General features: G+C 41.5%; 6 protein-coding genes, 1 non-coding gene and 3 pseudogenes across 15 annotated transcripts; 3 read left to right on the forward strand and 7 right to left on the reverse strand.

The window, feature by feature from the left end:
- Positions 1-82,078: 82,078 nt before the first annotated feature.
- Positions 82,079-84,288, reverse strand: NHLRC1 (NHL repeat containing E3 ubiquitin protein ligase 1). Its single transcript, XM_007973597.3, has one exon. The coding sequence runs from the start codon at positions 84,215-84,217 to the stop codon at positions 83,030-83,032; it is 1,188 nt and encodes a 395-aa protein (XP_007971788.3). The 5' UTR covers positions 84,218-84,288; the 3' UTR covers positions 82,079-83,029.
- A 5,995-nt stretch (positions 84,289-90,283) lies between these two features.
- TPMT (thiopurine S-methyltransferase) lies at positions 90,284-115,357 on the reverse strand. Of its 3 annotated transcripts, XM_073005682.1 has the most exons (10): positions 115,229-115,301; positions 110,201-114,962; positions 109,090-109,273; positions 107,927-108,019; positions 103,853-103,985; positions 99,862-99,914; positions 98,829-98,903; positions 95,643-95,728; positions 93,972-94,016; positions 90,284-92,625 (listed from the first exon to the last, which is right to left on the reverse strand). In XM_073005682.1, exons 3-10 carry the CDS (start codon positions 109,227-109,229, stop codon positions 92,513-92,515), a joined length of 738 nt encoding a protein of 245 aa, XP_072861783.1. In that variant the 5' UTR covers positions 109,230-109,273; positions 110,201-114,962; positions 115,229-115,301; the 3' UTR covers positions 90,284-92,512. The 3 variants fall into 3 exon arrangements, with proteins under 3 accessions (XP_072861783.1, XP_007971786.1, XP_007971787.1); XM_007973595.3 differs by lacking the exon at positions 110,201-114,962 and having other exon boundaries at positions 115,229-115,357; XM_007973596.3 differs by lacking the exons at positions 110,201-114,962; positions 115,229-115,301 and having other exon boundaries at positions 109,124-109,256.
- Positions 115,358-115,626: 269 nt separating this feature from the next.
- KDM1B (lysine demethylase 1B) lies at positions 115,627-183,264 on the forward strand. Of its 3 annotated transcripts, XM_007973591.3 has the most exons (22): positions 115,627-115,796; positions 116,109-116,152; positions 120,420-120,519; positions 121,881-122,008; positions 123,429-123,518; positions 126,846-126,957; positions 131,938-132,054; positions 144,842-144,880; positions 146,830-147,040; positions 150,272-150,456; positions 156,354-156,530; positions 156,883-156,957; positions 159,742-159,879; positions 160,792-160,963; positions 165,122-165,249; positions 166,989-167,120; positions 167,708-167,782; positions 171,729-171,845; positions 172,876-173,001; positions 174,555-174,677; positions 176,935-177,087; positions 181,337-183,264. In XM_007973591.3, exons 3-22 carry the CDS (start codon positions 120,433-120,435, stop codon positions 181,418-181,420), a joined length of 2,469 nt encoding a protein of 822 aa, XP_007971782.3. In that variant the 5' UTR covers positions 115,627-115,796; positions 116,109-116,152; positions 120,420-120,432; the 3' UTR covers positions 181,421-183,264. The 3 variants fall into 3 exon arrangements, with proteins under 3 accessions (XP_007971782.3, XP_072861784.1, XP_007971784.2); XM_073005683.1 differs by lacking the exons at positions 146,830-147,040; positions 150,272-150,456 and having other exon boundaries at positions 115,628-115,796; XM_007973593.3 differs by lacking the exons at positions 144,842-144,880; positions 146,830-147,040; positions 150,272-150,456 and having other exon boundaries at positions 115,628-115,796.
- Positions 183,265-183,589: 325 nt separating this feature from the next.
- On the reverse strand, positions 183,590-223,647 carry DEK (DEK proto-oncogene). 2 transcript variants are annotated; one of them, XM_007973590.3, is made up of 11 exons: positions 223,436-223,647; positions 222,901-223,054; positions 217,164-217,265; positions 216,808-216,917; positions 215,390-215,484; positions 214,758-214,878; positions 209,002-209,190; positions 196,158-196,293; positions 195,238-195,386; positions 185,562-185,630; positions 183,590-185,128 (listed from the first exon to the last, which is right to left on the reverse strand). In XM_007973590.3, exons 2-11 carry the CDS (start codon positions 223,043-223,045, stop codon positions 185,117-185,119), a joined length of 1,128 nt encoding a protein of 375 aa, XP_007971781.1. In that variant the 5' UTR covers positions 223,046-223,054; positions 223,436-223,647; the 3' UTR covers positions 183,590-185,116. The 2 variants fall into 2 exon arrangements, with proteins under 2 accessions (XP_007971781.1, XP_037861670.1); XM_038005742.2 differs by lacking the exon at positions 222,901-223,054 and having other exon boundaries at positions 223,436-223,612.
- Positions 223,648-236,433: 12,786 nt separating this feature from the next.
- Positions 236,434-429,235, forward strand: RNF144B (ring finger protein 144B). 4 transcript variants are annotated; one of them, XM_073005684.1, is made up of 8 exons: positions 236,434-236,454; positions 361,247-361,447; positions 389,639-389,743; positions 400,056-400,116; positions 417,477-417,681; positions 419,920-420,064; positions 423,694-423,783; positions 425,320-429,235. In XM_073005684.1, the coding sequence occupies exons 2-8, from the start codon at positions 361,283-361,285 to the stop codon at positions 425,458-425,460; spliced, it is 912 nt and encodes a 303-aa protein (XP_072861785.1). In that variant the 5' UTR covers positions 236,434-236,454; positions 361,247-361,282; the 3' UTR covers positions 425,461-429,235. The 4 variants fall into 4 exon arrangements, with proteins under 4 accessions (XP_072861785.1, XP_007971780.1, XP_007971778.1 ...); XM_007973589.3 differs by lacking the exon at positions 236,434-236,454 and adding an exon at positions 236,596-236,760; XM_007973587.3 differs by lacking the exon at positions 236,434-236,454 and adding an exon at positions 348,785-349,331.
- LOC119626905 (U6 spliceosomal RNA) lies at positions 264,578-264,680 on the reverse strand. The gene has a single exon (XR_005243083.1). It is a non-coding gene; the product is annotated as a U6 spliceosomal RNA (small nuclear RNA).
- On the reverse strand, positions 270,887-272,188 carry LOC119627906 (uncharacterized). Its single transcript, XM_073006174.1, has 2 exons — positions 272,095-272,188; positions 270,887-271,579 (listed from the first exon to the last, which is right to left on the reverse strand). The coding sequence occupies exon 2, from the start codon at positions 271,562-271,564 to the stop codon at positions 270,887-270,889; it is 678 nt and encodes a 225-aa protein (XP_072862275.1). The 5' UTR covers positions 271,565-271,579; positions 272,095-272,188.
- Positions 328,902-330,232, forward strand: LOC103222098 (ATP-dependent RNA helicase DDX18 pseudogene; annotated as a pseudogene).
- Positions 331,127-332,651, reverse strand: LOC119626795 (inosine-5'-monophosphate dehydrogenase 1-like; annotated as a pseudogene).
- LOC119626889 (small nucleolar RNA U13) lies at positions 363,668-363,763 on the reverse strand (annotated as a pseudogene).
- Positions 429,236-508,844: the final 79,609 nt, after the last annotated feature.

Here is a 508,844-nt window from a genome sequence, read left to right on the forward strand (position 1 = left end):
ATCGGGAGGCTGAGGCATAAGAATCGCTTGAACCTGGGAGGCGGAGTTTGAAGTGAACTGAGATCACACCACTGCACTCCAGCCTGGGCGACAGAGTGAGACTCTGTCTCAAAGAAAAAAAAAGAAAAAAAAGAAAAAAAAGTATATATAGTGGGACATCATCAGAAAGAATTAAGCAGAAGAATGGCATGATTTATGCTTTTAAAAAACGAGCTGCTATATGGGGTAGACTGGGGACCGGGGGAAAAACGAGTGGAGACACCAGTCGGGAGACTGGAGCAGCAGTGAACGTGAAAAACCATGACGTCTAAGACTGATAACAGCGGTGGTGATGGAGACAAGGGGGAATAATTGAGATATATTTTGAAGGCTGAACCTCCTGGATTATTTTGGATTACGTGTGGGGAGTGAGAGAGTAGGAGGTATTAGGAATGATTCATAAGTTTCTAACTTGGACAACTAAATGAGGAGTACTATTCACCCTTCAAAAAAGTTCATTTTTGTCTCACCAAAGCTCTATGAATAAGCCATATGCTAAACATTCAATAGATCAAGAAATGGAAGATAAAATGTTGTTAGCCAGGCACAGTGGCTCATGCCTGTAATCCTAGCACTTTGGGAGGCTGAGGCAGGTAGATTGCCTGAGCTCAGGAGTTCGAGACCAGCCTGGGCAACATGGAGAAACTCCATTTCTATTAAAATACAAAAAATTGGCTGGGCGCAGTGGCTCACGCCTGTAATCCCAGCACTTTGGGGGGCCGAGGCGAGTAGATCATGAGGTCAGATCAAGACCGTCCTGGCTAACACAGTGAAACCCTGTCTCTACTAAAGAAACACAAAAAAATTAGCCAGGTATGGTGGCGGGCACCTGTAGTCCCAGCTACTCAGGAGGCTGAGGCAGGAGAATGGCATGAACTTGAGAGGCAGAGCTTGCAGTGAGCCAAGATCGCACCACTGCACTCCAGTCTGGGTGACAGAGCGAGACTCTGTCTCAAAAGAACAACAACAATAACAACAACAACAGCAACAGCAACAAAAACTTAGCCAGGTGTGGTGGTGTGCACCTGTAGTCCCAGCTACTCAGGAGGCTGAGGCAGGAGAATCGTTTGAACCTGGGAGGCGGAGGTTACAGTGAGCTGAGATCTCACCATTGCCCTCCAGCCTGGGCTACAGAGCTAGACTCTGTACCCCCCACCAAAAAAAAAACAAAAACAAAAAAACCGCTGTTCAACCGTTAAACCAATTCTTCCCAAATCAAACAGCTAGAAAAGAGGGGGATGTCAGAGTTGGGACTCCTTTCTAATTTGGAAGTTCATGTGCTTTCCACTGAGCAATTTGTTCCTTGTGTTCTCTCTAATAGGCCTGAAGATGTGCATTACATTAAGAATTTACACTTAAGAATATAACATTTACAGAAGAGAAAAAAAATTTTTTTAAATACACTGCTGTACACTTTTTGCTTTAAAAAAAAAAATGGATATGTGGAAATTTGTAGCCTGATTGTTGACTAAGTTGAGGAATCTTTTGCTATATAAGAAAATAAATGAAGTTTTAGCACTTATATGTGAGAAAAGAAAACAAGTCAATGAACATTTGTTGATTTATGACATTTTCAGCCACTGAATGTTAGAATTCTGAGGATAATTCCACAGTTCAGTGGGTTAGATACACAATTTTTGGATTTGACAGCTAAAATTATTTGCTCCCTCTAGATGCTGGTTTTTTTTTTTTTTTTTTTAAGTGCTTTTCTTGGCTTGGCATAACTGGCTTCTATTATTAATGTCCACGTACATTTTTGGATTAATATTTCATTCTTAGGCAAACCAATGTCATTAAAACAGAAGAAAGAGATCTTATAAAGGCTCTAGTCTCCTCCCCAGGTATCAAAGAAGGGCATCTTCAAGGGGAAATTAGAGTGAGGATTCAGAAAATTGAAAAAGTGAGGAAAGTATAATGGAAGAGTTTCTCAATCTTTTTTTTTTTTGAGACGGAGTTTCGCTCTTGTCAACCAGGCTGGAGTGCAATGGCACAATCTCAGCTTACTGCAACCTCTGCCTCCTGGCTCAAGCGATTCCTGCCTCAGCCTCCCAAGTAGCTGGGATTACAGGTACGTGCCACCACGTCCAGCTAATTTTTTGTATTTTTAGTAGAGATGGGGTTTCACCATGTTGGCCAGGCTGGTCTTGAACTCCTGACCTCAGGTGATCCACTGCCTTGGCCTTCCAAAGTGTTGGGATTACAGGCTTGAGCCACCGCACCTGGCCAGTTTCTCAATCTTTTTAAACCTTTGCCCTCTTAGATAAAACTGCACTTCAGCTTCACACATGCTCCATCCTCCTCCAGCTGAGATTCTGACATAGATTTCCAGGGACATACCATCATCAGTGGTTTGCCAACAGCCAAGTTTCATTAAACTTCACATTTGGTACTTTGTATTACTGTAAAATTTTCCAAGAGAAGTTTGTGTTAGGATATTTCACATGACTTTTTGAATGACACTCCACCTCTGCCTCTCCAGTCCCGTAACAAAGAGAGCTCTTCTCTTCCTTTGTCATTTTCCCTGTGGTCTCTTAGGACACACTAGGTCCCCTGCTTCTCTCCTTGTATCCTCTCCTCTCCCCATGGGGGAGTTTCTTCTGCATAGTCATAGTTTTTGCTCCTTCTTATCTTTGGCTTGGCCATCCTGGCGACAAACCTAGTTGTGATGGCAGCACACTCCACGGAGCTGGTGGGAGCCCCGCCCCTTCTGAGTTGGGACAGGAGCTGCCCCGGTGCTGCTGTAGCTGCCCAATACAGCTGCAGACCTAGGCCTCCTGTTCTACGGAGCAGCTGCTGGGACCTTCAGAGACCTGCAAAGACATACCTGCAGAGAGGAGCCACCTTCCCCAGGGCCTGCTCTCTGCTAAGAGCTGAACACTTGACCAGACGACCTGCCTACAGAGAGGAGCTACGTACTCCTCTGAGCTGTTCTAACACTAAATAAAACTCTTCTTCTCCACCCTGTGCTTGTCTGTGTACCTCATTCTTCCTAGAGGCAGGATGAGAACTCGGGCAAAGGTGCTGTGGCCACAGAGGTTTCCCACCAGAAAAATGGACACCCCAGAGATCTTGTAACACTTGGACAGCAGTCTCTGCATCCTTTTGTTTTCTGTTCTTTCTCCTGCTAACTGACCCCTTTTCTTGTTACTTTTCCATTCAAGTTGCTGGCAGAAAGAAACTGGCCACGTTCAGGCTAGAAGTCACAGTCAGCCCATACCTGCCTGGGTCAGAGGCTCCATCCTGGTCCCACATCCATAAGAGGCTAGTAGAAAACATGCTGCCTAACCCCACCACTTTGACAAGTGGATGTCAGTGGGCAGGGCCCATGGCCCATGGAGCCTTCTCAGCAGAGCACTGTTGTTCCTGGAGGCCATGATGCCTGCAGCAGTCAAGGCTTTAGCTGCTTTACCAGTGTTCCCCTCCAGGATTCCATGGCAGGGTGTCACACTGTGGGACTGTGGGAATCTCACACTGGAGATGGCCAAAAAGCTTCCACTTGCTTCAGTTTTTTTTTTGTTTGTTTGTTTGTTTGTTTTGAGATGGAATCTCACTATGTCACCCAGGCTGGAGTGTAGTGACTCAATCTCAGCTCACTGCAACCTCTGCCTCATGGGTTCAAGCAATTCTCCTGTCTCAGCCTCCTGAGTAGCTGAGACTGTAGGAGCCTGCCACCACACCCAGATACTTTTTGTATTTTTAGTAGAGATGGGGTTTTGCCATGTTGGTCAGGCTGGTCTCGAACTCCTGACTTCAGGTGATCCACCTGCCTCGGCCTCCCAAAGTGCTGGGATTACAGGCATGAGCCACCATGCCCGGCAATGTTAGTTTGTTAGCCTGAGGAAATGGACACACTTTTCTGAGGGGTAGTTAGCATGGCAACACAAATTAATAAGCATTCTTCTTCTTCTTTTTTTTTTTTTTCTTTTTGAGATGGAGTCTCACTCGGTTGCGTAGGCTGGAGTGCAATGGCACGATCTTGGCTCACTGAACCTCCACCTCCCAGGTTCAAGCGATTCTTCTGCCTCAGCCTCCCGAGTAGCTAGGACTACAGGTGTCCACCACCACGCCTGGCTAATTTTTTGTATTTTTAGTAGAGATGGGGTTTCACCATGTTGGCCAGGCTGGTTTTGAACTCCTGACCTCAAGTGATCCACCCACCTCAGCCTCCCAAAGTGTTGGGATTACAGGCAGGAGCCACCGCTCCAGGCCGAAATGAGCATTCTTTAATATTGCTATAACCCTAAATCCCCATCTGGTATTCCTTACTGTGATAAGGTGGGGGCCAGCTGGGCCACTACATGTAGCTGTGTAGGTTGTGCCTTGCACGACTCGAGGCCGTCCCCTTTCACATTAGCATCTGTACCCTAGCCTGGCTTTTATCCCCCAGGCCATTTCTACTTTTCCAGCTACATGGAAGAGAGAACAAGCAGAAAAGAAGTCCCATCCTTCTCCTCGTTCCTCCCATTGAAAGGTCTTCCTGCCATACACGCACCGCGTTGCTCACTGCATGCTCCCTGTGCTGTGGGTGTGTCCTGGGCCTAGAGTAAAAAAGGTTTACCTTTTTGGAGGTGAATTAAGGAAGTGTGCTCCAGCGGCTTCTTGACTTTAGTATCTGGGAAAGTTATTTTCCTCGAGGTGATGAAGCGCTAAAAAGCAAAGTGGAAGATGTGTGGACAACAACCCTGACACGCTTTTAGCCCTGCCAGCCCTGGCATAGGAACAATCATATTATCATTAACATGAGGACAAGCAGCCTGAATCAGTGTGGCCCAGGATAGACATGACATAATTTGGAAGCTGAAATGATGTTTTACAAAAAGGCCTGAGGTTCTCGTATCCCTCCTCTCCAGCATTGTCAGCCCCTTTAGAAAAGAGAAAGGTAAAGGTTGATGGGATTGCTAGTGGAAATGGAATCAGGTTAGCCTGGAAAGGAATTCTCTGCTTCCTTTGCACTATTTTATGTACAGTATCTGTGTCTGGCTGACAACGAGGAAGGAAGTTGCTTCTCCCTGTTATTCCTTATCAGTTCACATTTCTCTGTTCCCTGAACATTCCTAGTATTTTCTGCCTCAGCTATAAAGTTCTCTGCTTTGAATTCTGCCATATTCAATGCTTAGCAAAATACAAGATTCTTTGAATTGTGCTAATTCAATGCTTAGCGAAAATGTAAAACAAAACAAAACACTTCTTTAGTATAAAATCTTAAAAAGTACTCAATACTACTTAAAAAAGAGAGAAAATAGAATAGTATAATAATACGTTCAGTAGTGGGTTGGAAATGTTATGCCCATGTCGTGATGCTGAAAATTCATGAATGTGACCCTATTTGGAATGAAGGTCTTTGCAGATATAATTAAAGATCTGGAGATGAGATCATCCTGAATAATCTAGTGGGCTGTAAATTCAATGATAAGCATTCTTATAAGAGACAGAAGCAGAGAAGACACAGACACAGAAGAGAAGGCCATGTGATCACGAGGCATGGATTGGAGTGATGAGCCCGAGCCCAAGGTCAAGAAGCCTTGGAGCCACCAAAAGCTGGAAGAGGCAGGAGGGATTCTGCCCTAGAGCCTTCAGAGGGAGCAAGACCCTGTTTTGGTTTCAGATCTCTGGCTTCCAGAACTGTGAGACAATAAATTTCTGTTGTTTAACCCCCGCAATTTGAGGTAATTTGTTACGGCAGCCACAGGAAGTGAACACATCATCACCTAGATTCATGTTCATTATTTTGCCACATTTGCTTTACTTCTGTCTCCCTCCCTCCTCCCTCTCTCCCTCCCTTCTTCCGTCCCTCCCTCCTTCCCTTTTTCCCTTCCTTTTTTCCTTCCTTCCTTCCTTCCTTCCTTCCTTCCTGCCTGCCTCCCTGCCTCCCTTTCTTCCCTTTCTTATGAAGTATTTTAAAGCAAATTCCTAGTATTATGTAATTTCACCCCTATATACATCTGTATATATCTCAGAATTTACAGGCATTTAAAAATGTAACCACAATGCCATTATAACAAGCAATTAATTAACTAACTAAAAATAAGTATCTGGTATCTAAAGTATCTTTTAATATTTCTCTTTAACACTATCTCTGAATCTTACTAGATTTTCACTCCTCTTTGAATTTTCCTATATTTTTGAGCTATCTTTCTAGAAAGGAACTGCCTGGGATTAAATGCACCATTACAGGTTTGGGCTCCTATGTGTGTGGATGGCAAGTATCTCAGTGTTCTTTCTCACTAATGGTGAAAAATTTTTGGAATTCTTTCTCTAGCTAAAAATAAAGATTTCTTTTTTTCCTTTACACATTAGCTTTTGTCTAGGATTGACATTCAGAAGTCCCACTTCAAAGTCATTTGGGAGGTGGGTGAAAATTAAGTCACAGAATAGAAAAGCAAACTGGATTCTAATATTTTTGCCCCAAATGTAGAAGAATTTAACTGTGAAAAGTGAAACACAAAAAGAAGGTAAAAACCAGGAAGTTATTTTAAGTTGGGTTTTAAGTGATTCTATCACAAGTTTCTCCTTTCTGTGAGAAATTTCTTTCTTTCTTTCTTTCTTTTTTTTTTTGAGATGGAGTTTTGCTCTGTGGCCCAAGCTAGAGTGTGGTGGTGGCGTGAACTCGGCTCACTGCAACCTTCACCTCCCGGTTTCAAGGTATTCTTTTACCTTAGTCTCCCAAGGAGGTGGTGGGATTACAGGCACCCACCACCATGCCTGGCTAATTTTTGTATTTTTAGTGGAGACAGGGTTTCGCCATGTTGGCCAGGCTGGTCTCCAACTCCTGGCAAAGGTGATCCACCTGCCTTTGCCTCCCAAAGTCATGGGATTACAGGTGTGTGTGCCACTGCACCCGACCGAGAAATTTCTCTGTCATTTTAAAAATGCAAAATGTTTTGCTCTGAATAATTGTGTTTGACAATCCTTTAAAGAGATATATGGTGCCCATGAACTGTATTTAAATGTTTTCTGTTATAGAGGCATATACCCTTTTGGCACTTTACCTCTGTTCCCCAAATTACTTTTCTCTTTTAAGGACGTTACTATTGATCATGCCCCTCATCCCCAGTAAAAGGAGTGAAAGGAAAAATCATTGATACAGGTTACAAAAAGGGTGCACTGGCATCTATTTAGGTGACATGGTGTGAGTGGTACAGGTTGAATCCTCTGCCTGAAAATTATACTGTCTGTGTCGTAGGTTATTATCTTAGAAGCTTCTTTGTTCTAAGGCACCCTCTGTCAAAATTTAATACTCTCTAGAAACAGTGTGCCTTTGCATGTGCTCAGAATGTTGGTGATGTGAACATGAGCATCCAGGCTTCGGTGGCTGATCATGAGCTGAGAGCTAGACGTGTAAAACTGGGGAATGAATATTTTCGGGAGACAGAAGAGGTAGTGCCATCAAGATGGAAGAAAGGCAGCCTGAATAACAAAGCAGTGTGAGGGGACCAAGGATAAAACCCTCCAGCCTCTTTCCCCATTGTTCCTCCTTCAAACCCTTGTGTCCCTAGGCTCAGGGCTGACTTGGGCACTGGGACAATGGCTGAATGGTGAGCTTTTCTGTCTATAAGCAGTGGAACTACGTCATTTGAAGTGAGCTTAGTCAGATCTTGAGATCTAGCCAAGTGACTCCGCCTCCTTTGTCTCTCTTTACATATTATATATTTCATGAATGGTTCTCTTTCAACAAGGAAGCTACATCTCCTTCCTGTAGACTTTGAAGCCCCTGATTTGTGCCCATGAACTTGCTTGTTCATGCTTAAATGAAATCCTTGGCAGAGTAGACAAGCTTGTTCCCAATCTCTTTTCCTGGTAAGAGTTTCTTCTATCACAACCAAGTCAAAGTGAAGGAAGAATGTAACTGATAAGCACACAGTTTATAGCATTAAGGGTTGGAAAGTAATAATGCGTTTGAATTCCAACACTTACCACCTTCCTTGATAACTTATTGTCTTAATTTTCTCAGCACTCAGCTAGAGGAGAGGAGGAATGATTGGGTCTCTCAAAATACAGGAGAGGTCTGGTTTCAGTTCTGACATTTAGAAATGCTTGGAAGTCATCACTTTTACCCTTATAACAAGAAAATAGCTGAATAAATGGAAAATTAATGACTTTTTAAAGACCTATTGGAGACATAAAGTCATAGAGCAAACCTCCACCCTGAAATCTGGAAAGACAGGTGAATACAGAGATTAATAACTGAGGTCAGCTTACCTGGAGCGGAAGCCACTGGAGCCACGCATTGGTAGGAGCACTTGGATGGCAATTCTGACAAATTGCTAGAGTAATTCCTGGAGGCCCAGTTTAGAGGTGCCCCATACTTTGCGGGTTTTACCTCCAGGAACCCCACTGGGTTCTCAAGATGAAGATCTGAGAAAAGCCCCCTCATATTTCTGGCAGGGATGGGCAAGGGAAGTAACTGTTTTGGAATTCACCCAGAGGGTTTCTCATAACAAAGGTCTGCTCTCCAAGACTAACACCTTTACCAGAGTGTTATCTACCTCAGGGAAGCGCACTTAGTCAATTCCAGTCTCCTTTTGTCTTCTATTAATATTTCCCCTAACTGGAGGGAAAAACAGGATAAGAAACACTTCTCAAGGTTGTGTCCCAGGGATCCAGGCCCACTAAAAGACTGATAATGTTACTGATAATGATAAGGTTATTGAGCACTTTCCCTTCTCCATACCTTACCATCAAACCAACTAGGTTCCAGCATAATAACGGTAGATTGTAACTAAAAGAACTTCAAGACAGATTCTATTTAAGAAAGAGTTCTTAGGAAAATCCAAAGCAAACAGGGTGAAAAAAAGACACACTAAAGGAAACTGAAGTCTCTGGCACTTATATGCACATAAAACACTAAACATAGCCCAGTTCTTAGCCAGATTAGCCTAAAACCTCACACTGAGGCCTATTTACTACAGTTCTTGTTCAAAACATCAAATTCCCACTTTTGGCAAAAAAGGACAAGCCATACTAAAAGTGAAACAAAACAAAACACAGACTGAAGAGACAAATTAAGCATCAGAATCAGACTCAAGATACGACAGAGATTTTGGAATTATGAGATAAGGCATTTAAAACAACTAAAATTAATATGTTAACAACTCTAATTTTAAAGAGTAGACAACATGCAAGAATAGATGGGTAATGTGAACAGAAAAATGAAAGTTCTAAGAAAAAAACCAAAAGGCAATGCTAGAAATCAAAAGCACTAACGAAAGTTTCAAAACCTTTTAATGGGCTCATCCGTGGACTGGATATAACCAAGAAAAGGATCAGTGAACTTGAAGATATGTCAGTAAAAACTTCCTAAACTGAAATAAAATGAGAAAAAAGAATGGAAAAAACAAACAAACAAACAAAAAGCAGAACAGTATACGCAATAACTATGGGAAAATTACAAAAGTTGCAAATGTATATAACTGGGATACCAGAAGAAGAGAAAAAGAGGCAGAGAAATAATTGAAGTAAGAAATAATAATGACTGATTTTTTTTTTTTTTCAAAGTTAATGACAGACACCAAACCACAGATCCAGGAAGCTCAGAGAAGCTTATAAAAAAACCATGTTGGAGCCAGGTGAGGTGGCTCATGCCTGTAATCCCAGCACTTTGGGAGGCCGAGGCAGGTGGATCACCTGAGGTCAGAAGTTTGAGACCAGCCTGACCAATATGGAAAAACCCTATCTCTACTAAAAATACAAAAATTAGCCAGGTGTGGTGGTATGTGCCTGTAGTCCCAGCTACTCAGGAGGCTGAGACAGGAGAATTGCTTGAACCCAGGAGGCGAAGGTCGCAGTGAGCTGAGATCATGCCACTGCACTCCAGCCTGGGCAACAGAGTGAAAGGCTGAGAAGGAGAAGGAGAAGAAGAAGGAGGAGAAGGAGGAGGAGGAGGAGGAGGAGGAGGAGGAGGAGGAGGAGTCATGAGCTGGGAGCAGCATGTGTGCCTGTAGTCTCAGTTATATGGGAGGCTGTGGTGGGAGGATCACTTGAGCCCGGGAGTTCCAGACAAGACTGGGCGACATAGAAAGAGTCCATCTAAAACAAGCAAACAAATAAATAAATAAACACTACCATGCCAGCAAGAAGAAAGCAAACTGAAATATTTGTTTTGTTTTCTTTTCTTTTTTAATAGTAGAAATGGGGTCTCACTGTGTTGCCCAAGCTGGTCTCAAACTCCTGGGCTCAGGTGATCCTTTTGCTTTGGCCTCCTAAAGTGCTAGGATTACATGGACTGAAATATTTAAAGCATTAAAAGGCCTCACTAACCTAGAATTCTAGATCCAGTGGGATTATCCTTAAAAAGTGAAGGAGAAATGAAGATTTCCTTATTCAAATGAAAACTGAGAAAATTCATCAACAGTAGACCTTCCTAAAAGATATGTTAAAAGAAGTTCTTTAGAAATTAAAAAATAATAATATACCAGAAACTCAGATCTACATAAAAAAAGGAAGAGCACTGAAGAAAAACAAATGAAGGCAAAATAAGAATTTTTTAATTCTTAATTGATCAAATAGATAATTGTCAAAATGATAATAGCAAAATGTATTGGATGATTGCAGTATATGTACAAGTAAAATGAATGACATCAGTGTTATAAGGGAAGAGAGAAAGGAATCAGAAATGCTCTAGCAAAAGCTACCTGCACTACTTGCAAAGAAGTATACTATTGTTTGAAAGTGGATTGAGATTAATTGCAAATATGTACCGAAAATTCTAGGGCAACAATGACTTTTTTTTTTTTTTTTTTGAGACGGAGTCTCGCTCTGTCACCCAGGCTGGAGTGCAGTGGCGTGATCTTGGTTCAGTGAAAGCTCTGCCTCCCAGGATCACGCCATTCTCCTGCCTCAGCCTCCCGAGTAGCTGGGACTACAGGCGCCCGCCACCACGCCCGGCTAATTTTTTTTGTATTTTTAATAGAGACGGGGTTTCACAGTGTTAGCCAGGATGGTCTCTGTCTCCTGACCTCGTGATCCGCCTGCCTCGACCTCCCAAAGTGCTGGGATTACAGGCGTGAGCCACCACGCCCAGCCCAACAAAATTTTTTTTTAAAGAAAAGAAGGAATAATTGATATTCTGAGATGAGAGAAAATAGAATCATTTAAAATGCTCATTTAAAACCAGAGAAGGCAGAAAAAGAGAAAATAAAAAGGAACAAAGAATAAGTGCAACAGAAAAAAGTCATAAGCATGGTAGATGTTAATCTAACTATATCAATGATCATTTCATTTGTGAATGGTCTAAATAACACCAATTAAAAGACAGGCTGTCACACTGGATTTAAAAAAAAAAAAGACCCAACTATCTTGCTTGCAAGAAACCCACTTTAAGTATAAAGACAGAGGCCAGGTTACACCTGTAACCTCAACACTTTAAGAGTCTGAGGTGGGAGGACTGCTTGAGCCCAGGAGTTCAAGACCAGGCTGGCCAAGATAGTGAGACCCCTGTTTCTACTAAAAATTTTTAAAAGTTTGCAGGGTGTGGTGACACATGCCTATAGTCCCAGCTACTTGGGAAGCTGCGGTGGGAGGGTGGTTTGAGCTCAGGAGTTCCAGTATTACAGTGAGCTACAATCCCACCAATACACTCCAGCCAGGGTGATAGAGTGAGACCCCGACCACCCCAAAAAAATTTTTAAAAAACAAATAAATAAGTATGAAGACAGAGGTAGGTTAAAAATAAAGAGATGGAGGAAGACATACCATGCTAACACCGTCCAAAAAAATGCTGGAGCAACTATATTAATTTTAGAACAAGGAAAATTATGGATAAGAGGGGCATTACACAATAAAAAGGGGGTCACTTATTTAAGAGGCATAACAGTCCTTAATGTGTATATGCTGAAGAATAGAGTATCAAAATATGTGAGGCAAAAACTGATAGAACTGCAAGGAGAAACTGCTCTATTAGTAATTAATAGATCCTGACAGCAGAAAATCAGTAAGGACATAGTTGAACTGAACAGCACCATCAATGAACAGACTTAATTACCACTTACAAAATATAGGTTAGCCTGACTTTAAAGAAAATTGGAAATATGAAAATACCTCCTTACTAAACCAATAAGTTTAGGTGTGATGTTTCATTATATGAAAGAATTGTTCAATTTACTAAAGTATATTCTATTCTTATTTATTTATTTATTTATTTATTTATTTATTTATTTATTTTGAGACAGAGTCTTGCTCTTGTCCAGGCTGGAGTGCATTGGTGCGAACTCAGCTCACTGCAACCTCTGCCTCCCAGGTTCAAGTGATTCTCCTGCCTCAGCCACCCGAATAACTGGGACCACAAGTGCACACCGCCATGCCTGGCTAATTTTTGTAGTTTTAGTAGAGACAGGGTTTCACCATGTTGGCCAGGCTGGTCTCAAACTCCTGGCCTCAAGTGATCTGCCCACCTTGGCCTCCCGAAAGTGCTGGGATGACAGGCATGAGCCTCTGCACCCGACCTACCTAAGACTTTTAACAGTTTTCCTTTAACTATTTAAATTATGAATTCATAATTTAAATCAATTCATAGGATTCTATAGAATTCTTGCCAGGGGGCTTGTCTTGTAATTTGTGAATTTTTTCCTAAGTGGAGAGTGATGAAGGAGTGCCATTCCTCCACACCAAAGGTCCCACTTTTCAATGACAGTTAGGGAAAAGAATATATAAGACAGCTTCTTCTGCAGGGCCAGCCACCTCTTTGCCTAGAAAAGTATTGTCTGCTCCTTGTTAACTCCTCACATTCATTCGTTCTATCAATAACATTTCCTGAGCATCTGCTATGGGCCAGGCACCACCTCAGATGACCACAAGCTATTCATATCAATTGGCAGGTCATTCACATCACTGTATGCATAAAAATGATAATAGATTAGAAATATTGGAAATTCTTGGCACAAGTTTTCTGCCCACTGTTGCATGTGTTATCAACCAAATGATTCTCACGGGGGTGGAGTGAGAGTCACCGAAAATCAAGGCCATCTCTTTATCCCTTTCTTCCTCTCTTCCTGCTCTCTGGCTGTGCACAATCAGGCTCCGGTTAACCAGTTGGGGCTTTCATTCTTGGGAGAACTTGAAAGTTCTCCCAGCCACATCAAAGCCTGTTCCTCTAGGACTCTAGGTAGCTGTGCTCACTGATTCCTTCATTCAGTCAGTACTCACTAAGTGCAAGATGCACACTTGGCCATGATCTAAAATGCAAAGACAAATTAACCTCAGCCACTGCCCTCCAGTAGTTTGCAATTTATTGTATTCTTTCCCAATAGTTCCTGCAAAGTACTTACTCATGTCCTGTATTTAACAAATTTGGTTTATTTCACTTAATTATGTTTTCTTTCTCACTTTTCATATTATTTTGGAAGCACTATACATGATATGGGAAGAATATAATAATCTTTGTGTATGTATTTGTAATGTCATAATCGCCAAAACAACACCCTCCTTGGCATAGGTTTAAGAATCAGGAAATCTGGGCTTGAGACCCACTTGTGCTTGTGTGGCCCTCCATCAGCCACTTAACCTCTCTTGAGTTTCAGTTACTTCACCTGTAAAATATTTCTGGCTTATCTATCGCACAGCTTTTGTGTATGTGTGGATCAAACGAGCAACTGTACAGGTAATCACTTTCACAATATCAAATGACATACAGATGGAAGTTGTTATTGTTAAAAGTTCGTGCCAGAATCAACCTCAGGGTTTGCTTATGTGTACAATACAAATGCCATAGAAATAGTAACTAAGGGCAGAATTTGGCCCAGGGCACTTTATTGCAATTTTTTTTTTAAGGCGGATGAAAAAAAATTAAAGACTTTTTGCTCAGAACAGAAAACTTTCAAACAAGAATCAGCACTTGCCAAAGACATGGTTATTAAGTGGATCTTTGTGAAGGAAATTCAGAGGATGATGGAGAGCTTCTGAGATCAGGAACTGAAAGAGAAAAGCCTTTAATGTTATCATCTTCCTCCTCCACCCTTGCACTGCCTCACTTAGAATTCCTTATCTAATCAACTAGAGTCCACATCTTAACAGTCAAACAATAAAAATGGGATGCACTTTAAGCCTGGATTGTTAGAGGCCAAAAACAACCTGCTGTTCGGGCTGCAATATCCTTCCCAGAGGGCACTGAGCTCCACTTTCACTTTTAAGGGAACTGCAAATAAAATGCCTTTCTCTCCTGGATTTTGAAACGGTTTTTGTTAAATCTGGTTAAAATACTAAAAATCACATTATGTTCACAGAACCTAGCAAAGCAGTAAAGTTAATGCTATGAAATGTTAAGCAAAAGAAAGTGCAGTGACATGAAGGGAAGAAAGGGCCTCAGATAATCCAAGTTTCTCCAGCTTGGACTCCTATGGGTTACGGTGGATTCTACAAAAGTAGAAATAGGAGTGGTTAGCGCAAGTCCACTTGGTGTGGAGATCAGGATGGTGGCAATGAGAAGGGGTGAAGGGAATTGGAGGGTACTAACTACTTCAATTAAAAACAACAGAGGCCAGCCATGATGGCTCACATCTGTGTTCCCAACACTTTGGGAGGCTGAGGTGGGAGGATGGCCTGAGCCCAGGAGTTCCAGGGTGCAGTGAGCTGTAATCACAACACAGCCCTCCAGCCTGGGTGACAAAGCAAGAGCCTAACTCAAAAACAAAATGAAACAAAACAAAAAGCCACCACCAACAAAGGAAATCTCACACCCACTGTAGGTGTCTACCATCAAAAACACAGAAAATAACAAGTGTCGGTAAGCTTGTGGAGAAATCGGAACTCTGTGCACTGTTGTTGTGAATGTAAAATGGTGCAACTGCTATGGAAATAGTATGGTGGCTTCTCAAAAAATTAAAAATAGAATTACCATATGATCTAGCAATTCCACTTCTGGGCATCCAAAAGAATGGGAAGCAAGATCTCAAAGAAGCATTTGCATACCCATGTTCATCGCAGCTTTATTCACAACAGCCAGAAGATGGAAGCAATTCAAGTACGCATTCATGGATGGACGGATAAACAAAATGTGGTCTACACATCCAATGGAATATTATTCAGCCTTAAAAAGGAAAGACATCAAGTCCGGGCACAGTGGCTCACGCCTATAATCCCAGCACTTTGGGAGGCCGAGGTGGGTGGATTACCTGAGGTCAGGAGTTCAAGACCAGCCCGGACAACATGGCGAAACCCCGTCTCTACTAAAAATATAAAAATTAGTTGGGTGTGGTGCTACACACCTATAATCCCAGCTACTCAGGAGGCTGAGGAAGGAGAATCACTTGAACCTGGGAGACGGAGGTTGCAGTGAGCCGAGATCGCGCCACTGCACTCCAGCCTGGGCAACAGAGCAAGACTTGGTCTCAAATAAATAAATAAATAAATAAACAAACAAACCAACCTTGAGGACATTATTCTCAGTGAAATAAGCTAGTCACAAACGATAAATATGGTATGATTCCACTTATAGCAGGTACCTAGAGTAGTCAAATACATAGAGACAGAAAGTAGAATGATGGTTGCCAGGGACTTGGGGGAGAAGGAAACAGGCAGTTGCTGTTCAATGGGCATAGAGCTTCATTTCTGCAAGACGATAAAGTTCTGGAGACCTGTTGCACCACAATGTAAACATACTTAACACCACAGAAACTACTGAAACTTACTTAAAAATGATTGATTGACACTGTAAATTGCATGTTATTTTTTATCACCATTTAAAATTTAAAAATTATTCTAAAAATTGAAAAAAGAACAAAGAAGAAAAGACAAAGCTAAATGAAATCTCACTGCCCAGATTAACCTTATAGTTAATGATGAATTTCTATGTTCAAAGATTCTGGTGGTTTCCCATTCCTATAAAGTCCAAACTCCTTACAACATTCAAGGGCTTCTTGGAGGTGGCCTCAATGACCCAGCCTCTGAGTCTTACCTTCCACCACCTCTTACAAGTTCCAGGTTCCGTAGTCCCTGTACGCTTATGCACTCTCATCTCCATGACTTTTTTTTTTTTTTCCCAGCCAGAATCTCATCCACTCTTCTGCGTCCATTCACATGTCCTGGGAAGGCTTCCCTGATCACCTCATAGGTAAACAGCTGTCGTCCCTTAACTGGGTTTATATTTTGCAATTCATCACTGTGTTCTAAGTGTTTGTGAATACATCTCTTAGGAGCAGGTCAGCTCCCTGCAGGCAGAGTTAGTGCCATATTCATTCAGCATCTTTACAGTATACTGGTAATAACAAATATTTGATGTCAGGCAAATCATGTCACTAATCCTCCAGCGGTCACAGTGACCTTGGTCACAAGGCTTCAAAGGACTGACATAGTTTTCCTCCACCTGTCACCTCTACTTCTCCGTTCTCATCTCCTACCACTGCCCCCTTGCTCCATCCCCTCCAACTTCCGCGGCTTCTTTGCTGTTCGCTGGATTCACTGGGTGTATTCTCACTTTCTGGCCTTTACACAGGCTGATTTCTCTCCCTTAAGGGTTCCTCTCTCAGATTCCTACATGACTCACTCCTCTACCTTCTTCAGGTCTTACTCAAAAGTTACCTTCTGGAAACACCCTTTCCTAAACATCCTATTTAGAACTACAACCCAGTCCCACTTCCTCTCCAGCACTCCCTACCCTGTTTCCCATCTTCGTTTTTCTCCATTGCATTTACACCAGGTGGCTTGTGTTTTATTTGATCTTTGTCTCTTCACTGAAATGTCAGCTCCATGAGGGCTGGTGTTCTTTTACATTATTCATTGATTAAAAAAACAAATCTTGGCCAGGTGGGGTGGCTTAAGCCTATAATCCCAGCACTTTGGGAGGCTGAGGTGGGTGGATCACCTTAGGTCAGGAGTTCAAGACCAGCCTCGCCAACATGGTGAAACCCTATCTCTACTAAAAATACAAAAATTAGCTGGGTGCAGTGGCAGGTGCCTGTAATCTCAGCTACTTGGGAGGCTGAGGCAGGAGAATTGCTTGAACCTGGAAGGCGGAGGTTGCAGTGAGCCGAGATCGTACCATTGCACTCCAGTCTAGGCAACAGAGTCACACTCCGTCTCAAAAAAAAAAAAAGAAAAGAAAAAAGAATCTTCGGTACCTCCTGCAGTACTGGCACATAGTAGACTTTCAATAAATAGCTGTCCAATTAATTGAATGGATGAATGGCTATAGAGAGCATTTGCATATAAGATTATTGAATAATTTCTGATTGTTATCAAAATACTTTTTCTGTGAGTTCTCATCCCGGGCTTGGAAAAAAAAGTGAACACACTTTGCAATACAAGCTCTGCTCTGTCTTCACTGTGCAGGATTTAACCTGTACTAAGCAGCAATTGATTGATGTTTTTCTGTTGGCACACTGTTTAATCATTTCCTGTCACAAACTGAAGCAAAGGTCAAGTTAGATAAGCGCTCAATTAAGTCTTTAGAAGATGGTGATGTGTAAACAGCTTATTAGTCTATACATGCAATTAATTTTAACATTACTTTGCAGGTTGCTTTAATTCTGTAGTAACACAGTCCCTGCTAATTTGCTGCCTATATTCCATTACGGTTCCTAATCTTTTATTAAGTCTCCCCGCTCCCCCCCTGCTGCTGCTCCTGCCGCATTTTCTTGTAAAAAATTTCAAACATAGGCAAGTTGGAAGATTTTACAGTGAATTTCCACGCACCTGTCCTTTCGATTCTACTATTTACATTTAACACACCTGCTTTAACACTTAACTATCCATCCCGAATTAAGCCACTTTAAAAAAGTTATCCATTTATCCATTCTAATTAAATATTTTATTTTCCCTGAAAGTGTGATTTGGGGTTAGAAATGCAAATTCTTGAATCTCAACCTAGGCCTACTGAATCCAAAATTGGGAGGAAGGTCTCCAGGTGGTTGGGGCTGGGGTGGGGAAGAGCAACCACAATCTGTGTTTTTGTTGTTGTTGTTGTTTTGTTTTGTTTTTGAGACAGAGTCTTGCTCTGTCACCCATGCTGGAGAGCTGTGGTGCAATCATGGCTCACTGCAACCTCCGCCTCACAGGTTCAAGTGATTCTTCTGCCTCAGCCTCCCGAGTAGCCGGGATTACAGGCGTCCGCCACCATGTCCAGCTAATTTTTGTATTTTTAGTAGAGAGGGGGGTTTCATCATGTTGGCCAGGCTGGTCTTGAACTCCTGACCTCAAGTGATCCACCTGCCTCAGCTTCCCAAAGTGCTGGGAGTACAGGCGTGAGCCACTGAGCCCAGCCTCACAGTCTGTGTTTTTGACAAATTCTCCAAGTGATTCTGAAGCTAGTTCAAGTTTGAGAAGCACCATTTCAAATAAAACCATGTGACTCAGTCTACCTGTTTCCATGGAGAGCCACCTGCATCATTGAGGCTAGAGGTCTCCTCTGGTGTGTTACCAAAGACAGACCCTAATGATACAGCTGTACCCAGGAGCCTTCCCTTGCCACACACACGCCAACTTACTTAACATTAACCGGTGCAGTACAGTTTTAGTGATGTGGTTAAGAAGTTCAGGCTCTGGAACTAAATAGATCTGGGATGGAATCTCAGCTCCACCAAGCTATATGGACTCAGAGCCTTGTTTTCTCATCTGTAAAGTGGAGTATGGAAGAGCACATCCCTCGCAACAAATAGTTATCCAGCCTTTTCTGTGCATCAAGCATTGTAGATCCTGTTCTGGATGCTGGGGAAGTAGTGGTGAGGCAAGGCAAAGCTCAGTTCTCTTGGAGCCTTCAGTCTATAGGAGAAACTTACAACAAACACACACAAATAGAAATAATTTCAGGCTGGGCGTGGTGGCTCATGCCTGTAAACCCAGCACTTTAGGGGTGGGGCTGGGAGGACCACTTTGAGCTCAGGAGTTCGAGATCAGCCTGGGCAACATGTTAAAACCCTGTTTCTATTAAAACAACAACAACAACAACAAAAACTAGCTAGGCATGGTGGTATGCGCCTGTGTTCCAGCTATCTGGCTACTTGAGAGGCTGAGGTGAGAGGATACATTGATCCCGAGAAGTCAAGGCTGCAGTGAGCCATGATCGCACCACTGCACTCCAGCCTGGGTGACAGAGTGAGACCTTGTCTCAGGAAGAAAAAAAAAAAAAGGAAAAGAATTTCAGAGAATGAAGAATGCTAAGGAGACTACAAAACAGACTATTGAGACCAAATGACTTACTTTAAAATTCCAGGTTAGGAAAAGCCTCTCTGAGAAGGTGAAGAAAGACAGAGGGGCAGAAAGCCAGCGTGGGTGCAGGACAGTGGGAGAAAGTGAGGCCAGAGAAGAGGACAGGAGCCAGTGCAGAGCCATCCTTCATCGTGGAGAGTTTGACTTTAATTCTCATTGCAGCAGGGAGCAATTCCTGCTTCCTATTCATCCCTTACACCATATCCTGCATTTCAGGTGCATATTTCATAATCTGGTCCCAATCAAGTTATATGTACCTCTTTCCTCTTCCCTTTCTGCTTGCCTCCTTTCCTTCCTCTTCTTGCTCATCCTCTTTCCATCAGCATCAAACACTGATCACGTATCTCTGTTAGGTTGTAGGGACGCTAAGGGGATGTTGTCCTCAAGGTTCATCTGTGTTGTAGCATGTGACAGGATCTCCTTCCTTTTTAAGGCTGAATAACATTTCAGTGAAGTATGTCCCACATTTTGTTTATCTACTCATCTTTGAGATTCTGCTTTAATTCTTTTGGAATATGCCCAGAAGTGGAATCGCTGAATCTTGTGGTAATTACATTTTTAACTTTTGGAGGAGCCACCAATTGTTTTTCTTAGTCACTGCACCATTTTACAATCTCACCAACAGGGCACAAGTGTTCCAATTGCTCTTCATGCTTGCCAACATTTGTTATTATTTTTTTTTTCCTTTTCTTTCTTTCTTTCTTTTTTTTTTTTTTTTTGAGACGGAGTTTCTCTCTGTCGCCCAGGCTGGAGTGCAGCGGTGTGATCTTGGCTCACTGCAAGCTCCGCCTCCCGGGTTCACACCATTCTCCTGCCTCAGCCTCCCCAGAAGCTGGGACTACAGGTGTCTGCCACCACAACCGGCTAATTTTTCATATTTTTAGTAGAGACGGGGTTTCACTGCATTAGCCAGGATGGTCTTGATCTCCTGACCTCGTGATCCACCTGCCTGGGCCTCCCAAAGTGCTGGGATCACAGGCGTGAGCCACCGCGCCTGGCCAACCTTTGTCATTTTCTATTTGTTTCACTTTTTTAAAAAAGCAGCCATCCTGGCAGCGTGTGGTGCTCACTCCTGTAATCCCAGCACTTTGGGAGGCTGAGGCAGGAGGATGCTGGAGCCCAAGAGTTTAAGATCAGCCTGGGCAACACAGTGAGACCCTTGTCTCTATTAAAAAAATTTTTTAAATTAAAAATAAATTTAAAGTAGCCACCCTAATGATGTGAGGTGATATCTCAGTGGGGTTTGATTTGCATTTCTCTAATGATTAATTATGTTGAGCATCTTTTCTATGCTTGTTGGCTATTTGTGTATCATCTTTGGAAAAATGTCTATTCAAGTCCTTTGCCCATTATTTAACTGGTATTTTAAAAGTTGTTGTTGAGTTGTAGGAGTTCTTTATATATTCTGGTTATTAACTCCTTATTAGATATGTGATTAACAAATATTTTCTCCCATTCTGTAGTTTGTCTTTTCACTCTGTTGGCTATGTCCTTTGATGCATGTAATGCCCCTCTAGAGCTTGACAAATAAATCTTGCTGTAAAGTCTGCTTTATCTGATATTAGTAGAACTACCCTAGATTTACTTGGGTTAGCGTATTTTAGTTAATGTATACATATCTTTTTTCATCATTTTATTTCAGTCTTTCTATGTCTTTATAATTAAAATGCATCTTTTTTTGAGCAGCATATACTTGTTGTTTTCTTTTAATCCAGACTAAAATCTTTGTTCCTTTTCTTTTTCTTAACGGAGTCTCACTCTGTCACCCAGCCTGGTGTGCAGTGGTGCTATCTCGGCTCACTGCAAGCTCCACGTCCCAGGTTCAAGCAATTCTCATGCTTCAGTCTCCCAAGTAGCTAGGATTACAGGGGTGTACCATAACACCCGGCTAATTCTTTGTATTTTCAGTAGAGACGGAATTTCACCATATTGGCCAGGCTGGTCTTGAACCCCCGACCTCAAGTGATCCACCAGCCTCAGCCTCCCAGAATGCGGCATTACAAGCGTGAGCCACTGCACCGGCCTGAAATCTTTGTTCTTTATTATTATTATTATTATTATTATTATTATTATTATTATTATTTTTGAGATGGAGTCTCACTCTGTCGCCCAGAGTGGAGTGTAGTGGTCCGATCTCAGCTCACTGCAACCTCTGCCTCCCGGGTTCAAGTAATTCTTGTGCCTCAGCCTCCTGAGTAGCTGGGATTACAGGCACGCACCACCACGCCTGGCTAATTTTTGTATTTTTAGTAGAGAGGGGGTTTCACCATGTCGGTCAGGCTATTCTCAAACTTCTGACCTCGTGATCTGCTCCCGTTGGCCTCCCAAAGTGCTGGAGTTATAGGCATGAGCCATCACGCCCAGCCAATCTTTGTTCTTTAATTGCAGTATTTAGCCGATTTACATTTTATATAATTTCTGACATATAGGAGTTCAGAGTGTGGGGTGGATGGAGCTTCTTGATGCCTTTAATCAGTTTATTTAAATTCTCAGTCATTATTACTTTAAATATGGTTTGTGGCTAATCTCTTTTTCTTCTCCTTTTGGACTTTGGATTGAATATACATGAGGTCTACAAATTTCATGTATCTCTTATGCTCTTTTCTGTGTTTTCCATTCATACTTTTTCTTGTTATGCTTAAATTTGAATATTTTATGCTGATGTATCTTCTAGTTCATAATTCCTCTTATTTTTATTTTTTTGAGACAGAATCTCACTCTGTTGCCCAGGCTGGGATGAAGTGGCATGTTCATGGCTCACTGCAGCCTCGGCCTCTGGGTTCAAACAATCCTCCTACCTCAGCTTCCTAAGTAGCTGGGACTATAGGCACATGCCACCACAATCAGCTAAATTGTTGTTGTTGTTGTTCTTGAGATAGGATTTTGCCATGTTACCCAGCCTGGTCTTGAACTCCTGGGATCAAGTGACCGGCCTGCCTCAGCCTCCGAAAGTGCTGGGATTACAGGTGTGAGCCACCACACCTGGCTCGATTCTTCTCTTTTGGGACTGTGCTTATCTGCTTAATTGAACTTTTTTTTTTTTTTTTTTTTTTTTTAGTTTTATAATTTCCACTTGATTCTCTTTTATAAAAATCCCATTCTTCTGCTGAAATTTTCCATTTTTTAATTGATTTCTTGAACACACTAAACATGGTTACTTTAAAGTTTTGTTCTGGTAACTCCATTATCTGGTCCCTATGAGTCTCTTTCTATTGTCTATTTTTTTCTCTCGGTTTTGGGTCGTTTATTACTCCTTTCTGCCATATCTACTAAATATTGATTGCATTCCAGACACTGTGGGTGAACAGTTATAAGAGATCTTGAGGATGTTATCTTCCTTCAGAGAACATTAATTTCATTTTTTTTTCTTAGCATGCAGTTAGTAAGAGCCAAGCAAGTTGGCCAAATCAGAGACTGAGATGAGTAAAAGCTAAATTTCAAGCTTTGAGAGGGCTTATTTCTGGAGTCCCTTAGTCTTAGCGTAATAGTTCTAAACTGAGGATGCTTTTAATCTCCAGGGAACATTTGGCTATATCTGGGAACATTTTTGATTGTCACAAATTGGGGCTGTGTTCTACTGATGTCTGACATAAGTTGGAAGTGGCAGAGGCCAGATATGCTGTTAAACATGCTACAATACACAGGACAGCCCCCCATTAAAAAAGAATTATCTAGTCCAAAATGTTAATAGTACCAACATTAAGAAACGTTGCTCTAGGGTTTAGTCCTTTTAAGATTCTCAATGGAAAGCTACAGTATTTATCATGGCTTCTCATCTTTGGCAGGCCTTGAGCTCCAGTTTTTCTCCCAGTATTATGAGACTGCCAAAACCTTTGTTTACCTTTATAGTCTTTCAGCAGCTGCTTTCTGCTTGGTTTTTCAGTCTCTTGCCCTACTTGTGCACAGTTTAGGAATTAGCAAATGCTTTACGCGAGCAAAGCAATAATTTATGTTGGTGTCACCTACCCAGGATCTTGGCTCCTTAAGTCCTGGCTGATTTTGTTGATTTCTGATGCCTTAAAGAAGCTGTTTTTTGTTGTTGTTGTTTTGCCTGTTGATATTATTGTTTTGCATTTTTATACAGCTTTGATATTTATTCCTATTGTGATGGTGTTAGGGATCCAAGGTACTCCGTTATAGCCAGAGTGTAAGTTTGCCATGGTTGCATGTAATTGAGCGAGTTTAACTCCATTTTGACAGTCTTTCAGCTAATAGCATCTCCCAAAAGAAATCAGGTATACAGATTGCTCCAGAGTTAAATAACAATCATTTTGTTCACTATTTAAATAAAAACATGTTTAAGTTTTAGTTTTTGCCCAAATACATGATATAGAAAAACATTTTAATGATAACATACCTTACAAATATTTGCTCACTATAGATAACTTAGAAAAACCAAAAGGATAAGGAAGAAAATAACAAATAAACGTATTTCCACCATGCAAAAACAGCATCAGGAAAATTTTGGTATAGTTCCTTTCAGTGTTTCTTCTGTGTACGTGCAATGCTTTTGTTTCCAGGACTAACTCATAGGCATTTATGTTTTTTACCTTTTTATTTTTTATTTTTTGAGACGGAGTTTTGCTCTTGTTGCCCAGGCTGGAGTGCAGTGGCGCAACCTCGGCTCACTGCAACCTCCACCTCCTGGGTTCAAGTGATTCTCCTGACTCAGCTTCCCAAGTAGCTGGGATTACAGGTGTGTGCCACCACACCCAGCTAATTTTGTATTTTTAGTAGAGACAAGGTTTCTCCATGTTGGTCAGGTTGGTCTCGAACTCCCGACCTCAGGTGATTTGCCAACCTCAGCCTCCTAAAGTGCTGGGATTACAGGCGTGAGGCACAGCACCCGGCCTGTAGACCTTTATTAATTTACTTTGCATTTTGTTTTAACAGTATAATTTACATACTGAAGTATAATTTACATAGAGTAATATTGTGTACAATTCAATAACTTTTAGTAAATGTACAGAGTTGTACAACTGTCACCATAATCCAACTTTAGAACATTTCCATCTAGTCAAAAAGAAACTTCATGCCCATTTACACTCGCTCCTTGGTCCAAGCCCCGGCCCCAGACAACCACTAATCTACCTTCTGTCTCTATAGCTTGGCCTACACATCTTCCATTTTATTAGTAAAGTCAGCTTGTTTTTAACAAAGTCACCCAATTTTAATTATATAATTCTTTCAGTCCTATCCAAATGAAATTGAGCAAGTTTAAATAAAGATGGCTGTTACAAGATATAGACATTTGTGGTGTGTGTGTGTGCGCGCGCATGTGCGTGTGTGTTTGCGGATGATGCAAATCTTTTAAATACTATGGTATGTTTGCCTCCATTATTTTATGTATTCCTAATTTTCTTATTGAGATGTACTTCATGTAACATAAAATTCACCCTTTTAAATTTGGTGTTTATGCAACTATCAACACTATCTAATTCCAAAACATTTTCATCACCACAAAAAGAAATCCCATCCGCACCAGGCCTGGTGGCTCATGCCTATAATCTCAGCCCTTTAGGAGGCTGAGGCAGGGGTGTCGCTTGAACCCAGGAATTCAAGACCAGCCTGGGCAATATGATGAAATCCTGACTCTACAAAAAAGCAAAAAACAAAAAAATAGCTAGGTGTGGCAGTGGGCTCCTGTAGTCCTAGCCACTTCGGAGGCTGTAATACTCTGTTTTCACATTGCTGATAAAAACATACCTGAGACTGGGAAGGAAAAAAAGTTTAATTGGACTTATAGTTTCACATGGCTGGGGAGGTCTCAGAATCATAGCAGGGGGGCGAAGGCACTTTTTACATGGTGGTGTCAAGAGAAAATGAGGAAGAAGCAAAAGCAGAAACTCCTGATAAACCCATCAGATCTCATGAGACTTATTCACTATCATGAGAATAGCCCAAGAAAGACCGGCCCCCATGATTCAATTACCTCCCCTGGGTCCCTCCCACAACACGTGGGAATTCTGGGAGATACAATTCAAGCTGAGATTTGGGTGGGGACACAGCCAAACCATATCAGAAGCTGAAGTGGGAGGATCACTTGAGCCTGGGAGTTTGAGACTACAGTCAGACAAGATCACATCACTGCACTCCAGCCTGGGCAACAGAGACCATGTCTCAAACAAAAAACAAAACAAAAGAAATTCCACTCCCATTATCAGTTACTCTCCATTCCCTTCCCTGACCCAGCCCTTGGGAACCACTGCTAAACCAGGGGTCCCCAACCCTGGGGCCATGGACCAGTACCAGCTGGTGGCCTGTTAGGAACTGGGTCACACAGCAGGAGGTGAGTGGGGGGATCAACGAGCATTGCCGCCTGAGCTCCGCCTCCTGGCAGATCAGTGGAGGTGTTAGATTCTCATAGGAGCCGGAACCCTTTTGTGAACTGCGCATGCAGGCATCTAGGTTGTGTGCTCCGTATGAAAATCTGATGCCTGATGATCTGAAGTAAAACAGTTTCATCCTGAAACCACCCCCTCACCGCTCCCTGCTACCTCCCAACAGGTGCATGGAAAAATTGTCTTCCATAAAACCAGTCCCTGGTGGCAAAAAGGTTGGGGACCACTGCACTCAACTACTTTGTGTCTCTATGGATTTGCCTGTTCTGGACATTTCGTATAAACAATCATACAGTAGGTGGCCTTCTGCGTCTGGCTTCTTTCACTTAGCACAACAATATTTTCAAGGCTCATTCATGTTGTAGGATGTGTCAGTACTTTATTCTTTTGTTTGTCTCATAAAACAAACATAAAACAGTCTCACTCTGTCACCCAGACTGGAGTGCAGTGGTGCGATCTTGGCTCACTGCAGCCTCCACTTCCTGGATTCAAGCGATTCTCCAGCCTCAACCTCCTGAGTAGCTGGTATTACAGGCATGTGCCACCAGGCCTGGATAAGTTTTGTGTTTTTAGTAGAGGCAGGGTTTCACTGTGTTGGTCAGGCTGGTCGTGAACTCCTGACCTCAGGTGATCCACCTGCCTCGGCCTCCCAAAGTGCTGAGATTACAGGTGTGAGCCACCGCACTGGGCCAGTACTTCATTCCTTTTTATGCTGTTTTATGAATGTGTCACATTTTATTTGTTCACTAATCTGTTGATGGACATTGAGGTTGTTTCTGTTTTACTTAATGATATTTTAGTTAATATAATTTAACTAATGAAATGGGAGAAAATTATTACTGGAGTGGTATGATGTTATGTTACATGTATATTGGTTTTTGTCCACAATTCCTGGCTTATAACTCCCATAGCCCTTGTTAATTTCCTAAGTAACTAAAATAATATACAATCTTTCCATAACATATTTGGTCTTTTGTCCTTGATTTCCTGAAGCAGCTTCAGAATGGCTCCAGAGCGATAAAGGTGAGACAGTCTTTTGTTATAATATTGGGGCATTTTAGCCCTCAGAAAACAGAATCTCACTCTCTGACCTCCTGCCCCTGTTTTATCTTCTTTTTCTCCTCCATGCAGGCCACAGAAACTAAAAATATATTACAATCTTCTGATCTGAAATTCTCTGAACTGCCTTCCTTGTCTGATTTTAGGTTGTAAGACCCCCATGTCAGAAGGGGTCCTGTCCCACACTCGGGAGGAAGGAACGCTGCATAGAGAGGCCGCGAAGCATCTTGGCCTTACTGGGTTTCCCAGATCAATCTATAAGCATTAGATCATATTCTTTCTGTCCAATCACAGTTCTCCTTGGTTGTCAATCATGCCTATCCAATGAAGTCTCCATAAAAAGCCCAAGAGGATAAGGTATGGGAAACTTTGCACAGCTGAAATTCTGGAGGCTTGCAAGAAAATGAGTAAGAACCCATCACCTGCCGGGAGGGTGGCGCATCCCCCTCCACAGGAGCTGAGGCTCTTGCAATCAGGACCCTTTCAGACCCCACCCTATGTATCTCTTCATCTGGCTATTTATTTGTATCTTTTAAAATAGCCTTTAAGATAAGTCAGTAAACCTAAGTGTTTCCCTGAGTTTTGTGAGCCACTTCAGCAAATTAATCGCGCATTAAGAGGGGGTCACGGGAACCCCAACTTGAAGTGGATTGGTCAGAAGTTCGACAGGCTTTGCCTTGCAACTGGCATCTAAAGGAAAGGCGCTGTTGTGGGACTGAGCCCTCAACTTGTGGGATCTGACACTGTCTCCAGGTAGATAGTGTCAGAATTGAATTGGAGAACACCCAGCTAGTGTCTGCGGCAGAACTGATTGCTTCCTGTTAGTGGGGAAAAAATCTCCACCTATTTGGTCACAGACATCTTCAGTGTTGATTATTGTGGTGTGAGAGCACAGGTAGTATATCTGCACTTCTCTAATAATCTCACGAATACATTAACTGAAATTTATAGTAGAGAACACAATAATATCATAAAGAAAAATAAAACAAAAAAAGACATGGAAGAGCTAAACTTTTTTTTTTTTTCTTGAGACAGAATCTCGCTCTGTCGCCCAGGCTGGGGTGTGGTGGCACAGTCTCGCCTGAGCTCACTGCAACCTCCGCCTCCTGGGTTCAAGTGAGTCTCATGCTTCAGCCTCCTGAGTAGCTGGGATTACAGGTGCACACCACTATGCCTGGCTAATTTTGTATTTTTAGTGGAGATGGGGGTTTCACCATCTTGGCCAGCTGGTCTTGAACTCCTGACCTTAAGTGATCTGCCCACCTCGGCCTCCCAAAATGCTGGGCTTACAGGCGTGAGCCACCGAACATGGCTGAGCTAAGCTTCTTTTAAGGCTCTGATTGACATGAAATAATATCTAAGCCCAAATTTCTCTTTATTCAAACTGGAATGAGTAACATGCTCAAAAATGGTTATGAAAACTGAAAAATAACTGAAATTAGAACTGTATTCTAAGGTTAAAAACACCGTTAGAGTAATATTCTGCCAACAAAGAAGCCGTGTATGTGGAGTGGGTGGGAAGGGACAGAGGTGGGCATGTGGATCCTTCTGTTGCTAATAATAAAAATTCCTAGAGCACTGAGTCTCCACATGGCAATATGATTGAGAAGAACCGTATATTATTCCCTTCATTTCCGCTCTTTGAATCTCAGCACTCCCTCAAAGAGCATGCAGGGACTTCAGTTGATACAAGGAGCTCATGAAGCCAATTAATTTTTTTGTTCTTTCTCACAGTGACAAACTATAATCCTCAACCATTTGTGTTGTAAATATTGGTCATGGAGAGAAACTATGGGCAGTGTGATCTTCAGACTAGCTGTGCATTTACACATGCATGTACACACAAACACACACTCACACACATTCAACTTTCTCAGCTCCAGTCCCAACATAGGACAGCTTATATTTATTAGGTGTCCCAAGTGATTGTGACATATTTGATCTTTTTTTTTCTGAGACAGAGACTTGTACCCAGGCTGCAGTGCAGTGGCACGATCTCGGCTCACTGTAACCTCTGTCTCCTGGGTTCAAGCGATTCTCCTGCCTCAGCCTCCCGAGTAGCTGGGATTACAGGCATGCACCACCACACCCAGCTAATTTTTGTATTTTTAGTAGAGACAGGGTTTCACCATGTTGGTCAGGCTGGTCTCAAACTCCTGACCTCGGGTGATCTACCCACCTTGGCCTCCCAAAGTTCTGAGATTACAGGCATGAACCACTGCGCCTGGTCTGAACTGAACTGTAGTTTTGACTTTTTTTTTTTTTTTTGAGACAGGGTCTTACTTTGTCATCCAGGCTGGAGTGCAGCAGCACAATCATAGCTCACTGTAACACTGAACTCCCAGGCTCAAGCGATCCTCCTATCCCAGCCTGCTGAGTAACTGGGACTACAGGCACATCACCTTGCCTGGCTAATTTTTGTATTTTTGGTGGAGTTGGAGTCTCACTATGTTACTCAGGCTGGTCTTGAGCTCCTGGGCTCAAGTGATCCTCTTGCCTCAGCCTCCCAAAGACTCTTTGAAACTAGGGTAAATTGGAATTTTCCCTGCCTAATTTTCCAATAGGTTGGCATTTCTCCCATTGTTTACCCTATAACCTCCACTCACCTCTGGTTTTCTGCTATTTCTCATGAGCTTCTACGGAGGTGCTAAGGGAAGGCAAGGAAGAGGAGGATATTAGGGAAGGGGAAGGGCAGGGACAGGCCTGCAATCTGTTACCCAACGAGGCAGCATGGAGGTATGCTACCCAGGTCTCGCTTCAGGAGAACAGGTTGAGGGGAGGGCAGGTGACTGACAGCCCCCAGCCCTCAGGTCTGTTGTAGTATTCATGCCTGGAACACACCCCCTGAGCTGCTCCCAACCAATGACTGAGCTTGAAGTGGTGCTAGGCCAGACGCTGAAGAACTTGGATTCCCCAGTCAGTTGGTGCAGCCTGAGGCTCTTCCCCACTTCCTTTCCTTTCTCACTCCACATATGTCACACCTCATTGCAGTCTGAGACTCTGTCTACTTTCTCTTATTTCCTCCCCCTTTTTTCCCTCACAGGAACTTCCCTCATAAGTCTCTTACTTGTTTTATTAGTCTGCTCCAGCTGCCTAATAAAGTACCACAGACTGGGTGGCTTAACAAAAATTAAGCCAATTTATTACTTGGTAGAAGTCCGTGATCAATGTGTTGGCAGAGTTGGTTCCTTTGGCGATCTCTCTCCTTGACCTGTAGGTGACTAATAATGTTTGGATGTTTGTTCCCTCCAAATCTCATGTTGAAATGCGACCCCCAACACTGGAGGTGGACCTAATGGGAGGTGTTTGGGTCATGGGGGCGGCTGTCTTGTGAATGGCTTGGTGACCTCCTCTCAGCAATAAGTGTTAGTTCATGCAAGATCTGGTTGTTTAAAAGAGACTAGCACCTCCCCCTTTCTCTGGCTTCCATTCTTGCCACGTGACATGCCTGAGCTCCCTTCGATCTTCTGCCATGATTGAAAGCTTCCTGAGGCCTCACCAGAAACCAAGCAGATACTGGTGCCATGCTTGTACAGCCTGCAGAACTACTGTAACTCAATTCACCCTTTTCCCATTTGCCCAGAGAATACTTGCTGGCAACACTTGAGGCTGCAGTGTTTACCCTGAGATAACTTTGCCATGAAATATCTCACTTTTATTATTTCCATATCACTTAGTATATCAACTCTGGAAACAAAAGACATCGTTCTCTATATAGCATTCTGTTTTTAGTAGTGGTATTTTCATTTACAAAACCTAGTGATTCTCGGTCGCTGAAAATGTCGAATCCTAGAAAACGTAGCATTCCTACATGTGATGTTAACATCGTTCCCAAATAGTTTTTGGCCGAAGATTCACTTGATGAATATGATTTTTCTGAAATAGACAATTCTGATGATTCAGATGTTAGTTCTGATGTTAGTTCTGTCTAGAAATAACCACAAGAGCAGTGTTTATATTTTATTTTCACATTGAAAATCAGTCAGATTTGCTTCAGCCCCAAAGAGCATGTTTATGTAAAATTCAATGAGCACTGGCAGCCAGTTGCACTTTTTTTTTCTAAATGGGAAAAGGATAAACCTCTTTTCTTTATAAGTCACCCAGTCTCAGGTATTCCTTAATAGCAATGCAAAAGAGATTTAATAAAATGGCCATTTTCCCCTGTGTCTTCACACCATCTTCCTTCTGTGTGTCTGTGTCATCATATCCTCTTTTTCTTTTTTCTTTTTTTTTTTTGAGACGGAGTTTTGCTCTGTCACCCAGGCTGGAGTGCAATGGTGTGATCTTGGCTCATTGCAACCCCCGCCTCCCATGTTCAAACGATTCTCCTGCCTCAGCCTCCTGAGTATGCCTGCCACCATGCCCAGCTAATTTTTGTATTTATTTACTTTTTTTAGTAGAGACAGGGTTCATCATGTTGGTTAGACTGGTCTCGAACTCCTGACCTCATGATCTGCCTGTCTCGGCCTCCCAAAGTGCTGGGATTACGGGCTGAGCCACCACGCCCGGCCCCATAATACCCTCTTCTTATAAGGACATCAATCTTATTGGATTAGGGTCCACTCTAATGATCTCATTTTAACTTAATTCCATCTTTAGAGATCCTAACTCCATTCACGTTTGTAAATACAGTCACATCCTCAGGTACTGGGCATTAGGACTTCAACATATGAACATTCCGGCAAGATAATTCAGCCCGTAGCACTCATCGAATTCTGTCTTGGCATCTGCTTTTCAGATGCCAGGTTAATCTAGGAGTATAACCAGGTAAAGCATTGGTGTGCCAAATGACCAGTGACTCATCTCTTCCCACCCCAGTCTGCTTCTATAAATCCAATTACAAAAGTAATAACGAATAGACAAAACATGAAAAAAAACATGTTTCAAATATGAAATAAATCTCCAGTTTTTTTTGGTAATCCCCAATCCCTTGGAAATTTGTAGTAGGGATTATTATAACATAGAAAACTGTAAGTGACAGAAACAAATAAGACGCTTCCTATCAGTGGTTCTCCTCAAGTCACTGGTACTTCAAGTGTGGCAGACACAAGGCAAGCCTCAGATCTGTGCCTTTGAGCCTGTCACTGGATCCCGTCACCAGCACAGGAACAGTCCTCTACAGCCAAGGTGGCCAGTGCAGATTTTAAAAAGTTGGGTTGGCATGCGAGTAAAATATAAACTCTAGCAGAGATTTGGTAATTCTGTCATTTGTTGACTGACATTTTAACATTAGTGTCAATTTCTTAGGCATATTTTGCTTCAATGAGTACGAAAAATGTTTTAATTAGTGCCCTTTGTTTACAATTTTCGTCTTTCAGGTCCATGGAAAATTCCAGTGTCTTCCATCTTCATAATTTCTGGGGATTTGGCAGTGTACCAGACCAGCAACTGTTTCAATAGGGAGGAATCGCCTCTCTCAAAACACATTTTACTGCTTGGAAGATTGCTCTTCATTAACACAACCAGGAAAATACTAATAAGATCCTTAGAGTTTAGGGCTATCCCACTCAGAATTGGTATTTTTTTTTTCCTATCACCCGTTTTCTTAAGCATTAGTCAATATTTAATGGGAGCCTACTGTATGTAAAATTCCTTACTAAACAAGATTGGGTTTGCTTAAGAGTGATAAAAATAGATATAGTCTTTGTACACAGTATGTGGTTTTATTTTATTTATTGAAATCAGAATCTCCTAACTTCACTAGGGTGATTGCGTGTGTGTGTGTGTGTGTGTGTGTGTCAGAGTATATACTATAACATAAAATTTTTCATCTTATCCATGTTGAAGCATATCGTTCTGAAGCATTAATTATGTTCACAATGCTGTGCACCAACACTGCCATCAATTTACAAAACTTTTTATCACCCCAAACAGAAACATTGTAACTTTAAACTTTAAACTCTCTATTCCCCACTTCTCCCAGCCACTTCCCAGCAAATTTCTATCTCTACAAATTTGCCTAGTGTGGATATTTCATATAAAGTGGAATCATACAATATTTGTCCTTCTGTGTCTGGCTTATTTCACTTACCCTAATGTTTTAAAAGTTCATCTGTATTGTAGCGTGTATCAGAACTTCATTTTTTACAGCTGAATAATATTCCTTTGGATGTATATACCTCATTTTGCTTATCTATTCATCTGTTGATGGACAGATCAACAGATCTGTTTATTTGAGTTGTTTATACCTTTTGACTCTTGTGAATAATGCTGCAATGAACACTGGCAGATGAGTATCTGTTTGAGTCCCTGTTTTCAATTCTTTTGAATATACACCTAAAAGTGAAATTGCTAGGGCATATAGTAATACTATGTTTAGCTTTTTGAGGAACCACCAAACTGTTTTCCATGGCAGCTGCACCACTGTAATGAAAATGTTAAGTAACATTTTCATCAACAATGTATAAGGGTCCCCATTTCTGTGCATCCTCACCAGTATGTGTTATTTTCCGTTTTTGTTTTGTTTTATAGCCATCTAGTAGGTGTGAAGTGGTATCTCACCGTTTTCATTCACATTTCCCTTAGTTGCTAGTTTTGTTAAGCAGCTTTTCACGTGCTTGTTAGTCACTTATTTATCTTTGGGAAAATGTCTAGTCAAGTTCTTTGCCCAATTTTCTAATTGGGTGGTTTTTTATTGTTGAGTTGTAAGAATTCTTTATATAGTCTGGATCCTAGACACCAGACATATGATTAGCAAATAATTTCGTCTACGTTTTCCTTTCACATTTCCAATAACGTCCTTTAAAGTTTTAAATTTTGGTGAAATCTAATTTATCTAGTTTTTCCTAGAGATGTTGCCATATCTAAAAATCCATTGCTGGCCCAGTGCAGTGGCTCGTGCCTATAATCCCAGCACTTTGCGGGGCTGAGGTGGGCAGATTGTTTAAGACCAGCCTGGGCAGAATGGCGAAACCTTGGCTCTACAAAAAATACAAAAAAATTAGCTGGTGAGGGGGCATGCACCTGTGGTTCCAGCTACTCAGGAGGCTGAAGCAGGAGGATCACCTGAGCCTGAGAGATAGAGGCTGCAGAGAGCTGTGATCATGCCACTGCGCTCCAGCCTGGGCAATAAAGAGAGACCTTGTCTCAAAAAAAAAAAAAAAAAAAAAAAAATTCTTTGCTGATCTACTGCGTAAACCTGAGATTATGAAGATTTACTCTTACATCTTATTCTAAAAATTTTATTATATTTTTAGCTCTTATATTTAGGTCGTTCATCTATTTGAGTTAATTTTTGTGTATGGTGTGAAGTAGGAATCTAACTCCATTACTTGGCGTATGGAGATCCAGTTATCTCAGTACTATTTGTTGAGGAGACTATTCTTTCCCCCACTGAATGGTCCTGGCATCTTTGTGAAAAATTAATTGGCCATCAATTTATGGAATTGTTTCTGGAGTCTCAAATTTATTCCACTGGTATATATGCCTTTTATTCTACCAATACCACATTGCTCTGAATACTGTAGCTTTGTAGTGACTTTTGAAATCAACAAGTATGCGTCCTCCAACTGCGTGGTTTTGTGTTTTTTTTTTTTGAGATGGAGTCTCGCTCTGTCGCCCAGGCTGGAGTGCAATGGCACGATCTCGGCTCACTGCAAGCTCCACCTCCAGGGTTCACGCCATTCTCCTGCTCAGCCTCCCAAGTAGCTGGGACTACAGGTGCCCACCACCACGCCTGGCTAATATTTTGTATTTTTAGTAGAGACGCGGTTTCACCATGTTAGCCAGGATGGTCTTGATCTTCTGACCTCGTGATCCGCCCACCTCGGCCTCCCAAAATGCTGGGATTACAGGCGTGAGCCACCGTGCCCAACCCTGTGTGTTCTTTTTCAACATTGTTTTGGCTCTTTGGGTCCCCTTACCCTTCCATACGAATTTGAGCATTGGTTTTTGGTTTTTCAATGTCCACAAAAAGATCATTGGCATTTTGATGGGGACTGCATGGAGTCTCAGATTTGAATATTGACATCTTAACAATATCAAGCCTTCTAATCCATAAACATAGATGTCTTTCCATTTATTTAGGTGTTCTTTCATTTAATTCAGTAATGTTTTGTAGTTTCCAGGTACAAGTCTTATACTTCCGTGGTTAAATTTATTCTTATTTTGTTCTTTCTGATGCTAATGCAAGTGGAATTATTAAAAATCCATCCCCTTTAAATGTAACGGTTGATGACTGTTAGTAAATTCATACTGTTGTGCAACCTTCCACACAATCTAGTTTTAGAGCACTTGCATCAGATTTCCCTTGTGTCTATCTGTGGTCAGTGTCTATCTTTGGTCAATGTCTATTCTCACCTCCCCAACCCCAGGCAACTTCTGATATGTTCTCTGTCTTTATAGTTTTGCTTTTCCTATGCTTGTATATTAGTCCTTTCTCATGCTGCTAATAAAGACATACCTGAGACTGGCTAATTTATAAAGGAAAGTGATTTAATTGACTCACAGTTCAGCATGGCTGGGGAGGCCTCAGGAAACTTACAATCACGGCAAGAGGGGAAGCACACATGCCCTTCTTCACAAGGCAGCAGGAAGAAGAAAAATGAGTACCAAGGGAAGGGGGAAGCCCCCTATGAAACTATCAGATCTCGTGAGTACTTACTATCACGAGGACAGCATGGGGGAAATCGCACTCATTATTCAATTGCCTCCTACTGAGACCCTCCCATGACACGTGGAGATTATGGGAGCTACAGTTCAAGATGAGATTTGGGTGGGGACACAGTTAAACCATATCAACCCATCAGATAAGCAGGTCCTTACATTTATATAAAATGCAGTTACAAACAACACACCATCTCCTTTTCATTCCTTTTTTCTCTCTCTCACCCAGAACACAAAAACATTCATATATTTTTGTTTGTCTAGATCCTGACCTGTCTAAGTAACTTCACCTTTTAGAGCATCAACTAGTTACCAAATGACAAAATCTTGGTTCACCTTTGGGTCAGAAGATGCCATGAGCCAGCCTAGCCAGAGCAGGCTCTGATTTACTTAGTTCTGCAGGGATTTAGGTAATAATCCCCAAAAACACAATCCCAAATGCTATAATCTCAAAAGTTGAAATCTCAAAAAGATCAAAATCACTAAAGCCTAAGATCCCTAACATATAAAATCCTGAAAATCACAATCACGGGATAGTTGCATCATGTTAGGTGGAACTACTGCCTTATTGTTGTCTTTATGCAGAAGAAATAGATTTCAATTGAATCCCCAAACCATAATGTCAGATTTGGAATTAGGGGCAATCAAGTCTTCTAAAAATGAATTTCAATATGTCACCAATATAATTTGTATTTTCCATTCAGCCCAATGCATTTGATGGGAAGTTCAGATGAGTAGACTGGCCACATGATACGGCAATGATGAAAACTTCAGTTTAAAAATTTGTAATTTGCCTGCATTGGCATTCCTTCCAGGTGATGACATTCCAGGACCTTCTAATTAATTAAAGCCCCATTTGCCTGAAAAAGCCAGTGAAGTTACGGACTAGTTTGAAAATAATTATGTACATGGTAGGATAAGAAGACTCTCACGCAACACTTAGGATAAGATGGTCTTGCTATTTGATCAACAGGATTATTTCCACCAAATTTGTGGTCTGTATATGAGTGCATGCAGAATGGACCTCTGTGTACTCAAAACAACAAAGAAGCATGGCACAGAAGTGACAAAATTTAATAGAGAATGCTCATATTAGTGTATACGGAATGAGAAGAATTTTTAAAAAGAGGAGCACCAAGCAGAAAATGAATGTGAACATTGTGTTAGACCATTTTGTGTTGCTGTAAATGAATATCTGAGGCTGGGTAACTTAGAAAGAAAAGAGGTTTAATTGGCTCATAGTTCTGCAGGCAGTAGAGGAAGAATTGTAACAGTATATGCTTCCATTGAGGGTCACAGGGAGTTTACAATCATGGCAGAAAGCAAAAGGGAAGCTGGTATATCACACAGTAAAAGAGGGAGCAAGGGTGGAGAAGAAGGTCCAAGATCTTCTCACACAAACTGAATAAGAACTCACTTGTCACTAAGGGGATGGTCCTACTATTCATTTTTTTTTTTTCTTTGAGACGGAGATTCACTCTGTCGCCCAGGTTGGAGTGCAGCGGCGTGATCTCGGCTCTCTGCAACCTCTGCTTCCCAGGCTCAAGCCATTCTCGTACCTCAGCCTCCCAAGTAGGTGGGATTACAGGCACACGCCAGCACACTTGGCTAGTAGAGATGGGTTTTCACCATGTTGGCCAGACTGATCTCAAACTCCTGGTTTCAAGTGATCTGCCTGCCTCTGCCTCCCAAAATGCTGGGATTACAGGCCTGTGCCATGGCACCAGCCAGTAAATAAAACTTTAAAAAATAATTTTAAAATTATTTTTTCCAGAATTATATTTTCAGAATTTTGATCTTACAGGATTTCAACATATGGGATGATGGCTTTCAGGATTGTGTCTTTCAGGATTATAATCAGCTCCCATGCAGGAGAAAACACCAGTATCTGTGAGTGTTCCTGCAAGTAGACAAGGCTTGTGAGTGTGTGCTGAGCTTCTGTTGGACAAATCTATTGCAGAGACAGACTTAGTAGAACTGAGGAACTGTTATGGGTTTTTTTTACTTTGTTGAAAATAAAAAATTAGAGGCATTGTTCAGCTACTGTTTCGAATCCATTAGAATTTGCTGTGTTGTTAGCTTATTAGAATTAAGGCATACTGTGGCCTGGCGCGGTGGCTCACGCCTGTAATCCCAGCACTCTGGGAGGCCGAGGTGGGTGGATCACTTGAGGCCGGGAGTTGGAGATCAGCCTGGCCAACATGGTGAAACCCCGTCTCTACCAAAAATACAAAAATTAGCCAGGCATGGTGGCATGCGCCTGTAATCCCAGCTACTCGGGAGGTTGAGGCAGGAGAATCGCTTGAACCCAGGAAGCAGAGTTTGCAGTGAGCCAAGATCCAGCCTGGGAGACAGAGTGAGATCCTGTCTGGAAAAAAAAAAAAAAAAAAAAAAGAAAAAGAAAGAATAAAGCCATATTGTGAGAGAGGCTTAAAAACTTGTGTGAAATGTGAGGTTGCATTATTGCAAGGTGAATAAAATGAGGCTGGCGAAGGATGGGAGCCAATCACAAATTTCTGACATTGCCATTGGAACACAGCTCCACATCCAAACCTAAACCTTCTGAAGGATCGCCCAGGCCCTGTAATAACTACAGTTTTCTACACTCCACGTTCCCCTGGTAGCCTTCTTTTTTTTGACGGTCCCTTTGAATTCCCAAGACACCTTATTTGTATTTTTGCTCAACCGTTCTTTTAAGGAGGGCCAACCCATGGCTAACATTGACTCAAAGTGCTTTCATTAGCTCAGATAAAAAGCTCAGTTACTTTAACCTACTTCTTTCTGGCCTCTACAAAGGCAATTCAAGGCTCAGATGTTACTAGAAGTTACTGGGAACTTTCCTATACAAAAGAATAAGAACACCAGGTTTCTTAGAATACACCAAAAACCTCTTCTCCTGGGGTTTTGTATACTGTTTAAAGGGTGGGAAATGGGGTCATATTTTCAGCTGCGATGAGGGACGGAGAGCCTGGAAATTTGGCTTGAAATTCAAGGGGAAAATACTGAGCCCAAATTTATTTGAGTTATTGTTGTATTCTTGTTAGCTCTGTAAGACACAATAAATATTTACCGAGGGCCTACTTTGTGCCAGGGCACTGTTCTGGGTGCTGGAATATCTAGGTTTTTGTGTTCCAGCAGTGAACAAAACAGAAAAACCCCCAGTCTTCTTTCACCCTAGTGGGAGAAGACAAACAATGAAGAAAATATATAAATGAGATATAAGTGATGTATGGTGAGGAGTGTTATGGAGAAAACAGAAACAGGAAAGGGGACAGGGAGTTCTGGGTGAGGGAGGATGAGCAATGGCTGTGATTTTAAACACAACGGTCATGGAAGGTTTCACTTAGAAGGTGCAAAGTGAGGAACCAATGGAAAGAGATGATGGAGCAATTCATGCCAGCATCTGGGGTAATGAGCAGGCTGGGTAGAAGGCACTGAAAGGGCAAAGGCCCTGAGCTGGGAGCAAGGCTGGCATGATCACCACAGAGGGCCAGGGAAGCTGGAGGGTAGAGGAAGAGAGAAGTGGGAGATGAGGCACAGGGATGTAGAGGCCATTATGATGACCTTCACTATTTTCCAGAGGGAGATGGGAGCCATTGGAGGCCTTGAGTAGAGGAGGGACATGATTTTAGTCTTAACTTTTCCTCCAGCTGTTCAACTGATTGCGTGAGATAAAATACTCAGCACCATGCTGGACACATAATGTATCAGTGAATGTTTGTCTATTACAAATGCATTCATTCAATTGAAATGCAATTCAAATGTATCCTTGAATTTAAATATGGAATATTTCCCCACATAACTCTGTAGCCCTGGGGCATCATCTTCTTTAATGCCTGGACAAGTTGAGAGCATTCAGCCATCCGTTCATTTACTAAATATTTATTATTGGGTATCTAAAATGCGCCAAGTAGTGCTTTAAACACTGGGGACAAAGTGGTAAGTGAATAGGCTAGAAAAAATTCATACCTTAAGGGGGCCTTCTTTTTTTCTGTTTTTGAGATGGAGTCTCACTCTGTCACCCAGGCTGGAGTGCAATGGCGCAATCTCGGCTCACTGCAACCTCTGCCTCCCAGGTTCAAGCAATTCTTGTGCCTCAGTCTCCTGAGTAGCTGGGATTACAGGCATGCACCAGCACATCCAGCAAATTTTTGTATTTTTAGTAGAGACTGTGTTTTACCATGTTGGCCAGGCTGGTCTCGAACTCCTGACCTCAGGTGATCTGTCCACCTCTGCCTCCCAAAGTGCCGGGATTGCAGGCATGAGCTACCACGCCTGGCCTAAGGAGGCTTTCATTCGAGTGGTGGGAGGACAGGCAATGAACAATAAATATACACACACACACACACACACATATATATACACATATATATAGTCAGGTTGTGTTACATGCTAAGAAGATAAAGGTCAGGGAAAACTGAGAGGCAGAGGGAGAGTCTGTTTTAAATAGAGTGATAGTGCTGTACTTCTTTATCTCAGTAGTATTTGTTGAATTGTCTCTATGGGCAAAGCACTGTCCTGGGTTCTAAAGCATCCTCTGTATAACTCCAGCCCACAAGAAACTTAGAATCTGTGGGAGGCAGAATTCTAAGGTGATCCCTAAGATTCCCGTCCCCTGGTGAACATGCCCTGCATAATCCCTAAGACTTTGCAGATGAAGCAATAATCACTTCTGTGATGAGGCAATGTTCCACCGCACATCTGACTCGAAGAAAGGAGACTCCCTGGGCCGGGCGCGGTGGCTCACGCCTGTAATCCCCGCACTTTGAGAGGCTGAGGCTGGCGGATCATGAGGTCAGGAGTTCGAGACCAGCCTGGCCAACATGGTGAAATCCTGTCTCTACTAAAAATACAAAAATTAGCCGGGTGTTGTGGTGTGCACCTGGAATCCCAGCTATTCAGAAGGCTGAGACAGGAGAATCGCTTGAACCTGGGAGGTGGAGGTTGCAGTGAGCTGAGATCACGCCACTGCACTTCAGCCTGGGCGACAGAGTGAGAAAAAAAAAGAAAGAAAGGAGACCACCTGGGTGAGCCTGACCTAACCAGGCGAGCCCTTATAAGAGTTGATGCTTGTCCTAAGGAAGACATTTGAAGCAGGACAGGAACGTGATGCCAGGGAGTTTCTCCACTGCTGACTCTGAAGATGGATGTCTCCACAGGATAAGAACCTGCAAACAGCCTCTAGGAGCTGACAACAACCCTAATCAACAGCCACCAAGACAGGGACCTCAGTCCTTCTACAACAAGGAACTGAATTCTGACAGCAACCTGCATGGCTTTAGAAGTGGTTTCTTCCTTAGTCAAGTCTCCAGACCAGAATTCAGCTCAGCTGAACTCAAGCATGTTGTACCTGGACTTTGGACCTACAGAACCATGAGATAATGAATAAATGAATGAATGAATGTTACTTTCAGCTGATAAATTTATGGTAATCTATTATGGGGCAATAGAAAACCAATATAGATTATAATAAAAAGATATTTTTAAAAGTCAGCATCTGTAATACAAAGGGCACTCACAAGGGGTAGGACGATCTTTGCTTTTTGAATGACAAACGGTGAATGATGAGGTGGCTTGTAGGCAGACACAAACAAAAACTAGTTTAAAAGGAGCACATATAATTTCTCTACTTTTAACTCGATTATATTGTCATTACCTTACTTAGACTCTTCCACGGGTGCCCATGGCCTATGAGAATCAACACTTTTGAGTTTAACATTCATTCCAGTTCTTCTGTCATCTCCAGATCCTACCATTCCAAACTTATCTCTTTTTGACTTTCTGACTCATTAAATGTTGACCTTAGCAATCTGCTGTCCTTTACATGGTCCAGAATACCTCCTTCTTCATCATGTTACGCCACTCCTTCAGCCCAGAATAGAGCAGAATCATCAGAGACAAGATGATACATGGAATGGCAAACATTTTAACGCTGGCGCCTATCCACCGAATTTCTAAAGACACTGGAATTATGATACATTTCAGAATGCCACAATCACCACATGCCACCTCCTTGCCAACAGTATTCAGTGGGTTCCTATTTTCATATTTCAAATCAGATCGTCAGCCTGGTAATCAAAATCTTCCAAGATATGACCCCATAAAATAGCCTTCCAAAACTATTTCCTATTACCCTGCCCCATAGCCCATATCTTTTATTTACATGGCACTGACTTTGCCATCTGTTTTTTGCTCAGGCTGTTCCCTGTTTCTGGAACATCCCTCCCTATTTTACTCATTAGTCAAATTCTGAGGCCCAAAGAGGTTCAGTAACTTGCTCAAAGTCACAGAATTTGGATGAATATCACTTTTTCCAGTCTTGAGCAAGTAACTGTATCTCTTTGAACCTCAGTTTTGTCACTTGTAAAATGGGGTATATGAAAATATCTACCTTGCAGTATTTCCCACCATGAAATAATTTACTTGGTGATAGAAATGGACTTTCTCATACTTGTATTTCCTTTGGCTCTTAACACGGTGTCTCATAAATCATATAGCTCAAAAAATGCCAATGGAATGACATTCCCTGAATATTTTTGAATCATGCTGTTCCTTAGTCTTTTCAATTTTTTTTTTTTCTTTGAGACGGAGTCTCGTTCTGTCTCCCAGGCTGGAGTGCAGTGGCACAATCTCGGCTCACTGCAACCTCCGCCTCCCTGGTTCAAGTGATTCTCCTGCCTCAGCCTCCCCAGTAGCTGGGATTACAGGCGCCTGCCACCATGCCTGGCTAATTTTTGTATTTTTAGTAGAGACATGGTATCAACATATTGGCCAGGCTGGTCTCAAACTCACTCCTGACCTCAGGTGATCCACCCACCTCGGCCTCCCAAAGTGCTGGGATTACAGGCATGAGTCACCGTGCCTGACCTGCCTTTTCAATTTTTAAACTTCATTGCTTTTCAAGTCACAGTGAAACTATTTGGGTTCCCTTCCTTCTTAAAATGAATACTTATTCCATGGATAGTAGGCATTTTAATGCCTTTTAATTTTTCCTTTTTTTGTTTTGTTTTGTTTTGGACACAGGGTCTCACCCTGTTACCCAGGCTGGAGTGCACTGGTGTGATCTTGGCTCACTGCAGCCTCCACTTCCTGGGTTCAGGCGACTCTTGTGCCTCAGCCTTCCAAGCAGCTGGGACTACAGGTATGGACCATCACACCCAGCTAAGTTTTTTGTATTTTTAGTAGAGACAGGTTTTCACCATGTTGGCCAGGCTGGTCTCAAACTCCTGACCTCAAGTGATCTGCCTGTCCTAGCCTCCCAAAGTGCTGGGATTACAGGAGTGAGCCACCATGGCTGGCCTTTTTCCTTCTTTTTCTCCAGGCATGTGTTACTTTCTTAGAGGCCTAGGAGCATTTTTGTCAGGAACTATTGAAATAATTTCCATGTGGGAGTCTTCTGGTTTCAAAGAAGGAAAGAGAGTGTTTACACAGAAGTTGTCTGGTTTCAGGAAAAAACCAAGGGTGTTTTTTAATATTAGGGAAATTTGCCTCTCCTTATATTTTTTTAAAAAGAAAGAAACCAAAGAAACCTTGTTTAAACAGGTTCACAGAGGATTGTTTGTGACAACCATTTGTTTTATGTGGCAAACTGATTTTGTTGTAGGGGATGGTTTAAATAGGAACAAAGAGTGTGTCTCTAGCTGGTGGGTGGCTCTGTAATGAACACGCTCGAAGAATAATCACCATGCTCAGAATGAATGGAGCTCAGGCATAATGGGAAATGCACAGGAGTTGGGTTTATGTTTTGATTTTGTTTTTTACAGGTTTTATGATTTTGGGAAACTCCAAACCTGTTGTCTTCTAAAGTAGAAATAAGGCTGGATGCAGTGGCTCACAGCTATAACTGCAGCACTTTGGAATGCTGAGGCAGGCAGATCACTTGAGTGCAGGAGTTCAAGACTAGTCTGGTTCACGTGGCGAAACCCCATCTCCACCAAAAATGCAAAAAAAATTTAGCCAGATGTGGGTGATGTGCACTTGGGGACCCAGCTACTGGAGAGGCTGAAGTGGGAGGATTGCTTAAGCCTGGGAGGCGGAGAGTCCAGTGAATCAAGATTATAAGATTCTGCCACTGTACTCTAGCCTGAGTGACAGAGTGAGACCCCATCTCAAAAAAAAAAAAAAAAAAAGTTGCCACCTATCCCAAGTATATCATAGATTTATAACAATCAGGGGAGAAAAATAAATTTAGAATCATTTTGAAGAATGAAATGATATAAAATATGAAGAAGATAAAGTCTAAATTTGCCAAATCCTAATGCCCACAAATTCTGTTTGAAAATAGGTGGAATACAAATAATATATAAATACTGCCTGTACATAGCTTAAGAAAGAATAGTATACAATTATTTAACAAAAGGAGATAATCTATAGTTTGGGTTTATAATAAAATATGGACTAATAAGATATTTAAGGTACCAAAATTCTCAGTGCATCTTATAGGCAAGTATTTTACTGATTTTTTTGTTTTGAGACGGAGTATTGCTCTGTCACCCAGGCTGGAGTGCAGTGGCATGATCTCAGTTCACTGCAACTTCTGCCTGGGTTCAAGCAATTCTCCTGCCTCAGTCTCCCTAGTAGCTGGGATTACAGGCATGCACCACCACACCCAGCTAATTTTTGTATTTTTAGTAGTGATGGGGTTTCACCACGTTGGCCAGGCTAGTCTAGAACTCCTGACCTCAGGTGATCCGCCCGCCTTGGCCTCCCAAATTGCTGGGATTATAGGTATGAGCCACTGCGCCTGGCCTTGCTGATTTTTTTTTTTTTTTTTTGGACAGATGGCAATAGGTCATAGTCATAAAGATATTTTCATTGAAGTCTGACAAATTGTGCATCCTAAAGCTTTTGAAGGAGCTCATAATTGTAATTATAGTTTGCTCAGCTCACCTGGGTTTAGGTAGAATACAGTTGCCATATTTTATTCTTTTTTTTTTTTTTGGAGACAGGGTCTCGCTCTGTCCCCTATGCTGGAGTGCAGTGGCACAATCTTGGCTCACTGAAACCTCTGTCTCCTGGTTTCAAGTGATTCTCATGCCTCAGTCTCCTGAGTAGCTGGGATTACAGGTACCTGCCACCACACCTGGCTAATTTTTGTATTGTCAGTAGAGATGGGGTTTTACCATGTTGGCCAGGCTGGTCTCAAACCCCTGACCTCAGGTGATCCACCTGCCTTGGCCTCCCAAAGTGCAGGGATTACAGGCGTGAGCCACCATGCCTGACCTATTCTTTAATAAAGTAGTGTTATGTGAGTTTTCAACTTGGAGGATTATATGCAGTCTTGGACTAGTTGGAATTTTCTCTAAAGTCATTAGTAGATATAAGTAACACTGGAAGATTCTGAGACAATAATATTTGTATCTTCCAATCTTATTAACTAACCATTATGAAGTTGTGGTAAGAAGCCTCTAAGATGTCCCCCAATGTCCTCCACCTCCTCATTCATATCCTGGTATAATTCCCTCCTCTTGTGTGTGGGCTGGGCTTATGGATTCACCTCTAAGGAATAAAATACAGCAGAAGTGATAGGATGTCACTGTGTGATCACGTTGTAAAAAGACCACGGCTTCCTTCTTTGCCACACTCTCTCTTGCCCTCTCTCAGATTTCTCACCCTGAGGGAAGCTGGGTGCCGTGTTGTGAGGTCTCTGTATGGAGAGGCCCATCTGGTGGGAGATTCTGGTCAGCTAATAAACACACGAGTGAGACAGGAAGCACCTCACCACCACCACCCCATCCCCACTCCAGCTGAGACTTCAGATGAGACCCCATGAGCCTCTGATAGCTTAACTGCAACCTCATGAGAGTTCTTAAGCCAGAGGCACTCAACTAAGCTGCTCCTGAATTCCTAATCCACAGAAATTATGAAGTAATACATGTTTGTTGTTTTAAGCCACTAGGTTTTGGGGTACTATGTTATACAGCAATAGATAACTCCTGTGAAAGCCCTGTTAAGGTTTCATATGTCAATATGTAAAGATATATGTTTAAAAAGAAACGTTATTACTAACAACAACAAAGGTTTACTAGTATCAAGTAGTTCACGACAATCAAATGGAAAAGGAGAAAACTAAAGACAATTTACTTTTTATTTTTTAGGAGACGGAGTTCACTCTTGTCACCCAGGCTGGAGTGCAACGGCATGATCTTGGCTCACTGCAACCTCTGCCTCCCAGGTTCAAGTGATTAGCTTGCCTCAGCCTCCTGAGTAGCTGGGGCCATAGGTGTGCACCACCACCATACAGGGCTAATTTTTTTTTTTTTTTTTTTTAGAAATAGGGTTTCGCCATGCTGCCCAGGTTGGTCTTGAACTCCCGACCTCAGGTGATCTGACTGCCTCGGCCTCCCAAAGTGCTGGGATTATAGGTGTGAGCCACTGTGCCTGGCCCTAAAGACATTTTAAATTGAGAAATATGAGATCTCTAGAGATTATAACCTTAGGAACTTCCATTAAAGTTAGGGATGCTGTTGTCTATATCGTATCTGGCATATTGCCAAATTGTTATGCCTATATCCAACTGCAGCAATATTGCAAACTTTCCAACTTAAGATCAAAACTTTCAGAGCAACAAAGCTGTAAATAACAGGATACTAAAATAAAATTCTCTATGGCTTGATTTCAAGTGAGCTCCCCAAAGCCGAGAACAATGCAGTAGTGCCAAGTATCCCTCAGATGATACAGGCAGATGCTGGTCTAGCCATGCAGGGAACACTAAGGGGGCGGGCGGGGGGGGGGGAGAAGAAAAAAAAAAAGACCGGGTATAGTGGCTCATGGCTGTAATACCAGCACTTTAAGAGGCTGAGGTGGGAGGATCGCATGAGCTCAGGAGTTCAAGTCCAGTCTGGGCAACATAGTGAAACGTCATCTTTACAAATAATAAAACAATTAGCTAGGCACGATGGTGCACACTGTGGTTCCAGCTACTTGGGAGGCTAAGATGGGAGAATGACTTGAACCCACTGCTGGGGGTGAGGGTCAGGGGTTCAAGGCTGCAGTAAGCCAAGATGGTACCGCTGCACTCCAGCAGACAAAGCAACAGAGCAAGACCTAGCATCAAACAATCTTCGTTATTAAAAAAAAAATTGGCTGGGCGCAGTGGCTCACACCTGTCGTCCCAATCCTTGGAGAGGCCAAAGTGGGTGGATCCCTTGAGCCCAGGAGTTCAAGACCAGCCTGGAAAACATGGTGAGACCCTGTCTCTACAAAAAAATTAACAAAAATTAGCTGAGTGTGGTGGCAGGCGCTTGTGGTCCCAGCTACACAGGAGACTGAGGCAGGAGGATTACCTCAGTCCGGGAGTTTGAGGCTGCAGTGAGCCAAGATCGCACCACTACACTCCAGCCTGAGTGACAGAGCGAGACCCTATCTCAAAATGAAAAAAAAAAAAGAGAGAGAGAGAGAATCAGAAACCAGTCGTGCCTACATTATTAGCCTATCACAGACACCTACTTTTTTAAGATGGAATTTCAATAATCAGTAGTAGAGGGAGGATCTTTGTGAGAATTTTCAGTGTGCTGGGTATCCCACGCCCACAGGCAGGAAAAGGATGCACTTCAAAGGAAGTTTCTAGAGAACACTTGTGGGGACTGGTGTCCCACTCTTGCCTAGTGAGAGATGGCTGGGACTGCTTCTGCCTCACAGGGAAGACAGAATGCCTCAAAGGCCCATTACATTTCCACTGCATTTTACTAGGAGCTGGATATGAAGGCAGCTGGCCTGGAATTTGCTTAAACATGACTTTTTCCAAGACACCTGCCTCAAGGGACAGTGCCACCCAGGCAGATGGGTGGACATGGGATGCTGAGGGGTCAAGAGCAATCAGGAAAGTCATATTTTCTCCATCAAAGAGTAAGTGGGCAGCTCTCTGGAAAGCCTTTGAAAGCTCATCAAGAGAGAAGGCATCTGCCATCCAGAGGGTACAGGCAGCAGGACCCCAGCCATTCAACTGAGTCAAGCTGTGTCCTTTTCCTGAATCTCCTCTTCCCAGGACCCAACCCTGCAGGGGTCACAAACACCAGCTATAGAGTGGGAAGCAAGAGGATTGGGAAAAGAGAAAAGAAATTGATGATACTCTCAATTCTGCCTGCCAGTGTGGCCAGGTCCAAAGTGGAGAAGGGAAGAAATCTTAATTGGATAAAGATTTGGAGTTAATTGGAGTTCTGATTTTTATCCTGGGCTGGATTGGAATTATATGATTATGAAACAGACTTTATTTGTTAATAACCAAACAAGGGGCTTTTCATTTATTTTCCAGGGATGACTGGAAAAGTCATGGAATGTGCTCATGATCCTATCCTGGGGCAAGGAAGAATTAGACCATGGAGTGATTTGAAGAGGCCATGGAGGAAAAAATATAAACTTATTTTGTGCTTATAAGCCCAGCTAAGTCCAGCTCATTCAATGAAATGATTATAAGCATTTATGGAAAGCAGAAAGGGAGGGTTCCTCCTGCCAGGAACCCGCCTCTAGCCACAGAGGATAACGATCACTGAGGATAAGGGTTTTCCCAGTGAAGAGCTTTGGAAATGTTTCACTTGACTAGAAATGATCCTGACCCCAAGGTTCGGCCCACCAGAGAACAGTGGGAACAATAGTTTATCTCCTTGAGTAATGAGAAGGATTCCAGTTCTCAGGTGAGCTGCGCCTCTTTCCAAGTGGTCCAGAGCCTTTTAAGTCTAAAGCCCACATCAGTGTTTTCAAGTGTTTCCACAAAGCATGACATCCACGGATTATGAATAGGCATTACCAAGGAAAACAGGGTTCCATGGTTTAAAAGTTTGAAAAATGTGGGCTGGGAATGATGGTTCATGCCTGTAATCCTAGCACTTTAGGAAGCCAACACGGGAGGATCACTTGAGCCAAGGAGTTCAAGACCAGCCTGGGCAACATAGTTAGACCTTGTCTCTTTAAAAGAAAAAAAAAAAATTAAGTTTGAAAAGTGCTGTTAAATAAAACTAAACAGTTATCTTTCCTGCAGGACTTATCAGAGCCTTAGAATGCTAAGGTATGTTGGTCATGCTTCTATAAGCATTGTTCATTTCCTGCAGCTCGTTTTGCTACAGAACACTTTAGTTTGTTCCTAGGAATGCTCTGGAGTGGTTGGAAGTGCACTTCACTCCCTGTGCAATGCCCTCCTCCTGCTTCTGTCAGCATCAGCGACTACAGCCTTTAGCGTTCTCAGGTGTATTTCAGAAATCATTCCCTGTGATCTCTGACTCCAGGGAAGGTTGTTGAGTTATGAGTGCTCCTCTTAAATGCCAATCCTACTTAGCTTCAGATAAAGAAGAAAACCCTCTTTGCCTTCTCCTCTGGAGAGGGTATTGGAAGTTTATTATACATTGAAAATGTCTCCAAGGTATCTCACTCCCCCCAGCCTCTTCTACCATAACTCTTTTGCAATCTGGGGGTGGACTAATACCAGTTTTTAGATCTCTCTATGTACCCTGCAGTGGTGGCTGTAGCAGGTGATTTTGGTGCCCTGCCCCGTGGTCCTCATGGCTGTTCACCCTTCTGACTCTGGGATGCCAGTGTTTGTTCTATGTAGTAAATCAATTGTTGTGATAAATGAATCCCATTTTATTCACACTCAATCTTTGTTATGTAATGTACGTTTAATGAAAATGAGTATGGGTAGTTATAAAAATAATAATTACTATTTATTGAGTGATTAATATGTGCCAGTCATCTGCCACAAGCGTTCTCTCAGTAATTAAAAATAGGTATTAATGCTTCCATGCTACAGACGAGGAAAGTGAGGCTTAGGAGACTTAAATAACTCACCAGAAGGCACACACTGCGTGGATGTCTAGATCCAGCTGCCTATTCTCATATGCACTGTTCCAGTCTCACCAGTGCATCACCATGTATCAGATTCTCATTGTCTGAGGTAAACCCAAAGTTCTTTGTCCCACTGAGAGGTGAAGCCAGCTGGATTTCCTGGGTTGAGTGGGGACTTGGAGAACTTTTCTGTCTAGCTAGAGGATTGTAAATGCACCAATCATCGCTCTGTGTCTAGCTAAAGGATTGTAAATGCACCAATCAGCACTCTGTAAAAACACACCAATCAGCACTCCGTGTCTAGCTAAAGGATTGTAAGTGCACCAATCAGCACTCTGCAAAATGGACCAATCAGCACTCTGTAAAATGGACCAATAAGCAGGAAATGGGTGGGCCAAATAAGGGAATAAAAGCTGGCCACCCCAGTCAGCTGCCACAACTTGCTCAGGTCCCCTTCCACGCTGTGAAAGCATGTTTTTTTTCACTCTTCACAATAAATCTTGCTGCTGCTCACTGTTTGGGTCTACACCACCTTCAAGAGCTGTCACACTCATTGCAAAGGTCGCCAGCTTCTTCTTAAAGTCACGATAAATCTTGTTGCTGCTCATTTTTTGGTCCACACCACCTTTAAGAGCTGTAACACTGGCTGTGAAGGTACACGGCTTCGTTCTTGAAGTCAGCGCAGACCAAGAACCCACTGGAAGGAATAAATTCCGAACACACCATGACCAAGAAAGTTGAGGAGCGCAGACATCAAGGGTGAAGTTGGAGCATGAGTTTCATGAGCAAAAGTAGAAAACTCTCTGCCATGGAGAGGGGACCTGAACGAGGGTTGCTGCTTTTACAGTTGAATGTAAAAGCTTTTATAAGAAACTGGTTAGGGCTGGGTGTCTCATTTGAATAAGGGGAATTTCTTGTAGCACCACCCAGTCCTCCTAATGTACACATGGACCCTTAGCTTGAGTTACTCCATATTGTTTTGTTCCACTTACTGCATATGTGTCCGGAGATGGAAATTTCCAGGGTGGGCATGTCTAGGCAAGTCACCTGTGCAGACTTTTTAATCTTCGAGACTGTGAGCATGTCTTAGGCAAGCCCCACCCCCACCCCCCTGCCCCCGTGCAAATTCCCTTATCTGGCCTGCAGCTTGATTTTTCGGGCTGTTTTTTTCTTTGAAAGAATTCAACCGAGGACCCACCCTAACTGCCTGCCTGACTGATTTCTTTCTTTCTCCTCTCTCAGCCCTAGGTTGTATTACTTGCTTGTAGAGGAGATCATTTCAATGTCTGAGATGTTACTTAAAAACCTTATTATAATCATCTTCCCACAGCCTGATTTCTTAGGACTCCAGTCTAATTTCTGTTGGGTCTTCCTTAAGCTTCTATCTAATTTTAGAATTCATGAGCTGGTCAGAAAGAGTACAACCAGTGACAGCCAAAAGACATTTGGGGAAATAATTAGAAAAAACTACTGAAAAATAGCCTCCTGATTTGGCCAAATGGAAATGGTCAATGGGCTCTCTCTGGTAGACATGGCTTTTTTCTTTTGGTCTGAACATTATGTGATTTCCTCCCTCCTTGCCATTGCTCACAGTCTCCTCTGCCAGCTCCTTCATCTGTTCACTCCTATTCACCCTTTTAAACCTCTGAGAATTTCCTTGAGGAAGCCTTCCCTGTCCTCTCCCACTATCCAGTCCTGGGTTGGATTACTATGATTATATATTACTCCATAGTTCTCCCCAGAAGTGTCGTGCATGTATCTATCACTATTGGAACGGGCTGTCTAGTGATCTGCTTCCCTCACTGGTTTGTAAGCTTCTTGTGATGCCTTATCCATCTTGAACCCTTGCACATAGTTACAGCTTACTAAACCCTTGCAGAATGACTGGTTCACTGCCTGGTAGAATACAGGATCTCCTTTTCTAAGAACCTTGACCACCTGAGCCTCCCCTAGGTGAAGGATATAAAGGAAGAAGAATTGGCTGCACAAATTGCTCAGAAAGTAGAACTCTTCCTGGTGGATGAAAATAACAGCTGGTCAGAGCCCAAGTGTGATCTGAAAGGGAACATTGAATATCAGACCACACCCCTGGACTAGGCTGGTTCTTCCTTATTTGAAGGTGTGTTGCTCTTTTGTCAGTTGTTACACCCCTCAAGGAGGTGTTGTTATTTGCTTCTGGTTTGAATGATGCAAGAAGTAGGTGCCCTGAGGGTCTCTGGGCCTCTTATGAACAAACGGTTTTCATTATAGATCGCTTGGTACAATGGGCATAAATGAATACAAGGCCTGAAGATAAACACTGTATGAGAAAGCTTTTATCAGCTCAACATCCTCCAGGCTTTACTGACAAAAGCAAAAATGCATGGATTCCAGGAGATGACATGGCGATGGGATTTTAGTGACAAATAGATTCAGGGCAGGACGAGGTGGCTCATGCCTGTTAATCCCAGCACATTGGGAGGCCAAGGCAGGAGGATCCCTTGAGCCCAGGAGTTTGAGACAAGCCAGGGCAACATAGGGAGACACTGTCTTAAAAAAAAAAAAAAATTAGCTGGGTGTAGTAGCAGGTGCCTGTAGTCCAGCTACTCAGAATTCTGGTTGAAGTGGCAGGATCGCTTGAGCCTGGGAAGTCCAGGCTGCAGTGAACTATGATTACACCACTGCACTCCAGCCTGGGCGACAGAGCAAGACCCTGTCTCAGGAAAAAAACCAAAGCAAAAACAAAAGAAATGGATTCAGGGCTCACTTTTTTTTTTTTTTTTTTTTTTTTTTTTTTTTTGAGATGGAGTCTCGCTCTTTCATCCAGGCTGGAGTGCAGTGGCACAATCTTGGCTCACTGCAAGCTTCACCTCCCGGGTTCACGCCATTCTCCTGCCTCAGCCTCCCTAGTAGCTGGGACTACAGGCGCCTGCCACCACACCAGGCTAATTTTTTGTATTGTTAGTAGAGACGGGGGTTTCACTGTGTTAGCCAGGATGGCCTTGATCTCCTGACCTCGTGATCCGCCCATCTCGGCCTCCCAAAGCGCTGGGATTACAGGTGTGAGCCACCGCGCCCAGCCTAGGGCTCACTATTTTTTTGCAGTTTTTAGACAAATCACTTAACCTTGTTCAATCTCCCATTGATCAACTTTGAAGTCGAGATTAGAATATACCTAATTTTGTAGTGTTGTTGTCAAGTTTAAATGACACAGTTTCTATACCAGGAACACAATGGAGATTGTCAATAAATATTCCCTCCTTGACCTCCATACTTGTTTAGCTCAAGGGTATTCACCTGCAGTTCATCTCTGGCGACCTTCCTCTAAAGACTGGTTCTCAAGCCTCATCAGTTTAAGAATCACCTAGGATCCTTGTTAAAGTGCAGCTTCCTGGCCCTTTTCCCGGAGATTCTGGTGCAGTGGGTTGGGGTATAGCCCGGGGAGTTTCCTTTTTAATTGTCCCAGGTAATTCTGTTTTTTTTTTTGTTTTGTTTTTTAAATGGAGTCTCACTGTGTCACCCAGGCTGGAGTGCAGTGGCACGATCTTGGCTCACTGCAACCTCTGCCTCCCAGGCTCAAGCGATCCTCCTGCCTCAGCCTCTCGAGTAGCTGGGACTACAGGCAAGTGCCACCATGCTTGGCTAATTTTTGTATTTTTAGTACAGACAGGGTTTCACCATGTTGGCTAGGCTGGTCTCGAACTCCTGACCTCAAGTGATCCACCTGCCTGAGCCTCCCAAAGTGCTGGGATTATAGGTGACAGCCACTGCCCTCAACCCTGTTCCAGGTAATTCTGAGTCTGGTGAGCTGTTGTCCACATTTCTGGAAACATGATTTTAAATTTCAAAGTCTTTCTTCAGGTTGATATGAAGACTAGTTTCCTTTCATTAGTGATAGCCCAAGGAAAAGCCCTTTTTAAGTTAGAAGATTTAACTGTATAGTCTGTCCGGGAAGTGGTGGGAAAAAAAGCTCAGTAAACTGAGGAAGTAGAGATGGTGGTGGAGATGGTGGTGGAGATGGTGGTGGAGATGGCGGGAGAGATGGTGGGAGAGATGGTGGTGGAGATGGTAGTAGAGATGGTGGTGGAGGATGGGGAATGTTGGCATTTTTCACTGGCCTTCAGAGCACCATACCCCCTGGGAAGTGAAGTACAGGGAGAAATGGAGAAATGGAGGAGATGACCTATATTGGAAGTGGGGCTGCAGAATGGGGGACTGATGGGGTTGGAAAGCTTCCAGCTTATAGTAAGTCAGCACTTGGAAGTACAGCTTTATTATCTTACTTTAAGAACTGTAGATATCCTCTATGTCAGAACCATTCAAATTTAGCATCAATCTTAATATGTTTCCCTAAGCCAAATATAAGAGATGTTGCTATTATCAGTAGTTTTAAATTGCCCAGTCCCAGTGGCTTTCATTAGAATGGGAAATTGAGAGGCGAGTAGACATCTGGCCAACCTGAAAAAAGCTGCACTGAGGCCTGCAGTGGATGGGACCTCCGGCTGTCTCACCTTTCCTGGCTCTCAACAGGGCATTTTGCCAAAGAACACCTGGGAGGGGCTCTCAAAAAGGTGGTAACCAACTAGGCGTGGGCTATTTCTGGAATTTCGCTCTTAATTCTTTTTTTTTTGAAATGGAGTCTTGCTCTGTCATCCAGGTTGGAGTGCAGTGGTGTGATGTAATCTCCACCTCCTGGATTCAAGCGATTCTCCTGTCTTAGCCTCCTGAGTAGGTGGGATTACAGGCGCACACCACAAGGCCTGGCTAATTTTTGTATTTTTAATAGAGTCGGGGTTTCACCATATTGGCCAGGCTGGTCTATAACACTTGACCTCAGGTGATCCACTTGCCTCGGCCTCCCAAAGTGCTGGAATTAAAGGCATGAGCCACCACACCCAGCTTCCCTCCCAATTCTTATTTTCCGCCCTCGTCCCTCTTAATTATCACTGGAATTCATAATTATTGCTCTTTAAAGAATGCAATCTGCTGTTTTCAGAGTGCTCCTGCCCCGTGCAGCTTCCCCATTTTTGCCCTGACGCCAGCTAGCCACTAGTACAGAAGGCAAGTGGAGCAAATTCTCAGCTCTGCATCTGTTCAACAAACATTATCTTTAAAATCGTGATCAAATCCACAAAGCAAAATGTACCACCTTAATCTTTGTGTGTGTGTGTGTGTGTGTGTGTGATGGAGTCTTGCTCTGCCTCCCAGACTGAAGTGCAGTGGCGTGATCTCGGCTTACTGCAACCTCCATCTCCCAGGTTCAAGCAATTCTCTGCCTCAGCCTCCCGAGTAGCTGGGATTACAGGCACCTGCCACTACGCCCAACTAATTTTTTTGTATTTTTAGTAGAGACAGAGTTTCACCATCTTGGCCAGGCTGGTCTTACAGGCTGGTCCAACTTCTGACCTGGTGATCCACCCGCCTCGGTCTTCCAAAGTGTTGGGATTACAGGCGTGAAACACCGTGCCTGGCCCACCTACACCATTTTTAAGTGTATAGTTCAGTGGCGTGAAGTACATTCATTTTGTTGCACTACTATCATCATTATCACAATCCAGCCACAGAACTCTTTCATCTTACAACGCTGAAACTCCATACCTATTAAACAATAACTTCCCAGTCCTCTCTTCCCCCAGCTTCTGGAACCACCATTCTACTTACTCTATGAATTTCATGGCTTTAGGTGTCTCTTGTAAGTGGAATCATACAGTGTTTTTTTTTTTTTTGAGACGGAGTCTCGCTCTGTCGCCCAGGCTGGAGTGCAGTGGCCGGATCTCAGCTCACTGCAAGCTCCACCTCCCGGGTTTACGCCATTCTCTTGCCTCAGCCTCCCGAGTAGCTGGGACTACAGGCGCCCGCCACCTCGCCCGGCTAGTTTTTTGTATTTTTTAGTAGAGACGGGGTTTCACCGTGTTAGCCAGAATGGTCTCGATCTCCTGACCTCGTGATCCGCCCGTCTCGGCCTCCCAAAGTGCTGGGATTACAGGGTTGAGCCACCGCGCCCGGCCCATACAGTGTTTTTTTAATCTTTTTGTGACTGGCTTATTTCACTTAGCATAATGTTTTCAATATTCATCCTTGTTATAGAATGTGTCAGAATTTCCTTCCCCTTGAAGCTAAAAAATACCCCACTGTACCACACATTTTACTTATTCATTCATTCATCAAAGGACACTTAAGTTGCTTTCTGGGCTATTGTGAATAATGCTGCTATGAACATGGATGTACAGATATCTCTTTGAGACTCTGCTTTCAATCATTTGAAGTGTATTCCTAGAAGTGGAATAGCTGAATCATATGGTAATCTAAAAAAATTTTTTAGAGGAACCATTATACTGTTTTCCATAGCAGTGGCACTATTATGCGTTCCTACCAGCAGAGCACAAGCGTTCCAATCACCCCACGTTCTTGCCAACACTTGATATTTTCTGTTTTGATAGTAGCCATCCTAATGAGTGTGAGGCGGCACTTCATTGTGGTTTTGATTTGCATTTCTCTAATGATTAGTGATTTTGAGCATCTTTTCATGTGCTTGTTTGGCATTTGTGTATCTTCTTTGGAGAAATTAAAGAAATATTTCTTGATCATCTGTGGGTTGCATATCCAATAGACATTTCCTCTCATTTTCCTGACTGGGGTTGAATTTTATCTCTCCTTGACATGATTCAGGGGTAATTCCTGATTAGTCTAAGTCAGTGGTTCTCAATCCTGGCTGTACATTAGAGTCACCAAGGGAAGCTTTAAAAAATACCCAGGTTTGGGCCACATGCAGTGGTTCATGCCTGTAATCCCAGCTCTTTGGGAGGCCGAGGCAGGTGAATCACTTGAGGTCAGGGGTTTGAGACCAGCCTGGCCAACATGGTGAAACCCCATCTACGAAAAAAAAAAAAAAATAGCCAGGCATGGTGGGAAGCACCTGTAATTCTAGCTACTCAGGAGGCTGAGGCAGGAGAATCACTTGAACCCAGGAGGCAGAGGTTTCCGTGAGCTGAGATCACACCACTGTACTTCAGCCTGGGCAACAGAGTGAGACTCCATCTTGGGGACAAAAAAAAAAAAAGATTGGCCGGGCGCGGTGGCTCACGCCTGTAATCCCAGCACTTTGGGAGGCCGAGGCGGACGGATCACAACGTCAGGAGATCGAGACCATGGTGAAACCCCATCTCTACTAAAAAATAGAAAAAAATTAGCCGGGCGCAGTGGTGGGCGCCTGTAGTCCCAGCTACTCGGGAGGCTGAGGCAGGAGAATGGCGTGAACCCGGGAGGCGGAGCTTGCAGTGAGCTGAGTTCCCGCCACTGCACTCCAGCCTGGGCGACAGAGCGAGACTCCGTCTCAAAAAAAAAAAAAAAAAAAAAAAAAGAAACGAAAAACCCAGGTTCAGGCCTCCTTCCCAGACCAATGAAATTAGAATGTCCAGAGGTAGTCCTGGGCATTGGTGTTTTTACGAATTTCCAACTGAGCCCCAGATACTCAAATATGTTGCCATAGTCCAGGCACAGTGGCTCATGCCTGTCATCCTAGCTCTTTGGGAGGCTCCGGTGGGTGGATCGCTTGAGCTCGGGAGTTAGAGACCAGCCTGGGCAAAATAAGGAGACTCCATCTCTACAGAAATTTTTTTTGAAAATTAGCCGGGCATGGTGGCACACGCCTACAGTCCCAGCTACTCAGGAGACTGAGGTGTGATAGTCACTTGAGCTCAGGGGGTTGAGTCTGCAATGAGCTATGATCATGCAACTGCACTCCAGCCTGGGTGACAGAGTGAGACTCCATCTCTTTAAAAATAAGGTAAAATAAATGGCCTATGTAAGCTGTTTTGAGTTGGTTTTTCTGCTGAAAGTGTCTCAATGGTACACCGACTATGTGCTAGGGATTTCAGGAAGGTACGGGACTATCCTTATCTGTTACGATAGGAAAAGGGAACCAAGGCATTGTCTTAGATAGACTTAACCCCTGAATCCTCACGTTGAAAGTCTGAAGCTCTACTCTCCAAGGTTTTTGGGTTTCACTTAGAAGCAGGTGAGACAGGAAACCAGGAAAGTTGGATGAGCTGTATAATCAGCTGACAGATCTGAACTGGAGACATCCCGAACTTAAATGTAGAGCTGGAAGCATTCTCAATTTAAATGCTGTCTCTTCTACAGCTTACCTGGTGGTCCAGGTCGGCCAAGTCGTTAAATCTGGGTCAGTTACAGGGCTTGGATGCAACATGACAAGGGAAAGAAATGTGTTCAACGAGAACATTCTGAGTCCAAACCACGTAAGTCTTTAGAGATTAAATTTAACACCTTGGTGTGATACCTGAGCCCAAGCAAGTAACTTATTTAAACTAATGGCCAGCCAGGCAGTACTTATCATGTTACGTGATTCTCAGGTTTATAGCAGGAGTAATCTTCTCTAGCCTCTTCTTCCCTGGAAGAAACCTCGGTGTTATCAGATCAGGCCTCACATCTACTACAGTTTCCTTCAATCATACCTGTGAGGGTAGCTTCTGAGTAGGTAGTGAATTCACCAATTAGTGAGTCTCAAAGGTAAGGCTGAGTGAGGAAGCGCATGAGATATCCTGTTGGCTGGCCACAGTTCTCTATTGAAGTGTTAATTAGAGCATACATTCAGGACTGACAAATCCCAAGGTATACCAAAATGTTAAAAAACAACAACAACAACAACAAAAACAACCAATCAGCTGCTTAACTGATCGCACTGTGTGACAATAAAGTTTTGGCTCAATATAAAATAGTGAAAAGAGCACGTATGTGTCTAGGAAAGCCATTGAAGTGGAAGATACTAGAAGCACACTTTCTGTGGACCTTTCAGAAGCTATTTTCTAATCTATGCTTGTAGAGAGTACTAAAATTTGAAGTGAATGCTGATGAGTATTTATAAGTTTATTTGGAGCGCCAGCTGTCAATAACTCACACCTGGCTTTGAAATTGCTTGTTTGGCTGTGTAGTCTCTATCGCGAAGCCAAAGGCCTGCATTAGTCTTTCTGACACTCCTTAAAATAGAGACTTACATAAAATGCATCTCAGTTTTAGAATGAATGTGAAAATGTTGGGGGAAAAAAGTGCAAGCAAGAGAAAAAGCCTATGGCATTCATTTAATTGGATCAGCACTAACGTTGGTTCTAACGCTGTGTTGTTTGCATGGAGGCGCCACAGTGATGCCCGCAAGGCTGTCATTTGGTCTGTGAAGACCCTTGAAAGTAAAGGAATTTTGAGGGGCTGGGCACGGTGGCTCACACCTGTAATCCCAGCACTTTGGGAGACTGAGGTGGGCGGATCATTTGAGGTCAGGAGTTTGAGACTAGCCTGGCCAACATGGTGAAACCCCATCTCTACTAAAAATATGAAAATATTAGCCAGGCGTGGTGGTGCACTACTGTACTCCCAGTTACTTGGGAGGCTGAGGCAGGAGAATTGCTTGAACCTGGGAGGTGGAGGTTGCAGTGAGCCAAGACCGCACCACTGCACTCCAGCCTGGGTGACAGAGCAAGACTCCGTCTCAAAAAAATAATAAATAAATAAATAAATAAATAAGGAATTTTGATTGTGGAAATTATAAATGAAGATAAATTCTACCCAGTGTGCAAACTATACTAAAAATTTCTGCTAGAACTTTGAGGACATAAGGGTAATGTAGAAGACACAGAACACTTTTTAGGACAATAAAAGACAACACCATACTTGGTGACGACTGTGGCAACTCTTAATCAGGGAGGCTGATTCTTTCAGTGAAAACACAAATGTCACCCTGGACAGAGGGTCAGCTTGTCAGCTTGTCAGGGGAGAAGAGGCTAAGTACTAAGCTGGAGCTGACTTTCTTGTGAGATGCTGGAAGTCAGGAGAGGCGCTTCCGATGTTTGGGAGCTTTGTGGAGATGTTCTGCCACTGGGCTTGGGCCTGGGAAGATAAGTAGGACTCAACAAGGGGGACAGTGGCTTTCTTGGCACTTCTGGGCAATCTTTGAAAGCATTTGTATGTACTGCTCCCTCCCACAAGCACACCTTCGGGGGGGAGAGTATTGAGATATAATTATTATAAGTCAGGGCTGATCTTGCCTTTCTGAGAGTGTTCAAGCTGATCATTCTTTATTAAACAGAACTCACCAGAGACATTGTCTCAGCAGAACTCTTCACCCCGAAAATAAAGGCCACACACAAAGAGACTGAGAAAAGGAACCACAGCCAGAAAAGCAACCAAATACAGAAACTTGGAGAAACAAGAGGGAGTATTCAAATTGAAGGTGAAAATTTTAAATGGAGAACTGGGCTGGGCACGATGGCTCACGCCTGTCATCCCAGCACTTTGGGAGGCCAAGGCGGGCAGATCGTTTGAGCCCAGGAGTTTGAGACCAGCTTGGGCAACATGGCGAAACTCCGTCTCTACAAAAAGTACAAAAATTAGCCAGGCGTGGTGGTGCGTGCCTGTAGTCCTGGCTACTCCAGAGGCTGAGGTGGGAGGATGGCTTAAGCCCAGGAGGCAGCAGTTGTGGTGAGCTGAGATTGTGCCACTGCACTCCAGCCTGAGTGACAGAGTCAGACCTTGTCTCGAAAAAATTAGAATTAAAAAATAAAAATTAAAATAAATTAATAACATAAAAATTAAAAAGATAACCAGAAAGAACACCAAAGAAGAAGGCAGAACTGAATCAAGGGGTAAGATGATTGTTCTGGAAAACAATGTGAAGATTCATGCCTTTAATGCTGCATTTTCCAGAACACTAGATCTGTGGTAAGATGAGCCTGAAAACACTGTATCCTATGTCTAACTCCACCCTGCCCTATTTATAACACAAAACAGCTTATTAAAGGCTCTGAGAAGTACTGCAGTAAAGAAACCAATTTAAGCCATACTTTTTTTTTTTGAGACTTGCTCTGTCACCCAGGCTGGAGTGTAGTGGTGCAATCTTGGCTCACTGCAACCTCCGCCTCCTGGGTTCAAGTGATTCTCCTGCCTCAACCTCTTGAGTAGCTGGGAATACAGGTGCCTGCCACCAAGCCCAGCTAATGTTTGTATTTTTTTTGTAGAGACAGGGTGTCACCATGTTGGCCAGGCTGGTCTCGAATTCCGGGCCTCAGGTGATCTGCCCACCTCAGCCTCTCAAAGTGCTGAGATTACAGGCATGAGCCATTGCACCCAACCAACTCATACATTTTATTTATTTAGAAGGGTTGAGATTGGGTTTTGCTCTGTCACGCAGGCTGGAGTGCAGTGGTGCTATCATAGCTCACAGTAACCACAAACTCCTGGGCTCAAGCGGTCCTCCCGCCTCAGCCTCCAGAGTAGCTGGGAATACAGGCACATACCACTGGTAATTAACTCATTAATTTATTTAAATACAGAACTTCTTTTTCTGCATTACTGCATTCTAGAAACATTCTGTAGGGCTAGAGCTCTACACTGCACATTTGTTACTTGCTGTGTACTGTGTAGTCTCTCGTTATCCACAGCGGTAGGTGCCAAGACCCCCAGTGGATGCCTGACACTGCAGACAGTACCAAACCATACATACACTATTTTTTCCTATACATACATACCTATGATAAAGTTTAATTTATTAGTTAGGCACAATAAGAAGCTAAGAACAACAATAATAAAATAGAACAAATAAACAACATGCCGCAATAAAAGTTAGACAATGTGATTCCTCTCTTTCTCAAATATCTTATTGGACTCTCCTTACCCATGCTCAGACTGTGGTTGACCACAGGTAACTGAAACTGTGGAGGTGAAACTGTGGATGGGGGGTGGAGACTACTGTATTAAGTAAACATGGTGGCCACAGGAAAAGTGTTTAATGATAGGAAGAAGCATGATACAATGAGAGAACCACCAAGCTAGGTTAGGAGTCGGGTGAGCTGATATAAGCTGCTGACTGTAATTCTGCATGTCTTTGTCCAAAAAAAACCTATGTGCAGCTTATATTGCTGAAAATCCAAAATCAAGAGAGAATTCAAATGACAGCAAGGTTTAGAACCTGGTTATTCTCCTAAGTAGACTAATCAGCTTGTCCGAGTTACTTAATCTTTCCAGGTTGCAATTTACTCATTCGTAAAGTGGTAAAGTTAAGACATCAGGGTCTTATGAGCCTGCCAAACTGTAAAACCTGTGTGTCAAAGGAGCTATAATAATAAAAAAATATCCTTTCAATTGGTACCATGCAACTCTCCTCCTTCTAGTCAAGAAAAAAAAAAAAGAAAGTTCCAACAACTTATAAGTAGCTTGACTTCTCATTCAACACTCAAGGGAACCAAATTACTTTCTTCTATTGTAGAACTCTGAGCACAATTGAAAACCAGCTTTATTAGCTGCCTTGACACAAGGCTAAAGCAAAGACCTGGAAATGCACATTGTTTTCTAGAAGTGTCTGCCTGAGACTCTCTTAAGGTTCTTCTAGACAAAAGTCATAGGTACCCAACTCAAGCTTGTTTAAAAACAGAGAATTTATATTGGCTCAGATAACTAGGACATTTGGGGTTGCATCTAGCTTTGGGAACAGAAAGATTTGAGGGCCCAAATAATGTTACATGGATGTTGTCTTCCTCAGTCTCTCAGCTCTGCTTTCTTTTCAATGGGCCTCATTGTCAGGCACGCTCACTGTGCATGATAACAAAGAGCGCTTTCTGCAGCTCTAGGCTTCGTGGTCCTTAACTGCCATGCTTAAAAAAAAGAGAGCACTTTACTCCAAATACCTGAAGCAAAATATTAATTGCTAGGAATTTACTGAGCACTTACAACATGCCAGGCACTGTTCTAACGTACATATTTAAACTTACATAGGCCTCACCACAACTCTAGAAAGTAGGTACTATTACATTTCCATGCTATAGACAAAGAACTAAGGCTCAGAGAATTTATATAGCGTGTCTACTTTCTGTACAAGTGATCTTGGGCAAATTATTTAACCTCTCTGTGCCTCAGTTTCCTCATCTGAAAAATGCCAGTAGCAACTGTAGGCTGTTTTGAGAGTTAGGTAAGTGTATTAGCCCGTTTTCACGCTGCCGATAAAGACATACCCAAGACAGGGCAATTTACAAAAAAAAAAAAAAAAAGAGGTTCAATTGGACTCACAGTTCCATGTGGCTGGGGAAGCCTCACAATCACAGCAGAAGGCAAGGAGGAGCAAGTCACATCTTAGGTGGATGGCAGCAGGCAAAGAGAGAGCTTGCGCAGAGAAACTCCCATTTTTAAAACTATCAAATCTCGTGAGAGCCATTCACTATCAGAACAGCACAGGAAAGATCTGCCCCCATGATTCAATCATCTCCCACTGGGTCCCTCCCACAACATGTGGGGATTATGGGAGCTACAAGAAGAGAGTTGGGTGGGGACACAGAGCCAAACCATTTCAGTAAGTATATGTAAGAACCGAAGGAGAGTATCCAACATGGAATCACTGCATGCAACAAGAAGCCAATAATTCTTGGTACCATTTCCACTTGCCATTCTCTTATTTCCTGCATCTTTCCCTTTAATGGTTCAGAAAAATTCAACTTTATAAATTCCATGTTCTGGCTGGGTGCAGCGACTCATGCCTAAAATCCCAGCACTGTGGGAGGATGAGGCGGGCGGATTGCTTGAGCCCGGGAGTTTAAGATCAGCCTGGGAAAAATGGCAAAACCTCATCTCTACAAAAAATACAAAAATTAGCTGGGTGTGGTGGCATGCACCTGTAGCTCCAGCTATTTGGGAGGCTGAGGTAGGAGGATTGTTTGAGCCCAGAAGGCGGAGGTTGCAGTGAGTGGAGATGGCGCCACTGCACTCCAGCCTGGGTGACAGAGGGAGACCTTGTCTCAAAAAATAAATAAATAAATAATAAATTCCATGGTCTTTAGTAGCATTAGATATGATAGAAAGGGACACAATGGATTACAGCTGTATCTGGATACAGGGAAGGAAGCCCAAAGCAGCAAAACTAGGGCAAAGCTGAGACCGAGATGTAGTATGTACATTCGGAAGAGGAGCTGAAAGTAAGCACAAGGTCAAGGCTGTCAATCTAGCCTAGATGGGAGCCAGTAAGGAGACCTGTGTACTGGATAGCCAACCCCAGACATCAGGCAGGAAAACCTGTATAAGAGGCCTCTTATACTTCTCCTGCTGGGGCAGAAGCCAGCTTCAGAGCGTGCCAGCAGGAAAGCTGCAGGTGGTAGCCTATTCTCCTCATGAGGAAGATGGTAATGCATTAACTTGACTGGAAGAGAGAGTATGGAACACAAGTGAAGGTCATATGCTGACAGGAAGCCTTTTATTGATGGTGATTGCATGAAGAGATGGTGCTAAATAGTATTCATAAATTATTTGGCAAGTTTCACAACAAAGATAGGATCTTACAGAAAATTTAACACATGCCCTGGCAAAAAATACTTAGTTCAATTGTGAAATAGCCCATCAAATCAACCTGAGTGTGGTTTCCATTAGAACTGGAGCAGCTATTCTGGAATTTCCTGACCAAGCGATAGACGCCTGGAGTCAAAACTTTTCTGGTTTTTTGTTTGTTTGTTTTTGTTGTTCATTTCTTTATTTATGAGACAAATTCTTGTTCTGTCACCCAGGCTGGAGTGCAGTGGCATGATGGTCACTGCAACCTCCACCTTTTGAGTTCAACGATTCTCCTACCTCAGCCTCCTGAGTAGCTGGGACTATGGGCACACGCCAACACGCCTGGCTAATTTTTGTATTTTTAATAGAGATGGGGTTTCACCATGTTGGCCAGGCTGGTCTCAAACTCCTGACCTCAGGTGATCCACCTGCCTCAGCCTCCCAAAGTGCTGGGATTACAGGTGTGAGCCACTGCACCCGGCCTGGAGTCAACACTTTTCTGAGGCTCCATATTTCTCCTACACTGTTCTTCAAAATTACTCAATGCTCTGACCTCTTTTAACATGCAGTTCCCAATCTGTTCATCAGAGCCACCAAGTGAAAGTTTGTGGTATCTTTAGCTTGAATATTGTGCTCTACTTGGTCCCTTGGTAATTGTGTAGGAGCTATGCCACCTGATTTACTACAGGTGGACAAGGGGAGGACTCAGGTGATACTCTCAGCACCAAAGTGTCTAGTACTGATCCATCAGTGCTTGTTGGCTGGTGTCAAGCATCACAAGATACCAAGAGCACAGAAGGAGAAGGCAGAAGGACGTCTTCAATGATAAACATCTCTGAACTAGGGAAATATTTTCAATGTCAGTTTGACTCCTCCTCTCATAAAATCTTTAGTTGTCATAATGAGAAAGAACTAAACATGAGAGGAAATTACAAAATACTATGGGAAATATTTTATCATAACATACACAAGCTTTGTTCAAACTAAGCACTCTTGACCTAGGCAGATATTAATAGATTTACTACTGTGGTGTTTAGCTTCATGCCAAAATATCCTACCCTCAGATGCCCTGAAATACAGCTGTCATCTTGTCTTCTTTATATAACCCCAGAATCCTGACTGGCTACAGCTACAGAAAAAAAGATCCTGGTACTGGTAACACAAAGAAATAATGCAAGCTTAAATACAATTGTTTACTTCTAGAATTTGTACTTCATTTTAGATGAATCATCTAGAATTTATGACATTAATCAGTCTGAAATTCTAGAGTTGCATATATGCCTGTTCCAATATATGCCTTTTTTGCAGTAGCCATTTTGGGGTTATCTCTCCCCCTTCACAGTGACTTGAGCATGTCTTTATATAGCACTCCCCATTCCTTACCATCTTCTTCTGGTTATCTTGCTCATCCCCATGCCAGGTCATTAGTCCCTTGAGGACATCTTTATATCCCACTGCCTAGCACATTGCTTAACATACAGTGAGCACATAGGACAGATTTACTGAATAAATGCTTGCCAAAGAATAAATAAATACATTTAAAAAATTTTAATGGATAAACTTCCTTTCCAGTATGGTTGAAGAAGTTCCAACTGGCTGATCTGCCTACAGAAAACAACTACATAAACACACACACACATGCGTGCACACACACACACACACACAGATTATTTCCTAGAGAGTAACCAGATATTGGAGAGCAACCAAATGCAAACAAATTTTGGAGAGGATTTTATCCTTGGAAAAAATAAAAAATGGCACTGGGTGAATGTGTTAGTTCGTCTCTGCATTGCTATAAAGAAATACTTTGGCCAGGCACGGTGGCTCACACCTGTAATCCCAGAACTTTGGGAGGCCGAGGCTGGTGGATCACGAGGTCAGGAGTTCAAGACCAGCCTGGTCAAGATGGTGAAACCCCGTCTCTACTAAAAACTACAAAAAAATTAGCCAGGCACGGTGGCAGGTGCCTGTAATCCCAGTTACTCGGGAGACTGAGGCGGGAGAATTCTCTTGAACTCGGGTGGCAGATGTTGCAGTGAGCTAAGATAACGCCACTGCCGCCAGCTTGGGGGACAGAGCGCGATTCTGTCAAAACACAAAAAGAAAAAGAAAGAAAAGAAAAAAGAAATACCTCTGTGATGAGGTAGTGTGGCTCATCCCTGTAATCCCACCAATTTGGGAGGTGAAGGTGGGTGGATCACTTGAGGGCAGGACTTCAAGACCAGCCTGGCCAACATGGTGAAATCCCATCTCTACTAAAAATACAAAAATTAGCTGGGCATGGTGGCAGGCACCTGTAATCTCAGCTACTCGGGAGGCTGAGGCATGAGAATCACTTGAACCTGGGAGTTGGAGGTTGCAGTGAGCTGAGATCACGCCACTGCACTCCAGCCTGGGCAACAGGGCGAGACTCTGTCTAAACAAGAACAAGAACAACAACAACAACAACAACAACAAAACTTCTGGGTTATTTATAAAGAAAGGAGATTTAATCAGTTCACAGTTCTACAGGCTGTACAAGAAGCATGGAAGCATGGCACTGGCATCTGCTCAGCTTCTGCTAAGAGCCTCAGGAAGCTTCCAACCATGGTGGAAGGTGAAGAAGGAGCAAGTGCATTGCATGAGAAGAGCAGGAGCAAGAAGGAGAGGGAGGAGGTGCCACACTCTTTTAAATTTTAAATAACCAGATCTTGCATGAACTCAGAGTGAAAGCTCACTCATTACTGTGAGAATGGTGCTAAGCTATTCATGGGAGAATCTGCCCCTATTATCCAACACCCCCTACTAAGTCCCACCTCCAACATTAGAGATTACATTTCAATGTGAAATTTGGTGGGGACAAACATCCGAATGAAATCAAATAAATTTTCCCATTTTCATGGCTTCTACCCTTGGGACTTGTCCCAGTGTGTGTCCTGCAGTGTGGCTAAAACTTCAACAGAAAACTTTTAGTCATTTGGTCTGTTAATCAGAGCACTACCAGAAAGTGAAAGAGAAGTTCTGAAGAGGAGAGTCAGAGAGTATGCCTCAAATTTTGTAGGAACGTAAACTCTGCCCAAATCTCTAGTTGATTCCTAAACCACATGTTCACCAGGCAAAATTTAAGCAACCTACCTAAGGAGAAAAGAATTGAATGGAAACTTAAGCCAATGATTAAAAAACGTAATTTGTAGTTTGGGTACAATCCGGTTATTTGTCTGTTACAACAAACTGACAAACAACAAGTCTGACAATCTTAGGAGTAATATATCAGAATTAAGAGTCTCTACAACACAACATTCACAATATTCAGAATATAATTCAAAATGAATCAAAATATGAAAAAAAAAACCAGAAAAGTGTGATCCATTTTCAAGAGACAAGATTATCAACTGAGATCAACCCTGAGTAATCCAGATGTTGGAATTATCAAACAAGAAATTTAAAGCAGTCATTTTAACTATACTATAATGACATAAAAGAAAATATGCTTATAATGAATGCACAGATGGAAATTTTAGTAGCAAAATAGAAACAATAACGAACAAAATAAAAATTCTAGAAATAAAATTATAACATCTAAAATAGAAATTCACTGCACAGGCTTATCAGCAGACAGGAGACAACAAAGTAAAAGTCGATGAACTTGAGAATGGATAAATGAGACTATTCACTTGGAACAAGAGAAAGAAAATAGATTTAAAAAAAAAGAACAGAACCAAGGACCTGTGGGATAATATCAAAAGATCTAATGTATGTGTGGTTAGAGACCCAGAAGAAAAAGTGAGAGAGAATGGGGCAGAAAACGTATTTGAAGAAACAATGGCCCAAAACTTCCCATATTTTATGAAAGACATAAATTTACAGTTTCAAGGAAATCAGTGAAATCTCAAACAGGATAAATATAAGGAAAACCACATCAAACACCTCATAGTAAAACTGCTAAAATTTAAACATAAAGAAAAACATTCTGAAAACAGGCAAGATGAAGACACATTACAAAGAGGAAAACAACTATTCAAATTGCAATAACTGCTTATTAGACACAGTGGAGGCTAGAAGGTAGTGGAACATCTTCAAAGTGCTCAAAGATAAAATGGAATGCCAGGATTCTATATCCAGAAATTTTTTTTTCAAGGAAGAAGGTAAAATAAGGACATGTCCAAATAAAAGAAAATCAAAAGGATTTGTTGTTAACAGATTTACACTAGAAAAAAATGTTTAAGAAAATTCTTCAGGCTGAAGGAAGATGATACTAGTTGGAAACACAGGTCTTCAGGAATGAATGAAGAGCCCCAGAAATAATGAATGTCTGAATAAATATAAAAGACTCTTTTCCTCTAATTGAAAAGAACTACACACATATGAATCTTTAAAGTAAAAATTGTAACATTGTCTTGGAAAGTTTATATGTAAAACAGGTGTCAAATAAAGTGTAAAAATTGGGCATAAAAAGACTTGTATGATTACAAGTTTTTTGCATTAACATGAAGTGGTGCTGGATGTGGTGGCTCATGCCTGTAATCCCAGCACTTTGGGAGGCTAAGGTGAGTGGATCACCTGAGATCAGGAGCTCAAGACCAGCCTGACCAACATGGCGAAACCCCTTCTCTACTAAAAATACAAAATTAGCCGGGTGTGGTGGCACATGTCTGTTATCTCAGCTACTTGGGAGGCTGAGGCAGGAGAATCACTTGAACCCGGGAGGCAGAAGTTGCAGTGAGCCAAGATCACACCAATGTACTCCAGCCTGGGCAACAAGAGCAAAACTCCATCTCAAAAAAACAAAACAAACAACAACAACAACAACAAAAATATGAAGTGGTAATATTCCAAGTAGACTGTTTAAGAATATATATTAAATTTTCTAGATCAACCATTGAAAATAATGCAGAAAAGTATGGCTAAAAATGCTATAGATGAATTAAAACAGAATTCTGAAATATATCCAACTAATCCACAAGAAGACAGGGAAGAAAGAATAGAGGAAAAAAGCAGAGGGGATAGACAGAAAACAAACAATAAAATGGTAGCTTGAAATCCAACCCTATCAAGAATTACATTAAATATTAATGGATGAAATAATACAATTAAAAGACAGAGACTGTGAGAATGGGCTTTTAAGAAGCAAAATCCCATTGTATGCTTTCTACAAGGAATGCAATTTAAAAATAAAGACATAGATTGAAAGTAAATTGATGAAAAATATACATCTACCATGCAAGGAGAGTGGCCATATTAATATCAGATAATAAACTTCAAGGCAAAGAATATTGTTAGAGATAAAGAAGGACAGTTCATAAAAGAGTTGGCTGAAACTACTGCTTCAGGCCTGTAATCCCACCGCTTTGGGAGGAAGAGGCAGATGGATCATTTGAGCCCAGGAGTTTGAGATAAGCCTGGGAAACACAGCAAGCCCCCATTTCTACAAAAAAATTTTAAAAATTAGCCAGGTATGGTGGTACATGTTTGCAATCCTAGTTATTCAGGAGGTTGAAGTGGGAGGATCACTTGAGCACAGGAGGTCAAGGCTACAGTGAGCCATGAACATACCACTGCACTTTAGACTGGGAGACGGAGCAAGACCCTGTCTCAATTTTTAAATAAAAATAAACATAAACATGACATGAAAATATCAATTTATCAGGAAGCCATTGCAATCATACTTGCAATTGTGCACATAATTGTGTGTGTGCCTAAAAATAGAGCTTCAAAATATATAGGGCAAAAATTGACAGAATTAAAGGGAGTAACAGACATTCCATAATAATTACTACAGATTTTAACATCTCTTCTTAGCAAATGATAGAAGAACTAGACAAAAGAATTAGTGAAGACACAGGTGAAATAAACAATACTATTAACCACATTGGCCTAAATTACTATTTATAGACACTATCACCTACATAATATATATTCTTTCAAGTGCACATAGTATGTTGAACAAAATAGACCATCTGCCAGACTGTAAAACAAATATGAAATCTAGAAAAATACCAAATATGGCTGGATGCAGTGGCTGACATCTGTAATCCCAGCACTTTGGGAGGCCAAGGTGGGTGGATCACCTGAGGTCAGGAGTTTGAGACCAACCTGGTCAACATGGTGAAACCTCGTCTCTAATAAAAGTACAAAAAATTAGCTGGCATGGTGGTGGGCACCTGTAATCCCAGCTACTCTGGAGGCTGAGGCAGGAGAATCACTTGAACCTGTGAGGTGGAGGTTGCAGTGAGCTGAGGTTGCAACATTGAATTCCAGGCTGGGCAGTAAGAGTAAAACTCCGTCTCAGAAAAATAAACTAAAATAAATAGAAAAATGCCAAATGTTTAGAAATGAAATACCATATTTTGAAATAATTCATGAGTCAATTAAGAAATGAAAAAAGAAACTAAAAAATGTTTGAACCAAATGATAATAAAAATACACATATCAAAATATCTGGGATGCTGCTAAATCTGCACTGAGAGGCAAATTCCTAGCTTTTAGTGCTTACATTGGAAAGGAATAAAGGTCTAAAATCAATATCCTACATTTCTACCTTAAGAAGCTAGAAAAACTACACATAATCCAAAGTAAATAGGAAAAACAAAACAAAACAAAAGAAAAAAAGAAGAAGAAGAAGAGGAATCAACGAAATAGAAGGCAGACAAATAATCGAGAAATACAGTAAGGCCAAAAGCTGGTTCTTTGAAATTGTGAGGAAAATCAGTAAACCCCTAGCTAGACAGATCAAGACAAATAAAGAGGGATGTCTGGGAACAGTGGCTCACACCTGTAATCTCAGCACTTTGGGAGGCCATGGCGGGTGGATTACTTCAGGTCAGGAGTTCAAAACCAGCCTGGACAACATGGCGAAATCGTTTCTACTAAAACACAAAATTAGCTGGGCATAGTGGCATGTGCCTGTAGTCCCAGCTACTTGGGAGGCTGAGGCAGGAGAATTGCTTGAATCTGGGAGGTGGAGGTTGCAGTGAGCTAACATTGTACCACTGCACTCCAGCCTGGGGGTAAGAGCGAGACTCCATCTAAAAACAAAAAAAAGCAAAACAAAACAAAAAACAGAAAGAGAGAAAATGCGTATTACCAATATCAAGAATGAGCAAATAGTTACCACTATACAGCCTACAGACATTTAAAGGATAAAATGGGGCATATTTTAACGTTATTGTCAACAACTTAAATTAAATGGACAAATTCCTTGAAAAATACTAGCTACAAAGCTGACACGACATGAAGCAAAAAATCTGAATTGCCATATATATGTAAGAAATTAAATTAATAATTAAAAAACTGTGGCTGGGTGCAGTGGCACACACCTATAAATCCCAGAACTTTGGGCGGCTGAGGCAGGAGGATCACTTGAGCACTTGAGCCCAGGAGTTTGCGACCAGCCTGGGCAAGATGGCAAAACCCCGTCTCTACAAAAATACAAAAAATTTACCATGCATGGTGGCATGTGCCTGGAGTCTGAGCTACTCGAGGGGTTGAGGTGGGAGGATTGCTTGAGCCTGGGAGGTGGAGGTTGCAGAGGGCTGAGATCACACCACTGCATTCCAGTTGTGTGACAGAGTGAGATCCTTTCTCAAAAAAAAAAAAAAAAAAAAATTAGAAACCTTTTAACCAAGAAAAGTCTTGGCCACAACATTTCACTAGTGAATTCTATCAAATGTTTAAGAAGTTTTATTAATGATACACAAATTCTTTCAGAAAATAAAGGAGGGAGCACTTCCTAACTCATTTTGTAAAACCAGCATATAACCCTAATGCCAAAACCTGACGAAGATATTACCCTCCCCTTCAAAAACTGTAAATTGATAAACATAGATAATTAAAGAAATGCATTTGGATATCCTTATCTGTTTTAGTTGTGCAGATAGTTCTAGCAAGTTTAACGAGTACATGTAAAGCATTTATGTATTCATTAGAATAGAGGAAGTGATAATTTTACAATTTATATTTTAGTGTCTACCAGGGAGAACTGGTCTGGCCTTGAGGAAATTCACTCCAAAATGTGATGGAACTGGCCTCCTGTATCATCAATTTCACAGTCACTCCAGGCATATCATTCAGTGGTTTGAAAACAGAAATAGACTACACACAGTTGTATATCTAGGAAGAAAAGTCGTTCTGCTGAGGTTTATTTTGGAGCACCTTGCTCATCAGAAAGCAAGCTGGGTAGAGGGCATAAATGGCTGATGGGAAGAAATTGGAGCAGGAGGCTGCTTTGATCCTACTGCACAAGTCACACTGGGTCCCATGCAGCTCACAGCTCTGCTGCTAATGTTTGAGTTCACATATTTATAGAGCTCTCCACCCTTTGTCCAGCAGCAATAACAAATGACCCCCATGACTGGTGAAAAAAATACCCTGAGTACATACACTAAATTGAATTTTCCCGGTTATCACGCAAACTTTGATACTGGAAAGACGGAAAGCAGTTACATTAATATCAAAGTTAAATTCAAGACAAAAAGCATTAAAACGGATAAAGAAAGTAATTTTTCTTGGCCAGGCGTGGTGGCCCACACCTGTAATCCCAGCACTTTGGGAGGCTGAGGTGGGCAGATCACCTGAGGTCAGGAGTTCGAGACCAGCCAACATGGTGAAACCTCGTCTCCACTAAAAATGCAAAAATTAGTGGGGCATGGTGGCATATGCCTGTAATCCCAGCTACTCTGGAGGCTGAGGCAGGAGAATAGATTGAACCTAGGAGGCAGAGGTTGCAGTGAGCCGAGATCGCGCCATTGCACTCCAGCCTGGGCAACAAGAGCAAAACTCCATCTCAGAAAAAATAAAAATAAAAAGATTAGGAGCTTAAGTAGAGTTCATGTAAACTTTACTTGTGTAAAACTTATATACAGAATTTTCCCTGTGTAGATTATGACACTTTCATTATGAAACTTGAGAATTCTGCTCAACCTTGAATTTTATTTGTATCTTCATCACTTTCTTCTTCTTTGTTCTTATCACTTCACAAAAATTGGGTTCACGGCAAGAGCTGATCACATCGCCCCTTGCAATTAAACTGCAAGGAGCTAGGAACTGTGGAAGGCAAATGGAATATTTGGTAAATCAATCGCTCTCTGTCTCTCTCTCTGAGAGTTCTGTATCCCATGTTTTGGAATTTCCAAAATTGAACTTCAATTAAATGCCACTAAAATTTACTTTTTGGCAGAAAATTTGCAGTTTATGTGATACATGCACTGTTTTACAAAATCTGTATATGTGAAATGATTTTCAGGAATACGAATTTCATAGTGATGAGAGTCAACTCAATTCAAAAATGGTAACAGTTTTGTCTAATTAAAAGTGATTAAATGTCTGTATGCTTATCTGCATTTTCCAATTCCACAAAGAACAGGTGTTACTTCTGTTCAGGCGGATAATTCAGGGGGAAAATTCCAAAGAAATGACTCCCAAGTCGAAGGCACATAAGAGAGAAAAATGGAGGAAAACTCTGGGGTCTCAGTGTTTGGAAAGAGTGTCCTCTTACAGGCTAGGCTTCTGCCATTTGGCACATGGATTTTTTTTTTTTGGAGACGGAGTCTTGCTCTGTCGCCCAGGCTGGAGTACAGTGGTGCGATCTCGGCTCACTGCAACTTCTGTCGCCCAGGTTCAAGCGATTCTCCTGCCTCAGCCTCTAGAGTAGCTGGGATTACAGGTGCCTGCCACCACGCCCCACTAATTTTTGTATTTTTAGTAGAGATGAGGTTTCACTATGTTGGCCAGGTTGGTCTTAAACTCCCGAGCTCAAGCAATCTGCCTGCGTTGGCCTCCCAAAGTGCTGGGATTACAGGTGTGAACCTCCATGCCCGGTGGGCACATGGCTCTTAAAGTTCCACCCCACCTTATGGGTTAAGCCCGACACAACATTCTGGCATTAGAGCAGAGAGCTGCAGAGCACTGTGTGCCAGACAGCCAAAGAACTACATTCACGGATTTCTGAAAATAAGAACATTTCATTTCAAAACAAAACAAAACAAAACAAACAAACAAACAAACAAAAAACAAAGACATTTGGTTTAAGGGAAATAGCAGAAGCTGACCCCCATCGCCAAGTCTTTCCCTGAGACCCTTGCTTTTGTCATGTAAATAGGTGTCTCTCCACAGTGCCTCTAAGTAAGGACCATGTGTGGATCCTGTGACACTCTGAAATTGACAGGATCCAGCCTACGTTATGAGCTGAAGTTCTGAAACGAGAGAGGTGTCAGTATTTCTTCCCAAAGAACATTACCTAGGGCTTGATATGAATGATAACTATAAATCCCACGAAGGGATGGTTGGGATATTTGTTTATTCTGTAGAGCAGTGCTACCCAACCCTGGCTGTAAAATAGATGTACTTGGGAGAGATTTTTTAAAATAGCTGCCCTCCTCCAACCTAAAGCACCAGGCGCTGGTTGGGTAACCTTGGGCAAGTCACCCCATCCCTAGGGATCTCAGCTGCTTCTCCTGTAAAATCAGCTTAGTAAAACCTGCCCTGTCTACTTCAAGAAATGTTAGGATCAAATAAATTAACAGCTTTGTGAAACAATGTATGAGGATTATGAAAATGTTAATTATGTTTAAGTTCTTTAACCACACTCCTTGTAACCAAAGGCCTCTTTCTATAACAAGGATAGGCACTGCTGGAATACATTTGATGGCCACGAATGAAGTTATCTGGCCCCTGTAGGAACTGATTCTTAGGATGTTGGACTGATTAGGCCCTATTTATGCAATGAGGAAAAAGTCTGGCCTCATGATTATGGTGTAATTGGTTAACTTGGAAATACTACAGTGTTCTCTTGGGCCCGCATGCATACAAACCTGGATGCCACCTGAAAAAGAAACACTAAAACGTATATGTGGAACCACGAAAGGCTCAGAATAGCCAAAGGTATCCTAGCCAAAAAGAACAAAACTGAAGGAATCACATTACCTGACTTCAATTTATACTACGGTAACCAAAACAGCATGGCACTGGCATAAAAACAGATACATAAACCAGTGGAACAAAATAGAGAACCCAGAAATAAATACATGCACCTACAGTGAACTCATTTCCAACAAAGACTCCAAGAACATACACTGGGGAAAGAACAGTGTCTTCAATAAATGATGCCAGGAAAATTGGATATCCATATGCAGAAAAATGAAACTAGACCCCTATCTCCCACCATATACAAACATCAGAACGGATTAAAGACTTAAATCTAAGACTTCAAACTAGGAAGCTGCTGTAAGAAAACATTGAGAAAACTCTCCAGGATGTTGGACTGGGCAAAGACTTCTTGAGTAATATCCCACAGGCACCAGCAACCAAAGCAAAAATGGACAAATGGGATCACATCAAGTTAGAAAGCTTTTGCCCAGCAAAGGAAACAATCAACGAAGTGAAGAGACAGCCCACAGAATGAAAGAAAATATTTGCAAACTACTCATCTGACAAAGAGTTAACAACCAGAATGTATAAGGAAATCAAGCAACTCCACAGGAAAAACAATCTAATAATCTGATCTAAAAATGGGCAAAAGATCTGAAAATGGGCAGAAGATCTGATTTCTCAAAAGAAGATACACAAATGGCAAACAGGTACATGAAAAGGTTCTCAATATCGTTGCTCATCAGAAAAACGCAAATCAAAACTACAATGAGAGATCATGTCGCCCCAGTTAAAATGGCTGGAGAGGACGTAGAGAAAAAGGAACCCTCATGCAGTGTTGGTGGGAAGGTAAATTGTGCAACTGCTATGGAGAACAGTTTGGAGGTTCCTTAGAAAACTAAAAATAGGGCCTGGGCGCAGTGGCTCACGCCTGTAATCCCAGCACTTTGGGAGGCTGAGGCGGGCGGATCATGAGGTCAGGAGTTCGAGACCAGCCTGACCAATATGGTGAAACCCCGTCTCTACTAAAAATACAAAAATTAGCCAGGCATGGTGGTGCATGCCTGTAGTCCCAGCTACTAGGGAGGCTGAGGCCGAAGAATTGCTTGAACCCGGGAGGCAGAGCTTGCAATAAGCTGAGATCACACCATTGCACTCCAGCCTGGGTGACAGAGCAAGACTCCGTCTCAAAAAATAAAAATAAATAAGAAAACTAAAAATAGAGCTACCATACAATCCAGCAATCCCACTCCTAGGTATACACACCCCAAAACGGAAATCAGTATATCAAAGAGATATCTGCACTCTCATGCTTATTGCAGCACTATACATAATAGATAACATTTGGAAGGAACCTAAGTGTCTGTCTACAGATGAATGGATAAAGAAAATGTGGTACATATACACAATGGAGTACCATTCAGCCATAAAAAAGAACGAGATCCTGTCATTTGCAACAACGTGGATGGAACTGGAGATCACTATGTTAAGTGAAATAAGTCAGGCACAACAAAAGGCAAACATTGCATATTCTCATGTACCTATGGGAGCTAAAATTTTTAAAAATTGAACTCATGAAGATAGAGAATAGAAAGATGGTATGAGAGGCTGGGAAGGGTAGTGGGGGAACTAGTTGGGATGTGGGGGGCAAGTAAAATATCAAGCGCCAGCGTGTGTGTGTGTATGTGTGTGTATGTGTGTATGTGTGCGTGCGTGCGTGTGTGTATGTGTGTGTGTATGTGTGCGTGTGTGTGTATGTGTGCGTGCATGTGTGTGTATGTGTGTGTATGTGTGTGTGTATGTGTGCGTGCGTGTGTATGTGTGTGTGTATGTGTGTATGTGTGTGTATGTGTGCGTGCACGTGTGTGTGTGCATGCGTGTGTGTGTATGTGTGTGCGTGCGTGTGTGTGTATGTGTGTGTGTATGTGTGCGTGCGCGTGTGTGTATGTGTGTGTATGTGTGCGTGCGTGCATGTGTTTGTATGTGTGCGTGCGTGTGTGTATGTGTGTGTATGTGTGCGTGCGTGTGTGTGTATGTGTGTGTATGTGTGCGTGCGTGTGTGTGTATGTGTGCGTGCGTGTGTGTGTATGTGTGTGTGTATGTGTGCGTGCGTGTGTGTATGTGTGCGTGCGCATGTGTGTGTATGTGTGCGTGCGTGTGTGTGTGTGTATGTGTGTGTATGTGTGTGTGTATGTGTGCGTGCACGCGCGCGTGTGTGTGTGTGTATGTGTGTTTATCCCCAGTCTCTGACTTTTAGATCTTTTCCCACTAGAGAGGTTAATGTGGAGTATGGAAAGGTCCATTTTCTAGTCCTGGTTCTGCTCTTAACTACCCGGGTGACCTAGACTAGTCTTTTTATGTGTGTAGGTCTCAGTTGTCATTTGACGGCATCGTAATAAAAACATGTCTAAGTGTCTTTTCAGTACTAATACTCTATGGCTTGACACACAATTTTATCTGATCATTTTATAAGTGATTTCAATTTTTCAGTGTAAGTACTTTTGTGACATTGTTAGTGAAGCCAATGATTGATTTGACCGAAGTCTTTTGTCAGGAAATTAAGCTCCTATAAATAATATCATTATTTTTGCAGAAAAAAAATGAGCTGCTTTTGAACTACCATAATGGGTATACTATATATTATAATTTGCAGCCTATAAGTCAACAAATGTCTGTGGTTGGGCTGTGCATGCTGTATGGATGGCTCGTGGGAAAGGCAGAAGCTTCTTTATGTACCCATTATTAAGCAGATTTAACCCGAAGATGAGTTTGACAACACTCCAAGCGCACCATCAGGTGAGTGATCCAGGAACACTTTTAGTTCATTCTCTTCCCTCCAGATGGAGTTGGCATCACCGCTATCACTTGATATTGCAGAGCTTGCAGAGCTGTGTTTTCTCCACTCTTCATCGTTTGACAAAGGATGTGACTCATGAAGATCAGGCAACCTCAACACCGCAAAGTCCCATGTACTTAGGTGAAAATGGAAAACGTGGTGGTTGAGAACATGAAGCTTTTCATGCAATTCCAACCCAGACTACCACAAAGTCACCATAATCCTTTGTCACTCTTTGAGTCACTCCGCAAACCCACCACAAACCACTTTAATTCTAGACCAGCTTCTCCAAGCTACCCAGCTACCTATACCACTTCCCTTTTATCAATGAAATAAATACATAGTCTAGAAAAATTCCTTGGGAAGAACATGGTAATTCAACAAATATTTTTGAATGCCTACGATGTGTCGAACACTGCTCTAGACACTAGTGATACACTTAGGAACAACACAAACATCTTTCTTGGAGTTTACATTCTAGATGGCTAGAAGCTAACCAAAAACAAAAACAAAAAAAACAAAAACCTGATGCTTTTGCTTTTGATTCTTCTTCATATCTTTTAAACATGCTCCAGGTTGTCATGATCTTTCTTAAAATGTGGCATCCGAAATTGAGCAAAAACTCCATGCAAGTATTCTAAAATGAAACCTGGCCTTCCAGATCATAATGAAGGTATATTTTTAGGGTGGGCATGGTGGCTCATGCCTGTAATCCCAGCATTTTGGGAGGCCAAGGGTGGAGGACCACTTGAGCCCAGTAGTTTGAGACCAGCCTGGGAAACATAGTGAGACTCTATTAAAAAATAATTAAAAATTTGCCAAGTGTGGTGGTATGTACTCATAGCCCTAGCTACTCGGAGGCTGAGGAGGGAGGATTGCTTGAGCCCAGGAGTCGAGGCTGCAGTGAGTTGTGATCACACCATGCACTCCAGCCTGGGCGACAGAGTGACACCTTGCCTCTTAAAAAATATCTATCTATATATAATCTTTTATAAATATTTAAATAGAGATGGGATTTCACCATGTTGCCCAGGCTGGTCTCGAACTCCTGAGCTCAAGCAATCCTCCTGCCTCGGCCTCCCAAATTGCTGGGATTATAGGCGTGTGCCACTGATCTTGGCCAAAAAAATGGTATATTTTTAATATTTACATTTACCTTTGTCAAGAAAGGAAGATCAAATGTATTTTATTTAAGCTTGATTGATTTATAGGTCTTAAATATTTAGACCCGTGGTATGTAAGCCTGTACTTGTTCTTTGGTCTCATACCCTACCAGTATTAGGGATTGATGAGTTAATGGGAGAGTGTTCCTCTCCACAGAATTAGTTTCCTACTCATGGCATCAAAATCCGTACATTTAAGACCAATTTTCTCCAAACCAATCATCAAAATATTACAACTCTTTTTTGTTTTGAGATGAAGTCTTACTCTGTCGCCCAGGCTGGAGTGCAGTGGCTCCATCTCGGCTCACTGCAACCTTCACCTCCCAGGTTCAAGCGATTCTCTTGCCTCAGCCTCCTGAGTAGCTGGGATTACAGGTGCCTGCTACCACGTTAAATTTTTTTATTTTTAGTAGAGACGGGGTTTCACCATGTAGGCCAGGCTGGTCTCGAACTCCTGACCTCAGGTGATTCACCCACCTCAGCCTCCCAAAGTGCTGAGATTACAGGCGTGAGCCACCGTGCCTGGCCAAACTTTCTGTTGCAAAAAAACAGATTTGTGCAGGTTCGCTGAAGCAGTGGAGCATTTAGTACAAGAATTCGAATGAGATAGGAGAGAGTTGTTAGGACTCAAGAACAGAAACCATAGGGCAGCTGAACCTTGCAGAGAGGCAAAGTGGAGTCAGGGCAGCTCCACAGATCTTGCAGTAGGGATCATTATGCTGGTGCCCTGGAGGTAACATGGCTCCAAGTCACTGCTTCTCCAGATGCATTTCTTCCTCCCATTCTTACCTGGATTCCTGTGAGTTTTGTCTTCCCTCTGCCTCATAGCTTCTTATTCATGATGTGGCTTGTCCACAGGGACTCTCTGTACCCCTGTAACTGAGTGTATTTCTGTCATTCCCCAGGCTGCCATCAGCATAACATGCTCCATATTTCTCAATTCAAAATATCAAAGATGGCCAGACGCAGTGGCTCATGACTAATCCTGGCATTTTGGGAGGCCGATGTGGATGGATCACCTGAGGTCGGGAGTTCGAGACCAGCCCGATCAACATGGAGAAACCTTGTCTCTACTAAAAATACAAAACTAGCCGGGCGTGGTGGCACATGCCTGTAATCCCAGCTACTCGGAGGCTAAGGCAGGAGAATCACTTGAACTTGGGAGGCGGAGGTTGCGGTAAGCCGAGATCATGCCATAGTACTCCAGCCTGGGCAACAAGAGCGAAACTCTATCTAAAAAAAACAAAACAAAAAATCAAGGACCAGAATGTAATTGGATTTCTGTGCTCCTTGTAAGGAAAATATGTTTATCCCAAGCCAATTCGTAGCCAGTTTCCTGGTCTAATTAATACAACGGGTAGAGTAGCATTGGTTGATTGGCTGTCCTTCTGTTAGGTGTGCACCCCTATCCAAGTAGCTATGGTCCGAGGGGATCATGTAATAGAAAACCCGGCTGCTGACGGCTGGCTCATGATGGGGCAGTTTTTCTTAGAAGTGGCCGTGGGCACAGCAGACACCATGATTACTCAATACAGTAGTTGTTGTGAGTCTCTGGCTGCCCTACCATATTTGCTACACATTCTCCAAGAAAACAGTTCACCTCCTGACTAGCCATGATACACCACCATAGCATATCTCTATAGTGGAACACTAACACCAGTATATATTTCTTTTTAATATGGTATGTGTAAGGATTATTAGATTTGCTATCATCAGTGGTTCTTCCTCATTTTTCTGAGGTGCACAGGTTAATGCTTCTTCCTTAGAAGGTTCATAATTCACTTTAGGTGGGGTCTGCACTCCACTTAGTTGGGGGCCAGGGAAGGTCTGCATAAGGTACTAGCAAAATCGTGATGGTCTGGGTCCTGGGGTCCAGAGCTAGATTTGCTAGAGGGGAGATTTACAAGTATGAACCAAGGTCTTTACAAAATGCCAAGGAAAGAGATTGAGAAAACCAACTCCAGGCGGCAAGTCCAGAGGGTAGAACAAGGTCAAAAGCAGGAGACAATCGAAGGATTGGGAATTGGGCAAAATTGGAATAGATGGAGGGTGATGTGAGAACTGCTGACACAGGAGCCAAAGTGTCTGTGTTTGCTTTTATGGACTCACCAGGCAGGCCATGGGGGATATTCTGGAAGAGCCTATTTTCTTTTCCTTCTCCCTTTACTCCTGGGCATGTTCTTTTGTTTCAACCTCTGTGAGTCATTCCAACCCTTCTTCATCACCTTGGAAGCTTTTACTTTCTGCTGGGGTTATTTTTTCCTGCATGTCTCAGAATTCTCCAATTTCTTCAATAACCTGGAGTTCAGCATGACATATCTCAAGTCTTTTAACCAGCTTGCTTTAAAGAACACAGTCTGGCTGGGTGCGGTGGCTCATGCCTGTAATCCCAGTACTTTGGGAGGCCAAGGCAGGTGAATCACTTGAAGTCAGGAGTTCGAGAGCAGTCTGGCCAACATGGTGAAACTTCATCTCTACTAAAAATACAAAAATTAGCTGGGCATGATGGTGGGTGCCTGTAATCCAAGCTGCTGCAGAGGCTGAGGCAGGAGAATAGCTTGAACCTGGGAGGCAGAGGTTGCAGTGAGCAGAGATTGCACCATTGTACTGTAACCTGAGCAACAGAGCCAGACTCTGTCTCAAAAAAAAAAAAAAAAAAAAAAAAAAGAACACAGTCTGGAAGATGAATTTTGTATCTGCCTTACAAGTCGCTGAAACTATTCTCTCAGCACGTGTGTGCCTGATAATCAAGAACAACAAGCTTCGTGTCTTCCTCAAGCAAACTCTGCCCCTGTCTTAGGACATTCCTGGGAAGTGCTCCTTTATACAGTTCTTTTTATGTTGTGCATCCAGCCCCACCCCAGTCCCAAGCCTGATAATCTACCAAGGAAAGATAGCAGTTACTAAGATGGCTTGTTATCACAGGTCTGATACGCTCCCACATCATCTCACAGATGCGCACCTGATTCTTGAAGTCAGGTAATCCACACGATGACCAGCAATGCTACCTTGCTCACATACCTCCCTGTGTTGCATATTCCACACCTTTATCATGACTGCTGTCTGAAAAGGGCACATGTCCAGCTTTATAATCAGAGACAATGCCATTAATAATTTCAAAGAGAAAAATCTTTTGAATTGGCTCTACTAATCCTAAAATCATTAAAACGTCATTGTTCTTAAGGAAAATGGTCTCAGATCTGTCCTCAGTTGCTCTACTCATAAATGACCAAGTAAGTCTGAATTCACATCTCCACTTGGAACGTTTCTTGGTATGTATTCAGAACACCCGTGAAGTCACCAACCTAGGGGTGACTTTAAGGGTGGGGTATGTGCATGTGCGGAGAAGAGATTTGTCCATAGAACTTCTGTTTAGAATGCATTTATAAATTGTGGTCTAGGGTGCCCCAAATCTTACTATTAGTGCTATATGATGAGAGCATTGACAACAAAATGGGTTTTCGTGGACTGGCATGGGAGTTAGGCTCTCACTTTTACTTTACATGGGTGAGGCACAGTGGCTCATACCTATAGTCCCAGTGCTTTGGGAGGCCAAGACAGGAGGCTCACTTGAGCCCAGGAGCTTGAAACCAGTTTGGGCTACAAAGCAAGATCGCATCTCTACGAAAAAATTAAACATTAGCTGGGCATAGTGACACACCTCTAGTCCCAGCTACTCAGGATGCTGAAGCAAGAGGATCGCTTGAGCCCAGGGCGTTGAGACTGCAGTGAGCAGTGATTAGTCCACTTCACTGCAGCCTGGGCAACAGAGCAAGACCGTGTCTAAGAACAAACAAACAAAAACAAAAACAAAAAAACCATAATCATGTAACATAAACATGTAACAGGAGCGTCATCTGGCCCTCTGACAATAGCATGTACTGTGTTCTGCAATAGTTTAGAACTTACGTAAATATAGGCCTTTCTCAAACAACCAAGTGTTATTTTCTGAGTATGTATAGTGGAGAAGATATAGGCATTACAAGGCATGTTTACCTTTTTAATAAGCAGTTCAATTGTTTTTCTTATTCACGTAATTCAGGATCAACAGTAACTTCATCTAATGTGCCATCGGAGCAGTCACACATTGAATGAAAGTGATGGCCACCACAAAATCCTTTTTCTCCTGAACTCTCCATAAAGTCTCCTTTCTTTGCACATCTTTGTGCTAAAATAATTAGCTACTTGTAGAGACAGTACACATAGCAACACTATACATTCACATACTTTTCCCCACATCTGTTATCTTATTTAAGCGCAACTTATTTGGAATCAGAATTGAATTCAAATTGTGACTATGGCAGTAAGTAACTATGACCTCGAGGAAGTCACTTAAGCTCTCTGGATTTCAGTTTTCTCACTTGTACGATGAGATTAATAATAAAAATTATGGCTAGGCAAGGTGGCTATGCCTGTAATCCTAGTACTTTGGGAGGCCGAGGAAGGTGGATTGCTTGAGCTCAGGAGTTTGAGACCAGCCTGGGCAACATGGTGAAACCTCATCTCTATCAAAATACAAAAATTAGCTGGATGTGGTAATGCACGCCTGTGGTCCCAGCTACTTGGGAGGCTGAGGTGGAAGGATCACCTGAGCGAGGGAAGTTGAAACTGTAGTGAGCTGTGATCATGTTTCTGCACTCCAGCCTGGGTGACAGAGCTTGACTCTATCTCGGGGGGGGGGGGGGGGGGTGTGGGGAAATTACCTCACTGGATAGTATGGATTAAATGAGCTAGTATTTGCAAATTTCCTTGCACAAAGAGTATGCATTCAATAAATGGTAGATTAATCTCTAATAATTGTCCCAAGCTTTGTAAGTCTACCAGACAGTTTTAATTATCCCTGCCTGCATAGATGAGTTTAAGTGACTTATCTAGGGTTAAACAATTCACTAATGGCAGCACTAGTGCTTCTGATTCCAGGGCCCCACCCCAGCCCATCACCCCCAGTCAACTTTATAGACTTTTATAGAATGAGATGCTGTGTCGAGCACAAGAAGAGAATTCTCCTTGGTGAAGGTAAGAGCCACAGGATGGGAAAGACCATGAGTGACCATGGGCTTCAGTACTGGAAACTCCTCAGGTTTTCCTAAGCAAAAGATAGCGGGACCAGAGGTATCTGCAACAATTACATTTCCCTGGTGATCAAAGGTCACAGCGGAGGCAGTTATTCTGGAGGGAAAGTAGAGGCTCAACCCAAAGGTATCCACCTGGCCGACAAGTTGCATACTTGAGCTAAACACTTTCACCCTGGTGCTGCAAACCCCAGTCCCCAGGGCCAGGGGGTGCTCCAGGACTGCAATGGCCCCCGTGAGCCAAGACACTGCCACCCCTCGGGGACTGCACAAATGAGCTTGCAACATTTCAGTTCTCCGAAGGACCCCTTCTGCGAAGTCGACGTCCAGGAGGTGCAGGGACCCTGCCTCCGCGTCAGTTACCACAATCCCATTCTGAGGGGTGGTCTCCACACCCCAAGGTAAGGAGAATTGGCCTCCAATGACAAGCTTGCTCTGGCCAAAAAAATCAAACACTTTGATGGAGCGATCGCCGGCGTCAGTGACAACCACATGGCAGTCGTTGGTGATGGTGACATCCACAGGATACCTAATGTCTTGGGCAGCGTCCCCCTTCTCTCCAAACTGATGCGCGCATCCTCCCCCAGAGTCAAAAATCTTGACACGCCTCCTGCCGTCGTGCACCACCACGACCCGCCCCGTCTTAGGACAAAGCGCCAGTCCGGTGGGGTTGACCAGGGTCCCCCAGCCGCCAAAGGTATGGTGGCAGGTGAGGGCTCCGGGGGCGCTGGGGGCGGCGCGGTGGGCGGCCGGGGACTGGCGAAGCGCTGAGCCCAGGAGCTCTATGAGGTGCAGCACCGGCAGGCAGTCGCTGGTGTCGCAGCCCCGGCAGGCTCGCCTGCAGAATGGGCACTCGAGGGCCAGCGTGCGCGGGTGCGCCAGGGCGGCCACGCAGGCCAGGCAGACCACGTGGCCGCAGGACAGGTTGCGCGGGCGCCGCTGCTGCCGGTGGCCAAACTTCTCAAAGCACACCTTGCACTCCAGCAGGCTGATCTCCGCCTCGCGCATGAGCTCCTGCAGCGCCCGCTCGCTCTCCGAGGCTTCGGCCGCCATGGCGGGTCCTGTGCACTCCCGCCGCGCCGCCCGGCCGTGCCCCAGAGACGCTCTTGGTCACGGTCACAGTCACGGTCACTGGGTGGGACGTGCGCCCTGACGTCAAGCGCCGCGGGCCTCTGCACTGCGATCTGCTGCCCCTTGGTGGGCATGCGCGGCACTGTTTCTTGAGGGCCTGGTCGTGGACGTTTGCAAGACAAATCCACATGCGCATTGTGTAGACCTGTAATCGTCACATCACTCATGGATGGATTGTGTACACTTTCAGATGAGGAAACACACCTGTTGAGGACAACAGGATTGCTCCCTGTTACCCAGCCTGTAAGTGGCAAAACAAGAACCAGAACCCAGTCTTCCAGCCCGGGCGCCTAGCAGTGTCTCCAATCCACAGCGTTGGGTGCTAGGGCTGTCCAGGCATCAAACATGGTCCCCTAGCTCATGATGCTTATGATCTGAACCAGAAAACACGAACACACGGGAGAAGACAAACTCCAAGGGAGGTGAGGCAGATGTGTATATTTCTTTTGTGTCTTCTTTCACACTCGTAGTTAAGTCAATGAATACATACTTGTAAAATGAATTCGTGCATGAATGAAAGAATGTTATGGAACAACAACAAAAAAATCAACTAGGTGAATGAGTGTCAGATGGGGGAACCACGCTGGAAGTGTCTTGCAGAGTAATTAATATGAAATAAGAAAGCTGTTAGTTAATAATAATCACCATAGAACTTTTTTTTTTTTTTTTTTTTTAAAGACCAAGTCTGACTCCGTCACTCAGGCTGGAGTGCAGGGGCACGATCACAGCTCACTGCAGCCTCCATCTCCCAGGCTCAAGCAATCCTCCCACTTCAGTAGCTGGGACTATAGGCATGCACCACCACACTAGGGTAATTTTTAAAATTTTTTTGTAGAGAGGAGGTCTCTCTGTGTTTGCCTAGGCTGATCTTGAACTTGTGAAAATTGTTCACAATCCTCCCCACCCCTTGGCCTCCCAAAGTGCTGGTGTGAGTCACTGTGCCCAGCCTATAGAATTCACATATGCCTGCCCTGTCGTGTTAGGTTGGTGCAAAAGTATTCGCAGTGTTTGCCATCACTTTTAATGGCAAAAATCGTGATTACTTTTGCAGCAACTTAATAAATAGTTTACATAGATTATCTTGTTTAAACCTCATAGCAATCCTACAAGAATATGTTATTTTTATCATCTTTTTTTCTCATAGAGTTCATATAAATCAAATATCTTGCCTAGGGTCACATGGCTAGGAAGTGGCTGGCCTGGAATTTGAAGCCAGGCAGTTTGACTTCAGAGTTACCTATTTTAGTCATTTTCAAACTTCTTTGCACATAGTAAACCCCTGGGTCACACCCGAAAAGTTTAATTGGCCCATGGTGTGGTCTGGACAGCTGGGATTTATAAAAGCTCTTCAGGTGATTATAATGGACAGCCAAGTTTGAGAACCGCTGCATTATAATAATTCCTTCAAATGGCACTAAATTCAGTTTTTCCAATCTCAGTGAAGACCAAAAGCAAAGAGAATTTGCCATATGTTGGAAAAGCTTCAAACAATCTGTGTGAAGAATCCATTGTGGTATTATAAATCTCTCATTTTTCTTTTTCTTTTCTTTTTTTTTTTTTTGAGATGGAGTCTTGCTCTGTCACCAGGCTGGCTGGAGTGCAGTGGTGCGATCTCAGCTCACTGCAACCTCTGCCTCCTGGGTTCAGGCAATTCTCCCGCCTCAGCCTACCGAGTAGCTGGGATTAAAGGCACCCACCACCACCTCCGGCTAAGTTTTGTATTTTTAGTAGCAATGAGGTTTCACCATGTTGGCCAGGCTGGTCTTGAAATTCTGACCTCAGGTGATGCACCCGTGTCAGCCTCCCAAAGTGCTAGGATTATAGGCATGAGCCACCGTGCCTGGCCCTGATCTCTTATTTTAAGGGGTTCTTCCCCAAATGTCTTATGTGAACACTGTGCTTAACAAAACCTTATATCAGAGAATTTCTGTTCCTTCAGAGATCATAATCATGATCGTTCACCTTCTGATTTGCTAGATTTATGAGAAAACACAGCATTTTATACCCTGTTAAGGCCCCTGGAAAGAGTTTTAATGTAAGACAAGAAAGAACGTTTGCTAATGAAATGTCATCTGACCCAAAGATTGCGTACTGGGACACAATAACCAACTTAATACTCTAATTTCTGACTACATTTCCATCCCAAATAAACAACCAACTAAAATCACATTATTTATGCAATTACACCGTTGCATAATTGATTAATAACAGAAATGTATTGAATCTCACTGTGACATTTGGCATTTCCTATGACTGTCATTTCCTCCTCCATGGCTGGGACTCCATGGATTTCCTCTGTGCTTCCCTCCGATATTCCTTCTATAGAGGGTCCTGGACTAGCATGCCCATCTTTTCCTGCTTCCGCCTAGAACAAGCCCTGAGAGTTGTGGGCGCAAAGAGCTTGAAGAGCAGAATGTCTAGTTTCCAAACTGGTCAGTGGCTGCCCCATGGAAAAGTACCATACTGTAGTGGAAGGAGAGTGGGGACCCAACTCAGGATAGTTCCAGCAGAGAAGAGAGCACAGGGGGAGCATGAGGTAGGGGGAGTCAGTGCTTAGGCAGGTGGGCTCCTGGCTGTGCAGGTGGGGCAAATGTGCCAGATACATGGAGTTTAGAAGGAATCCGAGAACAAGTTTAATGATCCAATTACAACTCAGACTACCCGACAATGATGTAAGAGAAAGGAGGATGAACAAGCCACATAGAATGGGTTTTGCTTCCAGCCTTGCCCTCCTCCCAGGGGCATCTCTGACCACCACTCTAAATGTTAAGCTCCATGATCTTGGCATCTCGGGGTGAGGGATGTGGTGGCAAGAGGAAGAACGGCTGTTTTGAATTTTTTGAGTAAGTCCATACAAAAATGAGTGGAGATGTATGTTTGGAAATGGGGATCTAGAGATGTGAGTGCATCTTAAGTTCAATGCAACTGAGTGTTCCTCAGGGTGCCACCCTTGGTCTTTTTCTCTTAGCTTCCTGTTTCCCTGAGCAACACCATCTTCACTTCCTCATGGTTTAAATAACCACTTAAAAGCTGACAGCCTATACCCCTAAGACAGCCGTACCATGCTATATAGTAAAGTTCAGTGTTCAGCCCCTACCCCTACAACCTGTGATGTCTGAGAACAGGACTATCTTCAGTAGTCAATAAACCTTTATCTGCTAGCACACCCAACAGTACTTAAATTGCTGAATGAATGCTGACTCTAATAACAGGAGAAAGACTAAATAATAATGGTACTGCCACATTACAACATTATACAGCTATTTAAAAATCTTGCTTTTGGGCTGGGTGCGGTGGCTCACACCTGTAATCCCAGCACTTTGGGAGGCCGAGGCTGGCAGATCACGAGGTCAGGAAATTGAGACCATCCTGGCTAGCAGGGTGAAACTCTGTCTCTACTAAAAAATACAAAAAATTAGCCAGGCATGGTGGTGGATTCCTGTAGTCCCAGCTACTTGGGAGGCTGAGGCAGGAGAATGGCGTGAACCCAGGAGGCAGAGCTTGCAGTGAGCCAAGCTCGTGCCACTGCACTCCAGCCTGGGCGACACAGCGAGACTCCATCTCAAAAAAAAAAAAAATTGCTTTTGAAAAATATTTAGTGATGCTGTTACCAGTAGAGGATCTTGACTACAAGTTGTCCAGGTTCTTGGCTTTTTCAACAAAGAATTGGACAAACTGAAGCAACGAAAGCAGAGATTTATTGAAAATGAGGGTGGGACCTGGCTAAGCAGTGGCTCAAGGGCCCTGGTTACAGAATCTTCTGGGGTCCAAATACTGGCTAGAGGTTTCCCATTAGCCACTTGGTATTCATCCCATGCAAATAAAGTAGTGGCCCGCCATCAGTCTGATTGGTTGCTTTTGCTTTCTGCAACCAGACGCTGAAGTGAAGTTACAAAAGTTACACTCCCATGCAAACGTCTGATTGGTTGCAGACATTTCTGCCACTCGGAAAAGGCGGGGAGGTGGGGGGTGGGGGGTGGGGGGGTGTTACAAAGGGAGTAGCTTCTGGTCCTTTTGTTACTCAGGCATGGAAAGTTGAGGTTTTCCTTTCAATTTAGTTCTAGGAAGTCAGCAACAATCAGCCTTAGGTTCCTTGCCTCCAGACCCTATTCTCCTGCCTCAATACAGGGAAGGGCGAATAAAATAGAAAGGAAGATAGTGGAGATGCAATGCTGTATCATAATATAATCACAACCTTGTGAAAACATACACATGTATGAGCAGACCAAAAAGATAAGAAAATACATCACCATCATAGCAGTAATTATCTCCAGTGACAGGACTTGATTGCTTTTTTCTTTTTAAACTTCCCAAATTTTCAATGCATAAAGGATTATTTGTCTTATTTAAATATAAATAACTTAATATTTTATGGTATATTTCATTTCTAAATATCTGCCTTGATTATCCTCCTGTTGTTGAAAGTTAACACCAATAGTGAAATAAATTTCTATTAATACCCACTGGTTTAGGAATCACAGATTTTCAGACATATTTTCAGCCCACAAATTACAGCTACACATAATTAATAAATCTGGGACATGGCTATTTTCTGCAAATCAGAATGACTATGCTTAAGGCACATAAATAGAATTCTATCCGATTCCCATTAACTCAGCCACTGATCAGTTTGTCATATAATGTTTTATAAGGCAAAAAGCCATCACATAAGAAGTGATTGGAGTCAGAGCTGTGGGGATTAAAGATAATTTTGATTTTTTTTTTGAGACAGAGTTTTGCTCTTGTTGCCCAGGCTGGAGTACAGTGGCATGATCTCAGCTCACTGCAACCTCTGCCTCCCAGGTTCAAGTGATTCTCCTGCCTCAGCCTCCTGAGTAGCTGGGATGACAGGCACATGCCACCACGCCCTGCTAATCATTGTATTTTTAGTAGAGATGGGGTTTCACCATGTTGGCCAGGCTGGTCTCAAACACCTGACCTCAAGTGATCCGCCCACCTTGACCTCCCAAAGTGCTGGGATTACAGGCATGAGCCACTGCACCCAGCTGATAATTTTGATTTTTAAATAGCACTCAGTAGAAATCTTTCTCTGACTTTTCAGAAAGAGTAGGTGTAGGCTGAGCAGTACTTTGGGAGGCTGAGGTGGGAGGATCACTTGAGGCCAGGAGTTCGAGATCATGCTGGGCAATATAGTGAGACCTCGTCTCTATTAAAAAGAAAAAAAAAATTAGCTGGGTGTGGTGGCACATGCCCGCAGTCCCATCTACTCAGGAGGCTGCGGCAGAAGGATTTCTTAAGCCTAGGAAACCGAGGCCGCAGTGAGCTATAATCACACCACCGTACCCCAGCCTGGGCGACAGAGTGAGACCCTGTCTCAAAATAAAAAATAAAAATGAGTAGGTGCAACATAAACATATACATGTATCCACAAACACACATTGAAATTGCTCCCTTGTATTAAAATAAAACAATGACAGGTATGTACTGCAGTTGTGACTGGGTAAATTACTTGAACTAATATCTCCGTGGCTTAGGTTGTGTTTGTCACTTCATTCTGCCAACGAATCCCGTCAGCTGGGAGCTCTCTCATAGGTACATCTTTTGGGCCACCTTCTGTGGTCCCTGTGCCATTCTTTATGGAGCCAAATCTCTAACATGCCAGTGATCGCTGTTTAAGCTTTGGTTATATTTCTTTGTATTTTTCTTTCCACATTCACCCAAACAGACTGATTATTACATACCTTTCTTTCTTTGTCCTGTCTGCTACTGATAACATTGTCTACACTGGAGCATTCATGCCTGCTTCAAAGGCAGGGCAAGGCACTTGTAAACCACAGTGTGCAGGGTACAGAGGCTTAGATAATCTGTTCCTTAAATAACAAAATGAAACAAGAACCATTTTTGGAAAATCCTAAAAACAATTCAATTGCTCTAAAATAAATTATAAGTGGTATATCTTCCATCTTGAGACTTTGAGACGTCAATATTCCCCAATGAAGACACATATTACATAAAAGATCAACTACGTAAGGATATCTCATTTGTATTATTGAAGATTCTTTGAGCACAAGTGCAAGAGGAGAGGACTCTATCCCATGGACACAGGGTGTTCTTCCCCACCCTGGGCAGCTGGGCTTCAGGAAGGATGAAAATGGACCCAGAACACAGGTGGCCTCTCTTTGGTTCTCATCTCTTTCCGCAGATCAGCATTCTGTTTCTCAGATCCATGTGGTGGAATGTGGCTACCCCACAGCCCCCAGGCGTACATGTTACAGATTCCCCATTCGGCAGTCAACTTGCCTTTCTTTTCTGTTTTTTTGAGATGGAGTTTCGCTCTGTTGCGCAGGCTGGAGTGCCGTGACGTGATCTCAGCTCACTGCAACCCCCACCTCCCAGGTTCAAGTGATTCTCCTGCCTCAGCCTACCGAGTAGCTGGGAGTACACGTGCGTGCCACCACACCTGGCTAATTTTTTGTATTTTTAGTAGAGACAGGGTGGCCTTTCTATTCCCAAGTCCAAAAAAGTCTATGAAGAGGGCCAGCACAATGGCTCACACCTGTAATCCTAGCACTTTGGGTGGCTGAGACAGGAGCACTGCTTGAGGCCTCACATCAAGTTCCACATCAGCCTGGACAACAAAGTGAGACCCTGTCTCTACAAAAAAGCAAAATCAAAAGTCTCTGGAGAGAATTGTGTTGGTCCAGCTTGGGTGAGTTTTCCATTCAACTGGTGATGCAGGCAGAGTTGGGGAGTCATGGCTTCTGAAGCCCACACGATAGACTGGGAGCATGTCTCAGAGACGCAAGAATCATTGTGGACAAGGAGGTGCTTCAAATTCATAGCCTTACAAATCTATTAGAATACATCAATGGCAGAGAGCTTCTAGGGTAGAAGTTTGTACATGCAGGTCAAACAGAACTAGAGAGGTTGACAAGACATATCTCTGGGGAGAATACCATAGCTTTCACCAATGTTAAAGGGGACCCTAAACCCCCCCCATTAACAACCTTTAAGCCAGCACACACGCATGTGTGCACACACACACGTAACTCATTTTTTATAATGCACAACTATCCTATTAACATGAGCTGAACAATCTAAACCATTTAGTTGTTGGGTAGTACACAGCTATCTATACAGGACTGTCCGATATAACAAAATGTGATCGTTAATGAAAAACTGAAAAATCTAAACTTTCATAATAAACAGCCATGAATCCAGCTCTAAGTACATTATACTTTATAAGACCTGATGATGTAAACAGGTTAAATTATAAAAAACAACAACTGCCAAACTAAGAGAAAACTCAAAGAAAAATTTACTCTTAGAATTTGGGAATGTTTATTCCATATAGATTATTTAATTAAAGTTTGTTTCTTGATTCCATTACAGATTAATTAAAATTTGTTTCTTGATTCTGTTATATATGGAGAAACCACGTGAAAAGGGATGCTAGGATCTGAGTAAAAGACTTTAAAAAAAAAGGTTTATAGTAAAAACTAATCTTTTATATAACTTTTAGGACCACCTTGAACCCTACTGAAGTGTTATATTTCTTCGACAATTCTAAATTTCATAAAGAATGTCAGGCCGGGTACAGTGGCTCACGCCTGTAATCCCAGCACTTTGGGAGGCCAATGTGGGCGGATCACCTGAGATCAGGAGTTTAAGACCAGCCTGACCAGCATGGTGAAACCCCGTCTCTACTAAAAATACAAAAAATTAGCTGGGTGTGGTGGTGCACACCTGTAATCCCAGCTACCTGAGAGGCTGAGGCAGGAGAATCACTTGAACCTGTGAGGTGGAAGTTGCAGTGAGCTGAGATTGTGTCATTGCACTCCAGCTTGGGCAACAAGAATGAGACTCCATCTCAAAAAATAAAATAAACTAAAATAAATGCCAGTTTTTCTGTGTGTATTATATTTAATATGCATTGCATTTAAATTTTTTTTTAATTGTACAGGTAACACATGCTGATTGGTAAAGTATCTTGCAATCGGCACGACACACAGGTATAATCTTTCACATCATAATCTCCTCTCCTAAGGAGCTACTTTAAAAGTTTAGTTACATCTTTTTGTTCTAAAACTTTTTTAGAAAAAGTAAGCAGCTTTACTAAAAAGCTGTTTTTAGTAAAGATCTATCATACGATTTATAAACAATTTTAAAAATTAATCTGTTACATTTTCAGGTGTTAGCAGAATTTTCAATTCCTCAAAAACATGTCAATGTGATTTTATTTTATCTATGTCTCATTTACTTTTCTGTAAGTAGATACAACTTTTCCAAAAGATAGTCAATTCCCCAACTTTTATGTCGTTCTTCAAAAGCATCAACCTTCTCTAGACAATGTATATTGCATATTTTACCTGAAACAAGAAAGAGTAACACGTTAAAATACTATGAAGAATGACATCAGGGATTCTTTTAAAAATACTTAAAATTGGCTGGGTGTGGCAGCTCACACCTGTAATATCAACACTTTGGGGGGCCGAGGTGGGTGGATCACTTGAAGTCAGGAGTTCATGACCAGTCTGGCCAAGATGGTGAAACCCTATATCTAATAAAAATACAACATGAGCCGGGTATGGTGGCACATCCCAGCTACTTGAGAGGCTGAGGCAGAAGAATCGCTTGAACCTGGGCGATGGAGGTTGCAGTGAGCTGAGATTGCACTCTAGCCTAGGCAACAAGAGCAAAACTCCATCTCAAAACAAACAAAACCTTGAAATTATTTTAAAAACAGTGTATACTAAAGGTTTTTCTCTTCTTTTTAATCAAAACAAAGGAATGCTAAGGGCAAATTTCCTGAACTCTGAATTGTTATTATCACTTTTAACTCCCAAGAGAAAAATAAATACACCACTGGGCATGGCGGCTCATGCCTCTAATCCTAGTACAGCGGGAGACCAAGACAAGAGGATCGCCTGAGCCCAGGAGTTCGAGACCAACCTGGGCAATGTGGTGAAACCTCATCTCTACAAAACATTACAAAAATTAGCTAAGCATTGTGGTGCATGCCTCTGGTCCCAGATACTTGGGAGGCTGAGGTGGGAGGATCACTTGTGCCCAGGGAGGTCGAGGCTGCAGTGAGCTGTGATTGCACTTCTGCACTCCAGCCTGGGTGACAGAGCAAGATCCTATCTCAAAAATAAATAAATAAATAAATAAAAATATACCATCTCTCTAGAAAAGTTCAAATGCCTTTAACATAAAGCATACAGCATATATACAGAGCATATTTAGAGATTAGTTCCTTTTCTAAGATAAAACAATTTTAAATAAAATGATCTTTATCTTTTAAATTTTATAGACATACTGTAGATACTAATATACTAATAGTTCACAACAGATTTTTTTGGTGTTTGTTTGTTTTTTTTTAGATGGAGTCTCACTGTTACCTAGGCTGGAGCACAGTGGCACAATCTTGGCTCACTACAATCTCTGCCTCCCAGGTTCAAGCAATTCTCATGCCTCAGCCTCTCAAATAGTTGGGACTACAAGCATATGCCACCACACTGGCCTAATTTTTGTATTTTTGTAGAGACGGGGTTTCGCCATGTTGGCCAGGCTGGTCTCGAACTCCTGGCCTCAGGTGATCTGCCCACCTTGGCCTCCCAAAGTGCTGGAAATACAGGCATGAGTCACCATGTCCAGCCTAAAAGAGTTAACTTGACTTTATTTAAAAAGTTACAGCATAAGTCCACAAACTTACCAAACAACCTTTCAATTTCAGCATGTGGAACATAAAATGGTGGACCTAGGTAAAAGAGAAATAAATTCTCAGTTTATTTCCAATGACCTAGGTGTACTTGTTCTATATACCACTTCGTTATCCAAATAGGTGATGATGTGGCATGTTCTTCTCATTCTTCTTTTGCAAATCATACTGAATACATACACTGGCTTACTGAGAGGATGGCAATGTTACATACCCATCATATCCATCTTTAGCTTCGATGAGACAGCTAAGCCAGTCAAGGGACTTAGGCTCATTGAAATCAGAGTGGAGTCCGTCAGCAGATTCCTTTGGGGCTTCAACCATCTTCTAGTATACTGATTTTCTACCAACTCCTGCACTTATCCACATTTTATACACCCCTCCCGCTCTACTGCAGGATATACACTATAAGGAAGCTGAGCTTCCGCCCCCTTCTAAGAGCAGTAACCTCAGCCATCCACCTCCAGACAGGGCCTGCTGTATTTTCTTCCCAAAGGTTCTTTGTTAGGGCTCCTATTCATGAATGGAATTTAAAACAGATTAGCAGAGCTAACTTCTGCCTCTATTAATTTCTATTTCCATTTGATTGTCTCTGATTTAATTAGGGACACCAGGTCTCATCTTTTAATGAGTTTTTTAAGACCTCAATTTATTCAAGCAGAAACAAAATACTAGCTGGGCACAGTGGTTGACGCCTGTACCGAGGAGGGCAGATCACCTGAGGTCAGGAGTTCGAGACCAGCCTGGCCAACATGGTGAAATCCTGTCTCTATTAAAAATACAAAAATTAGCTGGGCGTGATGGCACACACTGTAATCCCAGCTACTTGGGAGGCTGAGGCAGGAGAATCGCTTGAACCCGGAAGGCAGACGTTGCAGTGAGCCGAGATCAAACCACTGCACTCCAACCTGGGCCACAGAGTGAGACTGTGTCTCAAAAACAAAAAACACAACAAAACAAAAAACAAAATTCTAACATATGTAAATACTTAAAAAACAAGCACGTAAAAAAGCTCAGTTGAAAATCAAAAAGGTGACTCTTACAAATTAAAAGTCTATGTATTTCTCCCTTTACAAGTCCAGCCATGACAAAGGTTAAGTTTCAATGTTCGAATGCATTAAAATGAATCCAGGAGAAAATATACCCCCAACAGATTCAAAACAAATAAAAGAATGCAATAGATAGGTTTTAAAACTTCAGAAATTAAAAAAGGACAATAATTTATAGCTTTTCCTGCACAACTCCTACATCCCCACATTCACTTCTCACCCCGGGCTTGTGTATGTGAAGGCATCCGTCCAACACATCACTACCACTTGGGTGATATGGATATGCAATATCCAACCACATTCCTCCTTCCTCCCAATAGGGCTCATGAGATTTCTCTTGTATATCAGGATCATCCACTTCCCCCCCTTTCTCCAGTCTGAGTTGTGAATGGTAAACAAAATGGGAAAGGAATACAGGAAAATCATGGACAATATAGGAAAAGAAAAAATTCTTATAGTTCCCATCAGCCAAAACTGGAATTACCTCCATGTATATACGCAGTATGCTTCCTGTGAGATAAATTAGGAGAAAATAATGCTTTTCCATGTCAGAGAATTTATATCAAGAAACTAAGCAACTAGTAAAAGAAAAAAAAAAAAAACCCAACAACTTTACCTGGATGTTTAGTTGGATCATAAGAAAAAACACACAGGAGATATTGAAACTTCTTTCCCAGGAGGGATAACATTGTATCTGCATAGCTAAAAGAACACAAGAAGGTATTTGTTACATTTCTCTACACAGGCAAAGGCTGGAGGGACAAAAGGCAGGGAAGGAAGCCAGAAGTTACTTTCGCTGATATTACTGAGTTTAAATTCTCCTAATAATCACAAGAGGTTGATTCTCATTTTAACAGTGAGAAGTGGGTTTAGCAAAGTATGACCCCTGCCTAAGCTGGGAATTGGTCCAAATGGGAATCAAATCGAGGCCTGCTTTCAGAGCTGATCAGAGCAGAAGACATCACATAAGGTTGGGTAGAGGCTCCTGGCCTGAAGAAGTACTCGAGGGCCTGCTTGGATGCCTGTGTGCTTGAGGGCAGTGGTTTCTAGACCAGGCTGGGTGTCAAAATCACTGGGGTGCTTGTTGAAAGAAAAGATGCCCAAGCTCCATCCCCACAGACCAATGCAGTCAGTTTGCCATGGGGCCTGGGATGCTACAATTTAACAAATATCCTGGGTGACTGGGACCCCTCCAGGGGCCTTATGTAAGAGAAAACACAATTCTTTTCCTCTATTAATTAGAGAGAAATTAGAATAACAAGCAGGTAAAAAAAGGTGGCATAAAATGAAAGCTCTGCAAGTGTGGCGTAAACCATGAGTGCAATGGAACTGTCCTTTGACAGCCAGGTCTGATTGGCTCAGAGCGGGAAGCTGATGCTAACAGGACCCATCGATGGACTGGGCAGAAGCCGGGGCTGGACCAGGGACAGACGATGAGTTGACCAATCAGATGACTGACTTGGAAATTGAATTAAGAGACCGAAGAGGACTTGCTAATTAGCTGTGGTCCTACTGAAAGTTGGAGCTTTTCTGTTGTATGGTGATTGGAGCAAGGAGGCTGAGGGCTGAAGGCAAATCAGTTATGTGGGAATAAAAATGGAGGAAGCTGAGGGATAAGGAGAGGACAGGAGATGCATGCAGGGAGGTAGAGAGGCCACGAGAGACAGGTCAAGGACAAAGATGGACACTCTTCCCCACACTGAGGAAGGAGCCTGCGCTCTTGGCGCTCCAGTTTCTACAGAGCCTGGCTAGACTATGATCTGTGTCCAGAGGTCTGTGAGAAGTTGGGGAGGCAAGTGTGGAGATTAGGAGTATGGACTCTATGAGATGCCCAAGCTCAAACCCTAGTTCCTCTACTCATTTATTTAAAAAACATTTATTAAGCTCTTACTAGGAGCTAAATATATACTATGCCAGACACTGGGGAAATAACTGACCTCAGGTGATCTGCCCACCTCAGCCTCCCAAAGTGCTGTGTCTACTCTTGGTCTGCACTTGGTGACTTTCAGTTTGCTTCCCACTGCTTGGTTGATTTTACCATGCCAACCAGAGCCTGTAGAAGGACTAACCTCTAAGGAGTGGATGAACATCTTTAGGGAGTGGGAAACACCTACAAATTTAGACATTAGCAGATCAGGTTTCATACACAAATGTGTCTTATGGAGACAGAGGTCTCAGTGATATTTTGAGTTGTTAAAGGACACTGATGTCACACGGGAAATGCAAAGCAGACACTGGACATGTGATGTGGATGTTTGGGAGAAAGAACAGAGCTGGAAATGTAAAGATTGTCAGAGCAAATGCCATGTATAATCTGTTCAGTTATTTCCCCTGCTTCTGGCATAGTATATATTTAGAGCATCGCAGGAACTTAGTAAATATTTGTTGAATAGCTGAATGAAAGTAACAGAATTGATCTTTAAAGATTTGATTTTTCAGCCAGGCGTGGTGGCTTACGTCTGTAATCCCAGCACTTTGGGTGGCCAAGGCGGGTGGATCAGCTGGGGTTGGGAATTCGAGACCAGCCTGACCCACATGGAGAAACCTACTCTACTAAAAACCGTCTCTACTAAAAATACAAAAAAATTAGCCAGGTGTGGTGGAGCATGCCTATAATCCCAGCTACTTGGGAAACTGAGGCAGGAGATTCGCTTGAACCCGGGAGGCGGAGGTTGAGGTGAGTCGAGATAGTGCCATTGCACTCCAGCCTGGGCAACAGGAGTGAAACTCCGTCTCAAAAAAAAAAAGAAAGAAAGAAAGAAAGAAAAAAGATTTTACTTTTCTCTCATAAAATGGTTTTTTTTTTTTTTTTTTTTTTTTTTTTCTTTCTGGTAGGACAAATATTGGCAATTTTTGGGTGAGAGCAAAAGGCTGAGGATGGTGGTCCCTTGGGGAATCACGACTTTTAGGCATGCAAGGAGGACAGGAGTTCTAGAAAAGAGATAAAGGAGGAACAGTGACAAAGAGGGGGAAACAGGAGCATGAAAATTAAGATGTGGCATGGTCTAATTTAAAAAGGTTAGGTTTGGCAGTAAGCCTTACTGATGAAACAATTTTTTAAAATAAAAATCTTATTTCACTGATGTGGAGCCTAACTTGTTTTTATATAGTTATTTATTTTTTTGGGATGGCGTCTTGCTCTGTCACCTAGGCAGGAGGGCAATAGCACAATCTTGGCTCACTGCAACCTCTGCCTCCTGGGTTCAAACAATTCTCCTGCCTCAGCCTCCCAAGTAGCTGGGACTACAAGCACATACCACCATAGTCAGCTAATTTTAAAAATTTTTTGCAGAGGTGGTGTCTTGCTTTGTTGCCCAGACTGGTCTCAAACTCCTGGTTTCAAGTAATTCTCCTGCCTTGGCCTCCCACAGTGCTGGGATTACATGTGTGATCCACCACACCCAGCCCACATAAAGTGTTTTGAACAATACCCGGCATAGGCAAGTGACTAATAAGTATTACTTGGCAATATTAGTGGAGGTGGTGATGATTGTGTTAGTATTACAGAAATATTCCCATTTTGCAGGAGTAAACCAAAGCTTAGAGAAGTTGCATACTTGGACCAAGGCCACACAGCTTGAAAGTGATACAGCCACAAGTCTTATAGCCTTATACCCAGGTCTCTGTAGCCAAATCCTATACTTTTTTAGACAAAGCTGGTATTAGATTTAGGTTTTTATAAATTCCAAATATAATAAGCTATTTCAAACTCATAAAAGTGTAGCTGATTTTCTAGAACCCAGAAAAAGTATAGAATACTAAAAAATTAAGAAGGCTAAACAAAAAGAGAAAAATTACTTACCGTTTGCGATCACCTGGATTAACGGCAACTAATGCTCCTCTATCCCAAATCATGTCAAATTTGCCAATATTTGTCCTACCAGAAAGAGAAAAAACATTTTATGGGAGAAAAATCAAATCTTTAAGAAGATGAACAGCGCCCCCCATGGTGCATGCTGGTACTTCAAACATCATCAAGATTACTAGGATCTCACGTCCGCATTTCCTCATAGAGTCCATAAGGATGTGTGGACCTGAGTGTGGAGAGCTGTCCATCCCCTCACGGTTTTAGGGGCCTGTGGCAGCAGCCTCCCCACTCTATTATGATTTGGGGACATGAAGAAAGAACAAAGGACGGTGTGCAACAACTCTGCTCTCAGCCTCTGGCTCAGGTATCAGGGACTTTCAGGAAATGAGCTCTTATCTCCCTCGGCCACTTGAAATTCATTTCTATTACAGGCCCAGCTGCAAGGTAGAAGACACAGTCTTACTCACCTTTCTTTTTCCCTAGCTGCCTCAGTTTCCCATAGTTTGGGAGCTAACCAAAGACAAAACACATTAAAGTGTGCAGACAAGAATGTAACAAAAATACCTGCAGAACAGACATTCAAAAAAATGCTTTGTGGGCCGGGCGCCGTGGCTCAAGCCTGTAATCCCAGCACTTTGGAAGGCCGAGATGGGCAGATCACGAGGTCAGGAGATCGAGACCATCCTGGCTAACACGGTGAAACCCCGTCTCTACTAAAAAATACAAAAAACTAGCTGGGTGAGGTGGCGGGCGCCTGTAGTCCCAGCTACTCGGGAGGCTGAGGCAGGAGAATGGCGTGAACCCGGCAGGTAGAGCTTGCAGTGAGCTGAGATCCGGCCACTGCACTCCAGCCTGGGCGACAGAGCGAGACTCTGTCTCAAGAAAACAAAAACAAAAACAAAAACAAAAAATGCTTTGTGGATGTTACACAAGCGGAGGAGAGTGATGAAGAGACCTCCACTCCCATGCCTGCACTGCTTGGCAAGCATTCAAGTTTTTTAAAGTGCAGATGTAGTATTCAACCTACCTGGGAAAATCAAAAATGCTGCAACAGTACAATGAAATGTTCCCCGAAGAACTCTGTAATGAAATAATGAAAACAAAATTTTTTGTTTTACTTAGTACTTACTTGAATAGTCAAGAAAAGAGGGCCAAGCAAAGCAAAAGTTCTAGGGAAAGAATGTGTTAATAAAACATAATTAAAGTAAATAATTTTACTGCACTTTATTGGCACCTTATTTTTTTCTTTTAAAACCTGTGTGAGGTTCTTTTGGGCCAACTCAGAGGCATATCACAGAGGACAACCTTGAAGATCAGTTGGCTGTTATTCACTTCAGAGTTTGCTATAAAATTCTAGCAATGTTTCCTTGAGCAGAGTGATATTTGTACTCTGCTAAAGATAAATCTGCAGGTCAACCAATTACCAGGCAGGGTGGTACTGAAAAGTCAGGTATTTTAAGTTATTCCGGAAATGTGCAATTGTGCTGATTCTTCCATTTTTGCTCATTCATTCAGCCAATGAGCATTTATTTGCTGAGCGCCTAGTGGACAAGACACCTATCCTGGGTTCAAGACAGTAGATTTGAATGAGACACAGTCTCTGACCACAGTGAGGACAGACTAGAGCAGAGAAGCGTGGGCACAGAGAAACATTACAATCTAGAACGGCCTGCTCTGTTATGGTTCTGTGCCTGCGAACTATGTGAACATAAGAGGCAGAGCAGGGGCTTGCCTGGGAGCATCAGGGAGACCAAACAAAAGGTGACTTTTGGCCAGGTGTGGTAGCTTACACCTGTAATTCCAGCACTTTGGGAGGCTGAAGCAGGCAGATCGCTTGAGCCCAGGAGTATGAGACCAGCCTGGGCAACATGGCAAAACTCCAACTCTACAGAAAAAATTAGATGGGTGTGGTGGCACATGCCTGTAGTTCCAGCTACCTGGGAGGCTGAGATGGGAGGGTCACTTGAGCCTGGGAGGTCAAGGCTGCAGTGAGCTGTGATTGTGCCACTGCACTCCAGCCTGTGTGACAGAGTAAGACCCTGTCTCAAAAACGAACACTTGGAGCAAAATAATCCTAAGAAATCAACAACAACAACAAAAATCAAGAGAACAAAACAAAAAAGAGGTGACTTTTGAAAGGGTGACATTCTAGGGTGTGGTCTGGGGGCGCACTCCAAGAGGGGGCAATATAACATAGACTTTAGGATCCTGGGAGCTGGGACGAAGAGCAGTGTAGGAAAGGTGTGTCAGCGCACAAGACTGCTAGATTTTATTCTGAAATGAGGTCCCCACACAGGTTTACAAGTAGAGGAGGAAGGGTCTTTGACAACCAGCCTGGGATCACTGGGTCAGCCCAGAGACGAGTAGGCCTGGAGGCAGGAGAACAGCTGGATCTCAATTTTGCCTGCAGATTGGAATCAAGGGGAGCTTTAAACAGTACTGATGCCAGAGCCCCACCCCTAGAGATTCTGACATAACTGGCCTGGGGTAAGACCTTTGGATTGGGAATTTTTATAAGATCCAAAGATGATTTCAAATGTGCAGCCTGGACGGGGAACTGCTGCTCCAAGAGGGGCCTGGAAGCAGGACTAGCCCTCTTTGGACTGAGTAAACTCCTTGGATTCTCTAATGCTTTGAGAATAGGGTGGGAGGAAGATGTGAAATAAAAAATACCATTGAGTTTCCTACTGATCTGAGCAAGAATTTTTTTTTTTTTTTTTTTTTTTTTTTTTTTTTTTTTTTTTTGAGACAGAGTCTTACTCTATTGCCCAGGCTAGAATACAGTGGTGTGATCTTGGCTCACTGCAACCTCCACCTCCCAGGTTCAAGTGGTTCTCCTGCCTCAGTTTCCTGAGTAGCTGGGATTATAGGCACACATCACCACAGCCAGCTAATTTTTGTATTTTTAGTAGAGATGGGGTTTCGCCATGTTGGCCATGCTGGTCTTGAACTCCTGACCTCAAGAGATCCACCCACCTTGGCCACCCAAAGTGCTGGGATTATAGGCATGAGTCACCACGCCCAGCTGAGCAATTAATTTCAATATTTAGAAAAGAGTACTTTGTGAGACACTGAGTATACAGATGGACGATAGATCCTATAGGACAATACAACTCTGACCCCACAACTGATTCAGGAGTTAAGAAGAAATTACTTAGGCAGATAGTGAGGGTACGGAAGGTTTTCCTCTTAATGAAAAGCAGCCTCAAATCATTTTTCTTTCTAACAAAGAGCAGCCTTTAAAATCGAGCTGCAGACATAGATGCTGGCAGTTTGTGCCAATCATGTTCAAAATGGTGGCTCTATCTTCCCTTCTCTGCCAGCCACCTGTACAGTAAGAAGCAGACAACATGGTGCCAGCCAAGGGAAGAGTTCATTTGCATAATAAGATTAGGGCGGGGAGACCAGTCTTCCCAGCACTTTATGTAAACATCACACTTGATTGAACCAATCTGTGAGCCCTATGTAAATCAGACACTGACTCCGCAGGCTGCACTATAAAATCTGGTGGTTGCACACCTGGCAGGTTTTTTCCGCTCAGGAGTCCCCTCTCTCTCACTAGAGAGAAAGTTGTTTTCTTTTCTCTTTCTCTTTTTTTTTTTTTTTTTTTTTTTTTTGCCTATTAAACCTCCACTCCTAAACTCCTCGTGTGTGTCTGTGTCCTAAATTTTCCTAGCACAAGATGACAAACCTGGGGTATTTACCCCAGACAAGGTAGCTGCTTCACAACCTCTGCAGTGACTTGGTCAATGACTGCCAGCTTCCCTAATTTTTACCATCACACTTCTTCCATTTTAGGACCAGCCAGAGAAAGGCAAACATGCTCTCCAAACCAATTTCATAGGATGCTCCATTCCTAGTTGCCCACCTCCAGCTTCCCTGTGCCAACAGCCTCCCATTGGGACATGCTGGGAGTTTTACTTTTGTCCACTGTAAAGCCTTCTCACTCCTCTGCCTGCCTTTGAGTCTCTGCCAAACGGATTCCCTCTGCTTGTTCTCACTTGGGTAGTGTTTGTTTATTTACAGTGGATCATTCTGCTCATAGCATAAAGACCACTCCCAAACCTATCATTTTCAGCCCAAACCCCACTCCATGCTTCAGACATAAAACCTTTGCCACTCCACAGGTCCCTTAAACTCATCATCTCTAGAAAAAGATTCGTTCTTTCTGCCCTTCTCATTTACTATTGACCATCCAGCCAGTTATCTGAGCCGGAAACGTGAACTCATCGCTCCTTTGGTCCTCATTCGGTCACAGAATCCTGTGGGTCTATCGTAAATGTTGCTTTAATCCATCCCATCTACTCGCTATGCCCCATCACTCTCCTCGCTCAGGGATTTGTGATGTCTTTCCTGGACCACGGCCACAGCCTCCTGTCTGGTCTCTCTGCCAGGAGGCTACTTCCCTTCAAATCACTTCCTATGAGGCCCCTTGGGTGACGGAAGTAGTATCATCCCCAGGTGTCCAAGGCCATGGACCCAGGCCCTGCCTGATTCCAGCTCTATCTGTCACCCTGCTTCAGGAAGCACCGCCAGGCTGGGCAGGGGTAACTCCCATCTCTTTCCTTAATACCCTATGTCTTTACACTTAGCTCCACGCATTACAAATAGCTTTGTCCCTGTTTCTCTTCTCTCCTAAACTAAGAGATTCTTTGGCGGGGAGGGTTGGGGTGGGCGGGGGGGGGGGGGGGTGTTATCTTTATCTCTTCAATGTCTTAGGCGGGGTCTGGAACATGATGGGCTCTCAGAAAATGTATGTTAATAAAAATAAAACAAATGTAAAAACTTGAGTACAGAAAGGCTTTGACCTCAGCTTTTCCATACATATGTCTATATTTGTTTAGGTAGCTATCACCTACATTTTTAAGCCCTTGCTCCTGATACTATATAATGTCTAGGATGAATCTGTGTGCTAAATAGGAACCACTGGACACATATATGGTATCCTCATAATACTCATGCTGAGAAAAACTTTTGTGGGGATATGGATACAATTATTTACCCAAACCAAAACAAACCTTAAATACTTTGGCTCCAGGAATTTCGGTGATTGGTTCTTCTGTGTAAGAAAGATTCTGCTCTGTAAAAAATTCTCGTATCCCAAGTTCACTGATTTCCACACCAACTACACTGTGTCCCCGGTTTGCAAACCTGCATAAAATCATACATTTACACTTAAATTATGTTTTCAAATGACTAAATAGAGGGTTATATTGGATTAAGCATATATTTTATTTAATTTAAAGGAATTTATATGAATTCAGGTTCACAGGGTTTCAAAGAACATGCAGGAAAGCAGATCTATATTATTTTCAAACCTTATAAAAATTCTGAAAAACTGACTTATATGACCTCAGGAAACAGTAAACATTTGGAAAATTATATATATCTTTTTTTTAATGTATGGAACAGTTGGAATGAAATTATAGATATGTAACTTAAAATACTGATTTAATACTAATTGATTTGACTAGAGGAAATGCTTTTCAATTTCTCTAAATCAGTACTGCCCATTAAAATTTTCTGCAATGATGACAATGTCTGTATCTGTGCCGTCCAATAAAATAGCCATTAACCACGTTGGCTCCTCGTGATTGAGGAACTGAATGTTAAATTTTATTTAGTTTACATTTAAATAGCCACATGTGGCTAGTAGCTACTGTACTGAAGTGAACAGGTCTAGAACATTAGCACTCATTTGTATACTAATCTTGTAGTTTCCATTTGCTTAAAATAAACACTATCCAAAATTTGTATATTTTATTATATACAATAGCATTTTCCTGGTAATTTTATCTGTTTGTTTATTTATTTATTTATTTATTCATTTTTTGAAACGGAGTCTCACGCTGTCACCCAGGCTGGATGGAGTGCAATGATGCAATCTCAGCTCACTGCAACCTCCACCTTCCGGGTTCAAGTGATTCTCCTGCCTCAGCTTCCTGAGTAGCTGGGATTACAGGTGCCTGCCACCATGCCCAGCTAACTTTTTTTTTTTTTCTTTTGAGACAGAATCTCACTCTGTCAGCCAGGCTGGAGTACACTGACACAATTTATCAGCTCGCTGCAACCTCCACCTACTGGGTTCAAGCAATTCTCCTGCCTCAGCCTCCAGAGTAGCTGGGATTACAGGTGTGCCCCACCACACCCGGCTAATTTTTGTATTTTTAGTAGAGACAGGGTTTCACCACGTTGGCCAGGCTGGTCTCAAACTCCTGACCTCAAGTGATCTGCCTCCCAAAGTGCTGGGATTACAGTCCTGGTAAGTTTTATAATTAACAGAATTCAGTCTCAGGATCTTGGACTCAAGAGAAAACAGTACCGGTGGCACAAATACCTAGGACAATTATGATTTTATGTCAAGTGAAATAAAAACATAGTTCTGCTATAATATAACATGTGCCTTCCTACAATCACTGCACTATGCTAAATCACGCAATAAAAATCGCCAGGCTGGTGGGGAAAGTGAGGGCACAGCATTTAAAATCTTTGTCAGTGCCACACTGAAAAACAAAAACAGGAACCTAATAACAACAGTTTTCTATATATTAAACGGTTGAGAAATAGATAAATACTACAATAGGGGACTTTACTGTGAAAAAGACCTCAGCTTACTGAGGTAGCTGAGGGATGTTTGTGCATTCCATCTATTCATCCATGGCTTAGTTCAACTGGGTGCAGTTTTCTGCTTTTACCTAAGGCTTCTTACAGATGAAATCACACACAAGCAAATGTGAAATTTATTTCATGTTCAAATTGTTCCCAAATATATCAATTGAGTTAGAATTCAGTTTTGAAACAAGTATAGCAGGACTGACTGTACCTTTTATCTACAAAAGAGTACATACTTTCATTGTGGGCAGAGCATGAACTGTTGAGTTGTAAAATGAAACATTAATAAATTGTCTTTCATCTTTCGTATTTCCTAGGATATTTGTAAACATACAGGGAGTTTTAAAATTCTCCATACATTTTAAAGTTACAAAATGTAAACAAAAATGTTATTCAAATTGGCTGCATGTGTTTTTATTTCTTATTCAAAAGGTGGAAAAATGAAGCATAGCCTACTACAACCTGTAACAAAAACAAAATAAGACCAAGTGTGGTGGCTTATGCCTGTTATCCAGCATGTTGGGAGGGAGAATCTCTTGAACCCAGGAGTTCAAGGTTGCAGTGAGCTATAATTATGCCACTGCACTCCACCCTAGCTGACAGAGTGGGACTGTCTCAAAAAACTCAAAACCAAAACCTAAGTATCTTAAACATTTTGTTTTAATGCTTTTTGGCCTTAGCTCATGATCAGTTTTTCTATTCACATCTGATGTCCGTATAGACCTCAATACATAGATCAGTTACATAAATGAAAAATCATCTACTACCATAACTTCTTACATGTAATTACAGTAGCTCAGTTCTAATATATATATATATAAAAAACTGTATTTACGTATATATACACATATATACACATACTTTTGGAGATGGAGTCTCGCTCTGTCACCTAGGCTGGAGTGCATGGGCTCACTGCAACCCCTGCCTCCTGGGTTTAAGCAATTCACCTGCTTCAGCTTCTCAGGTAGTTGGGATTACAAGCATGCGCCGCCACGCTTGGCTAATTTTGGTATTTTTAGTAGAGACTGGTTTTCACCATGTTGGCCAGGCTGGTCTCGAACTCCTGACCTCAAGTGATCTGCCCACCTTGGCCTCCCAAGTGCTGGGATTAAAGGTGTGAGCCACTGCACCTGACAAGTTCTGATATTTTTTGTAATTTTTTTAAAATGGCTTTAGACCCCAAATATTCAACAATCACATTTAATTGGCTATTTCATACTATTTTCCTAATGTTGCCTCAGAACCTGTTACATTGTTACCATTTATGATGACATTGCATGACAATCTGTTTATAGAGTTAATCTTTTTTTGAGGGTAGTTTTGAAAGTAACCATCTCTTTTGGCTCAATGAATTGGTTAAAATACAGGTGTAATAATATAGTTTAAATATTCTCAATTTCACATGAATTGAAGACCACACTTGAATCTTAAAGTCATAGCAGCCCTCTAACAAAGGCTCTCAGCTACAGTTGAGTGTGTGCTGGCTGCAAAAATTCTATCATCTCTACTTGAAAATCAACTCCCAAAAAATGCATGCATACTCTGTTAGTCACCGATATTTATATTCAGAATAGACCATTTTTAAATTATTATATTTTACATTTATTAATCTTTTAGTTTTAATTTGTTTTTTGAGGCAGGGTCTCACTATGTTGCCCAGACTGGTCTCAAATTCCTGGGCTCAAGAGATCCTTCTGCCTTGGCCTCCCAAAGCGCTGGGATTACAGGCAGGAACCACCACACCTGGCACATTTACTAACCTTTTCATACATTCTTTTTTCTTTCCTGCTCAATGATCAAAGTTCTCAACATTCAAGCTTATAAATAAATGCATATCTTGGCAGGTATGATTGTGACTATATATTATCATTACAACAGAGTTCTGTAGAGAACGATGTCGAGGTGACTTTAGGGTAACTCACAGTAAAAGTGGCTTGTGAAAGTGAATTCTCTTTGTAGAGAATTACTCACAAGAAATACCTTCTTAATCACAGGTTTTATAACAACCGTTCACGATAACAGAAACTCCTGTGTTCCCTGGTGGGAGGGGAAGGTTGAACTGAACTGTGGACTATGAACATTGTCCTGCCAAAAAGCTGTAATTCATTTTGAATTTCTCTGTCCACCACCATTTCAAATATCTAAAAATTAACTTAGCTAAATTCCTAAACCACCTACAAAAACTGAACCACATACAAGGATCCAGGAAATGTAAGAGGGAAGGCTGTTTTTTCTCCCCACATTGGCTCCAAACTGATTTTTTGATTTCGAAACTCAATCCAGAAAGACTTCATACCTGTTTCTGTTGTTTCTTACTGCTTGAGAATATTATTTCCAATTATATACCCATCACTAACAGAAACATAAGGAATTCCTGTGTATTTCCTGAAAATGGAGTTTCTAAACTCACATTCTGTTAAATCACCCAAAGAATTCATCATTAAGACAAGATAATTCTGTTAATGTTTATCTGCTCATACCATTTCATCTCAACCGCTTTTCCACAAAGAGGAAAAAATACCCTCAGTCCACTCTTGCCTTTGAGAAAAGTATCTAAATGCTTCTTTAACAGCCTGAGGAGGAAAAAAAAAAAAAAGTTTTCAGGACAATTGTATCATGGGTGAATACTTTTCATTCATTATCTCACTTAATATTCCCAACAACCTTAATAAGCAGATGCTATTGATTATTATACTCTCCAGCTTACATATGAAGAAACAGGTAACTTGCTCAGACACCCACTCAGTCAGTGGTAAATCTGACTTACACCCAGGGCTCTCCTGATTAGTAATTTAAAATAATTTTTTTCTTGGGTATTTTTTGAGAATTCTTTATTAATTCTCTAAATATATACTATTTTGGGGGTGAAGGAGCCTCTGGAGCCATGGATTTTTCAACATTCATTTCATGATAAGTTCTCTAGACATGGACTCAAGTCTCAGAAGTAAACCTGAGAAGTGTAACTCTTGTAGTTTCTTGTAATTTCCTCTGTGGAGATGTGGCTCTTCTAAGGTCATCCACACGACAGAAATAAGCCAATGTTTCTGGGATGATGATGATGATGACGTCATCTCCTGGGGAGATGGGCGTGGCTGCCCAGAACAAGCAATGTCTATAATGACCACTTTACTCAGCACTGGTCCCATGATTTATTTCTGCTATGAAGACTACTACTACATTGCACAACATCCTAGCTCACTTTTTAATTTCTTGCAACTTCTCTTCTCCCACCGTAGAGATAATTCTTCAGCATCTGAACACATCCTATTGGAAAGCAAAGTCAGACACTGCTGGTTTTCAGTATAAAGAACTGTAAGCATAAACATTGCCTGAGTACCTGTTGCAGGTATAAATATTCATGACTAATACACAGATGCTGCAGGGATCAAAGAACATATTTTAAAAATCTAAGATGTCATCATTCGTAAGTCACACCATTATTTACACACTGTGGGAAGAAAAGACACTGCCAATTAAACTACATCATGCCATAGATGCACTGTGATTCAGGAGACACAAAAATGTGAAGAATTAAATGTGCATCTGAAAAATTAGTCAAATAATGTGTACTTATATGATTATTTCTATCTCAAAGTCAGTTTCTGATAGAACATTTCTCTATTATATACTCAATATTTCTTACTGATGTCCTTGTTCCAGATGAAAAGCAGTTTTACCGTTCACCCACTTGTCTTGCCATTCTTCCAGAGTTAGTACTTGGTTTTTCTGTACCTCAGTATTGGAGTACTCTTCGATGTCAAGTGAAGTTCTTGAACCATCCATAGTTTCATAGACACCTTTGTCTTACAAGCATATGTCTTCCCTGCCTAAGTGGAAAATATTTGCAATGTTGTCATTTAAGGTCATTGGAATTCTATTGATGAGCTAAATGAAAACCTATTATTCTTAGCAGTATGACTTTTAAAAAAATATTTCTTTCTTTTTTTCTGTTTTTACTTTTGAGACAGAGTCTCGCTGTGTCTCCCAGCCTGGGGTACAGTGGTGTGATCTTGGCTCACTGCCACCTCTGCCTCCCAGCCTGGGGTACACTGGTGTGATCTTGGCTCACTGCAACCTCTGCATCCCAGGTTCAAGCAAATCTGCTGCCTCAGCCTCCCAAGTAGCTGGGACTGCAGGTGTGTACCATCACGCCCGGCTAATCTTTCTTTCTTTCTTTTTTTTTTAGAGATAGGGTCTTGCTCTGTTACCTGGGCTGGAGACCTTGGCTTACTGAAAGCCTCAACCTCCTGAGTTCAAGCGATCCTCCAACCTCAACCTCCCAAGTAGCTGGGACTTCAGGTACACACCAACACACCTGGCTAACTTTTGTGTGTATATATATATGTGTGTGTGTGTGTGTGTGTGTATATATATATATATTTTTTTTTATAGAGATGGTTCTCATTTTGTTGTCCAGACAACAAAGAACTCCTGGGCTCAAGGGATCCTTCTGTCTTGGCCTCGCAAAGCACTGGGATTACAAGTGTGAGTCACTGCACCTAGCCAGTTCAGCATCCAATAAAAAGTGATACAAAAAATTATTTTCAGTGCGCCTGGTGGTAGAGGCAAACCCCTTAATACACATTACAAGAGATAGTTAAATAAACTGAGTTATATCTTAATACAAGTGTTTCCTCTCTCTCATGCCCCAATCATCCAGATTTCTGCGACCAAATGTGAAGGTTCTTCCCCCCAGCACACCACATATTGGACACCAGTTGGGTATCTTCTGATTTAATTCTGACATTACCTACCTGGAGATAGTGTCAGATCTGTATGTTGGGAGTTCAATCCCTACGACTTCCCTCCTCACTTAGACACCAGTCGCAAGTCCAGGTCTTGATCGGCTTCAAGTTGGGGTTCCCACACCCTCCACTTTGGGTTCGCTTAATTTGCTACAGCAACTCACAAAACTCAGAGAAATACTTAGTTATCTTTGCACATTTATTATAAAGGATACTGCAGAGGATTCGGATGAAGAGATAGGTTAGCTGCAGGTACCTTCACCTGTTCAGCTATTAGGAGGCTCTCCAAACCCCATCCTCTTGGGTTTTTATGTAGGCTTCATCACGTAGGCACGATCGTACTTACTCCTAATCAACTCTAAATTCTGCCAATTGTCCCAATTTCCTATCAATACGCTCTCAGTCTCTCCAGTCATCAGCTATACTATCAGTATCATCTTGGAGAATTCTCTCCTGGAATCTGCCCGGATTATTCTCTATTCCTAGCTTTTTGGGATCTCTCTTCATCATCATTCTGGAGATTTCCTTCTTGTCTAAATCTCCAGCTTTATTTCATATCTTCCTCTTTTTTGTTGGTGTTGTTTTTTAGTGACCACCTTTATATTGGTGAAGCCCAACCTCCAGAGCTTTTTGAAAAAGCGCAAGGAAGAAAAATATTGTTTTTCCATTTTGCACGTATAAAACATGGTTAGACTATTTCTCATCCTTGATGTATAGTTCTGCTGGGTATCAAATTCTTGGTTAGAAGTGTGGGGGCCATAGGGTGTTGGCACCCTAAAGGTTTTCACTAAACAGTGAAAAATCACGCCCACCTCAGCCTCCTGAGTAGCTGGGATTACAGGCGTGCACTACCAGGTCCAGCTAATTTTTGTGTTTTTAGTAGAGAAGAGAGTTCACCACGTTGGCCAGGCTGGTCTTGAACTCCCGGCCTCATGTAATTCACCAGCCTTGGCTTCCCAAAGCGCTGGGATTCCAGGCGTGGGCCACTGAGCCTGGCCATCCCTCTGCTTTTTTTATTTCTCCTTCTGGGACCCCTATTATTTGTCTCTAGAATCTTCTGATGTGGTACGGTAAATTTCTCATTTTTTCTATTTTTCTGTATCTTCATCTTTTCGCACTATTTTCTCAAAGATTTACCTTAATTCTCATTTTTAAAACTACTTCTTCTTCTTCTTCTTTTTTTTTTTTTGCTATCAATCAGCCAGTGCTTTGGGCGACCAAGGCAGGATGACGGCTTGAGGCCTGGAGTTTCAGACTAGCTTGGGCAACATAGTGAGACTCCCATCTCTACAAAAACAGTTTTAAAATTGGCCAGGCATGGTGGTGTATGCCTGTAATCTTAGCTACTCAGGAGGCTGAGGCAGGAGGATGGCTCGAGCCTAGGAGTTCGAGGCTGCAGTGAGCTATGATGGTGCCACTGCACGCCAGCCTGGGCTATAGATCAAGATCTTGTCTTAAAAAAAAAAATAGAATAGGTACTAAAATGAATAAAGGCAAAGAATGTGGGTGGGGCTTACATTGTAGGGTGATGTGAGTGTATTTCATTTGGAAACCTAGATGTATTTATTTATTTATTTTTTAGAGGTAGGGCCTCACTCTGTCACCCAGGCTGTAGTGCAGTGGCACAATACAGCTTCAAACTTCTGGGCTCAAGGGATCCTCCTGCCTCAGCCTCCAAAGGAGCTGGGACTGCAGGTGCACAACCCCATGCCTGGCTAACGTCTTTAATGTCTTTGTGCTAGTCAGACTTTCCACAGATGGATCTCCCAATTCCTGTCTTAAGGATTCTGTTGTTGGAGTCACTGTTATATACTCATATAAGAAAAGAAGAAGCGAAGTAGGCGAGGGTCCCAGCATCCAGTTTGCTGTACTCAATTAATCCTCATGTTTTCTGTATGTTCCCATGCTCAACTGGGTATTGTATCTTCTCAGTCTAGACACTCTGTTTTACCCTTTCCAGAGAATAAACCCCCAAAGTGTGGTGAGATGCACACACTCGGTTGCAAGAAGTTGAGAAAGGGATCTGGGAATTTGGCCTGTTCTGAACCAGCATTTCAAGCAATCCTTCTTGTTTCAACCATACTCTCACACTTCATGGAGGCACCTGGTGCTGCTAATCCTGAGCATTTGGGGATTCTGTAATGCAAACTGGGCTGCTCAATGGCTTTCCTCATTGCTGGTTTAGAATTCAGCTTCCTTGAAGTTGCAAAATCCTTTCCCACTTGTCCGTTTGCCTTTCCAAAATTTTATTAATTTTTTCTCTCCTGTCCTGGCTATCCTAGTACTTTATGCCTTAAAAAAAAAAAATTCCTGTTACTTTCAGGAGGCAGCAAAAACAGACTAAAGTAGATATTGAACCATAGTTTAATATCCTATCTCTACTCCACACATTTGTATTTTCAAGTAATTTTCTGCAGCTTATTTTTTTGCATGGGAAATGCACACTAAGGAAACTGATAAAAGACATGTACAATGTAAACTAACAATAAAATTCAAAGTCTCTCAACTGACTGAAGGCACAGTTTCTTTCCTTTCCTTTCTTTTTTTTTTTTTTTTTGAGATGGAGTTTCACTCTTGTTGCCCAGCCTGGAGTGCAGCAGTGCGATCTCGGCTCACTACACACTTTCTTGGCTAACGGGACCCCAGAGTAACCTTGAAAACTGAGTTCTGGGCCAAGAGTAGATAGAGTGTCAGATACAACTCTATACCTCCTCTCCTGCTAACCACAGTTAGGCTTTGTTCCCTAAGGGCTTAAGGGAAACCAGCCCTTTCAGAAGATTCTACTACTGATATCAACCAACCCCCTGATGCTGCCCCTCCTTTTGTGCCTGATAAGAAATCACAGACCACAGAATGGTTTTGGCCAGTCTACTGAGAATGCACAGTAAGGGTTTTTCTGTCCTCTACTTCACCTTTTGATGTAAGAGGGCCAAAAACTCCATCCATCCTGTGATCGTGGTAACACTGCCATTTTTTGTGCATGGTACCCATGAAGCTCAATTACACATGGGTACTTTCCTCCTTTCATAAATATTCATGAGTCATCCTACAGCTTACTGAATATGTATATTTGGCCACCTTCCTCAGCATAAATTCCTGTTCCCTTTGCCCCTCCCTGGAAGTGTCAGTTTCTGGCTTCTGGCCTGAGGCTACACTTCTCAGCCTGTCAGAATGGCCACTCTACAGTCTGAAACCATTCATGAGAAAGAGATCTCCTTTCTAAATTAAGAACTTCTCATTCTTTAGCTGACAGACCATAACTGCAGATCTACCTGAATATATGAGGAAAATGCCTGTTCTTTCAATGTCAACTTTGCAATATTAAGGACAATATAACACCATCATTCTAACATTCCCTTTAAATTATCAGTGAAACTAGTTTGGATTATACTAGCATGCTATTATTGGTGGGTCTAATTTGATGATTAATCTGTGAAATAGCAAACATTGCATAAAAGCATATATTTCAGGAAAATTTCCCCTTTTGTTGCTAAATTTGGCCTCAGTATGCTTAGGATATAGGGAGGAGGCATTTCTCTCATTACTTGGGAACATGAATTCACTTCTTATCAAACACTTGTTGACAAATGGCTTCTGCAAGACCCTGGTGGTATCAGGAGGTGACTCTCAAAAGAGTTTTCTGAGAAGTCAGTGGAAAATTTCTGATTTATATTGGGTACAGAAAAGCAAAATAATGTTACAGTTTTCTCATCTTCATTTTCTTTCAGAAACTCTGGAACCTAAATTCAAGGCTTCATAAAGCAGTTCTCTACTTAAAAGAGAAGCATAATCTTTATCATAGTGCCACAGCAGCTGGAGTAGCACAACTCTATTGCTTTCACACAAACTTGAACTGTCTAACAAAATCATGCACATAATTTAATCACGTCTTAGCTGTTTGTTTTTGAGACAGGGTTTCCCTCTATCCCCCAGGCTGGAGTGCAGTGGTATTATGACACTTCCATCTCCAACACTGGGGCTCAAGGAATCCTCCCACTTCAACCTCCTGAGTACCTGGGACTACAAGGGTGCACCACCATGCCTGGCTAATTTTTAAATATTTTGTAGAGACAGGGTCTTGCTATGTTACCCAGGCTGGTCTCAAACTCCTGGGCTCAACGTCTTAGCTGTTCTAACAATTTCTCAGCACGGACTCCACTTGTACATACCATTTCTAGAGAAATAAAGTTTATTGCTATAATAAAAAAAAAGTGCACATTACAAGAATTAAGGAAGGGAAATTTCACAATAATTCCTGCCCACAAACAGAAAGTGTAGATGTGCTCCTTTGGTCATACAAGTCCTCAAGTTGTTCTGGTCTCCATTCTCACCTTTTCAAAAGCATCTGCTACAGTTTTGTTTTTAAATTTCATAAAATTGAAGAGAAACTTCCCTAAGGTGCACAAATCTTAAAAGAGTATGACTCGGTGAATTTTTTACATATGCATACACCTGTGTAACCCACCACAGAACAAGACAGAATGTTTACAGCACCCCAGTTTCCCACATCTCCAGGGAATCACTCATTAGTTGGCAGTATTTCTCTTTTTCTAAAAATCATTAATACACCAGGCTGGGGCAAAAACCAAGAGTCCGTTTCCACACACACAAAAAAATTTGAAAAATTAGCCAAGCGTGGTGCAGCGAGCCTGTAGTCCCAGTTACTGAGGAGGCTGGGGCGGGAGGATCACTTGAGCCCAGGAGTTTCAGGTTACAGTGAGCTATGATTGTGCCACTGCACACTAGCCTGGGCGACAGAGGGAGACCCTGTCTGTAAAAGAAAAAAGAAAAAAAATAAATAATTAAAACACACCAATGCTTTGGACACACTTTAAATACTGGACCTTGGATTCAGGACATTTATCGTCCAATCTCGTTCTTCCCAGTTTCCACTTCAGCCCTGAACCCCACTTCACAGGCCTGATTGCTGGGCTGTCTACGCTTGTAAGAATTCCTGGGAGCCCTAGCACAGGCGCATACACTCCTAGCAAATCGTTCGGTTTCTCACCCGCCCCCTCCGCCCCCTAGGGAGCCTACCTCGCTCACAGCACGTTGCCAGCCTTTGCCTCCGCCACCGCCGACGTCCTCATGAGCCAGTCCAGGTCCGCGCCCGCCTCCGCCACCTCTCGGCGCCCCGCCCGCGCCCCGCCTCCGCCCGCGCCCCGCCTCCGCCCTGCCCCGCCTCTTTCCCGCGCCCCGCCTCCGCCCGCGCCCCGCCTCTTTCCCGCGCCCCGCCTCTTTTCCGCCCCGCCTCAGTTCCCGCCCCCTTCCTCGGCGCCCCGTCTCCACTCCCGCCCCGGACCTCGTTGCACAGACTCCACCCCCTTCCCCAGGCGCCTGGGTTTGCGCAGCGGCGGAAATGGGCAGGGCGGAGCGAGCGCCGCGGCTAAAGCGAAGGCGGGGACCCTACCCATCCCTGGTCCCGTCGGCTCCTCCCACCCCGGGTCACGCCGTGACAGGGGCGGAAGCGGCGGCGGCGGCGGCGGCGGCCGAGAGGAGGCTGGGGCTCGCCGCGCGGCTCCTGCCGTCCTGTGCGCGCGGCGCGCGGCTCCGGAGAGGCGCCCGCAGTCCAGGGCGGCGCGCACCGCCTCGCTGGCGCTCAGAGGTGGGAGACTCCCCACTCCGGGGACGTGCGTGGGGACCGTGGCGAATTTCGGGTGACAGCGTTGCATAAAGCAGCCTGGTTGGGGTGCAAGCCCTCCCTCTCCCCCTGTGCAGCGCCCCTCACCGTAGTGGGAGGTGGGCGGGTGCCCCAGGGACGGATACCTCCTGCCCCGGATTAAAAGAGGGTGCGGGGTGGGTAGCTGTCTGAAGAAGGGGGAATTCCCGGGCTAGGGTGTTGGGGTAGTGGGGTCGCCAGATTCGTCGCGATGTTGCCGGTCTCCTAACCCCCCTACAATGTTTCCTTTCTGTACAGCGGTGCCTTTTCCCCGAGACTCCCGGCACCTCTTCAGCGAAAAGGTGAGCCCCGGGGCAGTTGCTTCTCCGACTTCGAAAAGCTTCCGAAAGCTTCTCGGAAAGCGAGGCGGCTGCAGCTGGCACCGGGAGTTTGGGGCTCCCTCCTGGTGACTATCAGAGCCGCGGGAGAACCCCACGGTCCTGGAGTAGGAACTCCCTCGCTCGTTCTTCCCGGCCGGTAGGGTGCGGCCCGGAGCCCGCACAGCCTTGCAGGTGTTGTAGTAATCCTCTGGCACAGCCACCACGCATTGAGACTTGATGAGCATTGCCAGGTTGCTGGGGTAACTCCTCTGGGATTGGAGATTTGGAGGAGGGGTGGCCCGATTAGGGTAGCTGTTAGTCAACGGCCGGGCAGCTGACAGGTGAAAGAGGAAGGAAGAGGCCGACCCAGCTGTAGAAAGTTAGGGTTCAGTGATGTGGAAACCAGCCACATAGAGGCCCAGTCTTCCCTTGGGTGATCCTGGAGGACTCCCCAGTCCACTCCAGTTGGGGAATCCCCCACACCACGTATACACACATAACTCAAGGCTTTGGCTAGTTTTGTTTTGTGTTTTTAAATCTATTTTAGTGGCAGAAAGGCGAGTGGGAGGGAAGGCTTCTTCAGGAGGTACATGAGAAAATTACCATCAATAATTAATTGTCTTGCAGGGAGAGTCAACAAAAGATGTCTAGGCAATTGGGGATTTAATATTGAATCATTGAACTGCATGCTGAATATTGAATAATTCAATATTGAATTGTACTGGATCCCTATTTCTGAAGATTTGATTAGTATGGGAGTAATAAGGTGCTAGTCCCCATTATTTTAAGTGTCCCAAAGGAAAATTACTGTTTCTGTTGTCTCTGAAGAAGTTTCTAGTAGTTGGTCCTATTTTTAGAAGTTGTACTGACTCCACTATGAATTTGTATTTTAGATTGGTCCTTTTGATTCATATTTGTATGAATTCTGTGTGTTTCTTAAACATCTTTTTGAGGCCAGGCGCCGTGGCTCACGCCTGTAATCCTAGCACTTTGGGAGGCCAAGGTGGGCGATCAGTTGAGGTCAGGAGTACTTCAAGACCAGCCTGGCCAAGGTGGCAAAATCTGGTCTCTATTAAAAATACAAAAATTAGCCGGACGTGGTGGCACACACCTGTAATCCCAGCTACTCGGGAGGCTGAGGCAGAAGAATCCCGTGAACCTGGTGGGGTGGAGGTTGTAGTGAGCCGAGATGGCACCACTGCAGTCCAGCCTGAGCCACGGAGGAAGACTCCGTCTCAAGAAAGAAAAAAAAAAATTTTTTTTTGAATAAGCTGCTTCAGAAAAACCTAGGAATTATAATGAAATTACATATTGATATATCCACTTATATATTTACCAAAAAAACCCACTTTTTTCTTTTATCACATTAAAAGAAAACCAAAGCCAAATTTTGAATGCTTGAATTAAAAATTAGAAATATGTGTATAATGTTGAGCATGAAACAAATTGATTATATTTAGGTGTGTTTATTAATTTGAAAAATCAAAAAGGAAAACATTTTAATATACTAAAAAGTTTTTTCTTCATTTTAAGACCCTATAAAGACCCAGCAAGTGGAAATATATAAATTACATTAAGTGTCAAAAATTCTTAGAATGGGTTCATATAACCCTCAGTTGTATAAAGTTGAAAATATACTACCATAAAAACCTTCAGTCAGATTTAATAATGGCTTTTATAGCTCATGTTTTCATTTCCTTGTTAACTATTTCTTGAATTCTTTGTTGCATTAAGTACATATTTTCTAGTATTCAGTTAGATTAAAATGTTTGATGAAATTTCAGGAAACTATACTTTCTTTTGAGAATGCACACCTTCCCAGGTGACAGGGTCAAATGTTGCATGAACCTAGGCTGATTCATTTATGTTCCTAAACCTCACATTTGACTTCAGATATTTTTGCTATAATACTTACACATGTAAGTATTATATCTATGCTATATATTTACAAATACTGTATTATATATTTACATATGCTATATTTGTGGTTCATGTTGTGAATAATGTCAGGTATATTTTATATATAAATGAAGAGATTTGTATATTTACATATATAAGAATTCATATTTGTATGTGTCTGTGGAGAGATTTGTTAGAGTGGATGGCCTGTTTAAAATAGAGTCCAAAAAGCCTTCTTTGGGTATAACAGTTATAGGTAGATAGTACTTTTTTTTTTTTCGAGACGGAGTCTTGCTCTGTCGCCCAGGCTGTAGTGCAGTGGCACGATCTCGGCTCACTGCAAGCTCCGCCTCCCGGGTTCACACCATTCTCCTGCCTCAGCCTCCGGAGTACCTGGGACTACAGGCACCCGCCACCATGCCCAGCTAATTTTTTTTTTTTGTATTTTTAGTAGAGACGGGGTTTCACCATGTTGGCCAGGATGGTCTTGATCTCCTAACCTCGTGATCCGCCTGCCTCGGCCTCCCAAAGTGCTGGGATTACAGGCGTGAGCCACCGTACTGGCTGGTAGATAGTACTTTTAACATTATTAGCATTTTCTACAACAGTGTGATAGATGCTGTAGAATTAAATGGCAGTTTATTTAATGCTTAAAGAACTATAATGCATTTCAGAACATGTAGGGATTATGTGTTCACAGCTAACATGATATGTATTGGTTCTGAGAAAGTGAAGATTAAGTCAAAGGAGTCTGGGCGCAGTGGCTCACACCTGTAATCCCAGCACTTTGGGAGGCCGAGGTGGGCAGATCACGAGGTCAGGAGATCGAGACCATCCTAACACAGTGAAACCCCGTCCCTACTAAAAAATACAAAAAAAATTAGCCAGGCCCATGGTGGGGGGCGCCTGTAGTCCCAGCTACTCGGAAGGCTGAGGCAGGGGAATGGCATGAACTCGGGAGGTGGAGCTTGCAGTGAGCCGAGATCACGCCACTGCACTCCAGCCTGGGCAACAGGGCAAGACTCTGTCACAAAAAAAAAAAAAAGTCAAAGGAAAATTATCTGTAACATTGATGTCAAGATGTCCCAGAGTCAATGTAGATGGCAAAGTGAATTTTTCCATAGGATGTTAATAATCCATGAAAAATACTCTTATGAGTGTTAATACAGCTCACAAATATGAAACAATAGGATTACAAGCTCCTTAAAGCTTTTCTCCAAGACTAAGATTATATATCTGGAATTTGTATTTTATGGTTCTACTTTTCCACTTTCAAATTCTTTATCCATTGTTATGTCCTATTTATTTTTCGTTTATCATTTTGTGTGTGCATGTGTAGTTAAATCCAATGGATCAAGGAAGGAGATGAATGATAATTATAGATTTTATATATTACTGAGTATGCTAAGCATTTTTCATTCCTTATCTAATTTAATTGAAAAAAATTCTGTTAGCTCTTAATCTTTCATAGCTGCTACGTATTATTTCTCTTGTAGACTTTGGTTCTTAATATTTGTTTAACCATGCTGCTATTGGACTAGTTTGGGAAATTTTTTCCAGTAGAAGATACCAGTGCTTCTATCTAATTTAGATCTGTATATTCAGTAGTGACTAGTTGGTTTTCTTAATATTTATTTGTTGAATGGTACTAAGAAGGAATGAATGAGTTTTCTTTTATTTTTTTTTGAGATGGAGTCTTTCTCTGTTGCCCAGGCTGGAGTGCAGTGGTGCAATCTTGGCTCACTGCAACCTCCGCCTCCCTGGTTCAGGCAATTCTCCTGCCCCAGCCTCCTAAGTGGCTGGAATTACAGGCACATGCCTCCACACCTGGCTCATTTTTGTATTTTTAGTACAGATGAAATTTCACAATGTTGGTCAGACTGGTCTCAAAATCCTGACTTCATGATCCGCCTGCCTGGGCCTTCCAAAGTGCTGGGATTACAGGCGTGAACCACTGTGCCCGGCCATGAGTTTTCTTTTTGAAGTATAATAAGAGATCAAAGTGCAGGAACTGCTAAGAAGACACAGTAAAATGGGGAGGAACATAGACAAAACTAGGTGGTTTTCCTCATTGAATTTTATAAACATAGTGTGATTTGTTTATTGGTCACACTACTTGGAGCTGAGGTGGGAGAATCGCTTCAGCCCAGGAGTTCCAGGCTAGCCCGGGCAACATGGCGAGACGTCTCAAAAAAAAAAAAAATAAATAAAACATAAAAATAAAATTGTAACTTTGTATTCAGGCAATCTAACATACATTCTTACCTACTAAAGTGTGTAATAACTTGCTCCAGACTGTTAAAAATATTTGCAGATGCTAATATTTAATGCTCTGATTTTTCTTTTGCAGATTATTTAATGTAATGGCAACCCCACGGGGGAGGACCAAGAAAAAAGCATCTTTTGATCATTCTCCGGATAGCCTTCCTTTGAGGAGCTCCGGTAGGCAGGTAGTGTTCATTTATTCATTCAACAAGCCTTTTTTGAGCATGCAGAATTACTGATTGGGACTGGAGAGTTAGAGTTGAAAAGACTACTCCAGTCCTCAAATTGCTTGTATTCTAGTGGAGAAATTCTCAGTATGGTCATAACACAGTGTGATAACATGATAGAATATAGAAAATAGAAGCATTATCTGGCAGAGGGAACTGTAAGTATAAAGGTGTAGAGTGTGAATCATCATAGGATGTTCAGAGAATCACAGCTGTGTGGTTGCTTCCAGAATGTGAGGCTGGGGCCAGATCATGGCTGGCTTGGATGTCATTCATAGGAATTTGGACTTCAGCTTGTAGTTGGTTGAGTGCTATTGGAGGGTTATGTATTGGGCTTTTTGGGTAGGGCTTTTATTCTTTTAAAAGAAAAAATTGAGCAATGTAATCTTTCTCTATGATTTTTCTAGCTTTTTATTTAAATTACTGAGAGGGGGCTGGGCATGGTGGCTCATGCCTGTCCCAGGACTTTGAGAGGCCGAGGCAGGTGGATCACGAGGTCAGGAGATCGAGACCATCCTGGCTAACATGGTGAAACCCCGTCTCTACTAAATATACAAAAAATTAGCTGGGCGTGGTGGCAGGCGCCTGTAGTCCCAGCTACTCAGGAGGCTGAGGCAGGAGAATGGCTTGAACCTGGGAGGCGGAGCTTGCACTGAGCAGAGATTGTGCCACTACACTCCAGCTTGGGCGACAGAGTGAGACTCCGTCTCAAAAAAAACAAAAAAACAAAAACTGAGAGGGTATAACTGCTCTACGTAAAGAAAGAAAAAAAAGTCTCAATTTGGGGAATGACTTGTTTTTTTTTTTTTTGACTCATGTCACTTTTTTTTTTTCTTTTTCTTTTGAGACAATCTCCTCTGTCCCCCAGGCTGGAGTACAGTGACACAGTCGTGTGTGCCACAATGCCTGGTTGGTTTTTTTTTAATTTTTAGTAGAGACAGGGTCTCGGTATGTTGCCCAGGCTGGTCTTGGACTCCTGAGCTCAAGTGATCCACCTCAGCCTCCCAAAGTGCTGGGGATTACAGGCATGAGCCACCACATCCAGCTGATGTCACTTTTTTCTAAGAAAGACTCATATGAATTTAGTTATTTGCTTAGACATGTGTTGTTAAAATGCTAGTTCTCTATCTCTAGCAAGTTAGTAAATTACTCGCACAGTGCAGTCACCAGGAAATTGCTGTATCGTCATCCCTAACCTACTGCCAGGATGGTTTTCACCTTCATGTTTAGAACTCAGATGTGATTTCAGTAGTGAACCTTCATCCTTAGTCATTTTGCCATCATCGGTGAAATTTTAACGTCAGCTGTGACTCCCTTAGGCGAAGAAGAAAGCAACAGAGACGACAGATGAGGATGAAGACGGTGGGTCGGAGAAGAAGTACAGGAAATGTGAAAAGGCAGGCTGTACGGCAACATGTCCTGTGTGCTTTGCAAGTGCTTCTGAAAGGTCTGTTTAGATGTGTGTCTTGACCTCCCATTTCTGCTTGTTCTTTGTGGAAACATCATCCTTGAAGTTCTTTGTGGAAGTTCTTTGTGGAAACATCATCCTTGAAGATAGTTTTCCTAAAGATAGATACAGATACTATAAGTCTTCTAATCTAATAATAGAGACATTGCCCCGACATTCCGTGCACACCACACCCGCCTCAAGGCCCTCCGTGTGTTAGCCCTAGCCTACCGGGAGAGGCCACACCCATGTCAACTTTGCAACACAGTGTCCTCAAATCCAGCCAACCATATCTACCTCTCCGAGGGTTGAGGGTGGGTTGGTGTATGTCATGGGGAAGACAGTGGAGAGAACTCATGACCTCTCTGCAGACACCAGCATTTGTTTACTTTTCACTGTGCTTTTCTCTCTCATGTAATGTGCCGCCTCTTCCCATATGCACGTAAGGGTCTCCTAGAAACTACAGCTAACTGCAGCCTTGCCATTTTTATTGTGGGGTGACCCAAGTATGACCCTTTTTTTTCTTTTTTACTTCCAGAGGAAAATCTTTAATTAAGGGTTAAGGTTCAATAAAATCTAGAAAACAAATCCTATTTGTTTTTAAACACAAAGAGGGCCAGGCATGGTGGCGCGTGCCTGTAATCCCAGCACTTTGAGAGGCCGAAGTGGGTGGATCACTTGAGGTCAGGAGTTCCAGACCAGCCTGGCCAACTTGGTGAAACCCTGTCTCTACTGAAAATACAAAAATTAGCTGGGTGCAGTGGCAGACGCCTGTAATCCCAGCCACTCGGGAGGCTGAGGCGTGAGAATCGCTTGAACCCAGGCGGCAGAGGTTGCAGTGAGCCCGAGATCATGCCACTGTACTCCAGCCTGGGAGACAGAGTGAGACTCCATCTCAAAATAAATAAATAAATAAAATAATAAAAATAAACACAAAGACGTGGCGGTGATCGTGTTCATAGTGGCATGATTTTTCACTCTTTTGCTATATTATCAACTGTTTGACAAGTTATCTTTGCCAAATTGCCTGCTTGATGTTCAAATTACAGCTGACCAGATTCCCTCGCTGTTCAGTACTGGGCCCCATGTTATTCTCTCCTGTCCACCTATGCAGCCAGCAGCAAGCACAGTGGCATCTGCCCTTATGTGTCATAAAACCCTATTGTTGCCCCAAGGAGTCTTCTTAAGACTGCTAAGCCCCAGGCAGCCAGCTAGCTTAGGTCCCATGGTCTAAGTCCCTGCATCCTCCCTGTGTATTATTATCTGCTAGTAATCCATTCCTGTTTCCCCTGTCATTAGGGAGCTAAGTGGAGATAACGCAAAATGGGTTCATAGATGGTGCCTGCAAGATGCTTTTTTAAAAAATGGGAGGAGAAATGTTTATTCATTCCCAAAGCTATATGTTTTTCACTATTTTCAGATGTGCCAAAAATGGCTACACCTCCCGATGGTATCACCTCTCCTGTGGGGAACATTTCTGTAATGAATGCTTTGACCATTACTACAGAAGGTAGGTTCACTAACTGTGTGAGATTTCCGTGGAGAAGGGGACCGTGGCGGGGCACTGTGTGTTGTCAGCTGATTAAAGCTTAGTCCCCAGGCTTACTGAATTATTCAGCTCTTTCAGCCGTGCCTGCGATGACTGTAACTTGGACAAGAACTTTGATGTTGTAGTTTGTGTGTGTGCTTGTTTATGTGTGTGCACACTCAGGGGTCAAAAAATACCTGCCATGAAATAGTTATTTTTTTTTATTTTTTTATTTTTTGAGGCAAAAGTCTTGCCCAGGCTGGAGTGTAGAGACATAATTTCAGCTCACTGCAATCTCCGACTCCTGGGTTCTTTAGTAGAGACAGGGTCTCGCCTTGTTGGCCAGGCTGGTCTCGAACTCCTGGGCTCAAATGATCCTCCTGCCTCGGCCTCCCAAAGTGCTGGGGTTACAGGCGTGAGCCACTGCATGCAGCGAAACAGTAATTTCTTTAGTCTGAAAGTTCTGGAACGTCTGGGAGATGTTGATTCTCTTGTTTTCAATTTCATTCATTTGTGCTCTAATTTTTTTTAATTGTGTTTGCTTTAGGTTTGATTTTTTCTTATTTAGTTTCGTAAGCTAGTAGCTTAAATTATTTTTAGATCTTTCTTCTTTTCCAATAAATACATTTTTAAATGCTATAAATTCCCCTGCAAGTAGGTTGTGATATTTCACAACTTTTGACAACTTTTATTTTCATTTAGTTCAAAATATTTTTTAATTTCCCTTGAGTTTTCCTTTTTGATCCATAGGTTATTTAGAAGTAAATTGTTTAATTTCCAAATATTTGGGACTCTTGCAGCAGTTTTTCTGTTGCTGCTTTCTAGCTGAGTTCAGTAATGGTCTGAGAATATACTTTGTATGATTTCTGTGTTTTAAATTTGTCAAAGTTTGCTTTATGACCCGTAATGCAGTGTATCTTGGTAAATATCCCACGTGCAGTGGAGAAAAGTGTGTATTTTACCATTGTCAGGTGGGTCTATCAGTGTCAGCTAGACCAAGTTGATTGGTAGTGAAGTTCAGGTCATACACACACACACACACACACACACACACACACACACACACACACACATCTTTCTGATTTACTCCTACCTGATCTTTCAATTACTAAGAAAAGTGTCTTAAAGTCTGCAATTATAATTGTTAACATTTCCAACTATAATGCAGATATGTCTATTTTTCCTTTCAGTTCTATACATTTTTACCTCATGTATTTTTTTCTTGAGATGGAGTCTCTGTTGCCCAGGCTGGAGTGCAGCGGTGCGATCTTGACTCACCATAACTTCTACCTCCTGAGTTCAAGCCATTCTTCTGCCTCAGCCTCTCAAGTAGCTGGGATTACAGGCATATGCCTCTGCACCTGGCTAGTTTTTGTATTGTTAGTAGGGACGGATTTCATCAAGTTGACATAGCTGGTCTCGAATTCCTGACCTTGGGTGATCTGCCTGCCTCAGCCTCCCAAAGTGCTGGGATTATAGGCTGGAGCCACCACGCTCAGCCTCATGTATTTTTGAACTCTGTTGTTGACATTGTACTTCTAACGTTGTGGATTCTCTCAAAATTAACCCCTTTATGTAATATCCCTTGTCTTCTTATCCCTGATAATATTCATTATTCACATTAATGTGGCTGCCTCAGCTTTTTAAATGTTAGCATGATACACCTTTCTTTGTTTCTTTACTTTTTACCTTTCTGAGTCTTTGTATTTAAAGTAGGTTTCTTTTCTTTTCTTTTGAGACAGGGTCTTGCTCTGTTGCCCAGGCTGGAATGCAGTGGCGTGATCTTGGCTCACTGCAACCTATGCCTCCTGGGTTCAAGTGATTCTTGTGCCTCAGCCTGCCGAGTAGCTGGGATTACAGGTGTGCGCCACCATGCCCGGCTAATTTTTGTATTTTTAGTAGAGACTGGATTTCCCCATGTTGGCCAGGCTGGTCTCAAACTCCTGGCCTCATGTGATCCTCCTACCTTGTCCTCCCAAAGTGCTGGGATTACAGGTGTGAGTCGCCATGCCCAGCCTAGAGGAGATTTCTCGTTTACACATATAGTTTTTTTGTAATCCCACTGACAATCTGTCTTTTAATCTGTGTGTTTATGCTATTCGTGTTTTAAGTGATTGTTGATATAACTGGATTAAAATATCTTGCTAGCTGTTTTCCATATGGTACATTTTATTCTTTTTCCCTTCGCTCTGCCTTCTCTGATTTTGTTTTTTTTTTTTGAGACAGAATCTCGCTCACTCCCCAGGCTGGAGTGCAGTGGCGCGGTCTCGACTCACTGCAAGCTCTGCCTCCCGAGTTCACGCCATTCTGCCTCAGCCTCCCAAGTAGCTGGGACTACAGGCGCCCACCACACCTGGCTAATTTTTTGTATTTTTAGTAGAGTTGGGGTTTCACCATGTTAGCCAGGATGGTGTCTATCTCCTGGCTTCATGATCTGCCCACCTTGGCCTCCCAAAGTGCTGGGATTACAGGCGTGAGCCACCGCGCCTGGCTGCCTTCTGTGATTTTGATTGAGCATTTTTATGATTGTATTGTATTTCATCTACTGATGTAATTTTTAATGACTGCCCTAGGATTTACTACACACATTAAAAAATATTCTAGGCCAGGCGCAGTGGTTCACACCTATAATCCCAGCACTTTGGAAGGTTGAGGCGGGCAGACAACTTGAGTTTAGGAGTTCGGGGCCAGCCTGGCCAACATGACGAAACCTCGTCTCTACTAAAAGTACAAGTTAGCCAGGCATGGTGGTGGGCGCCTGTAATCCCAGCTACTTGTGAGGTTGAGGCACAAGAATCCCTTGAACCCAAGAAGTGGAGGTTGCAGTGAGCCAAGATTGTGCCATTGCACTGCAGCCTGGGTGACAGAGCAAGACTCCATCTCAAAAAATAAGATAAAATAAAAATATAAAAGTATTCTGAGCCAGTTCCAGCTGCTTGGGAGCCTGAGGCAGAAGGATCGCTTGAGCTTAGGAGTTCGAGGTTGCAGTGCACCGTGGTTCATGATTGCATCTGTGAACAGTCACTGTACTCCAGCCTGAGCAACATAGCAACACCGTGTATCAAGGGGAAAAAAAATAAAAAAATTTAATTTCTCTTTCAAATAATACTATGCCTTTCTTAGTTTTAGATACTAAAACTGACAAGAATATACCCCTTCTGACAGCCTGTTTTATGGGTGCCATAATAACTTCTTCTACTTTTATAACAAGGCTAGTTAAGTTTGTTACGTAAGATTTACTAACCTGCCTCTTGTTTTGAAAAACCTGATTGCTTGTAGTTGGATATATTAATTTTTCTTGTTTTCCAGCCACAAGGATGGATATGATAAATATACCACATGGAAAAAAATATGGACTAGCAATGGCAAAACTGAACCTAGTCCCAAAGCTTTCATGGCAGACCAGCAGCTCCCCTACTGGGTAAGGAGAATGGTGCTCTCCATCTGTGAAGTATTTGTGGAGGCAAATGCAAGAGGAATGGATGAAAATGCTGTGTTTAGGAAATCTCTTGTTACAGTTGTTGTTCTTTCTATGACTATTAAAGCAAATATTTTTTATTTTTATAGAAAACTCAGATATTTCAACATCGTATGAAAGAGGAAGCTAGGCTGGGTGTGGAGGCTCATACTTGTAATCCTAGCCCTTTGGTAGGCTGAGGTGGGAAGGTTGCTTTGTGCCCAGCCTGGGCGAAGTGAGACCCTATCTCATAGTGAGACCCTATCTTTACAAAAAAAATTTTTTTTCAAGTCGCCAAGAGTGGTGGCAGGTGTCTGTAGTCCCATCTATTCAGCAGGTCGAGGTGGGGTAATTGCTTGAGCTCAGGAGTTCAAGGCTGTGGTGAGCTGTGATTACACTACTACACTCCAGCCTGGGTGACAGAGTGAGAGGCTGTCTCAAAAAAAAAAAAGGAAAAAAAATTGTTTTAAAAAAGAAAAAACTAAAGGCTCACCACCAGCTGGCTGAGCTTGGTACATAGCTTTTTAATCCTTTTTTTTCTTTTCACATTTTTGTCTGTTTAAACACAATTTCATGCTTTATATACATGTACTGATTAGGTTTAAAATCAGGCTTCAGATACTATTTTTGTAACATTTAGCTTTTTAAAAATTAATTTGGGCCAGGGCTGTGGCTCACACCTGTAATCCCCGCACTTTGGGAGGCTGAAGTGAGCAGATCACAAGGTTAAGAGAGCAAGACCATCCTGGCCAACATGGGGAAATTCCGTCTCTACTAAAAATATCCAAAAATGAGCCAGGCGTGGTGGCACGCGCCTGTAATCCCAGGTACTCGGAAGGCTGAGGCAGGCGAATTGCTTGAACCTGGGAGGCGGAGGTTGCAGTGAGCCGAGATCGTGCCATTGCACTCCAGCCTGGTGACAGAGTGAGACTCTGTCTCAAAAAAAGAAGAAAATTAATTTGACTTCGTATTCTTTTTTCATTTAGTCATTCTTTGAAAATATATTTTCATTATTACATAATATTGTTGAAATATACCACCATTTAATAAATGATTCGCTATTTTTTTTTTTTTTTCCTGAGACAGGGTCTCACTCTGTTGCCCAGGCTGGAGTGTGGTGGCACAATCTTAGCTCACTACAACCTCCACCTCCCAGGCTCAAGAGATCCTCCCACCTCAGCCTCCCTAGTAGCTGGGACTCTCTGCACACGCTACCATGCCTAGCTGACTTTTGTATGTTTTGTAGAGATAGCATTTCCCCATGTTGCCCAGGCTGGTGTTGAATTCCTAGACTTAAGTGATCCACCTGCCTCAGCCTCCCACAGTGCTGGGATTACAGGCATGAGCCACCACCCCCAGTTTTTTTTTTTAAAGATGGGGTCTTGCTCTGTCACTCAGACTAGGGTGCAGTTGTGGGATTATGACTCATTGCAGCCTCAGTCTCCCAGGCTCCAGTGATCCTCCCACCTCAGCCTCCAGGGCCGCTGGGACTACAGAGTGCACCACCATGCCCAGCTAATTTTTTAACTCTTTATAGAGACAGGGCTCGATATCTTGCCCAGGCTGGTCTCAAATTACTGGACTCAAGCAATCCTCCCACTTCAGCCTCTCAAAGTGTTAGGATTACAGGCACGAGCCCCTGTACCCGGCCAATTTGCTAATTAAAAAAATATTATTAGTAATGCTGAGCTTTGTGCATGCTTAAAGATTTTTTTCATTGAAGTAAAATTCGTATAACATAAAGTTAACCATTTTAAAGTGTGCAGTTCAGTGGCACTTAGTATATTCAAAATGTTATGCAATTACCACCCCTATCTAATTCCAAAGTATTTTCATCACCCACAAGGGAAGCCCTAATTCTTGCTACCCCCAGTTCCTGGTAACCACTAATTTGCTTTCTGTGTTTATGGATTTATCTATTTTGGATGTTTCATATGAATGGGATCGTGCAACATGTGACTTTTTGTGTCTGAACTTTTTCACCTAACGTAATGTTTTTGAGGTTCATATCCATTGTAGGATGTGTCAGTACTTCATTCTTTTTTATGGGTGAATAATATTCCATCGAATGGATATGCCACAGTTTTTTTAAGCATTCATCTATTGATGGACATCTAGATCATTTCAAGCATTTAGCAATTGTGAATAGTGCTACAGTGAACATTCTTTTACAAGTATTTGTTTGAATACCTGCTTGCAATTCTTGGGTATGTACCTAGAAATATAATTGCTAGATTGTATTTGTTAATTATATGTTTAACTTCTTGAGGGACCTCAAACTCTTTTCCATAGTTGCTCTACCGTTTTTCATTCCTGTCTGTCGTGTATGAGGGTTCTGATTTCTCCACGAGTTTGAAGTGGTATCTCATGGTGGTTTTAATTTGTGTTTCCCTAATGACTAATGCAACCTTTCATGTGCTTGTTGTCCATTTGTGTTTCTTTGGAGAAATATATGTTATCCTTTGCCCATTTTTGTTTTGTTGTCTTTGAGATGGAGTCTCGCTCTGTCGCCTAGACTGGAGTGCAGTGGTGTGATCTTGGCTCACTGCAGCCTCTGCCTTCTGGGTTCAAGCCATTCTCCTGCCTCTGCCACCTGAGTAGCTGGGATTATAGGTGCACGCCACCACCCTGGGCTAATTTTTGTATTTTTAGTAGAGACGGAGTTTCACTATATTGGCCAGGCTGGTCTTAAACTCCTGACATCAGGTGATCTGCCTGCCTCAGCCTCCCAAAGTGCTGGGATTACAGATGTGAGCCACCTCGCCCGGTCTTCCTTTGCCCTTTTTAAGTTGTTTGTCTTTTTGTAGTTGAGTAGTAAGAATTATATATAATTTTTTTTTTTTTTTTTGAGACAGTTTTGCTCTTGTCACCCAGGCTGCAGTGCAATGGTGCCATCTTCGGCTCACTGCAGCCTTCGCCTTCTGGGTTCAGGCGATTCTTCTGCCTCAGACTCCCAAGTAGCTGGGATTACAGGCACCCACCACCACGCCTGGCTAATTTTAGTAGAGATGGGGTTTTCACCATGTTGGCCAGGCAGGTCTCAAACTCCTGGCCTCAGGTGATCTGCCTGCCTCAGCTTCCCAAATTTCTGGGATTACAGGCGTGAGCCCCGTGCCTGGCCTTTTTATGTATTTTGGATACTAAACCCTTATTAGAGCTATGATTTGCAAGTATTTTTTCCTATAGATTGTTGTCTTCTTTGGTAGAGCCCATTGGTGCCCAAAGATTTTTAATTTTAAGGAAGTTCAATTTATCTGTGTTTTTGTTTTGTTGCTTTTGGTGTTATCACTTAGAATTCATTGCCAAATTCGAGGTCATAAAGGTTGACTTTGTTTTCTAAGAGTTCTGTTGTTTGAGTGCTTATGTTTAGGTATTATTTTATCAATTTCAAATTAATATTTGTGTGTGTGTAAAGTAGGGTGTCTAACGTCGTTCTTTGGCATATGGATATCTGCCCACTTTTTAAAAATAAACTTTATTTTGGAATCATCTTTTTTAAATTATTTATTTATTTATTTATTTTGCGATGGAGTCTTGCTCTGTTGCCCAGGCTGGGGTGCAGTGGTACGATCTCAGCTTACTGCAACCTCCACCTCCCAGGTTCAAGTGATTCTCCTGCCTCAGCCTCCCGAGTAGCTGGGATTACAGGCGTGCACCCCCATGCCCAGCTAATTTTTGTCATATTTTTAGTAGAGATGGGGTTTCACCATGTTGGCCAGGCTGGTCTTGAACTCCTGACCTCAGGTGATCCACCCGCCTTGGCCTCCCAAAGTACAGGCGTGAGACACTGCATCAAGCCTGGTATCATTTTAAATTTGCGGAGTTGCTAAGATAGTACAGAGAGTTTCCATATATCCTTCATACAGCTTCCCTTAACGTTGTTGTCTTACATACCATGATTATTTGTCAAAGTAAGAAATTAACTTTGGCATAGTACTAATAACTGTAGATTGTATTTGGATTTCGTCAGTTTCTTCACTAATGTTCCAGGATCCAAAGCAGCATACCACATTGCATTTAGTGTGCATACTTGTTGACTAACTGAAAGTAAATTTCAGTTTATTTTATGCTTTTTTTTTTTTTTTTTTTTTTTTGAGACAGAATCTCAGTCTGTTGCCCAGGCTGGAGCACAGTGGTGTAATCTCAGCTCACTGCAGCCTTGACCTCCCCAGGCTCAAGCCATCCTCTCACCTCAGTCTCCTGAGTAGCTGGGACTACAGGCATGAACCACCACACCCATCTACTTTTGTGTTTTTTGTAGAGACGGGGTGTCACTATGTTGCCCAGGCTAGTCTGGAACTTCTGGGCTTAAGCAGTTTGCCCGCCTCAGCCTTCTAAAGTGCTGAGATTACAGGTGTGAGCCACCATGCCTGGCCCTGATTGTTTCTTTAGATTAGAGCTGGAAACCTTTTTTTTTTTTTTTTGAGATGAGTCTCATTCTGTCGCCCAGGCTGGAGTGTAATAGTGCGATTTTGGCTCATTGCAGGCTCCGCCTCCTGGGTTCATGCCATTCTCCTGCCTCAGCCTCCTGAGTAGCTGGGACTACAGGCACTCGCCACCACGCCCAGCTAACTTTTTGTATTTTTAGTAGAGACAGGGTTTCACCGTGTTAGCCAGGATGGTCTGGATCTCCTGACTTTGTGATCTGCCCGCCTCGGCCTCCCAAAGTGCTAAGATTACAGGCATGAGCCACTGCGCCCGGCCTAGAAAACCTTTCTGACAAGACTCAGATCCCCTTGGCACTTTCCTCACCTTGAGAAAGTATTAAAGCAGAAATTATCCTAATGAGGTGAAAGTGGATTATTTGGATGGTGGTGATGCAAGGAGGAGAAAAAATACTTAGGATTGCTAACAGGTTGGAGAAGATGACCAGGTGGTGGAGAATAGAAATGGTAACTGAAGATTAGCTCACTTGTTCATCTTGACTTGATACTTCCCATCTAGGTTCAGTGTACAAAACCTGAGTGTAGAAAATGGAGGCAGCTTACCAAGGAAATCCAGCTTACTCCACAGATAGCCAAGACTTACCGATGTGGTATGAAACCAAATACTGCTATTAAGGTATGTTCTCTGTCTTTTTGCTTTTGAATTAATTGATACATTAATGTAGTCAGCAAATAGTAATGGTGTATGTTTTTCATGTATTGTGTTGATCATTCTATCAAGGTTGTATTTGCATGCATGTAATAGAATCCCAACTATAATGGCTTAACCAATTAAGGATTTTACTTTTCCGTCATTATAAGCGGTTAAGACAGGCTGTCCAGGGTTGGTTTTGTTGCCCAAGGAAATCTCTTTGTAGTTTCCACTCCAGGCACCTGTAGTCTAACTTCCATCCTCAAGGCCACAAGGTAGTTGCAACACCACCAGTCATGTGTTCAAATTCTAAGCAGAAAAGGGTGGAACAGTCAAAGGGTAAGAGGGTTGTATCAGCTGAGCCTGTCCCTCTTTTACTGGGGGAAACAGGAACTTTCCTGAAAGTTCCATCAGTAGGTTTCTATTTATATCTCATTGGCCAGAACAGGATCATGCAGCTACTCTGGTTTTAATTTTTTTGTTAGGTTTGGTTTGTTTCGTTTTTATATAATGATGTTGATACCATAAATGCAGCTTCCCTAACTACAGTGAGGACAGAGGAAGAAAATATTTTACAACTGAGCATGTTGCAACAGTAAACAAAACCGGATCCTATTAGTGAGGAAGAAAAGATTAACTGATATGCTTGGCAGTTAGGAATCGGCCATCATTGTTATAATTTGCCTTTTTTGAAATTACTTACTGTTTAAAAACTTAGTGCCTAGTGCATTAAAGGTGTTAATCTACATAAATGCCACTGGTACCTGCAGTACGTTAAAGAATATTAGGAATCATTTTAATCTCGGAAGTAAAATACTTTGTTTCTAGAAATTGAGATAAAATTAACATATTATAAAATTCACCCTTTTAAAGCATACAATTGAGTGGTTTGTGGTGCAGGTTGAGCACCCTAGTCTGAAAATCTGAAATGCTCCAAAATCTGAAACTTTTTGACCACTGAGATGATGCTCAGAGGTTCTGCTCAAAGGAAATGTTCATTGGAGCATTTCAGATTTTCAGATTAGGGATGCCCAACTGGTAAATATGTTGCAAATATTCCAAAATCCAAAATCCAAAACGCTTCTGGTCCCAAGCATTTCAAATAAGAGAAATTCAACCTGGGATTCAAAATATAAACATCATATTTTTATGATGCCTGGGATTCAGTAAAAGCCTGGGATTCAAAATGTAAACATATTATATTTTATTATATTTAATAATAAACTATACAGTTTATTTTTTGTGCCTGGCATACTTGTTTCTTATTAATAAAAATATATTAGGAGTGGCTGGGTGTGGTGGCTCATGCCTGAAATCCCAGCACTTTGGTAGTCCGAGGCAGGTGGATCACCTGAGGTCAGGAGTTCGAGACCAGCCTGACCAACATGTTGAAACCCTATCTCTAGTAAAAATACAAAACTTAGCTGGGTGTGGTGGCATGTGCCTGTAATCTCAGCTACTCGGGAGGCTAAGGTAGGAGAATCACTTGAACCCTGGAGGCAGAGGTTGCAGTGAGCTGAGATTATGCCATTGCACTCTAGCCTTGGCCACAAGAGTGAAACTCCATTTAAAAAAAAAAAGAAAAAAGAAAAAAAGGAGGGTAATCAGTGAATTATATCATAAATTTATGTTTAATGTTTACAAAACTACCAAATGTCTTTCATGGTTGTACCATACTACAACATTTTGTAGTGCTACATGTATATACACATATATACACACACCCCACAGTTTCTTCATCCACTCGTTGATTGATGGGCATTTGGGTGGGTTCACAATTTTGCAATTGTGAACTGTGCTGCTATAAACGTGTGTGGAAGTATGTTTTTTGTATAATGACTTCTTTTCCTCTGGATAGATACCCAGTAGTGAGATCGCTGGATCAAGTGGTAGTTCTACATTTAGTTCTTTAAGGAATCTCCACACTGTTTTCCACAGTGGCTACACTAGTTTACATTCCCACCAGCAGTATAGAAGTGTTCCCTGATCACTGCATCCAAGCCAACGTCTACTGTGTTTTGATTTTTTGATTATGGCCATTCTTGCGGGAGTAAGGGGCTATCACATTGTGTTTTGATTTGCATTTCCCCAATCATTAGTGATGTTGAGAATTTTTTCATATGTTTGTTGGCCATTTGTATATCTTCTTTGAGAATTGTCTATTCATGTCCTTAGCCCACTTTTGATGGGACTGTTTGTTTTTCTTAATGATTTGATTTCATTGTAGATTCCGGGTATTAGTCCTTTGTCAGATGTATAGGTTGTGAAGATTTTTTCCCACTCTCTGGGTTGTCTGTTTACTCTGCTGACTGCTCCTTTTGCCTTGCAAAAGCTCTTTAAAGTCCCAGTTATTTATCTTTGTTTTTATTGTATTTGCATTTGGGTTCTTGGTCATGAAATCCTTGCCTAAGTCAGTGTCTAGAAAGGCTTTTCCAGTATTGTCTTCTAGAATTTTTGTAGTTTCAGGTTCTAGATTTAAGTCCTTAATCCATCTTGAGTTGATTTTTGCGTAAGGTGAGATATGAGGATCCAGTTTCATTCTCCTAAATGTGGCTAGCCAATTATCCCAGCACCATTTGTTGAAAAGAGTGTCTTTTCCCCACTTTGTTTTTGTTTGCTTTGTTGAAGATCAGTTGCCTCTAAGTATTTGGGTTTATTTCTGGGTTCTTTGTTATGTTTAACTGGTCTGTGTGCCTATTTTTATACCAGTACCATGCTGTTTTGGTGACTATGGCCTTATAGTATAGTTTGAAATCAGGTAGTGCGATGCCTCTGAATTTGTTCTTTTGCTTTGTCTTGCTTTGGCTATGCGGGCTGTTTTTGTTTCCATATGAGTTTTAGAATTTTTTCTAATTCTGTGATGAATGATAGTAGTATTTTGATGGGGATCACTTTTAATTTTTAGATTGCTTTTGGCAATGTGGTCATTTTTACAACATTGATTCTACCTATTCATGAGCATGGGATGTATTTCCATTTGTTTGTGTCATCTGTGATTTCTTCCAGCAGTGTTTTGTAGTTTTCTTTGTAGAGGTCTTTTGACTCCTTGGTTAGGTTTATTCCTAAGTATTTTATTTTATTTTGCAGCTATTGGTAAAAGGGTTGAGTTCTTGATTTGACTCTCTGCTTGGTCGCTATTGGTGTATAGAAGAGCTACTGATTTGTGTATGTTAATCTTGTATCTGGAAACTTTGCTGACTTCTTTTATCAGTTCTAGGAGCCTTCTGGAAGAGTCCTTAGGGTTTTCAGGATATACGATCATATTGTCAGCAAACAGTGACAGTTTGACTTCCTCTTTATCGATTTGGATGCCCTTTATCTCTTTCTCTTGTCTGATTGCTCTGGCCAGGACTTCCAGTACTATGTTGAAGAGGAGTGGTGAGAGTAGGCATCCTTGTTTTGTTCCAGTTCTCAGAGGGAATGCTTTCAACTCTTCCCCATTCAGTATTATGTTGGCTGTGGGTTTGTCATAGATGGCTTTTACTACATTGAAGTATGTCCCTTGTATGCTGATTTTGCTGAGAGTTTTAATCATAAAAGGATGCTGGATTTTGTCCAGTGCTTTTTCTGCATCTATTGAGATGATCATGTGATTTTTGTTTTTAATTATGTGGTATATCACATTTATTGACTTGCATATGTTAAACCATCCCTGCATCTCTGGTATGAAACCCACTTGATCATGGTGGATTATCTTTTCGATATGTTGTTGGATCCGGTTAGCTAGTATGTTGTTAAGCGTCTGCGTTAGCTAGTATTTTGTTAGTGTCTGTGTTCATCAGGAATATTGGTCTGTAGTTTTCGTTTTTGGTTATGTCCTTTCCTGGTTTTGGTATTAGGGTGATGCTGGCTTCATAAAGTGAATTAGGGAGAGTTCCTTCTTTCTCTATCTTGTGGAATAGTGTCAAAAGGATTGGTACCAATTCTTCGAATGTCTGGTAGAATTCTGCTGTGAATCCATCTGGTCCTGGACTTTTTTTTGTTGGTAATCTTTTAATTACCATTTCAATCTCGCTGCTTGTTATAGGTCTGTTCAGGGTATCTAATTCCTCCTGATTTAAGCTAGGAGGGTTGTATTTTTTCCAGGAATTTGTCCATGACTTCTAGGTTTTCTAGATTACATGCGTAAAGGTGTTCATAGCAGCCTTGAATGATCTTTTGTATTTCAGTGGTGTCAATTGTAATATCTCTTTTTTTTCATAATGAAGTTATTTGGATTTTCTCTCTTCTTTTCTTGGTTAATTGTCTATCAACTTTATCTTTTCAAAGAACCAGCTTTTTGTTTCATGTATCTTTTTGTATATATTTTTTTGTTTCAATTTCATTTAGTTCTGCTTTGATCTTGGTTATTTCCTTTCTTCTGCTGGGCTTGGGTTTGGTTTATTTTATTTTATTTTTAATTTTTAAAATTTTCTGTAGTGTCAGGGTCTTGCTGTATTGCCCAGGCTGGTCTTGAACTCTTGGCCTCAAGTGATCCTCCCTTCCCAGCCTCCCAAAGTGCTGGGATTACAGGCGTGAGCCACTGCACCTGGCACCACACCTGTTTTGTAAATATGGTTTTAATTGGGACATAGCCATGCTCATTCCTGCTCCTGGCACCATACCTGTTTTGTAAATAAAATTTTAATTGGGACATAGCCATGCTCATTGTTATGTATTGGCTGCTTTCATGCTACAATGACAGTATTTGCGACAGAGCCCAGAATATTTATTATCTGGTCCTTTACAGAAAATGTTTCCTGACGCCTTTTCTGACCCATGGGCATGGTATTTGTCTCCGTCTTTTTAAGGTTAATGTCTTCCAACAGTGTTTTCTAATATTCACTGAGGATATCTTTTATGCCTTTGTTCAGTTTATTTCTAGATACTTAATTTGTTTTCCTGTAGTTGTAGATAAAATTGATTGATTTTTTTGTTTTGGACGGAGTCTCACTCTGCCGTCCAGGCTGAAGTGCAGTGGCACCGTATTGGCTCACTGCAACCACTGTCTCCTGGGTTCAAGCAGTTTCTTCTGCCTCAGCCTCCCGAGTAGCTGGGATTACAGGCACCCACCACCATGCCCAGCTAATTTTTTAATATTTTTAGTAGAGATAGGGTTTCACCATGTTGGCCAGGCTGGTCTTGAACTCCTGACCTCAGGTGATCTGCCTGCCTTGGTCTTCCAAAGTGCTGGGATTACAGGCATGAGCCACCACGCCTGGCCTATTTTTTATTATTTATTTATTTTTTGAAATGGAGTCTTGCTTTGTTGCCAGGCTGGAGTGCAATGGCATGATCTTGGCTCACTGCAACCTCCGCCTCCCAGGTTCAAGTAACTCTCCTGCCTCAGCCTCCTGAGTAGCAGAGACTACAGGCATGCACCACCACACCTGGCTAATTTTTTGTGTTTTAGTAGAGACGGCTTCCCCGTGTTGGCCAGGCTGGCCTTGAACTCCTGACCTTGTGATCTACCTGCCTCGGCCTCCCAAAGTGCTGGATTATAGGCGTGAGCCACTGTACCTGACTGATAAAATTTGTTTTTAACTCCATTTTCAAGTTGTGCACTGTTGTGACTATATAGAAATACAATTGACTTCTGTATATTGGCCTCGTACCCAGAGACTTTGTTAACTTCACTTAGCAAGTTTCATAGATCTTTTTGTAGATTCCTTTGGGTTGTCTGCAGATCAGTCATACAAACAATCATGATTGTCTACAAACCTCTTCTCAGTCTTTTTTCCCTTTTTCTTGCCTCACTACATTGGTCAGGACTGCCAGTGATAGCATTCTATAGAGGTGATGAGAGCAGACAACCTTGCCTTGTTCGTGACTTCAGGAGGAATATGTTCAGTATCATATACAGTTCGGCTATAGCTTTTTATAGACATTCTTTATGAGATTGAGCAGTCTCCTTTTTTCTACCTAATTTGCTGATAACTTTTTATGATGAACAGATGTGGGCTAAGAATTTTCCCGCATCTTTTATGATGACCATTGCTTTTTCTTCTTTAGTCAGCAAATGTAATGAATTATACCAATTTGGGAATGTTGAATCAATGTTGCATTCCTGGGGAAAAAAATCCACTTGTTTTTAATATATTGTTCTTTTTATATATTCCCAGATTTGATTGAATTTTGTTAAAGATTTTTGCATCTGTGTTTGTCTTGGATACTTTGTTATTTTCCTTTCTTGTAATAACCTTGTCAGGTTCTGCTTTCAGAGTTATGCTGGCTCTGTGAAACCAGCAGTATGTCCTCTTTTCTATTTTGTTTGTCGTGTAAGTTTGGTATTACTTCTTTTTTTGTGTGTTTGGTTGAATTCACTAATGAAACAATTTGGGCCAGTAGCTTTCTTTGTAAAAAGTTCAGAAATTGCAAATTCAGTTTCTTTAACAGATACATGGCCATTTAGGTGGTTTATGACTTCTTTCCGTTTTAGAAGGTTGTGTTTTTCAAGCAGTTTGTCTTTTTCATCTGTGTTGTCACGTTTTTCATTTAAAGTTGTTCATACTGTTTCCTTGTTCTCCTTTTAATGTTGGTGGGCTCTATCTTGGTATCCCTTCTTTTATTCTTGATGTTGGTGATTTGAGAGTGAGGGAAGGAAAGCACTGATCTAAGCATGGGATTAGATTCCTGGAATTGGTAAGAGCCTTTCCAAAATCTTTCCATTTAGCACTAGATATTTTTCTTTCTTTTTTTTTTTTTGTAAGGCAGAGTGTCACTCTTGTCTCCCGGGCCAGAGTACAGTGGCGTAATCCTGGTTCACTGCAGCCTTGACTTCCTGGGCTCAGGTGATTCTGCCACCGTAGTCTCCCGAGTAGCTGGGACTAAAAGTGTATGCCACCACACTTCACTAATTTTTTTTTTTTTTTTTTTTTAAATAGAGACAGGGTTTTGCTGTCTTGCCCAGGGTGAGGCCCTTGATTGATTCTGGAACTCAACTTTGAAAGTGGAAGGCCTCTCTGAGAAGAGGAAGAGAAAAAAAAATGGGAGGGAGCTGACATGAGGGCATGGGCAGTTCATTTCCAGGCTGTGTGGCTGCCCTGTTGGGAGCTGGGAACTGACCAATGAAAATACCATGAACATGTGAGGCACAGGGGAGCGTGTCCAGCTTGCAGGAGCAATGTCGTGGTTGCACTAAACTTAATTAACTACCTGTGTCCCAGATTACTTGACAATGAAAAGTTGACTCAGTGGCATTTCATTATAATATTTAAAGGAGAGTTCAGCCAAGCAACAGTCAAAAAGAGCTGACTATTTTAGTAGATTCTATTTTTTGAGCCATTTTCAGTCAGCCTGTGTATGCGATGATTCTAAAAATTGTTTCAGATAATTTTTTAAGATTTTAGGTGATTTGTGTAATATTACATTAGTCAATACTAGCTGTGATTTTGTTGTTGTGGTTTGGTTTTGTTTGAGAAGGAGTCTCATTCTGTTGCCCAGACTGGAGTGCAGTGACACCATCTAGGCTTACTCCAACCTCCGCCTCCCAGGTTCAAGCAATTCTCCCATGTCAGCCTCCCGAGTAGCTGGGTCTGCAGGTGCTCACCACCACGCCCAACCAATTTTTGTATTTTTAGTGGAGACGGGGTTTCACCATGTTGGCGAGGCTGGTCTCAAACTCCTGATCTCAGGTGATCCACCTGCCTTGGCCTCCCAAAGTGCTGGGATTACAGGTGTGAGCCACTGCTCTCAGCTACTCTAGCTGTGACTTTTACATTTTGTTCTGTGCTTTGACTAAACTGTAATTGGAGTGATCCGTAATCTGACCTCTCTTTTACTTGCTGACAATTGAATGGACAACTTTGACTTGATCTCTACTAATTCAAACTATGCCTTGCTTTTTGTTTTTTAAATTTTTTCTTGGGTGGTGGTCGTCACTTTCAATATCTCTAAAGTTTTTGAAAACTCAAAGGTTTTCTGTAGAATAACTTTACTTTTAGACAAATGATATATGTTCATTATTGAAAAATTCCAGCAATATAGAAAAGAACAAAGATAGAAAAAATGCATGCAGTCATCATTGTGAAATAACCACCATTGAGTGAGATTCATTCAAGAGTATCTATATAGTGTACCTCTGTGTATATTCAGGGAGAAGGCCTGATTGACAAAGAGCTTCCTGTTAAGGAATAGTACTATACACGCTTTGTTTTCTAAGTTGGTTGTGTCTAATATAATATCAATTTAAAATAAGGAAGTCAAAGTGAAATAAGAAATTGTTGAACATAAAATACTTCTTTATCCCAAGAAATAAGTTTCTAAAAACTCTCTAAAAGGTTAAGAAAATATGAAAATAAGAAGTGGGAATCAGCTGGGCACAGTGGCTCATGCCTGTAATCTCAGCCCTTTGGGAGGCTGAGGCAGGAGTTTGACCTGGGCAACATGACGAGACCCTGTCTCTGCGAAGAATACAGAAATTACCTGGGCCTGGTGACGTGCGCCTGTAGCCCCGGCTACTTGGAAGACTGAAGTGGGAGGAACCCTTGAGCCCATGAGGTCAAGGCTGCAGTGAGCCAAGATCGCACCACTGCACTCCAGCCTAGGTGGCACAGTGAGACCCTGTTCCAAGAAGAAAAGTAAAAAAGTTGAAATCACTCTTAACTTGAAAAAAAAAATAAAACTTCATGTTTCAATTTTAGATGATATTGGTCAATACCCTGTTATGAAATCAGAAAAAATAAATTGTATAACACTTTCTTTTGTTCTCTCCCAATTTTTGTTATGGTTTTGTTTTTTGTTTAGTTTTCTTGGCGATTTTATTATTTTCTATAACTATTCCCTCCATTGTTCACTCTCACTTATATGTTTATGTAGATTTACTGCTCTCTGTAATTTCTCTTACCGTAGTTCCCTCTATCCCAGGTTCTTTATTTTGATTTGAAACCTGGCTGGCTGTATTTTAACATCAAGCATTTTTTTCAGGAGGGCCTCAGAGGTGTCAGATTCCTTACATTTTTGAAAACTTAATGACTTTTCTTCTCACCTCACCTTAGTAAAAGCCTTTATAGTCTTTTTAAATTCCAACTTTTTTTTTTTTTTTTGAGATGGAGTCTCTCTCTGTCACCCAGGCTGGAGTGCAGTGGCGCGGGGACTACAGGTGCTCGCCACCACGCCCAGCTAATTTTTTTGTATTTTTAGTAGAGATGCAGTTTCACCGTGTTAGCCAGGATGGTCTCAATCTCCTGACCTCGTGATCCGCCCACCTCGGCCTCCCAAAGTGCTGAGGTTACAGATGTGAGCCATCACACCCAGCCCTTAAATTCCAGCTTCTATAGATAATATCAAATCTTGTCCCCCAACCCAGTCACCCTCCTTTGAGACCCCTTCATCTTACGGTTCCAGTATGAATCGATTGCTCTCCATAACCTGACTTTTGAAATACTAATTTAAATGGTATTTATTGACCCTGAGTAATTTTGGTTTTCAGTGTAGTGTGCTGTCAAGGAGAAAGTCAGTGAAGGTTTATTTGTAGAATAACATGAAAAAGAACAGTTGACAACTCTGTACACCGTTTTTGATCTTGCTCTTTCTCATTTAATATGTCTTCAAAGATGTGTTCATATAAGTATATAAAGATCTCTTCTTTCTCTTTATTTTTATTTCATTCTTTTTTAAGTGATGGTGTCTCTCTCTGTCATTCAGGCTGGAGGACAGTGGCATCCTCTTAGCCCAGTGCAGCCTCAAACTCCTGAGTTCAAGTGATTCTCACCCTACTCAGCCTCTCGCCACAGGCACACCACCATGCACAGCTAATTTTTTTTGGTTTTTAATGTTTTTGTAGTGACAGGGTCTTGCTGTGTTTCCCAGGCTGGTCTCAAACTCCTGGCCTCAAGTGATCCTCCCAGCTTGGTCTCCCAAAGTGCTGGAATTACAGGTGTGAGCCACTGTGCTCAGCCCTTCTTTCTCTTCAAACAGACATCCCGTGCTTCATTTAGTGCTATTGAAGGGCGTTTAGGTTACTTTTAAACGTTTACTGTTCCTGACTGTGCTTTAGTGAAAAGCTTTCTATCTGTGCTATTTTTGAGTATATTTATTTGTAAGATCAGTTCCTACAAATGAAATTTCTATATCAAAGGGTAGATGCTGTTGTTTTAAGATGAAATAAGTTATAGACACAAAGAATTATAATTTGCATATAAGGAGGAAAGAATAAAAGCAAACACTGGTGTATCTCCCTACTACTTAGTTGAAGAAACAGAGTGCTCCCAGTGGCTTTGTCCCTCCCTCCAGTGTGCTCCTTAGTAGTTATTATTATGCTTCCTCTCTTTCCCTTACAGGAGTAAACAGTGTCCTGAATTTTGTGGGTTTTTTTTTTTTTTTTTTTTGGAGACAGAGTTTCGCTCTTGTTACCCAGGCTGGAGTGCAGTGGCGCAGTCTCGGCTCATTGCAACCTCTGCCTCCCAGGTTCAAGTGATTCTCCCGCCTCAGCCTCCTGAGCAACTGGGATTACAGGTGCCCGCCACCACACTCGACTAATTTTTTGTATTTTTAGTAGAGACGGGGTTTCGTCACGTTAGCCAGGCTTGTCTCGAACTCCTGACCTCAGGTGATCCATCCACCTCGGCCTCCCAAAATGCAGAGATTACAGATGTGAGCCACCACGCCCGGCCTTGAATTTTGTGTTTCTTATTCCTTTGCTTTTTGTTATAGAGTTAATACATATTTCTGAAACCCTAAGTAACAAAAGTTTCACCTATTGTTATACTGGTTACAAATTATATCACAATTGTTTATATTCCTCTTTAACTTGCTCTTTTCACTCAACATTAAGGTTTTGGGGATGCATCCATGTCGATGCCTAAAACTTTGGTGTGTTAATACCAAAGAGTAGTATTACATTGTGTGAACCTACCTTGGTGTATCTATTCTTGTGTTCATGAATATAAGGGCTGTTTCTAGTTTTTGGCTGTTAAGTACAAATGCTACTGTGAGCATTCTTGCCTGGCACAAGGACAGGAGTGTCTTTGAAATATAGTCCAAGGACTAGAACTGCTGGACCATATGGTATGACAATCTTGTTTATTTAGGCAACTTTTCTTAGTGAAATAAAACATACAGAAAATGCACAAATCAAAATGCATAGCTTGATGAATTTTCACCAAGTACCCATTTAGCTGGCTCCCAGGAAAGAAACTGAACACACACCAGCCCCTTAGAAGCCCCGTGTCACTGTTAATCACAGTCTGTAACGCTTGCTGCCCTAGAGTAACTGCCTACTTTCCTGACTTACAATCATATCGTTTTGTTTTGTTTTGTTGCTTGCTTTTAAGTTTTACATGAATGGTATCCTACACTGTGATTGTTCTAGCTTCTTTTTTTGTTTTGTTTTTGAGACGGAGTCTTGATCTGTCGCCCAGGCTGGAGTGCAGTGGTGCGATCTTGGCTCACTGCAACCTCCTTCTCCCAGGATCAAGCGATTAACCTGCCTCAGCCTCCCAAGTAGCTAGAATTGCAGGTGTGCACTACCACGCCCAGCTAATTTTTGTATTTTTAGTAGAGACGAGGTTTCACCATGTTGGCCAGGCTGGTCTCGAACTCCTGACCTTAGGTGATCCACCCACCTTGGCCTCTCAAAGTGCTGGGATTACAGGCATGAGTCACTGCACACAGCCTGTTCTAGCTTCTTTTGCCCAACATTGTTTGTCAGATGCATCCATGTTGTAATGTGTGGTCGTAGTTTGTTTTCATTGCTGTGCAACATGCCATTGTTTGACTGTAATACAATTTGGGTGTCCATTGTACTGTTGATGACCTTTGGGTATTTGCTAGCTTTTTTCCTTTTTTTTGAGACAAAGTCTCCATTACCCAGGTGGAGTGCAGTGGTGCTGTTACAGCTCACTGCAGCCTCAACCTCAAACTCCTCAATCAGTCCTCCCACTTCAGCCTCCCGAGGAAGTACAGGCATGCACCACCAAGCCTGGCTGAGTTTTGCAATTTTTGTAGAGATGGGAGGGGGTCTCTCTGTGTTACCCAGGTTGGTGTTGAACTCCTAGGCTCAAGCGATCCACCAGGCTCAAGCGATCCACCTGCCTTGACCTCCCAAAATGCTGGGATTATAGGTATGAGCCACTGAGCCTGGCCAGTTTCTAGCTTTTTTTGAATACAAATAATGCTCCTTTGAACATTTTGTAATACTTTTGTTGATGCAGATATACAAGAGTCTCTCTCTGGAAAATATAACCCAGTTAGAATTGCTGGATGTATCATGTGTATTTTCAGTTATAAAAGATGATGTCAGATGATTGTGCATTTTAAATGTTTGTATTTTGTCACCACCCTTCATGGTTGTTATATGCCTTTATTTTCCACCAGGAACGTCCTTATGAGAGTGCCTGTCTCCCCAAACCCTTTTTTTTTTTTTTTTTTCTGAGATGGAGTCTTGCTCCAGTGGTGTAGTCTCGGCTCACTGCAACCACCACTTCCTGGATCCCAGCGATTCTCCTGCCTCAGCCACTCCAGTAGCTGAGATTACAGGCACCCGCCACCATGACTGGCTAATTTTTATATTTTTAGTAGAGCCAGTGTTTCACTATTTTGGCCAGGCTGGTCTCAAACTCCTGACCTTAGGTGATCCGCCCACCTTGACTTCCCAGAGTGCTGCTCGACCTCCCAAAGTACTGGGATTATAGGCGTGAGCCATAGAGCCAGGCCTCCGGACACTCTGTTGTTTCATCAAAATGTTTTTCTTTGCCAGCCTGATAGGTGAAAAGAGATATCTTATTGAAGATAAATTGATACCTGAGACTATTTTATAAGCAACCCTAATTTAACACTTGGTTTTCTTTTGTAGCCTGAGACCTCAGATCATTGTTCCCTCCCAGAGGATCTAGTGAGTACTTCCGCATGCTGTGGATTGGGGTTAATTGTGCCTTTGATGATAAGTGTTATAAGGAAATGATAGTAACAGCTTCATGAATTTCTTTCTCTTTGGTTGATGATCAGTGGCTTTTTAATCTAACATAACTATATTATGAAAGTGGTAGCAATAGTGATATTATGGGTAGTCCTTCCCCCAACTTAAAAAATAAAAATAAAGTTCTATTGGTTTTCATTAAAAGGAAATGAAGAGGAAGACACAGCTCTCCTACCTTGCTCTAGGGCTCAGGCTTGCTGTACTTGTTTTTCAAGGATGACTTTGTGACCTTTTCTCCACTCGAGTCCTCCTAAGAAAAGCACAAGAGGGCCACAGTTTGATTGCCTTGGCCTGGATCCAGCTGCAGGAGTGTTCTTGTGCATTCTGACCTCAGCATGTTGGCTTTGTCTTGTCCTCGCCCAGATATGGAAGGGGGAGCAGTACTTCCAGCTGGCAAAACTGGTCACATTTCCTGTGTCTTCATAAGACTTTGCTACTTGAGTTGACAAACTCCAGTGTACCATGTAACCAGATTCAGTGACTGTTTCAGAAAAGAGTTTTTTAAATTTTGGGTTTCTTGAGTTTCTAGAATCCTGAGTCATTCTGATTTTCAGTGATTCAGGATTGGATTGTTCTAGATGTCTGAAACTCAGGAACTACGATAGCTTTTCAGGCAAAGACAGCATTGTCTTTAGCAAATCTACTTTAAATCCATTCTGTTATATAAAAGGGTGTGTGTGCGCGTATTAGTCCATTCTCATGCTGCTATAAAGAACTGCCTGAGACTAGGTAATTTATGAAGGAAAGAGGTTTAATTGACTCACAGTTCTGCATGGCTGGAGAGGCCTCAGGAAACTTAGTATCATGGCAGAAGAGGAAGCAAATGTGTCCTTCATGATGGCAAAGGGGGAAAAGCCGTTGTAAAACCATCAGATCTCTTGAGAACTCATTATCAGAAGAGCAGCATGAGGGTAACGCCCCCATGGGTTAATTACCTCCTACCGGCTCCCTGCCATGACACATGGAGATTATGGGAACTACAATTCAAGAGGAGATTTGAGTGGGGGCCCAGCAAAACCATGTAATTATGTGTATATGTGTGTGTGTACACACACAGACACACACACATTTTTTTTTTTCTAGGCTCCAGAATAGACATTTTTTTTTTCTTCCGAATTCCTGGAGCATAAGTGTCAGATTGCATTTAGAAAAGCCTGTCTACCATGGATTGTGGCAGTGTTGCTTTAGAAGCCACATAGACTTTCTTTTTTATTTCAGTAGTCATCATGAGAAGGCTCTGATTTGTTGACTCCATATGTTAAGTCAACTCTGGAACAGGATCACATATTTGAAGACTGAAAGTAACTGCTTTTGTTCAGTTCTACATTTGGCATCTTATTCTGATGGTTGCAGTGTACTTTTCCCTCTGAAAGTTTTTTAGTAGCCTTTGGCAAAAAGCAGTAATACTTACTACTTGGGAGCATTATTTTTTATGCCTAGTTTCCCAATTTTTACTATCTTGAGGTCCTAAGTTAAAGGCGTGGGGCTTGAATGATAGATGATTACTGAGCAGAGATACATTTCTCACATCAGACTTAAACCTAGGCTTGCGATCTAGTAAATGGGCACAGCTTTCAGACTCACCTGGCGCTGGGGGGCTTGTTTTAGAGGAGGGATAAGGAGGCTGTTGCTGTATGTCGGAAATAATTCTGCTTGGGAGACATTCCCGCCAGGTGTTATCAGCCCATTTTTGTTTCTACATCTGTGTGTGTAGAGCTCTGGAATAGAATTGTTAAGTCTGAGCGAGAAAAAGCATAGTGGGTTAAGGATGAATAAAACGAAGAGAACCCTCTTTCCTTGGCAGAATCTGCTTGTACATTTCTTGTCTGTGCTTGTCTCTCTTCTTCCTGCCTGGCCCATTGCAGAGAGTATTGGAAGTTTCCAATCACTGGTGGTACTCTATGCTCATCCTACCTCCTTTGCTGAAAGACAGCGTGGCAGCGCCCCTGCTGTCTGCCTACTATCCTGACTGTGTTGGCATGAGCCCCTCCTGCACCAGCACAAACCGCGCCGCTGCCACTGGCAATGCCAGCCCTGGGAAGCTGGAGCACTCCAAGGCCACCCCCTCCGTGCACGGTGAGAGCCATTCCTGGGACTCCCTGCTTTCCATTCCCCACTCCCCTCCCTGGGGAATAATGCAAAGGATTTTTTTAAATGTGCAGGCTGGGCACAGTGACTCATGCCTGTAATCCCAGCACTTTTGGTGGCCGAGGCAGGAGAATCCCTTGAGGCCAGGAGTTCGAGACCGGTTTGGGCAACATAGCAAGACCTTATCTCTAAAAATAAATAAGTAGATAAAATTTATTTTTTAAAATGTATGTGACCTATGATATAAAGCCCCTCATTATTTCATGGAAATTGTTGTACTGTGGATCAGTCATATCGTTTATGTATAGTGTGTGGTTAATTTTTCCTCAGTAATTTGGAAAACCTGTAACATTCTAATTATCTACAGGACTTAATGAGTGTTTATTTGAAAGTTGGATTGCTGTCTCGTTTAATGATAACATGAACTCTGATTTACCGGGAAAACGTTATCAACTACATGAGCAGTCCTTTTTCCTCTGTGTCTTTCTGCCTCTAATTATTGCCATTGGTGATTCCAGAAAAATGACCTACTCTCAAAAAAAAACTGCAGGGCAGGCTTGCTTTTGATTATTTACTTTATTTTATTTTTTTGAGATGGAGTCTCGCTCTGTCGCCCAGGCTGTAGTGCAGTGGCATGATCGTGACTCACTACAACCTCCAGTTCCTGGGTTCAAGTGATTCTCCTGCCTCAGGCTCCCAAACAGCTGGGACTCCAAGCATGTGCCACTACACCTGGCTAATTTTTTTTTTTTTTTTTTTTTCTTTTTGAGACAGAGTCTCACTCTATCACCCAGGCTGGATTGCAGTGGCACGATCTTGGCTCCCTGCAACCTCCTCCTCCCAGGTTCAAGTGATTCTCCTGCCTCAGTCTCTCGAGTAGCTGGGACTACAAACGCATGCCACCACACCTGGCTAATTTTTATATTTTTAGTGGAAACGAGGTTTCATCATGTTGACCAGGCTGGTTTCAAACTCCTGACCTCAAGTGATCCACCCCCTTCGGCCTCCCAAAGTGCTGGGATTACAAACGTGAGCCACTGCACCCGGCCTGGTTATTTACTTTAAAGGCATCTTTAAAATTCTACATTCGAATTCTTGGTGTAGAAGCAAGAATTCTGGATTTCCTACGCCTGGACAGGAACAAATGGCATTTTTGATTATGCAAATAGATTTTTGCACTGTGGTCCTGTCTTAAGATTTTATTTTTTGTTGTTGTTGTTTTTTTACCAGTAACACTGAAATCTAGATGTGGTGGAAATCAAAGCTAAAGTGGTAGTTCCCAGGGTTGACGAAGATGTGACGAAGAGGCACTTGACAAATGCTGCTGGGGAGGGTGTATGTTTACGAAGGAAGATGGGGCAGCGTGCATCAAAAACTGGAAAACAGAGACTCTTTGACCCAGCAGTGCTATTTCTAGGAGTTTACCCTAAACAGCTAATCAAATGTAAACCCAGAGATTAGGTACAAAGAACTTTCTTTTCACATTGCTTGTAATAGTGAAGTAATTGGATGAAATTTAATGCCTAGCAATAGGGAAATGGTTAAATAATAAGAAAATAATTATACAGCCATTGAATGCATATTTAGTGACACAGGAAAGTATTCATGATATTGTACACATTAAAAAGCAGGTTAGAAAACGACACTTTCATGACATTTTTTTCCGGTTTTGCAAAGGCAGATATCTATTATATGAATATTCTCCGTTAATAGACACAGAAATAAGGATAATGTATACCCCTAAATGTAACTCCACTACTGACATAATCAGGGGTTAGTGATTGTTATTTACGTCTATGAACCTATTCATTTTATAGTCAGAAAAAAATGCCATAAAAGTTATTTTAGGCTGGGCACAGTGGCTCACACCTGTAATCCCAGCACTTTGGGAGGCCGAGGTGGGCAGATCACGAGGTCAGGAGTTCGAGATCAGCCTGGCCAAAATGGTGAAATCCTGTCTTTACTAAAAAAGAAAATATACAAAAAATTAGCCAGGTGTGGTGGTGCATGCCTGAAATCCCAGCTACCAGGGAGGATGAGGAAGGAGAATTGCTTGAACCTGGGAGGTGGAGGTTCCTGTGAGCTGAGATTGTGCCATTACACTCCAGCCTGGGTGACAGAGCAAGACTCTGTCTCGAGGGAAAAAAAAAAAAAAAAAGTTATTTTGAAAACGCATCTCCATGAGGAGTGGGCATTCAGTGGATACAGAGTTTGTCTTACAAGATGAAGAAGTTCCAGAGATCTGTGGCACAGCAACATGAATGTACTTAACACTACTGAACTGTACACTTAAAAACAGATAAGAAGGCTGGGTGCGGTGGCTCATGCCCGTAATGTCAGCACTTTGGGAGGCTGAGGTGGGTGGATCACGAAGTCAGGAGATCAAGACCATCCTGGAACACAGTGAAACCCCATCTCTATTAAAAATACAAAAAAAAAAAAAAAAAATTAGCTGGGCGTGGTGGCGGGCGCCTGTAGTCTCAGCTACTCGGGAGGCTGAGGCAGGAGAATGGCGTGAACCCAGGAGGCGGAGCTTGCAGTGAGCTGAGATCGCACCACTGAACTCCAACCTGGGCGACAGAGTGAGACTCCATCTCAAAACAAACAAACAAACAAACAAACAAAAAAGATACCTGGGCATGGTAGCTCATGCCTGTATTCCCAGCACTTTGGGAGGCTGAGATGGGTGGATCATTTGAGGCCAGTACCTTGAAACCAGCTTGGCCAACATGGTGAAACCCATAGCTACAAAAAGTAGAAAAATTAGCCGGGTGTGGTGGCGAGCACCTGTAATCCCAGCTGCTCAAGAAGCTGAGGCATGAGAATTGCTTGGACCTAGGAGATGGGAGATGGAGGTTACAGTGAGCTGAGATCAGACCACTGCACTCCGGCCTGGGCAACAGAGCAAGATTCTGTCTCAAAAAAAAAAAAAAAAAAAAAAAAAAGTTGATACATTTTATGGTATGCATTTTTTTACCACAATTAAAAATTAAAAAAAAATTTCCATGCTATAGAAATTAAAGTTGAGAATAATGTGAAGAAAGAATGAGAAAAAAGTTTATGTATGTTTTATCTAACTGGGTGGAGGAAGCAAAGGTATTTATGTAGGGTAGACATGGAGCTTGTCTTGGCTTACTTTTTGGTTTGCTTTTGCCCTTTAATTCTTCTGGATTTGGAAGTTACAGCTTCCAGGAGTTGCCCATTTGTGTTACCTATCAGTTCCAGGCATGAACCGATACTTCCAGCCTTTCTACCAGCCCAATGAGTGTGGCAAAGCCCTCTGTGTGAGGCCGGATGTGATGGAACTGGATGAGCTCTATGAGTTTCCAGAATATTCCCGAGACCCCACCATGTACCTGGCTTTGAGAAACCTCATCCTCGCACTGTGGTATACTAACTGCAAAGTAAGTAAGGGCATGTTAGCCAGTAGCACTGGACAGAGAAGGACGATGTTGAAAGGAGGGGATACTTTATCTGGGGATGGACACTTTTATGCCAGGGTTTCTCAACCTTGGCTCTGTTGACAGTTTGGGCAGATAATTGTTTGTGGTGGGGGCTGTCTTTGCACTGTAGGATATTTAGCAAGATCCCTGGCTTCTACCCACTAGATTCCAGGAACGCTTCCCACCTGTGAAAACAAAGTATGTCTGTAGACATTTCCAAACGGGGACAGAATCACCCCTTGTTGAAAACCACTACTTTAGACCACAGATAGTCAGAATGCTGACTCTCCAGTGGTGAGTATAAGGTGCAAGATTTGATCCAAGGAGTTCCAATGACAATGACAAGAGGGAAAAACATCGAAGATTGAATTACAAATCCTTGAGGACAGGAATTTTTATTCACCCCAGCGTCCTAAATCAACCAAGACCAGTACTTTTCTTCTGTTGGGACTAAATAAATGTTAGGGCTGTCACACTGTACCCACCTTGAAAAAGGTGAAGATAAATTGTGGGGAGAATGGGAATACTAACTAAAAACAAAAAACAAAGGGGCTGGGTGAAGTGGCTCATGTCTGTAATTCCAGCACTTTGGGAGGCTGAGGCAGGAGGATTGCTTGAGCCTAGGAGTTCAAGACCAGCCTGGGCAACATAATGAGAACCCCCATCTCTACAAAAAATTAAAAAATTAGCCATGTGTGGTGGCACATGCCTGTAATCCTAGCTACTTAGGAGGCTGAGGTAGTAGGATGGTCTCAGCCTGGGAGGTCAAGGCTGCAGTAAGCCATAATTGCATCACTGTACTCTAGCTGGGGTGATAGAATGAGACCCTGTTTCCAAAAAAAAAACCCACAAAGATTCTCTTGACCCTAGCATTTTTCTGATTTATTAATTTAATCAGCAATTTGAGTCAATGCTGAATTCAGAACATTGTGCAAGACTGCCAAAGTCATCTTAACTAAAGAAAGACATGCCAGTTTCACCGTGGCATTTCACTGGATTAGAATCCAGAATGAAATGACATAGCCTGATTAAGTTATGGCTGTTAATGCAACTGTATGAATTATAGCCAGGTGAGTAGGCTGTGCAACTGATTTTCTGCCCAGTAGCCTTGAAATAGGTGTTCAGTAAACCAACTGAACAAAATTATGGTCAGAATTTCCTATAAATAAATTATAAAGAGTGGTGGTGTGGCCCTGTAGTCCCAGCTACTTGGGGCACTGAGGCAGGAGGATCACTTGTACCTAGGAGTTCAAGACCAGCCTGGGCAACATAGTGAGATCCCGTCTCAAAAACAAAAACAAAAACAAAAACACAACAAAGAAACAGCCTTGGATTCAATTTTTTTTTTTTGGCCACATTTCTTTTTGTTTGACTTTGAAATTTGACTTATACAGGGGAAGAATCTTATAGAAGTCCTAAACTTACCTGTATCTATTTTACTTTTTCATAATATAGAATTTATTGTATATACTGGCCAGGCGTGGTGGCTCACACCTGTAATTCCAGCACGTTGGGAGGCTGAGTTGGGTGGATTACTTGAGGTCAGGAGTTCGAGACCAGCCTGGCCAACATGATGAAACCCCGTCTCTACTAAAAATACAAAGAATTAGCTGGGGCTGGTGCCGCGTGGCCTTTAATCCCAGCTACTTGGGAGGCTGAGGCAGGAGAATCGCCTGAACCTGGGAGGCGGAGGCTGCAGTGAGCTAAAATCGCGCCATTGCACTCCAGCCTGGGCAACAAGAATGAAACTCCGTCAAAAAAAAAAAAAATTACCGTATATACTTAATATTAGAGTGGGAAAACATAAATATATTTGCTTTAAAAGAATCAAAGACTTTGAAATGTGTGTTTTCTTTCTTTTTTTTTTTTTTTTTGAGACACGGGCTTGTTCTGTTGCCCAGGCTGGAGTACAGTGGCACCATCACAGTTGAGTACAGCAGCCTCGCCTTCCCAGTCTCAGGTGATTCTCTCATCTTAGTCTTCTGAGTAGTTGGGACCACAGGCACGTGCCACCATGCACAGCTAATTTTTTTGTAGGATGGGATCTTGCTAGGTTGCCCAGGCTGTTCTCAAACTTCTGGGCTTAAACAATGCTCCTGGCTTGGCCTCCCAAAGTGCTGGAATTACAGGCCTGAGCTACCACACCTGGCCTTGAAATGATTCTTGTTAAACTTCATGAATACAAACAAATGTGTTATCTTCTGCAGCAATCTAAGCCAGTGTTGTATGTGTTATTTCTTGAATATTCGGTTCTGGTGGAGCTGGGGATTGGTGACAAGGGGCAGAGGAGAGGCCTGGGGTGGGAGCTGCTTGGTGCCTGTTCTTGCTTCCTGACACTGGGCGGAGGTAGTGGCATCATTACTCTTGAGTCTTTGAAACAGATCAAGGCCATGCCAAGGCTAGGTGAGCAGAGAAAGACGGTGTCTTTTTTTTTTTTTAGACAGAGTTTTGCTCTTGTTGCCCAGGCTGGAGGGCAATGGTGCGATCTTGGCTCACTGCAGCCTCCGCCTCCTGGGTTCAAGCGATTCTCCTGCCTCAGCTTCCTGAGTATCTGGGATTACAGGCGTGCACCACCACACCTGGATAATTTTTTTGTGTTTTTAGTAGAGACAGGGTTTCACCGTGTTAACCAGGCTGGTCTCTAACTCCTGACCTCAAGTAATCCACCTGCCTCGGCCTCCCAAAGTGCTGGGATTACAGGTGTATGCTACCACGCCCAGCTAAATTTTTTGTATTTTTCATAGACATGCGGTTTCACCATGTTGGCCAGGCTGGTCTCGAACTCCTGACCTCAGGTGATCCACCCGCCTTGGCCTCCCAAAGGGCTGGGATTACGTGCTGTAAAGGCATGAGCCACCATGCCCGTCCCCCCTGTCCCCCGAATCTTATCAGTTACAAGAATCCAGCTTTTTCTGCGGTCAGTAGGATCAGCAGCCTGGATTTCTGTAGTGGCCTTTGTTGAGTCAGGAGTGTGATGTGCTCTGCCGCCATGCACCTGCTGCAGTCGTTCTTGCTCAGGGAAGACCGACATGATAAAGTGTAAATCGCTGTATCTTCCTGTTGTCTCCTCCTCCTCCTTTTTCCCCACTGGGGAAACCTCCCTTTGTTCTTACTGTCTTAGTGATAAGTGATGGATTTGAATTACCCAGAGATTTTTTTTATTATTATTATGGTTAAGTACTCATAACATTTATTTATTTTAAATGGAGAAAAGGTCTCGCTATGTTGCACAGACTAGTCTCAAAGTTTTGGGCTCAAGTGATGCTCCTGCCTCAGCCTCCCAAAGTGGTGGGATTACAGGCATGAGCCACTGTGCCCAGCCCCATTCCATCTTAACCGTCTTAAAATTTATGGCTCAGTGGCATTAAATACATATATAATGTATAGCCATCACCATTATCTGGTTCCAGAACTTTCTCATTATCCCAAGAGGGAACCCCATACCAATTAAACGGTCTGTTCTCATTTTCTCCTGTTCTCAGCCCCTGGCAACCACAGATCTACTCTCTATCTGTATAGATTGTGGTAGATATTTCCAGTAAATGGAAGCATATAATATGTGGCCTTTGGTGACTGGCTTCTTTCGCTTGGCATAATGTTTTCAAGGTTTATCCATGTTTTAGCACATGTCAGAACTTCACTCACTTTTATAGCTGAGTAATATTTCATTGTACACATCACATTTTGTGTACCCATTCATCCATTGATGGGCATTTGAATCGTTTCCTCCTTTTCCCTATTTGAATACTGCCGCTGTGAACATTTTGTTTGAACATTCTTTTTGGTATATACTAAGGATTGGAATTACTGGGTCATATAGTATTTTAGGTTTAACCTTTTGAGGAACCAAAAAAAGTTTAAAAAATTAGTTGGTTTGCTTTTTAAATTGAGAAATAAACATTGTATATGTTTATCATGTACAATCTGATGTTTTGAAATACACATATATATATGTTGTGGCCAGGCGCGGTGGCTCATGCCTCTAATCGCAGCACTTTGGGAGGCCAAGGTGGGTGGTTTACCTGAGGTCAGAAGTTTGAGACCAGCCTGGCCAACATGGTGAAATCCTGTCTCTACTAAAAATACAAAAAATTATCCGGGCTTGGTGGCAGGCACCTGTAGTCCCAGCTACTTGGGAGGCTGAGGTAGGAGAACTGCTTGAACCCAGGAGGTGAAGGTTGCAGTGAGCTGAGATCGTGCCACTGTACTCCAGCCTGGTGACAGAGCGAAAGTCCATCTCAAAAAAAAAAAAAAAAGAAAATATATATACATTGTGGAATAGCTAAATTGACGTAATTAACATATGCCTTACATCATATACTTACCTTTTTTTTGTCTCTGAGAACTTAAAAATCTCTCCATGATATTCAAGTATATATAATACGTTGTTGTTAACTATGTATTGTAGTTACCATATTGTAAAATGGATCTCCTGAAATTATTCCTCTTGTCTAAACTGAAATTTTGTGTCCTTTGACCAACATCTCCCCACTATTCCCCCTCCCCTCAGCTCCTGCTAATGCCTGTTCTACTTTCTGCTTCTGTGAGTTGGACGTTTTTAGATTCCACATGTGTACGTGAAATCACGCAGTATTTGTCTGTGTCTGGTTTATTTCACTTAATGTCCTTCTGGTTCAACCATGTTGTTGCAAATGACAGGACTTCCTTTTTTTCTTTTAAGGCGGACTAGTATTCCATTGTGTGGATATAGCACATTTTCTTTATTCATCCATCAATGGCCTCTAGGTTGATTCCATATCTTGGCAGTTGTGATAATGCTGCAGTGAACATGGGAGTGCACATCTCTCTTTGACATGCTGATTCATTTTATTTGACTACCCCGCAGTGGGGTTGCTGGATCATACAGTAGTTTTATTTTTAGTTTTTTGAGACACCTCCATACTGTTTTCCATAATGACTGTACTAATGTACATTCCACTAACAGTGAATAAGGGTTCTTTTTTCTCTTCATCATTTGTTACCTTTTGTCTTTTTTGATAATAGCCATTTTAACAGGTATGAGGTGATTTTCATTGTGGCTTTAATTTGCATTTCCTTGATGATTAGTGGTGGTGAGCAGTTTTTCATATATACTTGACCTTTTGTACCTTTGGGTTCCACATCTTGAAAATATTTGGGGCTGGGCGCAGTGGCTCACGCCTGTAATCCCAGCACTTTGGGAAGCCGAGGCGGGAGGATCACAAGGTCAGGAGATTGAGACCACGGTGAAACCCCGTCTCTACTAAAAATACAAAAAATTAGCCGGGCGCGGCGGTAGGCGCCTGTAGTCCCAGCTACTCGGGAGGCTGAGGCAGGAGAATGGCGTGAACCCAGGAGACGGAGCTGGCAGTGAGCCGAGATCACGCCACTGCACTCCAGCGGCGGGGGACAGAGCGAGACTCCGTCTCAAAAAAAAAAAAAAAGAAAAAAGAAAATATTTGGGGAAAAAAATGGATGGTTGCATCTCCACTAAACGCTATACAGACTTTCCTTGTCATTATTTCTACACAGTATTATGTAACAACTATTTACATAGCATTACATTGTCTTAGGTATTGTAAGTGATCTAGAGATAGCGTGAAGTATGCTGGAGTCTGTGCATAGATTATATGTAAACACTGTCATTTTATATAAGGGACTTGAGAATCTATGGATTTTGGTCTTCTTAGGAGGGTTCTAGAACCAATCTCCTTCTGGAAACCAGGGAGGACTGTTCCTGTTGGCCATTTGAGCGTCTACTTTTGAGAAATGTTGATTCAAATCTTTTACTTGTCTTTTAAATGGATTGTTTTCCTGCTATTGTTTGAATTCCTTGGGACTTTTTTTAAAAAGCAGTTTGGTTTTATTTCCAAACACAGGAAGCTCTTACTCCTCAGAAATGTATTCCTCACATCATCGTGCGGGGTCTCGTGCGTATTCGATGCGTTCAGGAAGTGGAGAGGATACTGTATTTTATGACCAGAAAAGGTCTCATCAACACTGGAGTTCTCAGCGTGGGAGCCGACCAGTATCTTCTCCCTAAGGACTACCACAATGTAGGTGATTGTAGCTTTAGTGATAGCCTTGCCATTGATCAGGACAAACGCTAGTCTGTTGCTGTTAATAAATATAGTAAAAGCCACATCATCACCATAAAACTTACAGAAGCAAGGCTTTCGCAGAATGTGTTTCTCCTGAAAGGAGACCATCAAGCACTCTTTCCCGAGATTGTAGGGGAAAAGGAAAGGGAGTAATAAGACAAGTGCCCCCACATTCTTTTTGAAAATAACTTTCTAAGGACATCAAGGAAATGTAAATGAACGAATTTGCTCTGCAGTTCCAGAACAACTAAAACAGGACGTTGTTATCATCTGCTCTAATTGGAATTTTGTTTCTTTTCTTTTTAAGAAATCAGTCATCATTATCGGGGCTGGTCCAGCAGGATTAGCAGCTGCTAGGCAACTGCATAACTTTGGAATTAAGGTAGGATTTTGGGGACATGGAGTTAGAGCAGATGGTTGGCTGCTCCCTTTGGTCCAAATTTCTAAGATTTAGAAACCAGTTCCTATTTTTATTGAAGAATACTAAATATATTATATGTTTATATTAGGTCCTAGAAAAGTTATAAAACTTGAAATTGATTTCATAAGAGAAAGGTAAATAGAAATTCTCACAGCTTTGGAGATAATTTTAGACTCTAATGAGCAAGTCAGAAGAAATTCTAACTTGGCATCAAAGTAGAAATTCTTTTTTTTGAGACAGAGTCTTGCTCTGTCGCCCAGGCTAGAGTGCAGCAGTGCGATCTCAGCTCACTGCAACCTCCTCCTCCTGGGTTTCAAGATGGGATTACAGCTGTGTGCCATCATGCCCAGCTAATTTTTGTATTTTTAGTAAAGCAGGGTTTCACTATGTTGGCCAGGCCGGTCTTGAACTCTTGACCTCAAGTGATCTGTTTGCCTTGGCCTCCCAAAGTGCTGGAATTACAGACGTGAGCCCCTGCACCTGGCCGAAGTAGAAATTCTTGACAGGTTATTGTTCGCACAATAGAAATGATGAAAAAAAGCCTGTTTCCACAGTAGTTTGAGACCGCAAATAGTAGCATGGATATTCACTATTTCTCGTGTAAAATTTTCTGAAATACTCAGTTCTAAGGTTTTTTTTTTTTTTAAATCTATTTATTTATTTTGAGACAGTGTTATGAGACTGGCTAATTTTTGTATTTTTGGTAGAGACAGGGTTTCACCATGTTGGCAAGGATGGTCTCAAACTCCTCAGTTCAAGCGATCTGCCTGCCTTGGCCTCCCAAAGTGCTGGGATTACAGGCGTGAGCCACCATGCCCAGCCTCCAGTTAAATTTTTTTATACCTGTCGAAAACGCCCTTTGCGGAGCTTGCAGTGAGCTGAGATTGCACTACCGCACTCCAGCCTGGGCGACAGAGTGAGACTCCATCTCAAAAAAAAAAAAGAAAAAACACCCTTTGAATCTCGTTTCAGACATGACCCACTGCTCCGGGCCTAGCATATGTTTCAGTTGATTGTTTATTTCAGTGTTAGATATTTGGGCCAAGGTTATTTGAGTTTTACTTGGGAAACCCACAGATTATATTACAAGGAAGGTTATTAAAATCCAAAATCTAGGGAGGCTGGACTTTAATGTTCAGCTCTCCTTTTCTACTAAAAAGAAACTAGAAATGGGCTGGGCACAGTGGCTCAGTGCCTGTAATCCCAGCATTTTGGGTGGCCAAGGTGAACAGATCGCTTGAGCTCAGGAGTTTGAGATCAGCCTGGGCAACATGGCAAAACCCTGTCTTTACCGAAAAAAAAAAAAAAAATGTAAAAGAAAACTGACCTGGCATGGTAGTATGTACCTGTGGCCCCAGGTACTCAAGAGGCTGAGGTGGGAGGATCTCTTGAGTCAAGGAGGCGGAGGTTGCAGTGAGCTGAGATCTAGCCACTGCACTCCAGTCTGGGTGACAGAGTGGGATCCCAACTTAAAAAAAAAAAAAACCAGAAAGAAAAACTAGAAATGGATGGTTCTGTGTAAAATTGAAGTCAGAGGAAGAGGGTAGAACTACAAGGTGCAGCCATCCTAGTTAGAGAAAGTGAAGAATTTACATTTGAGAAAGCAGTTTGGAGAATCAGTATTACTTTCTGCCCCATCCCCAAGTGATGGGGGAGATACCCAGGAGGCCCTCCATTCCCCGCATGGGAGGGAAATCGATTCCTCTGAGTAGCCTGAAAGATGGTTAACTTGGGGAACCTCTCCTCGAGAATTTCAAGTAGTTTCTAGAGATCCAGAAGTGAAAGACTGGCCTTGCGATGAATAGGACTCACATTTTCAGGTGATGCAACTCAGGGAATGTGGCACTTGGAATCCCAGGGCTGCAGGTGAGGCACTGCCTGTGCACCCAAGAGCAGCTTCTCATGCCACCAGCATTAGAAATTTGGTGGCAATAAAATAGCCTGGGTATGAGACAAACCTCATTAGGCCATGCCCATGAGGTCATATTTATATGGAGTGGCATACTTTTTTTTTTAAAAAAATATATCTTAGGGAAGTTAAGGCTTATTCGCAGTGCTAAAGGAATTTTGCTACGTAGATATTTCTTAGGAAAAATCACCTAAAGAAGTTTTTAACTGCTTCTTAACTTATGGAATACTATTTTATAAAAAGCTTTCAAAGTACATTTCATGTACTAGTTCATTAAATCTTTTTGTTTTTTTGAGACAAAGTCTCGCTCTGTTGCCCAGGCTGGAGTGCAGTGGCGCAGTCTCTGCTCACTGCAGCCTCCACCTCCTGGGTTCAAGTGATTCTTGTGCCTCAGCCACCTGAGTAGCTGGGATTACAGGTGTGTGTCACCACGCCAGACTAATTTATTTCTGGTAGAGACGGGGTTTTGCGATGTTGGCCAAACTGGCCACAAACTCTTGGCCTCATGTGATCCTCCTGCCTCTGCCTTCCAAAGTACTGGTATTTCAGGCGTGAGCCATCGCGTCTGGCCTAGTTCATCAAATCTTATTATCTGGTTTGAGTGATTCTTTCAACAGACCACTCAGTTTTTCCTTGCTAGAGTCTAGATGGATTGTTTTGAACATCTGTTTTGGCTTCTGTTCACACTGCCTGCTTTTTAAAGTTGTTTTTGTAGAAATATTTTGAATTAACTAAATATAGATGCTATTTAACAGTGTCCTTCTACATTTTTATAATACTGTGTCTGATATAACTCTTGTGTCCTATTTAGCTTCCCTGACCGTCTGTCTTTTTAGGTGACTGTCCTGGAAGCCAAAGACAGAATTGGAGGCCGAGTCTGGGATGACAAATCTTTTAAAGGCGTCACAGTTGGAAGAGGAGCTCAGATTGTTAATGGGTGTATTAACAACCCAGTAGCATTAATGTGTGAGCAAGTGAGTTTCTTTTAGCTTTGTGTTGTAGATAAAGGAAAGAAAAACAGTTTCAATTTGCTTGCGTGCAGTATTAATATGTTTCTAAAGTAAATTACATATAACAGCCCCCTCATCTCCTCTGCAAAGTAGTAAGAATTACACTTCTGCCTTTCTGAGAAGGTAGAACTAGAGGATGTAAAAGACTTTTTCCTTTTTCTAAGCTCTTTAATTTCATTTCCTTGTTATTTGCAGGTCACTTGGTTAGCTCATAATTTTAGGGTTGCCGGATTTAGCATATAAAAATACAGAATGTTCAATTAAATTTCACTTTCAGATAAACAAGTAATTTTTTACCCAAGTATTTCCCAGTATTACGTGCAATATTTACATGCAATATTTGGGACATACTTAAAAAATTATGTATTACTAATCTGAACGTCATATTTAATGAGGCAGCCTGTCTTTAATCTGGCAGTCTTACAGAGTCTATTTGAAGAGTTGGTGGGCCCAAGGCTTTTTCTGAAATGTTTATTGATGGTCAGTTCAATTTCAGCTTCTGCTGTGAGTGTTTGTGTGTTTGTGTGTTCATTTACATGAGGGTCCACAGAAGAGATAGAATGTTCGAGCAAGGACAGGCAGTGTCTAGCATCTGAAACATTAGCCAAAAAGTTACAGTGGGCGTGGCGTGGGAGCTGTTGTTGCCCCTCTCACATTCTCATCAAATAAAATATTGTAGATTTCATGCTGTTTTTTTTCACTGCCTGCCTTTGCTGCCTGCCTTTGCTGCCATTCCCTGTGAAGCATATTTAGCTTTATTTTTGAGAGGTATTAGCCCATTTTCTCCATGAGAGCTCTGTCTGATGTTCAGCTTAGAACCTGTAAACATTTTTTTCCAGGAAAAATTTTCACCTTCTTATTCTTATTATTTTGAAGCTTGGCATCAGCATGCATAAATTTGGAGAAAGATGTGACTTAATTCAGGAAGGTGGAAGAATAACTGACCCCACTATTGACAAGCGCATGGATTTTCATTTTAATGCTCTCTTGGATGTTGTCTCTGAGTGGAGAAAGGATAAGACTCAGCTCCAAGATGTCCCTTTAGGAGGTATGGGGAGAACGGTGTTCTGATTGTTCCATCTCAGTTTCGTTGTTACCTAAGCTTCATCAGCAGTGGCATCATTCATTTGCTAGGTCGGATGTCAGCAACAGGGAAACCCTCCTGAGCATTTCTTTTGGACTGATGGATTCTCCAAGTTCTCAGGGGGAGAAGAACATTTTTTAGGGAGCCTTAGATGCTTGCGTTGCGTACACACACACACAGACCTTACTTTACACAATAGCTGGTGTTTTACAAAATTACCTACATGTTTAATTTTAAATTTCCCAGAGTAGCTTGCTTTTATGGAAACATGTGGTAAGCCCTGTGTGATAAATCATCACCTCGTAATGTCTTTTCTAGATAAGGGTTTCTGTGTGCCAGGATTTCTTTTTGTTGAGCAATGAGTTAAGGTTTTTTCCAGTATATTTTAAGAATGCAAGAGTATTACAGTTTAAGAATTTTAATCCATTAGGTGCAGTGGCTCACACCTGTAATCCGGGCATTTGGGAGGCCAAGCAGGGAAGATCACTTGAGCCCAGGAGTTCAAGACCAGCCTGGGCAACATAGTGAGCCTTGTGTCTACAAAAAAAAAAAAAAAAAAAAAGGCAAGCATAGTGGTGTGTGTCTGTAGTCCCAGATACTTGGGAGGCTGAAGTGGAAGGATAGCTTGAGCTGAAGAGGTTGAGGTTCTGGTGAGCTGTGATCCCACCACTGCACTCCAGCCTGGGCAACAAAGCAAGACCCTAGTTCCAAAAAAAAAAAAAAATTCAAAATCTTTTGGCTTTTGTACTTAAATGGGCAATGTTAGGCACAACTCTTTAGAAAAGTTGACCACCCATAGTGGCTCATTTTCACGAGGGTGCCAGCTGAAATTTCATTGTATTGCTTCTTAAATTGGTATTTATTTGGCCTACAATTTTGTGACCTGAATGTATTCACTTGTAGTTCTTGGAGGCATGTTGGAATTTCTTGTAGTGTGAACATTTGAACTCAGTTTTCAAGGTGTTCATTTGCTTCAACTACATGTTTCTTTGCAAGAGCTCTCAATTCTTCAGGCTGATGTACAGTTCATCTCTGTTTGGGGTAAACTTCTTAGTAGCAAGGACTATCTGTCTCTTCTTTTTCTCTTTTCCCTCCCCCTCTACTGTGGCAACCCACCACCTCTAAGAGATCTACACTGTAATTGTCCTTAGTTTTGACTGATATACTATAAGAGAACATTTTCAGAAATATACTCCCATCAACAGGGATCATTTAATCAAATGTTGTAGTGTCCAGACTAATTTGTAGGTTGTTACATGTTCTGGAGTTGAGAACAGTTGTTAGGCTAACTGGCAGGATATTCTCGGGACTTGGTTAGTGTTTTGTACCTGTGTTGCAGTTACTGACTGGAGTTTTTGTTGCATTTCTTTCAGAGTCACCCAATAAAAATGTTTAATGATAATGCTTTGCCTTACCCTTACCTAGAACAAGCTGTAGGCCAGGCATGGTGGTGCGCGCCTGTAATCCCAGCTACTTAGGAGGTGAGAGGATCGCTTGAGTCCGGGAGTTAAAGACCGCGGTGAGCTATGATCTTGCCACTGCACCGCAGCCTGGGTGACAGAGTGAGACACTGTCTCACAAACAAAACAAATAAAAAACCCACGTTGTTAAGGTAGGCTCAGCAATTCTTACTGTGTAAGTAGGTATTTCATCTTACCAATAGCTTGTTTAAAAGCTTTGGTAATAGTGCACACATCTCTGTGTAAGGCTATAGTTATATCCTGCCTGTTAGTATCTTAGCTGTCTGAGATCTCATCTTACCATCACAAAGCTGGGGAAACTCGAATCTATATACTAAGGGACTAGATTTCATTTCAGAAAGCATGTGCACTAAAGCTATTTTAAATATTATTTACATAACATTCACACTGGGCTGGGCGTAGTGGCTCATGCCTGTAATCCCAGCACATTGGGAGGCCAGGGCGAGTGGACCACCTGAGGTCAGGAGTTCAAGACCAGCCTGGCTAACATGGTGAAACCCTGTCTTTACTAATAATACAAAAATCAGTTGGGCATGGGTGGCGCATGCCTGTAATCCCAGGTACTTGGGAGGCTGAGGCAGGAGAATCGCTTGTACCTGAGAGGCAGAGGTTGCAGTGAGCCAAAATTGGGCCATTGCACTTCAGTCTGGATGATGAGCGAAACTCCGTCTCCAAAAAAAAAAAAAAAAAAAAAAAAAAATCACATTGCGGCCTCTCTCAGTCTGTTTATATTTAATTTTAGGTACTATCCTAGCAATCTTGGTTCCCTGCCCACCCCCTCCACAAAACCAACAGGAATGTAGAAACTACACATCAGGAAGTAGGGATGTGACTTCTACAAAAGTCACAGAAAGTGGTACAGAGCCCAGGGGTCTGGGAGCGACAAAGCCAGGCACAAATCTTGAGGTCTCTTGGGTATCCCCTTGTTACAATCTAGTGCAAGAACTGAACATTTTGATGAAAGCCTTGAGCTGTTCTAAAAAAATTTTTTTGGCCAGGCGCGGTGGCTCAAGCCTGTAATCCCAGCACTTTGGGAGGCCGAGACGGGCGGATCACGAGGTCAGGAGATCGAGACTATCCTGGCTAACACGGTGAAACCCCGTCTCTACTAAAAAGTACAAAAAACTAGTCGGGCGAGGTGGCGGGCGCCTGTAGTCCCAGCTACTCTGGAGGCTGAGGCAGGAGAATGGCATAAACCCGGGAGGTGGAGCTTGCAGTGAGCTGAGATCCGGCCACTGCACTCCAGCCTGGGTGACAGAGCCAGACTCCATCTCAAAAAAAAAAAAAAAAAAATTTTTTAAGTAACTGATGCCTCAGTTCTGCTTCTAGTCAGACAAGTGTGTGACACTCTATAAACTTGGGGGCCAGGCCTGGTGGCTCACACCTGTAATCCCAGCACTTGGGGAGGCTGAGGTGGGTGGATTTCTTGAGCTCAGGAGTTTGAGTCCAGCCTGGGCAACATGGTGAAACCCATCTCTAGCTGGGAATGGTGGTGGTTGCCTGTAGTCACAGCTACTTGGGAGGCTGAGGTGGGAGGATTGGTGGAGCCCAGGAAGTTGAGGCTGCAGTGAGTCAGAATGGCACCACTGCACTCCAGCCTGGGTGGCAGAGTGAGACTCTGTCTCGGGGAAAAAAAAAAAACCAGAAAAGAAAGAAACACCAGAAAAAGACACTTGGAGTCTGTGATGCATGTTTTGGATGGTTGTCATCACTGGAACAGCTGTAAGGAAGTAACCTGGACTGAGATGCTGAGAATTAGTCAGACATGAAGCTAGAACCCTCTTCCAGCCCTGCTGCAAAGGAATGTAAGACAATAATGATAGCACATGGCTGTGTCCATGCAGTTACAAGGTCCGGTTGAGTGGGACAGACAAATAAGGGCTGGAGTTGATGACAGAAATTCTGGAGGCTTGCCATGGCCCAATGATGCCGGATCATAATGAATGGTTGGGTGGGAGAAGGCATTCCTGTGAGGGAGAGTAGGAGGTCGCAGACTCTGCAGGGTAGGAATTTACCAGGAAAAAGATTCAAAGCAGCACAGCAGAGCCTGTGAGTGGGCAGATAGTAGCTGCTCCCTTCGGAAAGGTTAAAATATGTGCTAGCTTTGCCTGGCTGTTGTTGGGGAATTTATTACATAGGCAGCCAGTAGTTGTAGATATGGAGGCAGAGGGCTGACAGCATACGAGCCCATAATGGAATATTCTTATTTGGGACAGACGGTAGCCAGTAGGTTACAGGTCTCTTAGTGGAGGTGAGATGCTGTAAGCATTGACTTTAAGGTGATGGCAGCAGGACCAGAAAGAGAATGGTAACTTCTGTGTGTGTGCATGTACATCTATGTGTGGGGACACTTTTTCTGTATCTTGAGCAAAAGAGGAAACCGTTTCTCAACTAAGCAAAATTGAGACGTTTCTGAAGATATAGAACTTACGTATTTTTGTTGCCAGTTAAGATAAAGTTTCTCTTCCTGAGAGAAATGGACCTTGTCAAGAGATCTTTTTCCCTCTGACTTTACTTGGGAAAAGACTTTGGAAGTTTTGGGTGTTGCTGGGTGACAGAGGTTGAAAGCAAAGGAGAAGGAATTGGAGAATCTCATTACAGCTGTTTTTTTTTTTTCTGCTTTGATCCATTCCCATTACAGAAAAGATAGAAGAGATCTACAAGGCGTTTATTAAGGAATCTGGTATCCAGTTCAACGAGCTGGAGGGACAGGTGCTTCAGTTCCATCTCAGTAACCTGGAGTATGCCTGTGGCAGCAACCTCCACCAGGTGCGGTTGAGTTTTGTGAAAGGTGTGCTCTGAAAATACTTGGTTTAGGCCAGGCGCGGTGGCTCACGCCTGTAATCCCAGCACTTTGGGAGGCTGAGGTGGGCGGATCATGAGGTCAGGAGATCAAGACCATCCTGGCCAACATGGTGAAACCCCATCTCTACTAAAATACAAAAAGTTAGCTGGGTGTGGTGGTGCACGCCTGTAGTCCAGCTACTTGGGAGGCTGAGGCAGGGGAATTGCTTGAACCCGGGAGGCGGAGGTCACAGTGAGCCAAGATCATGCCACTGCACTCCAGCCTGGAGTCTCAAAAATTAAAAAAAAAAAAGAGAAAGTACTTGTTTGTGTGTATGTGTATGTGTTTTGTGTGTCTAAATAGTGAATTTGCGCTGGTTTGGATAAACAGGAAAGAATGGTTCTGCTTAAAAGTTTGAAAACCATGACTTCTGAGCATATTAACCCTATAGTGGTTTTGGTTGTTTTTTCAACTTTTTTTTTTTTTTTTTGAAGCAAGAGAAACTCCTCTTCAGATAATGCTTGTGAAAGAAGCTCAATACATAAAAACAAAGGAAGAGGCTGGATGCAGTGGCTCACCTCTGTAATCCTAGCATTTTGAGAGGCCAAGGCATGTGGATTGGTTGAGCCCGGGAGTTTAAGACCATCTTGGACAACATGGCAAAACTCTGTCTCTACAAAAAAAAAAAAAAAAAAAGCTGGGCTTGGTGGCATGTGCCTGTAGTCCCAGCTACGTGGGAAGTTGAGGTGGGACTGCTTGATTCCAGGAGGTCAGAGCTGCAGTTAGCTGTGATGGTGCTGCCACACTCCTGCCTGGGTGCTAGAGTGAGACCCTGTCTTGGGGAAAAAAAGAAGAAATCAAAGGACGAAGGGCTACGGGGCTGAATCAGAGCAGGGTCTCTTATATTTTTCTTATTTTTTGTGGAGATGGGGTCTTGCTATGTTCCCTAGTCTGATCTTGAACTCCTGGCTTCAAGTGATCCTCCTGCCTCGGCCTCCCAAAATGCTGGGATTACAGGCATGAGCCGCAGCACCAGGACTTGGTCTCTTTAACTACCCTCCTTTCCCTGACCTCTGCAGAGGGCCTTGTGTCATTTCTGTGGAACCTTGGAGTCTAAAACAAAACACTGCTCTCAAGAAGCCAACATAGAGTATCCTTGCAAGTCTGGTCTGTTTACCTTGTTAAAGTCAATTTAAGCTTGCCTGACTCATTTAACCAACTGTGAACTTAATACTCCAGTATTCTGTATTTTGAATAGAACTCCACGGATGATTTCAGAGGCCCCTTTGGGACCTCTCCATTTCTGCTTGGTTTTGCATTGTGATTGGAATCGTGCTGTTTTCCAAAATCGTGCTGGGTTTCTACTCTGTAGAGCTTCCATGTTGAGGACAGATAGCATATTTATAAATGTTGATCAAATACAGTTTTACCCTCATAGAATTCTACTTTGCCAGAGTTGTCAGTACATAAAATCAGCTTCTATTGTTATCAAGGAGTGGTACCCATGCCCAAGTCATATAGACCTTTTGTTCTCAAATAAACTTTCCTCCAATAAAATTATCAAGATTTCCTCCCTGCAATGGTAGTCTCTGCCTGGGCTGGTCTGCCCATCTCCTGCCCTCCTGCCTTGGTGACTGTTCCCACCTGGAGCTCCTCATATTGGCCCTCAGGCACAGGCGCAAGGATTTACACAGCTGTGTCCCCTACCTCTCTTGTTTCCCAGGTGTCTGCTCGCTCCTGGGACCACAATGAGTTCTTTGCCCAGTTTGCTGGTGACCACACTCTGCTAACTCCCGGGTACTCGGTGATAATTGAAAAACTGGCAGAAGGGCTAGACATTCGACTCAAATCTCCAGTGAGTATCAACTGCTGGGAGGCTCTGGCTCTGCCTTGTTTGGGGAGGATGTGAAGTTCTGAGCATGCGGCTCACGCAGGAGAATGGGGCTGGCTTTGGTGTTTAGCCAGGGTCTGGAAGTACTTTTGTGGCTCATTCATAGCCTGTTTAGCATTATCCATGTCAGTGAGGCAGCTGCTGCTGCTTGGAAACCGTAGTGGCCCCAGTGCATTTCTATTAAGAAGTTATTCAAATTGCTCACAACCTTCCTAACCCAGTGCAGTTATTTTCACTTTAAAATTTTCCCTCCAAATCTTTGTCTCCGTGCATTTGTATTGTGTGCTATTGTAATCATGGGGGTGATAACTTATCTGTATTTCACTTCACACCATATTATAACTATTTTCCATATTCTGACACAGTATTTATTTTGTATATTCTGACCTAACTCCCTGAGTTCAGCTATAACAATTGTTTAGATCTCTGAATGCCAGGAAAAGATTCCCCTTAGCCTTGGAGATGTAAATTCATGTAATATGAGAATCGGAAAGGATCCTGGATCCCGTGGTTCCATCCCTCACTTTTTGTCATAATTGCTTTTTGGGCAGGTGCAGAGTGTTGATTATTCTGGAGATGAAGTGCAGGTTACCACTACAGATGGCACAGGGTATTCTGCACAAAAGGTAAGAGCTAGGGCAGTACAAGGGTGGGTAGAAACCCTTGCTGCCAGGGGCTTGGAGGGAAGGAGAAATCTTTCCTATCAAGGAGTTTGCCTTTGGGAATCTGCCTGGAGCCTTGTTGGATTTCTGTTAAGTTATATATCTCCATTTAATAGTGTGTACATACGCAAAAAAAAAAAAAAAAAAAAAAATGATTTCATTGCTCTAACACTGTATAGATGCATGGCAGATGGAATTCTGAATTGCATTCCTTGAGGTGAGTTCTAGAGCACGTTAGTCCTGAGAGTTGAACAAGAAAAAAAATTCCTTGGTCAAATAAGTTTGGCAAGGCCAAGTAAGTTTGGGAAGTATTGTATATGATACTCTACTTTTAGAGTTAAATAGAAGTTGTATAGGGTTAAATAGAAGTATATTAAAGGCTCTGAGAAGTCCTGCATTGAAGAAATCTATCTTACTTCATTAAAGAAATCTGTTTTACTTTTATTTTGTGCTCTCCACATTTGTTTTTAAACCACGGAATCCTTTTTCAGATCAAGAAAGTTGTATTTTCATCTTGAAATCTTGAAACTGTCAGAAGTACTTTTATATGGCTTAAGTTTTTTGTAAACAGCTTTAGTAGGTGAATAGTACAAGGTACTGCTGAATTGAATACCTGAAATCACACTGAGATTTATAGTACTGGAGAATAAAGGTGCCTGCTTGGGTTAGAGGGGATTTAGTAAACCTTGAAAATTTAAGTTTAGTTATATCTTAAATGACTATGAAAAAATATAATTGATGAACTATCACTAGTTCCTAGACTCGCTATGCTTCCTACACTTCAGCTATCTAAAACTTGTTTCATAGTCCTTGATTTTCATACAGAAATAAAGGAGTGCATATCACATGGGAAAGACAGGTCTAGGGAATGAGTTAGGGTTGGGGCAGGGGGTCCTAACATTGCTCCTGCCATTAAACAACTAGGAGATTTGGGGCAGCAATCCCTGGTCTGCACTTCAGAATCACCTGGGAGGTGCTTACAAAGAAAGGTTGCAAAGCCCCACCCTGATACATTCTTGTTGAATTGGCCTCGCTTTTTTGTTTGTTTTTTTCAGAGACAGGGTCTCGGTCTGTTGCCCAGGCTGGAGTGCAGTGGCACAGTCATAGCTCACTGTAGCCTCGAGCACCTGGGCTCAAGGGATCCGCTCACCTGAGCCTCCCTCGAGTAGCTGGGACTACAGGCATGCACCACCATGCCCGGCTAGTCGTATTTTTAAAGCTTCTCAAGTGATTCCCGTGTGCAGCTGTGGTTAAGAACCTTGTCTGCAGTGACCTTCTCTGTAAGCTCTTAATAGGTTCTGCCTGGTGGTAAACAGTGTTTAAAAATACTACCTTTTAAAATTGCAAGTCATCCGACAGTTCAGCCTCTGCCGTTCTGTGGCTCCGCTTCTTGGTGTCCGGGACAGCAAGCTGGTTATAACCACCCTCCTTCGCTGACCCTGGCCAGTACTTGTGCCTTTCTGTGTTTGTATTCCAGCCTTCTGGAGAAATCAGGGCACAGCTTCAGGCTGCACTTTGAGATGTTTAAAACAAATATTTTTATTGTAGCTAGCACACATCACAGTTTGCATTGGAAGTTTCCCCAAACTTGTAAGAGAAAAATTTTCAACCTAACGTGATAGACCAGTGAACCTCTGGCAAACTCACTTGAGTCTAGGCTGCTTCCATTGACATCTCGCTTTAGTTCCTTACTAGGATGTGTTTATATCATTTGCCTATTTGTTTACCCAACATTTATCTTTTTTTCCTACAGGGTCTTATTCTGTTGCCCAAGCTGAAGTGCAGTGGTGCAGTTTGTAGCTCACAGCAGCCTTAAACTCCTGGGCTTGAGTAGTTCTCCCACCTCAGCCTCCTGTGTAACTGGGACCACAGGCACATGCCACCACACCCAGCTAATTAAAAAAATTTTTTTTTGTAGAGACAGTGTCTCTCTATGTTGTCCAGGCTGGTCTTGAACTCGTGGTCTTAAGCAATCCTCTTGCCTTGGCCTCCCAAAGTGCTGGGATTATAGGTGTGAGCCACTGCACCTGGGCTACTCAAGTTCTTATGCTTTTCAGTGCTCTTTTGGCATTAAGAAAACATCCGGATATTTGGGCATGGTGGCTCACGCCTGTAATCACAGCACTTTGGGATGCTGAGGTGAGAAGATGGCTTGAGGCCAGGAGTTTGAGACCAGCCTGGGCAACATGGTGAGACCCGGTCTCTACAAAACAAAAAGATCACCACCATGGTTGTGGTGGTGCACACCCGTGGTCCCAGCTACTCCAAGAAGCTGAGGCGAGAGGATCACTTGAGCCCAGGAGTTTGAGGCTGCTCAGAGCTGTGATCATGCCATTGTACGCCAGCTGGAGCAACACAGCAAGACCCTGTCTCTTTAAAAAAAGGGAAAAAAATCTAGATTTTATTTATTTTCTTGTAGTTCTTATATATAATTTAATTGGATAGTAATTGATTTTTTGTTGTGGTTTGCCTGATTTTTTTTTTTGGTTGCATGGTAATTATCTGTAAATAGATTATAAACTTCTTGATGATAGAGAACATATTTTATACTTTATAAAATTTTCATGTGGCAGAAAATAGTGACAAAATCACAGAACTCTGAGCTTCCTGTGATCCTAGAATTGAGAGTTAAGCCAAATATACAACATACAACATCTTTGAAGGCTCGGGTAGATCAGGTGGCTGGTCTTCAACTCCATTCCAGTCTGATCCTAGGGTGTCATCCTGTACTGCAGATATTAGAAAGTAAATATGCACACTCTTCCTCAACTCCATACAGCAGGTTTCTAAACATCATCCAGCCCAGCCAATCCGATGCACTCGCATGAGATTTAGAAGGTGTAGGTTGACTTTCGCTTCCCTTCTGCTGCCTCTGTTGGAGAGCACACAATGGTGGAGGTGTTTGGCTCTTCTGCAGCAGGGTTCATGAAAGACACAGGGTTTAGTCAGTAACCACAAGTCAAGAAGGAGGCCGTAAGGCATGCATTTTGCTGGTGCACATTGTTCTGTAGGTGGCGTGATTCTGGAGCTGGCAGTAGTAGTAATGGCGTCCCGATTGTAGCAGCAATAATGGGGTCTGGAGCCAGAAATATCCAATTCCTAATGTTTGTGATGTGCTTTACCACTTATGAAACATATTGATGTATCTTGTAAATTTTAGTTTTAAAGTATCACCCTAATTCTCAGAGGTTAGTGGGGCAGATACTACCTTCATTTTATAGAGGGATGGCAGAGATGAGCAGCAGGCTTGGTCACGCAGTAGAATGTATCAGGAATGATGCACAAAGCACTCCTGACTCCATAGTTAGGGCTCTTTCCTCCCCCAGTACTGCTTTGCAGGGTTGGGTTCTGCTGACGCTTTTTTATTTTTTTTTTGAGACAGTGTCGCTGTGTCACCCAGGCTGCTCTGTCACCCAGGCTGGAGTGTAGTGGCGCGATCTTGGCTCACTGCAACCTCTGCCTCCCGGGTTCAAGTGATTCTCCCACCTCAGCCTCCTGAGTAGCTGGGATTACAGGCGCCTGCCACCATGCCCGGCTAATTTTTGTATTTTTGTGGTGACGGGGTTTCACCATGTTGGCCATACTGATCTCGACCTCCTGACCTCAGGTGATCTGCCCACCTCGGCCTCTCAAAGTGCTGGGATTACAGGCATGAACCACCGCACCTGGCTTCTGCTGACTCTTCTTATCCAAGATTATTAGCCATCAGGACCTTTTTTGCAGATTCTTCCCTGTGGTTGCCACTTCTGCTTAGCCAGGCACTGGCACCCTTGTGCAGTGAACAACCTGCACAGTTGCACATGGCAGCCCTGTTCTTGCCAATATAACAGCATGGGTTTTTGATACTGGTGTAGTTGTACTGTGAGGTTCTGTTGCTGTTTGTGTGTTAACTGTTAATTATTTTCCACAGGTATTAGTCACTGTACCACTGGCTTTACTACAGAAAGGTGCCATTCAGTTTAATCCACCATTGTCAGAGAAGAAGATGAAGGCTATCAACAGCTTAGGTGCAGGCATCATTGAAAAGGTGACTTAAATAACTTCATCCTCAGAAAGAGATTAATGTCAGATGATAGATGTTCACTTCTGATATGGAGAAGTAGGGGGTACTATCTGAATAAAATTCAAAGATTTCCTTGTCATTTGAGTAATTGTTGATGAAGAACACAAAAGAATATCAAAACGAAAGGAGCAGAGCTGGCTGAGGTCTGTGGGTTTTGACTTTAGGAGAAAGAATCTTGTTATTCAGAATTTGAATTTGGGATAAGCAATTCTTTTCTCTCTTTTTTCCCCCCTTGTGCTTGCTTTCTTGGCTGCTTTCCACTCGTTGGCCCCAGTGAGGACAGTGGTTTATTTCTCCTGCCTTTAATATCTCCTGTAGCAGAATGTGCCAGTGCTGCGGCAGATTCTGACACACCTATGAGTAGTGAGAGTTTAACGTAGGGACATATGCCCAGGAGTGAGTCTTAGGAGTGCTGGGCGTCTTCAGACTAGCTTGTAGGTTGCCAGTGAGTTCCATTATCCATGGGAATGGAACTAAGTGGCATCAAAAGCAAGGAGCTGGGCTGGGCACGGTGGTTCACGCCTGTAATTCCAGCACTTTGGGAGGCCGAGGAGGGTGGATCACCTGAAGTCAGGAGTTAGAGACCATCCTGACCAACATGGTGAAATCTTGTCTCTACTAAAAATACAAAATTAGCTGGGCGTGGAGGTGTGCGCCTGTAATCCCAGCTACTTGGGATGCTAAAGCAGGAGAATCACTTGAACCTGGAAGGTGGAGGCTGCAGTGAGCCAAGATTGCTCCGTTGCACTCCCACCTGAGCAACAAGAGCAAAACTCCGTCTCAAACCACCTCCCCCCCTCAAAAAAAAAAGAAAAGAAAAAAGCAAGGAGTTCACAAGGAGAAAAGGCAGTGAGGAAAATGGAAAGAGCGGTACTTGGGTTTGTTCTTTCGGGCAGTGTGTGTGTTAGAGTAGAGCTACAGCTTGCTGCTTACAGATTGCCTGTGGTTTTGTGACGACAAACACCTAACCATCTTTCTTTTGCTCACTTTGCAGATTGCCTTACAATTTCCATATAGATTTTGGGACAGTAAAGTTCAAGGGGCTGACTTTTTTGGTCACGTGCCTCCCAGTGCCAGCAAGCGAGGGCTTTTTGCTGTGTTCTATGACATGGATCCCCAGGTAAAATCATTCGTGAACTGTGGTTTGAATTTCCATCTTAAAGTTTAGAACTTGATGTGATAATTACTCACCTATCAAACTCAGGAACTAACGAACATCGTGGAGATCCTTAGTCTGTTTATATTCTGGGAGGACACTTGGACTGGACATTTTCCTATAGGAAAGGAGCCCCAGTATTTGCCATGGCTTTTTTTTTTTTTTTTTTTTTTTTTTTCTTTTTTGGAGACAGTCTTCCTCTGTCACCAGGCTGGAGTGCAGTGGAATGCACAATCTCAGCTCACTGTAACCGCCCCCTTCTGGGTTCAAGCCTTTCTTCTGGCTCAGCCTCCCGAGTAGCTGGGATTACAGGTGCCCACCACCACACCCAGCTAATTTTTGTATTTTGAGTAGAGATCAGGTTTCACCATGTTGGCCAGGATGGTCTTCTGACCTCGTGATCTGCCAGCCTTGGCCTCCCAAAGTGCTGGGATTACAGGCGTGAGCCACTGCACCCGGCCATGTCTTGTCTTCTTGAAGTCCTCATGTTGCTCCCTGGGACATGAATTGGATGCTTGTGGAAACTGTCATTTCAGGCTCTAGGGGAGTTCCTCTTAGGTGAAGTTGGAGACAGCAGAGAAAATGAGTGGTGCTTGGAACTTCCTCTGTTAGGGCCCTCTAGGGAACTGGGAAGGGGTGTATGATTGGTGAGGGAGGGTGTGAGTGTCAACAGATGTGAGAGCTGAGGGAAGGAAGGAGAGAGGAGAATGGCATACCCAGAGCTGGATGGTGGTGGTCACTTTCCCTGCCGTCATGGCGCTGCCACGCAAAAGAATCACAGCCGTTTCTGACTTTCAATTTCAAGAAACTTTGTCTTAAAAGGTTTCACATAGGAGCTGAGGGCAGATTTTCTTTACCATTTGAGGGTTCTTTTTTTTTCATTGTTTTATCTGGAGATTTTCCTTCTCCATCTCTTTCTACTTCTTCTGAAGCGAGCTTTAATCAGTGAACAGCCAAGGGAACCCTACATTTGCTATTTACATTTCTTAGTGTTTTTTTTTCCCCCAGCAGGAAGCAATAGATGGATGAATAATGAATAGATGGATAAATAATGTATGTTTGCGAGGAAAATGGACTGGCGAGTGACATGAGGATAAGGGGCAGACAGAAATAGTGAAATTTAACTTGTGAGAGTGGGGCTCTCGGCCGGGCACAGTGGCTCATGCCTGTAATCCCAGCACTTTGGGAGGCCGAGGTGGGCAGATCACCTGAGGTCAGGGGTTTGAAACCAGCCTGGCCAACATGGTGAAACCCTCTCTCTACTGAAAATAAAAAAATTAGCCAGGCATGGTGGCGGATGCCTGTAATCCCAGCTACTCGGGAGGCTGAGGCAGGAGAATCACTTGAACCCAGGAGGCAGAGGTTGCAGTGAGACAAGATTGCGCCATTGCACTCCAGCCTGGTGACATAGCAAAACTCTTGTCTCGATTAAAAAAAAAAAAAAAAAAAAAGTGAGGCCCTTATCTGTGGGAGCTGAGCACTCAGAGACTTTCTGCTTTTCCCTTTCATGTCTCCAGAAGAAGCACAGCGTGCTGATGTCTGTGATTGCTGGGGAGGCTGTCGCGTCCGTGAGGACCCTGGACGACAAACAGGTGCTGCAGCAGTGCATGGCCACGCTCCGGGAGCTGTTCAAGGAGCAGGTGAGAGAGAGAGAGCCCTCCCTGAAAGGGGCAAGCCATGCTTGCTATCCAGAGCAGATGTGGAAGCCCAGGCAGCCAGCGTCACTGAGAATCACGGGAAGGAACGCAGAGGCCACAGTCTTCTTTCTTTCACAGTCCCACTGCCCACCTCAGCACTGAGATGAGTCTGTGAGGGCCGTCATCACAGAGCACCACAGACTGGCTGCCTTAGACCACAGAAACATTCCACACAGTTCCGGAGGCTGGAAGCCTGAGATCAAGGTGTCGGCAGGGTTGGTTTCTCCTAGGTCCTCTCTGCTTGGCTGGTAGATGCCATCTTCTCCCTGTGTCCTCACATGGGCTTCCCTCTGTGTGTGTCTGTGTCCTCATGTCCTCTTCTTATGAGGACACCAATCAGATTAGATTAAGGCTCACCCTGGCGACCTCACTTTAAAGTAATTACCCGTTGGAGACCCTGTCACGAAATACAGTCACATTCTGAGGGTCAGGGTGTCCACATAGGAATTTGAGGGGGACACGATTCTGCCTGTAACAGTGCCCTGTACCCTTTTTTACACAATTGTCTTCCTTTTTTTCTTCTCACATCATATACACTTCCCTTTTTTTTCTGTAAGGATATAAAAGGCTCAGTATTTTCTATATGAATTCTATATTTACTGAAGCCCTAGAAGCTTTGACTACAGCTTTCCTTTTAAGAGGAGGCTTGTCCAGCTTTCTTTAAGATCCCACACATGCAGATAGTCTCTTTTCTCCAAGTAGCTCAGGATACTTTGTTTGCCAGTGTACTAAATCTCACCATCTCTGGAGATTTGTAAATGGCCATGGCCTATGTCTTTTTCAAATAAAAGAGCAGAAATAGAAGTGAAATGACTCAAAAGTTACATAAATTAAAGAGAAAAGGGCATTCAGATATGTTGCTTATTTTATTTCGTTTTAATTTTTTTATTTTTGAGACGGAGTCTCACTCTTTCACCCCGGCTGGATTGCAGTGGCGCAATCTTGGCTCACGGCAAACCTTCGCCTCCTGGGTTCAAGCGATTCTCCTGCCTCAGCCTCCCAAGTAGGCTGGGATTACGGGCGTGCTCCACCACACCCGGCTAATTTTTGTGTTTTATTTTGTATTTTTAGTATTTTTAGTAGAGACAGGGTTTCACCATGTTTGCCTGACTGGTCTCGAACTCCTGACCTCAAGTGATCGGCCTACCTCGGCCTCCCAAAGTGCTGGGATTACAGGCGCTCTGAGCCACTGTGTGGCCGGCCTTGTTGCTAATTTATATGAGAGGATCTATCTAGTGATGCAATCCCTTGGTTGGAGTTTTTGTTCAAAAGTTTGTTTTTTACATTAGTTGTTTGGAACTTAGCATACCGTTTCTACAGAAATATTATTCATGGTGATGCTTGTCGGAGGCCAGTTGACAAATTACAGTCATTCTCTCTTACTCGAGGCTTTGCTTTTGTGGTTTCAGTTACTGTGGTAAACCAAGGTCTGAAAATATTTGATGGAAAATTCCAGAAATAGATTCCTAAGTTTTCAGTCATGCACCGTTCTGAAGAGCGTGTCCAGTACCTCCACACTGTAGATGTTGCCTGCCCTTTAGTCACTCAAGGGTCATCTGTTATCAGAGCCATGTTCACATACTTTTTATTTCAGTATAGCGTTATAATTGTTCTATAAATTGTCATTAATCTCTGTACCTAATGTATAAATGAAACTTTATCGTAAGTATGAATAGGAAAAAACAGAGTGTGTATAGTATTGGTCCTGTCCATGGTTTCAGGCATCCACTGCGGGTCACGGAACATATTCCTGGCAGAGAAGAGGGGACTGCTGTATTTTAAATTGAGTGAATGTGAAACATACCCTGGTATCACTGTTTTGTGGAGAACCCTGTGATCCTGAGACTCCACCTTTCCCTTTTCTTCTTGGGCCAGAGACTCCTTTCTGCTGCCACCCTATGGAAAAGGGAAGGCCCAAACTCTTAGCCATGGGTGATAGCCCCCAGTAGAGCGTGTGTGTGTCCCGGGCAGGAGGAGGAGGTATAGAAGTGAGGGAAGTGTGTGTGGTGGGAGCAGGAGAGAGAGGATAATATTGCAGATACCGGCCTGGGTAGATTTGAAGGCAGCAGGAGGAACATCTTGAGAACTACTGTTTCAGAATGATACAGGAATGGGCAGGGGGCAAAATGTACGAGTTGGGTTGCACCATGTCTACGTCCCTTCTTGATTCTACTTCATCATTCCTTTCTGTTGGTCACAGGAGGTCCCAGATCCCACAAAGTATTTTGTCACCCGGTGGAGCACAGACCCATGGATCCAGATGGCATACAGTTTTGTGAAGACAGGTGGAAGTGGGGAGGCCTACGATATCATTGCCGAAGACATTCAGGGAACCATCTTTTTTGCTGGTGAGGTATGGATCTTGATTCCAAACCCAAGTACTTGTATTTTGATTTCTTTTTCATCTCAAATGATATCTGCCCAGAGTTCAAAAACCAATTCAAATACTGTCAAAAGTCTTATGACCACAGACAGCAGAAGCCTTCTCACCGTCCTCTTCTTGCTCCCAGAGGCAGCCGTTTTTAACCTTCCAGCTATTCCTTCTGGACTTCACATTTTGAAAGTGTTTATATTGCGTCTTTCTTTCTTTTTCGTTTTTTTTTGAGACAGGGTCTCGCTCTGTGGCTCAGACTGGAGTGCAGTGGTGCCATCCCAGCTCACTGCAGCCCCAAACTCCCAGGCGACACTCCCACCTCAGCCTCCCAAGTAGCTGGGACTGCAGGCATGTGCCATCAAGCCTGGCTAGTTTTTAAAAAAAATTTTTTGTAGAGACGGGGGGTCTGTGGTGTTGCCCAGGCTGGCCTCAAACCTGTGGCCTTAAGCAGCCCTCCCACCTCAGCCTCCCAGTGTTAGGATTACAGGTGTGAGCCACCATGCCCGGCCTATGAGTCATCCTCTGATTTAACATTACATAGACATTATTGACTGCCTCCCTATTGGGTTAAAGACTTAGCCTATATAGTGTCTGCACCATTTGCTCAACATGGTTATTTCACACTTTTCATTAAATTGGTGTCAGTATGTATTTACGTGGCTGTGTAAATGTTGTTTACTGCCGAGCCAAGGAGGTGTCCATTGATACCTTCTTACACAGTTTTCTGTTTTCCTGGTAGTTATAATGGCTCCTTTGGTCATTAGCTTAATTCCTTTGTACCTCTCCCCATGTCTCCCATACCCTGCGTTTGTCTCTCATTTACAGTTGACACTGTCTGAGCTGGCCTGCTAGCTCCGGTCCTGAAATGTCCCCTTCCTGAGTCCTCTTCCCTCTGCTCTGGTCCACACTGGTTGACCTCTGAGATGACTGCAGAGCGTCCTCCTGGGTCTCTCTATTTTATTTTATTTTATTGAGACAGAGTCTCAATTGAGACAGAGCCTCCCAAGTAGCTGGGACTACAGGCGCCGCCACCACGCCCGGCTAATTTTTTGTATTTTTAGTAGAAACGGGGTTTTGGTCAGGCACGGTGGCTCAAGCCTGTAATCCCAGCACTTTGGGAGGCCGAGACGGGCGGATCACGAGGTCAGGAGATCGAGACCATCCTGGCTAACGGTGAAACCCCATCTCTACTAAAAAAATACAAAAAAACCAGCTGGGCGATGTGGCGGGTGCCTGTAGTCCCAGCTACTTGGGAGGCTGAGGCAGGAGAATGGCGTGAACCAGGGAGGCAGAGCTTGCAGTGAGCCGAGATCCGGCCACTGCACTCCAGCCTGGGTGACAGAGCAAGACTCCGTCTCAAAAAAAAAAAAAAAAAAAGAAAAGGGGTTTCACTGTGTTAGCCAGGATGGTCTCAATCTCCTGACCTCATGATCTGCCCGCCTCAGCCTCCCAAAGTGCTGGGATTACAGGCTTGTGAGCCACCGCGCCCGGCTGGGGTCTTTGTTAAAATCACTCTCTAGCACTGGGCCTTTATTTCCAAGATCCCTCTTTCTTGATTTACTTCTGTTGAAAAATGTTTTGCTATTCTGATTTCTGATCCTTTTACTTCATTTTCTTATTTATCTGCTCAAATAAAGATGAGTTTTTCTTTCTTTCTAGAGATTGTTCCGTATCTTGGAACTTTTTAATTGACCATCTGATTTTTTCCTCTTTACTATTATTCATCTCTTTCTCTACTTTTGGGGGAGATTTTAAAATCGTCCAACTCTCTAATTGACTTTTAAAAATTTGGCTTTTACTTTATGAGCACTTTCTTGTTTGCAGAATGTTCCTTTTTGGTAGCATCCTCTTGTTATAACTTGTTTCTAAGGTTTTAAAGCTTTGGATGATTTTGCTTTTCTGCTCCCTCCCTCCCTGGTTTCCTCAGAGTCTGAGTTCCTATTTTGTGTGCTGTAGTCTTTGCCTGCTACGTGTCCAAATCCCTGATCCATCACTGTCGGCTTAGATTTGAGCGAGGCATTTTTTAAAAAAATCTTTGTGAAAGCTTCAGCAACCTTATCAACCAATGGCCGGATTCCCCAACATCTCTCTCTATCTGGGAACAGTTAGTTTCCTGTGTGGTGGAAGCTCAGCCCCTGGCATTGTGGGCACTGGAAGCTTCATTGTTAGTTATGAAGGCTTCATTTCACTTCATCCCCATTTTATTTGGTGCTTCCCCCTGATCTCTAAGTCACATCTCTGAGGAGTTGCGGCCAGTCAAGTGGGGAATCTGGTGAGGGATGTATTAATAATTGTTCTCTATAGTCTTTAAGCCAATCCTGTTTTTACCCCTTGCTAACCTCTGCCTCCATGGTTCCTCATACTTCCAATGACTGAGATTTTCTAAGAATTCTTTGGGATGAATTGGTTTGCTTTTTGTTGTTAAAACCCCTGCCCCCAACCCCAAACTTAAAATGAACTGTTACCACTCTTTCACCTGTGTTCCTACTTTGTCTAATATGGTTTGGAAGTACACATCTCATTGTTTCATCTAAAATATAGTTAATGTTTTTGTTTACAGACGTATAACATCGGCCAGGTGTGATGACTCACACCTGTAATCCCACCACACTGGGAGGCTGAGACAGGTGGATCACCTGAGGCCAGGAGTTTGAGAACAGCCTGGCCAACATGGTGAAACCCCGTTGCTACTAACAATACAAAAATTAGCCAGGCATGGTGGCTGGCGCCTGTAGTCCCAGCTACTCAGGACGCTGAGGCAGAAGAATCGCTTGAACCTGGGAGGCGGAGGTTGCAGTGAGCCAAGATCATGCCACTGCACTCCAGCCTGGGAGACAGACACTCTTTCAAAACAAAACACAATAATGACATCTGAAAACCAGATGATTTTGATGACTCCTTGGCCTATGAAGACCTTTCTCTGTGGAAAGGGGATAAGGGCTGCATGCCAGACAACAAATGCCAGCAGCTTCTGAGACAGCTGTTTCAGGCTGCTGTGCCTTAGGGTTATGAACATGGCCTAGATGGCGTCTTGCTTTCCTTTGCTGCTTTGATGCAATTATTATCTCGCCTTTTTCTTTGAGATGGAGTCTCGCTCTGTCGCACAGGCTGGAGTGCAGTGGCGCAATCTTGGCTCACTGCAACCTCCGCCTCCTGGGTTCAAGCGATTCTGCCTCAGCTGATGTGCGCCACTGTGCCTGGCTAATTTTTGTATTTCTTTAGTAGAGAGAGGGTTTCATCATGTTGGTCAGACTGGTCTCAAAAACTCCTGACCTCAGGTGATCTGCCTGCCTCGGCCTCCCAGTGTTGGGATTACATGCATGAGCCACCGTGCCCAGCCTACCTCGCCTTCTTCTAAAAACCTATTTCTGAGGCTTCTTTCCCTCACTGCCAGTTTCTCCCCGTGACTAGTCACTGTATTCCTGCTGACGTAATCACTCCCCCATTCATTGAAGCCTTTGGCCCCTGGATGTTTTCCCTTCTACCCAGGCATCAGTTTAGGTGACTACACTTAGCTTCACCTCTACATTTCTTATCCTCCATTTCCTGTGGTCTGTTCAGCTCCTCTTCAGCTACCCCTTTCCACAGCCACATCTCAGACCTTGTCATAATTACTTAAATCACCAATTCAGGGTTCCTCCTATCCTGTCCTCCCCTATCCTCCTGGTTCGCTTATTCTATTCCCACCCCAGCCATTCCTTGAGTGAGGTTCTCCTATCGAGTCGTTTTACTTCCTCCCAGTCCAACAGCCCTCACTCACATTTTGTCTTTTTCTTACTGAACTTATGGTCCCTGGTCTAGCCTTTGGGTAACTTAATTCTCTTCCCATTTTTTCTACCCATCTAGCAAAACTCTATCTGCGGCTTGGCTGAATTGCCTTTCATCTTTTCTACTTGTTTCGCCTGTGATTGTACCAGCTACATTACTTGTCTGATGGGAGGGATTGTGTCTTAATTATTCTTAACTCTAGTACCTGTCACATATAGATACTTAGTATTTTAAGGAGTGCTGCATAGTACTTCAAGATAGCATACACAATGAGTGAATTTGACAATGCCTGGTCAGGTAACCAGAAAAGTTCCAGTGTTACGATGGGTGAGTGTGAATATGAGCACATACGAGTGGCACAAATCTTTGTTAGACTGGATAAAGTCTAAGCTTGTTTTACCTTTTGATATCGCCTCAATTCTTTATGCATGATCTCCAATTATGTAATTATGTTTTACAGGCAACAAACAGGCATTTTCCACAAACTGTTACAGGGGCATATTTGAGTGGCGTTCGAGAAGCAAGCAAGATTGCAGCATTTTAAGAATTCGGTGGACCCAGCTTTCTTCTGTACCCCAGATGGGACAATTTGAATCACATATTAAACCTCAGTTTTATAAGATGGGAAAAAACCCTCTCTACATAGCAAAACTGAAATGTTTCTAAGATGATACGATAATGTAAACCTATTTCATCACTCTGAAAGCACTGACCCCAAAAATCCTTATAAGCACTTAGATTTAATTGCATTTTCCATAGGTTCAACTACTGCTGAAAGTCTGGATTTCAGAATAAAGCAGAATATAAGTTTCAGTTGAGGCCGTGGATATGATTGTTCCATGGCTGGAAGTTCCCTTTCGATATCACATTTTGTATGGCTGATCAATTTTCATACACTGAGAAACCAAGTCAATCAAGCAGGAATCATTTAAAAACCAGATAAAGCCATGTTTTTCTTCTGTGACAATTTATCAATATCTTTACCAATGAGCCTTAATATTTTTTATATAGCTCCAAGATTGAGCTTTTACTTAAAATTTAGATAGAACTTTTTTTGGATACAGCACAAACTCCAGTTAACAGTAAAATTGAAGCTTCTAGGTATTTTATATTGTACATATTTCCTTCTATTGGGTGTTCAAAAGAAATTTAAATTCAAGTATCTTTTGTGATAAAATGTTTTAGATTTGTGCACCCATTGGCAAAACAGTAAAGTTTCCAGATAGGTATTGCATCATTGAGAATGGAGCACAGATAGTGTGGGCCTCACACTATAGACACAGAATATACCTTTTTCTTAAAGCCAAATTTGGGTGATAGGACACTTTATCCTTAATTTTGGCAACCACTAGCAAAAAACCTTGTCAGAATAATTTAATCAAAGCCCCTCTCCCCTTCTTTTATTTAAAAGAACTGATTCAATCGCTAGAAATATTTTTGCAGACTTTTCTTTACAGTATTCCATAGGCAGGTCCACTGGAAAACTGCAGAAAATGTGAGCTCTCCTGGTCAATAGCACACATTTTATAAGCCATATTTTAAAGGCCTAAGAACATGGCAAGTATTCACTTTCCTTTTTTTAAAAATGCTCATGGCAGAAAACAGTTTAATAATATCTCCTTCTAAAATAAACACTGGTTTCAGGGTCTTCAGGATGCCTATTTTGCCAAGAAACTTCAGTATACAGGTTAGAAATATGCTTTTGTTTTTGAACAATAATTATATTGGTTTGCTTTAAAAAAAAAAGGGAGTAAATGTGACTTTAAAGAGACTTCAAAATATTCAGTATTTTAAAAATTAAAAGGAGGTCAGTTTATAACGAGTAAATACCTAACACACAAAGAATGTGCAGTGAACCTCAGGCATTTAAGACACATCCCCCACCGCCCGCCCCTCCGAAGTATGGTCCAAAAACAAGCTAACAGCTGTATGTCTCAAAGAAGACAACTCTGATACTTAGGTTATTTGTTGAGACTCATTGGTACTGACTGGCAAGTATTCTGCTTTAAAGTATCATGTGTTAAAATGTTTAGACAGCATGTGTTTTAAAGTGATAAATGTAAAATGTTAAGTTTGAAATGGTTAACAGTAAATTATTATGTTAGTTTCTAGGCACTTGAACTGTGCTACAAGTAGGGGAAAGCCTACTTTAAAGTATGGTAAATGTGTGTTTTAAAGTTCCTATCAAGTGACATACTTCATTTGATTTTTTGTTTAAGGAGCCGTGGAACTTTTTTCTTGTGTTACTTTGGATATGTTTTTTCAATGCCATCTGAAGATTTTGTAATTGAGTAGCAGTAAATATACAAATTTACCATGTTCTAACTACAGTTCATGAATAGCTGGTTGTGTAAAACTACTTAATAAAAAACTAGACTTTCAAATGTACTCTGTACTGTAGTGGTGATACATCCATTTAATAAGTGTGCACACTCATCAAGAACTTTCATACAGAACAGCTCCATTTCCTCACTTCCAAATACTCTATGCATCACTACTTATCTTCTTTATAGTAAATGGTCAGAAAATTAACCTTAATTATTGTTTTGTGAAGTCACTCCAAGAAAATGCTCCATTATCACAAGAGTGCTCCAAATTGTATAGGTTATAGGGCTGAATCAATTTAAAAATCCCCTTTCAGAATGATTCACCATAGGAAAGGAAATGCTATATAACCTATAAGACATCAAATGCAAGAGACTTAAAACACCAGTGATTTAGATTAATTTTATTGACAAGGTTTATAAGAACAAATTAAATATTTAAAATCGAAGGCCAATTATTAGGTCTCATTTAGTTGCTTATTTTGTTCACTTCTATTTACCTTTCCCTAGTGTCTGAGTAACTATCAAACAAGTCAAACCTGTGAAAATACCTGTTAACATTCAACATACATATTTCTGTTCTATGATGCAAAGATATTTTTCAACACTTAATTGGTACATCAAATGTGTCATTCTGTCATAAGCAGCATGTTTTAAAATTCAGATTTAATAAACTGATTTAAGACAGTAAATTGAAAGACAAAATTAGTCTCATTCAGGAGTGGTCCGTTATGTTGATCATCTAGAATCAACACTGATTAGACAAACTTTAAAAGCCAGAGCCCCAACTCCAGAGAAACATTAAATTTCTTTAATGTAAAAGTATATTATTTTTGAGACACACTTTGTCAGAGATATCCACGATTACTTGCACATTATATTCTGGCATTATAATCTGGTACTTTAATCGTAATCATGAAGGTGGCTAGGTTTCTGGTAAATATCAGTATTTTATATGGGCAAAAGCAGTTAATAAAAATCGGTTCATTTACTATAAGCCAAATGTGCTTGTACTTAATCCCACCCTTTCCCAAAGTTTTTGAAGCTTTGATATGTTGATTTTTGGTCTGTCCTTAATATAAAACGTACCTACAGACACTTTTACAGAGTTAATACTAAAATTACAAATTGATGACACTTTCGAGCAAAGCAGGGTAACTGTCTGTTCCTTCAGTGTTCCATCACTGAATTGACTTTCCATGCTCCATCATACTGTCTGGCTGAACACTGACATTCCATAGTCTACAACTGTAAAGATACCTACCTATGTGAGTTTAAAAAGTGGTCTGCACAAAAGAAATAAAAAAACTTTATATACAACAAATTGTTTTTTAAAAATACAAAAATAACATCTGTCACTTTTGTCATGCTAACAATCTGACATATATACACATGCAGGAGAAAAGTTCCAATTCAGTCATCTGGACAACTGTAGCTTGTATATTTTTAATATGATGGACACACTGCTGCTGAATTTTCACACCGACAGAGATGTGTATTCAAAATATTTCATATACTAAATACCCAACCTCTGTGTGTATAAATCCCAGTCATAATAGTTTCTGTTCTACTTGATTAAAAGTATGCCTTAAGCAAGCTAATATTAAGCGCACTAAAAACCACGACAGTTCAAGAATCTATGACCTTATATAAAGAAACCCAAAATGTACAAAATACAACTATAAAAGCAAGGAACAATTAATGCCATGCAAGATTTTAAACTAAAAATGGCATAGAAATGCAATTTAAAATAGCAAACTCAAATTCACATAACACTCAAGATAAAAAGGTCAGCAATAAGTTCTAATGTTGCTTAACAAGGATTTAGAAAAGGAAATACATTCTCTTTGCTGGTATAATGGTATAAATCAGATCTCTGAATCTATGGGAACGAGTCATCTTCTCTGTCCTCTATCTCAAGAAATTAGCTGTAATGAAAGAGAAACATTTTGCCATAAATCATAAACCTTTATCCCATTTTTTCCACATCTATTTTACTATTTTGTCCTTCAAAAACCAGTTGAGCTCAATACAGAATTATAGCTACCTGCTGATCTTCCCCTCACCTTTGCCTGGTAGACAGGAACTTCCTCAAGTATTTGTGAGAGCAACTTTGAGATGCCCAGCTACCCAGGTACACCAGGAGGCCACATCATAATCTGAGTTCAGGTCTTATCACTAACTGTTCAAACTTTAATTTTAAGCTTTAAAGTGGGAATGAGAAGAAATATACTTCCCTATTATGAAGAAATGTGAGAATCAAATGTATTTAGTGACGTATTTTGAAAAATATGGAGTATTTTATGTAATTACTTTTGTCTTATATTTCTAAAGTCAAACTTGAAAGATTGAAATATTTACCTCTTTTACAGTTGTTTTTATGAAATCTTTCCTTTCAGTTAAATCATAAGTAGGATAATTTTCATAGACCTATGTATAGTGAAAAGGAAAAATGATGTTAAAAGCAGATTTTAATATCCAGTAATACTGTCTTTGAATAAAAGCAGGAAATCTGCTACATGCAAATAGCCACAACCATCCCAACAGTACTCTGGTTCACCCACATGGAACTGTATTCCAAATGAGTATTTTAATAATATTGTATATGATGTGGAAAACTAGCGTGCAAACATTCTCAGTGCGTTCAGGCTGAGAGTTTGGGATGAATTAACAATAAACAAGCCACATGTGATGTCTCACGCCTGTAATTCCAACATTCTGGGAAACCTAGGTGGGAAGATTGCTTGAGCCCAGGAATTCGAAACCAGCCTCAGGCAACCTGGCGAGACCCTGTGTCTACAAAAAATTAAAAAATTAGTCAGGCATGGTGATGCATGCCTGTAGTCCCAGCTACTGAGGCGGCTGAGGCAGGAGGATGGCTTGCCCCCAGAAGGTTGAGGTTGTAGTGAGCTGTGTTAGTGTCGCTGCATTCCAGCCTGGACCACAGAGCAAGACCCTGTCTCAAAAACAAAAAACCCCAACAATCATGGGTAAAGAAAACCCATCTAGATAGATCTCAGATAAGTGAACTCAGTTCTTTACATTGGCAAGTCATTCGCTAAGTGTCTTTTAGAGAAAGCTTCTTTCTTCTCCAACCCTTGTTATCCAACACCCTACCTATGATTCCACAACCTGAAACACAATGAACTGCTTCCTCTACTCCACTGCTCAGTCCCTCCCTAAAGTTAAATCCTAAGACACAGGTGGTCTCAAGAGTCCTCTACTACTAAAATTTGACTCTAAATTTCTCCCTTTTGTCAATTTTCTCAGTCCTATTATACTTGCTGCTTTATTCAAATCCTGACTATAAGCTCACAGTCTGTAAGTACCCTGCAGGCTTTACTTCCGCTGTATAGTTCACGGTCAGCAACTTTTTCTGTAAAGGGCTAGATGGTACAAAGAGTTTCAACTTTGCCAGTCAGTTTCTACTCAACTATGCATTGTAGTGGCAATGCTGCCATAGACAAGTTAAATGAGTAGATGTGGCTGTATTACAATAAAATTTGGCTTACAAAACCAGGCAACAAAGATAGAATGGTTTGGTCCACAGGCTATATAGTATGCAAACCCTCTAAAATATGGTCGATCATTTAAATTACTCTGTTTGCCCGGGAGGTTCCAAGATGGGCGAATAGGAACAGCTCCAGTCTACAGCTCCCAGTGTGAGCGACATAGAAGATGGGTGATTTCTGCATTTCCAACTGAGGTACTGAGTTCATCTCACTGGGGCTTGTCAGACAGTGGGTGCAGGACAGTGGATGCAGCCCACCCAGCATGAGCCGAAGCAGGGCGAGGCATCGCCTCACCCAGGAAACACAAGGGATCAGGGAATTCCCTTTCCTAGCCAAGGGAAACCGTGACACACAACACCTAGAAAATTGGGTCACTCCCAACCTAATACTGTGATTTTCCAACAGTCTTAGCAAATGGCACACCAGGAGATTATATCCCGTGCCTGGCTTGGAGGGTCCCATGCCCACACAGCCTTGCTCATTGCTAGCACAGTAGTCTTAAGATCTTAACTGCAAGGCGGCAGTGAGGCTGGGGGAGGGGCGCCCACCATTGCTGAGGCTTGAGTAGGTAAACAAAGCCGCCAGGAAGCTTGAAATGGGTGGAGCCCACCACAGCTCAAGGAGGCCTGCCTGCCTTTGTAGATTCCACCTCTGGGGGCAGGGCATAGCTGAATGAAAGGCAGCAGAAACTTCTGCAGACTCAAATGTCCCTGTGTGACAGCTTAGAAGAGAGGTTCTCCCAGTGCAGAGTTTGAAATCTGAGAATGGACAGACTGCCTCCTCAAGTGGGTCCCTGACCCCCGAGGAGCCTAACTGGGAGGCACCTCCCAGTAGGGGCTGACTGACACCTCACATGGCCTGGTGCCCCTCTGAGACGAAGCTTCCAGAGAAGGATCAGGCAGCAACATTTGCTGTTCTGCAATATTCGCTGTTCTGCAGCCTCCACTGGTGATACCCAGGCAAACAGGGTCTGGAGTGGACCTCCAGAAAACTCCAACAGACCTGCAGCTGAGGGTCCTGATTGTTAGAAGGAAAACTAATGAATAGAAAGGACATTGACACCAAAATCCCGTCTGTATGTCACCATCATCAAAGACCAAAGGTAGACAAAACCACAAGATGGGGAGAAACCAGAGCAGAAAAGCTGAAAATTCTAAAAATCAGAGCGGCACTTCTCCAAAGGAACGCAGCTCCTCGCCAGCAATGGAACAAAGCTGGACGGAGAATGACTTTGATGAGTTGAGAGAAGGTTTCAGACCATCAAACTTCTCCAAGCTAAAGGAGGATGTTTGAACCCATCACAAAGAAGCTAAAAACCTTGAAAAAAGATTAGACAAATGGCTAACTAGAATAACCAGTGTAGAGAAGTCCTTAAATGACCTGATGGAGCTGAAACGATGGCACAAGAACTACGTGATGCACGCACAATCTTCAGTAGCTGATTTGACCAACCGGAAGAAAGGGTATCAGTGATGGAAGATCAAATGAATGAAATGAAGTGAGAAGAGAAATTTAGAGGAGAAAAGTAAAATGAAACTAACAAAGCCTCCAAGAAATATGGAACTATGTGAAAAGACCAAATTTACGTCTGATTGGTGTACCTGAAAGTGACAGGGAGAATGGAACCAAGTTGGAAAACACTCTTCAGGATATTATCAACTTCCCCAACCTAGCAAGGCAGGCCAACATTCAAAAATTCAGGAAATACAGAGAACGCCACAAAGATACTCCTCGAGAACAGCAACTCCAAGACACATAATTGTCAGATTCACCAAAGTTGAAATGAAGGAAAAAATGTTAAGGGCAGCCAGAGAGAAAGGTCAGGTTACCCACAAAGGGAAGCCCATGAGACTAACAGCGGATTTCTCGGCAGAAACTCTGCAAGCCAGAAGAGAGTGGGGGCCAATATTCACCATTCTTAAAGAAAAGAATTTTCAACCCAGAATTTCATATCCAGTCAAACTAAGCTTCGTAAGTGAAGGAGAAATAAAATCCTTCACAGACAAGCTTATGCTGAGAGATTCTGTCACCACCAGGCCTGCCTTACAAGAGCTCCCGAAGGCAGTACTAAACATGGAAAGGAACAACGGTACCAGCCACTGCAAAAACATGCCAAACTGTAAAGACCATCCATGCTAGGAAGAAACCGCATCAACTAATGAGCAAAATAATCAGCTAACATCACAATGACAGGATCAATTTCACAGATATCAATATTAACCTTAAATGTAAAAGGGCTAAATGCTCCAATTAAAAGACACAGACTGGCAAATCAAGATCCATCAGTGTGCTGTATTCAGGAGACCCATCTCATGCGGAGACACACATAGGCTCAAAATAAAGGGATGGAGGAAGATCTACCAAGCAAATGGAAAACAAAAAAAAGCAGGGGTTGCAATCCTAGCCTCTTATAAAACAAACTTTAAATCAACAAAGATCAAAAGAGACAAAGAAGGCTATTACATAATGGTAAAGGGATCAATTCAACAAGAAGAGCTAACTATCCTAAATATATATGCACCCAATAGAGGAGTACCCAGATTCATAAAGCAAGTCCTTAGAAACCTACAAAGAGACTTAGACTCCCACATAGTAATAATGGGAGACTTTAACACCCCACTGTCAACATTAGATAGATCCACGAGACAGAAAGTTAACAAGGATATCCAGGAATTAAACTCAGCTCTGCACCAAGTGGACTTAGTAGACATCTACAGAATTCTCCACGCCAAATCAACACAATATACATTCTTCTTGCCACCACATCACACTTATTCCAAAACTGACCACATAGTTGGAAGTAAAGCACTCCTCAGGAAATGTAAAAGAACAGAAATTATAACCAACTGTTTCTCAGACCACAGTACAATCAAACTAGAACTCAGGACTAAGAAACTCAATCAAAACCGCTCAACTACATGGAAACTGAACAATCTGCTCCTGAATGACTACTGGGTACATAACGAAATGAAGGCAGAAATAAAGATGTTCTTTGAAACCAATGAGAACACACACACAACATACCAGAATCTCTGGGACACATTTAAAGCGGTGTGTAGAGGGAAATTTATAGCACTAAATGCCCACTAGAGAAAGCAGGAAAAATCTAAAATTGACACCCTAACACCACAATTAAAAGAACTAGAGAAGCAAGAGCAAACACATTCAAAAGCTAGCAGAAGGCAAGAAATAACTAAGAGCAGAGCAGAACTGAAGGAGACAGAGACACAAAAAACCCTTCCAAAAAAAAAAAAAAAAAATGAATCCAGAAGCTGGTTTTTTGAAAAGATCAACAAAATTGATAGACTGCTAGCAAGATTAATAAAGAAGAAAAGAGAGAAGAATCAAAGAGACACAATTCAAATGATAAAGGGGATATCACCACTGATCCCACAGAAATACAAACTACCATCAGAGAATACTACCAACACCTCTACGTAAATAAACTAGAAAATCTAGAAGAAATGGATAAATTCCTGGACACATTCACCCTCCCAAGACTAAACCAGGAAGAAGTTGAATCCCTGAATAGACCAATAACAGGTTCTGAAATTGAGGCAATGATTAATAGCCTACCAACCAAAAAAAGTCCAGGACTGGATGGATTCACAGCCGAATTCTACCAGAGGTACAAAGAGGAGCTGGTACCATTCCTTCTGAAACTATTCCAATCAATAGAAAAAGAGGGAATCCTCGCTAACTCATTTTATGAGGCCAGTATCATCCTGATACCAAAGCCTGGCAGAGACATAACAAAGAAAGATAATTTTAGACCAATACCCCTGATGAACATCGATGCAAAAACCCTCTATAAAATACTGGCAAACCGAATCCAGCAGCACATCAAAAAGCTTATCCACCATGATCAAGTGGGCTTCATCCCTGCGATGCAAGGCTGGTTGCACATATGCAAATCAATGACATAATCCATCATATAAATAGAACCAAAGACAAAAATCACATGATTATCCCAACAGATGCAGAAAAGGCCTCTGACAAAATTCAACAGCCCTTCATGCTAAAAACTCTCAATAAATTCGGTATTGATGGAACGTATCTCAAAATAATAAGAGCTATTTATGACAAACCCACAGCCAATATCATACTGAATGGGCAAAAACTGGAAGCATTCCCTTTGAAAACTGGCAAAAGACAGGGATGCCCTCTCTCACCACTCCTATTCAACATAGTGTTGGAAGTTCTGGCTAGGGCAATCAGGCAAGAGAAAGAAATAAAGGGTATTCAGTTAGGAAAAGAAGTCAAATTGTCCCTGTTTGCAGATTACATGATTGAATATTTAGAAAACCCCATCATCTCAGCCCAAAATTTCCTTAAGCTGATAAGCAACTTCAGCAAAATCACAGGATACAAAATCAATGTGCAAAAATCACAAGCATTCCTATACACCAATAAGAGAGAGCCAAATCATGAGTTAACTCTTATTCACAATTGCTTCAAAGAGAATAAAATACCTAGGAATCCAACTTACAAGGGATGTGAAGGACCTCTTCAAGGAGAACTACAAACCACTGCTTAACAAAATAAAAGAGGACACAAACAAGTGGAAGAACATTTCATGCTCATGGATAGGAAGAATCAATATCATGAAAATGGCCATACTGCCCAAGGTAATTCATAGATTCAATGCCATCCCCATAAAGTTACCAATGACTTTCTTCACAGAATTGGAAAAAACTACTTTAAGGTTCATACAGAACCAAAAAAGAGCCTGCACTGCCAAGACAATCCTAAGCAAAAAGAACAAAGCTGGAGGCATCACGCTACCTGACTTCAAACTATACTACAATGTTACAGTAACCAAAACAGCATGGTACTGGTACCAAAACAAAGATATAGACCAATGGAACAGAACAGAGTCCTCAGAAATAATACCACACATCTACAACCATCTGATCTTTGACAAACCTGACAAAAACAAGAAATGGGGGAAGGATTCCCTATTTAATAAATGGTGCTGGGAAAACTGGCTAGACATATGTAGAAAGCTGAAACTGGATCCCTTCCTTACACCTTATACACAAATTAATTCAAGATGGATTAAAGACTTAAATGTTAGACCTAAAATCATAAAAAACCTAGAAGAAAACCTAGACAATACCATTCAGGACATAGGCATGGGCAAGGACTTCTTGTCTGAAACACCAAAAGCAATGAAAACAAAAGCCAAAATTGACAAATGGGATCTAATTAAAGAGCTTCTGCACAGCAAAAGAAACTACCATCAGAGTGAACAGGCAACCTACAGAATGGGAGAAAATTTTTGCAAAAAGCCAAAATTGACAAATGGGATCTAATTAAACTAAAGAGCTTCTGCACAGCAAAAGAAACTACCATCAGAGTGAACAGGCAACCTACAGAACGGGAGAAAAGTTTTGCAAAAAGCCAAAACTGACAAATGGGATCTAATTAAACTAAAGAGCTTCTGCACAGCAAAAGAAACTACCATCAGAGTAAACAGGCAACCTACAGAATGGGAGAAAATTTTTGCAATCTACCTATCTAAGGGCTAATATCCAGAATCTACAAAGAACTTAAATTTACAAGAAAAAATCAAACAACCCCATCAAAAAGTGGGCAAAGGATATGAACAGACACTTCTCAAAAGAAGACATTTATGCAGCCAAGAGACACATGAAAAAATGCTTATCATCACTGGCCATCAGAGAAATGCAAATCAAAACCACAGTGAGATACCATCTCACACCAGTTAGAACGGCGATCATTAAAAAGTCGGGAAACAACAGGTGCTGAAGAGGATGTGGAGAAATAGGAACGCTTTTACACTGTCGGTGGGACTGTAAACTATTCAACCATTGTGGAAGACAGTGTGGCAATTCATCAAGGATCTAGAACTAGAAATACCATTTGACCCAGCCGTCCCATTACTGGGTATATACCCAAAGGATTATAAATCACGCTACTATAAAGACACATGTACACATGTTTACTGCGGCACTATTCACAATAGCAAAGACTTGGAACCAACCCAAATGTCCATCAATGATAGACTGGATTAAGAAAATGTGGCACATATTCACCATGAAATACTACGCAGCCATAAAAAAGAATGAGTTCATATCCTTTGTAGGGACATGGATGAAGCTGGAAACCATCATTCTGAGCAAACTATCACAAGGACAGAAAACCAAACACCACATGTTCTCACTCATAGGTGGGAACTGATCGATGAGAACACTTGGACACAGGAAGGGGAACATCACACACCGTGGTCTGTCATGGGGTCGGGGGATGGGGGAGGGATAGCATTAGCAGATATACCTAATGTAAATGACAAGTTGATAGGTGCAGCACACCAACATGGCACATGTATACATATGTAACAAACATGCACGTTGTGCACATGTACCCTAGAACTTAAAGTATAAAAATAAGAAAAATAAAAAAAATTGTTTGTCCCTTGTTCTTTCCCTGCAAAACCCCAATCCTGAATTGGTCTAACTACTCATTCTTCTATGGTTAAGCCTAGACTACAGATTGCTGTGGGAAAGCAGCTTTGAAGAGGCGGGTCCCATTTTCAGTTCATGGTATTCATCTCCAAAGGCTCCTCCCCCAAAACCTCCCAGTCAGGCTCTCCTTTCATTCCCACCAATGGCAGTTTCACCTCCTTATTTAAGTGTCTGACACTCCTATCACAGCCAAAAAAGCCGTTATTATGAATTCCTTCAATTTTCTGACAGCTCTTTCCCCTCCAGTTTTATCTGGATTCATCAATGGTACTTAATTTTCTTTGCCTCCACAGGACCACCCTTCAACTCTCCTGTAACTTCTCCTTTCCCACCAAAATGCTTTCTCCCCTCCACCCCTACTGCCCATTAAAAATACTTTGTCGCCTACCCCCATTTACCTATTTTCCTTCCAAAGACAGCTGCTTGAAACAGAAGATTTACTTTGTTCATTTTCCTCACTATTCATTAACTCTTGCTTTTACCACCCTAGGTCATCGTCTCCTAATTGCAGACTCCAAAAAAGGTCAGGTCCTTCTCACCTGACCTCTCCATGTTAATAATCCCTTTTAAAAAATTACATGAAGGTATTCACAAAAATCCTTCTAATGGACAGAACTAGTTTCTCTTTGACTTCCTCCTCACTTTACACTGTCATTTTAATGATGACATAACTGGGTGTCCTGCTTCTCTCATCTCATCCTTTGCCATTCCACTGTTCTTAATGTTTCCAGGATAATTTTTAAAAAACAAAAATATGTCTTATGCCCCTGCTAAATCTCTCTCAACAATCTACACAGCCTCTCAATTCCTCATTTATTTCAGGAAGAAACTGAAACTCTAACATGGCATATTTAAGATCTGCAAAACTCTAGTATTTTCTCCTAACTTCTGTGAGGACTTCTTTCTAATCCTAGTCTTGAGACATGTTGAACTAATACTATTCCTTGCAATTATCATTTTGGTTAATGTGTTACTGTTCCTCAACTGTATGGAATGGGTGATGGTCCACTAGGAAATTCAGTTAAGAGCTCTTCCAAGATGCTTTTCCAGATTCCCCCAGCCTCAAGCAGGGTGCTTGTTCCGTGGTGCTGCAGCACCTTCCATATTCTCCTAACACGGCCCTCACAATATTTTAATTACCAAAATACTTATCTCTTTCTATCCCACTAGACTGTAAGCTCCTCTTAAAAGCCAAGTAATGGCTTCTCTGGTTCCACCTGTAACATTAAAAAAAATTTTTTTTGGTAGAGATGGGATCTCACTATGCTGCCCAGGCTGGTCTTGAACTCCTGGCCTCAAGCAGTCCTCCTGCCTCAGCCTATCAAAGTGCTGGGATTACAGGCGTGAGCCACCACATCCAGCTTCTAGCTGTAACATTTAGCCCAGTGCCTGAAATGTAGTAGAGAATCAATTAATGGTGAATGAATAAACAAAATAATAATCAATGTCCTTTAAAAAAGCATAGACTATTTCACTTTCAGTACATTCCAAATTGTAATTTTATTTTACCGCAACAGACAAGTTTCTAAAATTTCCATAGAATCCCTATGGAATCATATTCAAGACTAGGCCACTTTATTTCCCAAGAAGTATTAGAAATATTAGAAAAATGCTACAGAAGTCTGAGTTAAGAACCTAATCTATAACAGCTCATTTATCACACTAACAAGAGAATAAGGCGGTTCATGAGATTCTGCTTCTTTAAACTAACATAAACTAAGGATGCATCAATAGAAACAACCTCCAGATCAGAAAAAGAAAGTTTCCTATGTGGTTTGGAATGTATCACTTTAATTTTATTCACTCCAATTTTATTCATTCTAATGTTATTTATAAAAATAAACCCATTAGGACAAAAACTTTGACTATTTTATTTAAAGTGGTATCCCAGCACCTGTAAGGAGATCTGGCATATAGTAGTTCAACAAGTATTTCTTCAATAAGTGAATGCACATAAGTTATTTAGCTTCAAATTAAGAGATAAGTGAAAGAATTTTTCTAGTAAAAGCAAAACAATCTAAACACTTGTCTAATTACCTTTTTGCAAATCTGTTTCATTGTGACTTCTTCCAAGTTAGCACTGGCCAGTAATTTCTTTATTGTTTCCTTTAATTCTTCATCTGTAGGGGGTTTCTTCAACTTTTTAATTAAAGGTTCATCATCTGAACTATCCTCAGACTCACTTTCTAAAAGTAATATAATAATAATAATTTTTCTTATATAGTAAATTAATATTTAACAAAGGTTGAGATGAATTTTAAGCTTTCAACAGATTCTCAAAGGGGTGTTGGATCAAAAAAATTATAAATCACTACTCTATAGGTTACCTATAAAACATGCATACAAATTTTATGTCAATTTGAAATATCAAAAACTATAAAAAACTGGTATACAGGTTGGGCATCCCTAATCAAAAAATCCAAAATCTGAAATGTTCCAAAATCCAGCTTTTTAGAGCACCAACATGACACTACCAGGAGATAATTCCACACCCGACCTCACTGACGGGTCACAGTCAAAACTTGGTTTCAGGCCAAGGGTAGTGGTCCAAGCCTATAATCCAAGTGCTCTGGGGGGACCAAGGTAAGAGACTCGCTTGAGTCCAGCAGTTCAAGGCTGCAGTGAACTACTGTAATGGCATCACTGCAATAAATAATTTATTTAGCTAAAATATTAAACTACCTTCAGGCTATGTAAGATGAATATGAAACATGAATGAATTTCATGTTTAGACTGGGTCCCATCTCCAAGATTCCCCCCTCCATATATATATTTATCAAAATCTGAATCACTTCCCGTCCCAAGCATTTCAGATAAGGGATGTTCAACCTGTATTACTTCTCCTCGCAATGTTCTCTGCAATTTACCTGTTTCCCCCACACACTTCAATACTATGTACAACACATTAATATATGCTGTATCTTTAAAGTCGCTGATTAATGTTATTTCTAACATACCTTTTTTGGAACTGTTTTGATTCTTCTTGGTGGTGCTGCTATCTGCCTTCTTAACATTGGCACTTTTCACAGATTTTTTACTTTTAGAAGTAGCTTTCTGTTTAGGTTTTTCTCTTTTGGCTGTCTTTTTTGGTGGCTGTTACAAAGGAAAGCAAAAGTACACATATTGATGAGATTCAATGCTATCCCATCCCATCTCTCTACTTCCCCTATACCACCTTATTATTATTAGAGGAAAATTAATGTATTTGGTATCACCAATTAAAAATTGTTTTTGGGAGATGATTAATATACAACAAACTATTTTATCCCAACACAAGTCTAAGCATGACAAATCACAATCACACACACAAAAGAGTTGCCCATATTTATTCTGCACTATGGATAAACTATGTATGTATTACTCTACTTAATCTTGGGGGGGAAACCCCTACAAACAGATAATATTATCTTCTCTATGTTCCCTCTCTCTCAACTACAATCTTTTTTTTTGAGACACAGTCTCGCTCTGTCACCCTAGCTGGAGTGCAGTGGCACGATCTTGATTCACTGCACCCTATGCCCTCCCGGGTTCAAGCGAATTCTCCTGTCTCTGCCTCCCTAGTAGCTGGAATTACAGGTACTTGCCACCACACACGGCTAATTTTTGCATTTTTAGTAGAGATGGGGTTTCACCATGTTGGCCAGGCTGGTCTTAAACTCCTGACCTCAAGTGATCCGCCTGCCTTGGCCTCCCAAAGTGCTGGGATTACAGGCTTGAGCCACCACATCTGGCCTAGAATCTTGTGTTCACTGATGGTTCCCTAACTCCTAAAATAGTCTCTGGTATACAGTAGTTGCTCAATAAATACTTATGACTACATGAGAAAACTAAGGTTTAGCGTGGTTACCTTGTCTACAGTCACATTAATAAACAGGCAAGATTCAAATATAGCTGTGACTCCAGAACTTGTGTTCTTAAAACACTAACCCACAGGTGATTAGACACAAACAAAACACATAAATATGGACAGATTAAAATGACAGGCCGGGCGTGGTGGCTCACGCCTGTAATCCCAGTACTTTGGGAGGTCAAGACGGGCGGATCATGAGATCAAGAGATTGAGACCATCCTGGCCAACATGGTGAAACCCTGTCTCTACTAAAAATACAAAAATTAGCTGGGTGTGGTGGTGGGTATCTGTAGTCCCAGCTACTCAGGAGGCTGAGGCAGGAGAATCACTTGAACCCTGGAGGTGGAAGTTGCAGTGAGTGGAGATCGCGACACTGCACTCCAGGAGACAGACTGTCTCAAAAAAAAAACAAAAAAACAAAATCAGAGTTCATACTTTGTCTCATGTGGAGCCTATGAAATTAGAAAGCATTAATTCTTAGTTTAATTAATATTCCCAAAGGAAAAGCATCCTATTAAACATTCCAAGATAATTTAAATTCTCCCCTTTACACACCAAAACTACTGAAATCACTTGACAGAATGTTTCTCCAAATGTTTAACACTCTTGATTCCTGAGTGTTATCCTAAGTCAACCTGGTTTTTTTTGAGATGCAGTTTCGCTCTTGTTGCCCAGGCTGGAGTGCAATGGCGCGATCTCGGCTCACCGCAACCTCTGCCTCCCGAGTTCAAGTGATTCTCCTGCCTCAGCCTCTTGATTAGCTGGGATTACAGGCATGTGCCACCATGCCCGGCTACTTTTGTATTTTTAGTAGAGACCGGGTTTCTCCATGTTGGCCAGGCTGGTCAGGAACTCCCGACCTCAGGCGATCCACTCGCCTTGGCCTCCCAAAGTGCTGGGATTACAGCCATGAGCCACCATGCCTGGCCAAGTCAACCTGTTTTTAAAGACATAAGCACTGTGTTGAACCTGTCCTTTAAAGTATACAGACCAATCTGTTCCAAAAGTGGCCTCAAGCTATTCATTGGATTTTAGTGTCTTTAAAAAAAAGAGATGATCTCGCTATGCTACCCATGCTAGACTCAAACAATCTTCCCACCTCAGGCTCCTGAGTAGTTGGGACTACAGGCACATACCACCTCAAATGGCTGGATTTTACCGTTTGTCTTTCTTTTTTGCCAACATACCATCACTGTACCTATTTATGCAAGCCTATCATCACCCTGCACTACCTCAATAATATACCACTAGCTGGGAAGTATGTAGTTTAACTGCTACTAAAAAAATACATTTTTAAGGTGTCAAGGGGCTGACATGCTTCTAAAAGTAAGTACATGAATTTCCCGTGGACTTCTGCAATTCACAGGCTATTTTAACTTACTCCTAATTCTGAGAGATGTTCTAGATTGTGTGGGGCTAGGGGACAAGTATCAATGATTTATTATGATCAACTTAAACCAAGTTTTAAGGTTTATTAAGTGTCCACCCAGTTCACATGAACTATGTATCAGGCTCTGAAAGGGAATCCTAAAAATTCTTCAGTTCTTTAGCACACTTAATACACAGAATAAAATCATCATGATTATATATCATTTTTTAGTTAAAGGGTAATAAAATCTGGACTTTGTAGGTACAAGAAACTAAGTTATTCCTGAAAGGGTTGAAGAGGCTGAGCAAAAGAAACAACAGTATTATTAGTAACTACTCAATCTCCATTCAAATTAGAAAATCAGAATTAGATTAACTGAAACACTTCCAAAGCCTTTTAAGGCCTGCCATTAAAATTTTAGATGGGGCCGGGCGTGGTGGCTCAAGCCTGTAATCCCAGCACTTTGGGAGGCCGAGACGGGCAGATCACGAGGTCAGGAGATCGAGACCATCCTGGCTAACATGGTGAAACCCCGTCTCTACTAAAAATACAAAAAACTAGCCGGGCGAGGTGGCGGGCGCCTGTAGTCCCAGCTACTCGGGAGGTTGAGGCAGGAGAATGGCGTGAACCCGGGAGGCGGAGCTTGCAGTGAGCTGAGATCGCGCCACAGCACTCGAGCCTGGGTGACAGAGCGAGACTCCGTCTCAAAAAAAAAAAAAAAAAAAATTTTAGATGGGATACACAACATGGCATCATTTTAAAACCTGCAAATTGCAAGTAGTGATAGTTTGACGAAGCATAAACATTTACAGTAATAAATAACGAGTCATCTCCATAAAATTTTACTTCTGTATAACAAAACTACATCTTTCTACATTTCCTATCTGCTGGAAGGGGTAATGTTCTACAGTTTTTCTAAATGGACAACTAGCCTGTCATCTATTAAAATTTCTGAAAGACTGCAAATATACTGCACAAGCACTAAAGAAAAAAATATAATAGTTCAAAGAATACAGGCTCTAGCGGCAAGCCGCCTGGTTTCAAATTCCAGCCCCAGGACATCTCTAGGCCCTTGTCTCCTCATTTACAAAACAAAAAGAAACAACAGTTCCTATGGTTTTATGAGGAGTAGATACATTAACACGTAGAAGTATTTTTGGTAGTACCTGGCAAATAGTAAACACTATTTTAATATTAACTATTATTACTGAGTGCTTCCTTTTGTAGAATGAGAAGTTCTTTCATTATGCAAATATAATTTCCTCTAATAAGTTAAAATTTCTAAGTGTTTTCAAAAAGCAGGGTGCAGTGGCTCAATCCTGTAATCCCAATACTTTAGGAGGCTGACATGGGAGGATCACTTGAGGCCAGAGCTTTGAGACCAGCCTGGGCAAAATCAGAAGACCTTAACTCTAAAAAACTAATTTTCTTTTTTTTAAAAGCAGGGCAGATACATAGACTGTAAATTATAAACACAGTGAGACAGACTCAAAAACAACTGTATTAACTAGCCATGATATATCACACTTATTTCACTACACTATGGTAGATATGACTTGGCCCATAAACATCTATAGTAGTATGTCATGTCATTTATACACGATTTCATTTATTTAGCAACCAGCTGCAAATTCTTCTGTGACAACATCAAGGTAGGAATTTAGTCAAGTCTCTTTTTTAGATTAACACTGAGTTAAGAAATCATGAAAGCTGAACAGTAAAACAACTAATGAGTTTGTATCTTGTGCTTTAGTCCTGAAGGTGTTCACCACTTTGGCTGCCCTGAAGGTTATTAGGTATAGGAGGAATAGGTCTCTGGAAAATGGGGGCATCTCAAAGGACATACCTTGGTATTAGGACACAATGGACAATTTTTGGTTGTCAAGGTAAACATGGGTAACCAGTATTTGGAGGTAACAGAAAAAAACCCAGGGAGAGCTGAGAAGGCAAGTTAAACTATGTCCACTTTAATTTTACATGAACTTTCAAATCTTCATTACTCTCATTCCTCTCCTGTTCTCAGGAAAATCCCACTCATGATTCTAAACCCAGCTTAGCAATTACCTCCTCTAAATCTTTCACAAGACCATCAATTTGATTAATCCATACTCTCAAAGTACTTGGCCTACAATTCATTATCCCTATTTTATGGAAGGTATTGTGAAGCTTTAAGAACAAGGGTGTTACAGCCAAACTTCCTGATTCCTGAGCACCTGTATATATTTTTGAAGCTCCAGAGCTGACTCATTTAGCTATACCACATAAAATGAAAAGCACATTTATAGACTAGATTTGTCACCAAGACTTTTCTTTAAAGTGCAAGATAGTAAATATTTTCGGCTTTCCTGGCTACATATAATCTTTGTTGCATATTCTTCATTTTTTTAAACAATCATTTAAAAATGGAAAAACCATTCTGAGCTTGAGGGCTGTATAAAAACAGGCAGTAGGCTGGACTTGGCATACAGGCTACAGTCTGCTGATTCCTAGATTATGAATTATTGGAGCTATACACAGAAAAGGCAGGAACTAGATAAAGCAATCAACAGGTCAATTCCTCCAATTATCAAGTTTTTAATAGCTTTTAGTTTTAAGTTCTGATAAACACAAGTGGATTTATACACATTAACTTTCTTAAAGTTATTGCTTAAAATCATATTTTGATCTAAATCAGGAATTCTAGAGAACTCTGAAGATAGAAGTACATAAACAAGAAGCTTTAGAAAGAATACTAAGCCATGCGCGATGGCTCAACCCTGTATGTAATCCCAGCGCTTTGGGAGACCAAGGTGGGTAGATCACTTGAGGCTAGGAGTTCAAGACTAGCCTGGCAACATCGTGAAACCCTGTCTCTACAAAAAATTAGTTAGGCGTGGTGGCATGCACCTGTGGATCCAGCTTCTAGGGTGGCTGTGCCACCAGAATTGCCTGAACCTGGGAGGTAGAGGTTGCAGTGAGTAGCAATCGTGCCGCTGCACTCCAGCCTGGGCAACAAAGCAAGACTGTCTCAAAAAAGAAAGAAATAATAATACGGTAGTCTCCCTTTATCTATGGTTTCTCTTTCTGAATGTGGTTTCAATTATCTGTTGTCAACCATAGTCTGAAAATATTAAATGGAAAATTCCAGAAGTAAACAACTCATAAATTTTAAATTGCATACTGTTCTGAGTAGTGTGATGAAATCTCATGTCATCCTGCTCACTCCTGCCCAGGATGTGAATCATCCCTTTGTCCAGCATATTCACGCTGTAGATGCTCCCAGCACTTTGGCCCATTGGTCACTAGCAGCCATGTTGGTTGTGGTATCAATTGTTGCAGTATCGTTGTGCTTGTGCCCAAGTACCCTTATGTGACTTAATAATGGCCCCAAAGCCCAGGAGTAGTAATGCTGGCAATTCAAACATGCCAAAGAGAAGCCATAAAATGGTTCTTTTAAGTGAAAAGGTGAAAGCTCTTTACTTAAGAAAAAAATCGTATGGTGAGGTTGCTAAGATCTATAATAAGAACAAATCTTCTATATGTGAAACTGTGAGGGAAAAGAACTTTGTGCTGGCTCTGCTGTCAAACCTCAAACTGCGAAAGTTATGGCCACAGTGCAGGATAAGTGCTTAGTTACGATGAAAAAGGTATAATTTGATGGTGGAAAACATGAACAGAAACATGCCTCAAATGACAGCAATCAGGCTTGGCAGGATCCGAAGTTTCAGGCATACACTGGGGGTCCTGAAACGTACTCCTTTCAGGTAAGAGGGGACTACTGTAAAGAGAAAGCACTAAAAAAGTTCCTTATATATTGTATCGTCAAATACAAAAATGAGGATATATACCTCACCTCTCATGGAGTCAAGACTAAATGAGATGCAAGATGTGAAAGCACATGGCATACACACTTTGAATAGTTTCTTCCTTGTAGGAGATAATAAATGCTTACTGAATGAGTGGTACTTTCTGGAAGACAGAGGACGTGTCTCACTTTTTTTTCTCCCACTTAGCAAAATGCTCAGGTATAGAGTAAGACAATCATTTTGAATGAGAATAATGAATCTACCACCAAACATATTAGTCACACAACAATGCCCAGACTCATGGGTTCTCTATAGCATGGATTCAACCTACACTACTCTAGTTTCACCTCTCATTGCTCTACTTTTGGGCACACAACTCTAACCACAAGTTAGTCAAAGGCACCCTGCCTTCCCTGCTCCTTATCTTTGTTCACACGTACTTTTCTCTCCATTCCCAAGGTCAACTTGAATTGGTAGTACTTCCACTTCTACCCAAAGCCTTTCCTCAACAGGCATGAAGATGTTCCTTCTTTAGAAATCCTATAATGCTAAGTATCAAAGAGCATTTGCTTAGAAAATACCTTCTGTAACCCTAACAGCACTTAAGCATACTCCCAATTCACTAACTTGAGCAATCAAAAAGTGGTTACCACAGAAATCAAAAGCCAGTGGGCAATAGAGCAAGAACCTGTCTCTACAAAAAATTTAAAAATTGCTAGGCCTGGTGGCAGGATCACTTGAGCCCTGGAGTTCAAGGCTGCAGTGAGCCACGATCTCACCACTGTACTCCAGCCTGGGCAACAGAGTAAGACATACGCCTCTGTCTCAAAAATAAGTAAAGGACTGACCCCCATTTTAAGTCTCTTTCAAAATATATTGAAAACTTTAGTGATTATAATAAAAACATTATATGAGCCAGGCGCGGTGGCTCAAGCCTGTAATCCCAGCACTTTGGGAGGCCGAGACAGGCAGATCACGAGGTCAGGAGATCGAGACCATCCTGGCTAACATGGTGAAACCCCGTCTCTACTAAAAAAAATACAAAAAACTAGCCGGGCGTGGTGGCGGGCGCCTGTAGTCCCAGCTACTTGGGAGGCTGAGGCAGGAGAATGGCATAAACCCGGGAGGTGGAGCTTGCAGTGAGCTGAGATCCGGCCGCTGCACTCCAGCCTGGGTGACAGAGTGAGACTCCGTCTCAAAAAAAAAAAAAAAAAAAAATTATATGGCATTATGAGGAAATAATGTTGAAAATACTCATAATGGTCAACACTTGTTATTTAACTTAAATGGAGACAAGACTGAGTCTTTTAACAAAATGGGGGGAAAATTAGTTTTTTTTTAAAAAGAATAAAGAAAAAGCTGACTTTCAAACTGTCATGAGATTTAAAGATTCTTCTCTATATGCTGAGTGGTTCAATCAGGACCATCAAGTATATCTGATGTTCTAAAGGGGAACAAATAAAAATGAACAGCTGCCATTAATTTCAGATAGCACAAAGTACTATAATCTAAATTTTTAAAGGATCAGTAATACAGAAGTTTCAAAAATTTGAAGGGGATTTTGCCTGTCTCTGATAACCATGAAGGTACAGAATCAGAGGAATGACATAAGCACTTTTTGAAGAAAGGCAAAAAAATATCTCGGGAAAGCAAGGCTTACCTATCATTTATAGGCAGCAGGGCTCTTGAAGGAGGGTCTCCAAAAAAGACGCCTGTCACAGAGCCAGAATTCTGTCCTCACAGCAGAAAGGTTGTACTGGGTGAACAGACGAACAAAATAAAAATTAGCTTAAAATACACTATTCTTTCAACAACTTGGCTGAGAAAACTCAGAATGCCAAGAGGAAAGAATGTGCAAGTCTAGTTATATTTCACAGAAGATTATGAAAGCAAGTTTAAATGGGTTTTAGTATGGTGATTATTCAATTCTGCCTTCCAACAAAAGGTTTAAATGGTTTATACAGACTTTGCAATTCCTCTGATCAATGTGTGAGAGGAGGAGATAGTTTAGTTTTTTAAAACACAATGTGAAAGGACTAATAAAACTTTCACATTCACCTTACCACTACCAGATAATCCCCTGAATGGTCCAAATAGACAGTTCACCAAAAATTATAATGGAGTTTCTCTGACTTGGCAAACATTGTAGGATGGCTCACTCAACAACCCACTTTTGATTTGCCTTCCTCTTATAAAGGTAGGAAAGCTGACACCTAGATCTCAGAGCTTCTCTTGCAGTTAGGTGGGCAGATGACAAAGTGCTGGCTGATGCCATGTACATGGAGACCTCCAGTAAAAGGCATCCCATTCAGGGAAAAGTCAAAACATCACTAGAAGAAAACCTTTTGCTCTTCCTTGTCTGGAACATGAATACAATGTCTAAAGGTAAAACCACCTTGTCGTCATGAAGTTAATTGCCATATACTAAAGATGAGAGATCAGGAAAGGATGGTACCCACATTCCTCAATACCTTTCTTGAGCTGCTGTACTGGCCCTGGAATTCCCTGTGGGCTTCTTGTCATGAAAGAAAAATAAACTCCTGTTTTGAACATTATTAGTAAGGTTGAGAATTATTTCAGCAGTAAACATTCCTGATAACATATGGCAACATTCAGATAAATTCTAAATACTCATAAAGTAAAACTCCACAGTTTGTTTCATACTTTCTGGAAATACATATGTGCTATAAAAACACTAGAAAATGAAAACTGAAGAGGTATTAGGGTAAGATGAAAAATAAGTAAAATACGCTTTTAAAGGGTCTAAAAGACTATTAGAATTGTTTTCTCCAATAGGTACTGTTTCCCCCTTCTTTTTTCTGTACTCTGTAGTAATTTCCCTATGCCTCAAGATTAACACCTGTGAATAGCATGACCAAATGTGGTTTAACTTGACTGGCTGATATGGTTTGGCTCTGTGTCCCCACCCAAATCTCACCTTGAATTGTAATAATCCCCACACGTCATGGGAGGGACCCAGTGAGAGTTAACTGAATCATGGGGGCGAGTTTTTCTCATGCTGTTCTCATGACAGTGAGAAAGTCTCACCAGCTCTGATGATTTTATATAACGGGGAGTTGCCCTACACATACACCCTCTTGCTTGCTGCCAAAGATGTGTCTTTGCTCCTCATTCGCCTTCCACTATGATTGCGAGGCCGCCCCAGCCATGTGGAGCTGTGAATCAACTAAACTCCTTTATAAATTATTCAGTCTTGGGTATGTCTTTATTAACAGCGTGTGAGAACGAACTAATATACTCATTTTAGCAATCTGCCCTGAAGAAGCTAATCCAACATAGGAACCAGCTGATTTTCATAATCAATTTAGAGAAAATAACCTGTTTATTTTCCTATTCTCATCAACAGAAAAAAAAAGAAAAAAAAAATCATCCACCACTTCCTTCCCAATTGTTCTCCTTTTACTGCCCTAAAAAGCCAACGTCCAAGAGACAAGATAATAAGGAAATTCAAAATGGCTCTTTTATAAAGGAATTTCTTTCTGAAGTTACTCTCACAAAGAATACCCGCTTTTATTTAATTACAAGGAAAACAATTGCAAAACTATTGTGAATCACTCACTGCATATCATAAAAACAGAGGTATAGGTACAGAAAACCTCAAACAAGTGCTTTAGCAATTATCAGCTAATATGCTAAATCTGACATTTTCTTTTAAATTACTTTTTTAAAACTCTCATTTCAATTAACTATATGGATTTCAGTGACTTCATTTTAACATGAATTTACTTATGAACACCTTAGTCTTCTACACATCTAAAGTTAAATATGAAACTAGCAGGAAAATAAATATAATTTAACCTCACATAATTAGCCAAAGGACAACTACAAACTTACTCTGCTTGCATAAGATTTCTTACTTCAACAATGAATAAAGTACATTTGACTATACAGTTCAAAATCCTCATTTTACAGAGGAAACTGAAAAAAGTAAAATCAATCTACCCAAATTCACAGTTATTTACTCCAAGAAAATCAGAACAAGAAGCTGATCTTAATGAATAAGTCTTTTATTTATCAAAGAAAAATCCATTTTAGGAAATAAACAGAAAATTAACTCAGTAATTTCCTATCATAAATAAGTCTATAGGCAATCCAAAACTTTTGTGACTGATTGCAACTTTCCTTCATGGCTTCTTAGAAAAGAGGTCCTTTCATAGTAATGACCAAAAAATAGCTCCATGTATGAAGCGCCTAATGTGGCTGCCATTTAGAACTCAGTCTTCATAAAATGGAATAAGGAAAAACAAAGTTGCCACAGATATACTGTTCCTCCTGCCAGAACTTACCTTTCAAAGGTCTTTCACAGAAACTGAATCAGCAATAAAAAGTTGAAGACAGTGCTAAATTTAAATGGCCTGTAGAGTAGTAATACCTATGCTTGTTGAAGGGACATTTACCAGGGAAAAAAAAGGGGGCGGGGGGACAATTTCTCAGTCCAAATTTTATTTTACATTTTATAAAATCTGTCAAGTACTAGCAAAGTTAGGGGAAAAAAATCCCTCTAATAAAATACAATATAGCTTTTATATTGTGTGATTTCATGTACCTGATGTTTGTAAAAGCATTTTTGCATTTTCTTCTCCCATGGATTTTCATCAACTGACCTGGGTTTCTAGCCACAGATCCCAGATTAGGACACTACAGAAAATAAAGGTTTGATTTATAGTAAGATGGTTCCACTTGTGATTATTATCCTGGAACCAATATGGGTATAAATCAGATATCATCTGCATACACCAAGTTCAACTACCTCTACTTAGAACTATGGGACAACAATTTAGAAAGCAAATTTTAAAAACGAGTGTAAAATGCCCTCATTTTTTTTTCTGAGATGGAGTTTCACTCTTGTTGCCCAAGCTGGAGTACAATGGTGCTATCTCAGCTCACCACAACTTCCGCCTCCCAGGTTCAAGCAATTTTCCTGCCTCAGACTTCCCCCGTAGCTGGGATTATACGCATGCACCACCACACCCAGCTAATTCTGTATTTTTAGTAGAGATGGGGTTTCTCCATGTTGGTCAGGCTGGTCTCGAACTCCCGACCTCAGGTGATCTGCCTGCCTCGGCCTCCCAAAGTGCTGGGATTACAGGCATGAGCCACCACGCCCGGCCTGCCCTCACTTTTTAACCTGCACCTAGTAATGACAAGAAGATTCAATTTAGAAGTTTTACTTGTCATAAAACATCATTTTAATTCTAATAATAACAGCAACTAATACATACTACATGCACCAGGCATCATTCTAGGTATTTTAAATAAAATCCTTTAATATGACCCTATGAGGCTAATATGATTATCATTCCTCATTTTACAGATAGGAAGCTGAGGTACAGAGTTTAAGTAACTTGCTTATAGTCATACAGTAACAATCCAATATAGAAGTCGGATTTGAACTCAGTTTCCAGAGCCCATGGTAATGTCTCTACGAAAAAATTAGACACTTATATTCTATGACAACATTTCGTGCTTTAATTCTGCCCTTTATAAAGAGAGTTTAGGAAACTGAATGGCACATAGTAGACACCAAATATTTCCTGAAGATACTATTAGTTTAAAATATTCCCCTATTTTACACACACACACAGTTTTCCTCCCTCCAATCCAAAAAGACCTTAGTGCTCAGATTACTTATGTTCCTTCGTGCCAAATATATATTAAGATATTTATGAAGCACCTGGTAGATTTGTAACCATCTTTCTTAAATGATGAAGTTATTTCATACTTAGCTTTATAGAAGTCTTTATAAAATTTGACGTTAAAACAAGCATGAATTGTAAATAACTCAAGACAAACATACATACTGAACACACACACATATCATATAATAACAGAGTTCACTATATCTTTATTTCTTCTAATTCGGAGACGATTCCTTCCTTATCTCGCCCCAGGGACATTTGACAATGTCTGAAGAACATTTTTGGTTGTCACAAGGGGGGCTTGAGAGTATCACCCACAACTAAGAATCACCTGGCCCAAAATGTCAAGTTGACATTATCCATGTCCCTAAATAAGGCAAAGTTGATCACTCAATCTATAGAGCAAGTTCTGACCTTTGCAGGAAAACACCAAAGCAAAGTTAAAATACAGTCTACCAAAACATCATTAACAATAATAGAAACCCATCTCCTGTACCCACTCTCCACGATCTACTTGACTGAAGAAGTTAACCCTCTTATTTAATTGCTTCAGCGGTTCTCTTCTTCATGAAGTTTCATTTTGGAAACTAAGTAGTCTCAACTTTTACAAATATTCCCAAATAAAAGAAAATGACAGGTAATACAAAACTTATCCACTCATTACATAAACTTCAAATGCTGTTTATTCTCATTATGTACTCCCCAAAAGGTTGAGGGGGGAAAAAAAGGCCCTTAAGTCCCTTACTTTTTCCATAAAATGATTCAAGTCAATTACAAAACATCAACATATTATGAAAAAAATCCTCAAAGAATCTGCTGCTATGTGGTCCCATTCAGGATATGCACCACTTCTGCTTCCCTTCCCATTTATCTACTCTAGTCTTCAAGGTCCAGCTCAAGGCCCACTTCAAATTCAGTTCATCCCAACCCCACTCTTTTCTGACTCTCATACTCTGACATGGTAACGAAACTAAAAGCTCTTTAAGGAGAAGAAATGGGTTCATACTTAATTATTTCTGCATCTTCAGAATTAAAAACAACCAATAAGGAAGTGTTTTTCTGGCTGTACTTAATAGCAGAAATATTTAATTCTCCCCATGGAAAGAAATGATTTAAAAATATAGTAAAGCATTTTACCTCCTCTTCACTTTCTTTATCGTCATCATCTGAAGACTCTTCCTTGTTTTTCTTTTCATCTTCATCACTACTAGATTCATCTGACAGAATTTCAGGACATTTGGTTCGCTTAGCCTTCCTTGCCATTCCAGAACTGTTCCGTTCCTTTTTACTGCCTTTGCTAGAAGTCTTTTTAGATTTTGGCAATGGCTGCATAAAAAATTTATAAAGATAACACCAATGAGGTATAATATTTCAATCAATCCTGTTCTTGATAACTTATCAACTTAATTTCTTGTTCTTCTCTCAAGAAATTGTATTTACAAGCCCAGTAGCTTTACATAGAATAATCTTTAACTGTGTCAGGTTAACCTAAAACTGTGTTACTAATACCATTTCATTTGTGTTCTAAACACCTAATAAGACCCTTCTCAATTGTTGAGAAATATGTATTCTAGGTTCTGACACGGGACTAGAAGCTCAAGACACATGTTAAGCTCCAACGGCTGTTAATACTTTGCCATGACAATATTTTAAGTTAGAGTTGTAATTTCTTTCATCCCTAAAAGCATTAAAACTGTCACACTGCCAGAGAAGCTCCTTGCTTTAGAAGGCCCAACACTCCAATCAAAGGAGTGGGAGGAAAACCTTTTTTTTTTTTTGAGACAGAGTCTCCTTCTGTTGTGCAATAGCTGGGATTACAAGTGTGCACCACCACGCCCAGCTAATTTTTGTATTTTTAGTAGAGAGAGTGTTTCACCATGCTGGCCAGGCTGGTCTCAAACTCCTGACCTCAACTGATCCACCCACCTTGGCCTCCCAAAGTGCTAGGATACAGGCATGAGCCACCACACCTGGCCCATAAAAAAATGTGTAACTTGATTACCAATTATACATCTTGAATTTATGAATGAACTATAAAGTTTATATTCATATTACTTCTGGCCTCCACTTTCAATAATGTCAGGACTATATTCTCACTGATGCCTCTAGGTATACAATAAATGATAAGTATGTTAATTATGAAATTAATTAAGAATAAATATGTTGCTATTCTGATAATCAAACCATGAATATTTAAAAGGAGAGATCACCTGAGGAAAATGAGTTGCTTAAACAACAAATTTAATTTTTAAGTGCTTTCTCAAGGAAGTTTTGCTAAATTCTAAAATTGAAAACCATAAAATTACCTAACATCAAGAATGTGAAAATGCGCATTACGGAATTAATATTTATTTCTGGGATTGAGCATCTTTTATTTCTTTTATTTCTACCTTTGTTACTTTGTTTTCTGCAATAAGCAGAAACATTAAGGTAAAACTCCATAACATAACCTTAAGGTTTCCAATTGTGTAAATGTGTGTGATAACTTTAGGCAGTCTTTTTCACGCAGACAGTAGAACGGCAGGTCCTTTACCTCCCAGGAACCTCCAGGCTCGGGGGGTCACTGTCACCTACCCAAAAATTAAGAAAAAGTGGCTGCTTTGTAATAATATGGTGCCCTTGAGCTCTCTGGAAACAAACCACAAGATAACCTCTAGATTGCCCCAACAACCTAACCTTCTGAAGGTACACTAGGAAACAGCCAAATTAGGTCATTCCAGGAACTTGAAGTTGGTGGATCAAAGACATTTCTCAGAGAAGATTCTCTATAAGAAACCGTGAATGCATACACATATCCTTGCTATGTGAGATACTACCATTATCAACTATTATCAGAACCTTAATCCAGGTGGATAAATTCTTTGATGCCACGGTTTGGAGAAAAGTTAACTCTCACTGTCCAAGCTCTTACTACTTGTTATATGATTTCCAGGTCTCAAATTTATTAGAAAAACATAATATCCCTCACAACCTCAGTTCAGAAACCAGACACAGGTAGCAAGAATATAATCTGTATATCGAATTATTAATATGAGGACTGAAACAGGTTCTGGATAAATCTATCCAGGAAAGTGAAAGGATGTTAAGTTATTCAAGCAGCCAATAAAAAAAAAAATGCAATTCCCAAAAGTAAACGAGGAGTTTTAAAACCAAAATCCAAAAAGTAGTAATATATAAATGCCTTAGAGTTTTCCTATACTGACTCTAAAAATAGTTAAATCTATTAATCAAAATCCAGTGTCAATAGCATTACCTCTTTTTGGAAACAAAATCTGATTAACAAATAAAATAAGTACAACAGAAGGATAGGCAAGCAATCAATGATTAACGCTGTGTTCATTTAACAACTGAAAAATTGTTAAAGAGGAGAAAAAGGAAACTTCTGGTAGCACAGAAAATAGCTCTAGGCCGGACATGGTGGCTCATGCCTGTAATCTCAACACTTTGGGAGGCCAAAGAAAGAGGATCACTTGAGTTCAGAAGTTTGTGACCATCCTGGACAATATAGCGAGACCTTATCTCTAAGAAAATGTAAAATTTAGCCACACATGATGGCATACACCTATATAGTCCCAGTTACTTGGGTGGCTGAGGTGAGAGCATCACTTGAGCCCAGGAGGTCAAAGGTGCATTAAGCCACGATCGTACCACAACACTCCAGTCTAGGCAACAGAGTAAAACAACGTCTCAAAAAAAAAGAAAAGAAAAGAAAATAGGCTGAGCTCGATACCATCAGATTAAGGAGTAATCCTCACAGAGTCACATATGAAAAACGTGTTAAAAGTTAGACTCTATATGACAAGAAAAAACAGATTCTCACAGTGTGGTTCAAGGACTCGGGTTTCCTGAGACCTTTTTCGGAGTCCATGAGGTAGAAATTATTTTCATAATAATGGCAACACTATTTATTTGCTCTTTTCACTGTGTTGACATTTGTACTAATTGCAAAAACAAAGGAAAGCAAAGGTGGGTAAAACTGATGGCACCTTTGTACCAATGAAGGAATTAACATATATTAGTCATTGTATTCCTCACAACACACGAGCAGAAACGAACAAAAAAGGCAAATGGTTTCACTTAATAATGTCCTTGATAAAGCAAAAATTACTGTGCTAACTCTCAAGTACATGTCTTTCTAATATCTGTGATAAAATGGAAGATATACATAATATGGCTACAACTGAAGTTCAATGGTTTTCTGAAGGAAAAGCATTTGCGTATCTGAGTTGTGAGCTAAACACGCTCCAAGCTCCTTTTTCATAGAACACCATATATATATATTTTTTTGAGACAGTCTCGCTCTGTCGCCCAGGCTGGAGTACAGTGGCATGATCTCGGCTCACTGCAAGTTCCACCTCCCAGAGAACACCACTTTTTAAAAGAACAAATATGGCTAACTCAGACTTAGGTACTTGATAAAGAGTCTCAAAAATGAACAAGGTGAGCTTGTCACTTCAAGGAAAACTGACAGCATTTATCACCAATGATAAATGTTACAATTTCAAGTGGAAATTTAGAATTCTGGAAAATTCACATCTACTACTGCGAACTTAATAGTTTTCCAAGGCCTAAGTAACGTTTCTGATGAGATGGTGTTTATATTAATGAGCATGATTTAATGACAGTGTTCAATAAAACATGCCAACATTTGGAAGATATGATTCAGGGAACTAATATTTACAAATGGTAAATGCATGTTACAAAACTATATATATAAGACCCAAGTTAATTAACATGGTTTCAGACCTACATTAAACATTACAACTAACCTTTAGGAAACTACAACTTATGTAGGGTTTTCGTATTGTGTGGTATCAAAAAGAGAATACACACAATTATCTAAAAGGACTTTAAAAATATTCTTTTTATGTGAGGCTCGGTTTTCTTCATACACTTATTATATTTTGAGACAGGATTTCATTCTGTCACCTAGGATGGAATGCAGTGGCATGAATATAGCTCACTGCAGCACTGACCTCCTGAGTTTAGGCTTCCACCGCAGCCTCCCAAGTGGCTGGGACTACAGGAGTGTGCCTCAGCGCCTGGCTAATTTCTTCGTGAGACAGTCTCACTCTGTCACCCAGGCTGGTCTTGAACTCCTGAGCTCAAGTGATCCACCTGCCTTGGCCTCCCAAAGGGCAGGGATTACAGGCATAAGTTACTCCATCAGGTCCTTCATAAATTTGAAGCAAAACAATACACTGCAAAAGACTGAATGTGGCTAGGCGCGGGAGCTCACGCCTCTAATCCCAGCACTTTGGGAGGCCGAGGCGGGTGGATCACCTGAGGTCAGGAGTTCAGCCTGACCAGCCTGGCCAACATGGCAAAACTCTATCTCTATTAAAAATACAAAAATTAGCCAGGTATGGTGGCACATGCCTATAATCCCAGCTACTGTAGAGACTGAGGCAGAAGAACTGCTTGAACCCGGGAGACAGAGGTTGCAGTGAGCAGAGATTGTGCCACTGTACTCTAGCCTGGGCAACAGAGTGAGAATCTGTCTCAAAACAACAATAAAAAAAGACTGAATACAGAAGCAAATGGTAATTAAGCTGTTTTCTCTTAAGCCAGATATTAAACGGATGTACAAAAACATAAAATAATGCCACTCTTCAATTCTTTTGAAAAGTTATTTTTCATAAAAAATACTATTTTTAACATTTTAAAATAAAAATTTTCAGTTCTAATGTCAAATACAGTGAAGATCAAAATAACCCATATTTAAAAAAAAGCTCTTGGGGTCCTCACTAATTTTTTAAGAGAGTAATAGTATCCTGAAACCAATAAATTGGAAAACCACTGAGAAAAAGATAAATATAAAAATATCCGTCATAACAACTTAGTAACTGCTTCTGAGGAAATAGTGATCACCTTGCCTCACACTAAATCCTTAAAAAGTACAAGTATAGCTACAGTAAAAGTTAGAAAAAAAAAAAAAGTATTTTGTCGTCTTTCAATAAGCCAATTTAAAACACCAAAAATCATCATACACCTTGTGTTTGTAGTTGTATAACCAAAGTTAACACCTTAAGTGCTCTCTATCTGTCCTCGTGCAGCTAATGGTAATAAGGACCAAGGGCAGACCAAAACAAAGTCCCAGAGCTATTTTCTGGTTTTGATTCTTTAATGCCCTCTCCCATCCGAGATGGCATTCCCCTGAACTCCTAGACCTGCTCGCTCTCTTCACACCTCCTTTCCTGTCAAGATCGGGAAGAATAGAAAAACATTTGCTGACAGACCTAAATCACACTAAAAATACAAGGTCATATAACACTTCAACAGACATTTTAAGTCACCTATGTCGTTTGTTACCATTAAATAATTAGGGCAAACCGACTAGCTTTTAGGAAGAGTGAGAAAACTATAAGGCCATTTTACTTCCCTCTCCGGCTCCTGGGCCCTGCTGCGGATTCTGGAAACCCAATACAGGAAACTTGTAAGAGCTTTTAAATGTCACTTTTAAATAATTCATTCCAGGATCCAGGAAAACATCCAGTTCTAATATACTCCCCATTTTGTCTTCACTTGATTATAGATTGCACCCCTTTCCTCCAGCCTTGCACCTCACCCTCAGCCCAACTTCTATTCATTCTTCCAGTATCTTCTAGATACCTAACCCTGACTACTAGTACTTTCTGTCCCTTCTGACATTAATTCACTATTCTTAACCTTATATCCCTTGTATCTGATTTTCTGAAGCAACACATCCCTATGGCATCTGTATTATTTCTATCAGGAAATTATTGCAGATACATCAACAGAAGTTATATTCTTTGAATGTAGATATTAATGAATACTGACAGCAATGCTGTTATTAATCAATTTTTGTTCGTATAAAAAAAGAGGCTATGAATAACTGATTTCTTATGAAAAAAGTAAAAATTGATCCTCACTTTGCCAGAAGGCTTTGGATGCATTAAGAAATTCAAGATCCTCTTCACTAGTTCACTATTTACACCTGATCTCTCCAAATCAAGAACCTCACAGATGCTCTTTAACATGGCATTTCTAAATCTGAAACAGAAAATGGAAGAAACCAAGGTGTTAATATAGGAAAGCTTACAAATGTTCTCCACAATATAAAGGGAAAGCCAACCAAATTAGCTGACTTACATACATTTTAAAAAGTGGCCAATGCTTCTCTGAATCTTTCTTTCTTTTTTTTGGAGACAGAGTTTCGCTCTTGTTGCCCAGGCTGGAGTGCAATGGCCCAATCTCGGCTCACCGCAGCCTCTGCCTCCCAGGTTCAAGCGATTCTCCTGCCTCAGCCTCCCAAGTAGCTGGGATTCCAGGCATGTGCCACCACGCCCAGCTAATTTTGTGTTTTTAGTAGAGACGGGGTTTCTCCATGTTGGTCAGGCTGGTCGCCACTCCCGACCTCAGGTGATACGCCCGCCTCAGCCTCCCAAAGAGCTGGGATTACAGATGTGAGCCACTGTGCCTGGCCCGAATGTGATTTTTTTAACATTAAAAAATAAACTTAAAGCACATTGATTAAAATATAGTATTTATAAAAATAACTCACTTTTTCAACATTTCTTCCTTCTTTTTATACTGGACACTTCCTTTTTCAAACGGAAAGCCACTGAACTGACCCACATTCTTCTTTAATGAGGACACCTGAAAATGTTCCTTATTATTAATGCTATTTATTACCCAGTAATGTATACAAGAATAAATTCAAAGAGAATTCAAAGCCAACATCTTTATTTTCATATCTATCTGTAACTTACAATACTGGCTCAACAGTCAACCAATTCAATACGGGTTCAACATTCAACATTTCTTGTTCAAAACTGAAAAATATATGTTACTAACATAATAACATTATAAAAATCCTACAAACTTAAGTCTCTGAAAATAACGATTTGAACAAATTTTCACTGGGGAATTTTTACCACAATCAAAAGTTATCTGACACTACCAGAGGATGTGGAAAGTTACTACTTAAAAAGATATCCTTTTCATAACTAATAAAGTTACTAGTAATTCTTCTTTTCCAAATCAAGGACTTTATAGTTAATACTGTTTACTAGTTATGGGACTTATGTAAATTAGATTGGGTTTAAGTATTAAATGAGATTAACAGACATGAAAATAAATTATGTCATGCGTCAGACATTCTATTCTACTTCAAGCATTCTAACACCCAACTTTACTTTGCCCATGTACAACCTAAAGCAGTTTCCTCAATTATATAAAATACTAAGTTGTATGTACAGTATAATGATCCTTTAGCAAAAAACTATCATCCAATTTATCAGGTATTTGCTAAAAATGCGATACAATTATACCAAATCACTTATTCTGAATGACCAGAAAATCCAAAAACATGAATTTCTTTCAATACATTTAAAGGTCACTAAAACCATCATAATTTGCATTTCATAATTTGAAATTTCAGTTTGGAATAAAAACTACTACAGAATAAAGAGCCCTAGAGCTGGGCATACTGGCTCACACCTGTAATCCCAACACTTTGGGAGGCCAAGGTGGGAGGACTGCTTGAGCTCCAGAGTTCAAGACCAGCCTGGGCAACATGGCAAAACCCCACCTCTACAAAAAGTAAAAAAATTAGCCAGACATGATATGGTGGCATGCAACTGTGGTCCCAGCTACTTGGAAGGCTTAAGTGAGAGGAACACTTGAGCCCAGGAGGTTGAGGCTGCAGTGAGTCATGTATTGCACACTGCACTCCAGCCTGGGTGACAGAGTGAGACCATGTCTTTAAAAAAAAAAAAAAAAAGGACAGAGCCCTGGATATTATAATCCAACTGCTAATATTCAGCTATATTTCCTGTGATAAATCATTTAATAAATATATATCTCAGTCTGCTCAGCCATAAAGTGTGGAAATTGAACTAGTGGATCACTAACATTTACAGAAACTGATTCCATTGTGAAGTAATATACAAGCAGGTTTAAAGTGTAAAAAAGTCTTACAGTGCCTGGCCTGTTGTAAAGCAGTTTGTGTAGATTTCTAAGTTCATCGGTTTTCTTCTTACTTAGAAAAAAATGTATCCTCTCAATTTCACAAAGTTTCTGCCCCTTTCCTAGGGGGAAAAAAAAAAAAATCACAATTAAATACCCATGGCTTACTAATACATTTTACAAAGTTAATTCAATAGGAATTATTTTCACAGCATAATTTACATGTAACTTTGCTCTTACAGAGCAAATTAAATAAAATTATAACAAAAGTATAAAACACTACCCTGCTGATACTAAGCTACAAACCATCATTTTCACAAATTTAGACACTTTCACCACAAAATCAAAGAAAGCTAGAAGAAACTCACCTTGTGCAATTGTAAATGGCTCTCTCTGTAAGGAAGAGACTTGCATGGTCAGCCTCTCTACTTTCTTCTTTTCCCTCTTGCCTTCCACGATGAGACTCTTTTCTGGAAATTAATTTAGTATTTCTTAATTAACAAAAAGCTTAAACATTGTATTAACTTTATTAGATAAACATGTAGAACAAAGTCCCAAAACCTAACACTTTATTCTTGCTCTGGGCATGGTTTTGGAAAGCAAATAACATAAAAGATGACAACACTTGATTAGTTAATAAAGCACCACGAAAATTTTTTCAGACTAACATTTTACTCACCTGGCAAACTCACAGGGACTCAGTTAAAAAAAAAAAAAATTAGAAAGCAGACTAATTTTTATCCAACTAAAATTATTGCCATTGCAGTCCAGTCACTTCGTTTGTGAAATAAATCTAGCTCTGTTTAATCTTTGGACATAATTCTATTTAATAACTCTGATTCAGTTTGCTGTACTTCAGAAATAATCAAATTTAGAACTGAGAGATTATGAACTTCAAAAGACATATAGAGAATACTAATAATTTAGTCAACTGACAAAAGAAACACAAATAAAGACCTCCAGGCAGAACAGCCTGAAGTACCTGGATAAGATAAAACTCTCCAAGTTTACATCTAATGCAATCAACTGGGAGGGCATTACTTTGTAGTTTAGAATAACATTCATAATGATGGCCATAAATCACTCTGAAAAAAGTTAAATTGTTTAGTCGAGAAAGGGGAAAAAAAACCACACAAAAATCTATGGCTGGGTGCAGCAGCTCACGCCAATAATGCTAACACTTTGGGAAGCCAAAGCAGGAGGATAGCTTGAGCCCAAGAATTTGAGACCAGCCTGGGCAACATATTGAGACCCTACTTCCATTAAAAAAAAAAAAAAGAAAGGAAAAAAACAAGACCGGGCGCAGTGGCTCACGCCTGTAATCCCAGCACTTTGGGAGGCCAAGGTGGGCGGATCACAAGGTAAGGAGATCAAGACCATCCTGGCTAACTCGGTCAGGCGATCGAGACCATCTTGGCTAACTCAGTAAACTCCCTTCTACGAAAAAATACAAAAAATTAGCTGGGCATGGTGGCAGGTGCCTGTAGTCCCAGCTACTCAGGAGGCTGAGGGGGGTGAATGGTGTGAACCCAGGAGGCAGAGCTTGCAGTGAGCCGAGATCACGCCACTGCACTCCAGCCTGGGCGACACAGTGAGACCCTGTCTCAAAAAAAAAAAAAAATCTAGAAAACAGGTAGCATATACTTCAAAATTCAAAACATTAAGCTCCATTTATCTAACATAAAATCATTTTTTGAATGAAATAAAGTCAGGTAAAAGAATACTACATATTGCTCGAGGTTCTGCCATTTATTTAATGTCTGTATTGTGCAGCTGCATTCAATACTAAGAGGGGATAAATGGATGATAAAGACTGCACATCTTTTGAAAGAGATGCTACTAAGGAAATGAGACATAAATATACACCAACATAAAAGATAGTAAAACATCTTAAGAAAGATATAATACCAACAAATTGCTGTGCACTGAGGAGGAACTCATTATTTTGGGACTAGGGAAAAAGGAACAAAGCATGTGCGCTGGCTTTTAAAGACAACTTAGATTTAGTAGTATAAGGATTTGCACAGAAAGAATACTTCAGGACAAAGGGCTATCAACAAGTATATTCTGGCCATGTCGTACAGAATGAAGACAAAACACACTAAAACAACCCCTACTATCACTCAACTTCATCACCTTAGTGATTTAAACCATTTGCTTGTCTCTGATTACCAACTACAAGCTAATGACTTCCCAGTCAATCTCCAAGTCACAACTTTCATCTGAGATTCATATTAACTAATATTGTCTCTCAGTATCCGTGAGGGATTGGTTCCAGGACATCCCTCAGATGCCAAAATCCACGGATGCTCAAGTCCCTTACTTTTTTTTTAAAAAAATGGCATAGTATTTACATATAACCTATGAACATCTTCCCATATACTTTATATCATCTGTAGACTACTCATAATGACTAATATAACGTAACTGATACGTAAACAGTTGTTACACTGTACTGTTTAGAGAATAAAAATATCTGAACATGTTCAGTACAGATGCAACCATCCATTTTTACCAATTTGTGGTTGACTGAATCCACAGATGAGGCACCCACAGATACGGAGAACCAACAGTATATGCCTGTCTGTCATTTGGACAGCTCCAATTCATGCCCTATAGGCACCTAAACTCAAAACATTCAAAAGAAAAATCGTAATCATCTCCAAACTTGCTCACTTTCTGAATTTTTTTCAAAAAACATTAATACCATCCACCCACCTGCCAAAGACAGAAACTTAAAAGAGTCATCTTTTACTAGTCATTTCTCTCACTTCCCTTTCCACCAAAATCACTGCCAATTTTGGTTAACCTGACCCCCCTTTTTAGGACAGACTTCAGAGGATGTATGAGAAAGCCTGGGTGTCCAGGCAGAAGCCTGCTGCAGGGGTGGAACTCTCACAGAAAACCGCTACTCAGGGCCAGGCGTGGTGGCTCATTCCTGCAATCCAGGCCCTTTGGGAGGCAGAGATGGACAGGTCACTTGAGCTAAGGAGTTTGAAACCAGCCTGGGCAACATGGTAAAACCCTTCCTCTACAAAAAATACAGAAAGTACCCGGGCACAGTGGCACACGCCTGTGGTCCCTGCTACTGGGCAGGCTGAGGTGAGAGGATTGCTTGAGCCTGGAAGGCAGAGTTTGCAGTGAGCTGAGATAGTGTTACTGCACTCCAGTCTGGGTGACAAGTGAGACCTTGTCTCCAAAAGAAAAACAAAAAGAAAACCTCTAGTAGGGCCACGTGGAGAGGAAATGGGGGGGTGGACCCCTAGATTCACCACCAAGGCTCTATTGGCTAGTGGAGCTGTGAGAAAGGGGCTGCCACCTCCAAACTCCGGAATGGTAGAGCCACAAGCAGCTTGCATCCTGAGCTGCCCAAGGTCTTGGGACCCCTCACCCCTTGTACCAGCATGCCCTGGATGCCAGACATGGAGTAAAAGGAGATAATTTGGGAGTTTTAAGATTTAAAGACTGCTCTGCTAGGATTCAGACTTGTAGGCCAGGCATGGTGGCTCACATCTATAGTCCTAACACTTTGGGAGGCTGAGACAGGCGGATCACCCGAGGTCGGGAGTTTGAGACCAGCCTGACCGACATGGAGAAACCCTGTCTCTATTAAAAATACAAAATCAGCCAGCCGTGGTGGCACATGCCTGTAATCCCAGCTACTAGGGAGGCTCAGGCAGTAGAATTGCTTGAACCCAGGACACAGAGGTTGCGGTGAGCCGAGATCAGGCCATTGCACTCCAGCCTGGGCAAGGAGAGCAAAACTCTGTTTCAAAAAACAAACACACACAGAAAACCAAAAACCAAATATAAGCCAAACCAGACTGTGTGGGGCCTACTGCACCTTTCTTTTGGCCTTTCTCCCTTTTGGAATGGAAATTTTACCCAATGCCTGTACCATCACTGTATCCTGTGAGTAAATAACTTGTTTTTGATCTCACCGGCTCATAGGTGGAAGAAACTCATCTTCAGATGAAACTCTGGACTTACAGACTTGGGACTTTTGAGTTAATGCTGAAACAAGACTGGACTTTGGGGGACTACTGCGAAGGCATAACTGAATCTTGAAATGTGAGAAAGACATGAGATTTGGGGGACTGGGGGTGCAATGGTATGCTTTGGATGTTTGCCCCCTCCAAATTTCATGTTGAAAAGTGATTTGCAATGTTGGAGGTGAGGCTTGGTAAGGTGATTAAATCATGGGGGCAGATCCCTCATGAATGGCTTAGCATGGTAACTCTTGGTGATAAGTGAGTTCTCTCAAGATTTGTTTGTTTAAAAGAGCGTGGCACCTCCCCCTACCACTTGCTCCAACTTCCAAATGAGATGCCGGCTCCCCCTTTGTCTTCTGCTATGACTGGAAGTTTCCTGAGGCTTTCACCAGAAGCAGATGCTGGCGCCATGCTTCTTGTACCGTCTGCAGAACCACGAACCAATTAAACCTATTCTCCATAAATTACCCAGCCTCAAGTATTTCTTTATAGCAACGCAAAAAAAAAAAAAAAAAAAAAATCCTAATACAGAGAGTATTTCACTGTCTGGCTTCCATGATGCCTCAATCCTAAAGTTAAATATTCAGGGTTAAGTAGAATAAAAACTTTCACAACCCTACATGTCCCACAAACACCTCAAATTAGTAAAAAGAACAATAAATCAGAGCTACAATAAAACTGTTAGGGGATAAACTTTCTACAAAATCATGTTTTAAAAAATAATGTGTCTAGAACAAAACATGGGATTATTTCAACTACCAACTGTTCCCCAAGCATTACTGCGTTGGCCATTTACAGTATATTTACATGACTTCTCTAATTCTTTCCTGACATGAAAAAAATTCACCATTTCTTTGGCATCTCAACCCTGCCCCCACAAAAAGACTAAAACACAAACAAAAAATTGGAGAAAAAGTGCAGAGCCTCTTTGGCTAGTAGTGAGATAGTGCACCCAGTTTTGCTGTTGTATCAAAAATAATTTTAAAATAACATTATTAAGCAATAATTTATATAAAAACTTATACTCAAAAAGCCATGCTTTACTTAAAAATGCCCTTCTTAGGGCACATACCACTTTAAACAAACAAAAGGCACATCTTGTAATCTTAACCCAGATTGTGACCACAGGCTGGTTGAGGCTTAAAAAAAAAACAACTCGGGTTTAGGAAGAGAGCTTCAACCTCTTCCCAAGTGTGGCTGAGTCGTAAACATATACGAAGTAAACCCAGACTAGACTAATATCAAAGAATGCTGAGAGACGCGACTTATACGAAATAAATCCAGACTAGGCTAATATCAAAGAATGCTGAGACGCGACTTGGATTTTTAAATGTTTGGAAACAGTCAAGAAGCGGGTACACCTGAAACAGACACTGCATGCATCCTGGATACACTGACGCGGCACACTCCTCCATTCTGTGAAGTTTCCGTTTCACACCTCCAGTCAAATCAGGGTTCATAACGCCCTCCCTTAAAACAGACTCAGGTTCGAAACCGAGACAGTGCTGGGCTCACATTTAACTTTCTTTCAGAGTTCACTTTTTTCCTTTTTAACTACTTTCTCAAGTAGCAACAGCTTTCACCGCTGTTTGCCAGGGAGGGAAACTTTTTGGCAAATGTAAAAATATTTTTAAGTATTCAAATACTTACAGGTCTTGCCTTAATAACTTCAGTCTTAACAGACTGCACTAAGACCTTACAATAACTTCAAAAGGCAAAAGATGTGTAATGAAACGGACAAAACTAGAACATCCACTTAGCAACTTCAAAGGTGCACACACGGAGTTAAAAAAAAAAAAATCAAATCCAAGACCTACAAACTTCCCGTCAAACGATGAAATGTTAACGAACATTCAGAGCGGGCGAGAAGTCGGCTGCACTCCAATACATCACTACTACGGTAACAAATACTTTAAACACCGGAATACACAAAGTCAATTCTACGCCATCGCTCAGCACAAAAGCAGATAAATTGTGCACACGTTCTCGCTGAAAATTACTCCGACTTTACGCCTCTAAACACGAAAAGAGCAAGAAAACTTGTTTCCTGGGGGAAAAAAACAAAAAAACTTCGGTCTGAAAAATCCATCACTTGGGACGCGACTCCCCCCACCTTTTTCCTCCTCTTCCTCCTCGTCGTCGTCCTCGTCCTCTTCCTCCTCGCTCTCCTCTCTGGGACCAGGCATTTCGGGTTCTTTCTCGGATGCGGGCTGGGCGGGGGTTCCCTCTCCCTCCGCAGCAGGGGCCGAGGAGGACATGCTGTGAACCTTCGTACGGGGAGAAACCCGGACGTCTCTGTCCCCCTACTCCCGCGGGTAGGACCCGGCGGCCACCCTGAAGGATGCGACCCTTCCCGCGGGACACCTGCCCTGAAAGTTGCCTCCTCCCGTAGCGCTCAGTCCCCAGGGGCGGCTTCCCTCCCGCTCCGCCCGCCGCCGTCCAGGGATTCCCGAGGCGGGAAACCGCGCCCGCTGCCCCCGCGCGCGCGCGCCCGCCCGGCCTGCGCTGTTCCCGGCCCGGCCCGGCCCGAGCTGCCGGCCCTCCACGTCCCCTCCCCCGCCCCAGGCCGCCGTCCAAATGGCCGCGTCCCTCCCCCGTCGGCCGCGGCAGGGGCGACCGGGCCTCTGGTGTCCCGACGCAGCCCTCACCGCGGATCCCGGCCGCCACGGGCCTGGCACGCGAGGGCACGAGGAGGTTCTGGGAGGCGGCGGCGGCCGACGCCGAAGAGAAGGCGCGCGGGCCGCTGTCTGGCGTGACGCTCGCTGCCGCGCGCTCGGCTCCCCAGAATCAACAAGATTTTCAAAATGGCGGTTCGGGAAGGAGAGCGGGAATGCGGCGACCAATCAGGGCCGCGAGCTGGGAGTTGGCGGGCGCGGGGCGGGGGAGGCGGGGTGGCCGGGCGCCTCCACGGAAGCCCGGGCGGGCGGGACCGCGAGGGGTCGCCTCGGCCGCGGGCGGAGGGATGAGCTCTCGGGGCTCTTCTCGGCTGCGCCTGGCGTGCGGTCGGCGCTCGGGCCCCGGAGTGCTTGCGGGCTGTGTCCCGCGGGGCGGGCGGGAGCGGCAGGCGAGGCGGCCTGGCAGCGCGGAACGGAAGGACGCTAGGGGGCCTGCGTGTTTATTGTCTCCGCCGTCGCTTCCCGGAAAAGATGATGAGCAGTCCCGGGCCGCGGAGGGGCGCGGCGGGCGTCGGTAAAGAAGTTGAGAGATCCCTGAAGTCGCTATCTACAGTGTTTCTCCGAGGCGGAGGGGTATTAATCAGCCGTCTCATCAATGCCCCAGAAATCGTGCTGGGTGATAATTTCCAAATCTGCTGTATTTCTGAGGACCCTATCGCTTGTAAGGTCTGCCGTAAGGAAAAAGATCCTACCTGCCACGTTAAAGGTTCACATAGCCAACCACATAGATTTACACCCCTGTAAATACAAGGGGAAAGGCTCCCTCCCACCCCATTCCTTCCCCTCTCCTCTCTCACACACTGTTCTATAGTAGAGGTAATTTGGCCAGTCCTGACCGTTCTCCCTGAGTTCTAGGCCATCTATGCAAATGCTTTTTACACATTCAACACTGCAGACACTCAAAGTAGTATCTTCCCTGCTCAATGCTGCCTTCTTTTGTATGTGATTTCCTTTATTTTCTCCCAACTCTTCAACCACTAGCTCACTCAAAGGGTCCTTGTACTCAGTGGACTTAATGGAAATGTGATCAGTGAAGTGTGCTAGGACTCCCGGTTGCAGGACGAAAATTTGACATTTCCTTTGAATCTTCCCTTTTCCCTTTGTTCCCCTTCCAAAACATACACAAATAGTGTCATTTCTACCCTCAAATTGTATACCATTTTTCCCACTATTGATTCCACTCAAATCCTATCCAAACTCTACAGCTCGTCTCTTCTTGTTGCCTGCAATGTGGTTGGGAGTGGGGGGTTGTGTTTCAGCCCTATTTGTGTTACAACTCTTTCAGTCCTACCATTTGGCAGGTCCTGAGTTCTGGTTCTGTGTCCAGGAAGAATGAGGCACGCAAACAACTGGAGGGTGCGCAAGGTGGACAGGAGCTTCACCGAGTGACAGAACAGTTCTCAGGAGACCTGAAGTGGGTTGCGCCTTTCTGCAGGGGGGTCATCCCGACTAGTGTCCTGCCCTCAGTGGAGAGGAGACCCGTAGTGGACAGCTGCTTTCTGCAGGCAGGTCTCCTGACAAGTTGAGGAGACCAAACTGGGTAACTCCTTTCTGCAGCTGGTAGTCCTGACCTCTGGCTGAGTCTGGGTGTTGTTTTTTTTTTTTTGAGACGGAGTCTCTCTCTGTCGCCCAGGCTGGAGTGCAGTGGCCGGATCTCAGCTCAATGCAAGCTCCGCCTCCCGGGTTTATGCCATTCTCCTGCCTCAGTCTCCCGAGTAGCTGGGACTACAGGCACCTGCCACCTCGCTCGGCTAGTTTTTTCGTGTTTTTTAGTAGAGACGGGGTTTCACCGTGTTAGCCAGGATGGTCTCGATCTCCTGACCTCGTGATCCGCCCGTCTTGGCCTCCCAAAGTGCTGGGATTACAGGCTTGAGCCACCGCACCCGGCGAGTCTGGGGTTTTTATGGACCCAGAAGGGACCCAGAGCGTGTGCTGATTGGTCCATGGGTGGGCCCAGAAAAGGCACCATAAGTTCTCGCTCTGGGCTGCTTGCAGACTCTGCCTGGAACTAGCCACCGGGCCCCCCAGGCTTCAGGCCATCCCTGGCTTGAAGATGGGCAGGGACCTATCCCTTTCCTCCCAGGAACGTGTCTGCCTGCCAGCATCAACATGTCACCCGTGGCGCCCAGGCTGTTTGTGCCGAGGGGTGCCTGCAGGCCCACGCCGAGCCACCCTCAGCCCCACCAGCCTCTTTCTTGCACCCGTCGGTGCCCAAAGTCCAGAGGGGGCCGAGGCGGCAGGGGGCTGGTCATGTCAGTGCTGTCCTGAACACATGCACACCCAGCTGGGTTGCAGCAGTGCCCGTGCTTGGCCACAACTTTGCTCTGCCTTGGAGTGGGCCCTGGAAGTGGGTGGAGGGTAGAGACCTGGCATCAGGCACATTCTTTTTTTTTTTTTTTCTTTTGAGACAGGGTCTCACTCTGTCACCCAGGCTGGAAGGCAGTGGCGTCATCTTGGCTCACTGCAACTTCAGGAGCAGGTACTTTTAAGCCTGCAGGGGCAGAGGCTTCCTGGGCCCCCAAGATCGCAGGGATGCCTGGGTCCAGAGCTGTGGCTAGACAGCTGCAGCTGTGCCCAGGAACATGGGTCTCCTGCCTTGCCAACTTGATAGGGGACGGGGCTCTTGTGTGTTCCTGGGCCCTGCTGGCTCTGAGGAGTATTCAGCTCTGGCTGCGCCTTCCACACTGCAGTTGGCATCCCCTCAGTTGCTGCTCCAGGTAGGCTGCCACTGCCATCAAGACAATGAGCAAGTGAATATATATCTATGACGATTAGTGATAGCAGTAAAGCAAGTTAAAGAAGATAGGAAGTACCAGTAGGGTGGATGGGATTTTGTTTTATATATTCAACAATTAAGCAACGTCTTATTAATAAGATGACATTTGAAAAGATCCTAAGAAAATGAGAGCTCTGAAGACTGACTAGGTTATTCCAAAGAATTCTCTAAAGTTTTGGATGTGGGGCACGAGAGCCGGCTAGAAGTCAATGATGACCTTGGGGTTTTTGGTTCAACAACTGTGAGAACAAAAGTAGCTATTCGTTGAGAGGAGAAAGACCTTGGGGGTGGGGGTGGGCAGGATGGTTTTAGAGGGGAAAGTGGAGGAGGTGGGAATGAGTTGTTTTGTTTTAGACATGTTAGTTAGAATTCAAAATGCAGATTCAGGAGTGGCTGTTGGATTTGAGAGTCTGGCATTCAGCAGAAGAAACTCTAGCTCAAGAAATAAATGTAGCAGTTGTCAACATGTAGATGGTATTTAAAGCCCTGAAACTGAATGAAATCACTAATAGTGAACATAGGTAGGGATGAGATGTTCAAAATCTTACCTTGGAGCTCTCTGGTGTTCAGAGGTTCAAGAGTGAGAGGGGAACCTGCAAAGGAGAAGAGAAGAGCAACTGTAGCCAGTGAAGTGGGAAGAGAATTACATGAAAATTGTGTCCCAGAAGCCAAGTGACAAAGGGGTGTTTCTGAAGGAGAGTGATCCACTGAGTCACATGCTCATAAAAGGTTAGGTAAGACGAGAACTGATAACTGACCATTGGATATTCCAATGTTGTTTTATCAGTGACATGGACTATTCTGTGGGGTGGTGAGTCGAAAGGTGCCAGGAGTGGGAATACAGAGAGACAGGTAGGCAAAGAATGAATTCAGACACTCTTTCCAGGAATGTTGCTGTACAGGAGAACAAAGGAGCAGTAGTTCAAAGGGAGTTTGGTTTTGAAGAAAGGAGACACATGTTTGTATGATGATGGGAATGAATTAGTGGAGAAGGGAACACGGATGATACAAGAGAAGGAGGGGACAGTAGCTGAAGCCAATCTATAGTAGGTAGGTCAGGTTGGGTTCTCTGTAAGCAGAAGCTGAAACAGAATTTGGGACACCAGGTGTTTATTAGAGGTGAAGAACTGTGAAGGGAAGGGGGAAGAAGCAAGGTTTGGCAGAGGAAGAGGTCAAACTGCAAAGCTGGCTTGACAGAGCTTCAGACAGCTACGAGGGGAGCTCTGGAGGGAGTGCTGCTCTTCAGGGTATCCTGAGTGGCTGAGCTTTTTTTTTTTTTTTTTTTTTTTTTTGAGACGGAGTCTCGCTCTGTCGCCCAGGCTGGAGTGCAGTGGCCGGATCTCAGCTCACTGCAAGCTCTGCCTCCTGGGTTTACGCCATTCTCCTGCCTCAGCCTCCCAAGTAGCTGGGAATACAGGCGCCCGCCACCTCGCCCGGCTAGTTTTTTTGTATTTTTTAGTAGAGACAGGGTTTCACTGTGTTAGCCAGGATGGTCTCGATCTCCTGACTTTGTGATCCACCCGCCTCGGCCTCCCAAAGTGCTGGGATTACAGGCTTGAGCCACCACGCCCGGCCGTGGCTGAGCTTTTATATCCCCATACTGCTCAGTCACTGCATGCAGGCAGCCCCAGGAAGGTGTGACCTCGACTGAAGTGATTCCACTTTACTGGCTTTGGCAGATCCTGAAGGAGTTGACAGATGGAGGCTGCCTGCTAACTCTGGGGTCTGCAGCTGGGCAGCAGATTCTTCCTTGAAGAGGCATCTGGGTGACACATCTCCATGTCTGCCACCGGAGATGAGAGGACATGGGATCTAGTGCACAAGTAGAAGAGTTGTCCTTAAAAAGGAAAACAGGGCCGGGCGCGGTGGCTCACGCCTGTAATCCCAGCACTTTGGGAGGCCAAGGCGGGCGGATCACAAGGTCAGGAGATCGAGACCACGGTGAAACCCTGTCTCTACTAAAAATACAAAAAATTAGCCGGGTGCGGTGGAGGGCGCCTGTAGTCCCAGCTACTGGGAGGCTGAGGCAGGAGAATGGCGTGAATGCAGGAGGCGGAGCTTGCAGTGAGCCGAGATCGCGCCACTGCACTCCAGCTTGGGGGACAGAGTGAGACTCCGTCTCAAAAAAAAAAAAAAATATATATATATATATATATAAAAAATAAAAATATAAAAAAATAAAAAGGACAACAGAAAGCTGTTCCATTGTAACAAAAGGAAAGACAGTGGACTTGAGTACCCATGCAGGGCAGGAGTTGGCAGATGTAAGTGGGAGTTTTTGAAGTTTTTATTCCTTTTAAGTTTCTCAGTAAAATCCGGGGCAACATTTTTGACAGTGAGTGAGTGTGAGAGAGCCTGTTGAAGGTTTTTGGACAGAGGAAATGTGAAGTGATCATGTAGAAGAATGGGAGATGGATGCATCAGGGAATGTTGTAGGCTTGCCATGTAGCTGCAAGGACTCTCTGGGATCAGTGACTGTAAAGTGAGAGTGAGACCAGTCAGCATTATTGTTTTTCTCCAGCCATATTCAGCTACCTGGGAGTAAGTACGAAGATGGCAACAACAACATCCAAAAAATGCATTTAACCAGATGGGGATTTTGCTAGGCAAGTAAGAAAGAAGGAGAAAAGGGTGAGTGAGTTGAGGATACACACAGGACAAGGAAGATAGTGATGGACTACAGAATCTGAGCTGAATAAGGAGGGAAGTAAAGACATGAAAAGGGTGAAGCTTAGTGAGAAGGGTATAGAACCAATCAGTAATAACTTTATTTCTGTTTATTACATTTATCACTACCAGAAAATTTTATTTATTTATTTTTGTTTATTTACTACCAGACATATATATGGAGAAACCTCGTTTCTACTAAAAATACAAAATTAGCCAGGCGTGGTGGTACATGCCTGTAATCCCAGCTACTCGGGAGGCTGAGGCAGGAGAAGCGCTTGAACCCGGGAGACAGAGGTTGCAGTGAGCCGAGATTGCACCATTGCACTCCAGCCTGGGAGACAAGAGCGAAACTCCATCTCAAAAAAAAAAAAAGTCTGGTAATATCAACTCAGTAAACTAACGTGGCTTGAATAAGCCGATGACCAGGTTCTTTTTAAACCTGGTTACACAAATGTAAACTCCCCGAGGCTGCAGAGACTTTGTCTTGTTCTTCACTGGATTCTCAGCGCCCAAAGCAGTGCCTAACACATAGTAAGTATTTTACTGAATGAATGAATGCCAGCCAAAATAAACCCTTACTGTGAAGATCCAGAATATTTTTTGGTTAATGTGATGAGAAAGTATATTAGGATAAAACAGGCTATTTCAGTAGCCTAACTGCCAAGTTTTTTTCTTGCTCTGTAAATCTCTGTCAGTTCAGGCAATTCTCCAGGGCTTCCGTTCATGTGGTTTACTCATTGCTCTAGGCTACTTTGATCTTGTAGATCTACTATCTTAACACAAGTCCATTGTGTTCATGGTGGTAGGGGAAGAGAGCAGGAGAACCCATACCTGCCGTTGTGTGGTTCTGCTCATTGGTCAGCTCAGTCATATGATCCCACCAAACCACAAAGAATTTAGACAATATAGGGGCACACAGGAAGTAGCTGATGAGTATTGCTGTCTCTGACACAGAAGGGCTAATTGCAACCATATCTGGGACAATTGGGATGAACAGGGGATATGCCTGAGAATATGTTGGTTTTATTTTGGCAATTATGAAAACCCTGATTCTTAAAGCATTTCCCTCCTTTTGCCTGTGAGAAGTTTTTATATAAACTGCATACACATACCGATCTTTCTCATGCACATAATCTGTCTCTTACATACACAGATCAGTTTTTCCCAAAATGTAAGTTTCAAGGGCAGAGGCCCTGTGCTTCCTTTTATTATTCCCTCCTGGTACTTGGCATGGTGCCTGACACATAGTAAATACTTTTAAAATATTTGTTTAATTAAAGTGCACTCCCTTTTGGTTCTTAGACAGTGGCATGAGTTTGTTGTCTGGATGCTATTTAAAGACCATCCAGGCTGGGTGCATTGGCTCAGGCCTGTAATTGGCTCAGGCCAGCACTTTGGGAAGCCGAGGCGGGCGGATCACCTAAGGTTAGGAGTTCGACACCAGGCTGACCAACATGGAGAAACCTCATTTCTATTAAAAATACAAAATTAGCCGGGCGTGGTGGTGCATGCCTGTAATCCAAGCTACTCGGGAGGCTTAGGCAGGAGAATTGCTTGAATCCGGGAGGCAGAGTTTGCAGTGAGCCGAGATTGCACCATTGCACTTTAGCCTGGGAGACAAGAGCGAAACTCCATCTCAAAAGAAAAAAAAAGGTCCAGTGATACCAAGTCAGTAAACTAACATGGCTTGAATAAGCTGATGACCAGATTGTTTTTTAAACCTGGTTATAAATATAAATATACTGACACATTTGGTTCTTCTAAAAACAAGATATCATACTCTATTTTGGTGGAGTGAGTTAGCCAAAGTGTACAGTGTAGCTATTTAAGATTGGGTTTGAAAAATATCTGAATGCAATAATATCCAGTCAGTTGATAATAAAGTGGATATTGTGGCTCGACTATGGTCAGGGAGGACCCTCAAGGTAAGCAGTTGGAGGAGGTAAGGGAAATGGTGGTGAGGCTTAGAAAACTTGGAGAACAAAGGATGAATGGCTAGCAAACTTTTGCTCCTAGTAACTAATTTTGCTCTAACTTTAAGAGTATTATTTGTAACACATTTCTTTAATATATCTTGTCAACTGTTCCATGGAATGAGACTAAAGGAATAGAGAAGCATAGATCCTTGGTATTATTGCCCTTATTTGCTGTTAAAAAACAAAACAAAACAGGGAGGTCATCTCTATAGGAGGGGGATTTTCTGCTAAGATTCAATACTCAGGTTATATTTAATGCCCTTGGCCAAATCATAACATCAGAGTCAGAAAAATGATTTCTACTACAAGTTGGCTAGGTAACAACATTGTCCCAAGACTGTCAAAATGGGGTGTTATTTTCGAAAATAGATATGTGTAACTCTAAAATATTTCTATAAATCTTATTTTTTCTATTTTTTAATTTTCTTTCTGTCTTCATTTTTTTTTTTTTTGGTTTGTTTCGTTTTGTTTTTAAAGGGAGTCTCACTCTGTTGCCCAGGCTGGAGTATAGCAGTGCGATCTTGGCTCACTGCAACCTCTGCCTCCTGGGTTCAAGTGATTCGCCTGCTTTGACCTCCCAGGTAGCTGAGATGACAGACATGTGCCACCACGCCCAGCTAATTTTTGTATTTTTAGTTAGAGATGGGGTTTTACCATGTTAGTCAGGCTAGTCTCCATCTCCTGACCTCAAGTGATCTGCCCGCCTCGGCCTCCCAAAGTGCTGGGATTACAGGCGTGAGCCACCGTGCCTGGCGAAATCTTATTTTTTAATCTGGACTTTAATAAGTAAAACATTTCTTGTTATAACTCATTCTAATTCATTGAGGGCCCAAATAGAACAAAACAGTGAAGAAAGATTGAATTCACTCTGGGTGACTGCTTGAGCTGGAACATCAGTCCTCTCCTGCCCTTGGTGCTCCTGGGTCTCAGGCCTTCAGACCAAGGCTGGAATCTATACCATTGGCTCTCTGGCTCTCAGGCCTTTGAACTACACCCAGCTTTCCTCGGTCTTCAGGTAAAATAAAAAGAGGAGAGAATAAATAGAAATGAAAAAAAATACAAAGGAAATTGAGAAAAACCAAATTGAAATGGTAGACAGAAGGTAGCAAATTATCTGAAAGAATACTATGAATTGAGTGATCGAGGGGTGAGATGTTTGGCTGTCTTGCTCTTGCTCTGCCCTCCTAAGGCCAGCCAGCCTTTCCCTCTTCCTTTCTTCTTGGCCTATTTGCTCTGACTCGGGTGGGAGGATCCATCAGGAGAGCCCTGCTACCTCCCAGCACCCTAGCCCGAGCACTCTAGCCTTCCATTAAGTCTTCTGAGTACAGCCCACTGTGGTTACAGCGAGGTAGCTCAGCTCCCAGGGACAGCCATAGCTGCCTAGACCTTAGTGAATCTAGAGAGCATGGCCTAGTGGAAGGAAGTAGCATGAACATTGGTTTGTAAAAACGTTTAAATTATTTTTTTAAAAGCTAGTCAAGTGAAGCAATGACAATGGAGAAGGAACAAAGAGACCTGCAACTGGTTGTGATTAATTAGTTATAAACAACAATGCACTTGGACTAGCCTAGGGTGGACTTTGACTTCAGACAGATGGGTGCAAATTGAGGAAGACTATAAAATGATTAGAGTGAGGGATAATAGAAATAGCTGGGCACAGTGGCTCACACATTTACTTTGGAAGGCCGAGGCGGGCGGATCACTGGAGGTCAGGAGTTCGAGACCACCCTGGCCAACATGGTGAAATCTCATCTCTACTAAAAATACAAAAATTAGCTGGGTGTGGTGGTGGGTTCCTGTAATTCCAGCTACTTGGGAGGCTGAGGCAGGAGAATCGCTTGAACCCGGGAGGCGGAGGTTGCAGTGAGATGAGATAGTGCCACTGCACTCCAGCCTGGGCAACAGAGTGAGACTCCATCTCAAATAAACAAAAAAAGAAAATAACTCTCTCAAAAGAAGAGGGAGAAGAGGCAGGAGCGTGCTGGTTTGCTTTTACATGGTAGGAAATTGGGGATATATATCAACATACCTCCTGTGTGTCAATTTCCCTTTAATTTATTCCACTACTCAGTTACAAATCAACATTCTTTTATCTTTGAACTGTGTGAGATAGCGTCACTGTATAAATATTTAATTTTAAAAAGCCATTTTCTCTCTAAATTCTATTTACCAATATGTTTCTCAATTGTTTACCACCAGTGACCCCTCCTCCCTCCACACTTCTCTTCCCTTCCAGGAAAGCTTGTCTCTTAGGAACTTGTCATGGGACTGAATTTAGATTCCACAAAGGTATGAGGATCTCTACATTGGTATTGATCGATTGATTTTTGAGACTGGGTCTCAATCTGTCACTCAGGCTGGAGTACAGTGGCATGATCATGGCTCACTGCAGCTTTGACCTCTCTGGCTCAAAGGATCCTCCTGCCTCAGCCTCCTGAGTACCTGGGGCCACAAACACATGCCACCATGCCCAGCTAACGTTTTATTTTTTGTAGAGATGAGGTATCCCTATTTGCCCAGGCTGATCGGTCTTGAATTCCTGGGCTCAAGTGATCTTCCCACCTCACCCTATCAAAGTGCTGGGATTATAGGCAGGGGTCACTGCACCTGGCCTGATACTTATTGATTAAGTGTCCTTTACAGAGATATTCTTCCAGATTTATCCTCTTTCCTCTCATCCCTACCTCCCATCCTCATTAGTTCACTGCCTGCAGCCAGAAGTCTTTAAAAAAAAAAACAACAACTCATTATTATGTTGTCTGTAACACTTAAATGCCTCCCCATCGTCTATAGGATCAAGTGTAATTTTTCAGTTTTATTTTTTTAGAGACAGGGTCTTTCTCTGTCACCCAGGCTGGAGCATAGGGTGCGATCATAGCTCACTGCAGCCTCGACCTCCTGGGCCCAAGAGATCCTCCTGCCTCAGCCTCCTGAGTAGCTAGGACTACAGGCTCATGGCACCACATCTGGCTAAGTTTTCAATTTTTTATTTTTGTAGAGATAGGGTCTCTCTATGTTGTCCAGGCTGTTTTGAACTGGCCTCAAGCAGTCCTCCCACCTCTGCCTCCTAAAGCAGCCTCCAAAGTTCATGGTGTGAAACACTGTGCCTGGCCTAAAGTATAATTTTTATTTTTATTTTTTGATTTAAGAAAAATATTTAAAAATTTTCAGTAGCTTTTGGGCTACAAGGGATTATTGTTACATGGGTGAATTGTATAGTGGTGAAGTCTGAGATTGCAGTGCACCTGTCACCTGAGTAGTGTACATTGTTACCAATATGCAATTTTTCATTCCTGACCCTCCTCTCATCCTCCCCTGTTCTGGGTTTCCAATATCCATGATTACCCCTCTATATGCATTTGTATATCCATAGCTTAGCTCCCATTTGCAAGTAAGAACCCATGGTATTTGATTTTCCATTTCTGAGTTACTTCACTTACAGTAACGGCCTCCAGCTCCATCCAACTTCCTGCAAAAGACATTATTTCCTTCTGTTTTTAATGACTGAGTAGTAGTCCTTGGTGTATATGTACCACATTTTCTTTATCCTGAAGTGCAATTTTTAAAACATGGCCTAGACGACTCTACATGATCTGACTTCTGTTCATCTCTCTAGCCTTGTCTCTACATTGTTCCTCCCAGTCTCCCTGATTCCCACCCCAGAGAAAAGATCCTCCAGCCACAGTGAATGGCCATGTTCCTTCTTACCTTTGGCTTTCTCTCCATGTTGGTGATCCTACTGGAAAACTCTTCTCCTATTTTCCTGTTCTGGGCCAAATTACCCTCACTCTTCAGGTCTCATTTATACTGCCCTGGATGTGTTATCCTCCATGAGAGCATCTACTTTTAATAGCCTGTTTTCTTATCTACACCCTCCCTCCCAATTGGCTTGATGGGAGCAGGAATGTTGTCTTTCTGATAGCTGTTCCATCCTCAGCACCCAGTATTTATTGAATGCTTGCTAGTGTGAGACTGGCAAACATTTATTCTGACAGAAGAAAAAAGAATGCCAGGCCAGGCACAGTAGCTCATGCCTGTAATCCCAGCACTTCAGGAGGGCAAGGTGGGAGGATCATTTGAGCCCAGGAGTTTAAGATCAGCAAGGCTGACATGACGAAACCCTCTTTTTACAAAAAAATGCAAAAATCAGCTGGACATGGCGATGCATGCCTATAGTCCCAGCTACTCTGAGGCTGAGGCAGGAGGATTGCTTGAGCCCAAGGTCGAGGCTGCAGTGAGCCATGATAGCACCATTGTACTCCAGCCTGGGTGTCAGAGCGAGGCCTTGTCTCAAAGAAAAAAAAGGAATGCCAGCTTAGTCTTTGGCTGACCTCTCTCCTCCTCCCCCTTCACCTCTTCTTACATCAGCTAAGCTGGTTCTTTCAATTGTAGTAACTTGACTGGTGAGTTTATCTTCTGATATCTGCCTTCTATCTAATAGACAAACCTGACAGTTTTTAGTAAGTGCCCATTTTTCAGCCTTCAGATGAGAAACTTATTTGATAAATTTAGAAAAAGACAGTGGATTAATATGGTATCTCTTAATAGATATTTGCATTTTCCAGGGCCCTGTTATAAACTGGTTGAGAAGTTGATTCCTAGCAGCGTTTATAATGACTATGAATAATGCTTTATTGCCTTTAACATATTCCATAAATGTATACTATTAATATATTGATAGGTGAATGAATGAGTGAGTGGAGTGCCATTTAACAATTCAACTTCCACATTCCCAGCAGGGGTTATGTCACTTTCAGGTTCCTGGGAGTTAGTGATACCGTCATGTTTGTTATTTTTAAATTACTTTTTATTTTTTATGTTATTTTTATTTATTTCATAGTTTTTTATTAACTTTTAATTTTTTTCTATTTATTCTTTTATAATTTATTTATATTATGCCCTCAAACATCTTCCTATCCAAGATACTGTCATGTTTCCAGGATCCCTTCCCATCGTTCTTTTTCTCTGTATTATTCAGTAAATTCTGCCCTTTGCTGGTTTTCTGCATTAGAACTCTCTTCTTTGAACACATCCACCTGCTTCTTTCCAGAACCTAAGCCTCAGAACTGAGTCCTAAGTGAGAACAGAGGCTCCGGGCATGCTCGGTAACCAAAGCCAGGGTGTAATTAACCGCTCTTGCCCTGACGCAGGGCCCTTACAGGTGGCAGGTGGCAGGTAGCAGCGCTGCTGGGAAGAGACTTGCTCTGTCTTGTGCAGCTGAACATCTGCTTTCTGAGGCCAATCTAACGTCCTGGCAACCCAAGTTTATAAAGTGGGGATGTCTGCATTTTCAAAACAATAAAGCGGAAGGAGTTATTTTGGGAAAATTAAAATGCCTGGCAGGAGATTCTCAGAGTTCAACCTAAACACGAATATCAGGTGTTAAATAATGCTGTGGTTAAGACAAAGAAGAGGACGGAGCCAGGGGATGAATATACATGGTGCCCTACTTTGAACCTCATTGGGCAGATCAAAGATTTTAAAAGGGTTTTCTGAAGTTGCCCAGCGCCTAGAATTTCAAGGACCGCATTCGCTGCCTCCTTCCTAAAGAGGGTGCGTTTCTGGGGGAGGTGAGTGCGCGCGCGCCGGGGGAGGGCCGGCCGCGGAGAGGGGCCAAAGCTCTCTGGAATCAGCAGCCAGGAAGAGGCTCTGCGGGCGCCCGCGGGGCGGAGGGGAGCGGGGCGGAGGGCCGCCGGGGCGAGGGGCGGAGGAGGGGTCCGAGACGCGCCAAAGGGCTGGTAGGCGACCTGAATGCCTTTGATACCTGAAGCCGCAGCCTGCAGAAGCTGATAGCGGACCCCGAGCGCGCGCGCGCCCTAGCGGGAGCCCTGCGCCTTCCGGGGTCTCCCTCTCCTTACTCGGACCTCAGGCGCAAGGTAAGGAGGGGCGCAGGGTGCAGCGCTCGCCCTCGAGCTGCTTGGAGCCTCTGCGAGGGGCCAGTTCGGCCTCCCCCAGGCTGTCACCGCCTCGTCGCCTTCTCCCTCCCTTTCCTCGTCTCCAGGTCCCCTCCGCGCAGGGCTGAAGCCCCGGCCGGCGGCCCACTGGGGCTCAGACCCTCCGGCCATCTGCGTTTCCACTCCACCGTCCGCCGGACCCCCGCTTCCTCTCCACGCTCTACTCCCGACTTTCTTCCCCGCCCCCGGGAAGCTCCCGAAACCCGCACCCCCGGCTCTGAGGTCAGGGCTGGCAGGAGTAATCCACCCTCTCCAGGTGTGTGGCGCAAACACGGACGCAAAGATTTCCCCTAGGGTCTGTAACAATTTCCAGGCTGAAAGGTCAGAACTCCTTCTCCTTCCAGAACATACCTTCCCCCCGCCCCCCTTCCTTTACTATCCTAACTTTGGGAGGAATATTGACTCTTGATCAAAGTAAATGCACTGTCTTACTTTTCGTATTGGCACAGGCTGAAGTGGTTGTTTTTTTTTTCCCCCTTAAGTATTATGATAAGTGTACAAGATTTTAAGGGTGACTGCGGTGCTAGAACTTTTTAACAACTTAAAGCAAAAGCTCTTAGGCGCCAGGGAAAAAAGCTGGACCCCACCCTGAAATCCCGATTCAGAAATCTGGTGTGTGTGTGCGTGTGCGTGCATGCATGCATGTGTGTGTGTGTGTGTTCAGGCTTGAGTATATTTAAAAAGCACCTCAGGTAATTATGATGCCCGCCCCTGCAACATACCCCCAAAGTATCTGTAAGGTCCGCAAAGAAGAGAGAGGGGCCACCCACTGTGGCTACGCATCACTTGGGTCTATTAGTGTGAATAGAGAATAAAAACAGAGTGAAAGGGGTGAAAACTAGTTCCCCTCAAGTTGATTAGTGGGATTGGTGCTGTATCATTGGATCTGACAAGGTAATTTTTAAAATTTTGTTTTTATTTTTTGAGACAGAGTCTCGCTCTGTCGCTCAGGCTGGAGTGCTGTGGCCCGATCTCGGCTCACTGCGACCTCCGCCTCCAGGGTTCAAGCGATTCTCCTGCCTCAGCCTCCCGAGTAGCTGGGATTGCAGGTATACGCCACCATGCCCGGCTAATTTTTGTGTTTTCAGTAGAGACGGGGGTTTCACCATGTTGGCCAGGCTGGTCTCCAACTCCTGACCTCAAGTGATCCGCCCGCCTCGGCCTCCTGAAGTCCTGGGATTACAGGAGTGAGCCACCGCGCCTTGCCCGAGACAGCAATTTTGGAAAGGAAGAGTTAACATTCATTTGAAACTCTGATATAACATTGGGGGAAATGCAGACTTCTAGGAGACCTGGTTAAACAGCTTTTAAATATCAATTTTTTAAATGTAAGAATTCTTTCACAAGTACTCTGGCATTTAGAAAGGGTTGAGGCCCATTCTCCAGAGAATCAGAAAATCTTCCTTCAATGCTCCCTTGACTTTTTGTCAATGATGGAATGCAGCCCGTTGACATTTTTACATTTTTCTTACTTTAAGGCTAAAGACCCAAATGGACTATTATCTCTAGGAACTAGAAGGAAGAGTGATCATATTAATTTAGATCCTGTTTTCACTCCTAATTATTTGAACGAAGTTATTCTATCCTGAATTGAGTAAGAGAGTCTGTAAATTATATCATATTTACAGAAATACGAAATGTTTCTCCATCTTGAACTTTGTCATAGATGCATGTCTGCTACTTTTCATATATTCGTATATGTACCTGAACCATTGTAAGTACTTAACCAACTACCAGAAGATAACTACCAGGGAAAATAAAGATTTTTATTTTCTGTCTTTTGAAACATTGAGGTGAAGGACCAGTTTTTAAAAGTACCCTAAAGTAGTTATAACATTAAAACTTACATTTCTTTTTATGAAACCAGATGCCTGTTACGAAATAGGGATGATATGCCATACCCGCTTTCAAGGCTATTAAGGGCAAGCAGGAGGCTGGCTGTAAAGCATTTTGAACTTTTAAGAAAAGAATCACTGTCTAGAGATTGAGCCAATGTGATTGTTTTCCTGGCAAACTTTTTCTCCTTTCTAAAATTAACTTTCCCCCAGGAAAAATAGTGCAGATGCGCATGATTCAGTCAACCAAGTCCAGAAAATACTGTCTGAATTTTAAAAGTGACCTTAATTCATCCCTATAGATCTAAGGTTTGCAACCTATGCCACAAAATATGCAGAAATATTCCTTGCTTGCTGACCTTTGCAAAGTGTTAGCTTAATAAGGGTAGTTATGGACAGAGCACAGTATAAAATTTATTGGTTTAGGCAAAACTATTAACATTATTTTCCTAAGGTTTTTGTGTATGTGTGTACACTGGTTCTGGGACTTCCATAAATATATATGTCGCATATGTTTTTAATAGGAACAAAAACCCACAATATTTTTTATTTGTGGCAGAACACTGTAAGCATTAGGTTTTGATTACTTTTTGATGGCAATTTTAAAATGACAGAACTGAGAGCTTCAAGGAAATAATTTCATAAAGATCTGTTTGGAACGAGAAGTCCTTTTTGAAAAAAAGATGTTTGAAGCCCGAAGTCTGTGTGCTTAGCTTCCATAGAACGGTCTTTTGTGAGTGAGTAAGGGTAGTAGATCCAGTTCTGGCAATCTCAGATGATGGATGATTAGACCCTGCCACTCTTCTCCAGACCTTTAATTTGGTCTGTAACTTGATGCTTCACTGACTCTACACTATCCCTGCCACGCTAACTCAGAGGAATTGTTGGCACTCGGAATTGCATTTTTTCCCCTCCCATCAATTAGAACATGTTTGCATAGGTTGCAGAATGCAGTTACATTTTTAGCTCAGTATTCTAAGAAATAACTTTGACCATGAAGAGCGTAGCCTTAGTGCAGCCTACACCACAAATTGCCTTATTTCATTGAGCTATGATAATGTACTAATGATTCAGCTATGTAGAAATAATAGCGTTATAGAGTATTAAAATTAGAAGTCACTTTAAAAGTCATCTAGATTTTAATCATTTCTTTATATAGAGAATACTGAAGTGCTTATAAGTATAATCCAAACTGAGAATAGACATTACATTTTATATTCTTTCCAATTCTTGTAGTAATGAGAATTTTGTTCATTTGAAATGAATTTATATATGAGTTTAATAATGTAGCAGTGACAGCAAAGTGGTTACAAATCTCAGCTAGATTTTCAACAAAACTCAGAGTGTGGCATTAGGCTGGGAGCAGTGGCTCACAACTGTAATCCCAGCACTTTGGGAGGCTGCGGCAGGAGAATCGCTTGAGCCTGGGAGTTGGAGACTAGCCTGGGAAAGATGGCAAGACCTGTGTCTACAATTAATTAAACAAAAAATTACAAAAAATGTGGCATTAAAGGCAATGTAAGTCATTTACAAAGGCAGTGAACTACTCTATACCAGCATCCTAGGTTTTTCATTATATTGAATGGGACTTCTTCAGCTGACTTGACACAAGAAAAGAGTAGTACACGAAGAGAGATGAGTGTAGAGAGAGGAAGGAGTAAGGTCATGGGTGTGTGAAGAGCATGACTTAGTAAATCAGCAAATCATTCAGGAATAGTTAGCCTTCACACCCTAGCCCAGAGGTTTTCATCTGAACTAATGGAAACTATTACTGGAGGTTCTAGCTCTCAAAATTCTATTTCCTTTCCTCCTTCTTCTTCTTCTTTTTTTTTTTTTTTCCTGAGACAGGGTCTTGCTCTGTCACCCAGACTAGAGTGCAGTGATGCAATTTAGGTTCACTGCAGCCTTGACCTCCTGGGCTCAAGCAATCCTCCCACTTTAGCCTCCTGAGTAGCTGGTACCACAAACATGTGTCACCATGGCTGGCTATTTAAAAAAATATATATATATATTTTTTTTTATTTTTTGTAGAGACTGAGTTTTGCCGTTTTGACTGGGAGCAAACATGATTCAGCCAACCAAGTCCAGGCTGGTTCAAGCTCCCAGGCTGGTCTCAAACCCCTGAGTTCAAGCAATCCACCTGCCTTGGCCTCCCAAAGTGCTGGGATTATAGGCGTGAGCCACTGTGCCCGGCCTCAAAACCTTAATTAATTAAAGTTTGCCCTGGAAGTAGTAGTAGTAGTTTTTGTTGTTGTTGTTGTTGTTGTTGTTGTTCTTTTCTTCTTCTTTCTCCTTCTCATTGTTCTTCATTCTTCTTCTTCCTCGTCTTCCTTGTCTTCCTCCTCTCCCTTCTCTTCCTCTTCTTCCTCCTCTTCCTCTTCTTCCTCCTCTTCCTCTTCCTCCTTCCTCCTTTCTTCTTCTTCTTTCTTCTTCTTTTTATGTAAGAGACAGGGTCTTGCTCTGTTACCCAGACTGGAGCGCAGTGGCACAATCACAGTTCACTGCAGCCTCGAACTCCTGGGCTCAGGCAGTCCTCCCGCCTTGGCCTCCCAAAGTGCTGGGATTACAGGCACAACCCACCACACCTGGTCTGGAAGTCCTACTTCTTGATGCTTTTATCTTTCAAGATCATCCGTCTTGAAGATCTACTCTCACTAGTTATAAAATAATTTGTACTTATATACAGACATTGAAAGGATTGAATTCAATCCTGAGAGACCATTTAGAGAGAGATTCTTGCTAGTACCACAATCTGCTACCATTTATTGAGGTACTTTACCTACATTAAGAAAATATCTTCAGAGACCTAAGAAGTAGCGATTATTATTCCCTTTATACAGATCTGTGATTCAGAGAAGGGAGCATCTTGATCAAGGATGCATAACCTTCTAACATGCCACATTGCTTCCCTAATAGGTACAAGCTGTAGAGTGAGTCTATAGATGATGATATACTCATTTTAAGATATCTGAGCTATTTCCTGATTCTGAAAAGACTTTGCAAAGTCTTCATATGTTTTAAAATTTCAGTTTAGGTGTATTTAACATGTGGAACTCAGTAGTCTTGTATCGATTTAATAATTAAAGACAACTACTACATTTAAAATATGTGTTCCATAATTATTATAATATTGTAGGAGATACCACCTAATCAGACCTTTTTCTTCTTAGCTGTCTAACCTCATTTCCTCCTGTTCTATCCCTCATTCACTCAGTTCCAGCAGGAATGACCGCTTCAATGTGCCAACCACATGTCCGCTTTAGGGCCTTTCTCTAATTTTCCCCCCTGCCTGGAACATTGTTTCCCCAGATATGCACTTGACAAGTTTCCTCACCTCCTTGTCTTCACTCACTTCGCACCTTCTCAATGAGGTCAACATCATCACCCTATTTCATACTGCAACCCAACCCCACTACCGTTCCTACCATTCCTACCGAGGTTAGAGACTCCTGACCTCATCTCTACTAGACTCTTTATTTTTTCTTCCATAGCACCTATCACCTTACAACATATATACAACATATATACACACATATACAACATATATGTATATATCACCTTACAACATACAACATATGTTATATATGATATATAATATATATCATATATAACAGCATATAATGTTATATATAACATGATATATAACATATATGACATACAACATATATGATAGATAATGTTATATATCATGTTATATATAACATAAGTTATTTGTAACATATATGTTATATGTAATAATGTATATGTTGTATGTTGTAAGGTGAGATAGCTGCTATAGGTGCTATGAGATACAGTCTGTTGCTTAGGCTGGAGTACAACGGCATACAGTGGAGTACAGTGGTGCAATCTTGGCTCACTGCAACCTCTGCAGTGGGTTGGGTGATTCTCCTGGCTCAGCCTCCCGAGTAGCTGGGATTTACAGGCATGCACCACCATGCCCAGCTAATTTTTGTATTTTTAGTAGAGATGGGGTTTTGCCATGTTGGCCAGGCTGGTCTTGAACTCCTTGCTGCAAGTGATCTTCCCAGCTCAACCTCCCAAAGTGCTGGGATTCTAGGCATGAGCCGCCATGTCCAGCTGACATACAACATATTTTCTACTTATTTATTTTTTATTGTGTGACTCCCACTACTAAAATACAAGTCCCAACTAGGGCAGAGATCTTGGTCTGTTATGTTTGGTGATATATCCCAAAGGCCTAGAAAAGCACTTGACACATTTAGGAAATACTTGTGGAATAGTTTAGTTTGGTTTGATCCTTCCAGATGTTTCTCCATGAATTTCCATACATATACACAATCCTAGAAAAATAATAATAGCAAAAGAGTGTGTTTTTATATCTCATACATGAACTTCAAGACAATTCAGGTGTTACCTCCTACCAACCTGTTCTCAAAATTTCCCTTAATCACAGCACTTAGCTCACTGTATTGTCTAATTACTTGTCCATCTCCCTCATTAGACTGTGAGTTCCTTGAGGGTAGGAAGCATGGTTTTTTTTTTTTCATTTCTGCATCCCAGGGATGGCTCATAGTAGGACATAATAAATGTTGAATGGTTAAAAAATAAAAAATGTGTTCCAAAGCAAAATGAATCCTTAATAATCAAGATGTCTTTAAACACCCATTTTAAAAAGTAATTTCATACACTTTTGGTGATTTACAAGACATCTATAATATGACAAGTTTGCACACTCTCCATTGCAATTTTTTTTTTTTTTTTTTTTTTTTGAGACAGAGTCTTGCTCTGTCACCCAGGCTGTAGTGCAGGGGCGCGATCTCAGCTCACTGCAACCTCTACCTCCTGGGTTTAAGCCATTCTCCTGCCTCAGCCTCTGGAGTAGCTCGGACTGCAGGCGCATACCACCACACCTGGCTAATTTTTGAATTTTTAGTAGAGATGGGGTTTCGCCATACTGGCCTGGCTGATCTCAAACTCCTGACCTCAAGTGATAGTGATCTGCCCACCTCAGCCTCCCAAAGTCCTGGAATTATAGACATGAGCCACTGCACACAGCCTCCATTGCACTTTGCAAGTGATTCTTTACTGCACAATAACTTTTTATTCCAGGCTTTTTAGGAGTTCTGTCTTTTAGTGTCGTCATCCTGTCAGAGCAGTTCTAAATTAAAATGTGTACTACTTTATTAGAATTTACTTTATGTCTCCTTTATGTTATAATTAAGATGTTGCATTGTTTTGTTTTTAAAGTATGTATGTATTTGGCTATATTTTCTATGAATTTCACTTCAGGATAAAAAAAGGGGTAGCTCACAAAATATTTGTTTTAAAAATGAACGTTAGTCCGGTAGGTTCGAGAGTCATTTTTCTATACAAAATATTTCTTAATCTGAGACAAATCGAACAGTTTAGTAGTAGTACAAACTTTACCTTCAGTTCCATGAATTTACACTTTTTTTTTTTTTGAGATGGAGTTTGATTCTTGTTGCCCAGGCTGGAGTGCAATGGTGCAGTCTCAGCTCACTGCAACCTCTGCCTCCCAGGTTCAAGCGATTGTCCTGCCTCAGACTCCCAAGTAGCCAGAATTACAGGTGCCATGCTTGGCTAATTTTGTTGTGTTTTTAGTAGAGTCAGGGTTTTACCATGTTATCCAGGCTGGTCTTGAACTCCTGACTTCAGGTAATCAGACCACCTCGGCCTCCCAAAGTGCTGGGATTACAGGCTCGGCCAGAATTTATACATTTTAATCTGCTTCTTTTGGCCTTTGTTATTTATTGTGCTTGGTTAATATTAAACTTTTACATGAAGAGGTGAACAGTCGCCTCATTACAGTGGAATCTTACCGCTTCTACCCTAGGAGAAAGTCTGGCACCTGGAGAAGGCTCTCTTTCTCTTTCACTACATTCTTCCAATGCATTTGTTTCCATATCCCCAAAGGCAAAGGCTATTCTCTGATTAGGAGGTTCATGGAAAACCTTTGTAAACACTTTGAAAGGCCCTACTTTGGGCCTAGTACGTAAAGCAATTGGCCCTCAGCCATTCTCTTGGCAGGGCTCAGCTTTCTGGTCTGCAGCTTGGGAAGGTTGACAGAATGTTTGCCCTTTCCCACCTTTGCCCCCTCTTTTGGAGAATGTGTAATTAGTGTCTCATGAAATCTTGCTTTAAATTTTCAAGGTAGCTGGGTTATGGTGGCTCATGCCTATAATCCCGCCACTTAGAGAGGCAGAGGTGGGAGGATCACTTGAGCCGAGGAGTTTGAGACTAGCCTGTGCAACATAGCAAGACCTTGCTTTTCACACACACACACACACACACACACACACACACACACACACGGAAAAAAGTCAAGCAACTGCTTGTAACAATACTTTCCCCTAGAATATTTAATTAGTCATGACATTTTTTTCTTTTAAAGTCATACTCTCAGCCAGATGCAGTGTCTCATACCTGTAATCCCAGCACTTTGGGAGGCCGAGGTGGGTGGATCATGACGTCAGGAGTTCAAGACTAGGCTGGCCAACATAGTGGAACCCCGCCTCTACTAAAAATACAAAAAATTAGCCAGGCATGGTGGCACACACCTGTAATCTCAGCTACTTGGGAGGCTGAGGCAGGAGAATCATTTCAACCTGGGAGGTGGAGGTTGCAGTGAGCCAGGATAAGACCACTACACTCCAGCCTGGGCAACAGTGAGAGACTCTGTCTCAGGAAAAAAAAAAAAAAAAGTCATATTCTTCATTAGCATACTTTATCATTATTTAAATATTTTCTGAGAAACCATGTGAGTGGAAAGAGGTAAGAGTATTTGGAGAGTATTACACTTAAAATTGTTTTTGTATAAATTTAAATTTATAAATAGGCTTATGGGCCAGGCACAGTGTCTCACACCTGTAATCTCAGTACTATGGGAGGCCGAGGTGGGAGGATTGCTTGAGCTCAGGAGTTCGAAACTGACTTGGGCAACATAGTGAGACCTTGTATTTACAAAATAAAAAAAAAAAATTGATGTGGGCGTGGTGGCTTATGCCTGTAATTCTGGCACGTTGGGAGGCAGAGGTGGGCCGATCACTTGAGGCCAGGAGTTTGAGAACAGCCTGGCCAACATGGTGAAACCCTATCTCTACTAAAAATACAAAAAAAAAAAAAAAAAAAAAAAAAAAAAAAAAGCTGGGTATGATGGCACATGCCTGTAATCCCAGCTACTCAGGAGTCTGAGGCACGAGAGTCACTTGAACCTGGGAGGCGACAGTTGCAGTGAGCCGAGATCGCACCACTGCACTCCATCTTGGGCAACAGAGTGAGACCCTGTCTGAAAAAAAAAAATAAATAAATAAGAAGCAAATAAATAATTAGGTGTGGTGGTGCACGCCTGTAGTCCCAGCTACTCAGGAGGCTGAGGCAGGAAGATTGCTTGAGCCAGGGAAGTTGAGGCTGCAGTAAGCTGTGATCGTGCCACTGCACTCCAGCGTGGGCGATAGAGGAAGACCCTGTCTCTAAATAAATAAATAGGCTTATGAAAGAGGTTAAGGAGCATTTCAGGCAATTACCTTATTTTACATTTTTGGTTGGGAAAATAGAGGACTTTAAAGATGAATATCAAAACTACCTCCAAACCTACCATCCAGAGATAACCACATTTAACAATTTGGTGTGACTTTCACAGTTATTTACTACAATAATGTGTGCGAGTATATATGTGTACTAATTTTGTTGTTACAGAATTGACACTTTTTTCTATGCATTCTGCTTTTTGACCTACTTGGAAAGAATTTAACAATATATCATAAGAATTGCCCGCGTTATTGAGACTGTTTCTTTTGTTATCTGGATAATACTATTATATTTGCTCACTTTCCCTGTGATAGTTTGGAAGGTAGTTCTCATATTTTAAATATCCACTACTGCTGCCTTTTGGGTTTTTGTTTCTGTTTGTGTATATATATGTTAATGTTTTTGTTTGTGTGCGTGTGTGTGTATATATATACGCATATGTATATGCATGTTTTCCCTAATCAATGCCAGGAGAAAATGGTATTTATTAACATTATTTCTGCAAGATGGGAAAGTTGGCACATTTACTACCTCTCTTTCTCCAGCTCCCATGCTTCCTAGTTTTTTTGTTGATACAATCTAGGATTATTTAAATCAATTATTATCATTATTAATAAATGCTGAAGTCATATTTTCTTTTTGTGTTAGGTTATTTCCTGCTTCTGGCTTTATCATTATTTTAAAACTTTGCAAAATTGACAAATAATTGTACATATTCATGTGGTACATAGTGACGTTGTGATACATATAATGTATAGTGATCAGATCATAGTAATTAGCATATCCATCATCTCAAACATTTATCATTTCTTTGTATCGGGAACATTCAGTATCTTCCTTCTAGCTATTTGAGACTATATAAGTTCAATATCTTCCTTCTAGCTATTTGAAACTATGTATTATTATTAACTGGAGTCATCCTATAGTGGTATAGAACACTGGAACTTAGTCCTCCTTCCTAGCTGTAATTTTGTTCTGGTGAGCCTAGATCACACCAATGCTCTCCAACCTGGGTGACAGAGTAAGACTCTGTTTAAAAAAAAAAGGAAAGAAATGCATTTTGATTTGCTTTACCACTTCAGGGAGAAGGGAGAGAGCAAGACACGATATTAGAGAAGGGAATTTGGACTTTACAAAATTTTCTTTACTATAAAATGTCTGAATTTCATTAAAATATAAGCCTTTTGTTTGTTTCAGTCTGCAAATGTTTATGCATTATTTTATCCTTAAAACAGTTGCTTTAGAGTCAAATAATCATAACCTCTGGATTCAGAAGGTTGTGGACTGAATACTTCCCTAATGATGGAACTTCTTGCAGATAATACTTGAGTTTTCTTAGCCTCATTTCCTTCACCTGGAAAGCAGCGTTTGAACTCTGGGAAAAGGTAACATTTACCTCATAGAGCTGTAAATATTGTGGGAGATAATTATATAGGAATTGTCAGAACTCAGACTGATGATAATAGCCATGCCCAGATAGCCCAGAAGGAGTGTGAAGCAGAGAGACCTTCAACAATGGAACCCTGAGGACATAGAGGAGAAGTCAACAGGAGGGTAAGAAGGAGTAGCCAGAGGGTAGAAGGAAGACCAGAAGAGAGTGAAGTCGGGGAATTAAATGGAATATAGACATTTAAGACTAAAAGAATAGTCATTAGTGTCATGTGTTATGACAAAGAAATTTCCAGTAGCTTTGGCAATTAGGAGCTCAGCCACAGGCAGTTTCAGTAGAGATATGCAGGTAGAAGGAAGACTGTAGTTGGACTGATTAATGAGGTTAAGGAAGCAAGGAAAGTGTAAACAGCCAATAAAAAAAATATGTTTTCCCCTTAGAAGAAGGGGAAAAGATAGAGAAAGGAGAGAGATGGGTCAGTAGCTAGACAGATACTTAAGATTAGGAAACTGGATTTAGATATGAAGGAATAGTAAAATTAAAAAAAAAAAAAGTAAGGACTAAAAGTTTGCCATATTTAAATTTTTTCAAGTAAGGATATTAAAAATACTACTATCTAGGCTGGACACAGTGGCTCACACTTGTAATCCTAGCACTTTCGGAGGCTGAGGCAGGCTGATAGCTTGAGCCCAGGAGTTTGAGACCAGGCTGGGCAACATAGTGAAAACCTCTCTCTACGAAAGATACAAAAATTAACCAGGTGTGGTGGCATGCACCTGTAGTCCCAGCTACTCGGGAGGCTGAGACAGGAGAATGGCCTAAACCCGGGAGGCGGAGGTTGCAGTGAGCTGAGAACGCACCACTGCACACCAGCCTGGGTGACAAAGCGAGACTCAGTCTCAAAAGAAAAAAAAAGCACAGGTCAAAGTTAGTGAGAACCTAAATGAAAGTAGTGGCAGAGGGGATGGGAGGAGGGGCTAGATGGGACAGATGGTATATAAATAGTGTGAATGGGACTTGATGACTGATTGAATACGGCAGGTGAGAGACAGAGGGAGGAATCTAAAATAAATCCTAGAGACCTGGTTTGGATGATTATGGTACACGGTGCAGTCATAGAAAAGGAGAAGCAGGACTGGGAGAATGAAAACCTGTAACTTCAGTCCAGTGTGCCGTAGGGTGTGTAGGTCAGGAACTCTGACTCTGCCTTTGAGTCCTGCTCCTGTATCCTCTAAGCTCGCATTCCACCTCAACACCCATTGTCATGACTCCTTTTTATAGCTGGCCCTTAAGCCCTCATTTCTGGGGTTATTTAACTATTGGGAGTTCAAACCCTGCTTCCTAGGGTCTGTGAGCCAACAGAACGCCTTTTTTTTTTTTTTTTTTTTGAGACGGGGTCTCGCTCTGTCGCCCAGGCTGGAGTGCAGTGGCCAGATCTCAGCTCACTGTAAGCTCCGCCTCCCAGGTTCACGCCATTCTCCTGCCTCAGCCTCCCGAGTGGCTGGGACTACAGGCGCCCGCCACCACGCCTGGCTAGTTTTTTGTATTTTTGAATAGAGACGGGGTTTCACTGTGTTAGCTAGGATGGTCTCAATCTCCTGACCTCCTGATCCTCCCGTCTCGGCCTCCCAAAGTGCTGGGATTACAGGCTTGAGCCACCGCACCCGGCCTGCTTTTTTTTTTTTTTAACTAAAAACAAATAAAAATCAACTAGTTGATAGAAATATGAGTACTCATGTAAACACAGGATGTTAAAATGGAACCGTTTTAGTTTCCGTGTTAGCTGTGGCCTAAGACAATAGAGGCCGCATTCCAAAGTCAGGTAAGAACACAAAGCAGGTGGAAAAGGAAGCACAGGAGAACAGGTCAGCATTGTCCTCCAACCAGGTTAGCTCACGGACCACATCCGGCCAATGAAACAGGTAGGAGAGGCCAAGAAGGTAAGACTAGAAGATGATTTTTAGAGAGTTGATGATGGGTTTGAGTCCCTCCCTCCTGGCCACCATGGGAGAGGGGTGTAAGGTCCTTGCCCCTTCAACCCACATCTAGAGATAGGGGTATTATGCAGACCTTTTGGAGTATTTAATGTGCATCCCGCCCCACAGATTGAAAGGCATAGTGGACCAGTGTGCATGCCTGAGAAATCTAAAGAACAAGAGACCTGCTCTGCTGGCTAGCTCCTCTGATGGTGGAGCCAAAGAAATGTAGCACATCGTCTCATAGTTTGATAGAGCACAGAGTGCAGAGATGGTTTTCCAGAGACCAAAGGTAGACCACACAGGTCACTGAGGGGGCCTGGGGTCATCTCAAATCATGTGTAAGCATGCCTCCTGGACCCCAGCAAGAAAGAGCCGTAAGTAACCATCTGCAGAAAGCAATCTGCAGGTGAAATATCTCCAGTGATGAGGGTGGGCTGGGAGCGTCTCTACTTCCCAACTTCCCATCCCCACCACTACCATCCCACCTGGGGCTCAAGAGAAGTAAGCTTTAAATGCCCACCAAGCCTGTAGATCACCAGCCTTAGGTCATTGAATTGTCTTAATCAAGGAAGAACCTTCCTTCTGCCTCTTCCTCCCCCCACCGCTTCCCCAGAATGAGGGATTAGTATCAGAAACTGAGGTTGCCTAAATTAGCAATCTAGCTAAGGAGAATAGAATCTTTCCATGTCTACCTTTCCCAGTACCAGTGGCTAGTGTTCATTCAGCAGGCCACAGCTGAAGGAGAGAGGTTTAACTTCACATCAAGTTGGAAGAGTTAGAGTGCTATATTAGATTGGACACATCGATTACAAAACTGGGATTGATTCTCTGGACTTGGGTGCCTTGAAGTGTCTTAATTATTTAAGAATAATTAGAAAAGTCATGGCAGCCTGGCTGCAGTGGCTCGCGCCTGTAATCCCAGCACTTCAGTAGGCCAAGGCGGGTGGACCGCTTTAGCCTTTAACTCCTGGGTTCAAGGAATCTGCCCACCTCAGCCTCCCAGAGTGTTGGGATTACAGGCGTGAGCCACTGCACACTGCCCAGATCTTCTTTACTCAGATTTACTCAAACTTCAGATGTTAATCGTTAATCTCTCTCTCTCTTTTTTTTTTTTTGAGACAGTCTTGCTGTCATCTAGATTGGAGTGTAGTAGCATGATCTTGGCTTACTGCAACCTCTGCCTCCTGGGTTCAAGCGATTCTTCTGCCTTAGCTTCCCAAGTAGCTGGGATTAGACACCTGCCACCACACCTCGCTAATTTTTGTATTTTTAGTAAAGATGGAGTTTCATCATTTTGGCCAGGCTGCTCTCAAACTCCTGACCTCAAATGATCCGCCCACCGTGGCCTCCCAAAGTGTTGGGATTACAGGCGTGAGCCATCACAGCCAGCCTCACATGATAATCTCTTCCACAAACGCCCTCACAGATATACCCAGAAATGATGTTCGACCAACTATCTGGGTATCCCATAGTCAAGTTGACACATAAGATTAATCATCACAAAGAGACAATGGAGAAAACAGACCCCTTCAGTATAATAGTCATTTATGTAAAACCATCTATAGATTTTCAGTGATATATGATTAGCAAAAGGATAGAAGAGAAGGGCAGAGATGACTATTTTGTGAATTAAACGTATTCACAGAAATGTCAGAATAACTATTTTCACTTCTTAAAATGATGCTAGGACCATTGAAATCAATTTACATATGCATTAGGTAATTTTATTTACTGTTTTTTTTTTTTTTTTTTTTTTTTTTTGAGATGGAGTTTCACTCTTGTTGCCCAGGCTGGAGTGCAATGGCGTGATCTCGGCTCACTGCAACCTCCGCCTTGTGGGTGTAAGTGATTATCCTGCCTCAGCCTCCCAAGTAGCTGGGACTACAGGTGCGTGCCACCATGCCTGGCTAATTTTTGTATTTTTAGTAGAGATGTGGTTTCACCATATTGGTCAGGATGGTCTGGAACTCCTGACCTCATGATCCACCCACCTTGGCCCCTCCCAAAGTGCTGGGATTATAGGTGTGAGTCACCGTGCCTGGCCTATTTACTTATTTATTTAATTTTTTTGAGACGGGGCTCTATCTAGCTTCACCATATTAATCAGGATGGACTGAAATGGTGCTATCATGGTTCACTGCAGCCTTGAATTCCTGGGCTCAAGCGATCTTCCTGTCTCAGCCTGCTGTGTAGCTGGGACTACAGGCACGTGCCACCATGCCTAATTTTTTAATTTTTTTTTGAGATGGGGGTCTCCCTATGTTGCCTAGATGGTCTTGAACTCCTAGGGTTAGGCAATCCTCCTGCCTTTAATGCTGAGATTATAAGCATGAGCCAACATGCCTGGCCTACATTAGGTAATTTTATTTTAAAAAATTATTTAATAAATTATTTATTTGTGAGACAGGGTCTCACTCTGTCACCCAGACTGGAGTGCAGTTGCATGATATTGGCTCACTGCAACCTCTGTCTTCTGGGCTCAAGCAATCCTCCCACTTCAGCCTCCCAAATAGCTGGGACTACAGATGCGCGCAACCGTGCCCAGCTAATTTTTAAATTTTTAGTAGAGAAGAGGTCTCCCTATGTTGCCCAGCGGGTCTTGAACTCCTGGGCTCGAAGGATCTGCCTGCCTCGGCCTCCCAATGTGCTGGGATTACAGGTATGAGCCACCATGCCTGGCCTACATTAGGTAATTTTTAAATGAGGTTTACAATCTGTTCCACAGCTGGGGAAATGATCTGAGATATTGCCTGTGTGTGATAAGCACATAAGGCATTCTTCTCCTTCTGTTCCAGAGAATCACAGAAGCAATAAACAGCTAAGATTTATTGTTCACCATTTGTATTCTGCCACTGGTCAATTAAAACAAAACAAAACAAATGTGTGCGTTCCTATAAAACAATAAAGATGATGCCCATTAGCCAATAAAATGTAGAATAAACGAGAATGCTAATGCATTTCTCTTTTCAGCTTTTAGGAATTTTAAAAGGGCTTTGAATTAGCTTTTAGATTATCTTCCCAGAATTTGCAGCGTTATTACTCAATCAAAGTCTTTTAATGGCAAAGGAGTGACAAGGGGACAATCTAAATAACAGTTCTATTAATGTGTTCCTAAAAGTTGAAAATACAGCTTGAAAAACACGTGTGAGTTGCACAGAAAATACCTACAATGGCGGGAAACACTTGCAATTTATTTCATAGAAGTGGAACTTTGGACCCAGAGGTAGGCTATTAGATTGGCCTGGAAGGATGGAAGAAAGGTGATGGTTGGGCATGAAGACATGACTCAGCCTTCTGTAGTTCTAGTGTAAAACCTTCCTGTGCCTGTACAATTCTAAGGACAATGCCGTGTTGCCCTGGTGCACTGCTGAATGCCTGCTATCCTTTTGTATAGTGGTAAGAGCATGAGTGCTAGAATATGCCTTAGGCATAGTCCCTGCCCTGCCCTGCCCTGCCCTTTCCTGGTGGAGTCTGGCTCTGTCCCCCAGCCTGGAGTGCAGTGGCGCGATCTCGGCTCACTGCAAGCTCCGCCTCTCGGGTTCATGCCCTTCTCCTGCCTCAGCCTCCCAGTAGCTGCGACTACAGGCACCCGCCACCATGCCTGGCTAATTTTACTATTATTATTATTATTATTATTATTATTATTATTATTATTATTATTATTTTTAGTAGAGATGGGGTTTCACAGTGTTAGCCAGGATGGTCTTGATCTCCTGACCTTGTGATCCGCCCATCTTGGCCTTTCAAAGTGCTGGGATTACAGGTATGAGCCACCGCACACAGCGAAGCATAGTCCATTTTCTATTACTGCTTTTTCCCTGTGGTAGGCAAAATGCCAAGGTGTGGCCCAGGATTCCTATCTGCTGGTATATATGCCCTGTAAAGGAAGGGTCCCCTTGAGTGTGGGTGTGACTTGTGAAGATGATGGGTGTAAAGACATGGGATAGTGTGACTCCCATGACTACATTTCATCGCATAAGACTCAGCCAAAGCTCACCAGAAAGAAGTTCTCCCACTGGCTTTACAGAAGCAAGTCATTTTGTTCTGTAATGAACAAATGACTTGAGAGCGATGAGACCAGGACTCTAGAGCAGCCCCTAAGTCCTGCTCTAGAATTCTGTAGCCGTGAAACAACTTGTCCTAAGTTGTTTCACGGTTACAGAAAATGAATACGCTCCCTATTTTCTCTAGTTTACACTCTCTGATTTATTATAAGCGTTACCAGAAATTCTAATTCTGTTCTTGTGTTCCTTAACTTCATATATTTCCCATTAAATGTTTCTTCCTCTGTATTGTGCCCTGGGCTTTCTTCAGCTTTATCTTTAATCTTCAGCTGGCTCTACTGATCAGTCTCTGCTTTGATAATTCAGTGTAACAAACCCCCGCAGTGACTTACAGCCGATCCTGATTTCTTGCTCACTTTGCACATCAGTGGCTGCAGGTGGAGAGCAGTGTCTCCGCTCCAAGGTCATGTTCAGTTGACCTCACATACCTTCTCACTCTGAGACCCAGGCTGAAGAAAGAGCGCGGCTCCTCTCTGGGACGGAGGTTCTCATGGTGGGCAGTAGGGCTGACTGGGGCTTGAAATGCTTCCTAAATCCCCTGCTTACGACTGGGTGAGTTGTCATTTAGGCCATTGGTCAAAATGAGTTAGTGGTCCAGCCCAACATCAACGAGATGCAGAACTAGATTCCTCCCCAGGGGAAGAAGAAAGGAGTATTTTTGAGTAACAATACAATCTGTTATAATGGCCTACTTTAGGTTTTTTTTTTTTTTCCACTAATGATATTTTTAATAGATCTCTATTGGTTCTTTTTGAATCTCCTTTTATTTCATAGTGTCCTTTTCTTGACTTATGTGTTCTGTTCCATCCTTTATCTTTTCAACCATTTTAAAGCCATTAGCATTAACATTCTTAGTGCTCTATCATTTGTGCTTTCAATGGAGTCAATTATCTTTTTCGTTTCATCTCTTCTTTTTTTTTTTTTTTTTTTTTTTTGAGTTGGAGTTTCGCTCTTGTTGTCCAGGCTGGAGTGCAGAGGCGCAATCTCAGCTCACTGCAACATCTGCCTCCCAGTTCAAGCAAATCTCCTGCCTCAGCCTTCCAAGTAGCTAGGATTACAGGCATGCACCACCATGCCTGGCTAATGTATTTTTAATAGAGATGGGGTTTCACCATGTTGATCAGGCTGCTCTCAGACTCCTGACCTCAGGTGATCCACCCGCCTTGGTCTCCCAAAATGCTGGGATTACAGATATGAGCCACCACACCTGGCCTTCCTTTTTTTTTTTTTTTTTTTTTGAGACAAGTTCTTCCTCTGTCGCCCAGGCTGGAGTGTAGTGAGGTGATCATGGCTCATTGCAGCCTCAATCTCCCAGTCTCAAGCAATCCTCCCACCTCAATCCTCTCACCTAGCTCTCAGTGTAGCTGGTACTGCAGGTGTGTGCCACCAGGCTGGGCTGATTTTTAATTTCTTTTGTAGAGATGAAGTCTCATTATATTGCCTATGCTTGTCTTGAACTCCTGGCCCTAAGCAATCTTTTTGCCTCAGCCTCCCAAAGTACTGGAATTACAGGCGTGAGCCACTGCACCCAACTTCTGTCTTATCGCTAATTCCCTCTTTCTCAGGGTGATTTATTGGCTCATGAGCCTTATCATTTTTGACTGTAAGTTCATCAACAAGTTCCACATGTTCTGGGGTGGAGTGGTGTTCCTGTGAGGCAGTTTATATTTAATTTGTCAAGGCCTGCGTGTTTTCTTAGTTTTGGACCTGGTTTCCAATCTTGTGTAGTTAAGGTGCACTTGAGATCCTTTCATCTACCTTGAACAGGCTTAAATGTCTAATTTCTCATGAGTGATTCTTTTTCCATGTGTAGTCCAGTACAAGTGGCAAGCTTTTGTACTGCTTCCCTCTTGAGAGGAAAGTGGTTTTCTTTTTTTATTCCTTCCTTCCTTCTGACTTTATATATCAAAGTAAGAAGAAAATAAAATATATGTATATGTACATATATACACACACACATATACATAGACACACACACATATGCATAGACACACACATAAACATAGACATACACACACACACACATATATATGTTTTCTTTATAGTTTACATTTTTTTAGACATGGGGATCTTGCTGTGTTGCCGAGGCTGGTTTCAAATTCCTGGCCTCAAGAGATCCTCCTGTCTCATCCTCCCAAAGTGCTGAGATTACAGGTGTGAGCCACCATGTCCAGTCTATTATTTATATAAGGTGTTTGATTTCAGCTCCATATGGTAGATAAATGCCACACTGGAAAGTGAGTATCCTATTGTCATATTTCTACTAGGTCTTCAATTCCTACTCAACATTGTGGGTTTTGAGTTTCTTTTCTGTTTCTGAGGGATTGCCCTTTCTAGCTTTCTGCCCAGCTATGCATTTAAAAATATTTTGTTGGCCAGGCGTGGTGGCTTACTCCTGTAATCCCAGCACTTTGGGAAGCCAAGGCGGGTGGATCACCTGAGGTCAGGAGTTTGAGACCCGCCTGGCCAACATGGTGAAACCCTGTCTCTACTAAAAATACAAAAATTAGCTGGGTATAGTGGCACATGCCTGTAATCCCAGCTACTTGGGAGGCTGAGGCAGGAGAATCGCTTCAACAACACGGGAGGCGGAGGTTGCAGTGAGCTGAGATCGCACCACTGTACTCCAGCCTGGGTGACAGTGTGAGACTCTGTCATACACACAAAAAGAAGGAAATTGTGGAACTTTGAGCAGACTTAGGACTGTTTGTAGACAGGGGTGTTGAGTTTTAGACAACAGACATTAAGTGAGCTGGGCGATCTTCATTGTTAGGGTATGGTTAACAGTCAAAGACACGACAGAAACTTTAAGTTTCCGAAGAGGCCTTGTAGAGGTGTCAGTGAAAACTCTCTGCCAAAGCCCATCCCTTTTTCTAAACATGAAATCTGTGAAATACCATACGGATCCAACAGTAAAGCCTTCTCAACAGTTGTTCAGAAGATGGCAACCATTGTGGTTCTTCTTTCACTGCCATGCCACTGTGTAATCAATACATTATTATTGCTTACAGAGCCTTATTGATTTAACTCTACAGCGCTCTTTTCTCGTTGGCTCCATCTATTAATATAGACACTTAGAGCTGGAGGGAACTTCAGAGATTTAGAATGTACAAACTAAAGGTGTGTATCAGAATCTTTTTGTGGAACATTTTCAAAATACACACGACACCTTCTGAGTTAGTAGGTCTGGAGTACGGGTGGGTATGTGTGTTTGGAAGAGTTTCCTAGGTAATCTGACAAAGTGTTCTGGTTGGGAATTATTTCTCTAGTCTAACCCCTTAATTGTGTAGAGACTTTACTTGGAAGAAAAATGTTTCTAATTTAAGATTGCCTTCGTTAACATAGGTAGTTAGAAAATTTAGGCCTTAATGATTCAATTTCTCCAGTTCTTTCTGAGCTCCTATTTCACCACCATCAAGCTGTAATTTTGTTTCTGACTTAAGAACTTGGAGTTTAGGTAGATCTTTATTTTCAAAACAAATCTCTTTATCTCTATAATGTGATGAATGAACAGTGCTCTATACTGTTTTGGGTTTAGAAATTGTGAGAAGCTCTTTAATTATAATAATTCAAGTTAGTTGTAAACAGGTGCAGCAGGGAGACAGCAGACAGACCCACTGGGCCCAACGCTGGAAACCATTCTGAAGTTTTTACAGTGTCTGTGGGACAAAGACTTAGCTCTAGCTGGAATGTGTGTGTGTGTGTGTGTGTGTGTGTATGAGACAGAGTTTCGCTCTTGTTTCCCAAGCTGGAGTGCAATGGCGCGATCTTGGCTCACTGCAACCTCTGCCTCCTGGGTTAAGCGATTCTCCTGCCTCAGCCTCCCAAGTAGCTGGGATTAGAGTCATGTGCCACCACGCCCAGCTAATTTTGTATTTTTAGTAGAGACGGGATTTCTCCATGTTTGTCAGGCTGGTCTTGAACTCCCGACCTCAGGTGATCCGCCTGCCTCAGCTTCCCAAAGTGCTGGGATTACAGGCATGAGCCACCGCACCTGGCCAGGAAATAATTTTTCAAGACCGATGAAGTTTATTTTACATTAATGTATATCTGAAGTAATGAATGACACGTACAATTTACGAGCTGGCATCATCTCCCGCCCTGGACACATTTAATGACTTTTCAAGTCAGATTTTGGAAATATGGTTAACCAGACTTGGGGTTTATGCAAATATAAGTTTACTTTTTCAGATGGGTAAAGCAGGCTTCTGTAGACAATTGGAAAGCAAGAATGTCTGTCCTTTCCTCACATTGAATATTAGGAAGAAACCCCACAGAGAATCTTAACATTCGTGGAAAAGAAAAGAGTAAACTTTAATCTTAGTTCGGACCATTCACCTCAGTTTATTAGTAGCTAACTAGGCTCTTTTTCACATTGGGCCCCACATTCAGCTTCCTTAACTACACTCATTGAGACAGGGTCACCCAGGCTGAAGTGCAATGGATCACTCATAGCTCACTGCAGCTTTGAACTCCTGGGGTTAAGTGATTTCGCCTCAGCCTCCTGAGTAGCTGTCACTACAGGTATGCACCACCCATGCCTAGCTATTGTTTTGTTTTTTGTAGAGATTGGGTCTTTATATATTGGCCAGCTGGTCTCAAACTCCTGGACTTAAGCGATCCTCCCACATCAGCCTCCCAAACTGCTAGAATTACAGGAATGACCAACGATGCCTGGCCCAGATCAAGACGTTTACTAACATAGGATCTAAATAGAGTGTCTTGGCTTCAAGTGACTTGCTTCACAATCTACCTTTTGTTAGAATGGATTAGGGAGTTATATATCTAATTTCATATTTTCCTTTATCAGACAGGAGCTTATACTATTCTCTTTCCATATTATATAAAACCAAGTTGTTGTTTTTTTTCTTTCAAGATCTGCCTAATGATCACAAATAAATAAGAGTGCCCATATCTCATAAACTGGTTGGACCGAACGACTTTAATTCACATTAAGAGTATGGACTGATTCCTATGAGGGAAAAGTATAATGCTACATTATTGCTTTGTAGAATTTAGAATTCCCTCAACCCTATAAGAAAAGGGACAAATACAAGTATAGATAAATAAATAACGAAAAGATTGTGTATCAAAACATAGTAAAGCACAGTCAGGTCTAGAATGAACAGAGAACTTTTGCTTTGGTTAGAAAAGCTGCTCCTAGATATTGGTTTAAGATTCTTTGGTGCAAGCCAAACAACATACTATAATTCCTTGAACAAAGTGAGATTTTCTGCTTCTGTGACTATTAAGAAAGTACAATAAAACAAAGCAACAAAACAAAACAAATGCCAACCAAGAAATAATTATTTTTGCATGGTTTTTAGAAATTAAGACTTTTTTTTTTTTTTGGAGACAGTCTCGCTCTGTTGCTCAGGCAGGAGTGCAATTGTGGCTCACCACAACCTCCGCCTCCCAGGTTCAAGTGATTCTCCTGACTCAGCCTTGTGAGTAGCTAAGACTACAGGCGTGTGTCATCCTGCCTGGCTAATTTTTGTGTTTTTAGTAGAGACGGGGTTTCACTGTGTTGGCCAGGCTGGTCTTGAACTCCTGACCTTGTGATCCACCTGCCTTGGCCTCCCAAAGTGCTGTGATTACAGGCGTGAGCCATCACGAGCCCGGCCTTTTTTTGTTTTTGTTTTTGAAATGGAGTCTTGCTCTTTTCCAGGCTGGAGTGCAATGACGAGATCTCAGCTCACTGCATCCTCTGCCTCCCGGGTTCAATAGATTCTCCTGCCTCAGCCTCCTGAGTAGCTGGGATTACATGCACCCGCCACCACACCTGGCTAATTTTTTGTATTTTTAGTAGAGACAGGGTTTCACCATGTTGACCAGGTTGGTCTCAAACTCCTGACTCTCAAGTGATCCGCCCACCTTGGCCTATCAAATTGCTGGGATTACGGGTGTGAGCCACTGCACCCAGCCTAGTTGTTGCATTTTTAAGAGAAAATATTTTGACTTTAGTATTGCTAATTCAGTAAAGAGTCTTTCTGAATACTCTCATAAATTCATGTAAAATAGGATTGTAGGTCTTTTTTTTTTAAATGGAGTCTCGCTTTGTTGCCCAGGCTGGAGTGCAGTGGTGCGATCTCGGCTCACTACAAGCTCCGCCTCCTGGGTTCATGTCATTCTCCTGCCTCAGCCTCCCGAGTAGCTAGGACTACAGGTGCCCTCCACCACACCTGGCTAATTTTTTGTATTTTTAGTAGAGACAAAGTTTCACCATAGCCAGGATGGTCTCGATCTCCTGACCTCATGATCCGCCCTCCTCGGCCTCCCAAAGTGCTGGGATTACAGGCGTAAGCCACTGAGGACTGTAGGTCTTATAAGGCCAGATAGGACCTCAGAAATCATCTAGTCTCACCCATTACATATTTTACAAATGAGGAAACTGATGTGACCTGCCAGGGTCATCAGTTAGCTGGTGGTGGAACAAAGGGTATTGCAGGAGGCTCTTGATTCTTAGTGACATTATCTTTAGCTTCTTTTGGATTATGATTTAAAAATTAAGTATTTCATAAACTGTTGTATATTCAATCAGAGGGGGTCAATATTCAGTTTTTTATGTTTCAGAAATATAGGGTATGGTAGTTACGCTGTTCTCCAAATATGTTCTGGTTTTCTGTCTTGTTTCTGTTTTTTGATTTTTAGAGGGTTGGGGTCTCACTCTGTTGCCCAGGCTGAAGTGCGGTGGAGCAATCATAGCTCACTGCAGCCTTGAACTCTGGGGCTCAAGCCATGCCTGGCTAATTTTTAAATTTTTGTAGAGGCAGGGATCTTGTTGTGTTGCCTGGGCTAATCTCAAACTCCTGGCCTCAAGTGATCTTCCCGCCTTGGCCTCCCAAAGTGCTGGGATTACAGGCGTGAGCCCCTACCCCCAGCCACTGCTTTCTACTATTGCATTTACTGACCCCATGTGGTTGGATGGCACATTGTAATCAGTTTGACCGGTGATTTGCAAGCAGAATTGTATGTCACCTCTAATTTATTTTTTTATTTTTTAAATTGACGAATAAAAATGGTATGTAGTTATGGTGTACAACATGACGTTTTGATGTATGTATATATTGTGGAATGACTAAATCAAGGTAATTAACATACACTGAGTAGGGGTTCTTAATCCATGAAGCTTTCTGGGGATCTGTTTCTGAGTGTTTACTTGCCGCAGCATCCCCTGTTGAACCAGCACGGACATTTGGCATGACTGAGAAAGCCCTTTTTGTTTTAAGCCACTGGGATTTTGGGGTTATTTGTAACCTCAGATTAAGGGTGTTTTCTTAAAAGGAAGACAATGCTTCTAATTTAGGCTGTGGCATTAAAGGGAAATGAATTTAGGGCACACATTTGGCAATTTAGGGCAAAAACAGTGATATGAAAATTTTTTGCTTATTGAGGTTTTTTTTTTTTTTTTTTTTTTTGAGGAGGGAAAGTATCTGTAACTGTTATATTTATTCTCCACTGCAGTTTTGTTTTGTTTTGTTTTGTTTTTTTAAAATCTCCTGTGGTAGTAAACTAAGCATGGAATTACTGTCAAAATCAATCTCAAAATTAAAATTACAACCAGGATTCAGTAAATTAAACTAAGAGTCAAGGAATCTGGGTCCTGGTTTTCATCTTGCCACTGCATGACCTTCAGTCTGTCTGGATCTCAGGACACTCACTTATCTATAAATAGGTGTTGAAACAAATCATCTTGAATATCTTTCTAGCTCTGTTAATCTGTAGTTCCAGGAAATCAAGTAACATGCTGCTAGCTATTTTGGGTTAGGGATCTTAAACACAATTTTAAAATATAAGAACTAGGTCTAAAGGTATCTTGGTATAACAATTTAAAGAGTAAGGCCGGGCGCGGTGGCTCAAGCCTGTAATCCCAGCACTTTGGGAGGCCGAGACGGGCGGATCACGAGGTCAGGAGATCGAGACCATCCTGGCTAACACGGTGAAACCCCGTCTCTACTAAAAAATACAAAAAACTAGCCGGGCGTGGTGGCGGCGCCTGTAGTCCCAGCTACTCGGGAGGCTGAGGCAGGAGAATGGCGTAAACCCGGGAGGCGGAGCTTGCAGTGAGCTGAGATCCAGCCACTGCACTCCAGCCTGGGCGACAGAGCCAGACTCCGTCTCAAAAAATAAAAAATAAAAAAAATAAAAAAAAATAAAAAAAAAAAAAAAAAAATAACAATTTAAAGAGTAATGAATACTTGGATTCATCTGAAACTTGAACTGCCCTGAAACATGATGTTTTGTACCTTCAGGGTCCTATGTCTTCTGTGAGTACTAGCCATGAATTTTAAAATGTACTTTCACTGGGCGCGGTGGCTCACGCCTGTAATCCCAGCATTTTGGGAGGTCGAGGCAGGTGGATCATGAGATCAGGAGATCGAGACCATCCTGGCTAACACGGTGAAACCCTGTCTCCACTAAAAATACAAAAATTCCCCAGGCGTGGTGGCATGTGCCTGTAGTCCCAGCTACTCAGAAGGCTGAGGCAGGCAGAGCTTGCAGTGAGCCGAGATAGCGCCACTGCACTCCAGCCTGGGCGACAGAGTGAGACTCTGTCTCAAAAAACAGAAAAAAAAAAAAAAAAAAAAAGTACTTTCCAGGTTTTTCTGATATTTAAATGTATTTTTATTGTATTTAATAATTGTTTCTTTTTAGTATTCAGAAAATGTTTCCCAAGGATGTCATGGAACTGTGCCTGTTTTGTTTAACTTGCCTTTTTAGTCTCACCAACATTTTCTTGTAGAGATGTGGATGAGGTTTTTCAGCTTTATCTAAATGTACCTTAGTCTTCCTGAGTTCTAAGACTTTGGAAAAATATTGACAGGTTCAACATTAGCCTCTCTCTCTCTCTCTTTCTTTTGAGACAGCGTCTCACTGTCACCGAGGCTGGAGTGCAGTGGCACCATCATGGCTCACTGAAGCCCTGACCTCCCAAGCTCAAGTAATCCTTCCACCTCAGCCTCCTGAGTAGCTGGGACTACAGGTCCATGCCGCCACACCCAGCTAATTTTTTTGTATATTTTGTAGAGATGAGTTTTTGCCACGTTGCCCAGGCTGGTCTCAAACTCCTGGACTCAAGCGATCCACCAGCCTCGACCTCCCAAAGTGTTGGGATTACAGGCGTGAGCCACTGTGCCTGGCCAGCCTTTTTTTTTTTTTTTTGATGGAAGTGCAAAAATGGCTGCATTTAAAGGTTCAGCTGTTAAATATTTCGGAATGTTTTGTTTGCAAGTCAATTTTGGCTAGAAGGCTCAAGTGAAAAAACCATTAGGATCAATTGTCACATGTCCTGATGGTAAAGTGGTATCACTGGTTTCTTACTCTGGCTTTTTGACTTCTGTCTTCTTAGAACAAAAAGTAAGCTGGCCACAGAGCCACAAAGCCATAGCCCCTGGCTGAAAGGTGCCATCTTAATTATATTAATTTCATTGTTAACAAATTGGTAAAGAGACTAGATGATCTATGGAAGCCAGTCCAGTTGTTTGCTTTTTTGTAGACACTCTTCTGGATTGTTAAGTTTTTACTTATTAATGTTTTATACTGCAGTTCATTACTAGAGTTAGTGTTGTAGCATCATACTCTTTATCAGAGATATTAGATGATGAGGAAAGTTGCTCATAATGTTGTCAGTACTCTTGATTATAAAGTATACTTTTCACAGAATCAGAAACTGCCTGAAAATATAAACCTATTCAATTATACTGAGCCTTGTTTTAATTCAATGGCAAATAAAATGCTGTTTTTATAAAATTCAATTTTTAAGAAAGCAGAGTGGTGACATTTTGACTGGTGTTACTTATTTTGCATTCCTTTTTTTTAATTATTGTGTTTTTTTGAGATGGACAGAGTCTTGCTCTTATTGCCCAGGCTGGAGTGCAATGGCTCAATCTCAGCTCACTGCAACCTCTGCCTCCAGGGTTCAATCGATTCTCCTGCCTTAGCTGGGATTACAGGTGCCTGCCACCATGTCCAGCTAATTCTTTGTAATTTAGTAGACATAGGGTTTCACCATGTTGGCCAGGCTGTTCTTGAACTCCTGACCTCAGGTGATCCACCCACCTTGGCCTCCCAAAGTGTTGGGATTACAGACGTGAGCCACTGCGTCCAGCCTATTTTGCATTCCTAAAACATTATTTTCATTTTCTGCTTCATCTGAATCTTCCCCCACCCTGCCAACCCCCCGCTTTTTTTAAGAGACAGATTCTTGCTCTGTCACGCAGGCTGGAGGTCAGTGGTGCCGTCATAGCTCACTGTAGCCATGAATTCCTGGGCTCAAGGGATCCTCCTGCCTCAGCCTTCCGGGTAGTTGGGACTGCAGGTGCATGTCACCACACCTGGACATTTTTTTTTTTTTTTTTTTTTTTTGCATTTTTTGTAGAGATGAAGTTTTGCTATGCTGCTCAGGCTGCTGTCAAACTCCTGGCCTCAAGCGAGCCTCCCGCCCTCCCCTCCCAAAGCTCAGAGATAACAGGTGTGAGCTACCACACCCAGTCAGAATCTTAAATGCAAAGGCAGTTTTAGTGTTCTTACCCAAAGAAATAAAAATAACCTAACATGAACACAAACAGTACTCAGTCATAGGAATTCTTATTAAAAATCCTATGTACACCATTCAGTGCCTTAAAAGACTGGAAATGGTTATCTTAGAGATATAATCTTACCATCTTAGACCAGTAATCCTCCTTGCTTTTAAATATTGGCTTGTATGTACAAATTATTTATTTCCATAGGTTTTTAGAGAACAGGTGGTATTTGGTTACATGAGTAAGTTCTTTAGTTGTGATTTGTGAGATCTTGGTGCACCCATCACCTGAGCAGTATACAACGAACCCGATTTGTAGTTGTTTTTCCCTCACTGCACTCCCACCCTTTCCCTGAGTCCCCAGAGTCCATTGTATTATTTTTACGCCTTTGCATTCTCATAGCTTAGTTCCTACTTATGCATAAGAACACTCGATCTTTGAAAATATGGAATCCTTCACGAATTTGCGTGTCATCCTTGCGCAGGGGCCATGCTAATCTCCTCTGAATTGTTCCAATTTTAGTATGTGTGCTGCTGAAGCAAGCATGCTAGTGTAGTATAGTGCAGTGTTGGAGACGATGATTCAGTGTCTCCAGATTTCAGTTGACTTTGAAGAATGAACAAATCCCCAAGGCCAAGGTAATGTGCTGTAAGCTTTCTGTATATTTGCTAACCAATATACAGATCTTGGGGTCACTGGATAGGTATGAGAGGCATGTGGGGTGAGGTATCTGGCTGACTCATCTATGCCACCACACTCACACAGCACTCAGCTGAGCTAAACCAGAATCTGCATGTCACAACTTAGGTGTCTTACTTGCCAAGGAGTGTGAATGGGGTGGAATGCAATAATGGAGGATGCCCTGAAAAATGGTCCGATTTGATGGTATGCAAGATATGTGCATTTTGCATGATTATTTTCAGCAGAACACTTGCTACTTTAGACATTTAATTTTAGCCTTCTAAAAGCAAGTAATGTTGTTTGCTTGATTTGTTATCATATTCATTTCTCAGCCTATTATTCAGGTTCAGTGAATAATATTAAGAAAATCCTAATAATTACATTATTCGGGGCTTTTAATTAATAGACCCATAAGATTTCTCTTAGCAACTACTCACAAAGGGAATCAACTGTATTCTTATAGTATGTAACATCTGAGGTAAGTGCAGGTATTTTTCATTCACATTTGGGAGTTTGTTTTGTTTTGTTTTTGTTTTTTTGAGATGGAGTCTTGCTCTGTCGCCATACTGGAGTGCAGTGGCGCAATCTCGGCTCACTGCAACCTCTGCCTCCCGGGTTCAAGTGATTCCTCTGCCTCAGCCTCCTGAGTAGCTGGGATTACAGGCGCGCATCACCATGCCTGGCTAAGTTTTTGTATTTTTAGTAGAGACGGAGTTTCACCATGTTGGCCAGGATGGTCTCCATCTCCTGACCTCGTGATCTGCCCGCCTTGGCCTCCTAAAGTGTTGGGATTACAGGCGTGAGTCCCCACGCCTGGCCTGGGAGGTTTTACAACACGTGTAAGTAACTGTACCTAGCACACCCTAAGGGAATGTTGACAATAATAGGTCTGATGTTTGGGAAAAAATGTTTGAGCTCATCAAAATAAAAGCAAATAAAAGAACAAGGAAACAATAATTCTTGCATAAGTGTTCCGTTAACTTGTCTATGTTGGGCTCGGATGGCAAAAGCAAGCCACTTCTCCTGGCTGAGTGCTAGCTGCCAGCTTGCATCTGCCGCTGCTGCTAAGTGTCAGTTACGCAGAGCCCCTGACCCTTTCCATTTTCAGAACAAGAATAGAACTAATTGTAGCATCAGGATGCAATGCATTCCAAAATATATTTCCTCTGAAACAGTAATCTCTTCCACATCCTGCAAAGCAACTGAGAAGGACTTTTTTTTTTTTGTCACTGAGAATATTTTTGACATTGGATTTGAAACTCTAAACCTCAAATGAGCTGGAAAAAATAATTCAAAGAATCCAATTTGTATATACTTCAAGCATTTTAATAATGAATCTATGAGACCATCTCCATTCTTTTGCTATGGTGAAATTGTGCTGTGGTAACTTGCGCTTAAAACAAGAAAACCAGTTTTAGAGTGTATTTCCTCATAACAGTAGTTGCCATAATAGTGTTGGATCTGCATCCACATCTGACTCTAGCCCAAATCACAAACTTGGTAAAGTTTGCATCTTTCTTTCTCTCTTCCTTCCCTTCCTTCCTTCCTTCCTTCCTTCCTTTCTCTCTCTCTTTCTTTCCTTTCTTCCTTCCTTCCTTCCTCCTTCCTTCTTTCTCTCCCTTCCTTCGTCTTCCTTCCTTCCTTCTTTCCTTCCTTCCTTCCTTTCTCTGTCTTTCCCTCCCTTCCTCCCTTCCTTCCTTCCTTCCTTCCTGTCTTTTCCTTCCTTCCTTCCTCCCTTCCTTCCTTCCTCTCTGTCTTTCCCTCCCTCCCTCCCTCCCTTCCTTCCTTCCTTCCCTCCTTCCTTCCTTCTTTCCTTCCTTCCTGTCTTTTCCTTCCTTCCTTCCTTCTTTCCTTCCTTCCTTCCTGTCTTTTCCTTCCTTCCTTCCTTCCTTCCTTCCTGTCCCTTCCTTCCTTCCTTCCTTCCTTCCTTCCTTCTTTCCTTCCTTCCTTCCTTCCTTCCTTCCTTCCTTCCTTCCTTCCTTCCTTCCTTCCTTCCTTCCTTCTTCCCTTCCCTCCCCTCCCTTCTTTTCTTTCTCTTTCTTTCTGATATAGTCTTGCTCTGTTACCCAGGCTGCAATGCAGTGGTGTTGCAATCACGGCTCACTGCAGCCTTTACCTCTTGGGCTGAAGCAATCCTCCTGCCTCAGCCTCCCAAGTAGTTGAGACTGTAGGAACCTAGTTTTTAGATTCCTTCCTGGGCAGGGGTCGTCGCGAGAGACCACTCGACACGGAAGTCACAGTGGAGAGATTTATTGCTAGCGCGCTAGGGTCCTATGTCCGAAGTTGGCCACAGGACCCCGAATGCTTGTTACAGACAGTTTATAAAGGCAAAAACTACAAAAATTCACAAAGCTTGAGGCGCAAGATGATTGGAGCAGGTTATGGCCTGAGCAAGATGTCTTACTCTAATTGGTTGGTTTGAACCTGGTTTGAACCCGCACGGGGTATTTCCCGGACTTGTTCTTCTGTTTGAATTCCAGGAATTTGGGTGGGTGTTTTAGATAGCCACACGGACATCGGGCGAGTGCTTTAGATGGCCACCTGGTCATTGGGTGGGTGCTTTTAGATAGCCACCTGGTGTGGCTTTTCTAAGTTTCTAAGTTTCTAAGTCTAAAAGTCTAAAGGTTTCTAAGTTTTTAAAGTCTATAGGTCTCTAAGTTTTTAAAGGTTTCTAAGTTTTTAAATCTATTTTCATTTCCTCCTCTTTTTGTGACCAAGAGGCTCAATCTTGAGCCTCCTCTTCTGTCCTGAGGGCTTGGTATTGTAGGGTCAGGACCATAGCCTGCAGAATGTTTAACTTACACGGCTGGAGAGTCAGGATGAGCATGAGTAGGATAAGGGGGCCTAAGATGGTGGAGACTAAGGTGCTGAACTAAGGGGACTGGTTGTACCAGCTTTTAAACCAATTTTGTTGAGACTCTCTTTTTTTTTTTTTTTCGTTTGTCTAATCTTTCTCTTAGTTTTGCCATAGAATCTTTAACCACTCCTGAATGGTCTGCGTAAAAGCAACATTGTTCTTTGAGGGCTGCACAGAGCCCGCCTTCCTTTAAGAAGACAATTTTTAGTCCTCGTCGGTTTTGCAATAGAACTTCAGACAGAGAGGTTAGAGATTCTTCAAGTTTTGAAATAGAGTGTTCTATGGCTCTAAGGTCCTCATCTATGGCTGCCCTAAGTTGTTGCAGATGGTAGCTACGACGTACTAAAGCTGCTGTTCCGGTCCCAACCCCAGCTGCTACCCCCACTCCTAGCATTACAGCGAGGGTGAGTGAGACAGGTTCCCTTTTGGGTCTACTATAAGCTTTCTGTTCATACCGGAGGTCAAAGGAGTCTCCAGAGTGATAGTATACTCGGGGAACAACCTGTACTAACACGCAGTAGTCTGTGCTGCGGTTAAACGCTGCTGTGGATACACAGGGAGTGAGTCCAGTGTTGCAAGCCCACCAGTCTGTCCCAGAAGGGACTAAATAGTGATTGGAGCTAGGCACTGTCAGAGTCTTGTCACAGAGATACTGATGGCTAGTGGGCACCTTTCCTATACAGATTCCTGACCCAGAAACTTCAGCCAGGGTCAGCTTTTTATGCTGATCCCATGCACATCCAGTAGGATTAGTGGAGTTGGTGAAATTATTAGTGGAGGCAATGCCCTCATAATAAGGGGGGGCTGTCGCTAGGCACAGCCAACAAGAGGAGGTGGATTCTGGCCTGGTCTGGTTCAAGGCAAAGTAAGAGCCCTTTATGAGATTAAGGAGCCTGTCACCTAAGCCCGGAGAACTCAAGGGCAGGGTAGTGCCTTGAGGGGCCTTTGGCTGAGGGCCCTGAGGGTCCTCCGCCTGGGAGCCCTGAGGGTCCTCCGGCCGGGGGCCCTGAGGGGCCTCCGGCCGAGGAGGCCTTGCTTCTGGTAAAACTGGGTTTTGCCCTATTGAGACAGGAGCTGAGGCAGGGCTAACTGCTAGTCTAATTTGGATGGGGATCCTAAACAGTGGCTTTTGGTGTAAATATAGGCCCCATATTAACCCTGACATCTAGCGGCCATCAGATTTCGCCGCTTTTTTGAATTTGATGCAAACCAGATTACAATTAGCCGAATACCGGGTTCTGGTGCAGGGCTTAACAAAGGACATGGATATGTACCATGGTGTTGTGGCCTATTTCCATTCTCCATCATTAGTAGTTACACAAGTCCAGCTAGCACAATACAGGGAAGTTATATCCCCGCAAGTTTGTTTTATTTTTCCTGTCCGGAATCCGGGGCAGGCATAGAACCCGTTCCGGCTTATGGACACCTTTCTAGCCTGTTTTCTCTATACTCCCCCTTCCATGTTATTTACCCCTGCTACTTTATCTAGGTTGAGATAAAGGTCAGGAAACCAAGTTCCCACAGGGGCAATTTGTGAAGTCTCATATAGGACTTCATGGGTATTAAAATTAGTTACTCTCCAGGTTAGGTTAAAAGGTTGGTGGGGATTTTTGGTGTCAGCGACGCGAGGAAGGAGGGCTAGTAGTAAGCAAAGGGTTAGGTACGAGAGAGTCTTATCTTGAGGGGGTCCTCGGAGCGACGGAGTCTCCATGTCTCAGGTGGTCCGGGCGTCTCTGGAGCAGCCTTGGCGTGGGATGCGTGGATCCAAGTGGCGATTCCGTCAACCTTTATGGCTGGAAGGGGTGGCTGGTCTGCGAATGTCCTGGCCGGTACAGTTCTGCCAAGGGGGCCCAGATTTGGGCCTGTACTGCTTGTAGTCCTTTTAGCCGGGCCTGCAGGTCAGTCTGAGTCAAGATAGCTGCTGCCGTCTGTATACCATGTGTGGTCCGCGTCTGGGAGTTCTGTCTCTTTGAGGTCCTCCCGCGTTCCGTGGGTTTCTGCCAACACCTGCCGACAGTCGTGAGGGCTCAGTTGGTCTTCTGGTGGTGGCAGCAGCGTTGCAGGGTTCAGGGTGACCGGAGGGCCAAACCAGATGCGGTTTGTGTCCAATAGGAGGGCCTGGTAGTGGGTCAAGCGTGCATTGGTAATCCACCGGTCCGGGGGCTGTCGCACTATGGCCTCTTGCATGCAGGCTTCCTTTGTGGGGGCCGCCAGGAGGAGGTCATCTACATACTGGAGCAAGGTCACTTCGGATGCTGGGTCCGGAAGTCGGTTAGGTCCCGGTGGAGAGCCTCATCGAAGAGAGTGGGAGAGTTCTTGAACCCTTGGGGAAGTCGGGTCCAGGTCAATTGGCCTGAGATTCCTTTCTCAGGGTCTTTCTACTCAAAGGCAAAGAGTTCCTGGCTTTAGGGGGCCAGGGGTAAACAAAAGAATGCATCTTTTAATTAAGGGGCTGAGCAAGTTGTAAGGCACTCAGCTCCTGAAGTAGATGCCTGGTAGGCACACTGGTCTTTTTACCTTAGGCCGCCTCCGTTTTTTTTCCCTTTCTTCCTGGCCCTTTCTCCGTTACTACTGCTGCCAGGATTTTTGTTAAATACTTATCTCTCTTTTATTTCTTCCATCTTCTCGTTCCTCCTGTTCTTTCGCTAGTCTGGCTTCCCTTTCCTCGGGAGTTTCTCTTTTATTATATACTTTTTCTGCCTCTCTGACTAATTTCTGTAATCCATAGGTCTGGATCCCATCTAATCTTTGGAGTTTCCCTTTAATATCTGGTGCTGCTTTGTCTATGAACGACATGGCCACGGTAGCCTTATGTTCTAGAGCCTCTGGATCAAATGGGGTATACATTCAGAACCCTTCCAGAAGTCTTTCCATAAAGGCTGCCGGGTTTTCGTCCTTTCCTTGAATTATGGTCCTTACCTTGGCCAAATTGGTGGGGCGTTTCCTTGCCCCCTTGAGACCCGCCAACAGAGCCTGGTGATAGATTCGGAGACTCTCCCTACCTGGTGCTGTCTCATAATCCTAGTCCGGGCGGGTGAGGGGAATGGATTCTATCAATGAGGTTAAGGCCTGAGGGTCTTGGGAAAGGGGGGGGTTGTGAGTTTTCCAATTGTAGAGGTCGGAGGCAGAAAAGGGCCAGTACTGGATTGCGCGGTTGACCGTGCGAAGGGGAAAAGGGAAGACTGCCAGGTGGGAGTGCCATCCGGGTCTTCAGTCCGCCGCAAGCGGAGACGAGGTGTTGGTGGCGGCGCGGAACGGCGGCGGGGAGGAGGGGCGCGCGACCTCTCTCCCCTCACCCCGCGCAACCTTTTCGACCTCGCCTTTCCGCGCAACAGCGGACGCCGCCACGGTGTCCCGCGGGTTACCGCCGGAGGCACGCAAACCCCGGGAACGCGGCTGCGAGCGCGGCCGGGCTGGCCGCGGGGCGGGCTTCCGGCCCCCTGATGCGCGGAGCGAGCGGGGAGGACGGGACGGTGGCGGCATTCTAGGGGTTAATTTGGGCGGCGTTGGAGAGGGAGGCGAGGTCGAGGAAGGGACCGATGAAGGGGCTGGAGAAAGAGTAGGGGCCGAGGGAGTAGTGGGAGGGATTGGGGATAGGGTAAGGGACGAGGGTGAAGCGTAAGGTGGAGGCCTCAGGAGGGGGTCGTGAGGAGGAGGAGGCGGCGGAGGGTCGAACAGGAGGAGGTCTTGCTGAGTTCCATCAGGGAGGACTGGCTTAGGGGGATCCGAAGTCTGATTCTTTGGGACTTCCACGGCAAGGAGGGTAGATTGGGACGGGGAGGGGGAATGAAAGAAGGGTTTCACCCAGGAAGGGGGGTTTCGGACCAAATCTTCCCAGGTGATTATGTAGGCCACTTGGTCCTGGTGTCCTTGTGGCCCACGATTCATCACTTTTGCTTTAACCTGTAAGATAATGGAGAGGTCAAATGTTCCGTCCTGGGGCCACCCAACCTGGAGGGTTGGCCATTCAGATGAACAGAAAGTTTGCCATCGTCCTTTACGGACTTCCACGGAGAGATCGCGGGCTTGCGCCCGGACGTCAGGGAAGTGGGTCAAAGTCAAGGCTAAAGGAGTTGTTAGTGTCTGTCCCATAGTTTCGTCCAGAAAGTCACGCACACACAAGGACAAAATGACAACAATAAACACAGTGACCAAACAAACACAGAGGAGCCGCGCGGCCCGAGAGTGGCGCCACAAGTTTACAAAAGATTCAGACGGCAGGGGGCGAGCTGCCTACCGATTTGAGGAGGCCAACAGAGTCGTCAGCTTTCCTCCCGACAACCGCCAGGGCGTCCCCTGGGGCGCAAGGGGGAAGGTGCCGGACACGTCTGTCCCCCTTCCCCACCTGATTATTCAGACGGAGTACTCCTCAGAGCTAGCCGGCAAGACAAACAGAGCACAGAGTGAAACGAAAGTACCTGACAGAGTCCGTTCGTCAGCAGTCGGTGGCCCGGGCCAATTGTGTCTCCACCGGAGGGGTCGAGGGTCCTCGGGCGACCCCCATTCCCGGCCAATGCACCAAATGTAGGAACCTAGTTTTTAGATTCCTTCCTGGGCAGGGGTCGTCGCGAGAGACCACTCGACACGGAAGTCACAGTGGAGAGATTTATTGCTAGCGCGCTAGGGTCCTATGTCCGAAGTTGGCCACAGGACCCCGAATGCTTGTTACAGACAGTTTATAAAGACAAAAACTACAAAAATTCACAAAGCTTGAGGCGCAAGATGATTGGAGCAGGTTATGGCCTGAGCAAGATGTCTTACTCTAATTGGTTGGTTTGAACCTGGTTTGAACCCGCACGGGGTATTTCCCGGACTTGTTCTTCTGTTTGAATTCCAGGAATTTGGGTGGGTGTTTTAGATAGCCACACGGACATCGGGCGAGTGCTTTAGATGGCCACCTGGTCATTGGGTGGGTGCTTTTAGATAGCCACCTGGTGTGGCTTTTCTAAGTTTCTAAGTTTCTAAGTCTAAAAGTCTAAAGGTTTCTAAGTTTTTAAAGTCTATAGGTCTCTAAGTTTTTAAAGGTTTCTAAGTTTTTAAATCTATTTTCAGAGACTACAGTTACATGCCACCCTGCTTGGCTAATTTGTTTTTGTTTTGTAGAGATGCTGTCTCACTATGTTGTCCAGACTGGTCTTGAATTCCTGGGCTTATGCAATCCTTCCAACTTAGCCTCCCAAAGTTCTGGGATTACAGGTGTAAACCTGTAGGGCATCTCTTTTCTTCATTATGTTTGTTCTTTAAGTTTCTCTCCTGCTCAGAAACCCTTACCCTCATTCCAATCAACTTCCATATTGGACAAAGTTCTTCCTTAACCACATTAAAAAATCTGATCTCAAGATAACTGTACCCCCATGTTTATGGCAGCACTATTCACAGTAGCCAAGATACGGAATCAACCTAAGTGTCCATCACCAGATGAATGGAGAAAGAAAATGTGGTGTATATACACACAATGGAGTACTATTCAGCCATAAAAAAGAACAAAATCCTATAATTCACGGCAACATGGATGAGCCTGGAGGACATTATAAGTGAAATAAGCCAGGCACAGAAAGACAAACATTGCATGTTTTCACTTATATGTGGAAGGTTAAAAAGTTGATCTAATAGAAGTAGAGGGTAGAATAGTCATTTATAGAGGCTGGGTAGGGGAGTGGGGAAGCGGGGAGAGGGAGAGTGGTTAACAATTATAAAATCATCAGGCCAGATGCAGTGGCGCATGCCTGTAATCCCAGCACCTTGGGAGGCTGAAGCAGGAGGATCACTGAAGCCCAGGGGTTTGAGATCAGCTTGGGAAAGATGGCAAAACCCTGTCTCTATTAAAAAGTAAATAAATAAGTAAATGCCGAGACCCGCTCAGTTGTGGAGACCCTAACCCAGTGGCGTTAGAGGAATTAAAGACACACACACAGAAATATAGAGTGTGGAGTGGGAAATCAGAGCTGAAAGCCTCGAACAGAGATTTACCCACATGTTTATTGACAGTAAGCCAGTGAAAAGCATTATTTCTATAGATTGTAGATTAACTAAAAGTATTCCTTATGGGAATCAAAGGGATGGACCGAAATAAAGGGATGGGTCTGGCTAGTTATCTGAGGCAGGAACATGTCCTTAAGGCACAGATCCCTCATGCTATTGTTTGTGGTTTAAGAATGCCTTTAAGGAGTGGGCCAGGTGTTCCTTGCCCTCATTCCAGTAAACTGACAACCTTCCAGCGTGGGTGTCATGGCCAGCAGCACTATTCACAATAGCAAAGACTTGGAATCAACCCAAATGTCCATCAGTGACAGACTGGATTAAGAAAATGTGGCACATATACACCATGGAATACTATGCAGCCATAAAAAAGGATGAGTTTGTGTCCTTTGTAGGGACATGGATGCAGCTGGAAACCATCATTCTCAGCAAACTGTCGCAAGAACAGAAAACCAAACACCGCATGTTCTCACTCATAGGTGGGAACTGAACAAGGAGATCACTTGGACTCGGGAAGGGGAACATCACACACCAGGGCCTATCATGGGGAGGGGGGAGGAGGGAGGGATTGCATTGGGAGTTACACCTGATGTAAATGACGAGTTGATGGGTGCTGACGAGTTGATGAGTGCAGCACACCAACATGGCACAAGTATACATATGTAACAAACCTGCACGTTATGCACATGTACCCTAGAACTTCAAGTATAATAATAATGATAATAATAATAAAAGAATATTTTATAATATTCACAAAAAAAAAAGCATGTCACAGTGCTGTAGAGATTTTGTTTATGGCCAGTTTTGGGACCAGTTTATGGCCAGATTTGGGAGCCTGTTCCCAACAAGTAAGTAAAAAGAAAAAGAAAACAACTGATAGGAGGAATGAATTCTAGTGTTCTATGAGCACTGTAGGATGACTACAGTTAACATTAACTTACTGTATATTTTAAAATGGCTAGAAGGGGCCGCGTGCAGTGGCTCATGCCTGTAATCTCAACAGTTCGGGATGCTGAGGCGAGTGGATCACCTGAGGTCAGGAGTTCGAGACCAGCCTGGTCAACATGGTAAAACCCTGTCTCTACTAAAAATACAAAAAAATTAGCCGAGTGTGGTGGTGGTTGCTTGTAATCCCAGCTACTCGGGAGGCTGAGGCATGAGAATTGCTTGAACCTAGGAGGCAGAGGTTGCAGTGAGCCAAGATCGTACTACTGCACTCCAGCCTGGGTGACAGAGTGAGACTCCATCTCAAAAAAAGTAAAATAAATAAATAAATAAATAAAATAAATAAAAATAAAACAGCTAGAAGACAGGATTTTCAATATTTCCAACACAAAGAAATGATAAATGTACGAGGTGGTGAATATACTAATTGCCCTGAATTGATCATTATAAATTATATACATATATCAAAATATCACTGTAGTTTAAGAATGCTTTTAAGCAGTTTTCCACCCTGAGTGGGCCAGGTGTTCCTTGCCCTCATTCCGGTAAACTGACAACCTTCCAGCGTTGTCACAATATGTACAATTATGTGTCAATTAAAAAAATAAAAGGAAAAATAGCGATAATTACATGGGCAGGTAGAGCTTGATAGGGCTGTAAAAAACGTGGTCTTCAGAGGAATGTAACATTAATACACACAAAGGCATCATTAACCAATAATAACGAGCAGAAATAGGAAACCTCTAATTTTGATGCCCAGGACTAACTTCTGACAATAGGAAAGTTTTTGTAGTTTCGGCAGGACTTGGAGCCACAACACCTGAGTCTAAGTCCTGGCTTAGCAACACTGTCAGCACTCCGCCTTTCTCAGCTTCAATTTATATCTATTACTCGGGGGCTGCCGTGATTCTACGAGATGGCAGGTGTTGAAGTGTTTTATAAAACATGAAGCACCCTCACTCTGCCGTGTTTTTAGAAATTGCTTTAAAATCATGCAAGGAACTCCAACTAGGAAGTCAGAGGCCCAGGGTTTAGTCCGCTTTGCCACTCCCTAACTTCAGAGACCTCAGAAAAATCTTCTAACCATGCCAGGCCTGTTTCTTTGTCATAAAAACCTGCAGGTTAAACCAGAATATCTCTAAAGTTCCTTTCAACGTGAGGCATTTTGTGGTGTCATGAATTCAAATTGTTTGCAAAGAAAACACTATGACATCTAGTTCCAGGAACACAGAAGGTGGCATGAGTTTGAACTAGGAGGTGAGTAGAGTGATAAAAGAGATAGTCATAGTGGAGGAACTGGGGTTATCCTCCCAGAGGAGGCTGGTGCGAGCTATAGAACAAGAGATCTGTGTGGCAGGATGCCTAGTAAGAGGGTCTGGATGGGTTCATGGCTTTGGGGCAAAAGGTTGCAGGAATTTAGAAGCTGAATGAACAGGGATGATTAGGCCTTTGTGGAGGTGCAGTGTTGTCCTGTGGGTAGCATATAATGCTGTGGGGATTTTGGGGGTCAGCAATGCAGGGGTGAAAGTGGCAGGAGGAGGGAGTGAATGACAATGACAGTGAAGACAGAGACTACCTTCTAACCTTTTCTCGCTCTTGAATCCACTGGGCAGTGAGAGTGATCAAGTTAAAGTGTAAATCCCATACTTCTTTCCCCTGCTTCAAATCTTTTCACAGCTTTCCTTGTATTGACATTATGCAAATTCCTTATCATTGGTTTTCAGGTCCCCAAGGGATTTGGCACTTGCTTATCTCTCCAACCACCTCCAACCCTCTGTTTGCATTACACCTCTTCCTCAGTGCCAGTAACACTGAGCAGCTTGAGGTCACCAAGGTATACCTGCCGTAGGGCTGTTTCTATATGCTTCTTCATAGGATTCACTGATTCTTGGGGAGTTCAGCTTAACTATTTCTTTTTTTTTTTTTTTTTTTTTTTTGAGATGGAGTCTCGCTGTGTCTCCCAGGCTGGAGTGCAGTGGTGCAATCTCAGCTCACTGCAAGCTCCGCCTCCCAGGTTCACACCATTCTCCTGCCTCAGCCTCCCGAGTAGCTGGGACTACAGGTGCCCGCCACCACGCCCGGCTAATTTTTTGTACTTTTAGTAGAGACGGGGTTTCACCGTGTTAGCCAGGATGGTCTTGATCTCCTGACCTCGTGATCCACCTGCCTCAGCCTCCCAAAGTGCTGGGATTACAGGCGTGAGCCATCACACTCGGCCTTAACTATTTCTTCAGACAGGCTTTCTCTGACCAGGCTACTCTCTTTCCCTTGTCTAAGCCCTTTGTTTCCTAAACAGCTACCGCCACAGTCTATAATTACTGTACTTTTTTTTTTTTTTTTTTTTTGAGACGGAGTCTCATTCTGTCAGCCAGGCTGGAGTGCAGTGGCAAGACGTCAACTCACTGCAACCTTCGCCTTCCGGGTTCAAGTGATTCTCCTGCCTCAGCCTCCTGAGTAGCTGGGATTACAGGCGCACCCCACCATGCAAGGAGAATGTTTGTATTTTTAGTAGAGACAGGGTTTCATCATGTTGGCCAGGCTGGTTTCGAACTCCTGACCTCATGATCTGCCTGCCTTGGCCTCCCAAATTGCTGGGATTACAGGCGTGAGCCACCATGCCCGGACGATATACTTGATCTTTTGTAGCTTTTGCTTCACTTAACACATGTATCAATGTTTTTTCCCTCTTCATCACACTCATCCCCCTTCCATACAGCTCAAATTTAAAACATGTGTTTTATTATTCACTGTATTTATTGAAGAGTTTTAAATCCTGTTCATCACCCTTCCCTTCCCTCCCCTCCCCTCCCCTCCCTTCCCCTTCCCTCCCCTCTCCTCCCCTTCCTTTCCCTTAGTCTCACTCTGTCACCCAGGCTGGAGTGCAATGGTGCAATCTCAGCTCACTGTAATCTCCGCCTCCTGGGTTCAAGCAATTCTCCTGCCTCAGCCTCCCACGTAGCTAGGATTACAGGTGTGTGCCACCACGCCTAGCTAATTTTTGTATTTTTAGTAGAGACAGGGTTTCACCATGTTGGCCAGGCTGGTCTCGAACTCCTGACCTCATGATCTGCCCGCCTTGGCCTCCCAAAGTGCTGTGATTACAGGCGTGAGCCACTGTGCCCGACTCTATTTTTCTTTTTGAGACGGAGTTTTGCTCTTGTTGTTCAGGCTGGAGTGACTACAGTGGCGTGATCTGGGCTCACTGAACCCTCTGCCTCCTGGGATCAAGCAATTCTCCTGCCTCAGCCTCCCAAGTAGCTGGGATTACAAGACCCGCCACCACGCCTGGCTAATTTTTTGTATTTTTAGTAGATACGGGGTTTCACCATTTTGGCCAAGCTGGTCTCAAACTCCTGATCTCCAGTGATCCACCTGCCTCAGCCTCCCAAAATGCTGGGATGGCAAGCGTGAGCTACCGCGCCAAAAAGCAGTTGAGAGCAGTATTTTCAACATTTAACAAAACCATGTTGCTCTTTCCTTTAAAAGACCGTTAATTAGTCAAGCCTGTGCATCCTTCCCAGGGAGCTTTTCCTGCCGTTGACATTGGTGGTATTCTTCTCTGCCTATGAGTTAGGCTGACCCTGCCTTTTTCAGGCATCATCCGGTATTTATCTTTGGTATAAAAAGTAACTGTTATTCTTGTCTTTCACTGCCAGCATTGCAGACTGGGCATTTAAATGCTTTGGATTGTGTGTTTGGAGAAGCTAACAGCTGCATGTGCTATTTCCAATACTCTTTAAGATCCACCCAGGATGTGACCATGGGAATGCTTATCATTTTTTTGGAGGAGAGAATCAATGTAAAATTGGTGAGTAATATACAGAGGTGAAAATTAGGTGAGAAATTCTTCAACAGATTGTAGGCTTGCCATCTGATACCTAGAAAAAACTGTATTCCTTTGAGCAGCTCTCAGAATGCTCATCTGCCTGAACTTGGGGGCAGCCACAGATAGGGAGTGCTTTGGAGGCTCAGTAAGTAACATCAGTATGTTTCCAAAACAAGCAAGCAAACAAATCCCACTCTGTCCTGCCTTATGCATATATTGGGGAACAGCACTGTTGCATAGTCTGTAAATTACTAACCAACCGTACAAACACACAAAAACAAAAGAAAAACCTTGATTTTTCTCTTTAAAAAGAAAAAGAAAAAAGAAAAAAGGCTGGGTGACGTGGCTCACGCTTGTAATCCCAGCACTTTGGGAGGCCGAGGCGGGCGGATCACGAGGTCAGGAGATCAAGACCATCCTGGCTAACACGGTGAAACCCTGTCTCTACTAAAAATACAAAAAATTAGCCGGGCGTGGTGGCGGGCACCTGTAGTCCCAGCTACTCGGGAGGCTGAGGCAGGAGAATGGCGTGAACCCGGGAGGCAGAGCTTGCAGTGAGCTGAGATCCGGCCACTGCACTCCAGCCTGGGCGACAGAGCGAGACTCCGTCCCCCCGCCCAAAAAAAAAACCATTTGGATCAACTAGGGAGCAGTGGGCAAAGCCTTCCCTTCATTGAAGCATTGAAATACACCGCTGAATTGCTTCTAGTTGTTTATATGCACCTCAGGCTCAATCAAGAAATGATTCATTGACACTGTTTGTTTGGATTAGGCTGAGAAATCCTTGTTATATTTTAATAGGGCCAATAGCATGGCTTTTTGTCATGGCCAATTTCATGGCTTTTTCTCAAATAACTTGCAGCCCAAAGTCTAACAGAATATAAAATATAAAATGTTTACGTATTCTTTTCTGGTTTTTTTTTTTTTTTTTTTTGAGACAGAGTCTCCAGGCTGGAGTGCAGTGGCGCCATCTCGGCTCACTGCAACCTCTGCCTCCTGGGTTCAAGTGATTCTCATGCCTCAGCCTCCTAAGTAGCTGGGATTACAGGTGTGGGCCACCACACCCAGCTAATTTTTGTAGTTTTAGTAGAGACAGGGTTTCACCATTTTGGCCAGGCTGATTTTGAACTCCTGATCTCACGTGATCCACCCGCCTCAGCCTTCCAAAGTGCTGGGATTACAGGCGTGAGCCACTGCTCCCAGCTGGAATATAAAATCTAGAGTTCTGTCCTTTTCATGTAATAATATTAAATTATGTTTAAAATTTTTTTTTTTTTGAGGCAGAGTCTTGCTGTCTCACCCAGGCTAGAGTGCAGTGGTGTCATATCGGCTCACTGCAAACCCCGCCTCCCAGATTCAAGCAATTTTCCTGCCTCAGCCTCCCAAGTAGCTGGGATTACAGGCACCGACCAGCGTGCCCAGCTAAATTTTGTATTTTTTAGTAGAGACGGGGTTTCACCATCTTGGCCAGGCTGGTCTTGAACTCCTGACCTCATGATCCACCCGCCTCGGCCTCCCAAAGTGCTGGGATTACAGGCATGAGCTACCGTGCCCAGCCTAAATTTTTGTTTGTTTGTTTTGGAAAGAATGTTTAATTTAGAATTCTCTTCCTTGGCTGTAATTACTTTAAAGCCCATCACTGCTAGGCTTTGACCATTATTTGTCTGTTTTTTTGTGAGATGTAGGGTGGGCAGGCAGCATGGTGGTATTTACTTAATTACTGGATATGAGAAAGTACTTTAGGCTTGGAGGGATGTAGCAGATGCTATCAGTGTCCTGCCCACTTCCTTTAAGACCTTGTTATTCCATTGTGTTTTAGAGTTCCAACTGGTAGTATCTGGAAACGCTGGGGAGTTCGCACCAACCCCCAGAAGTCCTCAATCAGGAGCTGATGGGAGTTGGGGTATAATTACTCCAGATCCCCCATCCCTGGAAGGAATGATTGTAAGGACTATGTTTGCCTTCAGCGTTTCCTGCTGAAGTTAAATTCTAGCTTTGGTTTAACAACACATGCTTAATTAGCAATCTTCCCTTTCCTGCTCCCCTACCAGCCATCCCTTACCTCCCTAATGAACTATTTACAATCCTATCTTTGTCTCAAGTCAAACCATATTAGGATTTGGGAGATACCTAAATCCAACACAAACCTCTTACTTTTAGGCAACATTTTATTTATTTATTTTTAATTTCAAAAGTTTTTGGGGAACAGGTGATTTTTGGTTACATGGGTACGTTTTTTAGTGGTAATTTCTGAGATTTTGGTGCACCCATCATCTGGACAGTGTATACTGTACCCAATGTGTAGTCTTTTATCTCTCACCTCCCTCTGTCTCTTCCTCCCCACCCCGAGTCCCCAACATTTATTATATCATTTTTATTAGGTGACATTTTATTTATTTATTTTTGAGACAGAGTCTCACTTTGTTGCCCAGGCTGTAGTGCAATGGCACAATCTCAGCTCACTGCAACCTCTGCCTCCTGGGTTCAAGCGATTCTCCTGCCTCAGCCTCCCAAGTAGCTGTGACTGCAGGCACGTACCACCACGCCCAGCTAATTTTTATATTTTCAGTAGAGGCAGGGTTTCATCATTTTGGTCAGGCTGGTCTCAAACTCCTGACCTCAGGTGATCTGCCTGCCTCAGCCTCCCAATGTGCTGGGATTACAGGCGTGGGCCACCACACCCAGTCTGGGTAACATTTTAATCTATTATCCTAGATAGTTACATCCTTGGAGTAATCTACTTAACAGGTACTTTATGTATTTTCACTGTCTGCTAGCATATATTGCTAATTGTCTACTAAATAATGTCTTTCTTTTTGAAGGGAAAACTTTTGTACATATAAGACATAACTGAAACAATTAAAATACGATGAAAGCATTGGAAAAATAAGTACCTAGGTTAAACACAATGGTATTTTAAGAGTTTACCTGTACAGTGGTTCACACCTGTAATCCCAGCACTGTGGAAGGCCAAGGTGGGTAGATTGCTTGAGCCCAGAAATCTGAGACCAGCCTGGGCAACATGGTGAAACCCCATTCTACAAAAAATACAAAAATTAGCTGGGCATGGTGGTGCGTAACTGCAGTCCCAGCTACTTAGGAGGCTGAGGTGGGAGGATCACTTGAGCCCAGGAGTTCGAGGCTGCAGTGAGCTATGATCATGCCACTGCACTCCACCCTGGGTGACAGAGTGAGACCCTGTCAAAAAAAAAAAAAAAAAAAAAAAGGCCAGGTGTGGTGACTTATGCTTGTAATCCCAACACTTTGGGAGGCTGAGGTGGGTGGATCACATGGTCAGGAGATTGAGACCATCCTGGCTAACATGGTGAAACCCCGTCTCTACTAAAAATACAAAAATTAGCTGCGCATGGTGGCACACACCTGTAGTCCCAGCTACTCGGGAGGCTGAGGTAGGAGAATTGCTTGAACCTGGGAGGCAGAGCTTGCAGTGAGCCAAGATCATGCCACTGCACTCCAGCCTAGGCAAAAGAGCTAGACTCCAACTTAAAAAAAAAAAAAAAGAGTTCATAGTCTCAAGAGTGACACTGAAAGACAGAGGAATATGTACCAAGTGCTAAATATACTACAAAACTTACACTTTTATTGTTACATTTCATAGCATAGTCTATATTATAGGATAGCCAGAGATGAAGAATTTATAATTTTAGTGATGCTAAGATCTGAGGTCAAATACCATTTAATTCACATTAATGCAAGAGCTATACATTATGGTCTGCCCCTTGAATGTCTAGGATACCATTTAAAGCAACAATAAAAAAAGATTTTCCAGAACTGGAGGTTACACATACAAAAGACATGTGTAGTTTGAAAGACATGGGGTAAGCGTGACTCTCTTAGGTATAAGGGTCATTAATTGCTTGGGTTTAGAGCTGTCAACTTAAAATAACCAAAAGGGTCAGAGTTCAAAGAGAGTTTATTCAAGTGCAAACTTTGAGATGACCACTCAACCACCCAAGATGCACATATTCCAAAGAATGGAAGCCAGTGTTCCGAAGTGTAGAATCTTGGTACCCTTTATATAGACATAGTTTCAGGAAACATAATAGAATTTCGTGATCTTTCTCTATAACGATTAATGCATAGTTACAATGATCTGATGAACTGAGGTTGTCTTTTTCTTTCAGGAAAGGTATATTTAACATTCCATGCTGAAGATTTTTACATCATCTGGGTTGAATTAGGTGAAGGACAGTAAAGGAGGCAGTTAATCTGGAACAAAGATCAGTGATTGGAAGAGGAAGAAGTCTTGTCTCTGGTCCTTCCCGGTCATTTACAGAACACGAACAATGAGGAAGAGACACGATTTAATTTAAGAAGCAGAAGTTACAGCTACATGCTATGGGACTCAGATCACAGTCACATCTCTCTCAAGGTGTTTTCTGGGTTCTGGCAGCTTTTAAATTTTATTTATTTTCACATAGCTATAGTCTGCCCTCCAAAATGTGCTAGCTGCCCTGAAAATGCACAGCCTTGGCCACATGGGTGATGGCGTCAGAGGCCATGATGGACCTGAATTCGTGATTCTTAACTGGAAGGGCATTCCACCTTTGGTGGGCCAGTAGTGTGTCCTGTTGACGTAGGGAAAGATGTAGTAGAAGATGGTGAGTGGGGAGCGTGGGCTGAGACTGGAGACACATTCTTGTACTGCACTTATTATCATTAGGTGGAGTTTTCTGTGAAACGAAGATGCTCATAACGACCTTTCAGAATGGTTGTAGAGAGTAAATTGATTCAAGCACAGTGCCTCATAAATAGTAAGCTCTTAAGAAATGGTAGCTCTCTCTCTTTTTTTTTTTTTTTTTTTTTTTTGAGACAGTTTTGCTCTGTTGCACAGGCTGGAGTGCAGTGGCGTGATCTTGGCTCCCTGCAACTTCCGCCTCCCCGGTTCTTTTCCTGCCTCAGCCTCCTGAGTAGCTGGGATTACAGGCGCCCGCCACCATGATTGGTTAACTTTTGTATTTTAGAGACAGGGTTTCAACGTGTTGGCCAGGCTGGTCTCAAACTCTGTACCTCAAGTGATCCACCCATCTTGGCCTCCCAAAATGCTGAGATTACAGGTGTGAGCCACCATGCTCAGCCTGGTAGCTCTTTTTAGGGTAATTTATTTTCCAAACTAGTACACTTAGAAAATGAAAAAGTACTAAAATAATACATACAATATAATTTACATATGTTTGAATATAATTTCTAAATGATTTATATATTGACTGATAAATTAGTTTTATTATATGTATAGGCCAATAAAATAGTTCTATTTAAAAACTTTTGAAAATGAAATTCTTTCTAAAAAGTAACAACTATCTATGTATATTAAAGCAAAATAAAAAAATATTTAGTCTTATCAGAATGATGAAAATAACCTAAGTGGTATGATTATTTTTGTTACATAGTACATGCTTAATCAGTTTCTTAGTCTTTTTTTTTTTTTTTTTTGAGACAGAGTTTTGCTCTTGTTGCCCAGGCTGGAGTACAATGGCACAATCTTGGCTCACCGCAACCTCTGCCTCCTGGGTTCAAGCGATTCTCCTGCCTCATTCTCCTGAGTAGCTGGGATTACAGGCATGCGCCACCATGCCTGGCTAATTTAGTATTTTTAGTAGAGATGGGGTTTCTCCATGTTCGTCCAGCTGGTCTCGAACTCCCAACCTCAGGTGATCTGCCCTCCTCGGCCTCCCAGAGTGCTGGGATTACAGGCTTGAGCCACCGCACCCCGCCTTTAGTCTTATCTGTCTCAAATATCATGTCATTTTTCTGACGCTGGCATTTTTTGGAAGAATGCATTTTTTTTCTTTTCTTTTTATTTCTTTTTTTTTCTTTTTTCCAAGACAGAGTGTTGCTGTGTTACTCAGGCTGGAGTGCAGTGGTGCAATCTCGGCTCACTGCAAACTCCACCTCCCAGGTCCAAAGGATTCTCCTGCCTCAACCTCCCGAGTAGCTGAAATTACAGGTGTGTGCCACCACACCCAGCTAATTTTTGTATTTTTAGTAGAGACGGAGTTTTGCCATATTGGCCAGACTGGTCTCGAACTCCTGGCTCCAAGTAATTCACCCGCCTTGGCCTCCCAAAGTGCTGGGATTACAGGTGTGAGCCACTGGGCACAGCCAATACTGCTTTTTTTCTAAAACAGACTTATTTTTAACTTCTCCTTATTCAAGGAGTTTTTTGATGCTCCTTGAATTCTTTGATTAAAATTTCTAACTGATATTGAACAAAACGCACCCTAAATCTAGAGGACTAATTTATGAAAAAGTTCAGTATCATTGGTCAGACACAGGCTGATTTACTAAATAGTTCCAGTGGACGATGGGTAGCAGAAAGGAAATAAAGCTCAGTACTGCCATGCTGAAGTGTTTTGGTTTTTTTTTTTTTGCAATCAACATCAACTTACCAACTTTATATGAAAATTTTGTAGTTTAGTTGGCATCTTCAAAATTTGTAAATTTTTACGAATATGGTTTCATTGCAATTGATACAATAATGCAACTTCTTTGGAGAAATTATGACTCTGTTTACACTGTAACCAACTTCAATTATAGTTCTGCATCTTTAAAATTAGATGCCTTAATTTTTTTTTTTTTTTTTCCCGAGACGGAGTCTCAGCTCCGTCGCCCAGGCTGGAGTACAATGGCACGATCTCAGCTCACTGCAAGCTCCACCTCCCGGGTTCACACCATTCTCCTGCCTCAGCATGCCGAGTAGCTGGGACTACAGGCACCTGCCAACACGCCTGGCTAATTTTTTTGTATTTTTAGTAGAGACGGGGGTTTCACCATGTTAGCCAGGATGGTCTCGATCTCCTGACCTTGTGATCCACCTGGTTTGGCCTCCCAAAGTGCTGGGATTACAGGTGTGAGCCACTGTGCCCCACCTAGATGCCTTAATTTAAGAAGATTTTTTTTTTTTCCCCAGAGACGGAGTCTTACTCTGTTGCCCAGGCTGGAGTGCAATGGCATGATCTCGGCTCACTGCAACTTCTGCCTCCTGGGTTCAAGCAATTCTCCTGCCTCAGCCTCCCAAGTAACTGGGATTACAGGCACGCACTACCACACCCAGCTAATTTTTTTCTGTACTTTTAGTAGAGACAGGGTTTCACCATGTTCGCCAGGCCAGTCTCGAACTCCTGAGCTCATGATCTGCCTGCCTTGGTCTCTCAAAGTGCTGGGATTGCAGGTGTGAACCACTGCGCCTGGCCAAGATATTGTTTTTACCATGATATCATGTTCCACCAAAATGTTTATATAGATTATCACTGCAGAAATAAATACTTTTATCTTAAATATTGAAAATTTAAACTAAATTTATAGCAAGATTCACAATTATGTCAGATATGTTTCATCTTAAACAGACAACAATTCCAGAAGCTTTACATTGATTCCATGAAGTAGATAAAAAAGTTAAACCATTATTGGAATTAATTGATCTTTCTTTCTAGGTGAAGCCTTAGTAACACTGTATAGAATTCTGCTATCAATCTTAACACATTATAGGTTTTGCTTCACTTTTGGTACATGAACACAAAAGCATGAAATAAAAATTGGCAAAGTCAGTGTAGGACAATAATTACTGGATTGAAATGTCGTATGATCACCTTCCATAGCTGCATGTAATAACTTGTAAACTTTAAGTACAGGGTTTCCAAAATAGCTACTAATTTTATTTTTCTTTAAAAAATAGAAACAGGGTCTTGCTTTGTTGCCTAGGCTGGAGTTCAGTGGCACAATTATAGCTCACTGCAGCCTCGAACTCCTGGACTCAAGAGATCCTCCCATGTCAACCTCCCAAGTAGCTAGGACTACAGGTGTGTATCACTACACCTGCCTAGCATTTTTTTTTTTTTTTTCTGTAGAGATAAGGTCTTGCTATGTTTCCCAGGCTGGTCCTGAACTCCTGGCCTCAAGTGATCCTCCCACCTCAGACTCTTAAAATGCTGGGATTGCAGGTGTGACCCACTGCACCTGGCCACTACTAATTTTTGATGTAGATTATAACACTTCAGGCCCACGCCTGTAATCCCAGCACATGGGGAGGCCGAGGCAGGCGGGTCACCTGAGGTCAGGAGTTCAAGACCAGCCTGGCCAATATGGTGAAACACCACCTCTACTAAAAATAGAAAAATTAGCTGGGCGTGGTGGTATGCGCCTGTAATCCCAGCTACTTGGGAGGCTGAGGCAGGAGAATTGGTTGAGCCTGGGAGGCAGAGATTGCAGTGAACTGAGCCCAGATCACGCCACTGCACTCCAGCCTGAGTGACACAGCAAGACTCTGTCTCAAACAACAACAAAACAAACAAAAAACAACCCAAGAAAACAAAAAACTTCTTCAGATTTGTGTTTTGGGGTTTTCATTTGGTTCTGGATATCACTTTGGTGATCACTTTGGTGATTTCATTTTGTTCTGGATATTCATTTGGAGGATATCACCATATGTCCTCCATGGGTGTGGAGAGTAGCAAATGATGACATTTTATGCAATTTCACATTCATCAACTTACTTGAGGATAGAAAAATTCCTCACTTAATATTTTATGAAGTGTAAACTTTCACTTTTATTTATTTACTTTAAAAATTAGAGACGGGATTCTGCTATGTTGCCCAGGCTGGTCTCAAACCCCTTGGGTCAAACAATCCTCCTGCCTTGGCCTCCCAAGTGCTGGGATCACAGGTGTGAGTGATTGAACCTGGCTTAAACTTTCACTTTTGAGCATATTGTTATTGAAAGATTTCTTGCAAAATAAAAAATCACCACCAAATAATAACACAATACTTTTAGATGCACCTCATAGAAGAAATGACCAAATCATTTTGGCCAGATTGGTTTCTCTATGTCCTAAAGGCAGTACTTTCAGCCTTGTTTCCCTGCACATATTCCTCACACCCCTAACCTATGATTTCTCACATATCTCAGGGACCCCAGCAGCTGTGCCTTGGTAGTTGTATGCATTTTATAAACCTGAGCATGGGCCATGGCAGACCTAGTCGGTGAGTCCCAAGGGTTCAGGGCAGCAGCTGTTGGAAAGCTCTCTTGCCACCATAAGTGCTATCCTTGGACACAGAGTTGAACTTGGAGGCTTTTGTCTGAGGGTCTTTTTTTTTTTTGTAAGCAAGTGCCTTGCTGTTTTTGAAAGGGAAACATGTTAGTTCCATTGCACGTGGAAAGGACTGGGGAAAACAGAAATGGGTCAACACTAGCCGCTTAACAGATGTAACTGCATGTAACATCTTGGCTTGTGTCTCATATAATACTAGACAAGACCATGGTGGAAGCTGAAAATATAAAGGGCTACTAAACCAATCCTAGCTTATTTTAGTGCAGATATTAATAGTGACTCTCCATTAAAGTGAAACAATCCAGGGAAATGTTAAAGCAGACAAAACAGCAGGACAATATCCCTAAACCAGTAATGTCCAGGGCAGAAAAAGACTAGTTGTAAGGATGGCATATTATCCCGGGAGTTTTTGCATAAGAACACTAGAGGGCGCTTTAGACTATAATTATGAATCCTGCTTTGATTTACAGAAGGAAACTTACTATATCAGATTGATGTTATAAGTTTCAGCAGTGGATGGTTTATACATTGGTATTCCTAGAACATGGAAAAATGCAATACAGATGTTTTCGTGTTCCCCGTTCCCATGCTGGAGTGGTTACGATAATACTGTTTGTGTTTTACTTCAGATTAAAATCTTCAGAAGTGCCCTTTAGTTGTCAAAAGTGTCAAACATTTGGGATAAAAAAGTCACACATTGTTAGTGAGCAATGAAAATTTAGTATGATTAACGGATTCAGATAACAACTTACTTTGAGTGCTCTTGATGTGCGAGGTATGTTTCCTAAACCTTTTACGCAGGACACACTTAATTTTTTATTACAATTCTATGAGATAGGCAGGACTGTTATTTACACTTTGTAGATGAGGAAACTGAGGCAGTTGGTGTTGAAAAGACTGCCCAGGGTCACATGTCTTGTGCATAGATAATGTACTGTTAACCATTGTATTGTGCAACTGTGCAACACAGTTGTGTGGATAATAATTAGTGAATAATATCTCTATGAATGAATGAATAAATATTATGTTACAGGCCGGGTGTGGTGGCTCACACCTGTAATTCCAGCACTTTGGGAGGTCAAGGTGGGCAGATCACGAGGTCGGGAGATCGAGACCATCCTGGCTAACACATTGAAACCCCCGTCTCCACTAAAAATACAAAAAATTAGCTGGGCTTGCTGGCGGGAGCCTGTAGTCCCAGCTACTCTGGAGGCTGAGGCAGTAGAATGGTGTGAACCAGGGAGGCGGAGCTTGCAGTGAGCTGAGATCGCGCCACTGCACTTCAGCCTGGGTGACAGAGCAAGACTCTGTCTAAAAAAAAAGAATTATGTTACATAGATACTAAGTATATGGGAAAGGAGTAGGGAAAATTGCACTTCATTTTTTTTTTTCCTAGAGGTTGGCCCAATTATTTAATGAATCCCATTTCAGCTCTCAAGAGTCCAGTAGAATCTGCTCAGGGTTGGAAATGGATTCGTCTATGTTACACTATGGTTTACCTGAAAATAGTGAATGGGGGTTCACGGTCACTCAGTCATCCAACTCTTGAGAGTTTGGGCTGGGGATGGAATAGAGGAGCATGAGGAACAAGAGTGGGAGGAATGGGGTCCACTTTTGGAGAAAACAAGAAAAATGCAAGGAGGAAAAATTGCTTCGGCTCCCTGGTGGACTCGTTCTCTAAGACCAACTCAGGAGATGGTAGAGGCTCTCTCTGTGTCCCTCCAGGGGCTGCTCCAGGTGACAAATGTGTCCACCCCTAGTAGAACCAGAGAGTATGAATAGATACTGAAGTCCTGGGACTAAAACCGGTTTCAGTGAGGAATGGGGAAGGTAGGGGTTGGGGAGGAATGGGTGAGATTATCCCCCTATTTAAACATTTCTTTTTTTTTATTATTATTATGGTAAAATATACAAAATATAAAATTGACCATTTCACCAGTTTCACGTGTGCAATTCCTTGGCAATAAGTAATTCACAATGTGAATTACTTTTTCTTTTCTTTTTTGTTTTTTTAGACAAGATCTCGCTCTGTTTCCTAGGCTGGAGTGCAGTGGCACTATCTTGGTTCACTGCAGCCTCGACCTCCTAGATTCAAGCGATCCTGTCACTTCAGCCTCCTGAGTAGCTGGGATCACAGGTGTGCGCCACCATCCCTGGCTAATTTCTGTATTTTCTGTGGAGACAGAGTCCCACTGTGTTGCCCAGGCTGGTCTTGAACTCCTGGGCTCAAGCAACTCTCCTGCCTCAGCCTCCCAGAGATGCTGGGATTACAGGCATGAGCCTCTGTGCCCAGCCTGTGAATGACTTTTTCATAATCACAAATAGCAACTCTCCATTTCCTTCTCTCCCCAGCCTCTGGCAGTCACCATTCTACTTTCTGTCTCTGATGAATTTGACCACTCTCGGTACCTTGTGTAAGTGGAATCATGCAGTATTTGTCCTTCTGTGACTGGCTTATTTCATGCAGCCTGATGTCCTCCAGGTTCATCCATGTTGAAGCACGTGTCAGAACTTAATTTTTTGGTCAATGTTAGAAGACTGGAGAGGAGATGGGAGGACATGGTTGGGCTTGCACTCCTTGGGTGGCAGTGGGAGAAAGACAGTAGGTGTGGGATACCTTTCTCCTGCCCTTCAGGAAATATCGTGCTTCCTTCCAAGGCCAGCAAGTGGTGTGACTGATCAGGCAACAGAAAACCAGCCTCCCATTCCTGAAACCTATCCCCCATTCCTTCTCCATACTGCCTAATATACACAGACTTGGAGACTGGTTTGATTTAACAATGAGAGTGCATGGGGGAATTGAGGTGGGGAGAAGATGCTGTCAATTATTTACTTCATTAAGTATTACTGTAATGTGGATTAGAATATCAGATCATTTTCCAGCTCTGTCCACCCCAGCTGAACTAATGAAGCAGGAATTATAGAGTTGGAGTGGAGAGTAGAGAAGGGATGCCATTTTGGGCATGTATATGGCAGGCTCATACCACACCATGTGAGCCCCAGGAATCCGGGGAGAATGGGAGAAAGAAGGAGAAGCAGGTGTTTTTGACAGCCCCCAGCTAACTTGGGGTTCTAGTACCAGAGCAGCTAACAATGCTGCCCTGATGGGAAGTGAAGGGGAGCTGGGTGTGAGTGTTCACTGTGTGCCTTTCACAGGATACATCTACCTGGTGGGTGGCCTAAAGCCTACTTGTCCAATCTGTGACCAGGAGGGCTCTCTCATGGGAACCTTGTTTATACTGGCAGGTACCCATGTGGCTCTTGTCTGATTGGGTCCAGTTTATGCCTGTCTGACTGTCACTCTAGTGCTGGGAGCCTGACTTTGTGTTCTCCTTGGTGTCCTGGAGAAAATCAGGCCTGGGGCAGCCTCTAGTTCTTCAGATGGAAGGTGCAAATTCAGTACAGTACCCTAATAGCAATCAGGTCCGAAGATTTTCACTTAAACAGTTCCTGGGCAGGGAGAGCATCATGAGTCTTTGGTCCCTCGGTCATGTGTGTGTGTGTGTGTGTGAGAGAGAGAGAGAGAGAGCGAGAGAGAGCGAGCAACTAGCAGTATATTTTGCATAATACAGTGTGGGTCGTTTTCAGTTCAAGGGTAAATGCATGAATGGTGCTTTTACAGGAAGCAGTGGGAAAGTGGGGAGCCCAGTGGGCTAGCGGTGGAAATGTCTCTAAGTTCTTATCTCTGGCCACCAGCTCCAGCCATTTGGGTGTGATGTAGAAAAGAGAAAAAAGCAAGGACAGAGGAGCACCAGGACCAGATGGGATATGCCCCTTACGCACCCAGCTGCTGTCCTTGAACGCATTTAAGGGCTCTAGCTCACCTGGAGTTTTGAAGAGAATGGGGAAGAGCTAGATTTTGCAGACTTCCTCTCTCCTTGGCAGAGTCTCTGGTGATAAGAGACATAGAAGTTGTTTCCAAGGCTGGGGTAAAGCAATGCAAAACATAATTTATTTGTGGAGACAGTTTATGTTCCATTCAGCTGTAAGTCATGATGGCCATGACTCTGGGAGACTGTCTTATAGGTTTATATAATTTGACACTCATAGAAGGAGGGGCCTCCTTTTACCCAAATGTTGTTCTTTCCTAGCTTTTTATCCTGGGATTCGTTGGTAAAAAAGCAGCCAGCATTGACTGAATTATGTGTGGAGTCGGGAGACAGGAAGGAGGTTTCTAGGTCTGTATTGCTGACCTAATTCTGTATTGTGTTTTCAGCTTTGCTGACCTAATTCTGCATTATGTTTTCATTGAATGAGCTGATTATTTTTATATCCCTTTCTGGTAACTGAATTACCTTTACTACTTTCAGTTTTTCCATGTCCCAACTTGCCACATTTTACATGCACTTGCAAATTCACTCCTTAAGCTGTTTTTCATTCTTTCAACCCAATAGGAATAATATTGCCTGCTTATTATTTGAATAGCAGGGTTGCCGCTGGTATTATGAACTCGCTGGTCTTGAGCATAATTTGTATGTGTAATAAGTTAATATTTGTTGTCAAGGCTTTAAAGGGGCTGTGTCTTTGGTGTTGGATTTTAAGAGTTAATGAACCAATGGAATCTTTTTACTTTTATTGCTTTCCTTGGGTGATTAGATATGCATCATCAGACCTGGTTTGCTTTCACCAACCCTGAAAACAGGTTCCTTGTTAAACAAGTCAGTTACTTGTTTCTGAAAGTTACATTGACCACATACTGTGATGACTGGCATTGTTTTTTGGGTTTTGGTTTCAATGTGAAAAAATTACTTAAAAAATGTTCTCTTTACATTTTGAAATTGTGATACTCAGCTTGTGATTAGCACTGGCATTTGAGGAACATTCTAAATTCAATCTCTGAGGCATGTTGGTTTCTTTGTTTCTAACACTTGTCCAATTATGCCTGATTTCCACTGGTAAGACATAATAACTCTTTTGTGCAAATTGGATGTTTGTATCACTTCCCTGCTTTTTAGTAAACTTTGAAATTCTTTTCAATTGCAAAGATAAGTGGGAATAGTAACTGGATTAAGCATGGCTTTTTGTTTGTTTTTGAGAGACCATAGCCTTGACCTCCCAGGCTCAAGTGATCCCCCTGCCTCAGCCTCCTGAGTAGCTGAGACCACAGGTGCAAAGCACCAGCCCAGCTAATTTTTTTTTTTTTTTTTTTTTTTAGAGATGAGGTCCTAGTGTGTTGCCCAGGCTGGTCTTGAACTCCTGGCCTCAAGTGATCCTCCTACCTCTGCCTCCCAAAGTGCTGGGATTATGGGTGTGAACCACCATGCTCAGCTAGCTTTTAAAAATTATGAGCAGGAGGCAGGTGGATCATCTGAGGTCAGGAGTTCAAGACCAGCCTGGCCAACATGGTGAAACCCCATCTCTACTAAAAATACAAAAAGTCACTCGGGAGGCTGAGACGGGAGAATTGCTTGAACCTGGGAGGCAGAGGTTGCAGTGAGCTGAGATTGTGCCATTGCACTCCAGCTTGGGAGATAGAGTGAGACTTCATCTAAAAAAAAATAAATAAATAAAAATAATGAACAGGACATCATTGCTTGAAAATTATTTTCTAAAAATCAGGACTTCCAAAAATAATGGTTCGTATGAAAGTATTAAGCCCTTCTTGTTGCAGACCTTGTGGGTGTGATTGATTTATGTGTGAGAAGACCATGCTAAATGTAAATAAGTACATTTAGTAACTCTTTAAGGAACAATTACTTCCTTTTCCCAGGAAAAATTTATTTTACAAGAAGTGATAAAGTGAATATTTTGTAAGAAGTATCATTTTAAAATTATTTAATGTGATTTTTTGGCACATCAAATGTGCAAATATAGTATTTGTATTTCTCTTTCCTGTTACTGAAGAGAAAAATAACTGTAGTGAAGAAAGCAGAAGAAAGGTCTTTCTGGTCTCTGCCCTTTCCTCTGACTGTATTTCTTTGCTGTAGCTGTATTAACTGAGTAGTTTGCTCTAATTACATAGTTCATCTTTGCAGCAGCCTCAACTGATTCAGTTTAAAATCAGATTAAAACAAAACTTCCTTCTCCTTGTGTGTGCAACCCCATAATTTAGACTGTTCTGAACTTTTAAAAGAATGCTTAGCCAGTTTTTTTTCTCCAACCGTAATTTGATATAATTTCCTTAAAAAGCAAGAAAATTGTGCCACATTTGAAGATCCTAGATGTAGTTGTCCAGGGGCTGTTTCTGATGATCAGGAGAAATTAAGTGGACCACCATGTAGTGTTTTCTTGTGTGAGTGGTGGAGAGAGCCAGGGGAGGGAGATGAGGGGTTCGTCTTAAACAGCTCAGCAGGAAGAGCCGGCAGAATTGGGATTCTGCATCTTTGACCTTTTAGCGTTTCAGTGGGTCTTTGTTTTTATATGGACTTTTCCCTCTACTCCATTTTCTTCTTGTTTTTTTATATAAACTTTTACAAAAAATTAGTAATATTTAGATGCCCTCTGAGCTTTGGAAAGGCATTTTTGTTTGTTTGTTTCTGTCCCTTGGGTACATTTAGTTCTGCTGTATCTACATCAGAAAAACCCTAAGTGTAATAAAGCACGCGAAGTATTAAATTATCTCAAGTTCCTTCTTGAGTCACTTCAGCTGTGGAGTTTCTCTTCCTCTTGCTACTTAGAAAATTGGGGCCTTTGGCTGGAGAATCACTTGAACCCGGGAGGCGGAGGTTGCAGTGAACCGAGATTGCGCCATTGCACTCCAGCCTGGGCGACAAGAGCGAAACTCTCTCTCAAAAAAAAAGAAAATTGGGCTTTGGAATCAAAGAGTCCCCAAGCCACAAAAAGCTCCACCATAGCTCCAAGTCCTGCAAACCAAACGACTTTCCACTTCCCCATGTAAGTCCGGCATTTGGTTTATGGTTTGGTAAACGCTGAAAGGAGGAGCTTTGGCGTCAGCAATTGTCAGAAGGAAACTTAGCACTAGCTCCACAGCATAGCAGAAAGAGAACTATGTCAACTCGAAGATTTATATTAAATAGAGAAACAAGGGACTGGTTTAGATATATAGGTGACTTGCATGAAGGAAGTTTGGGGTGGCGATTAAGGCCAGATCATTGGCTTTAGATAAATCTGATTCAAAATCTGGATGAGCATTATTAACAAGTCAGAAAAACAGTAGATGTTGGTGTGGATGTGGTGAAAAGGGAAGACTTAGACACTGCTGGTGGGAATGTAAATTGGTATGGAAAACAGTATGCAGATTTTTTTTTTTTTTTTTTTGAGATGGAGTCTCGCTCTATCGCCCAGGCTGGAGTGCAGTGGCCTGATCTTGGCTCACTGCAAGCTCCACCTCGTGGGTTCACGCCATTCTCCTGCCTCAGCCTCCCCAGTAGCTGGGACTACAGGCACCTGCCGCCACACTCAGCTAATTTTTTGTATTTTTAGTAGTGATGGGGTTTCACTGTGTTAGCCAAGATGGTCTCGATCTCCTGACCTCATGATCCGCCTGCCTCGGCCTCCCAAAGTACTGGGATTACAGGCGTGAGCCACCGAGCCCGGCCGCAGATTTTTTAAAGAACTAAAAGTAGATGTCTCATCTGATCCAGCAATCCCACTACTGGGTATCTCCCTAAGGAAAAGTAAGTCATTATATGAAAAAGACACATGTACCATGTATTTACAGCAGCACGATTCACAATTGCAAAGATGTGGAACCAACCTAAGTGCCCATTGACCAATGAGTGGATAAAGAAAATGAGATATATATACACCATGGGATACTACTCGGCCATAAAAAAGAATGAAATAATGTCTTTTGCAGCAACTTGAATGGAGCTGGAGGCCATTATTCTAAGTGAAGTAACTCAGGAATGGAAAACCAAATACTGTATGTTCTCATTTATAAGTGGGAAGTAAGGCATGTTCACACAAAGGCATACAGAGTGGTATAATGCACGTTGGAGACCCGGAATGGGGAGAATGGGTGTGGGGTGAGGGATAAAAAACTAGATATTGGGTACAATGTACACTACTCAGGTGACAGGTACACTAAAATCTCAGACTTCGCCACTATACAATTCATCCATGTAGCCAAAACCACTTGGACCCCAAAAGCTATTAAATAAAAAAAAATAAAGTGAGAAATGTAAAAAGAAACACAAAACAACACCCCACAGGACCTGGCTGAGCCATTGACTAGCCAGGTGACCTTGACCTAAGAGTTTTTCATCTATAAAGATAATATATAATGTTTAAGGGGGTTATTGTGGGAATAACATACCTATTGTGATGTCTAACACAAAGTAAGTCCTCAGTAATGGGTTATTTTTCATCAATATTTTGTCATGTGTGTGCAAACTGAGAAATAGACATTGCAGATTTCTTTGTGGCTGTCTAGTTGAAATAAGAATGATGGATATTGTCTTCAGCATTAAATGTACCCACAGATACGGTAAATTGATGTGATATTCAGTGGTGTTGATATGCTGGAGGCAATTCTCCCACCTTCTGCCTGATGAACCCCTGGTTTTCCTTTAAACCCCACTATTGGTCAGTATCCCTGACCCTCCAGATAGCTCTTTCCTCTCCTCTGTGTTGCCTTTGTACCCAGGCCACTAGTCTGTTGTTACTTTTATCATGGAGTTCCTGTGTTCTTCCTCCTGGACTGTGAACATTTGAGACTGGGATTATTTTATCCATATTCTCCCTCCTCCCACCCACTGTCTAGCACAGGACCCGGCATATCCATTAGTTGGATTGAAATGGATTCAATTTAATGGAATCAAATCCTGTATAAAAAACAGGGTCATACCAAATATTTGGGGCTCACAAAGTTGTTGGCAGAGTCTGTGAGGTGCCCCATTTTACAGCCTTGTTTTTGATTCCAGGTCCCCATCTTAGCCAAGCACCAGATTATCACATTTGATATCATTCAAGACTCATAAATGTCATTGCAGACAAACAACGTGGTGGCATTCAGCTGCCAGCAGATGTCAGATTTCTTGAGGCTTTACAGTTGGATTTGCTATTCTCTGGGATATGAACAGCTGTATGGTTCAGGCTTCTGGAATTAAGACAGCCAATGTAACAATAGGGAATAAGAGCTCAGGTATAAGTCAGGAATCATGCTCAGATGTCATGGATTGCCTGGTGAGAATGTCCAAATGGATTTAATACTTTATCTTGACCAGGTGCAATTCCAGCACTTGGGGAGGTTGAGGTGGGAGGATTGCTTGAGCCCAGGAGTTCAAGACCAGCTTGGGCAACAAAGTGCGATCCTATATCTACAAAAAATAAAAAATAAAAAAATTAGCTGGGTGCGGTGGTTCATACCTGTAGTCCTAGCTAGCTACTTGGGAGGCTGAGGGGGGAGGATCGCTTGAGCTTAGGATTTTGAGGCTGCAGTGAGTTATGATCATGCCACTGTGCTCCATTCTGGGAAAGAGTGAGACCCTGTCTCAAAAAGAAAAAAAAACAAAACCTTTAACTGCCAATAGGAGTATTTCTTTATTCACAGCCTCTATCGATGCACAGGATTACTTTTGTATCCTTTAGTATCCTTTTTAATGGAAATAAGTTATTCCCCTTATGGTGCCCATTGCTATTATTTCCTTTTATAATTATAATAAAAATAATTTTGTCATATAGAGAAGGATGGTGTTACAAATTAATTTACATGAGGTCAAATTTTCTAGATAGGCTACTGCTTCTGGGATAATTTTCTGCATAAACTTTGCCATCTCTAATAACTTCCCTTATACTCCTATACTCAAGTAAGCGAATCCTGCTTTTATATAATGACATGTTTCTGGAAAACTCGTATGTAATCAGAATCTTTGGAAAACATTTAAAATACTTTATTTTGAACATGTGAGCTATCCATTTTCTTTTCAACAGGTATACACCCCAGTTACCGTCTCTTCTTTTTTATTCTTTTTTTTTTTTATTTTATTTTTTTTGAGACGGAGTCTTGCTCTGTCGCCCAGGCTGGAGTGCAGTGGCTGGATCTCAGCTCACTGCAATCTCCGCTTCCCGGGTTTACATCATTCTCCTGCCTCAGCCTCCTGAGTAGCTGGGACTATAGGTGCTCACCACCTTGCCCGCCTAGTTTTTTGTATTTTTTTAGGAGAGACGGGGTTTCACCGTGTTAGCCAGGATGGTCTCAATCTCCTGACCTCGTGATCCGCCCGTCTCGGCCTCCCAAAGTGCTGGGATTAAAGGCTTGAGTCACCGCACCCGGCCCTTTTTTATTCTTAAAACAGAAAGAAGCGAGAAGCTCCCATAAAGGGATATTTGGTGTTCTGGGCAAAGGATGTCAGATGCTTCTCCCACCCATCAGATACCTTGTTTTGGTTAAGGGAGGCATAGCTTAGCTCCTTTTGTCCCCAGAATAACTTTGTTCCAACCTCATGGGTCCTCCTTGGTCCTAAAGACAGTTTTAGATGCTGTCAGATAACACCACATGTACAACTTCTGCTTGCCATAACTTTGAAGTCACAGGCCAGCTTCTACCCAGCTGGAACCAACAGAGCAAAAGGTTACCTGCCAAAGGCCATCCAGGAACCACTTAGGCCAAAGATAAAGACATGATTTCTCTGATGCAACCTGAGGACAGGGTAGATGCAAATCATATCAAGAAACAGGCTTTGGGCATGGTGACTCACGTCTGTAATCCTAACACTTTGGGAGGTCGAGGCAGAGGATTACTTGAGGCCAGGAGCTCAAGACCAGCCTGGGCAATATAGCAAGACCCGATCTTTACAAAAATAAATAAATAAAAAGCTGGGTATGGTGGTACATGCCTGTAGTGCTAGCTACTCAAGAAGCTGAGGCAAGAGGATCAGTTGAGCCTAGGGGTTCAAGGTTACAGTGAGCTATAATCATGCTGCTACACTCCAGTCTGGGTGACAGAGCAAGACTCTATCTCTAAAAACCTAAAAAATAAATTAGAAACAGGCATATAATATGTGCTTGAATAATATGTGTCGGCTAAATGAATGAGTGCCTCACTGTTACTGGTAAAATCAACTAGGAATTTCTGAATGTCCCTTAGACTGTTCTTAAGGAGTCATACCATCAAATTCTTAGATTCCCTTCATAGCCACATGCTTAGATATAGTCACTGCATTCAGTTGAAAATTTTCCCAAATGTATTTTCACAAGAGCTCTTTTAAGAGTGGTTTAGATAGAACTTCTCTGTAATTCATTCTAGTTGTTCAAAGTATGAAAGTAGTACCTATAATGGGATGCCTTGCCATCTGGATATCACTGCCACACTGTTATAAGCCAGCCTTCCCCCAGATCCTTTCATTTTGCTTGCTTTGCTTAGTTCAGGTGAAGCATCCCTGCCCTTGGCCTCTTCCCACAGAGCCAACTTTCTGCTGGATGGCAGTAAGAGAGACGCTCTTCCGAGCACAAGCATCAGCCGAAGTGTGTGCCACTGTCTCACATAAAACCAAGATGTTTCCTGAAGATGTTTAAGGAGAGCAATTAATTGTGTGAATTTCAGGCTAGTGGGGGGAAATTGTGTGGCATTTTCAGAGGAAATTTTGGCTTTGGCCTTAGAAAGATCAGGATATAAATCTGGCTCCTGAAGTTTATTTGGCAGCTGATCTTGAGCCCAAGCCCTCTGAGAGTCAGTTTCCTCATCTTAAAAATGGGAATAATGATTCTAATTGGCAGGATTGATTGTTTATTTATGTATTATTTTTATTTTTTTGAGACAGAGTCTCTCTCTGTAACCCAGGCTGGAGTGCAGTGGCACGATCTCGGCTCACTGCAACCTCTGCCTCCTGGGTTAAAGCGATTGTCCTGCCTCAAACTCCCAAGTAGCTGGGAACACAGGCATGTGCCACCACACCTGGCTAATTTTTGTATTTTTAGTAGAGACAGGGTTTCACCATGTTGACCAGGCTAGTCTCAAACTCCCGACATCAGGTGATCCACCTGCCTTGGCCTCCTAAAGTGCTGGGATTACAGGCGTGAGTCACTGTGACCAGCCCGGCAGCGTTGTTTAGTTTAGGTGGAATAACAGATGTTAGCATGCCTAGCATCATATTATAGGCTCTATTGATTGGCAGGTATAATTGTGGTGTATAGAGCCATTTTAAGCTTCTCTGAAGTTATATTCTGTACATGAGTTTCTGCCTGGATAGCTGATGCCAATAACTGGTTTCCCTTGGAGTTAATAGGAAAACTCTTTCAGTCAGAATTGGTATCCAGACACTTAAGGATCATTAGTCTGGATGTTGGTTTTATTATTTGCTTCATGTAGGTTGTTTTATTATTCTAAAATTATCTCCTTTGGATTTATTGGCGTCTCCCCCAGTGTATGTGATGCTGACCACAGAGTAACTTGATGGTTCAAGGGATGAGGCATTCACTTGGAGGCAATAGCTTTTCCCTGAAAGGAGGTCAATGTTTATTCTTAAATAAAGGGGTGGTTTTACATATGTTCATAATAAAGGCAAGAAAGTATTATTTTGGATGTATATTGAAAGTATATATTTGTATATTGAAAGTATATATTCAAAGTATATTTGAAAGTGTATTTCTAGACCCTTACATTTACATGTACAAGGGCCGAGAAACTGCCCTAAAGGAGGCACACAATTATAACTTGAGTATATGTTAAGATGATAAGCCTTAGGTTTTTCTACTTGCAGGGCTTGTGGGTAGAGGGGGGAACTATTATTTCTCCTTACATGAAAAACCCCAATTAAAATGTTAAGGAGCTTTAGAAGCCCCTGCTAAAGGCTCTGAGAAGATGATCTGGACTGTTTGTTAACTCATTCATCCAGTGTACTTAATTCCTTTTGGCTAAGGGGGAATTTTTTTTTTCCCCTTAATTTCCACACTAAATGAAACACTTAGACTCTGGTATCTGGTTTTCATGAATGAATATGACAGCTGCAAAAGCCATTTAATTTGCCTGTCAGTTTCTTTATAAAATGAGGGAGCTGGACCAGGCAGTCTTCTGCGCCACCATTCTCTGAATTATAATGCAAATCGGAAGGTTTGAATGACTATGCAACATCTGTCAGTCACTCCACACGCTTCAGACGTCTGGCCTCTAGGAAACTGTAAACTTCTAATATTCAAAGGGAAGAAGTTGTTTAAACTGTGATACATAGGGTGAAAAAGCAGTAAGAGAATTTTGAGTTTTCACTTTTTTTTTTTTTTTCTTCTCCACCAGCAAGTCATTGCTGCTTCATAAAGTTTAGAAAATGTTTCTGTTGGGTTGTTCTGGGTGCCTTCTCAGGAATGTTGTGCTTTTCTGTGATAGAGAATGTGCTATGTTGGCTGGGTGCGGTGGCTCACACCTGTAATCCTAGCACTTTGGAAGGCCAATGCAGGCGGATCACTTGAAGTCAGGAGTTCAAGACCAGCCTGGCCAACATGGTGAAAACCTCTCTCTACTGAAAATACAAAAATTAGCTGGGTGTGGTGGTGTGCGCCTGTAATCCCAGCCACTCAGGAGACTGAGGCAGGAGAACTGCTTGAACCCAGGAGATGGAGGTTTAGCGATGCCGTCTCAAAAAAAAAAAAAGGAAAAAGAAAAGTGAGCAAGAGAGAACATGCTGTGTTAAAAACTTTTTCCTGTTCCATGGAGTTTTTGTTTTTGAGATGGGGTCTCTGTCACCCAGGCCGGAGTACAGTGGTGCGATCATAGCTCACTGCAACGCTGAACTCCTGGGCCAAAGGGATCCGCCTGCCTCAGCCTCCTGAGCAGCTGGAACTACAGGTTCATGCCACCATGACTGACTGATTTTTAAAATTTTCTGTAGAAACAGGGTCTCGCTTTGTTGCCCAGACTGTTCTATGGAGATTCTTAAAACTCTGCCCACTGGCAGCCTACTACACTATTTTCTGTAGGTTTTGTTACAAATTTGCTTCATAAAGCTTAAAAATGCAAAGATCAAGTAGTCTGGAATTAATTTGTAATTGACATAAGTTCAGACTTTCTATCAAATTTGACTTCCTCTTCTATTTTTAAAATGCCACTAGTTTTTATTATATATTTTGGTGGTAACTTTGAGAGAAACACTTTGAGGAAAACATATTACCTTTCCCAAGAGTTTACAAAGAATACATATATCACATTTTAACAGTTAATGAAATGCTTTACTCATACTTTAACTCATTTAACCTTCACTTAAATTGATTTAAAGCCTCACAACACATTTATAAGGTTAAACATTGTTATATTGATCAACTTTTTATGGATTAGGAAATGGAGATGTAGGAAGGTTATGTTAAAAGGGAAACTTTAGACAAATTAAATTTAGCAGAGCTTAATTGAGCAATGGATGATTCGAGACTAGGGCAGCCCCCAAAACCCGAACAGGGTCAGAGCACTCTGGCCTGCAATGTGGTCAGGTGGCATTTATGGACAGAAAACAGGAGTGAAGTACTGAGACCACTGGATTGGTTGCAGCTCAGCGTTTGACTTAGTTGAAGATGGTCTGGTTAGTTGGCTCCCTATGATTGACTGAAGCATGGTGGTTGTGGTTGGCTGAGATTCAGTCATTTTTTTTATAAAAGCATACAGATGAGAAAATGAGTCTTAGAAAGGCCAAGCCGTTTCCTAGGAAACCATGGCTAGTACGTGATGGCACAGTGATGCTCAGTGGGAACTGTGACACCACTCTCCTGGGTTTCTTTTTTTTTTTTTTTTTTTTTGAGATGGAGTCTTGCTCTGTCGCCTAGGCAGGAGTGCAGTGGCACGATCTCAGCTCACTGCAACCTCCACCTCCCAGGTTCCAGTGATTCTCCTGTCTCAGCTTCCTGAGTAGCTGGGATTACAGGCGCCTGCCACCATGCCCGGCTAACTTTTTTATTTTTAGTGGAGGTGGGGTTTCACCATGTTGGCCAGGCTGGTCTTGAACTCCTGACTTCAGGTGACCCACCCGCCTTAGCCTCCCAAAGTGCTGGGGTTACACGCATGAGTCACCGCACCTGGCAGACTCCTGAGTTTCTTAGGTGAGTGTCTTTAAGTGAGATGCCTCTCTTATGTCTTTTCAACTAAGCAATGTATATAAGTACCAGATGAATGTGAATGTGAAAAGACACTTGGGTGTTTGCTTGAGTGTCTAATTAAATTCCCTTTATTTGTATGGCTTTAGACAAGGATATTTCACAAATGCATGTAAGTTTGGTTTTCACCTTAGGCAACTTCCATTCTTTTCACAAATGTTTATTGAATATTTATGTTCCATGCAGCATATTAGGCACAGTAGTGAACAACTGTAGACACAATCTCCCCTCCTGTGACATATTTGTCTAGAGTCATAGACAAATAGGTCTTTAAATACCATGTACTATTTGCTGTCATGAGGATTTGTCCAATTTGGGAGAAAGGTTAACTTCCTTAAGCCAACAAGTGTTTTCCACAGCATTTTTTTTTTTTTTTTTTTTTGAGAATTCACCAGATTTATTGCTCATGGACGTACATCAAATAGTTCTTAGAAACAATAAATGTGTTTTTCATTAGATATGCCTGGGAATGTACTAAACATTTGGTGGTGTTTCTTGCTTTGAACATTCAGTGAGTTGCAAGCAGGTATTGGCGTTGTTTGCCAACAGAGAAGTCATCCTCAGCAGAGCACATAAAGGAGATTATGACTTTATAATATATGAAGGGAAAACAATAGGTATGGATTTTAAGTAGATTACACTAAAGGTGGGAAAGGTGAGTACAATTCCCCTTGAAGCAATGTTAAATTACAAATGCTGTCTACTATTATTTCTTGGATGAAGGAAGTTAAAAAAAAAAAACTTGAAACATTAGTTCTGATTTTTCCAGTATACATGGTCTACTTAGTCCTACGTGTCCAGGGAAAATAAAACATATAATGGAAGGTTTGAAAAATAATAAACTCATCCATCAGCTTCAATCAGGCTATTTTGGGTAATGCTTGCTTTACAAATTTGCAGATAAATCATGGTAGGAATCAATAAAAAAGAATGAAGTGCAGGACAATTTTAAATATTATTATTTATTGCCATCAGTGAAAGTCACTGCCTGTGTTTCCTTTTGTTCATTGGACCCTCTTTTAGGCATGACTGCATTTCACCTCCTTATCCACTCTCCTCACTCCTGTGATGCTGTCACTCACACTTGACCTAACTTACTTGCTCTTGGCATTGTAAGGGAATGCGTGTCTGGTAGAAATCCTAGCATCTCTATCTTTGCTTTGGTTAAGGGTGGAATTCATCTCCAGAATTGTATACCTTCCGGTTCCAATGCTGTTGGGCCCAAAGCTGTCCGTAACCCACACAACACCACCCAGTGGCTTATATTCTAGGATCAGAGCTATAAAATCCAGAAGGCTCATGATGCTGCAGGTTCTCTGCCAGCCCATCTAGACATCCCTGCTACCGTCTGAGCTTTTGTATTCTTCCAAAAATCTTATTGTTGGCCGGGTGCAGTGGCTCATGCTTGTAATCCCAGCATTTTGAGAGGCCAAGGCTGGTGGATCACTTGAGGCCAGGAGTTGGAGACCAGCCTGGTCAACATGGCAAAACCCTGTCTCTACTAAAAATACAAAAATTAGCCAGGCATGATGGTGTGTGCCTGTAATCCCAGTTACTCAGGAGGCTGAGGCATGAGAATCACTTGAACCTGGGAGGTGGAGGTTGCAGTGAGCTGCGATCATATCACTGCACTGCAGCCTGGGTGACAGAGCAAGACTCTGTGTAAAAACAAAACAAAACAAAAACAAACAAACAAAGCAACAAAACACCCAAAATGTTATTGTTGAAACCCTAACCCCTAAGGTGATGGTATTTGAGGGTGAGGCCTTTGGGAGTTGATTAGAGTATGGGAGCAGAGTCCTCACGAATGGGATTCATATCACTATAAAAGAGACGCCAGAGAACTTGCTGCTTCTGTCTTCTGCCTTGTGCAAACACGAGAAGTCAGTACCTATGAGCCAGAAATTGGGCCCTTACCAGACACTGAGTCTGCCTTGATCTTAGACTTCCCAGCCTCCAGAACTGTGAGAAATAAACTTGTTGTTTATATGCTACCCAGTCTGTGGTATTCTGTAATAGCAGCCTGAATGGGCTAAGATTCTCTCCTTCTCCACTTCTCTGGGATTTGTCTTCGTGCATGTAGCCCTGGGTTTTTTAGACCCTTTCTGTTTAGCCATTGGGCATAGAGTCCAGTATTGCTAAGGCCTCACTCAGTATGTGCCCTGTGCCCCGGACCTCCAGAACCCTGGAGCTCAGGCAAACTTCCTTGAGGCTGAACTATAGTGTGGCTCTTCTTAGACAGATGGGTTGTTTGGGATTGGTATCAGGTGATGTCCCTAAGCAGGTAGATAGGAAAAAGCTGGTGTTTAACAGCCACTTACCACTGTTTTCCTTAAAGACAGTCTCTTCAGGCCACTGGCCAAATGTTTAAAGTCCTTGGAGTAAGGCACTGGGTTTGTAGCTCCTTTCTACCCCTGTGCCACTACTCAGGAAGAAACCTAAGGCAAGACAAGGAAATTGTGTTGTGTTTCCCTGCATGAGTTAGAGACATCAGATTCTTTTTAAAGGCAGCATCATGTCTTGTCATTCCTTAAAGTGGGTGGACCTCAGCTATTTGTCCTGACTTGTCGAGATTTGCCCTGAGAAGCAGTATGTCTGAATGAAACTCCTGTCCCCTACTGAGACCTCAGGAAGCCCTGTCTTTTCTCTGAGCCAAAGATCTTCACAGCTCCACCACCTCTAAAAATCCTTTTACAGCCAGCCACAGTCACCCTCTGCCCGGCCTCCTCTCGCCCCAGCACGTACCTGGCTCTTTCTTCAGTCTCCAGCCTGCCAAATCAACTTGGAAGGTTTCTTTGGCTGCTTTATTTGTTTTTGTTTTTTGCATGGTGCTCTACGCTATGCAAAACAGTTTGGCTCTCTCCATCACTGAGTGAGGCAGTATAGTGTGTTCATGACAATAGGGATTATATCTGACTTGCAGATTAAGTGAAGTAATATCCGTAAAGCCCCAAGCCCAGCACTTGGTATATATGGTAGGGATGTAATAGACACTAACTTGCTTGATCCTTTCTTTCTCTCCCTCTCTCTCTCTCTGTGTGTGTGTGGGGGTGTGGGTGTGGGTGTGTGTGTGTGTTTCTGGCAACAAGTGATGTGTGGACAGGCTCTTCAACTTTTGCTTGGTGAGCAGCATGACAGTGTTACGATTAAGAGAGCAGACCTTGGTCCTCCACTGTTTGGGTTCAGATTCATTCTCTAGGTAACTTTAGCTTTGACTAAGGAAACTTAGCCAATTTACTTAGCCTGTATGCCTCCATTTTTTAAAAAGTCTGTAGAATTAGCACTAAGAATAGGTCCTAATCATAGCACTGTTATGAACGTTAAATTAGTTAATAGATGAAGTGCTTATGATACCATGTCCCTGATATGTAGCACTAAGTGTTAAATCTGGGAGAAATGTCCTGTTATATTAGCAATAAAAGTGGGGCCACAGAGGCCATGCTGTATAAAGCAGTGGGCTTTCATTCCTATGCAACATCAAGGGAGGTGAGTTCCCTCTCTTTGGGAAGACCTAGGTCAGACTGAAGCTAAATTCATGGAATAGGGGCTTCAAAACTGGAGTCAAAAATCCCTTGAGTTGTCTCAAAAAAAAAAAAAAAAAAAGCCTTTGAAGCAGGTTTGCTGGGATCAGTGTTTCTGACTCAGTTGAGTTAGACAGACACATTTCTCAAACCCCATCATAAGAATCACCTGGGGCACTTGTCAGACACACCGACTAGGGCCTTGCCCCAGACCTACTGAATCAGAGACTTCAGGGAGGGGCCTTGGAATCTGATGTCTAACAACCTACACAAATAGAAACACTACGTCGCCCGGGAAGCTTAAGAAAATGCCTGTTGCCTGGGTCTCATGCGCTGGATGTTCTGATTTGATTGTTTTGGGATTTTCGCATACAGGCATGGGAAGTTTTTTGGTTTTTTGTTGTTGTTGTTGTTGTTGTTTTAGAGCTTCTCAGCTGTATCTAATGTGAGCCAGGTTGAAAACCACTAAAATCATATATAAGTCAGTATTTTTCAGAATCTGTTGGGGGTGCGTGTTAAAAATGTAGATTTATAAGCCCCAGCCTGCTGAATTGGACTCCGGGTAGTTGGGGTAGAATGAGGGTGGGAATAGAGGGAGTGAGGCCTTCGAATTTGCATTCAAAACACTTTCCATGTGATTCTTCTGCATGCGGGACTTTGAGAGCTACCTGCTGAATAGTGGTTTCCCTTAGTAGGCCTGTGTGAAAATAGCTGAATGAATGATACCTAATCATTGCAGTATTTCCTTTCCTTCTCAACCAATCTGTTAGAAATTTCTTTATTCAAGTCAGGTGTGGTGGCTCACGCCTGCAATCCCAGCACTCAGAGGCTGAGGCAGGCAGATCACTTGAGGTCAGGAATTCGAGACCAGCCTGGCCAACATGGTGAAACCTGTCTCTACTAAAAATACAAAAATTAGTTAGGTGTGGTGGCAGGTGCCTGTAATCTCAGCTATTCCGGAGGCTGTGGCAGGAGAATTGCTTGAAACTGGGAGGTGGAGGTTGCAGTGAGCCGAGATCAGCCACTGCACTCCAGCCTGGGCAACAGAGCAAGACCCTTGTTTCAAAAAAAAAAAAAAGTATTCATGTACTGTAGGTAAATTCATTACTTTCATTACTCGCTCTCTTTTGATTGGTATAGAGTTTCTAGTAGTTGCTTCATTTTTAATATATTCGGATTTACCCTGGCAGAAATATATGGGAGTTTTTTATTTACGTTCCTGGCCATGTGAATGTATCAGTTCAGATGATGAAACCTGATCAACATACTGCAGAACACAGTTGACTGGATGAACAGGTTGTGTAGTTTGGCACAGAGTAGCTGTGTTCTCAAGGCTGTTAAAGCAAAGGTGTGACACCACTGAGTGCTAGTAGTGGGTTGATACCTATTATGGAAATGGATATATAAAGCAGCCAAAACCTGATGGCATGAAATAGTTCCATAGTCAACCTCTCTTGAGATCTAATTCGTATTCTGCTCACCAATGAGCTCTGATACTTGGACTTCCCATACAGCTTGTCTAGACCATTGCTGTTTAAAGTGTGGTCCATGGGCCGGCAGCACTGGCATCACCTGGAAACTTGTTAGAAATGGAGACTCTCAGACCCCGCTCCAGCAAGCCTAGCATGTTGGGTTTGCCTGATGATGTGGCATCCTGTTTTTCTATATCATACTCATTTCTATTAGTCTGAGTCAGCATTCATGAGTTTGATTAACGTCAAGACACGGATGAAGTCATTGCTGAGCTTGTGAGGCAGAGAGCTGACCCTGGGCAGAGGTGAATTTATCAAGAGAATATCCCTAAAGGGGTGGCCAGTTGGCTGCCTTCAGGTGACCTCCCTTCTTGTGGGGTGTACTTTAATTTTAGCTTCGAGACCCACTACAAGTTGCCTCAGATAACAGCAGGGAGCTCATTTCCATTCTGGCACGTGCTCACCAGTGAACTCCCCTTGTTCCCAGATGCATGAGCATGCTTCCTCCAGTTGCTTTTCAGCCAGCCTGGACTTCAGCAGTTTGTGAGAGTCTTTGCAGATGGTGGAGAAAGAGTCTTGTTGAAATCCTGTGAGGTACATCTGTCTGTGAATTATTATGATTTTTTTTCAGGCTGGGTACCGTGGTTCACACCTATAATCCCAGTACTATGGGAGGCTGAAGGTGGAGGATCGCTTCAGTCCAGAAGTTTGAGACTGGCCTGAGCAACATGCAAAACCCCACCTCTAAAATTAAGAGAAAAAGAAAAAGCCGGGCATGGCAGCTGTGGTCCCAGTTACTTGGGAGGCTGAGGCAGGAGGATCATTTGAGCCCAGGAGGTCGAGGCTGCAGTGAACTTTGACTGCACCACCGCACTCCAGCCTGAGTGACAGAGCTAAAAACAAACAAAAAACAAACAAACAAAATAAGGATTTTTTTTTTTCCATTTTAACGACTACTTATTCTGAGCAGTTTTAGGTTCACAACAAAATTGAGAGGAAAGCATATGGGATATTCCATATACTCCCTGTCCCCACACATTCATGGCTTCCCCTGTTCTCAGTATTACCCACCACCTCTGGTACACTTAATGGTTTTTAATTGAAGTACATGATTTATTCACACTTCCTTAGTTTTTACCTAATATCCTTTTTCTTTCTGGAATCCCATCCAGGGTACCACATTCTATTTAGTCATCATCCTTCCTTAGGCTGATCTTGGCTAAATTCTTTTAGACTTTCCTTGTCTTTGATGACGTTTTAATATTGAGGAGTACTTTCAGACTATTTTTAGACTGCCCTTCCATTGGGATTTGGAATCTGTTAGGTGTTTTTCTCATGATTAGATTGGGGTTCTAGGATTTTAGAAGGAATACTGCAATAGAGTGCCTTTCTCCTCACATCATATCAGGGGTACAGACTACCTCTTTAGAGACCATATCTTCAAGTACAGTCACATTTTGAGGTGCTGGGGGTTAGGACTTCAACATGTGTATTTTGGTGGAACACCATTAGGCCCATAACACTCCTCGAAGGAGTCTCGGATAGATACACATTTTTGCAAAACATTAACTAGAAAGGGCAATCATTAGTTATTTTTTTGAGAGAGGGTCTTGCTTTGTCACTCAGGCTGGGGTGTAGCCTCAAACTTCTGGGCTCGAGTGATCCTTCCCCTGCTAGCCTCCCGAGTAGCTAGGACTAAAGGAGTACATCATCATGCCTGGCTAATTTTGGTTTTTGTTTTTGTGTGGAGATGGGGTCTCACTATGTTGCCCAGGCTGGTATTGAACCCTTGGGCCCAAGTGATAATCCTGCCTCAGCCTCCCAAAGCACTAGGACTACAGGTGTGAGCCACAGTGCCTGGCCTGGTTATGTTCTTTGGTTTGCCTTACTGACACTACCATTATTGCCATGAGGCAGAAGTCTGACCCCTCTAGGACAGTCTAAGACATGGGCATTTGGGGATGGGAACTTGGAAAGCAGCTGCTTTGCAATGGGAAAGCTATGACTGAGGACTCTCGGCTATGGGCAGCATAAGAACACTGGGTACCCAGTGGGTATGAGGGAAGTGAGAAGAGTTTCAGGGCAAGCTGTATAAAAGAGGTTATGTGACATTAAATAGGAAGTTTGTAGTAACCTACATTCTATGCAACATGGCTCTGCCTATTATTGAAAAGCATCTTACTTCAGCTGCTTGACCACTGAGAATCTGTAAGAATGACCTCAGGGTCAAATATATGTAAGAAAATTGGGTGATTTATATTGCAACAGTGACTACTTCTTTGCATACCTGCCCCTCAGTATGAGAGAGAAGAATCTCTGTCCCTGTTTTTAGCTTCGGATTATTTAAAAGAGACCTCCTGGCTTGATGCATACCTCGCCAGAAAGGGAATGACTAGTGTGCACCGAATGCATATCCCTGGATCATCAGTCCAGTTTCTGAAGCTACGTTTGTTATGACCTCTTGGACAACAGATCCCGCCAGTAAATGTGGTTAAATGTCTTTAGCTGATTCAGCCATGGCACAATGGTGTCGAGTTGTTTTGTGTTTGATGTCATACACTCGTCTTCTAAGGCCGGTAACAGCTTGGGACAACGTACAAAAATGAGGTTGATTCAAGTCACAGACAGAAAGTTTGAATGGAGAGAGCCTGAACTATGTTGCTGATTTCTTTTCATTTCTTTGCTTTGCTTTCTTTCTTCTTTCTTTCTTTTCTTTCTTTCTGATGGCGTCTCGCTCTGTCTCCCAGGCTGGAGTGCCGGGCACGATCTTGGCTCACTGCAAGCTCTGCCTCCTGGGTTCAAGTGATTCTCCTACCTCAGCCTCCTGAGTAGCTGGGATTACAGATGCCTGCCACCACACCCAGCTAATTTTTGTATTTTTAGTAGAGACGGTGTTTTGCTGTGTTGGCCAGGCTGGTCTCGAACTCCTGATCTCAGGTGATTTGCCTGCCTCGGCCTCCCAAAGTGCTGGGATTACAGGCGTGAGCCACCGTGCCCAGCTGCTGATTTCTCAGTCTGTGGCAAGGACTACTGGTTGCCTTCCCAAATTTCATTTTCAACTTTTCCTTTAGCAACAGAACGTTAGCTCAGTTAAAGGCTATACTCAGCCTCCTTTGCAGTCAAGCTGATGTAAGTCAAAGTGTGTGGGAAGCTCCAGAAAGGCGATTGAACTTCACCCTTTAAGAAAGGGTAGACGTTTTGTTTCTTTCTCCTTTCCTCTTTCTGCTGGTCCAGACGTAATGGCTGTGGTTGTAGCAGGCATCTTGGACCATGAAGTGATATTGAAAATAGAAGCCTGATGTGAGATCACAGAGCGGGAAGACAGAATAAGCTCAAATCCTGAATGACTCAAGGAACTGCAATGCATGCATGATTGTGTGCGGACTTGAAAAGTTTGTTTATTTAAAAGCTTTATTTATTTATTTTTTGATACAAGGTCTGCTCTATTGCCTGGGCTGCTGGAGTGTAGTAGTGCAATGATAGCTCACTGCGCCTTGAACTCCTGGGCTCAAGCAATCCTCCTGCCTCAGCCTCCCTAGTAGCTAGTATTACAGGCACACACCACCATGCCCAGCTAATTTTTGTAATTTTTTTATGTAGAGATGGGGTGTTACTGTGTGGCTCAGGATGGTCTCAAATTCCTGAGCTCAAGTGACCCTCCTGCCTGGGCTTGTGAAAGGGTTGGGATAAAAAGCATGTGTCACTGGGCCTCGCCAAAATTTTTTTAATATGAAAGAGAAATCCCTCCTATCTTAAGACATTGTTCTTTTTTTCTCTTTCTTTCTTCTTTTTTTTTGAGATGGAGTCTCGCTCTGTCGCCCAGGCTGGAGTGCAGTGGCACGATCTCGGCTCACTGCAAGCTCCACTTCCTGGGTTCACGCCATTCTCCTGCCTTAGCCTCCTGAAGAGCTGGGACAACAGGTGCCCACCACCACGCCTGGCTAATTTTTTGTGATTTTAGTAGAGACGGGGTTTCACCATTGTTAGCCAGGATGGTCTCGATCTCCTGACCTCGTGATCCGCCTGCCTCGGGCTCCCAAAGTGCTGGGATTACAGGTGTGAGCCACTGCGCCCAGCCCTTTTTTTCTTTTATATGCAACCAAAGCTTTTTTTTTTTTTTTTTTTTTTTTTTTTTTTTGAGGCAGGGTCTCGCTTTGTCACCCATGCTGAAGTACAGTGGCATGATCAAGCTCACTGCAACCTCTGTCTCCTTGGCCCAAGCGATCCTCCCACCTCAGCCTCCTAAGTAGCTGAGACTACAGGTGTGTGCCACCATGCCTGGCTAATTTTTTTTTAAATTTTAGTTTTAGTAGAAATGAGGTCTTGTTATGTTGCTCAGGCTGGTCTTGAACTCTTGAGCTCAAGCAATCCTTCCGCCTTGACCTCCCAAAGTGCTGGGATTATACGCAACTGATCCCAGCCAAACCTAATTCTTTTTTTTTTTTTTTTTTTTTTTTTTTGAGACGGAGTCTCGCTCTGTCGCCCAGGCTGGAGTGCAGTGGCGCAATCTCGGCTCACTGCAAGCTCCGCCTCCCGGGTTCACGCCATTCTCCTGCCTCAGCCTCCCGAGTAGCTGGGACTACAGGCGCCCACCACTGCGCCCGGCTAATTTTTTTCTATTTTTTAGTAGAGACGGGGTTTCACCATGGTCTCGATCTCCTGACCTTGTGATCCGCCCGCCTCGGCCTCCCAAAGTGCTGGGATTACAGGCGTGAGCCACCGCGCCCGGCCCAAACCTAATTCTTAATAAACCTTGGGTTTACATTAAAATCATCTGGGGAATATATTTTAAAATTCGACTGCTTGGACTCCCACCTCCACAGATTCTGATTTCATTGGTTTGGCATAGAAACTAGGCAAATGTCCTTCCTAAAAAGCACCCTAAGTGATTCTAATGTGTGACCAAGTTTGAGAACCCCTCTTCTAACTGATACTGTCTCCTCCAGGTTTCTGATGCCACTATGACCCTTGTTCTACTTCTGTAGCTCTGTTAGGAAAGGGAACAGTCCTCGGAATAACCCAAAAGAAAACTATTGGAAACAATCTATGTTTTAGCTATTGAAGTAATTTTTTTTTTTTTTTTTGAGACGGAGTCTCGCTCTGTTGCCCAGGCTGGAGTGCAGGGGCGTGATCCCGGCTCCCTGAAACCTCCGCCTCCTGGGTTCAAGTGATTCTCCTGCCTCAGCCTCCTGAGCAGCTGGGACTACAGGCAGGTACCACCGCGCCCAGTAATTTTTGTATTTTTAGTGGAGACAGGGTTTCACCATGTTGACCAGGATGGTCTCGATCTCTTGACCTCGTGATCCGCCAACCTCGTGATCCACCCACCTCGGCCTCCCAAACTACTGGGATTACAGGCGTGAGTGAACCACAGCGCCTGGCCTGAAGTAATTTTTGAGATTGGAATGATAATGTGGATATTAGCAGATTCTGAGACTCAGAAAGCATCCAGATAATGACACTGGCCCTGAAGGCTGCACTCTCTGGCTTTACTTCTGAGGAAATAAGTGGAACTCCAGCCTTCCACACTTCCCTCCCTCCACCAAATTGAACGGTACTTCTCAGAGTAATCAGCGGGGATTACAATGAGCTTAGCAGCAGAGAGCTGGGGGCTAAATAAATGTGCCTTTAAATTTGACCTATAGGTGAGCTGGATTGAGGTAGAACAAGGGTGGCTTTTAGATTTTTATTTCCCCTGAGCACATTTAATGCATGGGTAGCTGGGGAGAATCAATGGGGGATAAAAACCCAACCTGATTTCCCAGGCTATCAATTATGTCTACTTGACAGTGATTTCTCCCTTCCCTATAGTGTTCTGTAGGGTTCTGTTAGTTCCAACCCTTTTTTCAAAGTCTTAGAATACTAACTTTTAATTTTATTTTAGAATGCATACTATAAAGATTGTGATTTATGGATCAATGTCTCATATTTGGCTGGGTGTGGTGGCTCATGCCTGTAATCCCAGCACTTTGGGAGGCCGAGGCAGGTGGATCCTGGCTAACATGGTGAAACCTCGTCTCTACTAAAAATACAATAAGTTAGCCGGGTGTGGTGGCGAGTGCCTGTAGTCCCAGTTACTTGGGAGGCTGAGGCAGGAGAATGGCGTGAACCTGGGAGGCGGAGCTTGCAGTGAGCCGAGATTGCGCCACTGCACTCCAGCCTGAGCGACAGAGTGAGACTTCGTCTCAAAAAAAAAAAAAAGGTCTCATGTTCATTAATAGCACTAGCGCATGGTATTAATGGAGAAAGGCAGATGAAATGGCAGGGAGCCGGAGGGTAGGTTGTGGTGGAGCACACTATGAGGGACAGAACTTGGGAAGCGGCCCAGGCGCTGAAGTCTTACCATGTGCTCCAGCAGTATGGACGTTCAGCCTTCACTCCAGTGTCTTTGATATGTTGACATGATTTCCTGTTAAGAAGACCTAAATCATTTCAAATGACTGTTGATGTGTGTGACACTTTGCAGAACTGTATGTGTCTATGGCTATGGAGAAAGAATGGGGGGGACTCACTTCATTAATATTTTACATTAACAACTACTTCTGAAAGGTTTTAAATGTAACTCCTGAAAAGCACCAACTTTCGTACTTTACATTTTCGCCTTTTGAGACTGCTAATTTGTGGTGCAGTTTGCTATAAGAGCATCTTGTTTTGGCCTCCTTTTAATTGCACTGTATCAGTTTAATTCTGTTCTTTTATTTAAATTGCTCTGGTTCCTCCCTGTCCTTCAACAATCATTAGGTTTATTAGTAGCCTAACCACAAGTATATATCTAGATTATGTTGTCTACTCTAATTAAAATACACACTTGTTTTCATGTTTGCGTATTCATGCATCTCATATAATTTATTCCTTTGGAGTCTATCCAGTTTGCAAAACAGACAAAATTTTGAATGATTAAGGGCTGAATAAAATATTTTCTTTCTATTGCAAGTTCAATTATGTTTTGTACTTTGCATTGGATAACAAGTTTCCTAAAAAGGCAAAAAATTTCAACACATCAGTAAGCTGGACATGTACTGCATGACATTCCAGGTTCTTAGAAAATGAGATTGGAAATAGAACAAATGAATTGTGTCATTAGCACTGCCTCTTTCTCGTGCCATGAAAGGAATAAAAAGGACTACTGCTTTACTCAGTAAGGGGAAAACTCTAAGAGTTAGAACTTAAGGTGGACACAGCCTCTCTTCATTTCAAAGAAGCTACATTTTGAGCCAGATTTAGTGTGACCAGTTGTTCCAGTTTGCCTGGGATTGGGGGTGGGGGGTGGTTTTTTGAGACATAAGTCTTGGTCTTTCTGGTCACCAGCCCCCATCCTGAAGCTACCTAGGAACTTGTATGCTCCTGTAACCATTATCACTCAAGAAATTCCAAAAGTGTTTGGAGTTCTGTGCCAGGACCCGGGGACATAGACCAAATATATTCCTCATTACACCACAGCTCCAGATTAGACTCATTCTCAGCAGCTCCCATAATAAGTATGACAACAGTATTTACAAATATCCCAGGGTTTTTCATCACTGACCTAATGAAAATACACAGAGAAAGTGAACACAGGAGTGTGTGCCCCACTACAAAGTCTTACCCATGAGTCTTTTATCTAAGGAATATTGTTCCTTCGGTTAAGTCGTGCGAATTGTACTCTTGGACTCGTGGTCCAATCTGTTCCCTCTTTTTCAATGGCCTTGTACTGTAATTTATCCCAACTCTCTCAAGTATCTTCTCTTTCTCTGTCTTTTCATTTTGCTCTTAAATATTCATTAAAGAGTATTCATTTATTTCCACATCCCTCTCTAGGTTCCCATTGATTTCCTCATCTTTAGAATCAAATTTCTGGACCATGTTGCCTACTAGTCATCTTCGTTTTCTTATCTCCAGGTCACTTTTCAGCACTTTCCAAGCTGGTGTTCATCTCTTCCACTTTGTGAAACTTCTCTTGTCAGTGTTTACCTCTAACATCCTTAATCCAGCGGACCCTTTTGGTCTGTTCTTGCTTGAACTTTCACACTCTGTGATCCTCTTTTTTCCTCTTAGAGCTTTCTCTTCACTTGGCTTTCATGTATGACACTCACTTGGTCTCTTGCTTTTCCCCTTACTGCTCTGGCCATTCCTTTAAAAAATGCTTTTTTGGGGCTGGGCATGGTGGCTCATGCCTGTAATCCCAGCACTTTGGGAAGCCAAGGTGGGTGGATTGCTTGAGACCAGCCTGGGCAGCATAGGGAGACCCTGTCTCTACAAAAAAAATTAGCCAGATGTGGTGGCATGTGCCTCTAGTCCCACCTACTCTGAGGGCTGAGGTGGGAGGATTGCTTAAGCCTGGGAAGTGGAGGCTCGTAGTGAGCCATTTTCGTGCCATTGCATTCCAGCGTGGGTGACAGAGCAAAACCCCATCTCAAAAAAAACAAAAACACCAAATTATTTTCTATTTCTTTCTCCTTTATTCATTATTGTTCTTAAGAGGATAGGTTCTAAGCTTTCTTCACCTCAAACTTGCATTACTCTGTAGGTTAAATCACATTTACGACTTCAGTAACCATAAATAAACAAACTACTTCTAAATCAATATTTTTACAGACTTGGTGTCAAAAAGCCTACTAGACATTTACACTATATATTTTATCTCAAATCCAACATGCTTAAGTCTGGATTTGGATTTTTTCCTCCCAAACCACTCAATTGCTTTGATCAGAAACAAGGAAGTAACTGTTGAGTTCCCCAACATCTCCAACATTCTGCAGATTCCCCACGAATCATTGAAAAGGAAAGCATCCTGCGTATTGCTTAAGAGAGCAGTTTTCTCATAAGTAATGTGTGAAGCTGTTCACTTCTCTCCAGACTCATTGCTACCATCTGCTCATCTCCCACCTATACTGTAACAGGCTCTCACCTGGAAGCACTTGCATTAAATTTTGCTTCCCTTCAACCAATTTCTTCACTGCAGCCAGGATGATGATTTAAAAAAATACAGGTCTGGTAATGTCAGGTTGCCTAAAAAAGCTGCTCATGGTCCCTTAGTTCAACTCTCAAATTTACAAATTCCTTCTTTATTATCTGGCCAACCCCTTCACCCTAGTCTCAAAACGCTCTTCCTCAACCTTTCTACAATCCAGCCCTATTGAATTTTTTAAACTCTTCAAATGCACCTGCCTAATGCCCTTTAAATATGCAGTTATCTCTGTGTTGAAACTTTTTGATTCCTATTCATCCAGGTGTCAGCTTAAATGTCAGTTTGCGGGCCAGTAGTTGTCAACTCTTGGCTCCAAATTAGAATTAGCTGGGAAAGTTCTTTTTTTTTTTTTTTTAATCAGTGAAACAATTTAACTGCTCTCCGATGGGGTGTGAATCAGAATCACCTAGAAGGCTTGTTAATCCCTGTCACCAGGTAATAATAATGCTGCTATCTGGGGACCACACTCTGAAACCAGTGCTCTAGATTAGACTAAGTTTGAGCTCAGGCAAAGTGCTTCCACAGCACATGTGCAGCCTTTAGCACACCACCTATCATACTTTATTATTGGTTTTAAAAAATTTGTCTTTCCTGCTGAAAAGAATGGCAATTCTTCTTTGTTTGGCCAGGCAGCCCAGCTTTCTTGTTTACCTTGGTATCCTTTAGGGTCTAGCACTATGGCACATAATAAGAATTTACTTAATATTTGTTGAATGAATGAATAAAAGGCTAAGTTTGGGTAAGAAAGTGGTGTCTAGATTATCCATCAATCAATTGAGGCAGTATATATATATATTTTTTCTGAGTCTGCTTGCTAGAGAATAAAGCAGTAATTAAACAGAGGTGAGACTAGGGTTTGGTATCTATTTTTATCTAGTTTCAAGTTTGTTTGATTTTGGTTTATTCATTCAAAATCTGATTGAGGGAAGTACATGTGTCTTGAGATGCCTCTACACCCTAATTCTCACTCTCTTCTCCACCACTATGCTCCACATACACGAAGAGCAGTAAAAGAATATATTTTGGTTGGTTATGATGCAAGACAATCCCACGAACATCTGGAACTTATTTGTGGTGTGTATATGTGTATGGTTACATGTTTGTGTGTATGGTTGTGTATATTTTAGAAATGTCTTAAGCAGAATCATAGAAAAACAGAAGTTGTGTAGTACTCCATTTCTAGACAATTTAATTCTTTAGAATTGACCATCCAGAAACTTCCTTCAGCCTGGATAGGGTTGTTGTGAATTGAATTGCTTTTTTAATTTTTATTTTTTATTTTTGAGATAGGGTCTTGCTGTGTTACCCAGGCTAGGGTGCAGTGGTGTGAAAATAGCTCACTGCAGCCTCAGCCTCCTGGGCTCAACTGATCCTGCCTCAGCCTCTTTAGTAGCTGGGATCACAGTTGCTCACAACCATGCCTGGCTAACCTTTTGTGTTTTGTAGATGTGGAGGTCTCATTATGTTGCCTAGGCTGGTCTTGAACCCCTGCCCTCAAGCCGTTCTCCCACCTCAGGCTCTCAAAGTGCCAGGATTATAAGTGACCAAGACCAGCTGAGTTACATTTTTGAGGGATGTTCTAAGGTAGACCCAAACCCTTTAATTGCCTGCATGCTATCTTGAATGTGTTATTTATTGAGTGAAAGACCATTATAAATCATAGTTTGTATTTACAAACTATTATGTGCTTATTGATAATTATATTTAATGAACACTTTCTATATGAAGCATAATCTTAGAAAAGACACATTTTCTGCCCTCCTTCAGTTTTGTATGAGAGACGTGCGAGTAAGCCAATGATTACAATACAGCAGTGTAGGTGCTGGAGTAAGCAGAGTAAATATGTAAAGACTACCTTGAGAATACCCAGGTCCTACTCCCAGACAAGCAGGGACCTGCCGTGTTGTGTTTTAGCAACACAGGATGTTAGTCTGAGTGGCAGTGGGGGTGTTAAGGCAGGTTATTTCTTGTCTGTAGGCCACACCCAGGGGCACATTCCGAGATTTAGAAAATGCGAAGAAATGCCAAGAAAAGAAATAGATCAGACAGTTCAGTCCTTGGGGATTCAGAGATGTGGTTCGGCAGGACCATGCACACCAGAAAATGTGCAAAACTTCATGTGTATGTACTTGAATCTTTTGAAATGAAAGCTCATGGTTTGACCATGTTCTCAAAGGGGCCTAGGATTGCCATAAGAATTAGAACCGTTGTTCTAATGTATAAATTGATGGAGGAGGGAGATGAATTGGTGAAGTGATCCTGTACCAGGATTTACCTGGGACTTTCTCCCAAAATACAGAAGTCATCTGTTGCAGATGATAAATTAAAAAAATTTGTAATGTGCTAGGTTAACTCACTAAGGAAACTTGGGTTGAGTTATTTTGTGAAGTAAGGAATTTAAGAGAAACATCTTTGAGTATTCATAAGTTCTGTTTTTTTTAATGTAGCCCTCCTATTAAGATGGCCATAGCAATACCACTACTGCCACCATGATTACTACTCCAGTGAATTGTTCTAGAAGCTACACTTCATGTTTATTATGCACCAAATGCTGTACATAAGTTATTCTGATTTTCACAGCAACTATTTATGACAGTTGTTATCTACATTTTCTTTCTTTTGTTTTTTTAATTATACTTTAAGTTCCAGAGTACATATGCACAATGTGCAGGTTTGTTACATATGTATACATGTGCCGTGTTGGTGTGCTGCACCTGTTAACTTGTCATTTACGTTAGGTATTTCTCCTAATGCTATCCCTTCCCACTCCCCCCACCCCACGACAGGCCCCATTGTGTGATGTTCCCCACCCTGTATCCAAGTGTTCTCAGTGTTCGGTTCCCACCTATGAGTGAGAACATGCGGTGTTTGGTTTTCTGTCCTTGTGATAGTTTGCTCAGAATGATGGTTTCTAGCTTCATCCATGTCCCTACAAAGGACATGAACTCATCCTTTTTTATGGCTGCATAGTATTCCATGGTGTACATGTGCCACATTTTCTTAATCCAGTCTATCATTGATGGACATTTGGGCTGATTCCAAGTCTTTGCTATTGTGAATAGTGCCGCAGTAAACATATGTGTGCATGTGTCTTTATAGCAGCATGATTTATAATCCTTTGGGTATATACCCAGTAATGGGATGGCTGGGTCAAATGGTATTTCTAGTTCTAGATCCCTGAGGAATCGTCACACTGTCTTCCACAATGGTTGTAATAGTTTATAGTCCCACCAACAGTGTAAAAGTGTTCCTATTTTTCCACATCCTCTTCAGCACCTGTTGTTTCCTGACTTTTTAATGATTACCATTGTAACTGGTGTGAGATGGTATCTCATCGTGGTTTTGATTTGCATTTCTCTGATGGCCAGTGATGATGAGCATTTTTTCTTGTGTCTCTTGGCTGCATAAATGTCTTCTTTTGAGAAGTGTCTGTTAATATCCTTTGCCCACTTTTTGATGGGGTTGTTTGATTTTTTTCTTGTAAATTTGTTTAAGTTCTTTGTAGATTCTGGCTATTAGCCCTTTGTCACATGGGTGGATTGTAAAAATTTTCTCCCATTCTGTAGGTTGCCTGTTTACTCTGATGGTAGTTTCTTTTGCTGTGCAGAAGCTCTTTAGTTTAATGAGATCCCATTTGTCAACTTTGGCTTTTGTTGCCATTGCTTTTGGTGTTTTAGTCATGAAGTTCTTGCCCATGGCTATGTCCTGAATGGTATTGCCTAGGTTTTCTTCTAGGGTTTTTATGGTTTTAGGTCTAACATTTAAGTCTTTAATCCATAATTAATTTGTGTATAAGGTATAAGGAAGGGATCCAGTTTCAGCTTTCTATATATGGCTAGCCAGTTTTCCCAGCACCATTTATTAAATAGGGAATCCTTTCCCCATTTCTTGTTTTTGTCAGGTTTATCAAAGATCAGATGGTTGTAGATGTGTGGTATTATTTCCGAGGGCTCTATTCTGTTCCATTGGACTATATCTCTGTTTTGGTACCAGTACCATGCTGTTTTGGTTACTGTAGCCTTGTAGTATAGTTTGAAGTCAGGTAGTGTGATGCCTTCAGCTTTGTTCTTTTTGCTTAGGATTGTCTTGGCAATGCGGACTCTTTTTTGGTTCCATATGAACTTTAAAGTAGTGTTTTTCCAATTCTGTGAAGAAAGTCATTGGTAGCTTGATGGGGATGGCATTGAATCTATAAATTACCTTGGGCAGTATGGACATTTTAATAATGTTGATTCTTCCTATCCAGAGCATGGAGTGTTCTTCCATTTGTTCATGTCCTCTTCTATTTTGTTGAGCAGTGGTTTGTAGTTCTCCCTGAAGAGGTCCTTCACATCCCTTGTAAGTTGGATTCCTAGGTATTTTATTCTCTTTGAAGCAGTTGTGAATGGGAGTTAACTCGTAATTTGGCTGTCTGTCTCCTATTGGTGTATAGAAGTGCTTGTGATTTTTGCACATTGATTTTGTATCCTGAGACTGCTGAAATTGCTTATCAGTTTAAGGAGATTTTGGGCTGAGACAATGGGGTTTTCTAAATATACAATCATGTCATCTGCAAACAGGGACAATTTGACTTCCTCTTTTCCTAATTGAATACATTTTATTTCTTTCTCTTGCCTGATTGCCCTGGCCAGAATTTCCAACACTATGTTGAATAGGAGTGGTGAGAATACTGTCTTGTGCCAGTTTTCAAAGGGAATGCTTCCAGCTTTTGCCCATTCAGTATGATATTGGCTGTGGGTTTGTCATAAATAGCTCTTACTATTTTGAGACACATCCCATCAATACCGAATTTATTGAGAGTTTTTAGCATGAAGGGCTGTTGAATTTTGTTGAAGGCCTTTTCTGCATCTATTGAGATAATCATGTGATTTTTGTTTTTGGTTCTGTTTATATGATGGTACATTTATTGATTTGCATATGTTGAACCAGCCTTGCATCCCAGGGATGAAGCCAACTTGATCGTGGTGGATAAGCTTTTTGATGTGCTGCTGGATTCAGTTTGCCAGTATTTTATTGAGGATTTCTGCATCGATGTTCATCAGGGATATTGGTCTAAAATTCTCTTTTTTTGTTGTATCTCTGTCAGGCTTTGGTATCAGGATGATATTGGCCTCATAAAATGAATTAGGGAGGATTCCCTCTTTTTCTATTGATTGGAACAGTTTCAGAAGTAATGGTACCAGCTCCTCTTGGTACCTCTGGTAGAATTCGGCTGTGAATCCGTCTGGTCCTGGACTTCTTTTTGGCTGGTAGGCTATTAATTATTGCCTCAATTTCAGAGCCTGTTATTGGTCTATTCAGGGATTCAACTTCTTCCTGGTTTAGTCTTGGGAGGGTGTATGTGTCCAGGAATTTATCCATTTCGTCTAGATTTTCTAGTTTATTTGCATAGAGGTGTTTATAGTATTCTCTGATGGTAGTTTTTATTTCTATGGGATCGGTGGTGATATCCCTTTTATCATTTTTTATTGTGTCTATTTGATTCTTCTCTCTTTTCTTCCTTATTAGTCTTTCTAGCGATCTATCAATTTTGTTGATCTTTTCAAAAAATCAGCTCCTGGATTCATTAATTTTTTGAAGGGTTTTTTGTGTCTTTATCTTCTTCAGTTTTGCTCTTATCTTAGTTATTTCTTGCCTTCTGCTAGCCTTTGAATGTGTTTGCTCCTGCTTCTCTAGTTCTTTTAATTGTGATGTTAGGGTGTGAATTTTAGATCTTTCCTGCTTTCTCTAGTGGGCATTTAGTGCTATAAATTTCCCCCTACACACTGCTTTAAATGTGTCCCAGAGATTCTGGTATGTTGTGTGTGTGTTCTCATTGGTTTCAAAGAACATCTTTGTTTCTGCCTTCATTTCGTTATGTACCCAGTAGTCATCCAGGAGCAGGTTGTTCAGTTTCCATGTAGTTGAGTTTTTTGTGAGTTTTGAGTGAGTTTCTTAATCCTGAGTTCTAGTTTGATTGCACTGTGGTCTGAGAGACAGTTGGTTATAATTTCTGTTCTTTTACATTTCCTGAGGAGTGCTTTACTTCCAACTATGTGGTCAATTTTGGAATAAGTGTGATGTGGGGCTGAGAAAAATGTATATTCTGTTGATTTGGGGTATAGAGTTCTGTAGATGTCTATTAAGTCCCCTTGGTGCAGAGCTGAGTTCAATTCCTGGATATCCTTGTTAACTTTCTGTTTTGTTGATCTGTCTAATGTAGGACAGTGGGGTGTTAAAGTCTCCCATTATTGTTGTGTGGGAGTCTAAGTCTCTTTGTAAGTCTCTAAGGGCTTGCTTTATGAATTTGGGTACTCCTGTATTGGGTGCATATATATTTAGGATAGTTAGCTCTTCTTGTTTTGAATTGATCCCTTTACCATTATGTAATAGCCTTCTTTGTCTCTTTTGATCTTTGTTGGTTTACAGTCTGTTTTATCAGAGACTAGGATTGCAACCCCTGCTTTTTTTTGTTTTCCATTTGCTTGGTAGATCTTCCTCCGTCCCTTTATTTTGAGCCTATGTGTGTTTCTGCACATGAGATGGGTCTCCTGAATATAGCACACTGATGGGTCTTGATTTGCCACTCTGTGTCTTTTAATTGGAGCATTTAGCCTATTTACTTTAAGGTTAATATTGTTATGTGTGAATTTGATCCTGTCATTATGATGTTAGCTGGTTATTTTGCTCATTAGTTGATGCAGTTTCTTCCTAGTATTGATGATCTTTACAATTTGGCATGTTTTTGCAGTGGCTGGTACCAGTTGTTCCTTTCCATGTTTACTGCTTCCTTCAGGAGCTCTTGTAAGGCAGGTCTGGTGGTGACAAAATCTCTCAGTTTTGTTTGTCTGTAAAGGATTTTATTTCTTCTTAACTTAGGAAGCTTAGTTTGGCTGGATATGAAATTCTGGGTTGAAAATTCTTTTCTTTGAGAATGTTGAATATTGGCTCCCACTCTCTTCTGACTTGTAGAGTTTCTGCCAAGAGATCTGCTATTAACCTGACCTTTCTCTCTGGCTGCCCTTAACATTTTTTCCTTCACTTCAACTTTGGTGAATCTGACAATTACGTGTCTTGGAGTTGATCTTCTCGAGGAGTATCTTTGTGGCGTTCTCTGTATTTCCTGAATTTGAATGTTGGCCTGCCTTGCTAGGTTGGGGAAGTTCTCCTGAATAATATCCTGAAGAGTGTTTTCCAACTTGGTTCCATTCTCCCCGTCACTTTCAGATACACCAATCAGATGTAGATTTGGTCTTTTCACATAGTCCCATATTTCTTGGAGGCTTTGTTCATTTCTTTTTACTCTTTTTTCTCTAAATTTCTCTTCTGGCTTCATTTCATTCATTTGATCTTCAATCACGGATACACTTTCTTCCAGTTGATCAAATCAGCTACTGAAGCTTGTGCATGCATCACGTAGTTCTCATGCCACGGTTTTCAGCTCCATCAGGTCATTTAAGGACTTCTCTACACTGTTTATTCTAGTTAGGTATTCGTCTAATCTTTTTTCAAGGTTTTTAGCTTCTTTGTGATGGGTTTGAACATCCTCCTTTAGCTCAGAGAAATTTGCTATTACCGATCGTCTGAAGCCTTCTTCTCTCAACTCGTCAAAGTCATTCTCTGTCTGGCTTTGTTCTGTTGCTGGCGAGGAGCTGTGTTCTTTTGGTGGAGAAGAGACACTCTGATTTTTAGAATTTTCAGCTTTTCTGCTCTGGTTTCTCCCCATCTCGGTGCTTTTATCTACCTTTGGTCTTTGATGATGGTGATGTATAGATGGCGTTTTGGTGTGGATGTCTTTTCTGTTTGTTAGTTTTTCTCCTAACACTCAGGACCCTCAGATGCAGGTCTGTTGGAGTCTGCTGGAGGTCCACTCCAGACCCTGTTTCCAGTGGAGGCTGCAGAACAGCAAATATTTCAGAACAGCAGATATTGCTGCCTGATCCTTCCTCTGGAAGCTTTGTCTCAGAGGGGCACCTGGCCGGGTGAGGTGTCAGTCGGCCCCTACTGAGAGGTGTCTGCCAGTTAGGCTACTTGGGGGTCAGGGACCCTCTTGAGGAGGCAGTCTGTCTGTTCTCAGATCTCAAACTCCGTGCTGGGAGAACCACTACTCTCTTCAAAGCTGTCAGACAGGACGTTTCATTATTTGCATTTTCTAGTAAGGAAACCAAGGCTCAGACAGGCTAGGAAACTAGTAGTGAGTTTTATGTCCTTACTGTCGACTAGACAGCTGATATTCAGGGGGGCCACGGTTTGAACCCAGCATTGGTAGATTCAAAAGTCTATGCTCTTTTCATTGCAGAATCTTCATTTAATTTTTGATAATGTGGTTTTACTCCAGGTGTTTCTAGTTTCAAATAACTGAAATAAATTTGAACTAGCTTTTTTAAAAAAGGAAAAGTTGTTTTAAAGGCAAGGAATATCTTGAGGAACCTAAAGATAGGACTCCAGCTGGCTTCTGGGAGGAACTGGAACTGAGAACTGTTTAGCTAGAGTTCTCTTCCTCTGACTCTTTCCTCCTGTCTTGCACATCTGCTTTATGTTCTGTCTCTGGCTTTCTCTGCTGCGTGTATAGATGATGGAATATGGCTGCTGCACAGCTTTGACCAAGCACAGAGATGAGCTGTCCCTAAATCCAGATTCCTAGCAGGGAAAATCTGATTGGCTCTGTTTCATTTGTATTTTTATTTATTTTTAAGACAGGGCCTTGCTTTGTCACCCAGGCTGGAGTGCAGTGGCACCAGCATAGCTCACTACAGCGTTGACCTCCTGGGTTCAAGTGATCTTCCTGCCTCAGCCTCCTAAGTTTTATAGCTGGGACTACAGGCACATGCCACCAGCTAATTTAGCCCAGCTAATTCTTTTCTTTTCTTTTCTTTTTTCCTTCCTTCCTTCCTTCTTTCCTTCCTTCCTTCTTTCCTTCCTTCCTTCCTTCCTTCCTTCCTTCCTTCTTCCTCTTTCTTTCATTCATTCATTCTTTACTTTTTTTTTTTTTTCTTCAATGTCTTGCTCTGTTGCCCAGGCTGGTCTCTAACTCCTGGCCTCAAGCAATCATCCTGTCTTAGCCTCCCAAAGTGTTGGGGTTACAGGCATGAGTCACTGCACCTAGCTGACTCTGCTTTCAACAGACATCTATCGTGGGTCCAATCAGCTTTTAGCCAAGAAGGCAGAATTACATAATCTAAACATGGCTGCCACTCATGGCACCAGTTTTTACTGGTAGGAATGTGTAACTCTAATCTTTCTTCACTCATCTGGTATGGCTGCAGCCTATTCTGTGTACTCTGTTACATGGAGAAGTCTAATAGTTTCCTTTCTGGTTTGACCCATGATTATAGCTCTTTGTAGAGCAAATAAGACTAGGACAGGCATGGCCAATATGCTGACATGACAGTGATTTTCTTCTTTGGAAACACATCCTCATTGTTTCCACAATCTCATTCCTTATAGCCTGATTTTCCCCCACCCCACCCCACCCCTTTCATATAGGAATACAGTTAGAGTATCTGCTCAAAAGAAATCACCCGCTTTCTTTGGAGCTCAACTGTTCACTTGGGCTACAGCTCCAACTGACTCCCTTTGCCAATATAAAACCCTCCCCAAACTTGTTGAGCTTATTCTCTATGATAATGTTGAGAGTCCTTTTCCCAATTGTCACTACTTATCCAGAAGTTGGTCCAGTTATTCTCACTGGGCACACTGAGAGGAATAAATTTATGAGGGCTCTTAGGAACAAACGGTGGTCACCAACTCTTTTCTCAATTGAAGTTGATCCGATGGAAGGGGGGTCAAATCTCAACACCCAGTTATATACATGTATACTTTCTGTTTTCTTCTGCAGCTGTAAAGAAAAAAACTCAAGAGAAAAAAATTATTGTTACATTTTTTGTAGGTCGTCCTAAACTTAAGAATGTTTAGGGTTCCTAAATGTTTAGGGTTCTAGTTGTTTAGAACTTGGAACTTATTTTATTTTGGAAACAATACTGTACTTGCTGGTTTAGGTTTCTAGCCAAACTGCAAATAATAATTTGGCCTACAACGTAGCTGATTTGACCTTTAATTATGACCTTGAAATTTTCCTTACCCTTAAAATTAGAGTCTGAACTCTTCTGGTCAGTAGCCTGAATTCATTAGCTTTCTAAATACTCATTCCCCTAAGCTTCTCTAAAGTATGATACCCCCTGGAATCTCTGTTATCCTCTTACTGTAGAAGAGGAAGGGGGACAACATAGAGGTATGTAAGTGGATGATGAATGTTGACTCCAGGTATTCCAGTGGCACTAGATGATACAAAAAGAAGGATAGGACTGAGTAGAAAGTAGTGAGTTTTATGACCTTAGTGATGCTCAAAAAAAGAGGAGGCTGGTGAAGAGGAATACGGAGGAAAGAATGGCTGGCTGCAATGGTTGATAAATAGATATTGTCTGTAGTCAATGTCTGCATTTAAAATATTAATTGTTTTTCATATGCAATTCTTTGAGTTGCTCTTCCCCCCCATTTTTTTTTTATTGTATTTATTTGTTTGTTTATTTTGAGACAGGGTCTCACTCTGTCACCCAGGCTGGAGTGCAGTGGCGTGATCATGGCTCACTGCAGCCTCAACCTCTCGAGCTCAAGCAATACTCTGGCTTCAGCCTCCCAAGCAGCTGGAACCACAGATGCATGCCACCACACCCAGCTAATATTTTGATTATTTGTAGAAATGAGGTCTCCCTATGTTGGCCAGGTTGGTCCTGAACTTCTGGGCTTAAGCGATTTTCCCACCTTGGCCTCCCAAAGTGCTGGGATTACAGGTGTGAGCCACTGCGCTGTGCTTATCTTTCTTCTCCATTAGCCTGCAGTAAATAGAGAATAAATTTTACAGCATTTATCATTTGCTTAGCTGGGTCCCTGAACTTGCCTCCCTGGGATAAGACACCATGACCACACAGAAATCCAGCCAGATAATGAGAAGGTGTGCATTGGCCTCTCACTGCACGGCTATAGGGCTCCTGTTTATGTGGCTTTAGTAGATGATTTCATCCTCTTTTCTGACTTGGAACCAGACAACTTTACATTCTCAGCAAACAGATGGACAACAGGGTTGAAATAAGATCTTGTACTGAAATAGTCCTTGAGTCATACTCCTTGACTGTTCTCTCATACGGGAAACTTGCCTCTTCCTTCTTGCAGAAGGCCAAGGCTGAGAATTCAGTGTACTCAGAGTTCTTGGACTCTTTTCTCAATATATATTATGTTGGATATTTTTCTTCTTGGTCAAGATTGAGAGTCTGCCAATATAAGAATATTATCTAATTTGTTTTGGCAGAACACCTGGCCTTTTGCCCTAAGTCGATGTTTAAAAATAGAACTAAAAGTTTTACATTAACTTGTTTTTGTCCTCTTTCCAGAAAAGATCCTGACATGAGAAAAAAGGGGAGCTTGATTTTACCTATAACTTTATTTGGGAAGCAGGGGTGCTCTAGTTCAGGGGTGTCCAATCTTTCAGCTTCCCTGGGCCACACTGGAAAAAGAAGAGTTTTCTCGGACCACACGTAAAATACACTAACATTAATGACAGCCGATGAGCTAAAAAAAATTGCAAAAAAAAATTGTATAATGTTTTAAGAAAATTTACAAATTTGTGTTAGGCTGCATTCAAAACCATCTTGGGTCACAGGGCTGCAGGCTGTACAAGCTTGCTCTAGCTGAAACTCACTTGACTTGGTCATTGGGTTCTAGTGCACATTGTGCCAGTAACTGTGTGACCTCGGAAAGTTGGTTGTCTTTCAATGCTCAGTTTCCCCATCTGTAAAATGGGAATGATAAAACCTCAACTGAAGGGTTGTTGTAAGTATTAAATGAAATGACATTTGTAAAAGTATTCAGATGAGATAACATTGCTGTATTAACATAGATTTTTTTTAAGGTACAAAAAGAATTATATTAAAACAGTAACATACATTTGTATGTATGAGGGAGGGATATTTAAAATTAAAGTATTATATAATCACAAGAAAGACCAGATATTCCTTGCTCTGCCATTGGGCATCCAAGAAAAGTAAAGCCTGTTTTATATCCCCAAAATAAAAAAGAGACTTGATAGAAGTAACAGTGCTTGGAACCCAAGTCAATTTATACTCTTGTTAGATAAGTCCAAATTCTAGAGGCTACAAAAATCCTGTTAAATCAAGGGGAAAATTCATTTTAGGATAAAGTTATTCAAGATGAAAGAAAGGCATGTCTTCAGTGAGAGAACTGCCTGCTGTCAGATGATTTCTTGCTAATGTGTTTCAAGATTTTGAACTTCTCAATTTTCTTGGTTTTCCAGTAGCCAAATCTACCACCACCCCCTCACTTTTTCTGCTTGCCTTCATTGCAGTTGATGTTCAGATAAACAAAGGGAGGTACCTTGAAACCAAATGACAGAGCAACTGGAGGCAAATTTAAGTTATTAGCATTAAAGATCTGTTTCAGCGAATGGGAATCATAGGCTCATATGTATGGCTTATATGCTTCCTGGGCTGACTTATGAAGAAAGTAGTTCTTTTCAATCAGTTTCTCAAGCTGGGACTGAATGTCAGAAATTTTAGACCAGGAAAAGTCAAATTCACTTAATGGAACCTTGGATTGTTTCAAGTAGCAAAGAAAACCCAATTATTCTGGGCGCAAAATGAGCAGGACATGCCCTCTCCCAATTCAGAATCAAAAAACACAAAGAGGAAGAAAAAGAGGAAAATGCCCAATGATGCTGGGCCTGATACAAAAAAAGCAAAAACTGCAAACAAAGGGGAATCTGAAGAAGAGAGTGCAGAGACTCCTAAAGAAACAGAAAATCATGTGGAGAAGCCAGATAATGATGAAGATGACAGTGAGGTGCCCAGCCTACCCTGGGACTGACAGGAGCTTTTGAGGATACTTCATTTGTTTCTCTATGTAATCCTGTCAATGAAAACACTCTGAAGGCAATAAAAGAAATGGGCTTTACAAACATGGCTGAAATTCAGCATAAAAGTATCAGACCACTTCTGGAAGGCAGGGACTTCTAGCAGCTGCAAAAACAGGCAGTGGTAAAAGCCTGGCTTTTCTCATCCCTGCAGCTGAACTCATTGTTAAGTTAAAGTTCATGCCCAGGGATGGAACGGGAGTCCTTATTCTCTCACCTGCTAGAGAACTAGCCATGCAAGCTTTTGGTTTGGTGTTCTTAAGGAGCTAATGACTTGCCATGTGCATACTTGTGGGTTGATAATGGGTGGCAGTAACAGATCTGTTGAAGCACAGAAACTTGCTAATGGGATCAACATCATTGTGGCCACAGCAGGCCAGTCTGCTGGACCATATGCAGAATACCCCAGGGTTTATGTATAAAAACCTGCAGTGTCTGGTTATTGATGAAGCTGATCATAGCTTGGATGTTGAGTTTGAAGGGGAATTAAAGTTATGAAACTTTTGCCAACACGTGAACAGACTGTGCTCTTTTCTGCCACCCAAACTTGAAAAGTTGAAGGCCTGGCAAGGATTTCTCTGAAAAAGGAGCCATTGTATGTTGGTGTTGATGATGATAAAGCTAATGCAACAGTGGATGATCTTTAACAGGAATATGTTGTTTGTCCTTCCAAAAAGAGATTCCTTCCGCTCTTTACATTCCTTAAGAAGAAATGAAAGAAGCAGCTTATGGTCTTTTCATCTTGTATGTCCGTGAAATGCCACTGTGAGTTGCTGAAGTACATTGATTTGCCCGACTTGGCCATTCATGGAAAGCAAAAGCAAAATAAGTGTACAACCACATTCTTCCAGTTCTGCCACCCAGATTCAGGAACATTATTGTGTACGGATGTGGCAGCAATTAAATAATTTTGTTTAATTTTCAGAGATTAGAAATATCCCTCCTCTATAACAAAATAGTTTGTAATGAGCAAGAAGTCATTAATCTACTTAAAGATTTACTTGTTCTAAACTAAGTATATTTGCTCACTGCCTTTTATTCAGTCCTTGCTGGAGAGGGGTAATAATGTTGACCTGTGATTCCATTTTTTTTTTTTTTTTTTGAGACCTGCTTGATTTATTCCGATTTTTTAATACACAGTGACACAACTGTGATCCCAAAGTGTGCAGAGTTAAAGCCTTCAACTGCAGCTGAGGAGAGGGCAGGAATGGTACACCTGCGAACAGTGGTGAGTCAGGAATGATGGGCAGGGGGCCATGACCAGGGCAGCCTCCTCCCCAGGGCCAGGGACAAGGGAGTGGCCTGAGCAGCAGGACCCAAGGGTAGCCCAGGGCTGAGGAAGGGGTCAGAGACCTCCCCTTGGCCTAGGTCTGGAGCTCAAAAGTGCCACATGGCTGAGGGGGCAGCAGCCCGGGAAGGACCAGAGGCAGGGCCTGGAGAGCACCATTTCCTGGGGGGCTGGGGGCAGGGAAGTGCCCTACAGGAGAAGCCAGGAGGGGCTGCCTGCCCCTGGGGTGGGGGACGGGCTGGAGCAGGCTGCAGCAAGAAAGACCTGAGGCAGGCACAGGGCCCGAGAGCCTGGGGGGATGGTGTGGGGGGGCTCCCAGGGCAGTCTGGCCCAGGGAGCAGTCCTGACTCAGCAGAGGATGCCCAGGGAGGGGCTGCAGAACCCTCAGGACCTCCTCTCCTCTCTCCCTGGAAAGTAGCTAGGGAACCTGTAGTGCAAATCTGTGGACCACTCAGTTATGGAGAGAGGCTGTGCCTGAAGGGGGACATTGGGGTGTGCCGTGTCCATCACCTCGACCTCCACCACTGTCTTCAGTACAGCCGCTTTGCATAAGAGTGCAGGCCATGGATGCCACCTTCGATCTGGGCCGATAGGGTCTGCTTCTCAAACTCGAGCTCTCCTGAGTACATCATGGACCAAAGGACAGACAGGCTGTGGCCCCGAGACCCTGGCAGCTGTGCTGGATGCTCGCTATGAGGTAGGGCATGAACTTCTGATTGGAATCTTTGTCTTGGATGGAACATGAGACACCCTGCACGATCTTCACCTTATCCCCCTCACTGACGTATGCTTTCTGGCTGCTGCTGCTCTTCTCCATGGCATCTGGTGAGCCCATGCCCCGGTACTTCTTAAGCCACACCCCGTCTGAGAAGTACTCGCAGGGGGCCTCCGTGGTGGCAGCCAGCAGGGAGCCCATCATCACTGTGGAGGCTCCAAGTTCCAGGGCCTTGACCACGTGCTCCATGGTCTGGATACCGCCATCCGGCTATGATGGGCACACCAAAGTGCTGGGCATACTCGACCACCTTGTATACAGCAGTGCCCTGGGGCTGACCGCAGGCCATCACTTCCTGGGTGATGTGGATGGAGCCGCAGCCCATCCCTACATGCAGCCTATCCACACCAGCATCAATCAGTTTCTTGCCCTGGGCTGCTGTCACCACGTTCCCCCCAATCACCTGGAGATTGGGGTACTTCTGTTTGATGTAATGCACTATGGTGATCTGATACACCGAGTTCCCTTGGGATGAGTTCAAGATTATGATGTCGATGCCTACCTGGGTGAGCAGGTCCAGGTGGTATTTGCCATCCTCATGGGTGCCCACAGCTGCCCCCCACAGCAGCTGCTGGTGGGAATCCTTGGAGGTTCTTCTTCAGGTCGGAGCGGGCGATGATGGCCACCAGTTCATTGCGATCATTGACGATAGGCAGCTTCCCTTTCTTACTAAGCTGCAGGCTCTCATTTGCCTCTTTCAACCTCAGGCCTGCTGGAGCCACCACCAGCTTGATCCTTGGCGTCATCACCTCACTGAGGAGGGTGTTGTGGTCCTTCTCAGCAAGAAAGTTGATGTCTCAGGAGGTGATGATGCCCACCAACTTGCTGCCCATGATGCCCGTCTCAGTGATCGGGATGCCAGAGAAGCCATGCCACATCTTGGCCTCTAGCACATCACCCATGGTGTTCGAGGGGCTCAGCACCACGGGGTCCGTGATGAAGTCCTCTGTTCAAACTTCTTGACTTTCCACACTGCTTAGCCTGGAACTCTGGGGTGCAGCTGTGGTGAATGAGACCAACACCTCCCATCAGAGCCATCGCAATGGCCATGTCGGCCTCTGTCACAGTGTCCATGGGGGAGGAGATTAGAGGCATCTTCAGGTGATCTTCCAGGTCAGGACTGAGGTCAGGTCTGCCTCATCAGCTGTGAAGTCTGTGAATCCTGGGAGAATCAGGACATCACTGTAGGCGAGGCCCTCAGCGCTGGTGAAGAGCTGCTGCAGGGTGAGCCCATCCTCAGGCACGTAGCAGGTGCCTCAGCTGATCAGATAGTCTGCCATGCTGCCGGGAGACCCCGCGACCCCACGTAGACACCTGCACAGCCGCCGCCACTGCTGCTACTAATGCCGCCATTTTAAAAATACAATATAAAATATATTCTAATTCGGGACATGCTGTGGATCACAATGCCTCATCCTGCTCACTTGGGGTTATTTATTGCGGGCACACTTTCTGGTAAGAGGCATAAACTGATGTAATATCAAAGGAACACCATAAACCATCTGAACTGTTGAGATAATAATGAACTGGGCAGGTGGCCATCCAAGTTTACAGCATTCTTTTGGGCATGATGGTATCTGATTTCTGCTTCCCTATCTCTCTCCAATTTTGATACCCTCAGGTATGTGCTGCAACATGTATATTGTCCAAGGTCCTGTAGAAGTGTGTGTAAAAATTGCAGATTGAAAAGATTGGAAGATATTTTTAAGGATTAAGTAACCCTATGTAGTAACGCTGTTCACTCTCAAAAGTTTTGTCTCTGTTGGTCAGTTCGCGGATTACTTCTGTCAAAAGAGGATTTTGGATTGGTTATTTTGAACATAACCGCTGAGAATGAGAGCTTCAGCCTGTGTATGCATTAGGTCCTACAAAAGGAAGACAGATACTGGGCAAGGACCCCCTCATCCTGATAGAGTGATCTGGGAGCCTTGCACCAAAGTTCCTCTTACTTGTTTTGATTTGTTCTCACTCTTACATGGGGAGGTGAGGGTAAACTAGTTATGACTGAACTACTTATCTTTATTCACAGTGCTTATCAGAGGAGTATAAAATACTTCTTTTGTCTTTTGATAAAAGTAGAAAATTATGTGTTGTTAACACATGAACGATAATTAATGAGCCTCTTTGGGTTTAAGAAAGCACCAGAAATTAACAAACAATTAGGAATAAAACTAGGGTTTACTTTCCATGATTATCTTTTGCTTTTATTATAGCTTGAAAACGTTTATAAGTAAGTAGTTTTAAAGTTTTTTAAAAAAATATTTTTTAAGACCTGGGGTCTCACTATGTTGCCCAAGCTGGTCTTGAACTCCTGGCCTCAAGCAGTCCTCCTGCCTCAGCCTCCTGAGTTTTCAAGTTTTTTTGTTTGTTTTTTAAATGAAATGCCTGGGATGGAGAAACTTGTTTTCTGCCATCAACAAAGCTTACCTCTTACCCACCTCTCTGACTTTGCTCATGTAATTCCTTTTGCCCAGAAGGCCCTTCTTCCTCCTTCTCTCCATTGTCTTCCCACATTGCTACCCACAAAATTCTCCAGGTCTTACAGGGCTGGGCTCAAAATGCTGAGTGCTTTCCTGAAACCTGGTGCTACTCTGACCAGCTGACAGGCCTAATCGTCTTTTTTGACACCACTTGAAGTCCTATGTTTTATTTATTTTTGTGTTCCCAGCACCTAATAAAGAACCTGTAGATAATAGGAGCTTTAGAAGTGTTTGTTGAATAGAGCAATGAAAGTAAGAGCATTACGGAAGAGAGAAAGCCTAGAAGAGGGTGTCTAACTATATGGTGGGGAAAGGTGAGTAGGAGGGAGATTCCAGAAAAGATACACCTTGAGTGACATTTTTTTCTGTGTGTTTGTGTGTATGGGATGAAGAGCTATTGGTCAGGTGGAAAAGGTAGGGAAGAATGGCCTTGGTAAATGGAGAACCAAGGAATCTGTGAATATGAAATTTAGAGTACTTAGAAATATTTAGTATGGGTAAAACAGATGCAAAGTGAAGATGGATGAAAAGAAGATGAATCTAAAATGAAAGGCAGGTTGTATATTTGAACTTTGTGCCAATTAAAAAATCGTTTAGGTTAGTAGTTAGAATTGCCTCTGTAGTGCTCAGGTCAATAGTATAAATAAAAGTCAGGTGTGGGATTAGATTTCATGAGCTCATTTGATTAGAAGAGCTTGAATATTTAATTCATTATGTAACAATTACCTCAGAGTAAATGGGCTGGGCATGGTGGCTCACATCTGCAATCCCAACACTTTTGGGAGGTCAAGGCAGGAGGATCACTTGAGGCCAGGAGTCTGAGGCCAAACTAGGCAACATAATGATATTCCTGTCTCTATAAAGAAAAAAAAAGTAAATGGGTGGGTATAATAGTTTGTGTTTGAAACAAATGTTTGCTGAAATCACAAACTGAAACCATAGAAATTTTAAGGTAATTTTTCCTGATGTAGAGGCAATTTAGGAGGCTCAATTTAACCCTAAATGGTTAAATAGTGAATGTCCCATTTTGTGGGACAACTTTATAGCTAATACTATGCCTCAGTGAGGCTTTCCTGTTGTATCATTACTAACTGTTTAAAAATGTGATACTTATCAGCAGTTTATAAGTAGATAAGCTTTTTTTTTTTTTTATAATGACTGCTTTTGTAAACATAAAAGAAATAATGCATGTAGAATGCTTAGTACCAAGTACCATGCCTGGCACACAATAGGTATTCAATAATATAATATTTTTTTTTCTTAAACTCCCAGAGAGCTGAGGAAGCTTCCACTTTATCATTATGAACTTTCAGAAGAAATAACATCCTGCCTCCAAGTGTACCCTTGCTAAAATATCCGCTAATTCTTTTGTAGAAGTTTGGAATTTCCTTGGTGATTTTAAACAAGATTTCCGCTCTTAAGTGTGTTCATTGTATGAGTCCTGTATCACCAAGACTGATCTGAGTACAGAATCTTCAAACCTCAGTGGGACTAAATATTTCAGGATTACTTGTATTTGAAATAGTTCTGGCCAGGCACGGTAGCCCATGCCTGTAATCCCAGCACTTTGGGAGGCCGAGGTGGGTGGATCAACTGAGGTCAGGAGTTTGATACCAGCCTGACCAACATGGTGAAACCCCATCTCTACTAAAATTACAAAAAATTAGCCAGGCATGGTGGCAGACACCTGTAATCCCAGCTCCTCGGGAGGCTGAGGCAGGAGAATCACTTGAACCCAGGAGGCGGAGGTTGCAGTGAGCTGAGAAAAAAGAATTAGTTCTGATCTCTTTCATCTCAAGGGTTCAGTGAATCATGCTGAGGCCTTTCTGAGGTATGAGACAGATGGTTTTGTTTTGGACTTGTGGGTGGGCAGCAGGTTTGCCTGAGCTACTAATACTGAGTAGGAATTGAGATGCCAGGTTGGAAAATGAAAACTTAAACCAAATTATTGCTGGGCATAACTCAGGAGTATTGCATGCCTTTGGTTTGTTTTGATTAAATTCCAAGATGAGACAATCATCAGGCTATTAAAAATAATCATCTGACTATTAAAAATAATTAATTGCCTTGTTTTCTACTTAGTGGTATAATGGTTCCAGATTTGCAAGTTAGAATGCATTTTGCAATGGGGCAATGAAACAGGGGCAATTGTTACTGTGATTTAATGTTTAGGGGGCAGGGCAGGTTGTCTGGCCACATCACCATGAGGCTTTTCAGGGAGCATTTCTTTGGATATGTGTAATTTTCCAAGCCCCAATAACTAGAAAAATAGACTTATTAACCTACTTGGCCAAAATAAAGTAAAACTATAACAAATATAAAAGTAGAGATTTTGTAGATCACATTTCTTCACCCAGTTAAATTAGAAACCAATACTAAACCTATGACCAGAAAATAACTACTGGGAAACTAAGAAACACTCTCCCAGATAAACCTTTCATCAAAGAGAAAATAAAAGAGAAGCAAAAGGTTCTTTGGAAAGGAATAAAAAAGTATACTTTATACCCAAATCTTTAAGGCACAGCATACACTCAAAACTTTACTTAGAAAAAAATGTATAACAGTAAATATCTTTATTATTCATGAAGAAGAGGACAGCAAAACACCTACCTGCCTCCAACCCCTCATAAACCAAACAAACAACATACACACAAGGTAGGAAGAGGGGCTGATAAAGTTACAAGTGAGAATGAATGGAATAAGGAAAAAATGTAGGAAGGCTAAATGAGACAAAATACTGGAAAAAGAGCAAGAGTATAACAAGATTAGGAACAAAGAAACAAATGCATTACAGATGCATGAAAGATGGAAAGAATTACACACGGACACTCCTGGCTAACATAGTGAAACCCCGTCTCTACTAAAAAAACACAAAAACAAAATTAGCCGGGTGTGGTGGCGGGTGCCTGTAGTCCCAGCTACTCGGGAGGCTGAGGTGGGAGAATGGCGTGAACCCAGGAGGTGGAGCTTGCAGTGAGCCGAGATCACGCCACTGCACTCCAGCCTGGGCAACAGAGTGAGGCTCCATCTCAAAAAAAGAAAAAAAAATATATATATATATGTGTGTGTGTGTGTGTGTGTATATATATACTTGCACACTACGAGCACAACTCTATGGAAACTAATATGAAAATAGGGAAGAAGCGGATAACTCATAAGCAAAATACAAATGACCAAAATTGATTCAAGTAGAAGACTCAAAAAGATCAATTACCGTAGAAATCCCAGCCTCTTGGTGTCCCATTTGATATTTGCTCTGAGTTTCTTATTTTTAAGGAAGTATTATGGTAACGAGACATTAAAATAAGATGGGATGGTGGCCCTCCACCTTGTATACCGGGTTTTGCTGTGGTCTCTTCTAGTGGTGTGTAAAGTGCTTGTGTTGTGAAGAGTAATTTTACTCGTGTTTAAATTTGAAAGGTGTGATGCGTATAACCCTGCTTTCCCCCCATTTCTCTTTCAATGCAAGTTAACTTACGCCTCCCTTTAAAGAACAGCATGCCAAGAACTGGCTGATAAAATGAAATACGTTCCTACTCTGGTGGCTAAGGACAGCCAACTCCTTCCAGTCTAGATGGTGTTGGGAGAAGTACCTGATGCTGCCACGTCTGTGAGCTACTTGGTGTGCCAGTCAGTTGTGCCATGGTCCCCACAGGGACCTGCAGAAAGCTGGAAGCGGCCAGGCTGACTTGGTGGGTCAGTTGGAAGTATGTGAGGTCTGAATGCTCTTGGTATGGTTTTGCCATTTTTGTATGGTGTGAATCTGTAACTGTTGTTTTAACATTTATTTTGGAATAATCCCTTTTGTCAGGAAATGACCTAAAAAGTGAAAGTTTAATAAAATTAAGTAGCAAATTTCTGTTTCTCAAGGATGTTGGTGATGAATGTGTAATTCACAAATCTTCTGAAGCTGCCTCAGTATCTACTTCAAAAGTTTGTCATTGTTTTTAAGAATACTTTGCTCAAAGACAATGATTTAACACATGCTGGCTGCAGCAGGTGCCATTTTATTTCATTCTGTGAAGCATGACTTTTCATTTAAATCAAATGACTTTTCTAAATAGATTTTCGCCATTTTCAATTTTAAGTTTTCTTATGCATATATAAAAAGTGAAGTATTAGCTGTTAATGTGGTTTGCTCCATTAGCAGAAAAGGCATTTTTGGTTTTTTTTTCTATAGTGCTGAGGTCTTACTATGTTGTCCAGGTTGGCATTGAACTCCTGGACTCAACCAATTCCCCCACTTTGGTCTACCAAAGAGCTGGGATTACAGGTGTGAGCCACCATACCTGGCCTGGAATTTTTTTTTTTTTTTCTGTCACCCAGGCTGGAGTGCAGTGGCGCCATCTTGGCTCACTGCAACCTCCGCCTCCCAGGTTTTAGCAATTCTTTGCCTCAGCCTCCGAAGTAGCTGGAATTATAAGTGCCCCCCACCACAACTGGCTAATTTTTGTATTTTCAGTAGAGACGGGGTTTCACCATCTTGGCCAGGCTGGTCTTGAATTCCTGACCTGATGATCCACCCGCCTCGGCCTCCCAAAGTGTTTTTTTTGTTTTTTGTTTTTTTTTAAATCAAGATATGTGTGGGGGAGATTTATGGTAAATCAATCGATGAGACATATGACTCATACTCAGGGATGTTACTGGAACTGGCTATTTGGATTTTGCCATCACTAGAGGTAATGGTTGATCTTTTCACTGACCATAGAGATGTTTCAAAATCAGTGACATAAGCTGCTCTCTGTGATAGAGTTCACTGAGGCCAACTGCGTATTGAAGTATTCAGTCCAGCAAAGATGCATGTTCCTCTGGCTTTGACTTTTGCTGTAAGGGCAGAAGTAAAGAAACATTTATTTTGGCTAACATAAAGTCATTATAAATGAAGCAGGAGGGCTGTGGAGGATAAAGAGCAGTAGCCTGACCATATTAGTGGGGAAATTAAGAAGTGGTGTGCGCTTCGTGGTGGCAGAGGTGCCATGAGCAGGATTCACACGTGCATCCATTGTGGTCATTTCTGGACTGTCTGGTGGGAACCCTTGAAGAGGGGACTCCTCTCCAAGTGCATGAAATTGTTGAGCCCTGAGTGCCAAAGTGGGACAAAAATGGAGCATAAGCAACACTGACAGGCTTCAGGTTCAAGTCGAGGACAAAGAAACAATTGGAACACACTGTAAAGGCAGGCCTTCCAACCTAGATTTTCCCTCAGTGAAGAAATCCCTTTCATTGTGTCCTGAAAAAAAGCACAGTCAGTAGGGTATCCCCGTGGAAGCTTAATGTCAATCTATGGATTGGCTTCATCACAAACTTCCTAGGAAGCTTTAGATACCAACATCTCCCAGAGATTTTGATTCAGTGGGTCTGAAGTGGGGACTGGGATTCTGTATTAAAAAAATTTCAGGCAGGCACAGTGGCTCATGCCCGTAAGCCTAGTACTTTGGGAGGCCAAGGCAGCAAGATCACTTGAGGCCAGAAGTTTGAGACCAGCCTGGGCAACATAGGGAGACCCCTGTCTCTTCAAATAACAATTAAAAAAAAATTAGCTAGGCATGGTGGTACCTAGTGGCACTTGGGGTCCAAGCTACTAGGGAGGCTGAGGCAGGAGGAGCGCTTAAGCCTGGGAATTTGAGGCTACAGTGAGCTGAGATGATACCACTGCATTCGAGTCTGGGTGACAGAATGAGACCCTGTCTCAAAGAAAAAGGAGCAAGATGAGCAGAGAATGGGAATAATGAAATGACCCAGATTTGGGGATTGGAGTGCCGATGGAAGATTAAGGAATTGAAGGATCGTAGGATGCTACATTCCAATCTCCAAATAGGAAGACAAAAACATATTTACTATGATTAAGTGGAAGTGGATCATCATAAAGGTCTTCATTCTTGTGGTCTTCATGTTGAGTAAGTTGAGGAGCGACGGATTGGTCTTGCTGTCTCAGGGGTGGCAGAGGTGGAAGAAAATCCACACATAAATGGACCCGTGCAGCTCAAACCTATGTTGTTCAGGGTCAACTGTAATTCAATATAAACACTACTCAATATAAAAATATTTTAGGTTGGGTGTGGTGGCTCATGTCTGTAATCCCAGTGCTTTGGGAGGTTGAGGTGGGACTATTTCTTGAGACCAGCCTTGGTAATACAGTGGGACCCCATCTCTACAAAAAATTTTAAAAAATTAGCTGGGCATGGTGGCATGTGCTTGTAGTCCTAAGGCTGGAGAATTGTTCAAGGCTGCAGTAAGATGTGATTCCACCACTGCACTTCAGACTGGGCAACAGAATGAGACCCCATCTCTTAAAAAAAAGTTTAAGAAAAGTTTTATTTTTGAAGATCATTTTTGAACTATTTTATTAGTCCACCAATACAAGAAAACCAATTGTTTTGTCAATTAGTGTGTATTTTAAAAGTTCCATCATTTCCATTATTTATTAGCATCTTCTTTCATTGTTAAAGTGTCCTGGTTTGAATGAGAAATTTATGGTCATTCTGTCTTTAAAAGTCAGATAATTACAATGTTATTCAACCTATCCCAGATTATAGAAAAAAATAAATATTTCCCCAATTCACTTTATGCAACCAGCATATCTTGAATACCAGTATAGGATAATACAATATGATCAAGAAAGTATTATTTTAGGAATATGAATTTGGTTTTATATCAGAAAATCCAGCCACTTAGTCCATTATATAAAAACTATAAAAGATGAGTGACATATGATTATATCAAGTCTCTGAAAGCCATCTGATGAAGTTCTATTCCTAATAAAGTACTATTCCTAATAAAACTCTTAAGGAGGAATAGAAGGAAATTACTTAAACATAATAAAGACTGTTTGTGAAAAAACTAGCAAACTTCATTATAAATGATGAACTATTAAAACAATTACATAAGAATCTAGATAGGAAAGCCTGTGATCAGTTTTTTTATTTATCATTACCTTTTGTGTTCTAACAAATGCAACAAGACAAGAAGTTGTGTTTTTGATATATTTACTGGAAAATAAAAAATAAAAGCATCTTTTTTGTTGTTGCTGCTGACATGATTGTGCACACACCACCAAACATAAGACTAAATTTAAAAAGCCACTCTAGTAGAATTAGTAAAATATTTGGGAAAAGGGCTGCATGCAAGATAAATATATGAACTGAAATCTTCTATTTTACCAGTAAGCACTAAGAAATGGGGATGCGTTCCCTTAAATGATATGATAAAACTCTAAAAATAAACATAATATATAAAGTTCTTGCAATTCAGAATAGAATAGCAACTTAGTGTTCAAAAATTGCATAAAATGACTATATAGCTTTATATTGTCAAATGCCCTATTCAAGAAAAGTATGAAAAATAAGAATGCTATAAAGTCACTGTAATTAAGATAGTATTGGCCTAGCAATACACAAACGTTAGAACAGAATAGATTCAAATATAGATACTTCAGAATAGATAAATCAGAATACAGATAATATTTGAAACATATTATAGTCCAATTCAGTGGAAAAATCATGAGTTAACAAATTATTCTGGCATAGGTAGTTCTCTATCTGGTTAAAATACAACAGGATTCATCATAAATGATATAAAGTTAATTCCCTGATGGATGAAAAACAAATTTAACAAATTACCATGTCACAGGAAAATCCAGAAAAACACACATGTACAAGCTAAAGCTTAGGAAACCTTTTTAAGGATGGAAACCCCAGAAACTATATAAGAAAAGGAATAAATATCAGATATATGCAGTCAGAACCCATTGTGTGGCAGCAGTAATGTTTAATCAATAGACATCAGCTATGTCTGGAAAAAGTATTTGTAAAATATACTGCAGGAAAAGTACTATTAACGATAATTTACAAAGAGCTCTTATAAATTGACAGGAAAAAATATAAGCTATACTAAAGCAAAATGGATAAAGGGAATAAGTAATGATTCACAGAGTTAATATGATAGGGGTGTGTGTGTGTGTGTGTGTGTTTGTGTACACCATACGTAGTCTGATGAAGGAGCACAGAGGAAAATGCAAATGGTCAGAAGACCCTCTAGGAAAAGAGGTGAGTGAGGAGCTGATGTGAATAGAAAGTAAAAAATATATATATATATATATATGATGACACTCTTCTTGCAGGACTATTGAAGGAGATGGGCATGTAAACAATGAGAGTGCTTTATAAGTGCCACAGAAGAGGAATACCGGAAGCTGTGTTGGAGGAGGGAGGAAAAGACTGTGCATTGGAGTGGAGATGACCCTGGGCAAGAAGGTGTTTTCTTCACTTTTGGCCTTTCGAGATAATTCCTTGCATCTAGGGACATGGTGACTTTCATGAGATTAGCATAGTTTTGTTGATCAAGCGCAATAAGAATTTAAAAGTTATTTTTGAGACCCTTGGAAAAAGGCGCTTTGCAAAAACACGTCACGTGACTGTGATGATTGCTTATTTAAACCCATGGTCATGTGTTTAATCTGAATGTGACTCCTCTCCAGGAGAATGAGAAAGATCTATTTTAGGACTGCTGATGTATAAGAAGGACCTCTCTGAGGTTCCATTTTGTTGGAGATGTAAACATGGTGGCACACAGAGTCTGTGGTTGTTGCTGCACTAGCTAAGGCCACGAGATATTTCTCAAGGGCTGTCCTGTGACATGCGCTTTGGGGAGATGTATTAAAACAACAGCCAACCCTCTTGAGACATATTCTCAAGGTATGGGTATGGAGGGTATGGAGGGCTGCAGGTGCCCAGTAGTAACTGTAGAAGGGAAATAGACTTTGCCAGCATAGGGGATATTGTTTCTCCTATAGGATCCAGTACAGGGTCCCTCCTCCTTGAAGTACCTGCATTTATTGCCCCACGGCAGTGGTTCTCTGCTCCTCTCCATACTCCATGCATCCCTGGCTTCCATGTCTTCACTTTGTTTCTTTGATCTGTTGCAGATGGTAGTGTTTGTTAACTCCGTCTGGTTTCCTGGTTTCACTGGGGACTTGGTGATTCACTATTTTGTGGGAAGAGGGAGGAGATGGGGAAAGGAGAAGGTGGGGAAAAGAAGGACGTGACATTTCTGTCATAGAGAAAACAAGTTTTTAAGGTGCCTTTCAAAATAAAGTCCTGCTGGAAAGTTAACATCTATAATATTCCTATCTGTGAGTAATTTGGTGTCTGTAGGGTGGAGTCTGAATTCCAAGAATTGAGTTCCCATCTGTTAAGCCAAGAAGTAATTTGAATCTTAATTCAGGGCAGTCCTCTGTGTCAATGTTGGATGCAGATGCACATACCAAGTGCCTCATTTCCTGTAAACTAGTTAATACATTGGCTGTGGTGGTGACTATGGGAACATTGGGGATTTTTTCCCCCCCAAAATTGATTGTCTTATGCAGGAATTTGGAGGTGACAGTAATAGCAGGATTACCATAAACCTTGCAAACATAAGGATCATCAAGACAATTTCATCTGACTCTCTAGTGGAGAATTTTAATTCAGGGCTAGTGCAGAGTCATTTTTTTCTGGAGAGAGTGAGGTGCTGAACTCCGCGATCTCATTGGTCCTTAACTGTAACTTGCTAGTGGTGTCATATAAGATATGAGAGCCCTGGACAACAGAGTCCTGTGGAGTCTTGCTCTCTCATTCAGCTCTCTATCCACAGTCATTATGGGCTGTCATGTGGAATAATGGCAATGGCAGTTGGAGATGATTCTGCTTTTTCTTGTTGGGTCCTAGTTGGTTTTGACTTGCTCTGTAAGGCATTGAGGTGCTTCTTGTTAAGTATGAAATAGAACCAAGATGACATGTCTCAGGTTTTGTGAAACTTATGTTATACTATGTGACTAGATGTATGTCCCATATGTGTGTATGTAACTGGATGATGTCCTCCGGTCACAGTTTTACTTTTTTTTTTTTTTTTTTTTTGAGACAGAGTCTTGCTCTGTCACCAGGTTGGAGTACAGTGGCACGATCTCAGCTCACTGCAAACTCTGCCTTCTGGGTTCAAGTGATTCTCCTGCCTCAGCCTCTGGAGTAGCTGGGATTACAGGCATGCGCCACCATGCCCAGCTAATTTTTGTATTTTTAGTAGACACAGGGTTTCACCATGTTGGTCAGGCTGGTCTCAATCTCCTGACCTTGTGATCCACCCGCCTTGGCCTCCCAAAGTGCTAGGATTACAGACATGAGCTACTGTGCCCGGCCCACAGTTTCACTTTCTATGTAGTTTGATATCTGTTCTTTGACTGCCGTACTACCTGAATACATCTCTGGCATAGATTCTATCATACTATTTTGTAATAGTCTTATTTTGTATTGTCTTACTCTTAGTTCTAGATGCAAAACACTCAATAATGCTGAAAGAATAAGATCCATGCCATTAGATGCAATAGAAAAATGCAAATGAAATTGTATTTATTTGGAAATGAGAAATGACCAAACTGTCAGAACACCATGACCTTTGTCTTATAGCTGTTCCTGTGGGGAGAGATTTGCATCTATTGCAGAAGCTGATTTCCCAATACTTGGATTCTTACATCTGATTTATTGAGACCAAACAAACCATTTAAAAAGTTATGTTTTAACCATAGGATGTAATGAAGATGTAAAGTCTAAGGTATGTGTTTCTAACGTAGGTACTAAGGTAGACTAGAAGGATAGTATCAAGAACAACTGTAGACTTTTCTTTATTAATTAAAGAGAATAATTTTCCAAAGAAGAAATTCTACTTGTTGATTCTTATGTAGGGGTATAATGCACTTTATGTTATATACCTATTATATATTATATATTATGTAGTATGCTATATATTATTTCAGTATCTTACACATATATAGGATCTATAAATTATATTTATTTTTTGGCCTCACATGCAGGGAAGACTTTAAGTATGTTTTAGATTTATTTTGATTTGTTGCTCAGGCTGGAGTGCAGTGATGTGTGATTGCGGCTCACTGCATCCTCTGCCTCCTGGTTCAAACAATTCTCCTGCCTCAGCTTCCTAAGTAGCTGGGATTACAGGCATGTCCCACCATACCCGGCTAATTTTTATATTTTTAGTAGAGATGGGGTTTCACCATGTTGGCCAGGCTGGTCTTGAACGCCTGACCTCAAATGATTCACCTGCCTTGGCCTCCCAAAGTGCTAGGATTATAGGCATGAGCCATTGGCCAGGCTAGTCTTGAACTCCTGACCTCACATGATTCACTTGCATTGGCCTCCCAAAGTGCTAGGATTACAGGCATGAGTCACCTTGCCTGGCCACCGATTAATACAATTTGGATGACTTACTATTAATGTTAAAATTTTGTATGCTTTTTTAAAAAAAGGTCTGGAATTCAGATTAGGAAATAATTCCCTGTTATGATGAAGGTCAACATGATTGCAGCCTCTGGCGAACAATTTGTAATATGTCATTGCTCAGAAAGTTAAAAAATATTTTTGTAGATTGTAGTGTCTGAATTTTACATCTCGGTTTGAAATATGAAATGTTACATTTATTTATTTTTTTAAAAAATATACGTATTTATTTATTTGAGACAGGATCTCACTCTGTTGCGCAGGCTGGAGTGCAGTGGTGTGATCACAGCTCACGGCAGCCTCAACCTCCTGGGCTCAAGTGATCCTCCTGCCTCAGCCTCCTGGGTAGCTGGGACTATAGGTATGTGCCGCCATATCTGGTTAATTTATTTCTTATTATTTGTAGAGATAGGGTCTCACTATCACAGGTGCTAAGGCTAATCTTGAACGCCTGGGCTTAGGCTATGCGATTTTCCCAAAGTGCTAGGATTACAGGTGTGAGCCACTGTGCGTGGCTTACCTTTATTTTTGTAGTATAAAATAAGCAATTTTTTCTTAGACTTATTTGAGGACTCCTTTTTAACCTACCCTTTAAATACCGATGTTCTTTTGGATTCTCTTTTTTAACGCTTTCTTTTCCTTCCCCTTTCCCTTTCTTAGATAAATAACACTGACTGAGTTCCTAATGTGTATCAGGCCAGGACCATGGTGTGCACCTACTTTGACCATGTGACAGGCATCTCCAGAGGGCCAAGCAGATGCCAGCATCATGCTTCCTATAAAGCCTGCAGTACTGTGAGCCAATTAAATCTCTTTTCTTTATAAGTTACCCAGTTTCATTCAGGCATTTCTTTATAGCGATGTGAGAATGGACTAATATAACATCTAATCAGATACCAAGTTCTATCACTTCCATTTCTGAAATCTCTCTCCATTGGTTCTCTTTCTTTGCAAGGCAGTTGTCACTGCATTAGCTCAGACCCTCATTCATTTATTCTGGATGTATCAGCTCTATCTGAATTATGAAAAGCTTCACCTGGAGTCTTATGTCTAAGCCTTCGTTTTAGCTGTTTGCTCAGTCTGGTTGACCCTTCTCTACCACCCCTATTGGGCTACTTGAAGACTCAGATTTAAATCACTGATATGGTTTGGATCTGTGTCCCCAGCCAAATCTCATGTCGAATTATGATCCCTGATGTTGGAGGTGGGGCCTGGTGCGAGGTAATTGGACCATAGGGACAGAGTTCTCATAAATGGTTTAGCACCGTCTCCTGGTGCTGTTTTTTTGTGACAGTAAGTTCTCGAGACACCTAGTTGTTTAAACATGTGTGGCATTTCCCCACCCCTCCCCCTGCACCTTGCTTCTGCTCCAGTCATATAAGACGTGCATGCCTGCTTCCCCTTCACCTTCTCCCATGATTGTAACCTCCTTGAGGACTCCCCCGCCATGCTTCCTGTGCAGCTGCAGAACCATGAGTCAATTGAACCTCTTTTCTTTATAAATTACCCAGTTTCAGTTATTTCTTTATAGCAGTGTGAGAACAGATTAATACAATCACCTTCTCAGAGAAGACTTGATTCTTTTCATCAACTCCTTTCCTTTAAATTCTTCTTCTCTGTATTCACAATAGCACATCATGCTTAAGTCTGTCATATCACACATCACGTGCCAGTCACACATTGGGTACAACTATCAGTACCCTGATAATTGATTTGCTTGTCTGACTCCTTCCCTAGATTGAGAGGTCTTTGAGGACAGGGAGACCATCTCTAATATCATTATCTTCATAGCACCTAGCAGCTTGTCTGGGAGGAGATCTATAAATGCTCCAGAGAATGAATATCCATTCACACTGTAGACTCCTTAGGAAGATCTGAGAGAGTTTGTTTACATAATATTATAACATTCATCATGTTTATTTAGTCTTATTAAATTTTGACTGCAATTTTTAAAAATTTGCATAGTTGCATGGTTGAAAATAATCAGTGGTGATGTTACTCAGTTGTGCAAAATATTTGGGATAATAGGCAGCACTATTCGTGCTTACCCTATGTTCTCATTCATATTGGCAGCAGCTTCTTCCCTTATCCTGTTAACAAGAGATTATCATTTATGAATGGTAATTTGAAAAGTGGACTCTGTATTGAACTTTGGTTGAAGGCTCAGGAGATTTGCATCAACACCAACGAAAAAACTAACCTCTTAGAGGATGCTTTATCTTTCCTAGTTCCTGTCCACCAAAATCGTCACTATGCCAAGAAAATGCCTTGAAATAGATTATCTCAGAAGCTAAGCCATTGCTCAGTCTGAAGGTTGGACATCCTTTGGGATGGTTTTCATTAACATTCACCTTCCTCATGTAACTCAGATTTAGGTTTCATTCTAGCTTGGCCTGTGTCTGGTTTGGGCCAATCTCTTAAAAATCTCCCTGGACATCAGTTTCCTTATTATTTTTCTTTTCCTTTTCTTTTCTTTTTTTTTTTTTTTTTTTGAGACATAGTTTCACTCTTGTTGTCCAGGCTGGAGTGCAATGGCACAATCTTGGCTCACTGCAACCTCTGCCTAGGTTCGAGTGATTCTCCTGCCTCAGCCTCCCAAGAAGCTGAGATTATAGGTGCCCGGCTAATTTTTTGTATTTTTAGTAGAGACGGGGTTTCACCATGTTGGCCAGGCTGGTCTTGAACTCCTGATCCCAGATGATCTGCCCGCCTTGACCTCCCAAAGTGTTGGGATTACAGACATGAGCCACCATGCCCAGCCCAATTTACTTATCTTTAAAATCAGGTTATTTGCTAAAATAGCTAGGAAGACTTTTCAAGCTCAAATATCCTACTGTGGGTTCTCTTACCATCTTATTGCCCCTGTCCTTTTTCTCTTCCTCCCTGACTGGTGAGCTGGTCCTCCTGCCTGTCCTAGCATGGCACATGTAGATACACTGTGTTCTTCAGCCCTTTGCTTTGACCTAGAGGTTTTCTTCAACTTGGAGGGCTGAGAAGCAGTGTTTGCTTGTGTCGTTTGGAATGGTGCCCGTTGGCGCACACAGATCCTTTCCACAAAGGGCCTGTGAGTCCTTTCCTTTTAGGAAGCACATTCCTGACAGTGGTTGCAGAAGTAGAGAGGGGCTGCAGAGTGAACACAGATTCCTGTGTCAGAGCGACATTCCTAAATGGCAATGCTCAGCAGACTTAGGCGATTTTGATCTTAGTGAGTAGGTATGCGATGCATTATGAAGGTCACACAAATGAAATGTCCAAGGTTTTGGAGCAAGGAAGCACTTCATAATACCTCACAGCTTCTAGATTATTTTGTTACATTTCTGTTTAATTGAGGGTACCACCAGTTAAGTTACAAAGCACTTCAAGTGAAATCATTGTTTCATCAAGAAGTGTCTGTACTTTATGAGGTAAACTAAGATTATTCCCGATTTGATTCACAGGTATGCTAATTTCATCATTAGATGCAAAAGGACCAGTCAGATACAAGCTGTTTTTTGATGAGATGTGCATGGGAAGTGTTTCTATAAAACAGTTGTCTGCCATGTGGGAAGGCAGGTCTGGGCTGTTAGAAGTAGAAGGAAGAGATTTAAAGAGCTGGGAAGGAGGGAGAAAATAAAGAAAGGTGGCCTGTGAGGATATGTACAGACAGAGAGGTAGCAGGCGCTGAAGGCCAGGAGGTGAGCTGTCCCTGTCTGGGCAGGAGAAGGGCGCTAGGGGCAGCTGCCTGCACCCGCTGCTCTGAATTCCTGCAATAGCGGTCCCCGGAGAACAAGAGACAGGTCCTGACAAGTAGTAGAGCCGCTGCAGCGCGCCCGGGTTGGGATAGGGTTAAGGCCATCACCTGCAGCTGAAGTACGACCCAGATGGGAAGTAGGAAGTGCGGCGCCTGAGCTTCCTGTATAAATAAACGCGCTGCTACCGCTGCTGCTGGCGAGCTGTGCCCCACGCTCGCGCTGCAATGTTCCCGGGCATCGCAGCTGCCAGTCAAGACTTGGAGGCAGTCGGGGACTCCGCCTCCTCCCGACCCGTAGGTCTGGGAGTGCGAGTCCTGTTGCAGTCTTGCAAAGTGTAAAGCTGTCAGCCGCAGAGCACGGAGGAAAGACGGAGAGAATGAAAGAGCTCCTCCTGTCCGGTGTGCCAGCAGCCCGGACTGGCGGTGAGCTCGAGGGAGGCTACTGAGAAGCCCAGCGGCGGAGGAACGCAGGTCTCCTGCCAGGTAGGTTTAGCGAGCTTTTTAAAGGCTACAGGCGTTGCAAGACCGGAATGGTATTGCTGGACTAAGGGAAAAGGACAGGAGACTATCTGTGACACCATGATTTTTCGATTTTCTGTCTCTAGTGCTCAAACCATACAGAACTGAATACATTCTGAATGCCTTAAACACCTGTTAACTTAAAAGAAAAATGCCTTTGTTATAGGAAAGTAGTTTCATTTCTAATAAAACAGTTTCTATAATAGAATGTATTGTAGAATCCAAGATTAGACCAGACCTCTCCCTAGGTCTTAAGGGGAGACCAAAAGTTGGCATAATCTCGGATTATGCATTATCGTGCTTATTTTATCAGGTAATTGCTGATTAAACAGTGAAACTCGTGATTCTACAAGAGCCATTCTCACATTTAAGTTAAAATCGAACTGATTGTCGTTTCTACAGGGAAAAGCTATCTTTTACTTATTCTTTCTACAACATCTTTTGTTTTTCTCATGAGTTTCAAGGATCCTGCTGTAAGTCTACTCCTCAGGCATATATACTCTTCACATAAAGATTTCCCAGAAATTAATTCCCTTCTCGGGGAAACGTTCTTTCTTCATGTTCCCATAACAGACTGTCAGTTTCGTATTGCTTTCTGCCATATGTATCTTATCAAAACATTAGCTCTCAGGTTCTTAACAGGACTATCTGCTCTTCCGATTTGGCATTTCTGGACGTTTATTTGAACATTGAGAGGTATAAATTAAATGACAATGTATGTAACATTTCTGAAGAAGCAGATTAGGGGGTGTCTTTGCCCAGAAGCAAAATAAATGAACTTTGGGATGACTCAGTTTTTAGGGTGTGGGTAAGAGGCAAAAGGAACCTAGCCAGTCCTAACTGAGTCGCTGGCTAATTAGAGTATCTGTCTGCCGCAGCTTTCACTGAAATGAGCCTCTTGGTCCCTTTCACATCTAATGCTTCTGTGAGTCCCTCCTTCCCTTAGTTTATCTTTCCTTCACAACCTGGGTCCTTTTCATGGGTAGCAGTGCCTTAAATACTTCTGAAACTATCTTGAGGGGGAGAAAAACCTATAGCAGATCCACAAAGCCACTTGTAGATAATCGTATTATGAAATCCAAGGTCATGGTTTCATACAACTCCTACTCTGCCCTTGCACACCTTTGACTAGCATTTTTATTTTATTTTTGATTTTTGTAGTGGGCATAAACTTAGAAAGGTAGGAAAGGGTAAAACCTCAGTTTCGAAAGTAGTCTCTGACTAATTAATGATCTTGATGATTCAAAAAAAGGTAAACATGTATAGTGAATGTGAAAAAGATGTTGAGTAGTAGAATTGGGTTGCTTGGCTTTTTATTTAAAACAAACAAAACTCAACCAAAAAAACCCCCCAAAACCCCAAACCAATCGCCCTAGATAACTTTCTCCTGCACTACTGTGCTGGAAGTAGGGCTTGAGTGTGGTCAAATCCTGCCCATTTACCCAGAGTTTTACAAATATTTACAGTCATCTATGCCAAATATCTTTGTGCTGAGCCCCAAAGAACATTCTCAGCATTCAAAAGCCCCATTCTCATGAATGGTTTCAGTTCATTGGCAATTTAAAGGCATTCAGGCTTCCAAACTAGGTCAGCTTAAGACATGTCTTTTTAAAATAATCAGTTTTTGGGTCTCAGATTGTGAACCAGGTTTTCGGAGCCAAACTCTACAGCAGAGAGAAAAGTATGCTCTCTCTGGGAAGAAAAAGCTTATTTTATCTGCCTGGTATGACCATTTAACTTCCTGAAAAACATCTTTCTCTTCAGTAGTATGAATATTTTTCCTCTGAGGAGGTGCACTTCAAATTTCCTTCTTGAAAAGTCATTTCAATATTTTAGACATTTAGAAACATTTATATGTATGTCAGAATCCTTTCTCTGAAGTATTTCTGCTAATCCTGGCTTCTTTGTTTCCCCTGGCCTTGACTATGACATTACTTTCTTGGTGAGTGAAGTTCTTAGTGTTTGAAATCTCCAGTTTGAGATAGAGGTCAGGAATCATGCTGAACCCAGATGTTAGTGAAGGAACAAAGTCCGAGCAGTTTTGGGACTAAGCCTACTTTGTGCAACTGATTATTCTGGGTGTGGGAAAAGGGCCAAGCTGCCAGACAAGTCATGCTTTTCACTTGGGCTTTGGGGAATAGGTATCTGTGGCCATTGCCCCTAAGTACTGAAACATTTCTTTCAGAGGTGCCTACCTTAATTTATAGAAGCTCCTTGCCTACAACAAATGGTCAATATTTTCAGCTTGCGAATTTCTGGAAGTGAATACAGATGAGAACCAGGCCTTTAATATTTTCTCTCCTCCACGTACAATCAGAAAAATTATCCACTTTACTACTGAGTGACTGTGATTTGCTAGGTGCTATGTTAGATGCTGGGATATAAAGATGGCTAAGATGTGGTCTGTGTCCTGAAGAAATTCTTATAAGCTCAGAAGTGACTTGGGTCTAGAGTGGTAGTTCTTAATTCACGTTGCTTTGCCAGATTATAAAAAGTACTCTGATGTTTGTCACCTCAATCATCTTAATTTTCTTGGTAGTGTTACCTTGACCATTTGACCATTAAGCAGCCAAAGAGGTATATGACACCTAAGTTAATTTATATAAATATTTTAATTCATATTTTTTCCCTTTAGGTGTATGTGGGAGGTCTTGGACTAAAGTTTTAGTTTCATTAACTTTGGCATTTGCTATTTACCTAGTTGGTGAGTACTTTGGAACCTAATGCATCATACCGTAATGGTTATTAAAAAATGGATAACTATGTATTAAATGAGTAAAAATGACCAATGCTTCTGCAACATGGAATGAGGAGCTTCTCATCTATGATCAGATCTCTTTCTTGAATGCAAAACACAACAATCTAAGTGAAATACACTTTTCTTATTCATAGCTGGAGATACTTCTGATCACATGGTTTATAGTATTTATTAAGAGCATACTTTGAAAGCCATGTCCCATTGTTTTTTAAATCTTTTGAAGTCATGAGTTTGAGTCCCAGCCCTTCATCAACTTGTTCTTTGTTTTTCTTGGGAAGATAGAACAAGACAATTCATTTCTCTCTGTTGGACTTGTGGCTGAAACCTTAAACCCACACATTCTCCTGCATATGATTATATGAAATCCTCTATTGAGAACCTCCTCAACTAGTTGACTCTTAATAAGTAGGAGCTGGGTGTAATCATCTTTACGTCCTTTACATCCCTAGCACCTAACTTTGTGTGTTGACTTTGTTTCCTTCATGATAAATTCCTGTTATAGGAAATTAATTGGCAAGGACATACAAAAATCTACACCTGCACTTTGCTTGGGTGGGATGAAGATTCCTCTTCCAAACTGGTTTCCAATTTGTTTCTAATTAAAATTTCTATATGAAACTTTTAACTTTCACAGGAGGGGGTAATATTGGCACATGCTTTTATTCATTTGAAAAAAATTTTTGATTTAGATATTCGTGCTTTAGCGGCTCCGGTTTTCTGGTAATGTCCTGACCCAAGAAATCAGCCTGGGTCTTGCTCTGTAAGGCTCTTTGAAATACCACTTCTCCTTGATTGGTTAATTACATCATTGTCTGACCTGCCTTTAAGTGGCATTCCTTCCTGCTTCTGAGCTTTGTTGTTATGCCAGGCAGAAGGAAGAGAATTATTTAGCAGGGCCGTGTGAATAATTGTGGGAGGCAGGGAACCACTGATTAAAACAGGAGTGGGCAAGGCACAGTGGTGATATTGAAGAGGTAGCTATCATGATGAATGCAAAATTGCCATGCCAAAAATATCATTGAGCTATTATTCTCATATTCACTCCTACCTTCTTTGATAAGTTTATATTGTTTGGAAAACTGGATTTGGATTTCTGCCTCTTGGGCCTTACTCTGTAGTGTAATGAGAACATGGAAAGAAGGTAAGAAGAAATGTGCTTTTAAGAAAAAGGAGCCAGGTGTGGTGGCTCACACCTGTAATCCCAGCACTTTGGGAGGCTGAGGTGGGTGGATCACGAGGTCAGGAGATCAAGACCATCCTGGCTAACAGGGTGAAACCCTGTCTCTACTAAAAATACAAAAAACTAGCCAGGCGTGGTGGCGGTCACCTGTAGTCCTAGGTACTTGGGAGGCTGAGGCAGGAGAATGGCGTGAACCCAGGAGGCGGAGCTTGCAGTGAGCAGAGATCTCGCAGTTGCACTCCAGTCTGGGGGACAGAGTCAGACTCTGTCTCAAAAAAAAAAAAAAAAAAAAAAAAAGAACAGCATTTTGCAAATGTTAAAACTAGATGTGCCAAGGGCCAGGCTCAGTAGCTCACGCCTGTAATCCCAGCACTTTGGGAGGCTGAGGCAGGCAGATCACGAGATCAGTAGATCGAGACCATCCTGGCTAACACAGTGAAACCCCATTTCTAATGAAAAAAGAAATACAAAAAGTTAGCCAGGTGTGGTGGTAGGCACCTGTGGTCTCAGCTACTCGGGAGGCTGAGGCAGGAGAATGGCGTGAACCCGGGAGGCAGAGCTTGCAGCGAGCTGAGATAGCGCCACTGCACTGCAGCTCTGGGCGACAGAGCGAGACTCCGTCTCAAAACAAAACAAAACAAAACAAAAACAAAAACTAGATGTGCCAGATGTTCTGTCCTCTGGAGTTAGCTTATCACAACGTCATGTACATTGTTGGCCATGCTTGGATATCAACACCAATATATATTTTGTGGGAAAAAATATTAGATCTCACTAAATTAGTTGTAACAGACTTCATTCATAACCTAATTTCAAGAAGCAAAGACACTGTTCAGAAAACAGTTCTTGCTAATACTTTAAGATGCTTCTCCTTCCTGATGAAGTACCTGCTTTTTTTTTTAACCTACAAAAAGGTTAATAGGGCTATATTTGCATGTCAGTTCCATTTTTAGAAGGTAATAGTCTCCAAGTTATAAAGTTGTGATCTCATTGCTATCCTAGAAACTGTTGAGATGACGATGTTAAAAGTAAGGAATTGTAGACTAAAGTGGTTTTTGAGCACTTTAAGCCATGAAACAGTGGAGAGAAATCAGAAGTCCTCTTCCCTACTACAGGAGGCACAGCAATACAATACTGCCACTTCACAGAGCCTGAATAGGTGAATATTTACTTTCTTATGTCTAAGACCTAAATATTTCCTGGGTTTGCTTATGCTCGAGGATATTTTCTAATCTATTTTATTTTTTCAAATAATGACAACTTATCTCATGTGTGATACCATGTATGTACTCATTGGGTTTCAGCATTATTCTTTTAAAAAGGGTGGATCATGAGGTCAGGAGATCGAGACTATCCTGGCTAACACGGTGAAAACCCGTCTCTACTAAAAAATACAAAAAATTAGCTGGGCGTGGTGGCGGGCACCTGTAGTCCCAGCTACTCAGGAGGCTGAGGCAGGAGAATGGTGTGAAACCAGGAGGCGGAGCTTGCAGTAAGCCAAGATCACACCACTGCACTCCAGCTTGGAGACAGAGTGAGACTCCATCTCAAAAAAAAAAAAAAGTAATTAATAGATATACAATATATTTGAGTAATTGCAGTTCCCTGACTATGAGAGGGGAAGCGTATGTTTCCATTTGTTCATGTCCTCTCAGGGCATACATTAGAACTGTTTTTCTGATTGAAAGGATGTATACAGGTTCATCTTGTCCTTGAATGACCAGATAGGTGGTTGGTGATACAAGCAGAGAGTAAAGCTACAACACTGGCCACAAAGGAGGTCTACCATAAGCCCTCGCTTCTTTCATTGCTTTTGCTACTGCTACCAGCCAGCAGGTCACCCTGCCATTGTATTTAGATTGTATTTAGGGTAGAACTTCAGCTAATGGCTGATAATGGTCAGCACTTTACTAGACTCAATTAGTACCAATGGGTTCACTAACAGTTTCTGTTAGGAAAAGGAACCAGTAGCTAACTAAACCACTCTATTGGGCAGAAGTACCAAGATCAACATAATGCTGATTTTCAGATTGTGTTGAGTGGAAACTGGTTGCCTGGTGTGTTCTTAGCTGGTATGAGGAGAGCTTTCCTAACAAGGCAAGGATGGGGCCTTTAGATTGCTGCTCTTTTTTTCTGCTTTATTAGAATATTAGCTTCCCGAGAATATGTCTCCATTTTACAAGGCAACACTTCAGCCTTTCTTCGTCACCACCCACCCTTCTTGAAAACTTTCCCCTTTGCTACCTCACTTTCATATTTATGCATTCGTATCTGTTATTCTAGCTACTTCACAGCGATGACTCCAAGTCTCGCAAAGGCATATAAACATGTTGAGAATATTCATATGTCTCCTCTTCTGTTTTGTCCCCTGTACTTGAGTAACTCTTAGAATTTCATAGCATAGCTTGGAATTAAGACCTCAGTGCAGATCAACTGGATTTTTATTTACATTAATATCCTGTGACATCAGTAATATCCAGTTGATTCATTTTAGTAGCTTTCTATTTCTTTTAGTCTCCTTAGTTGTGCTTTAGCAGTTTCTCCAAATGTTAAAGCTTCTGCATAATAATGTAAAAATTCCAAAATAATTAGGGATAAGTGTCTTAATAATAATTAGGGTAAGTATCCTAATAAAACATTATCCCTTCCAATTACACTATCTTTTTGTGTAAGGGAATAACTGTTGATTTTGGATAATCAAACAGACATAAACTACATTGGTTAAAAATACTTTGAATGGCTGGGCACGGTGGCTTACACCTGTAATCCCAGCACTTTGGGAGGTTGAGGTGGGCGGATCATGAGGTCAGAGTTCAAGACCAGCTTGGTAACTATGGTGAAACTTCGTCTCTACTAAAAGTACAAAAATTAGCCTGGCATGGTGGCAGATACCTGAAATCCCATCTACTTGGAAGGTTGAGGCAGGAGAATCGGTTGAACCCGGGAGGCGGAGGTTGCAGTGAGCTGAGATCGTGCCACTGCACTCTGGCGTGGACGACAGAGCGAGACTCCATCCCCTACCCCCCCACCAAAAATAAAATAAAATAAAATAAGGCTTTGAATGTTGGCTCTCCCATCATTTGCATTTTTGTAGCAGATTGCTTTTTCAGGCCACCAGCAGAATATGAAAATTCCTTGTGCATCCTGTGCTGAAGTATTCCTTTCTTTGGCAATTCTAATGAAAACACATGAGGGAAAAGGTGACTTTCTATTCTTTCCTATCAGATAGTACTTGCTTCTCATATAATGAACACTCTATAGTGCAAGAGACACATAGAGCATGTAGAACTAACTGCTGGTTCTCCTTTCCTGGTAATTTAGTGCAAACTCAGACATTTTAGAATGGCTTTCCTTCCTTACATGGCCCAACCAATCTGTCTTGTTCTATGATTGGGAATATGTAAACAAGTGATACCTGCTACCAACCTTAGAATGCCTAAACATGAAAGGCAGCTGTCAGATTTCTTTTCTTTCCAAGGTGCCCCTTGCATTCTCTGCCAAAATTCTTTTCACAAGGGTTTTTTGACACTCAGTGAGAGGCACAGTCACATCTATAATCACTGTAAAAGTAATTATAATTGTTAGCTTTTAAAATCAAGTGGTAGGGTGGATAATTCAAGTCACTTTCATATTTTTGATAGAAATGTGAGGTATGAGGCAGTAAGAGTGAGTTAGCCTCTCTCTGGAGTGAAGACTTTTCTTGAAACCTGGAGGGGAGTGGATGTGAATGACCTGTGCCCCTGTGAAGCTGTGGCCTGATGGGAGGGACAGAAGGAGCTGCGAGTGTGTTATCAAATGTCCTGAGCTTCCTGAGGCTCTATTGTTGGGGGTTTCATGCTGTGAAGACTGGTGAATCTTAACATGACACAAAGGAAGAAATGCAAGGAGACCTTGGAGCCATTCACAGGCATCTCAGGTGTGAGGAAATTCATGAGAGGCTTTCAGGATTCTCCTGTTTACTGCTTGAAGAGCTCATTTTGCAATGACTCAATGGTGAAAGGATTTCTTGTTGGATATTCTTTTTTTTTTTAAATGAAGTCCTCACTGCATTTCATTCATTTTTTCAACATTCATTGTTGGTTTTGCCCAAAGTGAAAAACGAAAGGGTTGGTTTTTAATCTGTGCATGGTGCAGGTTTAGGCTTCTGTGATGGTGGCTGGGGAGCTGCTGAGTGGGGAAGGTCAAGGGGACTGGCTCTAGACACCCACTATTGGGTGCTGGCACTTGTCTACCTGAATCTCTTTTATACAGTGGTGGTTTGACTACGATTTTTGTTTTTTCTGAAAGTTCATTGCTTGAAAAATGTCTGAGAGCCATTGCCTTAGGGAATTGGTGTTATTCCTCTAAATCACTCTTTGAAGAAGCATTTTGAATTGTTCACATCTCAAAGAGATGAAATATGTGACTTTTTTCCTCTATGTCACTGAGTCACAAGTCCTGCCTGTTTGGAATGCTTGGAATTCTTAAAAAACACAAAATGCATCTCTGCTATGTAAAGGTTTTTCTATTATAAAAATATTTTTACATTATATGTATATTTTATAACTTTGACTTCATAGCCTATAGGCATGTAACTCCTTAGTTTTAAGGAGTAAAAACTTACGTACTGTTTATAGTAGAGACAATTATGTTTCACATGGTCTTGATTACCACAATTTTTAGTTCTACCTTCAAAAGAAGACTATTTCTAAGAAATATCTAATTATAGGTATTCAATTATGGGTAATAATTGAGGTATTACTAGAGGAATCCAATATATCTTTCAAGAGTATCCAATTAATTTCTAAGAGGTATCCAATTATGTCTTTGTTTTTCAAGAGTACATTAAAACTTTGGCCTGTTTAATGTTTCCTTCTAAAAAAAAATATAGAGTAAGACTGAGAAATACTTGGATTTCTTGAAGAGTACCTAGATCTCTTGCTGGGTCAGAACATCAGGATTGACTATTCACACCAGATACAAATGGCTAAGTGTATTTGACATTTGGGGTGTGGAGTGGTTCTGGCCTGTGTTATTACCCCTTTTCCCCTACTCAGGAAGCATTTACTACCACGTTTATTCTTGTTGTTTTACTTGGGATTTCTTTTGAAAGAAAGATAATTCAGAATAGGTTGCATAAGCAGTGAAGCAGTGTTGAGAATGTAGAGATGAGAAGACAGCAGTTGGGGAAGTCGGTGGGACTGTGTGCCATGAGTCGGGGAGTACTGGAGACACAAGCTAATGATAGTTGTTTAAGCATGAACTGGGAGGAAGGAAAAGGTAAAGTCATTCATTTTTACCCCTATGTTTATCATAAAGAGAAGTTTTTTAAAAAAACTCAAAATCCTGAATTCGACGTGCAGGTCTATTTGAATTTAATTTGCTCTTGGATGACAGCTCCTCAGTAGTTAATGGAATAACGCTGTGTCTTGAACTTTATCGGGCCTTTGCTGAGAAAAAACCATGCCTTCCACATGGAAACTAACCATTAGTTAGCTTCCTATTTAATTATTTTGAATCAGGTTTTCTGGTACTGAGTGCTGGGAGTAGGTGAAAAACCTTAAATGCTTCAGGTTGCTAGAGTTAGTAATTGTTGACTTTCTGGTATGACATTAAGAAAGTGAATGTGGACAGATTGACAAGCAAATATCTCATTTATTTTTTTTCCTTTCCATCTAATAGAATTTGATTTTCCCCTACTTGTTTTAGTACTTTTGTACTTACATATTGAGACTTAAGCTATTGTGGGACTAGGTAGCAAATGATTACATGTAATTTCTTTTGTCCAAAAATCAAGAGGAAAAGAGCTTGGTTCTTGTAGGGGGAGGTATATTTGCAATTATTTCTATGGTAGAATTTATTAGAATTGGCCACTCTTTAAAAACAGTAAGAACTATAGGATTTTGCTTTTGTTTAATCAGAACATGAAATTTCCTGATGTGATATAAAATATGAATATGTAGAGAAATTATTTTCACAATTATTTAGTCTGTTAAAGATAAAGATTCAGAATAAAAACAATCTAGTAGAGGAACTTTGCCAGCAGTTTTTATTTTTCATCTAAAGATATCTTTTCCCATAGTCATGCCATGTGTAGAGACAAATTTTGTTTCTATACAGCTTTGACCTTAAGGATAACTGTAGTCATGGACTTCTAACTCTCTTTTCCTCTTTCTGTCCCTCTTCCTCCTTTCTTTCCCTGCTTCATCTGTTCATGTGATATCCACGTAAGGCAGCTGTGGTGTAATGGATCTGGCACTGGGCTTGGTGGCTTCAGAAGGCTGAGGATTGTATTCTGCTCTGCCATGTGCAAGCTCTGAGAACTCTGGCAGATTACCTAACTTCTCAGTACCACAATTAATCTATAAAATGAGGAAAACAATTATTTCATAATCCCAGGCAGAAACTCTGTACCCATTGAACATACCAGGTGAGGAAGCGTACCCTGACTCAGGAGGTGGAGTCGGGAGGGTCATGTCAGCCCAGGAGTTCGAGGCTGCAGTGAGCTATGATTGTTCCACTGCACTCGAGCCTGGGCAACAGAGAGAGACCCTGTCTCTAGGAGGAAAACCCCACAAACAGTAACTCTTCATTTCCCCCTCCTACTGGTCCCTGGTAATCTCTATTCTACTTTTTGTCTCTCAGAATTTGACTACTCTAGGTACCTCATTTAAGTGGAATCATATAATATTTGATTTTCTGTCTGGTTTATTTCAGTTAGGCAATGTCTTCAAGGTTCATCCATGTTGTAGCATGTGTCAGCATTTTATTTCCTTTTATTCCATTGTATGTATGTATATACCACATTTTGTTTGTTCTTCTGTCTTTTTAATTTTTTATTTTTTGAGATGGAGTTTCATTCTGTCACCCAGGCTGGAGGGCAGTGGCGCAATCTTGACTTACTGCAACCTCTGCCTGCTGGGTTCAAGTGATTCTCCCACCTCAGCCTCCTGAGTAGCTGGGATTACAGATGTGACACTGTGCCTGGCTAATTTTGTATTTTTGTATTTTTTGTAATTTTGTATTTTTAGTAGAGACAAGGTTTCACCATGTTGGCCAGGCTGGTCTTGAACTCCTGACCTCAAGTGATCCACCTGCCTTGGCCTCCCACAGTGCTGGTATTACAGGCGTGAGCCACTGTGCCCAGCCTCATTCTTCTGTTGATGGACACTTGGGTCACCTCCACTGTTTGGCTATTATGAATAATGTTGCTATGAACATGGGTGTATAAATATCTCTTTGAGACCCTGCTTTCAGTTCTTTTGGATATATACCCAGAAGTGGAATTGCTGGATCATATGTTACCTCTTTGTTTAACTTTTTGAATGACATTCTATTTTTAAGTACTTTTTGAGTCTGTTGAATTGATTGTAGTGATGCAACTCCTAAATACATTTGCTCATAGTGATATTTCCCGCCACCCACCTTTATTAAGGTATAATTGACAAGTTACATTTGCAGTATACAGTGTGATGTTTTGCTATATGTATACATTGTGAAATGCTTAAATCAAGCTAATGAACATCATCACTTCACATTGTTTTGTGTGTGTATGTGTGGTGAGATCATTTAAAATCTCCTCTCGGCCATTACAGTGTATTGTTACTTACTCTGGTCACCATGCTGTATGAGAGCTTCCCAGAACTTATTCATCTCATCTAAATGAAACTTTGTAAGCTTGACCAACATCTCCCCATTCTCACCCCACCTTAGTGATCTTTTAATTTCCATAGCTCATATGATATGAATCAGGACAGTGAAGTCAGCTTAAATTTCAGGACTTCAGGGACACTTTGCTGAGGTAGGTGAACCACTCTCTAGCCCGTAGTTCCCAGAAGTGCATTAGCTGTAAGTTTCGGGATAACTGAGGGTGAGAATTTGATCAACTGACCTCCAGATGTGTTGGCTAAACAATAGCTTTATCAATCCATATAGTATTTTCTGCTTTGGACCTTTCTATAGGGATTGAGGAGACTGAAGTACGCTGAAGACAGGCTGATGGGCTCAGCTGGTAGGCTCCACTATCTCGCCATGACTGCTGAAAATCCCGCTCCTGGAGATCTGGCTCCGGCCCCCCTCATCACTTGCAAACTCTGCCTGTGTGAGCAGTCTGTGGACAAGATGACCACACTCCAGGAATGCCGATGCATCTTTTGCACAGCTGTAAGTTTTCCTTGATGCTTTCACTATGAGAAAATACAAAGGGAAAAATTATAAAAGTAGGATATGTTTCTGCGGTTTACTGAGAAGCCAAAGTTTGCTACAATATGATCCTGCTTTGGAAAGCATTTCATCTTTGAATCTATTTCCAAATAGTATCTTAAATGGTAAATCCTGGGTTTACTTGTTTTAGCTAAGTATAATGTATGTTTGAAATTTAATTATTGGTTGAATAAATAGTCTTTCTGTTAAGGTTCAAACTATAGAATAGAATAGAAAAATGTTAACATGGTGGCTGGGCGTGGTGCCTCACACCTGTAATACCAGCACTTTGGGAGGCCGAGGCGGGCGGATCACAAGGTCAGAAGATCGAGACCATCCTGGCTAACACGGTGAAAACCCGTCTCTACTAAAAACACAAAAAAATTAGCCGGGCGTGGTGGTGGGCGCCTGTAGTCCCAGCTACTCAGGAGGCTGAGGCAGGAGAATGGTGTGAACCCGGGAGGCGGAGCTTGCAGTGAGCCAAGATCACACCACTGCACTCCAGCCTGGGCGACAGAGCGAGACTCCGTCTCAAAAAAAATAAAAAATTAACATGCTGTAGTTAACTACCACCTATAAGAAACTCAACAGGTATTTTAAATGATAAGAGAAGTCAGGTAGTAGTTTATGTACTGAATTTTCATTCATATACTTGTTCATCTTCTACAACGCACAAGGTATAAATTGTACTTTGTCATAGCTCCTGTTATTCTATTTTCACAATATGCTGAATGTTTCTTATTCCACTTAATGAGAGCCCTATAGACTTGCAGAAGTGGGCTTATCTCTTTTAGTGTGACACCTGGTATCAACACCTGCGACCTTTACTGCCGCTTTTCCTTGAAGGTTAGTTGGTTAAGGTATAAAGGTAGGAAACGACTGAGTTCCTGTAGGATTCAGTGATGACAGAGACTAGCATTGTTCATGTAATCACAAATACCTGCTGAGCAGGAACTGTGTCCCAGGACTGGTTCTAGGCACCGGGATTTATCAGTTAAGGAAACAAAACCCAGCGACGTTTCTTGCTTTTAGGAGCTTACATTCTATCCAAGAACATTATGTAGGAGTTCAGGGCTGAGAGGATGTTGCTGTTTTAGGTGGGGGGTCAGCAGTAGGCTCTGCTGAGGAGTAATGTTTGTGCGGCTTCTCCTTCCTCTTGTTGTTAGTGTGTGTTGCTTTATAGGAAGTGAGGAAGTGGCCTTGTCGTCTGAGAGCTACTTCAGTTTCCTTTGGTCTTGCTTTGTTTCTGAAGGCTGTCCTTCAAAACAATTATTTCTCTGACTTTCTAACCCTTGCTAATCCTTGAAACAAATGAGTCAGAAACAACATTTGGTGAAAACCAGGATGCACTGAGGGTTACTGCTGTTTTAAAAGAATTCAATTTTTGCTATGACATTTAACAGTGCAGAATTTAAGTGTGTGCGTCAACATTGGGGAAATAATATACGGTGAAGGTTGTATTTCATCTTCACAGGGAGCTAACCCTGTCCTGTTATTGTTTCAATAGATTTTAGTTCCTGATTCAAAACAGCATTGCTGCTTCTCATTTCTCTTTCAGCAATTTGAGGGTAGGAGTTAGTACAGTTAGCTTATTCAGTCATCTAGATTCACACTTCCTCATTGTTAGGGAGTGCTCAAAAGCAGAAAGTCAAATGGCTTAATATTTTTGGTATCCCTCAATTTTGGATCTTTTTGCACCTAGAAACATTAACTTTCCCTGGCATCCTGTTACCCTATTACCTGTGAGCTGCCAAAATAGTAAGCAATGTATGATTACCTTAGCGTCTGTAAAATTGTAATTTGAATCAGACTCGCCTGAAATACTACTCTAACTTTCTTTTGGTTAGAGATTTATTTCTTCTTTTTTAAAAAATGACTTAAAATGTATCTTATACTTCCCAGACTTTATTTTGCATCTGTATTACAGTGTCAAATGTTTTGTGTTTTTGAGACTAAAAAGAAATTTGTAACTTTTCAATATGCTACATACTACTGACTTCTACTTTTAAATAGGATTGGATGACATCTCCCAATTGCTTGTGCCTACCATATATTTAAAATGGCTTTACTGAGAACCACCCCCCTGCCCCAGGGAGTATCCACATGTAATGATCTTCCTGCTAGATTTGATGTTATGCTGGTATATACTGGTATATGTAATGTGTGTATTTTTTCTTTTCATGTTAGATGGATAATGTGCTTACTGTGTAACAAGGTTTTGCATATCTTACGTGACTGTGAGAAACCAATCATCACGCTTATGAACTACAAAAGGATCTATACTGGTATATTTTCTTGGATTTAATAAAGCTTTAACAACATTCTGTCATTGTTCTGTCTTCTGTAAGAGGCATCCCTGGCCATTTTGCTGCGAGCCTAGCTTTTTTTTTTTTTTTTTTGTCCAGGATTGCCACACTCCAATTCCAGCTGTACCCCAACTCAGCTGTGTAACTGGGCACATGATAAATCTCTTTGGGCCTCTGATTTTTCATGTGTAAAATGAAGGTGCTAGGATCCTTCACAGTGCTCCAAAGAGGGGGCAGTATACTCTGGGTATGCAGAGGGACAGATGGGGAATATTTGACTTGACCATTGAATGTTAATCAGTTATTTCCTTATCTTTAGAGAGACCAGGCCTTTAAATGGATGCCCCCACCCCAAGTGTGTTCCATGGACCACCAGCTCTGGGAAACAGAGATATCCTTGAATGAAATGTTCCATAGTCAAATTAGCTTGGGAACTACAATGTTCTTCTGTTCCTTTCTTGGAGGGATGTAAGGCACATTTGCATTTTAGAGGCTCTGTGAAATCTTGTAGTTAGAGGGAAAGCAGGGGGATCTTGCTTAGCTTCTAGGATGAAGCATTTCCATTTGACCCTGCCACCCTTTTGAGTGGAACACCTATTGCCCACAACCGATGCTCTGAAGAACACTGCTTTAAATTATTTCATGTAGGTGATTCTTGATTTAAATAACATCCAGGGAAAGGAATGTGGTAGATGTTGTTTCAAATAAACCATGAATATTATCTAGGTTCTTGTTAAAGGATGTTCTAGCTGTGAAGATGGTTTCTGCTAGACTATTTGCTCAGCTTTAATATGGAGAATAAAGTGTAATATAAAGTAAGAGAAGCTGCATATACAGGAAAAATGGGGCATAGTTCTTACTGGCATGACTGACGTCATAGAACATGAGTTGTATTACAGAACCAAAGAGGTTGATGTCTTGGGGTTACAGAAAAAAAGATGTAGCATAATTACTTGTTCTATTTTGAAGGTTAAATATCTCAGGGATGTTTGTCTATTAATGACATGGAAAGAGTATCTGTTTCTCCCTTCTTCTCTTTTGCCTGTATATTTAAATAACCCAAATATGACAATTCTAACTTTCCTTTTCTGGGTTTGCAACACATTCTTTCAGATAATGCCACACAATGTTAATTCAAGCGAAATAAATTCACAAGTCAGTTATCAAAGTAATGGAAATTTATGGGTTTGCTCCCTTATGTACAATATTTGCTTCTGATTTATTTTAGAAGTGATTTCTGTCAGCCGTGAATTAAGGAATAGTGAAAACACAGTTGTTGCTTGTTTTTATAACCTAGATAATTTCACCTGAAAAGAGTCGGTATGTTGGGCATGGCCTATTTACCTTTCAGATTAAATACAGGATGTGCTAAGCAAAAAGAAAATAAAGTCCAGCCATATTCTTGCCTTTTTTCCATTACGTTCTATTGGCTCTAGGTAGTTAGAACTTCTTTTACTATTCATTTCTTGGAGTCAAATGGATTTTCCAATGTTTAAAAAGTGAGAGGAAATATAAAACATTTTAGACCAAGCCCTTCTTTCCCTTGGGGCCTGTCGGGTGACCTTTAAGAAAAGCCCAGAGTTGGTTTGGGAGACTGTCTTGGTCCATTTTGCGTTACTATAACAGAATACAGAGGCTAGGTAATTTATAAAGAAAAGAGGTTGATTTAGCTCACAGTTTTGCAGGTGGGAAGTTAGAGAAGCATGGTGCTGGCATCTACTTGGCTTCTGGTGAGGGTCTCATGCTAGGTGAAAACACAGCAGAGAAGGTCAAAGGGAAAGTGGACATGTGCAAAGAGACAAAACCCAAGGGCCATCCTGGCTTTGTAACAACTCACTCTGGCAGGAACTATTAAGAATTCATTCCCTCAAGAACTAATTCATTCCCAGCAGAGCACGAACTCAGTCACTACCCAGAGAGTGGCACCAAGCCATTCCCCAACTAGGACCCACCTCCCAACACTACCACATTGGAGATCAAATTTCAATGTGAATTTTGGTGGGGACACACAAACCATATCCAAACCATAGCAGAGACATCTACCATTTGGGAGGATTTGCAATGTGTATGTGCACACACAGTTTGGTGACTTTCAAATGAAGCATGAATCCGTGGTGGATCTTTCCTGGGTTCTAACTTTTATCTACACTAGGAGAAAGGAATGCCACTTTCCTGTTTCCACCTCTGTTTCTCCTTTGCAGTATACCATAGTGTGTTAGAATGCAGATATGGAGATGAGAAGACCCAGGCTAAAGGTCAGGCCTTGTCATTTGATGGTGTATGATTTGAGGCAAGTTGTTTGCCTTCTCTAGACCTTGGTTTCTTTGCCTGTAAGATGGAGGGAGGGAGGCGTTGAGAATACCTACCTTTATTTCCTAAGATCCATCAGTGTGCTGAGCTGTTATGTTCTTCAAAAAGATTTCGGAGAAGGGAAAGCCTATAATAATTTAACTGGCTTCTTCACTAGCCTTTAATAAAAAAGTGGTTATATGGGTAATTACAACCTCACTAGTATTCTGAGATACCTAGAGATTAGCAGTTAAGATAGAGAGAAATGTCTCTTTTGGATTTGTTCAAAGTGTGGCTTTGAAATATTTAAACTAAATATCTAGAATTAGGACTTACAGGGAAAAAAAAGCATCAATACCGCTTTGACAGTAAATAGATGAGCACATTTCTGGTGGGTATAAAAGATTCAGATGAAAGGATGTTTCAAAGTACCATATATTTAAGAACTTGCTTACTTCCAATAACATAATAATATAATTACTTGTTGGCTTGATATGTTAGTCTAGTATCATTTTAAGTACCTGGTATTGAGAACTCTCTGGAACCACCAGAAATAATGAGGGATCTTACTCAAGGCCAATGTCACAGAACGATTTTCTGTCCCCTCTTCTGGTCATGAGACCTGCCAACCTTTCCCAAAGCTTTTAAATTCTCCAGCTCCAGATTCCTATGTCTTCTACTACTATTAAATGGGCCGAAGTAAATTCTGCCAGTTCAAAGCACTGTATTATTCTGTTAGTTTCTGGTACCCAAATATGCTTGCTTGCAAGGTTACTTTTTTCTTCCTTTCTTTAATTATTATTATTTTTGAGATGGAGTCTCACTCTGTTGCCCAGGCTAGAGTGCACTGGTGCGATCTTGGCTCACTGTGACCTCTGCCTCCTGGGTTCAAGTGGTTCTCCTGCCTCAGCCTCTGGAGTAGCTGGGATTACAGGCATGTGCCACCACGCCTGGCTAATTTTTTTTTGTATTTTTAGTAGAGCCAGGGTTTCACCATGTAGGTCAGGCTGGTCTTGAACTCCTGACCTCTTGATCCGCCTGCCTCGGCCTCCCAAAGTGCTGGGATTATAGGCGTGAGCCACCATGCCCAGCACAAGGTTAGTTTTATGCTTTCCCTTAGCTTTGCTTGGGGTGGTTAGCAGTGAATTTATCTTTGTTTGTGAAATAACTTCAATATACTCACTGCTTATATCTATTAAGAGATTTAATGACAATACTATGGTGACTTTTGTATTTATCGGTCAAGTCATAGGTATACAATGCCAATTTTATTGGCACTATATTTTTCCACTGACAACGGAGCCACTGCAGGGTCAGATGGCATCTGTGGAAAAAGAGCAAACAGTAACAGCATGAGAAATGGATTAGAGATGACTCAAGGAGGAGCTGGCTTCCTGGACCTATGATCTCATCCATGCCTAATGCTTACCACTTACTTATTCAAGGAAAGTAGTAAAATGTGGCAAGAGAGGAAAGAACAGCAGAAGAAAACCATACTATTAAGGCCCTAATGTCTTTGTCATAGCATCATAGTCCTAGAATTGGAAGTGACCTTAGATCTTCTAGTTCCCCCACCCTCCTAATGAAAGAAGTCCTTTACTGGGATGCCAATATGGTTTGGCATTTAAGAGAATGGGTCTCAAGTTTGGTAGCTTAGGCTTTATTTATTCAGCAAATATTTGCTGTGTCTTACATAGTTCTGATGGTTTGAATATAGTGGTGAACAATCAGATTAAGCCCTGGTTTTCAAATAACTCAACTTTTAGTATGTGACATAGATGCTAACAAGTAAATACAGAAATCAGGTAATGGTATGTGCTATGGAAAAATAGGGTGAGGGGGGTTGGGAGTGCTGTGGGGAAGGGGGCTTCTACTTTGTTAGATGATCAGGGAAGTCTCAGTGATAAGGTATTATTTGAGCAGAGACCTGAAGGAAATGGGGAACAAGCCATAAAAATATCTGGGAGAAGAGGGTTGTCGCCAGAGGGAAGCAGTATGGAGGTCTTAAGTTGGGAGTGTGCTTGGTGTATCAAAGAGGCTGGTGTGGCTGGAGAAGTGTGTATGTGTGTGTGTGTGTGTGTGTGTGTGTGTGTGTGTGTAGGGGGAGTAGTAGGAGATTAAGGCTAAGTCCTGTAATCTGCTCTCTGCAAGCTGGAGACCCAGGAGAACCATTGGTGTATTTCCAGTCCAAGTTTGAAGGCTTGAGAACTAGGAGAGCCAATGGTATAAGTCCCAGTCCAAGGGCAGGAGAAAACTGATGTCCCAGCTCAGGCATTCAGGCAGGGAGATGAATTCTTTCCTCTTTTTGTTCTTTTTAGGCTCTTAATGGATTGGATGATGCCTGCTCACAATGGGGAGGGTAAACTGCTTTACTCAGTTTACTGATGCAAGTGCTGATTGTATTAGTCTGTTTTCACACTGCTATAAAGAATACCTGAGATCTATAAAGGAAGGAGGTTTAATTGACTCACAGTTCATGGGGAGGCCTCAGGAAACTTACAATCATGGCGGAAGGGGAAGCAGCCACATCTTATGTAGTAGCAGGCGAGAAAGAGAGCACCACACTTATCAAACAACCAGATCTCGTGAGAATTCACTATCATGGGAACAGCATGGGGAATACTGCCCCTATAATCCAGTCACCTCCCACCAGGTCCCTCCCTCAACACCTGGGGATTATAATTCAAGATGAGATTTGGGTGGGGACACAGAGCCAAGCTGTCTCACTGATCTTATCCAGAAACACTCACACACACATGCCCAGAAATGAGGCATATAGGAGGCATCCTGTGGCCAGTTTACCACACAAAATTAACCTTTATGCATAGAGAATACACTACAGGAGCCAGGGTGAAAGCAAGAAGACTACTTAGAAGGCAAACATAATAATCCAAGCCAGAGATGATAGTGGCCTGGAAGCTGGTAATGTCTTTGGGCAGTCTATTGGGTCATTTTCTTTAATATGATATAGGGAAAAGAAATCATCTCATAAGATTATATAGAAGATTACAGTAGATAATCTAGATAAATTACTTAGTACAGTGCCAGAATACAACTAGCATGTATAGCTCTACTCTTTTTAGTGTGGTCATCTAGCTTTTGACTGATAATTTCCAGGATTGGGCCATACTATAGTACTGACTATTCAATTATTGGAAATTTCTAAATTGAAACCATCTTTTGCTCTACATTCATTTGAAACTGGTTTCTATGTAAATTCTAACTGTTAGTGTTACTTCCGCTCTCTAAAATAAAATTGGTTAGAATCTAATTTTACTATTCCTGGTTGAAATCTAATTTTACTCACTAGCTTCATATTATTTGAATGAAGGTTATCTTTTTTATAGAGGGTGAACGTCAGATGACTCACGAAAAATTCTCCTATAGTGCTCAGTCCAAGGTAGGAAATAGTGAGCTATCTCTAGTAGTGAAATAATTAGGCTTGCCTCTAGTTCCAATTCTGTCAATAACTTTATGACTCGAATCAAATAATTTCTCTAGAATTTCCTCATTTGTAAAAATGGTGGCTTGGTTTGGAATTTTTCTTTTTAGTTATTTCTTTCTTTTTTCCTTTTTTTTTTTTTTTTTTGAGACGGAGTCTCGCTGTGTCACCCAGGCTGGAGTGCAGTGGCACAGTCTCGACTCACTGCAAGCTCCGCCTCCCGGGTTCACGCCATTCTCCTGCCTCGGCCTCCCGAGTAGCTGGGACTACAGGCGCCCGCCACCTCATCCGGCTAGTTTTTTGTATTTTTTTAGTAGAGACGGGGTTTCACCGTGTTAGCCAGGATGGTCTCGATCTCCTGACCTCATGATCCTCCCGTCTCGGCCTCCTAAAGTGCTGGGATTACAGGCTTGAGCCACCGCGCCTGGCTTCTTTTTTTTTTTTCAGAGTCTCATTTTGTTGCCCAGGCTGGAGTGCAGTGGTGCAATCTCAGCTCACTGTGACCTTTGACTCTTGGATTCAAGTGATTCTCCTGCCTCAGCCTCCTGAGTAGCTGGGATTATAGGTGCCTGCCACCATGCCTGGCTGATTTTTGTACTTTTAGTAGAGATGGGGTTTCACCGTGTTGGCCAGCCTGGTCTCAAACTCATGACCTCAAGTGATCCTCCTGCCTTGGCCTCCCAAAGTGCTGGGATTACAGGTGTGAGCCACCGCACCCGGCCTGGGATTTTTCTAAAACCATGATTTCTTTTTCTTCATCATTTTCTCTTCTTTAAGCTGAGAATCCTCAATTACCTTAGCCAGCCAAATTATTTTCCTATGGGAGGTTTCAGTTTGCTAAGGAAGATATATCATTCATCTTACTAGTTACTATTTTAATATGCATTTATCTTCTACAGTTAGGTCCTGTAACCAAATTAGCATGATCTTACTCCGTTTTGGATAGAAACATGACTGTCATGGAAACTGTGGCATTCACTTGGATCCCTATTCAGGGCAATGTTTCTATCCTCCCATTTCCCAGGGACTGGCTTATGGAACAATGACTGATTGCTACAGGGATATAAAGGTGTTTCCCTTTCAGCTTAATGAGGTGCAGCTGCGAAGGGCTCTTTCTACCTTCAGAGTACCCTGTTGGATTGTAGGACCAGATGAGGCCCTGGCTGCAGCTGCATGGCGAGTCAGGATCTCCCTCTGCCCACTTGTATTCTCCTTACTTCATTATAGGCATGACTTTGGTGAGAGTATACCCTGTAAATCTTCTCAATGGAATTCTCCATCCCTGAATCAATTTCTAGGGAACACAGTTGAAGACACAAATCTGTGAATTATTATTTTTCTTGTGGTAATGCCTCTACCTATATAGTCCAGAAAAGTGTTTCCTTTTTTTTTCTCTGCAAAATGAGCATTTCATGACTTTTACAGGGTCTGCCTTTCATCCCATTGCCTCTAAGTTAACTAATAAAGTATGATATATTCCTTAAGTGTGTTACATTCCTGCTTTATTAGGATATTTACACAATTCTATATAGAAACTGGAAAGTTTGGCCAGGTGTGGTGGCTCATGCACTTTGAGAAGCCGAGGCGGGCGGATTACTTGAGGCCAGGAATTCGAGACCAGCCTGGCCAACATGGTGAGACCCTGTCTCTACTAAAAATACAAAAATTTGCCAGGCATGGTGGCTCCCAGCTATTTGGGAGGCTGAGGCACAAGAACTGCTTGAACCTGGGAGGTGGAGGTTGCAGCGAGCTGAGATCTTGCCACAGCACTCCAGCGTGGGCACCTGAGTGAGACTCTCAAAAAAAAAAAAAAAAAAAAAAAAGACCCTGGAAAACTCTTCTTTTTCTGGGTAGATCTCTTTGAACATACTTTAATATATTTTACCTTCTTGCCATAGGTCTATTAAGAAATAGTAACATGCCCTCCCCCACCCTCTTGGGTTGACAGAATTCCTTTGGGACAAGCTTCACTTGCATAACTTTTTTTTTTTTTCTTTTTTGAGATGGAGTTTTGCTCTTGTCCCCCAGGCTGGAGTGCAATGGCATGATCTTGACTCACTGCAACCTCTGCCTCCTGGTAGGTCCTGTAACCAAATTAGCATGATCTTACTCCATTTTGGATGGAAACATGACTGTCATGGAAACGGTGGCATTCACTTGGATCCCTATTAAGGGCAAAGTTTCTGTCCTCCCATTTCCCAGGGACTGGCTTCTGGAACAATGACTGATTGCTACAGGGATATAAAGGTATCCCTGTATCCCCTGCCCCAGCCTCCTGAGTAGCTGGGATTACAGGCAGGTGCCACCACGCTGGCTAATTTTTGTATTTTTAGTAGAGATGGGGTTTCACCATGTTGGCCAAGCTGGTCTTGATCTCCTGACCTCAAGTGACCTGCCTGCCATGTCCTCCCAAACTGATAGGATTACAGGCGTGAGCCAGCGTGCCCCAGCCTACATAACATTTTTTACTTTGATCATAGGCTTAACAAGTACTTTAGGTTTGGTATCGGGGTAAGGAGTGATGTTATAATGTGGAACAGGATTTTATTTCTTTTTTACAGAGAAAGTTATGAAAAGATAGTTCGGTGATCTGTGCTTGTATGTTGTGTAGACTTTTTCACCCCTTAAGCGTGCCTTTGCCGAAGTTTAATTCTTCAAACCACATATCAGAATGTAATGGGCTGGCCAAACATGCAAATCGTGACCAGAGAACAGGCAAAAGTTGGTTTCTGATGAGAGAACTTTTCCACTGTCACCACTAAGTCACCAAAGTTTATGTATTTATTCTTTTGAAGTTGCACTCTTATTCCAATATTCCACCTTTTTCCAGGCTCTACTGATCCATTTGGTACTAGTGTGTGCCAGGCATGGTGTTAATTGTGGAGCAAGTGGCAATCATCAGATATAACCAGCCCTGCTGTTATGTGGGCAGTAGACCCTCTGATAAGGGCAGTACAGTGTGTTATAATAAAGCATACAGGAGACTCCGAGAGGTCTTAGGTTTCCTAAGGGCTGAGACTGAAAGATAATAGGGATTGCTTGATGGCATTGTTGATGGGGCTGTGGGTGAGAACAGTGCTCCAGGGAAAAGAGGCCAACCACATGTGAGAACACAGAATCAGGGAAGAGTGACCTGCCGAGGAACCAACCCGGAAGATGTTCCTGGGACACATTGTTGGAAGTGTGGGTGTGCTCAGGCAGGAGGCCGGAGAGGCAAGAAGAGACCAGATGGAGGGCCTGGTATGCTGTGTTCAAAAAACATTATGGAGCCACTGGAAGGCTTTGTTTGGGAATGAGATGGGGAGAATAGCGTCGGCACAGGGTAGAGAATGGACTGAAAGTGGACAAGACCAGAGCAGGAGGAGGGAAGTGCGGCAGGCTGAAACAGAGCTCAGAGAACAACGTCCTTATCACGTTAGGATACATGTGTGTGGCAGACTGCAGTTTTGATGTCTGGAGTGTTTAAATTATTTTTATGCCCCAATTATCTTTTTTCCTATCCTTTTGGGATACTGTCAGATTTCTTTTCTTTTTTTTGAGACAGAGTCTCATTCTGTTGCCAGGCTGGAGTGCAGTGGCGTGATCGCGGTTCACTGCAACCTCTGCCTCCCGGGTTCAAGCAATTCTCCTGCCTCAGCCTCCTGACTAGCTGGGACTACAGGTGCCTGCCACCACGCCCGGGGAATTTTGGTATTTTTTAGTAGAGATGGGATTTCACCATGTTAGCCAGGATGGTCTTGATCTCCTGACCTCGTGATCCGCCCGCCTCGACCTCCCAAAGTGCTGGGATTACGGACGTGAGCCACTGTGCCCAGTGAAAGTGCATTTTTAAAAGTCATGGCTAGTACTCACAGAAGAAATAGGACCCCGAAAGTACAAAATATCATGTTTCAGGGTTCTCTCAGTTTTTTAAATTGAAGATAATTTTTAATTATAAATGTAACACATGCTAATTTAAAAATAAACCAAAAACCTCAAAAAGTGTGTGCATGATGACTCACCTATATTTTTTTTGTTTTTTTTTTTTTGAGACGGAGTTTTGCTCTGTCGCTCAGGCTGGAGTACAGTGGTGTGATCTCGGCTCATTGTAACCACTGCCTCCTGGGTTCAAGTGATTCTTCTGCCTCAGCCTCCCAAGTAGCTGGGATTACAAGCATGCGCCACCACGCTCAACTAAATTTTGTATTTTTAGTAGGCGGGGGTTGGCCAGGCTGGTCTTGAACTCCTGACCTCTGGTGATCTGCCCGCCTCAGCCTCCCAAAGTGCTGGGATTGCAGACGTGAGCCACCGTGCCTGGTCCACCTGTACTTTCTTCTAGACTCTTTCCCTGTGTACTTATGCACATCACTTAATAGAGAAATGGGATCTTTACCTACGGATACTTTTCTTTAACTTGAGTTTTACAAACATAGTACATTGTGGACAAGTTTCTGTGCAAAAATATACAGACCAACCGTCCTTTTTAAGTATTGTATAGTGTTCTATGATATGGTTGTATGAAAATTTATTTAACCGGGCCCCTCCTAAATAATGGATTTTAAGGTTGTTTCCAGTTTTTGCTATTACGAATAAATTTTTTAACTTATATAAATGTGAAAATACCTGTCCTTAGGATAACTTTTTAGAAATAGGATTGCCTAACCAAAATAGATGTACATTTTAAATCAATATGTGTTACCAAATTACTATTCCAAACTGTTGCACCAGCTTAGCAACTCCACCCACCGAGCAGGAACAGAGGCCTCTCTTTTGACACTGGGTATTTTCAAACTTTTCACCTTCTCTAATCTGGTATGTGAAAAGAACATATCTCATTGTTTAATCCATACTTCCTCTTTTTAGGAGGAAGCAAATTGTTGTAAGAGAAGCTCATCTCATGAATCCATCTTTAAAAAACATACAGTATGTTCAGTGCCCGTATAGTTGCAACTGATTTTATACGTTGTTATTAATAGTAATCAAGTTAGAAAAAAATGGGCCATATCTAGAAAAGTATATTACACATAGAAGACATGAATGAATGAAAAAATATTGGTGTTCAGACGGTGGGAGATGCTTCATCACAAAAAAAAATTCATGTCCAGTGACAAAATGTTACTAAGTAGGAAAAGGAGGTTTGAAACATTTAGGCAAGTTGAAAAAGGGTGGTGAGTTAACTAGAAAATTCAGTTTTTTAAAATCCTGTCTGTATATTTCAGTTCATTAAAGACTGGTTATATCAGGCTTATCTATGTGGATTCCAGATATGCAGTGTACCCCTTGGAATCAGGTGAGACACGGTGCCTCATTTCCAAGGAAATACATGGCTCTGTGTTAACTGAAAGCCTGGGTGGTTTTGAATCGTTTCCCACCCACAGTAAGGAGGTCTTTTTGGTTTGACTCTTCTGGAAAATATGTGTGAGGTATGTACTACATGAATGTAGGGTGTTTTTTCAATCTGCTTAAACCTCAGTTTATTCATCTGTTTAAAAAAAATTAAAGAAGGAAAAGCAAGGGCATTTGAGTACCTTTCATATAATATGTCATATGCAAGGGTACTATTTTTTTCCCCCTTTACTCTTCCAGTTTACAGATAAAGAAACCAATTCAGAGTTAAATAACTTGCCCAGGATCTATAATGTTAATTCCTGCATCATAGCTTCATTTGGAGGAAATGAAAACAACCTCTGTGAAAATATATAACATATGGCCTAGCACATAGTATGTGGTCCCTAATTTTTTTTTTTTGTTAGCATGAAAGTGCATGAAACCTCATATAAGGCTTTTGTGATCTTAACCTGAAATGTCTAAAGCTTGACAATGTCCTATATAATGCAAAATTGACAGCTGGCTACTGATTTTATATACATAAAAGTTTAGTCAGTACAAAACAAATGTAAAGAACTACTGGTTTAAAAAATCCAAGGAGTTTTTCGGAGAACAGAAAGTATGTAATCAGAATATAGTGGTGGCCATGGCCTCAGATTAGAAATTGAGCATGAACGGGAGTGTTCTGTGAACTTTCCACTGTGTGATTTCGGGTAAGTTATTTGAGGAAACCAAGGCCGAGACATTCAGAGGTCTGATTTACACAACTGGAAGTTCCCAGTGCATTTAGCATATTTTCAGATGTTGAAACTGAAGTCAAGTTTCAAGGCCAGGCCTTCTGCCTCAATGACTGATGTTCTCCCACCCTCCAGGCGCATTGTGTCTGGAAGTTACTGGTGTTTTTAAGAGGACCTCAGTCTGACGGTGGTTTCCAAGTGATTCCTCTGTGTTGAGGGTGTTTAATGCATGGGTTACTGCAGAGCACAGAGAACTTTTCTGCAAATGGAAAAAAAAAATTATAGCTTAACATCTGCTTTCTCTAGGTAGTGTGTTAATTAAAGATTGTTTTAATATGGAATGATGTCTAGCTTTTGAAAAACTTTATCTTATGGTTTATGCTATTGATAACCTTCAGAAAAGGAAGACTGGTTCAAATTATAGCATTTAATATGAAAAGCCCACTCAATATGAAGCCCCTTGACTTCTAAAAACTTGCTTTTTAGAAAATGTTTAAAAAAAATTCCAGGTTTTGCAGGATAAATCCTCGGGGGAATATTATGAGATAAGGAATAGTCACAGTCTTGATGCAATGTAAATTATAATTAGAAAGATTCTAATTTTGCTATGGACTCATTGCATATAATTATTTCAAAATAATTTTGAATAAAATGAGATTTCGAATAACCAACCTATTCGAAATCTTTTCTACTTTTTCAGAGTTCAGTTCTCTTAAATCTAAGAGATTCTCTTTTGTAATGTAGCTAAAGAGAAAGTTTAAGGGTTAGGTCTATTCTTAACTGATGTCCCTTGTTCCTATCATTCCATGTATAGAAACAATATCTTGAGGAAACTGTAAAGCGTCACTCTTTCCCAACTTTTGGGTCATTAATATGAGCAATTTTGCATGCTAGCTTTGTAGGTTATATCCTGTAGAAAAAAGTGCTGGTGATGAGTTAGCTTTATTCTGTCACTTATACAATGTTAATATTCTTTTAAAATTTCAAACATTCAGATAGTTATTAATATTGCTACCACTAGTTTTATTTAAAAATGTTATAATTTATATAGATACATAGTAGGTATATATATATATTTATGATTAGCTTTAATTAAGACATTATTTCATTATAATTTATTCAAACTTTGGTTTAAATACTGAGACAGATTTTATTTAAAATACAGGATTTCTGCTTTTAAGCAGTATTAAAATCTGAGGTTTGATGAATGGTATAAATTTTATCTTTTGCTTTTAGTTTTAAAAAATTGTACAACATCCTGTTTCTATTCTTGAAGGTGAAAAAGAACAAAAACTTTTAAAAATATGAAAAAAAAATACAACAGTTTGTTATAAAACAAGATAAAATATTTTTACCACAAATACCTATAGAGTTATCCCTTGGTATCTTCAGGATATTGGTTCCAAGCCCCTTCCTACTGCCCACCCCAAAGATACCCAAATTCATGAATGCTCAAGTCTCTCATAAAGAATGGTGTAGTATTTGCATGTAACCTGTGTACATCCTCCCATATACTTTAAATCATCTCTAGGTGACTTACAATATCTAATACAACGTAAATCCATATAAATGGTTTTTCTACTGTATTTTTTGTGTATTTCTTATTGTGTTTTTACAAATATATTTTCTATCCGTGGTTGGTTGAATCCATGGATGTGAAATCTGAGGATGGGGGGCTGACTGTATACCAACTATCTCTTAGGTTCTGCCTAAGTCGTTTTGTGTTGATATAACAAAATATGTGAGACTGGGTAGTTTATAAACAACAGAAATCCACTTCTCATAGTTCTGAAGGCTAGAAAGTCCAAGATCAAGGTGCTGGCAGGATTGGTGTCTGGTGAGGCATGTGCTCTGCTTCCAAGATGGCGCCTTACTGTTGCTTCCTCTGGAGGGGAGAAATTCTGTGTCCTCACATGACAGAAGAGATGGAAGGGCAGGAGAGCACTCCTTTTAACCTTGAGCCCTTTTATAAGGGTGCCAATTCCATTCATGAGCATGGGGTCTTTGTGACTTAATCACCTCCCATGGGGGTTCAGTTTTAACATAAATTTTGAAGGGGACACCATCATTGAAATCATAGTGGATTCTAACGTTAACTTTTTGCTTGCTTTATCACACATCTCTCCGTCTATTTAGCCTGCTGTGGTGTAGTTTAATATTCATTCGACATTCTCTAGTGGAATGTGAGTACTCAATGTGTTTGCTTAGATTGGGTTGAATGGTTATATTTTATTCAGGTGACTAGCATAGCCATACGTCATGGTCGAAGGGGTTTCTTGAACCTTTACTAACTTGAGGTTTTTTTTTTTTTCTGTGTTGCTGAGACCTTAAGTGCACCTTTTAGAGATTCAGAAATGCTAACAGTTCAAGCAGAGACTCTAACAGTAGGAGGAAGAATGAAGTGGCAGATGAATTCAGTGGAATCTGGCTATGCTGAATCCGTGGTATGCTTATTCTCACTGCCTGTGCTGGGTCTGTGTGCTAAGGCTTTGGTGTCAGCTGAGGGCTTACAGTTCTGAAGGCTAATGTTTCTTTGGAGGAAGTAGAAGGATGTAAACTTGGCAAGTCTTCTTGTTTTCTTTCTCCTGAAATGGTCAGTTGCTTTTCTGAGCATACTGTGTCATGAGATAGCACCTAGGCCAGAGGGATCTCTTTGAGACTAGTATAAAAAGTGGGGCCTCCTCCTGTTAAAAAAGGCAGCACAAATGGGACAAAAGAAAACTCCTCTGAAAGGTTAGCGGACAAGCGATTGAATTACTCAAGTTGGAAGCAGATTTTTCCAACGCTAAAGTCAGTTCACTGCTCTGATTGGAATGTTCTTCCATTTTAGCAAATTTATTTGGCTTTTTTGTGAAGCCTGGACCGGGCTGCAGCATTTCCAATGGGTTTCTCTTCAGAGCTATTTCTGTCATGGAGTTTCTTAATTTAGATATTTCATGATCACTTGAGATAAAGATAGACGCGTTTGATCACTCTTGGTTGGTGGGAACTGGAGGTACTTTTGATTGGAGTCCAGATTTAATCTCCCATATTGAATGACTGTTCTCAAACTTACAAGGTGGATCTTAGTAATCTCTTCCAGAAAAAGTAATGGCACTATTTTGGGCTAAAGTATTTAAAGGCTCTCAATCAGAGTTTTAAAATTTTGCATATATAATTTCCCCCTTAAGCTTTCTTTGCTGTTTCTTTTGGAACTAGCTGAATGCATGTATTCTCCATGGAGAGGTTGGGTAGAAAAGAGTGATGAGGGACATAAAAGTATCTTCCCTGCTTAGAATGGAGGGCATGGATGTTACTGAACTAGTGGTGCTTAGACTTGGTTGCAAATGGGAATCACTTCAATAGTTTAAAAATATTGATAACAGTTCAACAAGGTGGCAGAATATAAGATCAATGTACAAAATCAATTGTATTTCCATATACTAGTAAGAAGTAATATATTTGCATTAATGAGAAAATAATTCTATTTACAATATCATCAAAAGGAATAAAATATTTAGGGATAAATTTAACAAAGTACAAAATTCTCTGAAAACTCCAAAATACTCCTGAAAGAAATTTTAAAAGACTAAATAAAAGATATCCCATCTTCATGGATTGGAAGACTTGTTAAGGTGGCAGTACTCCCCAAATCAATTTATAGATTCAACACACCTCTCATAAAAATGCCAACTAAATTCTAGGCTTATCCTAAAATTCCTGTGGAAGTTTGAGCAACCTAGAATAGTGAAACAATCTGGAAAAAGAACAGAGTTGGAGAGCTCTCTTCCTGATTTCAAAACTGATGACAGAGTGACAGTAATCAAAACATTGTGATACTGTCATGAGGATGGACAGATAGATAAATGGAATAGATTTGAGAGTCCAGAAATAAATAAATAAATCTTACTTTTTGTCAGTTGATTTTCAACAAGGGTGCCAAGACAATTCAAGGAGGAAAGAAATGTTTTTCAACAAATGGTGCTGGACAACTGGATATCTGTTTGCAAAAAAATAATTAAGAATTAAGATGTCTGTGATCTTTCTCATACCACAGGCAAACATTAACAAAAGTGGACCATATACCTAAATATAACAGCTAAAACTATAAAACTCTTAGGAGAAGAGAACATAGGAAAAAGAAAAAAATTCATGATCTTGGGTTAGGCAAGACATTCTTAGAAGTGACACCAAAAGCTTAAACAACAAAAGAAAAAGATAAATTGGACTTCGTCAAAATTAAAGACCTTTATGCTTCAATGGACATCATCAAGAAAGTTAAAAGATAACTCACAGAATGGGAGGAAATATTTGCAAATCATATCTCATAAGGGATACAGCTAGGCTATATAAAGAATTCTTACAACTCAGTAATAAAAGCACAAATAACTCAGTTACAAATGGATGAAAGTATAGATAGTTCTGAGTAGAGGCTTCTTCAGAGATGATGTACAAATTACCAATAAGCACATGAAAAGATGCCCAAAATCACTAGCTAACAGGGCAGTGCAAATCAAAACCACGATGATATTCGACTTCACATTAAGGTGGCTATAATAAAAAAGACAGAAAATAACAGGTTTTGGTGAGAATTTAAAGAAGTCCAAACTCTCATACACTGCTGGTGGGAATGGAAAATGTTAGAATTGCTTTGGAAAATCGTCTAACAGTTCCTCAAAAGGCAAAGATAGAGTTACCATATACCATACCTACTCCTAGGTATATATCCAAGAGAAATGAAAATGTATGTCCACATGAAAACTTGCTCATAGCACCATAATTCATAATGCCACTCGACTGGAAACAACCCAAATGTCCATCAACTGATGAAAGTATAAACAAAATGTGGTATATTCACACAATGATGTACTATTCAGCAATAAAATAAATGAAGTACCAATACATGCTACAACATGTATGGATCTTGAAAACATTATGCTAAGTGAAGCCATTGACAAAGGACCACACATTGTATCATTCTATTTATATGAAATGTAGAGAGTAAGAAAATCTATACATACAGAAAGTTGAATGGTGGTTGCCTAGGCTGTGCATGGAGCATCTGGGGGAGAAATTGGGAGCATGTACTAATGGGCACAGCATTTCTTTTGGGATTATGAAATGTTCTAAAATCAAATTTGGTGATAGTTGTACACTGTGAATATACTAAAAATACTGAATTGTACGCTTTAGATGGGTGCATTGTATGGGTACGTGAATTTTATCTCAATTATAGGTATTGAATTATATCTCAATAAAACATACATGACATATATAAGATATATAATAATTACATATTATATATAATACTATATATATATAATATAAACCAACACGTGGATCATTCTCTTAGAGAGTCTGAATTAATTGGTCTGTGGTATGGCCTGGGCATTGGACTTCTGGAAACCTCCCCAGGTAATTCTATGAAACAGCTGATGTGGAGAATCTTTGACCTGGGTCTTGGTACTTACAAGTGCGGTTTGTGTGCCAGCGGCACCAACGTGACCTGGGAACTTACAAGGAGGGAAAAACCTCAGACCCCACCCAAGATCCACTGAATCCGAATCTGCATTTTTGATGGGATCCTCGAATAACTTGGATGAATATTCAAGTCTGAGAAACATTGTCAGTAAGGTAGTTGAATAGTAAGGCAGGTGGATATTATCTTTGAAGTTCCTTATCCTCTGTCCATCCACCCCTCCTCCTCCTGCCTGTGGCTTTTTATTAAGGATACTCTTCCCAGTAGTGTCCCATATCTTCCAGTGTTTCTTGTCTATAAAAACATACCAGGCTTAGATAATTTTCTTTGGGGGCACTGCTCTCTGCTAGGGAACCACTGGCCTTTTGGAATATATTCACCTGAGAGCAAATAGGCAGTGGACTAGCACAATTGGTTCTATATAGCAAATGAGGTGACCCAGGAAGAAAGTGTAGAAAGAAGAGAGTTTAGGTCCTTTCCTGAAATTCCAACACTTAAAAGTTGAGTTGAGGAAAATGCAGAAGATTGAGAAAGAATGACTAGAGAGGAAGAATGAAAACCAGAAGAGTATGGAATCCTGAAGACAAGGGGAAAAAGGATTTCAGGAAGGTGGGAATGGTTAGCTGTGTGTGATACTGCTGTTGAGAGGTTGGGAAGGAAGAAATGGGTACTGGATTCAATGACCTAGAGCCACTTCAGTTGAGCGGTAGGGAGAGGTTGGGATGGGATTGGTGAAGGAGTGAGGGAAGACAACTCTTTCAAACATTTGATTGTGAAGAGCTGAGGAATGAAGGCAGTATACAGTCAGGAAGAGGAGTAAGGGAGGGCTGTTGTTCTTTGCTGTTTTATTATGACTTTTCTTTGATTAGGATATTTTGAACATGTTCAAGTTTAGACAGGACAAAATTCAAGGCATAGGAAAGAAAACAGATAGTGAATAAGTTAATTTCCTGAAAGGCAGGAGGAGATGGGAACCAGAAAAGCAGAGTTGGGTCCTATGTGTCAAGAAAAGAAGAACAGAGGATGGATGTGTGTGTGGGTGGGTTTATATGTTTCATTATCAGAGGTGAAGGAGCTTGGCCACAAAGCTGAGCACAGACTGAGTATCCATTATCCAAAATGCTTGGGACCAGTAGTGTTTTGGGTTTCTGAATTTTTTTTTTTTTTTGGAATATTTGCATTATACTTACTGGTCTACCATCTCTAATCTGAAAATCTGAAGTTCAAAATCCTCCAATAAGCATTTCCTTTGAGCACCATATTGGTGCTTAAAAAGTTTTCTATTTTGGAACATTTCAGATTTTGGATTTTCAGATTAGGGATGCTCAACCGGTAAGTGCTGAATTCAGGCTTCCAGCTCCCAGAGAAGCCTGAGTGTCTACTACGTGCCAGGTCCTGTGATTGATTAGATGCTTGTAGGGAGCACGAAGAGGAGCAGATATAATCTAGATCCTGAAGGAGCTTCTAGGCTATAGAGGAGGCAGGCAAATTGATAGTCATTTGCAATGCAGCATGCTGGGCGCTACATTGCTCATGTGTACAATAAACATCTGGTGTTACCTGTGGTCATCATAGAAAGGTTGCCAAGTAGAGGAGAAAAACCAAGTCTTCTGGAGAATTTGGGGAGGGGGGGAGGTTGAATAATTTATAAAACTCCTTCTGGATAGTCTGATATCCTAGTATGTCCCCAAGTGAGAAGGCAATACCACCAGCCTCACTGCTATTGAGAATCATTCCATTCTCCTTCCTTTTGATGATTTTATGTGGCTTCCTTTTAAAGGGGAAAAGAATTGGAACTTAATATCAAACTATTTTAAAATTTCCTTTATTAGAGTCTTACCAAAACTTATACAAACATGATACAAGGTACTAAATAAGCATATTTAGGCATATATCTCTTAAAGAATAAGAATACCACAATAAATATACAAACTGAATATTGATTAAAATTACAGACCGATAAGGCCAGGTGTAGTGGCTCATGCCTGAAATCTTAGCACTGTGGGAGGCTGAGGTAGACAGATCACTTGAGCTCAGGAGTTTGAGACCAGCCTGAGTAACATGGCAAAACCCTGTCTCTACCACAAATACAAAATAGCCTGGCATGGTGGTGTATACCTGTGGTCCCAGCTAGAGGCTGAGTTGGGAGGATCGCTTGACTCCAGGAGGCAGAGGTTGCAGTGAGCTGAGATCGCACCACTTCACTCCAGCCTGGATGACAGAGTGAGACCCCATCTAAAATATATATATACACACACACACACATATATATGTGTGTGTGTGTGTATATATGTGTGTGTGTATATATATATATAAAAAATAAAATTACAGACCAATACAATTTAAGTTAACATTAATGTGATGAGTGATGTTTAACTTTGGTTAAATTGCTTTTTCCAGTTAGGCTCTGAGTTTGATGTGTTCCAATGACTAAGTGGTAATTCAGTGATCTTGTCACCTTTCTCTGTTGGAATCACTAAAAATTTTGATGTGTTCAGCAGTCACTGGGCCCAGATTCTTCTCTTTTTTTCATTTGCCTGTGACAATGATAGCACCCCTACCTGGCAAAGCAAGATGGCACCACAGACCAAGGGTTAGCACGGACACTGGGTGGAAATAGGGAATTTCCTGAGGTGCTCCCAGGCATGCTCTTAGTAAGAGCATTGAATAAACATAAAATGGGGAAAATCTTGCCATGAAAAACTCTTGGGTTCCCAATAATACACCCTTGCACCCAGTTTGAAAAATACAGTGCGAGCTGGGCCTTAGGATGCTATGAGGGCAGACGGGCTGGGTGTGCTGCCGCACTAGGAGATGAGGCAGGGAAGGCTTCTGGAATAAAAAGGGCTGAGGGACGACTACTGTCAAACCAAGGTCTCTTTTAAACTGTGCTTATATGGCTTGCTGTTTGATTTGGTGCTTTTTCCTTTAATCATTTGGCACCAGGTTTTCCTATCAGTCCTCTGATGTCCTCTGTGGTTGGCAAACACCTACAAGGGGGAGGTTGGTCACCTAGGTAATCTCATATTGGTGAAAAACCCAAGGTATCTGAAAGGGGTTTTGTAAGAAAAATTTTAGGATCAGACTATACCAGGAAACAGCTTCGTGCCTAGCTGTAGGTTGTTAATTTGTTTGAATTTTTTCAAACCAGATTACTTTTGGTGAGTTGGATAGGCTTTTGAGTAGGGAGAGATACTATCTTGGGTTGTACTAATAATTTAACTCAACAGCATCTAACAAAGGCAGCTTTATTCTTGGATCATGTATACAGATCATAGTCTGAAGTGGAATAAACAGAATATTGGCCTCAGTGTGAGATGTTATTTAGAACACACTGGAAACATTGTGATGTCATTGTGCACTGAGGCAGGGAAATGTTAGTCTACATTTTATGGAATATCTACTTCAATGTTTGCATTGTACCTGGAGTGATAAAAAGCAAAACAGATACTCAAGGCCTGTCTGGGTTTTGGCCTTTAGGCACATTCCCCCTCATCACCTTCCTTCCCACTTGGCTGAGCTATGGATGAGAAAACCTAGGTCAATAGTTCACCAACTCAGCTTCAAGCCAGGTGGGCTGACAGTCCTCCTTTGACCACAGGACCCCAGTGCCCGTATCCAGAAGCATCTAAGATCCTGGAAATCAACTTAAATTTTCAACGAATGGGCCAGTTGTGGTGGCTCATACCTGTAATCCCAGAACTTTGGGAAGCTGAGGCGACAGGATTCTTTGAGCTCAGGAGTTTGAGACCAGCCTGCTTGGGCAACATAGACCCCATTTCAATCAATCAATTAATAGCTGAGTGTGGTGGCAGGCATCTGTAGCCTCAACTACTCAAGAGCTGAGGTGGGAGGATCACTGAGCCCAGGAGTTTGAGGTTTGCAATAAGCCATAATTGTCCCACTGCACCCTGGGCAACAGAGCGAGACCCAGTTTCAAAAAAAAAAAAAAAAAAAAAAATCAACTAACGGCTCTCATTACCTCCTTCCTCTCAACAGTACCTATTCTCTTACCTATTCACCTCACCCTCAGGAAGCTTTTCTAAGGTTCCTATTTGTCTATGGACTTTCGTTTCTGCTTCCTGCCTATTCAGAAACATCTATTCCATTCTCCAAGTATACTTTACGTTTGCATACCTCTTTTCACTTTTCTCCATTTTCCCTGAGATCAGCCTAGACAGGTGATATTGTCCCATTTTTATAAATGAGAGCACTGTAGCTAGAGAGGTTAATGACTCGCTCAAGATGCAGAGGAGACTTTAGAGCTTGTGCTTCAACCTGGATGGTTGGAATCCAGTTCCACTGGCTATTCATTAGAATGCTTTATTTTTTCTTAGAAAAAAACCTTAAGAAGGGCATAATTTTGTGATAGAGAATGAGGAACTATATAGTAAGTTTTTAAAAATATACATATGTTCCCTGCCCGCTCCTGTGATCTGTTCTTGGGTGGGTACATAGTAGCTTTATCTTTACACTGTGACCCTTTTTGCCGCATCCATCATAATAGGTGAGAACGCCTTATATGAAGGATGCCTGTGACTTCGGTACATCGGAATCTAATACCCTTGAAAGGGGTCTAGGAGACACCTGTTTCTGAGAAGATTCTATTGCATACAATTCATAGACTCTCAGAGTTGGAAGAGACAATATGAGTCATCTGGTTCACCAGGTGTTTGGTTACATTTTTGGTTAGATTCCATATGAGTCCTTAAAGCGTTGTGGAGTGAGTTTGATGAACAATCCTTATTGTTTTGCATGACCCTTCATGGCCTAAAAATAATTCTGTGTTTTACTAAACTAATGAAATGTTGACCATTCAAAAGAAAAAAGTTTTTTTTTCCTTGGGTCCTTTGGGTTTTGAGATGTTCTATTTGAAACGTTTTCCTTAAAATTTGTTACCTGTTAAGAAAATTGCATATTTAAATATCTGTTGAATGCTACTTAATAAATGTAATTTTCAAAATGTAACTAAATGATGGTAGTTTTTTAAAAATATATTTATTATTTTATTTTGCCGTTCTTGCATTGCTATAATCTGTTTTTGTTTTCTGTGTTTCTCTCTTTATAAGCTAGATACCAGTTTTCCCCCTAGAATTGTTCACCATTTACCTATGTTTTGTATGACATGCACATCGGATGCATGTCAATGTTTTCAGTTATTTTGCACTTTTTAGCCAGAGATACAGAAGAAGAGAGGGACACTCGAGATTAAATATTTTAGTGAAAGTTAATGGATGGCATTTAACAAGCCTGGGGTACTTGAAAATTCAGTAAAAAGCAATAAGTAGGGCTGGTTGTTTCCCCTCTTTGCCTTTGAATTGAAGTGCATGTGCACACTGATGGAGTGTCAAGTGCCTGTGTAGGACTACTTCGCAACCTGCCCTTACAAATCTCTATCTTGAACCACTGTTTCTTAGCATTAAAAATAAAGTGTATATGTACTTAAACCCTGGAGTCAGTGTACAGAGGTCTAACTTCTCACCCCAAAATCATGGGTCATATAATATTGTGGTCAGGAGAGTGCTTATAGGAAGTTTCAAAATTCATTTAGTTGATATATGGTGGTTTGCAGTGTACCTAGGAACAGTACATTATTAGTAAGAGGCACATCCATTATAAGCTCTCGGGAAGGTGTATATTTCAACTTAACACATTTGCAGTTATATTTGAAATGAATGTGTTTGCCTAAAAGGACTCACATAGTATCTTTAGTTCCTATTTAATGGTAAACTTACTCTGTAGACCCAAATGTTTCTAAGAAGAGCCTTGCATAGAGGCACCTGGGATATTCTGTTACAAATATCTGTTCTGTCTACATAGCTTCTCCGCCTTAAGTGGTTTAATTGATCCTTTGCAGGGAATGGACAAAGGACATCTCAGAAGGCCAAAGGATTAACATTTTCCCACAAAGTCTTTCATGGAAAGTCTAAGAACAGGAGAAGAGGAGTAATAACATGACCTATTCTTCTGTAATTTGCAAACTCATGAAAGGCTTCCATATATAAATTTCGTGTGTGTGTGTGTGAAACCCTGTGAGGTCACTATAACAGGTATTATTGTCCCTACTTTTTAAATTAAGGAAAGCAAGTCTAGGTGATAGGCTAAGTTGTTTTCCCATTGTCACCTAGTAAAGTGGACCCTTCACCCTGGTATTAGGATCTGAAGTTCTTTGCACTGTTCACTTTATTTTCCTCAAACACCTTCCCCTTGAGCCTGGAAACTATATCTTCCAGTCTTTTTACTTAAATTTATTTAAGTGGCTGCTGGGGGTCAGCGGGAAGATCAAGGCAGTAACAATGGAACAGGTGTGGCTGGTGGAAGGCTGAGATGTCCTCAGCAGCAGAACAGGATGGACAGGCTTTCACACTGTTTATTCATTTGTCCCCTGGCACAACACTCCTTTTGGTGAGCCACCTTGATTTTTCCCCTGGGTGTTCGCCTGCCCATTGACATTCTTCCTCATATTTCCTTGCTTCTGCTCTCCTCTATGTCCCACTGCTGCTGCTGGTGGATACCATGTTTGGCACAGTAAATCCTAGAGCAAGTGATTTTTCACCCTTCTGTTGAACAAGAAGGTCAGGGTTAAAACACAGTATCTCTATGGCGGTCAAGTGCAATGGAGGAGTGACCACAGAGGATCCCTGTTCCCAGATACCTTTTATTCCTCAGTTTATACTAAATCATGAGCATTTGTGCATGTCTTTTGAACATCATTTGAAGACTCTTCATGATTCTGCACATTCTATCGCATAAATTTAGCAACATTTATTTCAGTCTTCTATTTTGGGTCTTTAGGTTATTTTCTAGTTTTTGCTGTGGTGAGTATTATAGAAAAAATTAACTCCTTGGAGAAAAAACCTGTTAACTATTTGAAGAGATACAAGTCTGGTTTAAATGGTTTGCCCTAGTTATTGATTCATCAGTACATTGTAAGTTATTTATAATCAGATAAATACATGATTAGTTTTCTGAAGTAATATAATAGTGATATTAGTTTTATTTTCAGATGGAAAAAATGAGTAAAGATGGTCAGTAACAGGGATAGATTTCATAATTACATCATCAGTATTCTGACCCTAGAATTTTACTTTAGGCTCGTGCTTTTTTAAAACGTTGGTGCAACAACGATATTTTTAATGCAGTAAGTTGATACATAAATGTATACGTTTGAAAAATCTAAGCCCAGTTGTAAATAATCACTACTTTGTAAGAGTCACTGCTTCAGTGGCTGGCTTATGTATTTTGGTGGAATGTACTCCTCAAACATTTGAGCTTGACCTTTTTTTGTCATGCATGTAGAAAAGGTTTACCAATTATGAGCAAATTAGTAGAAGTTGAAGAACCAATTTTGGATTACTTAGAGGTTTATTTCCTGGAACTACTGCCTTCAATTTCTTGTGCGGACGGGTAGAGAGGGATAGGGGGAGGCATTAGAGGTTTCCATGAAGCTATCAGTCCCTCTCCTAACTTCTCAGTCAGACTCACATCTCCACCCACTGTCCAACATCCAGACACAACAGGCAGTGAGCAGACCTACTTTGTTCCTAGTGTTCTCCCTTTTCTCTCTGGGTTTCTTTTTTCTTTTCAATTTCTTCTCTGGGCTTCTTTTTTTCTATTCAGTTCCTTCTCTGGGTTTCTGTTTTCTATTCAATTTCTTCTCTGAGTTTCTTTTTTCTATTCAATTTCTTCTCTGGGTTTCTATTTTTCTATTCAGTTCCTTCTCAGGTTTCTTTTTTCTATTCAATTTCTTCTCTGAGTTTCTTTTTTCTATTCAATTTTTCCTCTGGGTTTCTTTTTTTTTCTATTCAATTTCTTCTCTGGGTGTCTTTTCTCTATACAGTTTGTTCTCTGGGTTTCCTTTTTTCTATTCAATTTCTTCTCTGGGCTTCTCTGGGTTTTTTTTTTCTATTTAATTTCTTCTTTCCCCTGGGGACCAGTGCCTTTTTTCCTACTCAAACCTCCTTTACATGGCATCCACCAAGGCCCATATTTTTGGGAAGGTCTCATTGTCTTTGAGATAATGTCTTTGGGACAATGTGTCATTGTCTTTGGGAAGCAAATTGTCTTTGCTGTCCCCAGTCAGCAGGAAGTCACCTGACTTTCCCAAATTTAACATTATCTTTTCCAGGTACATTTGCTTTTAAGAGTGGTCCTAGAAATGTCACTGCCTTAAGCTTACTTTGATTGTGTCGCTAGCTCAGTGCAAGGGTCACAGCATTCTGTTCCAATTTTTTGGTAAACTTTGATGGAGAGGACCACTAGGTAAAAATGGACTTAGGAACTCATACAGGACTTTTTCAAAAAGGAGGAGGCCTTTAGTGTTAGAAAATAGTGTTTTTTCTTTTCCTGATCTATGGTGGCTGAAATGTGTGAGCACAGGGAAATCTGACTTGAATAAACTCTTAAGATGAAGTAATACATAATTAATTGCCTGTCTGCATTCTTCCCAGAGTGATGGCTCTTAGTATTCACACTTGTGATAACTTAAGTTTCTTGAGTACAAGAGCCTCAGGACAGCCAATTAAGGAAGAAGAGGCAGTGGTGGTTCTGTTATGTAACCTTTCTGCTACTGTAATGGGATAGGTAATTGTCTTTTTTTTTCTTAACTTTCAGTGCCTGAAACAGTACATGCAGCTGGCAATCCGAGAAGGATGTGGATCTCCCATCACTTGCCCTGACATGGTGTGCCTAAACCACGGGACCCTGCAGGAAGCTGAGGTATGAATGACTGCCATTATCTTCCCCTCTTTCCTATTTTTATTATTTATTAGGATCTTGAGCCCTGATGTATTTCCCTACCAGGGAGTCTAGCAAGAAAATACAGAGGTTAACTTTTTAAAGGAGCACTTTATTGCAACATACCTTTGGATTTTTTATACAGACTGTTAAAGCTGTCATTTATCTCAGTTCTATTTACATATACCATCTTGAGTATTGAAGAACCTGTAGAATAGGCAAAAGTGCCAGAAATCAAATTTACCAAATGTGAAGTTAGGAGGCTGATATGGTTTGGCTCTGGGTCCCCACCCAAATCTCACCTTGAATTGTAATAATCCCCACATGTCAAGGGTGGGACCAGGTGGAGATAATTGAATCATGGGGGCACTTCGCCCATGCTGTTCTCATGATAGTGAATTCTCGTGAGAACTGATGGTTTTATAAGGGGCTTCCCCGCCCTTTGCTCAGCTCTACTCCTTGCTGTGGCCATGTGAAGAAGGACGTGTTTGCTTCCCCTTCTACCATGATTGTGAGTTTTCTGAGGCCTTCCCAGGTTTGTGGAACTGTGAGTCAATTAAATACCCAGTCTTGGGTATTTCTTCATGGTAGTGTGAGAATGGACTCATACAGATGCTGAATAGTGAGTCGTCTTGTAAATTGTAATACCCTAAAGATAAATAGGCAATAGAGTGAGATTTCATCTCTTACAGAAAAATGGGAGTGGGGGCATAGCACTAGGTAGGTAGATAGAATGTATGATAAAGGACTTAATAATTGGAAGCTCAATTTCAAAAAAACCCCGTGAAATTTATTGGATACCTGTATTCTAGACCTGTGCTGACTAATCCAGTAGCCACTAGGCACATGTGCCTGTTTACACCTAGATAGATTTAAATGAAATTAAACATTTAGTTCAATCATGTTAGTCAGTAATTGCTGAGTGTTCAGTCACATGTGGCTAATGGTTACCAGACTGCACAGCACAGAATAAAATATTTCCGTCAGTGCAGAAAGTTCAAATGCATAGTGTTTTAGAATTTTCAGTAAATGGTAGCCACCAGGCACTGACATTTTGAGGATCTAATGTGAGGGACCAGTGTCCCCAGACAAGTGGATCAGGACGGGCTGTAGTGTCTGTCTTGCAGTTCTCTAGAGCAGAGCTTAAGTAGTCTTCTCATTTTCTTTTTTTCTTGCTTCTTGCTTTCTCTCTCTCTCTCTCTTTTTTTTCAAGACCTGGTTTTCCTCTGTTGCCCCCGCTGGAGTACAGTGGTGCAATCACAGCTCACTGTAGCGTCAACTTCCTGGGCTCAAGTGATCCTCCCACCTCAGCCTCCCGAGTAGCTGGGACTACAGATGTGCACCACCATGCCTGGCTAATTTTTAATTTTTTTTTTTTTTTTTTTTTGAAAAGACAGGGTCTTTTTATGTTTTCCAGGCTGGGCTCAAGCAATCCTACTGCCTCAGCCTCCCAAAGTTCTGGGATTACAGGTGTGAACCACCACACCTGGCTTCATTTTCTTTGAATAGACATTTTCTCTTTGTATTTTCTCCTTATCCTTTGTTCTCCTTATCCTTTCCCCACTCTGTACCTTCTCTGTCCTTCTGGTTCTCTTTATCCAGTTTTACTGTAAAACCAATTTTACTTTTAGGCATTAAAACCACACAAACCCATAATGAATCTTAAAAATTACAAAAGGAGGCCAGGTGTGGTGGCTCACGCCTGTAATCCCAGCACTTTGGGAGGCTGAGGTGAGCGGATCATGAGGTCAGGAGATCGAGACCATCCTGGCTAACACGGTGAAACCCCGTTTCCACGAAAAATACAAAAAAATTAGCTAGGCGTGGTGGCGGGTGCCTATAATCCCAGGAGGAATTACGCCTCCCAACCCAGGAGGCAGAGGTTGCATTGAGCCGAGATTGCACTACTGCACTCCAGCCTGGGTGACAGAGCAAGACTCTGTCTCAAAAAAAAAAAAAAAAAAAAAAGAATCAAATGTTCTCTATCAACTTGCTACTGTCTTTTTCAGTGATAAAAATATGTGGTAGTGGTGATTGATAATCATTTTGAATTGAGAATGGAATAGAAGATTATATTGGAGATGTGGGTAGCTGCATCAGTTTGCATAGGCCTCCCCCTTTGAAACTAAATACCACACACATGAATTGGACTGTACCATCTTCATTTCTAACTTGCTTTAGATCAAGATTTTATTGCATACAGTTATAACATGTGGCTTATGATCTATGTATTATTGAATATGCCACAATGAGGTTCATTCACATATGCTTGACTAGGTTCTATCTCCACGACTACTACTTCCTTCCACCCTTTAAAAAATGTTTAATTACACAGGTAACACATAAATATACTTTGCTTGTTAAAAATAATTCTGATTAAGCATGGTTCCCTTTGTCCTGCTGCTATTTATATTACAACACGTGATTCTTCATTCTTCATTGTCTTACCAAATGCATTTAAGTCTAACATTTCTTCATCTTCAAAGGATGGCAGGAATGTAAGCTCTTTCCTCTGAGCGCTTCCTTATGCAGGTCTAACTTACAAAATTGGCTGTGCTCCATGTATCTGCCTTCTTGATTTTTCCAAATTGTCTCAGCTGTGATTATGCCTCCTAACTTTTATCTATCAAGAGTAGACTCCTTAGTGACGCACTTAATGCCCAGTTCAAGTACAATTGTCCATGGGTTCTGTGTCCATGGGTTCTGCGTTTGGGGATTCAACTGCACATGGAAAATACTCAGAAAAAAATATTTTTACTGAACATGTACAGACTTTTCCTTGTCATTATTCCCTAAACAATACAGTATAATGATTTACCTAGCATTTGCATTGTATTAGGTATTATGAGTAATCTAAAAATGATTTGAACTATACAGGAGAGAGGATGTGCATAAGTTATATTCTAATTCTACCCCATGTTATTTCAGAGACTTAAGCATCTGAAGATTTCGGTATCTATGGGAGGTCCTGGAACCAGTGCCCTTCAGATACTGAGGGATGACTCTACTGTTCCCTTGTATAGGAAATGGTAGAAAATGGCAGCTTCCCTTTCAGTGTCATGGAAGCTGTTGAGAGATGGTGACTCAGGAGGACTTGTGGCTAGAGGTGAACCCACCAGGAGCCAGGGAAAAGTAAAACTTTCCTCTATTGCGTCATCTGGTACTTTTAGCTTTTGCTCCGCAGAGCTTTTCCAATGTACTTGATCTTGTAGTCGTGTCCAACATGAAATTATGAAAAGCAGGACACAGATTGTTTATTCCAATAGCATTACTTCAGGCAAAGCCCTTACTTGAAGTTAGTAGCCCTGTTAAAAAAGGTGATGTCTAATTTAAGCAGTTCCCGTATAGTTTATTGAAGTGGCATCCATCACTTCCTGGGAAAGCCTGAACCATCTGTCTGGGCTGTGTAAATTTTGAGTGGTGAGTGCATATACCTATTTGAATAGTACCTGCCATTACATGGCCTGAGATTTTTAACTTCTTCCAATTGCTAGGTGTCAGTGGAGGGCAGGGAAGAGCTTCTCACTCACTAATCTTCTTTCCTAGCCCTGGAACACTGAAATCACCAGCCTGCCTTTTACTGCTAGTGCCCCAGTGTGCACCAGAGAAAGGGTGGGTGCAGCTGCTCTGCCCAAGAATGGAGGCTTCAGAATTTCTATAGGAGGGGATTTAGGGCAGGGCCCTCTGGAGACCTGGGTTAGAGGTATGGTGGAGGAGGGATCGAGTACTGGGGAATTTGAAGTTATGTTTGCAAAATAAATATAGTTTTTACTCAGATTGCATGTTTATTTGGGTGGCTTTGGGAAAGTTGGCTACAGTGATAGGGAATCCAAGTGTTTTTCCCACATCCTCTGCCTCCACTTGCCATCTCTTAACATTCTTCCTTCCCATTATCATGGTGGGAAGCTGGGGCAAAGAAAGGATGAGAATGCCCAGGCAAGAGGCCATATTCCTGTTACTGTGGTGTAAGGATCTGAATGGGAAGGGGTGAGTGTGTCTGTAATAACCTTTGGCTGCAATATGTGTTGGCTGGAGAAAAGTAAACCTTTGGGATGGTGGGGATAGAGGAATCTGCCAAGCCAGAGTTAATAGATATTTTTGAGTTTCCTGGCTGAATTACATTTTAGAAAGTATTTAAAACTTTGTTTTAAAATGTACTTAAAACTGTGTAAGTGGGTAATAAGATTTCTAAGATTCTTCTTTAACTAATGGCACATACAAAACTAAGCCACAATGGGTTGAATGTGTCACGTGAGTGTATGGATGTGTCCCTTTTACTTATGACTGAGTGAAGGGAGAAAAGGCAGGGGATGATATGTGGAAAGATGATCTTGGTTAGATCATGTACAGAGACTTCTGTAGCACGTGTGAAACGAAGAACAGCGGAAGCCGCCCTCTCCAGTGGACTGCGAAGATCTGTGGTCCTGGAATTCCATTTCTTGCCTTCTGCCTCTCAGACAGTGATGCCCACATGTGGTTTCTAATCAGGACTTTTTATCTAATATTCAGTTGAGAGACTTCACCTTGTTAGTTTCACTCAGGTGAATGGGTGAATGTGCTGTTTTTCTTCTCTGTTAGGAAGACCAGCTCTCGTTCTCTGGGTTATGAAAACATTTTTAGTTCCTATGTTAATGTGATTAGACATTGTTCCGCAAGGTGAGTGTTATTTCCCCCCGCCTTGCATTTTGCAAGTCATAGCATCCTCCAAATTGCCCAAACCTTGACAGGTTGTAATGATCTACTTACTAGTGGTCAATTTCATCTCCAGATGCACTGATACGTTTTATTATTTGTTTGCCCTGTTTAATTTTTTAAAAGCGGCCTGGCGCGGTGGCTCAAGCCTGTAATCCCAGCACTTTGGGAGGCCGAGACGGGCGGATCATGAGGTCAGGAGATCGAGACCATCCTGGCTAACACAGTGAAACCCCGTCTCTACTAAAAAATACAAAAAACTAGCCGGGCGAGGTGGCGGGCGCCTGTAGTCCCAGCTACTCAGGAGGCTGAGGCAGGAGAATGGCGGGAACCCGGGAGGCGGAGCTTGCAGTGAGCTGAGATCCGGCCACTGCGCTCCAGCCTGGGTGACAGAGCAAGACTCCGTCTCAAAAAAAAAAAAAAAAAAAAATTTTTTTAAAAGCAACTGTAGCAGAAGCATGATTTGAAGGACCAAACCTAAGTGAAGTCTGGGCGCCTTTTCCTTCTGTCTGGGCTTTCCAGACTCTGATGGGTAACCTTTCTCTAAAGCCTATCCCCAACTTCTGTTTCACTTTTTTAATTGAGTGTTTTTTTCCTAACTAAAACGCAACATACATTGTATTTATTAACGTTTCTTATGGGCACTCATACCACTTTTGGCATCAATACTTTTGTGGCGAGCAGGCTCCCCTTTCTGCCTCTCTTTTTTTTTTGCAGGGGGGTGGGGGGAGGTGGGTAAGGTCAGTGTTAGTGTAGATGATGATGCTTCTTTAAATGCGATGATCGTGGTTAATACTGATTAACACGGTGTGCCTCACTTTTCATTTCTTCTTGGTTGTGTATGTTAGAGAGATTAATTCACAGTTATGTGTAACTGTTACAGCACTCCTGTGTGTAGGTGTGGTCTGGCTTCCCTGGATATGGTCTGCTGGGGATGGAATGGAAAAGGGAAGACATTCAGCTGAGTAGGAACTGAGTAGTTTTTCTTCTTCTTCTTTTTATTTATTTATTTATTTTTGAGACAGAGTCTTGCTCTGTTGCCCAGGCTGGAGTGCGGTGGCGTGTTCTCAGCTTACTGCAACTTCCACCTCCTGGGTTCCAGCAATTCTCCTGCCTCAGCATCCTAAGTACCTGGGATTATAGGTGCCCACCACCATGCCCGGCTAATTTTTGTGTTTTTCATAGAGATGGGGTTTTACCATGTTGGCCAGGCTGGTCTCAAACTCCTGACATGAAGTGATACGCCCGCCTTGGCCTCCCAAAGCGCTGAGATTACAGGCATGAACCACCTTACCTGGCCAGAACTGAGTATTTAAGAAGGATCATAAGGTTCATTTTTATTAGAAATGAAACAAAACAAAATAGTGATTGTGAGCTAAAGTTAGTAACTTTTGTTGTTATTATTCTGATATTATTGCTCTTACTCTATTAACATGAAACTGAATGTATTTTATCTTTGAATTAAAGTTTGGGTATTGCCCCCCTTTGGAAAGAATTTCTAGAATGATGATGAGGAGCAAAAGTTGTCTTTTGTGCTTGGATGGGAGGAGAAATAAATTTCTGTTTAACATTAAATTAGCACAGCTTTCAAAGGAGAAGTAGCAAAAATTAACTTTGAAGACCGTTAAGTAGTTGATCTGAGGATAGTGGTCTCATGATAGCTGAGAATTACCTAGAGAGCTTTGCTTTTACTGCTCGAACATGGATTTGGTTAGTAATGAATTAGAAGCCACTGAATAAACTAAATGTCTGTAGTCTATGCTGACTGAAATTTAAAAAATGAATAAATAGAGAAGGGACAACTTTCTCTTACAGTGGAATTTTAATCACCAGTACAAAATGAATGATGGAAATAGAAAAATCACTAAGCAAATATTACAGTAATAATTATTTTTGGCAAGAATTATCAGTAGATACAAAAATTAGCGGGCAAAGTTTGATTAGAAACAGGATTTTGCATAGTTTCAAAATATCTCCCTACAAGATATTTGTTAATTCCAAATGATGGAGAAACTGGCAGATACCACCTTAACCACATTCAAAAGTTAACATCATCAATAATGAGACATGTTGTCCTCATGTAACTCCTGATAGCCCCAAGGACACATCTGTGATATTCTTGCCAAAAATGCATAACCTCAGTCTAATCATGAGAAAACATCAGACAAATCCAAATTAGGGGAACATTGTACAAATAACTGGCCTGGACTCTTCAAACTCATCGAAGTCACGAAAGGCAAAGATAAATTGAAGAACTGTCCCAGATTGGAAGGTCAAGGAGATACCACAACTAGATACAAGTTGGTAACCTTGATTGGATCTTAGACTGAAAAAAAGACCTTAGTGGGACAATTAGTGAAATCTGAATAAGGCCTGAAGATGTTTTAATTCTATTGTATCAAAATATAAATTTCATTATTTCAGTACTATGATTATCATTAGGGGAAGTTGGAATGGCATTTAGGAACTAAATTTAGAAAGTGTTATCATTAGGGGAAGTTGAGGGATTGGCATTTGGTAACTCTATACAAGTTTTGCAACTTTTTACATAATGGTCTGGTGTGATTTTGAATGATTTGGAAATTCTCGGTTGGCAGAAAGAAGATAAATGTGTACCACAAGATACCTCTTTATAATCTGTCTTATCCTCTAGGATTGTCAGGTGTAGCAGTCAATTTTAGAGTACTTGTGAATATCCTCAAAAAATTGGTTGTAGCCCGTTTACCTGCAGCCTGATTTAGTCTTCTAATCATCATCCTAATGCAAGGATTAATATTTCAATTTTACAGCAGTAGAAATGGAGGTCTTGAGCAATAGTGACTTAGCTCCAAATGACAGTGGAACCAGGGATTTAACATTTTGTATCATTTGTTGTTGTTGTTGTTGTTGTTGTTTTTGTACAGCTCTCATCTAAAGCCAAAAGTATAATAGAAATATTTCAGAAAATTAGTTCTATTCTGCAAAATCCAACAGACAAAATCAAGGGGTAGACCTTTTGTGAATCTTACGTTTATTGCTTTCTAAGTAATTTCAGCCCCTTGAGTGTAGCTTCTGTATGTCCTGCCTCATTGTATGCCAGGCTTCCAGATCAAAGCTTTATTCATGGTAAGCTGTCAACAGATATTTAGAAAAAATGTGACTGGGTGCAGTTGGCTCATATCTGTAATCCCAGCACTTTGAGAAGCCAAGACAGGAAGACCACTGGAAGCTGGGGGTTTGAGACCAGCCTGGGCAACATAGTGAGACCCCATCTCTACAGAAAATTAAGAAATTATCCAATTTTGATGGTGCATGCCTGTAGTCTCAGCTACTTGAGAGGCTGAGGAGGGAGGATTGCTTGAGCCTGAAGTTTAAGGCTAACGTGAGCTGTGATTGTGCCACTGCACTCCAGCCTGGGTTGACAAAGTGAGACCTCATCTCCTAAAAAACAATAATAATAGAAAAGATGTAAGTCTAAATGAGGGGAACTAGGGAAGAGAATGGTGCATTCTGTGGGTGTCTTCATCCCAAAAGGACAAAATAGAATGAGAAGCAATGTAATTAACTTCTTGTAATCACAACTTTCAATTAAAAAATTGATTTACCTTAGTAAGTCTTAGTTCCATACAACCTTTGACTTCAATGAGAAATCCTAAGTAGCCTAAAATACCAAAAATTAGAAATCTATGATTTCCCTGTTGGCAATAGTGTGTACTCCAATGAAATTTATTTTTCTAATTTAAAATTAAACATCCAGCTCTACAGTTGTTTACTTTTTACTGCATGAATTTCTGTCATTTTTCACATTAGCATTTCATCTGTATCTAAAACATCTTCTGTTTGCCTTGTTTTCCATAAACTGTATTTGACTTTTCTATAAATTGCTCATCATCGAAAAGAGAATCAGAATTTTTAGGGGTTGACTTTGAAGGATTTAAAAGGAGGTCATCAATCCACAAACTATTTTAGATGAGGGTGAGTGGGGTACAGGACTGTCTCCTAGAATCAAGGAGGGTGGTTGGTTAAAAAAAGATTCATAGAATAGTATTGAAGTCTCTTGGGCCCGGGTGGTATCATCCCCAAGTCATGTTGATCCAGCAGTTGACATAGCATTTGTTTGTCTTCCACCCATGATGCATTAGTGACAAATTCAGGAACTGAACTCTGGTTCCTAAATGCTTCCTATCACTTCATTTGCCTGTACCTTCCGTCTCCAGCTCTGAATTTTATTTGAGACACCTTTGTCTTTCAGGAAAGATGTCTGGGTAGCATTATAACAGATGAATAAACCTGACTTTCAATGTAATGAAAGTCCAACCATACCATTGAAAGAACTATGGTAAAATACATATAACATGATATTGGGCATAATTTGTTTTTTTGTAAAAATGCTAAGGAGCTTTAATTTAAGGTACCACATGAAAATGCAACATTTTCTCCCCAATTGGAGAAAGAAAATTTGGATAAAAATGTTTTTATAATTAAAGTTATGTTTTACCATACTTTATTTGGAATGAGGAAGACCAAACTTGTTTTGTGGTCCTTTATACATTTTAGCTAACTTAGATTAATTTGTGAAATGAATAAGGGAAAGGATTAGATTTTGAATGCATTATAAAAGGTATAATATTTGTTAAATACAATTTTAGCTGCATCATTTTCTTACTCCAGTGTTCTCAAAGCAGATGTCCTTTCCTTAGTTGCAAGAATGTCAATGTAGGTATATTTTGTGCCAAAAAAAGTTGATGGTTTAGAGTTGGAATTGTCAGGGCTAAAACTCTGTCCTGTATCAACTCACTGGATGTCTGGAAGGCTAATATCAAATCCTTTAATTTTCTCATATGTAAATCTTTAAGTTATGTCAATATGTTTACATTTGATGTCAATGGAATTAAAATGTTTAGAATGCTGGTTTAAGAGCAGTTAGCTTTTCCTGCATCTGCCTTTAAAAATGACTAATTTGAAATGTCGTTCAGTTAAGTATGAATTGTTGTTTACTAGTAAACCTTTGGTTTATATTGCCATCTGAAATGGAATAGGAGTCTAGTTGCAAGAAATATTTTAGGCATTTCTTTTCTACCGGGGTCTGGGATGTCAATGTCCGATAACCGAGGGCTCCAGGAAGTGACTCTTGTCAGAATAAACGATTTTTATATTGTTTAAAAGGTAATCTTTCCTAGGTGACAAATGACATTTGCATAATTCCTGAGATGCTGTCTACCTGACTTTAGTTTTTAAGGATTCCAAAGCTAGAACTATAACTTCAAAAATTTATTAAATGAAGATATAGAGAAAGGAAGCATCTTCAATATGTGAATATGAATAGTGTTAGAAGTCCCTGTAATAACATTTTGTTGTCCGGTCTTGGTAGCTACTGACTGAAGGATAGAAGGTGATCAATGAGAACCCTTGAGCAGTGATTCTCAGCTGTGGTGGTGGAGTGGGGATGACCTGAAAATTGTTGCATGTGTTTTACTACATGAACAGTGTAGAGAAAAAGAGGTGTGCAAACAGTTGGTGTAGAGGAAGTATAATAAGCAAAGCCAGAAAGAGAAATCAAAAGGCTGGTAACTCAGGGCCCTATGATGACTGAAGTCTCAACCTTTTATGTCTCTGGTTTCAGATTGCCTGTTTGGTACCTGTGGACCAGTTTCAGCTTTATCAGAGGTTAAAATTTGAAAGAGGTATGAACTCTTCTTTTTTTCCTGATGGTGAATGTGGTTTTACATGTGTCATTTTTACACTAACCCGCATGGAAGATAAAGGCAGCTGTCGGCTGTCAGCAAAGCCACACAGGTACTCCGAAAGGAGGATACTGTAGTTGCAACATAAAATTTCAAGCCTCTCAGCTACCACCAGAAAAAAATGCAGAATAGAATGAAACTTTCCTTATGTTGTTTGTTTTGTATTTTTAATTTGGCTTATGTAAGAAAGGTTTTGCGAAATTTAGATGGCTTTGTAATCACAATAATACAAAAGAAAGTGACTCGCAAAATGGGTTTTACCACTAATTTTCAATTCTTGAAGATCACTTGGAAACATTACCAGCCAAAGCATCTTTATTGCTCCTGAAAATACTCACCACCTGCTTTTTTGATACTACTTTTGTAATCATGTAATAACAGACTGTGGATATGTATCATTCTTGTGCAATTTACAATGTATTGGACTGATTTTCTTTCTGACTTTGGACTTGGGAGAACTTATATAGCTTTTCTATTTAGCTATAAGAATTATGTTTTTACTTTGGCTTTTGACAGGTATTTTTTAGGAGTCATTTCCCTCTTGTCATACCCTAATCTATTTTTGAGGTAAATGGACTATTTCTTAGTATCTCAGAAGTAGGAAAAAAATGGTTTCTCCCAGAACTCATTGGACTGGTATAGTCTCATTGAGTATATTAAACTGAAGCCTAGCATGAACATAAAGTTTTCTGATTGCTAACTTTTAAATATGGATTAGTAAACTCTAGAGGTGAGGGTGAGGGGGGAAATGAATATTTGTCATGTGCCAATAAGTTTGGTCAGTACAATTATTTTTATCTCATTTACTTTTTACAACTACCCTGAAAAATAATTCTTACAGGAAAAAAGAAAAAAAAAAAACATAAGAGTATGAATTGGGGTAGAGTAGGAATGCTTGTTGGGGATTCATAGGTTGTTAATCGCAACCTTAGATCTAGATCTAGCTTGGTCTTATAGGAGAAGAACACTGACTTTGTTTTTGCGTGTGTGTTTTTTTCTTTAATCCAGCAGCCAAAATCAGATTCATCTCATGGGTGGATTACTTAACTCATAAGGCTGGTATATTAAGCTAAATTTACAAAAAAAAAAAAAAAAAAAATCTTGGACTAGGTTGTTTGAATTCCAAATGGTGGGTATGTTTTTGCTCTATATCCAGATGGGAAGTAGGAATAATAGTTTATAATGTTGACCATGGAATCAGAACCAGGGAGTCAGACGGATTTTAGGTTTAATGGATGATGATGTAATCTGATGCTTCTGTCCTGTGATAAGTTAATGATGGGGGTAGTTAATATTGACCCTCTCTAATCCATCCACATGGGCTGATTAGATTGAGTATTTTAACGCCAGATGTGATAGCTAAAGATAAGAGCATCAACCATCTGCCCTGCCATTTTCCCACTTTATCCCAATATCCTCCACTATAAAAATCAATTACAATTAGAACATGGACATTCCCAGTATTCACCTTGTGGATGACTGGCTGCAGCAAGTACCATGATTTGAGGGCTTTTACCTGGAGAAAGCCTAAAGAGTTAGGTTGGATTTTCAGGCTGCTGCTTAAATGGTGAGATGTGACCTATCAACCATGTCAGGCCTACTCAGTCACTGGGACTCAGTCTATTTATAGTATTCTCATGCCTCCATCAGCACTTCTCCTCTCCCATGACTGCCTGTTACTTCCCCGGCTAACTTCACTGCCCCATATGTCAGCAACAGGCCTTATTCCTAATTGTTTTACATTTGAGGTAACACATCTGTTACCTTAAATGGCTTTTTGTAATTAGAATTATTCTAATATTACCAGGAATTACAGCTTTCTGTGGGTTGCTTCTCACTGATGAATATAAAGTTTTGGTTTATTTTAGAATGGTAGCTAAGAGCCTGAGTGCAATTGCAGGCTCCACCACTGGTAAGCTGTGTGATCATGACAAGGTCCTTAATATTTCTGCATATCAACTTCGTCATCTGTGAAATGGGGATAATGAGCATCTCTAAACCATAGGGTTGTGATGAGGATTATGTGAATTAATACTTGTAAAGCACTTCCTGTGAGTGCTTCCTGTGTCTCAATGTTCAAAATTTTAACAGTCGTTGGCAATAAAAATAAGTTAAAGGTAGCACCTTTAAATTAAATTATTCTCAATGTTCTTCTCCTGTACACTTTTTTTCCCCATGAGATAACCATACTGTTCTTCAGGAAACATCATACTGAAATAGATATTATTGATTGTCTTGTCAGTGGGATTGAACACTTGAAGTTAATTGGCAACGTCCATCTTTATATGGGGCAAGGTAGATGTGGAAAATCACTGGCCAAGACTTTCACTCTTTCCCTAGATAGTTAGTGGTTGGCTTTTTGAGTTTTCAGGTAGGATTCAAACCTACTTGTGACTGGCTTATTCTTTCATTAGACATGATAATATGTTCAGTCTGGCTACAATTAAGTTGGGCAGGCCTCTGAGCCAGTCTGTCTTTCTTAGGTGGTGATGGCATATTTCTACTTTGCTCTGTTACAAATTGATCAAATAGTTTTATTCATACATGGAATTTATTTTTTTTTTCTCACGAGTTCTAGGCAGATGCCCCACTATGGATCCCATGCATTGACAATTCATGTTGTTGTTCTTACTTTATAGATGAAGAAACTGAAAACAGGGCAGATTGAGACTTGCCTAGGACCACGTAGACTGTGGCTAACCTTCCTCATCTATACAAATGTTAAAATTCTATACTTTTCTTTTTGTTATTAAACATATACCTAACATAAAAGTTGACATTTAAACCATTTTTAGATGTACAATTCAGTGACATTAATCACATTCATACAGTTAGGCAGCCATCACCACTGCTTCTAAAGCTCTTTCGTGATCCCAAATTCTGTAGCCGTTAACCAATAAGTCCTTATTCCTCCTCTCTGCAACCCCTAATAACCTCTAATCCACTTTCTCTTACTTGCCTATCCTAGATATTTCATATAAGTGGAACCATACATAGCTGTCCTTTTGTATTTGTCTTATTTACTTAATAAATGCTTTTCAAAGTTCCATTCCTGTTGTAGCATATATGAGAATTTCATTTTTTAAGGCTGAATCATCCATTTTATGTTTTTAACGTCATTTTGTTTATTCATCTGTTGATGGACATTTCAGTTGTTTCCACCTTTGGCTGCTGTAAGCAATGCTGCTGTGAACACAGGTGTAACTATCTGAGTTTCAGCTTTCAGTCCTTTTGGGTAAAGTAACTGGAAGTGGGATTATGGGATCATATGGTAATTTTACATTTATTTTTTGAGGAACTGCCAAATTGTAAAACCCTATAATTTAAATATAAGTTTAATTAGACATCTTACTGTCATAAAGTATTGCAGTGTGTTAAATTTAGTGACCTTTTGATTTAAACCCCTTATTTTATGAAAAACGTAATTGAGGCCCAGAGACAATTTCCTCTTAGGCGATTTTGTTTTTATTTTATTTATTTTTTTTGAGATGGAGCCTCATTCTGTCGTGCAGGCTGGATTGCAGTGGCACGAACTTGGCTCACTGCAACCTCTGCCTCCTGAGTTCAAGCAATTCTCCTGCCTCAGCCTCCAGAGTAGATGGGATTACAGGTGCCCACCAACACACTTGGCTAATTTCATATTTTAGTAGAGATGGGGTTTTGCCATGTGGGTTAGGCTGGTCTTGAGCTCCTAACCTCAGGTGATCCACCCACCTCGGCCTCCCAAAGTGCTGGGATTACAGGCGTGAGCTACTGCGCCCGGCCTCTTAGGTGATTTTGGAAGGCAATTTGTAATCATGTAATTCTTCATTACCATCCATTATAATTATTATTGGAAAATGGACATTTCAAGTAAGAGTAAATTTAAGTTAATACAGTGATACGTAATGGAATTTACATGGTTGGGATACACTTTATCTAATTCTATCTAAACTTTATCTAAAATATGTAAAATAGACTTCTTATCTACCTCAAACTCAAGACCTTCATCAGCTAGGTGACTTTGAGATCTATGTTGTGAATATATATTTAATGTGAAACCATTTATAAGGGGATATGGGGGTACATTAAATACCCACTAATATTGTTAATGAGTTAAATGACTAATTGACTGAAAGAAAATCTCATTGCTGGACTGTGAGACAGAACTGTAGAGATTGCTGCTGCTCTGGAAAAACGTAGAATCAGAGTAGATGCAGTACTATTTCTTAGTTATAAAAAAATCATCCTTAGTTTTTTCCAATCAGTGTCTGCCAAGTTCTTTCAGTCTTTAGCTTGTTGTTCAGTGTGTGAATTGTCCTCTGCTTTGTGTTACGTATTTGATTAGCTTGTCCTTTATGTCTTTGTCTTCAGCTAAGTCTGACAGAAAATATTTTGAATAGGATTGCACAAAAATCATCCTGCTGCTTATGCAACTCAACGAAACACTATCTGATATTGGTTGGTTATTCTACCCACTTTCCACCCATCTGCAACTTTTCCTCTGGCTACCACTATGTTTCTGGCTTTCTCTTTCTGCATCAGTTTTCCAGTATTAACAAGGAAAAGGGAATGCTAAGTTTGGCATGGATTAATGACCACTGCTTTACTTTCCAGTGGTTCTCCAAGTACATGCCTGATGATTAATGCTAGAATTTTTCTTGCCTCTTGTTTCCAGAGTCTACTTTTCCAAAATAGTTTTTTTTTTTTTTGAAAATTGGGTTAAGATGATCCATCTCGAGTTCTTAAGCACTTTTCGTTTTTTTTGTGACCCTGTTTGACTTTCTATAACTGTTCCTCGCTAGGGTGATGTATCTGTTCTTGAATATTTATTTATATTATCATATAGCAGTTTAAGAACTCTTACAGAGGGGTTGTGTCCTATTGTTCTCCTTTATTTAAAAAAGTGAAATAGGAAGTTGTCTTTCTGTTGTTGTCTGTTAATTTTACTGGCTTCACTCCTGTATTCATTATTTCCTTACTGATGTATTGCGTGTCTATCCTATGCCAGGTGCCGTTCCAGTGCTTCTTCAAGCTGTGGTTCCATCTTTCTTTGAAAGCCCTTTTGTTCTCAGCATTCTCCTCAAGCCTCCTTTCATTTCGTGTCTTCACATTTATGACATAACTCTAGTTTCACCTTACTCTTTTATTTCTCCTTGGTGAAATGCTTCCACCCCAGCTTTTGTATCCGATCATAAAAGGTTTTATTCCATCAGAGCTCCCTATGTAGTTATGTAGTTTCTTTTAGTGATTTTTCCCCTATTTTTAGACTGTGTGATGCTTAAGTACTTTGCTCAGTTTGATTTTTTTTTTAAACACCTCCCATATCTCAGTCTACTAAAACAGTTTTTTTTATTACAGCTGATAATTAAATTAAGTGCATGGTGTTTCCCACAATAATAAAAGTTCGTGTGATGTCTTTTTTGGCACAATGGTGGAGAATGACAGAAAAACCACTCCTGCTAGGAGAGAGAATGTACAACAGAATCAAAAGCAAACTCAGCATATGTAATGCTGATGGTGCCAGGTGGGAAAACCAAGGGTTTTAGACTGAGATTTTGAAAACTGAAAGCAATCATTAAGGTCAGATATGGTCTTTAGGTCTCATGGCAGTTTTAATTTCCCAGAATGTTTCTGTTTCCCAGTAATAGTTAGAATACAGAAGTAGAAAATAGTTTTAAATAGCATTTTCTTTGCGTTGCATAATTTACATGAACATGCAGAGTCTCAAGATCAAATAGCTGTGGGGCTTTGCTTCAGTAATCAATTCGACTTTTTGTAAGTAAATTGCAGTTTACATCTTCCAATTTGTCTCTATCTCTGATGTAAATATGTCAGAGTTAATCACTTCTAAATCATGTATAGTAATATAAAATTTTGAGGGCACTATTATTTAGGGGCTGACTTACAGTTCCCTGGTTTCTCTTTTACTAGATTTCTGAACTTTTTCCCATCTCAAAGCTACATGATGTTTTCATCACTGCTGATGCAGAAGTAATTAGTTGACTAGGCATCAGTTCACTTTCTTCCAACATTGGAATAGAAATTTGAAGGGGGAGCAACTGGACCTTCAACTTCTGGATAATTGTGCGTTTTGTATATCTATATTATAACTGTGTTTCCTAGGCCAAAAGCCAGGAAGTAGAATTGAATTTACAATAAAAGTAATAAAAAGTGCTGAAAAAAATATCCTGTGACTCCTATGGGGCTCCACTTTGTCTCAAATTCCTTACAGATCATTGGTGTGAGGAGAGAAGGAGAAGAACAACAACTCTTCATGTGATAGCAATCTGACTTCCCACTGGTATCTACCAGTTTGTTCCTTTTAGCTTGGGTTCTGTGTAGTCCCATTAGATACCAGGGCTGTTGGTGTCTGGTGACTCTTCTGCGTTTTTTCTATTTCTACTAAACCTGGCCTCTAGATCACTTGTATACCTTACATTGGCTTTTCCTTGTATCTGCTCTTCTGGGAGCTGAACGGAAGGGCATTCTGAAGTGTAGGTACCATGCTGTGCTCGGACGTCTTTTCAGTGGAATCTGGCCAGACTTCTATGTCTGGATCCCTGTTTCTTTGGGGGAAGCACTTCTTCAAAAGTGCCCTATTGCAAATATCTCTCTGGGTTGTTACTGCTGTTCTCTGGAAATATCTGAATGTAGGGCTGAATAGTCTAGAACTTGGCTACATATGCTATCGTTACCTTTTTTATTATGGGAAATCGATTTACTGATACTATGTCTTATATTTCTGTTATGCCACTCTATTTATTTACACAAATGCATCATTCTATGCACCTTGCTAGGTCAGTGATTGTCAGAGAAGGGTGATTGTATCTCCCAGGGACATTTGGTGATGTCCAAAGACATTTTTGATTGTTATGACTTGGGTGGGAAGCTACTGGCATCTAGTGGGTGGAGGCCAGGGATGCTGCTAAACATCTAATGCACCATTCATAAAAGTTTTATTGGTTCTATTTTAGGGTGTGTGTGTGTGTGTGTGTGTGTGTGTGTGTGTGTGTGTTGGCTCAACAGATATGTCAGGACATCTCCATGACAGTAAATTATCCAATCCAGATGTCAATAGTGCTGCTATTGAGAAATCCTGTCCTAGCTGATGGGGAATACAGTGATCATCAGGACAAAATCCCTGCCCTAAAGGATCCTGCATATGTGCATGTGTGTATGTGGGAGGTTAGATAATAAATAAGTAATATTAGATGGTGGGGATATATCCTTTTATATAAATAAGGGTAAGGGGAAAGAGATAGATGGGGGAGGCTATTTTGGATAGGATTTTCGTGGAAGACCTCTTTGACGAGGTTATATATGAAAAAGGACTTGATTTGATGTGAGCAAGTCATGCGAATACTTATGGGAAGAGCATCATTTCAGGGAGAGGTAAAGGTACGTACAAAGCCCCTGAGGCGAGAACAAGCCTGATTTCTGTTTGAGAAACAGCAAGGAGGCCCTTGCGATGGAGCTAGGAGAGCAGAGGGGAGAGCCATAGGAGGTAATTTGGAAGTGGTAGTCAAGGGCCTGATCCCACAGATTATGAAGATGAAGTCCCGGTGTGATGGGAAGCCACTGGAGGGTTTGGATCAGGGGAATGTCATGATATGATTTCCATTGTAGAAGATTACTCTGGCTGCTGCACAAGAATGGATGGTAATGGAATGACATGGCAGCAGAGAGATTTATTAGGAGGCTGTGGTAGTGATCGAATCCAAGACAGTACAGTAGATTATATATTGAAAGCAGAAGCATTGAAAATCCCCAGATTTAGAGTCTCTTTTGAAGGTGGAACCATCAGGATTCCCTGGTAGAGATACATCTGGATTATATGAGTCAGGATCAATAGTATAAACTTTGGAATCATCAACACAGAGGTCAAGTTTAAAGCTGTGACATGGGATGAGCTCATCTAAGAACCGAACATAGATAAAGAAGCAGTCTCAGGACTGAGCCCTGGGGCACTATAGGTTTTAGAGGTGGGGAAGAAAAGGTGGTCTGGCAAAGGAGACTGACAAAGGATGGCCAGAAATATGAATCTAGAAGCTGGGTGAAGACAGTGTTTAAGGAGGAGAGTGTCCACTGGGTCAGATGCTACTGACAGATGAGGAGAGATATAGTCTGAGAGTTGATAACAGAGGTCTTTGGTGATCTTGACAAGTGGGTTTTAGTGGAATGACAGAGAAGTACCAGCTTGGAGAGGGTTCAGGGTACTATGAGAAGAAAAATGGGTGCAGTGAATATATTAACTCTTTCAAAGAGTTTTGTTTTGTTTTGTTTTTCTCTTGAACTCATGATTCAGCAGAAAGGGATGATACAGGAGAGGGATGGGGGAGGTAACTACAGAAGCCAAATCCTTGAGATTGTGAGGAAAATGGATTTCAGTGCCAGGTGGAGGGATTGGATTTACTAGGGGGTAGGTTTAGGTCATCTTCTCTATCAGGAAAGAAGGTGGAGAGGTTACAGACATGAATGCAGACGGGCTAGTAGATTTGTTGTGCATGGGTTCTCTTCTAAGTGCTTGTTTCCTACGTGAAATAAGGAGGGTCAGCAGCTGAGAGTGAGAAGAGGAAAGGGGTAATGCAGATTTGAAGCAAAAGGAGGAGCTTTACATAATAAGAAAGTATAGTGAACCTAGCAATATTGAATGTGAAGTTTACAGAATACCTCCCAGGTTGCATCCATTCATAAATCATCCAGCAGATATTAATAGAGCACCAACTTTGTGTAAGTTACTGTTTTTCGAAGTATAGAACTGTGACCCAGAATAATAAATGCATTTCTCTTTGAAAGCCAGCACACACGTGCGCGCGCGCGCACACACACACACACACACACACCCCAAGATGGAACCAGCAAAAGTTTCATGAAACTAGTGTGAGATGCACTCTATTTTCTTTTCTAATCTATTTCATTTTTATGCTGGTCACAACCCATTAAACTGGTATCTCAATCCCCAGTGTTTGAAAAGCATCATGATAAAAAATACAGATTTGTGTGTCCCCTTTCAAAGAGTTTAAAGTCACACATGAAGGTTGAGGACTGGGGGAAATTTCACTAATTCTTGTGTAGAACCTGCTTCGTGTCAGGCACTGTGTTAAGTGTCTTATTTACAGTGTCTATTCAATCTTGAACATCTCTATTTTATAGGAAAGAAAGAAGTCTTGTGTTAGACGGTTTCTCTATTGAGTAAAACCACACTTTCTTCTATGATAACCCTAGCTGGGTTCAGTGAAAACTAAAACCATTCTGGGTTTTTCTGCTTTTGTAAAATTCAAGTGCTTTATTACATGTGAGAATCTCATTTACGTTTGCATTATTTGGATAAAATGTGGATATCTTTCAGATCAAAACTATCTGTAGATTGGTTGCTTATTCATGGTTCTAACCTATAGGTTTAAATGCAATTTTTAAAAATGTGCAACTGTCAGTAACTCTCAAAAGCAAGACTTAGAATTGGCTCAGTGTCATCCAGTTCTCACAAACGTGATCATCGCAAAGGCTTTATCTCTGGCATTTTTTATCTTTAAAAATTATAAAGGTTTTAACATTTTTATCTCACAAAAATCAATAATACATAGACAAGAGATAAATCTAGGAAATATACAAAAGTAAAGAGAGAATTAAAATCCCTTTGTCTAAAGACCAGTTGAAGCTTGCTTTACCCTTAGTATTTTTAGCTCTATTCATTTGTATTGCATGTATATTTACTAAAAACAAAGAGCTTATCTTGTTTGTTCATGTATTTACTGAATTTTTAAAAATTGACAGATAAAATTGTAGGTATTTACAGTCTACAACGTGTTTTGAAATATATATATATATACACACACACACATTGTGGAAATAACTAAAATTAACATGTACATTATCTATCTTATATAGTCATTGTTTTGTGATGAAAACATTTTACATCTACTTTCTTAGCATTTTTCAAGAATGTAATATATTAAGTATAGTCACATTTGTAGTTGTACAATACTGTCTAGGAATTCTAAGTTAGTAGTTACCCAGTTAAAAGAGCAAAACGTGTACTTTGAGCTCAGAGGTCCCTACTGTGAATCAAAAATAGAGAAAGACGGAAAAACAAATTGCATGAGTATTCTTTGTGTCTTCAGACAGAGTTACCAATTTCCCTTTTCTTATCCAAAAATGCCATTTATGAATTTCTGTAAATGATCTGTGTGTAGCTGTTTGACTGTAAGGGATAAGTCAGCTGTCGCTGTTCCAGTTTTGGTTTCTCCTCTTTTCGTGCTGGGCAAATTCTGCACTTGACTTTCCCAGACTTGTCGGTGCCGGGTGCAGGTTTTATAGTAATATATTGGTATGTTTACTTCCAATTCATTACTTCCATGGTCTGTATTTAATGAGGTGTTGGTCAACAGTCTTTGGCGGGATGAGGGGAACAACTCTGATTGTAGTGCTTGCCGGGTTTTTTGTTGTTGTTGTTGTTTGTTGTTGTTGTTGTTTTAGACGGAGTCTTGCTCTGTTGTGCAGGCTGGAGTGCAGTGGCAATATTTCAGCTCACTGCCATCTCTGCCTCCTGGATTCAAGCAATTCTTCTGCCTTGGCCTCCCGAGTGGCTGGGATTACAGGTGTGTGCCACCACGCCTGGCTAATTTTGTAATTTTTAGTAGAGAAGGTGTTTTACTATGTTGGCCAGGGTGGTCTCGAACACCTGACCTCAGGTGATCCACCCACCTTGGCCTCCAAAGGTGCTGGGATTACAGTTGTAAGCCACCACACCCGGCTGAGTTTCTAAGGTGAAATATTAATACTTCCACCATGGCTAATTTTAAGCTACCAAGGTAATGTCACTGAACTTGGAGTTGGAAAGAGAAGCAATTGGTTCTCATGAGCTGGGAAGATCCCACTTTGGGATGTGAATGCCAGTGCCCTTGTTCAGTGTTTTCTTTAAGGACAGAATTTTAATTCTAATGTCCAGAAAAAGTCTGTTCTCTCTTCTACAGCTTCCAAAAGCTGCCTGCAAAGTTGCTACCTCAGGGATTTTTTTTAAAAAAGATCTGTTTATATGGTGCTTTATCTCTTTGTAATGTAATGTCATTGTATTTTGTCTCAGTATGTGTTTCCTGCTTTGTTTTATGATTAGGAAGGACTAGTTTTACCCCCTGTTTTTAGTGTTGATTAAAGGGAAAACTACATTTGGATATTTGGATAAAAAAAATCGTAAGAAACTTTCCGTATGTAACTATTAAATATTTCTTTCCTCTTCCCCTAAGAGATGCTCATCAATAGTTGTTGATACTTTCATTTTTGTTATCTCATGGGATGCACTGTCATTTATTTGCATTGCTTGGTTTCTCTCTTTTTTTTTTTTTTTGACATTGTATTTGTTTTAAACATCTATTTCCCTTTCCCTTTTCATACTGTGAAGCTTCTGAAGAGGAAAGCCTCTGTTTTTCATCTTCACGTGCCCAGGGTCTCTAACAAGTACCTGAAACCAGTCCTTTGTTGAATAAACAATGAATAATTGACATGTATCTAATTTTCAGTCTTATAGTCACAAGAGGTCATACCTGGAGAAGTCATTTGGAATAATCCAAATTTAATTGAAGTTGAGGCTTAGTTATGATATGAGTTCCATAAGTAAGCATGAAAGAAACCTAGGAGTAAGACCTGGATACCATCCATGGATGGGAGAAAGAAAGCAGTATTGATGATAAAGGAGAAAGGACCATGAGAAGAGAAGAGAGGGCAGAGCCTGACACATTGAAGACAGAGTGACGAGAAGAGTCCAGGGTCAGAGATGGATTTGGAAACATTCGCTGAATGTGACTATAGAGGGATGTCACTTGTACTTTTTAGACAGCAGTTTGTTAATATGTTTAGAGCAAAAGTTCATTTCAGATGCTTAAGAAGGATTTGAGTGGATAGGAATGAGAACCAGTGAATGTGAATTGCTCATCCAAGACTACCTGAGATAGGAAGTAAAATAAAAGTTATATATTAAGAGTAGAATTCTAGAAGGGATAGTTATTTGCTTTAATGTTAAATTTTTTTTCGTTGTTGCCCTTGTAAGTGACACTTCATAAAGGAGGTTTAATGTTTAAGTGCTATTTGGTAAGTTCCAAGTCTTACCAAACTGACGACTCTCTAGATTTGAGAACCCTAATTGAGGTGGGTGGAGATTATAGTCTAATAGAAATCATAAAATGCTTTCAACAATAGGATTGATATTGAATGATTTTAATATGCTGTGCACATCTGTTGATGAGAGTACTAGAAGTGAATTGGAAAATTCCAATACAAGGCAATTCAAGATGGTATTATTAGTATATGCATTATAAGTCAATTGTTGACATAGAAAAACATCTATATGCATTTGAAAAACCTAGAAATTACTGCTCTGAATCAATAGGTAGGCATCCCCTCACTGTGTCAGGTAAGTAGGAGCACACAAACAGTGTAAGAAACAGCCTTGCCTACAGTCAGAGAGGCCATCTCCATGAAATGAGCAGAGAGCAGCAATTAACAAGATGCTGATTCTATGCCCCTCCCCCAAATTAAGGCCTGTGCACAATAGAAGGTAGTTCCCTTAAGAATGGATAGGTTGGCCGGGCACAGTGACTGACGCCTGTAATCCCAACACTTTGGGAGGTCGAGGCGGGTGGATCACGAGGTCAGGAGATCGAGACCATCCTGGCTAACACAGTGAAACCCCGTCTCTACTAAAAAATACAAAAAATTAGCCGGGTGTGGTGGTGGGCACCTGTAGTCCCAGCTACTTGGGAGGCTGAGGCAGGAGAATGGCGTGAACCTGGGAGGTGGAGCTTGTGGTGAGCTGAGATCGCACCACTGCACTCCAGCTTGGGCGACAGAGCGAGACTCCGTTTCAAAAAAAAAAGTATAGGTTATGACCTGGTGAAGAAGAAAGGGAATTTTTAGGGCAAAGTAAAAGCATGGGATGAGAATTGTATATACGGAGAAGAATGTGAAACAAAGGGGAAATTTGAATGTGTTTCAGTATTATAAAAAAGTAAATGATTTTCCAGGGACAGCTTAGTTCCAGAATTGCTTTATCTGTGCATATGCCAGATCAAAAGTAGCTTTTTAAAACCAATTCTAAAAAATTATGAAAGTGATACTTGAACTTTTGTTTTAAAAAATTCAAATTTAGTGATGAAGTAAATCTTTGTCTCCTCCCCTAACCCCTGCCTTTACTCGAGAGTAACTTATTTTTTTTAATATTCTTCTGCAAATGTTAAAGTATATTTCTATATACACATATTTTTATTTTATTTATTTTGAGACAGGGTTTCTCTCTGTCACCTAGGCTGGAGTGCAGTGGCATGATCTCAGCTCACTGTACCTGTCACCTCCCAGGCTCAAGCAATCCTCCCACTTAGCTGGGATTACAGGTGTGCGCCACCATGCCTGGCAACTTTGTTGTTGTTGTCGTTGTTGTTGTTGTTGTGGAGATGAGATTTCATCACTGTGGCCAGGCTGGTCTTGAATTCCTGGGCTAACGTGGTACGCCAGCCTTGGCGCCTCAGAGTGCTGGGATTACAGGAGTGAGCTGCTGTGCCTGGCCTATATATACATGTTTTTATAAACATGTTTCATTTATACTCTTTCTGTCTGCTTTTTTTACACTTTTTTTCTTTTTTTGAGATGGAGTCTTGCTCTGTCGCCCAGGCTGGAGTACAGTGGCACGATCTTGGTTCACTGCAACCTCTGCCTCCCGGGTTCAAATGATTCTCCTGCCTCAGCCTCCCTAGTAGCTGGGATAACAGGCACCCACCACCGCACCTGGATAATTTTTGTATTTTTTTTTGGTATTTTTAGTAGAGATGGGGTTTCACTATGTTGGCCAGGCTGGTCTCGAACTCCTGACCTCAGGTGATCCACCCGCCTCAGCCTCCCAAAGTGCTGGGATTACAGACATGAGCTACTGCACCCAGCCTACTTTTTTTTTTTTTCTTACACTTAACAATATATCCTAGAGGTCTTTCCAAATTGTTATATTGATTTCCTTTAAAAAAAAAAAAAAAAAAAAAGGTATGTGGCATTCAACTGTATGAATGTATATTATTTGCTCACTTACATAGAAATCTTATAGGCTTGGCATAGCATGTTAACTTTTTACAAAGGTGTATAAATTTTTTATTATACACAATGTTTTCTACAGGATAATGTATATGGATGCATTTTTAAATTTCTACTTACATACACATTTCCATGTGCCTCACATTTAGAATGATAAAATCATTGGTTTGGAAAAGACTTTAAAAGTCATCTTGGACATGATGCTTTAATCTCCTTGATAAAATATCTGCCACACAGGAGGAATAGTCCTTGTTTGAACTGGGTACTTGCTTGCTATTACCAGAAATAGCCACATCAGCTAAGATGCTTTCAGCTGCAAGGAACAGAATGCCTGCCTAAAAGTGACTTAAACAGCAAGGGCATTTTAGTACCTCACTCATAAGAAGTCCAGAGGTAGGCTGTCATGGGTTTTGGTTAATTTATTAGGTTCATGCAAAAGTAATTGCTGTTTTTGCCATGTTTTTAATGTTTTTAATTAAAACAGCAGTTATTTTGCACCAACCTAATAGCATCTCTGAATCACTTAGCTTTCCCTCAGAGTTGCAAGATTATTTTGGTGGTCCAAGAATCATAACCTCATACAGTTGTGTCCAAAGGCAGACAAACAGAATGGCCTTTCTTTCCTACATATCAAGGTGGAGATCCAATCCCAGAAGCCCCTTGGTGGACCTGCCTTTCCGTCTCATTGGTTAGAATCATGTCACATGCCCAAGAGTTAGTTTCATGGAATTGTGGGAAAGAATATCTCCAGAATGTCCAGATTTTATAGTGATAGGTCTTCTTCATAAGGAAGGTTCAGGGGGATTGGGAGAGATGTAGAGTAGGTACTCTATAGAGTTGGCTAGAGTAGTCAATTTCCTTTTTGGATAGAGTCAAAATCTGTCTCTTAGTAACTCCACTATTGCTCTTAGTTAAGCTCTGTAACCCATTCCTAAGGAATAAGGACTTCTAATGAAGGAATTGTGTAGAAAACTATAATGTTTTCCCCCTTTTTCTTTTTCTACACTCCTTTGCATGGTCCTTTATGTGGTGTCATAATAGTGAAAAATACAGAAGGTCACTGTTTTCTGTGGCTCAAACTCTTTCCTTGCTTTCACTGGACTGTGCCATAGCTGCACTGCACCATAGCTGCACTGCTTACTTTCTTTTTAGTAATTCACCAAAACCTATCATTGCTCCTTTATTTATTGTCTGTGCTTCCGTTTTGTCACCCCAGATACCTGAAATAATAAGCTGATAGAAACAAGTCAGAACTTGTACCAAGTAGTTTTAATTGATTAGAGCTACGAGAACAAGTTGCATCCTTGTGTCTTTTTAAGGTGATCACTAGGGATGCTATACATTTTAACAGTAATATGTGTTTTAACTTTCCTTTCCGTTTTCCTTCTTTTTCATCAAACTTTTAAAAGACCTCTGATTTAGAAGGGATGCTAAGTAGATATTTGATATGGGAGTCTTTCACTCTCAGTTACATACTAACCTTCATTTCTTTGGGCTTAGTATTTGTGAAGCGGCTGTCATAGTTTGGAAGAAAATATTAAATGGTGTAGAAATAAAAGACCAAGACCTTAGATCCTATGTGTGCCACTGTTTCCTTGACTTCTTAAGGTTTTAGGGATCTTGGAGGGTCCATCTCTGTTGGGGTCTGAGCATCTGTGAATTATAGGATTTCCTCCTTGTGATTGCATTTGTGTGAAGGGCTCATTGTTCTTTGACCCCCACCCTCCAGAATTCCTAGATAAGACCATATGTTTAAGGATGCAATTTTTGAATGAAAACTTATAACAAGATAGATCCAATTATTTCATTTCTAGGCGAGACATCAGTGGAGACAGTAGTTTACTGGAACATTTCAGACTTTCTCCTTGATATTGAATGTGTAAAATTATTAACTTTCCAAACTAAATTCCTACTTAATACCTTTATTTTCTTTTTGTACCATCCTTTGGATTTGTTTGCCTCATGTGTGTACATTTCTAGGAATCATGAAATCATGAGCCCTAGGAGGTTTAAAACTAGAATCTTGTCAGTTCAAAATTTGCAAAATACATGAGTCCAGAGAAAAAAGGGGTACTCTACCCCTCAAATAACATTTTTTTACATGGTATGTTCCCTTAAAGGTCATAGTATATGGAAAGAACATGGGGTCTGCTACTGAGTAAAAAAGAGATACCAAGCAAGATTTGCAAATCCTTGAATAAATGGATGTCTATTCTCCAGCTCTACCTTCTTTCCTGCATGTCATATGGAACTAGCCAATGTGTTATGACTGGCTATTATAATGGTCTGTGAAAGTCTCTACCTTTTGTTTCTAGAACACGTGGGTCTTTTACACATTGTTCCTAACTTGCATATTGGTGGGGGAGCAGAATATCCAAACTGACAGGTAATCCGACTTCTTGGCTAAGCCACGTGAAATACTGTTTGGTCCCTCAACTATTTGATTATTTTCTTCCTTGTTCTTTAATTTCCTGGGAATGTGGAAGAAATCTCACTACCTGTTTCTCAGTGCCTGAAAGGACAAAGTCTTTTTGGAAAAATGCCTTATTAAAAATTTACTTTTTATGTTCAATTCTCTTCCAGTATAGTGCCCAAATAATTGTAGAAGGGATTTGGGATTTTTGCCTATTTTACATGCTCAAAGGTGGGAAATATTCTAAAAGTTTTGTGAATTTTGTTTACAGAGAACACTTTTTATCTGTTCATAAAGGCAATGGTGAACTATTCCATTAGTACCTACTTGGAGAAATGTGGCAGGGCTTAGCGACCTTGTAAATGATAGGTTTGGATCCATTATGAAGACTAAGAGTAGAAATCCTCACCCTTGTTGTATTACACTTCTATAAATGTCAGTTTAAAAAAGAGGGTAAATGGGGCAGGTACAGTGGCTCATGCCTGTAATCCCAGCACTTTGGGAGGCCAAGGTAGGTGGATCACTTGAGGTCAGGAATTCGAGATCAGCCTGGCCAACATGGTGAAACCCGTCTTTACTAAAAATACAAAAATTAGCCAAGCATGGTGGTGTGCACCTGTAGTCCCAGCTATTTGGGAGGCTGAGGCAGGAGAATCGGTTGAACCCGGGCGGGGGAGGTTGCAGTGAGCTGAAATCGTGCCACTGCACTCCAGCCTGGGCAACACAGTGAGACTCTGGTTCCAAATACATTATATAAATAAAAGGGCAAATGAAGGTGAGAAAGACTCAAACGTGAATCAGGCAGACCATCACATTTTCTTTCTTTACACTTTAGAAGTTCATCTGGACCCCTACCGAACATGGTGTCCTGTTGCAGACTGTCAGACAGTGTGCCCGGTTGCATCGAGTGACCCAGGACAGCCTGTGCTGGTGGAATGCCCTTCTTGCCACCTGAAATTCTGCTCGTGTTGCAAGGATGCTTGGCATGCAGAGGTCTCCTGTAGAGACAATCAGCCTGTTGTCCTGCCAACAGAGCACAGGTAAGAAAGGAAACTTTGTCTTTGGGATTATTCACTAGTTTTCTTAGAAACTCAACATACGTTACATGTAGAAGGAATTACGTTGTGATGGCGTTTAGAGATTGGTTGTTTTCTTGCAGAACTTCCCGGAGAAGTGTCTCAGAATTGGTAAGTTGCCAATACAAAAGCATTTCTAGTTGTTCGCCCCAGAGGAATCTTCCAGATATTGCTGGAATTAAAGTTTATATGAGTTTTGCTTTCTCTTTAGGTAGCAAGGCACTGTGGTCTACTGGTTCTCAGTAGGAAATCGTGACTTGTCCCAGCCATTTGCTCAGATGCCGTATCTGCCTGTATTGGGATATATTATTCTTGTTGCTTGCAAAATGAGACAGAAATTTTCTTAGCTGACTAAATTGCCAGCTCATGATGTGTGACAGTCATATTAGAAAGAATGCAGGAATAGAAACAATGGTCCTAAATTCTTTCAGCACATAGAAAGGAGGGTTCTCTCGTGATACTTTATGCTCTGTAAAGGTTGAGATTTTGTTGTGATAGGAGGCAATTAAATCTGTACCTTTTTAGTACAGTGGGGTTTTTGTTTTGTTTTGTTTTGTTTTTAAGACAGAGTCTTGCTCTGTTGCCTAGGCTGGAGGGCAGTGGCATGATCTTGGCTCACTGCAACCACCACCTCCTGGGTTCAAGCGATTCTCCTGCCTCAGCCTCCCGATTAGCTGGGGTTACAGGCACTTGCCACCATGCCTGGCTAATTTTTAGTAGAGATGGGGTTTCACCATATTGGCCAGGCTGGTCTTGAAATCCTGATCTCAAGTGATCCACCCACCTATGCCTCCCAAAGTGCTGGGATTACAGACGTAAACCACTGCACTTGGACGATACAGAGGGTTTTTATGGCAGCAGCAGTGCCCAGAGTGAGAGACCTCTGTGTTTCATTCCTGCTTTGCTTGAGGCTATAGTTGTTCTGTATCAGCAAGAACAAAATACCAGTGTTGTAACCCCACTGGCTTAATCACACAGTGCACCCAGAATGTGTAGAACCAGGCTTCAGGAATAGTAATGCTACCTGGCTACGATGCTGTGCTTGAATGTCAGAACACACAAATGGAGAGGAATAAAAGAGCTAATACACGTGGCACGCATGTGCCCTCTTAGCCAGATTTAAACCAGTGTTGCCTACATTTTCGTGGCCGTAGCAGGAAGCTCTGCGGGTATCACAGGGCAATGTAAAGAACTCAGAGGATAGGAGGGTTTGCATTCTGACATTGTCACTTAGCATCTGTGTGTCTCATAGAAGTCACTCAGCCTCTGTGAGTCTGTTTCCTTATCTGAAAATAAGGGAATTAAGATACAAGTTGAGCATCCCCTATCCAAAATACTTGGGGTAAGAAGTGTTTCAGATCTCAGGTTTTTCAGATTTTGAAATACTTTCATGATAGGTTTATTGGTTGAGCATCCTTACTCTGAATATCAGAAGTCAGAAAGGCTCCAATGAGCATTTCCTTTCCTTTGTCATGTCGGCACTCAAAAAGTTTCAGATTTTGGAGCATTTTGGATTTCAAATTTTGGACTAGGGATGCTCAACCTGTAATAACTGTCTTATGACAATGTGAGGTTATTGTTCATACGGAATCTGGTAATAGATTTAACAACGCTCTGTGAATGGGATATGTCTGTGTGCTGGGTGGTAGTTTTGATGGGCAGTAGCTAAAGTGTTACCTGGTGCTGTCGCTCACCTATCCGTCTCTCCCACTCCAATTCCTATTGCTTATTTTCTGTGCCCCTTGAGGCTGTGAGCCTGTATTGATCTATTCGTCTGTTTGGAGAAGGTCTTTTGAAAGTATTGGACATTATTTTAAAGTGTTGATATTTGAGACCCCTTCTCCATTTGTCTAATGAACAGACCATTAGATTATATACGCCCAGTTTGACCCTAACCTAGTTTCTCTGCTGTGTAGCCAACTCCTTGCTGTTCTTATTTAGGCAATGCATGCTTAGGGAATGAAATATTAATTTGACAAAATAGTGAGTTAAATCAGTGGTGGAAACTGTAATTATATAATTCACAGAAAGCCAAAATAAAGATTCTTTCTTGTATGAGTTGCCTGTACATCTAATAATGTTTTTGCCCACACCCTGTCTTTTGGAAGTGAATTAAGCATGGATAACTATGAGTTCATTATCTAACCATCAGGAGCCCTGGGAATTCAACTGATGACCATTTCTCATCCATTTTGTTTCTAGAGCCCTCTTTGGGACAGATGCAGAAGCCCCCATTAAGCAATGCCCAGTTTGCCGGGTTTATATCGAACGCAATGAAGGCTGCGCTCAGATGATGTGCAAAAACTGCAAGCATACATTTTGCTGGTACTGCCTCCAGAACTTGGACGTAAGTGCCACCTAGGTTTGTTGTATGGTTTTTTGTATACTGTATCTGCACCACAGCTGATATCCTACAGGTTTTCCTTTAAAATATTGAGGCGATTTTTGTCCTGCAAAAGGAATTTATTTTTCTTAATGAGGCTTCCTAAGCCTGCTACTTTAGATATCTAAAAACATCTTTTTGATGACCTTACGTATGCCACCTTGGTGTTAAAGGCAAGCTTTTGTTTTAGGGGCATTTCTTGCTATTTCGACATTGTCTCTATTATGTGAAGGACTATTAGTGTCTTCATTTTATATTGCTGTTGTAACTAATTAGCACATACTTAATGGCTTAAAATACCACACACACAAAAAATTATCCAACAGTTTTTCACTTTGGAAGTCTGACATAGGTCTTGCTGGATTAAAATCAAGGTGTCAGCTGGGCTGCATTTCTTTCTGGAGACTCTAAGGGAGAATCTGTTTTCTTGCCTTAGAGGCTGTCTGCTTTCCTTAGCTTGTGGCCTCTTCCTCCATCTTCAAAGCCAGCAACATCAGATCTCTCACTCCCTTCTTTCTTAGTCATTGCTCCCTCTGACCACAGCTGGGAAAGGTTCTCTGCCTAAAGGACCAATGTGATGAGATTGGGCCCATCAGGATAATGTAGGATAATCCCCTTTATCTCAGGGTTCTTAATTTAATCATACTTGCAGAATCCCTCTTGTCATATAGGGTAACACATTCACAGATTCTGAGGATTAGCCCATGATATCTTTGGGAGGTAGTTATTCTGCTTACCACTACTAGGTTTTTTTCTTCTTTTTGAATTTAAAGAAAAATGGTTCAAATCAATAGTGTCTCTTAATTCTCTTCTCTCCCTCATGCGCGCGCTCTCTCTCTCTCTCTCTCTCTCTCTCTCTCTCTCTCTTCTCTCCTTCATGCGCTCTCTCTCTCTCTCTCTCTTCTTTTGTTCATGGGCATGCAGCATTATCACTACTGTTTTGACAGTGTTCCCTTCCCAGATCAAGGGGCTTGGCTTAATTTTTTCTCACCATTTATGAATCAAGTCTTCTCACATACAGGTGCAGTTTTATTCAGCCCTGTGCCAAGGCTGATGGTAACTTCAGAGTTAAAAATGCAGTGCATAGGGTTAGTGAGTAGGTCTTACTTCACTTCTGGTCTTTTAAAGTTTGGGGTAGTATAAGTTGTTTGTAGATAACACTCTGTTTTGGCAATTTGGACCTCTAAAATATGTCCATATCAGTGTAAGCCCTCAGTTACCATTGAGTTGCTATTCTTTTCTCAGCTCTTTGTTTTGATTGCTTGATTTGCTTTAATCCAACAAGTGATTTGTGTAGTGCTTTAGTTCAGACAAGCTTAGTGAGTAGTGAGTGTGCAGTTAGCATGTAATGTCTGCTGGCCACCACCTGCTTGATTTTTAACTGAAAACTCGATATGTTGTTTAAGATGACATGTATGAATAATAATAATAACCTCCATCTTAGTGATTTAAGAAGAGGTATGAACTGGGGGGAAGAAAATGGACATTTTAGACTCTAGAAGTTCAGCAGCTCAGGTTGGAAGACATATTTTCCATTTAGAAATTGATTTGTCATAGGCCCTTGAGTTACAATTTTGTTTGATATTTAAGATCTAGCACGCACCTAAATGAGTGATATTCTGGATGAGGATTTTACTGACTGTACATTACACATGCATTACAAGTGAAAAACAGTTTTTTTTTTTTTTGCTTTCCTTCAGGTTTCACCAGAATATTAATTGGGTTCATATCCACAAGGAGGCCGAGCCCATGAGGTTCTCTTTAGGAGGCCAGAGTGTAAGGGAACAATTATGTGCACCAGATCTCCATCCTTTGGCTGGAATGTGTTTGGGGGATGGTGTTGCAAAGAACATGCTGTTCTGTCTCTTGTGCTGTTCTGGTTCTGGAGATGAAATGGTGCAGATGTTAAATGGCTGAATACACATACTCCAAATGTTGAAGCATCTTTTTTCTGGTGACTGTTTTCTAAGATCTCAATTTTAGTTTTAGCCAGGGGCATTGGATTGTTGGTAATGATGTTTTTCTCTACGCAAGTGGAGTTCTACATCAGATGATGGTGTGGATCTCTGTTTATAGAAAAGTGTAAGAGCCTGGGGCCAGGACAGGGGTGACTGTCTAAAATCCAGGCCTGAGACCGACACAAAACAGGAATTTTGAGTGTTGTTGGAGTTGAGCTTGTTCCTGCCTTGATTCTCACCCCTGTAGTTTCAGAGGATGAGTTATGCTTAATTGTCTGCTTTAGAATTCTATTCCTGTCCATAGCCTTAGAGACTTGAGCTATTCAGTTATCTCTTTCCTCTCCTGTGGTTTCAATTTCCACTCTACACTCTCTCAGCATATCCATGCATTCGACTGTGTCACATTTAAACACAAGTAAACGTTTTTCTTAAAGCCTGCATCTTTTCCTTACTACCCCTCTATTTATCTTTCCTTTAGAAGCCAAGCTTCAAAAAAAGCCTAATCACCTCTTGCTACTGAAATTACTTACCTTCCAAACACTGCAATGTGCACGGATGGCCATGTAGTCATACCCCGACTGTACCCCTTTCCCAGATTTTGAGTGATTTCTTACTGGCAGAATCCAATAATACTTGTTCTTAGTGTACCTAGATTCTCTGCTGCATTTAACATCTTGACCACATCCATTTCAGTGATACCACCTCTGTTGGTTTCTCTTCTACCTTTCTGGTCATATCCCAGTTCCCTTTCTAGCTTCTTCCTTGACCCAGTCTTAAATGCCTGTGTTCAGCAGCCTCTTTGCTTCTCAGTTTAGCCCGCTTCCTAGTTAATCTCAGTCTCTTCTATGGTTTCTTCTGTCCCGCGTACACTGATGCCCAATTGAGACCCCTTTCTCCATTTGTCTAATGAACAGACTATTAGATAGATTATCTACACCTAATTTGGACCCTGAGCTAGTTTCTCTGCTGAGGGTCAAGCTTTTATTATTTTTTTTTTTCAGTGTAGTTCTATGTGATGAACTGCCTTTTTGAACAGCCCTGCTTGGATGTCTCAACCATCTCTCAAGTTCAACATGTCCAAACTTACCTTCCCAACAAACTCCATCTCTGTGTTGTCACTTCTCTCAATAAAGCCACTGCCTTCTTTCAACCCAACCACTTTCCCTTCTCTGTGATTGCTTCTCCTTGTTTCTCTCTAGTTACTTTCTTAGTATCTTAGGACTGTAACTTCCTCTTCTCCATCCGTCCTCAGTCACTGGCGTGCTCTCTCTCCTGGTTTGCCACGCCAGCCTTTCAGCTACCTTGTTCCTGGTCTTCCCATTCCACTGGACCTCTGCCAGGGCTGCCTTGCTAAGATAAGTAGTCAGGTCGTTACTACTCTTTTTTTTTTTCTTTCTTAAAATTAATTGAGATTCTTATTGATTATGATCTGTTTTCACTTGGTGATTTACAAAACTACCAAGATAAAGATTATGGGCTTGGAATTCTAGAGGGAGTCACTGATATCACCAGAGAAAAACTTTGCCTTCCATTTGGTGATCTGATGTGGTTTGTATTCATTTCTCAATTTAAAACTGCGTATTTACTGAAACCAAATACTGCGTATTTACTGAAACCATTCTTTTTATTTTTCAGAATGACATTTTCCTCAGACATTATGACAAAGGGCCATGCAGGAATAAACTTGGCCACTCAAGAGCATCAGTGATGTGGAACCGAACACAGGTACCCTGACCTTACAGGGAGCATGACGTAAACCAAAACCGTGATGGCTTAAAGAGCCCCCCTCTTCCTCTTCCCTGCACTGTTCTCTCCTGGGAGGTCCCATCTCAGCCTGGGAGCTTCTGGAGAGTGCCAGGGCAGGACTAGGGAAAAGTAATGGGGTAACTACCTAAAGTTAATTCATGAGCACGGTCTCCTTAAGGACAAGTGGAGGAGCAGGGGCACCAGAGCTGCCAGGCAATCAACAGTGACATGCAGAATGCAGGCAGATATTCTTTCCTCTTGAGAAACAGTGGAATGACTTTCCTAAAGCCCTTTAAGGCATATTACCTTTCAAAGGCAGTGTATTAGTCTGTTCTCACACTACTAATAAAGACATACCTGAGACTAAGCTAGTTATTAAGGAAAGGGGTTTAATGGACTCACAATTCCACATGGCTGGGGAGGCCTCACAGTCATGGCAGAAGGCAGAGGAGGAGCAAAGTCACATCGTAAATGGCGGCAGGTGAGAGAGCTTGTGCAGGGGAACTCCCATTTATAAAACCATCACGTCTCATGAAACTTGTTCACTACCACAAGAACAGTATGGCGGAAACCACCCCCATGATTCAGTTATCTCCACCTGGCCCTGCCCTTGACACATGGGGATTATTGCAATTCAGGATGAGATTTGGGTGGGGACACAGCCAAACCATATCAGGCAGTGCTCTGAAACCCTGTGAGCCCTGCCTGGGGCTTAGATCCCTCTGTACATGCCATTGTGTGTTTATGTGGCAGGTTCAAAAGGAGTCATGGTTTATTTTTAATAGTGTTTTATATTTATTAAAGGCCGTGTTCCTTTGGAGGGAGCCAGTGCTAATATCCTAGTAATCATTAACATCCCCAGGAGCTAGTTGAGGAAATTCAGGTAGAGAGAGCGCCAAGACTGATAATTCATGACTATCCTGAGCTTGCAACAGCTTGAGTTCGCATTTGGATGGTTTCCATCCTTGATGTGGTCCTTTGTATCTCTCTGGCTTCTCTCCAATTCAGATCAATCCTGGGCACTAGCTGAAAGATCCCAGAAATGTAACTGTTCTATGTGCCTGAGATGATGTCTTGTTCAGGCTGCTATAACAAATGACCATAGACTGGGAGGCTTAAAGAACAGAAATTTACTTCTCATAGTTCTGGAGGCTGAGAAGTCTGAGGTTCAGGTGACAGCATGGTCATGTCCTAGCAAGGGCTCTCTTCCTGGTTTGAAGATGGCCATTTTTTTTGCTGTGTCTTTGCATGGCATAGAGCCTAGAGAAAGGAAGCAAGCTCTCTGGCATGTGTTCTCGTAAGAGCACCAATCCCATCATGAGGGCCCTGCCTCCATAAACCAACTAGCTTCTAAAGGCCTCGTCTCCAAATACCATCACATCGGGGATTTAGGGTTTCAACATACGAGCTTCAGGGGGACACAAACATTTGGGCCACAGCAGATAGTATAGTTGGAATAAGTATACATATTGAAAGACTTAATTGCTGAAATATGCTTTTCTTTGAAATTTCCAGGTGGTGGGGATTCTCGTAGGCTTGGGCATCATTGCCTTGGTTACTTCACCCTTGTTACTCCTGGCCTCCCCATGTATAATCTGTTGTGTCTGCAAGTCCTGTCGGGGCAAGAAGAAAAAGCACGACCCATCCACAACCTAAAGATCTCTGTGTTCGTTTGCCCCAGATGTGTGAGTTACGTGAGATGGCACAGTGATGAAGCCCCATTTAGTGACCTTGCCTCCTTCTCCTTGCCAACTTTGAAAGTGCCTCTGTGTCCAGACTTTGAACTTACCTGCCCGCCTTCAGCATCAGGAAAGGCCAAGTCCTGGGTGTGAGCGTTCCTGTGTAACAAGAACTGGGCTCAACAGTCCAGCTGTGTCTATGGAGCATGTCAGGAGCTTTGGGGTTGCTTGAGATGAATGAACATACCATTTTATCTTCCAAAGGATCTCACTGGACTGTTCAACTTCCAGCCAAATTCAAGGAGCTTGAGGGAACATCTGATATAACAAGTGTATTCTCATGGTTGGCAACATACAAGATAACCAAGAAGCCAGAGCCTGTTCTGTGTTGATCTGACTACCACGAGAAACACAGGGGAAACCTGATGAGGAGAAGGATAAGACTGTGTGAGGAGAAATCCTCATAGGAGCTGTAAAGCAGGCTGCTGATCTCAGCAGTTGATATGGTGGTTGTGCCTCTGCTGGCTACTGGGTGTGCTGTCCCCAGTGTTCCCGCTGTGATTTGGCAGAAACACAATAGGTTTCTCTTTGTGTGATCTCAGCTTCAAGCAGGAGAAACTGCTGTGCAGAGGGAGTTGCCCCTTCCCAGTAAAAGAATTGCAGCCTGTTAAACAATATGGTCTAATTTAGTGTCTCTCCCTTGGCAAATGTAAGTTTTCTAAGTTGGCCAACTTGTCTCTTACAGCCGGTAGCTGTGGTCTACAAAATTGTTTCATATGAAATACGGGTAGAGTGGTAGAATTTCAAAACTTCCGTCATAGATAACTGGGACCTTTCTCAGGATCTGTGTTCACATACCCAGTAGATTTGGAATCGGGCCTAAGAGTACACATGGAGAGTAAATATTAAAGTGTATATTATGTACATCTAGAATCCATGTGACTTGCAGCCTGCCTGTAATTTCTATCCATTGAGCATGCATGGATACACCCAATAGTACACACAAAATAAATGTTTACTTAAGAGCCATTCTATCCTTCTGTGACTGAAATGGTTTATTGTAAATCTGCCTAAAGATTTTTTGCATATTATATATGTGAATTTTGGTTGTAAGTTCATAACTTACCCAAGGGTATAGACTCATAACTCTTTTAAAACAGTACTTAGTACAATATCCTGCCATCTCTGTTTGTAAAAACACTAATTGATAACCGAGTCATTTACATATTTTCAAACACAGAGCAGCTCTTTTCTCAGCATAATTTATTATTGCTGTTTCAGCATCTGTTAGGACAGTCTGAATACTTTGTTACAAGGCACTGATAAAACAGCAACAAAAACATGTAAGAAATAAAATAGAAATGCTTTATATATTTTAGTTTAAATTTATATATCACCTCATTGTGACTTTTTTTTTCCATTATACCATTCGTCAAATTTGAATAACGAGATTTTGAAAGGATAAAACCTTTTCTCCAATGACAGGATTATATAATTGCTATTGACAGTGTAGCCTGGTGCTTCATGAGACCTGTGCTAAATGTTACTGTAGAGTTCTTGAAGCCAGGGATACCATATCAGGAACTCTTCAGGATCTATGATATTTTCCGAGGTAACTGGGTAATAGAATATCAAATTGCTGCTATCTTGGACCTATTATTAAAGGATGATGTTTTGCCTATGAAATAGGATATATCCTAAGTGGGGATGTGTATATTTAAGGAACTTTAATTCACGTGTATATATTGATATCTGATGTATGTGTAGTACATCAACTGGTCACGTACATTTTAATTTACACATTGTATAGAACATAGATGAGAACTCTGGGAAAACCTGGGAATGGCAACCAACCAAAATCATTTTTAATCATCTATTAGACATTTCTTAATATTGTGTCTTTTTCTTTTGAAACTCTAAATATTTCAGAGAAAAAAACACTGTCTTCTCTCAGTGTAGTTCATGTTAGTATAATTATAGATTTACATATATTTGAACAGTTCATTTGCTTTGTTTTACACATAGCCTACTGCCTCATTATAGGTAAAAGGCATTTATAACTGCTCAGGGGATTACAGGAACTCAGCTGAAACTGAATTTTTGTAACAAGAATGTTAATAGTGGCAATGTCCTCTGTCAGTAAACTCTTTAAGCTTGGTGCCACAAAGAGTCTTTTAAATGGGGGCTGATTTCAAGTAACCTAAAATACTGTGTTACCAGAGGAAGAGGTCCCAAATTTGGAGTTAAGATGGAAGAAAATATATATGCTATTTCCTTGGAAAATTGAAGGAATTTGCCGCCTTACAAAGATCGTATCACCGAATTAGCTGCTTATTTTTTTTCAGCCAGGGCTATGGAGTGGGGGTTGTTTGTCAAACTGATTTTCAATAACTGGATTTAATTTTTTTTAATGTTGAAAAGTGCCTGAAAAATGGTAAATTCCTAAAGGTGTGAGATTGTCAGAATCAACAAAGCTAGGTTGGTTAAACATATCTGGTGTTATCAAAGGGCATGACGCAAACCAATCTAGAGACTGTTCATAGAGAAGACAGCTGGCAACTTTTTGTTTTTTTGGACAGGGTCTCCCTTTGTCACCCAGGCTGGAATGCAGTGGCATGATCATGGTTCACAGAACCCCTACCTCCTGGGCTCAAGCGTTCCTCCCACCTTAGCCTCCTGAGCAGCTGAGACTACAGGCACACACCACCACACCTGGCTAAGTTTTGTACTTTTTGTAGAGATGGAGTTTCTCTGTGTTGCCCAGGCTTGTCTCAAACTCCTGGGCTCAAGCGATCCACCCACCTTGGCCTCCCAAAGTGTTGGGATTACAGGTGTGTGTCACTGTGCCTGACAGCTGACAATTTTAACTGGCAACTTTGATAACAGAGGCTGCTATTCTTGTTTTAGATAATTGGCCAGTGCCAGAGTTTACTCTTGCCTCCTTTCTCAGTCTGCCAGCTTTGTCCTTTCTGAGTGATTCTCTTTCAGTATTAGGGATATTTGGATTCCCTGCTATGGCAGGAATCTTTTTGTGTTTGGAGTGTAGTCCATTTGCAATAGAAATAAAAAATCCGTCCCCAAATTGTAACCTGGATATAATAGTCCAGCATCCAGAAATCCTATGGAATGTATTAGCACAACATCTTACCATTGTCCCATCTAGGAAATTTTTTCTTGTTATGAAGTAGGGAAGTGAGGAGGAAAGCCATGCAGAAGCAAATGTTAGAATCTTAGGCATCCTATTTGTTCATGCCATGGATATTTGCTTTGGACTTGGAGTCTGTACTTTGAAAGAGGCCTTTGAAAAACAAATAATTCAGTGTGAATTTTCTAGTAGCGTGCTTCATGAAAACATTACCAGGTTTGCAAATGTACATGTTCATTTGAATGTAAATCACCATTTCTTGGAACCCCACGTTTTTTCTTAAAAATTATTCTGAATCTAAGTATGTATTACTTTAGCCTTCCCTACACAGTACTTATAAAAGACTTTTCTTTCTGTTCATGAATGGATGCCTTTATGTGATATAGAGTCATGTGTGTATGTGTAGCTTTAAGGGCAATTTCAGAAATGCATTAGATGAATGACATTTTATAAAGCGATCACAATTGATATATACAGGCTATTATGTCTCATGTCATGATCTGGGAAGTTTTATGTATTTTAAAAAATTGCTATTGTGTTATATTTTTCCAATTTTTGGAGAAGAAAATAGGCTCTCTAGCCACAATAAATGTGAGCAGGAAATCAATTGTGTTAACCTTTGTTGCGCTGCACAATTCTAAGCATGTTCAATTTTATCCTCTAAGAACCAACCAAGTCACTGTTAAATCCTAGGTTCTGAATTTACAAAATGTACCAGAATTTGCAATACCATCTATGGAAATAACTCTTGCTACTTTACTTCTTAAAAGAAATGGGGCCAGGTGGGTGTGGTAGCTCACGCCTGTAATCCCAGCACTTTGGGAGGCCAAAGTGGGCGGATCACCTGAAGTCAGGAGTTCGAGACCTGCCTGGCCAACATGGTAAAACCCCATCGCTACTAAAAACACAAAAATTAGAACCTGTCTCTACTAAAAATACAAAAAAATTAGCTGGGCGTGGTGGCGCATGCCTGTAATCCCAGCTACTTGGGAGGCTGAGGCAGGAGAACTGCTTGAACCTGGGAGGTGGAGGTTGTGGTGAGCCAAGATTGTACCATTTCTCTCCAGTGAGCCAAGATTGTGCCATTGCACTCCAGCCTGGGCAGCAAGAGTGAAACTCTGTTTCAAAAAAAAAAAAAAAATAGTGGGGTGGGGGTAAGTGTAATGTCTTTGTTACACACTTTCTTCTTTGTAGGTGTGATAGTTCACACTGCCCGTGCACAGGAATTGATCATTATCCAGAGAAATAATGAATAATACAGATCTTTGATCATTCTAATAAAAAATGCTGCCAAGTGTCAAAGCCATTTGTTCTGTAAAATGAAGGTTGGACTAAATGCTAAGGTCAGTTCTAACCTTCCAAAAGGGTAAAGGAATGTGTTTCCTTATGATTTTTTAACAAACGATTTAGAGTGTTAAAGTCATTTCCATTTGAATTAGTATTCAAGGCAGGCCTTAAGTTGGGCGCCAAAGATTACTTAACAACTAGAGCTTGTGTTTCTACAAAACCGAAAGCTCACTCTCCTGTACTGGTGTAGAAGCCTTTTTATTGAAGGCGAGATGCTTCTAAAATGGTACCTGCATACAAAGGTTTACAATTGACGTACAATTCAAATTTCATTTTCTAATCATTCAGTTTTGAGGAAATCAATAAGATCATTTAAAAACACTTTTGGGTTGTGGTTTCTTAATTTTCTTAATCATCTCCTAGAATGTCAACATTATTTCATTTTGAAAGTGTACTTATTGTTTGCTAAACTTGAATTTGCATGCCCAAAGAAATATTGAATGAACCATTTTATATAGCAGTGATTTTAATCAGTGCCCTAACCAGGAAACTCATTGCCATGTAAATTATGAATCTGGTGATTTGGAGGAGAATAATAATTAGGTTTTTCTGTAATTCAATTATTTTCATTTGTTAGATAATAAATCTAGTTTTCTTTAGACCCTCAAGATAATGCCCAACTCTATGAGAAAAAGGAAACAAATCTGCTTTAATGCGTTCATAGCAATTATAATGTTTTATTTGTGTATTTTTACGTAAACTAAAGAACTTTTGAGAACAATCCTTGGAGATAAGTGGAGCAGATTAGATCCATTTTATGGAGAAAGCAATGTTTTGTATTCATGTCTTGCTAAGCGTCATAATGATGAGTGACAGTGGGAAAATAATGCACTGGGACTTCAAAGTTCTATAATGCTCTTTCATTAGTCATTTTGGGTCTTTCACTCCCAAATCTGTGAGTCCCAAGAGAACGTAGTACCCTCTCATTTATCTGTATCAGTGGAGATGTACGTAAGAACATATTATTTCAAATCATCACTTAGAGGCTGTGTTTTGGTGGGTACCCCTGAGATCCCCTCACCTCACTCCTTGAGGTTTGGCTAGAGAAGGACAGGAGATGGAAGGTAATTAGAAAGATAACACAGTGGTCTGCATCTGACTTGCTAATATTGGAAGCAGAATTATAGCTGAATCTGTATACTCACCCCAAATGCCCCAGTGCTTGCCTCTCTACAAAGTACATTCTCAGAAGTTCCAATCAAGACTCAAAGGGACTGTTAACTCAGATCTAACTCCTTTCTCCTTAACATTACTAACTTGTACTCAAATGTGTATTTGTAGCCTACCATTAAATAAATCAATTGTCAGTTTCAGAAGCTAGAAAGGGGACTCCAAATAATGAACTTAATTTCTCATCCATAAAGAAGTCCTTTCAATTCCATTTTCTGCCTTTATGATTTGCGATTTTTGTCAGTGCTGTATTTGCCCTCAGTTTTGCTTTTAAGATGTTAAATATGGAATTCAGGCTTTGGATGAGAAGGAAATTAAGTCAAATGTTGGTCGTTTTATCTTGTAGTTCCTTAAGGACCTGACATGATTCAAGAAGATCTGTTTTCTTTTGTGGGGGGTGGAGGGATGGTTAACATCAATAGCACTGAACACATTCAGATAAAATGAACGTGAAGGTATTTTTGAGACAAGTTGTGGGACTTCTGATTATTGATCAGCTTTGACCTGCGTTTTGAAGACAAGCCAATTCATTTTAAAACAAGTTCAGAGATCCACGTACCACCCCACGTGGTGGGTCCTGAATTCCATCCTGGCCCTGGGACTTTGGCACCACCAGGGCATGTGAACAGGGTGCTGGGAGAGGGCTGGCAAACCTGGTGCCACCCTGGCCACAGAACAAGTGCGCAGCGTCCTCTGTCCTCCCGGCCCTCTGCCAATCCAGGTGGTGTGCAGTTGGAGGCAGACACCCAGCTGGCAATAAGATGGCTTCAGCTCTAGGCCTGGCTGTGTTCTTGACTGGTGGTATGGTCTGGGGCCAGCCCTTTAATGTATAGTGTCATTTCATCCCTATCTCAGGTCAGGCTTAGGTGGATCGAATAAAATCCGGAATGTCAAAGTGCTTCTAAGTGTTGGTTGTTAGAGGAGTGTGAGGAGAGCGAGCCACTGAGTTAGGTGTGCTTGCAGCCGTAAGTGTAGTTGATCCGTTTTTTGTTTGTTTGTTTTGAGACAGTCTTTCTCTGTCGCCCAGGCTGGAGTGCAGTGGTGCTATCTCTGCTCACTGCAAACTCCGCCTCCTGGGTTCAAGCAATTCTTCTGCCTCAGCATCCCGAGTAGCTGGGACTATAGGCATGTGCCACCACACCCAGCTAATTTTTGTATTTTTAGTAGAGACAGGGCTTTACCATGTTGGCCAGGCTGGTCTTGAACTGCTGGCCCCAAGTGATTCATCTGCCTCGGCCTCCCAAAGTGCTGAAATTACAGGCATGAGCCACTGCGCCCTGCCGAGTCAATCAGATTTTAGCCAGTCATTGTTCTGAGAGGAGAAGAGGGGACACAGTTGGGGCAGGAGGAGGGTAGTCCTGAAATACATTTCAAGCTTGTCTGTATTGAGAGAGGTATGATCCCCTCAGTAAATGTATTTTCTTTTTAGGTTTTTAAAAAAAATCCTATGTCATTGTTTAACAAGTATTTCACAAAATAGTGATCTAAGTTTATGCTTCATTAAAATGAGGGGAATATGTGAAGAGAAATGCAGAATTTATATCAACACATTGATTTTGGGGGGAAGGTTTATGGTAAAAACTTAGTATTTACATAATGCCTTATAGTATGCTAAGTGTTTCCTTTTGCTCTTCATACTACTCTAGAAAGTAGATACTACTATTCACACCCCACATCCCCAATGTACAGATGGGAGATGAGACTCAGGGGTTAGAAGACATGGTGCAGGTCGTACAGCAGGTGAGTGGCAAAGCTAGAACTTGAATCTACATCTTGCATGAACTAACTCAGGACCTCTTAGCATTATTTTAATTTTTAAGAGCATCTAAAAACAACACATTTATTACTTCAGTTTCTGTAGATCAGAGGTCTGACATGATGTGGCTGGGTTCTCTGCTCAGAGTTTCACTGGGGTAAAAAGGTGTTGGCCAGGTGCGGTGGCTCATGCCTGTAATCCCAGCACTTTGGGAGGCCAAGGTTGGCGGACCACAAGGTCAAGAGATTGAGACCATACTGGCCAACATGGTGAAACCCTGTCTCCACTAAAAATACAAAAATTAGCCAGGCATGGTGGTGGGCACCAGTAGTCCAGCTACTGAGGAGGCTGAGGCAGGAGAATTGCTTGAACCTGGGAGTTGGAGGTTGTAGTGAGCTGAGATTGTGCCATTGCACTCCAGCCTGGTGACAAAGTGAGACTCCATCTCAAAAAAAAAAAAAAAAAAAAAAAAAAAAAAAAATTCGAGGTGTTGGATGGGGCTGTGTTCCCCTCTGGTGGGAGGCTCAGGGTCCTATTCCAGGCTGTCTGGGTGTTGTCAGAATTCAGTTCCTTCTCACACCTTCCACGTGGCCCCCTCCATCTTCAAGCCTGCAACAGCTCATTGTGTCTTTCTCATACTTCAGATCTCATTGGCTGCTTCTTCTGACACATCTCTGGCTTCCATTTTACATTTTCAGTGGCTATGAGAGTATATATATTTGTCATTTTCAAAAGGAAATTTAGCTTTTTAAAATCTGTTCTGTTTCCCAGCCTCATGAAGGCAAAGAGTTTTCACAGGTAATAGAATCTGCCTGAAGACATATAAACTTGGGGAAGAGTGAGCAAAATCTAACTTCTATCTGGGAACTGATGACTTACCGTTGCAACTGGGTCTAGTATAGCCAAGGAGGCCAGCAGTTCTGCTTCTGGCTAGTGTCCTTGGGAGGTCCGCTTGGTCTATATGTGGCATAGATTTTCTTAAATGGACTCTGAAGAAAACCTGATCTGAGCTTTCTAAACAAACCTTCAGAAGATTCAGGATTGGACTGAATCTTGTTTTGGATTTAGGAAAGACAACTCTTTCAAGAGCTGGCTTGAAGTACAGGATGGTGTTTCCATTCAAGTCAGACCAATAAAGCAGACGGATCTGAGTTAACCAGTCACTGCCTATTGTGAGGGACGTGCAACAAAAGTCAAGGTCATTGCCTCTTCCCCTCTCCCACCCCCAGTGCAGCAATACAGACCCTGGGCAGATGCTCTAGATGTTTTAAACTAGCATAGTCACGCTTTTGACCAGAAATGAAAGACTGGAGGGAAGTTTGATAGCTCTCCTAGTCTCTTGTGGACGAGTTACTATTTCTCTTGGCTTCAGTTGCCTCATCTAGAATATTAGGAAGTAAATGTTTTCTAGGATCAGTACAAACCTAACATATTGACTAAGATGGAAAAAACCTCCAGCCGCCACTGTGAACGCTAGATGCATGAGAGTAGTTAGCTCAAGGGAAATTCTCCTTCTTAGACAAAGTAATCCTCAGAAGCACTTCCGGATGCTGTTATGGATAATGCCAGAAGCATGTGAAATGTATTGCCAATTTACTTAAGATGAGCAAATTCAAAGAGTAATGGTTGAACCTCATGGTTTATCTATAGCTCTTGGTGGCTAAAATGAACTATAATCGAAGTTACTTGGGGAATTTCCAGGGACATGTTTCTTCTAGTACCTATATGAAAAATATCAGGACCTCAGTCTTCTCATTTGAAGCACACCATGGATTATTATAAGTGTGTTAATCTAAGTGGCTTGTTATTAATTTTTTGTTTTCAGTATACATTGTATTTTCTGTGAATTGAGTTAAATTTAAGGTGCATATATTGATAGCATATAGGATAGTGTGTATATATGTATATTTGTGTGAATGAGAAGATTAATAGGCACTTCGACTTTAGTACAAAATTTTTATTCAGTCTTTAATGACTTCAATTTTCAAAAGTAGACCACAAAACTACTTGTGAACTTTGAAAACAGTAAATTAAGAAATAAGTTAATTAAAAAACAAGTTAATTAAATATTCAAAGAATGCTTTAAAAGTTTTAAGAGTGGTCATACTAAAACTCAGTCCTCATATTTACATCTGATATCACAAGCGTATCATAGCCAAGGAAGTAAAACAAGAAAAAAATCTTCAGGCTTAATTTCTGTTATCTATCTTAAGGAAAACAAAAATGTGTGTTGATTGCACCTTAAAATGAAAATGATAAAAATAAGTGATTGTATTTTTTCCCCCACTCCCCATTCATAACCTGCAGGGTATTTCTCAAACAGTAAATATCCTCAACTGGTATAAGAATGTTAATTTACTACTACAAGGAACAGAAGATGACCTGGAAGCATAGTCCCAAGTTAACTGCTGAGGGTTAGACACTCATTTGAGGTCTCCGGTTTTATTTTTCAATTTTATTGTTCATTTAAAATTCATTAAAAATTATAACCTCCATACTATTTTGATTTTAATTAATTTTGTTCGTAGAGACAGGATCTTGCTTTGTTGCCCAGGCTGGAGTACAGGGGCACGATCAGGACTCATTGTAGCCTCAAACTCCTGGGCTCAAGCAGTCTTCCCACCTCGGCCTCCCAAAGTGCTGGAATTACAGGTGTGAACCACCACAACTGGCCTGATTTTATTTGTTTTTATTTTTGAGACAAGGTCTTGTTCTGTCGCCCAGGCTGGAGTACAGTGGTGTGATGATCTCGGCTCACTGCAGCCTTGACCTCCTGGGCTCAAGTGATCCTCCCACCTCAGCCTCTCAGGTAGCTGGGACTACAGTGCATGCCACCACACCCAGCTAATTTTTTAACTTTTTTGTAAAGACAGGGTTTCACCATGTTGCCCAGGTTGGTCTTGAACTCCCGAACTCAGGCAATCCTCCTGCCTCAGCCTCCCAAAATCCCAAAATTACAGGTGTGAGCCACCAGACCTGGCCTGATTTCATTTTAAAGATTACATTTTAAATTACTGAAGTAAGATTAACTTCTTTTTTTTTTCTTTTTCTTTTTTTTTTCTTGGAGACAGAGTCTTGCTGTATCACCCAGGCTGGGGTGCAGTGGCAAGATCTCAGCTCACTGCAACCTCCACCTCCTGAGTTCAAGTGATTGTCCTGTCTTAGCCACCCAAGTAGCTGGGACTACAGGTGCACACCACCATGCCTGGCTAATTTTTGTATATTTTAGTAGAGATGGGGTTTCACCATATTGGTCAGGCTGGTCTCGAACTCCTGACCTTAGGTAATCCACCTGCCTCGGCCTCCCAAAGTGCTGGGATTACAGGTGGGAGCCACTGCACCCGGCCAAAATTAATTTCTTAAAGATACTTTATCTTTGTCTTGTATCCTCCAGTACCCCAGAATACCTTGGGGTGCACATACACCTGTTTGAGAAGCATGAGCAAGTCTACTAAGTTGTTATTTTAATCACCAAGCATATATCGAGTGCCTTCTTTGTACAAACAAAATGTGTCTCAATTAGTTGTTTCAAGCAGCTTAGTTAGGTTTGGGAGAAAGAACACATTGATCTACAGAAAGAGGAATGACTGCATTGGGTCATGCCTGGTACATGCCAGGGGATTGGTGTAGACAGGTGCCATGAACCTGTGGAGAAGGAGCGAGATTGTTGGAACTTTTCAATTCACACTTCATGGAGATGGTGCTGATCAGAGTGTTGAAAGACAGGATTGTGATCAGCAAGGGCATTACAGAGAGGAGGCATGACAACAACAGTGTGGCATGGGCAGTGAGAAATAACGGAATGAAACAGAAATAAAGCACCTGTGGGATGCAGAAACAGAGAACCTGGAGTGCCAGGCTCCTGTGTTGACAGGTTCTTTTTGGGGTGAGGAGCCATTTCAGGGTTCTGCGCTTGAAGAGTGGAGCAAGGTGCAATGACTCATGCCTGTAAACCCAGCACTTTGGGGGGCTGACATGGGAGGATCACTTGAGCCCAGGAGTTTGAGACCAGCCTGGGCAACATGGCAAAACCTCGTCTCTACCAAAAGTTACAAAAATTAGCCAGGTGTGGTGGCATGCACGTGTGGTCCCAGATACCCAGAAGGCTGAGGTGGGATGACCACCTGAGCCTTGGGAGGTTGAGGCTGCAGTAAGCCGTGGTGGTGCCACTGCACTCCAGCCTGGGCAACACAGTGAGACCCTGTCTCAAAAAAAAAAAAAAAAAAAAAACGTGGTATGTGCAGTTACATTTTAGCAGGTTAATCTGACAATCTGACAACTGTCTGTTGGTTAAATTGCAAAGGGAGAAGCTGGAAGTGGTATAGCCAATTTGAGGACAGTACTACAATAGTCCAGGTATCATTTAATGAGAGCCTGATCCAGGGTGGTGTCTGCAGGGAATGGTCGGGGGAAAGCAAATGAGAAAGATCTTACATAAAACAAAACCAAACCCAATGACACTTTGGTAACTATAGCATCCACCAAACTAGTGCTTTAAAAAAGTTTTCCATTGTAATGTTATTTTCTACTCGAACATGTATCGAATCTTAAAACCTCCATACAATTGCTATCAGTCTTTACCCAGAGCCGGCTTAGAAAGGGTTTCATGAATGTGAAGCTTACTCATAGGACTCACCCTTAAATCATTTTTGGAACAAAGAGGTGAATAAATACAATTACTCATAGGGTATGTTGAAGGAGCAGTCAGATTGGATGCATAAAAACTGAGTGGGAGATGCATTTCTACTTGGTTTTATAACTTTAGTTAATTCTTATGAAAGTAGGGGGTAGAGGAGAGTTTCTTAGAGTGATGAATTAATTCATTTAAGAAATGCTTTCAACCCAAATGCCTTCTTCTTTTTGGGGGAAAGCCAGGAGCACTGAAGTACATAACTAGCTTGACAAAGACGGGAAATGGAGTTGAGTTCTGAAAGTGCTTTGAGGAAGTTAATTGACCATGTTGTTTTCATTTACTTGGAAAGAAATTCTCTTTGAAAGTGCATGAGGTGTGTCTTCCCCTCCGCTGCCACTCTGTCTGCTCGTAAGATAAACTGATGCAATCTGATATTATATACTTCCATCTTGTATGTGAAGAACTAAAGCTTGTCACGAAACCGCTAAACAATTCTGCTATAATTGATGATTAGCTTGTCCTTATTAGAATATTCTTTTGCCCTATGCCCATGGAAACTTTTTGCTCTCTGTATGTCTGATACAGTAGCTATTAGAGCTCTGCTTAATGTGATTGAACCCAGAGGCCTGGGAAGAGAGAGGAGGAACACTGCATTCTGGCCAAATTGGCCTTCTGTTAATCAATATCCATTACTTTAGGAGGGGAAAGAAAGGAGAAGCTGCCTGTCGTATCAGAGACCAGCATGGCATTCAATGCAACAAAAAGTGTAAGAAAAGCTCAGCCTTCCTAGGTTTCTTATGTGCTGATCAGTTAAAGCTCAGGGAGGATAAGTGAAACTTAGAGAAATGCTTGAACAGTTTTTCTAAATTATTCCATAAATTTTGGAACTGTTCCTCTATCAATTCTGTTAATACATACATGGGTTATATATATATATGTATGTGTTAAAACATGTGCATCACTTCTATATGCAAATGTTCCTCTATCCATTATGTTAATACTGTGTGTTGTATTGAGAGGGTGAACATTTTAAGAATTGAGTTGTGTAAAGGTCTTTAACAAGTGAAAACAAACTCTGAATCTCAGAATGGTGTTTTTATCTGGTTTCCTCATAGTTGTTTCTTCATCACCAGATATTTGTCTATTTCTTAGCCTTTTCAGATAATGAGCTATTACATTTATTAATTTTATGTTTGCTTTCTAATTCACTAATTTGGTCTTAATCTTTACTAATTTTTCTTGGTTTCCTCATAGTTGTTTCTTCATTGCCAGATATTTTTCTATTTCTTAGCCTTTTCAGATAATGAGCTCTTAGATTTATTGATTTTATGTTTGCATTCAATTCATTAATTTGGTCTTAATCTTTATTAATTTTTCTTCCTGCTTTTCTTGTTTTTTAATTGCCTTTTTTTAAACTTCTTGAGTTGACTGCATCACTTATTTTCATTCTTTCTTGTTTGTTTAAAACTGAATTTTCCTTCCAGTATAATTTGATAGCCTTGAATAAATAATGTTATTATTGGTCGTTTCTGCAAAATAAATAATCATTATATTGATTTCTACTTTCATTCAACAATTGTTTTGGTTATATAGGCTTTGGTTTTCAAGTATATTTTGCTTTTCCATAAAAAGATGACAAATTTCTAATTTTGTTCATTTTTGCATTGGAATCTTGTTGCCTGTACAAGCTCTAGTTTTGGAAATTCACTGAAAATTTATTTGTGGAAAAAATTAGACAATATTCCATAAGTAAGTATTTTCTGTGAAGGGCACACAGTTTGACATATAAACATTGAATCTTGCTTATTAATTCTATTATACAATTCCACTCTTAGCTTACTTTATCTACATGGAAAGAAGGTGTTGGTCTCTCCATATACACTCACTTTTATCGATTTCATTGTATTTCTAGTGTTTCTTGCTTATGTGTTTTAAAATTAATTTCAATCAAAATAACATTCACATTGTAACATATTAGGATATTTTGTTAATACAAATTTAAAAAATGATAGGATAAAATAAAACAAGAGCCTCTGACCTCTTCTTTGTATTTTTAGTAGACCCCAGGAAACCCCTTTTAACTATTTTGGTTTTGAGTTTATTTGGTGGTGCCTTTGCATATCTAAATGGCCTTTGCATATCTAAATGGTATGTATACACCACAAATTCTTGCTTGGGAAATTTCAATTTGACATAACCACCATATCAATTTATTTCTTGCCATGAGTTATGAGGATTTAGCTCACTTATACACTCTCTCCTACTCTCCTGGCTCCCCCCAGTGTTGTCACATCATTATGCTTCATTCCTTTCTTGGCCATCTTTCCAGTCTTAGGAATTAAGACCTCCATTCCTCTTTCCATCAACTGTAGACAGCACCTCTTGACTCCGTACTTTATAAAGTTATGCGCATCCCTATCCTTTTCTCTACCTCTCTTTCCATCCTCTCCCCATTTTAATTTGAAAAGTTTATCAGTTGTACTTGAAAAATTTTTTTTAAAGTAAAAACAGAATAGGAAGATTCAGTATCTAGTACATGCTAAAATGCTCATTAAGTATTTGCTGTTAATGTTATGTTTATTATTATGAACAAGGCAATGAAAATACTTTGCATGATATTATAATTATAGATACAATAATATGTTATATTATTAATATATATTATTATATAATAATATTTATATATTAATATGTATCTCAAAACATATTATTGTATCTACTCATTGTCCAAACTCATAGAATGTACAACAAGAGTGAACAGTAATGCCAACTATAGACATTGGGTAGTCATGATATGTCAATGTAGGTGCATCATTTGTAACAAATACACAACTCTGGTGGGAGTGTTGACAATGGGCCAGACTATGCATGTTTGGGTGCAGGGAGTATACGGAAAATCTCTATACCTTCTGATATGGTTTGGGTGTGTCCCTACCCAAATCTCACCTTGAATTGTAATAAATCCCATGTGTCAAGGGCAGGGCCAGGTGGAGATAATTGAATCATGGGAGCATTTCACCGGTACTGTTCTCCTGGTAGTGAATAAGTCTCATGAGATCTGATGGTTTTATAAATGGGAGTTCCCCTGCCCAACCTGTCACTTGCCTGCTGCCATGTAAGACATGTCTTGCTTCCCCTTTACTTTCTGCCATGATTTTGAGGCCTCCCCAGCCATGTGGAACTGTGAATCAATTGAACTCCTTTCCTTTATAAGTTACCTAGTCCTGGGTGTGTCTTTACTAGCAGCATAAGAACAAACTAATATACTTTCCTTTCAATTTTTCTGTGAACCTAAAGATGCTTTGAAAAAAAAGCTGTGAAAAAGAAGTGAGTAGGGTGTATAGTATAGTAATTAAGAACTCTGCCTCAAGAGCCAGATCATTCCTATTTTTGACCCACTCACTCATTATTGTCTGTGTGATCTTGGGCAAGTTATACAATCTCACTGTGCTTTATTTTTTTTTCTATCTGTAAATTGGGAATAGGGGTTGTTTCTAAGTTCGATGTCTGGTACATAGTAAATGCTTATTAAGGGTTTGTTGCTTTTATTATTATCAATACATATCAAAGTAGATTGTATTTATTTATTTTTTATTTTTTTGAGATGGAATCTCCCTCTCTTGCCCAGGCTGGAGTGCAGTGGCATGATCTTGGCTCACTGCAATCTCTGCCTTCCAGGTGCAAGTGATTCTCCTGCCTCAGCCTCCCAAGTAGCTGGGATTACAGGCGCCCACCATCATGCCTGGCTAATTTTTGTGTTTTTTGTAGAGGCAGGGTTTTGCCATGTTGGCCAGGCTGGTCTCGAACTCCTGACCTCAGGTGATCAGCCCACCTCGGCCTCCTAAAGTGCTGGGATTACAGGAATGAGCCACCGCGCCCAGCCTTATTTTCTATCTTGTAATATAATTTGATTCTTTACACTTGCATTGTCAATTGATTCTAAAAGGAAATATTTTCATTTTATGAATATTTAACTATACTCATTATAGAGTCGAACACTCACTATAGAGTCAAGCTGTGTTCTATGGTTATGTTTCCTTAACTAGATAAACATTTAAAGGAGAATGTCGAACTAGATTGTTATTTCTGACGCTCATTAATTGTTCAAAATGCTGTATCTTGGACCATGTCTTTGTTAAAAACCTTTTTGTTTATTCTGGATTTTCTGATTGCCTTTTCTTTTTCTAATTGAGAAAAGAAACATTTATCTTCAGTATTAGATCATTACAATTTTTTAAATTCCTAATTATTCTATATTTGCTTGAAATTTATTTTTTGTTTCAGAATCCATTGAGGTGCTTTTTTATTTGTTTGAGACATGGTCTCTCTCTGTCACGCAGGCTGGAGTGTAGTGGCGTGATCTCAGCTCACTGCAATCTCAGCCTCCAGAGTAGCTGGTATTACAGAAGTGCACCACCATGCTCAGCTAACATTTGTATTTTTAGTAGAGTCGAGGTTTTGCCATGTTGGCCAGGCTGGTCTCAAACTCCTGGCTTAAGTAATCCATCCACCTTGCCCTCCCAAAGTGCTGGGATTAAAGGAGTGAGCCACCATGCCTGGCCAAGGTGCTGTTCTTATTGGTTAATTCCTTTTATATTGATACCCTAAATTTTTGTATAACCTTTTGCTTTTCTCTGAGTGTTGCATATCTTTTTTATTGCACTTGTGATTTTATCACATATTCAGATACTTCCCCTTCTCAAATTCTATCTAGTCAATGGTATTTTCCTTTTCCCCAGTGACTTCCCACCCAGAGCCCTCCTTCTTCTTGCCTCCGTCTTTACCTCTAGGTCAGTTCCATAGCTGTCATGCTGAGACCTCCCTTCCCTGCTCCTGGTTCTGGTTCACTGTCCCCTGGATCCTTTCTTTCTTTCTTTTTTCTTGGTTTGTCCCCTTCCTTGAGCTTTGCTGGAGTAAATCCTTCACTGAAATGTGTGTGGGAGGCAAGTGTTCTGAATCTTTGCTTGGGTGATTTTTTTTTTTTTTGTCTTCTTTCACATTTAATTAATTATTCCATTAAGTATTGAATTTTAGACTGAAATCTAAAGATATGAATTCTGTATCTTTCAATGTCTAGTTTGTTTGCAGGGGATTTTTCTCTGTTCTTAACTTTCAAAGTAATGTTTATAGCTGCGAGCCCTTTTCCTTTATCCTGCTTATTAACTGGTAAATCTTTTCAATTTGAAGTACAGTTTCTTAATAAGCCCTGGAAACCTCCTTTTATTATTTCTTTGCCTCCATTTTCTCATTATAAAAGCTCTATTAAATATTGAGTTTTCTGAGTTGATCTTATGTGTCTTGCCATTTTGCTCCCATTTTCCATTTCTTTGTCTTTTTGTTCTCCTTTATGACAGACTTCTTCCTCTATTGTTACCTTTTAGCCCTTCTATTTTATTGTGTATCTTAGCAATCCTGTTTTTAATCTCCTGGAGCTCTTTTTAATTTTCATATTCTCCATTTCCATAGTATCCTATTATAGATGCAATCTCTATTCTAATTTTTCTAAAGATATGAACAAGAATTTTACTTTTCAAAAAGTTTCTCCACAGTTCTTTTCTTTTGTATTTCAGGCTTCATCGAAATGTTTGATGTCTCTTGGTTGTCTAGTTATGTTTAGAATGAGTGAATTGAATGGTCAGGAGCGCTGTGTAGACAGCTGGGTTCTGTTGACTGGGAGGCTTCTCTGAGCTGAGTGGAAAGGGAATTTATGCCTTACACAGTAGCTCTCTGAGTGTCACAGTTAGGAAGGATTTTCTCTAATGTGCCAATACCCATGCTAATTGCCCTAGTTTCCTCCAGACATTTTATCGATTTTCTTTTGAAAAGACTATTTATTTATTTATTTATTTTTGGCCTAGGAATAAATGCCTTGTTTCAGCTTCTGCTAAAAGAAAAGAAGGCAGATAGGAAGCTGCGGTTGGCTATTCCTTGTATAGACCTTCAACAAATTCCCCTGTTTTCAGATCTGGTTCTCACTCTTTATCTCTGTTGTATATACTCAGATTCTGGAGTAGGAAGCCAAGTAAGTTAATTCCTTCATTGCAGCAGCACCTTCCCCTCCTCGTTTATACATAAAGTGGCTACTTTCTTTGCTCTGCTTTATCCATTGGTCAATATTTCTCCATCTGTGTTCTGTATTCCAGCAATTTATTAAACTCTTTAATCCACTGATGGCATGGTCTCATTATTCTTTATTTTTGGAGGTTTATACTTTTAAAAATTACTGTAGTTACAGTGATGTATCATAGAAAGAAAATAGAAACTTTTATTTCTTCAGACCTACCATTCAGAAATGGAATTCTGTTTTATATAATTAAACATGAATGCTCTGTTGTTTGATGCAGATATGTTCAGGACTGTCATACCTACATTTTACATTCTACCTTGTGCAAAAAGAAAATTTTTTTTTTTTTTTTTTTTTTGAGACAAAGTTTTGCTTTTGTTGCCCAGGCTGGAGTGCAATGGCACGATCTCGGCTCACTGCAACCTCCGCCTCCTGGGTTCAAGCAATTCTCCTGCCTCAGCCCCTTGAGTAGCTGGGATGAAAGGCAGGTACCACCATGCTTGGCTAATTTTTTGTATTTTTAGTAGAGATGTGGTTCTAAGTTTTTGTATTTTTAGTGGAGACAGCGTTTCACCATCTTGGCCAGGCTGATCTCGAACTCCTGACCTCAGGTGATCCACCTGCCTCAGCCTCCCAAAGTGCTGGGATTACAGGCGTAAGCCACCATGCTTGGCCAAGAAAATTACTTTCTTTGTCCCTTTTAATGCTTTTTGTCTTGAATTTAACTTTGATATTAATATTACAGCTTTCATTGTCTTTTTAACTGCTGTAATTTTTAAATCTTTAGCATTTATTTTATTTAATATTGTGAGCAGATCGTACAGAGTTCTCATAAATCCTTTCTCCTTCACATGTGATCTTCTCTATTATTAATCTTTAGAGTTTTCATGCTAAGATAAATATAACATCTGGTCAAGGCGGAGAATATGATTTCTAGTAGATTACCAGGAAAACTTCAGTAATAGTAGTCACAGCAAAGAATAAACCCAAACCAATCTGGAGAAAGAGTTCAATACTAATAATAGAGAAGACTGACTTAACAAGTCTCTTATCTCAGAGATACTTTCGTTATAGAGGGTTCTGGAATCTCTATCACTGGAAAAACTTAAAGGATAAATATTAATATGGCTTTGGAAAGAAAAACTACATTAGTTCTACAATTACCTTGTTTTACCTTGTACAAATTGTTTATGAAGCTCCTACTGTGTACTAAAAACTCTAGTGGGTGTACGGAGTACAAAGGCAAATGAAACATGAGCTATGCTTTGATGTCTAAATAAAGAGATAGACATGCAACCAAATAATTTAATACAGTGTTCTAAGCATAATAACAGAGTCTATTCCAAGTGAAGTCCTGGAACAGAAGAGGGAGTGAGCAGTTTTCCTTGGGTGGGCCCAAAAAAGGTTCTAAATAATTGTGGCTTCAATTTTCTATCTTGACTACAAAGATTCATTCTGTGGTATTTATACCTGGAAAAACAGCATTTTACTTTTCTAAAACAATGGCCTTTGTGCATCTGGAATTTCACAGATGGTTCTCAGGTGTATAAGTCAGAATTCAATCAGAAAATAAAAGCCACACAGTCATTAGAATAAGGCAAGTTTAATATGAAGAATGACTATCCATGTGGGATTAGAATGATAAGAGACTGGCTAGTAAAAAGTAAAGAGAACTCTAAAGAATTTAGGAACTGCAGATACAGGGAGAAGCCATTATGTATAGGACTGAGCTAGAGCACCCAAGGAAAAGGATTTCCTTTCTCTCAGGGCTAAGATACATATCTCATTGGAATGGGCATAGCTGTGGCTCACTGGATAGTGGAGGAGTCCCTGAAATACCTTGATGAACTTGTTGGAAATCTTTCCTCTGAGGTGCTTAGGAAGACTGACAGGGACATGCTGTGCCTCGCCATTCACTGCAATACTACCTGAGGAATGTTGGGGGAGGTATTGGCCATTGAGTGCTTCTGGCTGCCATATGCTGCAGGAGCCAGGTGCTGGAGGAGCTCTTCACTATAAGAACTGTTTATTGTAGGTGTCAGTGGCAAAGCCATGACTGCGGGAGCCTAGTGCTAAAGAAATTGGGTGCTGTAGCAGCCTGAGAAGAGGAGCATATAAGAACCACCAAGAGAACAATACCCTTTCTCCTCCAGTGTCTCTCCTTCTCCCTCCACCAACAAGAAAGTGGAAAAGACCCACATGCATTTTTACAGAGCAGGATATGAAAGATGAATTTTGAGCCCCGAGGCAAATAAATTGATAACTGACACAACAGGATAAATGTTTGTGACTTTCTCTAAAACGAATCATCTCTTTGAAAGTTCATATCATATTCCAGTGTTCATCCTACTGATGTCTTACTGATGGTTTACTGGTTTTCTTACTTGCAATATTTGCTTAGTAAACTTTTGACACTTTCATTTTGACATTTCTCTTGAGGTCTAAAATTTAGAAGCATGTCTGGCTTCAAGGTGTTGTTTCTCTGCCTTGACAGAACAATGGCATTTTGTGTTTTCTATCTACAGAATTCTAAATTTGTGGTTCCTTAGTTAATTAATCCAACCTTTCACTGAATCTTTCTATGGTAACTCTACTCATCATTTTCTTTCTCTGGTTGCTCCTTTCTCACTTTATGAAGAAGACTAAGGCAATAGCATAAAAGTGAGAAAGGAGCAACCAGAGAAAGAAACAGTGATCCAAAAAAGGCTGAGAGAACTATAGAACTGTGCCCAAACCTTCTTTTTGGAATTCTTTTCAATGCTTGTAGAGATTTTGGAGAATGGAGATTTTATAAGACCTTTTTGCTGTGATACATAATCTGAAGAATTAATGCTTGTCACATAATCTTATTTTTCCATAGCAGCGATATATTTGAATGTCTACTGTGGGCTAAGTACCATTTAAAACAATATTTACCACCACTTATAAGATGCAAGTTATAATCATTTTTTATGGGAAAACTGAGTCTTACAAAGTTTAGATAATTTGATGTAGGCCAAGTTTTAGACCTGGGTATAAGTTCTGTGAAGGCAGATATTATAACTGTTTTGTTCACTTGTTACCCCTGGGGGCTGAAGAGTGTCTATCTATCACATAATAGTTGCTCAGTAAACATTTGTTGACTGGATGAATGATTCCCATATCTAAATGTTTTTTACTCCCTCTTTTTCAGTATTTCATATTGAGATTATTTAAGAGTTTGGGCCATGGCTCTCCTAGTTCTCTATAATGGATATTCCAATGGGTTCTGAGAGTAGGAAGATATTAGATGAAGGTGGTAATGTTGAACTGGTAAGCTGGAGGTCCTTGCAGGTGGGAATAGGCTAAGGCTGGCATAATCATATAGAACTCATGGCAGACCTAGAGAGAGGTAAGTCATCATTTAGTAAATGGCTTTGTCCTTCCATTTAATAGATTTCATACAGGAATCTTTAACCTAGGAAGTATCGTACCCAAGGGGTTCATGGGAGGTCCTCAGGAAGTCCACTGATTACTGAAATTGCATGTAAAGTTGTATTGTGATGTATTTTTCTGGGAGGAGGGTACACCATTTCTAGGGGACTGTGACACTAAAAATATTAACAGTATTCAATGAGAACACTTATCATTTACCTTTTTCTTGACAGGTATTTTTATGTGATATTAGACTTGCCACATTCTTTTTGTTGATTTTTATTAAAAGGAGAAATTTCATTTTGTCCTACAAATAGTGAATTTTAAATTGTTTTTAGGCATAGTTGACATTTCTGAGCTTAGGCCTGGGGCACTTCTCTTACTGAAAAATCTATGTCACTCAGACGCCCGGAGAAAATATTAATTAATTTCCAATTTACTTGGAGGCAGGATGAAAATAATAGGTTGGTCTTTCCTTCTGACCACCCAAGATGCCAGCCACCCTGAATGCTTTTTCTTGTCCCTTCATGTTTTGGATCCAAACTAGCTAAATCAGGGTCTTTTAGAGGTTTTCTCTAAATAAGCTAGCAAGCATTGACCTGTTTCGAAACAAAACCCACAGACCTGCTTGCCTAATTTTGGCAACCAAAACCCTGTGGCTGCGAGCAAGTTTGCCTCCGCTTTGATCCATGATGTGTATGACAATATATTTTTTGGCTGTTCTAAAGCAGACTGCCAATTAGATCCAAATGTGTCAGACAGACTCAGAGAGGGTACTAGTGGCCAAGTTTCCATTAGTGGTTACTACTGATTGATGCCTGCAGCTTTCTGTTCATGTACAAATAGAAACCTATTCTCATCTTCAATCTTGGGGTTGGAAGTTGAGGTAATGAGGAGAAAGTCCCAGAACACAATTAAATCTCTTTGTATCTCTCAACTTGTAACTTGTTTTCCATTTAACATAGGAAAGACTGAATATTAGGAAGTTGTGATTCTCTTGTTTAGACTAGGGCATGCTTTTCATTTGCTCTGATACAGAAGGATGAAGGGAGAAGAAAAGAAACCATGTTTATGGAAACACAGCTCTGTGCCTGTAACAGTGTTAGATGCTTTCCCACGTGACCTCATCCAATTCTCTAACAACTCTAGAAATCGAGGATTCATATTCCACATACTCTTAAGGAAACTGCAGTTCAGAGGAGAAGGAGAAAAATACATTCTTCTGTGTGGTGCACATTGTAAGTGGCAAAACAAGTTGAAACAGGCAACTGTTGGCCTCAATGGCCTGTGGTATTTCCACTCCACGGTATAACAATGTAAGTGATTATGGTGTTAATCCTCCTGATACTGCAAAGGAGCTTTATGAAAACCTTGAATGCACAATGGGAATGGGAACTATTTTGAACAGCTTATTTAGTCTAAAAGCTTACCTGTGAGTCATCATAGACCAATACAAAAAAATCAGAAACCTAATTTCTAGATTTTAGCTTTTGCATTAAATACTTAGAAATAGGCTGGTCTATCTATCTATCTATCTATCTATCTATCTATCTATCTATCATCTATCTATCTATCTCTTAGTCTCTGCCTATAGTTTCTGAAACCAGAACCTTGTTCTGAGAAGTAAACTGTGCAAGAGGAAAGGATGAAGGAGAAAAAAGCCAAGCAAACCTCTTTTCTTTGTAATGAGTCATATTGCCTGCACTTGCATTTTCATTGACACCAGCTGGGACCGTTTCTGCCCCTCCTCTCTCAAGGAAGACCTTAATGATGGTTCACAGGGCCTGAATCTTATTTGTGGTACCAATTAATTCTGGAAACTAAAAGTGCACTCATTTGAATGTAAGTTTAATTTTTTTTCTTTCTCCCCCCTATACTTATTTTCTAGGGAAGTAATTTGACATTTGGGTCTGCATTACACCAAAGTGGGTGAAAGCTACTTTGCTACAGTTTTTCAGGCAAGGGAGGTTTATTTAGCTGTGATAAATAACTTAGAACAGAGGTTGGTAAACTTTTTCTGTAAAGCACTATATAGTAGGTACTTAAGGCTTCACAGGCCATATGGTCTTTGTGGTTACAACTCAACTGTGCTGTTGTAGTGTGAAAGCAGCCAGTCAACACATAAATGAGTCATTATGGTTGTGTTTCAATAAAACTGTATTTATACAAACAAGAGAGGGGCCAGATTTGGCCCCTGGGCTGTGGTTTGCCAAACTTTGGCCTAGAACATATCTCAGGTGTTTCTCTGTTTGACACCCAATGCCAAGCACATAGTAAGTGCGCAATAAATAATAAATGTTTTTAAATAACTGCACATGTAAGGGAACAACAGAACTCTTTCCAGACTTTATAACTAGCAACTATGTTATACATTAAGAAATCAGTTGGTAGGAGTAGAGTCCATCTATAGATAGAAGAATAAAGCATGAGAGGTTAGGGCCTCAAGAAGCTACAGGCAAATTTTCATGCAGAATTCAAGCTTTCTGACTCTAATCAGTGGTGCATTTACTGAGCTCCTTTGATGCATGCAAGTTTATATTATTTTACCATTTATTTTAAGGAAATCTATTTCTTTCAAAGAGAATAATATTAATTTCTGTTGCATCAGATAAGCTCCTCTGGGTTGCAAAAGATAGAAAACCCAGTTCAAACAAGCTTACACAATACAGGGAAGTTGTTGGCTGATGAAACAGAAAAGTCTTGATATAGAGTAGGCTCCAGGCAAACTTGACTCAGGCACCCAAAGTTACCAAGAATCCAGTTCCTTTCTGCGTCCTCGTTCTGCCTATCACTTGGTCATCTTCATTGTCAGATTCCACCCTGTGGGGTGCTCCTTAAGGTGTTCTTACTTGGGATGGTAGAATAGGGAAAATGAACTAATTCCTCCTCAAACTTTTGCTGACTTTGGCCAATTGAAGAAACAGAGCACAGATAAAAAATGGACTAACGTGTCCTGGCTGGTGAGTGAAACTGGGCAAAGTCAACTGAATATTTGGCAGTCCTGAAGACTGGGAACAAACCAGGGAGTAGATGCATTCTAGGGAGAAAGACATCTTTGCAGGTATGCAAGAGCCCAGCAAGTTTGCTTAGTCCAAAGTTGTTTAGAATCACCGGAGTATAACGGGTAGGGGGGATATAAGGATGGATGGACAGGTAGGAGACGATCAAATCCGGAAGTGACTTGAAGAAATCGGCTTTTATCTCCAAGACAATTGAAGCATTGCTGAAGTCTGAGCAAGGAAGTGATGAGATGAGACTTACGTGTTAGAAAAATTATGCTGATAGTTTTGTGGAAGGAGGTTGAGGGAGAAGTAGGGAGAAAATCAATGAACCTGATACAATTAGTTGGATGTAACATATGATGGTGGGTATGAACAAGAGAAGAGTAAGAGAGCCATTTAGATAGAATGAACCTGCTGGATATGGGGGAGAGTAAGTCAACCAGAATGACGCTGGTCTTCTATTTCAGCAGCTCTGTGCGTGGTAAGGCCACAGTCCGTGATAAATAAATAACATATTTTGGCCGGGCACGGTGGCTCAAGCCTGTAATCCCAGCACTTTGGGAGGCTGAGATGGGCGGATCACGAGGTCAGGAGATCGAGACCATCCTGGCTAACACGGTGAAACCCCGTCTCTACTAAAAATACAAAAAACTAGCCGGGCGAGGTGGCGGGCGCCTGTAGTCCCAGCTACTTGGGAGGCTGAGGCAGGAGAAAGGCGTAAACCCGGGAGGCAGAGCTTGCAGTGAGCTGAGATCCGGCCACTGCACTCCAGCCTGGGTGACAGAGCGAGACTCCGTCTCAAAAAACAAAACAAAACAAAACAAAACAAAAAAACCATATTTCTCTGTATTTCCTTTGGAGGGCATAGACATAGGAATCTGAGATGTCTCGTTTATTTTTCCAGATATGCTGGATGGGAAGAACCCAAATAAAGGTGACAGTCTCCAAACAGTATCCTAATAGCTCAAGTCATGGTAGGCTCTATGCAAGGTCTGTAACCAGTTTTTACCCATGGTCCATGGTCTGACTGTCCGAAGCATAAGTGAAGATAGAATTCAGATAGAATTCAGATGTAGCCCCAGAGCCCCTGGATACTCAGTCTTTTCAAATACCACTGGGTGGAAACCATTGTGAGGGAAACTTTTCTGTATAACTTTTTTGGCTTCTGTTGCTAATGGAACATACTCTAGGCATCAAAGCCATTGTCAGTTCTGAAGGAGAAAAATGCCTCTCTTTGGCTTTTGTAAATATCCTGGCTGGGGGATTCACCATATGCAAATGCCTTAGGCATCCTGGCGGTGAGGGCAGAGAACACTGTGTCCATCTGTGACTCAGCCAGGCCCCACAAAGAGCAATCACCAAACCCGTGGAGGGAGAAGGAGAACTGGAAGGAGCCTCAGCATTGTTCTGGCCGTGGGAACATATGTTGGGAATATTGTTCCAGCCACTGCAAAAGGGCTCCCAGCATTGCTTCCCAGGCAACATCATGTGTTACACTGGCGACAGTAGCAGCCGCACAGGTTGAATGACCACTGCGGGGGTGGACAGATGCTCAGAGAGCAGTGTGGGCAGTTAGGCTTTCCAGGACACCATCCCCCTCCAAAGGGGCTCAGAATGGAAAGAATTGTGGGTGGGAGCCAACGGAACATATTATTTAAGATAGATTGGTTCTTTAGTTAGAAAATGCTTAGAGATATGGCAGAAAGGATTCTAAACTGAAATGCAGTGTCATTGTCATTAGATCCAGGAAGTCTTTGAAAGTTGAGTTAGTTGCTTTTCAGGTAAAACCAGTCCCCAAATCGTAGTTGAATTGGTAGTGCAGGATTAGGCAAATAGGCAGATGTGGCATACAAAGAAATAGGAAAGACAGCTATGAATGTTGGTCAAGAAAGCTTTTTTGTCTACTCTCCAGCTTCCTTACTTCTCTGGATCCTTCTTTCTTGTGTATTAACAATGCTGTCTCTTGGCTGGGTGCGGTGGATCACCCCTGTAATCCCAGCACTTTGGGAGGCCGAGGCGGGTGGATCACCTGAGGTCAGGAGTTCGAGACCAGCCCGGCCAACATTGTGAAATGCCGTCTCTACTAAAAATTAAAAAAAAAAAAAATTAGCTAGGTGTGGTGGCAGGCACCTGTGACCCCAGCTACTTGTGAGGCTGAGGCAGGAGAATCGCTTGAACCCAGGAGGTGGAGGTTGCAGTGAGCCGAAATTGAGCCATTGCACTCCAGCCTGGGCAATAAGAGTGAAACTCCATCTCAAAACAACAACAACAACAACACCTCTCTCCTGATATTATGGCAAGGAAAGAGTTCCCTGATTTTAGAGTTCCCTGGTTTTAGACACAAATGAACAAATGAAATAGTAGGAGTTCTGTTAAATCTAGTTCAGCATCCTCTGTTGAATGTTCACTATGGGTGGGGCGATGTGCTATGGATGAAGGTCAGGGGAGGTGGTGAAAACAAGACACAGTCCGTATTCCCAAGGTGCTCACGGTCTTTCGGGGAAGACGGGCATCTTTTAAAGTAACTATTACACAAATCAAACTGTAGTAAGTGCTCTAAGAAAAGTATAAACAAGATAGAAAGACAAGTGAAGGTATTTTGACTAGAAACATAGGAGAGATGCAGGAAAGAACTGACCTGGGTAGAAAGATGGAGTAAGAGAGAGTGCAAGAGCAAGATGGCGACAGTGATAGACAAAGCACTAGAATGTTCCGATAGTAAACATCCCCACATAAACACCGCTGGGATAGGTGGCACGGCAGAGAGCCCCCCGATGATTAACTTGCTTCTCTGAGGGTATTGGAATTGGGACAGTTGCTCTTTCAGGTTTAGAAAAGTTTAACACCTGAGAGTCTGAGACAGGCTAAAGAAGGGCCACTCCTCTTTGGGGATGGGGGATTCTCCAGGAACAGACTAAACACAAAGGCTCCTGTGACCTTTCACAGTTAAATGACTGTGCCAGGACAGGAGAAAACTAAGAGTTTTTCCTGGTCTGTCTTTCCTTAGTTAATATTTATCAAGAGTCCTTCCTGGGTGCTGTGGAAGCCCCCTGATCACAAGGAATGTGAAGTCAGATGGAGGAGATACAGAAGCTGCTTTTACTGCTTTAAATATGACACTGATGTTTTTCAGAGACCCTGGAGATACTAAAACCATTCGTCTATCAAAGCCGTTCTCTTACACCTCTATTCTGTGCAAGCCATGAAAGAACAGGCCTTCATGAAGTCCTGCTTTATGTATTTTTTGAGACATGCATTTCTGAAAACTTGACTAAACTATACGCTTACCTAATTTTGATTCAGCGACTGCCTCTAGAGAAGATTGGGTTAGAGTATTATGCGGAATTTTCACAGTCAACAAAGCCCATCCTAAGAAAAGTGGAAAAATGCAGGTGCCAACCCACAAGCCCTACAGAAGACGAGGGGTGGGGTGTGGAATGTGGACAGGGCAGAAAGTCACATTTCTTGAAGAACTTTATTCACCACGCACTGTGCTAGGTACTTTAGAGGCAATCCTTAGTCTCCACTACTTCCTGAATGAAAAAAATAGGTGGCATCTCTAAATAACAATGAAGAAACTGAGACCTGAGTGGTTAAGCAACTTGCCTAAGGCTCATCTACTCAGCAATGATGCAGCCATTATTTGCAGGCCGGAATCCAAGGTTTACTCTCTGCTCAGCTGCCCTGGGGAGAGTGCTGCTCTGTCAGAAAACAATGCTGTTCTGTCATTGTGCTAATACCAGGAAAGGAGGAAGTGCAAACAGTATTACCACTCGGCTAGGGCAAGACTTCTCATAATTTTTTTGTCCACCACTGTAGTAAGAAACACATTTTAAAGGAAAATCCAGTGCAGCTGTATATATAAACCTTCACATTTTTATATATGGAACTGAATGAAGCAAGTCTTATGTTTAGTAAGTGGGAAGTGCTCTGACTTCTACTGAAGTAATCTGATCTATTAGTTCATAAAACAAACAAAATGCTGATCCTGATCCTGCAGGTTGGGGGTGATCTGCACAGCAAAAGCATTCTTTGAGTGTTTCAGATTGGACATTTGTTTGCACTTTTGGACAAAGGAATTTTCACAGCCTCTTTCCTCTTTCGCATTCATTTCTTGGACTAAGGAAGGACCCAAGGTTACCATTTTATGACCTATCTTTCCTGTAAATGCTGTCTGGTTCTATGATCTCCAAGAGCCTTTCACTCTACTTCTGTGTAGGGTTACATCCCATAATATATTCTCATCTTCACCTTCCTGAGAACAAAGGACTCTACTGTAGCCCTAATCTGTTGACGACATTTGCACAGACACAGCTCTGAGGGTGTGTGCATAACAGGCAGGTTAACGCAGGAGGAGGGCTCCCTAGTCCTACCCCTACTGTGGGGCATAGACTATTTTTAGATGCAAAAGTTTGGAAAGGCATTTGCTCATTCCTATTATATCAATTTTCTTTTTCAAGGAATAGTTAAACTACAGTTATTCTCTACTGTGTACACAATCATAGAGGAGTTTCGAATGTGAGAAAGTTGATCATGTTTGCTTTTTAAAAAATTCCCCCTTATCTAGGTTAGGTATATAGATTTCCCCCTTATGACTTCTATTTTTAAATCAGCGCTTTTAAACTTCATCTGCTGAATTTTTTGCTAGAGTTGGTGGTGTCTGGTACTGAGATGACAATGTGCTAGCAGCCACTCTGGCGGCGCTTGAAGAGCCCTTCAGCCCGCCAGGGCACCCTGGGAGGCCCTCTCTGGGTTGGCTGAGGCCGGAGCCTCCTCCCTCTGCTTGCGGGGAGGTGTGGAGGAAGAGGCGCGGGCGGGAACCCGGGCTGCGCTCGCGGGCCAGTGTGAGTTCTGGCGGGCGTGGGCGTGGGCGCGGGCTCAGCGGGCCCCGCACACGGAGCGGCCAGACTGCACTACCGGCCCAGGGCAGTGAGGGGCTTAGCACCCGGGCCAGCAGCTGCGGAGGTTGCGCCGGGTCCCCTAGCAGTGCAGGCATGCCGGTACCACACTCAAATTCTCACCAGGGCTTAGGACCTACAGCCCGCCATGTCTGAGCTCCTCTCCCTGCAGTGGACCTACAGCCCGCCATGTCTGAGCTCCTTTCCCTGCGGTGGGCTCCCACGCGGCCTGAGCCTCCGCGACGGCCGCTGCCCCCTGCTCTGTGGCCCCGGTCCCATCGACAGCCCAAGGGCTGAGGAGTGCAGGTGCGGCTCAGAATTGGCAGGCAGCTCCGCCTGCAGCCCCGTGACAGGATCCACTGCGTGAAGCTATCTGGGCTCCTGAGCCAGATGAGAACTTGGAGGACTTTTATATCTAGCAGGAGGATTGTATGTGCACCAATCAGCACTCTGTGTCTAGCTCAGGGTTTGTAAATACACCAATCAGTACTCTGTGTCTAGCTCAAGGTTTGTACATACACCAATTGGTACTCTGTATCTAGCTAACTAGCACTCTGTGACTCTGTGTCTAGTTCAAGGATTGTAAACGCACCAATCAGCACTCTGTCAAAACAGACCAATCAGCTCTCTGTAAAATAGACCAATCAGCTCTCTGTAAAATGGACCAATCAGCAGGATGTGGGTGGGGCCAGATAAGGCAATTAAAAGCAGGCTGCCCAAGCAGGCCAAGAACTATCAGGTGGGTGATTTTGCTGTTTGCAGTCAGTCTTGTTGGTGGTGGTTTTTTGGGTTCTTGCTGCTTTAATGAGCTGTAACACTTTTTCGGTGAGTCCGTGAACCTACTGGGAAGAGTGAACAATTCCAGACACGCTGTCTTGAAGAGTTGTAATACTCACCAGGGAGATTTGTAGCTTCACTTCTGACAGGGAGACTGTGAACCCACTGGAAAGGAGGAAGTGCAGACCCTGAAGGAGCAAACTTCAGATACACCATTTCTAACAACTGTGATACTCAACTGTGAGGATCCATGGCTTCATTCTTGAAGTCGGTGAGACGAAGAACGCACCAATTTCGGATGCTGAAGGACCATGAATTATGCATCTCCATGTTTTAGTCTGTTCACGCTGTGTAACAAAATGGCTGAAACAATAGGAATTTTGTTTTTTTGGTTCTGGAGACTAAGGAAGTCCAAGATAACGGTTTTGGCTAGGAAGGTTTTATTTTGTGGCTGCTTCTCTTTGCTTACAGGCAAGCTGCCTTTTTGCTGTGTGCGCACATGACCTCGTTGAGAGAACTCTGGTCTCTTTTTTCTATAAGGGTACTGATCCCATCATGGGGATTGTAACATGACCGCATTTAAACCTCCCAAAAGACCCCACCTAAAAATACCAATACATTGGGGATATCAACCTGAATTTCAGAGGGATGCAAACATTCAGTCCATACACTTGGTACGCTCAAGTTGTATGATGGAAAGGAGGAAGAGAGAAGCTTGTTGGAGGGCCCACTTCAGTGAACTTTGCTATAGAGAGCGCATCCTAGCTATTCTTAACTTACCCTTTGTGCTTCTTTCAAGAGCACACTGATTTCAGCATCTTCGTCATAGTTGAAATCAAAGCTCTGAATGTTAAATTGGAAGGCTGGTGTGCACCAATTTTTTGTATTAAGGCGTCTTGAATGCATGCATTTGAGAAATGTATGCCGCTCTGTGCAAATCATACAATTTATCCATCAGCTTCCATCATTAATTTAACATACGGGTAGCAGAGAAGCCACTACTCAGTTCTCAAGTGACTGCCTTAATCATACTCTCCCTTTTCCTTGGTTCTTCCACTTAGTATTTCTAGTGTCATCTTCCTCCTCTTTGATTCTTCACCGCCTCTTCCTTCTTGCTCAGGAAGACGTGAATAAAGGAGCAGTGAGCTGTTTATTTTTCTGCATGTGTACCGGAAGGAGCCAGACCTGGTACATTCATTTGAGATAAGCAGAGTTGGGTTGTAGTTAAATGTTTGCAGAGAATGTTCCAAGGAAGACTGTGCGGGTTTAGGTAGGGAAAGTGCCCTGTGAGTCAGTATCAGATGAAGCCTCTGTTGTGGTGCTGGGAATGTGGTAATTGGGCTATGGAGAAAGAATCCCACAACCTGAATAATAGCCTGTGGCCAAGAAACTTGTGTGTCTTCCAAGTAAAGCGGGCTACTGGGCAAATTCCAACTCCGGTGATCACATTTTTTTCAACATTAATCTTTCTCAGAAATACTGAGTTTTCTAAAGTGTTTTGCCAAGGCGTCCCTTGGAAGCCTGTCTATTCTTCTGGCTGAACCAACCTCAGTCACATCACTCCAGATACCATGGAGGATATCCATATAGTTATATGGAATCATAGAAATTTGTGGACGGAGGAACCTTAGGGATTATCAAGTCCAACCTTCTTGATTTCAGGTAAGGAAAGCAAAGCTCCCTGGCTGGTGTCTTTTGCCAAGTGGCAAAAGAACTGGGCCTCTGTCTGGGCTTCCTGCCTCTGCCTCAATTCATGATTCTGTTGAATATGCCCCGGTTGGGAAAGTCTACGTTTTGTTTTGTTTTTTTCGGTTGCGGTAGGCTTCCTTTGAGGATGGCTTGGTATTTTAGCAAAATGCTGGGAGTTTTGCAAGCTCATGGTTTAATAGGCGGGGTTGGCATTGATTTCACGTCTAGCCGAGCTAGTAGTGGATAGAGAGGTGATAAATAAAGCTTAGAAAATGTGCTGGGATATAATCTCTTAAGTCAACAAAACTAAAGCCAGGTTGCATTCAAGACTGAATTTTGTTATTAATTCATTCTGGGGTTGGACTGGAACATTAGCTTTCACTAGGCAGTTTTCATGGGCAATTGTGTGAAGAGCTTCTCTGTCTTTAGACATTGCGATCTATATTGAGGGAGGGGAGGGTGTGGTATTAGAGAGAAGGACTGAAGGAGTGAGCAGTGTAGCCAGGAAGGAAACGGCATTTATGATTTGAAACATATTTTTCTTCTCGGTTATTTTCTTCTCTTTTTATTGAAATACAGGTTATCTAACATCTTAAGGCTTTCTCTGATAAGAAGGAAACTAAAGATTAATTAACAATGTGTTTTATGGCAGGTTATGTGTTCATAAAAGGTCTTTTGACGGGAAGCCAGGAGACCAAGTAGCCTCAGTTGTGCCACTAAGAAGTCAGGAGCACCCAACAAGTCACTCCTACCCCTTGACCTCCACTTTTTTTTTTTTTTTTTTTTTTTTTACTATGTTGCTCAGACTGGAGTGCAGTGTCACGATCTCAGCTAACTGCAACATCTGCCTCCTGGGTTCAAGCGATTCTCGTGCCTCAGCGTCCTGAGTAGCTGGGACTACAGGCGAGTGCCACCATGCCTAGCTGTTTTGTATTTTTAGTAGAGATGGGGTTTTAACCATGTTGCCCAGACTGGTCTCAAACTTCTGGCCTCAAGAGATCCTCCTGCCTTGGACTCCCAAGGTACTGGGATTATAGGCATGAGCCGCCATACCCAGTCAAACCCCAGTTCCTTTATCAGTGTCATGAAGAGGTGAATTATTAATAGATGACTTCTTGGATTTTCTTCTAGCTTTGAAATTCTAGAGTATCACTTAGAGTGAGAGACCTTGTTCCTGAAACCGTTCTGATTGGGTTGTATATTCTGCCACACAGTGCAGCAGCTGCTAATGCATATAGTCCAGAATTGCCTGGTTTGCTCATTAGCACCCTGAAGATCCTGAGTCCAAGGCTGCCTTCCTTCCCCTACCAGAAGCTGATTAGGAAGATTTCATAATCTGGAGATGGATGGGATGTCCCAGACTGCAACCTCTACCTCCTGAGTTCAAGCGATTCTCGTGCCTCAGCCTCCTGAGTAGCTGGGATTACAGGCGTGCGACACCATGCCCAGCTGTTTTGTATTTTTAGTAGAGATGGGGTTTCACCATGTTGCCCAGACTGGTCTCGAACTTCTGGCTTCAAGAGATCCTCCTGCCTTGGACTCCCAAAGTGCTGGGATTATAGGCATGAGGCACCATACCCAGCCAAACCCCAGTTTCTTTATCAGTGTCATGAAGAGGTGAATTATTAATAGATGACTTCTTGGGGTTTCTTCTAGCTTTGAAATTCTAGATTATCACTTAGAGCAAGAGACCTTGTTCCTGAAACCGTTCTGATTGGGTTGTGTATTCTGCCACACAGTGCAACAGCTGCTAATGCATACAGTCCAGAATTGCCTGGTTTGTTCATTAGCACCCTGAGGATCCTGAGTCCAAGCCTGCCTTCCTTCCCCTACCAGAAGCTGATTAGGAAAATTTCATAATATGGAGATGGATGGGATGTCCCAAAGACATCTTGTCCAAAGGATTCTTTCATCCCTTGTCTTGAAGGCTTGTTGTGCTACAGGTACTTTACTCAGTGTCTGCCCTGGGAGGGTAGTCCCCTTCCTCTCACAGGATCTCTCACCTGATAGAGGTCATGAAGGGCTCTTGGCAAGTATCTTTGATTGTTTGAGGCAAGACTCAGGTGATGTTCAATGAAACTCGCCCGGGGACATTCCCTAATGGCTCAGTGCTCAGCTGCTTCACTTCTGGGCCACAGATCAGCCTTTTCTGACTGTCCCCTTGGAACTGCTGATTCCCTCAGGCTGCTTTTTCAGGTCTTAGGGCCAGCCCTTCTTTCAGGGAGTCTCTACCCCTTGCCCAGTATGTGCTTTGTTCACGTAGGGTTCTAACCACTCGTCTACATGGCATCCGATGGTTTTCGGCCCCTAATCTTACATCTTACACACACACACACACACACACACACACACACACACGCTTTTTAAGTAAATTTTAATTTAATTTTTTTGTTTTTGAGAGACAGGGTCTTGCTCTGTCACCTAAGCTGGAGTGCTGGGCATGATCACAGTGTGCACCACCATGCCTGGCTAATTTTTAATTTTTTTGTAGAGATGGGGTCTCACTGTCTCACTATGTTGCCCAGGCTGGTCTTGAGCTCCTGGGCTCAACTGATCCTCCTACGTCAGCCTCCCAAAGTCCTGGGATTACAGATGTGAGCCACCATGCCTGGCCAGGAATGTGAGTTTTCTTGGGTCATAGCTTGGTAGAAAGGTGGTGAGGACCCCTGGGACTATGAGCGGTGGGAGGATAGCAGGAAAGACCTCTTGGATAGTGAAACATAGAAAACTGTTGATGACAATTAAAAAAAAAAAAGTGAGAATCCTCTGGGGCAGAAACCTCGAGAACAACACTGCCTAAAACTCAATGGTAAGTTTTTGTTTAGGAGCTGTAGTTTTCTATTAAACCTAAGCTTTTAGTAAAAGTTTGTTTCATGAGGTAGTAGTGATAGAGTGTTGCTTTGAATGCTGGAAAGGAGGAGGGAAAGTGGTGGCCAAAGGTGTGGGAATGGGATGAGAAATCAGAGCAGTATCCACAGGAAGCAAAGTGAGAAGACTGAGAAATCAGCAATAGCAGGAATTCGGAGTGGGATGAACCAGGAGAACATGTCTTCTGGATGCCTGGAAAAATTAGGGAGGGTATTGGATGGAAGATGGCAGATAACTGTGAAAAGGGTGACCCTAGGTAGACCTGGGGATGTTTGGTTTATCTAAATGTGACATCCACACACACAATTGTGTGCAAAATGATCTGGCATCATGCAGTACATTGGATGAGGCTGTGCACTCCCGAACCATGTAAGTACACGGTTGCACATTAAAATCTCATGTTGAGCTTTAGAAAATACTTTGCCCTGTTCCCTCCCAGATAGTCTGCTCTAATTGATCAGGTGTGAATCCTAGACACTGAAGTTTTAAAAAAGATCTCAGGTGATTCCTAGTGTGCAGGTAGATTTGAGAAAAATCAAATTGTAATTTTAAGGTGAGTTGCATCCAAGTGATTTTTACTCATTTCTATGTTTATTTTAATTATAGAGACTTAAGGGTAATCTGGGAGGTATTGTCAGCAAAAGTAATTCCCAAGAAAGGTTTATAAAACATCAAAAGTTTATACTCCGAACTATACAACATTTTAAAGCTATGTGTCAGGGACATGAAGATATGAATAAAGCATTGAACCTAGAGTTTCATTTTGATTCAGACAAACACTGTATTGAAAGTTTAATTTCCTTATCTGTCAAATAGAGCTAATCATAGTATCTGCCCAACCTCACAGTTTTGGAATTAAACAATAAAGTAATAGATGCAAACCTACTTGACAAGGTTAGAAAGTTTTATTTCTAATACTGTGGGGTATTGTTTTTGTTTTTATGCAGTCCCAGTCATGAAGGATTGTATATGTGTGTATATATATGTACGTATACATATTTAAAGGTACATATGTATTTATAAAACACCTAATTATATAAACATATTTATAAATGTGTGTTGTATATTAGGTATTTATATGTATACTGATAGGTACATTTATATACACAAAAATATATAAAAATATATGTCTGCATATACACGTGTATGTACATGTATACAAGGTAGCCACTGGGCCTTTGGAAGCAAGGCCTTTGGAGCCTAAGGAGTGCTGTGCCATGCACAGAGAAACCGCTCAATCACGGGTGCTGATAATTCCCAGGACTACCACCAGCCTCACCTTTGTGCTGACAAGACTTCCTGATACATCCTCAAGAATGATCCAATGGACTGCATGCCTTATTTCTGTTTCTGCCCTTGGATGACTTCTGTGAAATCATCTCTAGGTAAGGGATTGTTATAATTTAGGATCTTTAAGATGAAGGGCAGCCCTTCATTGATTAGAGGGACGCAAGATGGAAATAAAGGTTTTATTACTTACAGGTCCTGGAGGTTACACGTCATGCCCAGAGGACACACACTGAGGTCAGGGAGCACATGAAGACAGACAGAGAATGGAATCCATGCACCAATGACTTTACTGGGTCGAGGGTGTTATCCAGGCAGGTTTCCAGTGGGAGTTTTACCTGGTGGGTTTAGCGCAAGCAGGCATGAGTTCAGGAGGTCATGCTGTGATTGAGTGGTGGTCACTGTGACACATCTGCACAGTCTATGTGGGCTGTGGGAGTCAGCAGGGCCTGTCCAGCACACTGTATCTAGCTGTCACGGGGCAGGGGGTCACCAGGAGGAAGTTGTATAAGGCAGATATCTGGATGGACCACATTGGGGGATTAGGTTTGGGAGTATAGAACTAGAAACTGTGCCAAGGATAAGTAAGCCCTGCTTCTGGTATGAGAAAGTTAAATTTATATTCAAAATGGATGCTGAGGCAACATAAAATGATAAGAATTCACTTCAGGGATATAACCTGGAGGTTAGCATGGGGAATGGGATGCCCTGGAGAGCCACGGCCACTTTCCCAGCTCTCAGACAAAAGCATTCACAAGGATGTTATAGAGTTTCTTAGAAGGGCCACTGGCAGGAATGGCCCTCCCTGTGCCCCCGCGCCCCCCACCCCCCGCCCCGACCCATGAAGAATGGCCCTTCTTAGTAGCTCTTTTCAATTCCTCTCCATCCCAGGTTACCTCTGCCGCATGTTGAAACTCTCAGTGACAGACAAGTTCTGGGCTCTTCATCCCTGTTTTGGGGCAGGGAATCTCTCTTTTGGCCTTGGGCTGTCCCTAATAAGGAAGGAGCTCTAACAAGGCTTTTGTGTGTGTGTCAGAAGACGGCCCACCCAGCGGGAGCACAGCAGCTCTATTCTAGGCCCAAAAGGAAGCTCTATAAGAACAGTCTAAGGGGAGGAGCAGCAGTTGGTGGGCGTGCTGCTAAGTCACATTAGGGGATTCCAGTAAACACATAAAAAGAATGTGGTGGTTCCCCTTCTTACACAACAGCCTAGAATGTACTTTCCATACAGTGCACCCTCAGGGAGGATTAAGAAATAAGGAATTAAGGACATGGTTTTAGGCCCTGATTTCTTTACTTCTTAGAGCTCTTCTTTCCTCCCTTATCTTGGGGTTTTTCAAGGTATTCAAGGTCCAAGATTGAAGCTGGGATTTAGGAAGGTCACTCTGGGTTTTGTTCAGCTCGAGGTACGCCTTGTTTTAGGTATTCAAGGGAATTCAAGAGAGGGCAGTGGCAATGGACTGAGAGAACATCTACCTTCATCCTCATTCCCCTGTTGCCAGCAGCGAGATGACCAATGCTGGCTGTAGATATGATTACCTTTGGTCCCCATGGAAGGTCTGTGGGCCTGGAGGTGCAGGTGTGGGACATCAGGGCACCCCCCTGGCAGTACCATTTTGTTCTTCAAGGCTCCTTTTCCACAGCTTCTGGAAAGCTTTTCATGTTAGAAGGGAATGGTCTTCGGACCACGGAGAGACAGGGGTCTGCATTGAAGTCTGAATCCTGCTTCTGGTTAGCCCTGGGACCTCAGGCCATTTCCGACATGTCGTCCTCTCCCCTTCCCCTGTTTACCTGTTGAATGGAAACACTCTGTCAATTATAAAGTATTACACGGAGTTAAAATATTATTATTAAGATTTGGTGCTTACATGGAGGCTAGCTTGATTTCTATTGAGCACATGTATGTGTGGTGGGAGAAGAACTTCAACAGGGAGTTAAAGGTCAGAAAATGTAGTATATGTGCTGTGGAAGTGAGCACAAGTTCAGAAAATTTAAAAGTGCGGCTGCTGGCCAGATGCAGTGGCTCACGCCTGTAATCCCAGCACTTTGGGAGGCTGAGGCGGGTGGATCACCTGAGGTCAGGAGTTTGAAACCAGCGTGGTCAACATGGCGAAACCCTGTCTCTACTAAAAATACAAAAATTAGCCGGACATGGTGGCAGGCGCCTGTAATCCCAGCTATTTGGGACGCTGAAGCAGGAGAATCACTTGAACTCAGGAGACAGAGATTGCAGTGAGCTGAGATTGCGCCACTACATTCCAGCCTGGGTGACAGAGCAAGACTCTGTCTCAAAAAAATTAAAAAAAAAAAAAAAATGGTGTGGCTGCTGACAGGCATGGAGGGAAAAAAGAGCAGAGTGGATACTTCTCACAGAGTGTGATCAGTTGTATAGACCAGAAGGAAGAAGTTGGGGGGCAGAAAGGGTGAAAAGCTATCTGGGCCTTACGTTAAAAATCTATGAGAGGTGACTTTTTTTTTTTTTTTTTTTTTTTTTTTTTTAGTGGGAGGAGCTGGTGACTTAAAAACTCTCCCTACAGGCACTCACATTTGATTGTTACTTTTTCCTTTGGATGAAACATGGTTCTTTCACCACAATTCTCATTTAAAATATAGATATTTCTTGAAGAGGTAACATGTTCAACTATCTGTTCCTTTTCCTGTTCATTTTCCTTCTGACGGGGCAGCCTGGGTAAAAATGATGGCACAAAATTATCTGGAAAGGGAAAATTGAAATCAGGATGTGGAACAGAGGGCTTTAGAGACTCTTCTTCATCACTTTGCTTAGGTTTTAGTTTCACTGGGATTTGCTGAGAGGACAGGGAAGAAGTGCCCTAGGGTGTCTGCCTGAGACTGGAATTGAGGCAGGGGTGAGATGTTAACCAGAGAGCTAGGAAGGCAAATCCCTGGTATCCAGAAGCTGAATAGCACTTCTGTTCCCTCTCTGTATGCTATTGAGTGTGTTGGCCCAGCACGGTGGAAACACCGCATTAGCAGGCAGAGCACCTCATGCTTCTGCAGAGAAAATGCTTTTCCGCCTCAGCTTGTGTCTCCCCAGATGCACTCTGATCTCAGAGGGAAATGTGTGCTAATGGTAATTAATGAATAACCTATCGCAGTTTATAAAAACCTTTCAAATCCAGCATGGCATTAGGTTCTCATGTGTTCCTCTCAGGGTGCTAGATGAAATTCTGACTCTAATTCCTCTAGTAGATGAGGAAATAAGAACGTGGAGTTGCTTAAGATTACTCACTTGGAAAGTCATGAAGTTGCCCGGAAGCAATATGGCTCGCCCTTGCACCAAATCTTACTGTTGACAATGACAATGGTGGGTGTTTCTCTTACTAGAATATCAGTTTATTTCTCCAGCTCTTCTCTGAGGAAAATAACACCCCTGAGGACAAATCTGAGGCACTCCTACGTGAAATGCTGACTCCCTGAGAAGAAAGGGAACGTTGGAAGCCAGGAATGCTTGTGCAGTTCCTCTCATGCTGCAGTTTTCTGGTGCCATCTGCTGCTCTGTTCAAGTAATGGCAGACGAATGGCTCTTGGTTGAAGAAGGGCAGTGGTTGTAGTGAAGTGAGTCTTTAGGGTAACAATTGAGTTTTTATCAAACTAGGGTGTGTGTAGGTCATTGTACTCATTTCAGTGGTTTATGAGGACTTTTAAAAGTTGTCTTTTTCCATTTATGCAGCCAACAGACACATGAAAAAATGCTCATTCATCACTGGCCATCAGAGAAATGCAAATCAAAACCGCAACGAGATACCATCTCACACCAGTTAGAATGGCGATCATTAAAAAGTCAGGAAACAACCGGTGCTGGAGAGGATGTGGAGAAATAGGAACACCTTTACACTGTTGGTGGGACTGTAAACTAGTTCAGCCATTGTGGAAGACTGTGTGGCGATTCCTCAAGGATCTAGAACTAGAAATACCATTTAACCCAGCCATCCCATTACTGGGTATATACCCAAAGGATTATAAGTCATGCTGCTATAAAGACACATGCACATATATGTTTATTGCAGCACTATTCACAATAACAAAGACTTGGAACCAACCCAAATGTCCATCAGTGACAGACTGGATTAAGAAAATGTGGCACATATACACCATGGAATACTATGCAGCCATAAAAAAGGATGAGTTCATGTCCTTTGTAGGGACATGGATGCAGCTGGAAACCGTCATTCTGAGCAAACTATTGTAAGAAAACCAAACAGTGCATGTTCTCACTCATAGGTGGGAATTGGGCAATGAGAACCCTTGGACACAGGAAGGGGAACATCACACACCAGGGCCTGTTGTGGGGTGGGGGGAAGGCGGAGAGATAGCATTAGGAGATATACTTAATGTAAATGATGAGTTAATGGGTGCAGCACACCAACATGGCACATGTATACATATGTAACAAACCTGCATGTTGTGCACATGTACCCTAGAACATAAAGTATAAAAAAAAAAAGGTTGTCTTTTCCCAAAGAAACTAGGATTGCCAGGAAAGATCTGATGTGCAACTCCTGGTATGCTATGCTATTAATTATACCCATGAATAGTTGCATGTTAAGAGAGAGAGAAAGAAAGAACAGTAATTCATTCCAAAGGAGGGATCCCTCCAGTAGACTCTGAGCTATTTGAGGGTAAGAACCAATTTAGTTATCTTCATACCACTAACCTACCAAGTGCCTGCCACCAGTTGTGGGCACCAATGAAATATATGCTCAGTCTGTCACCGATGGTACAATTTTGAGCACGGTGGCATATGGATGAGACTATGTACATCTTCCCTGGCCAGCAGTCTTCTCAGAACATGAATGAGTTATGGAATAATTCTCTTATTTCCACGGAGGCAGGTAGCCTGAGCATGGGGGATATACAACTTTAAGAGACAAATCCAATCCAGTTCTTTACAAAGGACAGGGCTGGATTTTATTTTTAGAGGCTAGTTAAGGAACATGAAAAGATGACAGCATTTAATCTATAAAATGGAGAGAATTGGACATAATCCATTTATAGGCCCCATTCTTAACATCGAGAATTAGGATTAGAGACAGGGACTCTAGCCGACTCTTCTCTAAGTTTAGAAAAGTTTCCACTGGGGCAGAGATTCCCAAGATACGCCTCTTGCGTCTCATGAGAAGATACAGAAGGCAGACTTGGAAGCAGTTTTTTCTTTGGACATCTTGCTCCTGCTAACCACCTGTGCAAGGCATCACCAGGTGTCCCTAGCCCTAGATTTCACCCAGCTACTTCTTGTGGGCTGTGGGGAGGGTGTGGAGCAGCATCTGCTAATGCGCAATCTAACACCCACATATAATGGCTTGGGGCCTTTCTGTTAGGAAGTGGGAGTATTGCTGAGGAGGCAGAGTCTACAGGCCTAAAATGAGAATGATGATATCTCCCCTTTATTTTATTTTTACACTTGATTCAGCAAGCAGCTATGTGCATGAACAGGTGTGTGAATTAAAATATGCCTTTACATGTGATTATTTAAAGGAAACTAAGTTCTTTTGAAAAGCAAAGAATCTTTTTGCAAAGTGAATAATCATGACACAATTCAACTGATAATCTATGAGTTAGCTAGGATGTATTCATTAAAAGGTCTCTGTTGTTACCCACATTTTATATGTTTAAGGGAATACAGAAGAACTTTTAGTCTTTGACCAAGAAATGGATTAGCTGGTAAGTATTGAGGCAAAAATACATATTCTTATTTATAAAATTATAAGATTACTTATACAAAATTATATAATATTAATATGATAAATATACGTTATAAATTGGTTTCCAGATCAACTCTCCAAAATCAATTAAATCTATGATATAGATGAAATCACAACATTTGTAATTAAAACAAGAAGAACGCTGATAGAATGTTCAAAATTATAAAGGAGATAAAAATACTGAGTAGAAATATGTGTTTAGTTCTCATTAAAATGTTTGAGTAGATATTTGAGTATTAAAAACACAAGAAGAGATTTTCATTAAGCTTGAAGAACTCCAAGAATTTGAGATGTTGGTGCCTTGATTCTTGTGGCTAATTCAATCTAAAAACGTGCAGCTTTGCTGTCTGAGTATATACATATATATATACACACACTAGCTTTTACTTACGAGTTAGGCAATTTCTCTCTCAGAACTGAAACAGAGGAAGTAAGGAGAGATTTTCCTGGACTTACTAGGTAAGATCTAGAAGACAAAGATGGAGGAATAGAGTTGGACAAAAATATGTATAGGTGTGATAATACAGATACAGTTATCTTGGTCTGTGAGTGATTACTGGCCTGTAAGTGGAAAAATTAAGAAAATCAACTCATGTTAGTTTGCATACTTCCCTGATTCCTGAAAGAAGAGCTTTATCTGCTGGAGTTTCCATGTTGACTGATAATCATATATGTTAAAAGGAGAACAACATTTTACATGTTTAATGACTTTTGGAAAGTCATTTGCAATTTTTTTTTTTTTTCCACACAGCAGCATTATACAGTGGTTTGGGAAAGGAATTTCAATTCGGGAATTTTATTTAAAATCAAAATTCAATTGCCTTCCCCAAACTCCTTTAAAGTTACTAATTTTTATTCTGATACCACTAGTGAAGGGCCTAACTCGGGCTTCTCAGGATGACATCCCAATAAAATCCCATGGCAAGCAAGCTCTTCGCGACAAGTACTCAGCTGCCTTTCTATCTCTGTGTGTGTTGAACAGGGAGACAGCTGTGAGTCATCAAATACACATTGGGGTCATTTGGGAACTAATCTTTATAAAGATGAAAACTGCGTCTGAGTGTTTATTGATGTCTTCACTTCAGTGCAAGATAAAGAAGCTCTGTCAAGTAATGCAGTGGGCCCTCAGAGTGTGGTCCTGGGACCAGCCATGTCAGCATCAGTAGGGAACTTGTTAAAAAAGCAGTTCTCCAGTGAGAACACATGGACACAGGGAGGGGAAGAACACGCACTGGAGTCTGTCCAGGAGGGGGGTTGTGGAGGGAAAGGGAAAGCATCAAGATAAATAGCTAATGCATGCTGGGCTTAATACCTTAGATGATGGTGAAGCGGCTACATTACCTGGGGTATATATCCTGGGGTTCGTCGTGGTGTGCCAGGAAAATTTAGGACACAGACACACATGAGGAGTTTAGGAGTAGAGGTTTAATAGGCAGAAGAGAAGAAGAGAAACAGCTCTCTTTATAGGGAGAGGGTTCTCCCAGCGGAAAGGAGGGGGCCAGCAGTAAATGTGCCAGGTTTTATAGTCAGATTTGAGGAGGTGGTGTCTCATTTACATAGGACTCACAGATTGGTTCAATTGGGTACGATGTTTACATAGTGTATGGGGAAGGCTGGTTCCGCACCCTAATCTTACTATGCAAATGGACTTTCCAGTTGATTGGGGACATCTTGTCTGCTCCTCACTGGACACGTGGCTGATAAAGGGAAGGGAAGACAGAGCCACCATTTTGAACATGTCTTGTCCCTAGTTCCTGGCGGCATTCACCCGTGCAAGCTCCTAGCTTGCTTGTCTATGTCTGCAGCTTGACTTTACAGGCTACTCTTCCTTAGAAAATGATTTTGGGCTGCTTTTTGTTTAAAAAAAAAAAAAAAAGCCTCACTGATGACTCCCATACCCTTACTATTTGCCTAAGTGATTTCTTCTTAACTCCTATGTCAATGGGCTAATAGGTGCCCTGCACACAAACCACCATGGCACACGTTTACCTATGTAACAAAGCTGCATGTCCTGCACATGTATCCCGGAAGTTAAAATTAAATTTAAAAAATTTTTAAAAAAGCAGTTCTTGAGCCCCATTCCAGACCTCTAGAATCAGAAACTTGGGAAGGAGGGTTCAGTAATCTGTGTTTTAATACATACTCCTGGGGATTGCGATGCAAGCTCAATATTGAGAACCACTGAGTAATGTGTGAATGAGGTCAGGAGAGTTAAAGAAGTAGGCTAAGGGGAGAAGTCAATTCAGGCTAATTCACTCCAAAACACCAACATTATTCTATATCTGAAAGAAAATTGAAAGGAACCTTAAGAATGATCTTCCTTAGGGTTAGAAAATAAACTAAACACAGCCTGAGGAACAATGGGAAAGGATCGTGGATACTACCACCGATTTCTCTTGGGGTTGAAGCTGAAAGTGTTAATCAGGTCTACCGTACCTTATCTAAAATTTCAATGTCACCAAAGCTCTGGCAATTAAGAATTTTACTGTAGGTCTGGTACCAAAACTCATTGGTGGCAAAATCTAACCGGAGTTCATCTGAGGCTTTACATTCATCATATTTATCCCGCTTCGAGTGAATATTCATGTTTTGCTTTAATTATCAACTTATTTGTAGGATAGCTCTGCTGGGGAGGCAGTGGGTCTGAGAGCCACTACTGGGTAGGAAGTTTAGCCCTTCTCTGTCCAGTGCTCCCCAGACTGCAGCTTCCTTGGGCACAAAGCCATAGCTTGAACCGCTTTGAGGCCCAGTAGCTTACACGGAGCCCTGTGTGCTGAATGAATGGGAAAGTTCCTATCGTGTAAAGGTGTCATCAAGGAGGTCCAAGTGACCTCCAGTTTCCAGAGTTGAGGCAGTTAGCTTTCCTGTCATCACACTAGGCCATTGAACTCTCAGAGCAAAGAGCAACTGAAAGTGAATGTAAAGATTACCCTTCCCTTCCTAAAAACAGAATGAAGCAAAACAAAAAACAAAAAACTAAACTAAACTCTATCCTATATTTCAGTTGTATAGTTTTTCTGTAATATCCTTTCTCCTTTCTCCACGTAGTCATCATGTCTCCTTAGACTCCTCTGGGCTATAATTTCTCAGACTTTCCTTGGTCTTGATGACCCTAACACTTTTTTTTCATTTTAGTTGACATGTAATAATTGCACATATTTATGGGGGTACAGAATGATATTTCAATATCACTAATTTCTTAATTTTTAAATTAATTTCTTAATTTTTCCACTTACAGACTAGTAATCTACTCACAGACCAAGATAGCTATATCTGTATTATAACACCCATACATATTTTTGTCCAACTCTATTCTTCCATTTTTATCTTCTAGATCTTACCCAGTCAATCCAGGAAAATCTCTTCTTACACCCTCTGTCTGTTTCAATTCTGAGGGAGAAATTGCCTAATTGATGAGTAAAAGCTAGTATATATATATCTACTCAGACAGGAAAGCTACATGTTTTTATTTTATTTTACTTTATTTTTTTTTTTTTTTGAGACAGAGTCTTATTCTGTGGCCCAGACTGGAATGCAGTGGTGCCATCTTGGCCCACTGCAAACTCTGTCTCCTGGGTTGAAGCAATTCTCCTGTCTCAGCCTCCCGAGTAGTGAAATTACAGGTGCCCATCACCACACCCAGTTAATTTTTGTATTTTTAAAGTAGAGACAGGATTTCATCATGTTGACCAGGCTGGTCTCGAACTCCTGACCTCAAGTGAGCCACCCGCCTCGGCCTCCCAAAGTGCTGGGATTACAGGTGTGAGCCACAGTTCCCGGCCAGAAAGCTACATGTTTTTAGATTGAAATACCCACGTACATTGTGTAGTGATCAAATCAGGTTAATTAACATATTCATCACCTCAAACATTGATCATTTCTTTATGTTGGGAACCTTCAAAATCCTCTCTTCTAGCTTTTCAATATATGCAATAAATTATTATTAACTATAGTCACCCTACAGAGGTACAGAGAACATTATAACTTATTTCTCTTGTTTAGCTATAATTTTATTTCTGTTAACCAACCTCTCCCTATCCTCCACTCCCTCTATCCTCCCAGCCTCTAATAACCATTATTCTGTTCTCTATTTCTATGAGCCCAATTTACGTTTTTAGCTTCCAGATGAGTGAGAACACGTGGTACTGATTTTTCTGTGCCTGGCTTATTTCACTTAACATAATTGACCTTGACAGTTTTGAAGAGTACTGGTCAGGTATTTTGTAGAATTCCCCTCTATTGAAAATTGATGTTTTAGCCTCTTGATTAGACTAGAATTATGGGTTTTTGGAAGGAAAACCACGGAGGTGGAATGCCACTTTTATTACACCATATTAGGGGTTATCCTTGATATGGCTGTCCTTAGCTGAGGTGGTGAATTGGTTGCTATCTCATCACTCTCTGTATATCAGGATCCCCTCTAGCCTTTGATGCTCCAGGATTATGCCTAATTGCCACAGAATTCAGAGTTGAGTTTTGGCTGACTCAGCTGTGCTAGCCTTGCCAATGGAAAAATAAATCCAACTCAAACCACCTCAAGAAAGGAATTTCTTGACTCATGTTTCTATAAAACCCAGAATACTGTTTTTAGGCATGGCAAGATCCAGGAACTCAATCACAAGCATTCAGAAACTCTCATGTATTGGCTGTGGTTTTTCTTGGGTTGATTTCATTTTTAGGTTGGCCCTGTCCAAATTATAGAAAAGATGATTCCTAGACATTCCAGAATCGTTGTGTGATCCCAGAGCTAGGCTTTTTATAGAAGAAGAGCATGATAATATGAAAGCCCAGCAGAAGCCCCAGGAAAGCGCCATGCTCAGTTCAGTTCCGATGCTTATTTCAGATCAGCTGCAGGAAATGTGCCACTCTGATTGGTCAGGTGTGAGTCATGTGCTCATACCTCGCAGCCATCTAAAACCACGAGGACTGAAGAAGAGCAAAGGGAGAGAAAGGTGAATGGCAGTACACATATGATGTCTTTAGTGACTTATCCAAACTCATTTGTTAAAGTGGAATTAGTACTATGTACAGGAGGACTTTTGAGAGCAAAAAGAGAAAATTTATATAATATTACCTACACTTAGTTCCATGGTAAGCCAGGTGCTTTTCTAAGCATTTCACATACATCAACTCACCTGATCTGTAGAACTGCCCTAGGAAATAGACACCTTTATTACCTTAATTTTACAGACAAGGGAACCCAGGCACAGAGAAATTAGGTAACTCTCCCACTGTTTTATGACTGCTAATTGGCAGAGACAAGACTTGAACCTAGGTATTCTGACTCGGCGTGTTCTTAACTATCTTGTGATACTGTCTACTGAGAAAGTGATATGGGAGGGGTCAGTGAAGTGCTGGGTAGAGAAGGGAAGGGTCCGTGGCGAGGGCTCCACCCTCGGGCTTGTGCCCACGGACCTAAGTGAGAAAAGGAACTTCTGTTTTTGCGCCAAAATGTTGCATTTTCCAAGACCACTCTGGCCTGCCTTGCCCCCCACTCTGTGCCTATAAAAACCTGAGACCGTAGCAGGCACAGGCACATGCGGCTGGACATTGAGAGGAGCAGAGGAGCAGAAGGCTCAGACACCAGCAGATGCCAGCAGGCCATAGATGGCGGGAAGATGTCGAATTTGGTTGGCGTTGGTTGGAGGAGAGTCTAGCCGCTGGGTGGCCCAACTCCAGAGGAAGGTCACCTTCCCTTTCCATCCCCCTTCCGACTTCCGCATCCATCTCACTGAGAGCTACTCAATAGAACCTTGCACTCATTCTTCAAGCCTACGTGTGATCCGATTTTCCCGGTACACTAGGGCAAGAATCGTGGACACAGAAAGCCTTCTGCCCTTGTGATAAAGCAGAGGGTCTAATTGAGCTGATTATCACAAGCTGCCTGCAGACGGCAAAAGCTGAAAGAGCACACTATTACACGTGCCCACTGGGGCTTCAGAAGTTGTAAACACCCAACCCTAGATGCTGCCTTGGGGTTGGAGCCTAAAAAGGCTCCCCACGACCTGCCCATCTGCATGCTCCCCCTACAGGGGCACCAAAGATGCAAGCCACACCCCTGTCGCATGCCCTGCATGGGGAAGAAGGGAACTCCTTCCGTTTCAAAAGCAATGGACAAAGTTAGTTTGATGGATGTTTCCTTTGGGACCAAGGCGCTTATGCAATTGCTGGGATTGTTGGTTGTTATTGGTTCAGAGCTGAGTCCTCATCTGAATGGAGCAGCCGACCCCAGGGTTCACTCCATTCTTGGGGACAGCCTGCATCCAGTGCCTGCCTGATGTGGAGGTCAAAGGCCTGTGCTCCTGGTCCCTGTAGGGTTATCACGGTGCCAGAGCTTCCTATCAGACCAGTCAACATGCCCCTCTGCCTGATGCTGCTTCCCTCAACCTCTTACAGGTATCATTTCTGGGACCATTCCCGAGTAAAACTTTTTCCTGCATAAAAATCTCATTTTAGAGTCTATTTTCCAGAAAACTCAACTCACAGAGGCCAACTGCTATTCTTCATATTTGTGCATTCCACAGGGTCTAGCATAATGAAATTGCAAATTGACTCCAAGATGAATGAATGAGGTATAGGCATTTCTCAGGAAATGTTAAGATGAGACATATTGACCCCATTCTCTTCCTGATAAAAGGGCCTCAAAATACCTAAAATATTGACTTAAGTCTCTGCTTAAGGGTCACTCTACTACAAAGCCTTTCCTTATCAACTGGTATAAAATTCCATCCCCCTCTCTATTACTCTCAAGTCCTCTCACTGTGCTTTATTTTCTTATCATAACACTTATCACCAAGTGTCTCCCTCTCTGTTTATATCTCTGTCTCTTAATTTCTCTATCTCTAAATCTTTCTTTATATCTATTTCTAAATCTGTATTATCTCTATCTATCATCCGTCTATATCTATCTTTAAATCTGTCTCTATTATCTATCTACTGATAAATATCTAGATATAGATCTCTGTCTTTAAATTACACACACACACACACACACACACACACACACACACACACACATACACACACCCCTCCTTCTGCACCCAATGAGATAAAGAGTCAAGAGAGGAAGAATTTCTATTTTGTTCATTTTATCCTCAGTGCCTACATCAGTCTCTGGCTTGTAGTGGGTGCTCATTAAGTATCTGTTGAATGAGTGAAAGCTAAAATCAAGGAGATGAAGTAAGAGAGAGGGCCAGGCGCAGTGGCTCACGCCTGTAATCCCAGTACTTTGGGAGGCCAAGGCAGGTGAGTCACCTGAGGTCAGGAATTCAAGACCAGCCTGGCCATGTGGCGAAATCCCATCTGTACTAAAAACACAAAAATTAGCTGGGCATGGTGGCAGGTGCCTATAATCCCAGCTACTTGGGAGACGGAGGCAGGAGAATCCCTTGAACTCAGGGGGCGGAGGTTGCAGTGAGCTGAGATTGCGCCATTGCACTCCAGCCTGGGTGAAAGAAGGAGACTCCGTCTCAAAATAAATAATAAATAAATAAATAAATAAATAAGAGAGAGGCGAAAGGGCAACTCACAGAAAGACTAAGCTGGTAGCATAGAGAACACCAGCAGCAGCCCTGTTGAGACATGCACCATGCTCTGAGGCTCAGACAACAGCTGTGTTCTGCATAGTGTACCCCTTTCCTCCTGGGCACCGGCTTGCACTCTGACCTTGAGTCTGGATCCTTTTCCATAGGCAGTCTCGAGCCTGCTAATTACACAGTGTGTGATTTTAGACAAATCTCTTCCTCTTTCAGCTTTAATTTTTCTGTCTGTAAAATGAGAATTCTGTGCTTCTTACCTGATAGGGACTAAATGCAATACCTTACGTAAAGCTCTTAGGAGAGTCATGTACACAGTGTGCTCAATAGATTCTCTGATTGGTTGTGGTATTTGTGGCAATATTAGGAGATGTATGATCTGTTGGGGGTACAGAGGGGATTTATGCTCTGAACTGGACATTAGACAAAGATTAGACAACTTAGCTTCACTAATTCTGAGTCTGTGGTTTGAGGTGAAAATCTGAGTGGAAACTAATTTGCTTTTTCTAAGCAGAGCAAAGCTCACTCTTTGTATTGATCTGAGTAGAGCACTTTTCCTTAGAAACATATATACGTAGTTTTGCAGTGCAGCACAGGGCAGTGGTTAAGAGCATGAACTCTGGGGCTAGATCAATTGGGTTTAACTTTTGGCTCTATACCACATTAGCTCTGACACTGGGCAGTTATGTAACACCTTCTGCCTTGATTGTTTTCATCTTTAATATCAGGATGATAGAAAAGGGACTAGGTCTACTGTGCTCAGTTTTTCTTAGACCTTTTAGATACCTGTTTGAGCCTGCACATGGACTGGTCTTGTCACAACTGTCATGTGATGGCTAATTTACGATTGAATGTCTGGACAATAAAGCAAGATGATGCCAATGGGATTGTAAGTAAGTGCATGAAGAACCGGATAGTAGGCTGGGCGCAGTGGTGGAGGCTGAGGCGAGTAGATCATGAGGTCAGGAGATCAAGACCATCCTGGCCAACATGATGAAACCCTATATCTACTAAAAATACAAAATGTAGCTGGGCATGGTGGCATGTGCCCGTAGTCTCAGCTACTCAGGAGGCTGAGGCAGGAGAATTGCTTGAACCAGGGAGTCGGAGGTTGCAGTGAGCCCAGATTGCACCACTACAGTCCAGCTTGGTGACAGAGCAAGACTCCATCTAAAAACAAAACAAAACAAAAAAACTGGATGGTAGAGCCAACTGATGTGGCTAACTAGTGTTAGTTTTTGTAGCCATATAAAGCAATTATTCAGAACTTCACAGTGGCAGGCCTTCCAGCAACCTGGCAAAATTTCTCCTTGGATGGGTAGAATACCATTGCCCCTGACCTACGCACACCTCCTATCAGAAACCAAGACACTTGCAAATTCCCCCTCCCCAGGCATCTCCCCAGTTTGATGTTCTCTATGAACATGTGATGAAAGTGTATCCTTTGAGCTCTATAGTAAATTGTGGTCTTTAAGATTTATGTGTCCAGGTACCCAATTCTATCAGGCCTCTAACCTAGTCATTCATAGAATCGCTTCAGTTCTAGGTAGTTCTGGAGTGAACATTTCTTGTTTCTCTGATCACCTTTTACTTATCCTCTCCAAAGGAAGATAAATTGCTGATTGTTGAGTATGAATCTACTGGGCCATGCACAACACAATGGCTAGTTACGAAGCCTCCAAAGTGAGAATCTGATTTGACTTTCTCTTGTGCTATAAATCTGTAGGAAGGGAGAGGGATTTTGCACTGCCAGTCTCCATGAGCTAAGCGGACTGGACAGGATTTGCTTGTTTACCAGTGCCTGATGGCATGTATCGGGGAGATTTTGACTGCAGGCTGTCAAGTCTAGACTTGGCATCAGAACCTGTTTTTATTTTATGTTTTTTCAAGAAGATTAAACATCAGCCATTAGTGAAGCTGATATTCCAATTGCCACTTGGGCTGGTGAACTTTGTGAATGTTCTGATAGGTTAGAATTGTGAGGAGAGAAAGTGAGGCAGGAGGGAATATTGATTCCCTAAACTCTAGCACTTTGAGATGTACAATAAAAAATTTTTTAAAAGTGGTGAGGGAAACACAGGTTGGTGAAATGATTTATTGAGAGCGAAGGCTAACTACACAGGGACATAGAATGTGAAATGATAATCACTGGAGACTTGGAAGGCTGGGAGGGAGAGTGGGTGATGGGATATTACTTAATGGGTACGATGTACATTATTTGGGTGATAGGTACACTAAAAGCTCAGAATTCACCACTATGAAATATATTCATGTAACAAAATTGCACTTGTACTGCTTAAATTTGTACAATTAAAACATTTTGAAAATAAAGGCAAATGTAAGCATGCTTTCTTTAAAAACTTGGGTGTTTCATTGAAAGAGAGAAAAATTCTGCATCTTAAAAATTTCAATTGGCCTTTTAGTTACTTTGTGGTCAATGATATTGTCTCACCTCTCAAATATCCATTGGAATAGTGATGGTATCTAGGAATACACAAATATAAATGAGAGGAATGCCCTGATCCAAGGGGCAGAGGTCTGTCAATGGCTCGTAACCACCTTTCATAGTTCAGGATCAGAAATTCTGTGTGTCAGGGGCATGTGGAAGTGGAAAGCACTATCTGTGAAGTGTCTCTCTTTCCCTTATGGGTCTGTGGCTTCTCTTGGACTCTCAGAGTTCAACCAATCAAAGATGAATTGATTCTCAAAGTTCAATCAATCAAAGGTGAATTAATTTAAAGTCATTAAGTTTGTAGCTTGTGCTGTGTCTTTAGGTAACACTTGGGTAGTGAAAATAAAGTAAAGAAAGAAAGCAAAAAGCAGTGCTTCCAAAGGGTTATATTATTTCAAGAGATTAACAAAGATTTGTCATGCATTCCAGAGCTGTGGGGTGGCAGTGCACTGCAACTTGTTTTTAGAGGCTGCCTGTTGCTGCCACCAAGGTCAGGCTGTCCTTGCCACCCCTCAGTGCCCATCAAAATAATGCACAGATAACAAAAACTGTAGCAGCTTGACTGACCTCTGCTGCACCCAGAAATTTTGGGGATAAACTACAAAGGGAAGCTTTGAATTTCTCTGTTACGGAAAGATAACCTCCATTTCCTGCTAATTAGGCCATATTAGGAGGAGGCAAGGATTTGTGGCAGATGAAATAAAAACTGAATTGAGAAAATTATTAACGAAAATTAATCTTTAAACTCTCCTTCATTCCCTTTTCTCTAGCATGGTTTCTTTCTTTCTATATAGCCATTTTAATATTCAGGCACAATTTTCCTCTTAATTTTCAACTATTTTTAGCATGATACTTATAATTTTTATAGTACTTACAAGATCTTTTAAATTCATCTTTTTAACTGAACATTTATTTTTAAAATAATGTTTTTATTATGAAAAAATTATATGATTATTATACAAAATTTGGAAGCAAGAGGCAGTGACAATTAAAACCTAATAATATATTAAGTTAATGACAGATATGAAATTTCTATAGCCCAGTTCAGGCCTCAATTCATCAGTAAGGTTGCTTAGGGCCCAAAAGATTTTTTATTGTAGGTGTATTGCTGTTATCGCATTTACCATATTTAAAAAAATCAAATTATTACCCGTAGTCTCATTCAAGAGCAGGTGCACTTTCTTACTCATTTTTCTCCACAGATTTCATTTAATCATCAGTTTTTTTGCAGCTTCTTTGAGGTATAATTGACAAATATTAAAATCCACATATTTGTTTATTATTATTTTGACTTTTTAATTTTTTAATTTATTTCTTTTCATAGGTTTTGGGGACAACAGGTGGTGTCTGTTTATATGAATAATTTCTTTAGTGATGATTTGTGAGATTTTGGTGCACCCATCACCAGAACAGTATATACTGCACCCTATTTGTAGTCTTTTATCACTCACCCCCTTTCCAGCTTCCCCATCACAGAGTCCCTAAAGTCCACTGTATCATTCTAATGTTTTTGTATCCTCATAGCTTAGCTCCCACTTAGGAGTGAAAACATACGATGTTTCAAATCCTCATATTTAAAGTGAACAATTTGATGAATTGGAAATACATTTATATGTATCCATGAAATCTTCACCCAAATTGAGTTAATTATCACCTGCTTCTCCCTTCTTCAGGCAACCACTGATTTATGTCACTAGAGATTAGTTTGCATTTTTGAGAATTTTATGTGAATGGAATCTTATTTTTTTCTAGCCTCTTTCTCTCAGAATAATTTTTTGGAGATTCCTCTATATTGTTTTTTATATTTATAGTTCATTTCTTTTTTTTTTTTTTGAGACAGGGTCTTGCTCTGTTGCCTCCACCTCCCGGGTTCAAGCAATTCTCCTTCCTCAGTCACCCGAGTTTCTGGGACTACAGGCACGCACCACCACGCCTGGCTAATTTTTGTATTTTTGGTAGAGACGGGGTTTCACCATGTTGGCCAGGCTGAGCTCATTCCTTTTTATTGCAGAGTAAGAATTTGCTACGTTTTTAAATCAATTTATCTATTGATGTGCATTTGGCTTGTTTCTAGTTTTTGGCTACTACAAGTAAAGCTGCTATGAACAGTCACGTAGATGTTGTGTGGACATATACTTTCATTTATCGTGGATAAATAGCTAGGAGTAGAATGGTTAGGTCATATGGTGACTGCATATTTACATTTTAAGAAATTGTTTCTCAAAGAGGTTGAACAGTTTTACATTTTCACTAGTAGTGTATGAGATTTCTGGTTGCTCCACATCCTTGAAAACACTTGATGTAATCAATCTTTCCAATTTTAGCCATTCTAGTGGGTACGTAGTGGTGTAGTTGAACATTTTTTTCATGTGCTTATTTGCTATTTGTATATCTTTTTTGGTGAAGTATTAATTAAAATATTCTGCCTATTTTAAATAAAATTGTGGTGGTGGTGTTAGAGTTTTTTTTTTTAATGTATTCCAGATATCAGTGCTTTAACAGATATATTATTTGTAGAGATTTTTCTCCCCGTCTAGGGTTTCTCATTTCCTTTTTAAAATAGTGTCTTTGGATAAAGTCTAATTTATGGTTTCTTTTTCTTCTTGTATCCAAATCTTTGCCAAACTGAGGTCACTACGATTTTTTTTCCTAGTTTGCTCTCTCTAGAAGTTTTATAATTTTAACTCTTGTATTTAGGTTTATGTTTTATTTTGAGTTAATTTTTGTATATTAAGAGGTATTTTTTGGTATATTAAGTTTTATTTTGAGTTAATTTTTGTATATAGTAAGCGGTAAGAATCAAGATTCATTTTTGTACATATAGATACCAAGTCGTTCCAGAACCATTTATTGAAAAGATTATTCTTTCTCTTTTAAATTGTCCTGGCACCTTTGCCAATAATCCTAAATATGTGGGTCTATGTTCTATTCTAAATCATTTATTGATCTATTTTTATGTGAATACCACACCGTCTTGGTTAACGAAACTTTGTAAAAGCTTTGAAGTTAGGCAGTACAAACCCTCTGGCTCCTTTTTCAAAGTTGTCTTGCCACAGAATTTTCTACAGAGTCAGTCATGTAATCTGCAGATAAAGACAGTTTTATTTCTTCTTTTCAAATCTGGATGCTTTTCAATTTTATTTATTTATTTCCTATTGCATAGAATAAAATCTCCAGCACTGGATCCACATGTTCTCTGTCATAAAGAGAGGTTATAATTCTCAACTAGAGGAAGGATTTAGGAAATGTCCCTTGGTGTATGGCATTTTAGATTTCAGTTATAGAATGAGATTGTGTGCTCAGGATTACCTGTCTCCAATGCCTGATATTTTCCTCTTGGGCAGGCATCCAACATGAAAAGGATACTAGTGTCTGAGAGGGAACTCTAATAGCCAGAAGGAAGGACTCTGCTTCACATTAATTCTCAGGACAATATTATTTGACTATATACAGATAGAATAATGATGACATGATAATTGTAGGCAGGAAGGCTCTGAAAAATAAAGCTTGAAGTAGAATCTGAACACCTCATTTTTGAAGGGTATCTCCAAATATTTTACTGGAATACCAGATACATGAATTTCTCTTAAATTCATAGGCTTCAAACGTTCTAAGAAAGCACAGTCCTGAAAAAATAACTTGAGGGGCTTCACAAAAGAAGATATACAAATGGCAGATAAGCACATGAAAAAAATGTTCAACCAATCATTAGGGTAATGCAAAGTAAAATCACAGTGAGACACTGCTACACACCCACTAGAATGGCTAAAATTAAAAAGACTGACCACATCAAGTGTTTTTAAGGATGTGGAGCAACCAGAAATCTCATACACTACTGGTATGTAAAATTGTTCAACCTCTTTGAGAAGTAGTACACATATGCACAGTCATATGAAAATGTTACATAGGTAACTGTCCTATACATTGAAGTTAATAAAAGATCTGAACACTTAGGAAAATAGGACTGAATAATCAATTAAGTATTTTTTTTCTTTTCCTGCAGGTAACATTTCTCAAGATTAAAAAAATCTCTAAAAACATCATAAAGGAAAATGCTTTTTCAACAATTTTTCTTCTATGAATTCACTTCTCACTTCTGGAGAAAAAACTGAGTGAAAAATTGATGAAAGAATGTTCATCTAAATGGCAAAATATTCTAAGCTAAGCAAAAAGCATTTTTTACATGCCAGTGATTGAGTTACCAAGAGTGGGTATTGGCTGTGTACACCCAGGAGGTCCTGGCTAGGAGAATATCACTGCTGACTCCATCATACACTGGGATTGTTGGGTTTGCCTAAGAGCAGCGGGGAGAGTTTCATTTTGGAGCACCTCTCTCTCCCCACCCCAATCTTTTTGTGATCAATAGAATATATTAAAATGACAGCTTGCAAACTATGAAAAAGAGCTTGCAAACCTCACAGAAGAGAAGTCTTTAAAAACTGCTTAAAATTTTAAAGACACAGAGTATTTCCATGTGCTTAGGCTGGTCCCAAATTCCTGGGCTTCAGTGATCATCCCGCTCTGGCCTCCGTGTAGCTGGTGTGCCATCGTGCGTGGTGAAGAGAAGTTTTAAAAAATGATTATTTTTGTTTTATTATACAAGTAGTATGAGTTCTCCAGGAAATCAATTTAAAAGCATATTTCACTATCCAAGTAAACATAAACATATGCACATATATTTATTTTTATTTTTATTTTTTTGAGATCGAGTCTCACTCTGTTGCCCAGGCTGGAGTGCAGTGACGCGATCTCAGCTCACTTGCAAACTCTCCTTCCGGGTTTAAGCGATTCTCATGCCTTAGCCTGCGGAGTAGCTGGGATTACAGGCATGCACCACCACATCTGGCTAATTTTTGTATCTTTAATAGAGACAGGGTTTCACCATGTTGGCCAGGCTGGTCTCAAACCCCCGACTTCAGGTGATCCAACTGCCTCGACTTCCTAAAGCGCTGGGATTACAGGCGTGAGCCATCACGCCTGGACTACATATTATTTTTTTAACATATAGATATCCATATATTTTCTAAAATATGAGAATCAATATATACCTATAGATTTATCCTTGAACTTGTTTTATAACATACAATTTTCCATGTACTTAAATATTCAAAATCACAATTATTAATTTATAACATTATTTCATCTGTATATAATTATTTAGTCAATTCCCTATATTTAACAATTAGGTTGTTTCCAATTTACAACATTACCAGGATTGCGGGGATTGATATTTTTGTGTTTATTTAATAGATTATTTTTCCATAATAAATTCTCAGAAATGAAAATATTGCTGAAGGATCAAAACACTTTTGAGATTTTTGCACGTGTTGACAAATTTTGACCTAATAGATTCCTAGTAGCAGTGAGTGAGGGTACTCATTTCATCACATACCTGACAGCAGTGAGTATTATTTTAAAAGACATATATGCCAAGTTGATGGAATGAAGTGTTATCCCTGCTTCGTCTTTCATTCCTTTAATTACCAGTCACGTGGGACTTTTAAAACACAAATGTTATAATGGTCATTTCTATTTATTCTTTTGTAAATGATCATTCTTTTATTTGATCATTACTTATTGATTGCCCACTATGTGTGAAGCACTGCAGAAGGTGTAACATTCAGCAGCAAGTGACAGAGAGACAGCCCCTGCCCTAATGGAACATAAAGTGTTTTTTTTTGAGGACAGAGTCTCACTCTGTTGCCTAGGCTGGAGTGCAGTGGCATGATCTCGGCTCACTGCAACCTCGGCCACCTAGGTTCAAGTGATTCTCGTGCCTCAGCCTCCAGAGTAGCTGGGATTACAGGTGTGTGCCACCACATCTGGCTAATTTTTGTATTTTTAGTAGAGACAGTGTTTCACCATGTTGGCCAGGCTGGTCTTGAACTCCTGCCCTCAGGTGATTTGCCTGCCTTGGCCTCCCAAAGTGCTGGGATTACAGATGTGAGCCACCACGCCAGGCCTCTTATGCTGATTTTCGATGTGAATAAGTCATATACAAAAGTGTAGGAAAATTGGTCTCCCTCCGTCTCTGGTTTATTTCTTCCTTTATCATTGATTAGAAAGATATTTGAAATTCTAGATTATAAGTTTACTTGCATTTATTATTTCTTCTTGGTCTCCTGAGTGTAGTTTTTACACTTAATAATTACATCCATCCAAAATGTACATTATTGTATCTTGTAAGACAGTGATTTATCTTCCCACGGAAACAGTTAACTCTATTTTAGCAGCATTTATGAAATAATCCTTCCTCCTCTTGAATGATTAGTAATGCCACCTTTATCATATACTAAGTTCTTTTTGAGTAGATATATATTAGGATCCCTTTCTAGGCTGTTTCTACCATCAATTTTTATGTGTGTACTATGTTATTGTAGTGTCATAATATGTTTTATTATCTGGTAATGTAAGTTCACTTAATTTATGTGAGAATCATTAATTAAACTGGTTTTAGTAGCTGCTGGAGTTCAGCCTGACTGATGAAATTGTATGGTTTTTATGATGTCATATAAAGATATGTAAGAGCAAAACCTTTTCTTTTTTTCATATGGACTTTTTTCCTTTGACTATAATGTAACACATGTTGTAAAACTTTGGATCGTCCAGAAAAACACAAAGGAGAAGATAAACATCACCCAATTCTGTCACCAGAGATAGCCTTTTAAAATATTTTGAATCATACACCTCTGGCCTTTTAGAGATGCACATGATACATATTATTTTACATTATCCTGCAGAGATTGTACTTTCTTTTTCTAATGATATCTCAGTGGAGCACTTTCTATGTCATTAAATACTCAGTCTTTTAAAACATTAATTTAATGATTTCATATGACACGTAGAATGTATCATACTATATTTAACCATCCTTAGGTTTATTTGTAGTCTCTATTTTAAATAGCGCCACAATGAACATTCTTAGGGAGTAGGTTGGAGGTTTTTGGGCTCTGTTTCACTCATTTTTTTTCTTTCTCCATCCTTTTAGGAAAGAGTTATTTTGGTAAACTGGAGAACAGTGATAGCTTTGATATGCTAAACGCTTCACACTTATCCCAAGGAAACCCGTTTATATGGTTTGGCTGTGTCCCACCCAAATCTCATCTTGAATTGTAACTCCCACAATTCCCACGTGTGGTGGGAGGAGCCTGGTGGGGTAATTAAATCACGGGGGCGGGACTTTCCCTTGCTGTTCTCGTGCTAGTGACTAAGTCTCACGAGATCTGATGGTTTTAAATACTGGAGTTTTCGTGCACAAACCCTTTCTTTGCCTGCCGCTGTGGACGTAAAATGTGACTTGCTTCTCTTAGCCTTCTTCCGTGATTCTGAGGCCTCCCAGCCACGTGGAACTGTAAGTCCATTGAACCTTTTTCCTGTATAAATTATCTAGAGTTGGGTATGTCTTTATCAGCAGCATGAAAATGGACTAATACACCTATTAAGAGTAGCAAGGAATGATGCTGTGAGTAAAAGATGGAGTTAGGCGGGGGTCAGTGGCTCAGCCTGTAATCCCAGCACTTTGAGAGGCCGAGGCGGGCGGATCACCTGAGGTCCGGAGTTCGAGACCACCCCGACCAACATGGAGAAACCCCGTCTGTACTAAAAATACAAAATTAGCCAGGTGTGGGGGCGCATGCCTGTAATCCCAGCTACTCAGGAGGCTGAGGGAGGAGAATCGCTTGCACCTGGGAGGCAGAGGTTGTGGTGAGCCTAGATTGCGCCCTTGCATTCCAGCCTCAGCAACAAGAGTGAAACTCCGACTGAAAAAAAAAAAAAAAAAAAAAAAAGGAATTAGCAGCCGAGTGTGGTGGCTCACACCTGTAATCTGTAATCCCAGCACTTTGGGAGGCCGAGGTGGGTGGATCACAAGGTCAGGAGTTCAAGACCAGCCTGACCAATATGATGAAACCCCATCTCTACTAAAAATACAAATATTAGCCAGTAATCAGAAGTTAAAGTATTCATTCATTAATCTATTCATCAAATGGCTAAGAAGTTTCTAAAATGCTGTCTTCTATGGAATATGAAGATAAATGAGATTTGACCCCTAACTTCAAAGAACCATGATCAAAATTTGTGTCTATGTGTGCGTGTGTGTTTGCGTGTGAATGAGGGAGATACACAACAGGTAATTATGATATAACACGATAACTGATATACAGAAACATGAACATTTTGTTTGATCCGTAATTGATGCAATCCCTAATCTTAGTCTCCTGTTTTTACCCACTATTCCATGCTCCTAATAAAAATAACATTTGCAGATATCAACAGGGATATCTAAATAGATACACATTCATGTCCTATGTTTTACAGTATGGTGTGCATCCTACATGTACGGGGTCGATTTTTCTACCTCCCTGAGATAAGATCCCACATTTATTTGCTACGGTGCAAGTTTCCTCCCTTTTTCAATGATTCAAAGAATAACAAGCCAGACATCCTTGGCAACTCAAGTCATTTCCATGTATTAAAATCAAAAGATGTACTGGTTAGCTATGGACTGCTGTCTCTTACCCCATTCAGAAAGATGAGGGTCACCAGCAACGTTTCTTTCATTTTACATTGTTGATATTACATTGTTTTAATCCGTAGTCCTTGTGGAAGGTGGCTGTTGCCTGTTCTACCTTGTGAGGGAGCTTAGCTAATCAACCCTTATTAATTAGTCACTAATATGGACTATGTACCGACAACTGTTTTCACTAAGTGGTGGCAGCACTAATTGATGGGGCATAATGAGCCCGTCCCGAATTACAAAGAAACACTGCTCCGTACCCTCTGTAGATGATCCCTTATAGATGAAGGGCTACCAAGGGAAGGCTGGAACAGGCATGGGATGGCAGGGTCTAATTTGTTTTTAACTTGCTTTTAAGAAGTTGCTTAATTAATATGGGATTAGCACATTCGAAGGCTTGAACAGGTGCAAACACACGCTTGTAACCAGCTGTGTAATTGACCGCAGTGCAACAAGCCAGGGCTGAGCATGCAGACCTCACTAATCACCTGCTAACCTCCTATCATGCAGACCTCACTAATCACCTGCTAACCTCCTATCTGTGGCTGTAAAAAGACCTGTTCTTTCTAGTGCAGGATTCCCTGAATCTGTCTGGAAGGCCATGTATGTTGGGATGAGTTGACATTTTTGTGTTTTGAGCAAACCTTTGTAAATGGGTTCGTCTCCACATATGATACCCCAGAAACATTGCTGCTCCCCTTTTCTTAGTTTGTTTTTGTGGCCTTACTAAAAATCTGGGGAATCTTGTGGATGTTGTACAGATGCTCCTTGCCTTCGAAGGCGTTACATCTCAATAAACCCATTGCAAATTGAAACTATTATAAGGAGAAAATGCATTTAATACACCTATAGGTTTATCAAATGTCATAGGTTAACCTAGCTGACTTTCAGCATACTCAGAACACTTACGTTAGCCTGCAGCTGGGCAAAATCATGTAACACAAAGCCCAGTTTACAATAAAGTGTTGAATATCTCATGTAATTTATTAAATAACATACTGAAAGTGAAAAAACGAATGGCTGTATGAGTATTCAAAGTATGGTTTTTACTGAATGTGTACTGCTTTTGCACCATTAAAAGTGAAAAAAATTGTAAGCCAAACCATTGTAGTTGGGGATCATCTGTATAAGCTGTGGGTAAATAGGTCTCCAGGCTTAGATCTCAAAGAATTCCAGTGTTCTTGGAGCCTTTAGGAATAGCTGCCTAGTCCAGGGGTTGGCAAACTGCAGTGTGGAGCCAATTCAACCTATGACTTGTGTTTAGAAACCAAATTTTATTGGAAAACAGCCATGCTCATTTATGTACTTATCCATGCTGCTTTTGTGTTACAGTGGCAGAGGTGAGTAGTTGTGTCATTGAGTATATGATGTGCAAAGCTAAAATTATTGGCTATCTGGCTCTATACAGAAAAAGTTCCCTGACCCTTGAGATCAAGGGTCCAATCCATACTATATTTTTCAGCTTTTGAAGTAAAATTAAGTAAATTGCCCTTTAAAAAAGTGTTTTCAAGGAGCTTACTGTCTAGCAGAGATGAAATATCCAAAATGTGTATAAATTCCTTCCAAATTGCTATTTCTTCTTACATGAAACCTGATTTTTCAAAACTTCACTTCTCCTTATTTTTTATTTTCCTGCACAATAGATTGGGATCTAGGCTTAAATCTAGTTCATCTTCAGTCCGTGTCACCATACCTAGCATCAGTGTACCACATATTTGTTAATTTATTATCTGTCTTCCTCTATCACAATGCAAGCTTCACAAAAGAAAAACTTTATATTTCTTATTCACATATCCCTAGGGCCTAAAATAGCAACCTGAAATATGAAGCCCATTCTCTCTTCTTTCCTGTTAATACTGCCTCCTCTTCTCCCCCTTTTCTTACTACTTAGTCCTACTTGCATCTTCTTTCCTCGTCAATTCAAGGCTTTCAATAGGTCTTTCTTAGTAAGACATCTCTTTCTAGATTTAGACAAGAACACACACAAAAATGTGTTTTCTGGAATATAAGAAGCCATCAGTTGTAAGCTGTTCCATTATTTTATATACCACTAAGAAAGAAAAAGCACTGGCAATTAATCTATAACACATGCTGAGTCTCCTTGATTGAAAAATACATCTTTGTTCCAGAATTGTTAAAATGTGAAACAATATGCACCTTAAAACAAATGAAGGAGGAGAATTGTCAAGTAGGTGGGAGAGTGAAGGAGAATTGTCAAGTAGGTGGTGATTTTTGATTTTCAAAGCTTATGATTTTATGATTATGATTTTCCAGGCTTAGCTAACATTTCATCTCAAACCAAATCACAAACATTTATTGAGTAATTGCTTTGTGCAATATTCTGGCCTGGTGCTTCCTCCAAATCATCCCTTACCATAGCACCTCGGGGAACTCCTCGGCGTGCATCCCCCAAGCTATAGAGACTCAGAGTCTGACGAGCCAATTTAGGACTTAATTATATACTCCTTTTATTGATCACCATTGTTTCTAATGACATAGTCTTTTCTCCACAACTAATTTATAAGCCCCTTGAGCACAGGAACTGGTTTTTGAAAAACGATGTATTCTTCACAGTGCTTTCCCTTTCTATTGCCCAGGGAGAACATGGCAATATAAGGGCTCTGTGGGATTGAATCTTAAGTACAGAGAAAACCAAAGAATGCTTTCAGATAGACAGATAAGAGACCAGTGGAGAAGAACAGATTGAAGGTATGTGTGAGAAACGTTTTGTAATGAAAAGAAAATTGATGACATATGCTTCCAGAGGGTGCTGGCGAGATTGATTCAAAAGCACAGGGCTAGGGGACTGAGTAAGGAGAAAGAAGTTGCAGATGAAGGATAAATGGACAGGAATAAGAAAGGCCTTCATCATTTAAGAATCTGAAAGAGACAAGGTAAGGAGGGGACTAAATGGGAAGAAAGGAAGAAAACAAACCTCTTCTAATTTTATTAGCTTCACTCTTCCAATGTCCTCCCACCTCCTCTCAAGGCTCCAGAGAATTCGTCTCCAAATGAAGCCCATTCTCTCTTCTTTCCTGTTAATACTGCCTCCTCTTCTCCCCCGCTTCTTACTACTTTCCCTCCTTAAGCCTACTTGCATCTTCTTTCCTCGTCAATTCAAGGCTTTCAATCGGTCTTTCTCAGTAAGACATCTCTTTCTAGATTTAGACATATTTTAGGAATTATGAGGACAGAAAGGCAATGCAGGGGAATATGGGGAAGAAGAAGAAGACTGTAATTTATGAATCTCTTTTTTTTTTTTTTGCATCTCCTAGGATCTTTACCTGGACTTTTCATTTAATCACAGGCACCTTCCTTTAAAATTTTAGATACCTGTCCAAGGGCTCACTAACAAAGCTATTGCATAAATTCCAGTCTCTCTGGTTTCAGAACCCATACTCCATGCTGACTTTTTTATTTGTATAACATCATGTTGCCTTTTTATAGAGACAGTCCTTCTTCTAATTATGAAAGATTTGTACTTATGGGTATTCTTATGTTTAATACCTAGTTTTCATTACTTGAAGAGATTTTGGCAAGATTTAGTACTTTTTAAACATATTTAATTGCACAAGTAATACAGGTCCTCAGGAAAAACAGTCAAACAATAGTGATAGGCAAAATGAAGAAAATGAAAAATTATTCAGCATCCTTTGTGCCATGGCTTTCAAAATCAGTAAGATGAAAACCAATCCTCCTTCATTACAAAGTATTTTGAATAAGAATGTAAGCTTAAGTTCTCATTCAGCAGTAGACAGACATGGACCAATAGCTCAATGGCCTAACATTTCATCCCTGGACCAAAGCATTAGTTTGAGGCCTTCTTGTGTGGGATCTGTGAATTGTTTTATTTTCTTTCCTAATGAGCAATTGGACTAAAGGATCAGGTTTAATTATAACTAGAGTCCCTTTCTGTTTGTACATCACTGCAGACCTAATTGTAGGCTGGCATCCCTGCTGCGGCCTGAGTGGTCATTAGCTTGCTGATAATGAACTATGCTTGTCAACATGGCCTCATTAACCATTGTTTTTTTTCCAGCAACATGGTTGTAAGGGTTTGAACTTGTGATTGAGGATGTGCTGGACTCATCATGCTGAGAGAAACTTGTCCAGTTACGTGGCTAGAACCAAAGAATTTTGGCTCAGACAAGTGATGCCATCCAAGGATAACTGGATCTATGCTGCAGCCTCAGGAATGTGATGTGTCAGGAAGAACCCTGACCTGAGAGTTAGAGAGTGACATTCCTATCCCTAGGATAGCCTATTGTAGCTGTGTAGCCCTGTGACTTTGGGCTAATTGTATCACTTTCTGTCCTCCAATTTTCTCACCTGAAAATAAGAAAGTTCTGCTCAATGATTGGTGAGATAACTTTTTGTCAATAAAAATAATTTTGCAAACATTTTTTTTCCTTTTTTTTAATCAGTGATTTTATCTTCTTAGGTTATACACTAGAGGGCAGTGGTACATTAATATTATAAACTATGAATGCACTTGGTACTGCACTCAGCTGAAAGTCACAGACATTTAAATTAGGAAGGGATCTTATCTATTTCTCATTCAAAATATAGGAAGCTGTTCTGTAGTGTCCGCAACAGGTATTCTTCATGACACTGTTGAACATTCCTAGTGTTGGGAATTTTGCTACTTCACAAGGCAGCTTTTTTTCTTGTTAGTTCTAGTTATTAGAAAGTTCTTTCTTCAATTAGTGAAAAACCTGCTTTCCTATAACTTTTATCTGCTGGTCTTGCAACATGGCAGAAAACTGTATCACCTTCTTGTAATGGCGTTTCAAATCTTTTAAGGGTCGCATTACTGAATAACTATTCTTACCATTTATTGGTAATTAGTAATTGTAAATTGTAATTTATTGAGTATCAACTATGTATCAGCATTGTACCAGGCATCTTAGTTCCATTATTTTATTTAATTCTCACAATAAGCTCTGAGGGAAGTTTCATCTTTATCTGTATTTTACAAAGGCTCAGATCAAAACCACATAACTGGTAAGCCATGTAGGTTGGATTTGAACCTAAGTCTGATGAAACCCCCCGTTGCTCACAAAACAACACCTCCTTTTTTAGAGGTGAAGACAAGACCCAGAGAAGGGAAGCCACCTGCCTGAGATCACACAGTAAATAGGAACAGAATAGGAACCAGATTCTAGATCTTTGGAGAACACATTCAGTTTTTCTTTGCCCTACAGCACAGTGCACTCAAGACCATTGTCATTTACTTCCTAAGTCCTCTTTTCTATATGTTAAATGTTCCTGTTTCCCCTCATTGTTATTCCAGTGGTTTCTTTGCTGTCCTGTCATGTCCTCTGAGCGTACTCTTAGTTTGCTGCATCCTTTTTTTTCTTTTCTTTCTTTCTTTTTTTCTTTTGAGACAGGGTCTCACTCTGTCACCCAAGATGGAGTGCAGTGGTGCGATTTTGGCTTATTGCAGCCTCGACCTCCCAGACTAAGGTGATTCTCCCACCTCAGCCTTTCAAGTAGCTGGGACCACAGGTGCACTCCACCACGCCTGACTAATTTTTGTTGTTGTTGTTGTTGTTTGAGACAGAGTGTCACTCTGTCACCAGGCTAGAGTGCAGTAGCACAATCTTGGCTCACTGCAATCTCTGTCTCCCGAGTTCAAGTGATTCTCCTGCCTCAGCCTCCCGAGTCGCTGGGACTACAGGCACGCCAGCACGCCCGGCTAATTTTCGTGTTTTTTGTAGAGATGGGGTTTTGCCGTGTTGTCTAGGCTAGTTTTGAACTCTTGAGCTCAAGCGATCCGCCCACCTCAGCCTCCCAAAGTGCTGGGATTACAGGCATGAGCCCATCCTTTCTAAATTATAAAACTCAGAATTCAAAACAGTGATCTGTTTGAACAGGAGAGAAATCACTGAGACTGTATTTCCTGTCATTTGGACTTAATTTTCTATTATCATTGTCTAAGGTTGCACTAATATTTTAATGTTGGCTTATTTCAAGTATAAGGTCAAAAATACCTCTTGTTCCTTTTAGTTTTACTTTAAATTTTTTTTTTTTTTTTTTTTTTTGAGACAGAGTCTTGCTCTGTCGCCCAGGCTGGAGTGCGGTGGCGCCATCTCGGCTCACTGCAAGCTCCGCCTCCCGGGTTCACGCCATTCTCCTGCCTCAGCCTCCCGTGTAGCTGGGACTACAGGCGCCCGCCACAGCGCCCGGCTAATGTTTTGTATTTTCAGTAGAGACGGGGTTTCACCGTGTTAGCCAGGATGGTCTCGATCTCCTGACCTCGTGATCCACCCGCCTTGGCCTCCCACAGTGCTGGGATTACAGGCTTGAGCCACCGCACCCGGCCTAGTTTTATTTTAATTTTTATGAAATATAGGAACAAGACAGAGTGATCCTGTTATGTTCCTCTTGATAGAAAAAAAATCCTCCCGATCTGATGAGTCTTTCTGAATTGATAATAACGTAGAATAAATTTCTGAGTTCTTAAGATATTCAAGGCATATGAACATGAAAATACTTGCATTTCTGGGATGATGATTGGATTCATTTTATATGTCAACATCCATTGTTGTTTTTGCTTTCCTATCAGAAATGCATGCTTGCTGTGTGTTGTGGACATTCATTGCTGTTTCCTTCCTGCCTATTATCTTTTGTCGTAGCATGACTTTGACATCTTTTTAAAAAAGGATATGTGCAGCCCAAGAGGAGCTGTTGATCAAAAGGGCCCTGTCCTTGTACAACTAGCCAAGAGTTGGGCAGGCAGACCAATGCTCTCTGCCCCAGGACTAGAAATCCTGATTCTAGTGGTACGGGATGGAAAATTAGCAGTGACTGATTCATCCTGGTAACACCAGTGCCCCTGAACAGCCTGATGACCTGACTTTTCAACATTTCCTTTGATCTGTGAGCCAATAACTTTTTAATATATATATGCATATATATGTATAATTTCAAAAGTTAGAATCAGTTTCTGATGATTGCAGCCAAAGCAATCCTCACTCATACATCTTTGGGATATATTTACTTTTTTTGAAATAGCCTTATCAGAAAGTTCTACCTTTTCATGACATGGCAGAATAGCTCATCTATCCAACAGAGTTTGTTGATCTAATATATCTATTATAGAAACTTTTGTAACAATTTTTGGGATGACAGTTTTAAAAATATGTTTTCCACATCTAACACAATAGATGTGTTCCGAAAAACTAGTGAGAAGTGAAATTTCATAAATTGACTTTACTAAGGGCAATTGCCAGTCAAAAAAAAAAAATCAATGTTGACATCCAATGTTGACTCATTTTGTATGCTAATCATCCATCTGTTTTATAAATTTAAAATTTGATGAATTTAGCTTTTTTTTCCAAGAAGGAAACATTCTCATGTTTTCAATTAAATGCTAATTCGTGTTTGAAACCTATTAATATATAATTTTTGTGGCGATATTATATCTTTAAGCAGTGTTTTCTGTATCATAGACATTAAATCATCATAGCAATGGGACCTTTTCAATTCTATTTTTCTTACTGTGTTCTTATCTGTACACTGGGCATCTCTTTCATGTGGGAAAATTCCAAATTCATTTATAGTTTTATTCTTGACTTTCTGAGCTTCAGATTCACATTCTCAACTTTTTGCAGGAAATATTTATTGGATTTTTCTAAAGGCACATACAGTTCCATGTGACATCCTCAAACCAAATTATTTATCTCAAAGTTCAGTATTGAGAATATGATTTGCTACATTCTAAATCACCTCTTTGATGGTCCTAGGTGGAATTTTCTCTCTGTTTTCAGTACAGAGAAGAAATGAGCTTTTCCTAAGTCACTGACTTGCTCTGCTCTCACGGACCCTGTGGCTCTTCCAGAGTTTTGATTATTAATACAAAGACTCTTCAAGTCGAAATCATGGCCTCTCTGGCCCACTTCTGGCTTCCACTTACTTTTCTATCCTTGTTTTTCTCTGGCTTCATTGTTTTCTTTCTTTTAAAAATTTTTATCTTGTTATTTTACCTTACTGTATAGTATGCATTTTTGGAAACTTCTGTAAATCTTTTTTTCCCCCCACTGGATAGTAAAAACTAAACACATGAATTGGTGCCTTTTTTCCACCTGTCTTTTTCTGTTGCTTAAAATTCATCTCTTTGTTAAAGGCATCTTTAAGCTGCCTACCTCTGAGGCTTAAAACTTGGAGTCATTTAAAGTGCTCTCTATCCTCCATTCTCTGTGTCTGGTTGTCCTGTCCTCAGAAGTTGTTCAGTTGTGCTTCCAGAATATCTTTTGCAAACTGGAGAAAAAATGGAAAGGTGGTCATCTGTTTGGAAAATTAGGGGACAGAAATTGAAGAGATGTAATGATCTCCATCCTTCAGATCACTGATCTTTTGGTAAAATCAGCTGCTTTCCCCCCAGTCTGTTCTATCTTTTACCTTCTTACTATGATTATTCTATCTGGATTAATTAATTCTTCATTACCAGTCATCTGGATGACTAAAATTATTACATAATTGATTTTTTTTTTGTCTTTAGATCAGTGGTTCTCAAACTGGAGTAGGCATCCACATTCCCTGAAGGACTTGTTAAAACACAGATTTCTGGGCCACACTTCCAGAGTTTCTGATTCAGGACATCTGGGGTGGGGCCCAAGGATGTGCATTCCTGGCATGTTCCTAGGTGCTGCTGCTGCCCTGGGGACCACACTTTGAGAACTACTGCTCTAGACTGTCCCCTTCTCTGTGCTACACACTGCTCCCAGGGTATAGTTCTTGGAGGAGTGCTACTTTTCTCAAAAGTTTTCATTGCCCCTGCATTGTTTGTTTTATTTATTTTCACATGTCAAATGTCCTGCCTTGTATTCAAGATCCTGAATGATCTAAATGCAACTTGTCACTTTCATTTCCTGGTATTTCTCCCTAGTCTTGTAATACTACTTCTCTTCCTTTCCTAATCTCTGCTTATTGATGATGCACTCATTCTCTTAGGTCTCTGCTCAAATCACATCTACTTCATGAAGCCTTGTCTGATATTGCCATTTGCCCACTGAAGGTCAGCCTTCTTTTATTCTCTTACAGTGTTTTCAGCATTATGCCTTTAATTATTAGTGTAGTTGTCTTCTCTCTTCTACTGAATTTAACAAACTCCAAAACAAGAAGCAGGGACCTCATGCCTTATACATGGAAGGTCTTTAATTAATTCACTTGAATAGCTACTGTATGGAGGTTTTGGGGTGGGGACATAGAAGATGAATGCTATTATAAAACAGTTGTAGAGTTTTCCTGAGATCAGTGGTAAAAATCATATCATTGCCCACTGTCAGTAATAAAAGTGAAATATTTCACGAAACATACAATAAGCAATCAAGACGTAAAGACTCCAAATTATCTCATCATACCATGAGATTTCAACTGAATAGGAATTTTTGTCTCTTGATTATTGCCAAAGTTTATTGATTAAATATTATGACCAGTTTATGGACCAAATTATATAGATAAAAGTCTGTCATAGGAGTATACCCTACACTTGCCAATTTGTACATAATAAAATGTTATCTTTATATGCAGAAAAGTGAATAACTATATTAAAATAGCCTGGCCACAAAACACTGTTTCTGGTGTATTAATAAGTGCTGTATGTATAAGGGGGTTTTCTATTATATCAAATACTTTTAGAAAGTTTTAGATTAAGCTATGTTAAATCTTATTGAAGACTCCTCAGAATCCATATGTGCTAATATGTTGTAGAAGGGGGCATATAATAGTTACCATTTTTTAAAAGTTCTTTTTTTTGTTCTAATTATTTTATATTACATGTTTTTTTTTTTTTTCTTTTTGAGTGATGAGGCCTTGCTATGTTTCCCAGACTGGTCTCAAACTCCTGGCCTCAAGTGATCCTCTCATCTTGGCTTCCCAAAGTGCTGGAATTACAGGTGTGAACCACTGCACCCAGCCTATTTTATTTTAATTTGCAGAAAAGCTCATCATGATAACTTCTTTTACATCACATTTTGGGAAGCTAGGTACAAAACTGTTTGTTTGGAAAATAGGCAATTGCCATTGCAACGATCTGAAACTAGTAGCACTGAGCCTTAGATGTGTACATGCCTTCACCCACGATGAAAATGAATCCCATGGTAACAACCCTGGAAGCAGTTAGTGTATTTCTTTTTTCTTTTCTCTTTCTTTCTTTTTTTTTTTTTTTTAATTGAGACGGAGTCTCGCTCTGTCACCCAGGCTGGAGTGCAGTGGCCTGATCTCGGCTCACTGCAAGCTCCGCCTCCCGGGTTTACGCCATTCTCCTCCCTCAGCCTCCCGAGTAGCTGGGACTATAGGCGCCCGCCACCTCGCCCAGCTAGTTTTTTGTATTTTTAGTAGAGATGGGGTTTCACCACGTTAGCCGGGATGGTCTCGATCTCCTGATCTCATGATCCGCCCGCCTCAGCCTCCCAAAGTGCTGGGATTGCAAGCATGAGCCACTGCGCCCGGCCAGTTAGTGGATTTCTTTTGTAATTTCTCTGGTTCTTCTAAGTCACTGGGCAAGAGTTTTGTTGAGGATGGGCCAGGGAGTTGCTGGACAAAAGACCCGGTTGGTTATTTCATTTGACTGCAATGAGCTCTTGCTGCCAGTTCAGGATTCTACTCAACCTCATTGTCTGAGCCGGATCCACATCCTTGACAGTGCTCCAGCAAGACGTCTCCTTTCACAAGTCTTTCTGGAAGATACTGTGTTCAGATGTGTTGATAGCAATTTAAAGCCAAGTGCTAAGATTACTACTATAAGAAGTTAAAGCAAGGATCTGGGAAACCAAGGATTGCCCTGCCATGCAGTTTGTTTGTGGGACCCGAGAGTATGTTGTTCCTGAAGTCATTCCCTGTGTCCCTTTGGGGGGTGGGGTGGTAGGAAGGTGGGTATGTGGATTGGTATTAATACAGTAATGCATGTCTTTAGCCATTTCCTACTGATTTTCTGGATTATCTACTCTGCACCTAGATTATCTGCCGTACACCTCATCTCCTTCTATCTCTTTTCTGACTGTCGAAGAGAAGAAAAATGCTTTTGCATACTTTGTGAATCTTTGATTAAGAGGGCAGCAACAAATTCTAATCTCTTTGATCTCTTTACCTTTAACCAGTCTTTTTGGCAGCATTTTCTGCATCTGGTAGCATCTTCTCCCTTTTAAATCTACAGGTTGAGTATCTCTTATCCCAAAGACATGGGACCAGAAGTATTTCAGATTTCTGTTTTTTTCAGAGTCTGCTTGGGGATGGAATCCGTGTCTAAATACAAAATGTTTCCTGTACACCTTATACACATAGCCTGACAGTAATTTTGTACAACATGTTAAATAATTTTGTGCATGAAACAAAGTTTTGACTGCATTTTGACTGCAACCTGTCACATGAGGTGAAGTGTGGAATTATCCCCTGTGGCATCAGTGTTGGTGTTCAAAAAGCTTCAGGTTTTGGAGCATTTTGGACTTTGGATTTTCCTCTTTCTTTCTTTCTTCCTTTCTTCCTTTCTCTCCTTCCTTCCTTCCTTCCTTCTTTCCTTCCTTCCTTCCTTCCTTCCTTCCTTCCTTCCTTCCTTCCTTCCTTGACTTTGGATTTTCCTCTTTCTTTCTTCCTTTCTCTTCTTCCTTCCTTCCTCCCTCCCTCCCTCCCTCCCTCCCTTCCTTCCTTCCTTCCTTCCTTCCTTCCTTCCTTCCTTCCTTCCTTCCTTCCTTCCTTCCTTCTTTCCTTCCTTCCTTCCTTCCTTCCTTCCTTCCTTCCTTCCTTCCTTGACTTTGGATTTTCCTCTTTCTTTCTTCCTTTCTTCCTTTCTCCCCTCCCTCCCTCCCTCCCTCCCTCCCTTCCTTCCTTCCTTCCTTCCTTCCTTCCTTCCTTCCTTCCTTCCTTCCTTCCTTCCTTCCTTCCTGTCTCACTCTGTCACCCAGGCTGGGGTGCAGTGGTACGATCTCAGCTCACTGCAACCTCCGCCTCCTGGGTTCAAGCCATTCTCCTGTCTTAGCCTCCTGAGTAGCTGGGATTACAGGTGTGCACCACCACACCTAGCTAATGTTTGTATTTTTAGTAGAGACTGGCTTCACCATGTTGGCCAGGCTGGTCTAGAACTCCTGACCTCAAGTGATCTACCCACTTCAGTCTTTCAAAGTGCTAGGGTTACAGGTGTGAGCCACCATACCTGGCCTGGATTCTGGATTTTCAAATTAGGGACACTCAACTTGTACCAACGTCTTCTTTGATGTTGATTTGCTTCCAGTTTGGATCTGGCATTTACTTTACCATTGTCTACTTTACCTGGATTTTGGATTTTCAAATTAGGGATACTCAACTTGTACCAACATCTTCTTTGATGTTGACTTGCTTCCAGTTTGGATCTGGAATTTACTTTATCATTGTCTTAAAATAAAATGTAGTGTGGTGAAATATTTTTGAGCTACTTGTTGTCTGAGTACCCAGGAATGATATTATATCTCTTTCCAGGAATATTGTCTCACAATTTTGCTAATTTATTATCCTATATCCCCTTACCATTGCTGTATTTGACTCAGATATTTTCTTTCTGAATCCTACAATCAATGTCCAGATGACCACTACGATGTATCTGTTTCCCTTCATCACGGGGCTGAGAAGCATTTAGGAAAGTCTTATAATTATTTCTTCTGACTTAGACATGACGTCCTCTTTCATCCATGTTCCAGCTGCTTTTTCTCTTGTTGGGGGCACACACACTCGTCTTACTGACTGATATGTGAAGCCGTAGGCATTAAATGTCCATAGTGAACACTTTCTTCCAGTTTGATGGAAAATGACCAGACATTCTTGAACTCTGCTTGTAAATCCATGTCCTAGCCATAGTCTGAGTTTTAAAATTGCTCAACCGGGGATTAAAAACTCCACCAGATTCTCATTTTCCTTTCAGATTTTTGTAAGGTTCAAATGATCTGGTAAATGTGAAGCTACCTGGAGATCTCATATGCTTTTCCCCAGTATTCTTGGTCTCACTTAGCCTTTATTCTTGGTCCTTACCTTTGGGTGCTTAACTTTGCAGCCTGACAAACTAACTTCAGAGTAGATCTGTCTCTTGCTCCGTTTCCTAACAATGATAAAATGGTGGATGGGTATCAAAATGATGGAAGATTTTTCTGTCCAAAACTGGAAACAACAGTGAACCTGTCAAAGTGTGGCTAACGTGTCGTTGTCTTCATGACATACACTTTCAGAGTTGACAGATTATTTTATACTTGACTAAATAGCATAATCTCTTAGTTTAGGGAGATTTGATTTCTTCAGGTCATTTCGTAAGAAAGAAAAGGTACAGTATTCATTCATAATTTTATTTACTAAAGTCAGCACTAACCTTAGCCTACTCCAAAAAATACTATTCAATTTGGAGTGAGAGGTAGAGAAACTCTCCCTCTGTCTATAGCTCTTCTAAGAACAACAAAACATGATGCTCCAGGAAAGCTACTTCTGCATCTTTCCTAAGAAAACCTCCTTCTTGCTCTAGTTTCTCCCAGATTATCCTCTGCTTCTCCTGAAGGAGAAGGTGATACCACCCAGGACGCTTCCTGAGTAAGATGTGTTCCTCAGAGGTTGAAAAAAAAAAAAGGCCCCAAATCCCCAAAACCAAAAAGTCAAGACAGCTCCTGTGGAGAAGCTTTTGGGAACTTGCTGGGGCAGGTGAGGTCGTCCAAAGCTTAAATCAGCAGAGAGGTGAGACACTCGCTCTCTAGAAACTCAGGTCATAGCCACCCCTCTGAGATATTCTTCCCTCCGCTGATGTCATGTGGTGTGGAAACCCTCTTCTCGTGGCTGCAAACAATCCCAAAGAAAGTCAGCCTCATCTGGGAAGGGGGTGCAGCGGGGGAGAATGGGGGAATGTCCCTGGCCAGGAGGCCGGAGGTGCCCCAGGAAGCTGTTTCCTCTGAATAGTTAAATGGCTGCCTCTCAACTTGCACAATGTCACATTGAATTTGAAACAGGGAACTTTTTATATTTTTCCCCTGATTGTGCTGGCACCTGGCAGATGCCTATTTACCACAGGCATCAATACACATAGTAATCAAAGGAAATCAGAGGCACAGATTAGCAACAGCTGCAAGTCATTAGTGACAGACACGGGAAAGCACAATTCTGCACCCAACTTTGAAATAACCAATATGAGTATTTCAGAGCACGAGGGTTACCGCAGGGCACTCGCTAACATGAGAGCAGCCAAACAATAGCTGGGCTTGTCTCTCCAGAGAACACACTTCTCAAAGGCAGCACCACACACTCCGTATTATAAACCAATCAATCACATGATATTGGTCCACTGAATGTTAGCCCTTTGCAGCGTCCATGTGCTGATCTGATCTTCTGACCAAAGGTTGTTGAACTGAAAAGTAACCTCTGGCCAGTGGAAAACTTTGTTATCGCCTGTCATAATTTTAGTGGTGGGAGTTTGAGTGTATTTCTGATGACTTAATTATATGATTGACCTAGTTGGAAAGGGGCATATAGAGGGGAAAACAAGACATTCCCCTTTCGCATTTAATCTCATTTTCCCCCACATTTCTATTTAAAAATCAGCTATGATTGATAGCCGTTCTCTTGATAGTTACATATTTTCATTGGCAACACTAACCTTAGCCTACTCCAAAAAATACTATTCAATTTTTAGCTTTTCCCTAATCAATTCATTCAGTGCCTCAGTGGAATACAAGTTGGTCATTTAAAAATTTCTAGCTGTTGCCCGATATGTCCCAAAACAAATTTAGCCAGCATGGGTTTCTATTTTAGACCATCTCTGGAAATGCAGATTTACTGTACAACTGGGTAATGGCTTAGAGATAAACAGACACAGTGAGCTGCTGTCTGATTAGCAGGACTGGGCGAAATTTAGCATTATATATATACTGCAATAATTGGACCATTGCACCATAGGGTGTAAAATAAATTGTTCTCAGTGCCACACATGGGCTCTTCTTCTTTTACTTGATATTAAGGTTGGATGATTTCATTCTGTTTTAGAAATTTCTCCTTTTCCCTGCTCCCCCTACTCAAAAATTATCTTCTGAAGGTTTTTCTAAAAATTCTTTTAAGTAAGTTGTTTTGGAGATTAGGATAAGAAGGGGGAAAATGCTGCCTTTTATCTGGTGCAAAGCCAGCCATTAAATATCAGCTCTTTAACAACAAGCGAAGAGCTATTATTTTAGAAGAAAGCTGCCAGAGAACATGGATCCCATAGGGCATCTGCCACATCATAGGCATTCAGATGCATGTTGTAATAGTCATATATGCTGTTTCTTTCCACTTTGAGAGTCAACAGATTATTTTATACTTGACTAAATACCATAATCTCTTAGTTTAGGGAGACTTGATTTCTTCAGGTCATTTTGTAAGAAAGAAAAGGCAGGGTATTCATTCATAATTTTATTTACCAAAGTCAGCACATATTTTTGGAATGTCTGCTATGTCTCAGGGAATGTTTTAGGCACTGTGCATACAGTAGCAATTTTTTTTTTTTTTTTTTTTTGAGACAGTATCTTGCTTTGTTGCCCAGGCTGGAGTGCAGTGGCTTAACCTTGGCTCACTGCAACATCTGCCTCCCAGGTTCAAGCGATTCTTGTGCCTCAGCCTCCTGAGTAGCTGGGACTATAGGTGCATGCCACCATGCTTGGCTAATTTTTTGTGTTTTTGTAGTAGAAATGGGGTCTCACCATGTTGGCCAGGCTGGTCTGTAACTCTTGACCTCAAGTGATCCACCCACCTTGGCCTCCCAAAGTGCTATAGCAGCAAAATTAATGAATAACGTGGTTATAATGTGCTCAACTGATGGTGAGGATATAGGCAACCTGTATCCTCATGTGAGGTGATAGTTTGACTACAATTGTTCATTGCTTAAATCTTCTTTCCCTCCCTCCCTCTCTCCGTTTCTCCCTCCCTTCCCTCCCTCCCTTTCTTTGCCTTGTCTCTCTCCTTCCTCCCCTTTTTTTTTTTTTCTCCCCCTCCTAGTCTTTCTTCTCCTTTATTGGTACTTTGTGATTTAGACCTCAGAGGGACAAGGACAACCATCGTTGGTTACACAGGATTATTTAATTAAATAAAATATACAGTTTTGAGAATCTATATAGTTAGGCTAAAGCTTCTGTAACAGATAAAGCCCTAGATTTTGGTGACAACACAGTAGAAGTCTATTCCTTGCTCATATGAGGAAGGAATAATTAGGGTGTCTAATGAGGGTGTCTTCTGCTGAAGGAGGCTTTTGTCCATGCAGTAACTCAAGGTCTTCGCCTCCTTCCACGTTGTGGCCTTTCCAGGACTTGGAATCCTCTACTTCCCATTGGTGCAAAGGGAAACAGAGTGTGGAAAAGGCACAGCCATTCTTAACCAACTTGGCCTGAAAGAGGCAAGCATCACTTCTGTTCTTACTCTGTGGGAGAGCTGCCTAGATGGCCCTACCTAGATGATAGGGGGTTTGGGAAATTCTTAGTCTTGTGTTGAACAGACACTTTAAGGTGATGATTTTATGCCATGGAAGCAGAGGACAGGTTTGAATGGACACAGTTATGAGTCAGACACCCTGCTAATTTCAGGAGAAAAAAATAGTGGGCAAATCATCGTCCCTGAGGGGCTTGAGAACCACATAGGTACTCAACTAACCAAACATGATATTCAAGTACCAAATTAAGCCATATGTAAGCACAGACGTAGGAGCAAATAATTCACTCAGAAATGAACTCAGAGCAGAAGCTGTTGAAGGAAAGTAGAGAGGAGGAAGGAGAGAGTGTCCAACCTGAACAAAGGCATGAAGCTCAGAAGATGTCTAATATGTCCCGAGACTGGTGAGCTTCTTGATGTGTCAGATGACCAAAAGTTTGGGGATAGATGGGACTACAATAGAGAAGGCCTTGTGGGCTATGCCTTGTGCAGCAAGAACTAGAACTGAAATGATAATGTGTATTGTGAGTTGAGGCTGCAAACACAGGTCTTCTGACCCCCCTCCTTTCTTTGGATATTTCATTCCGTATGTGGAAGGATACTGATTTGTAAAACTCGAAAAGTCATATGTGACTTTTTATGCTTAAAGGTGTTTGGTCTCTCACTGTATGTTCTCACTTATGAGTAGGAGCTGAAAAATGACAACATATGGACACAGGGAGGGGAACAACACACACTGGGGCCTATTCAGAGGGTAACGGAGGGAAGGGAGAGCATCAGGAAAAATAGCTAATGCATGCTGGGTTTAATACCTAGGTGATGGGTAGCTAGGTGCAGCAAACCACCATGGCACGCGTTTACCTATGTAACAAACCTTCACATCCCACCCTTGTATCCAGGAACTTAAAAAAAAGGTATTTGGTTTCTAAGAACAAAAATATATTCCTGGCAGCCATGTTATTTACTGGGTAAGAATGTGTCATCTTATAAAAGAGGCACATTAAAATGTATTAATTCCCTCATCTGATTTCAAGGTTAATATTTCATCACATATTTAAGTTTCCTTTCCTTTCCTCCCAATACTTGTAGTAGTGAGTGTGCTTTCTTATGTCAGAGAGAATTTGAAGTTCCAGGTACCAAAAGAGGCTGAGGTTGTCTCAATTGTTGGCAGATGGAGATCACCTTGCACCATTCTGAGTAAGCCTGGCCTGGGAGATGGACCAAAAACTGTGTCATTAGAGGATGAAGGTGGGTGACCAGTGGCAGGACATACACATTGCCTTCCCCCAAAGTTTTAATAACCACAATTAGGGGCCTGGGAGAAGTTACAACATGTCGATGTTCCTGTATCCATGACTTATGCTGGTCTATAGCATCATTAATTTTGTAATAAATATTTGCTTTCCTTTTTCTCTAGGTGGTCTCAAGCTAGTTAGCCAGTATGATCACTCTTTCCTATACTAATTTATTTTATTTTATTTTTGGAGACAGAGTCTTGCTCTGTCACCCAGGCTGGAGTGCAGTAGTGCGATTGTAGCTCACTGCAGCTTTGCCCTTCTGGGCTCAAACAATCCTCCTGCCTCAGCCTCCCGAGTAGCTGGGACTGTGGGCATGTGCCTTCATGCCCAGCTAAATTTGAATTCCTGGCCTCAAGTGATCTTCCTACCTTGAACTCCCAAAGTATTGGGATTATAGGCATGAGCCACCACACTGGCCTATAGTCACTTTTATATAAAGAGAGAGCAGCATAGTGAAGTAAATTTATATGCTTTATTTATTAACCTAAGAAATATTTAATGAACGTCTATTAAAAATTGAGACTCTATCTGGGCCTTGGGGTGGAGACGAGAGAGAGAGAAATATGAGTAAACTGAGGTTTTTGCCTACATCTGGTAGAGAAGAATACAGCTGTATATAAATCATTCCTAATACCACAAAGAGTATGAATATTTCATAAGAAGGAGTGAATAGAAGGGAAAAATGGTTGCTGGAGCAAATCAGGAAAGGCTTAATGGAGTAGGTGCCCTGGGAACTGGGTCTGAACTTCTGGTGGAAGGATGTTAATCTAGAAAGAGAGGCTGGAACTGGAGCATGGAGATGCATACGTACAGGAGGGAGTGTTTGTGGGTCAGGAGTCAGGGCTGCATTACATGGGGCAGGAGGAGGAGGGAGAAGAGGCAAGGGCTGTCCGCAATGTTGACATTGGGATCAGACTGTGTAGGGTCTTGAACACATGGTTAGGAAGCTTGGATCTAAAATGGGAAAGGTCTCCCTCCAAGCTTTCAAGCAGAGAAGGCATTACCCAGATTTTATTGGCAAGGGTTCTGAACCTCAGAGAAGTTACCGGAGGTAGGTCCAAGGTTACCTGGCCAGTTACAGCATGAGGAAGAAATGGTTCAGAAGAAGTGGCTCATTATGAAATGAATGGAGTTTATGACACTGGTCATAGAGAAGGTTTGAGGACAAAGGCCAGAGGACATGAGCCCTTGGCTTTGTACAAGGACAGCACATTTTTCCCAGTGTAAGTCAGCCAAGTGTGAACACATTTAGGGCTCTTTGAAAAAAGAGATGCCCCCACCCCCTCCAGACCCCCAACACAAAGCTTTGGCTTCTGGTCTTTGTTTGTTGTGTTTTTCTTCTGTAAATGCAGGTCCAATTATCCTTATTACTTTGAGCATCAGAGAGAGTTATATGGGTTAGAAGGACTGCTTGTAAAATATAAACACAAGTGATGACTATCAGAAAAAACCTTTTGAGAGAATGAAGAGGCAAAATTTACTATAGCTTCAAATGGATAAGTGCTGTCCAACTGGCATTTTATTTTTTTACGCTTGAAAAATATAGAATAGGAAATGCTGGAAGATTTCCTTTTTAGAACTTGGTAAAAATTATAGCAGATGAACACTAGGCAAAATCAAGGGGGGATTTTGCTCACATATGAAAGTTTCTAAGAAATCTAGTTGAGTCTGGTTTCAGTATTTGCTGAAGTTTGTGGCTGTGTCAACAAAGATGGGTTAAAGTAAGCATATTTTAGATCCTAAACAGAGCAGCCTCATAGTCTGGAATAGAGAGTAGCTTTAAAATGCTTTAAAATGGGTTTCCTTTTCTTTCCTTCCAGCTGTGCCTAGAGCTAGGGGGAGATAAACTGGCATGTTCTTTGTTACATAGCAACATCTATGTCGCTGTCTCCACTACACCAGGCTAGGGAGGTGCATAAGAGCACTAAGTCCTTTCAATCAGTTGTAGTGGACTTGAGGAAAACAGATTGGGAGAAGCTGTGTAACTGTTCAGTATGGCACTTTAATACCTGAAACATTTTAGCCAAATTTTCCAAAACAGAACTGACAGTCTCATTGGTAAAAGTGGACCAATAAAATGGAGCAGTAATTAAAGTACCCTCACTGACATTTGCCCCTGAATCTTTTGGTCTAACTTGGCTACTGCTATTTTTCTAATACTCTGAATATTTGAATAGCGTGGGGAAGGGCATTAATAGCCATGAACTTCTTCATGTTACTTTTGTGCCTTCTTGATTTTGCTTATCACTCTCTACCCTGATAAGAATGGTCTTTATGTTATGTATTTGATTAGTCTTCTGAGTACCTAGGACCACGTGACCCTTTGATAATCCAATATACCTTTGTTGTATATCTATTTTCTTCCTGATGCAAATTACATTTTCTAATGACTAGAGAAGAATTTTGATCTTCTCTTGATAAAGTGCTTTGCATTTTTTGTGCTTAACAATTATTGTAATATAAATTATTTATGAGCTCAAATCTAAGACTGAAGTTTTCTTGAAATGTTTTATGTTTGTTGTCTTCTTCATCATTATGGTTTGAATTAGAGGAATTTCGTAAAAAATATTTCAGGTTCCATAAGAACAAAGCCTATGCTTTCAAAGCAAAGGATTTTCAAATAGTCTTAGTAGTAGGAAAACTTATTAACATTAACATAAAAGTTAATTTTACAGAGAGAATTCTGGGAAGACAATGGTGTAGGAAGGACCAGGAATCTTTCTTCATCTATACAACAACCGCCCTGGCAGAATCTGTCTGATGTAACTATTTTGGAACTCTGGAGTCTTTGAAAGGCTTGCAACTTCCAAGAGAAGGCATGGATAGTAAATTGTGGTTAATTTCAGCCAATTTTATCTCTTAGCACAGTCGCAGCTACCCATCCTGCACACCCAGCCCCATGGCAGGCAGCCATACACTAGTTCCTGAAGGGGCTTGTACACCACTTGTAGGAGCCAGGGATGGCAAAGAGGACACTGTCCTCTAAAAATCAGGAATTTGTGCTCTGATTTCTGATTGCTGCTTCTGATCATATAGGTGCAGACTAAGAGACAACAGCCATTGTTGTTACACCTTCCCGCATTGTTGCAAGCCTCTCCCTTGCTAGCTGAAATGAGTTTAGAGCCCTTTCTTTCCTTTTCATTTTTTTTCTTTTCCCCGTTTGGAGCCAGACATTAAAGAATAAGACATTTAAAAGTAACTATGTATACAGGAGAAGTCTAGAAAGTGACCATGCATACTCCGGGGAAGGTACAGGCTCAGAAATGATCAGAGACCTGAGAAAACTTTAAATTTACACCTCAGGCTGATCCTTGGCACAGAGACAGCCTACAACAATAGAGACAAAACCAAAAATAACAACAGCCATCAAACCCTGGGGAAGAGGGATAATCTGATTTCCAGAGGTACCACATTATTAGATTCAAATGTCCAGTTTTCAGCAAAAAAGTCACAAGGCATGTAAAGAAATAGGAACATACTTTTCATTCAAAGAAAAAAAAGTAAACCAATGAAAGCTGTCCCTGAACTAGACCTAGTGGTGGATCTACTAGACAAAAATTTTAAAATAACTATCTTAAAGATGCTCAAAAAGCTAAAGGAAGACATGGAGAAAGTAAAACGGCAACAACAGCAACAACAACAAAAACAACGCCTGAACAAAATGAAAATATAAATAGAGAATATAAAAAGAAACCAACAAGAAATTCTGGAGCTGAAAAAAACAGCTGAAATAAAAAATTCACTAGAGGGATTCAAAGGCAGATTTGAACAGGCAGAAGAAAGAATCAGCAAAATTGAAGAAAAGACAAATGAAATGATTGTGTCTCAGAAAAGGAAAGATTAAAGAAGCATGAGCAGAGCACAGGAACTGTGAGACACCTGTAAGTGGACCAGCATACACATGAAAGTCTCAGAAGGAGAAGAGAGAGAAAAAGGGGAAGAGAGAAGAGCTGAAGAAATAATGGACAAAAACTTCCCAAATTTGATGAAAGCTATGAACATAAACATCCAAGAAGCTCAACAAACTTCAAAATAGGGTGAATTCAGAGAGACCCTCATTGAGACACATCTTTTAAAAAATGTTTCATTTTGGCCAGCGCAGTGGCTCACGCTGGTAATCCCAGCACTTTGGGAGGCTGAGGTGGGCAGATCATGAGGTCAGGAAATCAGGACCATCCTGGCTAATACGGTGAAATCCAGTCTCTACTAAAAATAAAAAAAAATTAGCTGGGAGTGGTGGTGGACACCTGTAATCCCAGCTACTTGGGAGGCTGAGGCATGGGAATTGCTTGAACCTGGGAGGTGGAGGTTGCAGTGAGCTGAGATTGTGCCACTGCACCACTGCACTTCAGCCTGGGTGACAGAGTGAGATGCTATCTCAAAAAAGATCTTTTATTTTAAGTTTGGGGGTACATGTAAAGCTTTGTTACATAGTTAAACACATCTCTTGGGGGTTTGTACAGATGATTTCATCACTCAGGAATCAAGACCAGTACTCAATAGTTATCTTTTCTGTTCCTTTCACTCTTCCCACACTCAAGTAGACCCCAGTGTCTGTTGTTTCCTTCCTTGCGTTCGTAAGTTCTTACCATTTAGCTCCTACTTGTAAGTGAGAACATGCTGTATTTAGTTTTCTGTTCCTGTGTTAGTTTGCTAAGGATAACATCCTCCAGCTTTATCCAAGTTCTCACAAAGTACATGATCTCATTCTTTTTTTTATGACTCCATAGTATTCCTCGGTGTATATGCACCACACTTTCTTTATCCATTCTGTCATTGATGGGCATTTAGGTTGATTTCATGTCTTTGCTATTGTGAATAGTGCTACAGTGAACATTCACGTGCATGTGTCTTTATGGTAGGATGATTTATATATATTCCTCTGGGTACATACCTAGTAATGGGATTGCTGGGTTGAATGGTAGTTCTGCTTTTAGCTCTCTGAGGCATTGCCTTACTGCTTTCCACAATGATTGAATTAATTTACACCTCCATCAACAGTGTGTAAGTGTTCCCTTTTTTCTGCAACCTCACCAGCATCTGTTACTTTTTGACCTTTTAATAATAGCCATTCTGACTGGTGTGAGATGGTATCTCGTTGTGGTTTTGATTTGCATTTCTCTAATGATCAGTGAGTGATATTAAACCTTCTAAAGTATGCTTGTTGGCTCCATGCATGTCTTCTTTTGAGAAGTGTCTATTCATGTTCTTTGTCCACTTTTTAATGGGGTTGCTTGTTTTTTTTCTTGTAAATTTGTTTAAGTTCCTTATAGGTGCTAGATATTAGACCTTTGTCAGATGCATAGGAATAGGCAAAGATTTCACGACAAAGACACCAAAAGCAATTGCAACAAAAGCAAAAATTGACAAGTGGGATCTAATTAAACTTAAGAGCTTCTGCACAGCAAAAACAA

This window comes from Chlorocebus sabaeus, chromosome 17 (assembly GCF_047675955.1).
Source record: "Chlorocebus sabaeus isolate Y175 chromosome 17, mChlSab1.0.hap1, whole genome shotgun sequence".
Classification (NCBI taxonomy): domain Eukaryota; kingdom Metazoa; phylum Chordata; class Mammalia; order Primates; family Cercopithecidae; genus Chlorocebus; species Chlorocebus sabaeus.

Coding starts and splice junctions, on each gene's coding strand:
- NHLRC1 (XM_007973597.3), bottom strand. CDS start 84,217: ATGGCGGCCGAAGCCTCGGAGAGCGAGCGGGCGCTGCAGGAGCTCATG.
- TPMT (XM_007973595.3), bottom strand. CDS start 109,229: ATGGATGGTTCAAGAACTTCACTTGACATCGAAGAGTACTCCAATACT. Junction 108,020..109,089: donor CATCTGGAACAAGGACATCA/GTAAGAAATATT, acceptor TTTCCTCCTCAG/GCTGTTAAAGAAGCATTTAG. Junction 92,626..93,971: donor TGAAATTGAAAGGTTGTTTG/GTAAGTTTGTGG, acceptor TTCTTGTTTCAG/GTAAAATATGCAATATACAT.
- KDM1B (XM_007973591.3), top strand. CDS start 120,433: ATGGCAACCCCACGGGGGAGGACCAAGAAAAAAGCATCTTTTGATCAT. Junction 147,041..150,271: donor GGCCACCCCCTCCGTGCACG/GTGAGAGCCATT, acceptor GTTACCTATCAG/TTCCAGGCATGAACCGATAC. Junction 167,783..171,728: donor CAGGGTATTCTGCACAAAAG/GTAAGAGCTAGG, acceptor TATTTTCCACAG/GTATTAGTCACTGTACCACT.
- DEK (XM_007973590.3), bottom strand. CDS start 223,045: ATGTCCTCCTCGGCCCCTGCTGCGGAGGGAGAGGGAACCCCCGCCCAG. Junction 196,294..209,001: donor ATAAAGAAAGTGAAGAGGAG/GTAAAATGCTTT, acceptor CCTTTGTAACAG/CCACCAAAAAAGACAGCCAA. Junction 185,631..195,237: donor TGAAACAGATTTGCAAAAAG/GTAATTAGACAA, acceptor CACTATACATAG/GTCTATGAAAATTATCCTAC.
- LOC119627906 (XM_073006174.1), bottom strand. CDS start 271,564: ATGAATCGTGGGCCACAAGGACACCAGGACCAAGTGGCCTACATAATC.
- RNF144B (XM_073005684.1), top strand. CDS start 361,283: ATGGGCTCAGCTGGTAGGCTCCACTATCTCGCCATGACTGCTGAAAAT. Junction 361,448..389,638: donor GATGCATCTTTTGCACAGCT/GTAAGTTTTCCT, acceptor CTTAACTTTCAG/TGCCTGAAACAGTACATGCA. Junction 423,784..425,319: donor TGATGTGGAACCGAACACAG/GTACCCTGACCT, acceptor TGAAATTTCCAG/GTGGTGGGGATTCTCGTAGG.